Source organism: Mustela erminea, chromosome 13 (assembly GCF_009829155.1).
Source record: "Mustela erminea isolate mMusErm1 chromosome 13, mMusErm1.Pri, whole genome shotgun sequence".
Lineage (NCBI taxonomy): Eukaryota > Metazoa > Chordata > Mammalia > Carnivora > Mustelidae > Mustela > Mustela erminea.
This window is the reverse complement of record NC_045626.1, coordinates 78046309-78533895: the sequence shown is the minus strand read 5'-3', so window position 1 is coordinate 78533895 and position 487587 is coordinate 78046309. Positions and strand designations below refer to the sequence as shown.

Here is a 487587-nt window from a genome sequence, read left to right as displayed (position 1 = left end):
GGTTCTTAAAAATCACAAGATCTCTTCACCCCACCCACCCCCCCATCCCCAAAAAAGTAATAATATGTCACCACTGATATGTACATCACAATTAGTTTCTGTAAAATGTATCAAATTTTCAATCTTTAATAAAACTTTGTTTTTTTTTTATTCCTGATGAATAAATACCAAAAAAATAAAATAAAATAAAATAATGCAGCAGCTAGTTAAGGTGTAAGGCTGCGGATATTGTGTCTCTCTCCCCCTTGGCATTTATTATTATTTATTTATTTATTTATTTATTTATTTTTTGCTTCACTTTCACAGATTGGTGGTAATGAGTGATTGCTTAAAGCAATATACATCCACTTTTGTTGTTGTCGTTGGTTTATTGTTTTGTTAAAACTGTCTCCAAAGTTTTCACTGAAACATTTTGAATCACATCAATACTGTGACGTGTACTATGAATAGAAGAGATGGCCAGGTTTTGGCCAGCACTGAAAGTTGACACGGGGGGAGGAAGGGGCCCCTGATGGAGTAAGAATAAACAGGCACTAGTCCGACACGATGTCAGTAAGAGTAAGAGAGAGAGAGAGTGAGAGCAACGCCCGTTAAAATGGGGAATGTGGTTTTGCAGGGTCTGAATTTTTTTGTTTTCTTTTTTTTTTTTTTTGTAAATGGCAAAAAAATTTAATCTCATCTATAGTCCTCCTTAGGAAAATCTAATGTAACCAAATTCCCAAATCCCATTCTGAGGCTCTCCATGTCAAAAGTTTCAATCTCTCGCTCTTGCCTTTCCAATAGGTACTTTATTCTCTCGCTGCGTTCCTTCTGAAGGGCAGCCAGCTCTTCTTCAATCTGAAATAAGCACAATGAACAGTTCTTAATGGACAAGGTCTCCCTGCAGCCGCCCGCAAACACACACGGACACGTACATGCACACATACGACATACAAACACATGGGAACTCAGAGTAATCTGGGCTGGAAAAGGCTGGGATAATCCTGGGATCAATGTCCTGTATCTCATCCATATTTAAAATTTGCTCACAAGAATAAAAATGTTCCCACCCGGGGGCTAGCACTACCATTCTAGCAAACCAAGCAGCTGGGCTGATCTAGGTCAGTGTCCTGTCTCAGCAGGAGATGGCTCAGGAGAAGCTAAAAGACACTCAAGCACAATTAGATTGTGCTGCTTTCCCATAGAGAGCCAGATGCCCCCTGGGTCATTAGCAATTTAGTTCTAGAACAGGAGTTGTGAAAATAGTCTCTTACGTTGGTCTCAGGGAAGTACCAGAAGAAAGTACAAATAACTGGTTAAGCAAATAAATGCTTAACGGCTTTGAGACACCTTATGAAATCTTTTCTATTTCATATTCTTCAGCAATATTTTTTTTAAAGATTTTATTTATAATTTATTTGTCAGAGAGCTCACAAGTAGGCAGAGAGGCAGGCAGAGCGAGAGGGGGAAGCAGGCTCCCTGCTAAGTAGGGAGCCTGATGTGGGGCTCGATCCCAGGACCCTGCGATCATGACCTGAGCCAAAGGCAGAGGCTTAACCCACTGAGCCACCCAGGTGCCCCCTTCAGCAATATTTAAAGCAATGAATATTTCAATTCTGATAACATTTATTATGCCTTTATTTTATAATATTTATTATTAGGGCAATATCAGACTCTTTTCATGCTAATTTTTAAAAAGAGCCCTGCTGGTGATTTCTTTTGGTGGAGAAATAACTGAAAATAAAAACCAAATCCGCATCTGGCTTCTTCAAACCATTTCGCAGCCACGGTGTCAGCTCATAGCACCTTCCACAAATGTCCTGTCAACTGCCCCGTCACCCATGCCATTCTTCTGGCTCTGAAGGTGTGAAGGGGTACTCTAGCAGAGTAATAGAGTTCAGACTGTGGGGTCAGATTTACGTGAGTAACTTAACCATTTGGAGCTTTAATGTTGTGCCTGTGGAATGGAGATTATACCTATTTCTCAGGGGTACTGGGAAGATAAAAGCATGAAACAAGTGAACAGTGCGCAGTTTAAGTACACAGGCAGGGCTCCATAAATGGCGGTTCCCTAGGCCATGGTCCACCCTCCACCCAACTATATGGGACCCAGAGGAACACTCTCATACCTTCTGCTCAAGATGTGCTCTACGTAGAGACACCCTCTGCTCTAGCTTCTGGAGCTCACGTTCATGCTGTGCCTCTGTTTGCATCTTGATTTTGCTCTGGTAGGCATTGAGCAGCTCCATTTCCTGCTGGAGCTGTAGCCTCAAGGCCTGGCATTCTGCTTCTTGAGCCTCATCTAGCCGTAACTGCGGGCACAAAAGACACACACTGTAATTCATTCCTAGCTTATGGCACCTGGTGACTACTGGAAGAGGTTTCCTTGTTTGGACTGAAACAGGTCCCCTCAGAAAAACAGGTGCCTTGGGTACATTCAGAGTTAATCTGAATTTACTGTAAATAATCAATTTCAGTAAATAATCAAAATTAGTACATTCTGCCCCATGGGCTGCGAGGTTCTACAAACACATTCTTAAACATTCCTTCTTAAGAAAACGAAAACATTCTTTTCTTAAGAAAAACTGGTTTTCCTAAAACCACACACACAGGAGTCAGGAAGGCTACATACTCCGGTGATTAAGCCTGTGGGTTTTGGAGGCAGACTCCTGACCTTGAAATCTAGCTCCATGATTCACTCAGGTATGTCCCCTTGAGAAGTTACCCCCTCTAAGTCTCATTTTTTTTCCTCTCAAGAAAATAACCAGTCCTACTGTCTAAGATTGGTATGAGGATTAAATGGAAGAATTCATATGAAATCCCAGGCATAGTTCTAGATGCACACCAAGTGTTCAGTAAATAGTAGCTGTTAACATTATTTTGGCTTTAACCATTTCCATATTTATGTATCCTTAACCCTCAAACTACCACACATTTAGGTATCCTTAGCTCCATGACATTGGGGACTATCCCACAGTACAGTTATGCTCCTAGCAAGTAGCGCTGGTCTCTACAATTGACTATACAAGCTATCCTGCTGGCTAACCCACCTAAACTCAAGTGGCTCAAAATCTCTTCCTCACAGAGATCTTAAGGGGCATATTCTGGTTCGAAGTAGTGAAGTCCAGATTATAAAGCAGGCCAACAGAGCTCCCCTTGCTCTCTATAGCTCCTGGACTTTGTATCACATGCCACGCTGTTGGTTCTGTCTAAGGAATGGGCCAAGACAGCCCATCTTTCAATGAACATAACTGAAGGTTTGGGGTCATTAGTGGGACTATATTTTGTGGTTGATGATCTTCCTGCCCCAGGCCTGGTTTTGTCTAAAAACTTTTATCAGGCCCTCAGTTCAGCTGAGAACTAGGAGATTAGAATCCTTGAATTAGATAGATCTGTCAACCCTGAATTTATCCATGTTTCCATACAGACACTTTTTCTCCATTTTATGCTCTCCCCCGCAATCCGTACAATTTGTGACAATTAACAATGTATCTCAATATCTTAAGAAACGTTTGGAACTGTTACTAGAATAGTTTAAGAAAGTTATCTGCACAGTATATTCTTTAGTACTTTTGGAGGAATATATCACATGAACATGAAATAAATACCATAATCATATTTCCAAAGCATTTTCTAGTAATCAATCCTACCCAGCGTTCACTAAAATCCACTGAAAAGGATATCTCTTTTCTTATTTTCCCAATGAGAAATGAAGGGAGAAGAGACACAAGATAAAAAAGTCACTCCACGGCAGGAACAGCCTTACTGATAAATGCCACAGGGTTTACTGGCTCCCAGTAAGACTTACTAATTCCCTCTTGATGTGGGAGCTTCCTTACCAATAAAGGGAATGAAAGCCTGTTCTTTTCTACTTGTCTTTGTTAATTGTTATGAGCCCTGGTCAAATGGGTGAGAGGCTCATCTTATAGGCAGCTTAGTCCATTGAAACATCTTTATCTTCTCTTTTTTCTGGCGTTTTATTATTAACGTCTATAACTATGGGGTTTTGTACCAGCTCTGACTCTATAAAAGTGTGGTCTAGAAATCAGAGAGGACATTCCAGTATCCGGTATTCATCACCCCAAAGTTGCACATATCAAATCCATTAAAATGTTTTATAGAAGTGTAGGTAAATATCACATCTGTTTCCGAAGGTGGGTTAACATGAAAGGATGTGATGGCAGCCGCATAATGTAGAACGGCCAGGCTGATGGGCTCTCTCCGAAATGGGGTCAAATCCCAGCTTCATCACTACTTAGTTAATTACCACTATGTGAGCCCCCAAGCCAGGAGTTGGCACATTATGGCCCAAGGGCCAAATCTGGCTTGCTGCCTATTTTTGTCAATAAGGTTTTATTGGAACACAGACGTGCTCATTCATTTACGTACCACCTAGGGCTGCTTTTGCTTGACAACAGCGGAGTTGAGTAGTTGTGACGGCAACCCAGTGGTCCACAAAGCCTGCCCCTCTAAAGAAACAGTTTGCCAACTCCTGCTCTAAGCAAGTGGCTTTACTTCAATGAACCTCAATTTCCACGCAGGTAAATTAGGGTTAAAACGGTAACGACTTCAAAGGTCAAAGGGGTTACACAAGATTGAAATAACATATCCAAAACAGTGGCTGGCTCATGATTAGGAGTCCCTAAAGGATAGTGGCATTAATCATAACTACTTTTATCTTCTCCCTGCCTCAGGAGAAAGAGTATGTCTTTCCTTTTATTCAAAACCAATCCTGAACCTATATTCCTGATCCCATTCTGTCCATCTTACATAACGGGCATTCCCTGAGCACTTGCTGTGTACCAGGAATTGTTGCAGACGCTCATGCCGCAAAGATGAACAAGACAAAAACACTATCAGCCTTGGTGTCCCTACCAACTCTCTCCCCTCTCCTAACCCTTAACCTCTCCTTGAACTCCTCATTCCCATCCTAGCCCTTACTGATGTGGGAAGGGGTCTTTATCTTATGGGACTTCAGCAGCATTTAATACTGTGGATCGCCCTTTCCTTCTTGAAATCACTCTCTAGTCTCATGAGATACCATACCCTCTTGGGATTTCCCCCCTCCCTCCTCTCCTTTCCAGCTACTTCGTTTTTCCTCTAACTTCTCTTCCTAAGGAATCTCGCCTATTCCCAAGGCTACAACTACCATCTATACATGGATGATTCCCACTTCTTCACCTCTATTTCAGTCTTCTCTTCCGAGGCCCAGGCTAGCTTACCCAGTCTGCTAGGGACATCTTTGCTGGATGGTTCCCAGGCCCCTCAAGCTCAGCATGACTATTAGCTCACCAGCGTTCCCTTCCTTTTCCCCCAAGCTGCTCCAGTTCTTTCTTTACCATGCAGGTAAGTGACACCATTATCCACTGTTTTGTTCAGACTAGAGACTGGGAGTCTACCTTAATCCCTCATGCTCCACATTTACTCTGTAACTAAATGCTTTCACTTCCACCTCCTGCCTATCAAATTTCATCACTTTCTCCTTCATCCCATCTGCCCCCTTCTGGTCTAGCCACCCCTTGCTCCTGCCCAGGTAAAAGCAGCAACTTTATACATGATCTCCTGAGATCCATCCGACCATCTCCCAGACCATTCTCCACCTGTCACCTGAGTGATCATTCAAAAACGCAAATCTGATGTCAGTTCCCCACACCGCCTTCAATGCTCTTCAATGGCTTCCCATTGCTTTTAGGATCAAGAGCAAAATCCTTAAGAAAGCTTACAAGCCCCTCCATGATCTGGTCCCTGTTTAACCCTCCAGTCTTATTCTCATTTGGTCTCTGTCTCGTTCTCTATATTCCAAACATAATGGACGCTGAGTTCATCAGAAGTGCCACTATTTCCCCTGTCTTTATCAATGCAGTTCTTTTGCCCAGAATGTGCTCTCTACTCCTCAGCTTAAATACTCCTTGTCTCTGAGAGGCCTTTCCTGACTCTCCACACCAGCCTACTCTCCTGGCCACACTCTGTTGGCATGCTCTACTTGCTCGGCCATTACATGGAGTAGACTTTCTCAATGCCATTTCCTCATTTTTCCATAAATTCCATGAAGACATGATCAATGACTATCTTATTCACCACAGTATCCCAGGATGCCTGGGGCACAGTAGGGCACTCAATGCTTACTGGATGGATGGATGAATGAATGAATGATTGAATGAATATATAGATTCCTACCCATGACCTCAGGTTTAAGAACACCTTTAAAGCCTTTCCTGAAAAACAGAAGTCTTCCTTCAACTGTCTCTTCCTCTAGCTACAGTTCTTCTCCCTTCCTTCGCTGATGAGCAGTTGGGAAAAGGATCTTGTTATGTTTCTACCTCACTTTATAGTGTATTGTAACATGCACTACAATGTCTTCCACTCTGACCGTCCACTGCTTGTCTGTGACAGTCACTGCACAAGTCTCCTGTGGGGTCCAGTTGGTCTCTCTGCTGCACCTGAAATGATCACCTAGAAGCTTCTGTTCTGGTGTCACTGACATACTCTCTCCAATTCCCCACCCGCATTAATAATTCATCTCCTTTGGTCTGCTTCTCCTCCACCCTCGTATGGTGGGGTCCACAGCTCCTGTTCTTAGTCCTCTTCTTAATAAAATCTCCTATCCCTAGGTCTCAGGCATTCCCAATAGCTACAACTTCCCCCCATCTAACATGGATGTCTAGCTACTTGTCTCTTGAACTATAGATTTCCATCTCTGTACCTCTCTACCTGGATACCCACAAAACTCAGGTTCAGTTAACATGCCTAAAACTTAGTCAATTATCTGCAAGGCATCCAAGCTTACACTTCCTTCAATTTTTTTTTTTTTTTAAAACCTTGGTAAAATGATGACTATTCCACTGTTATCAAGCCTACCTCCCAAATTGGTCATGGAGCTCAACCTCTTCTAACTCCTAAATATTTCTCAAATCCTTCTTCCTCCTCACCATCTCCAGGAGGATGTTCTCAGTTCAGGGTTTCCTTACTTTTTTCCTGGCCTACAGTAGTTTCCTAACAGGTCTCTTCACCTACAGTTGTTAAATTACTGGTATCTTTCTAGATCACAAATCTGATCTTGTTACTTTCCTTTTTAAAATGGGCTTCAGCAGATCCCCATTTGTTTACAGAAAGATGTGCAAACTCCTGACTTTTGAGGGGCTGATCCCCAACTATCCACCTGCTTCCCTTTATACTCCTGTCGTATCAACCACTCATTCCTTAAATGTACTGTCCTCTTTCAGGCCTTGTATCTTTGCATTTACTGTGTCCTCTCTGCTGGGAATAACTTTTTCTTCTTCTACCTGTCTGACAAAGTATTACCCTTTAAGACTCATCTCCTTGTGAAAGCTTCAGAATCACAGGTAAGCTCCCATCTCTGGGTTACCAAGACCTTTAGGACCTCTCCAATTGGGGCTCCCATAAATCCTCCTTGAACTTTGGACTCACACCAAAGTTCTTTTGGACCCCAAATGCACACTTTCCATCTTTTGGACCTTTGCCCATGTAGGTCCCTTTCCATGGAGGCTGTTTACTTCAGTACATTCCTTCAAGCTTCTTGGCTCTTGCTGGGAAGCATTCCCTACAGCAGAGTAGATGTTCTTACTTATCCTCCCACAGCGCCCCCCACCCTGCACCCCCCCCCCCCCACTTCAAAGCATTTATTATGCCTTTTTAAATTGCTTAATTCTCTGACTTCCTTGCTTGACTAACGAGAAGTGTGAAGACAGGGATCAACTGTTGTCTCCCTAGCTTATTACTCTAGCTCTGAGCCCAGCAGAGTGCTGAACGCAGACACTTAGTAAAAGTTTATTGAATGAATGGGTCTGTGGGTCTTATTCATTTGTGCCTGATATTAGCTGCGCCATCTTTGATACATGAAAACACGGTATTATATGCGGTATCTATCGTATCTTGCCCTCAAAGTCCCTATGTGCCACAGGTCTGATTGAGCATGTGACTCCTTGAGTTCCATCTTATAAGACACACTCCAGCAAGTATCCACATTGGCTTGGCTTTATTCAGCGTCGTCACTTCCTCAGTTCTTTGGGCAGAAAAACACCAGTATCCTAAATTTGAGCAAGAATCATCTTGGGAACAACAGGCTGGATCTTGAATTTTCTTGATTCCCAAAGCTCTTGAAGCTGTGGCACTGAACCTAACCACTTACCGCTTGAGAGGCCATCATTTCATTTATACTCTGTTCATACTGCTCTGCCAAAATGGCAAGTTTTCTTGTCTGCTCATCTTTCAGTGTCTTTAAGATTGTTTTGTGCTCATTCTTTGGAGTAACTTCCAACTGGTGATTCTTGAGTGCTTTATACTGTTTGGTCTGTACTTTGCAAGTGTCCTGAAACTGTTTTTTAATTTGCATTTCCATGGCCTGTGTAGAAAAAGGGACAAAAGGAGAATAAAGACACGTTAGTAAATGCAGAAAACCTTCCATTCTAACAGCACAATACAGGTGCTGGGACCAGTTGTCTTTTGGTGCAGTGACCCACATTACTAGTCAGCAATCATGAAAATAATACAGACAAGAGTTAACTACCAACACTGTTGGTCTTACATTAAATGAATGGAAGTAATTTTGACTTTACCAATGGATTTTTAAAAATGAATTATTACAAGGGTATCACAGCTCTAAGCAGATTGTAGGGTACTATGAAGCTTCGTTTGTTAAAGGTCGTTCATTATTTTAATGGCTTCTTAGTCAAAATCTTCAGTGTCTTCCATTGGTTATTAATTTCCCCGCATTTTGTTTTGTTCATCTCCCTCCCCACCCATGTTTCCAAATGAGAAAGGGGATGGTGACACATAAGCTGGCTCCCACAGCTCTGCGTTTCTTTGACAAATCAACAAGTGAGAGCATCTGGATAATATCTCACATCATAACCTATTTCCCCTGGATTTCAGCATAAGTGGACAGGGAAAAGTGATTTTGGATTTCTTCTCCCATGAAGGCATTATACTTTCATGTACCAATACCAAATATGCATTTTGGCAAGGAGGAGGTGGGCTATATTATTTAAGTCCAGAAGGCATTCATCAGGTTGCTTCAGAGTCACAAGTGCATTTCATAAACGCTTGGAGTTGTGATGACAGAGATCACTCATCAGACAGGTTAGGATTTGGCCAGACAGGAACATGGCCAGCGCATTTGAGGTTGGCCTCAAATCTCTGTTAACAATGACAACAACCCCCTTGACACACAGCAATGGCTTAGTCCACAGAGCTTGTGAATTAGCAGTCAGCTAAAATTATCTGGAGGCAGTGAGGGCCAAAGGGATTCCAAATCTCTACTGCAAGGATAATAAATGTCTGGCACATGTAGATTCACTCCTGATTCCCATGCCCATGACAGACGTCACTAATAAACCATACTCTTTCCTACTAAGCCTGCATGTGGCTTTAGTCTTTCTCAATATAGCGGCACTCAAAGTAGTTACTACCAATACTCTAGCACAACAGATGAAATTTATCTGCTGTATATCTGCTAGGTAACTTTTTTATTCCTTGGGATTGGAACTTAGGGCTGCGGTTTGTCCATCAATTACAGCTCTAAAGAGGTCAGGTTATGAAGGGGTCAGAGAAACTGCATGATGGTTTCCAAAGTAGCATCTGTTCAGGAGTTTGTTACATACGGACTCTTGGGCTTCAGTGTGGAGACTCTGATTCAATAGGTGTGGGGCCCCAAAACTTGTAATTTTGAAGGGTTGCCCTGGAGAATCTGACAGTCATCCAGAGGCAGGAACTACTAAGTCAGTCTAACTGCATCCCGGAGCACAAATAAGGGAATACTTTGATTTCCTCTTACCTTTAAGTTTTTTGGCTGTTGCCGAAGTTCCATGACATGCTTCCTGTGCAGTTCCCTTTCCCGCCTCTTATTGTACTCCAGCTGGTTTTCCAGTTCGGTCTGGTGCTGTAGACGGATCAGGTCCATGCGCAGCTTCTGTAACGTGTGCAGCTGCCTGTACTCGAGCTCTCGGGTGGACTCGTCGTGTCGGATCAGCATGGCGTGCTCCATCTCCTTCTGGGTCCTCTTTTTATTTAGTTCCTGCATTCAGGAACAAGACACAAATGGAGAGAGGTGACTGCAGGTGAACTGGAAGGAATGCATGACAGGGTGAGGGATGGCAAGGAAGGGGGGCACGACTAACTGTCTCTTAATTAAACCCATTAGTGTTTAGTAGCATGATTTAATGAGATTGGATTAGCAATCCCTGGAGGTTTAGGTTCTGTTTCTGGGCCCATCACTTACCAGGTGGGCAAGTATACCATCTGTAAAATGGGATTTTGCAGCCATCCCCCAACTACACTATCTACAGAATGGGATTAATTCTAACTGACCCCATCTTCTTTTTTTTTTAATAATTTTTTAAAGGTTTTATTTATTCATTTAACGGGGAGAGTACAAGCAGGGAGAGCAGCAGGCAGAATGGGAGGGAGAAGCAAGCTCTCTGCTGAGCCAGAAGCCAGATGTGGGACTCGATCCCAGGACCCTGGGATCACGACCTGAGCCAAAGGCAGGCAGTTACTTAACAAACTGGGCCACCCAGGCATCCCTAACCTACCCCTTCTTACCTCTTAGAGCTGTTGTGAACCCTGTTTAGGTAAGGTCTTATGCACAGGTGTAAATAAATGTTTCTTCAGTTAAGCCAGGGGTTCTCAATATGGGCTGCCCATTAAAATCACGTGAGGAGAATTTAAACACAAGATACCCGAATCCTACAACCTGAAGCTCTGATAACTGTTGGGGGGGGGCGGTGGTCGGGGAAGGGGGATGCACAGACATCACTATTTTTAAGAGTTCTTCAGGTGAAGAGAACACATAGAGTCAGAGTTGAAAATCATTGACTTAAACTGGCAATGTCTGCAATGTTTGTGGTTTTCTGGAAAAAACCCTGTTTTTGCATGATTGAGAAGTAGGATAACGAACTGCTTTTTAAAATCTCAGAGTAAGGGAAGGCTGGGAAAAAGCAGATGTACTCTCTCCCCTTTCATTTTTTTCCATTAGTCTGATCATTCTAGATAAAATCATTCTGTTCTTTCTAGTTCTACTCATGTCTTTCCTTTCTTTCTCTTTCTGTCTTTAAGGGAGGAAAGAAAAAAAATAGAAAAAAATAAAGGTAGTTGAGTGAAATTTTTTCACTTACCAGTTCAAGAATATTTCCTAAATTGCACCATATCCAAGATCTGAACCATGTGCTCTGGGTACATAAAAATGTTTACTCAGCCATGATTCTGTTCTCAACCTGCTAACGCTCTACTAGGGGACTATATTACATATTTATTGAGGTACTATATGCTCGGCTCACAGCTGACTCAATCAATTTATTTTCCCTCCTGGGAATTTGGAATTGGGATTCAGAGACAGTTAATCTCTATGTGAGGCTGGAACTGAGGGGCATATAAAAACTACAAATGTGACAGTCATCCACTGCTAAATGAGTAGGCTGAGGGTTAGAGAAAGCTGGGCTTCAGAACAAGGATGATAAAGGGAGAAGACAGACATGCAGGGAGTATGCTGATGCCTACGTTCATAACTGGTTGTAAGCTCTCCTGTAGGTCCAGCCGTATTATTGCTATTGGGTTTTGTGAAATATTCCTCTATGTCTGTAGTAAATTCCCTGGTTTTGGCTTAAACTAGCTCAGATAAATTTCAGTAATGTGTAAACAAAAGAACCTTAATTAACCCAGGCAAGTAAATTATAGATGTAAATTTAAAAAAAGAAAGAACAAGGCTGAAAGTGGTCAGTGCCATCAAAGAGGTAAACATTTATGCTGTTAGATTTCTGAAAAGGGTGGTATTACTACTAGTTAATGTCAAGGAAAGGGGTGCCTGGGTGGCTCAGTCCATTAAGTGTGTGCCTTTAGTTCAGGTCATGATCTCGGGGTCCTGGGATTGAGCCCCACGTCGGACTGCCTGCTCAGTGGGGAGTCTGCTTCTTCCTTTCCTTCTTCCTCTCCCCTCAGCTCATGTTCTCTCTCTCTCTAATAAGTTAATAAAAATCCTTTTTTTTTTTTTTAGTTAATAAAAATCTTAAAAACAACAACAACAACAACAGAGGGTCAAGAAAAGAAGAAAGCTTGTGAGCTGGATTTTCAGTGAGTATAAGAGTGCCTCTCTTCTCTGATGACATCCACTATGGGAGAAAGTGCAAGTCATTTATTTTCAGAGAAGTATCAGTAACATTTGTATATTGGTATTGCTGAAAATATCTTGCATACTTAAACCTTCTATCCATTTGAAGAGAAGTCCTTTAAACAGCACAACATCTGTTCCTGGAGCAAAGTCCTAACCATTCATTCATTTATTCAACAAATACTTGTTGCATACTTCCTGTGTGTCAGGCACTGTTGTAGGCAGAGGGATAGAGCCATGAACAAGTACATCTCTTCATGGAGCTTATGTTCTAGTGGGGAAACATCCAAAGTATAAATGCAACTTACATCTGTTTTAAGGAGAAAAGATCATCTCCTAGAGGACCTCCCCCTTTTGCATTTTGCTTTCCCTTATTTTACTTTTTCCTCTACCTTGACCATCTAATGTCTTCCTTTACAAGTCACTAACTGGCCCCTAGGTGGCACCAAAGGATGGCGAGGCCTTCTCAGAGCCCAAAGCTATACTACACCAATGACCAAGAGAAAAAGCCAAGGAAAGCCTTTAAATAGGGAAAGGTCCTGTTCCTAGATCACTATGTCATTTTTAACCTTTGAGTACCACGCCTCCCAATATTGGGCATTTATTCATTACCCATTTTCCTAAACTGAGAAGTCCAAAATGAGTCTGGGCTGCCCAGAGCTCTGAAACTTGGGGGGGTGGGTGGGGGGAAGACACAAAGCAAATAGCAGTTTCAAAAGAAATAAACTTTCCTTTACGTCTAATGGGATGCTTCCAGATGTCGTCCACAGAATAGCGGTATCAGAATAACCTGGGCTGCAAGTGATTGGCTGTAGTAAGAGGTCACCCAGCTAAATCTGATACATACTAAAGTGCGAGACTCAATAGAAAAATATTCAGGGTGTGAGTCAATCGTGTTTGATGTTGGACAAATCTTTTAGTGTACGTGCTGTCGAAGTGAGCACTGGACAGATCTTATAATATACATTTTAGTTTTCTCAGGTGTAAAGAGAGGATAACAGTAGCTACACTGTGGACTACCATTCTTGTGAAGATGAAGTGAAAGGCCAGGAGACAACACTTCTGAACATATCAACATATCATGTTATTTTTCTGTATTCAAAAGTGAAAATCTGCCATATTATATCTTAAACCTAGCTCTTTATAAATGATTAAAAAAGTGAGAGAAACATTTTTCTGTTAAAACTGTAAGTTGCTCCCTTTGCCTTTAATTCACACATCTGAGTTGCTGTGGTATAAGTTGATAAGCTGCCTATATTATTATTATTAGACTCCCTATGAGCCTATGACTGTGCCTACATAAAAATGTGTAATGTGCTTTCAGTTTTTAAAAGTGATTTCTTGGGGCACCTGGGTGGCTCAGTGGGTTAAGCCGCTGCCTTCGGCTCAGGTCATGATCTCAGGGTCCTGGGATCAAGTCCCGCATCGGGCTCTCTGCTCAGCAGGGAGCCTGCTTCCCTCTATCTCCCTCTCTGCCTGCCTCTCCATCTACTTGTGATCTCTCTCTGTCAAATAAATAAATAAAATATTTAAAAAAAAAGTGATTTCTTGTATCTCACTCAGTCCCACTTGCAGCCCTATGAGGTGGTCTCATTGTTTAGGACTTACCCCTTTTCCATAGGACTGTAACATGTTTGGCAATTGAGAGACTGATCTAAGATCATACAACTTCTATAAAGGAGAACTGCGTCTAAAACTTGGGTTTTGGGGGGGTTTCAACAGTTTCTATTAAAAGAGGCCCCAACAAATGGTTTATATTTTCCTGTTTTATGTTTTTGGCCTATGACACAGTATTTGGAAGAATCCCTCTGCTTGGGTGAGACACAGGGCACGGTTGCTCTGTCCACACAAATGGCACAATGTGCAACGCCCCTTCAATTCATGAAACGAGCTGAGCAAACACAAGATCACATGTAACAGACTATGGATTTTGCTCATCAGCTTCTCCTTGTCTATACACCCTGGAGGCAGCAGCAGATGAGGGCCATGTGGGCTCCCTTTCCCTCAGCTCACATCACATGCTGTGCACACCTCCCCAAAGCGAAGAGGGAGCTCAGTGTTGAAACCTACTACTTTTCATGAAAGTATGACCATACTTTACAGGACCCTACCTCCCACGTAAGATGTGAATCCAGGGTGTGTCCCATGATAAACCCTTCCCAACCACGACCCAAGTGCTACTGACTTTAAAAGTAGTTGATCTCGTCAAGTAAAAAATTGTGATCTCATGCCCAATGAGGTTGAGTAAGAACCAGAACTCAAACTTTTAAATGGAGATGTTGTTAGCCCATGACATTTAACGCTTTTTTAGTTTCAGTTCTTGGTTTCATAACTGGTTAGAAAATAGCCAGCGTCCGCGGGCAGTGATGGTAGAGGAAGAGGCTCAACCCAGCTTACGGTGAGCCTTTTCAACATTTTCATTAACTAAAAGGATTGCTCATACTCAGTTTTGGCAAATACACAAAAAAACAGGTGCTCTTTGTTGGTGGGAGTATAACCCCCTAGAGGGCAATTTGGCAATATCTGTTAAAAATTTACATGTATACACTGTGACCCCCAAATTTCCACTTCAGAGCATATATCCTTCAAATATCTGCATCTGTGTAAAAAGATCTGCATACAAAGATGCTCTCTGTGGCACTGTTAGTAATACTGGAAAACATAACAAAATAGCCACTGAGAAGTACTTCAGTAAATAAATAATTTTATAGCCATACTCCCCAAATGCACTGTTAATGGTTAAAAAGAACCAGACAGACCTGTGTGTCCTGGATGGTGAATGAGAAAAAAAGAAGAGTTACAAAACAGTACAGTGGACATTTTTGTAGGTTCGGTATCCATTTCCCTTTCTTTTGTTAACAGGCTCCTCTTTCTGCTTGAGAAACTCCTCCATCCTATCTGTAATCAGAGAGTACTGAGGAAGGGAGCAAGCACGTTGCCCAATCAAGGTCGCAGTCCCCTAGGAATCTGAATCTTTAGCAGAAATGATACAAAGATTAAACATGGTTGGCGGAAATACACGCGAATGGCAATGCTGTGAGGAATGCCCAGTAGCTCTTGCTCTCTAGGTCACAGAATCTGCTTTTCCAGCTTGGGTCTTCTTCTTCTCCAGCTTGGTTCTACAGCTCTGTTATCTACCCATATCCTTCTAATAAATTCCTTTCTGTTCTTGGGCAGCCAGTGTTTGTTGCTATGGCTTACAGATCAAATAAACTGACTGATACTACCTTATCTTATTTTTGTAAAGTTAAAATTCTATAGAAGCCGAATGTATGTATACATATATAAGGAGGAAAAGGAAATCTGGAAATCTGGACACCAAATTAATGGTAGTCAGGATAGAGACTGGGTGGAATGCGATTATGAAGAACTTCCACTACTCAACTATATATTTTTCTGTGTTTTTCTTCATTTAATGTTCTCATAAATAAGAAGAAAACCTTAAGACTCTTCAGGAAAATACCCATATAAGAGTTATTCTTCATTCAGTTGGTTAGAACCTGACACTAATGAAGTAAAAAATATAGTTTCTATCACTTTGGAGGACTAATTGTCTTCTACAGCTTTTATTGGCATTAATTGCTTGCTTAGCCTTAGTCTTCTTCCAAATATGTGCTATCAGAATAACAATAATTGCCAGATGAAAAGAATCCCAAGTATCTTATTTCTAAATGGCTTTGGGCTTTTTCATTTGGACTTTTTATTTTGCCTTCTAACAAATGACAACATGTCTAGTACAGAATTAATCAGTTTCTTACCGACACCTCTCTCTAAGCTTCTCTGTTTCTAAATCTACAAGTAACCAAGTCTCGAACACCAGAAATAACTTTGATTCTACCCTCGTATTTTCTCTCATAGTCCATGGTATGCCAAGTCCTGTTTATTTTGTATTCAAAATATGTTGCCAATTTGCCTCTGACAGCTGTCACCACCATCTTTGTCTATATCCTATTTCCTACCACCTGATTACTTTGCTTCTAGTTTCTTCCCCCAACCCAATGTTTTGCAACCTTCCCCCCCCAATTTATTTATTTATGTCATTCATTCATTCATTCATTCATTCATTCATTCATTCATTCATTCATTATCTTCAGGAGCCTTTCTAGATTTCCCTTTCCCTTAATCAACCCCATCCATGAAATAGGAATACCACAGATACACTGTATATCCATTTAAGTACTGTGGACCTTGAGGGGGCCTGAGCCTCTGTAATATATAACACCCCTCCCCTGCAAGAACCCATTCTGATTCCCCTGGGGGCAGTACTGTCCCCACTAAGGATGCATGCTTAAATCAGTCTGTGCATCACCACCAACCAAACTGGGCTAATCTCTCTAAAATAAAATTTTAGCCATATCACTCATTGCCTACCTCAAAAATAAATGTTCAGCAGTTTATCTCTCTTCCAATGAGATGAGACAACACATATAAAGGGTCTGAGCCTGGCTCATTACATGTGTTTGATAAATTTTAGTTTGCTCCATTCCTTCTCCTTCACAGTTGAAAACTGCTCTCCCAAGAGCTTATACTGTATCAACGCACATTCCCATTAAATGTGTCTTTAGTGCTTGTTTCCCTCGTGCAGGCTAACGCTGGTTTTTTGCAAACTTTGGTATTTTTACCAACGTGCTAGTTCATTTATGAGGGTTTCTCTGATTATTCCAGGTCACAATGTTTTCCTACTGAACTCTGTATCTGCAACTGAGTCACATTCTGTGCTCCTCATCTCCGTGAATAATGTCTTATTCATCCAATTTCCCAAATTAGAAACTTTGAAGTCATTTTGGACTCCTCTCTCTTCTGAAATTCTGATGCCATTTGGTTGGAATTACTGTCAGTTCTGCTTCAGATCTAATCTCTCCCCATTGCCTCTTCCAGGTCGAACTAGAGAAAGAATGTCCTCGCTGACTCACTGTATTTTGCTTCTTGCTGCTGTAGCCTACCTTCTCACCGTTGCACTACTTCTTTCAAAGAAAACTCTCTTCGACCCCCTGCCTAAAATCCTCCAATGGCCATTGTAACTGCCTTCAGGCTAAAATTGAAATAACATGGCTTAACACAAAAGGTCCACGTTCTGCTTCTAATTACCCTTTTTTTGACATTCCACTTTGTACACAAACCCCAAACACTCAACTTCTCATGAGTCACTGAGTCCTCCAAGCTCTTTCATGACTGTATGCCCAAGATACTTTATTTATATGTCTATGGTATCTGAGATGTTACACTGTAACTACTCTATTACATGTCTGTTTCTCCTCTTAGACTTAGGGCTGCTTGAAGGCGGGAAACTGTAGCCCCTCCTTAACCCTGGCATCTCCAGCATAGTGCCTGGCACTAAGGGGGCATCATTCTATTACTTAGTATTTCACATGGAGCCACAAAAATCCAAGTGTCTGACAAGCAGGCTGAAAACAGAAATTCTCTGTTCTGCATCTTTTGATCCTCCACTGTATAATAAAGCTTATAATAGGTGCTCAGTAAAAGTCCATTACATTTATTTGGAAAATGTTGATTCCTTATTCTGTAAGTGGGCTTTCTCCTTCTTCTCAGTGGTAAATTCGTTTCCTAGCTATTTTTGTATACCTACTTTGTGTCAGGCACTGCACTAGAGACCATAAGGGTTAAGGCTGTAAGAATGAACAGAACAGCCATGATCCTCACAAAGCTGCTTGTCCCATGAGTCAGTGGTGATAGTCATGGCCATAATAAATACCTCCCGGATGTTCTGCTGCTCCACCTCATGCCGCTTGATCATTATTTTCCGCTTGAAGAAACGACAGTTTTTGTCGTAGTACAGTCTCTGCTGGGTGAGAAGGTGGGCTTCCTCTTCAGCCTGTGTGTGCTGCAAGTTCTCTTTATGCTTGGATATCCGCTCTTGCTTTTCTTTCTTGGGTGTGCTATGGTCCTCGTTCATCTCCTTCACAGAAACAAGACAAAACAAAAACAACATGCTGGTCTCATCAAGTAAAAGGAACTAACTGTTTATTAAAATGGTAGATTAAATTATCTGGAGAGCAACTAAGAACGGGAAGACAAAGACTTGTGCTGCATATCCCGTCCGCTCAACTTTTTTTGTTGATTAACTGAGTCGTAAGGGAAGGGAGGCTTGTTAGTTTCCACTCTCTGGCTTCTCCCTCTAGGAAATAATTGGTTCACTTGTTCAATCAACACACACATACAGAGTTCTTATCATGGGACAGGCACTGTGCAAGCCACAAGGATACAATGGTGAGCAAAAGAACATGATGACCACCATCATGGGGCTTCACAGTTTAGAAGCAGTAATTAATCAAAGAACCTCAGAAATGAACTGAAAATGACTGTGACAGCTGCTGTGAAGGTGAAGTACGTGGTTCTACAAGGATGTTTAAAAAAACATATTCGATCTTGGTAACAACTGAACTGAAATTGGAAAAACCTGTAGGAGCTAACCAGTGAGAAAGGGGAGGGGAGAATACTCTGGTAGAGGACACAGGGTATGCTAAATACTTCGGGTGGGTTAACTGAAACATGGTGTGAGGGAGGAACGGAGAGCAGGCCAGGGAGGTGGTGCCATGTGACACGACATGAGGCAGGACCATCCGAGGCTTTACGGGCTGAGTTAAGGACATTGATCTGTAGCACAGGAGATAAGGATTTTATATATGTGGGGGACGCACAATGAGATGCATCTCAAAAAGTCATCTTTTTGCCTTTTGACTTGCCTCATGACTCTCGTTGCCTCATGGAAAACAGAATGAAGGAGACAAGACTGGGAGAAGTGGACAGATTTCACAGACAGGAGGTAACTGCAAACGTCACTAGTCTGAATTTCAGGAAGCAATACTTTATTTGCTATTAGAGGGTAAATGAATTACCTTTATTTCCTAAAGGACAAAATTCATAATTATTCCAGCTTTTATGGATAAAGAGAAAAAGGCAGAGACTCAGAACACTTAAAAGGGTGTTACTTTACTCTATGGAGAAAGTAAAAAGACCATTTTTAGAGAAGGCACAGTATATTCTTTTTTGTTCATACTGACAAGCTTGACCTATAATATTCGGTTAACTACTCAGTGAAAATCTCCTTTAAATGCTAATACCTATTTTACTTGATGTTTTGTGATGTGGACATCGCGCACTATTCAGATTATTTGGGCACTTGGCCAACAAGTCCTTGTGCATCAACTTTTAACCTTCCTGTCTAGTGAAGTCTTTAGTGAAACATCAGAATCAACAAGAGAGAAAGCTGTTTCGAGCATGGAGTAAGCAGGGATCACAACAGGAAGGCTGGGTGACTCATCTCTTAATGCCATGACTTCACTACTAGGCTTGGCATTAACCACTACATTGCACATCCAAGTTCAAATGTGACCATATAAACTCACCCAAAATCAAGAATAAATTATTTCCGGACTATCCGTCATCCTGTATCGCCCACATCTCTGTTGTCTATCAAACAGTGGCGATGATGGAGATTGTTTTGTTACCCCAAGGGCAATATCTTTAATATATCAGTATCTAAATGGATACACCACCTTAAATAGTCAGAAATAAGCTTTTCTTTGTAAGAAGTAGTATTAGCTTGGCACAGAAAGGCTTACTGAGGCTATCTCAAACTGAGTTTAGGCTTGTTTTTCCTCATAAGCATGTTGAAAGACTTGTAAGTTTAGGCCTGTGGGTTCCTGCACTCATAAATCTGAGTACCCAAAATGCCTGAGGACTCAGTACGGATTCTCTAATGCTGTCCTGTAAGAGAATCTTCTACAGGTTGAGTTCATGCAATCTCCAAATACCTGGGTGTTAGAAAAGGTCAGAATGATGGCTGCAGAAAGTGTGGCCTACAGAGCATGAATAAACACAAGGAGTTAGAAATAAAAATATAAGTGCAATTGAGAACATTTCAAAATTTCTCATTGAAAAAAATCAATGTTATCTGTGATCCAGCAATATCTTTCTATCATGACATAATAATTAGGCCCCAGCAATAACTCGGAGAAAATGAACAGATCATGAACCTTCTTATTTGGGCCATTTCTCCCGACAGCCTGGTTTTCTCGATCTTACAATGTCAGAGATTTTTCCCGTGTAGGCAGTGTGGATTAAATACAAATTTCTCTCAGTCCCCGCAATCACCAGTGGCTCATCTGGGCAGGACTAAAAGTCCTGAGGCCCACCCTAACCCACTTGCTTTCACTTCCTAATTACAAAAGTATTGGAAAGGAACCTTGATAAGTTCCATATTGTTAACTTAGAATATGAGCTCAAATAAATGATTTCACATACTGAAACCATGCCCTATATTGAATTTTATTAAACCTTAATACACCAATAGTCTAGAAATAAGAAATCCTAAGTCTTATAAGGAGGAAAGTCTAGGGAATTGCAGGCAATTCACCTATAAGCACTGGTGGGAGAAGTGAAGAAATTGGAGCTTTCAGATCAAACTGCAGTTCATTAGGAGGACTCTCCAAGTCTACCATTGGCCTTCAACCAAACTTTTAAGAATCGATCATTCATTTATCAGAGATTTACATGTACCAAGCACAGGCATACAGTTATAGGCAGGGGAAAAAAAAAAAACAAAAGGCATGTTCTCTGCTTTTATCAGTTACTGGCCAGCGGGGTAAGTAACTCAAAATAGTTAAAAAAAAAAAGGGAGGGGGGAGGTTAATTGAAAAGTAGTGTTATGAAACCAGAGGCACCTGTCTTGGTTAAGGAAATCAGGAGAGATCTCCCTTGGGAAACGATTTTTTTTTAAAATATTTTATTTATTTATTTGACACAGAGAGAGATCACAAGCAGGCAGAGAGGCAGGCAGAGAGAGAGAGGGAGAAGCTGCTGAGCAGAGAGCCCGATCTGGAGCCCGATCCGGGGCTCGATCCCAGCACCCTGGGATCATGACCTGAGCCGAAGGCAGAGGCTTAACCCACTGATCCACCCAGGCACCCGATTTTTTTTTTTTTAAAGATTTTATTTATTTATCTGACACTGATCACAAGTAGGCAGAGAGGCAGGCAGAGAGAGGAGGAAGCAGGCTCCCTGCTGAGCAGGGAGCAGGCTCAATCCCAGGACCCTGGGATCATGACCTGAGCTGAAGGCAGAGGCTTTAACCCACTGAGCCACCCAGGTGCCCCGGGAAATGATAATTAAGTTAAGGTTTTGTTTGTTTGTTTGTTTGTTTGTTTTAAAGTAGGCTCCATGCCCTATGTAAGGCTTGAATTCATTACCTGAGATCAAGAGTCTCATCTCTACAGATTGAGCCAGCCAGGCGGCCCAAGTTAAGGTTTTAGTAAAAAATTGTAAGTCGTACAAGGAGAAGGAGTAACAGTTAACAGCAGAGGGAGAGACTGGGGGTGGGGGTGGGGGTGGGGAGAGCATCCTGGTGGCAAAAAACAGTATGAAGAAACAGTCTTCTCCAAAGGCTTTAGAGAAAAGTGGAATTTGATACATTTGAGGAACCAAAAGGTGACCACTGTGGCAGGAGCAGCAAACAGGGCTGTAAGCAGGTGAGGTAACAGTGGTGTGAGGTGGGATGGAAGGAGAGGCTGAGAGTAGACTACTAGTATTTTGATCTCTCCTAAGAGCAACGGAAGTCAATGAATGCTAAAATCATGAGGTGATATGATGAGACTCATGTCTGTTTTTTTTTAAGATTTTATTTATTTATTTGACAGACAGAGAGATTACCAGTAAGCAGAGAGGCAGGCAGAGAGAGAGGAAGGGAAGCAGGCTCCCCGCCAAGCAGAGAGCCCGATGTGGGGCTCGTTCCCAGGACCCTGGGACCATGACCTGAGGCCAAAGGCAGAGGCTTAACCCTCTGAGCCACCCAGGAGCCCCATGTCTGTTTGTTTTTAAAGATTTATTTTTGAGAGAGAGAAAGCAAGCTCAGGGAGAGGGTCAGTGGGAGACTGAGAGACTCCTCATGCAGACTCCTTGTTGAGCATGGAGCCTGACACGGGGCTCGATCCCAGGAACCTGAGATCATGACCCAAGCTGAAACCAAGAGCTGGATGCCCAACTAACTGAGCCACCCAGATGCCCTGAGACTTCTGGTTTGAAAAGATCACTCTGGTTGAAGTGGCTGGAGAATAAACTGGAAGTAGGCAAGAATGGTTTAGAGTTAAATCAATGGTTCTTAAAATCTGATGCCAGAGTCAACAGCCTCAGCATCACTTGGGAACTTGTTAGAAATGCACATTTGAAATTCCACCCAGATCCACTGAATCAGAAAATCAGAAAATCTAACTTCGGTGATTTAGGAATCCATTTTATTCTTATTTTTTAAAAGATTTTATTTATTTATTTGACAGAGAGAGATCACAAGTAGGCAGAGAGGCAGGCAGAGAGAGAGGAGGAAGCAGGCTCCCTGCTGAGCAGAGAGCCCGATGCGGGGCTTGATCCCAGGACCCCGAGATCATGACCTGAGCTGAAGGCAGCAGCTTAACCCACTGAGCCACCCAGGTGCCCCTAGGAATCCATTTTAATAAGCACTTCAGGTGATATAAAGTTTGGGGATCAATGGTTTAGACTACTGATTACAATGTAAGATTAAAGAATTTTAAGTTCCAACCTTTTTTACGATTTTAAGTAATCTCTACACCCAACTTGGGGCTCAAACTTATAGCCCAAGATCAAAAAATCACATGCTCCACCAACTGAGCTAGCCAGGCACCCCTTCAGTTTTAACCATTCGAATGGCAACTTAGTGATGACAAATATTGGTACTCTTACCTCTTTTATTTTTTCCTTACAAATCTTATACTGTTTCTTCTGACTTTCTAAGAAAGTTGTCAAATCTTTCTTCTGCTGGGCCAAGATCTGTTGCTGGAACTTCTTCTCATCTGCTGCAGCTACCTTTGCCTAATAAAATGACATACAATCTAGGATAAATTGTTCTCCACACAGAATTCAGCTGTCTATATCCTCCAATGCATGAAAAGAGTCCATAAGTGCTGAATAATGTAGTGTTTTTTGAGCAAGTAATTAATAAAAAACAAAATAAGCAAATACCTGTTCTGATTCTCTTGTATCTTAAAACTAATTTGAAATTCTTACCACTGAAAAATATATTTCCAATCATGGGAAAAACATGAAGGCAAACCTCAACATGTTTTATTGAGCACACAAAAAATATAAGGAATGGAAAGTGAACTAAGGATCAAAATAAAAGATTTTTTTCATATTGTTGGTGGCTCACAGATTAAATTATAAAAAATGAATAAGTAACCAGAGCTGGCAACTTTTATTCCCAGAATCTCACACTAATTGATTAATAACATTTTGTTTTCTTAAGCACCTGCTATAATTGACAACAGTCATACACTGAGACACTTTGGGGGCTCCCAAATGGATAGAACACAGACCAAATAAAAGATAACCCAATAAGCACTGGCTCCTGAAAGTGACCAAATTGAAGTTTCTGGGGGCCATTAGATGCAGCACATATGTAAGATGAGGTGCTTCGGAGATAGGGAGGGAATTATGCATCATGGTTCTCTTTATGTATCTTTACACCTTTAGCTTCCATCATCAATACTTTTTCCATTCTGAACAATTATCTCTACATATTTACCAAATCAAATCCCCAAGAAAGAATCTGACTGGTTTATTTTAATCAGGATCATCCCTGTTTGGGCAGAGGTTTTCAAGCCAGGCTGCCTCACAGCTTGATGGCTGTTGGGGGAATGCTTCTTCTGCAGTTCTGATGTTCCTTTCCACGTGGAGAGAGAGAGCTTAATTACCGAAACACCCCTGGCACTCTGTCCCCAGTCTCTCCATCCTTAGGGAGCACATGTTCACCCCTGCTTTCCCACACTATGTAAATCTGATGGGGGTGTGGCAAGGAAGGCAACTGGTTTAGCACTGCCAGAGCCTAGATAGGCAAGTCTGTTCAGTTTTGTACAGTATTATTAGCGCATTTCCCTTCAGACATGAATTACTTCTCCCATCTAATACTTATCAGTAATAAAGGTAATATTTTGACTCACTGTCTGCCTTAGTCTCTCCTCTGTTTGGAACCTAGATGGGGAAGAGAGATGTCTCCTAGAAGACTCAAGCAACAGCCAGACTAATTACTCACTGCCGCGGGTCAGGTGCCCATTCCTAGTCCAATCAGTGTAGGCAGGCACTATCACCACTGAAAGGGACTATTTGTAGAGCAGTTTTCTTTTGAAGAGGACTGTGGGTGTGGCAGGCATGGTAACAGGTCTGAACTGTGCAAGTTTCCACAGGATAGAAGCATCTTGTTTCTCTTTATTTGCACCCAGACCCCCTCAAGGGACTGGCTCTCGGAATATATTTGAATAGACAAGAATATACACCTGCAGTAACTATTTTAACTTTCAATCGCAATTTTGAGTAGCCCCACAAAACCTAACCCTTCTCAACTACCACCAATGCAACATTGTTCCTCTGTCACCAAAAAGCACACTGCTCCTGTCTTCTGCTCACGTGATGCCACTGACTGAAACAGGCCTGGCTTGGTTACAGCACAAAGGCATGTGTGTGCACACTGACCTCCTTCTCTATGATAGCCACTTGCTTCTTGGCCAGCTTCTCCAGCTCGATGGACGAGTTGTTGGCATGCGTCTCCACCTCCTTCTGTAGCTTGAGGCGGTGCTCGTCCATCTCAGCCTTCAGCTTGTTCTCCAGGGCGATCAGCTGCTTCTGGTGCTGGCGCCGCATCCGCTTATAACCTGACATCTGTTCCCGCAACTCGTTCTCCTGCTCATGCTCATGGATCTGTCGTGTAACCTGATTGGGGGTGGGGGAACAGAACTCAGGTGACCAGATTCATAGAAGACAAACTTTCAGGGAAAGTAGAGACGCCCTCTGGCATAATTCTATCTATCACCGCCACCATCAATCTACCTATTATTTGCTGAATGCTCGCCTGTACCAGGCACTGTGCTGGGTGCTCTTTATATTTATTCTTTAGCTCTTGTCCTAAACTTGTTTGGATTCATTCACTCATTCATTTTACTCCTTAATGAGGTACGTGTTACCACCCCCATTTTATAGATGAAGCAACTGAGACTTGAGGGAATTAATTTATTCATTCAGCCAAATTATATTCACTTATTTTTGACATATCACTGTATCTATGATTAAGGTCATATAGTTAATAAGGGGTAGAGCTGGGATTCAGACCCATTTCTGTCTGGTTCTGGAGCCATGCTGTCTCCACTACACCAGGATTTCTCAACATCAACACTGTTGAAAATGAGCCAGAAGATTTGTTTTGTTGAGCCGTCCTTCAGTGCAGGATGTTTAGCAGCATCACTGGCTACCCACTAGATGCCAGTACACCTCCCAAGTCAAGACAATCAAAAATGTCTGTAGACACTGGCAAATGTTCCTTAGGGGGCAAATTCCTGGTTGAGAACCACTGCATTATATCATACTGCTTGTTTGTTTTTAAAGATCATGTCTCTAACAGTCATAGGGATTCTGAGTATCTTCCCAAAGTTGTTTGAACAAGATTTATTTCTGATTCTTAATATGAAGTGGGGTGGGGGCAGTGAGGAGTGAAAGTGGGGGGAGGGAGCTCTCTTTCCACTCCTCTCTCTCCCACCTCCCCTTCCCCCCAGAAGAGATGTTAGCAAATTACAATACATTTACGTGCTCTCCTCAAGAAGAGAAAGTATTTCTGTGATTTTTAGATGGCTACTTAGTAATTTTTTCTTAACCCATTCTCAGGTGACTATCCAACAAACTCAAGACTGTAAATATAAATTCTGGCATCTCGTTTCTTTCTATTAAACCTTTTCTGATTTTCCACTCCTTCCTTCAGTTTATCATCCCACTTTATTTTCCTGTTAGATTCTCTGCTCATTTCATTCTCATCTTTCCTATTTTAGAAAAAAAAATAATTACAAAATTATAACTTCAGCTTTGTTTTTCACTAAGTAATTTAGTCACTCCTATCTACTATTAGCCAATTCTTCCCAACGTCACCCTCAAACAAGTTTTACTAGAAATTTTCAAGCTGCTATTAATGCTCTTTACTATTTTCAGTTTATGGGTCAAAGTGCATTTTGTACAAAGTACAGTTTGTTTCTTTGCTCCTTTTAGAAGGTGTCCCTGCATACCAGACTGAGTCCTTAATATCAAGAGAGTGCTATTCTGTAACTGGATAGTATTATCAAAGTACACCATTAAACATTAGCCGAACTTTGAAACCTTTCCAGCTGAAACTAACACTAGGTTTCATATTCATTTCTCTTTTCTAAAGGACAATCCTCTTTAAAGTATGAAGAATAAGAGCAGAAGATATTTCAAGACCAAAAAAAAAAAAAAAAAAAAAAAAGGACAGTATCACCAAAGGGGCACCTCACACTCTAAAGGAAATCTATTTTGTCATCACAATATCATGTTTCTTTTTAATGGGCTTATTTCATGATAAAAGGAAAAAAAGAAGTCATTTGAAATATGTATATATATTTCACTTCCTCATGCTTGTGCTTTCCTGAAGTTCAACTACAGGGGAAAACAATTCCAATCAACAGAAAGGATACCATTTAGCCCTTTCTGAATTCAGTTTTTTTCATACAGATATGACAATCAAGTGTCCATTCCAGGGTAAGGTATTTGAAACATGTTTTACCTCTAAACTTATTTTTTCTTATGTAAGTATTCCTTCTTCTTCTTCTTTTTTTTTTTTAGATTTTATTTATTTATTTGACAGACAGAGATCACAAGTAGGCAGAGAGGCAGGCAGAGAGAAATGAAGGGAAGCAGGCTCCCTGCTGAGCACAAAGCCCATGCAGGGCTGGATCCCAGGACCCTGAGGTCATGACCTGAGCTGAAGGCAGAGGCTTAAGCCACTGAGCCACCCAGGTGCCCCTCCCTTTTTAAAAAGATTTTATTTGTTAGTATTCCTTCTTTAGTCAGATTCCCAAAGTTGAGAAATGGCACACCCTAAAGCTATCATGACACATTCAAAGCTTGCAAACAGAAGGTCTGACTAGTCTGTGGTCAAATAGTCTCAGGATGGCCATTTCCCAAATCAGGAACCTAAATATAAAGTGGAAATGAGTTGTGTCAAGAACATTTTCTATCCTAACTGGTGGGTGAGTCCCTCTGAAAATGGTGGTCCTACTGCATACCAGACCACACAATTATATGGCAAAGACAAATTAAAAAGCTCAACATGCTATCATTGTATATTACTGAATTCCAGGAGAAATACTTTGCTTCTAATGCTTCCCATAATTTGGATAATCACCTTTGTAAACTCCTAATATCACCTTTAATTTGTTGCAATGAAATTTTCTATGTTTCAATGTTAACTGCCTTCTTAAGCACATACAGAGATACTGAGTTTTATAATTCCATATGCAAGCAAAGTAAACATATTTAAGTAGAAGTCTGGCCCAATGACTCATGTATGAAGTCTAACTAGAAAGATATAAAAATATTGTTATCTACAGTTATGTACACTTGCATGTTTTAAGTTTATACTGTGTGTCTTGCAAATATACTATTTGGTCAAGAGAATTAAAAAATAGCTCATAATTTTATATTTTATCATGCTTTATGATTTACAATGTATTTTCACATGCAATGCCCTCTAATTTTTCTAAACCCTGGGATTTGAATTGAAGTTCTACGGTTCTTGAATTGCCTGAGGAAATTCACCCCACTAAGGCAGAATGAAACATTCTGTTAAGCAATGGTGGGAGTCAACTCCCCAAAAACATCAAAGCTGGAGAAAGTATAAGCTACAAACTGAATAAGTCTAAAAATGAAAGAAAGTTATGGAAATGTAGTGACTGTAGTTTTCACAATGGTAGTCTCAAGAATGTGATCCACTGAAAGTGGGCAGTAGCATCTTGCCACACCCAGTAGGTTGCTTGGACACAAACCCCATTCTGTTCCTTACTGTATTACTGACCTTGGGCAAATTACTTAACCTGCCTGAAGGCTCTCAAGAGGAGCCACTGCTACAAGGAGATCACTGATGGGATAATTCTTGTGTCCAGCAAGGTGTCTGACACACAGAAGATGTTCGATTTATGCTGATTTCCTTCTAAGGAAATCTAAGCATTTAAGCAGTATGTCTTTCCCTCCACCAAGCATTTCTAGTGATATGGACACAGATGGGAAGGAGTGGATCCAAGAGAAAGGGCAAGTGTAACAACGAAACTGTACTTATATGCAGGCTGTGGCTTATAAACTAAGTATGCATAATTTCTAAACCTGAATTATTAACCATTTCACATACCTGGAGTAATATATAAAAGTTAACAGCCATAAAGGAAGACTGAACTTTTCCCAGAAAGTTTTTACAGCCATTCCATTCCACCTTATCTAAATCTGGCAAAAATTGGCACCTACAACAGATGACTACATCCAAAGTGTACTATCTGTCTACCAAGTGCAGAACACCACACTAGAGGGCTAATAAGCAACTTACTGAACATAAAAGAGGAGCATAGTGGCTGATAATGTTACCCTTGTAAGAGATCAAAGCAAACTTACAAGATTAATTATGTATAAGAATCAAAATAATGCATATAAAACTGGCTACCTCAACTCTTATAAGAAATGAAATTTATAGCAAGTTCTTAAAAAGAATACCATGGGTCACATTTTGACATTAGAAATTTCACATTCCACTCTTTAGAACACCTAGGGAAAAACATTTTAAGTTTGTACAAAAAGTAATGATGGAAAACGGGCAATTCTGCCTTATACAGAAATACTGGCAGGAAGCACTTAGAAATGTACACTTGCAAATCCAAATTCTCATGTGAGAGCAGGACTGGAAGAGACTTTGTTCATTCCTTAATTCAGCATGTTTACTGAGAGAGTTTGGTCACGTGGGTTGGGCATAGAGACTGGGCAGCATAAGTGAAAAATGGTCTCCGTAATGATCCTAGTGAGATTAAGAAGCTAAGCAAAAGGAAAAAGGAGCTACAAAACATTCTGATAAGCATCCTCTTGTACACTATCCAGGAAGAGAACCCATCTTCCAGCCCTCAGAAATAGAATAGTGGGGCTCATGAGGGGTGAAGCAGCATTAACTGCAGAGGCTCTAATATTTTTATGCTTGTCTATCAAACTCATTCAGGTATCCACTTTCACAATTAGCTGGAAATTAGGTTGCATTTTTAAAATCAAAATGAAGACTCCATTTTTATATGAGCTTTCTTACTGAATCTGGTAAAGGCAAAGTAAAAAAAAAAAATTCACATTTGCATGGATAGGACAATAATCATTTTTGTCTACATGCTTTCCTAGAGATTAGAAACTAAGATTTTTTATGCCCTTGCCCCTAATATGTATTTTTTTTTTTAAAGTAGGCTCTACACTCAACATAGAGCTTGAACTCATGACTCTGAGATCAAGAGTTGTATGCTCTACTGAATGAGGCGTCCGGCTGCTCTCCCATCCTCCTTGGAACAGTATGTACTCTAACACAAATTCCCCTGTGTAGCAAGACCACTCACTCCTGTGAGAATTCCTTCATAAAGTCAAAAGCTGAATTGCCTGACAGATATGGGCTTGGGCTCTTTCTATTAACATCTACTATGGAAACTACTATCCAGGACATTATGAAATTTTAAGAAATGACATCAGATATGACAACAGCTGAAAACACTCTCTTGGGTTACCAATCCAATTAAAATATTAGGATCTCCGTTTACCAACAATAAAAACTTAAGGGAGCCACATCTCAAAGGCCCAATAAGGCAGATGAGTAATTCTGAAGAACTATATAAACAACTCCTTTCTCCAGATCATGAATCAGTTCATTATGAACTTTCTTACAGAAGAAAAAGAAAGGATAAATAAAAAAGGTTCTATGAAATGCCCTTCCTTTTCCTAGTTTTTCAAAATAAGGTCAATAATTGCTGCCCTTCTATGATTATAATAAAAAATACATAATTCTACATAATTCTGAAGTTTCCTTAGAGTTACCTCTGATATTAAGGTTCACAGTCCTTGCTTTTCCTTTGTTACAAATGTAATTGTGCAGCAGTGCATATTAACATAAAAAATGTTTTAAGATGCCAAAATGGTAAAAACATCAAGAAGTAAAAAGCCTGCAACCCATGGGCTGCATACACTTGTCAATGGCTCCATTCAAAAGCACAATGTAGAAAAAATGCAAAGGGCAAACCCCACAGATTTAGGTCTCTTTTAGGTTTATATATAAGAGGTAGGCTGATTAAACAAATTTAAGAACTATAAAATTTTTGTCAGTTTGCAAGTCTATTTAAAATACACACTCTTAAAAAATAGATATTCATTTATCTAACAGTTAGAAATAAATAATTTCTGAATTCTTTTTTCTTTTTGCCGTTCACTTTTAATCACTCTGTGGCTTGTTAGCACTTCTGTGTAGAAGGCTATAAAGAGTAAAACCAAAATAAATAAATCAATATAGTATTGTTACCAACTATGGGAAGTGAAGAGGGTTTTAAAAATGACTTGATTATTCATTACCCTGGACTTCCATTTTCCCATGATCTTGCTCTTACTTTTATGTCATTTAAGTAACTTTAGTCCTTTTCCTTTGAGCTGAGATCCATGAAAAGCAAAAAGATTCAGGATATAATTTTAAAATTTAAATACTTCTTTTTGATATTTCAGTGTCCTGATTTATATATTCCTACTGGACTCCTGGGAATTAGCCTTTAACATAAAACTGGTAGAACTATAGTACTTGATAAGGTACATTAAAATACCCAGACCAATAATTAGATTGTCCAAAGTGAGACATGGGACCATATAACATCATACCACCTTTCCTTTACATTAATTCTTTTTTCTGAACGAGCACTAGATGCAAGTACCACTGATCTCTAGTAAGCTTCCATCAATTCCACCATGACCCCCAAAGCATGACATCTAGAGAAGGTTTTCCACATGAAACAACTTATTTTACAGTGGCTACCGCAACAGTCTATTAGCTACTTAGCTTTTAACTTAATATAGGGGCAGGGAGCCTTTTAGCCAATCCAAAGTCCATCAGAGACTGATCTCAGCTACTCTCTGGCTGGGCACTGGGAAGCCTGTAGGATTCAGAGGGGCTCCTAAGCACTTTGCCTCTAGCCCTCAGGTGGCCTAGCAGGGAAGCAGCTTTCATCAACCACAGAGAAGACTGGGATGGCTGACAGGCACAGAGTAGCCCTGGGTGAGTGTACAAACGCAAGCGTGAGATCATTGTGGTATGGCAGTAGTAACATCTTACTAGGAGGTAGGAGAGGTCATGAATATATGATGTGGGAATGAGGGTGTGGCAAGTGACAAAAGACACTTTTCCCAGAGCGGGAAGATCCACTTGGTATAATGTTTGTTTCACATTCAAAAACCTGCTTCTGGTGCTCTGAGTCTCAGTGGCTGCTCAGCATTTCTCCTCTCATTTCTACATGAACATGTCTGGATAAAGATACAAGTCTCACAAGAGTCGGTGGTAAGCAAGAATATTACATAAATACCATATTTTTTGGTCGGGTATCGTGACATGAAGATATTTATTAATAAATTCCTGGTTCTTTATTTAGACTCAAAAGCATGTTATTTTTTAGGTGCTTAGCAATCATTAGCAAATACAGAGTGGACATTTTTCTATCTCCATTACACAGTATAACATTCATTTAAAATGAAAAATTGCCCATTAAGAGATGACAAGAAACTTCTATACAAAGGAACTTAAAGGCAGGCTTATTGATAAGCAGTCTCAATTAAAATGCTTGCTTTTAGACAGCAGCAGGCATAGCAATAGGTAGGTGCTTTAACTTCCATTTTCCTCCTATTTGGGTTTTTAAAGATTATAATCCATTATCGATTTCAAAGATAACTGAAGCCTTTGAAAGACTTGAGAGATGAAAGTGGAAATCAGGTTTAAAAAAATAGGACAAGAAAAATAATTTCTGGGTCGGCCTTGGATGATGTCATCATAGGTTCTAAATGTAATAGCCAGGCAGTGTACACTAACTCTTCCTGCCCATGTGACCTCTAACATCAATCTGGGCAAAACAATGAATATTTCAATAATTTTTCGGCTGAGAAGTGAGATTCAGAAGCAAAAGATTAAAGAGAGTTTAGAGTGCCAAAGATGAAATGATGTGAGTGTGTGTGTGTGTGTGTGAGTATGTGAGCGCGCACGCGCACGCGTGGGGGGCCAAGGGGAGGAGGCATGAAAACTAACTCTTCCAGCACACACCCCTTTTGCTACTACAAGGGCATCCAGCAATCACATTTGCAATAGTAAAAATGCTGAAGGATCCTACAGTATCTTTTCTTCCACAATCATCCATATCCTCTCCTACAAAGCCCCTCTTGCTTTATTGGTGCCAGGAAATTCTTCAGGGGTTAAATGGGGAAGTGCAGCCACTACCATTGTTGCAATAAATAAATGAATGAACCAGAACGAACCAGCAATTCATCCCTAGGAAGCTAGTATCTTATTTTCTACAATTACATACATTAGCTAGCAGTGATATATTTTTAAAAATTGTGTTTTATCTTTTGATATGTGTGTATACATTACAAACACACAAGCACCTATACAAAAAAAAGCATAGTGCCCTACACACACATACATTAAATACCTTTAAAAATTTTTTTTAGCATTATTTCAATGAAAAGACAAATAGCTTTAAAAAAATTGGATAGGTTAGCAACTTCATCTTAAAGGCCTTTTATTTTGCACATACAGCATATATAAATACACACACACATACACACACACACACACACACACACAAAGGTTTTTTTTTTTTTTCCCATGCCGTAGACAATGCTAAAATATCTGAGATCAGGTTGCCATGCCAACAGATTTTTTTCTAAAATGAATAAAATTATTAGGAGGGAGAAAACATTCTTGACTCCTTTCCTCCCATCCATGAAGCCGAGAGAGGCTCAGGGAGGGCGAGAGGCTGCCAGATGGGGAGGAGGGGAAGGAAGGGAAGGTGGGTAGAGGGGTGTTTGCTTACCAAAGATGCTGATTTGATCGTGGCAAAGCGCTCTCTGTTCCGGTAGTGGAGGGCCTGGCTCTGAACTGACTGGGTAGGCCGCGGCTCAGGCCTGGGATCGCCGTGGCCCGCCTCATCCCTTATGAATACATGATCCTGCAGAAATGGATAAAAACAAGGAGAAAGTCCAGCTGTGCTCTTTCCTCGCCGGCTGCCTCTCTCTCACCCCTCTTTCTGCACAAGCACTGCTGTTTGAAATGCATAGTTTAGCTCTCTGCTAGTCCCCGCAGCTCCCACGGTACAAAATGAATAAGCAACACATTGCAGCCTTCAGTTAGGAATGTCAGCTGATCGCTAGTGGGATGCCTTCTGAATCCCTGGCAGGCTTTTTCTTTACCTCCAGAATTACATATATGCAAAAGAAAAAAAGAATAGAAAAAACAATGCAATGTACAGACTCCTTAGAACAGTTTGCTTAAAACGCTGTAACCAAATAATTCCTTTAAAAATGTCATGTCCATGTCTAGCAAGGAGGATGCTGGTTGCTTTTAACATAAAAGCGAGCCTCCGCCTCATTCCCTTGAAAGATCTGCTTTCTCAATTTAATTTTATTTGAGATCTGTTCGGTAGGATCATCGTTCTGCCTAGAACCAGTGTAGGCTTGTGCTGAACTGCCTCTCTATCTTGTGCTGGGAAGATTCGGCAGTCACTGAGGGATCCTGCTTTCCAGTCATGATCGTACACAGTTCTAGCACCTTCTCTCTACAGCTTCTGAAAGGATTTTTTTTTAGATTTAAAGAGACAGGCATGCAATTTTAACCAAATGATACTTTCACAAATTCTTCCTCAACTCAGTCTTGCTATGGTCACTAGAGTGAGTAAGGCTGGGATTTAATGTCCTTGGCTGATTTAATCAAATCTGTGCCTCTTGATAGGCAGAGATGATTAATCTTGTTGTAACGCCCAGTGAAAAATAACATTCCCTGGAAGGGTAATAATGGATGTTTCTTAAATGCAATTTAAATGAGTTTTAAAGGGGAAAATGCTTTCAAATGGTGATGCTTTTCTCTATAAAAGATGGAGTGGTCAGTCAGTAAGTAGCTCTTAACCCTTCAGAAAAAAAGATACCATAATAATAGCTCAAAAACATGTACAACCATGGGGGATTTTTAAATAGTACATGTTCAGGATGGGGAAGGAGAAATTAATTCCTGTATTGCCCTAGGGTTTTAGGAGAAACCATTTGTGACAAGTCAGTTTTGCATTTTGTCTATGACTATCTGAAAAAATTTTTTTAAATAATTCCTTGCTCTTTCAACAGAAAACAAAAATTGAAGAGGTTTATAAACACAAAATTTAATTATATCATCTAAAATTTGTTAAAGTCAAGACACAGATATTCTTGAGGGAAATTAAATTTTATATCCAGGTTTTTAGGTAGAAGTCAAGAGCCAAGATTAAATTTACCACTGGGCTGATTTTCTTTTTTCACTTATAAATTTAGAATGCTCCAGAATGTTAGGCAGGTATCTACCATTACATCTATATTTAGAGATCTTTTAAAATTTACTGTATTGAGGTCTATTTTGTTTTTAAATAATGAAGGGACCTTTAATGCCATTGAGGACATATACGTCAAATTCAAGGATATTCTATTGCTGTACTGTCTTATATGACAGTCAGTAGCCACATGGATACTTAAATTAAATAAAATGTAAAATTCAGTTCCCATGTTGTACCTGTTATGTTTTAAGGTAGTCATTAGCTATGGTTACCATACTGAACAGTGCAGGTATAGATTGTTTCCATCACTGCAACAATCAGTTCTACTAGATAGTACCACAGGTTAAAAATGTACCTCAACCCGTATTTTTGAGATTATTAAAAAACAACAACAACAAAAAAACAACCAAAAACAACCTTGATGGCCCAAAGAAACTTCTATATTATTTCCCTGGAAATCTAACCTTTTATTTTATAGAACAAAGATCAGGTATGGGACTAGGACTTATGCGCTAGGTTTAAGGTTCTTGAGAGCAAGGCAATGGGATCTACTGCCATTGACATTACTGGATATTTATTAATAAGTTACATTTATCTCCAAAATTGATTTTTTAAAAAGATTTTTAATTTTTATTTATTTGAGAGAGTGAGAGAGAGCAGGGTGAGTGAGAACATGAGTGGGGAGGGCAGAGGGAGAAGGAGAAGCAGACTCCCCACTAAGCAGGGAACCTGATGTAGGGCTCAATCCCAGGACCCTGATATCATGACCTGAGCAGAAGGCAGATGCTTAATTAACTCACTGAGCCAACCAGGTGCCCCTCTCCGAAACTGATCACTTCTAATATTACGGTACCAGAAAAACAAGAAGCTTCTAAATGGCAGCAATCAGATGAGATAGACTAGGTAGGGTCCTGTGGTTTTACAGGAGGCCTTAAGAATTCAAAGTTTGGTGATTATTAATTAGCTAACATTAAGTATACTGACTGAGAGGTAGCAGCTCAGTTTCACACTGTAAGAACTTGATTTACAAAAATAACTAGTAACACTAGAATCTTTATGGTTTACTCAACAGAATAAAGTGAAACACATTCATGTGCAAATACATATAATTTTAGTATTATTAGTGTGTTTTCTCTCAGATAAAAATTAGTACTTATAGGCTAGGTCTTGCTTAGCAAATTAAAAGTCACATTATATTTGCTAAATTTTTAAATCAAGAATATTGGAATGCACCAGAAAAGTTAATATTCAAAATCATAGTGATTCTAGTTAACACACAGCTCATTAAATATCTCACCAAGGTATATTTTAAAAATAATGCTATTTTATTATTTTTTCCCCATCCCCTTGGACAAAAATACTACTACTTTAAAAGCTAATCTGAACAACAGGTCCAAAATTTAAATCTACTTCAGGTATAGTACATAATGTTAATCATATCATTCTTTACTCTAGCTTAAAATTCTTTTCATTTTATGAAAGAATTCTTAGTTTTCCACAGCAACTTCATAACCTATCCCCACAATAAAGGTCTTCAAATATTATGTGAGAGACCACAAAATGAGGTAAAATTTTAGTCTAACAGTAGACACCCATTTCAAATGCACAGGAAAATGATTTTTAAAATATTCAATTCCATTTCATCAAAATGAGTTTAAAATTCTGAAGATAAACAATTATGCAATTTTATTTTATTTTATTTTTTTTAAAGATTTTATTTACTTATTTGAGAGAGAGACAGTGAGAGAGAGCAGGGGAGAGCAGAAGGTCAGAGGAAGAAGCAGACTCCCCATGGAGCTGGGGAGCCTGATGTGGGACTTGATCCCGGGACTCCGGGATCATGACCTGAGCCGAAAGCAGTCGTCCAACCAACTGAGCCACCCAGGCATCCCCAAAGATGCAATTTTAAAATGAGGGAAATGTGACTTGAGAAGTACAAACAAATTAAACTATCAACTTTACGGGGTATATTGTCTGTTGGCTATACTGCCACTTCAAAACGAGCACCACACCTGGCTCCCACAATTTCTGAACTGCACACATTTTAAGACTAATAATGGAAAGGGACAATTTGATATTTTATGCAGTTAGGTACTGATGCATATTATCTGCAAATAATGTGAGGGCCAACATCTTTGATGTTGAAGAATGATTTTAGAAGATTAAGATCAAGGGACGCCTGGGTGGCTCAGTTGGTTAAGCAGCTGCCTTCGGCTCAGGTCATGATCCCAGCGTCCTGGGATCGAGTCCCACATCGGGCTCCTTGCTCAGCAGGGAGCCTGCTTCTCCCTCTGCCTCTGCCTGCCATTCTGTCTGCCTGTGCTCGCTCTCTCCCCCTCTCTCTCTCTGATAAATAAATAAAATCCTAAAAAAAAAAAAAAAAGAAGATTAAGATCAAGTATTGGGGTACATGGCTGACTTGACACAGCATGCGATTCTTGATCTTGGGGTTGTAAGTTTGAACCCCACACTGGGGGTAGAGATTACTTAAAAATTAAATCTTTTTTTTTTTTTTTAAGAACAAATATCATGTTCTACTTTACCAAGACAAAATGTAGGTCTTGTCTATAATTTATCTTTAAAACATTATCATCTGGGAATAAACAAAGTAGCTCTTTCAAATACCCATATTGTTGAGAACCAGTTTTAAGTAAATCTATGTTAACCAGTAAATTTATAATGTTCTTTCACTGTAAAAAATTTTTTCAGATTAAAAAGAAAAGAAGCTGTCATAATTTCGGTCAAATCTTTAGCACGAAGAGCTGAGCTTTTATACAATATGCTTGAGTACGTAAAGCTTGAATCACAAACTTTACTATTATACACTGAACAGGAAGCTTTACTTCTATTTAAAAGTTTTTCTCTATTTATTAAGTAGCCATTTATTAAGTAGCTATTTATTAAGATTGTGAAATTAAGATTCATAGTGTAGCTGCTTGTTCAGAGTTTCCAGATTCACTTGAAATTATCCCTGGAAACGACTCGTCTGGACACTGCTATACTTTTGGTGTATCTTTATTATACTATCACATACTTTCTTGTGTGTCTGTGCAAGAGACTGTGAGCTTTCTGAAAACAGTAAATAAGGTTTAGAAAATCTGTCTCCCTAGCACCCACCTAGTGCTTGATACTTAGTAGGCATTCATTAAATGTTTGTTGAATAAATAAATTCAAGAATATAGGTCTGAGAAGATTCTGGGAAAATGAAATTTTCTCTTTTATTATTTAAGAGAGTTCAAATTTCTATTTCATAAAAACCTGCTACTCTGTACTCTGAGAAAGTCATAAAGTTGTGACACACAGGTACACCTTTATTTTAGGGGGCAGGAAGAAGATCTAAAAATGGCTTTTATAAGATGATAAAATGGCTTTTCATAGATTCCCAAACTTTTTATGCTGTGGAGAAGGGAATCAACAAACCCACCACCTCTCTTTTGGTTTTGTTCATTTCAAAATTACTAAATTACTGCATAAGCAGTTGTTGCTATTGAAAGCTGGGGCTAGAGGAAGGGGAAAGGATGGACAAGGCGATCTTTACTGGGGAGGGGAGCTACTTGGGAGAAAAAAGGACTAGAATGCAGGGGATAAAGACACTACTATAGACAGGTGGTTTTTATGACTACTCTGTTTGAGAAACATTGTCTTCGTATGTTAATTTACTTTTACTTTGCCAAATTTGAGTTGAAGAGTCAAAGAACCCGCCCCTCTCTTCAACAAAAATAATAGAAAAGGCCACTGAAGCAAGTGAAAATTAAACTAGAACATCCTATCCCCTCAAGGACATCTTTTCTTTTTTTTTTTCCCTCCCACAAAAATGGTGAAAGCCGTTTTTTTCTTAAAGAAGGAGCTGTGGGGGTGAGGGGGTGGGGTGGAGAACACTGACTAATAGGAAAAAGACCAAATAAAGCTTTAAAAGTTAGGATAGAATGTTTTTTTAAAATAATCTCTAAAAGGGGGCCATGATGACTAAAGTTCATTAGGCATACCTAAAATAACGAACTGATTAACAAACACTTTCATATATTAAAGTCTTATGATCTATATTAATAGAAGGCAGCAGCAGGCAAAGATAACTGACTTTAGACTTAAGCAAAACAAAAGTGTACCTTTTCACTGGCAGATTAAAAGATCAGACTTTGGTGGTTAGATCACTATTAGAATCTGTTTGCTGCTACTATATCCACAGCGATTTTAAGGAGTAGGGCAGAGGCTCAGAAGTAAGCTAGGTAGCCACAAAAAACCTAATCTGGGTTAGGAGTTTGCTCTGGAGTCATTTGGGAAAAAAACGAGAATTGAGGCATATGTAGAGTTGTGTCCTATATAAGTTCACCTTCATTTTAGTTCATAAAACATTTATTGAGTGCTTGCTATGTGGCAGGCACTGTGCTGGCTGGTAGGAAAAGAGATGTTCTTGAGGAGCTAGCAGTCTAGACATATGATGATATTACCGTTACTGGAAAAAGCAATATGGCAACATTAGCAAGGGGAAAAGTGCTTGAAGTTTATTTTGTCCAAATACACTTTTAGACTTACCAAGTCATTTTTACACAAAAGGGAGATTAGATTAGGGTCCCTTCAGGGCCTGGGAAAGAACAGAATAGAAGCAAGGACTGGAGAAAAAGAAGTAATCCGAAATTCTGATGGCAAAGGAAAATTTTCAGTATCCCACTTCACAGTTTTGGGGCTTGATCTGTGATAGAACTGTCCCGTTAAAATCAGGGCTTCTTTATTCTGGATGTGGAGCAGTTAATTGCAAGTCACACTCTTACCACTTGCACGTGGACTTTAAAAATAAGTTCACTTCCTATATAAGAAGGTAATCGGTTTCATATCTATGGTTTCACTAATTTAGGATAATGTCTGCTTGATTGTACCAATCAAGACGGGGGGACCAAAAAATGCCCCACTCTTATTCTTCTATCTTGGTATTTATTAAGCATGTTCTTAGTGTCTGGAGTATAATCATTGAAGAAATGCTATTTAAGTCTTTTAAACCATAAAGACAATATTAAAAATTATTTAACCCTTTTAATCCATATGTTCAATGAACCAAAATAGCATGATGTTTAGCCTCTGGCAATTAATTCATTCCTTGTGTTTTTTTGTTCGTGTTTCCATTCATTCATTCCATAGTTTTTTACTGACTGCCTCTGACTGTTCTAGGTGTTAAGATGTAGTGTGGAACAAGGCAGGCATAGTCTCTGCCTTAATGAAATTTACATTCTACAAATGAAATAATAGATAAACAAATTAATATATAATATAATATTAGATGGTGATAAGTATTAAAAATAAAATAAAATAGGATAATGAGATAATGGGTAGAACATTGGTTGTAGTATGATAATTTAGTGATCAATAAGATTCTGGTCACAGACCCATGCAAAACTGGTAAATGTTTTATAAAACAATATTGATTGCTTTCTTTCAAATATAAACTTTGTGGTCACAAATTATGATAGACTCAGAAATGCACCACCTAAATCTTTGCCTCTAAGAAGACTTGCTACTAGAATCCTGGCAGTCAGAATGGCTGGCAGTCCATTTTGGGGTGGCCTTGGCTGGAGAGAGGAGCCTGGATCAATTCATACCCTTCCCAGGTTGCTCATATTCAATGACTGGTCTGGCTGAGGGTAACAAGTCCCAGCCCTTCTTACTCAGTTTGGACAACTCTGAAGGGTCATTTTAGCCCTATAGCTCCCTTAGGAGTTGGCTGAAGCTGATGTTAGGTCTGCTATCTCACTTCAACTTTGCCCTCTACCCGATGCTGCTTCCTTCTCTCTTCCACAGGTGTTGACCCCAAAAGAAACTCCTATGAAACAGACTGCTGCTTGAAACTGTTTCAGCTCTGCTTCCCAGAGAATCCAACATGTGACTTAAATGTTACCTGTACCTACATGTAATACAGTATCACAGCTATGCCATCTGCATGAAGAAGGAGGGACTGATCAGAAGACTGGCTTTTAGAAAAAATCCCCCCCTTTTTAAGTGAAATCTTAAGTGAAATCCAAACACAAAATGTAAGAGCTAAAAGCCTGCCTTATCCTGGAGGAGGTGTGGATGAGGCTTGTTCCTAAGGCACCTCGCTACAAGACACCTTGAAAGTCACAGCAGAGATCTGCTTCTCTAAAGATTACAGGAACAGAAACACAGAATTTAGGAGCTGGAAGGGATCTCTGAAGCCATACAGAACTCCTAATTTTACAGATGAAGAAACCAAGGCCCAGAGAGCTTTTTGTGACTTGCCTAAAGTAAAATAACACTAACAGTGGCATACAGAACTATAAACTAGTTTCCTCATTCCTATGATCCATTATATAAAATATTCTCGAATATTCTATTCGAGAGCTTAAGATCCTATTTCATTTATGTTCCCAAGTGGAAAACTTTTAGGAAGTCAAGCATACCAACACATATAAAGTTTCTGAATAATTTTTATATTTCTGTTGTGTTTAAAATGATAGATTTATAAGCCCAGGTATAAGATTTAAATGGGTTTCATGAAGAGATATAATTAATATTCAGTTTTCACATCTAACATATTCTATTTTTATTGCCTCCTTATACTTTCCCCCTTTTTTACTGTGGTGAAATATATCTAAATTAATCATCTTAATTATTTTTAAGTATACAGTTCAGGCCTATTAAATAGTCTTCTAATGTTGTGCAATCATCACCCCCATCCTCCCCGTAATTCTTTCATCTTGTAAAACTGAAACGTGTCCCCATTAAACAACACTCCATTTCATCCCACCCCCCAGCCTCTGGCAGCCACCAGGCTACTTTTTTGTCTCTATGATTTTAGCTACTCTAAATACCTCATAAAAGTGGAATCATACAGCATTTATCTTTTTGTTACTGGTATATTTCACGTAGTATAATGTCATGGTTCATCCATATTGTAGTGTATGTCAGAATTTCTTTACCTTTTTAAGGCTGAATAATACTCCATTGTATGTATACCATATTTTGTTTATCCATTCATCCATCAATGGACATTTGGGTTGCTCCCAAAATTTAGCTATTATAAATAATGCTGTTATGAACACAGTTGTACAAATATTTCCTTGAGACCCTACTTTCAGTTTTGGGGGGCAAATACCCAGAAGTGGAATTGTGGGTCATGTGGTAATTCTATTTTTAATTCTTTGAGGAACTACCTATTGTTTGCCGCAGCAGCTATACCATTTTACATTCCTATCGACAGTGCACAAGGGTTCCAATTTTTCCACATCCTTGCCAACTCTTGTCTAGTCATCCTAATGGGCATAAGGTGGTATCTTATTATAGTTCTCATTTGCATTTCCTTAATTATTAATGCTATTGAGCATCTCCTCATGAGCTTATTGGAGCTTATCTTCTTTGGAGAAATGTCTATTCAAGTCCTTTGCTCATTTTCAATTTGGGTTGGTTGTTTTTTGGTTCTTGAGTTTTAGGAGCTCTCTCTCTATTCTGGATATCAATCCCTTATTAGATATGCAAATATTAGATATGGAAATATGATCTGAAAATATTTTGTCCCATTCTGTGGGTTGCTTTTGGTTAGCCTGCTTGTATTTTCAGTTCACTTAATTCAGCCAGTTTTATTCACAAGTGTTTTTCAATTTTCTTTCATCACATTTCCTCTATATATTTATTTCATAATAAAATAGAAATACATTATATAACTTAAATTCTTCCTGACAAACATTTTGTATGGATCAAATACAATCATCTATTTTAGAATATAAATTAATATCTGTTATTTTTTTTTAAAAAGGATTTATTTTATTGTAGAGAGAGAGAGAGAGAACGTGGGTGGGAAGGGGCAGAGAGAAAGAGAAACTTAAGTGCTGAGTGGGGAGCCTGATGAGGGGGTTCGATGCAGGGTTGGATCTCACACCTTGAGATCATGAGCTGAGGTGAAACCAAGAGTCAGCTGCTTGACCAACTGTGTGACCCAGGTGCCCCACAAATTAACATCTATTCTTAAAAGATGATACCACACAAGAGAAAAAAGTATTGAAAAACCTGTATTACAACAAGACAGGTCTGGCCATCACACACCACAATCAGAATTAAAATTCAAGACTAGAGTTTTCCTTCTCTTTGTTGACTGTGCCAGTAGTATCTTTCTTCTAATTCTGTTCTCATTTGAGGGTTCCTGGAGTAAAAAGATCCAGTGGAATTCCTTTTCTTTTGATCCCTATACCCATGGAACTCCAGAGGTAAAGGAAAGAGCCAGATTTGTCAGCATCCACAATAGCTCCTTCCAAAAAGAGAGTCCAACAAAACTTTCTTTTCTACCTTTCAAATATAGGAACACCTGCCCATGTTTAAAGAAGCTGGTTGCCACTGCTGAACTCCTAGCAGATTTCTGCATCTGTAGAATACAACTCCTTTCCTCAGAAGGCTTCCATGACTTTCTGATAATTTGGTCCTTGTTGTTTTTCTGTACTCGATTCACTCTTCACACTGCTCACCAAGGTCTAACTTCTCTGACCTTTTCCCTCTTCCTTGAACATACAAAGTTCTTTGTCTGGGCCTTTGCACTTGTTTTCTGACTCATCCCCATCCCTCACCCCAGGTTAGTTAACTTCTACTTATCTGTGAAGTTTTAGCTTACACGTTACATCACTGGGTAGGCTTTCCACTACTCCCTGATAGATTAAATCCTCCTTTTACCCAGAGCATACATTTCAGAATCAAATGGTATAGTTACCTGTACAATTATTTTCTTAATCTCCCCCAAAGATAAATTTCATGAAAGCACTACATGTGTTTTATTTCCTAGATATCCACAAGGCCTGCTATAGTTCCTGGCACATGGTAGAAGTCCTCACCAATTTTTGCTAAATAAATGAGTAAGTTAATCTGTTCAGAAAATAAATGTGTATCCTTCTTCTACTTATGACCAGGGACCAATATATTTTCTTCTGCCCTTCATCCTTACCTGTTCAATTTCCTTTTCATCGCAAGGAAAATGCACCAACTGACGTCTAAGTGAAAAAAAATTCTTAAATATACTCTATCATTGAAATTAGAATGTAATCATTGGCATTTATTAAAATAAGTACATATATACCATACAAGGAAAATGAAAAACAGATTCTTTCATATAATTCTACACTATGGACCACTTACCTAAAGTCACTCAAAACATTTTTGGGACTTCTTCCAAAGAATTATTGGTAATTCTGTATAATACTCATCTTTTTTTTTTTAAATTTTTAAAAAGATTTTATTTATTTATTTGACAGAGAGAGAGAGAGAGAGATCACAAGTAGACAGAGAAGAAGGCAGAGAGAAAGGGGGAAGCAGGCTCCCCACTGTGCAGAGAGCCTGATGTGGAGCTCAATCCCAGGGTCCTGGGATCATAACCTGAGCCAAAGGCAGAGGCTTAACCCCCTGAGCCACCCAGGCGCCCCTTTTTATTTTTATTTTATTTTATTTTTTTTAAGATTTTATTTATTTATTTGACAGACAGAGATCACAGGTAGGCAGAGGGGCAGGCAGAGAGAGAAGGGGAAGCAGACTCCCTGCTGAACAGAGAGCCCGATATGGGGCTCAATCCCAGGACCCTGGGATCATGACTGAGCTGAAGGCAGAAGCTTAACCCACTGAGCCACCCAGGTGCCCCCAGGCGCCCCTTTTTAAAAAAAATTTTTTTTAAAAGATATAATACTCATCTTATAGAAAGTGCTCTTCAAGAAACTGTAAGACTTTTTTTTTTCATTTTTTCATGAAGTACTTCAACTTATGAACCATGATAGGCCTGTATGAAAGGAGGATTTTTTTTTTTTTTTTTTGTAAGATGTACTTATTTGAGAGATGGGGGGTGGCAGGAGCAGGGAGAAGGAGAGAGTCTTAAGCAGGCTCTGCACTGAGCACAGAACTGGATGCAGGGCTCGATCCCATGACTCTGAGATCAGGACCTGAGCCAAAACTGTTGTTCGACTCTTAACCAACTGTGCCACCCAAGCGCCCCAGAAGGATCTTTAATTGGAAAACCAAAGTAAAAATAAAACACAGAACCATTCCTTCAAAAGTCAGAATATTTAAGCTGACAGAGCTAGTTTTAGAATTAGAAATAAATCTAAGAGCAACAGAAAAGAGTAGAAACTGCTTCTTATACATTAAGAAACATACCTCTGAGAGCATGCTTCTACATGGGTTATATTCAGGAAGCTGTTAAGATTACAGTATTAAAATTATGGTTTAGAGAGGATTTTATCAATTTTTTTGACTTGGAGATTTACAGATTTATTTATTTTTATTTTTATTTACTGATAATGGTAGAGCACCAGGAAAGGAAGATGAAGAAACAAGCCGAGCTACAGCTTTACGTAGTCTTTTGTTATCTTTTTACATAAGAGAACTATCAAGTGCTAGGTTTAGTCCCATACTGCACTTGTAGAAAGTCACCACTGAAAAGTCTGGATGCCAAGTAGCCTGATCTGGCTTCACTACAATGATAAAGCCTAGAGCTGCGAAGGGTACCAGGGAACCTACCTTCTTGGGCACAACAGAGGAACTGGAATTTACGGTGCTTTCGTCATCGTGCATCATAACAGGTTCAGAGCTGTTCTCATCCATGACCTCTGGCATGCTGTTCACACTGCTGCTCTGGCTGCCTGTGCTCACAGACATGCTTGGGATGGAATGGTTGCTGCCCAGGCTGTCCATTTCCCTGATCAGGCTGGTTCCATGTTCGCTGTCCTATAAAAATGGGGCATGGGGTTAAAAAAGATGACTGGAGGTAAAGTGCCGATCCATTGACTGAGCTATTAAGCACACTCAATTCTGCAGTGCCAAGTTGCTTTTCTGCCAAATCTGCAAAGATAAACTTTTTATGTAGTGACTCTACTACTCCCCCACCATTTTCAGACATCTCAAATTCACTTCCCTGCCTTCCTCAGGGGCCATTCTGGACATGGGTCATAAGGCTCCAAATGCCGCTATCCTAGGGCTTTCCCCCATCATATGCAACTATTATATTATTGTATTGCTATTCGTAAGCAGAAATCGGGCCAGGTTTGTAAGAGACTTTCAGGAACATTAAGGTGCTAGAGAAAGATTGTAGGCAACTGAACAGGTAACATCTGGGATATTTACAAATAGGGCAGCAGTCGTTTGAAACTGAAATAGAGTTAAAAGAGTTTTCAGAGATTTGACAAGGAATATGTTCCTTTGCAAATCATTATTGAGTAACTTCATGTCTAAGCAGGGATATTAATTCTACTGTCCTGGACAGGTAATTAAATTCTGCCTCCCTCAAGCAATTCTATCATGCTTACCTCTGTAATCTTATTAAATATATCTGTTAAATAATACTGGTATTCATCACTGCTAGTCCAAAGACTACTATCTGAGAAGTGGTAAAATAATCAGAATATGTCATTTACCCATCACAGTGGGATATCTTTTGATTTAAGATTAAATAATTTAATTAAGGCAACTTAGTTTAGAAAATCCTATTTTCCAAGAACCATACTGTATTGTATATTACTTTAATGAATTGTTACTTAGCCATGGCACTCTAAGGAATCACTGGCATAGGGAATATGGGTAATTTAAAATGGTAGATAATAAATTATATTTTTAACAGATTTATTTTCCATTAAAAGGGATCATTTGTATATGTGCAATCAAGAGATTTATAGTCCAATTCAGTTTTCTGAATTTCATTTTTACAATTATTGATAATTTTTTCTTTTATATAAAAAGGTAAAATAAAATGCATTGTTCATTCCTTTCCTCTTTTCTATCTAGTTTTAGAGGAAGAGGAGTCCTTTCTTTTGTTCAAGGCTCTATATTCCTGCTCCTATCCCATGCACTTCCTGAGATCCTAACTAACTACATCTGTCTCATCTAATTTCAATGCTTCTGGCCCGGCTTCTTCCACTTTGTCTATAAATATGAAGAGACCTGACCCATACTTACAGACCTCTCTTCATACTGCCCTTTGTCCCTTTTTCCTTCTCAGCCAAATTTATGAATCTTAAAATAACCAGCTTTCACTGTCTCTACTTTCTCACTTCCCATTTATTCGACAAACCTACAGTTATCTATTATTCATCCTAACTACTCCTGTAAAGCTACTTTTACGAAGGTCATCAAGAACGCCCTGCTTGTAAAACTCAGTTAAATTTTTTTTTTTTTTTTTTTTTTAGTCCTTGTCTAACTTGACCTCTCTGGGGCATCTGCTAATACTGGCTGCTCTGTCCTTGAAGTTGCAGACTGTTGAACATCTGTGATGTTTCTTAGGGTCCCTCATATGGCGTGGCCCTCTTCCCATTCTGCATTCAACTCCGGATTCATTACCATTTTAATTCTCTTGACCCCCAGCCAACTATTCTTTACCCAGACTTCTTTCTTATGTTCTGGGTTTGAATTTTCCAGCCAACTGCCAGACATTACCATTCAGGTGTCCCAACTATCATTACCCTTGCTTCGACCAATTCTTCTTAAGTTATTTGAATGAGGAGACAGAAAGTCACTTCTCCTTTGAAAACTCCTTCTGTATACTGTCAGCAGCATATGATGCCATTAAACTCAACAGGCATCAAACTGAAATCATTCTACACCTACTATTTCTTCCTTGATTCTTTTTCTCCATTCTTGGTATTGACATACCCTAGTCACCTTTTACGAAGGTGACTAAAATGTTCAGAGTCACCTTAAACTCCTCCTCACCTGTCACTGTGACTTTCCATGAGAAACACTGTATTATCAAATCTACCTCTACAGTGTTTCTCAAAAGTGTTCTCAAAAGTGTTCCTTTCCCCCCCATCCCCAATGACACTGTCCTTATTACTTCTTGCCTCGACTATTACATAGAATGTGACACATTCCAGTCTGTCGTAATTCATTCTAGGCTCTATATTCCTACTCCTACATATTCTGTTGCCAGGATAATCTTCTGAAGGTACAGCATCTTCCTGGGCCTAAAATGTCCTATACCTGTCTCTCAGAAACCACCACATCATGTCCTGCATACAAACTTCACTGATCCCCCCAGCAGGCTTATTTTCTCCCTTCTATGGAGCCCTGCCTGGTGACACACCTCAAAAGCATTTTTCATATTTTGTCTTATATAAGAGTTATTTTATGAATGTTTCTTTTGCAACTCTGCATGTTTCTTGAGTCCCAAAGCATCAATTACATTTTTATCGCCAAAAGTGGTTTTCATAGTGCCCAGTCCAGAACTTTCCCATGTAGTAGGCACTCCATCAGTGCCTACCAAATAAACCGAACCTACTTCTTCATCCTCCTGTGACTCATTCAAGGGTCCATTTCGTGTCTCTTGGAAAAGGATTTTTTTCATTTTTCGGTACTGTAGGTTATCTAATTCACGGACAGCATCTTTTGTCCTCTGTATGAGGTCAATTAGGACACGGAGTGGCCGGTCTCGTCGAACAAAATCATGCTGATAGAGGGGGGAGAAAAAAACAAAAACTGAAAATGAGAGAACAGATTTTGGGGGGCAAGATTTACATTATAAAAGCAATCACATAAAATAGGCCTATTGATTTTGCAGAAATAATAAGCCGTGACTCATTTCATATAGCCTCTCATTTTGTATAAATCTTATAAAGAGGTAACTATGCTCTTCTCTTCTTCCTCAAGCCCCATTTTGTGGACTTCATCCTAGAGTTTACTTGAGAAGTCTTGAGATTTACTTTAATGTATAAGTTAATAATGACTAGTAGCTTAGAGTCTTGTAACTTTCAAATCTCAAGGATTTGAATATATATAATACATAGATATATAATAAGTAGAAGCAATGCAGAGTTATAGATATTATTGTTTTATGTGTATATATAAAACAATATATCTATTGTTATTGTTATAATCTGCCTCAATCTTCCTATCCACTCTGTTGAAATAGACTTGTATATATTTTGTTTTCTTGTGGTCATACCCAGTGTATGCTTGAAAATATGGCAGCCATTCAATTTATTTACAAGTTAAAATTCTGGCAATTTCATTTTGCCTCTACAGAGCTGTACAACCAGAAATAAGGGAAAAGGGCCTCTGAAGAGTGAAAGTAACTGCCCCAAAGTCCATAAACTTTTCCTCGTATAAAAGGCCTTCACTTTTTTTTTTTTTTAAGATTTTACTTATTTATTTGACAGAGATCACAAGTAGGCATAGAGAGGCATGCAGAGAGAAAGAGAGAGAGAGGAGGAAGCAGGCTCCCTGCTAAGCAGAGAGCCTGATGCGGGGCTTGATCCCAGGACCCTGTGATCATGACCTGAGTCGAAGGCAGAGGCTTTAACCCACTGAGCCACCCAGGTGCTATAAGGCCTTCACTTTCAATATTATCAGTGATCTTTACACATATTCTGGTTTCCTAGTTTCTTAGCCTGTATCAGTTTAGAAAGAGGGAATAGAAATGGGAGAATAGAGAGGATGGAGAACTATAGAACTAGAGTTACTTGTTGTAAAAAGAACTGTTCTTTGAAACTTCTTAGGCAGCTTGACACTCAGTCCATGACTAACACACCTACCAACCAACCACATAAAAATGAACAAAGGTTTGTGGGCTGTTTTGCAAAGAGGAAAATGCTTCTCATGTTGTCCTTTTATACACCAGGAGTTGATGAAACACTATTGCTTCTGAGCCATCAAGAAACGAAATTATGTTCATCATGCTTTCTTTAAGAAGGCAGAGAAGTAGATCATGTATTTTGACAAGATTATGCGGAGAATGATCAAAAGTGGGAGGAGGAAGTTTTCTTTTTTAAAGGAGAATTTTGCTATGTGGAAAATTCACTTACATGAAATTATAATTTGAAGATATTGGGAAAATGGGATATGATGTGGTAGGCCTTGGATGATGGAATGGATTTCATTTCTTCCTAAGTTAGACAGCTATAAAAGAGGAGTAGGGCCACTGTGAGGACACGTACTTGTCTTGTGGTTCTTCACCCTGACTTTGCTGTCAGGGGAATTGTGGCTTTTGCTCCTGCTTTTATAAAATATCTCTTCCTCTGCAGAGTCCTTTCTGAAAATGAAACACTATTCCCGGAAGTGAGTGCAGCCTGCATATTTCCAGATGAGCCCGAAAGGGAGAAAGTAAATTATTTTGCTCCTCTGGTACTTGTGATTATATAAGAGCAAACTGGTTTTCAGAGAACTTCAAGCTATAACTTAGGATCAGTGAATTTTAGAGCAGGAACAGCTCTTAGAAATTCTTTTATTTTCAAGGTGTGGAAATTCAGGCACGGAGAGATTAAGTGATTTACACAGCCAAATAGTGGAAGAGTTACCTGTAACCCACACTGCCTCATTTGGTGTTTGTTTTTGGTGGTCTACCACCACTGTTGTCTAAGACAAAGATCTGATTGTGTCACTCATTGTGACAGACACTGGTGTCCCATTTATTCCCCATTCCAACCTCTTTTCCTTGCCTTCATCTATTTTAAGTACTAGAAAGTAAAAAGGGTTGAACTCCAGCCTCTTTTGGAGTTACAGATAACAGTATGACTGAGTTTTGGTGAACAAGATACAAAGGGAGAAGCCCCTGAGGAAAGTTTTGTTTTCTAAAGTAAAAAGGCAAAGCACCTGACGAGATAAATAAATAAAATCTTAAATCTTCCTCCTTTTTCCCTCTTGGGATAAAGACTCGAGTCCTGGAGATGCAGCAGCCATTTTGTGACCAAGAAGATAAAAGCCACATACTGAAGATAATAAAGTAGGCAGACAGAAGGAGCTTGGATCCATGGTGATATTGTTGAGCTGTTTATTGTTCTGCACTGCTTATATTAATATCTCCTTTCTCAGTGCTCAAGGTTTCTTATTGTACAAGATAATTAAACCTTTACCTGTTCAAGCCTTTTAAAACTGATAAACTCAACATCGTAAACACATGCCTGCATGATGAAGTCTGGCCTTTTACAGCCAGGCTCATGCTTGTATTTCTAGGTTCGAATCTAGTCACTCCTAGTCCGCTTTCCCATCCAATGCATATAGTACATTCTAGATAGTTCTTAAATTATGCGATGTGTTTCACACCTACATGCCTTTGCTTATGTTCTTTCTGCCTGCAATCCCATCTCTTCCCTGTTCTCCAAAGCCCATTTTTCTCGAAACCCCTACTACTAATAGGTTCCCAGATCCTTTGAAAATAATGGTTTTATTGTTCTTGAGATATATTTCCTTGAAACATGTAAATGATAAAGAAAATACATAAAAGTAAATCATCCCAAGTTCCACCATCCAGAAATAAGTATTATTAAATAGAAGAACATCATTTCAGACATTCTCTCTCAGGACAATGGATATCTAGAAATAATTTTAATGAAAATATTACATATGCTAATTTTAAGAAAGTCTTTTAAATTAAGGTATACTTAAATGTAGCAGAATTAGATGACAAAGAGGTAAACCTTAACTTTAGTTATAATTTCTTTGCCAAGAGTTACCACATCTTAAAATATCCTCTAAAGTTAACCAAAGAGAAAAAGAAAAAAGATGACAGAGATTGGAGTTACTTTTTTTTAAAGCTATGCTTTTCAACTTAAGGATTATTATTGACTATCTACTCTAAAAAATAGGAAAATTAGTATACTTATCTTTCTTTCCTACTCCTAGATTGTTCTAGTTACATTAGTATTTTTACATTGTCAATATTTATAGTACTTACATTCTGCTCTTTAACCATATCAATGATTTTACCTTGACTCTATATTTAAATGGATTCGAAGTGAAGGTGACATTTTAAAATGTCAGGAAGAAAATGTGAAAAAAAGATGAATTACCTAAAAATATTTGGGAACAAGATAGCCAACTGGGAGGGAAAAAGTTGACTTCTTTGTAACAAATTTTTGCATGACCTCTCTAAAGAAGCCCAGCATAAAGAACATAAAAAGAGAAATAGGGAACAAATATTTGCAAGATCTACTACAAAGTAATAAGGAAAAAAAAAAAAACAAAAACAAAACCCTAACAACCAGACAAATGGGCGAAGATCACAAAGAGTTTAAAAAAGGGAAACCAATAAGCTTTCAACTTATGAAAGACACTCGACTTAACTCATAACTAGAAATACAGATTAAAACTGTAAGTTCTCCACTGATCTGAGAGCCAAGTTCAAAAAGTATTGGTCCTCATACTTTGTTAGTGGGACTATAAATTGGTGCAATGTTTCTGGAGGATGATTTTGTATGTGTTTAAATTTAAAATCTATATTCCCGGTGGTTAGCAATTTCACTTGCAGGATTTTAATCTTTAGATATCCATATACAGGTATAAAATGACACATATACAGAAACTCACTGCAGTCATTTCTAACAGCAAAAGACTGCAAACACCATAAAGAAGTTGGTTAAAACAAGTACTGTCATTCTGAAAATATTATGGATCCACTTATAAGAATGAGGTAGCTCTACATGCAGAAACATAAAACAATAGGCCTAACATACTATTAAGGAAAACAAGCAAACAGATAATCAAGGTAGAATAGTGTTTACAGTTTGCTTCTATTGGTGCACAAATAAATCACAATATTTACTTCCATATACACAGAACATTTCTAGAAAAACATGCACAAAATTGGTAACAGTGGTTGCTAACTCTACAGAGGGTCCTAGAATAGGAAGGAGATTTACTTTACATACTGTTCTTTTGAAATTTGTACTACCTATTCAACATGAAGAATGTAGTCTCTTTAATCAAGCAAAAGAAATATATAAAAATTTGGGTGTCAATTTAAATTTGGTGTTTGACGCCAGTCCTTTTAACAGTTTCTTCAGTTCCTAATTCATTCTTTCTTCCTTCCCTCTCTCTCTCTTTTTCTTTCTTGTTTTATCACTAGATTGACTGGATTCTGCTATTGAGCAATTTTTAAAAAAGCTGTTAGAAAAAAAAAATCGACTAAATCTGTGAGGCTTGAAAATGTCAGCTGCCTGTATAGCTAAAGAGCACCTTAGTTAGGTCAAAGATCCATGCCAAAATACCTTTTTTTCCCCCCAGCCTATTTGTATGAATCTTTCTTTATCCCTGGAGTTCAGGAACTTCATCAGGTTATAGAAGATCAGTTCCATGGTGTCTGTCTTCAGGGCTCTGCTTAAAAATCATCTTCCTAGAAAGGCCTTCCCTAACTCCTCATCTAAAACACCAGCTCCTGGGGCACCTGGATGGCTCTTTTGGGAGAATGTGCAACTCTTGATCTCAGGATTGTGATTTTGAGCCCCACACTGTGGGTAGAGTTTAGTTAAAAAGAAAAAAAAAAAAAAAGGAATGATAGGTCCTATCACTTTTCATCCCTGTCCCTGCTTTATTTTTCTGCAGAGAAAATTATTTATTACGGAGGCGCCTGGTGGCTCAGTAGGTGAAGGGGATGATCAGGGGATGATCCTAGGGTCCTGGGATGATGCCCGGGCTCCCTGCTCAGCAGGGAGCCTGCTTCTCCCTCTCCTTCTGTCGCTTCCCCTGCTTGTGATCTCTCGCTCTCTGTCAAATAAATAAATAAAATCTTAAAAAAAAAAAAAGAACTTACTATGAACTGATATCATATATTTACTTGTGTGTTTAGTGCTTGGAACAGTGCTTGGCATGCAATAGATCATCAGTAAATAACTGCTGAGTAAATAAATTGTGGGTTCATGTCATTTGGCTCCCCAAATCAAATTAAGACTAACTCAAGTCAAATAAAGGTCCAAACATTTATTTCCAATGAAGTTTTCTTCAGATATATCCTTAAATATCTTCTGCTATATGTGTTTCACTTTCTTCTTTGGAAGTAACAGGCTGCTGTATATTAGATTTCCTGTCTTCCACATGTGTCATCTTAATTATGATCACCTTTACAATTTTTCCTCTTGCATTTAACTTTGCTTTATTTCCTTACAACTTTCTGTCACTGGACACATCCTCCGTGGGTTGGTTCATTATATCAGTTCATTGTTTATGATTTTGTGTTTTAATTTTTCTCTTCCATTTCTTTTCTTATCTCTGCCAGCTTGTTTTTTATACCCTTCAGGTGTCTGGGTCCTAAAACTCATCTTTGGATCTTATATTATCTTCTTTGAGGTGCTTTTCCCCCTTAATTTTAATATAGCCCCAAATTATCTCTTTCCCTTTATGGTAGTGCTTTCTACCCCATCCCCCAATTAAAAAACTTTTTCACCTACTTCAAAGTAATAAAGATATTACTTTATGCTGGGTTATCTGGTGCTTTGTTCTGGTTGTCATTTTTCCTTACAGAAATCTGGAGCTGTCATGGAGGCATGTAGAGTAGAGTTCATGTCTAGAACACATGATGGCCCTACACCAAAGGGAACTATACAGAGTCCTTTGCCTTGTTGCTTCAGCCACCATATTCCTGTGAGCTGCTATTTACAAGAAGAAAAAACTTAATTTTCCGTGGAAAAACTCTCTGGCTTCAGACCTACCTCTTCAGGAATACTTAAAGCCAGAGAACAGAATAATGTTTACAAAGTCCTCAGAAAAAGAAAATGTAAACCAAGAATTTATGATCTAGACAAGGTGCTCTTCAATTATAAAGGCAGCTGACAGTCTTTAGCTTTCAAATTTAGTCAATATAATATTTCTGAGCTTTTCTTAAAACCAACCAACAAAAAGAGTTAAAAATATATATATATGTATACAGAAAGAGGTTAAATAAATCTGGAGTAGTTTATGCCAAATAAAAGACATTTATATTGTAAAAGTCTCCACACACTTGACTGATATTAATGGAACCTACATATGAAGTTTATAGTAAAATGTTACATGAAGAGATGCCCCAAAATGCGATGTTCAAGTCAAATGAATGGAGTTAATGTGACACTCCTGTCACCAACATGTATGATGTAATGTGATGTAAGAGTACGCTTTGTGTACTTATTGTACATCTTCACTGCTTGATGGTTTGGCAACAACCTAACTGAAAATCCCCGAGTTGGCATGTGAAGCACTGGCAGACTGTCCTGGAAGCACTGTATTGAAGTTGGTGCAGATATTAGTCATAGGAACATCACAATGATGACCAGAGCAAAGAGAAATACTTGTCATAGGCAGAAAGAGGGAGGGGGGAAAAAAGAGAAGATGGAAAATATGGAGGAAAAAAATGTCCACATGGAATATATAGCACCATCCACTGTGATAATCTTGCTATTTCTATGCCGAGCTATTATCTCTGGGTAAATGACAAGGCAGCACGTTCTAATCCAGTTTGTCATGATGAGCTGCCACAGGAATGATGTACTCTACTCCGCTACAACATGCCTTTAAATCCCCCTCCTCAAATATAAATTTGAAAAATTACCCTTAATAGCTCCGCTGACGTTGGCCTTTCCTGAGGTATTTTCTGCAAGCAGTAATCAACAAATCTCCGAAAGGAGTCTGTCCTGTATGTGCAAATACATGGAAAGAAAATAAAATCAGGGTCTGTGGAATACACTGAGTACTTAGAACACTCTCATTCAAGGGAAAGATTTACATTTTAAGAGATCTTTAATAAAATATACAAAATATTAGGAGAAGTGGACCATTTTCAAGTTTATGGTATCTAAAAATTAATTATCTGGATAACGAATGTGGAGAGTTTCAAGTTAGTCAACACATAAACACACCTTAACATATAAGCAAGGTCAAATCATAATTTCTGTCAAAAAATGAAAAGTATTATATTTATATATATAATAATTTTACATATATTTTTCTTTCCAAGATGACAACTCTGGTAAGTCTCAAGCCTATGTTCTTCACGGCTGGTTGGTAACTCTTCCATCACCCACCACCTATAACCAGGTAGTAAAATTTGAAGCATAAGGGAAGGGATTTAGGAATATGGTTTCTGGATGAAAAAACGTCCTTCTCTTGGGAGGAGGAAAGAAGTTGTCCACTCTTGTTTAAAACTTCCCTTATTCTATAACTCTTCTGGCCCAAACAGCTATCAAAATGTTATAATTTTCTGTAAGGAATGATACAATTCTGAATAGACAGTGTATATTCTGTGTCAACATACTTAAATATAATATAATAAAAGATATGACAACTGGAAAAATAATGGCATCAGAGAAGGTACTTCATCTCTGCCAAGAAGTGGTAAGAGCTGAGATGATCAATACAAGACTGTCAGGATTTAAGAGTTGAGACTTATTAGGAAGACAGCAAGGCATGTTCCTTGTAGAATTTCAGTTCCTACACACACATTAAGAACATAGTACAAGTGACACTGAGGGTAGAAAATAAGTAAAAATGTGTGTGTGTGCATAGCCAATTCACATCTATAAAGCACCACTGTCAGTTACTATCACATACGGTGAAGGAATGTATGGTTTCTAGGTCAGATATTTAAAATGTGATTCAGTGAAATGCCAAGTACATGTGGTGATTCCCTTAGAGATTTAAAATGAGAGCAGAGTCTTACCATTCATTAGACTGTAGCGTTGGGGAGTCGTTCTGGGCAATGTGGTATAAGGCACTCATTGCGTTCATGTTGAAAAGGGGGGGCTTCCGTTCCGCTGAAAGACAAGAAACACAATAAAGCAGTTCTTTAAAGAAATCAGGCAGACAGAGAAATAAGGCTCTGTGAGCAAAGCTTTGCTGCTAAAGCAATGGCTCATTACTGTCATCAAGCCACTTATTTTAATCCGAGGTCAGCCCAGGATAGCCTTTCAGAAGCAGCTGCTCATCATCCTAATGTATACTGGCAAAGTCCCTAACAGACCCATTTCAGAAGATTCAAAAGAAAAATTTATTTTTTTCTCACCTATCTTCAAATGCTGGTCTTTGCTTGTGTTCCTATAATAGGTATGAACATCTTTGTGTGTATGTGTTTTAATGTAAACATATGTATTCATTGAAAAAGTCCATAAGGCACAGAAAAATAGAATGAGAAATATTATTATAGAATGGAACATCTTCAACATGACTAACATAGCAAGGAAGATAACATAATTCAATTCAATAAACACTGTCTGAAGTCTCATCCAGGCCAAATAAATGGTACAGGTGATGGCAGAGGGAAAAGGGGAGGAAGCGGGGGTGGTGGTAAATCACAATCAAGTTTGGTCCAGCCTTAAGAGAAACTCAGTGAAATTAGGTATTTCTTAATAGATTTATTCTATCTCAGCCCATCCTGATCTTTTTTTTGGAATTTCTGTAGCTCTATTTTAGTATACTGCTTATTTGGCATGTACTCTCCAATTGCACTTACATAAACATAAAATCTTTTCTCTCAAAAGAAATCATTAGCTCTATGAGTAAGATCTTACAACCCTAGTACTCTTCTTATGCTTTTATTCCTCAAGCAATATATAATAAGGTGTTATTCACATATTAAGTGCTTGATTTGTTGACCAAAGGAAAAAATAAATCAAGGCTCCAGTTCTGAGTGCAGTTAGTTTTAGATTATTTACTAATTATTATGCCCTAGAAGAAAAATCACTATCTCATCCTACCATGCTTATCTTAATGGATTCTTTACAGAGTCCCACCTTGTAATTCATAATCTAATTCTCAGGCTGTATCAAACATCTTGGTTTTCAAGCACTTTTACAATGGTGAATTACTCTATGAAGTAACACAAAAGACATTTTGACTCTCAGAAGGATGAACCTATGAAAAGCCAGGGTGAGAAAACAAAACAAAAACTGTCCAAAACTTGGAATGAACAATTTTAAGAGTAGTGAACTTTAAGTCACTGGCAGTACCCCAGCAGGAGACGACTATGGTTATTCATGCATGATGCTCTGGAGGGGCCTCTTACAGTCTTGTCTAAATGTTCTCTGATACCTTTAAAATGCACAGTATACCATTCTATAAATATTTTTTTATTAGCCTCTCAGAAGAATACTATATACTCACGACATAGCTACCAGTATTACAGGGGCATGGACTATGGACTGTTCACAAGTGGAAATTTTTAGAGTTGTAGTGTGGACAAATGGATTTATATCTGTTTCAAATGTAGAGGAGTTCAGGTTTAGGTTCAGGTTTGTTTGTTTGTTTATTTATTTATCTATCTATCTTTTTCAGGAGGTACACAGTGGAGAGTTTCTAGAGCTTGGCCTTCTGACAACTCCAAGTATTTGAAGTCACATGGAAGGAGGAACTCACCATGTCACCATCGATGGTTTCCCATCATTCTTAGAACAGAGTCCTTAAACACATAGCCTATCTGTCTTTATTAACATGACCCCGGAGACCTCTGTTATTTCATTCTGAGAAGCAATGCTTCCCCACTCTTCTCAAGTCATCTTTTGCTTCACTTAGAGAAGCAACTTCAGAGCCTTTCACACATAACTGCTTCCATTGTCTGGACTCCCCTTCCACGTTCATTCCCTAAGCTTTATCTGGTTAATTTTTGCCAACCTTTCAGGTTTCATCTTAAATATAATTGCATTTTTACATTCATTTCATAAATACTTATTTAATGTTTATTATATGCTTACAAGCACTTCCTTAGGGAAGCCTTCTCTGACTTCTCAGACTAGGTCCTATTAGATTTTGTCACTGCAAATTATGTTTTTCCTTTCTACTACCTATACATATGGTGATTCCCTTAGTTAATTATTTGAGGAGTGACTAAGTCTTGGGGCTCTCATCAGATTCTATGTGATGGCTTCATTTCCTGCCAGAAGGAGAGGAACCCTCTCACTTATAGGCAAAAGGTATAAAACTCAAGCTGCTCAGAAGAACACTGAATTGTACTAGAGAAACAGTCAGGAAGGGGGACTAAAGAAAAAAAGAGAATAGAAATTTGGAAAAAGGATGAAGGAACAAAAAGCAACAGCAAGACCCCATTCAGTAGTGACAAGAAGGGCAGTAGCTTGGATTTGAAGCAGGAATGGGGACACTCTAAGGAGCAAACCCTGCTGTGAAGACGACGACAACCAGCCACACGACGGTAGAAGAGCTGCAGTAGAGAAGCAGGTGACTGAAGGTGTTCTAAATGGCACCCGGCTCTATGGTCTGAGGAGCATTTGCTAAATACTAGTTTCAGATGGCCTCGGCCACATAAATCCTCTGAGCTATGGTGGTGGCACTCCTTGCTAAGCCAGCATACCATAGAGCGAGGACTGGGAAACTATGGTCTGCGGCCAAATTCACCTAGAAGTCCGTTTTTGTAAGGTTTTATTGAATTACAGCCACATTTATTTATTAACACTATCTATGGCAGTTTTCATGCTATAACAGCAGAACTGAGTAGTTATGACAGAGAATATATGGCCTGCAAAGCCCAAAACACTTATTATCTGGTCCTTCACAGAAAGTTTGTCAACCCTTACTGTAGAATACAGTGGTCTGCATACAGTCTTCCACAGGAGCAGCAAAAATAGGAACTAGGAGTTCTTTTGAGGCCACCGTGCAATATGTAATTCAGATTTTCTCAAAAGAAATGAAAAGGGTGGGAGCATAAAAAACTGAATTAACTAAAAGGAAAAAAATAATGATTTCTATTTAAAGACAATGACCAAGTTTTTGTGGCAAACGATTTCTTATGAACGAATGCAGTTGAAAACCATAATAATTATCGGTAACAGTAATCAGTACCATGTACTGAATTCCTACCGCAGGTCAGGCACTCAACCATGTGCTACCTGTCATTCAGGATTCTGAGACTAGCTCAGCAAGGAGAGTCCTATTATTCTAAGCATTATTTCCCAGCTAAAGAAACTAAGATTCAGTTAGCCTAAATAATGAAACTAAGTCACATGGTAAGTGGCTAAATCGGGATTTCAACCCATCTTGTAAAAATCCAAGAAATGGGTTCTTTTCACTAGATCTCAGTGCCTTTTCAACAATCCTGTGCATTTTATGATAGACTGTACTGCTATTTTTGAAAAAAGAGCCGAGGGGGTGGTGACTGGCTGGCTTGGTCAGTAGAGCGTGTGACTCTTGATCTTGGGGTCGTGAATTCAAGCCCCAAGTTGAGTGTGGAGATTACTAAAAAAATAAATAAGCTTAAATCGATAAACTTTAAAAAAACCATCAGCAGCTTTAAGAAGAGTAAATATGCCTGCCTGTCCCCAACAACCATCACACATCCATTTATTATCAACAATGAATGGCTAATGTGGGATATGAAAACCCTAGGCAAAAAACCCTACATGACAACATTTATGTTTTTATGTGTTTGTGTTATTTTTCCCCACCGGAGAGTTTATTTCTGAGCACAATAAATTCCCTGACAATGCTAATGGACCATTTGCCAGCTTCTATCATGACCTTTGCAGGTGAACCAAGTGTCTTTCGGTTAAACAAATGAATACCATATTAACGTCTCTTGAAATAATCTTGAAAAGTAAAATATTTGCTGACTGGACAATTTCAGTGTCCAAAGATTTCAGAGGGTTGATGCATTTAACTAGTTCTTCAGTGGAAAATTAATTTAGCAAAAAATAATTTGTGGAACAGGCTTTACCACTTAGGAACTATTATAGAGCTTGATCCAGGAAAGAACGATAGCGCCAGTAACATTATCATCTTCTTCCTCTCGATGTTACCTCAGCAATTTAAATTACAGATTAGGGAGCCTTTAAAAAAATACACAGTATTGTAGAAGAAATGTCGTAAGGAAAGGGACAACACTATCCACAACTTTCAAGGTAATTTCAACATTAAAAGTAGAATTTAAAGTATATCAAATATATAGAAAACTTAGAGAAATCATTGCTTAGGGTTTTATAGGCAGCCAGTTACTCTTTTTTCATGTGAAAAACTGCTCTTCTTTAATACGTTCATTTACAAGACTAATGCTACAGAGATAGAGATAAAGAGAAAAGCGGTCAAAAAGATACTTGTAAGGTCTGTTGCATTAGCAATACAATGCATTTTGAATAATTCTTGATAAGTTAAATGTCTTTGGTAACAATTTTACTTAATGAATATTAACTGAGCATGTACTTCCATCTTTCTATGAATCTAAGATGCCAGTGACTATAAAATGTACTACTATTAAGATGCACCACAATTTTATGTGTAACTTGGAGAAAATGCTGCCAATTATAATTACAATTATAAAATGCTGTTGCATTATTCAACCTCCCCATTGAAAGAGATGTTAAAATGTAAATTAAAATTTTGGATGAAATATGATACATATCAGGACAATGTTGTTAATGTTTGTTTATTGAGTACATTTATTGAGTATACTATGTGGGGATTTTAATAATAAGAACTTTAAATCTATATTTTCATGTAATCCAGACAATCCAGTAAGGTAGGGTAGAGGTTCTTCTTCTCTCTCTCTTTTTTAAAGATTTTACTTACTTACCTGCGATAAAGACAGAGATAGCGAGAGTGAGAGAGAGAGAAAAAGAGAGAGAGCACAAGCACAAGCCAGGGGTGGGGGTGGGGGCATGGACAGAGGGAGAGGGAGAAGCAGGCCCCCAGCTGAGCAGGGAGCTGGATGAATCCCAGGACCCTGGGATCATGACCTGAGCCAAAGGCAGAGGCTTAACTGACTGAGCCACCCAGACACCCCCAGGGTAGGGGTTCTTATTATGTAAATTTCACAGAGGGGTCAAATAATTTGATGGAAGTCACACAACTAAGAAATGGCAGAGCTAGAATTAGAACTTAAGTCTGTCTGACCACACAGTCTATGTTTGTAAGCATAATTCAATAGTATCATCTATCAATTTGCAGGAATAGCCATTGTGGAGGGTAAGGCAATTCAGGAGATTGATACTTTGTTTTTTAATTCAGTAAATCATTGAAGGCAATCCAAGGCTGATACAGAGACTGTATTTTCATACATACTTTAATTCATTTTTATAAAAAATAAAATAAGAAATTAAGCATATTCCAGAGCCTCTCTCAAGAGAGGAAGTTCTAAAAGTATTTCCTGGGATAAGTACCTCTTTCACCCAGTGTGAAATGCTGTTTGAAACTTCAGTGATTACTACATCCATACAGTACAAAAAGTGATGTGATGTTATATTTAATGATCATAAAAAGGTACTTGTCTGCTCTATTTAAGAAGGTTGGAAAGGGCAGAATCCACGTTAGAAAGATTATGGTAAGAAAAAACTTGTTAAAACAATGGGTGGACACTAATGAGCTGTAAAGTTCAACTTAGGTAGTAAATCCTCTTAAATTTTTGTAACAGATGAGTTGCTGCTATGGCATCAGTTTATAATTTTGGTTCATTTTAGAATATAAATCGCAAAAATAGGAATAATCCTATATACAAATGCAATTAGCTGTTACTGAGCCTTTGTTCTGTGCTAGGCATATGTTAAACACTTTACATATGTTATCTTATTGAAGTGACAATATTCAGAGTATATGTATTGTTATTTTTACTTAGGTGAGAAAACTAAGGCTCAAGGAAGTTGAGAAAGTTGTCCAAAATCACATTCAGGATGAACATGTTATACAACTTCAAAAGGTATCACTCACATGCTAGACTACATGGGTGCCCTGCTGGTATAAGTGCAGCCATTTGGGGTGCATAAAAAAAGGCCAGCTAATGTTGGTAAAGCCAAAATTCAAATCCAGGGTGTCTAATTTTAAAATTTATTCCAAATTGCTAACTCTATGCTAGGCAAAGGGCAGGTTTTTTGTTTTTACTAAAGGAATGTACATTTATTTGTTTTAAAAAGTCTTTTTTTTTTTTCCTTCAAACGAAAGTTAAATTCTTCGGGTTGCCTGGGTGGCTCAGTTGGTTAAGCATCTGACTCTTGGTTTCAGCTGGGGTCACGATCTCAGGGCTGTGGGATCGAGCCCCAAATGGGCTCCATGCTGGGTGCGGTGTCTGTTGGAAAGCCTGTCTCTCCCTTTCCCAATAAAATTTATTTAAAAATTAAAATTCTTAAATATTTCATACATAAAAATTTGTACATTATGATACTTTTCATTTAATCAGTATTTTCTTTTTCAGAACTTCTTTCTTCCAAAAAAAAATAATATAGTAGATATAACTTTATCCTTCTTCCTCTCTCCAGAGAATGTTCTGCTTTGAAATTACATCTTTTACATCTATGTTCTTATGTTTTAAAAAATATTTATGTATATACTAATATATATCCTAACACATACACAAACAATATAAAGAAGTGTTTATAAAACTTTCATAATTAGTATCATACTGTACCTATAACTTTTGCAAATTTCTTTGTTCATTAAATATTCAATGTTAGATTTTTTAAAATTTAAGTTTAAATTTATTGTTAAATTAGTTAACATACAGTACAATATTCGTTTCTGAAGCAGAATTCAGAGATTCATCACTCACATACAACACCCAGTGCTCATCACAAAAAGTGCCCTCCTTAAACCTCTTCATCCATCTATCCCATCCCCCGCTGCACCTCCATCCATCAACCCTTATGTAAACCACAAGAGACTCTTCTCTCACAAAATAAACTTCTGGGGGGTTGGGGGTAGGGATAGGGTGGCTGGGTGATGGACATTGGGGAGGGTATGTGCTATGGTGAGTGCTTTAATTGTGCAAGCCTGATGAATCACAGACCTGCACCCCTGGGGCAAATAATACATTACATGTTAATAAAAATAATTGTTTAAAAAAAGAGTCTCTTATGGTTTATTTCCCTCCCTCTTTCTGTACACCCCCTTCCCATATGTTCATCCGTTTTCTTTCTTAAATTCCACATAATTTTTTTTTAAAGATTTTATTTATTCATTTGACAGAGAGAGAGAGATCACAAGTAGGCAGGGAGGCAGGCAGAGAGAGAGGAGGAAGCAGGGTCCCTGCTGAGCAGACAGCCCCATGGGGGGCTCGATCCCAGGACCTTGGGACCACGACCCGAGCCGAAGGCAGAGGCTTTAACCCACTGAGCCACCCAGGTGCCCCAAATTCCACATGATTGAGATCATATGGTATTTGTCTTTCTCTGACTTATTTCACTTAGCATTAATATACTCTAGCTCCAACCTCATCGTTGCAAATGGCAAGATTTCCTTCTTTTTGATGGCTGAGTAACATTTTATTGTATCTATACCACATCTTCTTTATCCATTCATTTAGTCAATGGACTGCTGGGCTCTCTCTATAATTTGGTTACTGTTGATAATGCTGCTATAAACACTGAGGTGTATGTACCCCTTCAAATCTGTATGTTCATATCCTTTGGGTAAATACCTACTACTGCGATTGCTGTGTAGTTAGTTCTATTATTCATGTTATTCATAGGGTAGTTAGTTCTACTTTTAACTTTTTGAGGCACCTCCATAATGTACTCCAGAGTGCCTGTACCAGTTTGTATTCCCACAAACTATGCAAGAGCGTTCCCCTTATCCACAGCTTCACCAATACCTGTTGTTTCTTGTGTTAATTTTAGTCATTCTGACAGGTGTAAGGTGGCGTCTTATTGTGGTTTTGATTTGTATTTCCCTGATGGTGAGTGATGTCGAGCATCTCCTCATGGGTCTGTTGGCCATCTGGATGTCCTCTTTGGAAAAATGTCTATTCATGTCTTCTGCCCATTTCTTGATTGGATTATTTCTTCTTTGGGTGTTGAGTTTGATAAACTCTTAATAAATTTTGCAGTCAAATGCTCTACCCCTGAGCTATACCCCCCAGCTTTTTATAGATTTTGGATACTAGCCCCTTATCTGATGTCATTTGCAAATATCTTCTCCCATTCTGTAGGCTCCCTTTTAGTTTTGTTGATTGTTTCATTCACTCTGCAGAAGTTTTTATCTTGATGGAGCCCAAGAGTTCATTTTTGTTTTTGTTTCCCTTGCCTCTGGCAACATGTCTAGTAAGAAGTTGCTATAGCCGAGGTCAAAGAGGTTCTGTCTGTGTTCTCCTCTAGGATTTTGATGGTTTCTGGTCTCACAGTTAGGTCTTTCATCCATTTTGAAATTATTTTTGTGTGTGGTGGAAGACAGTGGTCCGGTTTCTTTGGCATGTTGTCCAGTTTTCACAACACCATTTGTTGAAGAGACTGTCTTTTTTTCCACTGGAGAGTCTCGCCTGCCTTCTTGAAAATTAGCGGACCATATAGTTGTGGGTCCACTTCTGGATTCTCTATTCTGGTCCATTGATCTGTGTGTCTATTCTTGTGCCAGTACCATGCTGTCTTGATGACTACAGCTTTGTAACAGAGTTTGAAATCTGGAATTGTAATGTCTCCAGTTTTTTCTTTTTCAGGACTTCTTTGGTTATTTGGGGTCTTTTGTGGTCCCATACACATTTTAGGATTGTTTGTTCTAGCTCTTTGAAGAATGCTGATATTCTTTTGATAGGGATTGCATTAAATGTGTAGATAGCTTTAGGTAATACAGTCATTTTTTTTTTAAAAGATTTTATTCATTTAACAGAGAGACACAGCTAGAGAGAGAACACAAGCAGGGGGAGTGGGAGAGGGAGAAGCAGGCTTCCTGCTGAGCAGGGAGCCGAATGTGGGGCTTGATTCCCAGACTCTGGGACCTGAGCTGAAGGCAGACACTTAACAGACTGAGCCACCTGGGTGCCCCTGGGTAATATAAACATTTTAACAATGTTTGTTCTAATCCATGAGCATGCAATGCTTTTACATTTCTTTGTATCCTCTTCAATTTCTTTCACAAGTGTTCTCTAATTTTCAGAGTATAGATCTTTTACCTCTTTAGTTAGGTTTTTTCCTAGGTATCTTACTGTTTGGCAAAACTGCAAATGGGATTAATGCCTTGATTTCTTTCTCTGGCGCTTCATTACTGGTGTAAAGAGATGCAACAGATTTTTGCACATTGATTTTATAAGTTGAAACTTTGCTTAATTCATGAATTAGTTCTAGCAATTTTTTGGTGGAGTCTTTCAGGTTTTCTACATAGACCACCATGTCATTTGCAAATAGTGAAAGTTTGACTTCTTCCTTGCTGATTTGGATGCCTTTTATTTCTTTTTGTTGTCGGACTGTGGAGGCTAAGACTTCTAGCACTGTGAGAGTGGTGAGAGTGGACATCCCTGTCTTATTCCTGCTATAGGGGAAAGCCTCTGTTTTTTCCCCACTGAGCGTGATATTAGCTATGGGTCTTCCATATATGGTCTTTATGATGTTGAGGTATGTTCCATCTACCCCCTAATTTGTTGAAGGTTTTTATTAAGAAAGGATGCTGTATTTTGTCAAATGCTTTTTTTGCATCAATGTGATGATTTCTGAGATATATCCGTGATGGTACATGCAGATTTGGTTCATCCTTAACTGTGATATAGTATTCTGTAATTCATTTATTCATTCCTCCTTGGATAAGAATTCTGGTTGTTTCAACCTTCTCTAGCTTCGACACAAGGTTGCATTCTTGTACACACATCCGGTGTACATCCATAAATATTTATTTAAGGAACACACTGAGAAGTGAAGTTGTGGGTCACTGAGACTACTCAGCCACTTTACTAGATGTTGTCGATTTACAATCTGAAGTTGTTACACCAATTTTACATTTCTACCAGTAGTGAATGAGTTCATGTTTCCTTTGTAGTTTCCCAACATCTATTTATTATCCTCAGACTTAAGAACTTTTGCCAGTCTGATAAATGTGAAAAGGTTTTTTGTTTGTTCTGTTTTTTAAAGTGGCTCCATGCCCAGCAAGGAACCCAAAACAGGGCTTGAACTCATGACACTGAGATCAAGACCTGAGCTGAGATCAAGAGTTGTGTGGTTAACCCACTGAGCCACCCAAAGTGCCCCGGTGTGATGAGGTTTGAATTTGCATTTCCCTTATTACCACCAAGACTGAGTATCTTTGAACGTTTGGTGTCCATTTAGGTTTTTTTTTTCAATAAACTTGCTGATCCTATTATTTGCCCATTTTTCTACTGGCTGTTTGTCTTTTTATTTTTGATAAAGAAATGTGGTAAATTATAAGGAATCTTTAAAAATTCTGGCCCAAATGAAACAAGATGGGATCGGGAGGGCGACAAACTATAAGAGACTCTTAATCTCACAAAACAAACTGAGGGTTGCTGGGGGGATGGGGGTGTGGAGAGGGTGGTTGGGTTATGGACATTGGGGAGGGTATTTGCTATATGGTGAGTGCTGTGAAGTGTGTAAACCTGGCAATTCACAGACATTTACCCCTGGGGCTAATAATACATTATATGTTAATAAAAAATATAAAGATTACAAAAAAAATTCTGGGCCAATACTCTGTTAGTTAGATATGTTGAAACTACTTTTTATGAGTCCCTGGCTTATATTTCAATTATTGTATTTTACACAGCTTTATATTTTAAAGTACTAAAAGTTATCATATTTGTTAACATTTTCAAAACATTTTTAGAAAAATGCTTCCCATACCCATAAAGGTATATACTCCTATAGTAATAATAGTAATAATAATTATATTTATATAGTGTTTATTACATGGCATGCCATATTTTAAGTATTTCATATCTCTATATTAATGTCTATCTATATGAGTATAGTTGACATAGGATCTTACATTAGTTTCAGGAGTACAACACAGTGATTCAGCAACCCTAAACATTATGCTATGCTCACTGCAAGGGTAACCACTATCTCTCACCATGCAAAGCTATTACAATACCATTGACTATATTCCCTATGCCTGTGACTTTTATTCCTGCGACTTAGTCATTCCATAACTGAAAGCCTCTATCTCCCACACCCTTTGACCCATTTTGTCTATCCCCCAGCAATCACCCGTTTGTTCATTGTGTTTATGGGTCTGAGTCTACTATTTGTTTATTTATTTGTTTGTTTTTTAGATTCCACATGTAAGTGAAATCATACCGTGTTTGTTTTTCTCTGTCTCACTAATTTCAGGTAGCATAATACGCTTTAGGTCCATCCATGTTGTTACAAATGGTAAGATTTCATTCTTTTTTAAGGCAGAGTAGTATTTCTGTGTGTGTGTGTGTGTGTGTGTGTGTGCGTGCGCGCGTACCACATCTTTATCCGTTCACTTTTGGTGGGGATGTAAATTGGTACAGCCACTGTGAAAAACAGTATGGAGATTCCTCAAAAAATTAAAAATAGAAAAAAGACCATATGATCCAATAATTCCACTCCCAGGTATTTACCCAAAGAAAATGAAAACATTAATTCAAAAAGATACATGTACTCCCATGTTTACTGCAGCATTATTTACAATAGCAAAGATATGGAAGCAGCCCAAGTATCTATCAATAAATATTTTACATCTATATATAATTCATTAATCTTCATAATAATACTATCTACTTTGTAGCATTGTTATCTCTACTTTGCAGATGAGGAAACTGAGTCAGAAGAGAGCTTCTCCTCAAAGTTTTAAAGTTATTTTTTACTTTTGGGTATTTAACCAATCTGGGATTTTTTTTTTTTTTTTTAGATTTTATTTATTTATTTGACAGACAGAGATCACAAGTAGGCAGAGAAGCAGGCAGAGAAAGAGGAGGAAGCAGGCTCCCTGTTGAGCAGAGAGCCTGATGTGGGGCTCGATCCCAGGACCCTGGTATCATGAGCTGAGCCGAAGGCAGAGGCTTTAACCTACTGAGCCACCCAGGTACCCCTGGGATTTTATTTTTGTGTATGGCATAAACTAGGAACTAATTATAGTTTTTCTCATACAATTAACAAATTGTCTTATATTATTTATCAAATGGGCCATCTTTTCCCACTGATTTATAATGCTTTTCCTGTCTTATACCACACTCTGACTTATTCTATTTCTAGGTTTTATAGTCTATGCTATTGGATATTAGTCTTTCCCTTCTTCAGGACTGTATTGATTTAATTATGATGGTATGGATTTTGGTATAGTGATTTTTCTGTCTAAATTCTACTTTTTCAAAATTATCTGGATTAGTTTCCCCCTCTGACTTTTAAGACTATCTTGTAAAGTTGTATTTAGTATTGTTGGAAGTACATCATATGTCCTTTTTAAAGTATGCAAATATTTCTTCTGAGTCTCCCCCACCATAATCAGTGTGAATAAGTTAGATTAATTTCCTTTGCAGTGAAAGAGAGAATAACACAATATTAAAATGTTAAAAAAAAAGAGGGGCGCTTGAGTGGCTCAGTTGGTTAAGCATCTGCTTTTGGCTCAGGTCATGATCCTGGGGTCCTGGGATGGAGCCCCAAATCGGGCTCCTTCTACCCCTCTCCCTGCTCATGCGTGCGCTCTTTCACTCAAATAAATAAACAAAATCTTAAAAAAAAAAAAGAAGACTAGAAAAGAAATCTACTACCTCAATATCCTTTAACAGAGGACCGGTGAAATAAATTTTGGTATATCCATAGTACTAGAGGAGTAAATGATGCCAGTTAAAAAAAAACAAAAACAAACTGAAAAAGAGGCCTAAATTACTAATATAAAATAGATTTCCACGATGTTGTTAAGTGAAAGAGCTATATATAGAATCACTTATATATACAGATACAGAATCACTTAAATTGGGCGAGAAAAGGAATGTAATACATGTATATTTGTATTTGTTTGTGTATTTATAAAGAAGCTCTGGAAGGACATATATGAAATTAGTAACAGTGGTACCCTGTATGTACTGGCAGGGGTGGGAAAGGAAATGGGTAAATAGGGCCAGAGGTCTGAGTTATTTTGCTGCATGTCTTTTTCTATTTTTTGATTTACAAACCACGAGTATTACTTATTTTAAAAAATTAAATATTAAATATTTTAAAGCTTCTTCCTAAACTCAATTTTTGAAAAAGTATTATCTCGTTAAGGTTAAAAAAAAGAGAAGACAAGTCTTTATCTTCATCATATGTTTCTTTGTTCAAGAAAGGGGTCAGTGAAGCAACTGGAAATGCAATACAAAGTATCGCAAGTTGTCTTTACAAGCCAAGCATTTTAGGAAAAAGAAAACTACAGTCTGAGAAACAAGCTGGGGCTCAGAAATTCTTAAAGGATCAGTTTGGATTCCAGAGTAGAGGAAATTAACCCAAAAAACCAGATGAAGAAACTTAAAAAAAAATTAAAAAATAAATGTATTTATATAAATTGTAAATAAAAATCTAGATAAAGGCAGTGTTGGAGCCAGCTCTCAGTGGCTCTGGAAGGTCAACTGTCCATCCCTTTCTCCAGCTTCACAGTAATCCTATCTACCCCACTACCTGAGAATCACTGGTTAAATCTGCCAGTATAGCTCTGGATAAAGGTGACTTTAGGATACATTAAAGTTCAAAATACACAACCAGAGAATCAAGAATCTGTGGTATGTTAGACAATTTTATGTGAATGCAACAATGTTTGGGGAACAACTTTAAAGCAGCGGGCATCTTCTAACAAGAAGTTTCATGTGAGGTTGCTCTGTAAATGGGTCAAATACAGTTTTTACAGTCAGATCTTGGATAAGCCAGCTATTTTTCAGATTTCCCTTACACACATCGAAATTAAATTACTACTGGGAAGTTATCATTCATGATATGGAGAATGGATGTTTTTCAAATATTAATGCTTATTATTATATATTCCCACATTTGTCATTTGCTGTATCTCCTCTTTTAAAGCAGCTCTTTAAATTAATAACATGAAAATGTAGTAAAGATAAAGTAATCTTCTGATGTTATACAATAGCATAGAAAAAAATCGAATAAATTCATACTGCCTGGCCCACATGTAGCAGTGACCCATTAAATAAAAGCAGGATGAACGAATTAACAATCATAGTCAGAAGTGATTCTCAAAAGTATAATAAAACGACTCTTTTACTCACCCAATTCAATACAGGTGATTCCAAGTGACCAAATATCAACTTTCCCATCATACTGTCCTTCATCCATAGCCAAGATCACCTCTGGAGCCATCCTGCCAAACGTAATGTACAAAACTTGAGTTGCAAATTAAAAACAAAATTCATTTAATGAAGTGATTTGGTGAAATAGCTGTTTGAGCACAGTCTGAAATTTTGTCTGATAAAGATGTTATTTCCTTAACACAAGTCATTTGGAAAAACAATGTTCAAAATATAAACATTACACTCAAGGATTTATATGAAATAACACATTATTTTCAATAAATCCTGGTTCCACCATTATCTAACAGTTTTACCATGGCTAAATTACTTAACCTCTCTGTATATCAGTTTTTCCATCTGCAATGTGGAGAGAATTCTAGTACCTATCTCAGAGATTTGTAAAGAATTCATACGTATGAAATATTTAAATAACTATAGACAACATGAAAAATACTTATGAACTATTTAAAACAATATAATCAGTTATTTCAAAGATATTACAACTTAAAAAATAAACAAACGTGCTATGGTGATGGATATTGTTTGTCCAGAACGGATTTCCATAGGAGGGCAGGGCCTTTATCAGTTTCATTTTTTTTTCCTATTACTATATATAAGTGACTACTTAGTAAATGCTATTTGATGATCATGGACAGAGAGGAAATTCAAATAGTAGCTGATTTTTTTAGTAGATAAGTAATTATCCAGGGATATAAGTCATTATCCAAGGTACAATGCAATTCCAGTTTATCTATGAAAAAGAGGAAAAGCATCTTCAATAGATGGGGTGAAATTTTCAGAGTGACAAACCAAGAAAAGTCTCAGAAAAGAACTCAACAACAACAAAAAAGAAACCGGATTTCTTTCATTGAAAGGTAGTGTTTTTGTTGACAAGAGAAGTTTAAAGAAACTGCCTTGTCCTTGCGTAGAGATTAGGCCTTAAGAGAAAGTTTCAAAAGAAACTTCAAATGAAATCTAAAACCTGAGCTTGGTCAGTGAGTTGATAATCCTGCTCAGTTTACACACAGTGACATCAACCTTATTTGAACAATTTAAAGTCACTGGAAATTTTATACTAAGTCAGAGTGTTTCTTTTTTTGCCAGTGAGTTTTCTCTCCTTTAATGGAAACCTCATTTGAGGCACATGGTGAGACACTGTCAAAAAAACAAAACAAAACAAAAGCAATGCTTTGAGGCCATCTTGTTCATGTATGCATATTTTAAAATTCTAATTTTTAAGTTCTACATACCAGTAAGGAGTGCCCACAAAGGAGTTGGCAGGAGAAGCCATCGAGGCAGATCCAAAATCAGCTAGTTTCACCTGACCTGGCTCTGTTAGAAGAATATTTCCTGCTTTAATATCCCTATAGAAAAAAATAAGAGGGTTAGAAAATTACTTTTCAACTTTGATTATGGAATAGGTCAGAGCATGCAATTAATAAGACAAAAGGTTTATTAAAAACAAAACAAAACAAAACAAAAAAACCTTGCCCAAACAGCCAGAGAGGGATTTAGTAATTACCGAATGTTGTAAGCGGGGCCCAGATTCCTGGGTGTACTTACAGGTAGGTCAAAGTAATTACTAAAAGGTAGAGCTTTCTTTAGAGGGAAGGAATGCAATGAGAAAAAAAGGCAGACAGACGCGGGACAAGGAAACCTATTCAGTTGCTACACTTAAAAAAGCATATTCTCAGATGCCAAATCCAGTCATCAATAGTATCTCTTATGTTGGGAAAACTGGTGCCATTTGTCACTGCCTTTTTTTTTTCCTTTTCCAAATTACCTAAAATTTTGGATACTAAACAAACCTTCCATAACTGTATTCTCTACCTACCCAATAAACCTCAACTACACACATACCTTTTCTTTCTTGCCTGTGACCCTTTCTCTCTGCCTTAATTGTAACTGCAACTCTAAGGCATTTGAGGGTACATGTTACATAGAAGGTGTTATTTTAAAAATAACACTGAACAGTAAAAAGAAGACCCTGAAAGATCAAAACAAACAAGGATTAGGGATTAGGAAATTGCATTTCTATTGTATTACTACAAAGAATCGTAAGTGGTTACTACTAAAGCTATTAGATATTTTATGCAGCAGAAAGTTTTCAAAATATTATTTTAAAATATTCATTGTTGAGGATGGTAATTCAGAACGAGAAGATGTGGATGTATTCTTGATTCTCTTCAAAAAAAGCATGAGGTGTAATGAGGACTTATAAAATGATGGGCCGTGGAAGGACAAAGCAGAGAGAATGAGGAAAACTTGAGCTGAAAATGAGAAGGTTCAAATGTTTCCAAAGCAATGTCTCCAAAAACCTTCTCTTCAAAATCCAGTTTCTTTACTCAAGATGACATTAGGCATTGGCAGAGAGGACTAAAAAACCATTTATTTATTTATCTAACAACAGAAAAATATCTCTTCTCTATTACCTTCAATTAGAACACTGGCTTGTCAAATCAAAATAATAAATCTGAGATGTGGTATTTATTTTTAAATAGTGAGCACAATTTAAAAACTTTGTTTTTCAACTTTTATACACTAAGGGAGATAAAACATAATACAGAATATGAAACATTAATGTGCAGATTTTGTTAACAAAGGCACAAAAAAATGAACCATGGCTTTAAACAGGAACCAGCAAAATCATATATAAACAAGCAGGCATTTGGTAATGACATTTTGGCACCCCAAAACTGCACTATAAATTTTTTGTTGTTGTTGTTAAACCCATAGCATTATGGTTAAATCCATTTTATAAGCATTTATTACATATGGTTAGGCTCATTCTTTGTCTTTACAAATATGCCAAATACATGGCAGGAATTTTGGTCTGCCTATTTTGAGGAAGTTCTGCATTTCTTGTACCAGTAACTGATAAAGGCTATTCCAGGGTGATTAAAACATAAGCAAAAGGGGAACCTATGATGTAATAGTTTCATTTCTTCCTAGTAAATGTCAAAGTTTTCTTTTGTTTTTGAGCCATCTGAGATCTTTTATATCTACCCCATATTCCACTACTGCCATCATTCATTAAAGTAATCGTACTAGAAGTTCTTTATTGAGAGAAGGAAAGATTAGGAACAACATCTTTATTTAAAAGAAGTTAGTGGTAGGAAGTAGATTGGAGGGAGGACAGTGCAGTTGTGGTAAAGAAAATAAAAGGCAGAGGAAAGGCCTGGATTAGGAGTTAGGAAATCTGAGCTTCAATCTTTATTATGTAAAACCTATGAAACTATGGGCAATTATTTAAATCTTTCAGAGTCCCAGTTTCTTCATCTGCCAAGATAAATACAAGAATATCTTCCTAAATATCTATGTGGACTATTGAAATGCACAATATTTTAACGTGATGAAACAGCACAATTTTATAGAAGATTGAGTTGTTATTTACAACGGGAAAAGGAGATGAAATTCAGCTAGGAAAGAAATACATGCAAGGAAGGCTAATTTTCTTTTCTTCTTGGCATTGTATCAAAAGGCTGCTGGGCCCTTCCTCAAATTCTCCTGCAACATCCTGCTTGGAGGATAGTTACCTAGAGGACAGAGGCGATGCAAGTCTTTGTGTACATCTGGGACAGACCAAGAGACAGAAGCTAAATTCTGACAACTTTACTTCTTACATCCAGCAGCGGCAGCAGTCTCTTTCCTTCCTATAAATCCACAGGAACCCTAAAAAGTGGAGCATGCACTAATTTTCAAGATTCCTTGGATAGTCCTATAACTGACATTTAACTGGTCTCCAATCTTACCTATGAATCATTGCATGAGAATGCAGGTAGGCCAGCCCCTGCAAGGCACCGTGAGTAATGGCAGCAATTTCCACTTCCTGAAGTGGTTTTTTGTGAACTGAAGAAGGAAAAGAAAAATTCAGAAGTAATAATCAGTTGCATTCTTCTTAATATCTTATACAGTTATACCAAACTGAATTACATACTCTCATATGACACTTTGGGAACACATTCACCATATTTCCTATAGAATTGCAATAAATAATCAGACAACAGGAAACTCAAGTACAAAAACAAACAAACAAACAAACTCCTTAAAACAAAATAAAACAAAGCCTGATATTTTCACTGTAATGAATTGTTAATTGACTTGTCAGTAGCAAGTCAAAGCCACCACTGATTCCAATGGGCCAGGCCCAAATTTACCAGTCCTTTCTGACATTTTAAATGCCTAGAATGTTTTCGATTGTATTATTCTCCTCTCCACAGAGCATCTATAATTACCTCTTCTAACTACAGGTTTTCATTATTTGTGAAAGCAGCTAATAAGCAATTTCTATTCAGAGATCAAGGATGATATAAGAAAGTTTTTTTAAATGTAAATTTTTAACCCAGTCTCTGATTATAATAGCATTTGCGGAAGAGAACTGGGTCAGTCAAGATATCTGAAAGAGTTAAATATCAATATAATTTGATACCATCTACCTTTCATAAATACGTATGAATTTGACGTTTTTTGGCTACATACACTACATCACATGAGCCGAACATTTTAGCAAGTACCTGCCCTGGATGGGCCATGCGCTGAACAGCAGGAGGGCTGTCAGTCATTTCCGAGACACTTTCAGCCACCACAGAAATAAAGTTTGCACAGCCCATCCACACAATCCTTAGGTCTGAGTCAGCATCCATTTGCTTTGCCCAATGGCAAATATAGGGCATTTAGGAGGAAATACTATTCTGGTCAAGACAGAACAGAAAGGAAGGGATAGTGGTTTTATTCTTACCTTCTAACAAATCAGAGGCTGAGCCTAAGCAATATTCCATCACCAACTGTAATAGAATAAATAATAACCAGAATAATTTTTTAAAAAGAAGATTCCACTTATTTATTTAACAGAGGGAGAGAGAGATCACAAGTAGGCAGAGAGGCAGGCAGGGAGAGATGGGGAGAAAGCAGGCTCCCTGCTAAGCAGAGAGCCTGATGTTGGGCTTGATCCCAGGACCCTGGAATCACGACTTGAGCTGAAGGCAGAGGTTTAACCCACTGAGCCACTCAGGCGGCCCCAATAACCAGAATAATTACAGTTAATAAGAAACTGCTAAAACCAACCAAGTAATCAAGGAACTAAGAATAAACTAAGATAAATTTTTATCTTAAAAAATTTCTAGAACAATATTATTAAAATACTATTGGTATTTACTGAGTTTGCAATTTTGGGACTCTCTTCAAAAACAAAAAGGAAAAAACTCCTTTACTCTCATCTTAGATTTTTTTTTTTTAGGTGTCCCAGACTACTGATTTATAGACAAGGTCAGAACCATGAGTGCTCAATGACCAATCTCTACACACACACATACTCTCTCTCTCTCTCTCCATACTATTTTCTTATTCTAAAAAACATATTCTAAAACCATATGTTCCTTTTAAAATACAAATTTCCTAACATCACCTACACATAACCACAATTAATATATTAGCTCTTTTCACTTAAAATAATTGATGCGAAAACATGTGTTTATGAATTATATACTTTATTTATGAATTATGTACTCTATTACTGGAATAATTTAGAAGAATATGAGATATAAAATTATATAATACAGACATGTGATATATATTATAATCATATATTATTATAGCATATAATAATCATACATTATATAAGATTAATATATAGTATCATATTCTTCTATATCATTCTAGGATTGCGAGGTATAAAGTACATATTATATATCATATATTGTTATTATTTATAAAAGATTTTTATTTATTTGTCAGAGAGAGAACATGCACAAGCAAGGGGAGTGAAAGGCAGAAGAAGAAGCACAGAACTCAATCCCAGGACCCTGAGATCATGACCTGAGCCAAAGGCAGCCTCTTAACCAACTGAGCCACCCAGGCGTCTCATATACCATATATTATTGTGTATAACAGAGTTATATGTTTACATCTAAACTGTTAAATTTGTTATATAATTATATGTGTAATTAAATACATAACTATGTATGTTAAAATCCTTCCATTATCAGAATAATTTAAAACTTAAGAAACGTAACTTTAGGGCGCCTGGGTGGCTCAGTGGGTTAAGCCGCTGCCTTCGGCTCAGGTCATGATCTCAGGGTCCTGGGATCGAGTCCCGCATCGGGTTCTCTGCTCCGCGGGGAGCCTGCTTCCTCCTCTCTCTCTCTGCCTGCCTCTCTGCCTACTTGTGATCTCTCTGTGTCAAATGAATAAATAAAATCTTTAAAAAAAAAAAAAAAAAAAAAAAAAAAGAAACGTAACTTTAAAGTTTTGAAATTTTATAGTTTTCTGCTTGACATTAAAATAAACAGATTTGAAAACATTAATTTATTTTCTTATTAATAGAAGTATAATTGACATAAATATTATGTTGATTTCAGGTACACTTCATGGTGATTCAACAATTATCCATTATGAAATGCTCAGGACTCTAAATTTTTTTTAAAAAATTTTTTTTTTTTTAAGATTTTATTTATTTATTTGACACAGAGAGATCACAAGTAGGCAGAGAGGCAGGCAGAGAGAGAGAGGAGGAAGCAGGCTCCCTGCTGAGCAGAGAGCCTGATGCGGGACTCGATCCCAGGACCCTGAGATCATGACCTGAGCCGAAGGCAGCAGCTTAACCCACTGAGCCACCCAGGCGCCCAAAATGCTCAGGACTCTAAATGTAGTTACCATTTGTCACCATATGAAGTTATTACAATATTACTGACTATATTCCTACACTGTACTTTCCATCTTCGTTATTTTGTAACTACAAGTTTGCACCTCTTAATCCCCTTTACCTATTTCACCCATTCCCCCACCCTTGTCCCATCTGGCAACTAACAGTTTGTTCTCTGTGTTCATGAGCCTGTTCCTGTTTTTTGGTTTGTTCGTTTGTTTTTTTTGGATTCCACATGTAAGTGAAATCATATGGTATTTATTTTCTATGTCCAATTTATTTCACTTAGCATAATACCCTTTAGGTTAATTCATGTTGTCACGAATGACAAGAGTTCATTCTTTTTAATGGCTAAGTAGTATTAGATTGTATATGTACATCACATCTTTATCTATTTGTCTATCAATATCACTGAGGTTGCTTCCATTCCTTGACTATTTCAAATATGCTGCAATAAACACAGGGCTACATATATCTTTTCAAATGTGCATTTTTGTTTTCTTTGGGAAAATACCAAGCAGTGGAATTACTAAGAATGTATGGTATTTCTATTCTTAATTTTTTGAGGAAACGCCATACAGTGTCTGCACCAATTTACATTCCCACCAACAATGCACAAGAATTCCTGTTTCTCCACATCTTTGCCAACACTTTTATCTTTTTTTAAAAAAGATTTTATTTATTTATTTGACAGACAGAGAGATCACAAGTAGGCAGAGAGGCAGGCAGAGAGAGAGAGGAGGAAGCAGGCTCCCCACTAAGCAGAGAGCCTGATGCAGGGCTCGATACCAGGACCCTGAGATCATGACCTGAGCCAAAGAAGGCAGAGGCTTAACCCACTGAGCCACCCAGGTACCCCAAGTCAAATTAGTCTTATGGCTGTTTGTATGCATATCTCTAGCAGTTTAGTTCCTATGAACTCCTTCTACTGAGTCTATCAAATCTGTTGTGGACAGAGACCCATTAACCAAGCTTATTAGCACTCTGTGTAACTTAAGAATAAATAGGCTTTAAATATGAGCTCAGATTTTCTGAAGACTCGAAACACATAATATTCAGCACTTGATTTTGTAACATTTATCCTGCATACTTAAAATCCCTTTCTAAACTCCTTTAAGATGGTGGAGATTGCCAGAGAACTGATTTCCAGGTAATGAGATACTCCTCTGATTAATTTCTTCTGCTCAGAACAGAAGTGATGGCTCTAGATATTTTAAAAGCTGCTTGAAAAAAAAGGTTTAAGTTTAAGTATATTGTTTGATAGTTTATCTGGGAACAAAAATTCCATTCCCTAACTGGTGATCATTTGTATATGGTAAATTCTCAATAGATGAATCTTGATAAATGATGGTTAGACTGGACATTAAATTGGAGTGCAAGGTCCGATAAAGTACAAAGTACAGTATTTTCATGTACTAAACAGTAGCTAACCTAAACACAGAAACACAATCATGTAAAAATATACTCAAAGGATAGAGTGGAATAAAAGACTTTTTTGAGGGGCGCCTGGGTGGCTCAGTGGGAGCCACATCGGGCTCTCTGCTCAGCAGGAAGCCTTTTTCTCTTCTTCCCTCTCTGCCTCCCTCTCTGCCTACTTGTGATCTCTGTCTGTCAAATGAATTTAAAAAAATATTAAAAAAAAAAAAAGACTTTTTTGAGGGGGGATTAGGGGCAGAGGAAAAGGTAGAGAGAGAATCCCAAGCAGGCTTCATACCCAGAGCAGAGTATGACACAGGGCTCGATCTCACAACACTGAGATCATGACCTGAGCAAAAATCTAGAGTCAGACACTTACCCAACTGAGCCACCCAGGCACTCAAGACTGTTTCATTTTAATCATGTGCTAGGCCCTATCTGATAAAACTTAGACCACGATGGTGATACTAAGCATAATCCCAAATTTTGGGGGAATTGGAATGGGGAATGAGAAATGACAACAATAAAAATTCTAGGATGAGAATAAAAGGATCTTTTAGTTTGGTAAATAAATCATAAAATGGTATTAACTTTTCACTATCTGTTGATTGTTTATAGAATAAAATTTCCCATAGGCTAGATATCATATTTAATCTTACAGAATGTATGCCAACCATATGGCACACTCTGAGGTATTAACAAATGTTAAGTACTGATAACAAAAGTCAAATGGGACAGAAATAGGACTGAAAATTTTACAGATCAAAGAGAAAACAGAAAAAATAGAAAAATTTTAATTGGAAATAAATGATAATACAGGTCCTTTGACGTACCCAAGCAGTGTGCTCTTTCAAGTAACAACCTTTATACTCAATGGTGTTAGGATGCTTCAATTGTCTTAAAAATTTGACTTCCTTGAGAATATCTTGCCATTTCTATTGAAGTAATAAAGAAAATGGTATGATTTTTAGGCTGCACAAAGTATTTTATTATCAAGTATACATACATAATATTCTTTTCATTAGTTTAAATGTACAAAGTAAAAGTTTAATAAATAAAGCTGTTTAAACTTGTGTTATTTCTTTAATTTTAGTACATGTAAATGTAAACGTATTACCAAATATATAATAAATCTATGATACTAACTTACGTTCTATTCCACAAATTAGTTGATTGAGGCAGAATATTAAGAATATTTATTATATACTCCACAAAAAGGAATAAAAAACTATGATACATGTTTAAAGAACTTTGTTTCTACCATCAATTTCATACCAACTGGTTTATGTCAGTTTAGGTATAAAAGGTCTTTAACATACCTCTTGTGTCTGTTTCCCACTGTAGGACATTTTCTTAACTGCCACCACCTCATTGGTGTGAGCATTTGTGGCCTGTGTTGAGACAGCAGAAGAAAAATAAAATAAAAAAAGAATGTTTCAGCTACTTGAACTTAAATATTTGACTGGACACTTTAAAAAACATTCTCACACTGGGGCGCCTGGGTGGCTCAGTGGGTTAAGCCTCTGCCTTCAGCTCAGGTCATGATCTCAGGGTCCTGGGATCAATCCCTGCATCAGGCTCTCTGCTCAGCAGGGAGCCTGCTTCCCCTCTCTCTCTCTCTGCCTGCTTCTCTGCCTATTATGTGATCTCTGTCTGTCACATAAATAAATAAATAAAATCTTTAAAAAAAATTCTCACACTTATTAACAGTTTAAAGATATTGCAACTTCTGATAGGCTAGACAGATATTTCCACCCCACTATAAAGTACAATTTCTTTAGATCTATATTCATATACATGCAACGACCATAATATTAAAAAGGATTAGGGTTTAAAAACATATATATACAATCAAACAAAAACAAGTCAAATTTCCAAAACAACCATACTGGCTTCACCATGTAAAATATCCATCAGTAGAGAACCAGTTAGATAATGTGATACAATCATATGATGAAATAAACAGTAAAACAATGAGGTAATATATATGAATATACAGTTATATGGAAAGATATAAAAAATACAATGACAAAAACAAGCTGCCTATTATCTTACTTTTGCAAAATAATACTAACGTGAGTGTATGTGTGGAAAGAATATGAGAGAATTTATACCAGAATACATATCAGTGATAATCCTGGAGCAGCGCTGTCCAACAGAACTTTTCTTTTTTTTTCCAACAGAACTTTTTGTCTTGAAGGAAATCCTTCCTTTATACCTACATCATGTATGATGCATGTGAAATGTGGCTACAGTGATTGAAGAAATGGAGTTTACCTTTTAATTAATTTAAATCTAAATTGTGGCTACTACACTGAACAATGCAAGAGAAGGTAAGAAAAATTTTAAGAGGGACTTTCGCTTCCAAAAGTACTTATATTTTATAGAATATATAAGAATATATTACATATATACTTACATACATATGTGTACAGTGTATTCATCTTCAAAGACTGCTTTGTCTCATAATTATCTCTGTATAGCTTTTCCATACCCCAAATACAATTCAGTGGAAACACACATGAAAATAATAACTCAAGTAATAGTCTTCCTCCAAATTTTCTTAAGAGATTTAAAACTAGATAATTTTCGGGGCACCTGGGTGGCTCAGTGGGTTAAGCTGCTGCCTTCGGCTCAGGTCATGATCTCAGGGTCCTGAGATCGAGCCCCACATCGGACTCTCTGCTCAGCGGGGAGCCTGCTTCCTCCTCTCTCTCTGCCTGCCTCTCTGCCTACTTGTGATCCCTGTCAAATAAAATGAATAAAATCTTTAAAAATTAAAAAAATAAAAAAAATAAAACTAGATAATTTTCTAAAAATTTTCAGAAAAATAAATATAAGACTTTAAAAGATTATCTAATTTTGGCTTTCTTCTAATAACAGATCTCTGCATCAGTGCCATATTCCTGATGTCAGTAAGCTATTTTTATTCTATGATATTATTATTGTAAACCAGTGATTCTGTAAAGCAGTGATTCTGAGGTAAAAGATTGGAATTCAGTAACTGATAAAATCAGGTCACCAATTTTAGAGAAAAATGTATAATCATTTTCTTCAGTACACTTAAAGAAGCTCCTCAGATAAAACAATGAATTTCTTTCTTAGTAAAAAAAAAAAGAGAATTTATTTATTTATTTCTAATAAAAATTTTTTAAATTAAAAAATGAACAATAACTTACTGATATAAAAAAAATTCAACAGTCTTACTGATTGACAAAATGCTAAGCAAATGAACACTTAATGAAAAAAAATTTTTTTTTGAAGATTTTATTTATTTGTCAGAGAGAGAGAACAAGAGAGGAAGCATAAGCAGGGAGAAAAAAAGCAGGCAGAGGCAGAAGCAGGCTCCCTACTAAGCAGGGAGCCCGATGTGGGACTCCAACCCAGGATCCTGGCATCATGACCTGAGCGCAAGGCACTGCTTAACTAACTGACTGAGCCACCGGGCGTCCCTGAAAAAAATTTTTTTTACAAGTACTAAAGAAAGGCAAAAGTACCTACTATAAAAATAAGGTATCTACTAGGCAAGCAGGGCTCTATGAAGGTATTTTTTAGATATTTTGTTTATTTAGAAGGTACAGATGGAATTCTGTCAAAAAACAAAACTCTCTCATATTTTGCTGGCTTTTATTTAACACTATTTAAATTTGCTGGCTTTTATTTAACACTATTTAAATTTAAATTAAACACTATTTAAATTTAATGCTAAGACTGCTTATATGACAACAACAAAGACAAGTTGATGTGAATTCAGTACTACAGTAAAGGTTAGAGTGATTGTATCAGAAAAGCGGGTATTTTGGAGATCAATCTATGCACTGTGCTGGCTAAGCAGCCTGGGAAAGGTTTAAGAAATGCTCAAAGAATGAGGAATTTTAACTTGCAACAGGGATTTTTTAAAAACAAATCCTTAACCTTTATAAAAAGAAAAGAAAAGGCCCACACAAAGGGAATCAGATGGTATTCTCTAATTGCTTATTAAGGTTATTTATAATTAATCCTTATTTGGGACCAGAAACTTGAAAAAAGTTACCCGAGAATAAAAATATATTTCTTGGGGCACATGGGTGGTTTAGTCAGTTAAGCGACTGATACCTGACTTCCTTTCAGGTCATGATCTCAGAGTGAGTGGTGAGATCTAGGCCGTCTTTCTCTGTGCTCAGTGGGGAGTCCGCTTGAGATTCTCTCTCTCCCTCTGCCCCTCCCCCTGTGCCTGTTCTCTAAAAATAAATCTTTAGGGCGCCTGGGTGGCTCAGTTGGTTGGGCAACTGCCTCGGGCTCAGGTCATGATCCTGGAGTTCCAGAATCGAGTTCCCCAACGGGCTCCCTGCTCGGCAGGGAGTCTGCTTCTCCCTCTGACCCTCCCGTTTCTCATGCTCCTCTCTTATTCTCTCTGTCTCTCTCAAATAAAAAAATAAATTTAAACAAAATAAAAATAAATAAATCTTTAATATATATGTCTTTACATTTACAGAGTAAGCATTACTTAGGACTTGGTATGTATACTTGCTTACAAAACCTGCCTACTGGAGCACAGACTCATTATCTGGAAAATATTTTCATGTTGATTTTTCTTAGATGTGAAATGTATTTTTTAAGTTTTTATTTAAATTCTAGTTAACATACAGTGTAATATTAGTTTCAGGTGTACAATTTAGTGATTCAACAACTCCATACACCACCCAGTGCCCATTGCAAGGGCGCTCCTTAATCTTTATCACCTGTTTCACCCATCCCAGCCTTCCCTCCTCCCCTCTGGTTAAGCATCAGTTTGCTCTCTAAAGTTAAGAGTTGGTTTAGATGTGAACTTTTTTTTATATATATTTTTAAAGATTTTATTTATTTATTTGACAGAGAGAGATATCACAAGTAGGCAGAGAGGCAGGCAGAGAGAGAGGAAGGGAAGCAGGCTCCCTGCTGAGCAGAGAGCCCGATGTGGGACTCGATTCCAGGACCCTGAGATCATGACCTGAGCTGAAGGCAGTGGCTTAACCCACTGAGCCACCCAGGTGCCCTAGATGTGAAATTTTTAATGCAATTTTATACTTGTTATAAACCAGAACTGAAACTTAAAAAAAAATTAATCTTTTAATACAGGGAAAGAAAACTATCAGTGGGGTTTCAACTTTCCAGTACTTTTATGATTATTGTTTATCATTATTGAATACACATTTCAAGTGTTATTCTAGAAACTTACATTTATACTTAACACTTCCAATAGTCTAAATGACCTCAGTAACTTTAAGCAAGATCATTGATTCAAAAAATATTTTAGAATACTATCTGTTTCTGAGTTTCTCAACCATTTCCAGCTACATTTAGATTACAGTCTACTTGTCGCTAACTTACATTTTAATTAACTTAAATCTAAACTGTGGCTACTACAGAAATAGAAATACACAGAAATATAAAAATTAAAAATAAGCTTTTCTTTTTGCCTTAGTTGTTAAGTCTCAACTAAAAGGTAATAATTATACTGAGAAGAAGAGAACTAAATTATTAGCTTTAGGTGGATTATAGGAAGTATGCGAAATTCAACAAGGCAACACTAAAAACACAGAAACTTCATAGTTGTGTTTAAATGAATACAAAAATGAACATGCTTGGCCCTTTTCTATCTTCCTTTAATACAGGGTTTCTTACTATCTCATTTGTTAATGCTGCTAATTTCTGAATTACTTATGTAAATCCAAACACACAGAGGGATTTCATCAATAGCTTCCATTTTTTCTAAATATACTCTCAGCTGATTGATTCCCTAGGAGCTGAGCCAGCTAATAGTTCACTTTAAATATACTTCTTGACATCATTAGTGTAAAAGCTATAAACTACAAAAGCCTAACAGAATTACAGTGTTTAGGTATAAAAATGTTGGTTGCTAGAATCTGGTCTTAATGGCTTTCTAGCATGACTAGGATTCATGAAAACTACTAATTAGCAGTACCCCAAGTTCTCTGAGTTCTTTATAATTCACTCCTTCATTCAACAAATACTTATTAGGTAGTCAATAAGTATCAGGTATTGGGGTAAGAACTGTGAGTAAATATGCTCAGTACCTATCTTTTGTCTAGCAGCACAGACAGTACAAAAATCTTGTAACCAACAAATGTGCAATTGCAATTGTGACAGGTGCTGTGAAGAAGAGTGTGCGTTACTCTGAGAAACAAAAATGAGGGGATGGCAGGTCAGGAAAGGCTTCCTTGAAGAAATGAGGATTCAGCTGAGAGATAAAAGAGGAACAGGAGTTAAGAGAATGAAGGTAAAAGGGGAAACATTCCAGAGAAAACAGTTTATGCAAAAATCCCACGATGATGGTCAAAGAAAGCTATTCTATTATAGATAGGGCAATGAGAATGAGAGGGAATAGAACTTCAGTACAAACAGGGACACACTGTGGAAGACCCTGTAGGCTGGCTACAGTAAGTTTTTTGTTTTTTGTTTTTGTTTTTTTAGAGATTTTATTTATTTATTTGACAGACAGAGATCACAAGTAGGCAAAGAGAGAGGGGGAAGCAGGCTCCCTACTGAGCAGAGAGCCCGATGTGGGGCTCAATATGGGGTTCGATCCTAGGACCCTGAGATCATGACCTGAGTGAAAGGCAGAGGCTTTAACCCACGGAGCCACCCAGGCGCCCCTACAGTAAGGGTTTTGATCAGATTTACTTCTTTCTCCCCGGAAGTCACTGTGGTGCTGACAAGAGACTAAAGAGAGACCACAGTGGACACACAAAGATAGCTTAGGAGGCTACAGCAATTGTCCAAGGAAGAGATGACAGTCCTCTTGGTTATCATGGTATGAGTAACAAGAGGAAGAATCTATCAATAGGGAGGAACTACATATAGATATGACTGTGGCCCATGAGAAATCCATTTTTAAGGTATTACCTATGTGACCATTATAGATAAAAGGTTAAAGCTTTTCTAGGCTTTACAGTAAAGAGTAAGTTAATTCCCCTTTAATCTATTTTTTAGTGGCTTAAGGGTTTATATGGGCTTGTACTACTTGTTTTGTATACAGGCAATTCTGTATAGTTAATGATTACATTTTCAAAGCCACCGAGATATCCTTATGATTTTTCTAGTCTATCATTATCAACAAATAACATGTATTTAGTACCTACTGTAAACACGACACTGGGCTAACGTTTAGAGTTGTAAAGAAATATTAGAAATAGTTCTCATTTTCAAAAGGCATTTATTCTAGCTAAATAGAGAGGACTTAGCCCCAACAGCAAACAAATCACTAGGTCTTCTGCAGCCTACTATAAAGTAGGTCTCATTTTGCCTTTAGTCCAAAGGCTTGTGAGTTTTGATACATGCTTGGTTTACTGTAGTCAAAAGGAGAATTTTGAGAGGGGATCTAGCTGCTTTTTATTTTATTTATTCATTTTTTAAAAATTTAAATTCAATTTAGTTAACATATAGTGTATTATTAGTTCCAGGGGTAGAATTTAGTGATTCATGGGTTGCATAGAACACCTAGTGCCCATTGCAGTTGCTGCTTTTTGAAATACACAAGTCAGATAGAGATTGGAACTACCCTCTGACTCTGGCTAAGAGAGACTGTGAGGGGATGAATGAGTTATAAATAGAAAAAAGAAAAGATGACTGAGGAAAGCATCTTGGAGCAAAATAAATAGGTCACAAACAAATATGTACAGAATGTATCAATTTTTAAAAAGTTCAAAACAAACAAAACCAAATTATATTGTTAGGGGTGAAGAAAAACTAGAAAATAATTACCATAAAATTCAAAATAGACATAACGTAAGAGGGGCTTTTGGGAGGCTGGTAATATCCTATTTCTTGGCCTGGCTGGTGTTTAGAAAAAGATTACCTCTTAATTGTTCTTTAAATTACATATCAAAATATATGGATATGTATTTATGCACACTTCTGTGTGTACATTTACAATTTAAAAATCCTCTTTAAAAAAAAAAAAAGCATCCCTGGGGTGCCTGGCTGGTTCAGTTGGTAGAGCATGAGATTCTTGATCTCAGGGTTGTGCATTTGAGCCTCAAGTTGGAGGCAGAGGTCACTAACTAACTAACTAAATAAATAAGCTTAAGGGGGAAAAAAAAACCCCAAAACTATTCCTGTGAATGAAGAAGACAGGGCTTTGATTGGGTTTTAAATACTATTCTAAGCCCAAAGACTAACATAGCAGGGTTAACTAGAAAATTAGCACCCTTTCCAGCCATGGAAGGTTACTTAATGATAAAATGTACTTGAGTGGAAGCCAAATATTAAATTAGGGCAAAGGAGAAGTGGTGGTAGTGCTGAGCACAAACGCAAAGACATGACAAAGAGTTCAGGGGAAACCCAGGCTGAAGATTGGCCTACAGACAAAAAGATGAACTAAAAATGCAATTAATAAAATCTTATTTGGAAGGACAACTGAAGATAAGCCCTGCCCAGATGCCAAAACATAAAGGATCACTTAAAAGTCAAATAATTTTTGATCAAGGAAAAAAAAAATTCGATAACAGGTTTAGAGAAGTGAGTAATAAGCAGTACTTAAATATCACTTGCTTTCTTAAGTATTTGAGACTTCAATGAGGCAAACTTCTAAGGTTATATAAATGAATTAGAACTACATTTTCTGTAATGAATTTCAGGTGAAAGAGTGATGGTAACATTTCAGTTACTTCTCATTCTTCTTATTAGATGGTAAGTCACAGTCTTAGAATTCAAACTGAGTTAGGGGGCTAAGCGTTATGCCCTTTAACCTAAAATACTGACTTGATACGAATGTTACTAAAAATCTTTGATGGTCCACCTGTCTGAGTAGCCATCCGTTCATCCATCCATCTGTCCATCATTTATTGAGTTCCTATTATTATCAGACAGGTTATGGGGATATAGCAAGGGATAAGATAGGCATAACCTCTGACCTCATGGCATTTATGTAGGGGGAGGGACATATATGAGTCAAAAAATCTCACACAGAAGTATTTAATTATAACCACGATAAATTCAACAACATGCAAGGACTATCAGATCCTTAGGAGATCCCTATGAGGGTGCTATGAGATCATAAAAAATGATTTAATTTAGTTCAGGACAGTTGAAAAGGAAAGGCAATCTTGTGGACGTAACACTTAAGCTGAAATCTGTACGGTAAGCAGGAGTTAGACAGGGATACAGACGCAATGTGCAGAATTTTCTAGGTGGGAGGAATAGCATATATAAATGCCCTGAGGCAGAAAAGAGCTTGGCTTATAGAGGAAATGCATAGGGCCAAAATTTAAGCTTATATATATATATTGATAGTTTGTGTACAGGTGACAGCGATTCCACTGACTTTAATAATGCCTAGATTTCTAGGACTGGCTTTTCAGCAGTGAGTATTTGCTTCTAGTGTAGACATTTAACTTGTAGAAAAAACCACTAAAAGCAAACGTATTTTACAAGTAATAGAATGTGTAGAATTCAAACTCCCCTAATTTAATCTCTCTAAACCACTCTAAAATTACTTACAAAATAAACTGCTCCAAAACTTCCATGTCCAATTTCGTGCAAATCAATAAAAAGTTCTTCAGGATCATCTTTGTAGAAGAGATCAGCAATCTCTGAGTCCTTCGGCAACCCTTTACGCATGATGACCTGTATCTGCAAACGTTTTGCTTTTGATATCCCAGTCAGCTTTCTCTCTCATTTACAAATATTTGGGGGGTAAGTTTTCAGTACCTGTAAAAAAAAATAAGGTTTGACATTAACTTATTTCTAAAACATCATCGTGGTTGGTGGTAATATAAATTAATCTTAAAAAGCACTCCATGGGGCGCCTGGGTGGCTCAGTGGGTTAAGCCGCTACCTTCGGCTCGGGTCATGATCTCGGGGTCCTGGGATCGAGTCCCGCATCGGGCTCTCTGCTCAGCAGGGAGCCTGCTTCCCTCTCTCTCTCTCTCTCTCTCTCTCTGCCTGCCTCTCCATCTACTTGTGATTTCTCTCTGTCAAATAAATAAATAAAATCTTTAAAAGAAAAAAAAAATAAAAAAGCACTCCAGACTTACAGTTTCATAATAAAAAGACAAATAACCCAAAAGAAAAACGGGAAAAGGATCTGAATAGACATTTCTCTTAAGATATACAAGTGGCCATTAACACATGAAAAGATGCTCCATATTATTATTATTATATTTTTAATTTTGGGTATAATATTTATGGTCTTTTTAAAAAGATTTTATTTATTTATTTGACAGAGAGATCTCAAGCAGGCAGAGGCAGGCAGAGAGAGAGAGAGAGAGAGAGAGAGAAGCAGGCTCCCTGCTGGGCAGAGAGACTGATGGGGGGGCTCGATCCCAGGACCCTGGGATCATGACCTGAGCCAAAGGCAGAGGCTCTAACCCACTGAGCCACCCAGGTGCCCCGATGCTCCACATTATTAGTCATTAGAGAAATAAACATTAACACCACAGTAATATACCATTTTTTATCTACTAGGATGACTACTATCAAAAAGTTAAATAGCTATTGGCAAGGATGAGGAGAAAGCGGAACCCTCCAAACTGCTGGTGGGAATATAAAGTGGTGCACCATTTTGGGAAAGAGACCGGCAGTTCATCACAAACTTAAAAATCAAGATACCATTTGACCCAGAAATTCTACTCCTTGGTATAAATCCAAGAGGAATAAAAATCTATGTCCACACAAATACTTGTACAGATCGATATTGACAGAAGCATGATTCATAGGAGCCAGAGGTGGGAACAATCCAAAGGTCCATTTGGTGAATGAATAAACAAAATGTGGTACATCTGTACAATGGAATATTATTTTGGCATAAGAAGGAATAAAGTGCCAATACACGCTACGACATGGGTGAAACTTGTAAACACGATGTGAAGTTAAAGAAGCAAGTCACAAAAGATGCCATATTGAATAATTCCATTTATGTAACACACCAGAATAACTAAATCAACGGAGATAGAAAGCAAATTATCGGCTGACTACAGCTGGAGGAAGGAGAGTTTGGCAGTGATAGGTAAAAGGGATGGGCTTTCTTTTTAGAGTCACGAAAATGTTCTAAAACTGGTTGTCGTGATGGTCCCACAATGGTTAATATACCAAAAACCACTGAACTGTACATTTAAATGAGTTATATCTCAATAAATCTGCTTTTAAAAGCATTTTGGTCTATTTAATATTTAAGTAGTAACAGCTAAGATTTATAAAGCACTATTATGTGTCAGGCAACACTAAGTTCCATATAGGTATGTATTATTTTCTTTAATCCCTACTGCAGCTACATAATGCAGACTATATTATTTTGATTTTTATAAAAAACTAGAACCAAGAGGCAAAACTACTCCCCCATAATCAGGCAGCTAGTATTTGTGAGAACTGGGACCCAAACCCAGATCTAACCGTACAGCCCATGCTCTTAATGCACAATATATACATACAGAATAGATAATTAGGTAACAAACTGCTATAATTTGGAGATTATGCTAACATTCACTTAAGAGGCAGATTATTCCGCTGCCATACAAAATATTCTGAGTTTGAAGTTTCTGTTAATAAAAGGACATTACGGTAGGGGGGTGCCTGGGTGGGTCAGTGGGTTAAGCCTCTGCCTTCGACTCAGGTCATGATCTCAGGTTCTTCGGATCCAGTTACTCATTGGGCTCCTTGCTTGGCAGGGGCCTGTTTCCCTCCACCCCTGCCTGCTGCTCTGCCTACTTGTGATCTCTCGCTCTCTGCCAAATAAATAAATAAATATTATAAATAAATAAATAAATGGACATTATTTTGACATGCTTACATATTGGTTTTTAATAGTTATACTTAATTGATATAGATCCCTTTTTATTTTTTGAATACTGAAATATTAATTAACTTTCATCCATTTTTTTTTATTGTAAATATACCCCTACCATGAGAATCAATCATTTCAAACTGAAAATATCACAGGATAGTTTGTGTTTCCTCCTTGACCAATCAGATACGTACGCTAGAAATGTAGTTATTAGCCAATAAAATTGTGTTTTAAAAAATGTGAGACAGGGGGACCTGGGTGGCTCAGTTGTTAGGCCTCTGCCTTTGGCTCAGGTCATGATCCCAGGATGCTGGGATCGAGCCCCACATTGGGCTCCCTGCTCATCGGGAAGCCTGCTTCTCCCTCTCCCACTCCCCCTGCTTGTGTTCCTGCTCTTGCTGTCTCTCTCTTCTACCAAATAAATAAATAAAATCTTAAAAAAAATAATAAATAAAAATGTGAGACAACAGTCCTCATTCAAGGAGAAGAGAAAAAGAGGATTGTTAATAAAGAAGTACAAGCAGTCAGTTCTTTTTTTTTTTTTTTTCAGATTATTTATTTATTTATTTATTTGACAGAGAGAGAGATTACAAGTAGGCAGAGAGGCAGGCAGAGAGAGAGAGGAGGAAGCAGGCTCCCTGCTGAGCAGAGAGCCCGATGCGGGACTCGATCCCAGGACCCTGAGATCATGACCTGAACTGAAGGCAGCGGCTTAACCCACTGAGCCACCCAGGCGCCCTACAAGCAGTCAGTTCTAAGAAGCATTTTTCTCCTGTGACATGATAGCTTTAGGTGACTATGTACATTACTTCACATGGTTAGTCTAGTTAAATCATTAGCAGGTCAGCAGCCTACCTATCCCTCTATCCAGGCAATTCTTTGCTTGACTCAACAAATATTTATTGAATGCCTACTATTTGCTAGGCATGTACTGGGTTTTGGTTGGTTCCAGGTACAATGGGATGTGGTCCCTGTTTTTAAAGGGCTTAGAGTCTAATGGGGGAATAAGCATTACACCATACTGATACAAATAACAAAATGGTTATAAATGACTGTTATGATGAAAAAGCAAAAAAATTAATAGAAGATACAATAGGGTGGTCTGGTCTATTTTTTCTTAGATATGAAAAAGCATGCCTTTTAGGAAAAATAAAAATTGTTCATTCAATATGGATGTATGGAAGGGTTGGAAGGCAAAAATATAAAGCTGGTGTTAAGCCAAGGGAAATCACAACAGGCCTTTTAGACCATATTAAGAAATATGGACTTAAGATTCTTGAGGGTAGTGGGGAGCCATCAAAGGTTTCATTTTTTTTTTTTAAAGATTTTATTTATTTATTTGAGAGAGAGACAGTGAGAGAGAACATGAGCAAGGAGAAAGTCAGAGGGAGAAGCAGACTCCCCGTGGAGCTGGGAGCCCGATGCGGGACTCGATCCCGGGACTCCGGGATCATGACCTGAGCCGAAGGCAGTCGTCCAACCAACTGAGCCACCCAGGGGTCCCCCATCAAAGGTTTCAAATGAGAAAAAGGGATTCCCCTGCAGCACCATAGGCATTCATCCTGACAATCCATGAATACTGATAACCAAGTATAAAGTCAATATATCAATACTACTGAAAAAGTAACTCAAATTTAGTTGTCAGTCAAGTGACTAAAATTACACAACTAACATTCAAAAAGTGTTATTGCCTTCATTGCTTACGTTTAAGAACAGAAAAGAAATGATGTATCAAAGATATGCCTTTTCAAGACTATGTCTCCCCCCCAAAAAAGCAGAATCTGAGCTGTCTTTAGGAAAAACAAAAAGACCTGTGAACTAAATTTTGGGAGCTAAAATCTTTTCTTTTTTTTAATTTTTATTTTTATTTGACAGAGAGAGAAATCACAAGTAGGCTGAAGTAGGCAGAGAGGCAGGCAGAGAGAGAGAGAGAGAGAAGCAGGCTCCCTGCTGAGCAGAGAGCCTGATGTGGGACTCGATCCCAGGACGCCGAGATCATGACCTGAGCCGAAGGCAGAGGCTTAACCCACTGAGCCACCCAAGTGCCCCCAAGAGCTAAAATCTTTTCAATCATTAAAATTTATTCTAAACATTTAAATGTTTTGGTTTCAGTGTAAAGAAAGCTAAGTACTATGGATGATCATTTGGAAGAAACACATAGATCACTATGTTATACTCTAGACTAAAATGATCTCAAAAGAAATGATTACTTAAATATAAAAAATGACACCATAAAAACTTCTAAAATAAATTTCAGGTGGATCTTTAGTTATTAAGCAAGACACCAGAGGCAAAAGTCATAAACTAAAATCAGTAAGTCTGACTATATACAAATAATACATAATGAATGGACTTCTGCTTTCAGCCAAGATGGAGTAATAGTGATGGGTTTATTATCTGCCACCAGAAACAACTAACATCACAAGAAAGAAAATAGACCAAAATTCTTCATAAACATAGATGCAAAAACTGATAACAAATTTACAGCAAATAAATCCAATAATATATAAATATATAAATAATATATAAATTATGAGTAGATGGGATTTGTCTCAGGAATGCAAGGTTGGTTTAACACTCAAAAATCAAGCAATGTAATTCACCAAATCAACAATCTGAAAAAAAAAAAAAAGCCAAATCATCATCTCTAAAGATGCAGAAAAATCATTTAACAAAATCCAGAATTCAAACCTGACAAAAATTCTAAGCCAAATCAGAACAGAAGGTAATATCCCTAAACTGATAAAGGAAATCTATGAAACATTTACAGCTAATATCAAAAATAATGGTCAAGGACAAAATGATTTCCTCCTAAGATCAGGAATGTGGCAAGGAAGTCTGCTCTCAGCTCTTCCCTTCAACATTGTGCTAGATGGTCTATAAGTGCAATAAGGCGAGAAAAAAATAAATTAGAGACATCAAGATCAGAAAGTAAGAAGTTAGACTTTTACTGACAAACAACATAACCACCATGCAGAAAATTCAATGCAATCTACAATAAGCTACTAGAATTAATAACTGAGTTAATCAAAGTGGCAGAACACAAGATCAAGATCAATGTATAAAACTCAACTGTATTTTTATACATGAACAATGGAAATCAAAACTTTGAAACATTACAATAGCATAAAAATATGAAATACTTAGGGATAAATCTGACAAAGAACGTGTAAGACCTATACACTGAGAATTACAAAATAATGGTGAAAGGAATTAGAGACAGAATGAAGAGAGATAACTGTGGTTATAGGTCAGAAGAATCAATATTGATTTTTCTTTACAAAAAGAAATTGAGAAGCTGATTCTAAAATGCATAGAAGAGGAGAGAGGAGTCAAAAATGGCAGAGGAGTAGGAGACCTTAGTTTCACCTGGTCCCAGGAATTCAGTTAGATAGCTACTAAATCATTCTGAACACCTGCGAACTCAATCAGAGAGCTAAGAAAAGAAGAGCTGCAACTCCACAAATACAAAAGCAACCACTTTTTCCAAAGTAGGAGGTAAGGAGAAGTGAATCTAAAGTAATATATGGGAAGATAAATCGAGGGGGGAAGGAGCCTCCATAAGCTACTGGAAAGTGTTAAAGCAACATAGCACAAAATCTTTTAGAAGTCTGCTCCAGTGAGGAATGTTGCTAGGCGGCTAAGCAAGGGGCAGAACCCTTGCTGTGGTCTCAGGATCTGGGGGGTCACAGGAAGACCAGGGTACCTGAGTGAGGTGGAGCTCCCAGACAATAGATCAGGGAAGCCAGCTGCAATCAGGGAGCCCAGGAACCACAGCATGATTGGGCAACTGCTCCCCAAGCTGGGGCCCAGCAAGTGGCAGAACTGCTGAGACCACCCCCTCTTCTTCCCCTGGGTAGGAGTGGTGTGGGAACACACTGCAAGAGTCTACAGGGTTTGGAGACTCGAAATGGGGTCATGTGCCTAAGACAGAAACCATTGGTTACAGGCTGGGAGAGCACAAAGTGTGGCCGGAGACCAGGGAGACAGCAGTGATTGACTGCTTTGCTCTGAGGGTGCACTGAGGAGTGGGACCCCGAGTTTTAGGCCCAGAGACTGGGAGGCTGCCATTTTCATTCTCATCCTCTAAAGCTGCACAGAAAGCCTTCAGGGAAAAGCCACACAGAGCAAACCAGAACTGATGATTTAGCCTGGCTCCATGGCAAGGGCAGTGCAATTCTGCCTGGGGCAAAGACACTTGAGAATCAATGCAATAGGCCCCTCCAGCAGAAGACCAGCAAGAACATCCAGCCAAGACCAAGTTTACTGATCAAAGAGAACTACAAAACTATAGCACTAGGGGAATATAGCATATAGAATTCACAGCTTCCCCCCATGATTCTTTAGTCTTGCAATTTTATTTTTAAAATTTTTCCTCTCCTTTTTCAACCAATTTCCTATTTTAGGAACTCCTTTTTAAAAATGTTTTAATTTTCATTTTTGCAGTTATATTCTATCCCTTTCTTGTATTTAATTTTATTTTTGTATATATATGTATTTCTTTAAAATTTTGAGATGGAGTTTCTTTTAACATACCAAAATACACCCAAAATCTAGTGTATGGATCTGTTCTATTCACCTGCCTAATCATAAGCTCTCTTTCTTTTTTTTTGGTTTTGTTTTTTGTTACAATCTTTTAAAATTTTCATCTTTACAGTTACATTCTATCCTTTCAATGCATTTATTTCTATTTTTGTATATATGTAAGCTTTTCTCTAGAATTTTGAGATGTAGTTTCCCCTCACAAACTCACCAAAATATACTCGAGCTAGTGTATTATGTAATATATCTGTATATATATATATCTGTATATATCCCTTCCTTCATTGTTGTTGTTTATCTCTGCTTTTAATTTGTTTAATCCTCTTTTAATTTTATTTTTACAGTTATATTCTATCCTTTCATTATACTTAATTTTATTTTTGTACATATATAATTTTTACTTTCTTTGTAATTTTGGGATCTAGTTTTTTAACAAACTGACCAACATACACACAAGATCCAACGTATTGCTCTATTCTGTTCATCTGTCTGATTATATTCCTTTTTTTTTAATTTAAAAAAAAATTTCATTTTATTTTTTTTTCTTCTCAGTTTCAGGTCTCTTCTGATTTGTTTAGTTTATATTTCTCTGGGCTTGTTGTTGCCATTTTAGTATTTTGTTCTCTTGTCATCTTTTCTACTCTGGTCAGAATGACAAGACAGAGAAACACATCAAAAAAGAGAACAAGAGGCAGTACTAACTGCCAGGGACCGAATCAGCATGGACAAAATAAGATATTAGAATTAGAATTCAGAACACTGATTATAGTCACATGATACAGAAGAAAGATAAATTGGGTCAATCCCATTCACAACTGCTCCTAAAGTCATAAGGTGTCTAGGAATAAACCTAACCAAAGAGGTAAAGGATCTCTACTCAGAAAACTACAGAACATTCATGAAAGAAATTAACACAAAGTAATGGAAAAAATGTTCCATGCTCATGGATTGGAAGAACAAATATTGTTAAAATGTCTATGCTACCTGGAGCAATCAACACATTCATGGAAATCCCTGTCAAAATACCATCCACTTTTTTCACAGAGCTGGAACAAATAATTCTAAGATTTGTATGGAACCAGAAAAGACCCCAAATAACCAGAGGAATGTTGAAAAAGAAAACCAAAACTGGTGGCATCACAATTATGGACTTCAAGCTCTATTACAAAGCTGTAATCATCAAGACGATATGGTATTGGCACAAAAACACACACATAGATCAATGGAACATATTAGAGAAGCTAGAAATAGATCTTTTAGCTCTATGGTCAACTAAACCTTGACAAAGCAGAAAAGGATATGCAATGGGGAAAAAGTCTCTTCAATAAATGGTGTTGGGAAAATTGGACAGCCACATGCAGAAGAATGAAACTGTAACATTTCCTTACACTATACACAAAGATAATCTCAAAATGAGTGAAGGACCTATATGTGAGACAGGAATCCATCAAAATTCTAGAGGAGAACACAGGCAGCAACCTCTTTGACCTCAGCAACAGCAACTTCTTATTAGACATGTCTCCAAAAGTAGGGAAATAAAGGCAAAAGTGAACGGTAGGGACTTCATCAAGATAAAAAGCCTTTGCACAGCAAAGGAAATAGTCAACAAAACCAAAAGAGAACCAACAGAATGGGAGAAGATATTTGGAAATGACATATCAGATAAAGGGCTAGTATCCAAAAATCTATAAAGAACTTATCAAACTCAATACTCCAAGAATAATCCAATAAAGAAATGGACAGAAGATATGAACAGATACCTCTCAAAAGAAGACATACAAATGGCCAACAGAGACATGAAAAAATGCTGACTTGGCACCAGGGAAATAGAAATCAAAACTACAGTGAGATACCACCTCACACCAGTCAGAATGGATAAAATTAACAAGTCAGGAAATGACAGATGTTGGCAAGGCTGTGGAGAAAGGGGAACCCTCTTTCACCGCTGGTGGGAATGCAAGCTGCTACAGGCACTCTGGAAAACAGTATGGAGCTTCCTCAAAAAGTTGAAAACAGAGCCATTCCACTCTTCGGTATTTACCCGAGAAAAATGAAAGCATATGTCCGTTCAAAGCCCTGTACACAAATGTTCATGGCAGCTTTATTTTTAATAGCCCAAATTGGAAACAACCCAAATGCCCATCAAGAAAGGAACAGATAAACAATCTGTGGTACATGCAGACAATGGAATGCATTTCAGCAATAAAATGGACTACTGACACATGCCACAACATGGATGAATCTCAAAATAATTGTGTTGAGTGAAAAGAAGACAGACCCTGCCAAGAAAAAGAGTACATACTTTATGACTTCATTTCTATAAGATTCTAGGAAATGAAGTAACAGAAAGAAACATCAGTGGTTGCCTGGGGATTGGGCTGAGTGAGAAGAGGTTGGAGGGATTCAAAAGGGGTATCAAGAAGCATTTGGCAGTGCTGGATATACACACAGATATACATTATGGCAAAACATATTTTCATTAAATATGTCTAGATTATTGTATGTCAGTTATAGATCAGTAAGTTTGGTTTGCAATGATGCAGTAAACAAAACTGAAAGGCAAATAAAGTAGGAATGATGCAAAATGTGTGCTGGTTAAAAGTTGTTCTTATCAGACATGTGACTATAAAACACTGATGAAACAGACTGAAGATGACACAAAAAATGGAAAGGTATTCTATGCTCATGGGTTGGAAGATGTCCATACTACCCAAAGCAATCTACAGATTTCATGCAATTCGTATCAAAATACCAACAGCAGGGGCGCCTGGGTGGCTCAGTCAGTTAAGCGTCTGCTTTCAGCTCAGGTCATGATCCCAGGGTTCTGGGATCAAGCCCCATACGGCGCTCTCTGCTTCTTCCTTTCCCTCTACTCTCTCTCTGCTTGTGCTCTCTCTCACTCAAATAAATAAATAAAAATCTTTAAAAAAAATACCAACAACATGTTTCACAGAACTAGAATAATACTAAAATTTGTATGGAATCACAGAAGACCCTGACTAGCCAAAATAATCTTGAGAAAGAAGAACAAAGTTAGAGGTATCACAATCTCAGATTTCAAGATATATTACACAAAGCTGTCATAATAAAAACTGAATGGTACTGCCATGAAAATTGACACAGAGATCAATAAAACAGGACAGAGAGCCCAGGAATATGGCCAATTAATCTAGAATGAAAGAGGCAAGAATATACAATGGGGGAAAAGACAGTCTCTTCAACAAATGCTGGGAATACTGGTCAGCTAAATGCAAAAGAATGAAACTGGTGGGCTTTCACACCATACACAGAAATAAACTCAAAATGGATTAAAGACCTAAATATGAGACCCCAAACCATAAAGCTCCTAGAAGAAAACATAGGCACTACTTACTTTGACATTACCCATAAAAACATTTTTCTCAATATGCCTCCTCAGATAAGAAAAACAAAAGCAAAATTAAACTACTAGGACTACACCAAAATAAAAAGCTTTTCAACAGAGAAGGAAACCAGCAACAAAATAACAATACAGCCTATTGAATGGGAGAGGATATTTGCAAATGATATATCTAATAAGGGGTTAATATCCAAATATATAAAGAACTTACAGGACTCACACCCCTAAAACCCAAATAATCTGATTAAAAATGGACAGAGAACCTGAATCAACATTTTTCCAAAGAAGACATCTAGACTGCCAACATATAGGAAAAAATGCTCAATATCATTCATCATCAGGGAAATCCAATCAAAACCACAATAAAATATCACTTTACACTTGTCAGAATGGCTTAAATCACAAACACAAGAAATAACAAGTATTGGCGAGAATGTGGATAAAAAGGAACCCTCATGCATTGTTGGTAGGAATGCAAATTGGTGCGGCCTCTGTGGAAAACAGTATAGTGTTTCCTCAAGAAACTAAAAATAGAATCAGTAATTCCATTACTGGGTATTTACCCAGAGAAAATGAAAACACTAATTTGAAAAGATATATGCACCCTTATGTTTACTGTAATGTTATTTACAATAGCCAAGATATGGGAGCAACCGAAGTGTCTATCTATGGATGAATGGATAAAGAAAATGTGGTGTGTACACACACACACACACACACACACACAGAGGCACGATGGAATGTTACTCAGCCATGAAAAAGAATGAGATCTTGCCATTCACAACAACACGGATGGACCTAGAGGATATGACGCTAAATGCAGTAAGTTAGAGAAAGAAAAAAAACACATATGATTTCACTATGTGGAATTTAAAAAACAAATGAAGAAGGGAAAAAAGACAAAAAACATTGTTTTTTAAAAAGACTTTATTTATTTGAGACAGAGAAAGAAAGAGAATACAACGTTGGGGGGGTTGGCGCACAGAGGGAGGAGGAGAGAAGCGGACTCCCTGAGGAACAGGGAGCCCAACGCAGGGCTCGATCTCAAGACTTTGAGATCATGACCCGAGCCGAAGGCAGACATTTAACTAACTGAACCACACAGGTGCCCCCCTCAAAACATTCTTAAATACAAAGAACAAACTAGTAGTTGTTGCCATAGGGGAGGAGGGTGGGGGCAGGGGTGAAATAGATAAATGGAAGGGGTTAAGAGTACACTTATCTTGATGAACACTGAGTAACGTATAGAATTGCTCAATCATTATACTGTACATCTGAAACTAATGTAACATTGTATGCTGATTATATTTAAATGAAAACATATACATCAGACAAGTGAACACATACATATACATACATCTGCTCACACAGTCAAAGGACACATATAGAAAAAGAATATAGCAGTGGCTATTAAGAATATGAAACATAAACAGTTACATTAGTAATCAAAGAAGTAAAAATTAAAATAATGAGACACCTCATTTCACCTATCAAACTGACAAAATAATAGAGAAAAGATACAGTTTTCAGTAAGGCCATAAGGAAGCAAGTCATTTTTATACATTGCCAGAAGAACAGAATGGGTACGTTCTTCGACCAGGTAATATCCTTCTAGGAATTTATATAAGGCAATGTCTTTTTTGTTTTGTTTTAGCAAAAGAGGCAGGACATAAGTAGGTAGAACATAAAGAGGGATGAGACCATGAAGATGGGAAACACGGCTTCTTTCATCTCTGAGTTTGGATTTCTTTACAGGCTTGTTTTATCTGAAGTAGGTGTTGTGATTTCAGGTAACTTAGATTTCCTTCTTTTTGCTTATATGTATTTTCTAAATTTTCTGCAAAGCCTATTACTTCTGTAATTAGAGGAAAAGTGGTGTGAAAAATTTTATGTTCCTTCAAAGTCTAATTACAAAGCACTACAACAAAAAAAGGCAATATGTATTTCCAGAAAATAATTTGAGAACAGGAATCAAGAAACTTTAGGTAAGCGCATTTCTTCTAACCAAGTATTTTTCCAAATTGTAAGCTGTGACTGAAAATAATGAAAATCTTATAGGGAAAGAACTTGAAAGTAAAAAGTTTTTATAAAAGAATTTTTATCCCAATTTTATTAATATTTTCCCTTCCCCTTTTTTCTTACAAATATAATAAAATTATAGAAAAACCAGAAGACACAATCTCTTCCCATTTTGTAGGAGAAAGCTTTGTCACAGATCTATGAACAATACCTTTTTGTGAAAGGCACAAAATATACTGTATTGCTCAGATTCATCTTAGATGCAAACTCTTTGTCCTCTTTTAAAACTTCAGTCTTCTGCATTTATGGTGCACCTATGGAAAAAGGAGAATAAAATATTTAATTATAAAAGCAAAGTTAAAGAAGCCACAACTGATCATACGGTAGCTTTAAAATTTTACACATGTAATACTACAAAGTTAAAATCTTATCTTCATCTGTTTATGAATGACAAATGTAAAAGGTAAGATCTGTACATCAAAGACTCTGGCTACACCCTCACAAGCAATACCAGGAAAACAAAAGTGTCCTTAAGGGACAGAAAAATGAAGGGAGATGAAACGTGAGTGGGAGGCAAACCCTAGGAGAGACTTAATCTCAGGAAACAGACTGAGGGTTTGCTGGAGGGGAGGGGGCAGGAGGGATGGAGTGAGTGGCTAGGTGATGGACATTGGAGAGGGTATGTGCTACGGTGAGTGCTGTGAACTGTGTAAGACTGATGAATCACAGACTGAAACAAATAATATATGTTAATAACAAAAAATTTTTTAAAAAGTGTCCTTGGATTTCAGAATCCATATTGAGACATCCACTGGTTTGAGTCCAGGGAAACTCAACAGAGTCTAACAGTAGACAGGACTCATCTGACAGTATGTAGTGATGTTACTGATCGTCAGTCAGGCTTACATTATGAATTGTTTTTGTCAGCATGATGACTCACATTGGCTCATCTATCTGCCCATCCCTAGGCTCTCCTATAACCAGTCTTCTTCATTTGGGGGGTGATGGTTATTCTTTATCATCTATTAAAAAAGTATATGATCAATGTAGAAAATCTGGGAACTAAATTGCTATTATGAAGAAAAAATCTATAATCCTACCCAGGACAAGGTTCTTTAACAATTTGGCATACTCTTCTTCATGTTCATATTTATTTCCTCATGCCCATATTTATTTTGTTACACATAGCAGAGATCATATATACATATAATTCCATAGTCTACCTCTTTTATCTAATTTTAGATTACAAGCATTTTTGCCATATTATCACTGTTCACAAAGATCATTCTAATGATTGCTCAGTGTGTATCTCCCAGCATATATCTTCCTATTCAATCACAACTCCTTTTCCACAATTAGAAGCCAAGGCTGAATTCAACTCTTTATTAAATATTACTGTGTTTGGAAGATCTTTGTGCATATTATTCATATACATTTTAGGGCTTTCTTTGTAATGATTTCTAGAACTAGAACTAGAGTTATTCAGTTAAAGAATATAACAATTTTAAACATATAATATGGATACTGAAATAACTTTTAGGTCACCTGACTGCTTTGGAGATGAAGGCCTTATAGAGGGGGGAAAAAACTAGCAAAAAGGTATTGACACACTTTCACATTTTTCCTGTTGAGGAATCCCCATCTCCTCTAATGTCTATACTTATAAACTAATCTATCTCATTATGTTTATTATTCCCTCTGATTCTAGGGCTGTGAAATGTTACATTAAGTGGTAGCTATTATTACCTGAATTTTATACTACATTTTACCTAACCATCAAACATCACACCAATCAATAACTCCCATGTCTGCATATCTTGTTAATCTAGCCTGACTATAGCTTCAATAAACTAAAAAATTCTTTGAATGCTAGTTGCTAGATTTCTAAGAAAGTAATTTAAAAATAAGGCATTTACTAACATCCTCACGTCTTAATTTCAAATGCAAGAGGAATGATGCATTGCATTTGGACATGCTATGGACATGCATACTCAGTACTTTCTTTCCCTAAATACTTCTTCATTTTTACACAATTTTCTTAAAACGTGTTCTCTATGGTTGCATAGTTCTATAAACATTCTAAAATAAACTGTATGACCTCTAGGAATTAAATTTTCTTGGTTTTACCTTTTCCCCCTCCTCTGCTGGAAGATTGCACCTGCTACTGAGGCTGAAAAGTATCCTCTGACATTTATCTGTTGCACCTAAGGGATGTTCTCAGCTTTCTTCCATTCCACAAGCTCCTTTCTTCCTTTATAAATGTCTCTTTCTTTTTTTTTTTTATTAAATTTTTTTTAAGATTTTATTTATTTATTTGTCAGAGAGAGAGCAAGCGAGAGCGAGCACAGGCAGACAGAGTGGAAGGCAGAGTCAGAGGGAGAAGCAGGCTCCCTGCGGAGCAAGGAGCCCGATGTGGGACTCGATCCCAGGACGCTGGGATCATGACCCGAGCCGAAGGCAGCTGCTTAACCAACTGAGCCACCCAGGCGTCCCTATAAATGTCTCTTTCATTCCATAAAACTGTCTTTTCTTCCTTTTCCAAATTATGCCTCTTACAGTTTCGCTTCTTCTCTCTGATTTCTAAATGAAAGTTCCTCCAAGTATTTGCCTGGAAGCCCTGTGTGTGAGTGCAAGCTGCTCTCCTAACTTTCAGTGGTTTCCAGGAATGCTAAGGCATTAAACTGTACTGACATCCTTTCCAAGCTCCAGCCCCATATTTTCAAGTATCTTTTTGGCATCTCCCCTCTCTTATACCTTACATTAACTTTGACATTTCCCCAGCCCTTGTCTCAATTAATTCACAATTCTGTTTAAAATCTTTCTAGTTCTTTGCTTTTTCTACTTCTGTTATCTCTTTCCTCTGCTTCTACTTGGTCGGAGTCTAGGCTACTTTTCTGGAATTCGTCCTTTTTTCTTTCTGGAGATTTTATTTATTTATTTGAAAGCAGAAAGAGAGAGAACAAGTGTGTGGGGGGATGCAGAGGGAGAGGGAGAAGCAGCCTCCCTGCTGAGCAGGGAGCCCAATACGGGGCTTGATCCCAAGCCTCTAGGATGATGACCTGAGCTGAAGGCAGCCACTGAACTGACTGAGGCACCCAGCCGCCCCTGGAATTCATCTTAAAAACACTATTATCATAATCATCTTCCTGAAGCAAAGGTGAGATAGCACATCTGTGCTCAAAATCCTTCAATGTCTCCTTATGGCCTATAGTATAAAGAGTAACTTTACCTAATATTCAAAACTGGCCTCAAACCACTACTCTAACCAAAATTCTTCAACTTCATAATCAGGAAAAATGAACTACTATACAGTTCCATTTTCATATCTTTATCTTTGCTTTTGCTGTTCCCTCTGACTGGAATATCCAAACTCCAACTATTCTCACAGTCCAGGAGAACACCACCTCTGGTAGAAGACCTACCATTTTCCCCCTTTGCTTCAATTTTAAATACACATATTTATTAGTACTTTAACTGTATGACAAGGGCTTCCTTAGAGGAAGATACATTGTCTGAACCTAATTTTTTAAAAAAGATTTTATTTATTTATTTGACAGACAGATCACAAGTAGGCAGAGAGAGAGGGGGAAGCAGGTTCCCCGCTGAGCACAGAGCCTGATGTGGGGCTCCATCCAAGGAGCCTAGGATCATGACCAGAGCTGAAGGCAGAGGCTTTAATCCACTGAGCCACCCAGGCGCCCTAAACCTATGTTTTGATTAATCATTCTATCCCATGACATCTTTTTCTAAAAAGCATGTTGGTTTTGTTTTGTTAGATATAATTCACATACAACTCACCCGTATAAAGGGTATAAGTCAATGGGATTTTTTTTTGTTTTTTAGAAAAGGTTTTATTTATTTATTTGACAGAGAGAGAGAAAGCAAGAGCATGGGGGAACGGCAGGCAGAGGGGGAAGCAGGCCTTCCACTGAGCGGGGAGCCCTCCATGGGGTGATTCAAGGACCCTGGGGTCTTCACCTGAGCTGAAGGTGGACACTTAACTACCACCCAGGCACCTCTATAATTCAATGGTTTTTCACATATTCACCTGTAAATGCACTCATCACCATGGTCAATGTTAGAATATTTTCATCACCACAAAAAGACGTCCTATACCCTTTAGCTATTATCCTACCACCCCACCATTCCTAAGCAACCACTAGTCTACTTCCTGTCTCTTTAGATTTCCCTCTTCTGGACATTTCCTTTGAAGGGTCTTTGTGACTGACTTCCTTCACTTGGCATGCTGTTTTGAAGGTTTATACGTGTGGTAGCATGAATCAGTATTTAATTTCTTTTACTGCTGAATAATACTCCGCATTATATAATATACCACGTGCTGTTTATCCACTTATAAGCTGATGGACATTTGAGGTTGTCTCTACCTTTTGGCTACTATGAATAATGCTATTATAATTGCTTGTTTTACAGTTTTTTGTGTGGCCCTAGGTTGTCTTATATACCTAAGAGTCAAATGGCTGGGCCCTCTGACATCTTTATATATAAGGTATGCTATAAAAATCTGCTGAAATCCCTTTTCCATCCCAGTCTTACTCTCAAAGCAATCTCTAAATTCATCCTTCCCTCAAAACATGAACGAGGACATTTTTCCTTCAAGAGGATTGCATTTTAAGAATTAACTAAAGATGAAATGATACACATGGAATTATTTTTCCCTCTTCCTTGACCTCCTGCAACCTCAGGTACTGCATTTATAGTAAGAACTGAGAACTGTGCCAGGAATGCAGTATTTCTGGTCTTGGGCCCTTGGGCCAATTGAACTATCCAGCCAGCTTAGAGAAGATTTCATCAGAGATGTGCAACTGGAATAATTTTCTTCACTCTTTACTCCAAGAAATGGAAATCTTTCAACAATGATAATCAAATTAGTTTTCACAGACTTCCTAATTTAACATAAGGAAGAACGCTTGATAGAAAGTAGAAATATAAATATTTTTCATGATTTTCCTTTTCCCAGAAACTTTCAAGAAAGATGAGTCACAGAAGATTTTAGGTGACTTTCGGTGTTGTAGTCACACTACGTCAACAAAAAACCTGAAGACAACTGGTTTGAAAAACCCCAATATTTCAGCATTAGGGAGTAAGAATCACAATATTTCATATTGGAAAGATTTTAAAGCTCAGACATTTCAACTTTTTTTTTTTTTAAACTGAATCGCAGAAAAGTTAAGTGTCAAATCACACCTACATAAGTAGCATTATCCCAAACTAAAATCCAGGTCTTCTGATTTCCTACTTCAGAAAACTTCCCTTCTGAATCAAGCCGCCTAAGTCAGACTTCAAAACACCAAGAAGTTTTTCTATTTCGCTATATATTGGAGGGTGATCAAGAAAAGTTTAATCAAATATAAAATTGGACTTCTGTGTTATTATTGCTTCAAAATATTTTGTAACACTTGTGTATGTAGTGGTAGATTAAGTTCTTATGTACACTGAAGCATAAACAAATCTGGGAGTCTATTTAAGAAAAATTTTTTAATAAAATTCCCACACAGAAATAAATATTAGGGCCTCAGAAAGGGCTGGTGCAAACAAGGGGCTCTGAAGCTTTAACCTCACTGTAAATTAGTCCATGTAAATTCCTATTATTTCACTCATTATCTTGCTCCCAGAGGGTAGAGGCAGGTAAAATCTTCATTTTATGGCAATGAAAAAATGAAGTACAAATAGATGACAGAACTGTTTCAAAGTCAGAACTAGTCCAGTTTTTCCTACCTTAACACAACTACCCATACAGACTTTGAAGAGAATTGTTTTTAAAGAAAGAAATAGAAAACTGTTTTGATTAGTTGCTGCCACTGTCTGGCATTAATATTTAACTGTTATTCTGAAGTAAGAAACCATTTTTATAGTACTTTCATTTTGAAAATAAAACTAGATGCGAGTTGCTTTTTATGTCACTACTATGATATAGCTCATTGTAATCACATTATCATAGCACTGGAGAACTGGAAAGGGATCCTACAGTCATCTAATTTCTACTCAGCAAATAATGCAAAAGGGGCTGGGGTTTACTGATTATCACAACAATGATAACTTTTAGTCTATTCCTGGGTCAACTGATGTTAAATATTATGAAGAAGACTATTCCGAGTCACCCTTTAAGACTTTACATGTGGGGGCGCCTGGGTGGCTCAGTCCTTAAGCGTCTGCCTTCGGCTCAGGTCATGATCCCAGGGACCTGGGATCAAGGCCCGCAACCAGCTTCCTGCAGGAAGCCTGCTTCTCCCTCTCCCATTTCCCCTGCTTGTGTTCCCTCTCTTGCTGTCTCTCTCTGTCAAATAAATAAAATCTTAAAAAAAAAAAAAAGACTTTACATTTGGAGCACCTGGGTGGCTTAGTCGGTTAAGCACCAGATCTTGATTTCCACTCAGGTCATGATGTCAGTGTTGTGAAATCAAGCCCCGCATCGGGCTCCTTGCTTAGCGTGGAGTCTGCTTGAGATTCTCTCCCACTCTCTCGGTGCCTCTCCCCCAATTCATGTGCATGCTCTCTCTCTCTCTCTCTCAAAATAAACAGAATCTATATGCCCATTATTTTTGTTCCTTATGGATATTATTTTCCCCCTCCATTAAAAAAAATATGGTTAGGTTGAGAAACAGATGGGAAAGCAGAAGCTCCTTTGGATTTCATAAATTTAACACTGAAATTTTTGCTATGATACTGTGATATGAAGCTAGCAACTCTAAATCAATGATGCATCAATTTGGGGAAAAAATGGTACTGAACATAAGTTAAGACCAGTACAAAAATGGTGCTGATATGCCTACACAAATCCCACTAGGGACACCTGGGTGGCTCAGTGGATTAAGCATCTCCCTCTGATTCAGGTCAAAGTCCCACATCCAGCTCCTTGCTCAGCCAGGAGTTTGCTTCTCCCTCTGCCTGCCACTTCCCCTGCTTGTGCATTCTTTCTCTCGGATGAATAAATTAAAAAAAAAAAAAAAAAAAGCACCTGGGTAGCTCAGTGGGTTAAGGCCTCTGTGTTTGGCTTGGGGCATGATCTCAGGGTTCTGGGATCGAGCCCCATATTGGGCTCTCTGCTCGGCAGGGAACTTGCTTCTCCCCACACCCCACCTGCCTGCCTACTTGTGATCTCTGTCTGTCAAATAAATAAATAAAATCTTAAAAAAATAAAATCAAATAAAAAATTAAAAAAAAAAAGATTTGAGCAGGCTTTGAAGTCTTCCCTTTGCACTATATCTTAACCATGTGTATGGTATAAAAACTTTAAATAATTATAATACATAATGATAATTTGTTATCAAACAGTTTCTTAAGCTTGATTAATATTCCAATTCCTTATAGAAAATTCTTACAGGGAACCTGGGTGGCTCAGTGGGTTGAGCCTCTGTCTTCAGCTCTGGTCATGATCTCAGGGTCCTGGGATCGAGCCCCGCATCAGGCTCTCTGCTTGGCAGGGAGCCTGCTCCCCCCACCCTCCTCTCTCTCTGCCTGCCTCTCTGCCTACTTGTGATCTCTATCTGTCAAATAAATAAATACAATATTTAAAAAAAATCTTACAGATCTTAACATTTTCTTATTTTTAGTTATTCACTTCATTTACTTATTTATTCATTCATTCAGCAAATATTTACTAAGAGTCTAACATATGTCCAGTACTGAACAAGGCTTTAGGTTCTTCCCTTAAGACTCTCCATCTGCCTTCCCCCTGAGAGTGCTGTCTTGATCCCTCTCTAAAAATAAATAAATAAATCTTAAAAACCAAAAACACCAGGGAGACCTGTAAAAAGCCATTATAAAAGTCCAGGCCAGAAATGATAGTAGTCACTACCAAGGTGGAGGTGGCAGTAGAGCTAGTGAGAAGGGGATTAATTCTGGAATAACTGAGAAAAAAGAGACAATGGGCTTTGCTGCTTTAATTGTAAGAAAGAGAGGAGAAAGAAAGGAAGAGGGGACTCAAAAGTTTGTGGCCTGAGCTACCAAAACTACCCATTTATAAAACTATAATAAACTTCTTACAGCCTTTATATAACTTACCAAACAAATTTACAACCCCTCCAAATCAAAGTTAACAAAAACTGATTTAATGTAACAGATATTATTATTTTGTCGCTACAGTAACCCCCAAAACAAATATGGCCCCATGCTTACTCACCATGTGACACCTTAATTCTCCCACCACTTTTCTCTATCTGTACTCCTGGGGAAAAATCATTTACACAGCCTGATTTGACACCATCTGGTCTTCAGAAGACAAGAACCCAGCATCTATGTATTAATTTCACTTCTATACTTTTTTTATTACTCTGAGACAGAGCAGTACTACTTGGTAGTGGGGCTATGGCAAACACAAACTCGTTTCCCAAAATAACAGTAAATCACAGAGGTTTAGTAATAAGGTTACCCACACGATCCACTATGCATTTTTTAAGGAGATAATCATTAAAATAAAAATAATATTTAAAAAAATCTCACGGAAAACTTTTAGAACTATTTTTCAGGTCTTTAAATTCCCAGGAATACGTGGATCTATTTGAAAACACTTTAGAATGGAGTTGTATCTTACCCAGGGTGGTTAGGTACAAAGGTGGGCATTTAAGGCCAAAACTTCATATAGTGCAAATGATCCTTAGAAATTCAGTCTACACTTGACCCTTGAACAACGCAGGAGTTAGGGACACTGACCTCCGGCATAGTAAAAAAATCTGTGTATAACTTTTGACTCCCCCAAAACTCAACTACTAATAGTTAAGTTTTGAGTAGAAGCTTTACTGATAACATGATACTGATAACATACAAAATTGAATGTATATGTACCAAAATTGAATGTATATGTACCATATACTGTATTATTCTTATAATACAGTAAGTTAAAGAAAAAAATATTAAGAAAATCATAAGAGGGGCACCTGGGTGGCTCAGTGGGTTAAAGCCTCTGCCTTTGGCTCAGGTCATGATCCCAGGGTCCTGGGATTGAGCCCCACATCGGGCTCTTGGCTCCACAGAGAGCCTGCTTCCTCCTCTCCCTCCCTGCCTGCCTCTCTTGCCTACTTGTAATCTCTGTCTGTCAAATAAATAAATGAAATCTTTAACAAAAAAAAAAAAAAGAAAATCATAAGGAGCAGAAAATATATTTATAATACTCAGCTGTATTGACTCAAAAAAATCTGCATATAAGTGGACCCACGCAGTTCAAGCTCATGTTGTTCAAGGGTCAAATGTACATGGTTTTGTTTTTAAACTCTTTAAATTAATTCTCATGGAAGCTAAATGTGGGAATCACTGAGCTTATTTATTTATTTATTTATTTATTTATTTATTTAAAAAGATTTTTATTTATTTATTTGACAGACAGAGATCACAAGCAGACAGAGAGGCAGGCAGAGACAGAGGGGGAAGCAGGCTCCCTGTTGGCAGAGAGCCGGATGTGGGGCTCGATCCCAGGACTCTGAGATCATGACCTGAGGCTAAGGCAGAGGCTTTAACCCACTGAGCCACCCAGGCGCCCCGAGCTTATTTAAAGGAGAAAAAAAGTCTATCTATAAAAATAATTCTTAATTATTTTTAACTAAAATTTTTAAAAATTTTTAAATTATTTTAATTCCAGTATAGTTAACATATGGTATTACATTCGTTTCAGTATAAAAATAATTCTTTTTTTTTTTTTTAAGATTTTATTTATTTCTTTGACAGAGAGAGACACAGCGAGAGAGGGAAAACAAGCAGGGGGAGTGGGAGCGGCAGAAGCAGGCTTCCAGCCCAGCAAGGAGCCTGATGTGGGGCTTGATCCCAGGACCCATGGATCATGACTTGAGCCGAAGGCAGACACTTAACAACTGAGCCACCCAGGTGCCCCTAAAATTAATTCTTAACCTTTTCCGTGACATTGACCTCTTTGGCAGGCTAGTGAAGCCTATGGACACCTTCTCAGATAATGTTTTAAGTGAAAGAAATTAACCACTTGGAATTACAAAGGAAAGCAGTTATACTGAAATAAAGTTATCAAAATATTTTTTTAAGATTTATTTACTTATTTGAGAAAGAGAGAGAACAAACAGAGGAGAGGAACAGAGGGAGAGGGAAAAGAAGACTCCCCACTGAGCAGGGAACCTGATGTGGGACTCTGGCCCAGGACCCTGATATCAGGACCTGAGTTGAAGGCAGATAATTAAACCACTGAGCCACCCAGGTGGCCCTAAAAGTTATCAAAATATTTTTTAAAAATTTGTGACACAGTAATAGGTATGTTTCCTTATTAATTCATTTAGCAATGAGAGCTAGTAGGAAGTCTAACAACTACAATAATTTCAAAGAGCAATGAACATAAATAATACTTTAAGATTTCTATAACTGTAATGTGTTATAAGACGTCAGTCTACTGGGGACTGATGACAAAGTCTCATATTGCTCGTACTTGTGTGGTTTGTTGCCAACATTAATAAATTAGAAGTTAGTAAAAACAAAACCAAATGTTTTCTAACACATTCCTTGATGTACAGAAATTTGAGCATTGAAACCATTGTCCCTTCAAGATAACCAGTATAAATGGGTACTGCTGAGGAATTCTAAAGGGTTCCATTCTGTTTCCTATCAAGCTTCTCTAAGTTCTATGAATAGAAATTAATAGCATGCTGTGTGGATTAAGTGACATAACACATGTCAAGCATGTAGTAGATGCAGGAAGAGGTGCCAAATATGAATGTAATTCTTACTTGATCACATTCCTATAGCATTCATTGTTATTTGAAAAGTTGTAGGGAATTACTTGGCATTTCCCACTGTGGTTTCTTTGAACAGCGCTCACTCCTATACCTTTTGGCACTGGTAGTCCCATTTCAATAGAATTTCATCTTTTGTTCTGGAAGTTAGTTGAAATGCATTCATGATGCTGCTCCAGTGTAAGTACCAAAGATGATAGCCATTATTAGGGGTTTTGGTTGCAAATAATAGAAGTCAACTCTGGCTAACTCAGGCCAGACATTTGTCTATAGGTGTTATATTGTGATTTGTAGTAAGAAATAGATAGTTGGTCTTCATCTGGTATAGAAACCCTAAAAACCTTAGAATTTCCTAAGTGATAAGAGCAATAAAGGTAAAGAGTCTTTTTTCTTATTCCTAAGAAGCCCTTCTCAACCACACCTGAGTTTCTGTTAATGAAGCAGCTCTGGGAATGGGGCTGGTTATTGGAGGAATCAACCCTGATTAGAGGGTGGGAGTGGTCAGGCACACCTCCTGACCCGCGGGAGGAGCGAGGGGCTGGAGATGAAGAATTCAATCACCAATGGCATATGACTTAATCAGTCATGCTTATATAATGAAGCCTCCAAAAAAACCCAAAAGGATGGCGTCTGGAGAACTTCCATGTTGGTGAATGCGTCCACATCTGTGAGAGTGGCATACGGCAATTCCATGAGGACAGAAGTTCCTGTGCAGGGGACCCTTCTAGATCTCACCTTACGCACCTCTTCATCTGGCTGTTCATCTGTATCCTTTATAACATTATTTACAATAAACTGGTAAACAAGTAAATGTCTCTGTGACTTCTGTGAGACACTCTAACAAGTTAACTGAATCTGAGGAGGGGGTTATGGGAACATCTAATATGTAGCTGGTCAGTCAGAAACACAGGCAACAACTTGGACTTGCAGCAGGCATCTTAAGTGGGGGGTGAGGGGGGAAGTCTTGTGGGACTGATTCCTTAACTTGTGGGGTCTGAAGCTACTTCCACATAGTGTCAGAATTAATTGTTTGGTGGTTTTGGAAAACACACATCAGAATAGGCTATCTCACAGAATGAACCAGAAAGCTCTGAATATGGGCAGGCCCTTAAAAGGGCAAATGCACATTCTAGATCACACCACAGTAAATGTCTGAGATGCCACTGCCACTTGCTTTTATAGTAGACTCTTCACCCTTTCACAACTGCCACAAACTGTCTCTGCTGTGCCCTGAGCTATCAAGATTCATAGTCCTGGGTGGGGGCATCTGATTGACCAAGGTCATATGTCCACATGCCAGCTACCAGGCAACTGAGAAAGAAATATCTACCTGTACTTCTTCCGTATCCAAAGCAGAAGGAGTACCATGGCCCCCTTTCTATTCAAAACAGGATAATCAAGCAATGGGCAACTCACACTGTATCTACTCATTAATGATCCCAAACCACATCACAACTCAGAAGCTAAGAGATAAACTTTTATTTGTAGCATTCCAGTATCCAATTCTGTCTCTTTAATCAATTCCTTCTAACCTAAGTTTTCATTTATTTAAGTTTCTTCTGTATCTATAAAATCTTATTCTCATGAGTTAAGAGGTGTCATGATCCTGAAGTACTGCTCAACTATTCATTCATTTATTTACTAGATATCCCTTACTAGATACCCCTTATGCTTAAGACATCATGCTAGGTGTTGAAAAATACATAATGCAGAAACGAATTATCTAGAACAGTGAATGTTGCAGGTAGTGTGCAAGTTCAAATGAGAGAAAGAGAATTTCCAGTTCTCTAAGGAATAGGGGATGGGGATGAGCCGGTGATTGGTGGGTTCATGGAAGAGATGACATTTGGATTGCTCTACGAAGGACAGGTAAAATTTTCAGGAAATGCTATGAGCATATGATGGGAGGCTGCAGCATTTTGGGAAATAGCAAGTAACCTCAGTTCTGCAGATTTGGGACAAGAATCCTTTGGAAACAAAGGTAGAAGAGTCTATTGGGTCCAGATTTTCAAGGATCTTGAATATCTTGCAAAGGATTTTATGCTTTTTTCTGGGAAATGATGAAAAAACTTTTCAATTAGATTCAGGCTTCAAGAATAGTACTCTAGTGGGGCGCCTGGGTGGCTCAGTGGGTTAAAGCCTCTGCCTTCGGCTCAGGTCATGATCCCAGGGTCCTGGGATCGAGCCCCACATCGGGCTCTCTGCTCAGCAGGGAGCCTGCTTCCCCCTCTCTCTGAATGCCTTTCTGCCTACTTGTAATCTCTGTCTGTCAAATAAATAAATAAAATCTTAAAAAAAAAAAAAGAATAGTACTCTAGTAATATACAGGCTGAACTGGGAAGATTTTGTCTAAAAATACTATGCACACATCATAAAAAAAATTGATGGAATATAGACCCAAATGTTAATAGTTGTTATCTTTGGGTATTGGGAATATATGCATTTTCTTTTCTTTTCTTTTCTTTTTTTAAAAAGATTTTATTTATTTATTTGACAGGGAGAGAGAGATCACAAGCAGGCAGAAAGAGAGAGGGGGAAGCAGGCTCCCTGCTGAGCAGAGAGCACGATGTGGGACTTGATTCCAGGACCCTGGGATCATGACCTGAGCCGAGGCAGAGGCTTAACCCACTGAGCCACCCAGGCGCCCGGCAATATAAGCATTTTCTATTTTCTTCTTACCTTTCTGTATTTTCTATATTTTCTCCATTGAACATACATTACTTTGTAATGAAAAAAGTAAGTAAAAAATATTTTTAAAAGATTGAATTGGAATAGTAGGAGACTAGATCAGGGAGGTCAGGTTAGGGTTACTAAAGCAGAAAGAATAACCGTCTCATCCTAGAATGATGGCAATAAAGTTGAAAGCAAAAGGCAGACACCATGACTCTGGATACAAGAATAACACAATAATAACATAGCTTAGAGTTAGCAACTGACTGGCAGAATAGCCTAGAAAAGACATGGGAGTCAAAGTTAGCTCTGAGGCTCTAAGAACAAGTGACAGAGGAGATAATTGTTCTGTGACAAAAACAGGGAGTTTAGTAGGAGGGACAAGTTCAATGGTAGAAAAATGATTAGTGTTTTCTTGCCAAACTGACTTTTAAGTGCTAGATAGGCATCCAGGGAGAGATATACAGCAAGTAGTAAGGAATGAAGGTTGGAATTCAGGGGAAATGACAGCTAGACATTCAGATCTGGAATTATTTGTGTAAGGTAGATAAGAAACTCAAGAAGGAACTATGGTAACTGAGGTAAAGGAGGGAGAGGAAAAAAAAGGACTGAGAATAAAATCTTGGGGAAATATTTTGAAGTTGAATTCTTCGTCAATGCTAGATAAATGCTAAGTCAACGTCATATTTCTATAATTAGGCATTCTGTCCATTTTCCTCCATTCAATCAAAAGGTTTAAAATGACTTCCCTAGCAAACTGAGAGTTGCTGAAGGGGAGGTGGGTGGGAATTATGGGGTGGCTGGGTGACGGACACTGGGGAGGATATCTGTTATGGTGAGTGCTGTGAATTGTGTAAGACTGATGAATCACAGACCTATACCCATGAAACAAATAATACATTATATGTTAATTTATAAATAAATAAATAAATAAATAAATAAATAAAATGACTTCCCTAAGTCTACAAATTGAGACGAATAGTCAAAAGAATACTATCAGGAATAAAATTTAGATTTTTATACGACTGGCTTTTAGTTCACATCAATTATGAAAAAAAAAAGTTCCCTGTCTTTGGAAATGTATTTTTAAAAAAGAAAATATGTGCAGTATAGCAACACAGTGAACCAGCTGATCTTTTAATTGTTAATATATATTTTAAAATATATTTTTCACATTTTTATAATCAAAATTTTAGATTGAGAATATATCTACGATGGGCTCAAAGAGGTTAATTCGCTTTTAAGTAGTTTAATATTAATGTTTTGGTACTTGTGCCATTATAGTCCAGACTGAATTCCTGATCATAGAATACTTGCTTGTTATTTAATTTCTCTAAGCCTCAGTTTCCTGGTGTTGGGGCTAGTTGCCTAGAATTCTATGATTTTGGCATTTGGCTCCATTTAAAATCTTATATTCAGATTCACACACACAGAAATACCCTGAGTTTGATATAACTAAAATTCCCAGCAATCTTCACTTTTTAATTGTTCCAAAGTCAAACAAACAAAAAAAAACCCCAACATGTAAACACCTTTAGTCTCTGCAAATTTTACCTGCCACTGATCAGCAAATACATGAAGGTACGGTGAGAGCTCTGTATTTATAACTTCTGACTCCCTGCTACAGGATTACAATACCAGACACTGGAGATAATAGGACATGCAGAAATAAAGGCTTTGAAAATAAACCTTCTTACAGCTAATGAAGGATTATCTGGCATGCAATTTTTCTAAAATGTCACAGCTATTAGCAAGTTCTTTTTGTGTTTGTTTGGGACTATTTCTCTCCTGTCTCCACTTCATTGCCCTGAAAATAAAAGTTTCCCTTAAGCACAATCAGATTTAGGGACCCCAAAACTTCAAAATTAAATTGTATGTATTTCTATTTACTTCTTTGGAAAAAAGGTCTACTTGGCCTCTGCTATAAACTGAATTGTCTTTCCCCTGTCCCCAAATTCGTATTTTGAAATTCCAACCTCTGAAATGATTGTATATGGAGATAGGGCTTTTGGGCGGTAACTATTGTTAAACCAAATTATAAGGGTAGGACCCTAATTCAGTGGGATTTGTGGCTTTTTATTTTTAATAAGAAAAGAGAAAGACCTCAATCTCCTCTTTCTCTCCCCTCCACCCTCCCCTCTCTCTCCACCCCTCACTCTCTTCCTACTTGCCTTCCCTCCCTCTCTTACATTGGTAAAGAGGAAATGCCATTGGAATATAACTCCAGAAGGTGGCCATTCTGAAAGCCAGGAAGAGAGATTTCACCAGAAACTTAATCTGTTGGCACCTTGATCTTGGACTTCCTAGATTTCAGAACTGAGAGAAAATTAATTTCTGTTGTTTAAACTACCCAGTCTGTGGTATTTTGTTATAGCAGCATGAGCAGGCTCAGAGAGCCTCCTTAAGGAATTTCTGGACTAAGATTTGGACAATATTTAAATGGTTACTAAATTAACAGTGAATATTTATTCTTTTCCAGGTAGCTAGAGAAACCAATCATTTGGATAATCCTTTTCCTTTCAAAAATACATCTAAATAATTCAAAGAACTGGGGAGAAATACTATCCTTGAACTAGAAGAAAAAGTTTACAATGATTTCATTATAATAATAATGTAAAAACACACACAAATGCAGTAGAGTACACAAATTTGACTAAGTCTAAAATCTGGACCTAGGGGCGCCTGGGTGGCTCAGTGGGTTAAAGCCTCTGCCTTCCGCTCAGGTCATGATCCCAGGGTCCTGGGATGGAGCCCCTGCATTGGGCTCTCTGCTCAGCAGGGAGCCTGCTTCCTCCTCTCTCTCTGCCTGCTTCTCTGCCTGCATGTGATCTTTGTCTGTCAAATAAATAAATAAAAATCTTAAAAAAAAATAACATAAAATCTGGACCTGAAATCTCTTTCCAAAGACTCAACATTTATTTGATCTTTCAACAATACTGCCTCTGAATATGAATGTCAAATGTGTAAGTTCCACAAGATATAAGTGATTACAAGTATTTTCTTGTCCAGGTAGTTAAAGCAATTTCTTCATGATTGAGTGATTTACTTGAAATTTAGAAACTGAATGAATTCCATCAGTTCTCTATATACCATCTGACTAAAAAAACACAACTCTCTAAAGCTGTTTATGAATGGAATCCATCCCCTACACTACTGCCAGGCATTATCAACCTGAAAGTCAAATCTGACCATGCCACTCTCCAGCTTAAAACCCTTTAATCCCATCATGGACAGAGTATACAATCCAAGCTCCTTGTAGATAGATGGCAAATGAAATCCTCTGTGATCTGCCTCATGTCTGCTCTTGAACCTTGTCCTTCGTAACTCCAGGGTTTCACACTGAACGCCCCGGCTATATCAAACTACTTCCTTGGGATATCGAGAAGTACCTGTTGGCACTCTGTTTCTTTTCCTTTTTCTGAGATAACTAGAATTCATTCAAGAATCTGCTCAGATAGTACCACTTCAGGAAAACTTTCCTTATTCTCCCCTGTTCAGGGGTGATTTTTTTCCCCCACAGAAGGATGCTGTAAACATTTATCATATACATGGTACAGACACAAGATTTAGATTATCTCTGGCAAATGTCTGCTAGACATTACCATAAAATGCTGGTGTGCAGGGATCACATTTAAATCACCAGTGTCTAACATACTGGCTGGTCCACTGCATGTGGCCAAAATATGCTACTGAATTACATTAATTCATATATCAAATGTATTAAAACATTTTTTTTATTTTAAGGAATATTATAGCAAATATTTTTGTCAATCAAGTAACCATCACTCCTTAATTTTTTTAAAAAAATATTTTATTTATTTATTTGACAGACAGAGATCGCAAGAAGGCAGAGAGGCAGGCAGAGAGAGAGGAGGAAGCAGGCTCCCCGCTGAGCAGGGAGCCCAACCGGGGCTCCATCCCAGGACCCGGGGATCATGACCTGAGCTTAAAAGCAGAGGCTTTAACCCACTGAGCCACCCAGGCGCCCCCTTAATGTTTTTTAAATTAGTATTTCTATAGGATGCTTTACCTAAAATGAACCTGTTCTTTATTATGGAAATTTGGTATTTTATTGAAATACATTGCACCTAAATATTAATAACTTCAGAATTGTCAGTACTCTCCACTTATTTGTTCAAGAACCTATCTATTTTTAATGGATATCTTAAAAAAACTGGAGGTTGATACCATCTTATTTTAGAAAAACCCTTTGGAGTCAAACTCCATAGGTATTCATTTGAAAAAAGTGAAAATACCATTAAACAAAAACTTAATCCTACTATGCAATATTTTTTCTCATGCGCGGTCATATAATACACGATATTCTTCCATTAAGGAGTTTATAGATCCATTACTTACGTAGGCCTGCCTTCAGTCAGCAAGTTCAAAATATCATTTATATTGGTTTATAGAACATCATTCAGTCTTTTATTAGGATTTTTGAATATTCATTCATTGTTTCCTTTGATAAATGAACTAATTTTAGAACAATTACAATATTATTGATAAATATTAACATTTATCAATGCTCAGTATGTGCCAGGGACTGCACACTACCTCATTTAAGCCTTAACACAACACTAACAGTTACTATTATTGATCTCATTCTACAGCTAAAAATCTGAGGTCAAACTACACAGTGCTACCGTATGATAGAACTGGGATCAATCTAGACTGTCTAACCTCAAGCCCACTGTCTTAATCACTGTAGCAGTTTTCAGCTAAATCACTGTATGAGAGATTTTAGAAATTAATGACTTGATAAATATAAGGGATTCCATCTAGCCACCAATATTCCTGAATGCTAGCAGCTTAATTATTTTGATCTGCTTTACCCAAGGCCAACCCAGAGGATCAAGACCCTCCCATATAAAACTATTTCACCTTGTGCTTTAAAAAAAAAGTCAATGTTGGGACGCCTGGGTGGCTCAGTTGGTTGGACGACTGCTTTCGGCTCAGGTCATGATCCCGGAGTCCAGGGATCAAGTCCCGCATCGGGCTCCCAGCTCCGTGGGGAGTCTGCTTCTCCCTCTGACCTTCTCCTCGCTCATGCTCTCTCTCACTGCCTCTCTCTCAAATAAATAAATAAATAAATAAATAAATAAATAAATAAATATTTTAAAAAAAGGTCAATGTCATCACTGAAAATTTCTGTTCAGTAAAAAACAGTGTGCCTATTAAAGTCATGAGAAGCCTGAGTATCTAAAATCTTCGGAGGTAAGCCTGTCCTGGGATTTCAGAGATGTATTTATACCTCAGAAAGTTAGCATTTAAAACTTGAAACTCTGCCTAATTTCTAATGTTGAAAGGGTAACTCAGTATTCTTAGTCACTTTTAATTTTGCTTTGCCACTGGTAGGTAGGGCACGAACCCATACACGTTGGCAGAATACATGTTAGAGCAGCTTCCTCCTGTTCAGAGCTACCTTATCCCGCTTCAACAATCCTCTCCCGCAGGCCTGCCTTCAATGGTGTACAAATCTCTATCTATTCAAGAAAAACTCTGAAATCCAACATTAAACTTCTTTTTAAAAGTAAACATTCCTATAACATCTGACTTGGGGTATCTCCATGTCCTTAAGTTAACTTTGAGGGGTAGAGATGGTGTTACAAAACCAAACTTAATATTCAAGAAGAATGTTAGCAATACACAGGAAAGTTTTATCCTTTAGCTGTTGTAGATATAGGAGAGATGGGTCATATGATCAAACAATGACACCTACAGTAAATTCAATGGTCTCCAAAATTTTCTTGTTTCCAACCTCTCCCATACATGGTCTGAAATGTCATTTTCCTGAGACAGAGAGCTCTGAGAGTATCACACTGCTATTCAAGGATTTATTTTTATTCTTTTTTTTTTTTTTTAAATTCAAGGGTCTTTGATGAAGACGTCCAGACTCCATAGAAAGATACTCAAGGCTGCTATGATACAGTTCCAATGCAACTTTGCTATCTAGTTACTCCTTAAATGTGCCAGATACTTTCAGTCTCAGCACTGCTTGTGCCCTTTACTTAGAGTGGACTATCTTGTTTCTTTACAAGTCAAAAATCCTATTGCTTCTTTAAGACCCAGTTAAATTCCACCTCTCTTCCTTACCTCACAGGTAAAATTTCAAAGTACCATGGCAATTTATTTGTACTCTTATTATAACATGTATCATATAGCTAATATTAAATTAGTGGTTTAATGTGAACATACTTGTTTCTTCAACTGGAAAGTAAGTTCCTTGATCTTTTCCTCCATACAGAAGTGAACCTTCTCTTCTGCTCTTTAGCAGGACAATGTCATTTTTAAATATGTGCATTTAGAGAGGCTGACTGGAGCTGCAGTTTCAATGTAATTCATAATCTACTAAACAATATTTATTTGGTGCCTGACTATGTGCCATTCTAAGCACTTGGAGAAACAAAACAGAACTCCCTAACTTGTGGAGCTTAAATTTTAGCGGCAAGAAATAAACAATTAACAATAAACCCAGTAAAGTAAATTACTGTATTTAAAAAATTATGAGTGCTTTGGAAGAAGAAAAAAGTAGAGCAGGATTGGAATCAGGAATGCCAGGGGTATGGCTTTAAGATCTCTGCTCAGATGTGACCACCCCAGAGGGCCCTCCCAAAGCATCCTTATTTAAGTATTTTTTCCTCCCTCTCAGTGACTGTGATTCTGTTTTCCCTACATTATAGCATTTGAACTTATCTAAAATTATTTTGTTTACATTGTTATTGTTTCTTCCTTGTCTGTTCTGTTTACTGCTACATTCTCTCATACATAATAGAAACTCAACAAATATCTGTTAGAAGAATATAAGAAGATACCAAAATTTTTTATATATAACCAAATTTTTTATATATAATATATATTAACATATATATTATATAATATATATATATATATAAACATTCTTTATTTGGGAGGGGGATGGAGAGAGGGAGAGAGAGAATCTCAAGCAGACTCATGCTGAGCAGAGTCCCATATGGGGCTCAGTTGCATGACTCCAAAATTATGACCTGAGCCAAAATCAAGAGTCAGTCACTTAACTGACTGAGCCACCCAGGCACCCCTCAAATTATATTCTTATACTGGAACCAATCACATGGTAAAAAGTGATCTGCTAAATCCCACTAAGAATCCAAAAGAACTAGTGTCTATTCAGATAAAGCGCTCTGTTTAAAGTATTACAAAAATGTAATGACAGTTGGGAGGGTGAATAACACAGTCGGTAATGCCAGGGTATATGCCCAAATAGAAGGTGGTTTTTATTTTAGCCCAAGCTATTTCTCAGAAACCATGAGTTGCTCCATATTTTAACCCTTCCTTACAAAGCCTCTCAAATTCCAAGGTACTCTCACAATTTCTTTTGAGCAGTAAGTTATTAGTTGGTAACAACATTAGTCTGAAATGACCCAATTACCACTACTTTTACATGCTTACAGAGGTCACTAAAAATAAAAGGGAAATCTAGCTACTACTCTTGAGATTTTCAGCTCCAAACTGCAAGTTCTAAGTCAGTATTTCTCAAACTTTGATGGACATCTGCTACCTGGGTATCTTGTTAAAATGCAGATTATGAGTGTCAGTAGGACCGAGGCCTAAGAATACAGATTTCTAAAAAACCTCCAGGCCATTATGGCTGGGCGGTGGACTACACTTTGAATTGCAAGGCACAAAGTAAAGTTGTAAAAACAAAGCTTCTCTATCGCTGTATTTTTACGATTTAAAATGTGTATTTAGGGGCGCCTGGATGGCTCAGTGGGTTAAACCGCTGCCTTAGGCTCAGGTCATGATCTCAGAGTCCTGGGATCGAGTCCCACATCGGGCTCTCTGCTCGGCGGGGAGCCTGCTTCCTCCTCTCTCTCTCTGCCTGCTTGTGATCTCTCTCTCTGTCAAATAAATAAATAAACAAATAAATAAATAAATAAATAAATGTATTTATATTCATAGGAAAGGAAAAGACCATGGTAGGCAGCTGAAAGCTGCAAAGGGAATGTGAGCTTTTCATAAAGCTGTTCCTACTAATTTCTCTTCCCCTACCCTTTGCCCCTATAAATTCAATCCCATTTTTACAAAACCAGATATTTTTTCAAGGCAACACCTTTAATCAGAACTATTCAACTAATCAACTATTTAATCAAATAAAAAAGGGAAAACACATTTAAAACCTCCATATTTTTCTACCTTCCAATGTGCCAAAAAATTTCATTTTAATCAATATACATGGAAATGTTAAAGTTAGAAAGGGAATACTAATTTTGATAGTTTAATTTGGATGATTTTACTACTCAAAAATGGTTTTCTCACGGGCGCCTGGGTGGCTCAGTGGGTTAAGCCGCTGCCTTCGGCTCAGGTCATGATCTCAGGGTCCTGGGATCGAGTCCCGCATCGGGTTCTCTGCTCCGCGGGGAGCCTGCTTCCTCCTCTCTCTCTCTCTCTGCCTGCCTCTCTGCCTACTTGTGATCTCTCTGTGTCAAATGAATAAATAAAATCTTTTAAAATAAAAAAAAAAAATGGTTTTCTCTTCTTTTAAAACCTTGCCATCTCTCAGTAGGTGATTAACCCATATGACTACTTTTATTTATTTTTTTAATTTAAAGATTTTTATTTATTTATTTGACAGAGAGAGATCACAAGTAGGCAGAGAGGCAGGCAGAGAGAGGAGGAAGCAGGCTCCCTGCTGAGCAGAAAGCCTGATGTGGGGCTCCAACCCAGGACCCTGGAATCATGACCTGAGCCAAAGGCCCAGGCTTTAACCCACTGAGCCACCCAGGCACCCCCATATGACTACTTTTACATATATCAGTTATACTGGCCCTAGCTTTTTTTTAAAGACCAAGTAGTTAGAAAAGATAAGATTAAACTGAAAGGATAATTATGCTTAAAAAAGTCAAACAAAAAAAAAATAGAATTCCTCAAATATATAAAACATTAAAATCTCACAAAACTACTAAAATCTCACAAAAATGAAGAATATTCATTTATTTCAGTACTGGTTTTCTCCACCACATAGATAAACTTCTCTCAACTTTATATAAACACTTAGACTCATATGACCTTTTTTGCCTTTCACAGCTATCTTGAGATCAGAATATGGTACCCATTAGAAAAAAGAAGATAATAGCTCTTAATAGCAAATCCAAAAAAAAAAAAAAGCACAAAATGTGTTTTGAGACCCTTTTTATAGGTCTAAGGCACTTAGGGTTTCTCAGAATTTTGTGAACTATTATTAACAGAGTTTCTGTTTGTGTTCAGCTTAAATTACTAAAGGTTTGTTGTTATTGTTGTTGTTTTTAAGTGTTTATTCTTCCTGACTGGCAACTAGGGCTAAAAACAGTTATGATATAAATGTATTCCTCCTGCAAGTCTCTGTTGAGGGAGTCAAGCTGATCTGATAGAGCTTGGTTTGGGGACAGTGGATATTTTTTGCTTTCTTCTCCATCCATCCTCTTAACCCTGTAATTAAAGCCTAATATGTACAAATCAGGCAAGACTGCTGGGCAAGAGCCATTTCATGAGGGTATGAACTGCTTCTGTGCTAGTTACTTCTAGAATATCAGCCGGGAAACATCATCAAAGGAAATCAAGGCCATTCCTTTGCTGATAAGGAAATTGTGAAGAATCTCTTTAGAACCAGAAACAGCAAGCTCAGTAATGCAAATGCGCCCGTGTTCATCTGAACAACAATCTCCCCATTTACTATTTAGCAAAGATTGAAAGAGCAGAAGCAAAAGCTCAAAAGATGGAAGGTGTAAAAGAAAGTCTCTTTTCTGCGCATTTTGGCAGGCATAATACTGAATTTGCATCTGTCTGAGTGGTAACTTCCAAAAGTCTGAGTAAGTAAATGTGAGCTGAATTTCAAGTGATGAAGGAGATAATTCTCAGAGACTGCGTTTGTGTGTAGGGGTGGAGGCTGAGTGGCAAGAATTTATCACAGTGAAGCCAGCGCTCAAACCCAAGATTCACTCTAAGTAAAGGTGAGCCCAGAGCTAGTTTTCTAAATAACCTCACAACATTAAATACACACACATTGAAAAATCTTTAGTATACTGAAGGGGATTTTGCCAAATGCTTTTTTGTCCCTAAATTTTGGCTATTCTTTCTGTTCCTCAACAATTATAGGTGTCCTATTCTCTCTCATCTTTTTCCTTTTTAAGGACCGCCCCCTTCCTCTTTTTCACCTCCTTCCTCCAGCCAGAAATGACCAAATCTAGTTCTCCTTCCAGTACGGATGTTTTAGCCAGTTTCACATTTTTGTTTCCTCTTCACTAGTACTATACCTGCTAGCACTTGATAAACGTCAGCTGTATAGTGCCGTAAGTAGAAGCAAATGTCATCATCAGGAAGGCTTGATTAAAGTGGCAAAGAGGGGGAGACATGAAAGCAAAACAGCTGATAGAAGATGAAAAAAAATATTCTAGCACTTAGCAAAGTGCCTGGTATAGAAGGAACTTGATAATAATACATTTGCTTAAGTGTTCTGTAGCAGCTTTAAGGACCTTTCTCACCACAACTAACCTTGTGCTTTGTAACTAGACTCCTCCCTAAAGCAAGAAGAATTCATGAAATTCTTCATGATTCAGCAGAGATGCTTTCTTTTTCATTTCGATTTGCAGTTATTAAAGCCTGAAGCTGTGGTCAGAATAGGTCAGAAATCAAAGCATGACAAAAATGAGAGCATCAAATCTGAGAAAGGCTGGAGATGATATTTATTTCTTCTCATACTAACTCCCTTTAACTTTCCTAGAATTACATTACATATGGACAAAATACTTCTTTTGAAATTTTTTTATGTTTTCTGATGTTTTTCTAGCGGATGTCTTTTGTCACTGTTTCTATTCATTCATATCTAAGCAGGAGGGGAAAAAAAAAACGAAAAGAAAACATGGTTTTCTGTACTGATCAAGGAAGTCATCTAGAGTGACCCGTGTCATTTTTATAGTTATGTAAGATTCTGGAAAAATAGTTTCCAATAAATATTAAATTTCCAACAGCTCTTAGTTTTTTCATGGTATGTTCCTAAAACAACAGAGAACAATAAGTAAATTGTTAACCAAAGAGAAGTAATGAAGAGCTTCTCAGGTTGACTTTGCTACCTGCAGTAGACACGTGTAAGGATTAGTCATGTATTTGTGTATCCCTTAGGAATTAACATGGTATCAGCTGATGTGAATTAGGATAAGGAAACGGGAAAGAGAAGTTAAAGATGGTTTCAAGTCTGAGTGATTAGGGTGATGAGAAAGAATGTCACTGACCAAATCACTAAAAGGGAGTACCATGCAAGGTCACACTGATGAGCTCTGCTTTAAACAGTTTGAGCTCAACATAATAGCAAGAGAGCCCAGTGCAAGCAGCTGGGAGAAATGGTATAGAACATGAATTCTTAAAGGCATGCGTTCTGATGTCACTGGCATATAACTAACCGCTAACTGAATTTGGGAGAGTAGGTAGACTCTATTAAAGTGAAAGCTGAATGTAAAGAAAGGGCCTAGAGCTAATATTTGAGTCCTCTAGAACAATCCCAGTTAGTTTAATTGGTGGCTTAACCATGTACTAGATCATCGTGTGACCCGGATAAGTCATGGGCGAGTGCTAAGTCTCACTTTCCTCATCTGTAAAGGAGAAGTAACCTCCATATCAAGTGGGTGAGAGAAAAAGTGACACAATGAATATAATGCCTTTAGCACAATGACTAATATGTAAGTTCTTAAACACATGTTTGGGGTCAGAAAGAGGAAGAAGAACCATGCAAAGAGACAGAGAAGTGATAAGTTCATGCATCCATTCATCCATAAAACAAATACAGGGGCACCTGGGTGGCTCAGCTGGTTAAACAACTGGCCTCTGCTCAGGTCATGATCCTGGGATTTCGGGATCAAATCCCGCATCAGGCTCCCAGCTCCACGGGGAGTCTGCTTCTCCCTCCGACCTTCCCCCCTCTCATGCTCTCTCTCACTGTCCCTCTCTCAAATAAATAAATAAAAATCTTTAAAAAACAAACAAACAAACAAACAAACAAATACAAAGTACACTGAGTATGTACAATGTATAAAACGGGCTGGTATAGAACCAAGACAGTGTAAAGTCATATCCAGTCCAGATTCAACCAACATTTGTTGAGGACTTTCTGGTGCCAGGCATTATGATATGCTTTCATTTATCTCACTTAAGGGATATAATGAGACATGGGAGAGTCTCCAAAAGGATTAAATGTTAAATAAAGTTAAATAAGATTCAGAAAAGATGATTAAAGTTGGCAAAATGGACCTCCTGATGATCTTTGAGGAAACTGTTTTAGTTAGCTGGAATGGGGTTGTGTTGGGAGTGAAGGAAATGAAAGCAGGGGGAAAATGTTTACAGGCACACCAGAGTAAAACAAAATAGAGAACAGGTCAAGAACAAGTTTTTATAGATAAGTAGAGATCTATGCTTACACGAAAGAGGAAAGGGTCAGTGGAGAGGAAGAGACAAGGACAGTTAATACTTAGTCATTTTTTTTTTAAACTCTGGCAAAGCAAGAAATATTTAGATAAGTTTGAAAAAGAAAACGTCATCTGCACATTAGTCACTCAATGAATGAACAATGCCAACAATTCAATGTCAATACCTCGATCAACTTTGTTTTATAGAGACTTAGCAAGAGGCAGACAGATTTTTCTTTAACTATGACTACTTCTCAGAGGACAGAGCAAAATTTTTTTTACAAGTGCAAATCCCATTGTCAGAAATATCATTCCATAACAGTATTCTTCAGAACTGCACAGGGTGTGTGCCGAGATCTCAGGGGAAGATGAGCGGAAACTGTGCTCTTCTATCAGGGATAATATCTTTAAGACCATCGCCCAATTTTATCGAAATGGCCCACTGACTCACCAAAAAGCTGCATGTACTTCTCAAAAACCTAGCCAAACAAATAAAAAAACACATCCAGAACCAGGAAAGAGAGAAAGAAAGTACCTGACACCGTTCTCATTTTCTTCACTAAATTTCTTTCACTTCTTCCTTCACCAGGGAGAAGAGTTTTGCCCTACTTCCAACTTCAGCTTCTACAGACTAGTCCAAGTTTAATCAAAGATATACTACAGCCCCTAACTACCCTTCTTAAAAGGGCAACCTCCCCCACCCTCTCCCCTGGCCATCTTCTCTGTTTTGTTATTCTGTAGTTTTTATCACCTTCTAAAATACTATGTACTTTGCATAACTTGTGTACCCTCCGTCTTCCCTCTGGAATGTAAACTCTTATGTAAGAGCAGGTTTTTTAGCCTGTTTTGTTCACTACTGCACTTCCAATGCCTGAAACAATGTCTGACAGATACTAATACTGAGAGAAAAAAAAAAAAACTGATGAAAGACTGAATCAATCAATTCCATTGTAAAATGACATACAAATTTTCTTTCTGCACTGACTTCTGTGTATTATTTTCTTATGTTAATATTACTTTACCGATCTTACAATATTTCACATGAATTGGTTTCTCTCAATTAGACTAACTTTCTGTAAGATGCTCTACACAGTATTTCCTAATTCTTTATTACTTTCATATTTTAAATGCTAGCTAATAAAAAAAGTATAGTTAACTCTTCTTTATGTTCCTGGTCCTGCCCTGTGTTCTGCCACCTCATGTCAACTCTGCTTTGCTACAGAGAGTTTGGCCCCATTTCAGTGAAGTCATTCTCCATACTACTTTGTTACGAGGTGATTGAATAGACTGCTGTTTTATGTTGTTGAAATGGCAAGCAGTGTTTTTCAAACGAAATTCTTTGAGGAGTTACAATGCAATAAAATAGTTCAGTGATTCAACTGGCTGAATTACATTTCGTTCACTTTGAGGGAATTTCTACTAAAGAGAACTTACTTCTCACTTCTACTCTCCAGAAATTTCATGTTTCGTGGTATTTCTCATACCGAATGCTAGAATCCTTGCAGTTCTCAGGGAACGGACATGGATTGTTTGGACTACAAAATGTATTAACCAAAAAAGGAGGCCTTTACTACCTGGTCTTGAACTATTAATTGCCTCCTCCTAAACTTCATGGTATCCTAGTTGATTATTTCTTCATAATCCAGTTTAAGAAAATTATTATAATTTATGTTTACAAGTAAGAAACTCCCTAAATATTTTTCAAGAAGTTTGCATGGTTGTAATGTTCTCTAAAAATGAATATAATCTGAAATTAAGACAATGTTAAAATAAGGCTATTATAAATATCGCTGTTGCTTTAAGGCTTTTGATTTTTAAGTCACATAATTACAACCTGTATTTCAGCTTGTTTTAATTTGTAGCATTTTTAACAATTTGTTTAGTGAATCTTGATGTGTAAATAATTTAGGAAAATTGTGCTTATAAGGGCTTCAAGAATTCCTACTAGATATTACAAAATTATGGCCATCTCCTTCTTATTTTCAGTTGATACGAGAGGCATATGGCAAAGTAGAAGGAACACCATACTTGAAACTAGAAAGGCATGTGTTTAAATCTCACTCTGCTGCTTACTACTATAGTCTTCAGCCTGCTACTTGGAAAGGCAACCACAGTTACGACTATGGGGTTTGGATTAAAGCAGAACTGCATTCAAGTCCCAGTCTGTCCCTAAGTAGCCATATGATCACTGGCAAATATCAAAACTCTCAAGGTTCAGTTTCCTCATGTGTAAAATGAACATAATGTATTCAACTCCTAGAACTGTTTACTGGAGGAATTTAATAATTTAGTGCATGTAAAGTGATAAAGAACATGGCTGGCACATAACACATATTCAATAAACTTCATCGATTACTACTAATAAATGAAGTACATAAATGTCTAGAATTTAGAACATATCTAAACATGAAAACATATCTAATAAGCATATTTAGAAATTAGAACGTACTTACCTATTAATTTTTTACTATGCTATTTATGCCCCAAAAATGGGATTAACTGGCATTTGATTATTCCCCTCTACTGCTCTGGGCATAGTAATAACATTCATTACTGTAAAAGAACTAAGAATTAGATCAGCCTTCTTTCTTTACTGATGCTTAGGTTTTATTACAGGAACTATTTTAAGATATATTCAAGGATGCTTAGGTTTTATTACAGGAACTATTTTAAGATATATTCAAGAGGACATTATATTTTCATAAAATAATAATGAATTACTTTTTAAGTATCCTGTGTCACTGAACTAGATTCCTCTTGTTTTATTCTATACCAATAACTTTAATTATATCAACATTTTCTCTAAATTCTTCATCTTAACTTATCATGAAGGACTGTGAATGGAATGACACTTTTCATTATCCACTCATGTTCCCATCAAGTCCATGAGTCTAAAATTAACATCTATTTGTCCTTTTTCAGTTGACACTAAGGATTCATTTTAGTAATATTGTTATTTATCCCTAGAATAACCATCACAATGGTAGACTCCATCTCTAAAAGGTAATCATTTGAATACTATACTTTCAACTTGAGTTTTCTGATTGTAAACTAGATACACTTAACATTATACATTTGCTCTCAGTTTGTTCTAGATCAGTGCTTTCAAATAGAATGTTTAATCATGATGGAAATAGTGTATCTTTGTATTGTCCAACAGGGTAGCCACTAACCATATGTGGCTCTTAAGCACTTGAAATGTGACTAGTGTGACCGAGGAACTGAATGTCCAACTTTGTTAAATTTTAATTTAAGCAGCTATATGCCTAGCAACTACTATGCTGGACATCACTATTCTAGATAGTTTAAAAAAAAATTGGTGATTATGATGAAACTGAGCAATAATGATTCTTCTAACTAAACTATAAAAGTTGGATCATTGCCTCAGGAATTGCTGACACATCTGTTGACTAATTGAGCAAGAAGTACTGAGGTTTCAGCACGGTTTTACCACTTTATGAATCAACCTTCCACCAGCCTCTCCCTCCCTCTTCCTGCCATCACTGGGGGCCTCATACTCTCTTTGAAGTCATCTGTAGAACAAAAAGCTAAGATCTAAAAAACTAACTAGTAGTCTAACGCTAAGGAGGCTCGGATCGGAATTCGATTGTTTTTGGTGGCCTAACCTGTGAGGGATGGAGGTATTGCTACTGATGCCATCTCTTCTCTCTAATACCTTCTCCTCAGGCTGCTTACATTCAGTTAGCTCTGGGACCAGCTGTCTTTGTTTTAAACAGGAATAAAAGAGAACCAGTATAGCAAACAGGAACTGTTGCATTTAGTTATGGCGTAGCAATGGGATGGATGAGAATGTGTATGAATAAGTGTTTCACAGGGTCTAGGAGAGCAGCTATAGCTCCTCCTTCCTTCCTTCTTTCTGTTAGACAAATTTCCAAGCACTGGATAGTAGGGTTCCGCCACTAGCTAGAGGTGATGCTTTCCTCCCTAAACTGTTAATGAAGCTCAGGAGTTCTTGCCTTAAGTGATTTACAAAATGTTGAACTCTCTTCAAGGAAATGATACCTTATTACTCAAACACTACAAGTGTTAGGCTGCATACTGCTCCAGTGAGTAGTTTAGGACTTGTTACCATCTTTACTGGTTGTAATATAAAAGAGTTTGTCACTGTAGGGTAGAAGCTGGTACTTGTTCTCCACATGTGCATAAAAGAGGCTGCTGGAACCAAATTTGGTCTCCTTTACATTTTAACAAACAACATTAAAGCTTACACTTGTACAAAGCGCTTTCACATAACTGATCATATTTAATAATCTTAATATCCTGGTAAGATAGAAAGATCAGTTGCTATCATTCTGATTTTTTATTAGTATCTGATTTTTCATGTTTTCTAGGATACCAATACTTCTACATAGCAAGGGTGCTACCCAAAAATGGCTCTGGAAAAAGTGGACACTGTAAAAAAAATGTTTATGATCTACTTCCTTAGGATATTTGGATGTTCTTAATTGAGCTCTCAAATTTAATTCCTGAAACTTTTCTTTTCTCTTCTTTATTGTTTTAAAATGGCAATACGAAAATTATCCATAGTTTTGCTCAGATTTTTATTATCTATTTAATATATATCTATTTGATATAATCTATTAAATGTTTATAATCGCCCTTCTATTGTATTGTCACTAGTCATATAAATAGGTTTACCACATCTGCTTAGAGAAGTTGGTAGCTCTACTCTCCTAGTATAGGAGAGAGTATGTAGGAGGGACAGAAGTGTGGGGCAGAAAGGAGTCAAGAATGTATAAACTCTACAATGAAAATAACCTTAATATGTTCTGAATTTAGAGTTGTAGGGCAGTGGGGAGAGTAATAGCATTTATATGACATTTCACGACTACATTATTTTCTTAGTCCATCTGTAAATAATAGTTAATGGCTATATCTACAAAATGTGTATAGATACTCAGATTGTCTATAACCTTATTTTTTCTTATAAAAGCTTCATGGATATTTATGCAGGAACTTTTCAAGTACAACTAATGAACTGTGTCCAGAAGATATGCACTCTCTTCAAATTAATGCAATAAAATTGCAAATCAATTGTCTCAGTAAAAGTAAAGACTGAGGCAGCACCTGGGTGTCTTAGTTGTTAAGTGTCTGCCTTTGGCTCAGGTCATGATCCCATGATCCAGGGATCTGGGATCCAGCCTGCGTCAGGATCCCTGCTCAGCGGGAAGCCTGCTTCTCCCTCTTTCACTCCCCCTGCTTGTGTTCCCTCTCTCGCTGTGTCTCTCTCTGTCGAACAAATAAAATATATATTTTTTAAAAAGTAAAGACTGAAGAACTCACAAATAAATTTGTTATAATCATTAAGTAGGGAAAACTCTTGCTGGCTTAAAACATAGCCTTAGACTCTTTCCCACAGGAAACCAAAGAGAATTCATCTCATTTTTAGATGAATAATTACAAAAAAGTAAAGAATATCAGGTCTACCTAAAGATACTGTAAAAACAAAAACAAAGAAAACCATATGTAAAAAGGGAAAATAAATGGCAAGTGAAGAACTCTCTTTGGGAAAAAAAGTCATATATCAGATGGAAATTATGTCAGAACATACTGATGATGAATTACAAAACTTGATGAAGTAGCTGACAGTAAAACAGGAGCCGGGCGCTTGGGTGGCTCAGTGGGTTAAAGCCTCTGCCTTTGGCTCAGGTCATGATCCCAGGGTCCTAGGATGGAGCCCCACATTAGGCTCTCTGCTCAGCAGGGAGCCTGCTTCCTCCTCTCTCTCTGCCTGCCTCTCTGCCTACTTGTGATCCCTGTCTGTCAAATGAATAAGCAAAATCTTTAAAAACAAAACAAACAAAACAGCAGCTCATAGCAGGAACAGAAGTGTTAATGGAAGATATGGTAAGCTGAAAGGGAATGAAACATGAGTTGGCAGAAGTCAAGAGAGATGTGGGTAAATACATCAAACCACTTTTGAAATAAAGCCTCCACTGGAAGGACAAAGAAGAACCTGTAGTGTTGAAGAAAACATGGTAACAGACATAGAATATAGAATTGAGAAAAATAACAAAAGGGCCCTGAATAAGTTAAAAAAAAAAGTTAGGGAAAATTATACATACAAGAGATGAACATACTCATAATCTGCATCCTTGAAGAAGAGAATGGAAATATAATAAAATTTGAAAATTATAATTTTTAAAACTTTTGGAATAAAAAAAAAAAAGGAAAGGCACACAGTATACCAGAGAAAATGATACAGAATACGTAAACTCTGAGACAAGTCCTAATTAAGCTCCTAAATTCCAAAAATTAAAAATATTCTTCAGGCAATCAGGCAAAAAAGGCTCAAGAACAAATCTGAGAATATTTGCAAATCTGAGAATAATAATTCCATAACTCCAATACTCTTCTGCTTGAGTTAGTGACTTTAAAATCAACCAACAAAATAGTTTTTCATGTGTATTACTTATTTCCTATAAGAAACATAAGACAAAAATCATAGCTATAGAAATTTAAGACAGATGAGTTGAACAAAACTAAAAGCTAAGTGATTCCACCATGCTAAGGGTTAAAATTTTAAGAAAATCTAGTAATTCAATTTAGAATTTAACATTTATTAGGAATAGTTAAAAACCCATAGAAGAAATATAGCTAAATTATAAACAATTGTGATTTTAAAAATAAACATTACCATAATTATGGATTATAGTTGATACAGTTGCCCACATTTCTAGAACCTGCAACCAGTCATGCCTCGGACAGTTTCAATAAAGATATTTTTCTTGGGAATAGAGAACTGGATAGTACTGAGGGACTAGCTTCTTAAAATAATTTATTTGTTATAAGTTGATTACTATTATCCAATTCAATAGGCATCACAATACACAAATGTTTGATAACCAAATTATTCACAAAATCCACAAGACAGCTTCTGTGTCATTTTACAGATGAAGAAATGAAAGCAAAGCTAAAGGAAACGAATTGCCCAAAGTTGCACATTGAATCAACAGAAGAAGAGTATCACTTCTACCCCGATTTTTTTGTTTGTCTCTAACAGCTTTTGTCACAACCTTGCACTCTCACATTATTTTTGGCTGCTGAGTAACACTGATCTTAACCAGAGACCAGTAGTATCATGATCTAACAAAACAAAATCATAATGAGAGTGTTGAAAGGCTGTGGAGGAAAAAATACATTTGGGGAAACACAACAGATGTGAATTCCATCAATCAAAAGTGCTTATCTGCTGAGGCTCTTTTTCTGCTGAGCCTTGTATTAAAAACTGGAGTGAAAATGAAACTGACAAAAAAAAAATCCCTATCATTAAAGAGAAAAAAAATGCAGAAAAGAGTATGAGCAGCTATTTAAAAAGAATTAGAAGTAAACAAAATGAAATCTGTCAAAAATGAGTTTAAAACCTGTATAAAAAGATAGCCAAACACCTAGAGTAATACTGGGTCCCAGGCAAGACATTAAGGAAAAAAGGTGTTTTCAGCTTTATTACAAAGAAAGAAAGGCTATCTCTTAGAACTTCACCTAAGACTTGAAAGATTATTGTTAATAGTAACCCCATTATAAGGTTGTATCAGATATTTCAATAGTAAACTTACACACAACAGCAATATCTAAACTCCCCAGTAATCTGATGCTAAAAATTTAGAGAAATGAAAACCAAACCTTTTAGCTTAAAGGAAACCCAGGACAACTTCTTATGTAGAACTCAAACTGGAGTAAGTAATTGCAGCTCTACCTTTTTGGTGGCTTAGCTGAAGAAGCTATTTACTGTTATTGCCCTTGAAGTTGTCTCTCTGCCCTTTTGCAAAGAATTTGATAAAACTTTCTCCTTTCCAAGCCTTTAGTCTGCCTGCCTTTTTCCTAAAACAGTCAAATGAATGATATTGCTAGCAGAAAAAACAAAGCCTAACATGGAGATCGAGGCCCTTCCAAGCACACAAAATATAATTCTTTTAGCCATGACATTTTAATTTCCATCACAGTACACATCATCCATACACCTTCTAGAGTAATAATTGTATATTTGCCTAGGATTTCTTGAGATTAACATTATAGGAAGTCTCTAACTTGTAAATGGTTGGGTTCCAAACGTTCACTTCCAAGTTAGTTATCTACTTGTAACTATGTTTTAATCCACAAATCAATGTTTCATATAGAATTTAGGTTTTTAAGGTTAGTTCACAGAGTATATTAACTGTAATGCATATGTAATACCTCAGCTTGCACTTAAAAATATCTTTAAAAAGTACTGCTGAAATACAACTAATAATGCAAATCAGAAAACTAACTGACTAGTAATTTTAAAACTATATCTTGAATTAAGAACCAGTATATAAAAATGACAGAGATTTGAGGATATTCTGAATTGAACTCTTGGATTACTTAAAGACGTTACAGACTACTGATATTAGTTTTTTATTGGATCTAATTTCATTTAAAAATGTCTGTCTTGGGTGCCTGGGTAGCTCAGCTGGTTGAACAACTGCCTTCAGTTCACAGGTTATGATCCTGGAGTCCAGAGATCGAGCCCCCCATCAGGCTCCCTACTCAGCAGGGGGTCTGCTTCTCCCTCTGACCTTCCCCTTCTCATGCTTGGTCTCTTTCATTCTCTCTCTCTCCCTCAAATGAATAAATAACTAACTAAATAATATCTTTTTAAAAAATATATGTCTCTTCTGTCTCTCAAATAAAATATATCATCAGCACAAAACCACAGATCAAGTTGAAAAGACTTCAGAGATTGTATTCAATCTGACCTTAACTGGAGATGGAAAAACCGAGACTCAGATAGATAGAAAACAACCAATAAGTTCTGGAGCTGAAACCCCATCCTATCTTTCATCCAGGTTTTTTTCTATTATAACAGTGCTTACTGGTCATGATCAAGACCATATTTTTGCTCACAAATTAAAAAAGAAACATAACTATCACCATTTTATCAATGAAATTTAGCAATATCTAGTAAATTTGGGGATGTCCATACTACATGACCCCCACACTGGCACATAATATTCACTAAGGCCTTGTAATGGCAAAAAATGACATACATCTACCAATAGGGAAAAGGATTGTGGTATAATTGTGGTATAATCACCTGATATAAATACCATACCATAATTTAAACCAATGAACTTAACCTAAATTGATTAATATAGATAAGTGTCAAGAACATAATGGAGGAAAAACCAAACTGCAGAATTGTACGTAGGATATAGGATATATTGAAATTTACTTCAAATTTCAACACAAAAACATACATATTGTTTGTAGAAGCACATATATGAGTACAAATGGGAAAGGCAGGAATACATACTAACTTCAGAAGAGTAGGTAGATCTAGGATGGATGGTAGGAATGGGACCAGGAAGGGGTACAAAAGAGACTTCAATTTTATAATGCTGTATTTCTTAAAAAAAATAATTCTGCAAGATAGGTTCATAGGTGTTAATCATATTTTGCATGTTTGAAAAAAATTTTTTTTTAAAGATTTTATTTGTCAGAGAGAGAGAGCACAAGCAGGGGGAGCAGCAGGCCGAGGGAGAGGGAGAAGCAAGCTCCCTGCTGAGCTAGGAGCCTAATGTGGGACTCGATCTCAGGACCCTGAGATCCTGACCTGAGCTGAAGGCAGACACTTAGCCAACTGAGCCACCCAGGCATCCCTGAAATATTTTAACTTTTTAAAAAAGAAAATAACCCTCCTCCCACTCCCCCTACTTCCCAATATCTAAACATGGAAGAAACTAGACTGAATGGTTTATTTGATAGTCTAGAGTGATTATGTAACTAACATGTATATGCACATGAGAGAAGAAACTTGTTTGGGCTAAAATTAACGAAATTGTAAGTATAAATCACAAGGAAAACTGACAGAAGAAAAAGCAAATAAAGGAGATTGTGAATTTTGGATGGGGTAATTCTTCAAGTTCACCATCAGCTGGTGGTATTGATACATAATATTTAGGTTGCTGGTGGGATATTTTTAGGATGGAGCACTGAAAGGTAAGTTGTTAGGAGGTTTTGATATTAACAAGGGCACTTGCAAAGACTGTACAGGGTATGGGATATCATGTATATGTGACTTAGAGACTGATTTTTATTTCACTTTGTAGATATCTCCTCAAATTATTCTTAATGCTAACAGGTGACTCTGCCATCCTTTTTTCCTCCTTGAAATATAATTGACATAACATTATGTAAGTTTAAGGTGTACAACTTGATGATTTCAAACACAAATACATTGTGAAATAATTACTACAATAAGGTTAATTATAGATCAATCACCTCACCTAATTTGTGTGTGTTGAGAACATCTAAGATTTACTCCTACAACTTTCGTGTATATAATACAGGATTGTTGATTACAGCTACCATGTTGAATATTAGATCCCCAGAATTTATTCATCTTCTAACTAGAAGTTTGTACCTTTTGACCAGCATCTCCCTATCTCCCTTATCTCTCAGCCCCTGCTCAGCACCATTTTACTGTTTCTATAAATGTGGCTTTTTTTTTTTTTTTTAAGATTCCACTGTAAGTGAGATCATACGGTATTTGTCTTTCCCTTTTCACTAAGCATAATGCCCTCAAGGTCCATCCATGTTGTTGCAAATGGCAGGATCTCCTTCTTCTTTTACAGCTAGTATTTGTGTGTGTGTGTGTGTGTGTGTGTGTGTGTGTGTCTCTATCTCACGTTTTCTTTTTTTTTTTTTTTTAAAGATTTTATTTATTTTAAAGAGAGAGAGAGATCGCAAGTAGAGAGGCAGGCAGAGAGAGAAGGGGAAGCAGGCTCCCCGGTGAGCAGAGAGTCCGACGCAGGGCTCGATCCCAGGACCCTGAGATCATGACCCGAGCTAAAGGCAGAGGCTTAACCCACTGAGCCACCCAGGCGCCCCTCTCACGTTTTCTTTATCCATTCATCTAACAATGGACATTTAGGTTGTTTTCATGTCTTCCCTATTGTAGAATAGGCATTCTACATGGGGGGGGGTGCAGATGACTCTGCGTTCCTAATACACTTGGGCAGGATACAGTTTTAAATTAAAATGTTCAATTAAAGGGTGAAGAAAGGGTGATCAAGGATTTGCCCATACAAATCTTACTGTTTTAGCCTCTTTTACTTTTTTTTTTTTTAAGATTTTATTTATTTATTTATTTGACAGAGAGAGAGAGAGAGAGAGAGAGATCACAAGTTGGCAGAGAGGCAGGTAGAGAGAGAGGGAAGCAGGCTCCCCCACTGAGCAGACAGCACGATGTGGGACTTGATCCCAGGACTCCAAGACCATGACCTGGGCCGAAGGCAAAGGCTTAACCCACTGAGTCACCCGGCCACCCCTATTTTAACCTCTTTTAATCTTCTCTTTAACTATGGCATACCTGCTACTCAAAAGAATCTGATTAAATGCACTAGTTTGGGACACCTGGGTGGCTCAGTAGGTTAAAGGCTCTGCCTACAGCTCAGGTCATGATCTCAGGTCCTGGGATTAAGCCCTGCATTGGGCTCTCTGCTCGGCAGGGAACCTGCTCCCACCTCTCTCTCTCTGCCTACTCCTGATCTGTCAAATAAATAAATAAAATCTTTAAAAAAAGAGAAATCTTATAAATGCACTAGTTTACTTGTTCTTCAGAAATTTTATGTTTATACAAGGGTTCCTTTTTAGAAAATAGAAATGGTTCCCCCATTAAAAAAACAAAAACAAACAAAACATAAAACTGAAGAGCTTCTATTCATTTGACATTAATTATGTTTTTTTTTTTTTTATCTTATTCAGAAAAGACATGATGTTAACAAAAAAATCTACCTTAGGGTGTCTAGGTGGCTCAGTTTGTTACGTGTCTGACTCTTCGTTTCAGATCAGGTAATGGTCTCACCAGTTGTGCAATCTAGACCTACACTGGGTTTCTCACTCAGCAGGGAGTCTGCTTGAAAGATTCTCTCCCTCTGCCCCTCCCTAAACTCTCTCTTTCTCTCAAAATAAGTAAATAAATCTTAAAAAAAAAATTGTGCCTCGATGACATGATCTTATCTCTAGAATACCCCAAAGAACATAAAAAATCTATTATTGCTAATAAACAGATGCAGCAAATCTGCAGGCTACAAATCAACACACAAAATGAGTTGTGTTCCTATGCACTAGCAGTTAATAATATGAAAAGGAAATTAAGAAAACAACTACATTTACAGGGCCATCAAAAAAAAAATTAGGAATAAATTTGATCAAGGAAGACTTGTACACTGAAAACTAAAAAAGAGTGCTGAAAGAAATTTAAAAAGACATAAATAAATGGAAAAGTACCCTGTGTTCAAAAGCTGGAAGGCTGTCAAGATGACAATGCTACCCACAGCAATACACAAATTCAATTCAATTCCTATCAGAATCCCAATCGTGTTTTGTGCAGAAATGACAAAACTTAGCCTAAAACTTCTACAGAATTTTAAGGGACCCAGAATAGACAAGATAACCTTTCAGAAAAAGAAAGTACTTGGAAAACTTCTATTTCTTGATTTCAAATCTTACTATAAAGCCACAGTCATCAAACCAGTGTGGTACTGGCCTAACAATAGACATATACAAGTCAAAAGAATATATTTGAGAGCATAGAAATAACCATTACCCTCCCCCCCATATATATACACCTGATTTTCAACAAGAGTGTCAAAACAGTACAACGGAGGAAAGACAGTTTTTTCAAAAAAGTAGCACTGAGACAACTATACATCCACATGCAAAACAATGAAGCTGGACCCTTACCTTATGTCATATATGAAGATTAACCCCAAAACGACCCAAGCTCTAAATTTAGCAGCGAAATATATAATATTCTTAAAGAAAATATAGGGGTAATCTGCATTACCTTGGATTTGGTAAAGGTTTCTTAAATATAACACCCAAAGCACAAGCAATGAAAAATAAAAAATAGATTAAATGGACTTCATTAAAAATAAAAATGTATGTGCAAAGGATACAATTAATATTGAAAAGATGACCCACAGAATGGAAGAAAATATATGCAAGTTATATATCTGATAAAAGCTTAGTGTCTAGAATATATAAAAAATTCCCACAATTCAACAACAGAAAAAAAGCAATCTATTTTAAGAAAGGGCAAAGGACTTGAATAGACAATCGTCCAAAGAAGACATACAAATGGCCAATAAAAACTTGAAAAAATGTCTCACACTCTTAATTATTAGGGAAAAATAAATGAAAGCCACAGTGAGATACCATATCATACCCATTAGGGTGGCCATAATTTTAAAAATGGGAAATAACAAGTGTTGGTGAGGCTGTGAAGACTTTGGAACTCCCTTACACTGCTGGTAGGAATGTAAAATGGTTTTCCACATGGAAAACAATTAGGTGGTTCCTCAAAAGTTAAACACGGATCACCATTTGTTCTAGCCACTCTATTTGTAGGGAGAGGTGAGTGAACCAAAAAAATTGAAAACAGGAATCAAACTGATACTTGTATACTAATGTTCATAACAGTATTTTTCGCAATAGCCAAAAGGTAGAACCAACCTAAGTGTCCATCAACAGATGAATGGATAAACAAAATATGGTAGTATACATACAATAGAACATTATTCAGCCATAAAAAGGAATGAAGTTCCAGTACACGCTATAGCATGGATAAACCTTGAAAAAATTATGCTAATTGAAATAAGCCAGATGCAAGTGGACAAATATTACATGGTCCACTTGTATGAAATATCTAGAAAAGGCAAATTCATAGAGACAAAGTAGATGAGAGGTTACTAGAGACTGGGAAAAGATGGGGAAATGGAGATCAGTGCTCAATCGGTACAGAGTTTCTGTCTGGGATGACAAGAAAGTTCTGGAAATACATGTGGTAATGTACCCATGATTATTTCCTTTGGATAAATTTCTACAAGTGCAACTGAGTTGTCAAAAGGTATGTAATAATCAAGACAACATTAACTAACATTTTTTTCAAAGATACTATTTATTTATTCAAGAGAGAGCACTCAAGCGAGCACAGGCAGTGGGGAGGGACAGAGAGGAAGGGAGAAGTAGACTCCCTGCCAAGCAGGGAGCCCAATGTGGGGCTCAAATCCAGGACCCCAAGATCATGACCTGAGCAAAAGGCAGACGCTTCACTGAGCCACCTAAGGCACCCCTCTAATTTATGCTTCTATATTATTAATAAAGTTTAATAATTTTTCACCTAATACGAACCATTTGTTCTTTCAATCAAATGTCCTAGTAAATGTAGGATCAGAGGTCTAGTGAAATCTTGAGATTTAATAAGGGTTTATGACTTAAATTTTTAAAAATAGGTTTACGTGTATTTCAACCATTAATTCTTGAAGCTGATGCTGCTAGCACATGAATAATGAAACAAGATAGCATATCCTGGAATTCCAAGATACCCAAAGGGACTTACATGCTTTTTTTCTGTTCCCCTCGTTAAAATATGTACTTTAGCCTAGTAGATGAGAGATCTGTTTTGGCACAAACCCACCAATAAACAGCATTTTGCTACCATTTCAAATACATTTTGTTTCATATACTGGATTAATCAACCCATTCCCCCACGATCTGTTGGAAGCCCAAGGCAAGTTTATCGGCTCAGAGTCATGACTGACATTTTATAAACAACATAATTAGTCATAATTATGACCAACTGGGTACTCACTGGCCAGCCATACTAGACTGCAAGCTCATTGCTACAAGGGCTGTTTTATTATTAAAGCAACAAGAACAAAAAACAGAAAGGACTTCTGGGTAGCACACTGCTTTAAAGTAAAAGGGCCCTTACTCTGATGGAAATTCATGAAAAAAAGGGTCCTTAGGCTGGAATATTTTAGAGTCAGAGTAGATGAACTGAAAATGAATCACACTGCTATTTATAATGATAATTACAGTATGGTTTGTAATAGAAAACATTTGGAAAAACCCAAATGTCCATCAAAGAGGAATTGGTACAATTACACATTACTATGTAGCTAATATAACCAAAAGCAGATTTATATACTAAAATATCAAGTAAATAGTAATATCCATAATATGATTACATTTAAAAATAATATTAATAATATGAACAATGTTAAGAAGGATAAAGGAGAAATTTAGAAGAATATGCCTCAAACTGTTTACAGTGATTTTATCTGTTGGAGGAAAGGCTGGCGACTTTTACTTGACTGGGGACATCTATTTTCTATATTGTGATTATAGTACTTAAAACAGAAGTATATTTTTAATTAAGAATAATTTTAAACTAGATTTTAAACTAAAATTAGTTTAAAATTATTATTTAAAATTATAAACTATAATATTTTTAAAGTATTTTTGTCTTTGACTCAATTAAAACATGTACTATGTCAGGGAGCACATGGGTGGCTTAGGTAGTTAAGCATCTGACTCTTGATTTCAGCTCAGGTCGTGATCTCAAGGTCCTGAGATCAACCCTGAGTGGGACTCCATGCTCATTACAGAGTATGCTTGTGGATTTCTCTCTCCTTCTTCTGTTCCTCCCTCTCTTTCTCTCTAAAATAAATAAATCTTTAAAAAAAAAAAGAAATTAAGTTAGATCACAAGATATTTCAAAAAAATGATAATGTAAAATTCCAGGGATAGTTTTGTTTTACCGTTTAGTATCATTTACAATGTAAATGCTACTAAGAGACATAATAAAAAACCCAAATAAATGAAAGACATATCTTTTTCTTTGATGGTAAGATTTAGTTTGAAAAGATTCTTTCTTCTTAAATTAATCTATATGTTAAGTGAAATTCCAATAGATTTCCCTTTTAAATGGTTTAAACTTTGATTTAGAACAGGGGTCAGCCAACTTTTTTTGTAAAGTATCTGTAATATTTTAGGCTATGTAGGCCATACAGTCTCTGATGTAATTACTCAGTTCTGTCTTATAGTGTGAAAACAGTCATGGATAATAAATAATAAATGAGCACATGTTTCAATAAAACTTTGCAGGACACTAAGTTTTGAATTTCCTGTCAAGAAATTTTATTTTGGGGGTGCCTGAGTGGCTCAGTGGGTTAAAGCCTCTGCCTGTGGCACAGGTCATGGTCCGGATCCTGGGATTGAGCCCCGCATCAGCCTCTCTGCTTGGCAGGGAGCCTGCTTCCTCCTCTCTCTCTCTGCCTGCCTCTCTGCCTACTTGTGATCTCTGTCAAGTAAATAAATAAAATCTTAAAAAAAATTTTTTTTTTATTTTCATTTTTTCCCCAACCATTAAAGATTTAAAAACCATTCTTGATTCTCAGTTTATACAAAAACAAGCATCAGAACAGATTCATTCTGTGGGCTATCATTTGCAAATTCCTAATCTAGAAAAATAAACATCTAATAAATAGCCAGGGAAATTCTGGAAGAAAAAAGAGTAATGAAGGAGGAGTTGTTCTATCAGCTATTAAAACAAAAGACAAAACTACAACAAATTAAATACTGATATCTAGCACTGGACTAGGACAGCAAGGTCAATAAAACTGAACAAGGGTCTCAAAATCAGAACCAAAATCATATGGGTATTTAATACATATGATACTGGTGACATTTCAAATCAGTGTGGGAAGATGGTTAGGTTATTCAATAAAATGATATAAGGACAAGTGACTTGTCATTCAAAGTTTAAAAAAAAAAGTGAACCTCTTCCTTATTCATTACACCAAGATAATTTAGAGATACATGGAAAAAAAAATCATTAAACCGCTAAAATTATGGATGAATATTTGTATGATCTCAGATTTTAAGTGTGACACAAATTATAGAAATTCAGAGAAACACTTATTAATTTTGCTAAATAAAAATATAAATCTCTAGGATGCTATTGAAGGGAAATCTCAGGATAACTGTATACTAGGGAACAACTAGTCCAGACTGGAATAGAAGGATACCGGGATCCTGCATGGAAGTCTTCAATAAAAAGATAAAATTGATAGTTACCCAATATATATAAATATATTCAATGGATCTATTGATGTATTATTTACAATTTTAGCATAAAATATGGGAGTTAGGGACACCTGGGTGGCTCAGTTCGTTAAGCGGCTGCCTTTGGCTCAGGTCGTGATCCCAAGGTCCTGGGATTGAGTCCCACATCTGGCTTCTAGCTCAGCAGAGAGCTTGCTTCTCCCTCCCCCTCTGCCTGCTGCTCTCCCTGCTTATACTCTCCCTCTGTTAAATGAAAAAACCTTTAAAATAATTTCTTAAAAAAAAGGGGGGGGAGTTAATTAATATACATTAACAAAAGAAAAATAAAAATTATTTACTCTAGGGAAAACAAAATGTTACACAGAGGAAGTAAATTTACTCAGAGTACATGAAAAGTCATGCAGGGGTACCCGGCTGATTCAATCACTACAATATGCAACTTCTGGTCTCAGGGTCTTGAGTTTGAGCCCCACTTTGGGTGGAAAGATTACTTAAAAAAAAATTGTAGCAGTGAATATACACAGTAATGGAGCTATATACTGAGCTAATCAAAAATTATGATGTAACTGTATCTAGAAGATGACGGTAAAATGTGTGTATGCATTAGATAGTTAAATTCTCATTTTTCACTTAAAACTAGAAGTCTGAGGGGCACCTGGATGGCTCAGCTGTTGAGCATCTGCCTTCGACTCAGGTAATGATCCCCTCAGGGTCCTGGGTTCCAGCCCCACATCCGGCTCCCGGCTCAGCAGGAAGCCTGCTTCTGTCACTTCCCCACTTGTGTTCCCTCTCTCACTGTGTCTCTCTCTGTCAAAATAAATAAAATCTTTAAAAACAAAAAACAAGGGGCACCTGGGTGGCTCAGTGGGTTAAGCCTCTGCTTTCAGCTCAGGTCGTGGTCTCAGGGTCCTGGGATAGAGGCCCGAGTAGAGCTCTCTGCTCAGCAGGGAGCTTGCTTCCCCTTCTCTCTCTGCCTGCCTCTCTGCCTACCTGTGATCTTTCTCTCTATCAAATAAATAAAAATAAAATCTTTAAAAAATTAAAAAAACAAAACCAAAACAAAACCAAAACAAAACAAAAAACAAAACAAAAAAACCCTATAAAGTCTGAGATGTCAGTATAAATATATTCTTTAGGGGCACTTGAGTGGCTCAGTTAAACATCTGCCTTCATCTCAAGGTCATGATCTTGGGGTCCTGGGATCCAGCCTCAGAAGCCCCACCTCCCTGCTCGGTGGGGAGCCTGCTTTTCCCTTTCCCTCTCCCCACCACACTTTCTCCCTCTTTCTCTCAAATAAATAAATAAATCTTAAGTATATATATTCTTCAGAAATACGGAGAAGAAAAACCAGAGAAAACTCCTATGAAACTTTAAAGTGGTTGCTTCTGGGAAGCAGGATTTAGAAGTGGGAGTGGAGATGTGAGGCAGGAGATAACTTTTTATTACAAGGTTTGAAGAAAATTTTAGTGTTAAACTATATAAATGTATAATTCTTGATAAAAATAAAATTACATAAAATTATTGTTTCTTTGGCATAAAATACTAGTAAACAGAAAGACAATAAAAGGGGAAAATACTTTTTAATATACTACAATGATAATCTTTTCTAAAATGTATAAAAAGCTACAAATGAGAAAAAGTGAGAGTGGGCAAAAGGAAGAGACTAGCCAATTTACAGAATTATAGATTCAACCACACTGATAATCAAAGAAATGTAAATTAAATTATAGCATATTAATTTATTCATACCAGGCCAGGATGTTAGAAGGGGTAGTGTACATTAGTGTGTTGGAAGGTGTAAACAGGCAACATATCAGACCCCGTGGGTGGGTGGTTGGGCAAGTTGGTGTAATAAGAGAACTTCACTGGTGCTGGTGAGGTCTATCAAATTTTAGACTCAGGATATCTTGTCATCCCAGCAATTCTGCTTCTAGGCATTTGCTCTATTGAAATACACAAGTGGAACAGGAATGTTCAATATAGTAAGGTAGTGCAACTTTTAGTTTCATCAGTAACATCAGATAAATTAAGGCACAACAGAAGTAACTATGTACTGATCTTAAATAAATATATTAAGCGAGAAAAGCACGTTACGTAACAGTGCATATTATAAAATCCCACTTTTATTTAAGAAATACATGCATAAAATTATGGGTAGGCTTATGGACGCCCATAGGAAAATTTTCAGAAAAATATACAGCAGACCACTATCAATAAATAAAGGTCAGTGGTAGTGTCACTAGGGAGGGATTTCACTTTTAACTTTTGTTGTGCTCATTTTTAACTGAAAAGAAAATACTCTGAATTAGAACTTTCAAACATACATCTTTAAGGTATCCAGCACTGTGTCAGTTAGTTTGAATTAATTAACCATAATTTTAACAGAAACCTCTCCATATCACTTCATTTTTAAAATCATGGACATAACTCTACTGAAATTATTAGCTATGATAAAAAATTACTTAGATTTCATATTGGGCAGTTTATTAGTTCTACTTTCCAATCTTCACTCCACCAACTGCTGCCAAAACATTCAACAGTCTTTATTATAAGAGTGCTACAGCTCCAACATTCCAGCAGTACAAAGGGGTGATGAGGTGACATCTCTCTCTTCTCACTGCTTAAAGGTAATTACTCCTAAGAAACCACTGTGTATTTTTTTTTTAAAAGATTTATTTATTTTAGAGAAAGAGAGTGCAAGCAGGAGGGGCACAGGGAGAAGAGAGAATCTCAAGCAGATTCCACACTGAGCCCAGAACTCCCCTCAGAGCTGGATATTAGGACCTTGAGATATGACCTGAGCGGAAACCAAGAGTCATATACTTCACCGACTGGGACACCCAGGCACCCCCTATTGTGTATTCTTTAAAAATTTATCTGTGAAGTATGCATAGTGATCATACCCTTTTTATTACACAAATGAAGTCATACTACAATACCAATCTGCAACTTACTGATATGACATACGTCTTCAAATTAGCCTAAATTAACTATATGATGACTGTAAAATATTCCTTACCCGTACTTCGTATTTCAAAGACACAGTGATCAAAAACAAGCAAGCAAACAGCTAACTCCATCCCTGCATTGGCTTTACCAACGCAACCTACTGATTTCACCCTATCACCATCTATCTACAACATGCATAGTTAGTGTGAGAGGTTTTATGTATACTGTGTTAATTAATTCCCAGAAGAATGCTAAGAGGTAGGCACTATTATCCCAATTTCACAGATGAGAAAGCTGAGGTTCTGGAAAGGTTATGAACCAGGACTAGAGAAAGTTCATTTGACAATTTTCTAATCATAGCAGGAAAGCTCAAGTCTAAACAAGTTTGAGCCATTTGCTCATACACCGTAAGCATATACCACTTTGGAAAGAAAAGCACTCATGTATGTTGAGAAACGATAGCAAAAGAAAACGTTCAAAACATTCATATAAATGCTGTGCTAAGCTATTCTGACTTTGTGCCAAAAATAATAAAATCAATCTGTGTCAGTCAAAGAGTTAAGTTCATTCAATATTATCAAGTCCTTGGAGACTTGGTTCTCAAACTCAAGTTTCCTTTCTGGCAGAAGATGAACTTTTATAAAAATCCTAAAACATAATGTTCACAAATAAACCTCAGGATTATTGGCATTTAGAGTTTCCATTTTATGTCTTTCTGAATAAAGATCTACTTAGAGGCCACAAATATCATCGTTCTCAACTTCTATTGTTAGATTAAAATTTGCAAAGTCCATTTGCTCTTTATGGATTAATTTTAGACCTACTTTTCCCGAAAGAGTGACATTATATAAAACTGACTCGAAAGTTGTGATTTTCCTAATCTGAATGGATTTTGCTTATTTCCAGAAAGCACATTATATTTAGATAGTAAGTTCTACTTTGTAAACCGGCTATTTACATTCTACAACAGAGCTCACACAAAGAACTAAGATCTCTACTGTAATGTTCCTTCATTCATGAAATTATTCAATAAATTGTGAGTTCCTAAAATGACCAGTTTGTGCTACGTACCAGACATAAATATGATTGACAAAAATCCTACTTTCAGGGAGGTTGCAGCCTATAGAAGAAAATATTTAATGCTCTACCCACTTGTATGGGAATAGGGAGTCCAACTCCACTCCCACTCAAGCTCAAAGTTCTGTACTAGAGTACAGCAAACCCTGCAGCTTACTATTAAAAAAACAAAACAAAACAAAAACCTAGCTATTTCAGAAAAATAACATTGAGGTAACATGTGATACTAATTAATTCCTCCGGAGAGATGATTACAATTTTTTCTCCAAGGGAAATTGGAGATCTCTTACTAAGGAATCCATTTTGTGAGTCCCTAATTTAAAATGTAACCAAAAGGGGCAAATGGGTAGCTTGGTCAGTTAAGCGACCAACTCTGGATTTTGGCTTAGGTCATGATCTCAGGGTGCTGAGATAGAGCCCTGCATTGGGTTTGATGCTCAGCGTGGAGTCTGCATGTCCATCTCCCCCTGCACCTCTCCCCACTCTGTCTCTCAATAGAAAAAATAAAATATTTTAAAAAATAAATGAAATGTAACCAAGTAATTGAAACTTTCCACTTTTATAAATTAGTGTAGTACCAATCAAGATAACAAACGTCTTGGTATAACAGATTGATAATGGTTTTTAAATATGAAAGAAATATGAAATTAAGTAATTTCACTAATTTTTTTGTAATTAAAATTACTAATTTTACTTGTAATTTTACTTTATTTAGTATCTATTATGTGCCAGGCTTCATGCTAGGTAGTAAAAATATAATCATGAACATGTTAAAAATCTCTGCCCTCAAGGAGATGATAACTGGTGAGAAAGCAAGCCTGAAGAACAGGCAGTAACACAACAGTGTAGTACATATGAAGGATAACTAACCTAGTCTCTTGCGAAAAGGGATAAGGGAGTCCCAGAGAAACCAGAAAGTACCTGAGGTGGGAGCAGTTAACACAAAGGCCTGGGGGCAAGAGAGCACAGCAGAGTTAAGGACTAGTAAACAGGATCAACAGACTGGATAACAGAATATAGACTCTTGAGCCTTGAAACCTCCTGAAAGAAGTCATGTCCTAGGGGCGCCTGGGTGGCCCAGTTGTTAAGCATCTGCCTTTGGCTCAAGTCATGATCCCAGGGTCCTGGGACTGAGCCCCACATTGGGCTCTGTGCTCAGGGGGATGCCTGTTTCTCCCTCTCCCACTCCCCCTGCTTGTATTTCCTGTCTTGCTGTCTCTGTCAAATAAATAAATAAAATCTTAAAAAAAAAAAAAAAGTGATGTGGTAGCCCCTTCTACGAAGAAAGGTGGTTTGGATTTTGGGATTTGGATTATCTTCTCCAGAATGAAAACAGGAACACACCAGGTCTCTGTATCCTCAAAGACTTGAATTCCAAAGCAATTCAAACGGACTTTCAACCTTTTAAAACCCAGCAAAACACCAAAAATACAAAAGTAAAATGGAGAAAAAGAAGATGATGTATTAAGAATAAACATTGGTCAAAACCATGAATAACAAAAAGACTGTATTCTGTAACGAATCATTTTTCTGTGCGTTCCATACCTATAGTGGTTGGAGGAACAAGATTTTTATTTACTTATTTATTTTTTAAGATTTTATTTATTTATTTGACAGAGAGAGATCACAAGTAGGCAGAGAAGCAGGCAGAGAGAGAGGAAGGGAAGCAGGGCCCCCACCGAGCAGAGAGCCCGATGTGGGACTCGATCCCAGGACTCTAAGATCATGACCTGAGCCGAAGACAGCGGCTTAACCCACAGAGCCACCCAGGCGCCCAAGAACAAGATTTTTATATCAAGATAAAAAGTTAGCTATATCCTGTGACTTAGGTTTACACTAGGAAGAAGGTCATTCTCTGCCCATTTTATTTTATTACTATTTTTTAAAAGATTTTATTTATTTATTTATTTGAGAAAGAGAGAGAGAGAGCGCGAGCGCACGAGTGTGCTTGCTTGCACACATGAGGTGGGGGGATGGGGAGGGGCAGAGGGAGAGGGAGAAGCAGATTCCCCACTGAGCAGGGAGTCCAATGCAGGGCTTGATCCCAGGATCCTGAGATGGTGACCTGAGCCAAATGCAGGGCTTTAACCAACTGAACCACCCAGGTTTCTGCCCATTCTAAAAGGGAGTCGTGTTAATTTAACCCCTACACAACTAAGTAAAAACCAAAGAACATGTGAACACAAGTATCTCCTCAATTTTGACATTTTCCATATGGATCTAAGAGGACTTCTCTGTCATGATATTGGTAAAGACAATCAGGATTTGCATAAAGTGGCTATATAAAGATACTTCTGGCATGATTTTAAAATGGAATTCTGGTATGTGGCTGACCAGGAAGGCAGAACAACCAGTTATTTGCTTTTTAATTCTCATAAGCAATGACAGAAGAATAGCAATGCGCTATCAATGTTCATCATTAAGTTAGAACTGTCTGTCAATAACAACACAAAAAAATATTTGGAGATCTTCAATACTTAGGGGGAAAATTCTTAGTGGGTACAATGGTGTGTGCTTTCCACAAAATGACAAAGTTCTAAAATAAAACCTGAGCTCTCATTTCCTGTCTTTTTTCCTTTTAAGAGAAATTATATCTAGAAATGTTGGTATGGGAAACAGAAAACAAAAGTTGAGAAAATAAATGTAAAGATTACATTCAAGTCAATGAATGAAATTGTTTCAAAGTGGTTTGCTTAAGTTATATTAGAATACTGAGGTCTGATAAGCTTTTATCCACTTCTTTTGTCTACAAAGAATAGCTATATGTATTTCTACAAAGCCAATATAAACGTATCTACTGGTGGCAGAAAAAAAAGGTCCCATTGCTGAATGAATTTTAAATTGTGCCGAAGTAGCTCTGTGTAATTTAGGTAGTTGTTCACATTCTTGACTCAACACCATTATCATAACTTAGGCCCTAGGCTCCCTCCAGATAGTTGAGATACCAGGTCTGTGTATATCTGGTCCTGGCTGATAGTAGGGCAAAGAGGAAGTTATCACAAAGAGAAGTATACTGCACTGCAGCTCCTCTGGATTACAAAAGAAGGCAGTTGCTAATTAAACTTTAAATGTGCTTGTTGATAAGAAGCAAAAAAAAAGAAAAAGAAAAAGAAACCAAGAGAGCAGGGGGGGAAGAAAGGAGGCCAAAACAAGCAAAGGGGGAACAAGAAAAGGAAAGAAGGTAGAAGAAGAAAAGAAAGAAAAAGGGAAACAGGAAGGAAGAAAGACACAGAAGTGGGTAGAAAGGTGCAGAAGGTAATCATGGTGAACAATGATCCTTTGGTTTGACAGTACTCATTTGTCTTTAGGAGGTTCTTAAGTCTGAAACTACCATAAACCCTATGAAAATGTGAGACATCTGTTTCCTTCGGTGTGAAGAACAAGAATATGGAACTTATCTGTGCCTAACTGCCACCTTCCCCAAACAATCAAAAGACAAATAAGGAATGTAAAACTCTACTATGATACACACAGGTCACAGTCTCATTTTATACTGGGGAGGGATTTCGTGAGACATACAGTGTTTTTCAAGAGGGAGTAATTATTAAAGAATATAAATGTAGGGACACCTGGGTGGCTCAGTGGGTTGGTTAAGCCTTTGCCTTCGGCTCAGGTCATGATCCCAGAGTCCTGGGATCGAGCCCCATTTTAGGCTCTGCTTCCTCCTCTCTCTCTGCTTGCGTCTCTGACTACTTGTGATCTCTGTCTGTCAAATAAATAAATAAAATCTTTTAAAAAAATTAATAAAAAATAAAAGAATATAAATTGTAACTTGGAATTAAATTTCATTTTCTCTAGAAGAGAGTCTATAATAACATTTAACCTTTGATTTCTGAATTGATGTAAAGAGGGAATGAAGATAAGAGGCAGACAACATGGGCTCCCAGAAAATGATCGTACCACACTAAATCAGAAAGAAAGAGCTTGGTTCTGCCCTGGCCACACCATTTGCTACCTTTGTGCTTTTGGGCCATTCATTCACTCCAAAATAAGAATAATATCATCTAACCTTACAATAGTCTTGGGGATCAAATAAAATAATGCATGTAAAGGTATATTATAAACTGTTATAAAATATCATGCACTACTAGTAAGTAAAAACCTTTTGAAAACTATAAAAGTATGATTATTATCACATTACAAATAAATTTATTTTAACACTTATACCTATGAATAGGATAAAAAAATAGGGAAAAACCTAGTGTTTATACTAATTATTTTTTAGGAACCAAGGATAGTCTTTCCTTATGAGCTTTCTTCTTGTCATCTACTGCCTACCCCACTATCCAGCTTTCAGTTTCTATAATATGACTTTATTTTCTCACATTTGAGTTATACACAAAGCTGTCTTTTCTAAAATAGTCTTCTCTTGTTCCCCTTTTTCCTCTATTAATAAACCTATCTTGTAGGATTCTCTTTTCTTTGTTTTCTTAAAAATTTATTACTTTTTAAAAATATCACTATAGAAATTTTTCTTTCTCCTCTGTAGGCTAACTAACATCTTAGCAGCACTTATCTTGTACTTCTTTTCCAGTATAAGTCTATAGTTAGATCAGAATAAAGTACCTTCATTAAGTAACTTTTTAAAAACTGCATTCCTTCCTTAGGAGACACAGAAAGAAACTATGCTGTTGTCCTGTCATTAAATCAGTTAGTCACTCTCCACTGCTTGGTGATATCATTTTCCATAAGGAGAACTGCAAAGTCTCTAACACAATGGTGTGGGTAGGTGGCAGAATTAGATCACGTAATCACTAAGCAGTTTTTAAACTTAAATTAAATATTTGAAATCATGCAAAAGTAGACTAAATTCTCATTTATCCAAATCCAATATAAGATTTTTTAAAAACTGAACTGTTTTTATAAAATGGAGACAAATACTTAAGTAATATTACAGACTTACAGATTATGTCACTTAATCATCTCAGATTTAGCCCAAGATCCTGTTCTTCACTATGCACTAAAAGTGATACTCAGGGGCTCATGCCTGTGAAGGTCCTGGAAACATCTCCAACTTTTGTGATACCCATGATGCTGGCCAGCCTGCTCCACCTCAGCTTAAAGAGAAAGAAGTAAGAGACTGGAAGAACCTCGTTTGTTATAATAAAAACTGGAAAATCATGGTTATCTTAGGATGAGGAAATGTTTATTAAACTCAGCATCTTCTGTGGTGTTTTTTTAAAAATCACTTTTGTTTTTAAAGATTTTATTTATTTATTTGACACACAGAGATCACAAGTAGGCAGAGAGGCAGGCAGAGAGAGAGGAGGAAGCAGGCTCCCTGCTGAGCAGAGAGCCCTATGTGGGGCTTAATCCCAGGATCCTGGGATCATGACCTGAGCCAAAGGCAGGGGCTTTAACCCACTGAGCCACCCAGGTGCCCCTTCTGTGGTGTTTAAAAAAAAAAAAAATATATATATATATATATATATATAAAACCCCCACTATACTTTGCAACACATACATCATCAGAAATTCAGTACTGTTCAGTACTGCTTTAGTACCGTCCGTACAATATTTCTCTTTAAAAATCCATGTAGGCTTCTTGTTCTGGGACAAGAGATGGCACATTTCTCCCTGTTCTTTCCCTCTAAATACAACTATACAATCTGGAAATAATTCTGTAGACAATTACAAAGGACCCTGAACAGTAGAAACAAGAAGGCAGATCGGCTAGGGATTTTAGGACTAAAGAGAACCCGACTGTTTCCCTGAGGTTGGGTTTTACTTCCCTTATATCCCAGACTGGTCATGGGAAAGGTCTGCACACTGAACCACTGACAGGCATACAAAATCAGAAGAAAACAACATAAAACCCTGTTCTCTCTGGCCAAAGGATTGGGAAAGGGGACGCATATCAGGGACTTAAAAGGGAAATCCACATTCAGTGGCAGCAGTAGGACCAATCTGTGACATTAGTGGCAACAGTGGAACCCAAGCAGGACAATCCATTCTTGTCTCACAACTGGTGGCAGCAGGTGTGCACCTCTATCTACTCTAATGACCCCAAAAGGCCCGATGTCTCTTAGCCTCAATTCACTGGCAGAGAACCACCCAGCACTGATGGCTTGTGGCCACCTACTCAGAGGCAAAAGACAAATTAGGCTGGCATATCCCAGACTTCACCCAAGAGCCGAAAGCAAATTGGACCTGGAGTCTCCTACCCTCCACCAAGTAGCAGATCACTACCCAAAGCCCTCCATCAGCAGGAGAATGTGGTCCAGGGTAGGTGCTTTTGTCCCCCAGAAGCACCATCAGAGAGAGAGTGGTACCAGCAGGGATCCAGTGGATCCTCCAGCTCACCTGAAGCCAGAAGAATGAAGTGGACCAAGATAATGTTGAAAGTACAAGTAAATTATCACTCAAACTACCACCCATGGGGTAGGAGGAATAGGTGAAAGAGATTAAGAGTATACTTATCTTGATGAACACTGAGTAAAATTGTTGAAACTCTATATTGTATACCTGAAATGAATATAACAATGTATGTTAACTACACTGGAATTAAATTTTAATTAACTAATTAAATCTATCTATCTACCTATCTATCTATTTATTTTAGGGAGAAAAAGAGGGTGTGCGTGCGTGCATGTGAGTGAGCAGGGGCAGAGGCAGGGAGAGAACCTCAAGCAACTCCAAGCTGGAGCCCCACAAAGGGCTCGATCTCAAGACCCTGAAATCATGACCTGCCCCAGAATCAAGAGTTGGATGCTTAACTGACTAAGCCATCCAAGTGTCCCTACACTGGAATTAAAATAAAAAAATAAACTATAACCCACAAAAGTAGGACAGAACCTAAACATTGAACTTAAACAGGGCAATGGCCCGGTAAGACAGAAGATTTAAAAAGGATCCAAAGTTCTAATCATAATGTCCACAATGTTCAGCATACAAGTTAAAAAAAAAAAAATCACTTCTCATACCAAGAGCTAGGAAAATCACACCTTGAATGGGAAAGGACAACCAAGTGACGCCAACACTAAGATGAATCAGAAGTTGGAATTATTTGAAAAAGGTTTTAAAGTAGCCACCATAAAAGAGATCGACAGATGACAGAGAGATTGACATGGCCCGACAATATGATGATTATAAGAAACTCAATTCGACTACAACGTCATAGGCAGGATGAAAGTAAAAGCACAGAAAAAGATATATCATGCTATTTTGAATAAAAAAAATGCAGAAGTAGCTATATTAACATCAGTAAAGCAGACTTCGGAGAAAAGAAAATCACCAGGGACAAAGAACAACATTACGCAGCAATACAAGGATGAATCCACCAAAAAGAGAACAAGCCTAAATGGGCTTCACCAAACAAGAGTTTTAAAATATACAAAACAAAAACTGATACAGCTACAAGGAGAAACAGACAAACCTACAGTTATAATTGGGGACTTTAACACCCTACTCTCAGCAATTGATAGAAGTACTAAACAGAAAATTAGGAAAGATATAAAAGAATTGAAGAATAACATCCACTAACATACTTTAATTGACATTTATAGAACACCCAATAAGAGCAGAATACACATTCTTTTTAAGTGCTCATGGAACATTCACCACATCTGGGAGAAAACAAACTGCAACAAATCTAAAATAACTAAAATCACAGAGAGCATGTTTTCCTGACCATAATGAAATCAAACTAGAAATTAATAATAGAAAGACAACAGGGAAATCTTCAAACATTTGGAAATCAATGCCACATTTCTAAAGAACACATGGCTTTTTATTTCTCAAAGGAAATAAAAAAATACATAGACCTGAACAAAAATGAAAATAGAGCATATCAAAATTTGTGGGATGCAGCTAAAGGAGTGCTCTGAGGGAAACGTTTTCTTTCTTTCTTTTCTTCTTCTTTTTTTTTTTTAAGTAGGCTCCATACCCAGCATGGAGCCCCATGCAGGGCTTGAACTCAGGGCCCTGAGATAAAGACCTGAGCTGAGACTGAGAGTCAGACATTTAACCAACTGAGACACCTAGGCACCCCTGACAGAAACTTATAATATTTAATTCTTATATTACCAGACAGGAAAGATCTGAAAGTAGTGATCCAAGTTCCTACCTTAAGAACCTAGAAAAACATTAGTAAAATCAAGCTTGAGTAGGCAGAAAGAAAGAAAGAAGAGAAATCTATGAAATTAAAAAGGGAAAAATACAAAAAAAACAATGATATTTAAAGCTGATTTCTGGAAAAAAATCAGTAAGATTGATAAATCTCTAGCAACACTAACAAAAAAGAGAAGACAGATAAATTACTCATACTATACATGAGACAGGAGATAGAACATCCTGCAGTCATTGAAAGTGTAAAAAGGGAATACCACGAACGACTCTATGTTCACAAATTGACAACTTAGACAGAATGGACCAATTTCTCCAAAACCACAAACCACTAAAAATCCACCAACCTTAAACTAGAACTTGAATAGTTCTATAATCATGAAAAAAAAATCAACTATGTAATATCAAGGCTCCTGAAAAAGAAATGCCTGGCTCCAGATGGCTTAATTGGAAAAATTTACCAAATAACTAAAGAATTAACACCAATTTTATATAATCTCTTCCAGAAAATAGAAGAGGAGATAATTCTTCCCAGCTCAATTTATGAGGCTATTATCACCATGACACCAAAACCAGACAAAGGCAGTGTAAAAAAGAAACTACAAACCAGTATGTCTTATGAACTTAGACACAAAAATCCTCAACAAAACAGGGGCACCTGCCTGGCTCAGTTGGTGGAGCATGTGATTCTTCATCTTGGGGTTGTGAATTTGAGCCCAGGCCGGGTACAGAGATTACTTAAAAAGCTTAATAAAATTATGAAATGTACTTATGAATTAAAAAAAAATTCTGAACAGGATATTAACAACTTAAGTCTAACAATACATAAGAATTATGTATTTTATATTATTATTATTTAACATATTCAAGGCTAATGCAACATTTTTTTTTAAAGATTTTATTTATTTATTTGATAGAGAGAGATCACAAGTAGGCAGAGAGGCAGGCAGAGAGAGAGGAAGGGAAGCAGGCTCTCCACTGAGCAAAGAGCCTGATGCAGGGCTTGATCCCAGGACCCGGGGATCATGACCTGAGCCAAAGGTAGAGGCTTTAACCCACTGAGCCACCCAGGTGCTCCTAATGCAACATTTGAATATAATTTACTTCATGAACAGGCCAAAGAAAAATCTTATGATCATATCAATTGCTGCAGAAAAAGCATCTGTCAATATCCAACACTTATTTATGACTTAAAAAAATGTATACATATGTGTATCATTATACATAATGGTGGAAGACTGGAGGGATGTCTTCTGCCTAGGATCAGGAGCAAGACAAGGACGTCTGCTCTTGCCACTTCTATTCAACACTGTACTGAAGGTTCTAGTCAAGGTGGCTAGGCAAGAAAAAGCAAGAAAGGCATACAGATTGGAAAGGAAGAAATAAAATGTCATTATTTGTAGAAACATGACTGTCAATGTGGAAAATCCCAAGAACTATACAAAACTAGTAAGTGAGTTGAGCCAGTTCACAAAGATACGAGATCAGTCCATAAAAACCAGTTTCTATATACTAACACTAAACATGGGAAACTGACATTAAAAACAGTATCAAGTATAATCATCCCAAAGGAAATTAAATACTTAGGTATAACTTGGCACAACATGTATAGAATCTGCATGCTCACAATCACAAAATGCTGATAAGTGAAATCAAAGATCTAAGTAAACAAAGAGACATACCATGTTCATACCATGTTCTTTCCGAATTGATGTATAGTTTTAATGCAATTTCTATCAGAATCCCAGCAAAGTTTTTCAAAGGCATAGGCAAACCTACTCTAAAACTTATATGAAAAGGCAAAAAAACTAGAATAGCTAAGCAATCTTGAAAAAGAATAAATATCACGTTATCCAATATTAAGGCTTAGTATATAACTACAGTAATCAAGACAATGTGGTACTGGTGGAGAGACAGACACATCAATTGAACAGAATACAGAACCCAGAAATAGACACACACAAATATGCTCAAGTGATTTTTGACAAAGGTGCAAAAGTAATTCAATGGAGGAAGAATACCTTTTTGAAAATTGGTACTGAAGCAAATGGATATCCATAGGCTAAACCCTGTACCTTATACAAAAGTTAACCCAAAATGGATTACAGATTTAACTGTAGATAAAACTAAAAGACGTTTAGATAGGAAGCATAGGTGAAAATCTCTGGGGTTTAGCAACAGGTAGAGTTCTTAGATTTGACACCAAAAGCACAACCCATAATGCAACAACTGATAAATTATACCTAACCAAAATTTAAAACCTTTCTTCTACAAAAGATTCCATTAAAAGGATGAAAAGACAAGCTACAGAGTATTTGCAAACCATGTATCCAACAAGAGCAGTATGTAGAATATATCGAGAACTCTTAAAACTCAACAGTTAAAAAAAAAAAAAAAGCCAGAATTGGGCAAGGAGCACCTGGGTGGCTCAGTTGGTTAAGCGTCTGCCTTTGGCTCTGGTCATGATCTCAGGGGCCTGGGATTGAGCCCCACACTGGGATCCCCACACTCAGTGGGGAGACTGTTACTCTCTCTCCCTCTTGCCTACCACTTCCCCTGGTTGTACTTTCTGTGTCAAATAATTAAAATCTTTTTAAAAAATTAAAAAAAAAAGAAAAAGGACAAAAGAAAAATAGTAATTCCACTGAAGAGGATATACAAGTGTCAAACAAGCACATGAAAAGATGTTCTACTTTATCGGCTATTAGGGAAATGCAAATAAAACCGCAATGAGGTATTACTACATACCTATCAGAATGGGTAAAATAAAAAAAAAAAGTGATATAACCAAATGCTGGTGAGAATATGGAGAAACTGGATCCCTCTTATGTTGCATATTCTTATTCCCTCTTACATATTCTATGGTATAATCCTCTGGAAAAACAGTGTTTCCTTATAAATCTAAACATTACCATATGACCCAGCAATTGCATTCCTGGGCATTTATCCCATAGAAATGGAAATTTGTGGGGAATTTATACACAAATGTTCACAGCAGCATTATTTGTGATAGCTCCAAAACTGGAAACAACCCAGATGTCTTTCAATAAATAAATGGTGAACTGTAATACATCCATACCACGGAATATTATTTAGCAATAAAAGGGGATGAACCAGTGACACGCCAGCAACTTCAAGGATGCCCAGAGAATTAAACTGAGTGGAAAAAAGGCCAATCTACAAAGGTTACATACTATAGGATTTCATTTGTATAACTTTCTTGAAATGAGGCAGAACAGGTTAGTGGTTGCCGGGGTTTAAGGACAGGGGCTGGGGACATGGGGATGGGAGTAAATGTGGTGACTGCCATCACCTTGAGGTGACAGAACAGTTTTCTGTCTTGACTGTGGTGGTGTATACGCAAACCTACACATGTGAAAAACTGCATGGATCTAAATACATACATATACGCAGACAGACAAGTACCAGAGAAGTCCAGGGAAATCTGAAAAGTATCAATATCCTAGCTGCGCTACTGTACTACAGTTTTAGAAGACGTCATCTTTGCAGGAGACTAGGTAGAGGGTATGTGAAGAACCTCTATTTCTTACAACTGTGTCAATCTATAAAATTTCAAAATAGAGTTTAATCTAATAAATCCATATAGTTACACATGCATCACTCACTTCTTTAAGCATTTGTTGAGCTGATTCTTTGTGTGAGGTGTTAGCTTTTGTGCTGGTGGGTAGAGGTGGGAAGACAGCGTAGGCAATCTACATAAAACCCCATCTTTACTGATAGCACAGCTGTAAATATATAAAGTGCTTGTGCTGATTTTTTAAAATATATGTGTCCCCCACTAAAGACTGTGACGATTTTAATTACCACTCTGTCTCCAGTGCCACAACAGTGTTTGGGACACAGTAACTTCTCAATTAATATCTGAAAGAATGAATGAATGAAATAATCAACAGAAAGGGTGATAAACACCAACAAGTGGTCAGAATATAGTACCAAAAATAGCGACATGATGAAAAGGGCTTACGAAAACAAAGGATAGAATAATATAAGTGTTGTCTGAGGGAACTGAGGGAGGTATCTCTCAACTGGGTCTTACAAGATGAGATGGGGGAAGGAAAAACCATTCTAAGCAGAGGGAACAGAGCATTCAAAAGCACAAGCAAGGGGCACCTGGTGACTCAGTGGGTTAAAGCCTCTGCCTTCAGCTCAGGTCATGATCCCAGTGTCCCGAGACTGAGCCACACATCGGGCTCTCTGCTCCACGCGGAGCCTGCTTCCTCCTCTCTCTCTGCCTGCCTCTCTGCCTGCTTGTGATCTCTGTCTGTCAAATAAATAAAATTAAAAAAAAAAAAAAAAAAGCACAAGCAAATCAGAAAAGCATACGATTCCCTGGCACCAGCCAAGACTTTGTTGTGTTTGAGCTTACTGTTCTCTCCGGGAACAGGCCAAAAAAGGATGAAACTAACCATATGACTGTGGATACTTCACGAAGGCAGTCTGGATTTGGCATGAACAAGTGGGTGACACTGGTGTTTTTTAAGTCAGTGAATGATGGTCAGATTTATCTTTTACAAAGTTAACTCTGGTGTCAGGGAGGGGGATGCAATACAAGAAGGGGGGAGGGGGAGAAAGAGAGGGAGGCTGAGAAACCAAGACAAGAGCTTGAAGTGAATGAAAATTCTCAGTTCTTCATAATATTCAATACCAAAAAACTCAATTCCCAAATGTACGGCCTTTGTGTAGTCTTCATAACTACTGGCCTGAATGGTCTATAACACTGTTATCTTTAAAATCTGTGTAATGAGGGGTACCTCTGTCAAATAAATAAATAAAATCTTAAAAAAAAAAAAACCTGTGTAGTGAATCCTATCATATGGCTGTGAAGTAGAGATATTTGAGAATTTTAGTTGTTCTTTTCTGTAGATTCTTCCAATACAATCATGCCATTTAGTTTATTTGAAATTCCCCTTTTTCCCTTTTCAAAATTTTGAAATAATAAGCTATTCTTCATATTTCACAAAATCTTGCATGTTGGGGTCAGTTTATTAGTATTCTGACCATCAAAAATGATCATTTCCACACACTACTCATGTTATTGAGAAATGGCACTTACTCCTCTTAAAACACAAAGTAATTATTTTAGCAACAAGTTAGAGCTTCAGAACTAAAATACTGACATTTGTAGAGAATAAATTATAAGTCTGAATTATGGAGATAACTATAAGTACTTTCCAGCATTTCTGTACATACACATACTTGTGATAAAATTAGATACAAATGAATGGAATGTAAAGATTATTATCTAATGATAACTTGGCTGCCTCCACCCCCACTCCCAAAAAAGGTGAGAACTTTCCACCAGATTGGAGAGAGAAGAAGAGCAAAGAAATTAAAGATGATTCCTCTGGGCACAATGAAGGACTTTCTTCTCCCTGCTCTTTTCCTACCACGTGACATTTTAACAGCTCTTTGCTTATTTGCTTTTTTTAATCGTAGAAAATGTCAAACATAAAGAAATAAACTATGTCATGCCCAGCTTTAAATTATCAACTAATGGTCCATTCGCTTCCCCAATCTACTCTCCATTTTTTTTTTTAAGGATTTTTAAAAAATTTATTCATATGACAGAGAGAGCGTGAGAGAGCGCGCGAGAGAGACCACGAGAACGGGGAGCAGCAGGCAGAGGGAGAAGCAGGCTCCCCGCTGAGCAGGGAGCCCCAATGCGGGGCTCAATCCCAGGTCCCTGGGATCATGACCTGAGCCGAAGGCAGCGGCTTAGCCAACTGAGCCACCCAGGTGCCCCAATTCTCCATCATTTTGAAGCAAATCCTAGATAAGCCATTTCATCCATAAACATTTCAGACTGTACATATAAAAAAAAACCCCTGACTTTTAGAACATAGTAACTATACCATCAGTATATCTAAAATTTCACAATTTTAATGTCATCAAATACAAGGTCAAAATCTTAAATTTCCCAAACTGCCTCATTTTTAAAAAATTCTACTATCTTTATACAAGTCTAAATTAGGTACAAATATATTCTGGTTAGTTGAACTGTTCAAATTTTATTTTAATAGCATTAATACATCTTAAATAATTATAATTAGCTCAGAAGTTTTAATTAATTTAAATAATTAAATCTAATATAAAAGGAGTGAGTAACCAGATTGTCACTCTGTTAACGTGTGAGCTACAAATGTAGGGACACATGGTCAAACTAAGCAAACTTAGAAAAAAAGTAAGGGGAAGGGTTGATTTCATTTTTCCCTGTTTTTAAAACATTTCCTTCTTTGCTCACAGTTTTAACTACAAAATTGCCTATTATGACTTTCATAAGATTTTTATCAAGTCCACGAAAGCCTGCTAATAAAACTCTTTTGTAATCCCTCACTTGCTTGTTAAAACATTTTCACTGTCTTACTTTTTAGCCAAGAACTTCCCTCCTTCATTTGAAATTAGCTTGAAATCATAGGATTTCAGAGTTGGGAAGGACCATGTGGCTTACTCATCTCTGAGAATAGTTAGCTTTGATGTTATTATACTATTGGTGCTTCCTGGGAAAAGCTAGCTTAAGGAATCAATCCGCTGATAGTTTCAGACTAATGTTCTAATTTAACAGATGCTAATGTAAATATATCAGTATAAGATTTTATTAGTACAAAATAACTTTGAAATTTTACTTTTTTTAAAGCTTGGTGAAGAATATTCTCTCCAATGTGTTGAAAAAGATCTTGTTATACAAGTAGGAAGGAAGTACATTTAGTTCAAGATTTGAAATAATAAAGGTTAGAAACTTATCACCCCTAGAAGTCTGCAGAATCAGCATAGTAAATGTCAGACTCTTCATTCAGGTAATATAACACAGAGTTATAAATTTGTGTGCTATCAGTAAATAAAATATGTAATACAATATAAAATATTGGATGGTACTGTGTTGTGAGACACTGTAAAAACCTCAGCTAGAAATTATTTGGTCTTGGGGAGCCTGGTTGGCTCAGTCAGTTTAAGCATCTGCCTCGGGCTCAGGTCATGATCTCAGGGTCCTGGGATCGAGCCCAGCATCGGGCTCCCTGCTCAATGGGAAGTCTGCTTCTCCCTCCCTCTCTGCCTGCTGCTCCCCCTGCTTGTGCTCTCTGTCTCTCTGTCAAAGAAATTATTAGGTCTTCAAAAATGTGGATATCAGGTTCTATTCCTATCTCTCAGGTTTTAAATACACATACACACATACACACACTCATCCCTTCCACAGATACTGGTAGAATCGAGATAGCACTTCAGTGTGAAGTGATTTCATTAATCAAAAGCAAAAATTTGTCACAGAAATTCAGGAGTCTCAGTGCACTCCATATATGTGATACTTTACATTAAACCTAGGACTTAGAATACTTAGTAAAATCATCTTAAATACTTACTGAGTGTTTGATATGTTCAGGGAGTGACATTTAGGTGCATTGGCAAACTGTAGAATAAGGTGTCAGAATGATACCAAATTAAACCATCAATACATTTAATTTAAAGGAAGTACTTAATGACAGCAATTCAGAGATGGCAATTTTGGAGTTTTAGCATTTTCTTTTAAACTCAGATTCTTTAAAAACGCCCTAGAACTTAATTTTTCCAAGTTCTACAACATAAGAAACCGTGTATATACTTACAAATTTAAAACAGTGACAACAGACTGACTTCTGATCCTGTAATTTATTTTTATTTTTTGTACTGACTTCACTCATTTTCCCCCAGAGTCCCTAATGTACTAATCACCCTTTATCTTATATACATCCCTCATTTTCTTTTTTCTGACTTGCCGGAATACAAAAACTCAAGCTCTTGATTCTTTTAAAACAAAGGAAAGCAAGTGTCATGGTAAATATCATCCACTAGATTCAGGTAAGGCAATTATAGAGTTGATTTGCTCAGTTATTATATAGAAGTGCAGGTGTAAATCTCTGTTGATATACAGAGCAGACGGAACACCACATTCTAACACAACCATCTATCTTACCTGGCTCACAAGGGAGAAGTGGTGTTCACAGCAACAGTACCTACTCATCTGTTGACAATGATGGAACATCCATCTAAGAAATGTGGTATCAGCAACTATCGCTTTACGATATGTTCAGTAACATGAAAGATGTGTGGCAATTAGAACTTTTTGATCTCACTCCTGTTTTTATCACTTGCATGCATCTCTCTGCTGTGAATACGTATTAGAAACTAGCGGAATTCTGCTAAAGTCTCCTTAACTGCAACAGAAATCATGCTCTACTAACAACAGTACAGCTTTTTAAAATGACAATAGTAGTTTACTCTCCCATAAGTAACAATACTCTACCCAACAAGGCTGTTTTGCTTTCTGCCATGCTTTTTGAAAGTCTGGAGGCCCTGGATACAGTTCCACGTTTTTGTCTGTTTGTCTGTTTGTTCAGCCATTCATTGAATCACCTGGTTAATTTCGAGTCTTCCAGTTAACTTCTCATTAATACTCAGGCACCCCTTCACCTTGTCAAGGGCAATCACAACTTTAATTTGTTTTTCTAAGATGCTAGCCAGTTAAGAATCACTTAGCAAATTTTATAAGCTTAGTCCACTCAATCACCTAGCCATTAAATAAAATGTTAAAAACAAAGCCTACTGAACCAACTGAAAACCTTCTATACTTGTATTCATATTTACTGTTGTGCCATAAATTTAAAGTAGAAGTTTTAGTAGGACGAGAATGAAAATATCTATTTTTTAGGGTCAGATCAGGATATACTTTTCTTTTCTTTCTTTTTTTTTTTTTAAAGATTTTTTATTTATTAATCTGACAGAGAGAAATCACAAGTAGATGGAGAGGCAGCCAGAGAGAGAGAGAGAGGGAAGCAGGCTCTCTGCTGAGCAGAGAGCCCGATGCGGGACTCGATCCCAGGACTCTGAGATCATGACCTGAGCCGAAGGCAGCAGCTTAACCCACTGAGCCACCCAGGCGCCCCAGGATATACTTTTCTAAAATACAAAACAGAATAAATTAAAGAGGCTGAAATATAGCCGTTACAATAATGGGCACAAAATATTCATTAATTAAATGACTATAGTAATTGGTTCCTTGGACAAATTCAAAGTCTCCCCCTCTTAATGATGATCTTGGCTTATAACCAAGAGGTCTGAATGCAAAAACTAATCAAAAAATTCCTGAATAGGCAGGAATATAAAAGGAAGGAAGGCTGGTGATAGTCTAAGGGAAGAAGGGGAGCTGGAGTTCCTCTGGAGCAGATGAAGGCCAAGGAAAAAGCCATGTGTTTAGGGAGATAAGTATGCATCCTTTCAAACCCTTTTTGGTTGACAGAACTGTCAGGCTCTATTAGCTTGTGCTTCTAGTGGGTGGGGAAAGAGGACATTCCTTAAGCAACGGGAGACTTCGTTGGGACACACACTATAATAATGCTATTCCCCCACCCTTTTTTAAAACAAAACAAAACAAAACATGATCTTGGAAACCAGGTTCTTCGGGTCCATCTGCTACAGAATCTACTATGACTGTAAAGAAAACTAGAGTTATACTGGAGATTATTAACTAAGGGGCTATTCAGGACAATCTGTAAGAATAAAAATGACCTCCCCCCCAAATCCACTTTGAATATCCATAAAACAATGCTGGTTCGAAAATGATGTGGAAGCAATACATTCAGGCATAGAAATATGAGTATATGTTTATATAATATATTGATAAACTGCTGTTGAAGTAAAAAAAAACAGCTTATAAGACAATATAATAATGTAATATAATCTTCCTAATTATTATTATTATTTAAGATTTTATTATTGATTTGACACAGAGAGAGAGATCACAAGTAATCAGAAAGGCAGGCAGAGAGAGAGGGAGAAGCAGGCTCCCAGCTGAGCAGAGAGCCTGATGCGGAGCTCAATCCCATGACCCTGAGATCACGACCTAAGGTGAAGGCCGAGGCTTAACCCACTGAGCCACCCAGGCACCCTCTAATCATTTTTTTTTTTAAAGATTTAATTTTGGAGTAATCTCTACACCCAATGTGGGATTCAAATTCACAACACCAAGATCAAGAGTCGGAAGCTCTAACAACTGAGCCAGCCAGGTGCCCCCCTAATCACTACTTTAAAAAATACATTTTTAGTTAAGTCTGTGAGGTTATATGTAAAAATGTATTTGAGTATAGAAGATAACTTTTACTTTCTAATTACTCCTCTATGTTTTCTATTTGTTAAAATGAAAAGCATGTTATTTACATAGTTGTTAAAAATTACCTAAGAGCTATCTTGGGTCAAGGACTCCCCACCATTTTGTGCACAATAGGAGAAAACCTTAAAGGGCACAAGGGAGATATCTGCTTCCATTTCTACACATTTGCCAACAAGTGTTCTTGCTGGGAACTCCAAACTTCAGGACTCATAAGGACCTAATTTTGTAACATCTTACAACAGGGACGTCATTCATCATTACTGTTCATTATTATTTTTAACCAAATAAATATTGTGCAGATTACAATATCTCCACAGTGCCTGCTACACTATAATACATCACTAAAAAATTTCTATTCTACAGAAAGCACAATAAAATTAGTTTGGGGAATCTTTTAGAGAAAAAAAGGTCTAAAAAATTCAAATGGGATTATGAACTTTTAAAGAAAATATTGTACTTGAGCAGTCAATATTATTAGTGCTCAAAATACACACCTTGAATAAATAGCAGAAAAATGGACTCAACAAGCATAATTGCATCACACTGCTATGCTTTGGAGAGGAAAATGCATTTAAAGGCATGAGCAAAGATGTTCAGTACACAGCTAAAAGAATGGAGATTTATACAGGATGGAAAGACAGAATTTAATCCTTCTACATATGCCTGAAGTGATTCAAGATATTTTCCAATTTTTATTTTTTTTAAGATTTTATTTATTTGAGAGATAGCAAGAGACAGCACAAGTTGAGGAGACGAACAGGGGTAGAGGGAGTAGCATACTTCCCACTGGGCAGGGAGTCCTAGCCACAAGGTTCTACCCCAAGACCTTGGGAACATGACCCAAGCCAAAGGCAGACCCTTAACTTATGAACCCTTAACCATCCAGGCTGGTGCTCATTTAATTTAACTATTCTATCCATAGCCTTACTAAATAAGCAATAATACTATAAATTCTACTTTGAGGCTATTCAGTGTAAGCTTCCTTGGTTTTTCTCCATGCCATCTTAAAATTTCTCTGTACACTCAACTGACTTCATCCTTTATTCTTCTTCTACAGGTTAAACAACTCTCCCCCAACATCACCAAAGAAACTACCTTTTAATTTGGTATCCTGCTACCTTCTCCTATCACTAATCTACTCCTCTCACTTTTCTTAAATCTTCCATTGCTCTCCTTTCGGCCTACAATATGCTCAAGGTATCATTTACTGAGAGGAGGAGAGGGAACTATCCTAGGGACTCACTAGCTCTAACCTCCCAATCTCCAAATCCAACAGGACCATTCTCAGGTTGTATCTTTCTATAACCTTTATGGAACATCTTGTTTCTTGACTCGTGTGGCACCTTCCTCTTAGGAGTTTCTTTCCAACCCACCTCTCTCGGCTTGTCCTCTTTTGCTCACCTCTTTTTTTTTTTTTTTTTTTTTAAAGATTTTATCTATTTATTTGACAGAGAGAGATCACAAATAGGCAGAAAAAGGAGGGGAAGCAGGCTCCCCAACAAGCAGAGAGCCAGATGCCGGCCTTGATTCCAGGACCCTGGGATCATGACCTGAGCCAAAGGCAGAGTCTTAACCCACTGAGCCACCCAGGCGCCTTTTCACTCACCTCTTAACACAAGGCTCTGTATTGGGTCCGTCTCTTCTCTCTACACTTTCTTACTGATCTGATTCACTCTTCTGCTTTCAACTATCTCATTGAAGCTGCCAATGTCCTCAATAAATCTCTCACTAGCTGCTTTTCTTCTTTGCATCGAGGCTGTCCTAGTTCCAGAACCAAGTCCTCATCCCTAATCTCTTTCTTTTTTTAAATTGCTTTACCAACTACTGATGGAGTCATTTTTCAGAGACTGACTGCATCAGTCTCTTTTAGTCAAGCACCTTAAATGGCTCCCCACTACCTACTGTTCAAAATTCAAACCTCTTCATATAGGATTCAAGGGCCTTTGGTTTGCCACTGTCCCTGGGTATCCTATATTTTATTCACAGTGTTGGAACTAGGCTAAAAAATAGACAGATTATGGCCTAGCACCCTTGTTGAAAAGCTACCCAGTGTTCAAGACTCTGCTCCAATTCTAACCCCAAGTTACTCCATTTCTTCATGTATAGACAGTACTTCACTTCTTGTGGCACTGATGCCATTCTGTCTTACTTTGAAAGAACACAGACATTTCTTGATTCCATTAATTGAATATAACCAGTAGTAGAAGAGACACTATTGACTTATTTGTACTCCACAGTATCTTGAATGTACCAGGCAGTGTTGAACTCAGATTACATGCACTTAGAATTAGAGATTTCTTGTTCAGGATCTGAGCTAAAGTTTGCCTCTGCCATACTTCTGAAGAACAGATGTGGGAAACAAATTAGCTGAATAAATAATTTTGTGTGTATGTGTGTATGAGACAGTTGTAAAGAATTATTTCAAAAGAAATAATTTCAAAGCACTTTCACTTGAATTATTTTATAAAAATAATTATGAGAAATTTTACTCCTAGGTATATATCCAGAGAATTGACAACATATATTCACACAAAAACCTGCATATGAATGTTTACAGTAGCATTATTCTTAATAGACAAAAAGTGGGAACAACTCAAATGTCCATCAACTGATGAATGACTACACTGTGATCTACTGATCTAATGGAGTATTAGTCATCCATAAAAATTAAGCATTGACACATACCATGGCACGGATGACCCTTGATAACATTATGGTAAGTGGAGAAGTCTGACAACAATTCACATATTTTATGATTCCATTTATATTAAGTATCCAGAGTGGGCAAATCCATAGAGACAGAAAGTTAGTGGTTGCCAAGGGATGGGGTAATTGAGATGGGATGCTAACAGGTACAGGGTTTCTTTTTGGAGTGATGGAAATGTGCTGGAACTAGACAGTGATCATGGTTGCGTAACATTGTGGATACATTAAAAATTTGAATTTTAGGGGCACCTGGGTGGCTCAGTGGGTTAAAGCCTCTGCCTTTGGCTCAGGTCATGATCCCAGAGTCCTAGGATCGAGCCCTACATCAGGCTCTCTGCTCTGTGGGGAGCCTGCTTCCTCCTCTCTCTCTGCCTGCCTCTCTGCTTACTTGTGATCTCTGTCTGTCAAATAAATAAAATCTTTTAAAAATAAATAAATAAATATTTAAGATTTGAATTTTACACTTTAAGATGATCACATTATGCAAATTTTATCTGAACTAGAAAAAGGAAAAAGTATGAATTTTATTCCCTGAATAACTCAATTTGGATTTGTGGTCTAAAGGAAGAGGTCCTGATTTCCTTTAAATCAGGAAATCTGAGTTTAAGTAAATTCTGCCATTTACTTACTAGCTGTGTGATCTTAAGTATATCACCTAACTTCTCTCAGCCTCAATCCTCAACTAGTCTCACCTATAAAGTGAGAACAATAGTGCCTCACAAAGTTGTGAGACTCATGAAATAATGTGAAATCATTACAAAAATTCTAAAGCCCTTTATAAAGGAAAAACCTTATTGTTATTTTGGAAAATGATTTCTTTTTTTTTTTTTTTTTAAAGATTTTATTTATTTATTTGACCGGCAGAGATTACAAGTAGGCAGAGAGGCAGGCAGAGAGAGAGGAGGAAGCAGGCTCCCTGCTGAGCAGAGAGCCCGATGCGGGACTGATCCCAGGATCCTGGGATCATGACCTGGGCCGAAGGCAGAGGCTTTAACCTACTGAGCCACCCAGGCGCCCCTGGAAAATGATTTCTTAAAAATCCTAAACTGTATTGAATAGTCCATAATTTCAACTTTTTATCATTGGCATGTTATCTAACCAGCTTTTATAGTTATACATGAATGGTATCTTGGACTTAAAGCAGTTATTCTGTGGACACTAAAAGTACAACACTTGGGGCACCTGGGTGGCTCAGTGGGTTAAGCCGCTGCCTTCGGCTCAGGTCATGATCTCAGGGTCCTGGGATCGAGTCCCGCATCGGGCTCTCTGCTCAGCGGGGAGCCTGCTTCCCTCTCTCTCTCTCTGCCTGCCTGCCTCTCTGTCTACTGTGATCTCTCTCTGTCAAATAAATAAATAAAATCTTTAAATAAAAAATAAAATAAAATAAAATAAAAGTACAACACTTTACAGAGTTATTTAACTTTAATCTTTGCAATGAAAGGTAGTCTCTAAAACCAAGCATTAACATAAAAATCTAAAGCATTAACTAGACATTTCCAAATATACACTTTTATGAATGCAAAACATTTTGTATTTTTAAAGTTTTCATTTGGGTGTACTTTATGCTCTATGGCATCGTACAAAGGAAGGCACACATTAAAAAGAAAAAAAAAAGTGGGAATGTGAATTGGTGCAGCCACTATGGAAAACATGGAGGTTCCTCAAAAGATTAAAGATAGAGCTACCGTATGATCCAGCAATTCCACTTCTGGATATATATCCAAAGGAAATGAAATCACTATCTTGAAAAGGTACCTGCACTTCTATGTTCATTGCAGCATTATTTATAATAGCCAAGACACAGAAATAATCTAGTATTCATCAATGAATGGATAAAGAAAATGTAGTATCTGCATACAATGGATTATTATTAAGCCATAGAAAAGAAGGAAATCCTGCTATTTGTGATAACATGGAGGAACCTTTAGGGCAATACGCTAAGTGAAATAAGTCAGAGGAAAAAAAATACGGTATGATTTCGCCTATATATGGAATCTAAAAAAACTGAACTCATAGATACAGAGGACAGACTGGTGGTTGCTGGAGACAAGGGGTAGAGAGTGGGGGGAAATGAGTGAAGGTAGTCAAAAGGTAAAAATGTACAGTTATAAGATAAATAAGTTCTGGGGATATAGTGTACAGCATGGTGATAATAGTTAACAACACTGAACTGTATATTTGAAAGATGCTAAGAGAGTAAATCTTAAAAATTCTCATCACAATGGAGAAGGTTTGAGGTGACTGATGTCAACTAAATTTATTGTGGTGATCATTTCACAATATTTACAGAAATCATTATGTTGTACACATTGGACTAATCAAATGTTATAGGTCAATTATACCTCAATAAAACTGGGAAAAAATGATGGTGAGTTTTCTTAATTTTTTTTTTCATTTGTTCATCCTATATGCTCGTTGGCATCAATACAAGAAGGCATGTATCATTTCAAAGGACAGGAAACTGACTGAAAATTAAAACAATAGGCATCCACTCGAAGTAACAAGTATTCTTATGTTTAAGCTTTTGAGTATATATTTTGTTCTCCCTAACAGAATTCCTTAATGGTTTTTTGAGGGAAGGGAGCATATGTAATTAACTTCAGTATCCCTTCATAGAGCCTAACATACACAACAGGCATTTCACTTACATTAAAGAATTGGATAAGAATACTTCTTGATTACATAAAATTGATTGATCATATTTAATTTACAGTGACAGGATGGAAAGTTGTAATAGCAAAACTAAACTTCTCTGAGAGCAGTTGGCTATCTCATTCCTTAACAGAGGAAACAAACACACACATATGTATGATTATACATATAGGTACCCACATGTATAGTTTTTCCTAAAGAAAAGCAAACATGTCAATCTATAATCAGTTAAAAGACTGTCTCCATTTGCCTCCCATTTTTTCTGTAAATGAGGTGACAGACCTGACCTAAATTGGAGAAACATTCAGGTCTCTTTAATATTACTAGGATTGTTGACTTGACCTTAGAAAGGAAGGATGAAATAGATTTGTTTTCTTTTCTCTTCCTTCAAATCAAGGTCAGGTGCTTCAGCATTCTGCAGGAACTGTGAAAGATTGAAGTGTAAGATATGGTCCTCGTAATCAAATTATTTACATCATTAGTGAAGATAAAACTGGATGATTTAAGATACTATGCACATTTTTGTTCACTGGTTTGCTAATTTAAAAAGCTGGGATTTGGGGGCCCCTGGGTGGCTTAGTCACTGAGCATCTGCCTTCCACTTGGGTCATGATCCCAGGGTTCTTGGGTAGAGCCCCACGTCAGGCTCCATGCTTCTCCCTCTCCCACTCACCCTGCTAGTGCTTCCTCTTTGCTGTGTGTCTCTCTCTGTCAAACAAAATCTTTAAAAAAAAAAAAGTAATAATAAAAATCTGGGATTTTTGCAGCAAAACTGATTTTACTTCAAAAAGGAAGTAAATTTTACACAGGATCTTGAAGAAAAGTTAAATTTGAATAGGCGGAGAGAAGGGAGGAGGGCTTTTTTGGGGGGCGGAGGTGGGATGTGGCAGAGAAAGAGACTCTTTTTTTTTTTTTTTTTAAAGATTTTATTTATTTGACAGAGATCACAAGTAGGCAGAGAAAGGAGAGGAAGCAGGCTCCCCGATGAGTAGAGAGCCCGATGTGGGGCTGGATCCCAGGGCCCTGGGATCATGACCTGAGCAGAAATCAAGAGTGGGACACTTAACAGATTGAGCCCCAGCACAGCACTTTACCCAGGTGCCCCTCCCCTCTCCTCTCTGTTCGAGGGAGGAGCACTTTTTGGATGAAGGAGATACAGTACCAGAGGTGCAGACTTAAACAAGTAAGGCATGTGGCAGAGACACACTCACCTCAATAGAGCAGAAAGAACAGGCCAAAGAACATAGGAAATGAAGCTGGATGAGCAGTGAGGGCCATATAAGAAAGGACGTTGAAAGTCAAGCAGAAGAGGTTAGATTTAATGTGGTGGAAACATGGAACCAGTGAAGCGTTCTGAAACGGGGAGGAGTAGCACTTAAAGAAGGTTAATCAGGAGGAGTTGGAAAAAAACGAATGAAGGAAGGCAACTGTGGTAATCCAGGAATAAGGCCATAAGGGTCTGAGTAAGACAGGTGCACGGAGATAGAGTGTAGTCTAGCGGCAACATGCTGGGCCTTTGAGACTGCAAAACTGGGGGGTATCAGAAGTGAGAATGAAACACAGACTAATGCAAAGACTGCCTACCACATAAAGGGGTTGTACTACAGATTAAGACCTGGATATTTCCAACAGTAAAAATATATCCATTCAGCTTAAATGTTTACCAAATACTCTGTAAGTAGTTTCATCGCTTTCTTTGATGAATTTACAGGAGGCACCCCCAGATTTCACATTTGCTTTGTTAACACAACCCCAAGAAAATCTGCTTATGTAAAAATTTTCAATATACAAACAAAGTTAACTGAACCATTACAGGACATCAACCCCTGACACTAAGATGGTGAAAACATAAAACACTCTTTTTTATACTCAAATGTGCATTCTTTACTGTGTGGTTCTACCCCCGATAAAGCCAAACCAAACCAGAAGAACATCCCTAAAAAACCCCAACTTTTTTAGAGCTGCATCTAGAATCTGGAGCATATTCTTAACTTTATCTGATAGTGATCCAGTAGGAAGAAAACAAAATGTTGAGAAAATGACTTAAGAAATTAACACTTGGCCATGTTGCTTTCCTAGGCTGCGCTGTATCAAATGGGGAGGAAATTTTCTGAAGTGAAAAACAGCAACAAAATGTTACTAAAGCTCAATTTGGCACATTAACTTTTTATACTAAAAATCACTTAAATCTATAGTCAACTCTTCTCCTGCTTCCCCTCACTCCTTAGGATAGGTAGTATATGACGTTCTAAGAGGAGTGGCATAAATAAGTAAGACCTATAGATCTCATTCACGTGCTCCCATGGTACTTTTAAATGCATTTACTCTAGTAAGACTGATTCTATTATCTGTACATGATTGCATGTATTGTGCTATATCTCTTCCCATGATCATTTTCTGGTAGAACTGTGAATAAGAAGGGAAATGTCCCAAACCAGCAAAAATAGTTCATCTACTATTACTCACTGAGCTCTTTCCTTACAAAGTACAACCAAGCTTGTTCCCCTAGAAGGTAATCTCACTGGACCCTCACAATAATCCACAAGTACTATGATTGTGTCCACTTTACAGTTGAAGAAACCAAGGCTTCAAGAGTAAGGATTTGTATAAGATCACAAAGCTGGTGAGCAGCAGACATGTTCATCTGATAGGCTCTTGTTAATTATTAGATTACACTGCCAACCTCAAACATGTGTGACCAAAGCCAAAAGGAACAGGAATAAGGAACCTGGACATGTTACTCACTGTGTACAAGAGTTAGGGAAGAACGTCTAAGCACTGTCAGTGATACAAACGGACAGATTCCCTGACTTACTTCTAACCTTTCCTTATACTGAAAACAGTGCACTCTACTCCTGAAGGAGAGTGGGACCCTGCATGAAATGGAAGTTAACTGTTCCCTTGTATTACTACTTGATGGTACCCATAGCATCTCGGTATGTTCTCAATTTGGTTACATTTTTGACAAATGCTGTCACTGACTCCAGCCCGGTCAAGACTACCTAGGCTGGTTGTTGGTGACATCAAAATGCTTTTAAAAGTATTTTCTTAATAGAATATCCAGTGCCCTGTGCAACCTATTTAACTGCTGTCAGTAAGCATGAAACAGAAACTAAACTTTGAGAGACACTTCTCAGTATATGAATAAAATATACTCATAAGAAGACACCTCTAAAAATAACTCTCCACTGTGATTCCCTCTTTATGCATCTGGGCAGAGCTGTCATATTTCCTCTACAAAGCTTCCTTGTATGTTGAAACAGCAGGAATTTCAAACTGAACCAATATAATTGAGAACTACAATTTCCTTCACAAGACACGATTATTTTTATTAGTATTTTATAGAATTGCCTAAATATGATGGGACACTTTACATGTTAACTCTGCAATACTTTTGGTTAGAAAGCAAAGCAATTATGGTTTAAAGTTCTGTGCACCCTTCCCCTTTTTTCTGCTAACACTCGGTCTTCCACAAAATGGTCAGTGTGATCTCTGCAGAGTATGCAAGAAGTATGACCAAGGTAAATAAAGAACAGAACATTAAGCGCATGTCAAGTGAATCAGAAGTTTAAATCTTGTCATCTGCATGTGAAACCAGTAAACAGTTATAAGAGGATACAAATAAATATGTACAAATTAATAGGATGCAGTTAGTAACTTCCACTTTTCCAACTAGTGGCCTTTTGGCAGGCAGCCACATAATCTGCAATAATCTGTCACTACTGTGAAGCCCCACCTACTTCCGCTGCCCCACCCCATCCAAGCTATGATTGGGATACTTGTGGAGTGCTGATAAAATAATCATAAAAGGCCTCTCTATCTGTGAAAATGGAAATTAACATCATTTGTACTTTTAAGTGTTTAATATTTACAAATCTTAACCACACTATGACATCACATTTCAAAGCTTACTTAAAAGTATTTTCTTTTTTATGTATCAGAAGCATAGAGTACCTATATCACTAATATGCCTTTTTTTTTTTTAGATTTTTATTTATTTTTTTGGCAGACAGCGATCACAAGCAGGCAGAGAGAGAGGGGGAAGCAGGCTCCCCACTGAGCAGAAAGCCCGACACCGGGCTCGATCCCAGAACCCTGGGATCATGACCTGAGCCGAAGGCAGAAGCTTTAACCTACTGAGCCACCCAGGTGCCCCCTCACTAATATGCTTCTTGAATGAAAATGCATCCTATGTATGATTATAAGACTTTACACATCTAACATGTAGAGTACTAGTGGAGTTTGGAAGTCAGGATTATACAGATTTCATGTCAACCTTGTTCTAAGGGTCTAGCGAAATCGGTAAAGAAACTATTAAAGGCAGCTTTCTTGGCTAATAATAATAAAATACTTCACATTAATTTTTCAACATACAAACCATGAGCTGTTAAACAAATTATTTACTTTCCTACTTCATCTAATTTCATTGTATGGACTAGAGTTGTGTCATAAATTACCTCATGGCTAAGATGTTTTATTATTATACTTCAATAAGTAACCTTATGTACTAAAATAAAAACAAAAAAACTTACAAAACAAGATAAACATGATCAAATCATCTAACTTTTCTGTCTCTAAATTTGGCATTATGTTTAAGAAATGAATGCTTTCTATATTCTGTTTTCCCTTGCTAGAAAAGAAGAAAAAATAGGACATGGCCTTGATTTTTTTTTAAGATCTCTAGGATGAATAGTGTGCCATTTTGAGTAGCTTCATTTTGAAATATTGTTTTACAGGAATATCAATCATAAGAACAAACTTCATCCATTTAATAAGAATAGCCGTGAGTATATTTAAAATTTTTGTTTAAGACTTTTCTGACAAGATTATCATGTTTTATTTGCAGCTCAGTATTTACTTTACTTATCCAGAAAAAAAGGGGGAAAAAATCAAAAAATTTCTAAAAAAAAGTTCCCACTAATATTTATTTATGTAATCTCAAACTACAAACTAAAATAAATAGAGCATAGGAATCCAGTGATTTTCGAGGTTGATTACTCTCAGCTGGACTTTGAGCTAAGGCCATAAATATTCACATGAAATTCAAGAAAGAGTATATTAGCAATGTTTAGACACAAACCATATTTATAATAAAATGCTAAGTGTAAAACAAAATACCAAGCTTACTCACAGCAGATTGTCTCAAATGCATGCCTACATCTCTAATCCAACATATTAAGACTTAAAAAAAATTCTTTAGCTTCAGCAATAAGTAAGACTGCCCCAGAGACGACTTTCATTAAAAAACTCCCTCCTGTTCATTAGGAAAGATAAAACGGACACCAGCTTAAGTTGTACGAACAACACCATGCTAACAGCACCTTCATTCCGAGAAAGGAAGTTATTATAGACACAGTTTTATAAATGGGGCTTCAAGAGAGTACTTCCTGGTCAGAGAGTGTTAACGTTAACAGCATTACATTAATGTATACAGCTTTACAGTTTGACATTTTGGTAAGAACTTTCTAAAAACTTTTTCTGAATTTCTCCCCCACTCCCTACAAAAGACAAAAACTTGGTGGAGCTAAACAAATCTATGAAATTCTATCAACACCTACCGTTAATGGTATCACGTAAAGATCACAACTGCTTATTACTATTAATAATGATACCGGTTTAAGTTGTAAAGTACAACTTACAAAGTACGTAATTTTACACTTACATGTCCTCCATTCCCCCTCTCCCTGTGTGCTAGAGTGAGGTTTCAGGGGATACAACACTAGAAAGTAAAGAAAGAATTTAAAGGAGGACAACTCACCAATTCCTTGATAACGAAGAAAATGGAAATAACCGTTCATATTTTAATTCTCAAACTTAAAGTTCATTCTCTTTTACACATATGTAAAAGAAAACTTGAAGAAATGTTGTGCAGTCCTAACAAGGAACTGCAGATAAAACAGCGTGACCCTGGCGCGGCACATTACTATGGGTATTGCAAGCTGAAAGTATTTCCTGTTAGGACGCCCATTGGTTCCCACAGGTGCAAGTGCCTTTGGGTGTTGCCGATTTACTCTTCCTTTTGTAAGTGAACCACTAAAGGAGATTTCAGGTTGGTACAATCAATGCTAAGAACTATTAGGGTAGAGCTACCTTGGGCTAATTCAAGAGCTTCCCAAACTGGCTTCATTGTGAACTGGCAATTACCTAATTCAACAAGGCTGGAGAAAATTTATTTCAACAGACTTTCATTATTTTTGTAAGATGAGCTGTTATTAAGAATGTATGTGACTTCGGGCACCTGGGTGGTTCAGTTGGTTAAGCAACTGCCTTCAGCTCGGGTCATGATTCCAGAAAGCTGGGATTCAGTGCTGCATTGGGCTCCCAGCTCCACGGGGAGTCTGCTTCTTCCTCTGACCTTCTCCCCTCTCATGCTCTCTCTCTCTCTCAAGTAAATAAATAAAATCTTAAAAAAAAAAAAAAAGAATGTATGTGACTTCACTCAACAAATACTAAATTATTCTCTCTGTAAAAAGCACTGTTTTAGGCACCAGGAACACAGTAATGAACAAGACAAAGTCCTTGTGGTTACTCATACACTATCTAATAGACTTTGGCAATTTCACATAATGATGAGAAAACTCCCATAAAGGCAGGGACTAAAAAAAAAAATTTATGGAAATTTGGAAAGTCAAATGTAGTGCTCATTACTTAAAAACATTGTAATTAAGGCCACCACCTTGAACCTAAAAGAGCTTTTCCAGAATATAGTATATAAAAGTAGGATTCTTTATATTTTCAATGTTTTAAAAAGCCAGGTTGAAGGCAAAGGCATATGCTCCAGCAGGGAAAAGGAAAAACATCTTACCATGAGTCACCAGTGACTAAGTTCTTTTAATTCAGGCTTAAAACACATTTCAAACCCAATTACTTTTACATGCAGAAAACCGGTAACCCCAAATTAATATCAGAAGCTTGATCTGACCAATTTTCAGGGTTAATATTACCACCCAAGAAAAATAAGTGAAGTACTTTTATTTTATTTATTTACTTTTAAAGATTTTATTTATTTATTTGACAGAGATCACAAGTAGGCAGAGAGGCAGGCAGAGAGGAGGAAGCAGGCTCCCTGCGGAGCAGAGAGCCTGATGTGGGGCTCGATCCCAAGACCCTGGGATCATGACCTGAGCCAAAGGCAGAGGCTCTAACCCGCTGAGCCACCCAGGCACCCCAGTGAAGTACTTTTAATGGGATAATGTCCCTGTACTGAATTTTATTAAAATTTTGGTCTTATTAGCCTTTAATGCCTAAGAGCGATGCCAACAAGCTTCTGTTAAATTTTGTTACAATGAACACAGTTTTCTTAGGATTTTAGCCAGACTGAGACATAATCATCTTGGATGTATGGTTTGGTGGCAGAACAGCTTTTGTTTATAAACAATAAAGTAAAAATAGAGTAAACTCAAGATAGGTCAAAGACAAATGTAAAGCCCAGAGAGAGTAAAAGACACAGATAAACTCTACTCTTTCAAGCTAAATCTTACTTCCTTAGGATTTTGCTACCTGTGCTTAAAATAACAAAACATTCTTTTTAGCCAACAAATTGGAGGCCTCTCCCAAGACAAAGTGATCTACTTAGTCATTCAGTCATTTACTGAGCACATACTATATGGTAGACACTGTTCTACAGGTTAGGAAACAGCAATGAATTAAAAAAATCTCTACTTTCATAGTCTACATTCTAGTATAGAAATATAAGATAAAATAAAGTATTTGGTATGTCAGAAGGCAGTAAGCACTGTGGAGAACAATATAATATGGGAGGTAGGAATAATAATAAATCTACCTGTTTACAGTTGCAAATTGTTTACATCATGAAGTAAGGAATTTGCTCTGGAAGAGGAGAGCATCAGATCTCTCCCAGACTCTGACTCAAGTGAACGACCACTTTGGATTGCAAATGAAAGGGAATCATATTTTATCTGTTGTTAACACTAAGAGAAAGCTTGGAAACTTCCAAAGACCTGAAGTTTGAACCCATTCTTTAGAGATAAAAACATCACTTAAGGAAAAAAATAATATAACAAATCCCAAACACCGAAAGTCAAAATTCACTTTAGGGTATATTACCGAGCCAAATATGAACATACAAGTTTCCAAATACTTGGTAGCACTGGCACTGAATTTACCAACTGCCAAGGTCAGAAGTGAATTTTTCATTTAAGAATTATCTCTGTTATCCGGGTGCTTGGGTGGCTCAGTGAGTGAAAGCCTCTGCCTTCGGCTCAGGTCAGGATCCCAGGGTCCTGGGATGGAGCCCCTCGGGCTCTCTGCTCAGCAGGCAGCCTGCTTCCTCCTCTCTCTCTGCCTGCGTCTCTGCCTACTTGTGATCTCTGTCTGTCAAATAAATAAATAAAATCTTAAAAAAAAAAAAAAAGAATTATCTCTGTTATCTTCCCTGGCAGCAATAATTATATTTAAATATTATTTTTGAACCTAAATTAAGTATTTGAATTTAATACAATTCAACAAATATTTATTGAGAAGATACTAGGTACAAGGTACCTGGTTAGATGTGTATGTCACTGTCCTTTTAAAATCAAGAAGATGGGGCGCCTGGGTGGCTCAGCGGGTTAAGCCGCTGCCTTCGGCTCAGGTCATGATCTCAGGGTCCTGGGATCGAGTCCCATATCGGGCTCTCTGCTCAGCAGGGAGCCTGCTTCCCTCTCTCTCTCTCTCTCTGCCTGCCTCTCTCTCTGTCAAATAAATAAATAAAATCTTTAAAAAAAAAAAATAAAAAAAAAAAAAAAATAAAATAAAATCAAGAAGATGGACATTTAGGAAAGACAAGTACAAAACCTATAATGTAAAATCAGAGAAAATATTAATGTAATAAGAAAACAAAATACTTAAGGAATTCAAGGAAAAGAAAAGCAAGGAGGATGATCAGAAAAGGCCTCATGAAGATGGAATGAGAAGTAGATCTGGAAAAGGAGAAAAGAAGGCATTCTAAGGAAAAGAAATGGCAGGAACAAAGATCTGAGGATGCCAAATCAGGAAGTATTTAGGCAGAAAGTAGGCTGGTCTGGTTGGGGCACAGGATACAAACACACACACAGATAATGGAGCATTAAGAACCTAAAAACAGGGACGCCTGGGTGGCTCAGTTGGTTAGGCGGCTGCCTTTGGCTCAGGTCATGATCCCAGCGTCGTGGGATCGAGTCCCACATCGGGCTCCCCGCTCTGCGGGGAGCCTGCTTCTCCCTCTGACTCTGCCTGCCACTCTGTCTGCCTGTGCTTGCTCTCTCCCCTCTCTCTCTCTGATAAATTTAAAAAAAAAAAAATCTTAAAGAACCTAAAAACAGTTGGATAAATCTGTACTGAATTCAGTAGACTATGAGGAGTTATTAATTTGAACATGTGAGTGACAAAACCAGAGCTCTACTTTAGGGAGAGTAAGACAGAAACAATGTATTTAGGAAGTATGAAAAAGAAAAGGAGACTGAATACTGGCACAGTAATCCTTCCCAGCACCCATTAAGGCTCTTGTTAGCTCCTTCTTGGACCATTGAGAGGAATGAAGTGGAAACTGTAGTGAGCTGAAAAACCAGATCTAGGTCACAGGGGTCAAATTTACCTTTGTCTGACCTTGGGAAGTCACTTAACCTCACTGTCTCAATTTCCCTATATGTGAGTCTCTTAATTATTCTTTTTGGAATCAGGAGCCATGGGATTTAGCAACTGACTAGATACTGGGAATAGAGAAAAAAAAATAATAAAAAATTGTTTCACGTGATTAAAATAATACGCAGCTACGATTTATTAAACACTTTCATGTGCTTGTCACTGTGTTTGGCGCTTTACATAAGCTGCTTCATTTATTCCTTATAAGAATCCTGTGAGGTATGTATTCTTATTTGACGGATGAGAGAATTGAGAGCTTTAAGACTTAAGTAATTTACCCAGTTGGCACAATGACAAAGCCAAAGTAGACGCCCAAGTCTCTCTCAGTGTAAGGTCCTTTCTCCTTCCAATGTATCGTGCTGTTTCTTACATGACAGATGAAGAAAGCTAACATTTGCTCATGTTCCAACGGAATCCCTGTCTCTTTTGATGTGTAAGAAACAAAGTGTGAACGTAAATACAATCTACTAATTTGCTCATCATTAATTCAACCAGTCATTCAATTCACATTTATGGAGCATCTTCGTATTTTGTGCCTGGTACTAAGCTTGCCATGGGGAATGCATAGATGAGAACTTCCCAGCTCTGCCTTGAAGAGCTCACAGAATAGTAAAAGACCAAAAAACACATGTAAACAAGGACCTGGTATACAGTGACAGAAGAGAAATTTTACACAAGAGACAATAGAAACATAAAGGTACATGAAGCATAATATTGTAATTTTGTATCTCTGCTATTAATGCTTGACCTAGATCATTTAAAAGCAATATGTGGCTTCTGGAAATACTTGTGTGTTCACGCACACACTCTTCAAAAAGTAAAGGCGAATGTTCACAATAGAATAGAAGATTGGCCGCAAGCTACCATTCTGTTCTGTGTCTATTGCTGAGACTAATTAGGTTATTAGTTAATGTAAGAAAGCATTCTGCCTTGATTAGTGCCATCTATTGTAATGGGTAAATAAAATCTATTTGAATCGTCATAAGCCTTGATAGTTGTGGACATAAGCCTGTGTCATTAGACAGAGCTGAAACATATAAAAACAAATATATTCTGCCCATAGTCCTAGTTTGATCTGGAAATAAAGGGTTATCCCACTGTCCATCAGAAATAGTGGGTGGAAGTAAAACTGAAGTCTTCCAATTGGCACTTTGATAATTGACTGAAATATTAAATGTAACAAAATGTATATTGTGGGGTTGAATTGCTAACCATCATTTCACTGAGGCTAGAGGTTAAGTGGAAGGGCCCCAAAGACTAGACTCCAGCAAGTACATTCTCAATGTGAATATCTAAATCCACATGAGCCGCAGGTCTTTGTTTAATGGAGTAGGTTTTCCTAGGTGTAAAGTGTCTATTACAAGGCAAAATCTCTTTCTCCCTCACTCTGGGGATGAAAAATGTATATGTGTGAGATACCTGATCTGTGTTAACAAATCAAGAAACTGACCCCTAAGTCATTCTGTTGTAAAATGGAAATAATTTAGTTTCAATGTCTCTAACAAACCTCAGGTCAGAAAGAAAAAAAAACACACATTAGGTTGATTAATAAAATATTTAGGTAAATTAAATAATATATAGCTTGAATGATCAATTTAATTCCCACTGGTAATCCTAAAAATTCTAAATAGTTGTTGTTTTTAATTTGATGCCTGTAGTTTAGAAATGAGTTTGATCATATTTTGGTCCATAAAGTCAATATAGCTTATAAAGTCAATATAGCTTATCTGTAAGGACAGCTAGACTGATAGATACCACTTACTTTTTTGTTGCTGTTGTTGTTCTGTTTTGTTTTGACTCAGTCTGGGTTTAAGAAACAGTAACAAACTTTTAACATATCTTCATATATAACAAAGCGACCAATTAAATGGATGATAAAGCTAAACAATCAGAATCTGAACTCCCTCTGCTGAACTGCAACTGTACAATATCTCACGACTCAAAACTGCTAATTCAAAACGGTTCTCACGGATTGACAGAATCATTGAAGATGAGCTCATTGAATCTCACTGAAGACTGTAAAGAAGTCTTCCCTTAGGAGAGTCACAAAACACTTGGGTGGAAGACTTCTGTCTATTTTCTTTTTGTGGGGAGGGGAGAAACAAAGACTGAGGAAAGATTATGAAAGAAAGAGGCTTTTCACAGAAGTTCTAAAATAAAAGTACCAATAGTTTTCATTCATTCTTCTATACGACTGAAACCAAAAAATATGCACACTGGCAAGCAATGAGAACTTTTATTCAGGGTGGCTTAAACATTAAACCAAATTAGATATCAAGGTAGACTCTGAGATGACAATGGTTTGACTGTATATGACTCAAGTGGTAAAGAAAGGGCAAAATGGGTTATTGTATTTACTGGGTAGTACTCGTATCCTGCTAAATCAAGAATAAGAACAGTTTTAGGAACTCCAAACCAGGGGCGCCTGGGTGGCTCAGTTGTTAAGCATCTGCCTTCGGTTCAGGTCATGATCCGCAGGGAGCCTGCTTCTCCCTCTCCTACTTCCCCTGCTTGTGTTCCCTCTCTCACCCTCTCACTGTGTCTCTCCCTGTCAAATGAAGAAATAAAATCTAAAAAAAAAAAAAAGAACTCCAAACCAAAAGGACTTGCATTCTCTTGTGGCTATAACCATTCACATGGACGTGGAAAGCTCCTTCTTAATTTCCTCTTCTCGGTATGTTTTTTAATTTGAAAAGAAATAGTTTAATGAGCACAGGCGTAATGACTTCACATATTTGCAGTTTCTCATGGTGTACTTTTCTTTTGTGAAATAAATGAAAATTCCCACATAATTCCTACCCTCCTATCCCACCTTCTCATCACCGCAAGGCATAAGAAGTGACTACAGGCCCTTCCTATCACTAAAAATTCTATTACAATGACTCTCTCTTCATCATTTCTGGATCAATACCATAATGTAATGTGGTTGAAATGACTGCTTTAGTCATCACTCCAGGGAGTATCAGAACACTTTCTTTTCTTGTAAGAAATTAAAATTAATGTTTTGTCCTAAGAAACTATCATCTGTACCAGTCAGAAATGAGCTAACAAGTATGATCAAAGAGCTTATCTGTTCAAACATTTCTATTTGTAGAATTATTGGTCCTCAGATTCCCAATCCTTCCACAAACCATTTCATAAGTTTTGGGCACTATATAATGAATATATGCCCTTTGTAAATAACTTCGTGGTTTAACTGACTTTATTTTTTACTTGAATTTGACCTAGAGTTCTGGAAAAATAAATTTAGCATAAAAATCATACTTAATACATCTTAAATAAATTATAGCGGCATATTTTAAATTTGTATTCGCCATTGTTGCTCTTCTTACCTCCCTGTTATTTCTTAGGGGAGGACTTCTAGTTGGTGGCATTTTCATAACCATATCCAGCTCCACACTCTTTGAAGTCATATTAAGAACAGCTCTGTATCAGGTAATATCAAATAAAATCCCCAAATGACACATGTCCTCTACTTACTATCACCCTGATGAAAATGACTTCAGCAACGTTTGTCGTGGATTTAAATAGGCAGTTCTAAGTAAGCTTTCTCCATTAGGTCTTGGGAAAATAAAGCAGCATTTCTTTCTTCCCCTTCGCTGAAGCTGCCCATTACTACCCAAGGGCAAAAGTTCCTAATAAGACATAGTCTAAACCAGAAGCAAAGAAGATATCTAAGTAACTGTGAAATGATAATGACATTCTCTATTATGTTCCCCAAACCATCATCTTCTAAGTCTGCTCCTATAAAAAAAGGAACTAGTTGCAAAGAGAAGGAGTGAAGAGGAAAAACACACAGAGAAAAAGGTTAAAAAATTCACAGCAAAAGTGCTGGGCACAACTGTAACAAAGCTTGTGCATTTAAGAGAACATTTGAAAGGTAGGGCAGTATTAACATATCCTAAGTACTGTGAACAACTAGCCTGGTCATTAGTTTAATTTTCACATCCATCAAAGTAGGAGGCTAACCCCCCAATTCCCACCACCTCCGTCTTTCCACTATTTGTTTTATCATTTTAATAGACACACACTTGCCTCCTACCAGGGCATAGCGTCTGGTTTAAACAGGCTTATCTCTCTCCTTAGCTTGTCCTAGAATTAAGCGCAAAGCTCAGTCCTGGTAGCTTTTATGATGAGAAATCTAATTGGAAAGTGGCTATTAGCCACTGTGATACCTCCTTTCAAAATTTAGGTTGACCTCCCAACTATCTCCAACACATCAAAGCTAAACAAACTTAGTGTATAGTTCATTTGAATCTGCACGGCGAACAACTAAAGGGCTGCCAAGTCTAAAAACCTTTCTTAGCAATGAAAAATACAGGGACTATCACCAATGACATCCCAATTAATCCAAGACATGGGTCTCCAAAAGGATCCCTTTCCCCTTCAACTGCCTTGGGCTTGGAGAAGCCCTCTCTCCAACTTTCCACGTTCTCGTTCAGGTATTAATGTCAAGAAGCCCCTCACTTTCAAGGCATCCACGCCAAACTCTGAGAAACACATCAGAAGCCAGGGGGCCAGCGAGGAGAGAGGTCGGGCGGTCGGTTGCTCGCTCTTGCCAAGATCTCTGCGCTTCTGCCAGACCCTCCAGCCCTTGCGTTCTACTTAGGAGAGGATTCATTACATAATCCCTGCTCTGCGGGAGCATAACACCGGGGCTCGGGCTGCCCCGCATCTCACACACCACCTTTGGGGAGACTGGCTGGCTGCAGACCCTGCGAGCAGCACGCCTCCCCTCGCCGTGCGCTGCCTGCAGTCCCGACTCGCCGCGTGCAGCGACCCCGACCCAGACTCGCTCCCCCCTTCTCCTTCCACTCGCGCGCTCCGAAGCCCGCCTCCGAGTCTCCCTCACACTCGCTGTCACGACCCCTCTCGGGGGGGGGGTGTCCCCCAGCAGACTTGGTGTTCCAAGTCCTCTCGGGGTCCTTTCCCTTCACACCCGCTGTCCCAAGCCCTTTCGGGGACTTCCCCTAAACCCTCTGTCCCGGCCCCTCTAGTGGGGGGGGGGGGTCCCCCCAGTCAGACCTGCTGTCCCACGCCCTCTCCAGTCCCCTCTCTCCACACCCGCTGTCCCAAGCCCTCTCGGAGTCCCCTCTCTTCAGACCTGCTGTCCTGGCCCCTCTCAGGGCTCCCTCCCTTCATACCCGCCGTCCCAAGCCCTCTCGGGGCTGTCTTCAGACCCGCTGTTCCAGCCCCTCCTGGGGGACTCTCCCTTCATACCTGTTGTCCCAAGCCTTCTTGGGAACTCCCCGTAGACCCGCTGTCCCAAGCCCTCTCGGGGTCTCCTGTCTTCACACTCGTCCCAACCCCTCTCGGGGACTCCCCCAGACCCGCTGTCCCAAGCCCTCTCGGGGACCCCCCAGACCCGCTGTCCCAAGCCCTCTCGGGGACTCCCCCAGACCCGCTGTCCCAAGCCCTCTCGGGGACTCCCCCAGACCCGCTGTCCCAAGCCCTCTCTCGGTTCCCGCTCAGACCCGCTATCCCGGCCCCTCTCGGGGTCTCCTCTCCCCCGTCCGGACAAACTCGCTCCAGGACTCCCGTCACGAGTCCTCCCCGACCTCACTCCGCCCAGGGTCTCCTTGCCTCGGCTCACTTTGTCACCGTCCCGAGCCGCGGTGCTCTCACCTCAGACCTGCTGTCACCACCCGGGGCCCGGCGTCACCGCCGCCGCTTCCTCTCCCACACTTGTTCCCGAGTCGCTCTTCTGCCGCTTGTCCCCGGGAGGGTCCCCGGTTCGGGTCGCTGAGTGTCGAGTCCGGCCACGCGGAGCCTCCGCCGGTGGCCTCGGTGTCGCGACCCACTCTCTCACGCAGGACCCTGCCGCCGTCGCCGCCGGGCGCCACACGGACCCTCCCGCTGCCGACGCTGCTGCTGTCCGAGGTGCGGCTCCTGCCAGGGGTGGCCAATCGCACCCGACTGCGACGAGCGCGCTCCGCCCCGCCGTCTCAGTTCGCCCGCCCCCTGCCCCCGACCACGCCCCCAGCTCGGCTCCGATAGGCCCTCTACTGACCTCCCCTGACCGCGGGGCACGGGACTGGGGCCGGATATAGGTACTTGATTGGAGGTGCCTGGGAGGCCGAGCGGTCGATGGCGCCTGAGGATTGGCGGAGCGGGCGGTGGGCGGGACGGGGCGGGACGGGGCGGGGCGGGGTTTCCTAAGACGCGGAAGACCCTGCAACTTCAGTTACCCCGCGGGCCCGCCTGGGGTGCGGTCGGCGTTGTTTGTGCTGCACCAGGGTCAAAGTTCATGGCACTCCTCTGCAGCTTTACTTTTCTTGGGAGCCTCCCAGAGGCAAGGGCCCCTGGGACTCCCGGGGACCGCCGTGTGAGAGCTTTTGAGGAAGTCCCCATTCTTCCATTCTTACTCAGCTCCCAAAGTAGTGATGCCATCAGTTAATGGAGCGTGTATTCACTCCGGACTTGTAAATATTAACTGAATTTAAGTTTTTTTATATTTTTGGCAAGAGAGTTGCCCTTGCATTGCGTTCGACAGACGTCAGTTTAATGCTGTGGGGGGCACAAAGATCCTCATACGAGGTGTATACTGTGAGCAGGCAAGGCATTCAACACCGATGGGGCTCATTTTGGTAGGAATAAGGACAAAACCGGAGAAATAATTAGTTTGTGAGGTTTTTTTAAAATAAGGATTTTATTTATTTATTTGACAGACAGATCACAAGTAGGCAGAGAGGCAGGCAGAGAGAGAGGGGGAAGCAGGCTTCCCGCTGAGCAGAGAGCCCGATGCGGGGCTCCATCCCAGGACCCTGAGATCATGACCTGAGCCGAAGGCAGAGGCTTTAACCCACTGAGCCACCCAGGAGCCCCAGTTTGTGAGTTTTGATAATCGTTTTGACAGTAGGAGCAGGAACTGTGGGGTAGGCTCCAGCGCGCTGAGTCAGCATATTCGTTTCTCCAGGGCCAATGTTTTTAATGATTCTGTGTGAACTAATGGGCCAAAGTGCAACCTGTGATAATCGGAGACTGGTCTGCCCCTGGGTGAAAGTGCGTCTTGTTCCTGGGAGCCATTCTTTATATTTTTTGAAGCTGTATAGGTTGATTAAGTCAATACCAGAAACTGAAAACTGCTACTCTTACTCATAAACCCCAAAGTTGACGGACTTTGGCAATTCAGCATTTTATGAAGAAATGGTTTCCTTTCAGGCACACAGTTTGATGCTAAGCCTCATTTGATGCACGTAGGACTTGGCTCTCTGAAAACTCTCCATCCTTAACTCTTGTGTTAATTCCTGCTGACAAAATTTGTGTCCTAAACACTGTAGGTGTTTTTCTTATGTTTTACAATGATACTCCATTCCAGTTACAATGCTTCCCTTCAAACTGGGGTGTTTGGGTATGCAGAGTGGAAATGAGGCTGGCAGGACTTAATTTGAGTTCTGAAGTAGGTGCCTCCTGAGCAGTGTTGACTAGCATTTTGGAAAGGGATGAGAGATTTCAGTGTAAGTCTGTGGGATCTTGATTTTTAAAGGTCTAGAGAGACTATCCAAAATTGTAATACATATAAATACTTTTTAAGATTTTATTTTTTTATTTTAGAGGGAGCAAGAAAAGGGCAGAGGGAGAATCCCGAGGAGACTCCTTGCTGAGCACAGAGCCTGACCAAGTCAAATGCTCAACTGACTGAGCCACCCAGGAAGCCCCCAAAATTATTATATTTAACAACTATAGGTTGTTGAATATAATAATTATATTAATTATTATATTATATATATTATATACTAATTATATTAGGTAAGACAAAAGTCACAACAGAACTCTTCTGACTAGGTCCTCCTCTGAAAGAGCAAATTATAAATTAAGAGCTCATTCTACCAATAATGCAGCTGGAAATATGGATTGAAGAAATGGAGTAAGTTTTCACTACCAGTGTTCAGTTGTGTCTATTCATATAAAAAAGAAATGCATGACCATTAACAGATGTTATTTGCAATCAAGTAGAAAGAAAACATAAGCAAGATAAAAATTCCATGTCTTGAAAAAATCAATTAGCAACGAAGTCAAATCTGTTTTTTTTTTATATTCATTATATCAATGAACTCTAATTTCTAAAATGTTGGTGCTTTTTCTGGTCTATGATTATTGCTTCTGATGGAAACCCAACTTGCTCAATATAGCTGATTACAAATAATTTAGATGTGATCTAAAATAAAAATAGAAATGACTTCATCCTTTGGGCAAGAGGATGTTCTAAAATCCTAGTTTAAATACAGATGGTGCATCTACAGTGAGTCTTGAGAATGTTATTTAGAAAGAGCTTCAGAAGATCTCTGAACTCATGGAAAGACATTGGAGCAGTCCATTTTAGAAATTGTTGAGTTTTGTTGGGTGGAAAGATCTCCCATAAAGAGCCAAGATTTTCATTAAGACAAGGTAGAAAATAAATGTTAAAATAAGTGGGATGAGAATAAATTTTTTTTCACTTTGAGAAGACTCGGGGATTCCATTCAGAGATGAATTTGGTCATGAAAGATCACGATACTGGGGCCCACCCTGGCTTTTAGATCTGTTTTCAACCTCACTACTTGTAAGTTACTTATTCTATGGAGAATGGGATGCAACATAGAGAGAGCAGGGTTACTTTAGACAAATAAACATCATAGGCTCTTTTCTTTACCCCTTTTCTTGCTACACACAACTAGACAAGGGACATCCTAAATTTGTTCATTAAGCAAAGCTTGTAACACAGTGTCTTCTACTCAGAAGGAATCATGAATTAATTCATGCAGGTATTCAGTTCTCTTGTTTTCTAAGTTTCCACATAGCACCTTCCTTATGTTAGCTTAATTAACTTCCTGCAAGCAGAACGTTCCACTTGCTCAGCTGAGAGATGTTAGCAAGTTATTGGTTGGGGGAAAGCACCTTTTAAAAAATTAATATTCTAAAAAATATGGGGCAGCAGTAATGTACAGCGCTTGGGTATAATCGTGTAAACAAGGCAGCCTGGACGCTACCATTTTTTAGGTAAATGTTCACTTCTCATTTGCAAAATCGGGAGAAGACCTTACTGATACACCTATACAAACAGAAAGGACTCCGAGGGACTGGGAAGACACCCTTTTACTGACTCCAGAAGGGAATTATCAGCATCCTTGCCTTTTAGTTCTCAATAAAGCTCCAATTAGGGGAGGATACAGGCTCTGGGGGATGATCACGAAAATTCTAGATGTCAGCGTTTCCTAACCCATAAAGGAGATGGATCATGTTCACCTATTTCAATGAGAGACCACCTTAAACCCTTTCGGGGCGCTAAGGATTCTCGCTTTAGTTCTGGCTCCTTGCGCCGCCTGGCGGCTGTTTCCAGAAGTCGCCTGAGAGCTTCGGGGTCCTAGCTGCGGCCAGGCCTGTCCAAAGATTTGCTTAATTCCAGAGATCTTGTCTCCGCCCCTCCCCACTACGCGTTGAGGATTTTAAAGACGGCGATGAAAGGGCCGAGGTTAAGACGAAGGGGGCGTCCATTGGCCTCTCCACCTCCGCAAGGATGACGGAGTCAGGCGGTCCTCGGACAGCTCGCGACCCGGAAGTCACCGCCGGCACGAGGCCCCCGTTGCCGAGCGCGGGCGCGCGGGGCGGAGCTTGGCGGAGAGGGGGAAGGGGTCGCCGGGGCTGCCGTCGCTCCCGCTCCTCGAGTTGGCGGCTCCCTCGGGGGCTGCTAGGCGGGCGTCGAGTCCGCAGGGCGCGCGGCCGCGGTCGCTGGGTGACACGCTCAGCCGCGGCCAGAGGCGACATGAGCGCCGCGGGGCTGTTGGCTCCGGCTCCGGCCCCGGCTGGAGCACCGCCGGCCCCGGAGTACTACCCCGAGGAGGACGAAGAGCTGGAGAGCGCCGAGGACGACGAGCGCAGCTGCCGCGGCCGCGAGTCGGATGAAGGTGCGTCCTCTGGCTGGCCCGGCCGCCCGGGGCGGGGGTGGGACCGCTGAGGGAGTGAGTGGGCTGCAGGGAGTGGGGCGGGGCGACCGGCGGGGCGACCTCCGGGGCTGGGGGAGGCTGTAGGGGCCGCCGGGAGGAGCGCGGCTCCAGGAAGTCACCCCCACCTGCGCTGGGCCCGGGGCTTCTGCGGGGACGTCGGACCCTAACAGTTATGGGAAGGAGGGACTTGGGGAACTGCTGTCAGAGCTGGAGGTCCCTTGAAGATTATGTCCTCCCCTCAGCCGTCTCTGGTGAGCCCCAGTTCTTTCCTGGTTGGAATGAGAAAGGCTTCCATTGAGTATCTTGAGTACCCCTCTCCTTTGGAGGTCCGGAGAGAATCAGAGTAAAGCCCAGCTTGGCTTCCAGGTGCTTTCCCCGAGCCTCCACCCCGGGGAAATGCTTCAGCCCGCCCTGCTTTGGGCAGCGCAGCTCAGGTTGCTTAAAAGAACGGAACCTGGAATCAGGCAGATCTTCGTCGAAATTTGGCTCACTGAACCCAGCTTTGTGACCTTCGGCAGCTTACTCGCGAGCCTCAGTTTCCCTGACTGTAACGGGGCTTCCTAGCGTAGGTGTGAGGATTAAATGAGATGTGCATAAAGTACTTAGCCTGGTACTCAGTAGACGTTTTCGTAACTCCGGGGAAGCAGGGGCAGGGGGGAGATAGGGATTTGCTTAATGGTGCCCAGGTGTTGTGTTTTCAGTTCCACGTTCTTCCCGTTATCATTACTGCCTCTAATAACACAGCTTTTCAAACTGGGCTTTACAGTTTGGCAAGTGTGAGGAAGACAGTTTTCGAAGGATTGAGGAAGGAGCTACTGGAGAAGGAGAAAGGTGGGGGGAAAAAAAACCATTAAAGGACACTGGAGGGGCGCCTGGGTGGCTGAGTGGGTTACAGACTCTGCCTTCAGCTTAGGTCATGATCTGAGGGTGCTGGGATTGAGCCCCGCATTGGGCTCTCTGCTCAGCCAGGAGCCTGCTTCCCCCCCACCCCTGCCCCCTGCCTCTCTGCCTGCTTGTGATCTCTGTCTGTCAAATAAAATCTTAAAAAAAAAAAACAAAAACAAAAACGGACACTGGAGAAGAAAGGGGAGATAGAGACCAATATATGGGTGTAATATAGGGCTGTGGAGCAAAAGGTTAGACTAGTTGCTGGACTGAGGAATAGGTTTTATTCATCTCAGTTCCCCCACTGCCTAGTACAGTGGCTGGCCTATGATAGGAATTCAGTGAAGGTCTCATGACTGAAAGAGGAGAAAGCTTTGTGAGGATTTGGATCTGCAGCAGCCTTTAAAAAGACAGCGACATGTGCAGATAATAAAGTTGAAGGAACTGTGACGCCTGGGTGGCTCAGTTGGTTAAGCCGCTGCCTTCGGCTCAGGTCATGATCCCAGCATCCTGGGATCGAGTCCCTCATCGGGCTCCTTGCTCAGCAGGGAGCCAGCCTGCTTCTCCCTCTGCCTCTGCTTGCCATTCTGTCTGTGTGCTCGCTCTCTCCCCCCACCCGATAAATAAATAAAAAATCTAAAAAAAAAAAAAAGTTGAAGGAACTAATTGCGTTTGGTTGAACTACATTTGAAGACAGGCCTTAACCAGGGATTTTCAACGTGAGACACTTGTAATTGCTCTTAATGCCCACAAGGGGAGCGGTGAAGCCAAAATAAATTTTTATCCTTGCTCAAGCAGGGCTGTTGAAATTATGTAGACACTCCACTATTTACTTTAAGAACAATGTTTAAAGTGTTTTGAAACACTTTCTGTTTTATCATCTTGTCTCTTTTCTTCTCCCTTTAGTTGTAACTTTGAAAATAATTTCAGTTATTAGAGTTCACTTCATTGGTTTGGGTTCTCCTTTGGATAGATGTGATGTAAAAATCCGTTAAGGGCATAGACCGGAAGAGAATGGACTTACTAGGTCATCTTGGAGCAGTGAGCAAGGCCTGGCTGCCTCTAGTTGTCCTGTCTGACACACCTCTGTTTCCTAGTGGCCAGAGGGGCTTCTGTAGAAGTAGCAGCCTTGACCACGACTGTCTCACGGACCCTGTGCTCTGGTTGCACTTGAGACAAAGACAGCTCTTTGCGTAAGTCTGGCTGTGTCTAAGTTGGAAGTGGCATTTTCTTTCCTAAAGTAACTATGTAATCTTTTTCACTGATGGCTTCCCATGGGCCTGCATTCATTTTACAGAAGTTTAAGCGTCCCTTTGTCAGGTGATACTGTCTTTATGAAATGATTTTAACAAACCTTTCTTCCCTGATTTTACTTAGATACCGAAGATGCTAGTGAAACTGACCTGGCAAAGCATGATGAAGAGGACTACGTAGAAATGAAGGAACAGTGAGTGTGATTCTTATATTTCTTGCTTGGAATACAGAATTGACAAGTAAATCTTGACAGTGACCTTGTGTGTATGGTTTTGGGAGCTTCCAAAGTCCAGTGTATCTGTGCATTTTCCCCCTTTAAATTTGTCATGTGTAATCGGTCTTCCTGGTAAAAGAATCTTTTGAGCATTGGCTAGGAAGAACCTTGAAGGAAATGATTCCAGGGAAATAAGGCCATGTATCAGGAGGGAACTGTTCCCCAGTTCTTCATGTTTTTGTTTAAATGTGAAAACCATTACTCAGGATAAAGGGTGCGTCATAGCTATGTGGTTCTTAGATGGAAATGACCCCTCTGAGAGCTGATGGTGTGCTGGCGCCTAGAGAGCTCAGGGAGAGCTGGACTGGAGAGCAGGGCTCCTGACTCCTGCTCCAGTGCCCTTTCCTCTGGTCACACATCCCGGCCCAAGCCTTCTCTAACTGTGCCTAGAGAAACCAGAACCACTCGTTTTTATTCTAAACACAGATGGAAGACTGTATTAAAATAGATCTCAGAAGTATTTGTTGAATGTATTTTGAGGCTCTTGATTTGACTTTAAGTTCTTTTATCTTTAAACTAGGTGATCCACATTCCTTTTTTTTGTAGGTCCTATTTTGCCAGTGGTTCGTGACCATTGTCTGGATTCTGTTCTCCTTTTTAGGCTCTGGAACCCAAAGGGGGTAATTCAGCTAAATTCCACCAATGCTGCATAAAGAAGGATTACTTTAATAATTCACGTGATTTTTCTCACAGCTTCATTCCTGAAACTGTGCTTGGTCTTCATCTTTATTCCTTCAGGCTTTTTACTGATTTACTTTGAACCATTTCCACATACCTTTCATTTTACCAAATCTGAATTTATTTGCTTGTTTATTTTTTCAGTACAAACTCAGAAGTCAAAGGCATTGTTCGCTGCATTTGGTGTGGTGGAAAATTGAATACACTGGGTTCTAAATACTGACCTATCGTGTGCAGTTTATACATCTGTTTTCTCTGTTCGGCATGTATAAGCATTCTTTTGAGATTTTTTTTTTTTTAATTGAATGTGCCTTTATACAGGATACAGAAAATTTTTTTATTAAAATTGAATGCTTTGTGTGATTCAAGGTGAGTATTGAGAGTACATCAGAATTCTCATTGATCTTTTGATCAGACCACCTGTGTAATTGCCAGATTCTGCCAACTCTTTCCTCAGTCTGTGTAAATAGTTAAGTTGTATTTACAGCCCTTATTGGAGTAGTCAGAAAGCTCTTGTGCCTGTTATTTGTTGGACAGTGTTCGTTCAGGTTGCAAATCTTGTTTTTGTCACTGTAAAATTGGGGGTATTTTCAGGTAGAAGCAAAAATGCTGTTGATTCATTAATGGAATCCACCATATAAACAGACCTTGTTGTGGGGCATCTGGGTGGCTCAGTCACTGGGTGTATACCTTGGCTTAGGTCATGATCCCAGAGTCTTGGGATCGAGCCTCACATTGGGCTCCCTGCTCAGTGGGAAGCCTGCTTCTCCCTCTCCCACTCCCCCTGCTTGTGTTCCCTCTCTCACTGTCTCTCTGTCAAATAAATAAATAAAATCTTAAAAACAAAACAAAACAGGCTTGTCAGAGTGTATAATGGTTTATAATCCATTTGGTGTCGGGTTGCGGGGAGAGAATAACGTGCTAGGCGGTTTTGCTTTGTGTGTGCTGTGTGTTTTCACCCAGCTGGGGCTGCAAATAAATCCTGCATTTTAACTTTTGTTACTGAATAACTATTATTTCTGATCCTAAAAGAGTAGTGCTTTTAAAAAATGACACGAAGGTTTATTAGCTTGGTGCTTACACAGCTATGCTATCTACATAGCAAAACGTGCCAAAGGCATAATCTTACTCCTTTAGAATTTATAATCAAATTGTAGAGTTGGTAGAAGAGCTGCTGTGTTAATGCCTTTGTTACGTTTTCGTGTATGTTATTTATACTTCTAAATCCAGAAGGAAATGGCGTCATGCTTTAGATTTTTCTTTGTATCTTCTTGCCTGTTTATCATTGTCCTTTATTTATTAAAATCTGCGTGTCTTCATTTTTGTAGATTTCAGACTGATTCTCTAAAGGTGCGATAATACAGGAGAGTCTGCAGAACTGGGATATGATTCAAGAACACAGAATCCTTGTCCCTTTCTGATCCCATTAGCTGCTGGTACATTTTAAACCAGCTGGCGGACTTCCATTTTCTCTGTCTCCTAAAGGACGTTAATAACGTTCCGGTAACAGCCTAGGCGGTCCCCGTGTGTAGATTCTTTTGGAATCGAGTATTGAATGCTTCTGTCTCTCAGTGTGGCTTTCGTTATCTCTCTTCACAGGATGTATCAGGATAAACTGGCTTCCCTCAAGAGACAGTTGCAGCAGCTGCAGGAAGGTTGGTATGTCTTCTCACCCTTCGTTTCGTTTCTTTTTTTTCTTTCTTTTTTTTTTTTTTAAAGGTTTTATTATTTGACAGAGAGAGACACACAGCGAGAGAGGGAACACAAGCAGGGGGAGTGGGAGAGGCAGAAGCAGTCTCCCCGCCAAGCAGGGATCCCGATGCGGGGCTCGATCCCAGGACCCTGGCATCATGACCTGAGCTGAAGGCAGCCGTTTAACGACTTAAGCCACACAGGCACCCCGCACCCTTTGTTTCTAAATACACTGAGTATCACAAGCCTTCGAAGTCTGTGTATTTAACGCCCCTGTGGGGAGTGATTTAAAATTTTTGCTCTCTTCTGCTCTCAGGAGAGTGGTGATTTTCAAACATTTTTGGACCCTCACTTAGGGTTTTTTGAAGAGCATGAACTGAAAACCGCTGTGAGCCTAAAGCTAGAGAGAGAGATTGCTAAAGAATACATGAAACTGCACCATTTTTTCCTAAACTAAATGCTGATGAGCTGTGGATTAGCCTTATTGTGTTCCCTGTGGTTTGCTTGGTAAGTTAAAAGTGAACTGTATCTGTATCTGTAGCTGTTTCCAGCTAAAGGCAGTTCAGCATGGGTTTGGGAGCGTTGGCTCTCAGGGCCGTCACGGGCCTGAATCCTTACTGTACTGCTTTCTGGAAATTTGGCCTTGGGTGCATCACTTCTTCCTGCTTAAATTTGTTTTCCAATCTTTGAAATGCACAGAGTGGAAGCCAATGATGTCATTAGTGATGAGAGGTGTCTAGCCCTGTGGGGTGCACTGGGAGCTCAAGGTCAGCTGTGGCCAGCAACGCTTCAGCTTATTTTGGGGGGGCCCCCTCATCAGTGAAGCATCTTTTCCACTAAGTCCTTATATTCCCTGAACTACCCCATCTGACATTGATTTCTGCTGAATAGTGAAAAATGGTTCCCATGAGTTGCATTTATATATCTTTGTTTTATTTTTTATTTATTTATTCTTTCCTTTCCATAATAATGGAAGTATTACCACAGAAAGGAATACATTCTACTCTAGCAAGTCTGTAGGGCATACCTGGCATGGTTGAGTGAGAGATTTTGAAAAAGATACCCTACTAATGAATTATGATCAGGAAACCCTTCCCACATTAATTCTGACTCTCCTAATTCACTGATGTTGGAACAGCAATGACTTGAGTAGACATTGGGTGAAAATCTATACCTGAGCTTTTCAGAATTGTCACTGGCCGTGTGTGGCTATTTAAATTTAATTAAATAAAATTAATAATTCAGTTCCTCAGTGCACTTGCTACATTTCAGATGCATAGTAGCTATGTATGACTGGTGGCTCCCATATTGAACAGTGAAACCTAGGACCTTTTTGCCGTTGCAGAGAAAGTCCTACTGGACGGTGTATCATCTGGGCCTTACTGAGAAAATGAGCTTTTTTCTGAAAAGGGAGGCCCATTGACTCCAGCTGCAGCAGCAGGTGATCAGAATCACTTGAGGAAGCGTGTACCTTTCCACTCCCGTCACTTGCTCTAGCAAGCGTCACTTGCTACAGAGTCTTAATCCACTAGGTGGGGTGATTTCTGCTCAGGGCCTTGGTTGAGAACCAGAGTCTAGTTAGCTCTGTTTGCACGTTCCTTTCCCTGGTTTTATTTACTCTGATGGTATTAAAACAGTTATTGCTGGTGCTAGGCAATTTTAGGAACTGAAATGTAGGGCAGATTGATTTTCAAAGTAACGTTTTATTTTGTAAATCTCAAAATCAGGTACGTTACAGGAATATCAGAAGAGGATGAAAAAACTAGATCAGCAGTACAAAGAGAGGATCCGAAATGCAGGTGAGGCTCTGTCCAGGTGGGAGCACATCATCTTCAGGTGTCCTTTTACTGATCATCTATATAATGTGGCCATAAGAGCTGTTGTCTAAAATGCAAATTCTATATTCTTAGATATGGGGGAGGAGAGAGTTTTGGGGAAGAGAGACTCCAGAGTTTCAGTTGTAGAAAACTGGCTCATCTTTCTTCCAGTGGCCGATGAACGGCCTGTAGTTGAGCTTCCTAGTGGTGGCTCCATACAGAACAGGCTCCCTGGCTCCCCTAGGTAAGTGGTTTCACACATCTTTCTCACGTCTGCGTGGCTGCCCGAGTGGACCATGAGAGGAGCTACATGGGAAAGAATTGTAGCTTGTTTCACTCTTGCTGGAAGGTCGTTTCTTCTGGTATCCTCTGCTCTGGGAGAAAGGGGTGTTCTTGTTTTTCCCCTGGAGTATTACAAGCATTCGGGGGAAGAGTATACTGTAACAGAGCAAATGTATTCATTCAGTAAGAATTTGTTGAGCACCTGCTATATCCAAGCTCTGAGCAGAATGAAATAGTGGAACACATTGTCCTTGACTTTAGGAAATGTGCGATTTCATTGACAGAAGACATCCAAGCGTGGAAAAAGTTAAGGAACTTTCTGAGGTAAATGAAGAATCATGCAAAAAGTAAGATGTGATGACCGTTCGAAGTGCATAAGCATTCCTGGGCTTACAGGGAATGTGTCAAAAGTGTTCGATTTGGAAGCTCCTCGTCAGCCAGCATTTTGAGCGCCAGCATGGTATCTGTCCCTGCAGTGGTGAAAGTGATGTTGGGTTTTCAGATGAGGTCTGGGTGCCATTCCTCGGGCTGCTGTCCTCGTTTTCTGATCTGGTGACTTCCCAGCTTCCCATTGGTGGAACTTTTCCATTCTCTGGGAAGTAGATGTCCCTTGTACACCAACAGGCAGAAGGGGAGCTGAAGGGCATGGGAGGCACTGGGAAAAAGGAAATAATAGTCTCTGTCCACATTCTGGCTGCCCCTGAGGTTACCCCCACTGCGAGCTGAGTTCCTAAGGCACCTCCTTGGGACATCGGTGAAATCCCTTGCCACCTTCCCAGTGTTCCCCTGTAGCAGGGAAAGGTGCACTGTGGAGGGATGAAGGCCCAGGTTTGGTCTCCTCTCTGCACCTTAGATCTTAGGCCTGTAAGGAGGTTTGCTCTTGGAACCTCAGGTTCTCCATCTGTAGAGGGGAGTACACATGCCTCACGGAACTGGCGTAAGAGGCAAGTAAGGAAAGTAAACTGACGTGAGCCGCGGCTAGAACCGCAGCGTATTGAGTGGTTTTCCTTAGTTCTGCTCTCGGTCCTGTTCTTGCAGGTTCTTTCACAAAAATTTTCTGTCCCCTGCCCCCTCACCCCCCAGGAATAAATGCTGAAGAACTCCTAAGTGAGTCCCAGCTTAAGCCTTGAAAGGCACATTCTCACAGAGCTAACCCACTTGTTCCTGTTGCGTTGGTGCCTGGCTGTTGGAACTCAGACCTCTTACTACTCTGAGAGCTGATGGCCATTTTGACTTGGTGCAGGGGTAGTTTCTAAGAATGGCACATAGACAATGCATCAAATTCATTTGTGCATCTAAAGCACTCGTGGACTGAGTGAGCGTGTTGGGCTAGGTGTGCCCTGGCTCAAGTGCTCAGCCATTCCCAGGGCCAGAGTGATCAGGGCTTCTGGGTGATAAAATACTTGTCCCTTTCCTCAGTTAAATTTATTTTTCTCTTTCTGTTTTCTTTTTCTTTTCTTTTTTTTTTTAAAGTAGGTTCCACACCTAGCATAGGGCTTAAACTCAAAACCCTCAGATTGAGAGTCCTGTACTCCACTGACTGAGCCAGCCACACACCGCTCCTTAGTTAAATTTATTTTTTTAAAAGATTTTATTTATTTATTTGACAGAGATCACAAGCAGGCAGAGAGGCAGGCAGAGAGAGAGAAGGAAGCAGGCTCCCCGCTGAGCAGAGAGCCCCATGTGGGGCCTGATTCCAGGGCCCCTGGATCATGACCTGAGCCGAAGGCAGAGGCTTAAACCCACTTAGCCACCCAGGTGCCCCTAGATTTCTTATTCAGCATCTGTTCATTGAGATCTGAATTCTTAATCTGGAGTCCTGAAACTCAAAACTTCTATGAAATTACCTGTGGCTGTGCGTAGATGCTGTTTCGGGGGAAAGAGATCCATAGGCTTTATCACATTTGTGAAGGAGACCATGGTAAAATGTAATCCATGCCTCCTGGAGTTGTGGGTTCCCCAGCAATCTTTGTGATGTAGGCAACAGCTCGACCACCACCCAGAAAAGTTGAGATGTCGTGGATCTATTTTGTTCAAAGGACTGGCTCTAGAGAGGCTTACAATCTAGTGGTGGGGGGAGCTGCTGCTTAAACAGCCGCTAGTTGCCTGCATAAAGCGGGTGATGAAGCCGGTGACCAGTCTCTGGTGGTTGCTTGGACGTGTCCGAGGGGCGGTTGGCAAGTGAAGGGTCCTCAGGAAAGGCTCTATTAACTCTGAAGCTTGGAATTGCACTCAGACCCAGTCGGTGTTGTTGTGAAGATGAGGCCAGACGAGGGGGCTTGGTGGCCTGTGAAGAATGCCCCCGGGGGGCTCAGAACCTCTGCGCTCTGAGCTCTCTGGGCCTGTCCCTCCTTGCCACACAGAGGCCTTCACACATGCTTTAAAAACATCAGTGTTGACTCTGCTTCTGGAGTAATTGCGTTGCTCCTTCCTGACCCATCCTACCCTGTGGGTACTGAGTGAAAGAAGGGGGATAACTTTCAGTGTTATTTTGCTGGGGTACTTTGGTTCCCGCTGCTTGCTTTTGACCTTGGGCAGAACTGCCAGAAGTGATCCTGTTCGGGGCCAGATTTTAACTAGTCAGGAGTGTTTCTTCCATCCTTCCCCTTCATGTATATCAGCACTTTACTGATGGAAACATTTTGCTCTGCGTTACCGTGCTCTTAGAAAGCAGTTAGTGCCTCTAAATGAATCCTACCATCACTGTCTAGAAAGGTGACACGGCCTAGCGAGTCTAATTGCACGTTTTATCTCTTTCAGAGCTCTTCCTCCAGCTGGAAGTAAGTACCTTGGATCTTCTGGGTTGCAGGCCCTCTGTGAGACTGGAATCTTGCTTTCCCAATCCAGAGAACCTTTCCTTCTGTCACCAAATGGACAGTTAAGCCCCCAGCTGCAAGCCTTCGTCACTGTTCTGTTTGACTAAAGGACATATTGGGTCTCAATTTGGAAATTCCCATCTATTCATTTGTAGGTTGAACAGCCTCTGCTTGTCACAGGACACTAGGGGATGCTCGCCTCTCACTGCTTTCTTGTTGACTTTTATCTCATGTTAAAGCTGTCCAGGAGTATGTCTGAATTATAATGGTCTAATAATTTTTTATATTGGTCCTTGACGCAGCCCAGCCTCTGAATTGGCTCAGTGGTTCAGGTTTTACAGCTGAAGCTGTCTGGGTCAGTAGGAAAGACGGATTTAACATTTTTGCTTTCCTTCAGCAGACATCTAAGTGTTGGTTCTTTGTGAAGCATAGTGTGGTGGTGCAGAGATGGGGGCCTGGATCTTGGATGATGATCTCTTCCTGGGGTGGCTAGTGTGTAGGTGTGGGGAGGTCCCAACTTTATCAGAGCCACACAGGAGTGTGAGAATGTCATGCTTTAGCAGAGCACGTTATCAGACACCATTTTACTCCGAAGTCAGTGCAGCACGCATTGTCACAGCCCGCAGGATTATGGGATCCCCAGCTGTGGCCCACCATAAGTGGCCTTGTTCTTCACTTAATACGATGGTGAGATTTGAAAAACTAATGCCTTTTTTATTTGGTATTTCAGTGTTTCAGTGTTTGAGTACTTGAGGGTTCAGGGTTACCTAATAGATGATCTTCTATTCTAGTTGATCTTCATCTTGGCATAAATACCAACAAATATAATAACTTGGACCACCTTGATTCAGTATTTTATAATTGCAGTTAATTTTGAATGTAGGTATTACAACCGGAATATACTGTTTTCCTCCGAAATTGTGGCTTTAAAAGAGTTTGTCTTTGAGAATCTTAAGTTCTATTAACATAGAAGCCATGCAGTGTAAGAGGTGGGAGAGAGGAAATACTGAGTAGCAAGGGGGGGTACGCTCGTAAAGACAAGCAGAAGTCGTATGGTTCAGTTTTACGTATTCTCGGGGAAACTCGTTCCCAGACGTGTCACTACTGCCAGTGCACGTGTGAGGGCCGCTCTCCCACCTTTCTCGTAAAGGTGTTTCTGGGCTCTCGAGTGCAGAGTCATGCTTGGAGTCGGAGCTCTGGTTGCAAGGGCCCCACGGAGCCCTAGCCTGTGTTTCTCTTTCGCTCAGACTGAACAGGTGGAGAGAAACTACATTAAAGAAAAGAAGGCAGCGGTGAAAGAATTTGAAGACAAGAAGGTAGAGCTGAAGGAGAACCTGATTGCTGAGCTGGAGGAGAAGAAGAAAATGATCGAAAACGAAAAGCTGACTATGGAGCTGACGGGAGGTATGAAAGCACCCCAGGGAGGGATCCCGGGAGCCCTGGGTGGGGCCCGGAGGGGTGCTGCGGTCCTGCCTGTGTTCCTTCTCCAGAGTGAGCTGGAGGGAGGGTGGGCTTTGACCCGACGGCTCAGAGTTCTAGCTCCATGTGGTACTGGCTGTGTGACTTCAGTCAAGCTACTGAATGTCTCTGAGCCTACTTCCCCCTCTACAAAATGGGGCTGATCAGACCTTGTCTCACAGGATTGTGGTCAGAAATGTGAGTGCCTAGCACAGTGCCCTGTGCGGAACAGGTGTTCAGTGAATGGTAGACCTTTAGTCATGGCTGCCACTGCTGGCTTACGCTTTATTCAAATTCCTGGGTTATCTGGCATTCGTGGATGACTTACCCGAGTCCCTCTGGGGTGGTAGGAATCTCTCTGCTTTGTGTTTTTCAGTCTGCCTTAATTACAGAGAAGGCATTGTCTTCCTTTGACCTAGATGTGAGAACAGAGGCGTTAGACTGTATCATCTGTGCTCTTAGATCCCTTCCCTCGGTGTTACTGTGAACATTTCAGACAGAGTTGGTACAGATTTGGCAGGAGTAAGCTAAACTGAACTAGTTTCCTGTAAAGGTAGTAAAGTTACATTAGACTCTGTGCCAGTCCTCCCTTGCCTTCTAGTTTTTAGTAATCCGCATACGGGAACTCAGCAGGATGTAGGCAAGTTTAAGGGAGAAACAATATGGGCTGTTCTGTTGCCATATGTAGACTGATGAATCCTAGAAGGGTGCAGGGCAGGAAGTGGCTTGAACTATGTATTTTGGAACTTGGCAGAATTTCTGTCAGTGACTACCGCAAGACAAGCCAGCGGGGAGTTGGTCCCCCGGCTGCGTGAGCGCGCGCCTTCTGCACACCCTCACGTTTCACTCCTACCGTGCGCAGAAGGTGCTGCAGCTCTGGCGTGTCTCGTTTTTGCAGACGTCCGTAAGAGACGCGTTGTTTTCAGATTAAGTTCTTGGGGGCGGACTTAAAAAGTAAGAGTTGAGAAGTAGTATTTCCTCTTCTGTATTTCTGGTGCTATGACCCAACACGGCCCTTCGATTGACATAAACGTCTGGCCCCAACCCCCATGATGTACCTGTGAGAATGCGGTGTGTCTGAAACGGGTGGGGGGGTCTGATTCTTGAAGAATCTCTCTTCTGGAATCTCTCTCCTTGAAAGACTTGGCAGAAGGAATTAATTCCTTGAAGGCCTCTGCTTAGAAATTTTTTTTTTTTTTTTTTTTTTTTTGGTGAGAGCGGATGTTAAAATAGCATCTCCAGACAGCACTGTCTTGTTCTTGTGGCCACGCTTTGTTGATGAGCCCGCTAGCACGGTGCTGCCTTGTGTGGTACCAGTCTGCCTGCCTGTTTTCTGACTTGGACACCATTTTGTTTGACGATGGCTGTTTCTGGCGTTGATGCCTCATCGCTCTCTGCTGGAGCCACCAGATGTTCAGGAGTCTTCATTAGGCAAGTGGGAAATAGTGTCGGTTTATAGCTGCTCCCTTTCCATCTGCAGGGAAAGATACCATCACCTTACCTGTGATTTGGCATCCCGCTTATTGACAAGCGATCGACGTCGTTTGGCCAGGCCGTTTTGCAGCCAGAATCTTAACTGGGACAGGAGGCCTCCCCAGTGACTGGAGGCTGAGCCTGCCAGGTTAGAAAAGACAAATAAATGCAGGGAAGTCATTTGTGATGCAGTGAAGTAGATTACACAAGTGCTTAAAGCTAGCCATGGGCATTAAAGGTACCGATGTCCTTCCTCAAGCCATTTGGTACCCTTGGTATGGAAAGCTGTGCCAAGGTAATGATAGAGTGTCGGAAGAAAAGGCAGTGGAGCTAGAAGGATAATTAGCGTTTCCACAGATGGTGCTGCTATGGTGCTGGATTAAAGGCCTGATTTCATTTCTCTCCTTGACTGACTTATTTCACCTTTGTGGATTGATGCCCAGTATCAGCGTTGCCTGGCTCTGCCCGGAAAAGATATTTCTTAAAGTTTCCTCTTCTGGTTCCACGTGAAGATCTCTTGAAAAACAACGTTGATTTAGAGTCTGATGGGACGCTTAGACCAAATAACCCATTGGGAATGGGGGGATCAAGTGATCTGCTTTGTGTGAAGGGCCCTGAAAGCATTCGCAGACTCTGCGGGAGTTAGCGGAAGGTTCTCTCCACTGCCCACACTGCTTGAGAAGAACTCAGGACAGCGGGGTGTGCAGGTGGAAAGGCGTCCTGTCAGCAGGGAGACCGGGGTGGATTCTCGATCAGTGCTCCCCCACCTTGGGGGTGTGCGTGAGTCAGCTGGGGGTCTCGATGACGTGCGGCTGCTGCTTCAGCGGGTCCGGGGTGAAGCCTTCGATCTCGCATTTCTAACCGCCGGCCATGGGCTGCTGATGCTGTCCCCTGGACCACACTGAGTAGTGAGGGTATAGGTGGAGTCTCCTGAGTGTGAGTTTTCTCTGCAGTTGAGGCCAAGGTGGTAAGTAACCCAGTTAATCAGTGTGAACTTAACAAGCTTTCAAGTGTAGGGAGCTTTATCATTCTTTTTCCATTTGTCCTCTTCTGTCTTGAGGATAGCTCTCTTTTCTGCTTTGTCTCAACAGCCCGCCAACCACTACTTCATTTTCTTTTGTAAATTTTTGCCTCTCTGGGGCATCTTCCAACCCTCAGGCCCCTGTGGCAGCTACTCAAGACCTCATCAAGCCTTGAGTTTCCCTTAGAAGATAAATGGATTCATACCTAGAGCCACGAGTACTTATAATATTAAAATCAAAATTATGATACCAAAATGTAACGTTAAAGGACTGCTTCCTGTGTACGTCTCTCGAGCCAGGTATTACATAAAAGTATGAGAACTGCCTTGGTAGGCTGATAGATGTGGACGGATCCTGGCCCTGTCATGAACTTGGTTCTGTGGTGGGGTTTTCTTATTTAGGAAGGAGACAGTAGAATCTGCTTTGGAGGTTTGGTGCAAAGATGGGGTGAGACAGTGCCTGTAAGGTGCTTCAAAAAGCGGCTGGCACATAGAGTAAGCACTGGGAAGTTGTAAGGTCCTTTGACTTTACTTGGCCAAGCGGCCTCAGAGGAACGGAAGCATCTGTTGAAAGTGTCCCAGTGTGGTAGTGTGTAAGCCAGAACTGGTCTTCCCCACCACATGATATGGACTTTCTGCCACGGAAATACAGTGGATTCGTGTGCTGCTGAGTGATTCATAAAATGAGGCTAGTAGGTGTGTCCTGTGTCCTCAGGGAGCTTGTATTCTCCTAGTTACAAGACTGACACAGCTTCTTCCTCTTGCCCAGTGTAAGGCGGTGTCCACAGAACATGCTCCTAAATGAAAGTGAAGATTTCTTAGGTTTGTTTCTACTGATCGTTAAACCTGATGGAGGGCTCTGTGATTGTTCTGATGCGGGCGTGGTTTCCCACAATGAGGAACAGATGACAGTGAGTAGGAACCTTGGAAGTCCAGGCAAGGAGAAAAGTCCCCATGAAATATCTGGCTGGGGAGAGTGGAAGAGGTGATCTGGACTTTGGGTGGAGCCGGCTTGTCCCCAAGACGGCTTTGCTGGTGCTGCCATTGCAGAATCCAGGTGTTTTCAGAGGAAGTTCACTGTCTTGACACCATCCTTATTCTCCGAAGAGCTTTGTCCCGAGGGAGATGGAGCCCTTCGATCCTACCCTGGTTGGTCACTGAAGACCTGACCTTGATTCTTCTCTTACCTCTCCCCACCCATCTCCTACCAGTACCCACAGCGCCATTCCTGATGTGGATGAGCCCCTCCCAACCCCTTAGGGAGGGGCCTGGGCTTTGCTCTGGGCCACTGGGCTCCCATGTTGCCTTGCTTCTGGTTTGGGGGCAATTGCCAATCTGCTATAGTGGTTACGCTGTAGTGGCTTTTTTTTTCTTTTTTTTTTAAATAATTAGCACAAACCAGCTTTGCAAGGGGTGGGGAGAAGCAGAAGGAGGGAAATGCAAGCAGACTCCCTGCTGAGTGCGGAGCGCCGCTCGGGACTCTGATCTCAGGACCCTGATCTCAGGACCCTGAAATAGGACCTGAGCTGAAGCCAGGAGTAGGAAGCTCAACTGACTCAGTCACCCAGGTGCCCCAGCATTCTTAAGGATGCTCCTTTGAATCACTGTAGCTGATATTTTTTCAGTGGCTAAACAAGTATTTGGTTTTAGTAGTTAAAGTATGTTCTTGTGAAGCTTTTACTGCATTTATGTGCCGTAGGCACATAAGCTGTTGGAGTGAATGACTAGGTCCAGAGACGTGTGGAACCCAAGGCCCCAGGGAAGTGCTAATTGTATGGTAATTGCAGGTAATTAATGTTATCGGGAATATATCTCCATAGGGACATGGCTCTGCCCAACACTGACGCGCAGCCGGCGTCCCATTTCTTAGCCAGCATGCCTGGTGCTACCTGGAGGGTGCCTGTGTCTGTCCGGTGGCCATTCCGGCCGGCCTTGCCGGTGAGCAGAGTAGGAAGGATTTGCCCTATTGTCACGTGGACAAGCTGGATGGGAGAGGAGAACTCATGCAGTGCTCTGTCTCCTCTCTGCCTCCCGCCTCTGGTGTGTTGGGTGCGCAGTTGGGTCACTGTTGACGTTTAGTTGGACCCATAAAAGGTCTTGGGTTTTCTGAGAGGCTTTCTGACGTAAGTCAGAGTTGTGTTGGGCTCGTCTGCGAGGCCAGCTGACTTCCCGCTCAAGTGCCTTCTCCAGGGCTGCCGTGCTCCAAGGTCTGGGTTTTACTCTCGGAAGTTTGATTTTTGTGGTGGATCCAGATTGAGCCCACTGAGACTCTCGCTGGCCAAACTCCAGGGACCTGGATATTATAGACTCAGAAGGCCAGCCTCTTGCTTCTTGTGAGAATTGGAACTTCTGGGTGGGTTCAGACCCAGGTAGTCCGATATACTTTCCCCTCTGTGAAAAATGTATTCGCAGGAGGTTGGAGCAAAGTGAGTGGAGTAGGTAATCTGTGTAGTTTGGTGCTGTGATACTTACATGGCGGTCTTCCCTACAAGTCGCATCTTCCATGTGGACCATGGCCAGGCCTGCTCCCCACTCTCCTGGATGGTGGTGGGGATAGGCCAGTACATTTCAGAGGTGTTTTTCAGAGCACCTTCCTTCTGCTGAAGTTGTCTTTTGGATGAAAATCGATTAGGTTATTGTGGTGACTAGGCTAGTAAAATGGATCAATTTTCACTCTTTCCTAAAAGAATTCGATTATGTATTCTGATCCATGAGGGATGCAGCTACGATTTTCTGAGCTTATTGGCCATGATAAGATTGTGTTACTCCACATTCTCTCAGCCGTGCCTTTACTTGGCTTACTTCCATCAAGTATTGCCCACCTTCCCCACCCCCCAGACTTGGCTGCCCAGAGGGCAGGGCACACTGGGCCATTGTCTTCGGTGAATAGAACATTCCATGATGTCCACGTGCTAGGTGCTCTTTCTCTAGTGGTCTTTGTGTTTGGTGAGCTCCTTTCATACCTTTTTTTCTGAATTAGGCATGAATGTTGCAGAGCCTCACAGCTGATGTCACTTGTCCTCAAGTATGTAACTTCATTCAGCTGTTTGCCCCTTGGCTTTTTAAAGAGATTTTTGTATAGTGTTTTCTTGGCTGCAGACGTGATAAAACTAGCATTGATTGAACTCTTGCTATGCCAGGCATCGTGTTTAGGGCTTTACTGGTATCAGCTCCCGTAACTCTCCCAACATCCTGTGGGGGAAGCATTACTGATAATTCTGTTTTATGAAGAAAGTTGAGGCAAGTGTTTACATGGCCTGCCTTAGGTCACGTGGCTGCAGCAGGCAGTCTTGACTACTGCCTGTAAGTTAGTGGAGAATTGTGCCAGCTTGGCTGAGGGTGAGAGATTGCTGGTAGAGGGGACGACTGTCTCCTCACTTTTTCTCAGGGGTGAGTGTGTTTGTCCTACTTCCTCATGCCCCCACTCCCCCACATACCTTTTTTTTTTTCCTTAAAGATTTTATTTATTTATTTGACAGACAGAGATCACAAATAGGCAGAGAGGCAGGCAGAGAGGAGGAAGCAGGCTCCCCACTGAGCAGAGAGCCCGATGTGGGGCTGGATCCCAGGACCCTGGGATGATGACCTGAGCTGAAGGCAGAGGCTTAACCCACTGAGCCTCCCAGGCACCCCACCCCTGTATACCTTTACAAATACTCATCAGGTCCGTGGTTCTCATCACTTATCTTCCACGTATAGGGGGTAAAAAAAATCATCATTGTTACCCATTTCCCTTTATAAGAGCAACACACAGAAGTATTTTTTGGCTTCGTACATGTGATTATTATATATTCACAGATTGTGCATCTTGCTGTGGTGGAAGGGCTACACTTGAATTCCATAAGGTTGTCCTGTCTGCTGTGCTGATAGTATGCACGGTCATGAATGAATGATACTGTCAGGCTTGATGTCTCTAGTCGTTCTGCAGGAAATTCCGTAGAGCCCGTACTGTGTGCCTGAACTATTGCGAGGTGCTGGGGTGGAATTCAGGAATCTCCGGGGAAAATGTCCCATACAGTGTGGGGTTTGCTAGCAAGAGCTTTGTACAGAGGTTTGCACTGGTTGCTTGGAAGATGGTTTGATTCTGGAAGCCATCATGGGACAGGGAGCATTGAGCTGGCTCTCAAGGGATGTTGTGTAGGAGTATCCTGGGCAGAAGAGAGGGGGCCAGGCAGAGGTGACGGTGTGTAAAGGCTTAAGGGCATACATAGTAAGGCAGGAGACCTTGGGTGAGAGACTTGGCCTATTTTCTGTAGAGCATGGTGAGCCATGAAAGTATTGAATAAGAAGGGGGATATGTAGAATGATCTGGTTTGTGTCTTAGGGAGATTGTTCTGTGGGAGATGAGAATAGGATGAGGGGATGGAGTTGAGAGGTGGTTTAGCAGCAGAACTGTGCATGATCTGGCGACTGTGATGTTTCGGGGAAAGAAGATAAGTCACAATGACAGATTCTGTTCTGGCTGGGGAAGATAGACAGATGAGATGCCCCCGAGGCACGGGAGAGGAGGCAGCCCTGGGAGGTGAGACACGAAGTGAGGACACTTGGGTCATTCAGAATGGATGGTGTCAGTGGGCACAGGTTGCCATTCAGAAGGTTGGGGCAGCTGGCATCGGTGATAGAGGCTTACTGGGACACAGGCTGAAACCTGACTGGACTCCAGTGGGCACCAGCGGAAAGGAGCCTAAGGGAGCAGATCAGGAGACGAGAGCCCTGTGCAGTGGTGGCTGGGGAGGAGAGATTTTAAGGCAAAGAGAGTCAGCAACAGTGCAGACTGCAGAGAGAAGTCAAGAAGAACGAAAGAGACTTTATTATGAGCCTTCATTAGATCATTCTTGACAGTCAAGTAGCTACGAAAGGTTATAAAACAAAACAAGAGTCCAAGTTTGTAAATGAACACATCCTATAAAGATGTTGGCACCGAGGCCAGTGGCCTCTCGGTCTTCTGCACGAGTGTGCTTCAGTTTTCCCTCCCTCCGTGAGAACAGCAGGGATGAGTTGACCTGGATGATCCAAAGGTTCCTTCGGATCCCAAGAGCCTACCACTCTGTGGCTTCTGAATTTGAGGGAAGAGGAGGAAGGTCCTGGTTTACAGGGTGCTGGAGAGATGCTTCCACAGTTAGCCTGCACTGCTGTGCAGCGTTTCTGAGCGGGGCGAGCACTTAGGCCAGCCAGTCCGAGTCTTCTAAACACAACCCCCAGCCCGAACATCTGATGTGGGTGTCTGCCTTAGGCCCCGTGTAAACCAAATGTTCCCATTAAAGCAGTTCTGATTGGGTGGCTGTGGGGCAGCTTTTCTTACAGTGCAGCGATTCTTACTTCAAGTGGGAGTTGGATAGATTTACCCATTCAATTCTTGCCACAGATTCTATGGAAGTGAAACCCATCATGACCAGAAAGTTGCGGAGGCGACCAAATGATCCTGTCCCCATCCCAGACAAGAGGAGAAAACCCGCTCCTGATATCCATTTGCATAGTTGGTTTTTTTCTTAAGACTATTGAATCCTTTGCTTGTCCATTTGCTAGAATATACGTGGCCATTGTCCTATGGAAATTGTGTGTGATTGGCAGGCATGTGTATTTATCCCTGAGCTAAGGAATAGCCAATTTTTTGAAAAAGATTTATTTATTTGAGAGAGAGAGGGAGAGCGCTTGCAAACATGAGCACAAGCAGGAGGAGCAGTGGGCCAGGGAGAGAGAATCCCAAGCAGGCTCCCTGCTAAGAATAGAGCCCAGTGTGGGGCTCAGTCCCGCGACTCTTAAGATCAGACCAGAGCCCAAAAGAGTTGGCCGCTTAACTGATTGAGCCATCCAGGCGCCCCGGGAATGGCCATTTTATCATGGATCCTCGATCGCCACTGCTTCTAATGGGCTAATGGGCGGCGTTTGTAGAGAGCAGTTATTTGGAAGGACACTTTTCTGGAAGTTCATCCTGGTTTTAACATTTGGAGATTTAAGGCGACCTCAGATTTCACATGCCTTTATTTTTCATATAGAACCAGGCCAGTAACACCTGCCTTTTGTACCTCCATTACTTATATCCCGAAGACAGTGGAGCACAAGTTGTTAAATTAAAGCAAAGAGATTTCAGTCACATAAAAAAGCCCTTTAATCGTAACAACGAGAGGGGGAAGCAGGGCACACATCACAAAATTCTTTTTCTGTTCTCTTGAGGAGAGAATAAGTAGCATTTATACAAAATGATTCAGTTGTCTTCTCCCAAGAGAGGGTTTAACTTCAGGTTCCTTTGTCTTCACAACTGAGGGTTTAAGTTATGTGGGAAGAATAAGCCCACATCTGTGTGTGTGTGTGTGTGTGTGTGTGTGCATACACACACGTGTGCAAGGCTTCTGGTCTTTGGAACAAGAGCACTTCATAAATTGAGGAGGAAGGTCTCCTTGTACTGTGTCCTATGCTCTCATTCTGGGACTTACTAAATGACTTAGAGATGTTTGAAAGAAATTTGTGAGTTCTTTTATGTACCTGGGCACCACGACATTCAGTAGAATCAGCAGCTCCCGAGAGGCAAACTGCTATAGAAACAGCATCCGACAGAATCACACTGTAAATCCTAAAGTCCTGGTACCATTTTGTTGATTTCTGCTTGCTTAGAAACCATGCTTCTCAGACACGTTCCTTTAACTCTCAGCACCCCAGCTAAACTATTTGTTAACAGACGAACAGATCATGGAGGATCTGAGAACGTTAAATAAGGTACAGTTTGATTTTTTTTTTTTTTAATTTATTTGAAAGCTTAGGCTTGTGTCCTTCACGTGTTACTTGTTAAATCGTTTTGATACCTTTGACACTTTGTGTTGCATCTGAAATGATCTGCACTAAGATTTCTTGTTGTTCTTCCTACAGCTTAAGTCACCTAAGAGACCAGGTAAGTGCATAGTGTTGCTGGCATTTTTTAAATCATGTTGTGGGAAAAGCATGTTTATACCTGACAGGGGGTTGTTGCAATTTTCAAAAATAAAAATTCTCATCATTTGTCTAAGAGTAGTCATCATGAAAACTGAAGGGAACCTTAGGTGCCCCCTCCCCTGATTTTTTTTTTTTTTTAAGCCCTGCTATATTAAAGTTATTTTTACTTTTTCCTTCATTTCTTGTAAAAGAGACATTTGATTGATAGGCTGGTAAAGGTTTTCTTCTGTGTAGGCATCAGGCATAAGATTTAAGCACACCTCCATTTCTGGAAATGAAACCAGAAGGATTTTTCAGTATTCCTTGTGGAGTGCTGGGCGCCCCTGTTCCTGTGGCACTTCGTGGCCTGGTTCTGGTGAGGGACTCATAGTCCCAGCTTACAGAAGAGGAGAGCCCAGGTTCACAGTGGTTCCTTCCAGAGTGGCACTTGAGAGTCAGTGCTAAGCTGCAAAACAGAATTCTGGATGGGCAAGGCATTGTTATGTTTTAAGCACCAGGATTACTTACATGTCTTTTTACTCACCAAGCGTTGTGGAAGGAAACAGGATCCTTTTTTCTCTGAACGATTTCCTTCTGAGAGCCACCGTGGTCCTCAGAGAGGTCCCGTGTTTCTGAAGGCATGATGTGGGGGTTGGGGAGGTGGTATTACAGAAGTTGTGTGAATTGAGATCCTTTGGACCTACTGTACTTATTAGCACTATATTAACTTGACTCTGTACATACATGATAGTCTGTTTTACCTCGTAATAAACAGTTTTAGAAATGACTTCGGATTAATAATTTTAAGGAGATTGTCCTAATTCCTGCCCTTCTGGGCTTCCAGTGGTCACGTGGGCAAATCACTTAGCCTGCCGGCATCCCCGGTTTCTCCTCTGTTCAGTGAGGTTAAGCTTTGCCTTGTTTACCTTACGGGGTTGGGTTGAGCAGCAAGTTAGGTGTAATATACAAGAATTTTGTGGAGTTCTCATCTTTACAACCCCTAAGGACTTAATGATCATGATTATTACCCCTTTTTGATAGCATTTCAATTAAAGCATGTTAGTTGTTGGGTCCACATGATTGTTACACGTTTAATCATTGACATATTTTTGGTACCTCCAGCATCCCCGTCCTCTCCTGAACACTTACCTGCCACACCGGCAGAGTCTCCAGCCCAGAGATTCGAAGCTCGAATAGAAGATGGGAAACTGTACTATGATAAAAGATGGTATGTTATGGAAAAACACAGATTATTTGTTAAGAGTCTCAAAAGAACCCCTTGGGAAGAGCACTAGGGTTCTGTCTCATTGTTCCTGAGCATGGCTGCTGCTTAGCTTACATAGTACTAAAGTGGAATAACATTTCAAAGTGAGTTAGGACAGGGGAGCCTGGCTAGCTCAGTCAGGGGAGCATGTGACTGTTGCTTTCAAGGTCAGGAGTTCAAGCCTCATGTTGGGCATAGAGCTTGCGTTTAAAAAAAAACAAACAAAAAACAGGGCACCTGGGTGGCTCGGTTGGTTAAGCGGGGCTGCCTTCGGCTCAGGGCATGATCCCACGGTCCTGGGATCAAGCCCCGCATCAGGCTCCTTGCTCGGCAGGGAGCCTGCTTCTCCCTCTGCCTCTGCCTGCTGCTCTGTCTACTTGTGCTCTCTCTCCATCTCTCTAATAAGTAATGTCTTTTAAAAAAACAAAAATGAAAAAAAAAATGCATCAGGAATTATTTGATCGATACTACTCATTCAGTCTCTGAAGGCAGTGTTTCCTGAGCACATGTTTTGATGGGAGCCCTCCTCTCTCCGTGCCGTTGGTATAATACTAGAATTTGCAGGCTTCTCTCTTTGGTGCTGCCCCTGTAGACTGAGGCCAGGGCTTATGTCCCTCTCTATCGTAACTCTGCCTTTGCACACTAAAATTAATAGGTGTTCTGTAGAAAAAAACATTTTGTGGTCAGATGAGTCTGGGGGAGGACCATGCTAGTTAAAGAGTTTCTTTGCTGTAGCTGCTCTTTGGGTTCTCTGATAGGCTCATGTGTGCTCTGTATTTCTGTGATGTTGTCAGGTATTACTTATTTGACCCGGGATACCCTTTGTGGTGCTTCATCCTGCTATATGAGCATTCCAGGAAACGTACTTGGGGAAATTGAATCTTAAAACCTTACTAGTTTATATAAAAGACAGGTTTTTTTTTTTTAACTGTTTTTTGTAAAATTTTAATTCTTAGTTGCATGCGACTATATAGGTATGTTATATTAGGTTTTTAATATGCCGGAAATATTTGAGAATAAAAACACTTTAAAATCTTCAGACCACCAGCGTTTCCATTGGGAAGGAAATGGTCAAGCAATGTTAGACTTAGAAACTCATTTACTTACTCATTCAGCAAACATTACTATCTGCTCTGTAGCCCCAGATTCTGCTAGGTGTTAAGCCACATGTCTTACCTCCTTGTCACAGCTCCTTTATTTCTGACATACTCTTTTATTCATTGTCCCTCTGCAATTTAAGTCATGGTGGACACATTTGCATTTTGGATTTCCGCTTGTTTGTATGGCACATGTTTATCTGGGGTTACTGTGTGCTCTCTATAATTATCATTTATGATCACTATCATTTTTAATGATCTTTTGAGTTTCAATATGTTAACCCAAAGTTCCAGAATTAGAGTAATGGTTATTTTGAATTGTTTGAGCTTTGTTAAAAAAGAAAAACACCAAGATTTGTTAGTTTATTACCTTAAAATATTACCCTTCCGAAGTTGGTAGAAATGCTCAGAAATCTAGTCTTCCCTGAAATAAATCCGTTCCCTCAAAATATTTGGTTACAGTTGTGTTAATTACCCAGGAGATGGTGAAGTCTGCCTCTGTCTGTGAGCCTGATCTTAGTGACTTCTGCCCCTCTCATTTGACTGTTTCACTTTCTTCAAAAGGGCCTGTGTTTGAGACTTTGCTTATCAGAACAGATCACCACTAGGTGGCAGGCTCTAACAATGCAACACACTGAGGGGGCAAAATAATGTGAAAAATGTTTCTAATAATGAAAACCAAATAACCTTTAAAGATCAAGCCTGCACATAAGAGCCGTCTTCAAAAATGATGAGCTTTATCACTAACGTTTTTACGGATCTGTGAGTCTTAAAGCTATGTGATATTTCAGACGAAGTTCATTTTGTAGTTGTGTTGCTTCAGATCTTCTTTCGAAGGCTTAATTTTTAGACTTTGAGACTTGTCTTGAGGGTGAAAATGCAGTAGGAGAAAATTTTTGTTTTTCTAAAGAAGGGATCCCTGGTGCCTGGTGTTTCATAATGTAAATAGAGTGGTCACGTTTGCTGTGCTAGATCCCCAGAGCATTAAGAGTGAATTTCGTGGTCTTTCTCGTAGGGGCTGCACAAATTTTGAAAAGAAGGTCTCTGGGAGCATTTTCCTTTTTCAGTGAGTTTCAAGTTGCATATTGTTGAAGATGGCAGCTGTTGTTTTCATCTGTATTCTGTGGTTTTCCTTTTAGCCTTGGGAGTCAGAGTTGATGACACATTTGTGGGAAGGTGTGTCTCTCCTTCCCTGCCACAGACGGAAGGTGTTCATGCGGGTCCTGGCCCACGCTCTGACCAGTGCAGAGCTGGCCTCCCCTCTCCCACCAGGCTCAACTTGATGTTTCGTCTTAGTGTCCTGTCAGCTGGGAGACTTTCATTCTTCTTTTTTGCCAGTCACGGCCTGTGGTTGAGAGGGCAAGTGAACCGCTTTATGCCCACTCTGGTGGGATGGAGTATTTGTGCGCAGTGGTACTTCTGGCGAAACGTGTTTCATTTAGTTTCAAATGACTTCAGCAAAGTGAGTGTGATTCAGGCTTCCCGTCTTGGCATGAACACTTACCAAGCTACATTTCATTTTGAAAGATAAACATCTTCTCTTTATCTTGGTCTGGTAGTGCTTTTAAGGCATTTTATGTCCTGCTGTAAGTTTTCCTCGCATTTTGATTTGGACTAATGACCCTTCTTAGAAAGTACCAGTAAAGTAGCTGATATTTTAAAGTAACTAACTAGCTGATGGTGCTGGCAGACTGGTTTATCTCTCCTCACTTTAAATCTTGGGCTGTTAATATGAATTAGGAATGAAGCCCCCCACCCCCCACTTCTTCCAGCCTTCAACTGACAAAGACTGTTAAATGGTGAATATTTACAACTGGCATTGGGACCCTTTGAGGTTCCAGAGCTTTAACATGGTATTCAGTTTTTTGGGGGAAATGAAACATTAATATCAGGATTCCCAGTAGGAAACAAAATTAAATTAATCCTACCCCCTCCTTTTTGACCCACCTTTTGAAGAAATTGCTTTCTTCCATAATAGTACTACTGTTGATTCTAGTTCATTGGGTTTAATAGTAGAAGCAAAGCTCTAAGAGCTCATTTGTCGGGATTCCCAGGTCAGGATTTCCATTAGTAATAAAGTAATAAAGTCAGTTCGATTTTTGTGGCTTGTTCTCTGAGGCTATTTAAAGGTTTTTTTTTTTTCATCTGAGATGAGTTGCAGCTTATAAAATGGGTTAATTGGCAAAAGTGATAATGTACATTTTTAGTTCTATTGTTGGTGCTTTTTAATAGTTTTTATGTCTATATTTATTTTAAATTCTCTCCCCCTCTTTTATTAGTCTTTAGCAATTAACAAGTAAATTTGTATGTGAGGGTCGACCTATATGTTTTAGTTTCATCTTGAAAATATGAGTGCTAATTTCTGAGGATTTTTTTTTTCTTCTTCCAGAGAATTCAGTTAGTTGAATAGATTTGGTATCCAGGGATAACCCGTATTCCCTAAGACTGTTGTGTGGTGCGTGAGACTCTGGTTCAGGGGGATCTGGGAATCCATTGGCTTGGAAGTGGGGTGCTTTGGGAAACACGTAGGCCAGCTCTGCTCTGGAGCAGATGGTGACCAATGGTGGACATTCAAGCTACCACCATTTTGTTACCCCAAAGCAGGCAGATTGGGGAGGTGGCCAGATGCTCAGGTCCCAGAGGACTTCTGGGGTTGGGGGGTGGTTATAGATGAGATCTCATTGTTTACTTCCGGTATTCATTTTAAGGTCAGCCCGAGGTGTTGGGGTTTGGGTTCTGCACACATCTGAAGTAAAATGCAGCGCATCTCCTGAGAGTTGTTTGACTAGTCTCCCAGAGTTAACTGTTGTCCTTGAAGACATTAAGATGCTAATTTTAACATGAGGTATTATCTTTACCCGTCTTTGTTATTTAGGTATTTTTCAGAACCATGACTTGCTTAGTTTTTAATATGAGTAATACCTTAATTCAGAGAAAAGAAAGCCATTCAATAGAAAGAATACTGTTCTTAATTTATATTTCCTATTTCTGTAAAGTTGTAATACATGTTTTATTATACATCTTAACTACATAACTTTACCCAATTTTTTCTGTGTGTGTGATACACACGTAACATGCACATGTTTTTTTTACAAGCACAGGAACGTAATGGGCATAGATTTCCCTCCTCTACTTAACAGTATACTGAGCATGTTTCCAAAAGAGTAACATATTCCTTTACCACACTGTGATCTTTCATTATTAAAGTATTTGGGAAATACTTTCAGAATGACGTGAGACTACATGCATGCTTTTTGTCTTTTTCTCTTTAACCACTCTAATCCCCATAGAATAACTTCAGATGTTCTCCTGCTTTGTAATTTTACTCGAACCATCACTTGAGATGTTAGTGTTTACATAAGAAAGTTGGCTTAGATGTGGGAGGGAAACTGGAATGTTTGAGTCACGCTGTGAACTAATTCAGCCTTTCCTCATGCACTGTATACTTCAGACCTTGCGATATTACATATTTAGCATAATGAAAGTCCCCTGACCCAGTTTACCAACTGATCTCTGGCCAAAAGCAACTTTAAAGCTGAGTCTAACCCAATCTCGCTGTTCTAATTGCATTTATGATTCGATTTCTTTTAACAGTATTTTCAGGAAGTAAATTGAGTTGGAAACCTGGGTTTTCAGCTCCTAAGTAGCAGGTTAAAGAGTGCTTAGAACCTAGATTGGAAAAAACTCATTGTGGGAGTGAAGTACATCTCTTTTCTGTGATGTCCTGGCAGTAGATTATTTCATTACACCAGCAAAACAGTCTGCCTTTTCCCCCACAGAAATAATGATAAAATGCAGTACTTTGCTGGGAGATGCATTTTGGTAGAATTTACATGAGTTAGTGGGTCTGTTTAGCTAGATCTGTGCAGCCAGAATGAACCAGAGGTTATGTTCTTGCCTGACTGCGGCTGGCCTCGGCCAGGGCTGCCAGCAGCAGCTCGGCTCCTGTTTCCAGCTCTTGCAATCCAGCAGCTGCTCCTTCATCCTGTGGCAGCTGCTGTTGTCTCGTTTGGGCTTTGGGCCTGGCTTCCTCACTTTGAACCTTGGCCTTATCCCTGAGCTTGTAGCAGTTGAAGGTGATCCTGTGCTACAGGCCAAGAGGATGGCTACTGGGGCTGAAACGGAGTGCCTGTCTGGTCTGCTCCATGCAAGGCAGCTCTCCCGACTGGCTAGGCCAAATCAGAGCCCCTGTGGTGCACACCCTGCTGCTCTGAACCTCGCCCGGTTAGTGCTCCCTGAGTATCCTGGTGTGATACTCAGTGTTCTTCTCTGCTGCTGTATTTGAAGCTGTGTGACCGCAGGGACCTTGTGGTCCTGTTCCCTGTCCACTTCCAACCTCCAGCATCCTCAGTGCTACACAGTAAGTGATTAATGCGTATTTGCTTAATGAGTGACCAGAGAAAGAGTTGAATTTGGCCTACCTTAGTGTGCATGACTTAATTTGGACATATTGAAAATAAATATGAGATCCGTTGTTCAAACCCTTCTATTTATTTTGTCCACTCAAGTTTCTTCAGTGTTTTGGGGTGGGTGAAAAGCGGGAACAAGTTTTATTTTGAAAAATTGTAATTTACTTTTTGATTGAATTGTGGTGTATAGTCCAAATAAAAAGTAAATATGGAGTTAGCTTCCCAGCTTTTCCCCTGCCTTCTTTTTCCCTCTGCAGAGGGACCAAGGAATATATGCTTTAGATTAGGAGGAGGTGAGGAGGTCATCTGATCAATGAAGGATGGAGGCCTTCAAACTAAATCTGAAATCCACACTCTTCCTCAAATGTAAATTAAGACTCTTAATTATATTCTTTGTTGCGGTGTTTTTCTTTCCTTTCCTTTTTTATTTCTTTTTAAAAACTGGTGCCGTTAATAATACTGTATTATTGATTTAGAATTTGTTAAGAGCATAGCTCTTACGCATAGTGTTCTTTCTACAAAAGAAAAAACAACAACAAATAATTCTGCTGAAGAGGGCAGGAGGAGACTTTGGGAGCAGATGGATATGTTCATTGTGGTAATGATTTCACGGGTGTATATACTTATCCCTAGACTCATTGAGTTATAAATTAAAGATGTATGGCTTTTTTTTTTTTTTTTTTTTTTTTTGGTGCGTCAGTCTTAACCTTGATAAAGTGGCTAAACACATACATAAACTTGTGTCATGTTTTTGGCAGGTACCACAAGAGCCAGGCCATCTATCTGGAGTCAAAGGACAACCAGAAGCTGAGCTGTGTGATCAGCTCTGTCGGAGCCAATGAGGTAGGGACCGAACTCCCTGCCCCCGCAGGAGAGCAAAGTGTACTAAAAAAGAAAAGTAAGAGCAAAACTGTAGTGCAGGTGCCACCAAGAACGTACAGTGGGATCGTGTGTCATATGTGGGTTAGGATCTTAGCACTTCCCCGCAGAAATTGCACAGAGACAAAAAAAATCCCTGAAAACCCCTTACTCTGCTTGACTACCAACATAATGTGGATTTGTATGTTCCTGGTGGTATTGGTGAACTCCAAGTATAGTAATTGAGTCGGGAGCCACTGAGGGAGACCACAGGAAAGAACAGAAGGCAAGTCTGTGTGGTATCTGTGTGTTCAGATCCTGCTGCTTTGTAAGATCACCGAGTACATGGAACTCGCTTGTGGAGCAAACTCCATCTTTGTTATTTCTCTAGAGCTTTTGTGTGTACTAAGAGATTTGCTTTGTGCTGTGAGGATTTAATGACACACCTGGCTCAGGGTGGGCACACAGTAAGTGCTCAATAAATGCATGCTGGCTAGATCTGAGCTCTACAGTGCTCCTTGTCTGCTGTCTTTACAGTCTGGCACGTCCTATTGTGCCTCTCTCTCAGCAGTGAGCTGCTAGGCTCTGGCCCTCAGGTATTGGTTTCCTAGAGTCTCTCCTGTAGGGTAGTGACTGGTTCTGAAGTTAGCTCAGAAGGTTATGCTACAGGTTAGGATGACTGGCGAGTGAGTTCTCAGACAGGCCCTTCGTTAGGGGGAATGTCAGCAGTGTGTAACTTGTATTGTTAGGAGTTTTAAAAAAGTTTAAAACTTTAATAGCTTGATTGGCTTGATCTGTTATCAGTCCACAAATGTCTGCAAAGAAATTGATTTTTATGTGTCTCCCCTCTGTAACTTATTCATGCCAGTGCACAGTAAATCTAATGAAACTGGATTATGAAATAACTTAAGCCTCTTCCATTCTCCTAGCTTCCTGAATTGAAAATGCCCTCAAATGTGACTAGTTTGCAAAATGATTGTTTACTCAGAAGTTAGGGAGAGCCTTCCAGATAAATGAATGTCCTTTCTCTGTGGGCTTGGGGTCTGTGAGTCACCCCAAGCCAAGTCAGGAGCAGAGCAGGATCTGATGGAGGGACCCGCTGTTTGTCAGCAAGAGCTGTTGTCACTTCACGGCAGAGCCCTTGTGCCTGGCCTCATCCTCCTTGGTGACACCTCAAGATTTTTCAGGAAAAATAGAAATGCAAGTTATATTTTTTTTGTCTCGGTTGAAGATTGTCATCCTTTGACATAACAGAGTGTCAAGGAGGTCTGACAAGAAAACGGTGACACTGAGACATGTCACCTGGAGGGGAGAGGCCTCAGTGCACCCGAGGCATGCGACTCTAGTAAAGGGAATATATTTCTCACTTCTTGGAAGTATTCCAGCTGATTTTTCAGGTCAAATCCTAAGTGACCCTGGAGCCAGTTGGCCTTGGCATAACCTGACTCCAGGGACATTTGTTGGGTCTGAGGCTATTGGTGACTCCCCATTTCAGCCCTTCTTGTGGTCATTTTTCAGTTTAAAGTGCTTCTGCGAAGTCCTTAGAGGCTCAGCTTCACATGAGGTCTTTATTTTTAAACCGCTGTATTTGACTTTGAAGTCTCTCTGTTGCTAAATAATCACATTAAAGGAATTGAAACAAGACTTAGAACACACACTTTCAAAACCTGAGAATTGAATGGGGGAGGGAGCAGATAGGTCTGTAGACGTCTACTTGCATATGTGGGTGAGATGCAGAACTTAAAAGAATCGTGCTTCTGGCCCCATCTGTTGGCACATTAATTAAACGGACGAGGAACAGGTGAGAAGAGTCAGGGCCAAGTTAGTGGATAAGAGCAAGCAAGAGGTTTTGAGAGCAGGCACCAGAATTCACATTGGACAAGTTGACTTAGCCTTCCTCTTCCATAAAATGGGGTGAGGACAGTACATCGTAGGGTGGTTCTGAAGATGAGAAAGCTGAGGTGTGACCAGTGTCCGGTGACCGAGGAGGAGACTGCTTCCCACTTCCCAGTCCTGGCCACAGGGATGACAGACACTTGCTGAGTGCTCTGCTCTGGCGGTCCTGCTGCTGGCAGAGTTCATTCTCCATTCTGTGCAAGAATGCATCTGCCCTGTGAAATGTCAGACATCTGATACCATCTGTGGGAAAAGGATATGGTCAGGGGGGAAGGGCTGTCTTAAGCTAATTTAGCCTTCTGATGCTCCTAATTGGGCCTTCGCTCACTCATGGGCCTTTTTTTTTCCTTGTTATTTTTTTCCTTTCCTTTTCTGCCATGACCATTAGCCTTAATTGCCAGGAAACCAGAATAGTGAAAGACTATGATATGGAAGTCCCTTGAGGCAAGGAAAATATTTCCAAACTTGATTGCAAGTTTATATTCATGAATGCATGTATTTTGAATGTCGATGGTGCTGTAATCAAACCAAATAAAAGAATGTCCTTAAGATAAGGCAAGAATAGAACCTGAGATCATGGTGCCCTCCATTTACATAATCAGAGGTGTGAGAGAGGGAGAAGGAAGGAGAAAGGAGGTCCGGGGCTGACGCCTGCCCTATGCTAAGTGGTTCCTGATGGGTGGCGGGGTGCAGCCTGAGAGGAGGTTGCCACGGTTCCGCCCACACCTCATGCTGGCAGATGTTTCGATGCCCTGGAAGACTTTGCTCCTCAGTATTTGCTCTAGCCGCTCTCATCCGGTTCCCTTTCCTTCTCCCCTGCAGATCTGGGTGCGGAAGACAAGTGACAGCACCAAGATGAGGATTTACTTGGGCCAGCTTCAGCGCGGGCTCTTTGTGATCCGCCGGAGGTCAGCGGCTTGACTTTTCTACAGTGTTCTTCCCTTGACCTTTTTTCTGGAGTGGTTTTTCGTTTTGTTTTCTTCCAAATAGAAAGTTTTTAACCCGGGAATTGCTCCTTGGCCTTGGAAACTGGGGAGCGCTGCTGTGGATTCTGCGAGGCGCTGTGGTGGCAGCCACTTCCGTCTTTGCGTTGCTCCTTCCTGCCTCGACCTCTTCCGGCCAGCCGTCATCGTGAACTCTTGCTTTGGGGAGTGTTGCGAGTTCGATTTACTCATTTCTTTGTGGGTTTTTTTGCTTATACTTTGTCTTTTTTTTTTTTTTAAGCCTCCTTTGAGTTTGAAGGGATATCTTTTTTTTAATTGACTTTAGGTCTTTCTACCAGGAAGGGGTACACTCTACATTGCATTTTCATGTTTTGAATCTAATTAGTGGATCACGTAGCTCTTTCCCTTGTCGAGTCCAATTCACTGTTTCCCCAGAAGCTTGGGGCAGAGGTCCTAGCAGAAGGAGATTAATTCTCCTGGCTCTCAGCCTTCTCTGAGAAATAAATGCCTTGTGTAACATCTGGCGTATGCCATCCATTCCACTGGCTGAGCGACAGAGAAATTTGCCTGGGTGGCTACGTGCACTGAAGTAAATGGGGTTGGGGGGAGGGGGGCATCTCAGGCACAAATGTGCTGAAGGTACCGCATTTGAAATGTTATTTAATGCAAGTGGTTTATGCAGACACATTTGTTCTAGCTCAAGCTGGAGCAAGTGGTCATTTCAGAAGTTTTTATTTCTAATTCATTTCTGTTTCCTGCCCCTAAGGAGATGAAGTACCTCGTGCCGACCAATTATCTGGGTTATCTATTGTAGGTGGGGAGGGGAAACTGACTGGGCAGTCATCAGTTATCTGTAAACTCTCACTCATAATTCCATTTGCACACTCTTGTCACTGATGCCGTTACTGCACACGGACTGTTTCCAGCCTGTGGAGCCTTGTCGGCACCCCCAGCCTCCCAGGAGGTCTGGCCCAGGCTGAAGACAAAGGAAGCTCTGCTGCGGCTGCCACTCACCAAAGGAATCCTGGGGGCAACAACCTTCCCCACACTCCTTGCCTTCTGCTCCTCATTTCCAGCCTTGGAGAGATGGTTCACTGGCAGATGGGCCTTTCTGGTTCATAGCTGCCACCATAGGGTATTTAAGGAATTTGGGGTTAGAGCAACGGTTAGCTTCTCTGTGGGAAATTAGTAGACCTTATGCATCCTAGGAAATCTTGGTGTGTCATGCCCTTTGTCTCAGGTGATTATCTTTGTGTCATTTCTTGATATATGCACCCAAAAGCAAGTCGGGGGGCCGTGATGACAAGCGAAATCACCCTGTAAGTCCTGGCTTCAGTAGAGACCAAACCTTACTGACTCAGTAGAGGCATGTACAGATTTGTTTTTGTTTTAATTTATAACGCATTCCCCCCGCCCCCATGTTGGAGTCTCCTTTAGAGAATAAGGTAAATGATGCGTGTTTGTTTAGAGTTGCCTGGGTATTCTGTGCTTCTCTGCCGCAGCTTCCATGATGATGATTATTGGAGTGAACCAAGTCCACAGTAAACAGGGCCTTCATCTTTCCTTTCTTCTTGACAGCCTTTGCTCTGCGGGAGGGTCTCTGTTGCTTGCATTGTCCCTGTGGTGTGTGTAACATCCCATAAAAGCAGGCGGCTGTCTGTTCTCCACTAGTGCCCTGTGATGGAAATTTAGTTACAGTATGTGTGGTCATCAGAGTTTGTTTTTGTTTTTTTGAATGATTGTCTTACTTGGCTTCCTAGCAGTACACCAAAGTTTGGTTTTTTTGGAAAAGCTTGTGTTGATAACTACCGGAGATTTCAGCATCAAAGCAGCAAGTTGTCTTTTTTTTTTCTTGCCTTTTCTGGTGGCACATTTGTGCTTTTGTGAAGTAACTGTTCATTGGAAGACCAGAGAATGGGCACTTTGGCTTCTTCTCTGGCCTTGGCTACATCACTGCCTTCTGGTCCTCAGTATCCTCACAATCCTTAAATCATGTCTGTGGGAATGGGCACAGTGGGGAATAGACTTGAGACACAGCACAGTAAATTGTACTCCTTATCCCAGAAGATTGAGTTTTTTATTTTACCACTCCAGAGATGAAAAGCCATCAGTTCAGCCCCTCTGGCAGGCCTCTGTGGTGACCAGGGGTAGCAGAGCCCCCTTGTTTAGGAGTTGGAGGTACTTGTGATGGGCAAAAACAGATTTTGAGATTCCTGGACTAACAAGGGGCTGGCTTTTAGCCCAGGTGGCCATTCTTATTACAGAAGGTCTTTCTTTCTCACCAGACCGTAGGGTACCATGTGCATCCCCAAATTCAAACTTTCCTGCACATAAGACTTGAGAAAATGTTGGTCTAGACAACTCTTATGAAGAACCTGTACATGGTGTTAATCTGATCAAGAAATTGCACTTGGGTTATTCTGATCAAGAACCTATTTGTGTGTTTTGTTCAAGGCACCTACATTGGTATTATACACAGTGTTTGCTATGGATGTGTCGCAGTATTTATTTTACCTCTGCTTGGGGGCATTGTGTTGCCTTCCCTACCCTCTGACTCCCTCTCTTCCAAAGCCAGTGTCCTCTTGAACTATTTCCAGATTTCTGTAGCCATACCAAAGCTAGGATGTTTTCATTTGTTTGGATACCGGTGTTTATGGATATCTAACTACCTAACTTTTTTTTTTTTCTTTCAACTTCAAACTGGGTCCAGTATAAGATCCCAGAGGCTGATCTGCAAATCAAGCTACTTTTGTTTGTGTGTGAGACCCTGTGTTCAGGATTGGGCGACTTTTCTAAGAGAAATATTGGGGGTGGGGTGGGGTGGGATTGGTTTCTTTTTTTTTTTTTTTACCTGATTTTGGGGATGGAGGGGAATCCTATTTTTTACAGTATATTTGTTTTTTCATTAACATTTCCTTTTAGCCTTGAATTTTTACTAAATTTCCTCCTGACTTAAAAATCTTGTTTCTAATCTGGGAATTTGAAATCTTGGTACTTAATGTTACACCAATTTTTCCAAAGAGTTCAAACCAATTTAATATCAGTACATGGTAAAAATTTGCAGCCATTTCAAGCAGCTGGTGGGCTTTTTATATATCATCATTAACTGGTATCATTAAATGTTCTGAGAGGTGAATGTAAAATGTAAAAAGTATAGGTTTTTTTTTAATAACAATAAACTTTCAAAGAGAAAACCAGCATGTAGTCTGTGTTATATCCATTGACTTGATAAATGATTGAAATTTCTTTAAGTCCCTTCCCCCCCCCCCCCCCAATTGTGGGGAAAGGAAATCAGGAAAGGGGGAGGGATATGCTAGATATTTGCTTATTATGAAGAGTAAGTTAAGGAATGATGTCAGAGACAGGCTCTCAGTTTTGTAAAGAGCAGTCTAGGAGTGTTGACCCATAAATGTGGTGTACTCTTTCCTTGTTGGTGAAGATAAAACAATCTCATTAAAAACGGAGTCAATAAAATTGACCTTAGATGGGAAGAACCTTAAGGTAAACTCGTGTGATTGAGGAGGATGTTGTCATTCGGTACTCTAGAGCACTACCTCCCAATTTAAAAGAAAAAAGAAAAAAGAAAAAAGCTGGTATTTCTACAGCTCCGTGGTAGGTAAACTGAGGAGGCTGCTTGCTGCCACAGGTGACTGACCTGGTGTGCTCACGACCCGAGTGTGGCATGCCCATCAGGAAGGGCTGCTCTGTGCTTTGGATGTTGGAGAAGGCAGTCACTGTTTAACTTTTTTTTAATTATTATTATTAACATAAATGTTTGTTCAGAAGAGTGTTCAATTTCTTTTTTTTAAATTTTATTTATTTGTTTGACAGAGATCACAAGTAGGCAGAGAGGCAGGCAGAGAGAGAGGAGGAAGGAGGCTCCCCGCTGGGCAGAGAGCCCAATGTGGGGCTCGATCTCAGGACCCTGGGATCATGACCCAAGCTGAAGGCAGAGGCCTTAACCCACTGAGCCACCCAGGCACCTCATCAAATCTTAATTATAGAAATTGAGTTTCTTGTTTCCTCAAAGTGGATATGTCCATGTTGACCATCACCTAGATTAGGAAAGAGGACAGCCAGCTCCCGCAGTCCCAAGCAGACTTCCTTCTGGTTGCTACTCCTCACTAAAGTAATGGCTAGCCTGACAAGTTTTCTGTATTTTAATCACCTTGAATTGCTGGGTCCTTCCATAGTAGTTTGGAAGAGCCAAGTCCCTGGTGGAGGCTAGGAGCTGGCCAGGGACTTGAGAGCTGGTAACAGAGGATGTGGCAAAATGAGGGAGGGGAAAACCTTTCAGGTAAACCCTGTTTCCCTCCTGCTTGTCGCCAAGGCAAATGGAACTTGCCCTTCATATTAATATCTGCCTTCTCGTGAGTTTTTTGTGTATGTCAAGCACTATGCTAAACTCTTCAGGCATTCTTTCATTTAATCTTTGTAATGATCCGAGTACTAATACTCTCAATATATTAATGTAATGTTGATATATTAGGTAACATAGTCATTCTGAGACTGACTTAATTTTCCCATGAAACTCCGAGCTCAGCACTGTGCCTAGTCATAGTATGTGCTCGGTAAATGTTGTCCAGTAATGTCAAGTGATCAGAGGAGGAAACAGATTCCTTCAGTCACAGAAAATGGTTCAGTAATTTCTCCAAGGTCACACACTGAGTTGCAGAGTCCCAGATCTTTCAGAGTCCAAGCCAAGGTTCCTAACGATTATACCGTGCAGTCTGTTCCCAGCCCCCTTTGTTAAAATTGCATTCGGCATTTCCACCTTTCTCCAGCCCTTCCCTTGGAGTATGTTTTTTTATCTCCTCTCCCCTCTTACAGAATCAGAGAGAGCAAATTTTAGAGGTAAAAATACTTATGATTTGCTAGGACCCTTTCCCCTGCTGCATGACTCTGGGCTTCTCCCTTGGTAATGGAACTAAGAGTCCGGTTGCTTGCCAAGAGGCTGCTTTCTTCTGAAACAGCACGGGCAGGAGTGCCACAGTTCTGAAACCAAGGAACCATTTAGAATGTGAAGAGTGTGCTGTCTTGATGGAGCTAACTTGATCTAATGAGCAACGTGAGAGCCTTTGGAGGAAAACCTGTGTCTTAACTGTGCCTCCCCAACCCCCAGGATCACTTTCTTCCTGCCTGCCTTTCTTGTCATCTCTAAGGTGGGAGGGGTAGGAGCCATTGAACTGGTTTCTAAAAATGTAGATGGAGAACAGCTCTCCTACATCTGACTGCCTGCTCTCTGCATGTCGGTGGACATTTTCATGTCGTCTCCTGCGGTAGAGTCACTGAATGACAGAACAGACCAGTTCAATGTCACCTGCTTTAGACTGCGTGCTCAGCTCCAGCCAGCAACCTGCATAACAACCAAACCCAGGGTTTGCAGTCTTTGGAGAGAGGCGGGAATGAAAGCTGTTGCTGGTCTCTTCCACTTCCACAAATCCATTTGGGTAAAGCTGAGCACCTTTCCTCCTCTTAAAAAGGAAACAGTAGGGCGCCTGGGTGGCTCAGTGGGTTAAGCCGCTGCCTTCGGCTCAGGTCATGATCTCGGGGTCCTGGGATCGAGTCCCGCATCGGGCTCTCTGCTCAGCAGGGAGCCTGCTTCCCTTTCTCACTCTCTGCCTGCCTCTCTGCCTACTTGTGATCTCTGTCTGTCAAATAAACAAATAAAATCTTAAAAAAAAAAAAGAAAGAAAGAAAAAAAAGGAAACAGTAGATGGAGTGCATTAGAGACATGGGCATCAGCTTACTCTCTTTGGACATAATATGGTGAGAAATATATTAGCTTTAGGAATTTTAGTGTTTACTAAACACTAGGTATTTTTGTGAATAACTATGATTATTAAGACCAAAAGATATGTACGTTCAGGAGAATCCCTAGGGGAGTGAGGGTGATAAGATCCAGTGTAGGTACCTAGACACTTAATCCCTTTACCCATTTTCCCTAATCTGTGTTTGCTCAATTCTCTGAAAGATACAGATCTATAAAATAACAAAATTCACTTTACTGATATGGCAAGACCAATAATCAGAATCTGAAAGATTCTCTCCCCTGTTTCTCAGAAGCTAGAGACTCAGCAGATGCTTCCCCCGTCTGTTGGCGTCACCTGTCTGCCTGCTGATGGTGTGAGTGGGTGTGGGTGTTCCAGAACCCTCTAAGAAAGCATTACCCACAGGGAATAAGGTCCTGAAGGGGGGAGGACAACAGCCTCAGGTTGGCAAGTCCCTGCAGATAGTCAAGAGTCACTTATAATTCAACGTTGATTATTTGATAAGTATTTGAGTTTTTACTGAGATGTAATGTGGCATAGTGACAGTGTGGCAAAGCAAAAGCTTTGGAATCAGTATTTGAATCCAGCTTTGCTGTTTCAGTTAACTAGCTGCTGTGTGACTTGAGGCAACTTAATCTCTGTTAACCTCAGTTTCCTTATCTGTTAAATAATATCCACCCCAGAGCATGATTTTGAGGATTCTGATATTAACGCCTAGAACACTTACTATATGCTAAGCATTTTACCCATATTAACTTACTGAATCCTTACAATGATCCTCTGAGGTAGTTACTATTACAGTCCTCACGTTATAGTTGAGGGAATCAAGAAACAGAGAAGTTAAGCAACTTGTCCAAAGTCACACAGCTAATAAATGGTAAGCCATGGTTCTGACCCCAGTTTCTCTAGAGTCCCTGTTCTCATTCACCATATTGTGCTTTGAGGGGTATGTAATGCAGGACTGGACTGAGGGAATGCTCAGTGGAAGGGACACCATTGTCAGTGCTGCCGCCATCTGTCTGTTCTCTGTCCTTGGATGATAATCTGCCCAATCCTGAGAGACCAGAATGATTTCAAATGGTTTGGAGTGCCCAGTGTGTTGGGTTGAAAACGATTCTGAAGCCCAAGTTTGGTAGATCGGAAGGGGTGACCTAATCAATTACCTTTGTCTGCCATGGACAAAGGAGCCTATTTATTTGCCGTTGCTGATTTAGTCTGACCCCTTAATTTTGAAGTTGGAAACAGCCGAGGCCCAGAGATGGTAAATGATGTGTCTAAGTTCATATGGCCAGCTCTAGACAGAGAGGTGACAGGGGTCCTGTATTCATAAACCTGGCATGGCCACCCCTTAATTCAGGGCACTCACTTAACGTCTGTGTGCTTCAGTGTTTGGGCACACTCAACCCAGTGTGCCTGGGACTGTTATGGTTTTAGCTTTCATCATCTTGCATCGCAGAAAGCATCTCAGACCCAGGCACGCTGAGACAGTTGGTCGCCCTGTTCCCTTTCCTTCTCTGTAAAGTGGGGATGGATGAGAGTTACCCTTTTGCCATGGAGTCGCTGATTCCATGGATTAGCTGAGTTCATGCGGATAAAGCCCTCGCAAGCAGCATGTGGGACATAGTAAATCCTCAGCACATGGATTGGTCGTTTGTGGTTGTTCTCGGTTTCATTATCCTCGGAGCAGAGGGTTCCTGCCACAGAATGAGTTTCCTCCCTGGAACTTCACTGTCGTCCCAAACACGACAGGGGACCTTGCCATGATCATCTGGTCACCTGGATTCAGCTGTCTGGGATGTTTCATCTTCTACTTGAAATAATAAATAATCATGAGCTTGAGGGTTGACGTAGTTACTAGCATTCAATCCCCATGACGTTTATTGAATGGCATTCTAGGTTCTCTTGGGGGACTCAGAGAGATGTAAAAGTATGGTTCCTTCCCTGTGGGACGTTGAGGATGGACAGCCATGCTTGTCCGTCATTCTAGTGCCATGGAACAGGGGCTAAACTTGAGGCCTGGAGAAAGCGGGACAGAGGGCATAATAGCTCCTGACATTTGCAGAGCAGGTGGCTAAGTGCTAAGAGTGCATTAGCTCTATTCGTTGTGCCCTCTGGATTTGTTGTGCCATGTCTGGTGTTTACAGACTGGGAAACCGTGGTTTACTACGATTAAGAAACTTGTCTCCAGTTCACCCAGCTCCATTCCAGAGCAGGTCGACGCTGACCCAAAGTCTGCATTCTCAGGAACCACGAGTGCTTTATAATTTCTTTTGAAAGCAAGTAAAATTCAGGCTTGGCCCAAAAGCTGAGGCAGGACTTGAGCAGTGTCCATGGCTGGGGAACGGGAATTGCATGTGGAGAAAGTGGCTTGAGGAACAGCAGGGGTGGGGAGGGTGGGGCAAATTTAAAGTCAAGTAAGAATGTGTCCACTCAATAAATCTGGATGAATGAGCTTTGAACCTTAAAATCCGTTTGCTCCCCAGCCCTCCATCTTTTTGTCCTTCCACACTTTGGGTTCACCTTCCTTCCCTTTCTGCTTCTGTCCTTTTCTCCCTTCTCTGGCCCACCCATTCCCTCCTCCTCCCCCTTTTATATCCCCAGTGCGGTGGCTCGTGGCAGTCTTGGAGTGACGCTTTCCAATTTCACACTTACATGCTCCCGAAAGTATTCGTAAACTAACTCGTATGTAAAACCAATAAAGGGCAACAGCACACATTCCTGTTAGACAGTAATTTTGTTTGACTCCCTTTCTTCTGCGTTGATCACTCATCTTCCTGCACACGTGGCGCTTTGACCTTACCGGAAGTGGAAGTTTCAGGAGTCCAAGCCTGGTGGCGCTCTTGTCAGTGTATGAGTAATAGGAATGCATCAGAGCTGTCCTTATGGAGCACTTTACTGGGGGCCTGGACAAGTGCTTTCCGCACATGACCTTTTTTAACACAGTCAACACACCCACGTGAAGTGTGTCTTGGTTCCCATTTTAGCAAATGAGGAAGTTGAGACTTGGAGGAAAAAAGCTTCACCTCTGCCCCACATTCATCCATTTCCTTTTCTTGTTGGCTTCCCCCATCCTCACATAGACTACCGAAGTATAAAAGAGGCTAGGTTGTCATCTGAGCCAACCCCCCCCTGTTTTCCACACCTGGAAACCGACACAGAGAAGGGAAGCAACTTACCCAAGATCACACTGCTGATTAATGGTAGAGCAGAGACTAAATCCAGGTCTCGCAACTCTTCACCCAAGGACCCAGGCTGAGGCTGAAGGGCATGGGTAGGAGATTTGGGTTTGAATTTTAGCTCTGGGTTTTCAAGCTGTGTGATCTTAGGCAAGTCGTGCAACCTGTCTTTCTGGGCTCCAACCTAGAAAGTGGGGATGATAATGACAGCCACCTCAGCCACTCCTTGTGGGGATTAAATGAGGTCAAGTAAACAAAGCAGCCACAGCAATGACCCTCATGCTTGAGACAATGACCCTCATGTCTGGGTCACTCTAGCACTTTAGAAAACACATCCCCCATTGCTAGTTGCCCACGTTAGGGCCATTGTTATTTCGGGAGTTGTCTGCCCCACCTGCTTCCATCCCAGTATGCCTTGAAGGTAAACCCACAGCAAAGCAACTTTCCAAGGGTACCCCTGCCACTAGGCGCAAACCTTGAAATTCAAGACAAGCAGACGTCCAAGCATATGTTCTACACCTTACTGATGCCTCAATAGAGAAGAATTTGAAATCCTGCCCCCCACCCCCATGGGCTATGTTTGAGAAACCCACTGGCCTGTGGGGATGGACAGGGACTTGCTCTCCACACTCCCTGCCCCAAGCCCCAGGGATTTGCATACTATAGGCATACTTTAAATGCTTATTGAATGAGCAGTTGTTGTCTCCTTATTTCTCAGTGCAACATATTAATCTCTATAATCAAACTAATAACATTTGTAGTTTAGAAATTAAAGGATTCTGCAAAGTTGGCCACAAAATACAGTAGTCTCCTATTTTCTACCTCATTTCCCTCCGAGAAGCAACATTGCACCTCTTAGCTGATTATTTTGCTATTTCTTTTTTATCTCTGCTTAGTGCTAATGCTCGATATTTAATTTCTATGCATTCCTTATTGAATTCTGACCATGGCAATCCTCCTCTCCTCCCCAATATAGTTATTTCTTAATTCTGATTCGGTCAGTATTCAGTGTTTACATTAGTATGGCTATGTAAACTCTAGTCACAGCTGAGCCCTGTTGTAAAGTGTGATTGCTTTTTTTTTTTTTTTCCTTGACAGCGTTCCCCCCAGGAGTTAATAATTGTCTTGTATTCTGTTGTATGCTTGGTTTCCTAGGTGCTTACTAGGAATTCAACCTCAAAGCCTTCACCAAGTGTTTAAATTCCCTTTAAGACATTCAGAGACAAGAGGTAGATTTCATCACCTGGAAAAAACCTTCCTGTCCTGGGGACTTCTGACCTGGTTGCCCACCCTGGATGGGTCCCCCAACCCCGACCTGGTCCAACACAGAGCTGTCCCTCGGAAGTCTTCCTTCACCACCATCCTGGGGCTCCCCTTTGTCACTGTTTGGGTTTGGATCTCTCATTCTTATGTCCTTTGTCTTCCTTTTTCTCTGCTCCCCCATTTTGGCAAAGCGTGTCTTGCAGTTAACTTACCAAGCATGATTAAAAACACTTTCATTCTGTTCTCTTGCTTCATTGATGGTTTGGCTGGTACAACTACATTTCTAATTCCCAGAATTTAAGCCCATACATTTCCAGAATTGAAAAGGCCCACAAAGCACTTATATTTCAGCCAACCCCTCCCTTCCTTAACCTTCATTTCAAGAGGTTCTGTGTGCTGCTAAATTCATTATTCTCAGGTTTCTCCACTGTCAGTTTTAAGATTCAGGTTTTGTTTTGTTTTCATTTACTTTCCAGCTTCTAAAATCTGGTTGTTCCCTCTCTGGTGTTTTCCATTGTGGAGGGTTTAATTCTAGCTTGGAAATCATTCTCCTTCAAGATTTTGATGGTATTGTTTATTGCTGTCTAGCTTCCGATGTTGTCCTGGAGAAGTCGGAAGCCGTTCTGATTAATTTATTCTTTGATCTTTTCCCCCCAGCTTTGTTGAGATTATAATTGACTTACCATCGTGTCGGTTCAGGGCGTACAACGTGATTTGACGTACTAGCATATTGTGAAGTGATTACCACAATAAGGTTAGAACCTATCCATCGTCTCAATAGGTGTACCGTGTGTGTGTGTGTGTGTGTGTGTGTGTGTGTGTGGTGAGAACTTTTAAGGTCTACTCTCCTAGAATCCTTCAGGTATACAGCACAGTATTTATTAACTGTCCGTTACATCCCCAGGATTTATCTAAAATAGGAAGTTTATACCCCTTGGCCACCTCCACTCTTTTCCTCCACCCCCCCACCCTGCTCCTGCCTCCAGCAACTACCAACCTCCTCTCTCTTTCGAGGAGCTCGATTTTTTTTTTTCTTTTAGATTCCACATAGAAGTGAAATTATAGTATTTGTCTTTCTTGGACTTACTTCACTTAGCATACTGCCATCGGTGTTCATCCATATCGTTGCAAATGGTGAGATTTCCTTTTTTATGGCTGAATAATATTTCAGTGTATATGTATACCACTTTTTAAAAATCCATTCATTCATCACTAGGCACTCAGGTTCCTTCCATGTCTTGACCATTATGAATAATGCAGTGGTAAACATGGGGGTACAGATACGTTTTGAGACAGTGACTTCATCTCCTTTGGATATATACCCAGAAGTAGCATTGCTGGATCACATGGTAGTTCTGTTTTTTGGAAGGAGCCTTCATACAGTTTTCTGTAGTGACTACACCAATTTCCGTTCCCACCAACAGTGCCAAAGAGTTGCCAAAAGGGTTCTTTTTTCTCGTGTTGACCTGTACTTGTCATCTCTTATTTTTTTGATTATTCATTTTAATAGGTGTGAGGTGATATCTCATTGTGGCTTTGATTTTCATTTCCTTGATGATTGGTGATGGTGAGCAACTTTTCATGTACCCATAGCCCATTTGTGTATCCTTGGTGATCTGACTTTTTAACATCTCTGGAAGCTTGTAGGATCTGTGGTATTTTGAAAATTCATGATAATAGGCCTTATAGTGGGCCCATTGTGCTAAGCAGTTAGCTTTTTCAATTCGGGAAACCTATGTCCTTCAACTCTGAGAATTAAAATACACACACACACACTTCATGGTTAGAGTAGCCAGTCTCTAAGATGGTGCCCATGATCCTTGCCTCCTGGCAGTCATACTGTCTGTACAGTTCTCTGTTGTCATTGGACCAGGGTTGGTCTCTGGGACCAGTAGCATGCAGTAGAAGGGATAGTAATTCAGTTCGGAGATTAGAGTATAAGAGACATAGAGACTTCTGTTTGGTTGTGCTCTTTCTCTTGGATCACTTGCTTTGGGGAAAGGCAGCTACCGTGTGTACAACTGTATGGGGAGACCCATGTGGCAAGGATCTGAGGCCTCCTGCCAACAGCCAGGTAGGCTCTAAGGCTTCTGCCAATAGTCACGTGAGCGAGTCACTTTGGAAGAAATCCTCCAGCCCCAGTCTAGCCTTCAGATGAGACTGTAATGCCCCAGACTGTTTGACTGCAACCTCGAGGGAGACCCTGAGTCAGAACCACCCAACTAAGCTGCTCCCAGGGATTCCTGATCCTCAGACTGGGTAAGAGAATAAGTGTTAGAAACTGCTGGGTACTTGGGATAATTTGTTATGCAGCAATCGATAACTAAAGGATGATTTTTTTTTCCCTTCTATTTTCTCTGTTTCTGCATTCAGGGGTTCCATTACTTGGATAATAGATTTCCTATAACAGTTGTCAGCTTTTCTTGTGTTTCCTGTTTTCTCTTTGTCTTTCTACTTTCTGTTCTGGGATATTCCTTTAATTTTAAATATCTTCTAATGTTTCTATTGAGTTTTACTTTTCTTTTTCATTTAAAAAATCTCTTTTTAAAAGATTTTATTTATTTGAAGGACACCTGGGTGGCTCAGTGGGTTAAGCCTCTGCCTTCAGCGTAGGTCATGATTTCAGGGCCCTGGGATCAAGCCCCGCATCGAGCTCTCTGCTCAGCAGGAAGGCTGCTTCCGCCTCTCTCTCTGCTTGCCTCTCTGCCTACTTGTGATCTCTGTCAAATAAATAAAATCTTTAAAAAAAAAAAAGGCTTTATTTATTTGAGAGAACATGTGAGAGAGAGGGAGCAAAAGCAGGGGTGGGGAAGAGGGAGAAGCAGTCTCCTGGCTGATCAGAGAACCCAATATGGGACCCCATCCCAGGACCCTGGGATCATGACCAGCTGAAGGCAGATGCTTAACCAACTGAGCCACCCAGCTGTCCAAAAATTTGTTTTTAATTTTTTTAAGATTTTATTTATTTAACAGTGAGAAACACAGCAAGAGAGGGAACACAAGCAGGGGGAGTGGGAGAAGAGAGGGAGAAGCAGGCCTCCCACTGAGCAGGGAGCCTGATGTGGGGCTTGATCCCAGGACCCTGGGATTATGACCCAAGCCAAAGGCAGATGCTTAACAACTGAGCCACCCAGGCGCCCCCTAAAATTTTTTTTCAGAACTCTTTTAGTTTTCTTTTTTTAAAATTATTTATTTATTTGACAGAGAGAGATTACAAGTAGGCAGAGAGGCAGGCAGAGAGAGAGAGGAGGAAGCAGGCTCCCTGCTGAGCAGAGAGCCCGATGCGGGACTCGAACCCAGGACCTTGAGATCATGACCTGAGCCGAAGGCAGCGGCTTAACCCACTGAGCCACCCAGGCGCCCCAGAACTCTTTTAGTTTTCTGATTTTGTATCCTTTCTTCTTTTTAAAGAGTAGTACTCATTTCTTGAGTTCTTCCATCCAAAGACCTTTTGTTTTCTCTAGAGAAGAAAACTCTGGTCTTTTGCCAGGGTGGTCTCTTGGCAATTTTGCTGCATAAAGTAGGGAAGCAGATCTGAGGAACTGACAGCTTTTTCTTCTTCTTTTTTTTTTAAGTTTTCATTTACATTCCAATTAGTTAACACAGTGTAATATTTGTTAGGTGTACAATTTAGTGATTCACCACTTTATAAATCACCTGGTGTTCTTGGTGACAGGTGCACTCCTTAATCCCCATTGCCTATTTCCTCTGTCCCTCAGCACCCCCGCCCTGCGGTAATATCGCTTTGTTCTCTGTAGTTCAGAGTCTTTTTCTTAGTTGGACTCTCTTTATGCCCCTCCCCACCCACATGCTTGTTTGTTTTGTTTTTTAAATTCCACATCTAAGTGAAATCATACAATATTTGTCTTTCTGAATTATTTTGCTTAACATAATTCTTTCTAGCTCCATCATGTCATTGCAAGTGGCAAGATTTCATTCTTTTTTGATGGCTGAGTAATATTCCATCGTATCTCTATACTACATCTTTATTCGTTCATCAGTCAATGGACACTATGGCTGTTTCCATAGTTGGGCTATTGTAGATAATGCTGCTCTTGTCGATAATGCTGCTCTAAACACCCAGGTGCATGTATCCCTTTGGGTTAGTAACTGTATATTCTTTGGGTAAATACCTAGTAGTGTGATTGCTGGAAACTGACAACTTCTTTTAATTCTTTTTTTTTTTTTAATTTTATTTATTTATTTGACACACAGAGATCACAAGTAGGTAGAGAGGCAGGCAGAGAGAGAGGGGGAAGCAGACGCCCTGCTGAGCAGAGAGCCTGAAGCAGGGCTCGATCTCAGGACCCTGAGATCATGACCTGAGCCGAAGGCAGAGGCTTAACCCACTGAGCCACCCAGGCACCCCGAAACTGACAGCTTCTTAAACTGAATTTCAACCAGTCCCACTGCCTTAATCCTCATTTCTAGATATACCTTTGTTTCTCATTGGGTGCTGCTAACCTAGGAGTCTTGGCTTTCTCCACTGTTAGCTTAAAATTTTATTGTTGTTGTTGTTTTCATCTACAACTTCTACAGTTCGTTTTTTTCCTCACCTGTTGTTTCCACCAGAACTCCACCACTGTTTAAGTCCTTAAAACAGAGCAAAACAAAAACACCCTTATAGTTGTTTCAGTGGGATTTCATGGAAAAAAGAACAGATATGTATACTTAGCCAACTCTCTTTACCTCCACCTTGATGCCTTGCCTGCCCCCACCTGTCTTTGGGACCTTCTGTGACTTATTCAACATCCTCAAAACAAGGAAAGGGGCACTGTCTTTCAGTCCCTGTGGTTCTGAGATGATAATCTGTGAACAGGTGCAGTGGGAGCATTAGTAGGTCATTTCCAAATTATCAGTATATTCTTATTTATCGCAGAGCTGCGGGTCTGTGTCTGAAAACCTGTCAGTGACCTTTAACTGCGCACTTTTGACTTCAGAACTGAGTGACAGGATTTAAGAGGAAGAATTTACATACATGCACCTTGAAGGTCCGAATGTGTTTATATAATACAATGCCTCTGGGCTTATATGTATAAACACACATCACGAAAATGAGCCTCCTTGCCAACCAAGACCCACCTTCGGACTGTGGGTGAGTTGAGAAGCATGAAAAATGTTTAGCCTAAAGTCTGTTTAAATATTCATGACGTCTTCAAAGCAAAGCTGTTGGGAAAGACTAAGCCACCTGGAACACAGCTGTGATGGTACAATAAGGCATCTTAAAAAATCACATAGTGTCATGCCGGGCAGGGAAGAATATTCAGGTGACCTAGCCCAGGCCCCTGGTGCCCACTATAATAAAAACTATTTTGGACATGTCCATTGTTGGCAAGATAGATTAATACTTAGAGTATAGTACCATCTTGCCAGCTTGAAGATGTTTGTATTTGGGGTTATATAACTTACTTGGGATAACAAATTCCATTTATCTCCTACCTGTCCTTCCTCGGGTTTTCAACATGGCAGTCATGTGGTGTCCTCATCACTGCTCTCCCCTTGTATGCAGAGAAGACATTACTAATCAGTCTTGACCCTCATTCTCTTTAGACCCAGATGGGAGGACTCAGAATGCTTTCTACACAGTGCTCCTTGCAGCTACTAGCAGCTGATTGGGGATGGGGTGTAGTGGCAGGCTCGCCAGATGAAACATGGAAGCCATTGCTGGTTGGTCTTTTATCCCGGTCTCAGTTGAATACACATGGTTCACATTACTTTACCCAGAACCAGTCTGGGCATGGTCCCTCCAGAGCAGACGAAGATAGAATTTTCCCTTTCCTGGGCTAAAAAATCACTTCAGTGATTTTGCTTCGGTTTGTGGACTCTCACCTACTATGGTCATCCTGAGTTTTGGTTTTAATTCCAAGGGTTTACGCTCTTGTGCACTCGCTTTATTCAACTGAATAGCACACTTTATCCTATCACATGCCATCCTCTTTTTACTCTACAGTGGGGGTCAGCAAACTACAACCTATAGGTCAAATCCAGCCTGCCCCCATTTTTGTAAATAAAGTTTTATTGGAGGTTTATGTCCTATCCATGACTGCATTCCTACCACAAGGGCAGAGTTGAGTAGTTGCTGCAGTAACTCTCTGACCCACAATGCCAAAAATACTTACTATCTTGCCTTTTACAAAAAATCTTTCCTGACCTCGTTCTGAACGATCACACAGAGTTCTTTTGGCTCTCCGCTGTGTTTTCTCCAGGGTATATTCAGCTCTTCTGCAAACCCACTTAATTATGGTTTCACCCAGCCCACATTTATCCCTCGTACTCACAAGGCTCTCCTGAGCTGTGTTAAATGCTCATTGCTATTCAGATATGCTGATAATAACACTTCCTACTATTTGTTGAGCACTTACTATAGCCCAAGCAGTGCCGAGCACTCTATGTACGTTGAGTGAACAAAAGGAAACAAATGGCCTAGGGTGGTGCATTGCATAGGGTAGTTACTCAATTATGTTTAATTTTCACAACAACCTTATGAAGGTATCATGAAAGAATGGCTTACTCAGGGTAGCCAGGCTGGTAAATGGCAGAACTAGATGGAGTCCAACTCAATTTGGATTGATTCCACAACTTGTGACCTTTCCAATAAACTTTGTGGTTCCTTTCTATTACATTTTTCCTGACTTGCCAGTTTGGTAATCTTTCAGGTAATTAGAATAATGGGCACTATATAAATAAAATGTATAGACATGCATTGTGTAATGTAATATCTCAGATCCTCCTAACAAACATGCGGGTTGGATATTATTCCCATTTTACAGTGGAGAAACTGAGTCTGAGAGAGTGTCATACAAGTAGTAAGCTGTTTGTCAGCACAGTTCTAAGTTAGTATGAATTAAGATCTTTACACCACACTGTTGTGATACCCAACTATAGTATGTGGCTGTTCAGCAGTGTCTACAATACATCGTTATAGAGCACTCACTCTAAACCGGGTACTGTGCTCAACCCATGATACATTCTTTTTACAATGAGTTCCTCTTCTAAGGAAGACTAATTGTCTAATGTTTGTTTTTAATTTGGTATACGTGTTAACAGATATTTGGGGTCACATTCTCAACTCTCCCTGAAAAAATTGCAATCCAAGTTTTGTTTTGTTTTGTTTTAGTTTGGTTTTTTTGTACTTTGAGTTCCTTGTCTGTGAGATGGGAAAGAAAAGATCTCTTTTGTTTTGTTTTCTTTTACATCTTCCAATTTTCTGTTTCTGAAATTTCCAGCAAGAGAGTTGACATTGGGGGTTGCCTGGGTGACTCAGTTGGTTAAGCAACTGCCTTCAGCTCAGGTCATAATCCTAGAGTCCCGGCATTGAGTCCCACATTGGGCTCTTAGCTCAGCAGGGAGTCTGCTTCTCTCTCTGACCCTCTTCCCTCTCATGCTGTCTCTCACGCTCTCTCAAATAAATAAATTGAATCTTAAAAAGAGAGAGAGAGAGTTGGCATTGAACAGAAATGGCCAAGAGGGAGTCTGTGGGTAGGATCTAGCCTCTTGGCTTTTACACAGTGAATTGTAAGAAATTGAGTTAATTAAAAAATTCTTAGATTAACAAATTTTTGAACTTCTCCTAAATAATGAGATAACTTGACAAGACAGTTTGTTGCCCCACATGGACACATGGCTGGAGCTGAGTAGAAGCTTCTCCCTTTAGACAGAGGACATGCTGGTAATCAGTCCTCAGCGTGCTGTTGTTTTCCTGACACTGAAGTCATGTCTGTTCTTTTCATTGTGGTGGTTTTTTAAATGTTCAGTTAGCCACTGCAGAATACATCGTTAGTTTTTGATGTCGTGTTCAGTGATTCATTAGTTACAAATAAGACGCAGTGCTCTTCACAACACACTCCCTCCTCAATACCCGTCACCATGGCACGTCAGTTCTATTTAAAATGTCCCATTTTAGGGGCACTTGGGTGGCCCAGTCGGTTAAGCATCCAAGTCTTGATTTTGGCTCAGGTCATGATCTCAGGGTTGTGAGATCAAGCCCGTCTTGGACTGAGTACAGAGTCTACTTGTCCCTCTCCCTCCTCCTCTGCCCCCCTTCCTGTTCAAGCATGCTTCCTCTTTCTGAAATAAATAAAAATCTTCTTTTAAAAAAAGGTTTCAGGGGTGCCTGGGTGGCTCAGTGGGTTAAGCCTCTGTCTTCAGCTCAGGTCATGATCTCAGGGTCCTGGGATCGAGCCCCATGTCGGGCTCTCTGCTCAGCAGAGAGCCTGCTTCCCCCTCTCTCTCTGCCTGCCTCTCTGCCTACTTGTGATCTTCCTCTCTGTCAAATAAACAAATAAAATCTTAAAAAAAAAAAGGTTTCATTTTATTTTTTTTTATTTTTTTTTTTTAAAGATTTTATCTATTTATTTGACAGAGAGAGATCACAGGTAGGAAGAGAGGCAGGCAGAGAGAGAGAGGAGGAAGCAGGCTCCCTGCTGAGCAGAGAGCCCGATGCGGGACTCGATCCCAGGACCCTGAGATCATGACCCGAGCCGAAGGCAGCGGCTTAACCCACTGAGCCACCCAGGCGCCCCAAAAGGTTTCATTTTAATCATTTACTTTGCCCTCTGATCTTTGTAGACAGTTAAATTTGTAACTTCATTCAGTCAAGCAGGAGAGATTTCAGCTGGGTATAAAAAAGAATATCATCTACAAGGTGAAATGTGTTTTAGAAGCTTGATTGAACTGAATTGATAGAAAACCTTCACTTCCTGATTCTGTGTATTTTGAAGGAATTTATTTTTACATCTGAATAGGACATTTGAAAGGAAAGTTACTTTTAATCTATACACATATGCAACTATAGTCTGTGATGTCTACCTATTTATTGAGGGCATAATATTACCTTTGTAAAGTTACAGGGGAACCATGATTCTGTTCAGATCCCAGCTAGTCATGCTGAGATGCACCTAGTACCTTGGACAGCACCATCCCCACTTCAGCGCAATTGCAATTCTTTTGCAGGGGAACTACTGTATTTAGCCCACTTAAATTCCAGCCAACTCTGAACTCTTCCTTTTTAAATGGTAGTCACTCCTATAAAGGGAAACAATAAATGAGAGAATGGGTAACTACCAAAATGTCTGTTCTTCAGGATGGTTTAATTATTTCCTTTCTATACATTTTTTATTTATTTACTGCTTGTTTTAAAGGACTGAACGGTGGTAGGGTTTTTTTGTTGTTGCTGTTGTTTGTTTGTTTTTGTTTTTTTCCTCCATATTAAAAGTTACAAAGTATTTGCTTTTTGTTTTCTGAACTACTGTTTCAGTAGTGCCTGGAACATAGGGAATGATCTGTAATGCTCATAGAGTGAATGTGTTCTTCTCCTATGGTAACATTTAGAGTTGCTTATCTCACTCACAAAAGGCATGGTGCTAATGGGAAAGAGGAATAGTGTTTGATCCCCTTCTGGAAAGTTTATTTTTTTTTTTAAGATTTTATTTATTTGACAGACAGAGACCACAAGTAGGCAGAGAGGGAGTGGGAAGCAGGCTCCCTGCTGAGCAGAGAGCCCGATTTGGGGCTCGATTCCAGGACCCTGGGATCATGACCTGAGCTGAAGATAGAGGCTTTAGCCCACTGAGCCACCCAGGTGCCCACCCTTTTTATGTGCTTTCTGAAATTGGCTACATTACCTCTCCCTGCCAGCTTTGTTCACTGGAATGAGTGATATAAGAAAATCAGATTCTAGCATCTTCCCCCACTCACAACACGTGTGCGCATGTGCGCACGCGCGTGTGCGTACACACACACACACACACACACACACTGAAATTCAAAGTGTACTTCCCCCAAAGACACAGCACATATCATCAACACCAAAGTCATTCCTGAGTATAGGTCCTTGCTCAAACTCCACATTTCACAACTCATTCTTTGGCAGCAAACTGGCATCACTTAGATCTTGTGAGGCCAAGCAGAAATCTCCTTCCCCAACCACACTACTCCACATTAATATCATTTCTCCTTCAAGCTCTTAGCACTTACTCTCTGTACTACTCACTTGGCAGGTAATCATGCACATCTCTTGTTCTGTTATTTAAATCTGGTATTTAACCTTTCCTGTGTTGGTTTCTTTACCTCTCTTCTGGATCATATGCAAATCAAGTATAAGGAAAGGTGCATATTAGTGTGGTTCCCTGAGCATAGCAAATCTGTTTCTTACTTTATCCTAGAGGTATGCTTTGAGGCAAATTTGGGTCCAGTTAGCTTATTTATGAGGTGATCCCCTTGTAAGTTAGGTGAGGGAGTAGGAAAGTGAGATAGGCAAGGGAAGAAAAACAGGCAAAAGGATGTGGTAGGGAGTGGGTTATCCCAGTGGGCAACTGCACCATACTGCTGGGGACCCTCTGAGATAGCACGGTCCAGCAGAAATATAATTCAATCCACAAATGCCAGCCACATTAAAAAGAGAAACTGATGAAATATATATATATATATATATGTATATATATATATATACATATATATATATATATATATATATATGTATATATATATATATACATATATATATATATATATATATATATAAAATTTAACTCAGTGTATCCACAGCAGCACTTAAGTATATAATCAGTGTAAAATATTGTGGTTGATTGATTGAAAATCTCTGGATTCCAGCCATGGCAGCCTTTTCACCATAGTTTTGCTGTCAGCATTAAGGACTGTCATATGTGGTTGTACAGGTTGAGCCCTGCATAACTCTAGGGGGCACCACTTACCTAGACTTCATAGACTGAGATATGCGTGGTACCCTTAAAGTTGTGCAGTGCCCAACCTGCATAACTCCTCATGCGAGGGCTGTCAGCCTGTTACCTCTTGACCATAACTATGCTCATCACTTTGGGGAGAAGAATAGAAGATTGTTAGAGCAGACATATTCACTTGGGCTCAGCTCTGATATTCTGTCTTTTAAGGGTCACTGAACACTTCAAGCACCTGACACTGTTTCTTCGCAAGCCAGCGTCATAACTAATCAGTGGAAGCCAGCACCTCCAGAGCCCTACAATCACTCTGAAGGAGGCAGCTTCACACCCACAGCTAATTTTAGCATGCAGTCTGCAGAGGTACCAAGGAGTCTCTGCCAAGCACCCTTACAGACATGGCTTGGAATTAAATCACCCAAACTGGGTCTGGGAGGTGGGATGGAGCAAAGTCTGTGACCCAGAGCTTCCTCCCCAGTGGTAGGCTTCCCCACTCCCTCTTGCCCAGACCTCCCTTTCTCTGCTGGGTTTCCTCACCTACAAGGTATCTGGCTGCAAGTCTCCAAACTCTAGAATTGCTGCTCTAGAGTTGCTTGCCAGAGTTGTTTGCTCAGTTGTTGTTCCTCTGTGGTGGGTAACAGGCCATACAAAGAGAATCAAATTGGTCTGATTGGTAGCATCTAGGAAAAAAAAATAGTCAAAGCATTGTGCAGGGAGGAAGTCATGGAATTAGTTGAATACGGAATTGGAAAGCAAATCAGAAGTCAAGCATTCCAGCCATCTCCTGTTACAAGCAGGAGAATCAGAGAGGTTGAGGAGCCTTTCAGGGTCACATGGTAGGTTAAGTGGCTAATATTCCATTGTGTATATGGTCCACATCTTTTTTACGCAATTGTCTATTGAAGGGCATCTTGGCTTTTTCCACATTTAAAAAACCAGTTAGATTTTTATCATTTGCATCTGAAACCAAATGACAGGTAAGCTAGCTTTGAAGCACCAATGAAACAACCTACAGATTACTTTATACCTTCAGTATCTCTAATGGTGGGATGTTCACCCACCTCTAAGCTCAGGGAGGGCGATGTCTCTCCAGTTCTCCAGTTTGATGGGATAAACGTTGATGAGCCTAAACTTAATGTAGTGATTTTATTTTCTGGCCAATGAGTAGTTGATACAACTCAGGTGAATGAGGCCCAGGGGGCAATTTGCTATCTGGATGCTAGGGTAGGTTTTCCTCTTGGGTGCAAAGAGGTACATTTCTGTTTCCTGTCTTTGTACATGGCTGTGTGGGGATGTGATGGCTGGATCTGCAGCAATCAGCTTGAGGCCATGAGGAGATAAATCTGAGGATAGGAGCTGGCATGCCAGTGGTGGTAAAGCAGAGAGATTGAAAAAGCCTGTGTCCTTGGTGTTTTTATTGAACTACTAAACTTCATTATTTCCGGACTTTTAAAAATGTGAGACATATTATTTTTTGACCACTTTTCATTTGCTGTTTTTACTTGTAGCCAAAACCAATTTGACTGAAGTTAGTTTTTTAAATGTATTTTTAAGTAGAAAAGAGAAGTGAGAACTTTGAAATCTTACAGGGAAGACCAATATGTAAAATAATTTTATAGGGAGTTATGATAACTAAAAATGTTCCCAGACATTGTCAAATGTTCTTTAGGCTGAAAGAGTTGTCCCTAGTGGGGTGAGAACCACTAAATTAGCATTACTTCCTTCTCAGCTGTTTTGTAACAGTAGATTTGCTATATTGTTGGGATGGTCTTGAGATGTTCTTAGAGACAAAGAGTTACAGAAAATAACAGGACATGGAGAGGATGTGGAGAAATTGGAGCTCTTGAATGTGGCTGTGGGGAATGAAACATGGTGCAGCCACTGTGGAAGACAATTTGATGTTTCTTTACAAAGTTAAACATAGATGGGCACCCTGGATGGCTCAGTCAGTTTAAACATCTGCCTTCGGCTCAGGTCATGATCCCCTGGATCCTGGGATTGAGCACCACATCGGGCTCGCTGCTCAGCAGAGAGCCTGCTTCTCCCTTCCACTCTGTGCTTTCTCTTACTCTCTCTCAAAAAAAAAAAAAAAAATTTTTTTTAAGAAATCTTAAAAAAAAAATAAAAATAAATTTAAAAAGTTAAATCTAGAATTACCCTGTGATTCAGCAGTTCCATTCCTAGGTATGACTCCCCAAGAGTTAAAAGCAGGGACTCAAACAGATCTTCCTATTCTGATGTTCATAACATTATTTGCCATAAGTAAAAGGTGGAAGCTACCCAAGCGTCCACTGACAGATGAATGGATAAGCAAAATGTGGCATATCCTTACCATAGAATATTACTCAGCTGTAAAAAGGGGTGAAGTTCGGACATAGGCCACAATAAGTGAATTTCATTGTGCACCTTGAAAACCTTAAGCTACATGAAAGAAGCCAGACACAAAAGGACAAATATTACATGATTCCATTTACAGCAGCCTCCTTCCCTCAGTCACAGGTTTGCTTTCTGTGGTTTCAGTTACCTGTGGCCCCCTGTGGCCTGGAAGCAGGAGATCCTCCTCCTCCCATACCATCAGAAGGTCAGGGTAGCCTGACGCTGAGTCACCATGCCCGGGTCACGCACCTCACTCCCACCTCGTCACGCGGGCATGTTACCCTCTCACAGCATCCCAGGAAGAAGGGTGAGTTCAGTTGAGTCACAAAGTTTGGGAGAGAGCGAGACCACATTCAGAGGACTCTTTATTACAGCGTGTAGTTACACTTGTTTAATTTTATTACCCGTTATTGTGGTTAATCTCTTACTATGCCTAATTTATAAATTAAATTTTATCACAGTTATGTATGTATAGGAAAAAAAAAACATATATAGGGTCTGATAATATCTGTGGTGTCAGGCATCCCCTAGGGGTCTTGAAACAGATCTCCCATGGATAAGGGGGGACTACTATATATGAAATCTCTAGAACAGGCAAATTCATAGAAACAGAAAGTAGAGTAAAGGTTACCAGAGGCTGGCAGAGAGGAGAACGGGGAGTTATTGCTAATGGGTATAGAACTTCTATTTGGGGTGATGAAAATTTTTGAAAATAGGTAGTTGTATTGGTTGCACAACATTGCAAGTGTAATTAATGCCATCAGATTGCATGTTCACATCTGGTTACAATAGCAATCTTTATGTTTTCTCTATGTGTTTTACAGAACATACACATATAAATACATAAATATCTATTAAAATTTGTTTTTATTTTACAGATACAATTATAATACATTCCTACAATAAAGAAAAAAATTTTTAAAAACCCAGATGAGTTCAAGTCATCAACTTTTGTCAAGTTCTGTAGTGTTGGGTACAGTGTGTCACCAGGATTCTCTGGTACATGATAGAACACTGTGGGGGAGGGAAGGAGTAGGTGGGACTCAGGGACTCCTGCTGTGTTCTGGCCATCAAGATTGGAGTCTGTGGACTTCCGAGACATCCATGCTGTAGTTAGCGGTTCTGTCCAATATTTGCCGTGTATCAGGCGCCGTGCGAAGGTCTTTATACAGGTCACCTCATTGAGCTCTCGGGACAGCTCTGAAGAGTAGGTGCTCATATTGCCCCATTCTATGTGTGAATAAACTGAGGCTCAGAGAAAGGGGTAGAGCCAGTATTCGTAGAAACCCAGAGAGTCGGGACCATACGAGTCCCATGCATTTAGCCACAGGACCCTGTTTTCTGTTGCCCAAATCCCTCTTTTGGAATAAAAAGCCCATTTTGAACAAAATGAAGCTGTTAGTGGCTTCAAAGCAACTGTGGTCTTTCTGACTTCATGTTTTGTTTTGTTTTGTTTTTTTAATCACATTTCACAGAAGGATGTATTTTATCTGTTTTCCACCGAACAACATCCGTTAGATCAGGAAGGAGGCCACAGCCCGTGGGCTTTCTGGCAAGTGGGCTAGGGTTCTCCTGAGATATGAGGTTACTGTTTCCTGCTGGGCTTTAGATGGCAGTGTCTAAATTTTCCTGTCTATCTTTGAGCCTTATTGAGGGTAGGTTATGGCACTTGATAGTTTAATCTGTGTAATCTCTAGACAAAACATGTCTCCACTTGCCTGCCAGGAAAATGTTAATTTATTCTGCTTCTGGATCTAGAGAGGTAATGAGGTAAATGAAAATGCACTGCGTGTGTATGTGTATGCGCGCACACACATGTGTATTGGTTTGTACATGAGGATCTGTGTGAAGAGAAGCAAGTGAGTCTTAAATTTAGACATTTTTAGTGGAAGATTCTTGAGTCTTCTCTAAGGCTTGCAACCCTCCTTTCCCTGACATTGTATGTAGAACTTTGTGTCTGTGGTATGATTTTGTTTTTGGAGGGTGCACAATGTAGTGTTCCTCAGAATGTCATCAGGGTTTTGGAGAATGTCAGTCTGTAATTTTGCGATGCCTGTTACCTGGCACGTCTTTCTTTTTGAAGAGCCACAATCATCTTAGGTACGAGTGGCACTTGATATTTAAGAAGCACCTTTATTAGGTAAGGGGCTGGATGCAGAAAGCACTAGTGGAAATTATTATTTCGAGCTTGCTAAATTTGAAGCTTGGGGGAAAAAAGAAACGAGCCAGATTGAAATAAACTTTGGCAAAAGGAGCCCGAGGACACCAATCTGCTCCTTTAACCATCAACTCCTCCTTCCCGTTCGTTCCCCGCCTTCTGTTCTGCTGCTCTAGCCCCTGCCCACCTTCTGTGCTACCGGCCTGGAACCAGCATGGGGAATGGAAAAACCAGACATTTCCACTTTATTCAGTCTGCGTCTGGCACATAGTAGGAATTCAACAAATGGTAGCTTAAAAAAGCAGACCCATCCAAATCTCTGTGAAATGGTAATTTGTTTGAGACACAGAATAAGGAGAGATTCCTGTTCTCTTAGAACCTAGGGGAGCCCGTAGACAGGCTCAGAGATTACACATTCATGGCAAATGGGAAGCCGTCTGAATGTGAGTTTCTGTACTTAAAAACGAAACCAAATATAATTTGCTGCGTATTGACCACATGCCTTGTTCCGTATACGATCCCTCATGTACATTATCTCCACTAAGCATCATGGCCATCCCGGACCTTGGTACTCTCAAAACTATGTTAGAGAACATAGAGTTCTTTGAGAGACGCAAGAAGTTACGATTTCGGGCCTGCTGTTCCCCCGATGCCATGCCCTTCATGTGAACCTAGCATTTCCTCATTTGACCAGGAAAGACTTACTGTGTGAGGAAGACTGCGAACCGAATGTTAACAAATGGGGTGTCTGTCCAGTGGATGTGCCTGTCTGTAATTCACTTCGAATTGAGCAGTCTTTCTCAAACGTCACTGCATATACAAATCATGGGGGACTCTTGTTAAAATAGAGATTCAGATTCAGCAATGGGTGAAACCAGGGTGGAGTCCAAGCTCACATTTCTAACCACTTCCCAGGTGTTGCTTGCTGCTGATCTCAGACATTTTGAGTAGCCAGGGAATACAGCATTAGGTTTATAAAGGACTTGCTCATATGTGATCTCATCTGCTCCTCACCCAAGCCCTGTGAAGTAACCATTATTATTTCTACCTTTGAGATGAGGAAACAGAGTCTGATTAGAAACAGCTACCATTTTCAAGGGTGAGCCATTTCTAGGGACACAATAGCAAGAAGACAGATACAGCTCTTATTTAAAGAAATTGAAAATCCATGAAGGAAGACTGTGCATAAATAGATGTGAGTGCCTCAGTGAATGGATGAATGGCTTGAGCTCTGGGTGTTGTCATTTCTCCCAGGACGAAGAGAGACAGGCCTGGGGCAGGGGAAGATGATGCATTCTTTCTTGGACATTGTGACATCCTGGTGTAGCTGCCTGGTAGTCAGTTCTGGGTCTGGAGTTGAGGAGAGAGATCCAGGGTGAGGAGAGTAGAAAGTTTGAGAACCACCAGTGCAAAGGTGGTAACTAAAGTTCTAGAAGATTAGATTCAGGATACAGAAGAACATGATGGAGAAGAATTAAAGAGTGAAGAGTCTAGAACACGCTCCTTGCTTATGTGTCTGGACAACGGTTATGGGTTGGCAGAGGAAGAAGAGCCCATTAAAAAAAAAAAAAGACAAAAAACAAGAAGCATCTGCCTAGGAGGTAGGAAGATAGGCACAGGAACCAAGGGAAGAGAGACCTTCAGGGAAGTGGTTTATCATGGATGATGGGATGAGGCAGTATCATATGCATCCTGATGTCATGTACCAAGGAGGACACAACATCTCCTCTATGATATTTTTGCCCCCAAATGCATATCCAGTGTCCAGTCGTAAGGAGACACCAGACATACCCAGATGGAGGGACGTTCTACAGAACTGGGCTGTACTTTCCACAAATACTTGCATCTTGAAAGACTAAGGCAGACTAAGGAACTGTTCCAGATAAAAGGAGACTAAAAAGACATGACAACTAAATGCAATATGTGGTTTTAGATTTGATCTTAGATCAGAAAAAAGTCACTCTAAAAGCCGTTATAGGAACAGCTTACAAAATTTTATTGCATTTTTAAAAGATTTATTTATTTTAGAGAGAGAGCATGTGTGAGGGCACAAGTAGGGGGAGGGGCAGAAGGAGAGAATCTTCAAGCAGACTCTGCACTGAGTGCAGAACCAGAAGCTGGGCTCAATCTCATGACCTATGAGATCATGACCTGGGCTGAAACCAAGAGATGCTTAACCAATAGCCACCCTGGTGCCCCAATTTACAAAATTTAAAATGGTCTCTTAGGTAAGAGTTGGTATAGACTGAATGTTCGAGTCCCCCCTAAATTCACTTGTTAAGTTCTACCACCCAGTGTGATGGTATTTGGAAGCAAGGCCTTTGGGAGGTGATTAGGTCATGAAGGTGGAACCCTCTTGAATGGGATTCGTGCCCTTATAAAGGAGGCGTCAGAGACCTCCCTCGCTCCCACCCCTCATTTGAGGACATGGTAGGAAGACAGCAATCTAAGAACCAGGAAGTGGCCTTTTTCAGGCACTGGATTTGCAGGCACCTTGATCTTGGACTTCCTAGCATCTAAAACAATGAGGAATAAATTTCTATTGTTTACAAGCAACCCGGTCTATGGTAGTGTCTCCCTCTCTCTCTCTCTCTCTCTTTTCTTAAAGGTTTTATTTATTTGACAGAGATCACAAGTAGACAGACAGGCAGGCAGAGTTGTGGGGAGGTAGGCTCCCTGCCGAGCAGAGAGCCCAATGTGGGCCTCGATCCCAGGACCCTGGGATCATGACCTGAGCCAAAACCAGAGGCTTTAACCTACTGAGCCACCCAGGTGCCCCTTTATGGTAGTCTCTTAAAGCAGCCTGATCAGACTAAGACAGTAGTGTTGCGTCAATATTATTTTTCTAGAATCTGATAATTGTGCTATGATGATGTAAGATCTTTGTTTCTTTAACAAAGAAAGATCTTTGTTCTTAGGAAACATGAAGTATTTAGGAGTAAAGCATTGTGATATTTGCAACTTACATTTCCATGGCCCAGAAAAAAGGGGATAAACACATAAGGCAGGAAAAGATTAATCAGAGAATCTGGGTTAACAAGACATGGGTATTCACTTTATTATTCTTACAACTTTTCTATAGAAACAGTTCAAATTAAAATGTAAAAAAAGGAAGCACTGGAATACATACTGAGTTCTATGGAGAGGTCAGGGAACATAAGGGCCAAAAGTGTCCCTTGGATTTAGCCACATGGACTTAATCTTGAATTCATGGCACTTAAATTCTAGAAGGAAACTCATAAATGAATATATAATTACAAATTGGAATAGGCATTGGAAAAAAAATAGGGTGTGATGTGAGGGCATGGCATACATGTAATTAGTTCTTTGGTCAAACCAAGATATGAAGAAGGTCACTAGAGGGAGAGGTGAGGTCCAGGTGGATGCAGAATCAAGGAGGGTTTGGGAGAGGTTGTATTTGCACAGGATATGGAATGATGGGCAGAGGTTCCCAGAGAGGTGGAGTATGCATGTTTTATATAGGGGGAGCAAGGTTGGGCACTGAGAAATCTGGTGTGTGTAGGGCATGGAGTGTGGGGGAGGAGAGTAAGTAACGAGAGAGGCAGCTTGAGAAGGCAGGTAGGGGGTAGATCTAGAAGAACCTTGTTTTCCAGGCTGAGCACCTTGACCTTTGCCTGAAGAGATTATACCTCTCGTCTGGTGTCTCAGCCAAAAGATGGCTTCCAAACCTTCTCTCCACATAAGAAAATGTTCTACTAAATGCACCCAGGTACTCAAGCTGGAAGCCAGTGTACCCTTCTTGCCACCCACCTCCTGCAGGAGGACAGGACATACCCAAACGTCAGCAAGCCCGTCACTTCTACCTTCTAAATACGTGTCTGTTTACAGTTCTCAACCTCTGCTATAGTGCTCCTCCATTCATTGGACAACACAATATTTAACTGTATGTCAACCCCCTTCTCCAAAATTATTAAATGTCAAGATCCTTAACATGACCAGTTGGGCCCTATATGTTCTGGCTTCTGTCCCCTCTCCAGTTCTGCTTTGTCCCATCCTTCCTTGTCTTGACTCAGCTCCAAACAGTTAAGTTTATTGGGTTTTCCATCCTCTGATGGGGCAAGGCTCTATTCTGACTCTGGTCTTTGCTCTTTCTTTCTTTTCCCTCAGCCTTGGATCTCTTTTCCTCACCCTGATCCTTTATCTGGTTTACCTTTCTGTGAGTTCGTTAGGGCTGCCATGACAAAGTACCACAGCTTGGGTGACTTAAAAAACAAATGACTTTTCTTATACTTCTAGAAGTGCGAGATCAAGGTGTCAGCAGGGTTGGTTTTTTCCAAGGCCTTGGCTTGTAGATGGCTTTCTCCATTGTGTCCTCCTGTGGTCTCCCTCAGGGTGTGTCTATCTAAATTTCCTTTTATAAGAACACCAGCCCTATTGGGATAGGGCCCATCCTAATGACTTCATTTTAACTTAACTACCTCTTTCAAGACTCTGTCTCTATACAGTTACATTCTGAGGTCCTGGGGATAAGGGCTTCAAAATATGAGCTTTGGGGAGACACAATTCAGCCCATAACTACTCTTCTCAATGTTTCGTTTGTTTGTTTGTTTTTAAAGATTTTATTTATATATTTGACAGAGATCACAAGTAGGCAGAGAGGCAGGCAGAGAGAGAGAGGGAAACAGGCTTCCTGCTGAGCAGAGAACCCGATGCAGGGCTCTATCCCAGGAACCCGGGATCATGACCTGAGCAGAAGGCAGAGGCTTTAACCCACTGAGCCACCCAGATGCCCCTACTCTTCTCAGTGTTTAGGTTGCAGGCTCAATGTTGCTTCCTGAGGTACTCTATTCCAAATTAGATTTCTGTTGTTTTTGTATATAGCACCCAGCTTGGTTTTTTTTCCCCTCTAATGACCATTCCATTTTGTAGTTGCGTATTCATTTATGGGTCTCCACCTAGAATTTAAGTGCCATGAATTCAAGGTCCACACCTTTTCTGGTCACTGGTATATCCCTGGTGTCTAGCACAGTTCCTGGCCCATAATAAGCAGTCAGTGCAAAATTGTTGAATGAGTAAATTAATGAAACGTCCAGAGACTGCACAGGATCTAGCGAGTTTGTGTCTAGTTAAACTGAGACCAAAACCATTGCAAAGAGAGATGATTCTTATCCATGTTTACAGATGTGCAGAACAAGTGATTTCACACCAGCCCTTGGCATCCCCCACTGCAGCCTTTTGGCATGAAATGTGCAAACGGTGGCTGGAAATTGATTCAAGCTCAGAGGTAGGGAGCTGGGGAGAACACATTTATAAAATTATTGCTGATATATGCCGTGACATAGCCCAGCATGACACCATGGGCCAGTGTATGACCAAAACTAATGACATTGGGCTTTTTGCTTAAAAGATAAGAAAATTCAGCCTTAAGTAGGGACTCAGAACAAATTTCATTCTTGTTCAATTGTTTTTAGCTGTTTGGATTTAAACTTGATTTGAATTTGTTTTCTAGGTGGGTCCATTTTAAAAATTTAATATTTGGTAAGGTTTAGTGTATCAGTGCAGTTTTCCTCTAGCTTGTGGTTCAGTCTCTGGGAGATCCCTGAGTCTCAGGCAAGATCATAAATTCCAAGAATCGTCATGCTAGAAGGTTCTAGAGAATTCTATTATTCAGTCCTCTGCTAGCAAAAGGTTGTTTGATTTGTCCAGGCAGACTGGTCATTTATTTTTATTTATTTAGTAAACATGTATTGAGTGTTTACTCTGTGCTAAGCACCATGGGTTAACAAAGAATAATAAGATATAACATCCACCCTCAAAGTTGCTCCTCGAGGGCGTGGGCCAAATCTGTCTTGTTTTCTCTTATGTGGTGTCTGGTTCACTGCACGGTGGCATTTGTCATTTTTGGTGCCCAGCGTCAGACTCTCCATCTTATCTTTGGAAAATATCCCATTATATGAGTCTTAGTGGGAGGCAGGGCCCTTTTCCCATTAGAGGAGCTCCAACGATGAGGTCCTTGCTATCCCTATGTCCTCTGCAGCTCACACGTGAGATGTGACCCAGACTTGGCCAATCAGATGCACACGTGTACGACTTAGAAATGGAGTCTTAGAAATGGAGTGGAGGATTTTGGACATGGCAGGAGCAGCAGTGGGCTTCTGGAGGCCAGTGATGGTGGCCGTGTCAGCACTCAGTGCACTCAGTACCCAAGAGAGGAGGGGCAGAGGTCTGAGCTATAGCCTGCCCCCAGTTCAGTGGCTGCTGCAGTTCTGTCCTCTCTGATTGGCTCTTGTCACCCGGGTTTGGCGTGGCCATGACTGTTGGCCACCCTACCTTTCTTCCTGTCCATGTGCCAGGCCTGGCTCTCCAGGCTTCCTGTTGGTTCTGCTAGCTCCCCATCATCCCCAGAATGCTTCAAGGAGCCAGGGTTGGTCTCTGTTGATTGCAACTAGGAAATCTGACTTGTGTAACTCTTGCTTCACCAACCCAGAAACAGCAGTAACTTCCTCACTTTTCCATAATTCACTTCAATTTTTATTCTGAACTCCCCATGATAATGGGTCGCAAATACTCGATCTTAGTCAATTCAGGATTTCTTCTCCCCACCCATCTTTCTTTAAGATACCATCTAAAAGTAATTTTTAATATTATAAAAGCACAGAAAGGTGAATAATGGAGAAAATGCCAGAGATAATCCCAGCTACTCTATTCAACAACTGGTACTCGTACCTTCATGTTCTGTGTGTGTGATAATGCAAACCATTCCCTATGCTGGTTAAAATATTTTAAATTAGTATTACTGGATCAACATTTTGCTTGTGATTTCTAGCATTTATTATTATTATTATTATTATTTACTCTGTTATAAAAGTTTATTTTAAAAGTTTACATGTTAAAAAGTTAAAGCTATGGGAGAGCGGAAACAATAGTACCATGAACACTGGTATACCACTCCCTTCTGGATCGATTATTAACATTTTGCTTGATTTGCTTTCTCTCTCTTGTGTACTTGTATGTTTTGCCTGCTGAATTATTTGGAAAACAATTTGCAGAAATTAGGGTATTTCATCTCTTGGTAGTTCATTATGCATTTTCCTAAGTAAAAGGACTATCTTTGACATAATTGCAATACCACTATCACAATTAAGAAAATTAACAATAATTTCATAATCTCAGCTAAAATCTAATCCATATTCCAAATTCCCCAGTTGTCCCAACACTGTCTCTTAGAGGTGGGTTTTGAGAGCATCTTTTCTTTTTGAAGTTGCCAGAGGCTTAAATAATACCTGAGTATTGGAGGTTATCAGGGGCTGAGGCATACATGCAGTCCTGTGGGAAGAGATCTGTAAGACTATTTCATGCGCCTGGATCCTTGCTATGTTTCCCTTGGGTTCTTGCTGGTTTCTTGGATGAACCACTCAGAGCACAGATCCCCAGTACTCTGATTTCTTACTTGGATCTCTCTTCTAGTTCCCCCTAGTAAGGCTAAAGGGCAGGTCTCCCCAATACCCAAACTTCCTTCTCTGCTTTCTTTTTTCATCTTGTCTTGAAGGCAGGAAACCCTGGTCTGGCTCTTTGTGTTTCTTTTTCCTTTGACCCAACTCCCTTCAAGGTTCAGTCTTTTGAAATTTAAAAGCCTTTTTTTTTTTTTTTTTTCTGTTTTCAGGGTCTGACCAGGGTCTGACCCCCTTGAATAGAGAATGGTCATGGGATAACAGGACATACGGTGGAAGGAGAAAAGAGCATCACTTCATCTTTCAGAATATTTTCCTGGCTTGTTTGTTCTGTGCAGACATTAGCACATGTATTTAGCTGCTATGCCCCAGGAGGTCCATACTGGTTGTTAAAACATTAAGATACTTCTGACCTGGACCACTAATCCCGTCATCCTATAAGACAAGTTTTGCTGGTGCCTATTTTCTTCATGTTTCTCCTATGTATATTTTTAGATCTTTATGAATGTAATTAATGTGGTAATTAACTAATACCATACAGTGACAAGCAGCCACTGTCCTGAACAACCCTCCCCCCCTTCCTCTTACCCCACCCGCCTCCCCCCAGCAGTCCAGCCCCTCCCCCCAGACACTTCAGACCTTCAGCAGTCAGTGGGTGAACGCCCAGAAAAGCAGGGCGCCTTCAGGACCCTGTCTAAATCCATTCTGCTTGGTCAGTACCAAGACTTCCAGCCTGTTTTGAATATTCCCGTGGAGAAAATATAAATTGGATCATATCACCTTCCTACTTAAAACCCTTCATTGGCTTCCTGTTTCACTTGGAATTAAGTTCCAGCTGCTTCACAGGGCACACAGGCATTAGAAGGTCTGGCTCTCGCTTTCCTCATTAGCTTCTGCTCTTAGAGTTTCCCCACCTGCTTCCTATCCCGCCTCCTGCTGCTCATGTCCTAGCCCAACTGAACCCATTTGTTCCCTAAAGATCCCATGCCCTTTTTGGATTCTGGGTCTTCTCACAGTTCTTCTGCCTGGAGAGGCCTCACTAATGACTGCCAACCTTTAGGTCTTAGGTTAAAATATCCTTTCTTCTGGGAAGTGGTCCGTGAAACTTCTTGGTCCAGGCTCCGGCTTCCTGTAGCTCTTTGAACTTTTCTTACAGTAGAACTTATAACAATTTCTTATTATTTCTGCTATCTTTCCCCAAGACTCTGAGTTCCAGAAGGTTAGCCCCCATTGCTTACATAGCATTTTACCCCAACTGCCTAGCCTGGTACTAAATAGACATTGGAAGAAATAATAAAGTTTATACATTCATAAATGTGTATGTGTATATATTTACTCACATACAAGTATGAGAGAGTGAGCAGATGAGAACCAGAAAGGGGATGATTTGGAATACGGCAAAAAATGTCATGATGTCACTCAAGGGTGCAAATGGGAACACTTGGTGTTTGTGTGTAGAGAACTCAGAATCTAGTAGCCTGGTGAAAAGAGGTTAGAGAGCTGATACCGACTGGGGCAGGAGATTGTTTTACCAATAATTCATACTATAGGTTCATTATCATGGCATTTTAAGGCCTCTTTTTTATTTTTTAAGATTTTATTTATTTGACAGAGGTCACAAGTAGGCAGAGAAGCAGGCAGAGAGAGAAGGGGAAGCAGGCTCCCTGCTGAGCAGAGAGCCCAATGTGGGGCTAGATCCCAGGACCCTGGGATGGTGACCTGAGCTGAAGGCAGAGGCTTTAACCCACTGAGCTACCCAGGCGCCCCTTAAGGCCTCTTATAAATAAAAGTCTAGTGGGATGCCTGGGTGGCTCAGTTGGTTCAGCATCCAACTCTTCGTTTCTGCTCAGGTCATGGTCCTGAAGGTTGTAAGATTGAACCCTATAGGCCCCGTGCTCGGCAGGGAGTCTGCTTAAGATTCCCTCTGCACTTCCCCCTGCTTACGTGCTTGCCCTCTCTGAAAATCAATCAATCAATCTTTAAAAAAAAAAAAAATAGAAGTAAGGACACCTGGTTGGCTCAGAAGGTTGAGCGTCTGCCTTTGGCTGGAGTAGTGATCCTGAGGTCCTGGGACCCAGCCCTGTGTCAGGCTTCCTGCTCAGCCAGGAGTCTGCTTCTCCCTCCCCTCTTCCCTCCCACCCCTGCCCATGCTCTCTCTCAAATTAATAAAATCTTTAAAAATACATTAAAAAAAAATAAAAGTCTAGAGAAAACTTGGGTTGCCAGTACCTGCCAGTGTGAAGGAAGCAAGAAATTAAGTGTGGGAAATCTGCCCACCAGGCTTGTGAGCTCATTAACAGAGCAAAGAGAATCCTTTCTTGTCACTGCTGGGAAGCAAGGCATTCAAGATTAATGTTTGATCCTATGGCCATTAGAAACATAATAATGAGGCTGCACCCCAAAACGTTTTTCCACCTGTGAGAGCTTCCTGCCTACCAAACACACTAACTCCTCACCCTGCCAAGTCCCATCTGTTTCATAAACGTTGGCCAGCCTGCCATGAGTAATGGCCGCTCCGTCACTTAGGGGACAAGTGTTCCATTTGCGCCGCAGTCATGGGGAGTTTGCATGGAGGTGTCATCTACTTCTGGCCAGCCAACAAAGCAGTCACTGGAGGCGGAGCTAGTCCAGGCAAGGTCTCCCAAGACAGGCAGTGACTGAACTGCCAGGGCCTGGCATAGAAGTTCGCTTCTCAAGGAGCAAGTTTTCATTTGTGCCATAATATATAGGAAGCCTTGTTTATTTATTCATTGTTTGCTCCTTTACCCCCCACTGTCGTGATAGCGAGCCTAAATTCCAGCAAGGAATGAGCATGGTGGGTGATGAGTTATGAGGCAAGAGAGATGAATCAGATTGGAGTCAGTGTCCCATCTAAATGAGGCAGGTGCTTTTCAGCTCCAGCCAATTGTTTCTCTGGGATAGATTTTTTTTTTTTTTAAAGATTTTACTTATTTGTCAGAGAGAGAGAGAGAGTACACAAGCAGAAGAAGTGGCAGACAGAAGGAGAAGCAGCCTCCCTGCTGAGCAAGGAGCCCTGTATGGGGCTCGGGCCCAGGATCCTGGGATCTGACCTGAGCCAAAGGCAGATGTTTAACCAACTGAGCCCCCCAGACATCCCTCTGGGATAGATTTATAATACTGCTTTCCAGGCATTCCATTTTCCCTCCTGCAGTGGTTCTTCCTGCAAGGGAATGATATATCCTCTCCCCGTTGACTGGTTTTAGCTAATGAAATGGGGGTGGAAGAGGCGTGTGTCACTTCTGGGTGAAAGCCATAAGCTTGGTTTGTTGTGTCTCCTTTTCCTTCGGCCTCAGTGACTGTCAGTATTCCAGATGGAGCTCAGGGAGAGGCAGGGTGCAGAGCCACAGCCTCCCTAGATGGAAATGGAGTGTAAGTGAGAAAACAGTTTGAGATTTTGGCCTTGTTTTTGTGGCATTGCTCACCTATCCTAACTATATATGTAGTATTCCAAATATTTGGATTTTTTTTCTCCTAGAGAAGCCATAAACCCAGATTTTTTGTGAAGTATGTATATTTTAAATTTTGTAATGAACCAGTTATATATATAACAATTATAAATATAGCATATAACAAATTATATATGTTTGTAGCATACACACACTATTCAGAAGATAGGCCAGAAAACATGTGTGGATCACTGGTTTCCCACCTGTAGGCAAGATACAGGGTATATCACGGTATACAAAACAGACATGCTCCTTAGCTTCTAGGGCTTACAGGAAATAAATGTTGGACCAAAAAAAAAAAAAAGTAAAAATAATTATTGAGTTGTCCTTGTGATAAGCACTAAAAGAGAAGTATAGGGTGAAGTGAGAGCTGCCTAAGGGGGATTAATCTAGATGAGGGTCAGGAAAGGCTTCACTGGGAGGTGAGAAGGACTTGGCTAGGTCAAGGGCAAAGCACTGGGGCTGGGAACAGGTGAGAATGGCCAGGTGAAAGGCCCTGAATGGGGAAGTAGGGACTCTAACCCTAACCCTAACTCCGAAGTTGAGGAGCTGAAAGAATTTCAGTGTAGCTGGAGCTCCAAGGGGCAAGAGATGAGGCTCAAGTGGTGAGGGAGTCTTTGTAGGCCATAAAGAATAATTTGAACTTTAGCCAAGGGTAATAGGGAGCCACTGAATGATTCTTAGTGAGGGATGGTCATATTCTGAAGTTGTGACATTTAATCATTTATTATTTTTTTTATTGGTTTATTTGACATTTCTTTGAGTGTCCACTTTGTAGCAGGCATTGTGCTAAGCCCAGGAAATGCAAAAATAAATTCTGTCCTCAAGGCACTTGTAGCTTAACTTCATAAGATTGGTGCCACATAGACACAGCTATAAGTAAAAGTAGACAGTGGTATGTCTTCATCATTTACTTATTTATTCACAACAGACATTATTTGAGCACTTAAACATATGTGCCATGCACTTTTTGTACACATTGGGTTTATTGTGAGCAAGACATTATGGATCTTACGGTTTAAATCACCTCATAGGGCAAAGTTTCTTTATTTCTAAAATGGAAAAGTATTTGCATCACAACAAAATTGTTACGTTTACATGAGAGAAAGTGCTTAGCATAATGTCTGGAAGATAAGTGAGCTATAAGAGACAGCTACTTACTGTCCTTATTATTATTATTATAGTTACCTCATGGTAGAGAAGAATTCCTAAGACCAATATGATTAGAAGTACTGGCAGTAGAAGGGGTCGGCCAGAGAAAAATGAGTGGCTCCAGAGAGGCTAGAACTAATTAAGACTGGCAAGTGTGTTTGTGTGTGTGTGTGTGTATGTGTGTGCATGTGCACATGCTTGCTGTACATGCATGTTGGAGGGTCATTGTAACATGCCTTTGACTAGTAGAATATTAAGATTATGATTGGCAGGTAATATGATCTTCCCTGAGCTAGGAGAGGAAAGAAGATGGGGAATGAGGCTGAAAGCTAATGCTGATACCGAGAGATTTATAGAGTACACAGGAAGTGAATATGGGGTCATTTCCTGCTAGATTCAGTATGTGTGGTCTTTTGGGGTGCCTAACCATTGGCAGGATGACCATAATCCTTCCTGAATAAATTAAGAGAATAAATAATCCATTTCTGAGGCATCTGTCCCCTCTGCTAAGGCCCTCCAACATTCAGCTATGTCAGACAGCTAGGTGCACTAAGCCTGAGTCAAAAGGTGCTCTCTGCATTGGAGGTTGGGGTGTTAGGTAATGGGGCAGCCATTTTGACATTGAATGAATCTTTCTCGGTGTTTGGTAATAATATGGTGATAGATGCCGTATAAAGATGCTATTTTGGGACACCCGCGTTGCTCAGTCAGTTAAGCCTCTGTCTCTTGATTTTAGCTCAGAAGATGATCTCACGGTTGTGAGACAGAGCTCCACAATGGGATCCACACTCAGCCTGAAGTCTGCTAGAGATCCTTTCTTCCCCTCTCCTCTGCCCTCCCCACTGCCCCACACCCCTTGCTCTCTCTCTAACAACAACAACAAAAAAACCTTAAAAATATTTTAAAGGTGCTATTTTATCAGCCAGATTATAAGTATGTCATGTGTATGTACATGTGTATTTTGCTAAAATATAAAGAGCAGCACTGTCCAAAAGGCATATAATAACAACTAAATATATAATTAGCATTTTTCTACTAGCCACATAGTGACAGTAAAAAGAAACATGCAAAATTAATTTTAGTATTTTATTTAACATAATGTAGCCAAAGGCAACATTATGACATTGACTTATATTTCAACATGTAATCAATGTAACAATTATTTATTAGATATTCTACATTCTTTTTTCCTCTTTAGTCTTTGAAATTCACTGTGCATTTTATACCTAACAGCTCATGTCTGTTTTGACCAACCGTATGTGCTAATGACTAGCAGTATTGGGCAGCACGGAATATAGAACAATGACTTTCAAATGTTTTTGACCAGGGTAAGAAACACACACACACACACACACACACACAAAAGAAGCAAAACTTTTATGAAATAATACTCACACTATGAAACTTGCGCTCTGCTATTTTCTATTCTGTTCTATTCAATTTTTTAAAAAAATGCTGGTCATGACCCACTAAATCGATTTTATGACCACCTGTGGGTAGAGGCCTGCAGTTTGAAAACCACAGATATGGAAAGCATGTGGGGTTACATCATGAATGGGAGGTTAAAGGTAGGGGTTCTGGTGTTAGTGCTTCAGGCAAAAATCTTGTGTGGCCCAAATTACCTTAAATTGCCCTGGGTCTTTACAAGGGCAAAAGGCAAGAATTAACTTATCTTGTTTCTCTTTACATTTTGATTGTGAACCTTCCTTTCTCTGGGGCACTGGAGCCAAATCCTAGTGTGATTGGTTTTAAGAGCCGCAGGATAAATTTTTCTCTCTTTTTAGTAATTGAATTCAGATAAGGTAAATGTGTGTGTTGCCAACACCCTGGATACAATAGATGTTCAACTGATTTACATGTATCTTCCTCTCCTATAGGCATGAAGTCTTATAGGAGCCAAAAAATGTCCTTGGGATGAGGGCCATGAGCCACCCTGAAATTATATGCAGCTTAAAGATGTTGTGTCTTGTCTTGCAAAGGATCTTTGTTCCAACAAAAGCTAAGAAAACAGTTGGTCTAGTGTGCTTATAATAACGTGGGTAGACTTTCTGAAGCGGGGCCCTGCAAATAGACCAAAAAAAAAAAAAAACCCCCCACAAAAAACAGATTAACAGGAGAGGAGGTATACACATTTTATTTGGTAGTAATATTAATATTTATTTGTTTATTTTTACCTGTACGGAGGCCTGAGGCCTTCTTAGAAAAGAAATGAAGACCCAAAGCAGTGATTAGACCCAGGGTCTTCTGTACCATCTAAACAAAAGAAAGTACATTTGTGGAGAAGTGACAAGGCAAAAGAGAAGGGGTTTGGGCTTTTAGGTGTAGCAGATTGTGGAAAGGTAAATATATGGGAGAAACTAACGGAAGATAGGAGTTACTTCAGTAAAGTTTGTCCTGAAGGCTTATTTCGGTGCTCAGGTTCTGTCTCCAGTGGTTGTTTTCTCTCCTGGTCCAGAAGGGAGGGGATGACCCTCACAAAGGGAAAGGTCCTACTCTTAAGTAGAGGAGGGAGAACAGAGAGCTCCTTGTGTTGGCTGCTTCTTAATTACCTTTACCTCCAGACAAGCCTCATGCAAAAGTGGCTGTTGTGGGCTGGCATATTCTGATCCCCTTCAGTACACATGGGGACAGCTCACCAATCTTGCAATCTTTTTTTTTTTTTAAAGATTTTTTTTTTTTTTTTTTTTTTTACAGAGAGAGAGAGGGATGACAAGTAGGCAGAGAGGCAGGCAGAGAGACAGAGGGGAAAGCAGGCTCCCTGCTTCCGAGCAGAGAGCCCGATGCGGGACTTGATCCCAGGACCCCGAGATCATGACCTGATCTGAAGGCAGAGGCTTAACCCACTGAGCCACTCAGGCGTCCCCCAATCTTGCAATCTTAAGGATCCGAATCAATCCTCAAGATCCAAAGGGAGCCAAAGGATCCAGAAGCCTCCGAAGGTGCAAAATGCATGTCTGGACATTCCCTGGGACCCCATCTGAAGCCTGTGCATCCCTTGAAAGTCATGCTGAAATGCCTCTGACTGATCAGAGGGAGAAACTTGATGGAAATGAGTGCCTGCAGACTCCTCGGCAATGGGAGACACGTTTGAGGACCGTCTGAGGAAAAGGGAGAAGACATGCTACAGGGACAGGCCACACCTGACCCGACCACAGCTACTTCTTTGGAGACATGCCAGGGGACCGCTGAAGGCGAAGAACCTGTGGCCCCGGTGCTCATTATCCCAGGTGCCTCTTCTCTCCTGGTCACAGCTGATTGGACTAGAGGTGGTCACTTGACTGTAGTTCAGCCAATCGGAGTCTTTGTTTCTTGAGAATTTGCATAAAGAGAACTAGAAATCAGCCGCGTTGGGCGCTGGAGCTCTTAAAGGGTGTGGGCGTGGGTGAGAGCCCGGATTGGTGTCATGGCAAGCTAATGCCCAGGTAGACGTAGGTTATGAGGAAGCAGAACGGTGAAACTTAACAGAGGAAGCTGATTTGCAGAGCAATTTAAGAAGTAGAAAGAAGCCAAGAGGAGTGAGTACTTTCTGGGTCGTGTGAGGGTAGCCCAGTGGTTCTCAATAGGAGGTGATTTTTTAAAAAAGATTTTATTTATTTATTTGACAGACAGAGATCACAAGTAGGCAGAGAGGCAGGCAGAGAGAGAGGGGGAAGCAGGCTCACTGCTGAGCAGACAGCCCGATGTGGGGCTCCATCCCAGGACCCTGAGATCATGACCTCATCCGAAGGCAGAGGCTTAACCCACTGAGCCACACAGGCACCATAGAAGTGATATTTATACCCAGTACCCCACCTCTGCAAAGGATATTAGTCAGTGTCTGGAGACATTTTTGATAGTCCCAACTGGATGAGGGGAATACTGTCCATACTTAGTGGGTAGAGGCCAGAGGGATGCTGCTTAAATATTCTGTAATGCCCAGAACAGCCCCCAGCAAAGAATGGTCTAGCCCCCCCAAATGTCAGTAATGTCCATGGTAGTAGTATTTTTTTCTGTCTGGGTCCTTAAAATAAATTCCACCTTATTTAAACTGTCTTGAATATATTCTCCCCTTCCCCCATTTCTGCCTCCCTGATAGTAATACTAGCTAATATTTATTAAGTGTTGACTATGTGCTAGTCTCATGTTAAGCACTTTCAGACATTTACACATTTAATCTTCCAAACCAACCTTATAAGGCAGGAATTATTATTAATTCATTTTATAGATGGAGAGACTGAGGCTTAACTCAGTTAACTTACCCAAGACAAGAGTCAAGAAAGCTTGGCCTCAGAGCTCGGGCTCTTAATTATGATGTACAGAGATTAAGGCCAAAAAGCTCTAAAAGCAGCCACAGGAATTCAAAAGGCTCTGTATCTTTGGGAGGGGAACATGAATTTAGGAGCAAAAATCCAACATGCTCAACAGCAACAGAAGATAATACCATTTTAGAGTCTGGTAATGATAATGAACATTTTCAAGTGTTTATTGTGTTCAGTACTTCTCTGCTTTGCAAATGTTGGCTTATGAGGCTGCTTTTCTTATTCTCATCCCTATTTTACAGATGAGGAAACCATGGTATAGTACAGTGAAGTAAATGTCACAGAGCTTGTAAATGGGAATGAAAATGCCATCCCAGATACTCTGGCTCAAAAATCTATGCATTTTCCAACATAGTAGGCTATTTCTCAGTAAAAGCAAAAAGAAACATTTTCAGTATCAAACATAAGCCAAGGCCCTTATATTTTATTTTATTTTTTATTTTATTTTTTTTTAAAGATTTTATTTATTTATTTGACAGAGAGAGATTACAAGTAGGCAGAGAGGCAGGCAGAGAGAGAGAGGAGGAAGCAGGCTCCCTGCTGAGCAGAGAGCCCGATGCGGGACTCGATCCCAGGACCCTGAGATCATGACCTGAGCCGAAGGCAGCGGCTTAACCCACTGAGCCACCCAGGCGCCCCTCAAACATAAGCGAAGGCCCTTATATTTTAAAAGATGCAAGTTAAAAGAAGGGCCTGGGGAAAGAGAGAACAATGTGAGTTGAGATTTTAAGGTATGAATATGCAGGTTCAGATTCAGGAGGTCCATTAATGCTGCTGCGACTGGGATGGGGGACTGGCACGGATGCCTTGGATGCTTGACTTAAGGCTGAAATGGCAAAGTGGACCTAAAGTGAACTGAAGTCCATGGTAAAAGTTTGAGGCTTATTCTCTTAGTCTGGTAGAGCCAAAGGTTGGGGGCAAAGGAATGAAGATTATGGTCAGGTAGGTTAGAAAGAGTCCCCTGTGACAGTGCTGAGCATACATTGGGGCAGTGAGGAAGTAGGGTCAGGGAGTCTTGCCATGTGAGACTGACCTTGGCCAGAGGGCAGGACATGGTGAGGATTTGAGAAGTGGGTCAGAGGTAGAAAGTTTTGACTCAGCATACGGCTGGGTTTATGGCCAAGAGAGGGAGGAGGTAAAAATGACAGTAAGATCCTAGATGGGATTTGGTAGTTGGTGAAACTGGAAAAGGAATGTAGCCCTTTGACTACTTTTGAGCACATTTAAAATTTGGGGGGTATTTAAAAAATACCCCAAAAGTGTATTTTTTTAACCCACTGAGCCACCCAGGCGCCCCAGCCCAAAAGTGTATTTTTTAAAAGTAAAAGCAATACTGGGTGTCTGGTTGGCTCAGTTGGTAGAGGGTGTGATTCTTGATCTTGGGGTCGTGAGTTCAAGTCCCATGCTGGGCATAGAGATTACTTAAAAATAAATTCTTAAATGGAAAAAACAGTACAATGTGACTTTGAACATGGTAGATGTAGTAAAATTTTCTAATCTTAACCACTAGATATAAACCACTCTAAGTTATGGTCTAAAAATATGTTTTTATAAATGTGTGTATGTGTGTATTAATCCTGGATTATATTATTCTGCGTTTTTCTCACAATATATTATGTGCTTCTTTCCAAACCGATTCATATACATTTACAACATTATTTTTAATGACTACATAATATTCATAATACATAATATTCCATTGCCTGGCTATATTAAGATTCATTTAGCCATCTGACTATTGATGGAAATTTGGGTTGTTTCCAGTTTTCTATTTGTATGTTTTTTATTACCAACAAAGCAGTGGTCTTTGTATATCTTTGAATTTTTGTGCCAATGAATTTATGCTATAAATTTTTCATAGAATTGCTGGGTCAAAGATTGAACACATTTAAAATTTTGATAAATTCTTCTAAATTGCCAGATAACCAGGTTTTTAGGAGAGGTTAATGAGTTCCGGTTTGGTCAAGTTAAGGTCAGGGTGTCAAAGGTCAAAGATCACTGTGGATCCACCCAAATCATTAGTAAACCAGGTTAGGACTCTGAACAAAAGTGACAACTAGAGATATGCCAGAGGCAGAACTATGAGAATTCTAAGCAGAAAATAAATAGATCAGTTCTTCCTGTCACGCTGTCATTAGCAACGTGTGCTACTCCTTTGCAGCATTCCTACAAGTGTCCTTGCTTAATTATGCCACAGATTATTCAGTAACGGTGTCACCAGCTCACCTGTAAACACGACCAAGAGTAGAGATCATATCTGTCTTGTTCCTCTCAGTAACGTCTGTGGGTCAGAGAGCGACAACGCCTGGTAGGTGCTCAACACTAGTATTTGAAGAGCGAATATTGAGGGGATATGAGACAGTGAGCTGCTTGTGTGTGAAGATTGTATCTCACTCATCTCTGTATCCCACAGCCTTTAACAGTGCTTGGCAAATAGTAGGCACTCAAGAAATTTTTGTGTAATGAGTTGTGATGGTTTATTTTATGTGTCAACCTGACTGGGCCACAGGACACCCAGATAGCTGATGAAATATTATCTCTGGTTATGTCCATGAGGGTATTTCTGGAAGACATTAGCATATGAATTGGCAAATTCAGTAAAGCAGATGGCCCTAATTTGTTGAGGACCGAAATAGAATAAAAAGGTAGAAGAAGTTTGAATGAACTCCGTCCAACTGATCTGCTTCTGCCCTTGGCCCTCCTGGTTTCAGGTCTACTGGAATCCACACCATTAACTCTTTGGCTCTTCTCGAACTATGTGGCTGACTTTCCTGGGTCTTCTTTACGGAAGCCAGGTTGTGGGACTTCTTAACCTTGATAGTTACATGACCTTACAACAAATCTCTTTATGTTGAAGAGATCAATCTCCTATCGGTTCTTTCTGTCTGGAGAACCCTGACTAATACACGGGTTAATGGCCTAATTCTTTTCCATTCATTTCACTCTATGCAAGAAATCATTCCAGTGGCTTCAGAGTTATCCCAAATAACCAAGTATGTTCAATGCCAAGGTGGTTGGTGGCTCAAGTGCGTGGAGTGGCTAGCTGAAAACCATTCTGTAAAAGATTTGACCCGAATTTTCTCTTTGCCTCACACACCTTTTTTAATCTATCAGAAGCTCTGCACAGTCTCAGATCAAATAAAGGCCCTCAAGAAACCAGTGATGGCTATCAGAGCTCTGCACACTTCATTGGAAAGCCATAAACACAATTACTAGATCATTAAGGATTGTAAAACAGAAGCTTTGAAGCAACATGCGCAGAATTGCCTAGTTGGGCATGAACAGTGTCCTGCACATGCCAGTGCCTCCCTTTTGGAAGCCACCTAGGAAAAGACAGAAGACTGTGAACAGAAATGTCTTAGAGGCATAAAGAAATCAGATAAGGAAGACCTGAGTTCTACTGACAACTCTGATGCCCCTTGGGTGATACATTAATTGAACTCTGAGAGCCTGTTTCCTCTCCTGAAAAATAGGGTACTAAGGACCAGTTTCATTAATGCCTTACTTAATTCTTCACCCCTTCTATTAGGTTCCTAGGGTTGCCTTAACAAAGTGCCATACATTGAGCAGCTTGAACAGCAGAAGTTTACTGTCTTACAGTTCTGGAGGTTACAAGTCCAAGATCAAGGTGTCAGTAGTGTTGGTTCTTCCTGAGGATTGGTTGGTGGCAGGGAGGGGTGGGTTGAGGGAGGGAATCTGTTCCATGCTTCTCTCCTTGGCTTGTAGATGGCCATTTTTTTCCTTTTTGTCTTCACATTGCCTTCCCTCTGGGTTTCTGTGTTTCCCTTCTTATAAGGACACTTGTCACAATGGATTAGGACCCGCTCTAGTGACCTCATTTTAACTTGATTACCTTTATAAAGGTAATCATATAAAGATGCTATCTCCAGATAGTGTCAACTTCTAGGATACTGGGGGTTAGGAGTTCAACATATGAATCTTGGGGAGACAGTTCAACTCATAATATCCCTCCTGTACCCACAGCCTTCAAGTTTCTCTCATAAAAGAGGTAGAGTCCCTTTACCTGTCCTTTGAATCTGTGCTACCCACATGTCTTAGTTTGGCCAGTGAGGTATTAGATGTAATACAAGCAGAGGTCTGAAAAAGTATGCATTTCTACTTTCACTCTGTTTTTCTGCAATTGCCGTGGGAAAATTCTCTGATGAGTCTTCTGTGTTGTGGGGCCACATTAACCCATGCATTTCAACTGAGGCCATCTTAGATCAGCCAACAGCCAGCCAAATTCCAGACATGAGATTGAGTCCAGCCAAGATCAGCAGAGCACTTAGATAACTGGCTATTAACCAAAGACATGTGAGCAAGGCAGCAAGATCAGATGAACCCAGTCCAGGTTAGCTGAACCCTGTATAAATGTTTGTTACTATATGCCCTGGAGGTTTATGTGGTTGTATGTTATGCAGCATTATTGGGAGAATATGTGACTGATACAGGATTAGGAATATCTACTCACGGAGTTGTGCAGACCTAGGAGAAATTATGTAGTGTTAAATGAGTTGTAGCTGTGGTATTATAGTGTTTCATGAACCCTTGAGTGTTATGTGGAAGTAAAGAGTTACCAATATACATTAACATGCTGTGTAATAATAGTGATAAGAGGTTTGAAATGAATAAAGCTAACAAATTGGGTGTTGGGTATAAACTATAAATTTGAGTATACACTTATGCACATAAATCATTCATGATATTATATAATATCTACTCTGTGGGGATTCTTTAAGACCACCTCTGAGAAAAATAAGGCTCAGAGAATCAAAATGAGTTATTCCAGGTCACATAGGTAGTACGTGGCAGAGCTTTCACCAGAATATGAGATATTTATGACTTGCCTAACATGGGATAACATGTGTTTTCATATCTCCTCCTAAGGAAGCTATTGGCTTTGAAAAATGAACAGAGATGATCACTTTATTTATGGAAATCTTTGGTCTTGATTTGAAGTTTGAAGTTGGGGCAGAAAAAATTAGACATTCACCCCTCTGTTAATCCATCCATCCATCCATCCATCCATCCATCCATCCATCCATCCTTGCATCAATCCACCCACCTCCCCATCCATCTATCCATCCATCTACTCATCCATCAACCCACCTATCCACTCATTCAACAAATCACAACTGAGGGCCTATTGTGCATCAGGCGCTCGACTAGACACTGTATGTACTCTGTTTCCATCTGCTTTCCTTTCTCCTGCTGTTCCATTCTTTTTCTCATCAGTGCCTCGTCTTTCATTCTCCTCTGTAAATGTGGGCAAGAATGGATAAAAACTGCTTTACTTGTTAGAGCAAGTGTGGATAAGAGTGATGCTCATGGTTTTAGTTCATTTGCAGTGTTAGCTGCTGTGAGCACACCTTGACACACCTCAGTTTTGTTTTGTTTTATTCTGTGGTTTTGAAAGACTGTGCAGTATGGTGTTAAAAGCATGCCGATAAGAGCAAATACTCCACTGCAGCTTTCCAGAAGCCCCAGTTGGAAGCTGGAAATGACATGTTTCTGAAGTTGAAATTTCTTCCCAACCATTGTCCATCCATTCATCCATTCTTTTTTTTTTTAATGGTTAAATGTATCTTTTTTATGATTAAAAAAATTTTTTTTTATAAACCTATAATATATTTTTATCTCCAGGCGTATAGGTCTGTGAATTGCCAGATTTACACACTTCACAGCACTCACCATAGCACATACCCTCCCCAATGTCCATAACCCCAGCCCCTTCTCCCAACCCCCCTCCCCCCAGCAACCCTCTGTTTGTTTTGTGAGATCAAGAGTCACTTATGGTTTGTCTCCCTCCCAATCCCATCTTGTTTCATTTATTCTTCTCCTACCCCCCTTAGCCCCCCATGTTGCATCTCCACTTCCTCATCTCAGGGAGGTCATATGATAGTTGTCTTTCACTGATTGACTTATTTCGCTAAGCTTGATACCCTCTAGTTCCATCCACGTCGTTGCAAATGGCAAGATTTCATTTCTTTTGATGGCTGCATAGTATTCCATTGTGTACCATTCATCCATTTTTTTTGCCACTTTTTATCACCCACCAGGTCAGGCTGTATGTGACGGCACTTTACCGATGGGTGGACATCAGTTGGGCAGTGGTGCACAATTATATAGAGCTTCTTATATGCCAGCATGTTCTAAGTATTTCCCATACTTGTTGGTCTCCACAACAACCCTGTAAGATATGTATTCCTCCCTTTGTAGATGATGAAACTGAGGCGTGGGAGAGGTGGGGTTTACCCAGAGTTACATGGATGCATGAATGGTAAGTGACAGAGCTCTGGCCTCTAGATCCCAAGTCTGTCTTCCATACTGCCTCTCCAAAATCTCTGCTGGCATTACCACTGAAGGCCATATCTTCCTCTGGATCACTGTTGGGTGGGTCTACACTGCCACCACTCTTGAGGATGCCAAATACTGATGCCAGTGGGGACCTGAAAGCCAGTGCTCTCTTCAGAGTAAAGCTACTACATATTTCAGCCTGGAATGTGAAACCAGATCCCCTCACTCACTTGTCAATCCCACAGTCTTTCCAGACTTACCTTTCTTCTGAAACCGACCCTCAGCAGAACATCAATTAGTGCCCATCTTCAGAATAGAAGACAGCAGGGAGAGGAGGAGGAAAAGCATCTCATTTAAGCCATAATCTCTTCATCTGTGAAATGGGAGAAATGAAATCTTGCCATTAAATGAATAGTGTAACATTAGGCTCTGACTTTTTATGGAGCACTTAGTATGTGTTAAGTATTGTGTTAAATGGTTGGCTATTTGTGTACTCTCATTTAATCCTTAAAGCAACATTATGAATAGGGCTGGCCCAGAGCAGTCCAGTAACTTGTCCAAAGTCACAACAGCTAATAAGCAGGAAGCAGAGCCTGTATTCAAAGTCTGTAGAACATCAAAGATTCCACTTTAATACAACACCAGTGGTTCTCACAGGGCCAATACTGCCCTCTAGGACTCTCTCCACAAGTTTGTGGGCACAATTTTGGTAGTTACACTGATGGGGAGTTACAAAATCATGAGGGCATGATTTGCTTTAGGGGACCCAGTGAGCTAGACATTCACCAATGTGGAGGACTTGTCCTTTGTCCTGCCAGACCTTCACATAAGTGAAAAATTCATATATTATCATCTGAGTTTGTTTTATATACAAACATAGAATATATTTTGCATTTTGTAAAAATTTTAAGTAACCTCTGTGCCACACATAGGGCTCAAACTCATGATCCTGAGATGAAGAATCACATGTTCCACTGACTGAGCCAGCCGGGTACCCACTTGTCCGTGGTTTTAGCATACTCTGATTTTCCTAGGAATGCAGTTTACAGTATGCAACAAAGGATGATTGTAGTTTATCTTGCTGAAAACTTTATTCATAGTTGTATACCGTTTCAGAAAAATCGTAACAGCGGCAACATTGTTTAGATTATTTGGGGGGCCCACACCATACCCCTGAGGAAGCTTGCATTTGTAGCTATTATGCATGCAGTGATTCTGGGTTTGTGTGCCAACATCAGACTACCTTATGGTGTCTTCCAGAATTCACATGTGAAATTGACTTTTGAAAATTATACATATATAGGTTGTATTATTTTTTGAATTTCATTTCAGGATAGTAAAGGGCACATTGCAATATATTTGTTACAAAATGTGGGTAGAATGGATCATTGCTCCCAATTCTTCATTCTCTTTCTAAACGGCATTACACATCAGTACGTTTTGCCATGTGACTTCACAGTACCTCCCACTAGAGTGGATGGAGATTTCTGTGCCTCATTAGTTGGGGACTTAGCCACAAGACTTGCTTTGGCCAATGAAATGTGGACAGAGATGCAAATGTGTCCATCTTAAGCCTGGTCCTCAAAGACATCATGTGTTTTCCCTAGCTCTCTTGTTCTCCTGCTTTTTGCTATGAGAAAATCATACTTCAGATGACCACTGCTCCGTAGAGAATAGGGAGACCCTTAGAACAGGTCTGAACCTAACCTAAAGCCTGGAGCTAGGCTCATGGAATCCCACATGAGCTCAGCAAAACCATCACTGACCACAGACCCATAAGTTAAATAATAAGTTTATTTTTTCCTTGTAACCCATGGGGATTTGAAATTGCACATTACACAGCAGAAACTGACAGATACAAAGAGGTGTTGGCTCTGATTAGATTGGTAAGCAGTGCATTCTGGTATTCTTCCTGTAAGCAAAGCAGTTAGCTCAGGAATGCTTTATAAATAGGAGTTCTGTTAGCATAGAAGAATGTGTAAATGATACCCTCATACCACGTTAAAGGGGATCGTAGATACACGGCTTTCAAATTCTTAGGGTCAGGAGCTCTGGAGTTACTCTTAAACACTCCAACCACCAGGGTAAGTGCTGGTGCTTTCGAAGGGTGTAAATTCATAGAGCGAGCAGGTCAGAGATAATTGACGAGTTCTCTTCTTTGAAAGGGAACCTGGCACCATGGAAACGACAAGCATGTTCGGGTTTGTGACTGTGGATTATAATTACCAAGTTATTAACCAGAGCATTATGTGAAAGATTGATGGTTCTTGCTCAATGTAATGTGTCCTTTAAATGCTAAATAATAAGTTAAATGCAAGGAATAAATAAGTTCAATGGCTTATTTATGGGGTAATTATGCGATATTTTCAGCCCATAAACTAGGGCATCTGTAGAAACCCAATGCTATGGAGGAGAAAGAGCCCTGAATTAGAAATCAGGAGACCTGGATTCTCTGCCACCTGCCAGTTAGTGACCTTGAACAGGTTATGTCATTGCTCTGAGCCCCAGTTTCTTTATTTGGAAAGCTGGGGTGGGGGCTGTGAATAAAAATACCCGTCTCATAGGTGATTGTTAAGAGTCATTGTCAAAGACATGATTATATAAGGTGGTAAGCATAGGGCCTGACACATAATCATTGGTTACAGACGTTAGTTATCATTTTATCATCATATATAAGAGTTTTGGCCCTTCTAGAAAGAGATTTCCTATTTTATGTTTTCAGAACAAGTAATTGGTAACAATATGCAGTAGACCCTCAGAGGATTGTTATTTTAAAAGACACCCTTTAGGGCACCTGGGTGGCTCAGTTGCTTAAGCAACTGCCTTCAGCTCAGGTCATGATCCTGGAGTCCCCAGGATTGAGTCTCACATCGGCCTCCCTGCTCAGCAAGGAGTCTGCTTCTCCTGCTGACCTCTCTCCTCTCATTCTCTCTCTCTCTCCCTCTCACATAAATAAATGAAATCTTAAAAAAAAAAAAAAAACACCAAACCCTTTAATTGTCCTTCCCTGCTTACAAAATTATCAGAAACTTGGGTAAACACAGGCAAGAACAAAGAAGAAAATATATATATATCATCCATCTAACCCATCCTCTAAATATAACCACTGTTAACATTTTAATGTAGACTCCTAGTCTTTTTTTTTTTTACCCATGTATAGAATTTCTTTTTTAAATCTGAAATTGGAATCATGCTGTACATGCTGATTTGCCACCTGCTTTTGAGATATGTCCAATGTCATTAAATATTCTGCTAAAACACACTTTTTAATGGCTGCAGAGTAGGGTGTTCTGGAGGAACATTGTCTAAGTGGAGGAGTTATTCACAGAAGCCTACTTAGCGCATTCACTTAAATTACACTTTCAGACTTTCTGAAATCTTCGTTTCAAATTGGTCTTAAATGGGCCGGGGCTTGGCTTTAAAATTCCTCTCCACCTCCTCCTTCCTCCCCTAGCTGCCCCCAGGTTCTCTGTCAAGTAGTTAATGATGGTACTAGGCACTTACTCAGTAGGGGAGCTCTCGGTTTAAAGGGTCTCCACGGTGAGCCATTTTGTAAAAGGGAAGAATGTCATTCAAATAACCACCCTCTCATTTCTCTGTTCAGCCGAGTTCTTATTTTTATTTTTATTTATTTATTTTTTAAATTGGCTTCTCTCTTAGAGTAAGGTCCATCCACAGGTAAGAATTTCCCTAGTAACCTTCTTAAACGACTTTACTTGATGCCAGGTAGCACTTTTTCTCTGTATAATAAAAAGAAATACTTCTTTCTGTCCCCTGTCCCTCCCACAGTCTTCTGGATGGCTTATTGTCTCCTATTGGTAGTACTCAGGTTGAACTTTAGAGACTTGTATATAAACATTTGAAAAATTAGTAGTTATGTACTTTCTTAAATGTGGCCTAGAAATATGTATAACGTGATTTATAATATGTCTATGTATCTTGCGAATCAGCCTCGTGGTTTCATGAATATTATTGCTTAAGGGTCGGGCAGAATTTATTTACAGACAAAACTCATTTATGTGAAAATCACGTGGCAAAAAGACATAGTATATGGGAATTTGGCCAGCTTTGGCAATTGCCATTTTGCCATTGATGTTTGGTAGTAAACATTGGGTAAACGTTGTCCCGGGTCAAACCACCATCATCTTCCTGGACTTCAAAAGCCCTTCCTAACTGATCTTTCTCCCACAGATGCTTTCATTCTTGTCCTCCTCCTACCCATTCTCTATACAACAGCCAAAGTGATTTTTTTTTTTCAACATGGATTACTCTCCTTATTAATGCCTGTTGCAGGTTTCCCATTGCTCTTAAAAGTCAAAATTTTTAACATTGGATTTTTCACAATAAGCCTAAGATAGGTGTTAATATCCTTCTTTCACAGGTGAGGGAACTGGAGTTCAGAAAGAATAAAGGACTGGTTCAAGGTCACATAGCTAGGAAGTGGAGGAGGTCTTGGATCCAGGTCTTCGGATTCTAGGTTTCTGGGTAAGTCATCTCCCAGGGCGGGTGATGGCAAGATGTCCTTTGCTCAACCAGTTGGAAGAAGGGAGATGTATCGATTGGTAGTGTTTGATTGGAAGTCAGAGAAGAAACACAACACAAACTGGTTTAAGCAAAGACGGGATTTTATCGCCTCAAGTAATGGAAAAGTCCAGAGGTAGGTCAGGCAAATCTGGATCCAGGAGTCTGAATGATACCATGAGGGTTCATTTCTTCTTTTTCTCCATCTCTGTATTCTGCTTTCTTTGAGTTGATTCCATTCATAGACAAATTTTCCCTTTGTGGTCTTACAGTGACTGCTGGACGTTCCCAGGAATACATCCTTCCCTATCTATACACAACAGGAAAGTAAGATAGTCTTTGTGCCAGCTTTGCAGCGAAGGTTTCATTACATCTCATAGGCTCACACAATTATCTCTTAACCACTGGATTAAGTGTTTATTTTTTATTTTTATTTGCTTATTTTTAAGATTTTGTTTATTTGTGAGAGAGACAGAAGTAGCATGAGCCGGGGGAGAGGCAGAGGGAGAGGCAGAGGGACAATCAGATTCCCTGCGGAGTGTGGAGCCCAGTGCAGTCCTTGACCCTGGGACCCTGAGATCATGACCTGAGCTGAAGTCAGATGTTTAACCAACTGAGCCACCCAGGTGCCCTAGGATTTAATGTTTAATGTGCTGATTTGATTGGACCTGGGTCCTATGTTCTGACCCTTGGTTGCAGATGGAGCCCTACCTGTAGCACATTAGATGAGACTGGAAAGGTGGTATTTCCCAGCGATAATTCAGGATACTTTGTTAGGAAAAGAGTGACTGTTGGCAAAAACTGCGGAGGTCTGGCACTTCGGTCCTACCTAGGCACATGACCTTGGGCATTAGTGTGGAAAACTCAAAGGCTTGTGTAGGAAAAGGGAGAAATAAATGGGTTTTGTAAATCTGAAGGATGGCCACATGGGATGATGGTGAGTGGTCATATGGGGTAATGGTAGTTCTGGTGGCGGGCAGAAGCAAAGCTTAACGCCGCACTCAGTCACTGTTTCTTTTAAAGCCCCTGTGCCTGGGCTCAGGTTAAGTGCAAACAGCAGATTTAAAGGAGTGGGAGGAGGCTGGTATTCCATTTCATTTCTACAGATCCTTTTTTACTCCTTTAAAATAAATGTTTATTGCTCTTTCCTAATTACAAATATAAAACATGTTTATGAAAATGGAAATAAAGAAAATACTTGGTAGGTACACTATAATTATGAGGCAACTGAAGGAATAAAAATAAATATTACCCATAATCTTGTAACTCAAACATAACCTCTTTAGCATTTTTTGCTGACCTTTTTCCGTGCATGGGAATATATTGGGTACATGTGGTGCACATGCATACACACACAAATATTTTATTTTTATTTTTATTTTTTATTTAAAGACTTTATTTGAAAGAGAGAGAGTGCACATGAGTTCATGCATTGAGTATGAAGGTGGAGTGGGGGAGGGGAAAGGAGAGAGAATCTCAAGCAGACCCCCCAGCTGAGCCCAGAGCCTGATATGGGCTTTATCTCACAACCCTGAGATCATAACCTAAGCTGAAGCCAGGAGTTGGAACCTTAACCAACTGAGCCACCCAGGTGCCCCTGCACCCCCCAACACAACACAAACATTTTAAACAAAAATTTGTGTCTTACATGAAGTACTTTTAGAATTTTTTTTCCATTTAATAATGCTTCATAAGCATTTTCCTATTCATTAAATGGTTTTGGAACATATTAATTTTAATGACTGCATCGTTTTCCAATATATGTGTATGTACCTAATTAATTTAACCAGTGTCCTATTACTGAATCTTGGTAGTTTGAAAGTTTCCCATATTATTATAATATTGAGACAACATTATTATAATATGAGACAAACATTCATATGCACAAAGAGCTCTATTAATTTTTGTCAGGCATAGTTTTCAAATACATAGTACATATCACCAGTTTGCTTGAGGGCTTTTATTTACAGATATATTTTTATTTTTTATTTTTTTAAATACATTTTTAAAAGATTTTATTTATTTATTTGACAGACAGAGATCACGAGTAGTCAGAGGCAGGCAGAGAGAGAGGAGGAAGCAGGCTCCCTGCTGAGTAGAGAGCCTGATGCGGGGCTCGATCCCAGGACCCTGGGATCATGGCCTGAGCCGAAGGCAGAGGCTTTAACCCACTGAGCCACCCAGGCGCCCCCAGATATATTTTTATTTAAAAGTTCTTATATATTCTTCCCATTAAAACAAAAGTTTAATGAGAAAAAAAAATAAAGTTCTTATATATTCTTTAAAATAGTCTATAGTTTAAAAAAGGTATTAAAATTAATAGTGAAAGATACCAGCCCCTCCCTTTTCCATTCCCTAAAGCTCATTATTGTTAGTGATCTTAACATATTCTTGCAGACCTTTTTCCATATGCACCCACATCAAGCATACAGCCAGGTTTGTTCATTTCTTTTTCTTCCCTCCCTCTCTCCTTCCCACAAATATTTCCTGAGTGCCAGTCTCCGTGAAACATGGTACCAGGACATTCAGTGATTGTTTCTAGGAATTTCCAATAGTCAGGGTTAGTAAGTATATACTTAAAAAACACAAAAACACATGATAAATTCATATTGGTGCTTCCTATTCAAATCATGGCTATAGGGTTTATTTATTTATTTATTTTGAAGGTTTTTTTTTATTTGAGAGAGAGAGAGAGATGGAGCATGAGCAGGGCAGAGGGACAGGGGGACAAGCAGACTCCCTTCTTTTTTTTTTTTTTTTTTTAAATTTTTTTTTTTATTTGTTTATTTGACAGACAGAGATTACAAGTAGACAGAGAGGCAGGCAGAGAGAGAGAGAGGGGGAAGCAGGCTCCCTGCCGAGCAGAGAGCCCGATGCGGGACTCGATCCCAGGACTCTGGGATCGTGACCTGAGCCGAAGGCAGCGGCTTAACCCACTGAGCCACCCAGGCGCCCGAGCAGACTCCCTTCTGAGCAGGTTCCCTGCTGCAGGGCTCATCCCAAGACCCTGAGATCATGACCTGAGCCGAAGTTAGACTTAAGCTTAATCAACTGAGCCACCCAGGTGCTCCTCTAGGGTTTATTTTTAAGACTGTGTTTTATTTAGAGTAGTTTTAGGTTTACAAGAAAATTGAGAGAGACCTATGGAGATTTCTCATTTACTCTGTTCCTCCATACATGCATAGCCAGCACCCCCTCACCTCCCGTTATCAACATCACTTACCAGAATGGTAGAATTTTTTTTTGTAACCAAAGATGAATTTACACTGACATATTATAATTACCCAAAGTCAATACTTTACCTTAGGGTGCATTTTTCGTGTTGTACATTCTGTGGGCTTAGACACATGTTTAAGGACATGTATCGGTCATTATAATATATGGAGCATTTTCTCTGCCCCAGAGAATTCTCTGTGCTCTGCTCATATTCATTTCTCCCCACATGCCCCCCCCCCCCGACCCCTGGCTATTACTGATCTTTTTATTGTCTCTTCTTGCATAGTTTTGCCTTTTCTGGAATGTCATGTAGTTGGAATTACACAGTATATAGCCTTTTCATATTGGTTTCTTATACTTAGGAATATGCATTTAAAGTTCTCCATGTCTTTTTTATGGCTCGATAGCTAATTTCTTTTTAGCGCTAAATAGTATTCCTTTGTATGGACGGACTGTTCACCTACTGAAGGACATCTCGGTTGTGTCCGGGTTTTGGCAATTACGAGTAACGCTTCTATAAACATCCATATACAGTTTTTGTGTGGACACAAGTTTTCAGCTCCTCTGAGTAAACACCAAGCAAGGACTGTGGTTGCTGGATTGTATGCTAAGAGCATGTTTAGTTTTGTGAGAAGTAGGGGTTTTATTCAACCTCAACACTCTTAACTCTGTATTTCCTTCCACCAGTGCTGAGAATCTTGGTTCCCAGAGATACCACCATAATTTTCTTTTTTGCTTCAAAATCCTTCAGTACACACACACCAGTCTGGAAATGGCAATATCCTCATTTACACCATCAATCTGATTAGGACAAAATAGTTTAGGATTTTCTTAATTGAGGTAAAACACATAACAAAAATCACCATTTTTAGCTATTTTATTATTTTTTTCATTTCTTTTTTTAGCCACTTTAAAATGTAGGGTTCAGTGGCTTTTAGTATACTCACAACGTTGAGCAGCTGTCACCACTATTTAATTAATTAATTAATTATTAAAAGATTTTATTTGTTTGACACAGAGAGAGAGATAACAAGTAGGCAGAGGGGGTGGGGGCAGGAAGCAGACTCCCTGCTGGTAGAGAGCCTGATATGGGGCTCAATCCCAGGACCCTGGGATCATGACCTGAGTCGAGCAGAGGCTTAAACCACTGAGCCACCCAGGCGCCTCTATCACCACTATTTAAATGCAAAGCACTTTCATCATCCCAAGGAGAAATCCTGTACCCATTCGGCAGTGACTTCTTATCCTCCTCCCATCCCTGCCCCGCCCCCCAACTCCACCCAGGGCAGTCACTAATCTACTTCCTATCTCTCTGGAGTTGCCTGTTCTGGACATTCCCTATAAAAAGAATCATGCATTATATGGCCTTTTGTGCCTAGCTTCTTTCCCTTTGCATATTTTCAAGTTCATTTATGCTGTAGCGTGGATCAGTGCTGGACTCATTCTTATGGCTGAGTAATATTCCATTGCCTGGATAGACCACATTTGCTTATCTCTCATCCACTCTCATCCTCTGATGGTCACTTGGTTTGTTTCCGTATTTGGCTATTATGAATAATGCTGCTATGAACCTTCTTGTACACATTTTGTTTGAACATTTTGTCTTCAATTCTTGTGGGTATGTTGTTTTTTGCATTCCTTTTAAAAATACTATTCTTGGATTATACTCCGTGAGGGGTATCTAGTCAGATTTTGTATTTTCAAGTTACTTGAAAAAAGTCTTCTCTATGTGGTTATAATACTAAGTGAATATTTAAAAACATATTTAGTTTCATTTATTATATTTTACTTTGAATTTTTTGGAATCGCTTTTAAATTTTATTTTATTTAAAGGTCAGTTTAGGATAGAAATTCTTGGCCCACATTTTCTTTCCTTGAAGATCTTAAATATGATTCTTTGTTTCTTCTAGCATAAAGTGCTGCTGTTAAAAAGCCTAATGACGGTCTGGTTTTATTTGTCCTATAAGGTACTTGATCTTTTTGGCTTGGTGCCCAGAATATAATCTTTTTCTTTTTTTTCCCCCTTTTCTTTTTTAAGTTCAGTAATTTTCTTGGATTTGTTTCAGTGGCAGGCATTTTAAGTTGATTTTCTTGAATTATGACTCTCCTTTTTTCCTGTTTTTATTGCTTTGGATTTCTTTCTAAAGGACTTATATGAATATTCTATAGCTATTACTTTCTTAATTTCTTTTAGTCCGTTTTGCCATACCGGGTCATAGTGGTTTTTTTTTTTTCTTCCATTTTTGGTGGGCATGTATTTCTCGCATGTTTTCCTTGTCTGTAAGTTCTCTGTTTTCTCATAATTTTGACTGGTGTTTGATAGTGATGCTTTTTTATTACTCACTTTTTAAGCAAAATGAGCTTTTTTTTTTTTTAAATATTTTATTTATTTATTTGACAGAGAGAGATCACAGTAGGCAGAGAGGCAGGCAGAGAGAGAGGAGGAAGCAGGCTCCCTGCTGAGCAGAGAGCCCGATGCGGGACTCGATCCCAGGACCCTGAGATCATGACCTGAGCCGAAGGCAGCGGCTTAACCCACTGAGCCACCCAGGCGCCCGCAAAATGAGCTTTTCCCTATATTTCTATTTGGAAAAATCAAGCTAGGATAACCTTTCCAGCTTCCTGTTTCTAGAGCTCCCATCTTTAGTTGTCCTCACTATGTGATAAAAATATGGCCCCATACTTTGAGCTATATTTGCTTTACCCTCCATTTCTGCTTACATCTAGGCATCATTCTCTTTCCTTGGCCCCCTTTGTCCCAGCCCAGTTCAGATTCTACTTTTAGCAGTTTCTCCACAATTCATGGCTTTGCCCTGGAAGAGAGTGGTTTTTTGCTTTGAGACCAGTATCTAGATCTTCTTCATCTCACTTTGATCCCCTGCCCTCACTTGAGTCAGAACCTACAGACTCCTTCCCAGTTGCAGCTGATGTTCTCAGGTCAGCCTGCCTTGCTTCCCTGTGAACATCCGTTGTTGGTTTGGCAGGGAGGGGTTGTCATCTCAGAAGGTCTCTTTTCCTTCCCTCTGTTTCATCTTGCAAAGATGCTGGCACCATGTAGGTCCAATAGTTACTGACGATTTGTCTCCACTTACTTGTATTTTGAGATTTGTGGGGATAGCTTTCGCCCAGTCCTGTTGTAGATCTTGCCTGGTTTTGCTCTATTTTTTGGATCATCTCTGGAGGCAGAGCCTGAGGTAGGGATTCTGGTGCATGTGATTGATTCGTTGGGGGAAGTGCTTTCAGAAGAAAAGGAAGGAGAGAAGCAGGAGACAGCAGAGAAGGGAGTAAGCAGAGATGAGATCTCAGTTGAAAAAAGGCATCAACCTGACCTTGTGGGATGTTCTGGGGTATGACTCACACTACAGAGTTGTGCTGCCTTAAGTAAGGAGGGGGTCACATTTCTACCTGCCTTATCAGCCAATTATTGGCTGTGGGTTGCTCTGAGAGGTGTAACATCCTGGACAAAGAGCTTCTCCATTGAACTGAAAGCAGTTCTCCAGAGAAGGGGGCAGCTGTGAACTGTTAGTATGGGTGACAGGTACCTCAGCCCAGTAAAGGGATTCTGGGGAGCGCCATTAGCACCCGCTACCTCTGCCAGCTAGTCTCTCTGTTTTTATGGGGAAGCTTGGGGCAGTTCTAAAGCCATGTCACTGTCGTTGTCACCTTCCTAGAATCTGAGTTATCCCTTATATATGTCATCTTTCTTCCAGCAAACACCTGATCCCTCCTTTACACAGAGCCCCTGTCTGAAAAAAACAATCCTACAATAATAAATTAAAGATTATATAAAGATTTTACTGAGGCAAGACTTTATGTCTTTTTAGTTCTAAATCCCTAGTGCCTTGAAAAGTGCATATGGTGGGTATTTTGAATTCCTTGGTTGAGTTTGACATGGTAAGGAAAGAAATACCCTGCCTGTGCACTTGTTCTTTCCTGACCTTGGAAGATATCTCTGGCAGGTCCCATGACTTTGGGGAACCATTCAGTTACAAGGGTGGGCTCCTTGTAGTAACTCCAAAGCCTTGTTTCTTTTCTAACTTAAATCTCCTCCTTCTCCCTTTGAAGGAGCAGAGCTGGGGTAGAGCACATGGGCCGTACTCACTAGTTCTATAGCCTCTTTTCTTTGTGGCCCTCTGTGGTTTCTGCTGCCCCTGCCTTCAGGTTGGAGGAGAGTGGGTAGAAGGAAAGATTGGGGTAGGGGTGGGCCAGCAGTGAAGAAGCTATCCGCAACTGATGCTGTTGCAATTTGAGATGGCTATCTTCTGGGCAGAGTGGAAGTCAAAGCTGACACTCCCATGAGGTGCTTTTGTGGGTTCCCCAGAGAGTCTGCCCTTTGGGTCTCTGACTATAGACTCAGCTTCCAATCCTCTAACTGTGCATTGGTCCCTGTATGTCTCCAAATGGTTCTCTTGGGCAGGATACACTTTAGGATGATGCCAGCCAGCTTCTTTCTGGGAGAACCATATTCATGTCCAAGAAGCTCATTCCTTTGACTCTCCCTGCTGGTGGAAGGGAAGATTTGTTCTGCTCCCAACATGGAAAACTCCAGACACAGCCTCTTGTCCTGTTGGACTTTTTTTGAGGACCCTACACCATGCCCTGAGTTCCCCAGACTCCAGGAGGCACATATCAACCTCTCTGAGGCCTCCTGTGTTTGGCTTGAGATGAGAGAGGACATACTCCGCAGCCCCTGTTGTGAAGTGTTGGGGCTCGGGGGAGAAGTACAGCCCTCCAACAAATGCCCATCTCCAAATCCCCACTTCAGCTCCTCCAAACCCCAACCTCATACTTGTAGCCCAGAGATGCGGGATGGGTGAATGCCTGCCAACCCAGTTTAATAGTCCCTTGGCATGTCCTGTACAGGTAGGATGGTACCTTAATTTAGGATGTCAGGGTGCTCTCTTCCTTATAGGAGGATAATGGCCATGTTCAGTATCTAGTCCAACGAGAGACCATTGCAGAGTGACCCAGTATTACCAGTCACAGCGTGACATTCCATTTTCTCCTTGGGATGTCAAGCAACAGAGTCAACCAATACCCGTCCCGTTGAAGAGCAGCTTCCTCTTCTACCACCACCGCACACTGAGATATAAATGTCAGACGAGACAGTCCCCTGGACTGCTTTATGTCTCTGGGTGTTATGGGCTGAATTGTGTACCCCCTGCCTCCCCAGATTCCTAGGTTGAAGTTGTAACGCCCAGTTCTTCAGAATGTGACTCTGTTTGGAGATAGGGTCTTTTGGGAGGTAATTGAGGTTAAGCAAGGTCATTGGGGGTGGGCCCTAATCGGGTGGGACTGGTGTGTTTATTTATAATAAGAGACAGGTATAAAGAGAAGACCTTGATTTTGGACTCTTAGCCTCCAGAACTGTGAAAATAGAAATTCCTATTGTTTAAGCCACCCAGTCTGTGGTACTCTGTGATGGTAACCCTAGCAAACTAATACGCCTGTTGACTTAAATAATTTACAGGCTAAAGGAAGTTTCTTTGGAGGTATGTTGATTCTTCCTAGTCAAGCCTGTGGAATTCTTGAATATTATTTAAAAAGAAGTCATCAGGTCTCAAGTGGGTCATATTTACCACAAAAGAATATGTTGCTCATGGGAGAATTTCAAGGAAAGATTGGGAAGGTACTGATTTGGGTGAGGCTTTCTTTTAAGTTGTATTACTATATTTCACCTACTCTGGCCTTGAACATGGTCATGTGTGTGTGAGTCTGTATATTTTCAAGACATAGGGAAAGGAGGGGCTGAAGAAAAAGAAAGAACATAGCAGACTCTTCTGTCCACGATTGCTTTTAATAACGAAGAGTGACCCATCTGGGATTTTTTATGACTGAATGTCTGTTTCAACTCAACTGGACAGGAATCATCTTTCAGAGCCATTCAGAGTTGCCTTGAACTCTCTCTCTGGAATAGCAGCCACATCAGCAGGAGCTTTTGGAGGTCAGACCAACTCCGTTTCCTTGACAATAAGATCATCCTATGTACAGCCAGGTACTGCTAACCAAGTTAGGTACAGAATAATTTAAAGCCTCAGCACTCTGGATTTGGAAATCAGCTGAAGGAATGACAGGTTAAGGGCTGATTTATGCCTTATTTGTCTTGGAGGGGTAAAGGAAAGAATAATTGAGCACATGAGCCTTGGACAAAATTGGCATAAAAGCATATTGGAGAGGATTATTTTATTTCCTGACTCATGATGTTACAGACTCTGCCTTCTTTATCTGGACGATATTTTATTTATTTATTTACTTGCTTACTTTTTTTTTTTTTTAATTTTTTATTTTTTATAAACATATATTTTTATCCCCAGGGGTACAGGTCTGTGAATCACCAGGTTTACACACTTCACAGCACTCACCAAAGCACATACCCTCCCCAATGTCCTCAGATCATATAAATCTTTCGCCTTTTACTTGCTTACTTTTAATATTTATTTTTTTTCCAGAGAAGAAGAGAGGGCGGGGGAGGGGCAGAGGGAGAGGGAGTGAGAGAATTCCCAAGCCCAGCACAGAGCCAGACATGGGGCTCTCTCTCAGAACCCTGAGACCGTGACCTGAGCCAAAATCAAGAGTCTGATACGTAACCGACTGAGCCAACCGGGTGCCCCTACCTGGACAGTATTTTAATATTCATTGTGGCTACTGTTAGTGAAGTTATTTATTCTATGTGTAAAATGCTTCACACAAGTGTATTAGGAACCTCTGAAGATCTGCTTATCCTCTCGTTCATAACCAACCCATTCGTGTATCCATCAGTTCACCCATGTATCTACTCATTTATCCATCCACATATCTACCTGTCCACCCACCTTCCTGTCCATCCACATGTCCATCCATCCATCCATCACTCCACATCCACACACCTAGTCCCCCACCTTCTTACTATTTCTCTGACCTCGTAACTTCTCTCCATCCCGGTTTTCTTCCCTGCATGTCTGCAGTAGCCTTCTCCCTGGTCTCCTTTCCTCCAGTCTTTCCCATTTTGCATCTTTTGTCACCGTTGCAGCTCCCATGACTTCTTTATACTTCAGTTCCCTCCTTTGTAAAATCAGGGTAATAATATTTGTGTCTCTGCATTATTGTACATGAGATATCATTTATTCATCCAACAGTGATGTATTGAACTCTGCTCCATGTGTCAGGCTCTGTTGTAGGCACTGGAGAGACCGGAGCAAACAGGTCTTGCCCTCAGGGAGCCTCTGTTCTAGTGGAAGAGACAGGAGGTAACCACAGAACCCACGATGCAATTTCAGATAGCTACACGTGTTTAGAAGAAAAACAGTTATTTGCATGAAGGGCTCAGCCCCATTCGAGCACATATAAATGTTAAATTAATGGTAGTTGTCACTAACAGTCATTAATATTATTAGTCTCTCTAAAACCTTTCAATACTAATTATGAGCATTTATTGAGCACTTAATACCAACCATTATGCTAAGCCGTTTAATCTCACAACAACCCTGTGAAGTGGATATGATTATTTTCCTTCTTTTAGATGTGGAAACTGAGGCAGAATCTCTCATTGTTTTCAAGGAAATGTCCAAACTCCTCATTCGGGTACTCAAGGCCTTCCAAGGTCTGGGCCTCCCTGTCTCTCCGGCCTCATGTCTTGCTGACCTTGTTGTCTCCTGCCTTTTTACCCTCACTCCTCAAAACTCAATCCATGGATCGCCTCCTCCAGGAAGTTCTCTTTGACCGCGATGCTCCCCATTCCCTGGTGCTCCCCAGGCAGGATCATGTGCTTTGCCCACGGGTTCCCACTGCTCTTCTATCATGGTTCTCATCACACACGACTGCAGCTGTCTGCTGCCTCTGAGAGAATGTGAGTCCTACAAGGGGTTGGGGAGGGGCTTGTTTTTTTCTCTTTAACCCCAGCATCCAGTCCAGTGGCGGGTACATAATAAATGCTCAATATACCAACCTCTGTTTTTTTTTTTTTTTTAAAGATTTTATTTATTTATTTGACAGAGAGAGATCACAAGTAGGCAGAGAGGCAGGCAGAGAGAGAGGAAGGGAAGCAGGCTCCCTGCTGAGCAGAGAGCCCGATGCGGGACTCGATCCCAGCACCCTGAGATCATGACCTGAGCCAAAGGCAGCAGCTTAACCCACTGAGCCACCCAGGCGCCCAATACCAACCTCTGTTTTAAACCTTTGTCTCTCTGGGGGAAAGGTTCCTTTTCTGAGAGGTTGTGTAGCTCAGGGAGGAATTGCCTTGGGACCCCTGTGGATTAGAAGCTCCGGAAGGGGTGACTCAGCCAGTTACTCAGTCTCCCTCTGCCCCCACTGGATGGTACAAACAAGGTACAAGGTTAGTAGGAAAGTATTTTGCAGACAAGCAAGGGCCAAACAGAACTGGTTTGTAGCATTGATAAAAGCATATTTATTTAGGTCTGAATTTAATGTCCTGGCTTGACGTGTTTGCCACAGGAAAAAGCCGCAGATTTTTCAGAATCTGAATTTGGAAGCCAGGAATAGATTAGAGGATGAAAGAAAAAGGGCTTCTTGACCTTTCTAAATAACAACATCCCTGCAACAATCCAGTGTGCTGGAGAGCCGGTTTTTGTAACTAAATTGTCTCGTTTAAATTCCCTTTATGCCGCTTACCAGTGTAAGACCCGCTTACCAGTGTGAGACCCAGCACAGTTTTAACTATTCTGTGGTCCTCAGTGTTACCAGCTGTAAAATGAGGAAATAAAAGTTCTTGATTCATATGTTTGTTGAATTAAATTAGAAAATACTGTGTGTTGGGTGCCTAAATGCCTCTGTCCATTAAACGTCTGCCTTCAGCTCAGGTCCTGATCCCAGGGTCCTGGGATTTTATTCTGCATCCGGCTCCCTGCTCAGCGGGGAGCCTGGTTCTCTCTCGATTCCCTGCCCCTGTTCTCTCTATCTCTTTCACTATCTCTCTCTCTCTCAAATAAATAAAACCTTTAAAAAAAAGAAAAGAAAAGAAAAGAAAATACTGTGTGTGAAGAGCCTGGTAGTGCTTATTTCTTTGTACTTATTTTAATTTGGCTACTAGAAACTTCCAGATTGCAAGTATGACTTCTGCTCCAATTACACTGGACCGTGTTTTTCGAGACTGGTTGCTTTGAGCATACAGACTGTACTTTCCTTGTCTCTGTCTGTACAATCTAGCACTTAGTCAAGACGTGTGTGCTGAATATGTTCTCGATGAAATGTTTGGCTTTACTGCGATCTTGCTTGCAGTTTGTTTAACTCAGAGTCATCATCTGATTGATTTTTTGCCTTTAGTGTGGTTCAGATGGCGGGGACTCCCTTTCCTGAGCCTCAGCCTGGGGAGGGTGGGTTGGAAACAGCAGAGACAAAAGTTCGCACCACCCCCCTCCACCCCATCAGGACAGCCCAGAAACCCAGCTGGTGGCCCCCAGAGGGACACCTCCAGGACAGATCTGCAGCCAGGAGATGAATGGTCTGGCTTCAGGAAAGAGAATCTATTCCAGAGGAAGTCAGAGAGTAGACTCTGTTCCAGGGAGGAGTGTTGTCCCAGGCACTCCCAGAAAAAACTGGAGAAGCAGCAGATGGGGAATGAATATTGGGCACGATATGATGGTTCTCATTCAATTAAAATAGCAAATGGGAAAGTAATAGGAACAGGGTGTTTAGTGGTGGGTTTCAGATGAAGACCGGGCTGAGTGAGCAGAAGATCAAAGCAATATTATTATGTCATGTGGAAAAGACAGGGCCATGAATTCTTTTTTCCATTAAAAAAGTTTTTTCCCTTCTTGGTCTTTTGTAGGAGTTGATACTGACTCACAGTTGACAAGTCTAGTAAAGGTTGCTATTAAAAGAAACCTTTAAAATAACTATGAAAAGTCAGGTACCATTTTCCCTCCTGGGTTTCTTAGTTTCTAAGTCCTGAATGTTCTGTCAGTCCTCTGGGTCTGCCCAGTTGCCTGCCAAGTGAGTCAGGAATCCCTGGGTTTCCTGAGATGGAAGAAGCGAGGAGGAGCCAGTCAACCCAAAGGGCAAATATATATCCTGTCCCTGAGGCATTGAGGGTTGGGTCCTGGAAAGGGTATCCAGTGACTCAAGGGGTTTCATCTTTCTCAGGAATCCTTTGGTTCCAAGGATCAGAAACCCAATTAGGTTTGTTGAGGGAAAAGACGTTTTGGACAGACTTTGTGAAATCCTCTAGGAGCCCAGGGCAAGGAGGGCAAGATTGTTGTCAGGCCGCCATTTTGCTGGGGATGGTTCCCTCATCTGCCCTGTGATTCTTCCTGCTGAGTAATTTCCTCTCCTAGGAATACTGCTCTCTGTTTAACTCAGTAATTTCCTCTCCTGCAGTTTCTTCTCCCTTGATTTTGGTATGGCTTTGGCCTGCCATAGAGCCCACACCAGGCCTGACTCGGACTTTGAGGACTCCAAACCCACCGGTCCCTGATGATCATTTCTGTTTGTGGTAGAAAGTGAATGAAGGAAAATCTTGGTTTTTTGGTGTTGGTGGGGATTGGATGTTTTACCACCTCTCATCAACTTAAAAATTGTGTAAGACCTAAGTTTCTAATTTTTATAATAAATCTTATATGTGGAAATAAATTTTTGTTGGGAAAGCCCCTGCTAAGAGCTCTGCCCTATGGTGTGTGACCTCTAAAAACACTGTTAGTGGTTACCGTTTATTACTTCCCAATATAAATTTTTCTCCTTAACAGAATCCAAGTTTTGTTTATATACTTTTCCAATGGCAGCTTTAAGAGTAGACCTAGATCTGGGATCAGCAAACTTTTCCAGAGAAAGGCCAGAGAGTAAATACTTAAAGCTTTTGGTGGTGTGGGGGAATGAAATCTGGCTCTGTCACAACTAGCTGTGTGACAACTCTCTGTTGTAGAATAAAAGCAATCATAGACAATATGTAAATGAATGAGTGTGGCTGTGTTCCAATAAAACTTTATTTATAAAATCAGTCAGTGGGCCAGATTGTGGCCTGCCTCTTGTAGTTTGCCATCCCTGATCTAGATTACTCTAAGGCAGGGTTTCTCAGTCTCAGCACTATTGACATTTTGGACCAGGGAATTCTTTGTTGGGGGGGGGCTGTTTTGTGTATTATAGTATGTTTAGCAGCACCCCTCGCCTGTAGCATCTCAACCGCAGTGTGACAGCTAAAAATGTTTCAGAACATTGCCGAACATCCCTGGGGGCATTCCCTAGTGACTGTTGTTGGTCTGGCGTCGTCATATGAAACTGAGCTAGTCCAAATGGACACATGATAAAGGGCTTAGAGTCCCCAATTTGGAGAGAGGTTCTGTGTCCCTCCCCTGAGACTTACACAAGAAAGCATTAGCACCAAGTGCTACCCACAGCCATTTTACAACCACGGCAGGCATCAGACTCTGGATGGAGTTTGCACGGTGGATGGAGCTTAGGGACAAGAATTTAAGACCTCTTTGAGCAGCTGAATCAACCAGACCTGAAGCCCTCCTTACATATGGACTTCCTGATGGATAAGATGACACATTTCCTTTTTGTTCTAGATGGAGTCTGCCCGGCATATTCAAGGAGGTTATTTGCCGGCATACACAGAAAGATTCCATATGTTAACCTCTAGGATGCCTGTATTTGTGTGTGATGGCTGGATATCAGTCATGCAGCCCACAGAACAGCAGGGGCTGCGATTGCTATCTTAGTATCACCCTGTTGCCTTTTGGCTCTACACAGGCCTTGGAGCATTTATCTTGTTACCTGGCCCCCTGCAAATGTGGCTGCTTTCTGGCTGTACTGTGGTAGGAGTCCTCTGTGAACTTGTTCAGAAGTATGGGTCTTTTAGAGGAGCTTAGGCTGCCTGATACGTTATAGAAAAATTTTTTTTTTTAATGGTGTCTTCCCAGGAAGGAGATTTGATCAGAAAACAGTGGCAGTGTTTGGCCCGATACATGGGCATCAGGTCCCAAATTGCAAACGTAGTGGCTGCAAAGATAACAGGAAACCAATTTCTCTCAATTCAAATCACAGTCCCTCTTGGGATCATCCCTTATTGCTTTCAAGTGTCCCTAGTCTCCTCACCCACCTCCCCCTCCAGTTCTTGGCTGCTACTGAGTTGGTAAAAATGCACGTAGAACAAAATCCCTAAAAAGAAGACTTCTGAGAAGGTTTTCCTGGCAAGCTATTGAATGATGTTGAAAAGGCAACTGGACTTGGGCTGAGAGTCCTGGCTTCAGAATTTGGCTCTGAGCTTGCAGGTTGTTTCACTTTGCTGAGCCTCAGTTTACTCATCTGTGGGAATGGGTAGAGTGCTATGTACCCATTGATCAAATGAGATAATGTTCATGAGAGAGTTTAATGAGACAGGAGATAGGAGGAAAGCTGCTTGAACAGAACAGGGGTGTGATCAGTGGATACCTCAGGCCTGTATTTTTCTCCCCCTCTGTTTGGTGGTATCCATTGTTCAGTTGTGGTTGAGGTTTCCTGAGTCTGGGCTGAGATTAATGGGATGTACAGAAGTGGGGTGTTCGTACGATATTGGCGAAGACATGGCTGTAAGCTGTGGTCTCAGAGCCAGGTGTCGGGGCACCTCCAGGCATCTTCCCAGGCCTCACAGGCAATTACTGGCAGTTCCAGGATCCCCAGAGCCCACCAGAAGGAGAAAATATCACCAGCTAGTCCTCTGGGATTTGGCTCTGTAATTGACGAGTCCTGAGTTTGAACCCTCTTCTGCCACTGTGTAAGCCTTGGGACAATTAGTTCACTTCTCTATGCTCCATCAGTAAAATGTTGATAATATTAGGCCTTTCGTCATAAGATATTAGGGAGAATCACATGAAATAGACGCCTGGTCCATAAGGAGAGTGCAAAAATTGCCAGCTTTGGTTTTCACTTGTTATGTGGAGGCTTGCTCCTTCTAGATTTCCTAAAATGCTGCAAGGGCTTAGTATGGAAGTGTGGTTGTTGGGGTGAAGGGAGGTAGGATTGGGAACGAGGTCGCGTTGAGCACAAACTCTCTGGATAAAACTGTAAAAGCTGCCAGGCTCGGGCCAGGCTTGCCACAATTCATCACTCACTCCTGAAAACCAGCTTGGATTTCTCACCTCCTTCAGCCTTTCACTGAGCCCATCACTAAGTTCTGCTGTGGGTTTCCCCCAAATGTATCCTGAACGGGGTCCTGTTTCTCCATCTCCCCTGCCCTCAGCCCTGCTGGAGCCACTGGGGTCTCTCACTTAAACCCTGGCAGCAGCTTCTTTGCCGGTCTCTGCTCCTGTCTCCCCGCCACCCACTCTCCCCACAGCAGCTGGAGGGGAGGTTTGAAAATGTAAATCAGAGTACACCTCCTGCTCCTTGAAACCCTCCGGTGACTTCCCACCGTACCTAGAATAACAGCCAACATTTCCCACGGTCTGGGGGAAAATGTTCTCTGCCCACCCCTTTAGGGTGGCTGAACTTTTCTCATTTTTCAGGTCTTCATTTAAATGTTTAAATCTGACCTGTTTAAGTGAGGTGCTTCTCATCTTCTTTGTCTCTACAGTATTTATAATATCTGGTCTGGTGAATGATGCCATCAGGCCAATGATTCTGTTTGTCTATCTTCACGTCACGCCTCCTGAGCGTGAGAAGCTCTGTATACAGGTGCTGTGGAGTGCTTAATAATTGGCATCTCACGCCGTATGGTAAGAGGCAATAGAGCTTTGCGGTTAAATACGTGCACTCTGATGGCCAGACTCTCTGAGTTCAAATCCCAGCTCTGTCCTTTGTTTCCTGTGTGTCCTTAACAAGTTACTAAGCCTCTCTTTGACTCAATTTCCCCCTTTGTCAAATAGGGATTTATCAGTATCTACTTATGAGGGCTAATTAGGGTGATGTTTATGAAGCCACAGGTAAGTGCCTGCCCCACTGTACATGCCGAGCCATGGTGGCTGTGATTATCCTATTCGTATGTGTTCACATTTCCCTTTCTGGGTGAGTTTTACACCTTCCCTTTCTAATTTTTTGAAGTCAAAGTGTTATTCATTTGACTCCACTTTGAGGATCTACTTCATGTTCTACTCTGCGCATCCAGAAATGATCCCACAGATACAGTTCCTGTTCTCATAGGGCTTACGTCTCTGCAGGGAATACAGGCTTTGAATGAATAATTGAGATGAATGAAATGAAAAAGAAATAGTGTGCAGGGATAGTAAACTCCAGGGGAATGAAAACTTTGTGTGTATGTGTGTGTGCTGTGTGTCTGTGTGTGTGTGGGGGGGGAGGTGCTGGGGTCAAAGAAGTTCTACCCAAGAAAGTAAGAGCTAAAGATAAGAGCTAAAGATCTACCCCGGAGCTAGACAGTGCTATAGGGGTGGGGCAGTGCAAGGGGAGAGTATGCTAAGCAGAGGGAACAGCTTGTGCAAAGGTCCTAAGGCTGCAGAGAACATGGCACATTCGTTACTATATGTGCAAGTACATAGCTGGAAAACCTGGTTATGGAAAACAGTTGTTTTTTTTCAGAAATCTTCCCAAAGAGGACCCAGAAATAAAGATTTGAATATAAAAACTTTATCTGAGAGACGATTTTGAATACCAGTTGAATGAGGAGGTGAGACTGGGAAAGGATGCGAAATCAAACAAGTTACTGCTATGGGCAAGTGGGGACCTGTGGGGGCCTGTGTCCGATATGCATCTCAGTCGTCCCAGCCAATGGGTGATGGAGCTGGGGTATTTATACACCACCTTCCATTAGTCATTGTTGGAGGGCTGCTCTCAGTGGGGGCAGAGCAGGGCATTAATTCCCTGGCACTTCTGTCCCGCCGCTCATATGAGCAAAAGTGGATTCAAAAAAAAGAAAGATTCAAAAAAGAGAAAGCTGTCCAGCAGAGGAGAGCAGGTGCTGGCTCTATTGGAAGTTGGGCCAGTATGGTAGAGGTGAGGGGACCGGGCAGGGAACCAGTGATTCTGCTATACACCCCAAGCCCCTTGATGCTTAATGCTGTTGGGGGTCAGCCAGGACCAGCACGTAATGGGCCTTGTGAGCTGCTGTGAAAGATTTTGGACTCTGTCCTTTGGGGAGCCACTGCTGGATTTTAAGCTCAGGTGAGGCTTAATTAGACCTCCAGCTTAGATCACTACGGTCCTTGGGTGGAGAATGAATTGTTGTCGCGGAGGAGCAGATAAAGAATTCGGGAGGCAGTCGCGGCTCTCTAGGCAAGAGACGATGGTGGCTTAGAGCAGGTGGGGTGGGGCTAGAGAGGTTTGGGAGCTGGAATAGACCAGATTGAGTGAGAGTCTGCCTCTGAGGAAGGTGGCAGCCCTTTTCCATAACATCTTCCTTATGCTAAATTAGACGCAGGTGTCTCTGAGACTTGGCAAGTGGGGCTCTAATTTTCCCATGTCCCCCCACCCCCCCTTACCTGATAAAGCTCCGTCATCTGCTGCGGCCCAACTGCCCACTTTTCACAGCACTTTCCAGGCTGCTGGGGCCAGCATAAAATCCAAAGCTCCTATTTCCCACCTTGCCAGCTTTCCTACTGCCTTGCCCACCCTGCTGTGCCTAGCAAGGGTTGGCTCCAGTGCCAGCTTCTGAACCAGCATTATTGTCAAGGAATGTGGAAGCAGCCGGGCCAGGGAGCAAGGGGCGGGGATGAGCGTTCCATTTGCCATCTGTGGCTCGAGTGAGAGCCATGTTGATGAGATGCAGGACCATCTCGGTGTGATCTGGAGGAATGCATTTCAGCTGAGCTGGCAAGGGGATGTCGTCTCGGGGCTCGTGGGGGTGTCCTGTGGGGTCACTGTGTTCTCTGAGAGTGGGGCTGGGATGAGGGGTCTCTAGAGGTCTGCTTTGTCCCCAAACCCCAGGTCCTCTGCCGGGCACTGCTGGCCACAAAATGCTTTCACGCTGTTCTTGCGGCTCTAGAATGGTGCCAGCCCTCGCCAGACGCATCCTTGTTAAAAACCACTCGATTACTGTTTGACCATAAACACTTTATCTTAAGAGATCCCTCATTTAAAAGTATCCTAAGGGTCATTCATTGAACAAGTCTCGATTTCTGGAAAATTTCTCTTTTCTTCTGAGGAAAGCCCACCCACACCCCCAATTCCATATTCTAATCCCAAGGGCACTAAGAGAGCTGTGGTTACTGTAGTGAACCTTGCCTTTAGCCTTAGATGCAGAGACCCCAGACCCACGCTGGGCCCCTTAGAGTGGTCCCTTGGGGGTCTGGCCTGAGACTAGAGAAAGGAAAGGTAGTCCCTTGTACCTGAAACCATAATGTATGGAAAATGGTGGATTGCCCAAGAACACAGGGAGAGATAGCAATCTGTTTCAGGAGGAGCTGGGGAGAGAGAGAGAGGGAGAAAGAGAGGAGACACACAGATTGCTGATTCTTCCTGGTCTGGCTATTTCCTATCCTTTCCGTTCCGTGAAAGCCGTCAGTATTCTTATAATATTATAATTTGTCCTTTTTGCTTATGCTTGGTGAAGGTGAGTGTCTTTTATGTGGATGAGAGAGGAAAAAATATCTCTGCCAACAGACTGGCCTATGTGTTGGAACCCTTTCAAGGGTTAAAGAGAAAATTCATCTCAACTCCTGATCCTGGAAATGTTTAGAGTCACCCTGTGCCCCTGTGCCCACGAGCAGCTCCTCCCCCCTCCTCCCTGCAACGTGCCCACCCCAGGCCCTGGTAACCTCTCATCTCCTCTCTGCATCTGTAGATTTGCCTACTCTGGCCTTTCTTATAAACGGAATTGTACGGCGCGTGGCCTTTTGTGTCTTCCTTCTTTCCCTTAGTATCATGCGTTCAAGGTTCATCTCAGAGCACGTGTTAGCATTTTGTTCCAATTATGGCTGAATCCTATTTCATTGAATAGGGAGACGACACTTTGTTTATTCATTCTTCAGATGATGGACATCTGAGTTGTTTCCACTTCTTGGTTATTGTGACTAATGCTGCCATGAACACTTGAAATAGCAGGTCCGAGCATGTCAGTCCTATGTGGACTCCATCATGCCTTCCAAGCTTGGAATAAACTCACAAGCTTCCACCATGGCCCAGGGGGTTCTACCTGACTTGGCTCCTGCCTCCCTCTCTGACTCTTCTCTTTGCTGTTCCTTAGACACACCAAGGTGGGAATGTTCTCTTCCCCTTTGTTCCCAGGACTCTCTCCTTTACTTTGCTGATGTCTCTAATCAGATATCGCTTTCTCAGGAAGGCCTGACCTTGCTGTATTTTTCCATCCATCACTCCTGACCTTGCTACAATCATAGGATTTTCTATAAGTGGCATGTTATATGCTTCCTCTTTGTGTTTTTTTCCCTAGAATGTAAATTCTATGATAGGTGGGATTTTTTTCACTGCTGTACCCTCTGTACTTGGCACAGACTAGGAACTCAACCAACATTTGTTAAATGAGTGAATGAATGAATGAATAAGAAGATGGGACCTTGTAGTTGACACATGAGAAACTGAGGCCCAGGGAGGGGAAGGGCCTGGCCAAGTTTGCATGGCTGATTTGCCCTCCCAATTCCAGGCCTGTGTTTGCTCTTCCAAACCCCCCTTCCCTCAGATGTTTGGATGCTGGGGAGTTTATGCTCATTCCACTCACCCCTACTCGGGCTGCTGTCTGCTAAACCAGTTAGCCCATCGGAATCTCAGACTGTTCAGATTGGGTACCTCTCGCAATTTCCTTACCTCTCCAGCCACCCCTGTCATCATTTCCCAATACACATCCCCCTTTCCACCCTCCTGAGGTACTTACAGTTCCTTGAGCACTGGATGTTCCCTCACGCCTCTGCCTGTGCTGTTCCCTCTGTCCAGAACACTCTTCTCACCACCACCTTCTGTAGGTGGCCAACTCACACTCACTTTCATGACTTAAGTGTCCTTCTATACTCTTAGGAAGACTTTCCTTCCATGCTCTCCCAGCCAGACAGAGCCAGAAGCCTCTACAGTACATACTGAGCACCCCTGCTCTAACCACATCACTCTACTGAGATTGACTGCGTCTCTTTTAGATTGTACACTCGGAGTCTCCAGTGACAGGATCATGCCTTTCAAACTGGAGACTTTACCCCTGACCCCCCACTGCATAGTGCCTGGCACAGTGGAGGCGCTCAGCAGCCCTGGGCTTATGTGAGTTTCTTTGTTTCGATCAAAGGAAGAGAAGTGGATGCAGCAGAGACCGATAGCCCTCTTACCTTTCAGTGTGCTCCAGCCAGTTGCTGACAGCCAGAATCCATGTCTGTGCCACAAGGGCCAGAATTCAAACTTCCCATGAGAGGTGGGCCAGGGGGTAAAAATGAATGCCTGGTGTTTCAGGAGCAGCCCTCGACCAATGACTCTTGGATTGGATGTATAAATACCCCAGCTCTCTCCTGGGATGGATTATTTCATCTGAGACCTGAATGATGAGTAGGAGGGAAAAGATGTATTTTGCTCCCGTCCTTAGGGTTTCCTCCTGGAGAAACAATGGGATTAGGGTTCTCTTGCCCTCTATGGTAGCTTGCTGTTTCCTTGCTTCTGTACTGGTGTTTCCTCCACTTCATAAATGTACCACCTTCACTCAGTTCCTTGTCCAATCCATTGGAATTGTCAGATTGCTGACACCCCAGCCAAAGGCCCCAACACGGGTGGGTGCCTTTTTTCTTCAAAAACATGATGACACCAGCCTGAATGTATCAGCCAACCAAACGAGCTCATAAATGCCAATTAGTTACATTGATGAGCAATGTTTATGGGTTCCTGCAGATCAATTCATAAATATTATAAATTGCAACAATTTCTAAATAATGCCCTGTGACTAATGGCTCTGGTTGTAGTGGATTTTATCACTTTGTTGAGTACCTAATCGTCCTCAGCATCACTGAATGTTTCTGTGCCCTCAACAATACGACAATGACTTGGAGTCTAACAGCTCCAAGGTCAAAGACACTGACTTTCTAGCCTCTGTTCTAGGTGACAGTGATCCTGGTATTTTAATTTTTAGTGGTATGATCTTTTGTGCATATGCACATTTATGTGTGTGTGTGGTGGAAAGCTGTCCTTTTCCACTGACTTAGGAAGTATCATGTATTCTGGCTTTTACCTGTTGTTTCAGAGGCTCATTCATTCATTCAACAGATATGTATTTACGGAGCTCTTTCTGTGTGCCCAACACTACGTGAATGCTGGGAATATAGTGGTGTGTTGGTGAGGATAGGAGAGGTTGTGCTGTTGTAACAAGTTAACTTGGAAATCCCAGGAGCTCTAAATGACAGAGATGTTTTTCCTCCTTCATGCTACACATCCGGTGTGGATCAACAGAAGAGAGTCCTCCACGTAGTCACTCAGAGACCCAGGCTGATGGAAACTTGCCAATCACTACATAGGAGAATTTATGGCTGGAGGGTTACTGTGCCAGCTTTTCTGTGTGTCAGCCCATGTATCACTTCTCTACTCAACCCATGGGCCAAAATTAGTCACATGGACCCAACTAACTGCAAAGGAGGCTGGGAAATATGGAAGGAGAATATGGACTATTTGGTGTGCTTAACTCTCCCTAGAAAGTGTGTGTTGGAGCATGCATTGTAGAAGGTAGGGGTCAAATTGTTGCATAAATAATTGCTTAACAGTAAGTGGGGTGAAGAGGAGAATTTGGGATGCTTTGAGAGTATAAAATAGGAGACCCGATGCCGTCTAGATGGTCTGGGGTGGCTTCCCCAGGGAAGGGATGTTTCAGCTGAGACGTGAGTGATGAATAGGAGCTGGCCAGAGGTAGTGAGGTACCCAGTTGCCTCACAAAGACAGATCACTTCAGGCCCTACCCTCAAAGAACTTACAGTGTAGTTTAGGAGATAGGAAATATAATACCAATTAGCCACCAGTGGCAGCCTACATGGTTGGACATGTACTGCATTAAGTGCTTTCTGGACATTATTTCCCTCTAACCCATCTTTGCAAATAGGTTTAGAAAGACACTGCCCTGCAAGTGCCTGGGTAGAACTTGAACTTGTGTGAGCACCGGAAGTTCATGCTCTTTGCTACTATGTGCCACTCCCTCCAGGGTGATTGCTTGGCGACTGATCGGTTTAGCTCAGTGCTCAGTGACTGGTGGGGTATAAGTTACCAAATCTCCCCAGACCTCAGTTCAGCATGAAGATGAGTGCATTTCGCTAGATCAGAGCTTTAAAATATTTGTATTTAATATTTAAAATATTAAAAATATTTTAATGTAGTGGAATATTTTAAAAAATGAAAACCAATAGATAAAGCAGGTAGGAGGGATTAGTAACCTGGGGAGGATCCCTAAACCTCACCCCTGCATCTTCCCATATTCTTTAGCAGTCTCTCAGACCCTACTGGAGGGGACTGGCATGTGGTGAGTGTCAGTGAACTACCAGACCATCCAAAGTTACCCAGCCCTCAAGTCTGCTGAGTGTTTCCAGTATTACAATTAGCTGTGGCTATTTAATTACCAAAAGACTCCTTTCTTGTCCTTTGTGGTAGATAGAATAATAATCTCCCACCTCCACCCCCACCCAAGGGTCTCTACATCCTAATCCCAGAAACTTGTAAATGCAACCTTAGATGGCAAAAGAGACTTTGCAGGAAATTAAGGATCTTGAGAATGAAGGATTATACTAGATCTTCTGGGTGGGCCCAATATAACCCCAAGGGTCCTTGTAAGAGGGGACAGGTAAGTCAGAGAAGGAGATGTGGGGATGAAAGCAAAGGTCAGAGAGAGAGACAGAATTTGAAGATGCTACACACTGCTGTTTTTGAAGATGGAAAGGGGCCACAAGCCAAGGAATGTAGGCAGTTTCTAGAAGCTAGCACCTCCAGAAGGAACAAAGCTCTGCTGACATCTTGAATTTAGTCCTATAAGATTCATTTCATACTTCTGACTACAACTGTCAGATAATACAATTGAGTTGTTTTAAGCCACTAAGTGGGTGATAATTTGTTATAGCAGCAAGAAGAGACTCATACATCTAATCCACATTGCAAGTTGCTTCTGTCTGTGTTTAGTGGCCAGACCGTTAATTGTAGCTTCCATGAGCCAGCCACTATACTCCATGCTTTATGTCTCTTATGTAATTCTCCCAACAGCCCTGTGAGCAGAGATTGTTATGTTCATTTAGTAAAGATGAAAAAAACGGGGCTCTGAGAGGTTACATCACCGCTCAGGGTCATACAGGTGAGAATGTTTCTGACCATCACCTTGAACTCTATCAGGTAAATTTATTATCTTTGTTTAATTACATTTTTTTGGTCCTTTCATTTGGAACATATTCTTCTGTTTCTTTGTTTTGCTTGACTCTCTGTGTAGGTATCTATGCATTAGATACCAGCCACCTCTCCCAGTTTTGAAGGAGTAGCCCCTCCTTGTTGAACCCTGCTCTAGCTCTTGGTTATCTCTCAAACCTTTGTGATCATCCAAGTAGGCTATTTTATTTTTATTGCTCCTAGTAGTCGAGGTTTTGGGAAGACATGTCAGTGTCCCAAAGGCAGGATCTTAGTCTGCATCTGGACTAAGGCTGGTTAGAAGTCAGACCATCAGGAAGCAGCTTTTAAGCTTTTAATTTTTGCATATTACGCAAATATATACCGTCCTGGTAAGCCCCTCAGGCCACCAGGACCAGGCAATGTAAAGTTGTCCCCTAGCAACAGATGGAAAAATTGGGGCACCAGACAAGCGTATAAAATGCCTTTCCAGGATAAACGAGCTAGTGGAGCAAGGCAGAGAGAGAACACAAAGGTTGTGTCCATCATCATGTGTTCCCTGAGAGCCCCTCCACTGGTGCCTAGCTGTGTGCCAGACCCGTAGCCTGCCCTTCAGGCCAGAGCTCCTGCATAAGCAAATAGGCCTCTTTCTCAGAAAGACTAGGGGTGTGTTTGTCTGCTTTCTGTGCAGTGCTTTGGGGAAGGGAGCCTTCGGATCACTATGTTTGTGTCTTTAGGGTAAATACCCAGTAATGCAATTGTTGGGTCATCCTTGCTGATTCTTAATTCTCTTCACTCCTGCAACATGTTCCATCTTTTCCTGTGCAGATTTCTTTCCCTGCTTTTCGTAACACTGTTCTGCCGTCTCTATAACCTTTATTCATCTTTCTCCTTCAAAACTCACCTCTTTCAGGTGCCTGGCTCAGTAGGTTAAGCGTCTGCCTTCAGCTCAGGTCATGATCCCGGAGACCCAGGATGGAGTCCCACATGGGGCTCCCTGCCGAGTGGGGCATCTGCTTCTCCCTCTGCTCTTCCCCCATCTCGTGCTTTCTCTCTCTCAAATAAATAAGTAAAATCTTAAAAACAAACAAACAAAAAAACAAAAAGACAATCTCCCTTCTTCCTCTCTGCCAAAAGCAAGTACTCAAAGTTTTCATGCTTATCACTCTTCTTGCTGGCTACACCTGTGCTTCTCAAGCCTGTCTGTGCCTCAGAATCACCTAAGGTCATGCCCCTAGTTTTAGGGCAGGGAAACTATTCTATGTGAGACTACAACGGTGGATACATAGCTTTCCTTTTTTATTGAAGTATAATTGACATAGAGTATTATATTAGTTTCATGTATATAGCATAGTGATTTGATATTTATATGCATTATGAAACGATCACCATGATAAGTCTAGTTGCCATCTGTCACCTTACAGAGTTTTTACAATATTGCTATGTTCTCTGCACTGCACATTACATCCCTTGTCTTATTTACTTTATAATCGGAAGTTGGTACCTCTAATTTCCTTCATCTATTTGTCCATTCCTCCACGCCCCCTCTCCTCTCTAGCGGCTGTCAGTTTCTTCTCTATATCTATGACTCTGTTTCTGTTTTGTTGTTTGTTCCTTTCTTTTGCTTTTTAGATGCCACATATAAGTGAAATCATACAGTAATTGTCTTTCTCTGTCTGACTGATTTCACTTAGCATCATAGCAGTTATGTCCCTCTGTATTACTCATTTTATGACTCAGTAATATTCCATTGTGTATATACGTGTGTACCCAGTACATCCTCTTTAGCCATTCATCTGTTGATGGACACGTAAGTTGCTGCTGTATCTTGGCTATTGTAAACAACACTGTGATGAGCACAAGGGTGCATATGTTTTTTCAAATTGGTGTTTTCTTTTTTCTTCAGATAAATACCCAGAAGTGGAATTGATGGATCGTATGATGATTCTATTTTTTTTAAATTTTACTTATTTATTTCATAGAGATCACAAGTAGGCAGAGAGGCAGGCTGGGGTGGGTGGAAGCAGGCTCCCTGCTGAGCAGAGAGTCTGACGTGGGGCTCAATCCCAGGGCCCTGGGATCATGACCTGAGCGGAAGGCAGAGGCTTTAACCCACTGAGCCCCGCAGGCGCCTATTTTTAATTTTTAAAGGAACCTCCATACTGCTTTCCATAGTGGCTGCGCCAATTTCCATTCCTGCTGACAATGCCCGAGGGTTCCCTTTTCTCCACATCCACACCAACACTTGTTATTTCCTTTTTTTTTTTTTAAAGATTTTATTTATGTATTTGACAGAGAGAGAGAGGTAACAAGCAGGCAGAGAGACAGGCAGAGAGAGGGGGTAAGCAGGCTCCCCGCCGAGAAGAGAGCCAGATGTGGGGCTCTATCCCAGGACCCTGAGATCATGACCCGAGCTGAAGGCAGAAGCTTTTTTTTTTTTTTTTTTTTTTTTAAAGATTTTATTTATTTATTTGACAGACAGAGATCACAAGTAGGCAGAGAGGCAGGCAGAGAGAGAGGAGGAAGCAGGCTCCCCGCTGAGCAGAGAGCCCAATGCGGGACTCGATCCCAGGACCCTGAGATCATGACCTGAGCCGAAGGCAGCGGCTTAACCCACTGAGCCACCCAGGCGCCCCTGAAGGCAGAAGCTTAACCCACTGAGCCACCCAGGCCCCCCAGCACTTGTTACTTCTTTTCTTTCTTTTTTTTTTTTTTAAGATTTTATTTATTTATTTGACAGAGAGAGATTACAAGTAGGCAGAGAGGCAGGCAGAGAGAGAGAGAGAGAGGGAAGCAGGCTCCCTGCTGAGCAGAGAGCCCGATGCGGGACTCGATCCCAGGACCCTGAGATCATGACCTGAGCCGAAGGCAGTGGCTTAACCCACTGAGCCACCCAGGCGCCCCAGCACTTGTTATTTCTTATCTTTTGATAATAACCACCCTGACAGGTGTGAGGCAATTTCTCATTGTGGTTTTGATTTGCATTTCCCTGATGGTAAGTGACAATGAGCATGTTTTCATGTGCCTCTTGGCCATCTGTACGTTGTCTTTGAAAAAATGTCTGTTTAAGGTCCTCTGTCCATTTTTGATTGGATTGCTTGTTTTTTTGATATTCAGTTGTTTGAGTTCTTTATATGTTTTGGATGTTAACCCCTTTACCAGATATATCATTAAGAATATCTTCTCTGATATCAGTAAGTTGCCTTTTCTTTTTCTTTTTCTTTTTTTTAAGATTTTATTTATTTATTTGACAGACAGAGATCACAAGCAGGCAGAAAGGCAGGCAGAGAGAGAGGAGAAAGCAGGCTCCCCACTGAGCAGAGAGCCCAATGTGGGGCTCAATCCCAGGACGCTGAGATCATGACCTGAGCTGAAGGCAGAGGCTTTAACCCACTGAGCCACCCAGGCACCCCAGTAGGTTGCCTTTTCATTTTGTTCATGGTTTCCTTTGCTGTATAAAAGCGTTTTAGTTTGAAGTAGTCCCATTTTTAAATTAACTAATTAAATAGCCTCCACACCCAATGTGGGGCTTGAACTCACGACCCTGAGATTAAGAGTTGCATGCTTCATGGAGTGAGCCAGCCAGTCATCTGGCTATAGTCCGTCTCATTTTAAAATTTTCACTTTTGTTGTTCTTACCTACAGAGATAGATCTAAAAAAAAATTGCTAAGATTGATGCAAAAAAACTTAATGCTTGTGTTTCCTTCTGGAAGTTTTGTAGTTTGACATCTCACATTTAGGTCTTTAATCCATTTTGGGTGTACTTCTGGGTATGGTATAAGAAAGTGGTCAGTTTCATTCTTTTACATGTAGCTGACCAATTTTCCCAACACCATCTGTTGAAGAGACTGTCTTCTCCTGATTGTGCGCTCTTGTCTCCATAGTCATAGGATAACTGACAATATAAACATGGGTTTGTTTCTGGGCTCTGTTCTGTTCCATTGATCTGTATGCCTGCTCTTGTGCCAAGATCATACTGGTTTTTTGTTTGTGTTTTTGTATTGGACCATGCTGTTTTGATTATCATAGCTTTGTAGTATAGTTTGAAGTCTGGGTGTATGATAACTTCAGCTTTGTTCTTTCTCGGCATTGCTTTGGCTCTTTGGGGCCTTTTGTGGTCCCATACAAAATTTTAGGATTCTTTGTTTTAGTTCTGTGAAGAATCCTAGTGGTATTTCATTGGAAATTGCATTGAATCTGAGGTTCACGTCTTGATCCGTTTGTCAAAACCATAGAATATGCAATACCAAGAGTGAACCCTAATGGAATCTGTGTACTTCGGGTGATAACATGTCAGTGTGTCATTGTTGGTTCACTGACTGTCACAAATGTACCACTCTGGTGGGGGATGTTGATGGTAGTGGTGGCTGTGTGTGTGTGTGTGTGTGTGTGTGTGACCTATGTGGGAACTCTGTACCTTTTGTTCACTTTTACTTGTGAACCTGAAACTGTTCTTTAAAAAAGACTATTATTTTTAAAATGCTGATGCACAGACCCAACAACCTGCCATTTTGACTTATTTGATACAGTCGATGCCCAGATGCAAGGTTGAGAAATGCCAGGCAGGACTCTCTTCCTGAGGAGTTTTCTCTCTGCGTAGCTCTTCTGATTTTAAGGAAATCTCCAAATTTAACTTTCCAACTCCTGCTCTTTTCCCTAATTCCTAGTTCTGTAACCTCCAGTTGTATTGATGTGTGAGATTATGTCAAAGTGAACGTCTTTTTCATTTTCCAGTGCCTCTCGTGTCATTCCATTTTTTGATCAGGACACCTGTCATTGGCGTGGCTGTTCAGGTTCTGTACACCTCTGAATCCTAGCAGCAGGGACTCTGTGAGTTCAAATCTCCAACCTCTCCCTAGCAGAACCCGCTTACCCTCCCTGCCTCCCTGCCTCTGCATGAATCTATCTAGCCAGGGAAGCTCACTTCTTGGCTAGGATCATCTCCTTTTCAAAAACACCTTTATTTTTTATTACACAGTAGATGCATGTGGGTTGTAGGAGGAAAAAAAATATTGGCAAGCATAAAGGAGAAAATAAAAACCACCCGTAATACTGTCACCCACCAACTACTATTAATGTTTGAGTATATAAAAATAAAAATAAAAAAAAAAGTTTACATTGTGAAATTTGCCATTTTTCACTTATCATGACATCATAAATATTCCCCTATCATAAGTACCCTTTGAAATCATTTAAAATAATTTTTATATTATTTTGTCTGCAAAAGTAGTACATGTTCATTGTCCAGGGGTAAGCCAGGGAGGACGTCTGTGGAGGAGGAAATAAAGGTGTCTTCATTTCCTCCTGCTGGATTATCCAAACAGACGTCTAAAGGGGTAGGAATGGGAGGGTCCCCCCATTTTTCTTGTTGTTGAGACAGGTAATTGGATATTTCAAAGAAAGCATTTGTTGGTATTCTTTATGCTTATTGTTTGGATTTTTAAAAAACTGAATTATATAATTGTCCCAGATCTCAGGGCTCTTAGAAGTTTTAAGCTGGCTCTTTAGGGTTACTGCTCCCTACCTCCCTGGGGCTAACGACATGTAATAATTTTCCGGCATGCTTTTAAAGGCCAAGGCAGCCTTTCTTCTTAAGGGCTGTCCTGAAGATTGGAAAGCTCTTCTTTGTGTTGTGTTGAAAACTGTTTCTTGTCCCTTTTCCTCTCGGCCCCAGGGTTTCTTTATGGAGCTAGTGAAGACAAAACAAAGGAAACAGAAAGACAAAATAAAAACAAACAAAACCCCACAGTCAGCACCCATTCTCTTTCTGACTTGCATTCTTGCCTCCCTGTCCACCAGGACTGATGCTTGGCTGCCTTTGGAGGCCGGATACAGTTAAGAACACAACTCCAGAGTCAGAGCTCCTGGGCTCTTGCGGGGGGGCCTCTTAATTCTCGGTGAGTCTCAGTGTGCTTACCTGCGAAATGGGGATACTACCGCGTTACTGGGTTGCTGCAGGGATTAAATAAGTAATATGTGTGAAGCCCTTACACCGGGCCTGGCTTGTCGGTCATCAGGAATCCACAGGGTCTGGATTCTCCACCAGGAAGGGCAAGGTGGTTAGGTAGGTAGTCAGCCTCCAAGCCTCTCAGCAGGAAAAACTCACCTGGCTGCCAGGACCCTGTTTTTATTTGCATCTTCAACTTAGAATTCATTTTGGTGATTAGCATTGTGTGTCTCCCAATGGCTGCATGGTCCAGAACTGGAAATTTTGAGATTGGTGGGAAGAGCACAGTAGACAGACAGGGGAACCAGGGAGGAGGAAGGCACTGGGCCATGGGGTAGAACGCTGTGAGAAGAAACAAGCAATCCAGAGCTGACAGCTGCTGGCCCTGGTGCTTTGCAACTAGGTGAACTTGGACAAGTCCTTTAAACCTCAACTTTCTCATCTGCAAAATGGGTTCATTAATGTGTGATGAGGAATAATAATATGCCTTACCTTACTGATTCTGTTCCTATTCAGTGTCCACCCATCTTCACTCCTTTAAAACTCATAACAACTTTATTTTTATTTATTTATTTATTTATTTATTTATTTATTTATTTTGAGGCAAGAATTTTTTTTTAAGATTTATGTATTTATTTTTTATTTGACAGAGATCACAAGGAGGCAGAGAGGCAGCAGAGAGAGAGAGGAGGAAGCAGGCTCCCTGCTGAGCCAAGAGCCCGATGTGGGACTCGAACCCAGGACTCTGAGATCATGATCTGAGCTGAAGGCAGAGGCTTAACCCACTGAGCCACCCAGGTGCCCTGAGGCAAGAATTTATTTTAAAAATTTTATTTAAATTCAGTTTAGTTAACACATAGTGTATTATTAGTTTCAGGGGTAGAACTTAGTGATTCATCAGTTGCATGTAACACCCCAGTGGTCATTACTGCATGGGCCATCAGTAGTGCCCGTTACTCACTTACCCCCTCTCCACATCCTCCTCTCCTCCAGCTACCCTCCATTAGTTTCCTGGATTAAGAATCTCATCTGGTTTGCCTCCCTCTGTTTTTATCTTATGTTATTTTTCCATCCCTTCCCTTATGTTCATCTGTTTTGTTTCTTAAATTCCAATGAGTGAAATAAGATGGTATTTGTCTATCTCTGACTGACTTCGCTCGGCATAATACCCTCCAGTTCCATCCATGTTGTTGCAAATGGCAGGATTTCATTTTTTGATGGCTCAGTAATATTCCATTGTGTGTGTATGTATATATACACATATATATGTATGGATATATATATATGTATGTATGTGTGTGTGTGTATGTACACGCACTACATCTTCTTTACCCATTCATCTGTTGATGGACATCTGGGCTCTTCCCATAGTTTGCGTATTGTAGCCAATGCTGCTGTAAACATCGGGGTACATGTGCTCCCTTTGAATCACTACTTTTGCATCCTTTGAACAAATATCTAGTAGTGCAACTGCTGGGTCATAGGGTAATTCTCTTTTTAACGTTCTGGGGAACCTCCACACAGTTTTCCAGAGTGGCTGTATCAGCCTGCATTCCCACCAATGGAGTAAGAGGGTTCTCCTTTGGCCATGAGGCAAGAATTTAACCCCCTTATTCTACTAATGAGGACACTAAGGCAGAGTCGCTTTCTCAACCCCACACACTTGGAAAGTGGCAGGGCTGGGATTGGAATCCAGGCAGGCTCCAGAGTCTGGGCTCCTGAATGATCTCGTTGAGCTGATAAAGCAAATAGTCTTAAGCCCCCCGCTTACTGCTTCTTGCTTGCTGCTGCCTTCTCTCCTTTACTGTTCATAACATTCTTGGTTATATAACCACCCTCCCAAAGTGACCCCATAGGCGTGCAGGGACTCTTCCCGTGGGCGGGAGAGCAGCGGTCCCCATCCTTGTCGGCTCACTGGTTTCAGGCAGGGGACTTGGAAACAGGATGCTGCCCAGCTGCATACCAGGGCTTCTCATTTCTTCAGCCTGGGCTGGAGGCCCTGCATGGGGAATTTGTGAAGTGCCCTGGGTGATTCCAATTTGCAGATAGGATCGAGAACCATGGAGTCGCGAGGGGTTTTGTCTTCTGGTTCTGAACCTTGGCTGCACATTAGAACCATCTGGGAGCTTCTAGATTCTGAGCTCATTGGTTTGAGTGTCTTGCATTGAGCTCATTAATGCTTATCAAATCTTACTAGGTGCCAGCCATTGCTCTCACTCATTGAAGCCTTGAGTGACCAGCTTGTCCTGGTTTGCTGGCGATTTTCCCAAGAGCAAACCAGGAGGCCTGATCGCCCTATCTAATCCTTCTCTAAACCCAACATTTCTAACTGACCTCATTCACTTACTTCACAACAAAACTCTGAGGAACGTTTTTTTACCATGAAACCCATGTTGCAGATGAAGAAACTGAGGCACAGAGAGGATTGGTCACACAGTCAGAATGGCTACAGAATGCCACCGTGACCAGTATTTCATTGTCTCAGGACAAGCTGTAAGGTTTGGTTCCACTTTGCAGACGGGAAAAGTGAGTTTCATGGAGGGCAATGACACTCCGCAGTACGCGGCCACCGTGTCGGATGGGAGGGCTGGTCCTCTGTTGCACAGTTTCTGTTAAGTTGCCGGTGAGGATGACGAGTACCCGCCTTGAAGAGGCTTGGGGTTCATAGGCTCTAATGCTTCTTTGCATCTGCAGAGCAAATGGGCTGCCCAGCCTTCCCTCCTGCCTGTGCAGAGCATAGACTCCTTTTCTGTGGGGGGCTGCTGGGGCCGTAAGCGGAAAAGGCCAAGATGCATGCTGGCCGTTGGTGCTGTTCATTTAGAACATCTGCCCTCAGGTCCCCAAGGCCATCTCCATCAAAGGATACACACCTGTGCCAGGCACTGCCAGACACTGGAAACCGCCTCTTTCCTTTGGGGCAAGATCTGGGCGAGGCTGATCAGGCTGCCGAAATGTCATCACCCAGGGCAGAGTGATGGGGGACACGCAGGCAGAGAGGCAAACTTGCACGAAGGATTGTTTTAGCAGAAGCTGGTGTTCTGGGGGTAAGTGGGGAGAGAAGTGTGAGTTACGAAGTGGCTGGGTTTCTCAAATCCAGGCAGCCAGATTTCCTTTCCCTCCAGAAGAGGGAGCAATGGAGTGGTCCGGGGAGAGGGCTGTGGGGGGCCTTGTGCCCTGTGGCAACTCAGCGGCTTGTTTTGCAGGAAGATTTGCATATTTGAAGCGTAGATGCTGGGATTCTCCCAGTAAGTGAGCTGATTCTAAAAGGTACAGGGGCACACTTAAAAATGTTCATTGTTATGTAATTATATTAATATAATTAGAAGGATATGGCAAGGCGCTAAAATAGAAGTTCCAGAGGGCTAGGACATTTGTCAGTTTTGTTCATGGCTATAGACTCAGGATCTGGGTCACCTTCTGGCCCATGGTTGGTGCTCTCCCAGCACATGTACGGTTTTTTCAGAACAAGGAATTTGAACTTGGGCTTATAGGATGGTGGGGGGAGGGGCCAATCCAGGTGGGGCTAAGAAGATGAACAAGGCCCACAGCAGTGTAAACTCACATCTGTTAAAGCTTCCTATACACAAGGCACTCTGTGAAGCACCTTCACTTGTGATCTAATCAGAATATCTCCACTTTGTGGATGGGGAAACTGAGGCTCAGGGCAGTGAAGTATCTTGCACCAGCATAGGCTGCAGCTCTGGCTTAGCTGTGTATGAGTCCTGCAGGGATCTTGGGCCTGTCCAGAGGTCTGTGGCAGGTGGTGCATGTGCCCCAGCCTTCAGGAGGCCTGCTGCTGCCTCAGCCCCAGTGGTGAGGGCCTGACGCTCTTTTTGCTCTAGGCCCGCGGGAGCCCACTAATCGCACACCAGACCTGCTCTCTTTTTAACCCAGCTGCTGTTTTCACAGATTTCCATTTTTAGCTCCCCGGACTGGAACGCAGTGTTCAATGCACTGTAAACCTCAGTGTCAGTTTGATTATAAGAGAGGCGTGTGTGGGCTCCGGCTCTCTAGTTTCTGTGTGTAATAATAACCCTCCGGATCTCTCGCCCCTTTTCTTCCAAGTCCCTCAAAGCGTTTCATAGGTAGTGTCCCATTTAAGCTGCCAGTTCCCCAGGGAGGCAGCTGGAGGCTATTACGTGAAACAGCTTTGGCAATATTTCAGTTCTTCTCGTCTGGAAAGGGTTCTAGTCATTGCTGACTTATATTCCCAGCAGAGTTAGGAAAATGCTAAGGGGGATGCGGGTGTTTAATGACTGCCTCCTGTATGCAGCTTATCTTATCAACCCTGGGGAGCGCATCTGTGAATTGTCTATTTTTATGGATGAGAGAAATGGATCAGAGAGGCCAAGTGATTTGCTCAAGGTCACACAGCAAATAATTGGCAGATTATGGATTTAACCCCAGATTTACTTCCAAGGCCTTTGGTTTTTCCATGACATCATTAAGTGGGATGTTGTGGAGATAAAGGCGCAGTCAGATCTTAATTCTCTTGGCTCCCACAACAAGCCAGCCCCTGGCCCTTTTCTTAGAGCTTCAAGTGCGGAAGCTGTAGGTTGGAAGGATTATTTCTCATCAGTCACGATCATCTCTCACCTTCTTAAAAATATTGAGTGTAGGAAAGCACACGCTGGTTTTCTTCTTCCATCCTTATTCACTCCCTCCCTCATTCATGCATGCGCGCAGCAAGCATTTACAGTTCCCTTTTCTTAGAGCATGAATAGGAGGAGATACTGTCCTACTGAGTCTTTTTTCCCCAGGGTTTTGATTTCCGCTAAAGCCCCTGCATGATTCTGGAACAAGGGACTTCATCTCCCTGAGCCCCAGTGTCCTCATCTGAAGAATGGGGACATAATGATTCTTATTTCAAAGGAGTTATGTGGGGAGCCAATGGCATTTGAGAGTCAAGGAGGGGCTCAGCTTCCAGGATGGACATGCAGGCCCTTTTGGGGGACGTGCTTTTGGGACAGAAAGATGTGCCTCGTTCAATGTTATGGGCATGGTTTTATGACCATGGTGACCTCTGCTGTTAGGCAGCCAAACTTACTACATCCATGTGCCACACATTGGCTGTTTTGGGGAGGTTGGAAAGCTAAGTTTATTCAAACCAAAAAATAGTGATTGAATGCTTACTTGGTAGAGGGGCTGTGGGGAATTGGATTCAAGTCCCAGCTTTGCCACATGACAGTTGTGTGACTTTGGGACAGCTGATTCACCTCTCTGGTGAATCAGTTTCTGCTTCTGTAAATGGGAAATGATAATGTATAGAGCGTTCTTGTGAGGTTTAAAAATGATTTGTAGAAAGCATTTAGCAAAGTGCCTGGCACCTATTGGTGCCCAGTAAATAGATGTTATTACTGATGTGATGGATGCTGATTGAGATTCTGCAGCATCAAAAAACTTAAAATCCATGGATTAGGTCTTCAGGTATAGCTGGATTCAGGGGCTCTTATGATGTCATGCCCAGGTTCCATTCCGGACACTCTCAGCTCTGCTTTCATTCATGGTGGCCTGGCTTCCAGGAAGTTTCTCCCCTCCTGGTGGCAAGTTGATCCCCTGTAGTTCAAGATTTATATGCTACCCATAAACCCAATGGAACAAGATCTCCTTTTTCCTTATAGCTATAGCAGAGCCCATGGCTTTGAGTCCTAGTGGATCAACTTGGGTCATGTCCCATCCTGAGCATATCACTGAGGTCATGGTGGATAAAGTAAGTTGATTGTCCAGGTCTGGGGCACGTCCCTTGGTAATACCGAGGGAGTGGGGTCATCGGCTTTAGACAAACCACAGGGACTAAGAGTGGGAGAGGGCAGTTCTTCTAAGGAAATGGGTGTTGGACAGGTGTGTTAGGCTGGGTTCTCCTAGGAGCAGACCAGAAATGAGAATTTGTGTGCAAGTAATTGATTAGGAAATACATATGGGAGAAACTGGTAAGGGAGCAGGGGCATCAGGCTAAGGAAAGGTGAGGGAGTCTAGTGAGGGTGTGATTTCAGGTGAAGTTCCAGCCTCAGTCGGATTCCGTGAGGAGTTCTGCAGTGTGAGTTACACCTCAAGAATATGTCCTACCTTGGGGCGCCTGGTTGGCTTAGTCGGTTAAGTATCTGCCTTCTGCTCGGGTCATGATCCCGGAGTCCTGGGATCAAGCCCTGCATTGGGCTCCCTGCTTGGCGGAGAGCCTGCTGTTCCCTCTGCCCTTCACTCTGCTCATGCTCTCTCTCTCTCTCTCAAATAAATAAAATCTTACAAAAAAAAAAAAAAAAGAATTTGTCCTACCTCAAGACACAGGAACTGGCCATTTACACCTGTGAATCGGTCATGGCAATGGGGCTTCCTTGGGTGTATGAATTCTCAGGAACTCCTGGGTCTCCCAATGGGGCACGTAGCTCCAGTACTTCAAGAAGGTCACAGGTGTGAGGCTTTGGCAGCGCACACAGAAGCTCGGGGATATAAAAGGGATTCAGGGGGTCTGGTGTCCACTGTCGCGGGGACGGTCTAAGCTGTCTGTAATGGGAGGAAATGAAGGAAGAGTGATGGAGGGGAGGTAAGGGCAGGAATGGGTGTCGGTGAGAAGATGGGGCAGATGAAGTTCTCTTATTCTGGTCCGTGTCAAGAAGGAGAAGCCAAGAAGCAGCCCCGCGGCTCTGCTGTCTTTCTGGCACACTGTCAGTGTAAGTGTCCCTTACCGTCCGCAGCAACATGCCCTGAACTCACTGGGCAGAAATGAGCAAGAATCTGATTCAGCAAAGTATACAGGAAGCAGAGAAGCCAGAGAGGTTGTCTCAGTCTCCCGCTTGATGGACGAGGTTGGCATGAGGTCGCTGGGCCCAGGGAGCCTGGGGGTACCTGCCCATGCCAAGGCTCAGCCTCCAGCAGCTGAAGGTCTGGAGGTGCAGAAGTCCCTTGGGCTCATTTAGCCTTTCACTGTCTCCTTCCTACCCACCTCTCACCCCTCCAAAGACCTCTCTGTGTATCAGAAGCAGCTACCCCCCTCACTGCACCCGCTTTCAGCTGTCACCTTCTTCCCCAAGCCATCTGGCACTGGAGCTTTCTGCAGAGGGAGCCGAGGGGCAGTGAGGGAGAAGTAAGTGGATGTGCCAGGCCAAGTCAGCAGCTCCATCGTCAGGGTCATGGCTGCTGCTCTGCTAATTACTTTGACGGTGATGAGCTGGTTCAGGCTGGGAATGACAAAAAGAGTCGTTTATTGAGCAGTTGCTATGTGCCAGGCTCTGTGCTAAGTGCCCCACAGCATGATGATCTGTCATCACATCAAGTAGCCATAGGAACTGGCAATCAGGACTCTCCTGGTTGTGAGTAATAGAAACCCTGGCCAGTCTGGCTCAAGGGGAAAAGAGACTTTGGCTCACAAAATGGCAGAGTTGAGGGGAATTAGGCATACCTGGATCCAGGAGTTTAAATGTCCCCAGTCTCTTTCCATCATTGCACTGTGCCTTCTTCCATGCTGGCTTTGCTGTCAGACAGCTCCTGTGTTTTCTGCCATTCAGTGATGGCACGTTGGCCTCCAGCAGTGATGTGGGTGCCAGTCACCAGCTCAGCAAAGCCACTGGGAAGAGTGGGGCTCTTTTCCAGTGGTTCATACCATAATGGTGTCTCTTTGGACCAACTTGGGTCTTAACTTTAATTTCTGAACCAATCACTGTGGCTAGTGGTGGACTATCCTGATGGACCTATTCCCATTTCCTCAATGTGACAGTGTGCATCTCGGAATGATGACCTCAGCCATGAAATGGGGACAATAGTGTCTATCTGCAGTGTGCGGAAGCCCTCAGCACAGTGCGAGGCCCACGGTAGACTCCCAGTAGGTGGTGGCTGTCAGAGCAGGGGTGTATTAATGCATCGACTCTGCATAAGGAAGTCAATACTGCATAAGGAAGTAAGCCAGGCACCAGGAAAAGAAAAATTCAACCCAGAGCAGAGAGGGGAGGCCCAAGGAAATGGCTTAGCTGATGCAGTGCCAGGACCTCATGAAAAGCAATGCATCGGAAATGCTTTGGTTACTCGAGTGAAAAAATCAAATTAAACTTTGCATCCGGGAGTAGGGCTGCTGTAGCCAGGAAACAATGTCAGCTTCACTGAAAAGGGCTGTGGCTCTTTTAGCCCCAGGAAAGCCAGGAGCTGCTGGAGAGCCAGCCTGTTACCTTCTCCTGGGGCTGGTCTCTCTCCAGGATGAGGTGTTTCAACATCTCAGGTGGTTTCCTGAGAGTAGCTGTCCTTGCTCCCTCTCTGGGTGAAGCCCCCCACTTCTCCCAGAAGGGGGCTTTGTTCATACCAGGCTTCCCTCACGCGCCAGAGAAAGCCAGGAGGGACGGAGAAGAAGGGAGTCACAAGGAAACAGGAAAGGAAGGCTGAGGTGGTTTTGTTTTTTTTTTTAAGGTTTTATTTAATTGAGAGAGAGAGAGAGAGAGAACACAAGTGGAGGGAGGTACAAGGGAAAGGGGGAAGCAGGCTGCCCGCTGAGCAGAGAGCATGATGCGGGGCTTGATCCCAGGACCCTGAGATCATGACCTGAGCCAAAGGCAGACGCTTCATCACCTGAGCCACCCAGGCTCCCAGGACTGTGATTAAAAAAATGAAAATAAAAATTTGGGGCTGCAGGATCCTTTGGTCAAATGGAATCTTACTATGAACTCTAACATGGAGAGTGGCTCTGTCAAGGAGAGCCTTAGCGTAAACACTCTGGATGGCATTTTTGCAATATTTAGTAAAGTCAATAAACATGGACACATTCCATGACCCAACAATTCCACTTGTTGGTATATCCCTAGAGAACCAGTTCTCCAGCTTCACTGGGCAGATGGAGCACAGGGGACCTTATTAAAATGCATATTCTGACTCAGTAGGTCCTGTAGGGGCCTGAGATTCTGTATTTCTGGCTAGCTCCCCGGTGATGCTTGGACCAGAGTTTGACTAGGAAGACCCGAGGGAACTGTTTCCTAAATTTCTTTGGGCTCTGACTGCCAGTAAGAAATAAATTCTAGATGACAACCCACAATGCACTTATCTATAATTGAAACAAAAGTTTTATGAAGCAATACTCACTCTTGCTATATGATGCACTCTTAGTCTTTTCGCTTTTCTTTTGTCAACAACAACAAAAAAGCACAGTATTGACCACAGAGCCACTGAAATGATTTCATTATTCACCAGCCAGTCTCACGCCACACTTTGGGAAACAGAACCCTAGAGAAATTCTTACACGCGCAGACCAGAAAACAGGAAGGCTCGCTGATGCATTGTTTGTAATAACAACCGCAAAAAATTGGAAACAAAGCAAAACAAAACAAAACAACCCTAAAGTTCTATCCACAGGAGACTGTATCAGGATGTTTGTGATAATATGCGCAGAGCGGAACCGTGAACATAAGTGGATTTGAACCCCACACATCAGCACGTATCTCAAAACCAAAAGTCCAGTAAGAATACAAGCTGAGGAAGGACACGGGTTCTCGGATACATTTTTATGCAGTTTAGAAAGAGGCAAAAGAATTCTATTTGTTACTTAGGAATTCATACATATGTAGTAAAGGTATAAAAGCTCATAAGGGAATGATTAACACCAAATTCAGGAGAGTGATTGCCTCTTGGGGGAGAGAGGCAGGCAGGGATGGGGCTGCCTTTGGGGCTTCATTAGTCTATGTAAAGCTTCATTTCCCAAGATGGGTGACGAGTCCTTGGTGCTCATTATATTAGTCTCTCTCTCTCTCTTTTTTTAATAGGCTTGAGGCATTCCGTAATAATTAAAAATTTTAAAAAGAAAGAAAAAGAAAAGGAAGGGGGGGTGCTTGAGTTTAAAATCGTAGGGGGTTGTATTAGTTTCCTGGGGCTTCCATAACAAATTATTTAAAACTCGGTGGCTTAAAACTACAGGAGTTTATTCTTGCACAGTTCTGAAGACCAGAAGTCTGAAACCAAGGTGTCTGTAGGCTTTGTTCTCTCTGGAGGCCCTGAGGGAGAATATGTTCTGTGCCCCCCTCCTAGCCCTTGATAACCACTGGCAACCCCTGGCATGCCTTTGGTGTGGGGCTTCCATATTGCCCTGTCTGCCTCTGCCTTCACATGGCCTTCTCTCTGTGCTTCATATTTCCTCCTCCTTTCTCTCTCTTTAAAAAAGATTTATTTATTTGAGAGAGAGAGAGCATGTGAGCGCATGTACATGCCTGTGTGTGGGCAAAGGGCAGAGAATCTCAAGCAGACTCCTCGCTGAGCATGGGAGCCAGACTTGGGGCTCATTCCCAGGACCCTGAGGTCACCGTCTGAGCTGAAACCAAGAGTGCCGGGCGCTTAACGGACTGAGCCACCCAGTCACCCCCTTCTCCTTTCTCGTGTAAGAATACTAGTCGTTGGACTTGGGGCTCACTGTAAATGTAGGATGATCTCATCTAGAGATTGTTAACTCAATTATTTCTGCAAAGACCCTACTTTCCAAAGAAATTCACAGGTATCGGGGCATATCTTTTTGGGGGCCAGGTTCAACCCATTATAGGGATGAAAGGCCCTGCCCATTCAGCCCTTTCCCCTTGAATATTATTATGATGATATTGCTTATTGCAGGGCTTTTCAATCTCAGCACTGTGGTTTTTTTTAAAGATTTTTATTTGTTTATTTGACAGAGATCACAAGTAGGCAGAGAGGCAGGCAGAGAGAGAAAGGAGGAAGCAGGCACCCCACTGAGCAGAAAGCCTGATGCAGGGCTTGATCCCAGGACCCTGGGATCATGACCTGAGCTGAAGGCAGAGGCTTAACCCACTGAGCCACCCAGGCACCCCCAATCTCAGCACTATTAACATTTGGGTTAGAAAAGCCCTGGGGGGCTTTTTTGTGCCTTGAGGGATGTTGAATAACTTCCTTGGCCTCTGCCCATTAAGTGCCAGTTGTAGCTCCAGACATTGCTTAATGTTTCCTGGGGGTAAGGGTGTAAGATAAAACACAGGGCCCCAGTTAAATATGAATTTCAGATAAACAGTAAGGTTTAGTATAAGTATATCCCAAACATTGCATGTGACATACTTATGTTAAAAGATTACTATTGCTGGGGCACCTGGCTGGCTGAGTTGGTTAAACATCTGACTTAAATTTGGTTCAGGTTGTGATCTCAGGGTCATGAGATCAAGTCCCTCATCAGGCTCTGCATTCAGCAAGGAGTCTGCTTAACATTCTCTCTTCTGCCTCCTTCTGCCCCACCCCCAACTATTATTGCTTATCCTGGGTATCCTGTTCTACCTCCACTCCACACGACCTAGGGAGAAAAGTCATCCCTGGTTTAGAACAACTCATTGAGGACTGGCATTGCAAATTCACACTCATTGAGTGCTTCTCTGTGCCCACCACTTTGCTAAGCCATGTTCATGAATTGCATTTACTCCTCAAAACAACCCTGAGAAATAGGCGTCATAATGCCCCCCAGCAAAGAAGTAGAGGGGTTCGGTTTTTGAACCCAGATCCCCTTTATCATGGGCACGGTGAGTTCAGTAGGAGGGTGGCGGCTTGGCAGATTGTGAACGCTTCATTTGCTTAGGGGAAACTGGTGCTGATATGTGGATGATCCCGGTGACAGAGCTGGGTTCAGGAGAAGAAGACGGGCAGAACAGGCAGGCCCGAAGAGAAGACGGCAGGCTACAGGAGGATGGGCTATTATGGACGATCCTGGTATGTATGTGGGGTCATTGGCCACGAGGAGAAGCCACCGAGCAACAGGCTGCCATTGGACAATCCCAATAGCTAGCAGACCTGGGCTTGAATGTTGGTTTCACCCCCAGGCGTGGCCTTGAGTAGATGCTGTGGTGACATTTATTCTGCGCTTGGTGGATGCTGGGTCCTGCTCCTAGTGCTGGCCCTACGTGATCTCATTTAACCCTCAAATGACTGTCTTAGGGCAGGTCTTCTCACAGATGAGGAGCTGAGGCTTAAGACAGATGATGAAGGGCGCCTGGGTGGCTCAGTGGGTTAAGCCTCTGCCTTCGGCTCAGGTCATGATCTCAGGGTCTTGGGATCGAGTCCCGCATCGGGCTCTCTGCTTGGCAGGGAGCCTGCTTCCTCCTCTCTCTCTCTGCCTGCCTCTCTGCCTTCTTGTGATCTCTGTCTATCAAATAAATAAATAAAATCTTTAATAAAAAAAAGACAGCTGATGAAGTGTGCCCCATGTCATGAACTAGTGAGGGGCAGACCTGGGACTCCCGGGGCCGGGGGGGGACAGCTGGACTCCGGCGGTCTTCCATTAATATCTCTTCAAGGCTCAGTTTCTTCCTCTCTCCAATGGAGATCCCGTTCCCAGCTTCTTAGGGTTGATTTTAGGATGAAATGAGTTAATGGGCCTAAAGCACTTAGTTAGCATAGGACCTGGCATACTAGCAACTAGCAGTGATTGTTATAAAGGCAGGGGAGTGAGGCCTGAAGCAGGGGTCCCCTCCCGTCCTCCTCACAGGCTCTGTGTGTTTACTGGGGATTGTGTCTCACTCATGTATGTTTGTTTCGTCTTAAAATCAACATGCAGTGAGCACTTTCTATGTGCCAGACACTGTTGAAGGCCGTAAGTGTGCAGCTAGGAACTAAGACCCAATTTTTGTCCTCAGAGTCAAGCATTTCCCCAGCAAGCCCAGAGCCCATAGTAGGCCCTCAATAAATGGATGCTGAATGAATGACTACATGAATGAATGAATGACTACACGAATGAATGAATGCAGAGAGCAAGGGAGTCTTGCCTTCTTAATGCAGTCATCAATTCAGCTACAACTGCCATGGCCAATCCTGGGATAATGGATTAGCACTGTCTTCTAATAAAGGTGGTTTCATCCATCTGAAGGATAGGGATAATAATACATTCCTTGCAAAGCTGTTGGGTGGCTTAATTAGCTAATATTTATAAAGTGCCTCCAAAGCCACAGATAAAAGCAAGGTAAAAACACCTTATGTGATTGCTATTAATAATTTACTGTCCCCCTGCACCAGGCCTTTCAGATGTGTTTCTTGAAACAAGAAGAGGTAGGGCCTAGTTTTGGGATAATTAAACCTTAGATAAAGATCAGCTACTCTTTTATTAGAGCCCAAACAAGCCCTTTTTCCTCTTCGCAGAGTCTCTCCATTTTTGTCATGCTCAGGTGAGCTGCCTTGTTTGGGGAACCTCTGTTGTTGAGACAGTAACTTTCTCTCTTTGTAGCTATCATCTCGTGTGGGTATGTCCAATGGAAGTCTTCCTGGGGCCTCATCTGGGCCCTATAAAATGGCTAAAGGCTCACAAGAGCACTTGCATAACTAAATGATGATTTGCATACAATTTGAATAACCTCTTGGGTCTATGAAGTTAGATCTTTGATTTCCAATAGCTTCGTCATTTCTGTTCATGTAATCCTAAAAGTGGTGAAGATTTCAGACCTTATAAGGGACTCGTTTCCCCTGAGTCATTTGAGGGGTGGAAGGAAGGGGCATTTGTTGAACATCTACTATGTGCTTACAAATTCATTTCCTCTTTGGAATCACCTAAGGAACTAAAAAATACTGATGCCTGGTCTCCACCATCAGAGATTATGATGTAATTGGTAGTAACCCTTGGGGGGAAAGCCTTACTGTCGGTAGCTTTGACTCATCTCCAGGTGATTCTAAGATGCTGCAAAGACAGAACTACTTGTGTAATCTTCAGAAAAACCCACCAAGAACCACCCCTTCCTCCAGCCTCACCTCCACTACGTTAAAGTGTGGAAACTTAGACTTGGGACAATTAGGAGAAGGACACTCATAACTGACCATTTTGGTTCTTAGTATGTACCAGACTCTGTGCTGAGCACATTGATGTGTGTGTGTGTGTGTGTGTGTGTGTGTGTCTAAATTCTTGCAACGACTCTTTGAAGCAGGGATTAATAATAGCCCTCCTTTTTTTTTCTTTTAAGATTTTATTTATTTATTTGAGAAAGAGAGAGACAGCACAAGGAGGAGGAGCGGCAGGCAGAGAGAGAGGAGGAAGCAGGCTCCCCGCTGAGCAGGGAGCCCGACATGGGGCTCGATCCCAGGACCCTGGGATCATGACCTGGGCCAAAAGCAGACACTTCACCAACTGAGCCACCCAGGCGCCCCCGTAATGCCCTCTTTTATAGATGAACCAACTGAGTCAAAAAGTATGTCGTCTTCCCAAGGCCCCTGAACTAGCAAGAGATCATCTACAGAGGAGACATGAGTGTGCTTGGATTAGGATTAGATTCTGTCAGGATTTGAATTTCCCTTCCAACCTCTGGGTTTTGCAGGGTTCAGCAGGTGTGTTGCTTGAGGATCCTGTCTTTGTCTTCATCCACGTTCCTCTGGGCTTAGCAGAGTGCTGGACTCTTTTTTTTTTTTTTTTTAAAGATTTTATTTATTTATTTGACACAGAGAGAGAGAGAGATCACAAGCAGGCACGGAGGCAAGCAGAGAGAGGAGGAAGCAGGCTTTCCGCAGAGCATAGAGCCCGATATGGGGCTCGATCCCAGGATGCTGGGATCATGACCCGAGCTGAAGGCAGAGGCCTTAACCCACTGAGCCACCCAGGCACCCCGTAGTGCTGGACTCTTAAAGGCACCTGGAGAATATTGAGCGTTGTCATGCGGCACTTAGGGCCAACAAGTGGGCTTTCCAGGCATTCAGGAGCAAGACTCTTTGACCTGGTAGATCCGTTCTTCCTCCCTTCCTCCCCCTCTCCAATACTTTTTGAGGTCTGTGCCGAACAGACAAGACAGACAAGACAGACAAGAGCTGTTGTGTACCATCCATCATTTGTCCGCCAATATTTGAGCTTTGAATTAACCAGCAGAAGGTGGGCTGTGCTTTTTTTTCTCCCTGTAAAATGAACTGAAGCTGATGTGAGAAAATAGTTTCAGCACACCAAAGGAAAGGATGGCGACTGGGTTTTGTTTTGTTTTGTTTTGTTCCTCATCTGAAAAGCGGTACGAGAAAAGAAATTTTATCACGTTCATCCAGCCCAGTGTGCTCCTGAATAGTGAGTCATTTGGTGCCATGCTATTCAGATATAAATTCATTCATTCATTCAGTGCTTTTGGAGCTCCTGCCATGTGCCTGATCCTGTTCTAGCAGATGGAGATACGTTATAAAATGAGGTAGAATCTCGGGGCACCTGGGTGGCTCAGTGGGTTAAAGCCTCTGCCTTCAGCTCAGGTCGTGATCCCGGGGTCCTGGGATCGAGCCCCACATCAGGCTCTCTGCTCAGCAGGGAGCCTGCTTCCCTTCCTCTCTCTCTGCCTGCCTCTCTGCCTACTTGTCAAATAAATAAATAAAATCTTTAAAAAGAAAATGAGGTAGAGTCCCTTTATCCATGGTGACCTGAATGGTGAGAAAAAGTAAGTCCTATGTTGATCTTGAGGAATAGTGTGGTTAGCAGAGGGAACAGTAAGTGTGGGACCATGAGATCTGAACGACTTGGTGGATTTAAGGAAAGGTAGGACAGAGTGTGGCTCAGAGTGGACGAAGTGGGGGAGAAGGCACGGGGGCCAGATCACTCAATCAGTGATCAATTGAGTGATCACTCAATGCCCTGTGGTCATGATAAGGCACTTGAATGTTACTCTGCTTGAGATAAGAAGCCATAGGGAGTTTTGAACAGGGAAGTGACACAATCCAACTTACATTTCCTAAGGATCACTCTGGATGATGCTGTTGCGGGAGCAGACTGTAGGGAGGAGTGGAAGCCTGGAGTTAGGAGGTGTGGAAACAATCCAAGGTGAGAAACAGTAGTGATTCGTACCAGGGGGTAGCAATGGAGGTGATTATAAGTGGTTGCATTGGTCATTTATTTTAAAAGTTGAGCCTATAGGACTTGCTGATGAACTCACCGTGTTGGGTGAGGAAAAGAGAGAATCGAGGTTCCCCTCCCTGCCTTTTTGACCTGGATGAATTAAGGTCCTATCTCCGAGATGGGAAAGACTGAAGGAGGAGTCTATACTCAACTAAATTTGAAAAACATCACCTATTATATTTTCTTTTTAGCAAATTCACAACATCATCTTAAAGCTTCTGAGACGGCCTACAATATAGACATCTGCTTAGCTTTGGTTAACCTAGAATTTCCAATACTTTTTTGATCAAGTAATTTTGTCTGTTGTCACCTCATGCAACATGTGGTAAGATTCTTCAAACTTTCCTTGAATAACAGCAGAGGGTGAGTGTGAAGAATCTGTGTGTGTGTGTGTGTGTGTGTGTGTGTGTGTGTGTGTTCCCAGGTTGGGGAAGTGATTTGTAGCTGTGTAGTGTTCTGGGTTCTGGTGGATGTGCTTCTGCTCTGCTCTGTTCTGTTCACCTTCTAATACTTCACCACCATCCTCTCCCATCTAATTAGCATTCCTGCTCCAGTCCAACCAAACCGTATCTCCACACCAAATCAGAGAGTGCCACTCTCCTGCCTAAAACTTTAAATGTCTCCCCTTGCCTTTAGGATGAATACCAAACGCTTTACTATGGCTTTGCCACAGGCTTCACAATAGGACCTTCTACCTGTCTTCCCAGCTGCCTTTTTGCTCTGGCTAGGCTGAACTTTTTAAAGCTTCCTTGCTCTCTCTCACCCATGTGCGTCTATACATGCTCTTCCACCTACCTGGAGGACTCTCGAAGCTTCTTTTACTCAACCTTTGGGTATTATCTTGGATAGTACCCCTCTAGGAGGAATCTCCTGCCTTCTCATGCTTGGGTCCAGCATCTCTCCTGTACACTCACCGTCCACCTAGGTAGCCCTACTGGGCTTTATTGAGGTATAATTGACAAATATAAATTTTATCTATTTAAGACGTATGACTTGATGTTTTGGTATATATATGGTGTGAAATAATCACCATAATCAAGCTAATGTCTAGGCACTAGATACTTTGGATTTGACACCAAAAGAAAGGCACACAACAAAGGCACAGGCAACAAAAGCCAAATAGACAATGGGGATTGCATCAAGCTAGAAAGAACCTGGATGGCAAAAGAGACAGTCAGCAGCTTGAAAAGTCAACCTATGGAATGGGAGAAAATATTTGCAAGCAATATATCTGTTAAGGGGTTCATATTCCAACAAATATGAGGAACTCTTACAACTCACTAGCAAAAAACCCAAGTAACCTGATGAAAAAATGGACAGAGGACCTGAATAGATATTTCTCAAGAGAAGACCTACAAATGGCCAACAGGTATATGAAAAAGTGTTCATTATCACCAATCACTGGTGCAATGCAAGTCAAAACCACAATGAGATAACCACCTCATACTGGTTAGGATATCTCTGATTAAAAAGACTAAAGATGACAAGTATTGGGGAGCGCATGAAGAAAAGGGAACTTTTTTTGGTACAGTGTTGGTACGGAATATAAATTGGTGTAGCCCCTGGGGAAAACAGTGTGGAGGTTCCCCAAAAAATAAAAAATAGAACTACCTTGCGACCCAACAGGCTCACTTCGGGGTGTGAGTCTAGATCTTCATTGCATACATCACATGATATTTTTATTTGTCTCTCTTTCCCACTAAGGATTGAGTTTCATGAAGGCTTGTTGTCTTATTTCCCATTATAACCCTAGTGCCTAGCGCAATGCCCAACGCAGGGTACTAAATGCACAGGAAATCTTTTTTTTTTTTCTTAAAGATTTTATTTATTTATTTGACAGAGAGAGATCACAAGTAGGCAGAGAGGCAGGCAGAGAGAGAGCGAGGAGGAAGCAGGCTCCCCATGGAGCAGAGAGCCCCATGCGGGACTCGATCCCAGGACCCTGAGATCATGACCTGAGCTGAAGGCAGCGGCTTAACCCACTGAGCCACCCAGGCGCCCCATGCACAGGAAATCTTTATTGGGATGAATGAATAGCCGAGTGAGGCTGGAGGTCATGGTCAACGCCCAAGATGTTGATTCAGTTCTGCCAACTTTTGCTGGGAATTCAAAGATTCCCAGGAATCTAGAAACTAAAACCTAGGAGCATAGTTCTTGCATGGGATAGACTCACAAAGTTCAGGAAAGACAGGGCTGGAATGGAGATTTTATGGGAACACAGGAATGTTGGCCCGGAGCTGGAGATTGAAGAACCTGTAGGAGAAAAAGTGATACTTAACCTGGACTTTCAGGAATGAGTAAGAATCTGCCAGCCAGGAATGTAAGGATCGGGGAGTGGAGGGAGGATGCTTGGGGCAGGTTCAGAACATAAAGATGGGGATGTGGGTGGTACATTTGGGGACCAGTGAGTTGTATGCCTGCAGGGTTGGGACTAGGACGGTATCAGTTAGGATACTTTGGCCTTTGAGAAAGCCCTACCAGAAGTGGTTCAAATATTAGGAAAAAATTATGTTGCATCTCCAGAAGTCAGGAGGGAGGTGGTACCAGAGTGGCGAATTTGGCAGCTCTGTGTCACCAAGGAGTTGTTTTCCCCATATTCCCACACTTTCATTCCAGTGAGTGAATTTGAGGCTATGTTCTCCTCTGTTGATTGAAATCTCTGTTTGTTTGTTTAAGATTTTATTGATTTATTTGACAGACAGAGATGACAAGTGGGCAGAGAGGCAGGCAGAGACAGAGAGGGAAGCAGGCTCCCTACTGAGCAGAGAGCCCGATGAGGGGCTTGATCCCAGGACCCTGGGATCATGACCTGAACTGAAGGCAGAGGCTTTAACCCACTGAGCCACCCAGGTGCCCCTGAAATCTCTGTTTTTAATCAGTGAGGGCATGGTTTCCCAGGATCCCACTCCAGGTCCCATTGGCCAGGCCTGTGTCACATGTGTCACTTGCCTGAGCAAGTTTCTGGAGAGGGACATGTGCCCACCACAACTGACTTAGGTCAAGCAAGATTTACATCTGCACCTAGGACCAAGGAGGGGCATGTGGCTGCTCAGTAGAGGAGCAAAATCAGGCTTGTTTTTAACCAGAAATGGAAAGACCATGAGCCAGGCAGCCAGTTTTAGCCACCGTGGAGACCTGGAGCACCTGTCCTCTGTCGAGGGTCTCTGCTATCACTTGCTCCAGCCCAGTGTTGCCATAAGGCTGGGGGCCTAGTGTTGCCAGACCTTGCAATTAAAAAAAAAGAAAAATCTGGAGACCCCTGGGTGGCTCAGTTTTTAAGCGTCTGCCTTCGGCTCACATCATGATCCCAGGGTCCTGGGATTGAGCCCCGCATGAGGTGCCCTGCTCAGCAGGAAGCCTGCTTCTCTCTCTCCCCCTCCCCCCGCTTGTGTTCCCTCTCTCTTTCTGTCAAATAAATAAATAAAATCTTTTTTTAAAAATCCAGAACTGGAGATTAAAAATATATATATATTTTTGGCCAGTAGGGGGCAGGAGGAGACGGAGGGAGAGGGAGAGAATCCTGAAGCAGACTCCCTGCCAAGCCATGGAGGCCAATGCTGGGCTCCATTCCCGGACCCCAAGATCATGACCTGACCTGAAATCAAATTAAGAGTTGGACGCTTAATGGACTGAACCACTTGGGTGTTCCAAGAATTGGAGATTTTTATGTGAAATGTGATCTCTAAACTTGGGCGACTCATATAACTTTATAAAAACAAACTTAGTTCAAATAAAATTTTTGTGGGTCAATCAGACATGTACAGATTCTAAAGGGAAAGATCCCCTTTGCCACCATGCCAGTTTTCTGCCCCTCTCCAGAAGGGAACACTGTTAGCACTGTATGTATCATTCTGGATCTTTCATTTTTCATTCTTTTTTGAAAGTAATGTTGACACCCACCTTGGGGCTCGAACTCACAACCCTGAGACCAAGAGTAGCACGCTCTTCCAACTGGATCTTTCATTTTTCTATGAACTTATATATGTTAAATACACTTAAACAGTTTGGGGATTTTTTTTTTGGCATGTGTGTGTGTTTAACCTCAGGGGGATTTTATTATGCTTATTGCTTTACGGCTAGCTCTTCTCAGTTAACAAGAGGTCTCAGAGATCCTTCCGTGTCAGTGCATGGATTTGTGAATGATCTATGAGAGACAGAGAAAGAGTCGCATCATACATGGCTATTTAGAAAACACTATTCCGTACCACAGCCGGGCAAGTAACATTCCCTGGCACTCCAGTGTGAAAATTCCTCTGTGGGAATTCTTTTTTTTTTTAGATGGCGTGGTGGCTTTGTCCATCACCTTGGGTGATATGAACTACATGCCCCACAATCCTTTTCTTGTTTGTGTCAAAACTGGGTGAGCCTCCAGGGAGATTCTTCGGAGATTTGGAGGGCAGAGGGGAGGTCATACATGTTACTGGGGATCTTTTGAAATCCTGGGGGCACGATGGGCAGCAGCTGGGCCTGCCACTGCTTTACCTTCAATGTATGTAAATCCTGTGTGTTCAGGTGCGTGTGTTCAGCTGTGTGTGTTCACATGGGCAGGTGTGTGTGTTCAGCTCTGTGACTAAGGCCCAGCTTCCTCTCGGTACTCAGGCCACTAATATCAGAAGCACCAGGAACCTTGCTGGGTTTTAGTCTGCCTTCATGGTGTTCCAGCATGTTCCTAGATCCCCCTTCTCTTTCTGACTGCCTGCCTGAGGACCTCAAGCTCCAGCATGAGATATGAAGACAATAGCCTTAGAGCATCAGGCCTCACATTTGCATGAAGCTAATTCCTTGCAACAAATCCCTTTTATTTTGCATATATTCATATGTAATCTCTACACATGCAAAGTGTATATTATTATGTATATTTAAAATATATCTGCATATTTTTAAAATAATGTGAAAATTTATCTGTCATCTCATAGTGGTTTTGCTTCTCTGGTTGAACCCTAGTTGATACAGAAAGATTTCCATCAGAGTAACGACAGCAACTACAATAAGAAACACTTATGGAGTGTTTTTTAAGTGTCAGGACTGTGCAAAGTACTTTATGTATATTGTCTTATTTAATCCTCATGGTAATTCTATGAGCAAGGGCTATTATTCCCATTTTATATGCAAAGAGGATGGGTTTAGCAAAGTCACTTGAAGCCATCATAGAGCTACAGAGTGGCAGAGTCTGATGCTAATCTTGGTTTGTCTGACTCCAGAGCCTGGGCTTTAAACCATCGCACTATACTGCTTCCCTTTAAAACGAATTCTAGCCAGACTTCACATTAGGAATATAGTTTATGGACATTCCGAGGTGTGAACATTGGGGTACCCTCCAACTGCAGAGGAAGAAGAGGGTGCTTGCTTTGGAAACAGGATGTGCCTCCAAGGTCATGGTGTCTTTGAGAGTGTGGTTTAGAGGCAAGTGTGGTGTTCCCGCTCACTTATAAAACAGGCCCCCTGCTTTGTCTCCTTCTGGGAGCCACTCATGTTCTTTGATCAAAGTATGGTAAGTATACCCCTGGTTATGCACAGGATGACATTTTTTTTTTTAAGATTTTATTTATTTATTTGACAGACAGAGATCACAAGTAGGCAGAGAGGCAGGCAGAGAGAGAGAGAAGCAGGCTTCCCGCTGAGCAGAGAGCCCGATGCGGGGCTCGATCCCAGGACCCTGAGATTGTGACCTAAACCGAAGGCAGAGGCTTACCCCACTGAGCCACCCAGGCGCCCCTACACAGGATGACTTTAGATATCACTGAACGCTACATACAGTCGAATCACATATGCTCCTTTCGAATAACTTGCCTACTGATTATAGAGGCGAGAAAGTATTAGCACAGCGCTAGGATGTTTGTAACACCACTCTAACACTGGCTAGTCTACCTTTGAACAAGAAAAGAAAGCAGGTGTAGCCTGAGAGTCTCCAGGGGGCAACTCTACCTACAGAGAATTTAGTAGCATTGGGTACATTCTATTTATTTATTTATTTTCATTGGCATTTACCTTCTAAGAATGGCAAGGAATAGAGGGTTTTTTTTGTTTTGTTATATGCTAGAATTTGTAAGTTAGAGTCTTACTAAAAAGAGGTGAGGGCACCTGGGTGGCTCAGTGGGTTAAGCCGCTGCCTTCGGCTCAGGTCATGATCTCAGGGTCCTGGGATCGAGTCCCGCATCGGGTTCTCTGCTCCGCGGGGAGCCTGCTTCCTCCTCTCTCTCTCTCTGCCTGCCTCTCTGCCTACTTGTGATCTCTCTGTGTCAAATGAATAAATAAAATCTTTAAAAAAAAAAAAAAAAAAAAAAGAGGTGAGTCAGTTTAAAGAAATACTGTCTAGTGCCTGTGGTTTTTTTGAAAGTTGTTAAGGTGGTAAAAAGTGTGAAGTCTGTGAAGCAATGGTTTGATCAACATGGGGAACTAACCAGGTGATATGACTTCAATTGTTCTAGTCCTTTGGATGTGTCTAGGCCCACTCCAAACCCATCAGAGTAGTTGCTTAATAAGTATTTGTTGAATGATTAAATGAGTCCTTCAAGAAGTCTTCACAGCCCCTTCCAGCCAGGACTCCTGCCATCTAGAAACTCACAGCACTTACGGGGTTAGCACTCATTCCATAAACATTTTTTGGACGCCTACAGTGCCTGCTACCAAAAATGCAATAGCTGAACAAGATGCCAAATATGGGGCAACTTAATGAGTATATCATGTGATGATGCTTATATACTTTATTATAAATTTATAATTTTTGATGATATGATCGGTGATATGTACTTCCTCATGTGCAGGCTGTTTTCTATATTCATTCTAACCGTAAAGTCAGGATCCAGAAGACATACTGAGAATGTTAGGGAAAATAGAATGAAAAAGGAAAAACAAAACAAAAATGAAATGATGGTACAGCTAAACCTGGATTGGCCAATACGGTGACCACTAGTCCCGTGTGGCAGTTGAAGACATGAGATGCAGCTAGTCTCAATGGAGATGTGTCTTGAATGTAAATTGCACACGGGTTTCAAAGGCAGTATGAATAAAAGAATGTAAGAGATCTCATTTATACTTCTCTATATTGTAACATGTAATTATATTTGGTATGTATCCGGGTAAATGAAATATATTATTAAAATGAATCCCAATGATTTCTTTTTACATCTTTAACACGGCCAGTAGAAAATTTAAAGTTATGGACGTGGCTCATATTCTCTTTCTATTGGACAGTGCCAATAGCTAGGCTGTAAGGCCCAAAAGGCTCAACACTTTGTCTTCTTGTCTCACCACTGTGTTTCCAGTGTCTAGCACAGTGCCTGGACAGAGCAAGTGTTCAGTAAGCCTTTAACCGCAGTGGACATGTGAGTAATTCAATGGTGTGATATTGTGATTTATAATAACAAATAGATGTTTGGTGTTAGTCCCAGTTCCCAGCACTGAGCTCCTAAAAACCCTTGCAGTTTCCTCAGTGATGAGAACCATTAAGGTGTCTTTTAGTATGTTAATAAGTGACCTTTTGACCCTACCTCGGGATGGGGGCTGCTTGCCCGGAGAAGCAACCTGATGATTTAGAGGGTCAGAACTTTCAGTAACAACTTCCTTCCTACTCCCACCTCTGGGCTTGGGAGAGGAGAGGGGCAGGAGGTTGAATCAATTGCCAATGGCAGTGATTTAATCAATCATGCCTATGTAATTAAGCCTCCTTAAAGACTCGGAAGGACAGGGCTCAGAGAACTTCTGGGTTGGTGAACTAGTGGGTATTTGTGGAAAATGGTGCCCTTTGAGAAGCTTGGAGACCTCTTCTCATGCCTTGCTCTATGCATCTCTTCCGTCTGGCTGTTCCTGAGTTAATATCCTTTTATAGTAAACCCGTGATCCAGTAAGTAAAATGTTTCTCTGAGTTCTGTGAGATGCTCTGGCACATTAGTTGAACTTTGGATTTATAGCCAGTGGGTGGGAAGTACAGGTAACAATCTGGGCTGGTGACTGGTGTTGGAAGTGGTTGGGGGCAGTGAACCTTTAACCTGTGAAACCAATTATTATCTTCCAGATAGGTCATGTCAGAATTGAGTTGAATTATTGGATGTGTTGTTGGATGTGTTGCGGGGGACGCCTCCCTCCACACACAGTGAAGTTGGAGCCCTACTTAAAAGACCTAGAGGCTTCTTCAACAATTGGTTCATTCAGTATACGACGAGCATTGCTATTTTTCACACTTAACTGATTTTTTTCTGCAAATCTTTAAGAACTCTACTTTTTTTTAAAGTGCTTCAGATAATGATTTAATTTAGATTTAACAAGCCAGTTATTGCAGGTCAATTAAGTGCCACTTTATGATTTAAAACCTATTTATTCAGATTAACAACCATTAAATGGTTTTATCACACCTCTTTTTGGTTAATACTATTTAAAACTATTTTCAGTTGTTTAAAACATCATTTCACATCCATAGCACTTAGAAATAAATCTTTTAAAATCAAGATGATCTTTTTTTTAAAAAAAAAGTCTCTGTGGTCATTTGCAACTTGACTTATTATAGAAAAATACACAGATGTAATTTACTAAGAAGCAAAATAGCCAAACTATATGTAAAGGTTATACAGACAGTACAAGGTAACCAGCAAGTAGACACAGTTGACTGAACAGTGAGCTTGTATTTAAGTATTAGTATTTTTAAAATAACTTTATTGAGCACCCTTTTAAAAAAAGATTACTCATTTACTTATTAGAGAAAGGGGGTGGTGCAGGAGGGATAGAGCGAGGGGAGAGGCAGAGAATCCTAAGCAACACTGCACTTAGCACTGAGCCCAATGTGGGGCTTGATCTCATGACCCATGAGATCATGACCTGAGCTGAAACCATGAGCTAACTGACTGAGTCAGCCAGGCGCCCCTAATTGAGCGCCCTTTTAAAGTATACAATTCAGTGGTTTTTTAGCATGTTAGAATTATGCAACCATTACCATTTGAAATTCTAGAACATTTCTTTCACTCCAAAAAGGAAATTCCATACCTATTAGCAGAAAATCCCAATTCCAGTCTCTCCATTCCCTTGCAAGAAAGTTGACTTCGGTCTCTATGGATTTGCCTGTTCTGGACACTTCATATAGGTGGAAATATGCAATATGTGACTTTTGTGTCTGGTTTCTTCACCTTCACCTTCAACATGCATAATGTTGTAGCATGGGTCAGTTTTTTTTTTTTTTTTTCCCTTTCTTTCTTTTAGAGAGCACCTGTGTGGAGGTGGGGAGGGGCATATAGGAAGAAGGAGAGAATCTTACGGAGCCTCCATGCTCAGCACAGAGCCTGGCATGGGGCTCAATCTCAGGACCCCAAGATCATGACCTGAGCCAAAATCTAGAGTTGGAGGCTTAACCGACTGAGCCACCCAAGCACCCCCTTTTTATTTCTGAATACTATTCCGTTGTGTGGATATACCACATTTGTTTATCCACTCATCAGTTAATGAACATTTGGGTTAACTGAAAAGTGAGTTTTTTTTAAAAAGATTTTATTTATTTATTTGACAGAGATCACAAGTAGGCAGAGAGGCAGGCAGAGAGAGAGAAGGGGAAAGCAGGCTCCCCGCCAAGCAGGGAGCCTGATGCAGGACTCGATCCCAGGACCCTGGGATCATGACCTGAGCCAAAGGCAGAGGCCTTAACCCACTGAGCCACCCAGGTGCCCCTGAAAAGGAATACTTTTAAAAAAATTACACACTTTATAACAAAAACTTCACATGATATATATGTGTACTAATAATGATCACTAATATTTGTTGAGCACTTATTACATACCAGGTGTTCTAAAGGCTTATATGTTTTAGCATATTTAATATTCACAACAACCCAATGGGGGGTGGTGGTTATCATGACCTCCAGTATTATGGGGAAATTGGGAAATGGGAAGATTAAATGACCTATCAGGATAAACAGCTAGTATGTTATTCAAATCCAGGAATCCTGGCTGCAAAGCCTGTACTTTTCATTAACAAAATTATCATACAAGGAACTGTCTTGGGGGAGGGGTGTACAATTCTGTGAATATTAACACGTATAAATTTGGGTAACTACCACTGGCACAGTCAGGTAAGGAATTCTTCCATAAACCCAAAATACTCATTTGTGTCCCATCCTGAGCCATCCTAACTGTTGAAGGATGAGACAGCTGACCTGAAACTAGGTCCCCGCTCTGGGAGGCTCCTTACTCTTCCGCCATCTTTGGAATGTAGGTCCCGCCCACCATTTCCACAGGGAGAGCCGTTTTCTAGGACACAGCCTTGAAGAGTAAGGTGTTGCTGAGCCTATGTAGACAAAATCCGCCACTGAATCTTATAGTGGAGGCCTCTACATAAACTTTTAAAGTTTAGATAGATAGTGTAGGGATCTACTTGGCTTGCAGCCACCCAAAACAAAGCTTTTTTTTTTTTTTTTTTTTAATTAACATATAATGTATTATTTGCTTCAGGGGTCCAGATCTGTGAATCATCAGGCCTACACACTTCACAGCACTCACTATAGCACATACGCTCCCCAATGTCCATCACCCAACCACCCTATCCCTACCCCCACCCCCCAGCAACCCTCAGTTTGTTTCCTGAGATTAAGAGTCTCTTATGGTTTGTCTTCCTCCTGTTCAAGTACCTGTTCAAGTCTTCGCCCATTTTAAAAATGGGCATGTCTGTCTCTTTCCTGTTGATTTGCATATTTGACTGTGTATATTCTGGCTGTTAGCTTTTGTATGTTACGTTTATGCAGATATCTTCCTGCACTCTGTGCTTTGCCCTTTCACCTCTTCTGAGGTGTTTGGGTTTTTGTTTGTTTTGTTTTTAATTGTAGTAAAATACAAACACGTGCAATTTATTATTTTTACCATTTCAGCATGTACAATTCAGTGGCTTCACATACTACATTTACAGTGTTGCATAAGCCCATCCGCACTGTCTGGTTCCAGAACTTTTTCATTACTCCAAGAAGAAACTAATGAAGTAGTCACTCCCCATTCTTTTCTCCCCCAGGCCCTGGCAATCACTAATCTACTTCCTCTGTGTGTGTGTGTGTGTGAGAGTGTGTGTGTGCATGCGCACACGTGCGTGTGTATTCATCTATTCTGGACACTTTCCTATAAATACAGTCATATAATATGTGGCCTACTGTGTCTGGCTTCTTTCACTTCATATACTGTTTTTTAGGTTTAAGTCCTAGCATGGATCCGTACTCATTCTTTTGTGAGTCATTAGGGAAATGTGAATCAAAACCACAAGGAGATACCCCTTCACATCCACTTGGATGACCATAATAAAAAAGAAACAAAAATGAAAGGAAAAAAAACAAGTGCTGGAGAGGATGTGGAGACTTTGGAACCGCTGTACACTCCTGGTGAGAATGTAATATGATGCAGCCACTGTGGAAAACAGTTCAGTGGATCCTCAGTATCTTACTGATGAGTTTAATGAACAGAAGCTCTTGATTTTAATGAAATTTATTTATTTTTTTTAAAGATTTTTATTATTATTTATTTATTAGAAAGAGAGAGAGAGGAGGGGAAGGGGCAGAGGGACAAGCAAACTTTACACTGAGCATGGAACCAAACGTGGGGCTCGATCCAGGACACTGAGATCATGACCTGAGCCAAACTCAAGAGTTGGACCCTTAATTGACTGAGCCACCCAGGCTCCCCAAGTCTAATTTATGAATTATTTATTTATTATGTATATTTTAAAGATTTTATTTTTTTATTTGTTTTTTTATTATTTGAGAGAGAGAGAGCATGAGAGGAGAGAGATCAGAGCGGAGAAGCAGACTCCTTGCCGAGCAAGGAGCCCGATGCAGGACTCGGTCCCAGGACTCCAGGATCATGACCTGAGCTGAAGGCAGTCGCCAAACCAACTGAGCCACCCAGATGTCCTATTTATTTATATTTTTAAAAGATTTTATTTATTGGGGCGCCTGGGTGGCTCAGTGGGTTAAGTAAGCCTCTGCCTTTGGCTCAGGTCATGATCCCAGGGTCCTGGGGTTGAGCCCTGCATCAGACTCTCTGCTCAGCAGGGAGCCTGCTTCCTCCTCTTTCTCTCTGCCTGCCTCTGCCTGCTTGTGATCTGTCTCTCTGTCAAATAAATAAATAAATCTAAAAATATAAAGATTTAATTTATTTATTTGAGAGAAAGCGAGCATGAGAGGGGGGAAGGTCAGAGGGAGAAGCAGACTCCCTGCTGAGCAGGGAGCCAGATGGGACTCAATCCCAGGACTCCAGGATCATGACCTGAGCTGAAGGCAGTCACTTAATTAAGCCACCCAGGCACCCTAATTTATGAATCATGTAAATTGGAAAGTATTTTCTAGGCCCAGTAGAAAAAAAATCTTTGCCTATCCTAAGTTTGTAGTTTAGAAGTTTTTTTGTCGTATCTCTGCATTTAAGTCTACCATCCACCTGGAATTTATTTTTGTATATAGTGTGAAGCAAGATTCTTTTTTTTCCCCCAACATGGATTTCCTTTGACTGAGTCCCAGTTTCAAAAGTAATGTCTTTCCCACTGCACTCTAGTAGTGTGTGTCATAAATCAAGTAACAACTAATAAACTATAATAATAAACCATATATAATAATATATATTATATATAATAAACTAATCAATAATAGTAATCAATAATAGTAATCAATAATAGTAATGGTAATGATAAGTAATAAATAATAGTAATTAATAATAATAATAAATACTAATAAGTAATAGTAGTCAAGTAGGTCTATTTCTGGACTCTATTCTCTTCCAGTGATCCATTTGTCTCACTTTGCCCCATTACTACCCCCACCTTAATACTGTAGCTTTATCATAATTCTTTCTTTAAAGTTTTTATTTATTTTATTAATCTCTACACCCAACACGGGGCTTGAACACACAACCTGGAGATTGAGAGTTACATTCTCTTCCGATTGAGCTGACCAGGCAGGCACCTCATCATAATTCTTAACATCTGGAAGTGTGACTCTTGCAATCTTGACATCATCAAGATTGTCGTGGATATCCTTGGCCCATGTTATTTCCATATAAATTATAGAATTAGCATATCAATTCCAACAAAAAAGAAACCTGTTGGGATTTTGATTGGGGTTTTGTTAAGTCTGTAGCTTAATTTAAGGAGAATGACTTTACAATATTGAGTTTTCCAATCCGTGAACATTATTTATTCCTGCATTTATTTAGGTCTCGTATCAGTCAGGGTTCAGTGAAGAGACAGAAACTAGACCAGTAATTTGAACAGGGAAAATTTCACATGAAAATATGTTAGCTAGAACAACTAGTAAAACGGCAGGTAGCTATTTCAAAGAGTAAAACATGACTCTGAGGGTACAGTGGAGCAACTGGAGAAGGCAGTGAGTAAGTGAAGATACTTGTAAACTTAGAAGGATTCTCTCCCCACTGCCAAGGCTGAGATTCAGACCTCTTTGGAGGTGTGGCTGCCACAGAAACGTCCAGTGCACTTGTGATGGAGAACGGGAAGGTGTGGGCTACAAATGACCCATAGGAGTGGTCACCCAGTAAGATCTTCCCGGGTGGAGGGAAGTGGGAGGAGGAGGAGAAGGGTATGGGCTGAACAGCTGGTCTGCAGGACTTCTGATGTGGTGGGTAGAAGTGATGGTAATGGGCATCCTTAATTCATCCGCAGCCCAAGAGAGGAAATGTTCAATATGTCACCATTATGTATGAGGGTTCCAGTTATTTTGTAGCTACCCTTTATCAAAACTGTCTCAGTGTGCTAAGATTAACCATGAATGAGTATTTGGCTCTTTTCAAATGCTTTTCCTCATCTATTGAAATGAATCCTTTTTTTTTTTTTTTTTTTTTTTTTTGGTTTTTGTTTGATTAATATGGAGAATTTTAGTGATTTCTTTTCAGACACAAAACAAACTTTGCACTATTGGAATAAACCAAAGTTGGTCATGATATAGTGTCCTTTTTATGGAAGTACGGTGTTTGATTTCATAATATTTTGTTTGGGAGTTTTGTATCTGGGTCTATGAAAGAGTGGACTGTAATTTTCTTTTCTTGTAATTTACTTGTCAAGTTTTGGTATCTGAGTGTTTGTATCAAGGTCATGCTGACCTCAAAAAATGAATTGAGAAATGTTTCATCTTTTTATATTTCCTAGTAGAGGTTTTTTGAGGTCAGTATTATATCTTTTTTTGCTTGGAAGAATGCACAAGTGAAGATCTCTGTGCCTGGAGATTTCTTCGTGGGCATATTAATTATATATTCAATTTCTTTAATAGATATGGAAGTACTCAGATGTTTTATTTCTCCTTGTGTCAGTTTGGTAAGGTGTGTTCCTCTAGATTATATGGTCTCATCTAAATTGTCAAATTCTGGGCGCCTGGGTGGTTCACTCAATTAAGTGTCTGCCTTTGGCTCAGGTCATGATCCCAGGAGTCACACGTCAGGCTCCCTGCTCAGCAGGGAGTCTGCTTCTCCCTCGGTCCTTCACCCTGCTTGTGCTCTCTCTCTCTCATATAAATACACATAAATAAGTAAGTAAATAAATAGTCAAATTCTGGGCCACTTCGGTAGTTTAGTTGGGGAAGCAGCTGACTCTTGAATTCTGCTGAGGTCATGATCTCAGGGTCCTGGGATTGAACCCTGCTTCGAGCGTCACACCACTCAGTGGGGAGTCTGCTTGTGATTCTCACTCTCCCACTCCCTCTGTCCCTCCCACCCACTTGTATGCTCTCTCTCTTTATAAAATGAAAAAATATATTAAAAAAATAAATTGTCAAATTCTTTTGGCATAGTGTTGTTATTGTATCATTAATACTTAAAGATAATATTATCTTTTCCATGCCCATAGGATCTTATGTGGCACTTACCAATTTTTATTAGCCTTTTTGGAGAACTGGTTTTGAGTTTTGTTTTTTCTCTATTTTTCTCTATTGTTAAGTTTTCTTTTTATTTAATTGATTTTTTGTTTTTATCATACTTTCTTCTAGTTTGAGTGTGATTTGTTGTTCTTTTATTAACTTCTTGAGATGGATATTATTGATTTCTATCCTCATTTATTTTCTGGTATATCCATTTAAAGCTGTAAGTTTTTGTTTAATAAGAGTGTTAACTACTTACCATATTTCTCCTGTCTTATTTGTATTATCATTCAGTTAAAAATATTCCTAATTTCCTTTGTGATTTTTTTCTTTTTTTGATGTAATTTTTTTTAAAGATTTTATTTATTTATTTAAGAGAGAGAGAGAGAGATCACAAGTAGGCAGAGAGGCAGGCAGAGAGGAGGAAGCAGGCTCCCCGCTGAGCAGAGAGCCTGATGAGGGGCTCCATCCCAGGACTTCGATATCACGACCCAAGCCGAAAGCAGATGCTCAACCCACTGAGCCACTCAGGCACCCCTTTTTGGTGTAATTTTTAAAAAAGATTTATTTGTTTATTTTTTAGAGAGAAAAAGAAAGAGCACGAGCAGGGGGGAGGGGCTGAGGGAGAGGGAGAACCTCAAGCAGACTCCCCACTGAGCATGGAGCCCAACTTGGGGTTTGATCTCACAACCCTGAGATCATGACCTGAGCTGAAATCGAGTCAGGTGCTTCACCTACTGAGCACCCAGGCACCCCTGTGATTCACCCCCACCCCCGCCATTTTCCAAACAGGTTTTTTTTTTTTCTTAAAGATTTTATTTATTTATTTGACAGACAGAGATCACAAGCAGGCAGAGAGAGAGGGGGAAGCAGGCTCCCCGCTGAGCAGAGAACCCCATGCAGGGATCGATCCTAGGACCCTAAGATCATGACCTGAGCCAAAGGCAGAGGCTTTAACCCACTGAGCCACCCAGGCGCCCCTCCAAGCAGGTTTTAAGAATTTTTTTAAGTTATCATGATTGATTCCTGCCATAATTGCCCTGTAGTTAAAGAACATATATCCAGGATAATATTCATCTTTGCAATTTGTTTACATTTGTTATATGACCCAGTGTTCCAATCATTGGGTCAGTGTTCCTGTGCACTTGAAAGGATGTGTATTCTGTTATCATTGGGTGCAGTGGATGTTTTCCACTGACTTATCCCTGGTTTCATTAATCTTTTTTTTTTTTTTTAAGCTATGTCCAATCTCTTGCTAAAGAGCCCAATGTCAGACAAGTCAAATTCATTAATCATGTTGCTTAGATCTTTATACTCCTACCACTTTTTTGTCTCCTTGTTTTATTAGCTCCTGAGAGAGGTTGTTAAAACATTCCACTACTCTTACGGATTTGTCTGCTTTTCTTTTTCGATTTTTGATCTGTATATTTTGAAAGTATGATATTACGACGTGCCTATGCATATAAAATTATTGTATCTTCCTGGTGGATTAACCTTTTTATTAGAATTTTCCTCTTTATATCTAGTTACGTGTCTTGCCTTCAAATTTACTTGGTGTGATACTAATATCACTGTATTGCCTTTCTTTTGGTTAGTGTTTTATTATTTCTTTTCCTTCCTTTTACTTTCAACCTTTTTGTGTTCTTACGTTTAGGGTATATCTCCTAGGAGTATATAACTGTTTCTTTCTGATACAGTCTGATAAACTGGGTATGTTCATTTGAGTATTTGGTCTGCTTCCATGTGATATAAGTACTGATACGTTCAGTTTTATATCCACAATATTATTCTTCTTTGTTCTACTTCCCTCCTTCCTCCTTTCCTGCCTTAATTTAGACCCATCAACAAAACTTTTAAAGTAAACCAGTTTTTCTTTTATTAACTTGTTACTTGTGCCTTCTTTTAGTAGTTACCCTGGAAATTAAGGCATTCCTCCTTTGTTTATTGGAGTCTAGTATAAATCAGTATTTTCACCACTTTCCAGACAGTTCTGGGGCCTATTACAGTCTAATTTATCTTCCTTATGCCTTTGTGTTTTTAATTGTATTCACTTAAATGTACATGTGTTTAAAACCCCATAGGAAATTGTGGCTAATGTTTTCAATATTCATTTAGATTTACTCATACATTTATTTTTTTCCTGGTGCTCTTCAATCTTTCCTGCATTTCTGTCTAGGATTGTTTTCCTTTTGCCTATAGAACCGCCTTTGGTATTTATTTTAGTTAGATCTGCTGGTGACAAATTCTCTTTTTTTTTTTTTAAGATTTTATTGATTTTTTTTTTTTTTAATTTGTCAGAGAGAGAGAGAGAGAGAGAGAGAGAGCACAAGCAGGCAGAGTGGCAGGCAGAGGTGGAGAGAGAAGCAGGCTCCCTGCCGAGCAAGGAGCCCAATGCGGGACTCGATCCCAGGACCCTGGGACCATGACCTGAGCCAAGGCGGTGGCCTAACCAACCGGGCCACCCAGGCGTCCCAAATTCTCTCAGTTTTAATTGGTTTGAAAATATTTTACTTTCATCTTTGAAGGTTAATTTCAGTATGCGTAGAACTCTAAGTTGGACATTACCTCCTTGCATTGCCTTTTTGCCGTGGAGAGGTCAGCTCTCATACAGTTCCTTTGATCCTAAACTTCTTGCCTCATACAGCACAAACGGGGTTGGTGGGGGGAATAGGTACAGTTTTTGGATCACTTCTCATTACCTTCTTTCCTTGGGATGACTAGTTTGGGATGACTAGTTTGGACCTTTGACTCCTACCTGTTTTGACATCCCCAAATATTAACTTTTGTCTCCTGCCCTCATGAAACTTCCTAACCACTCTGATGGCTTCTCTGCCTTTTCTTTTTAAATTTTTTTTTTTTTTTAGAGAGACAGAGTGAGTATGCATGAGCTGGGGTGGGGTTGGGGGGCAGAGGCAGAGGGAGAGGGAGAATCTTAAGCAGACTCCGTGCCCAGCATTAAGCAGACTCCGTGCCCCGCACGGAGCCCACTGCAGGGCTGAATCTCACAGCTGTGAGAGCATGATCTGAGCTGAAATCAAGAGTCGGATGCGTAGCCGAGAGAGCCAGCCAGGTGCCCTGGCTTCTGTCCCACTTAGCTGCTGCCCTCTGCTCTGCCTCTAAGCTTCTCATCCAATGGTGCTGAAGAGTCATCAGTGTCCCAAGGGAAGAAGTGATGGGCACAATGTCAGGCTCATCTCACTGAATTTCCCTTCTTTCTAGGATTTTTGTATGGCAAAGCCTGGAGGCACCCTGGGGCTTTCAAATACAATCTGTGTGTGTTTGTGCCCCATCCGGCTTCTCTAGTTACACGTGGTGGGAGCGCTGGCCTGCCACAATGACTCCGTCACAGTTGGACTTGGACGTTCTGTGATTTGTTTCTTCTTCTGAATGCTTTTGCTGGTGCACTTTTGCATTTTGTTTATGCTTCTGGTCCCTTGCAGTTTCTTTTTTCTGCGTGTCGCCTCCTAGGGCTGCTGGTCCTGCCCCACGGGCTGTGTGTTCATTGTAATTGATGGCTCCCGTGGTTGTGCCTCATGGTGGCCCCAAAGTTCACCCTCTACAGCTCAGCATGATCTGGGCCCTGGCTCACTCTCTCTCGGTGCCACTTCCTGTCCTCTCCCCATCAGGCACGACGCTTCCACCTAGAGTGGGTAAGAAAGATGGATCTTCTTCAGGGAGAGGCCTTTCTGAAGGCCTCAGCCAGGCGATCTTAGCGAGCTCTCATTAACGCCCTACATCATTTCTTTCTAGCTCTTTCCACAAATGTAATTTTCCACTAATTTGTGAAATTGGCTGAGTAGTTTATCTTTTCCCCTCCAGAATGTGGTGTGCGCCATGAAGACAGTGACCTTGTCAGTCTCATTTACACAATATCACCAGTGTCCACCACTGTGCCCAGCACACAGTTACTGAATTAATTTCAGGCCTGTAATGATTGGAGATGAGAACGAGGTGGGGAGAACTAACATTCGTTACAGTTTTGCTATTTATCATCTTACTCAGATTTTTTTTAAAGAAGATTTTATTTATTTATTTGTCAGAGAGAGAGAGAGAGAGTGAGTGCACAGGCAGGGGGAACGGCAGGCAGAGGTAGAGGGAGAAACAGGCTCCCCACTGAGCAGGGAGCCCGATACAGGATTCAGTCCCGGGACCTTGGGATCATGACCTGAGCTGAAGGCAGTGCTTAACCGGCTGAACCACCCAGGCGCCCCCCATCTTCTTTAGTTTTGACCTTACCCCCTCGAGGCAGGCAGTGTTTGCTCTTTTGGGTAGAGTAAACCGAGGCTCAGAGAAATCCCGTTATTTTTCTAAAGTCACACCTTCACTAAGTGCCCAATCTAGAATTCAGTCCCAGGCCTCACTGGTTCAAAAGGAAGCCCAGCTCTAGATTGTTAAATACTTCTCAGCCTTCCATGTTTTTTCTATTTCTCTTTTTTTTTTAAGATTTTATTTATTTATTTGACAGACAGAGATCACAAATAGGCAGAGAGAGAGGAAAGGAAGCAGACTCCCCGCTGAGCAGAGAGCCCGATGAGGGGCTCGATCTCAGGACCCCGAGATCACGACCTGAGCCGAAGGCAGATGCTTAACCCACTGAGCCACCCAGGCGCCCCTATGCTTTTTATATTTCTTTACTGGCTTTTCAGTTTTTATCTGATAACTACTAGAATGCTAGGTTACATCAAGGGCTTTTCCTGAAAATATAGGAAAAACTAAAGAAGAGAGGCTGAAAATTTCTTTCTGTTACTTCAAAAATAGAATGTCATGCCTTTTCTGATTCCGTGGAAAGATTATGTGGGTCAATCCAGATTGGCCTGTAGACTTATTTCTCTTAAACAGCCTAGTTGAGGAGGAAATATTAATTTAACTTCAATTACAAAGGGGTACCTACAGTTGTAGCAATAACTATTATTTATTGAGCACCAACTGTGTGATGTACACTAAAATAGGCATAATCCATTCTCTTCAGTTACCAAAATTCCCCTGGGAAGTATTCATTATTATTTTCATTGTACAGATTTGGAAACTGAGACACAGACAAGTGAAGAAACTTGCCTTAGAAAGTTTTGTTTATTTATTTATTTATTTAAAGATTTATTTATTTATCTGAGCGAGAGAGAGATCACAAGTAGGCAGAGCAGCAGGCAGAGGGAGAGGGGGAAGCAGGCTCTCCGCCGAGCAGGGAGCCTGGTGCGGGGCTTGATCCCAGGACCCTGGGATCACATCCTGAACTGAAGGCAGACACTTAACTGACTGAGCCACCCAGGTGCCCCACCTTAGGAAGCTTTAGATCCAGAATTTGAACTCCTCTGTGGACTTCTATAAAGGTTGCTTATCATTGCATACACTGATCAAGGCATCAAGCCCTGGAATATAGAAGGAGCTTAATAAATGTTGTTTGCTTTTTCCAGATTGGTGATGCTCTGGTGAACTTCCTAGGAAAAGGTCACAAAGTATTATAACGAAGCTTCCTTATGTCTCCACAGTATCTCCAAATTGACCCCTTGGAAAGCCCCAAAGGTTCTCACTCATGAAAGCTTCCAAGTGTCAGGTAAGGACGACATTAGCCTCAACTGCAGGCTGTACTCTGCTATTTGCTCCAAATATTTTCTGGTTGCAAATGGTATTGATCTGACAGTTTATTTCCCGAGACGCATTAGTTCAAACTGATGTGATATGAAAGTCTCATCCTAAGGAAATTGGCCTTGTGAATGGCTGTCCCCTGGGAAGAGCTTGCTGCACTTATGACTTCACTAATATCATGAAGAAGCTGCAAATACAATTAGTGGGCCTGGTTGGTGATTTTCCAATAATGATGTTTGGGGTATATTATTGGTTTAGCTGTAATTGAGCTTAGGATGATCTGAAAATCTCTAAACTGTGTGAAAGTCATTCACAGCTTTGGCTCAGTGTAACGTTCATGAACGAGAGTGAGTATGGAGGGACTGATGATACTTGGTTGGGCTGAGCTTGGGGGATGTGTCCCTGGACAGCTGTGGCTTGTCTCTCAAATTCTGTTTCCTTTCACCCTGTCACTGGTAAGGTGATGATTTCTTCATAACCTTCTGTCTGCTCCCAAATCTCATCCCTGCTAATCATTCAAAACTCACGATGGTGTCTAGCTTTCTTATTTCTCATGCAAGTATGATTTGCCTGGTGCACATTATAGTCATTTTTATTAGGATAGTTAATGGTAGCTACCCTGTTAGATGAGACCTGAAATCTCAGTGGCTGAACAGCCCAAAATTATATTTCTTGGTCATGGAGGTTGGCAAAGGCTTTCCTCCATCTGGTGACTCTGGAATCCAGGTTCCTTCCATTTGTCATCGCAACATAAGTTTGTTGGGAGACCATTCTCCCTAGATTTCTTGGGTTCTTGTATGGTCTTAGTTTAGGGTAGATTGAAGAGCAAAGCAAAGGTAGAGAACCTCTCTCTCCCTGGAGACATTCCAGGATGATGACGTTCTCTTCCTGTTGGATATTGGCTCACATTCGGAGGCAGTAAACCTGGAGGTGACCCCATGTCCCTGAGACATGGACTTCCTTTCCAGGGTAAGGAGTTCTCTCTCTCCAGAGGGGAGGCAGGCAGGTTACCAGCAGCCTAGTAGAACCTCAGAGTCTCCCAAGTCCAGGGTTCTTCTCCAGTGGAGCCATAATCCACATAATAATCCACACCGAGCAAGGTCACACTCTGCTCACTCTGTGCTGTTTATCCAGTGGCATAAATACACGTTCTTCTCTTTTTCCATCTAAACCCCTTTTACAAGGGGCTGTAATGGGTACCAAGCAGAGCAGTCCCTTGCAACAGAGAATTATAATGCAGTTGCTGGGTAAAGGAATGGCCAGTTATAGGTCCACCACTGGTGAGGGGACACACTTGAAAGTTTCTTTTTTGAGTTAACAACTCAAAACTTAACTTTTGAGTTAAGTTTAACTCACAACTTAACTCACAACTTAACTTTTTTGAGTTAACAACTAGACATTGTTAAAATTAATACTTGGCAGCTATGTGGTTATCAGTGTAACTCTTCAACAGTGAGTGCAAACATAATACTACGGCGAATCTGTTATTTTAAGGATATCTATATTGAACCATAAAATGCAAAAGATTGCTTAGTAAGCCCATCCAACTCCAGAAGAGTGTGTGTGTGTGTGTGTGTGTGTGTGTGTGTGTGTGTGTGTATATATATATTTATATTTATATTTTGTGGAAGTTTTTTTTAAAAATTTAATTAATTAATTAAAACATATGATGTATTTTTATCCCCAGGGGTACAGGACTGTTAATCACCAGGTTTACACACTTCACAGCACTCACCATAGCACATACCCTCCCCAGTGTCCATAACCCCACCCCCTCTCCCAAACCCTCTCCCCCCAGCAACCCTCAGTTTGTTTTGTGAGATTAAGAGTCACTTATGGTTTGACTCCCTCCCAATCTCATCTTGTTTCATTTATTCTTCTCCTACCCCCTTAACCCCCCATGTTGCATCTCTGCTTCCTCATATCAGGGAGATCAAATGATAGTTGTCTTTCTCTGATTGACTTATTTCGTTAAGCATGATACGCTCTAGTTCCATCCATGTTGTCGCAAATGGCAAGATTTCATTTCTTTTGATGGCTGCATAGTATTCCATTGTGTATATATACCACAGCCAGAAATATTTTTTTTTTTAAAGATTTTATTTATTCATTTGACACAGAGAGATCACAAGTAGGCAGAGAGAGAGAGGAGGAAGCAGGCTCCCCACGGAGCAGAGATCCTGATGCGGGACTCGATCCCAGGACCCTGAGATCATGACCTGAGCCGAAGGCAGTGGCTTAACCCACTGAGCCACCCAGGCGCCCCAGAAATATTTTTTGAGTGCCCATTTCAGGCTGGGGACTAGGGCTACATTGCATCTGAACAAAACAATATTGCTGCCTTTGAGAAGTCTATGGCTTAGTGAAGAACTCCTTATCTTCACTATTGTGCAGAGTCAAACCATCTCATGTTAGGTTAGGTTAAGGGAATGCACATCTGTTATTAAATCTACCCTGCTTCCTGCATTATATGTTATGGCTACCCGCCTAATTTGTTCTGTAAATATTCCTTCCACTTTCCAGCTCTGTTCCTTGATCCTCTCCCTTTCTATTCCCTGGGATCTACAAGCTCCTTAATAATTAAGTAGGTGCTATCCCTGTCAAAATTTCTTTGGTTGCAAGTAACAGAAACTCCAACTGGCTTAAGCCACCAAAGGGGATTGTAATGGAATCTGTGAGTGCACTGTCAAGGGGAGCGCCAGGCTCAGCAAGATCTAGGGGTCACATGATGATTTCCGGACTCAGTCTTTTCTTTCCATTCCTCTTTTGTATTTTCTTCTGTATTGACCTTTTCCACATGGGGACGACTGCAGCTCCATTCCACATTATCTTTGCAGCGCTCATCTTGCAGATGAAGAAATTCCCTGTACTTGTTTAAAACAGTGTTTAGGATTGAATCAGTTGCTCTGACTAGGGGGAGGGGAATGTTTTGGCTGGATCTAGGTCTGGCTGTAATGGGCCAAACTGGGGACCCCCCCACCCAAATTCATATGTGGAAATCCTACCCCTAAGGACCTTATGTGAGTGTATTTCAAGATAGAGTCTTTATGGAGATAATTAAGGTTAAATGAGGTCATAGGGGTGGGATGGTTGGAGTCCTCATAAGAACAGGAGATTAGGACATAGACACACACAGAGGGAAGACCATGTGAGGACACAGGGAGAGGAAGGAAATCTGCAAGTCAGGGAGAAATGGCCTCAGAAGAAATGAGCCCTGCTGATGCCTTGACCTCAGACCTCAGAACTGTGAGACAATTTCTGTTGTTCAAGCCACCCAGTTGATGCAGCAAAATAATGTATTAGCAAAATAATACACAGGCTCATCCTTGGAATCAGAGTGAATTTATTCCATATCCCTTGAATCACTCTAGAGAGGAGGAGTGGTTGCTCAAAGGGCACCCAAGGAACTGTTAAAATAGGAAAGAATAATGGACACTTGGTAGGAGAAAAAAAGATGGTCTAACACTGGGTCAGATTCATAATTTTTGGACATCTGTGATGCCTTAGAAGCACCTTATCAAAACACCCAACAGCACAACCCCATGAGGTGGGTACTATTATTTTCCTCATTTTACAGATGAGAAAACTGAGGCCAACACAGGGTGAGTGATTTACCCAAGAGCATGCAGTCAGTAAGTCACAGAATCAAGATTGATAGCCACAGGGGTCTGGTGGCAGAAAACCAACTTTTTATCACTGTGCCCTTTGGAAAGCCTGTGACAGCTAGATTCTCCTGCTTTTCTAGGCCAAGATTGAAAAGCTCTGACTTGAGGCAGGGGAGGGAAGTGTGTTAATATGTTAATTAAGGAAAATTCACAGTCTGCAGAATTCATGAGTCCATTTTCAGAACTATTTCTGATCTGGGTGAACCTTTGACCCATTCAAGTTAATTAACATTGCAGAACATGAAGTAATTGCTGTTGTTCCTCAAAATTGGGGGCAGGAAAATACCCAGTGGCCTGTACCCACCCCCAGCCCTGACTCCTGAGGCTAAGGATCGGAACGCCAGAGCCTCAGCAAGAAGACGCAATGGAGAAAGTCCTCAGTTCGTCTGCTCCTTCCACTCCTGTGTGTTTACAGCGCTTTCTGTTCCATGATTAGCAGCGCCGTCCCTGTCTGAATTGGGGGCGTGAAGTCCACAGCTAAGTAAGAGATCTGTCCTGAATTTTATAAATTAGGATTCTAGTTTGAAATACGGGCTGATGTTTGAATGTTTTATTAGGAAACAAATTCAGAGGATATCCTACGGATACGTGGTCGTCATGTTTTTTTCCAGGTGGTTCTGCTATTTCTGTGGAAACCGTCTGGTAGACCCCACTTGTAAATCTTTGTTAGGACTTAGTAGTTGCAAGAAAGGGCAGTCCATGCAAGCCAGTTCACAAACAGAATCTGGGGGGTTTTGTTACCGAGTAATCATCATCTGAGTCTATGATGTGATGAAGTTATGTAGAAAAGCAAAAGTTTGTCATTAAAAGGTTTTTAAGGGTACCTGGGTGGCTCAGTGGGTTAAAGCCTCTGCCTTCGACTTAGGTCATGATCCTAGGGTGCTGGGATCGAGCCATGCATCAGGCTCTCTGCTCAGCAGGGAGCCTGCTTCCTCCTCTCTCTATGCCTGCCTCTGCCTACTTGTGATCTCTTGTCTGTCAAATAAATAAATAAAATCTTTAAAAAAAATAAAATATAAGGTTTTTCATTCATTACACAACTTAAGTTTTTAAGCTTTTACTGATTCCATTATGTGCCCTAGCTTGAGTCCTTTCCTGCTGTGTCTATTTCCTTGTGGTTTAGTCTTTCTGAAAGACATCTTGAATTGTGAATGCCCATCACATGTCCTAGAACGGATTCCTGGTTCTTACAACCAACAAATCCTGTCAGAGAGAATCAGTCTTTCACCCACGGTCTGACCCTGGTGCATTCGCAGTGTGATCCGATGGCAACTGGTCGATTGAAAGTCTTGCCCAAGACGCAGGATTCCAGGAAGCTGTGAAAGTGGTGTTGAAACCTGCTTAAAGAACAGAAAAATCACAGACAATCTAAGAGAACAAGAGGCCTTAGGACAATATTCAGCCGGACCTCACAGGGTCAGCCACACTGACTGTTGTGGTCACTGCTCTGGCCCATTGGTCCTGTATCATGCTGGTTACTCAATATTTTGAATATCCTATCAATGCAAAAAGAGTTAACGGTTGAAGAAAAAAAAAATGACAAGGAAAGTGACACGGTGAGCACTTCAAAAGAGAAAGATTTAAATATCAAAAGATTCTAGTGGGCCTTAGGAAAAATTGGTGAGGCCCTTGAATATTTTTTAAATGACCTCTTTGCTATCATGCTGTGAAAAGCAAACCTGAAGTGAAGGATTTTGTCACAAAAATTATACCAAAAAAAAAAAATTCAGTACTTAATTCATTTTTCGTTCTTCATAAGAATTCATGCATAGTTGAAACGGGAACCTGCCGTTTATTATGATGATAAGCTCAGTTTCGTTTTTTCAAGATAAAGTTCTAAATCAAACCCCTCTTCCCCCTCCCCCCCGTGATTTGCTATGAAAATTTGGGCTCAGTATTAAGTGAGTCATTCTAAATGTCATCTACTGGGATTGATTTTCCTGTCGGGGAGACGGGGCTGGGGGAGTCCCTCCTGCCTTTTCTCATGGAGCTGCAGAATCTTCCCTTCTACTTCTTGCCATGACAGCTCCATTTCCCTGCTTGTTGTCACATCTGTGTTTCCTGCTGAGATGTGTCTTTCCTCCCCAGTCATAGGTTACTAGACCAGTGGTAGCCCATGACACAGGGACAGCTATGCCATAGGCTGGCCAAGACTTTATAAAAGGGACATGAGCTGCACTAATCACATTCCCTCTCAGGAATCTCCAAGGAATACGGTCAGATTTAGTAGGATACCATGATGACCTGATAGTTAATCGACACAGCATAGAGTTCCCCAAGGTCGTGATGGGTCATACGCAACCTTCGGGAGCAAGAGGGAGTAATCCAGTGGGACCAAGGCTCCAGAGACCTTACCCAGTGCTCTTCTACCGTGTCGTCTATAGTGGGCAGATATTCATCCTTCTCTGGGTGACAGTGCCCCAGATTCTCTCAATCCATACAATGTGGGTGGAACCGATCCTATCAGATCCAGAGTCATGTGATCCAGGCCTGGCCAGTCAGCTCATTATGTGCCCTTGGCCATAAGGAATGGTTAAAGGATTGGACATATCGCTCAACTTGGGCCAGTAACAGTCAGGAGAAGGACCCTTGTTTCAAGAATTAGGGAAAGTGAACCCAGCAGGATGTGCACCTGTAGCTGCTTGCAACCACTGCGACCCCTGAAGCAATCCACAAAAGATCAGGACCAAGAGGTGGAGAGAAAATAGGTCCTGCTGACCATGTTTAAGTTGCTGGATCCTGCCATGCCTGAAACTGGCACGACTCCCTCAGGCTCCCAGCTAGCATTGTTCCTGTTTGCTAAGCTAATTCAAATTGGGTTTTATGTTACTTGTTACAAAAAAAAAGCCATAACTGACACAACATGCTTATTTGATTAGGTTAACAATAATCCCTCTTAACCATTTTGATGTGCTTTTCCAGCTCTCATCTCATCAGGTTCTTTGAACAACCATAGGGCAACGTCTTGATGAAGGTTGCTGCCAGGTCTAGGGGACTGCGGCAGTGTTTTCTCAAGCACTTGAAAAGCATAGGGAGTGAAGATTACCTTCTGAGAGTTACACCATGAAGTCAATACATTATAGATCAAAGCAGAGCAATGCAAAGTCACCTTAAAGAGACTGGATGGGGAGGCCTGCAAGACTTGTCTGTCATGTGATTGAACTTATTAACATATTTAAAGAAAGGCTGTATCCATCATGATCTGCCACAGAAGCCTGGAGGACAGAGAGTTGCAAATGCCAACCTTGACTGAGTCACTACAGCTTGTTTCAGTGAGGAAGGAGTCTTGATCTCTGACTATTTCTTATTCCAGCGACAAGGCTTGATGTAGAGAACTGCTTTCAAAAAAAAAAACAAAAAACAAAAAACAAAAACAAAAACAAAAACCACCGCCATGGAAAAGCAGATTGATAACTGCAGTGCTTTAGAAGTGGCTGAGACTTTCTTGTCATCCTTCCATCAAGAGGCAGGGTCTCCTTCCCTTCCCCCTGAATCCAGGCTTACCCCATGACTTAACTAAAAACAGAAAAAAAAGAGAGAATGAAGTAGAAGTGGGACTGTGTCATTTCCAAGGCTCGCTGTGAAAGATCTGAAACTTCTATGCTTGCATACCTGGAAGATTCGCTTTTGGAACTCAGCTTCCATTGAGAAACTCAAGCCTATGGAAAAAGGTTGAGCTGTTAGCCAGCTATCAGTCATGCAAATGAGCTGCTTTGAGGTTTCTTCCCACTTAAACCTCTAGATGATTGCAGTTTCAGGCAACCCCATCTGGGGCAGAATAACCACCCCGCTGAGTATGGTTAACTCTCAGAATCATGAGAGGTGATAAATCGTGATTGTTTGAAGCCACTACGTTTTGCGGTAATTTGCAATAGTGCAGCAGATAACTGAAACAGTAATGGCTTAAGCAATAAAGGCATTTAATGGACTTTTCTAATGGAAAATTCTGGATGTAGGAAGTTTCAGTTCTGGAGTAGTAGGTTAACAATGTTATCAGTGATTCCCATGTTCCTTCTTCCTTTCTGTTTCATACTCCTTAGCAAACTGGCTTTCATCTCCTCATGGTTGCAAGATGGCTGCTGCAGCTCCAAGTATCACATCCACGTTTAAAGAAAAAGAAGGGGAAAGAGTTAGTACCTCCGAGTTCTCTTGCCTGTATACCTTTCACCAAGAAGCCAGATACTATCCCAGAAGCCCTTCAGATGACTTGCCATTAGGTGTCATTGGCCAGAGATGACTACCCTTAGTTCCAAGGAAAGTGAATGTATGCTTATCTAATGTCTATACTGTGAAGCTACCATGAGAAAGGAGGTTGACAGTGGCCTTTTGACAGCAACCAAAAATCTCTACCACAAGATGGATGCAGATATTTTTTCCAGTTCACTTGTGATAGTTATGATTCTATCTGGAAAGAAAAAATGCTTGTTTCCAGCCATTACAGTCTATTGTCACTAACATGAAATGAATGCATCCCTCTCTCCTTGTCCCAATTTTATACATCAAGAAACCATATTATTATTCATTTACCCAGGCTGGTCTTCTTACCAGGAGAGTATGTTCTGGTTGTATAGATTTTCTGAACCAATCTCCATAGTAGAAATCTCTCTTTGCAAATAAATATATTGTCATCTGGTTTATACATCAGTCTCAAAGTGTGTCTAATGTGAGTCTAACCCTGAGGGATGATACCGCTCTCAGTGTGTTGAGAGAGCCAGGTTTCCATTATTTGTAAGTGTAGTCACTTATCCTTCATGCTGTCCTATGAATCTCTTTGGGAGCCAGCTTGCTGGTTCTCTCTTCTGGTGGAGACACAACAGATGGTTGAGCAAAGACATCTGGAATTACTATAGAGATGATATTGAATACAGCTGAGTGGCCATTTGTTCTGTTCCCTGCAGGAATACAGAAATCCTGGTGACTTCAGGCTGATGGAGATGTTGAGCTCACCACCCAGGTTTTAGGATTCTGTCATGAGTTAAACCAGTCTGTCTTATTAACCTCAAAAGGTCAGTGTAATGGTTAAGAGCATCATCAGCTCCGGTGTGTCTGGTGGCTCTACCGCATACAGACCTGGTGACCTTGGACAGATGCTTTCCCCTCTTTGAGCCTCAGTTTCTTCATCTGTAAAATGGAGACAATATTCAGGCCTTTACCTTGCAAGGCCGTCATAAGAATTGACAGGTGTGATGGAGGCAGAGCACTTGGCACAGTATCTGGCTGGATGTGGTACTCACTGAGCAATAGCGCTGCAGACCTTATGTCCAAACTGGAGGTTAGAAAACCTGCCCACCCACACCCATGCTGTCTGCATCCTTAAAGGCCCTTTCCATAGACCCAGTAATGGCTCAGGGACTGACAGTAATGCCCAAACCAGCTCTGTTGCATTGAGTGGGATAAAGAGAAGAAGAAATGCAGGACATGCTCCAGAGGCTCAGAGAAGTTCTAATGTGGTTGGAGAGGCAATATATACAAACACAAAATGGCTAAGAAACCAGGAGCAGCATATCAGGATGAGGGGGTAGCCCCGAGTGCAGTAAGGGCTGAATCTGTCTTGCATGTCCTGTCCTGCTGTAGTGGGAATTGCAGAGGACTTGGAGGCAGACAGCCCCCCTGGACACTGCCCACCCCAGGCTGGTACTCACTGAGACCACCCACTGCCCTGGAATACCAGTCATGCTTACTACTGAAATATGATTGTTCACTTATCCATCTCTCCTATTAAATTGGGAGTGGTGGAGGGCATTCATTCATTTATTAATTAATTGAGCAAATATTTACTGGGTATCTGCTGTGTGCCAACTAGTATTCCAGGAAAGGAAAACAAGACAGCCATTGCCTGTATCCTTGAAAACCTCATGGAAAGTTGCATGAAAAACAACAAACGAGTGTCCTGCATTTCTTCTCTTTATATACAGTGTTGGGTGCTGGTAAGCGCTGGAAAAATATATAAAACAGGATAAGGGGTGTTGTAGATACGGAGATGTGCCATCCACATCCCCTCGTTGAGGAAGGACTTGCTGTCCAGCTGTGGGGTGCGTGGTCATCAGACAGCCCCTACCTGTTCCTGCTCAGGGTTTGCTTGAGCTGCCGAGAGCCCCCTTGCCCAAGCTCACACCTTTCCCGGAGCAGCCTGCATCCAGTGGCTATATGAGGGTGGACACCAGAGCCTGGCTGTTTCAGCCCGCCTCCAGAATGCTGGTGGGCGATGCCTGGTTGCAGAGCTCGCCGCCAGGGTGGAGGAAGCTATGTTGAACTGATGTCATAGTTTATCTTCTGTCTTTTGTCCACACTTGCTTTCCCCTCTACACGCCGCGCTCCGCCTCAGTGTTTGCTTTAGGAAAATCCAACATGCGACAAGGTGCTGGAGCATCGTGGCCCAGAGGGGCTGGTGGATTTGGATAAGGTGGTTGGGGAAGTGCTGTCCGAGAAGGTGGCCTTTGAGCAGAGGCCAGGAGGAGAGAGGTCTGCTGTGGAAAGATCTGGAAAAACAGTGTTCCAGGTAGAAGGAATAGGAAGTCCAAAAGCCCTGAGATAAGGATGTGCTTGGCACATGTGAGCATCATCGGCAAGGCAGCCTCGTGGGCTGAAGCCCAGGGATAAGGACGGCCACTGGAAATGCAGACAGAGAGGCATCAGCAGTCCTGTGTTCAGGGACAGCTCTATTGTGAATCCATGCTGCCAGCACACAGTAGCCACTGGATGTCTCTCGAACCCAACTGGCTTGTCAGGCCAGCTCCTCTCCTCTCTCCATGTGTGATCTTGGACACGTAGTTACTTGACCTTTCGGTGCCTCAGTTTCCCTGCCTATAACCAGCGGCAAAGGTGGGACCTTTTGAGCTCTGGTTCAGAGCTTTTGTTACAATACCATTTTCTCTTCTCGTAGTCCCTTCTTCCCTCTACTCTCTTCCTCCAGGGATTTGGAGCACACCTGGTCCCACCTCCAGCTTCTCAGCAGATGGTTCCTACTAGAAGGGTGGTTGTTCTTTGCAGCTCATCCCCAGATCCCAGAACCCCTGAGCTGGGAAGCAGCCACACCAGGGTGGTGAGTGGGGGAGGTAGCAGAGCCGAGAGAGAGAGAGCGAGAGAGAGAGTTAGATTTCTCTCCTCTGATAATAAATAAACCTGATTAAGGCATCCCCACACCCGTGGGGCAGGGTGCTCCTTGGGTGGGCCTTATTGCTTTGATAAAAACCTCAATATCTGAAAATTGTCTCCAGCACCCGAGAACTCCCATTTTATGACTTGCACGTGCCTGGGATAAATTGCTTTTGCGGCTTCGTTATATATAATTCAGGTCCTTATGGATGCTGGTGGGATGCATAGCGCTCTCCTGTAATGATTTATTCATTTGGGGGAAGCAGAGTGCACCCACTGGGTTCTGCCCAGCCTGTCTGACAGCTCGAAGGGTTGGCGCTGCCGGCACACGTTGCATTCGGCTTGAGAGAGAGAGAGGAGCTGGTGCCGGCTGTTTAGCTTTCCTGGAAAGCAGACCTGGCTGGGTAAGGACCACTTGTCAGTGCGAAGCTTCCTCTAAGGCAGTCGCCGGCTGAGCTAGGGGCTTTGCGGGGCTAATTTCAAGCACCCTTGCTGCCTCCTTGGGGATACGGGGTGCTTTACAGATGAGGAAGTGAGGTCAGAGAAGTTAACACGACTTGCCCAAGGTCACCTGGCCAAGCAGCGAAGCGCTTTACATAGCAGATGGGCCAGCCTCCATTTTGCCCATTTGTACCAGAGTCAGGGGCTTACCACATAGCAAAGCACGTCCTCCGCTGCACCCACCTGTGAGCCACGAATGATTTACTTCCCCATTTTACAGATGGGGAGCAGACTGACGAGGCTTACCTTCTAGAAAGTGAAGGTCTGGGATTTTTTTTTTTTAAAGACTTTATTTGACACAGAGAGAGAGATCACAAGTAGGCAGAGAGGCAGGCAGAGAGAGGGGGAAGCAGGCTCCCTCCTGAGCAGAGAGCCTGATGTGGGGCTCGGTCCCAGGACCCTGGGATCATGACCTGAGCCGAAGGCTGAGGCTTTAACTCACTGAGCCACCCAGGTGCCCCGAGTGTAGGATTTTTAACATAGGTCAGCAGTCATTCATTCATTCCTGTATTCATTCATTCATTCATTCACCCCTCTGTGCCTCATTTGTCATTTGGGGAGAATGTTAGTTCTTACCTTGTGGGGTCCTTGTAAGGATTAAATGAAGGATGAGCAAAAGGAGTTATCACACATAAAGCACATAGAACAAGGTTTGGCCCATAGACAAATGCGCAGTCAGTTTTAGCTACAATGATAGCAATTTAATCGTTCACTTATCCTTTCATTCCATAAATACTAAGTAGCCCACCTTGTGCAGGAGCTCTCCTAGGTGCTTGTTCTCAGTCTCCACACTCCCCTACCCTCATCTCACAGATCAGGAAGCAGCCCAGGGAGAGGAACAAATTGATGGTGGTCCCCAAGTAAGAGGGGAGTGAGTTTTATTTACCAAAGTTCGTTCGTTCCTGCCTGGTACGTGGGCTAGGCGCTTCATCTGTTTCTGTCGACTTACGAGCATGAATGAGTACAACGGTGGATAAGATTGGTTCCTGTCCTCAAGATATGTACAGTCTTTAGTGTGGGATACAGGCAAGCAGGCAGGAAATGACTTTATTTCATGAATTCTAAGATGCACATTTCTTCCCCTATTAACCTGCTCTGAGATGGATCTTAATCATCAACGGTGCAAAACCACCACCGACCAGCAGCAGTGGGAGGGAGTGAGCCTTGCCTGGAGTGGGGATACATCTTCTAAGAATTCTTATAGCTCTGATGCTCTCTGTGGCACAGAGGACGACGGGTTGGACGAAAACCTGGGCACTGGCACCCATGATTTTAAAAAATGAATTAGAGGGCTGGACTTTGTGAGGAAGACATTTTTTTGGAGTATCTTAGCCAATGTATTTTGTGTCGAGGTTTTGAAAGTATGTGTCAGTATGATACGTGATAAAACATGGATGTCTACATAAGTCTAAAAGCACTTTTTAAACAAGTAGAAATAAACATTCTCGGTGATAAGAAAGCACTGACTCTTAGGCATATACTCAAGAGAAATGAAAACTACGCCTGCGTGGACACGTGTACACAAATGCTTACAGCAGCATTATTCTCCATTGCCAAAAGACGGAGACAACCCGAGTGTCCGTCCACTGATGAATGGGTGAATAAAATGTGCTCTCTCCCTACAGTGGAATATTATTTCACCCACAAGAAGGAATAAAGTACTGATATATAGGACAACTCAAAAATGTTATGCTAAGAAGCCAGACACATACGTTCACATATTATATGATTTCTCTCTTACCAAAAAAAAAAAAAAAATCCAGAATAGGGAAGTCTGTGGAGACAGAAAGTAGATGAGTGTTTGCTTATGGCTGGGTAGGGGTGAAGGGGTAGGGGCAATGGGGTGCTAGCTAATGGGTGCAGGGTTTCCTTCAGAGGTGATGAAAACCATCTAAAATGGACTGTGGATGGTTGCACAAGTCTGTGAATGTGTGAAAGTGCATCGAATCGCATACTTTCAGTGGGCAGCTTGTGTGGTATGGGAATGCCATCTTAGTAAAGCTGTTAATTTAAAACGGGAAAAGCATTGTGCCAGAGTCTTTCTGAGGGTTGCACACAACCTAGCGGTGGCTGAGATTGGAAGAAATATGGTATAATGTAACGCGGTCAGTATTATGTCGGGGGTAAATGTGCGGCTGTGGAGGGGAACCTGGGCCCAGCTGGTGGAACAGGGAGGGCCTCCTGGAGGTGGTGATGGTAGCAAGGCCAGCGCCGAGCCAGTGGCGATATCTAGGGGAGAGTGGAGTGGGAGTGATCTGGGCAGAGGAAGCAGCACATGCAAAGGCTGGGAGATGAGACTCTGTCCTTTACTTCAGGAACTTGACCTCTTCCCAGTGCAGATGGCTGCCCCTGGGGCTCGGAGAGCCCTAAAGATGAGTAAGATGTGGTCTGTGCTTTCCAGGAGCTTCTGCTTGGGCAGTGAGGATAAAGCGCGCACGCACACACACACACACACACACACTCTCCCAGGAACCCCTCTGTGGGGCATCCCCGTGTTTAGGGAAGAGTAGAGAGAAGGTGGTGGAGAGCCACTCCTGGCTGAGCTTTTAAAAGCAGGAGGAGTTGTTAAAGGCAGATAGTTCCCTCACTCCTGGTAGTAGTAAAAGCCACAGTCTTTCCAGAGAGCAGTTAATTTGGTAAGGGGCATCCCTGTCCTCCCAGCTGTCTCACAACTAAGCATTCTTCCTAAGGAAATGGTCACAGTGACCCCCCCTGTTAGCCAGCTACGCACAAGGATGTTCTTCAGCCCAGCTGCAGAACAAGTTGCAAAACTCAGATTCAATCTGGATTTTCAAGGAGGGGCCCCTTGTCTCAAGATACTCCAGCACCTTTGTCAGGCGGGATCCCGAGGCGGGCAGATGTGCTGGTAAGAGACAGGCCTGGATGTCAGGCACACCCGCCTGGAAGCCAGGGCTGTATCCTGACCTCGGGCAAATCTTCGGATTCCTTGTGTGTAAAATGGGGATGATGATAATAGAACTTACTTCTAAGATTAGGATGAAAGGCGCAAAATGAGACGCACTTAGAATGGTGTGCAGCCAATGAATTCTGGCATTATCGATTATTATGTTACTATGGAGCTAATAAAACAGATGTGCTTGAAGTCTATTAAATGACACTGGAGGATAGTTAAGATCAGTTATTAAGTGAAAAAAGGCAGTTGAGGAAAAACTCCATTTGTGTGTGTGTGTGTGTGTGTGTGTGTGTGTGTGTGCACGCACGTCTGTGTATAAAAATCTATATAGGTATATATTTTTTTCTTGTTGCTTTTTTAAAGTTTCCTAAAATTTTAAAAGAGACATTGAAGACACATATGTAACTACAAGAAAGCAAAGTACCTCCCTGCCCATCATCCCTCGGCTCGTGGGAACCCTTTCTGGAGGCTTCCCCAAGCAGCAGGAGTCCAACCTACAGTCCTCCGGCTGGGACACAGAGGGAACACAGTGCAGGCTGCTGGGTCTAAAAATAGCTGGGAGGAGTGGAGTCTGCCTCTGCTGCTCCAGCGCTAACAGTTCCAAGGCAGCTCTGTGGTCGACAGAGATCAAATGTTGCTTAAAGCCAGGCAGGGTCCCCCCCACCGCAGCCCCCGCCCTCCCGCCAGCAGCTCGAGACTTCCTGGTTCAGCTGGCAGGCGTGGGGGAGCTGGAGCTCACCATTCTAGACTTCTTGGCCAGACATTTCCAGAACTCTTGGGGAATCCTGTCCCTTGGGGCCACGAGGGCCAAGGAGACACTTGGCATTGTGACTTGGCTGGCGGCCTCCGCTCTGGGAGAGGGCTGCTCACAAGTCATGCGACAGAGCTGTCACGGGGCCCCAGGAGGCCAGTTTCACTTCTGGAACACCTGTTGAGTTCATTCTCTGCTGCCAGCCTGAGCCACTCTATCAGTTTCTTCTTTTTAATTGTGTACGTGTGATTTATATATTTATTAGAGCTAAATTTGGGGGCGTTACTGAAATATTTCATGTGGAGTTGTGGCTTGGAGAAAATAGAACTGGGAGTCAGGAGACTTATGGATTGTGCTCTGTTTTAGTTGAGGAATATTTTTATTTTCCTTTTAAATGTCCTTTTTCTTTAGGACCTTATTTATGCATTTTAGAGAGAGAGAATGAGAGAGAGCGCGGCAGAGGGGAGGAGCAGAGGGAGGGGAAGAGAGAGTCCCAAGCAGACGCCTCCCTGAGCGTGATGCAGGGCTCAATCTCATGACCCCAAGATCACGACCTGAGTCAAAACCAAGAGTCAGACACTTAACTGGCTGTGCCACCCAAGTGCTGCCCCGAACTGTCTTCTTTTAAAATTGAGGTCTAACACATACACAGTAGGGAGCACAGATCAGAAGTGCATGGCTTGATGGATTTCACATTGCAACACGTTCATTTAACCACCCCGTAGATCAGGATAGACAGCATTTTGCCCACCCCGGCTGGTTCTCTCATGCTTCTTGCCAGTCATTATAACCGAGGGGTGACCGCTCCCCAGCCCCCTTCACTACTAGTTAATTCTGCCCTTACTGATTTCTACAAATGAAATCAAACAATGTGTGGTTCTGTGTGGCTTTCCAACATTATGTTTGGGAGGTCTTCCTTTTTCATCACTGTGTAGTACTCCACCATAGACCCGTCCTGCATTTATTCATATGTTCTTCTGTGGATGCGCATGTGGCATCTTTGCAGTTTGTGGCTAGTATGGATAATGCTGCTGTGGGCATTCCTGTACACATCTTTTGGTGGGCATAAGCCCCATCATTTCTAACAACTGCAGGAGTCTCACTACTAATAATCCAGCTTCTACTCTTTCTCCTGTTTAATCTACACTCTGTAGAGCAGTCAGAGTGATAGTAAATAAGATTGTGTGACTTGACTCCTTAAGTCTCCAAAGGGTTCCAGTGCACTTAGAACAAACCCCAGACTCTTTGTTCTGGCCTATGAAAACACTATGTGATCTGGCTCCTATCTGCCATCCCTGATTTTTCTGGAACCACTCTTCCTCTCCCCGAGCTTCAGTCACCCTGGCCTTTTCTCTATCCCTTGAATAGGCCAAATCCGTTCCCTGCATGGTCCTTGAAACTTGCTGTTCCTTCTTCCTGGAATTTCCTCCCTGAAACCTTCCCCTGAGATCGACCCATTCTTCTCATTCACGGCTCCTCTTCCGAGAGGGCTTCCCTAACTGTCAGTGAGAGCCCCCATATCCATTTGTTCTTGGTAGTGTTTTCCGCTCGTGACTCCCTCTCCATGAGGGCAGGGAATGTGTCCAAGTTGTTGACGAGCCTGGCGCCTGCAAGTCATCTCTCCCTCCATCCTGGAACCCCATGCACAACATTTGTTCCATGAAGGAATGAAGGCATCAGCTGTAGATGCCCAGATCCTCTTTTAAAGGAAGGCGGTGTAGCTTCGTGTGGACAGCCTTGGAGCTTGGTGGCCGGACTTCCTGAGTTTGAGGCAAGGCTTCACCTCTTACAAGCTATGTGATCCTAATGACCCCTACCTCCCCATGCCTCAGTTTCCCTATTGGACCATGGAGATCATAGGTTGTCACTGGGACCTAACTGCTGTCACTTACGGAACAGCTCTTTTGCCATTTTCAGGGAAGCTATGCTATCCCTGTTTTATAGACATGGAGTGAAAACTTGGGTGCAGAAAATAAGGTCCAGAGGCTGCTCCGATCATACAGGTAAGGTACAGACTCCTCTGGGAAGCATCTGCTGTGGGAATGACATTGCTCTGATTGGGTTGGGGGGCACCCAGAGTGTTTATATAATAACAGAATACCCTCACCATGTCCGTAACTCTTGGACATGTATAAAACAGTTCTGCTTGGTTAATTCAGTGGTTCTCACAGAGAGGACCTGGGGGACGGGACAAAGAGGGATTCCTTTACTTTGCAGGTGAGTGACCTGGAACCCTGGTACTCACCCTGAGTCACTGTCTGTCCCCCAGGCCCACTGCTGCCAGTAATGTCAGTAACTTCAGATACTCTAGCGGGGCTAGCCAGTGGATAAGCATTTCCATATCTATTACCGCCTGGTCCCCCAGACTTCAGGCTTTTGCATTCTTTAAATCTACTTCCTTAAAAACCAAAGCTGAAAACATAAAACATTGACCCAACCTGAAGCAACAGTATCAGTAAACTCATGGTTAGATACTCAGTCAAAAACATTTTATCAGGGCACCTGAGTGGCTCAGTGAGTTAAAGCCTATTGCCTTCGGCTCAGGTCATGATTCCAGGGTCCTGGGATCGAGCCCCACATCGGGCTCACTCCTCAGCAGGGAGCCTGTTTCTTCCTCTCTCTCTGCCTGCCTCTCTTCCTACTTGTGATCTCTCTCTGTCAAATAAATAAATAAAATCTTTAAAAAAAAAAAAGTTCAACTATCTGTTAAAAAAAAAAACAAAACATTTTATCAAACACCTGCTACATGTAGTAGGCACTGTTTTGGGCACTGGGAGTACATTGGTACACTGAAGGAGAAAACCCCTGATCTCATAGTGGCAGGAGATACACAATCAGTGGATTAATTTATACAATGTCAGGTGGTCATAATATTTGAGGTAGAATAAGGCAGAAGAAGGTGATAAGGATCAACAAAATTATATATATATGTGTGTGTATATATATATATATATATTTTCCTGAAGCACATAAAATCAGTACACAACTATTAGAATAAAAATGTCCCTCTTCATGTACCATCCAGATACCAACAAGTGTGTGCAAAATGCATACTGCCTTTTGGAAAACCTTCCAACAACCCTAGGAGGAAGGCAGGTCAGCTGAGACTGCCTCCTTTTTACGGAGACAGATGCTGAGGCTCTGACGGGTACAGGGACCTGCCCAGGCTCCCACAGCCAGAATGTGCTAGACGAATCCCTCCATCATTTTCCGTCATTGCCTTTATCAGCTTCCACATCGGATGCAGCTTGTACCTTGAGAAAGACTTTGAACCTGCAACTCCTCTCATTTCTCTGATGGCCTGCCCTGCTCATCCATACCTGGTCAGACCCTCAGCCCCGCCAGACATGGGCTGGGGGGGTGCCTCTAGCATCCTTGGAGAGCAGGAAGCATTGTAAGTGATTGCCCTGTCGCCTTTGCCCTCCTGCCCACGCTGAGTTACTGCCAGAGATAAACTGGCTGATACTTCAGGTGGGGAGATAGCATCTCTCTAATCATGTCTCCATAATAGGCTTCTAGTCATTGGTGACCACACAGACCTTATCTCCTTCTGCAGATGTGCCTTCCTGCTTCCCAGCCCCTCCCATAGTTGTGTTCCCCAGGGGCCAAGATTCCACCCACCTGCTCAAGATTAAAAACAAAGCAGGACCCCCCACTCTCTGACTAGGCATTTGTAATGTGCTGTGTGCCAGGGATGTGGTCTACTTGGTGTCAGGATGCATTCTTCTGATGTGAGGTATCCAGGGATGATCTTTATGCTCAGATTTCAATTGGGAAATTTGAAGCTCAGAGAGGTCGAGTGACTTACCTCAAGTTGTACAGCATAGGTGGAGAATGGGTTTGAATTAAGGTAGGCAGGATAAGCAGGGATCAAGAAGCCTGAGAGAGGCTCAGGTATGAATTCTGACTACTTTGCTAACTGTAATGCTCTGGAAAAAGCGACTTACTTTTGGCACCTCTTACATCACCTGTGACAGGAGCGTAACAGGAGTTGCTACAACACAGGGTCGTTGGGAAGTTTAAAAGATCATATTCATATTGAAAGCATGTTCAGACCTTGGCGCATAGTAGCTGTTTAGTAAGTGGGGTTGTTACTGTTGCTCTTCCCTGGAGAAAAAAAATCCCAGTTTCCCTCTTAGCCTAGGAAATGCCCAAGGTAAATTTGGGAGGCAGGGTTACCAAGACAGGACATGCCCCACGTTCATTTCTTGGTACTCAAAGGGTGGTCTGTGTACCAGCACAGCATTACTGGGAGCTTCTTAGAAATGCAGTCCCAGGGCACCTGGGGGGCTCAGTCGTTAAGCGTCTGCCTTCCGCTCAGGTGGTGATCCCAGTGTCTCGGGATCGAGCCCAGCATAGGGTTCCCTGCTTGGCGGGGAGCCTGCTTCTCCCTCTCCTCGGGGCTCCTGCTCTCTCTGTCTCTCTCGCTCAAGTAAAATCTTAAAAAAAAAAAAAAGAAAAGAAAGAAAAAGAAAGAAAGAAAGAAAGGAAAGAAAAGAAAGAGAGAGATACAGTCCCAGGTCCTCCCCATCCCTGGTGAATAGGAACCGGCATTTTAACAAGATGCCTGGAGGGTCCGTGTGCAACTTACGTGTGCATCTGGATGCAGAGCAGTTCTTCTCCATGAGCCCTGTGCATCAGCATTGCCTGGGGGGAGCTTTAAAAAAATTGAGATGTGTGGCCCCTCCGCCAAGATTTTTTTGTTTTAAAGATTTTATTTATTTGACAGACAGAGATCACAAGTAGGCAGAGAGGCGTGGAGGCAGGCTCCCTGCTGAACAGAGCCCAATGCGGGGCTCGATCCCAGGACCCTGAGATCATGACCTGAGCTGAAGGCAGAGGCTTAACCCACTGAGCCACCCAGGTGCCCCATCCCTCCCCTCAGATTTTGATCCATTGGTTTGGGCTAAAGTCTGGGTATCACTTTTTGGCTGGAGAGGGGGTTAGGGGGTGAACTTTCTTTTCTTTATCTTTCTTATTTTGGAGAGGGACCATGTTATTTTCTTTTTATTTTTCTACATTTTATAAGAGTTATGTACTGAGGCTTATATGGTCAGAAAAACATGTTATTTGAAAATAAGGTAGTCATTCTGCCACTTTCTATCAAATGTTACAAAAAATCACATATATTTTCCATATGGCAAAATATTAATTGTTGTATCATCTCAGTGGGAAGAATCGGAGTCTTCTTATTTTTTCTTTTATTGAAGTATAATTAACGTACAGTGTTATATTAGTTTCAGGTGTACAATATAATGATTCAGCAATTCTATACATTACTCGCTGTTCATCACGGTAAGTGTAGGTACCATCTGTCACCAAATAATGTTATTACAATCTTACTGACTATATTCCCTGTGCTACACTTTTCATTTCTATGACTTATTTATTTTGTACCTGGAAGTTGGTACCTCTTAATCCCCTTTGGGCATCATTTATTTTATTTTATTTTTTGTATATTTTTAAAGATTTTATTTATTTGAGAGAAGAGAGAGCATGAACAGGGGGAGAAACAGAGAGGGAGGGAGAGAGAATCTGAAGCAGACTCCCGTGCTGAGCGTGGAGCCCAGTGTGGGCATCAGTCCCATGACCTCTTGATCGTGACCTGAGCCAAAACCAGGAGTTGGATGCTTAACCGACTGTACCACCCAGGTGTTCCATGGCATCATTATTATTTTTTTTAAAAATCTCTCAGTTGATTCTGATGCATAGCAAGAGTTGGGACTCCCAAGTGTGGTGGGGCTGGCTTGCTTCAGAATTGGACAGAATCAAGTTTGGAACTAAGGCCTTCCTACTTCCTAGCTGTGTGACCTTAGGCGAGTTACTTGATTTTCCTGATTCCCAGTTTCTTCGTTGTAACATGAGAGGAAGAATCCTCTGTCCTCCCTCTCTGGGTTTTTGTAAGGACACAGTTAACACTGATCGTGTACAGTAGCCTGGCAACAAGGTAGGACTAAATATGAGTGCACTTCCTCTCTTCTGGGATCCCTACTCCGCCAGCCCCAGCCGCGGTATGCTGCTATTGTTATCAATATTAATATGATTAACAGCAGTGGTATTGTCTTCAAATATGAAGGACTAGGAGCTCACTGGGGCATGGCAGGAAATATCTGGGGGTGGCTTTAGAAAGCAGCCCTGGCAAGGTCAGGGATATCATAATCCTTGATACCACATATAATGTGCTAACCATGCATTTGTCACTGTGTAAGCATTTTATAAAAGAATTTTTAAAAATTAAAATTATACGCATACTTAATTTAGATCAGTGTGTCTCAGTGGGAGAGAGGAGGGGGTGAGTTTGCCCCAAGCAAACATCTGGGAGTGTCTGGAGACCTTTTTGGTTGTCACCACCAGTGTTGGTAGTGGGGGTGGTAAGTAGTACCTGGTCGGTTGGGGCCAGGGTTGCTCCCAACACAAAGCATTATTTAGTCCCAAATGTCAGCAGTGCTGAGGTTGAGAAAACCTGGTTTAGATTCAAATAGTTTTGCAAAGCACGTTGTACTAAACAGCAGTCCCTCTGCCTCCCCAGAAGCCACCACCTTTGCCCTTTGGGTGGGGTATTTTGTTTACCTATAGGTCTCTAAATAGCCTGCTGGCGCTGTACCTTTTTGCTGACTCCATTCCAGACTCTATCCCTTGGCTTCTGTCCACAGAAAGTGAGGACTTAGCTCTCTTTCCTTCCCGCGCCCCCACCTGCGTCTGCCTTTAAACGGGACACCCTCCCCCTCCCCCAGATCCTTTGTAATTTCTGTTGGATCAATATTCAGTGTTTGCATTACCCTAACTGTAAATGGGGTGCGCTGCGACGCTGCAGCCCACTCAGATTGCTTTCCCCTTCTGCGACAGCTTTTCTTCTCGCTCAGGTGAACAATTGCCTCATTTTCCCCTTGGCTGTGCTGTCTGTGTGCTCGCCCCACACTCAACCCCCAACTCTTCGGGGTCGTCTGTAGATCCTTTCAAGATAATCAGACCCATCAGGGAGGAGATCTCTCCAGTGTGCCTCTCAGAAGCAGTCCCTCCCAGATCAGGCTGAGTGTTTCTGCAGGAATTGCTTTGTGGGAGGCTCCCCACAGCCCCGTGAAGCAGGTACTCTCATCATTTGACATCTGGGGAAAGTGGCTGCCGGAGAGGTCATTTGGGTGCCTCAGATCATGCCTTGGGATGTGGAGGAGACAGGACTTGACCACAGGAGTGCACGACCCTGTGACTCTGGGATTCCTCATGTCCCAGAAGGTCACTCCGGGAGGAAGCCCTTTGAAATGCCTCCTGTGACAGGAGGACGCACTGCCTCCATTCTTTTCGGTAACTGCGAGGCCAGGCGTGGCGCAGGACTCCGAGGACTGTTTGTTGAATGAATAAGTAAAGAATTTCTAGAGGTGGTGGGAGGAGGGTCCGGTGCTCCTGGGCAGGGGATCCGAGGAGCCGGGGTTGGGGGAGGGGTTGGGTGGGGGAAGGGTAACTGTAGGCTAGTCACTCAGACCGTCTAAGCCTCAGTCATCTGGGAAATGGAGCTGAGAATGCAGGCCTCACAGGGTTGTTCGGAGGCAGCCGGAGGAAACCGGTAGCTGCAGATGCTCAGGACCCCATAAGACACAACACAGGTGACACGCGGGCACAGCAGTCACTATGGGGGGAGCAGATTTCTGCAAAGTTCTTCCGTCCGTCCCCTCCCCCCGTCCCCCCCCCTTTCCTTCCTTTCTTTCTTCCTTCCAAGTGAAACATGGCCGAGTGGATTTAGAAGAGAGGAAGAAATGCCTTAGAGTTGAGAGAAAGTCCAAGCTAGTTTTAATATGATAAAATATTTATATTAATGTGTCATAAAAATTGATTCACCTTTCTCTTGCCTGCTATCATTAATGGGTAGATACGGAACATCTTATTTTCTTGCCGCCTTTCTCTCTCTCTCTCTTCCAACAGTGCACAGTTTCCAACCATTGAGGAAACCATGAGGAAACCATTTCTCATAAAGAACAACCATAATAATAATAATAATAATAATAATAATAATAATAGGTATTTATTTAGTTCTCTCTATGGGCCCATCACTACTGCAAGCCCTTATACGTTTTCCCTCATTTGATTCTTACACAACCCTAGGAGGCGGGTACTCTCCTTAATCCCATTTGCCAGAGGAGGGGACTGAGGCACACACTGGTCACTGGTTCAGACCTGTCCATTCTGATGTCGGAACCCTGCCTCTGTGTGCGGTGCCACCCAGCCTTGCAGGGCTCAAGTACATGCAGTGTCCCTGAGGTTTTTACTGGGGAAAGCCCCAAATCAGACAGCCCCTGACTTTCCATGGTTCGACTTAGAACTTTTCAGTTTTACGATGGTGCAAAAGTGATGCACATTCAGATTACTTTGAGTTTGGGATTTGGCTCTTTTCCCGGGCTGGTGATACGCGGTGCTCTACGCCATCTGCTGCCGGGCTGGGCCAGCCAGTCGCGGCCCTGGCAGCCCCGCGGTCACGAGGGGAAACGACCGATGACAGTAGGAGCCATTCTGTCTCTCACCGTCAGTACCGCATTCAGTCAATGACATGAGCTAGTCAACACTTTAGTATAAAACAGGGTTTGCGTGGGACGGTTTTGCACAACTGTAAGCTAATGTCAGGGTTCCGGGCAGGTGGGAGGTAGGCGAGGCTAAGCTGTGATGTTCCGTAGGTCAGGTGTATTAAAGGCATTTCTGACTTAAAATATTTTCAGCTTACGATGGCTTCATCAGGGTGTAATCCCATCATACGTCCAGGAAGATCTGTATTCGAAGTCTTTTCAGTTTGCAGTAAACAGATGTAACCATCATTCTGGATTTCTGCGGGTCTGACTTGAGGTAATAATGTAGGGGTCCCAGGCAGGTGTGGGGAAATGTTGGGATTCTACTTCCGGCAGACGTCCAGGTCACGGTAATGCAGCGCCGGCTCCCAGCAGTGGGGGAGAGAGGAGCCTCCCCAGGACGGGGTGGGACCACCCGGCCCCAGTAAGCCAGCTTTGCATCCGAGGACCATGGGGACTTTCTCGTTCCTGACCTTCCCTCCCTGGCATCTCCTTCTTTGCCCTGCCGCCCCAGTGTCACTTGTGCCTAACTGTGATGTGCGCTGTGCCCCCAAGCTTTTCAGAGTCGGACTCTTGTGGAGAAGAGCACACAGTGGGGCTCCCAGCTAACAGCTGCTCTGAGGGCTGACACACACACACAGACTGACACACGCACAGACACACACAGACCCAGACCCATATACACAGGCACACACACATACACACATACACAGACCCATACACACAGACCTACACACACAGACACGCAGACGCAGACACACACACACACACACACACACACAGGCACACATACAGCCACACAGGCACACACACACACAGACACACACAGACATAGACATGGACACACATAGGCACACACACAGACATATATGGGCACACATCGAGATATACACACGGATATACACAGAGACACACATATAAGGACATACACAGGCACACTCATACAGACATTCAGAGACACACAAAGACACACATAAACACACAGGCACATACATTCATAGACACGCCACAGACATACACAGAGACATAAGACACGAAGATGCACACAGACGTGAACACACACACACACGCAGGCAAACTTTCACAGACGTACAGACACACATATATACATGCAGGCACACACACGCAGACATATACACACCCCTCTGCCTCTCTCCCATTCATTGTTTCTTTATTGGAACATCCCTCGTTTCTGGCCCCGGCATATAGTAGGTGTTCAACAAATAAATACCTATTGGATTAAGAGTGCACAGATGATTCAGTTTCCTCTCCTTACTCTGTTCGTGAGTATTTTGGTATTTGGTGTTTTGGCTGGCCTGGAGACACCTGGGAAAGAGAACTTGAAGCGAATCTACTCCTGCCAACTTCTGCCTCAGTCCTCACAATCCTCTTGTGTGTCCATTTCCACTTCCAGTGGTTTTTAACTTTTTTGCAAGCCATGGAATTCTTTGAGGATCTGGTGAAGGTCACAGACCCACTTCTCCAGTATGTAGACATCTGCACATTCTGACTATATTTTCCAGGGCTCCCTCTGTCCCATTCATGAATCTCTAAGGTGTGCATAGGACCCCTGTGAAGGATCTTGGAATTATAGGGCTAAGGAGACCTGGGGGCTGGAGTGGGGGAAGTGCCTTGCCTGGGAACTTGGAACCAAGTTCCCATGTCTGGGAACCAAGTTGAAACCAAGACCCATGTCTGGGTCTCAAGCTTAGGGGACCCTCTCACCATCCTGTGCTGATGAATGAATACCATGTAATTAATTGATACAATAAACAATTAAATCAGACATTCTTCTCGGTCTTCTTCATCTGTCAAACCCTCAGCAATGGCAGCTCTGTCAGACGCTCAAATGCCAGTGGTTTCTGGAGTACAGCATTCTTTCTTGTACTTTGCTATTTTCCTGATGATTATAAATGGGACTCATTACAGCAGAGTCCTTTCTGTTGGCTGTTCCACTGAGCATCTGTCTGCCACATAGCTGAGAAAGCTCATCCTCGAGCTTGCAAGCTAGTATCAGTTTGCAATAAACTGCAATAAAGATGGTTCGTCCCAACTGTTGTGACCTGCCGTGTTCCGACCTCTGGGACGGGGACCTGTGGTCAGCTCATTCTTCAGTGTTTCATATGTCCCTTAATGGCTCTGCCACTTCCCCCAATTTCCCAAGCCAGAACCCAGGACATGACCTGACATATCCTTCTTCTCACTGCCCTCAGTCTGATCTGTCATCAAGATTTGTTCACTGTAGCCACTTCTGCCATCTTTACTGCTACCACTTTTATTTGTAGTCTGGCGAATGGCCACAACTGCCCCTGGATAGGTGACCTGCTGAGATTTTAGCTAAGGACTATTTTGTTTTGTTTTGTTTGTTCATTTGCCTTTGCCATCCTCTGTTTGGGCCAGAGCTGTGGTGTGTCAGTCAGGTTAGGCAATGCTTTGCCGCTATAACAGAAAACCAGTAGGTTCAGAATGGAAACCTACTCTCCACGTATGCAAACTTGGCTGCAGTCTTGGTGACGCTCTGGGGCTGCTGTCGTCCCCAGCAGCGGTGAGCTTAGGAATCTTCCATATCAACCCAAACAGGTGCCCTTCTGTGATTGCTGCAGGAGGAGAGTTGCTCTGCGGCTCCCATGTGCTTGCTCCAGGAGTGCTGGCTGTCACTCCTGCTCCCATTTTACCCGCCACAGGCACTTATAGGATCACATTGAATTCACAGCAGCAGAGGAACAATGGAAGAAGAGGAACTGGAAGTACCTATAAGCAACACCCCTGTGCTCGCCCCAAGGAGTGGTGGAATCAGAGTTGATGATAAGGGAGATGATGTATCACCTCCTGAGTCTGAATTTGGATCCAGCTGTGAGACAGATTCAGGAAATCAACGACAGCTGGATCCACTTCCCCACCTGCCACCTTGGGGTGAGTTGGAAGAGGAAGAAGAGAGAGAATTTTACATAAGGGTGCTCACTCCACCTCCTTGGGTTGAGTCCTTGGGACAACACTCTAAGTACAGGGATCTAAGGGTCAAGGGACACCTGTGTCTTGTGTGCACCTGCTAATTCACTGGTGATCAGCAGCTTTGTTCTGGAGAGCTAAAGGTCAGGGGAGTCTGGGAGGAGTGCTGGATGAAGGGAAGCTGGCCGAAAGCAGGGGGATGGGTGTGGCCCTGGGAAAGGGGCATGGGAAGGGAGTCAGCCTAGGGGAGGGAGGGAGGGAGGGACAGAGAGAGGGCGAGCTGGGCCCAGGATGATGTGACTTGTATGGCAGAGGATGTACTGATGAGCTGAACCGCTGAGGACCAGAAGAGGCTGCAGGACCAAAGATCAACGCAGGACCAAAGACAAGTCAAGGACCGGAAGTGGCAAACTACATCCAGGACGGAAACGGGCACTGGGCAGAGGCAAACACAGATCACGTGGAGCAGCCTCCTCCCCACAGAGACCACCGGGCTGCAGTGTGCATGAGCCCCCTGGCATGTGGCAGGGAGGAGGGGGGCGAGGAGGGACGGAGGAGAGTCAACACTCAAATATAAATGGGTAGTAACCTGCAAGTTTACTCTGAAGGCCTGAGACTGTTTCCTACACGAGGCTGACCAGAGGCCAGGTGTCCAACCCAGCCAGGTTCTAGAAAATGAAGTTGTTCTCTCCTTGAACAACTGAGCCTGTTTTGGGGACCTCATTCATGCGACACCAGTACCACTCAAAACTGTCACCTGGGTACTAGTGATAGTCCGCAAACTGTTATGAGTTTATAACGTGTAAGTCAAGAAATTGGGAGTGGTTTATAACTTTTTTTTAAATTTATTTTTTATTTATTTTCAGCATAACAGTATTGATTATTTTTTTCACCATACCCAGTGCTCCATGCAGTCCGTGCCCTCTATAATACCCACCACCTGGTACCCCAACCTCCCTTTTATAGCAGTTTGATATTGCTGTGACATCCAAGGAAATTTGTGTTGTATTTTACAAAAGCACAGGTTTATGATGGGTTGGGGGGAAAGTGGTTGTTCCCTGAAGATCATCTACAAAATACTGTTCGGAGTTCCTAAATGGCTTTTCTCATCCCATAGGCTGTCCCCTCCTAGCCTCTTTTCCTCGGTGTTCTTCCTAGAATGCAAGTGGGATCCTGACAAGCCTTTGTCTGTAATCTTCCAGGGATTTTTGCAAACTCTTGCATCAAGACCGACTTCTTTACAAAGCCTGTGAGACTGTGGATCGTTGGGTCCCTGCTTGCCTCCGCAGCCGCCTCCTCTCGGCTCCCACACTCTTCTCTGCTTCTTGGCCACGCTTCCTTTTACAGACCTTCATTCATGAGGACCAGGCTCCTTCCAAACTTTGTGCTGTGTTCTGCACCTGGCATGCTTTTCCCGCCATCTTGGTGGAGCTGACCTCTGTTCTGCCTTCAGATCACAGCTCAAGAGTAATCACCTCCTCAGAGAGACAGCTCTACCCCTGGGGTAGTTGAGGCCCTGCTTTTTGCCTTAGTGTAACTTTAAAAATAATTTTTATAATTATATTTATATTATTTATATATTATATTTATATATTTATACATAACATTTATATATATTTCCTGAATTATAATTTTTTATAATTTTGCCTTAATATAACTTGTTCTTTGCCTGCCTTCCCAAAGGTCTGTGAACTCCCAAGAGGGCAGAGAGCTCTCCTCCTTTGTTGACCACCCTATTCCTCAGCCCTAGCTCAGCTCTAGGTCCTCGGTAAATACTTCTTGAATGAACAAGTGAATGAATGAATGAATGAATGATTGCAACTTCCAGAACTTGTGGGAAAGGCATTTGAGATTGTGAAGTGTGTCTTTTGAAACTAGTCCTTGGTTTCCTAGAGCAGTTCCCATGCCTCCTTCCTCTGCCCAGAACCTGGCAGCCTGTCCTGAGCTCCTGCTGATAAATCATTTTATTGGCACAGCTGGACAGGAAAGGACAGCGTGAGTAATGGGAGTTGGGCACCGTGTCGTGGACAAAGGCCTGAGTTGACATGGTAACAACAAGCAGACCGATGTGGCCTGGGCAGTAGTCTGGGCCCTGGACACGTCTGAGAACAGGCCCTGGGCCATTTTTCCTCTGTGCTGGGGAGCGTGAAAAGGCCAGGGAGGGGAAGTGTGGAGGGGCTGTGACCCCCTGCTTTTCCTTGCTGCAGGATGGCCTGGAAACCCTATGTTTTGGGACCTGAGAATGCCTTTTAATATATGTATTTTGGTATATAAAATATATTTATACACTAGTAATTAAAATATTATTTTATTTTATTTACTTTTTTAAAAGATTATTCATTTATTTATTTGGCAGACAGAGAACACAAGTAGACAGAGGCAGGCAGATAGAGAGGAAGGGAAGCAGGCCCCCTGCTGAGCAGAGAGCCCGATGTGGGACTCGATCCCAGGACCCTGAGATCATGACCTGAGCCGAAGGCAGCGGCTTAACCCACTGAGCCACCCAGGCGCCCTTTATTTAGTTTTTTAAACTTTTCACAGGATATTATACTTTTGATAAAAGAATATTATAAATGTTACATTTTTAATCAAGTTAACTATTTTGTAATTCAGTGCAAATTAGGACCACTTGCCTGTGTTAAAAGGGTTGGTTCTTAAACTGTTGCATCTATTTTTAAAATTCAGATTTTCCAATATGCATAAAATATTATTTTAGATTATAGATTGCACCATATTTTTAAATTGCAAAAGTAATTCAGCGCTTTTAATAGGATCTATAATGGGTGGCTGTGTGTATAGCATTAGACACGGAGGCTTAGGAACCTGGCTGGGTTCAAACTTGGCTCCATCCTCTCTCAGTTTGGGGAACATGGACAAGTCACTTAGTCTCTGTGTGCTTTTGTTTCCTCATAGGCAAACTGGGGATACAAATGGCACCTACTCAGGGTTTCAGTGAGGGTTGCATGAGACGATGCATGTCAGGCACTTAGTATAGTAAACCATAATGTTGGGTCTTGTAACAAGAGCCACACAGTTTAGAAGTGAATAAAGAACAAGTCAAGTCTGTATCTCCTAGCCCACTTTCCAGATGTAAATTCACTTAGCACTATCTGCCCAGGTATTTATTTATTTATTTTTATTTTATGTATTCATTTGTTTCATTTCATTTTATTTTATTTCTTTTCGGTGTTCCAGGATTCATTGTTTATGCACCACACCCAGTGCTCCGTGCAATACGTGCCTGCCTTGATACCCACCACCAGCTTCACGTGACCCCCCCATGCCTCCCCCGTCAAAACCCTCAGTTTGTTTCTCAGAGTCCACAGTTTCTCATGGTTCATCTCCTCCTCTGATTTCCTCCAAATCACTTTTCCTTTCCTTCTCCTAATGTTCTCCGTGTTATTCCTTATGCTTCACAAGTAAGTGAAACCATATGATAATTGACTCTCTCTGCTTGACTGATTTCACTCAGCATAATCTCCTCCAGTCCTGTCCATGTTGATACAGAAGTTGGTATTCATCCTTTCTGATGAAGGAGGAATATTCCATGGTATATATGGACCGTATCTTCTTTATCCATTCATACGCTGAAGGGTATCTTGGTTCTTTCCACAGTTCGGTGACTGTAGCCATTGCTGCTATGAACATTGGGGTACAGATGACCCTTCTTTTCACTACATCTGTATCTTTGGGGTAAATACGCAGTAGTGCAGTTTCTGCCCAGGTATTTAAACCTCTGCAAGCATAGGTAGATCAGGAGGACTGCGATAAAGGTGAGGCAAGCCAGGTGTTGGGGCATGCAGAGTAAGGATGTGCTCACTGTCAGGCACCAGGCGTGTGTTTGCACAAACCCAAGAGTGAACGTATCCTCAAAGGTCGCATTGTAGCGCCTCACCTGCCTCACCCTAGCCAGGCCCGGACACAGGTTAATGAGGACATTTCTGCGTCTGATAATGGCAGGCAAGGTAATTTGGATCAGTCTCCACACTAGGCAAATATATATAACTTATATATGTATAATATATATACATGCACACACATATACCCATGTATGAACACACACGCACACATACACACACTGCTTCAAGGCATTGCCGAGCTAAGAGGTCATAAAAATAGAGCAGAATCTGGGGAGGCTAGAAGTCTGGGGAGATGACCAGTATCTGGCCGTTCCAGGTGTGAGGAGTGGTAAGGAGGCTAAGTGGGAATTTCAGCGGTGTCTTCGGGTCAGAGCACAGGGATTGGAATTCTGTACTTATCCAGGGAAGGAGGCCTTGGTGAACCCTCCTGACTTTTGGTTAGAATCCCAAAGGGCTGCACCCTGGGGCTAAAGGTGAAATAGAAGTAGACAGGCTCTTGGAGGGACTATAGTTCGGCATCTGCTCATCTCAATCCCTGCGTTTGTATCAAGGTGACCCCAGACTGCTAGTTCCTATGGGGACCCAGAAGAAGCAAATACACATTATCCCTGGAGGAAAATAACATCATCCTAAAGCCTCAGTTTATTTCCACCAAGAAGTTTACAAATGCAATGTCTGCATTGCAATAAAAGCATAATCTGGCACATGAGGAGATGAGCAAAATAAGTAACAACTAGCAGAAACAACAAATAGAACAGACCCCCATACCTCCAAGTAGTGAAATTACTGGACAGATTTAAGAATAGCTCTGCTTACTATGCATGTGATGAGCTGGAAGAAAATACTGCGAATCAGGAATAGAGATAAGGGGCACCTGGGTGGCTCAGTGGGTTAAAGCCTCTGCCTTCGGCTCGGGTCATGATCTTGGGGTCCTGGGATCGAGCCCTGCATCGGGCTCTTCACTCGGCTGGGAGCCTGCTTCCTCCTCTCTCTCCACCTGTCTCTCTGCCTACTTGTGATCTCTGTCTGTCAAATAAATAAATAAATAAATAAAATCTTAAAAAAAACAAAAGAATAGAGACAAAAGGTGAATTCAGAAGAGAAGGCAGGTGAGAAGATCTAACTTGGGTCCCAAGGACAGAGAAAGAGAATGTGGCAGAAGGAGATATTTGTAGAGATAGTGACTAAGATGTTCCCCCAAACTGATGAAAGGTATCAAGCCATTATAAGATGCCCTACATACCCTAATCAGGATAAACAAACAAACAAGCAAACAACAACAATATTAAGGCACCTTCTAGAAAATTTATAGGAAGCCAAAGTACAGAGAAAAAAAAGCTCTCCCTCTCCTTTGACCTCAGGGTGGGCAAAAAAGTCCCTTCATCACCTCACACCATAGGGAGGGTTGGGGGTCACCTTTCCTTGCTTACTATTATGCTGTGGCTGTCTTCTTTTATAAACTGGGAGAGTTGGGGATTGTGGGGTCAGGATGTACTTCTCTCAGTGAGCCTCTGAGGTGGGTGTCTGACCTCAGAGTTCAGTGCCTCATTTTAAAACATGGAGGTTCTCAAGATGTCTTTGGTGTCAGCTGTAATCCCAGCCACTATTTTGAAGCATTTGTTCATTCATTCAGTATATATTTATGGAGGACCTACTATGTGCAAGGCTCTAGACATACATCAGCAAAGAAAACAGACTCAATCTTTGTCTTCGTGGCACTTAGATTTTAATGAGGTCAGACAACAATAAACGCAAGAAATAAGGTATTCTGTATCTTGCATATTATCAGTGCTGGAGGGAAAATTAAGCAAGGAAGGGAGCATTACAGTTTTACTGTACTGAGAAAATAACATTTGATCGAGGATCTGAAGGAGGTAAGGGACTAAGTGGGACAGATATCTGGGGGAAGATCTCAGCTCCTGTGTTTTATTCTAAGTCTATAGTTTAATTAAATATAACAAATCACGAATGAACACAGAGTTAAAAGAGAAGAGTCGTTTCCATGAGCACTGTGTTAAATGCTTTGGAAAGGCTTGAAAAGTTGAGTTGCAAAGAAATGCTGTCAAACCAGGGGATGAAAACTAAGAGATTAGCCAAAAAAAAGGAAAATCATGAAAATCTGGAAGCACGCAGCACTCAGTTTACTCCACGTATGCATTCTTTAAAGTCCACCGCTCCAAAGAGATTGGAATTGGGAATCAAGAGTAATAGATTATGGTTGTGATTTATGCCCAAAAAAGAGAAAGGAATTCCATTAAGACTCCTGTGCTCCAAGATAAGACCTCTCCTACCTCCAAAGACTGGTGAGCCAATGACATTGCTTTGTTTGAGGTTAAACTAAGGTATGAATGCATTATGTTTTATGATTCGTCACTTTGGCTTTCTTGAATAACCCACCAAGTACCATTTCTGATACTGGAAGCAAGCCAGTTTGTTGAACATCAGTGAGCAGGAAGCTATTTTTCTGAAAACCAAGATGTCCAATTGGCATTCCTCCTGCTTGCCTGAATCCATCCAGTACTTTCTTGGAGATCACTGCAGAGAACAGGCAGGAGAGAGAGGGAAACTAGGAGAAAAAAGGAGATGGTGTGAAGTTGATGAACCTAATTCAGGAGACCTAATCCAGGTTCAGATCATAACTTACCTTGAGAACTTGTCATTTTTTTCTCTTGGAACCTCTCTCTCTCTCTATCGATGACATGGGCACAATAAGAAACCCTACCTTATAGAGTAATAATTAAATGAGATGTAATTGTAATAATTAAATGAGATGGTGCATTTCTGGTGCTTCATACACCCCTTGGCATGTCAGAAGTGTTCAGGACAGAGGTGACTATAATGATTTTACTATGGACATGCATCGAAACTCAAATTGCTATAACTGCATTTTGTGGCAGTTCATCTCTCATAGAACCTGGAACAGACTCAAAAGGGAAGAGGGGCCTCTACCCCAGGAGCAGAATAAGTTCCAGGAGGAGACAGGGAAGCATTGACTTCAGGGGTGGATGTAACAGTGGTCCCTGCGTCCTGAGAGTCCCAGATGGTGTTCAGCCAGAAGCCCCCCATTTTGAACAAAGGAAGGTCAGCCCCAAACTTTGTAAATCCTTGATGGGATTGGAACTTGGTGAGCAGAAGGCTCCCAACACCAGGACTTTGCAGGTGGACCTGGGAAGTTGGCACCATCTCTAGATGTCCCGTTTTGGATTGTGAGTTGGCACCATCTCTAGATGTCCCGTTTTGGATTGTGAAAGGTGGTTAGAGAGATTTTGTTCATGATGTTAAGCTTTTGGGTGCACCCCTTCTGGGTCCCCAAACTCTCCTGTGCTCCATCATCATCATAGGATGTTATCTTCATAGGATGCCCTCTGACTTAGCATTTCCCAAACTTGCTTCTTCAGAGTTCCTTGAGATGCTAATGTACATTCTGTGTTCGAAGTTTCCCATCCCATGTAAATCTGGGGAAGACACTGTGGTATGGCAGTGATGATAAATGGCTCATATTTTGGGAGGGGAGATAACCCTTCTGTGTTAGGAACCCTACTAAATATTTTCCAGAGTTTGTCTCACTTAATTCTCTCAATGTCCCAATAAAATAGGTACTATTATAATCCCCATTTCACATGTGAGGAAATGGAACATGCAGAAGTGATACTCAGAGAGACTATTATAATCCCCATTTCACGTGTGAGGAAATGGAACATGCAGAAGTGATACTCAGAGAGACTAGTTAATTTGCCCGAGGTTGCGAAGCAGGAGAGCGGAAGAACAAAGATTTGAACCCAGGTCTTTTGACCCCGAAGTTCCTGTTCTTAACGTAATAGAATTAAGTCTTTGTCAGATCCTTGACTTACAGTGGGTGATCAGGATATGTATCCCTTATCTCATCTAGGAATATTTTGAGCGGAGCTGAGACCTTTGTTTTTCAGATTCAGAAGAATGATATATAGGTAAATGCAAAGCGTTTAGAGGTATCTTCTGTCTATTTGGAAGGATAACAGCTGTTTCCATCTTCAGAATCAACCTGTACCCTCTTTTCAGTCCACAATTAGCATAGAAAAGGTTCTGAAAGTCCTACAGTAAAGAAACCTCTTTACTTTCTTTTTTTAAAAAAAGATTTTATTTATTTATTTGACAGAGAGAGAGTTCACAGGTAGGCAGAGAGGCAGGCAGAGAGAGAAGGGGAAGTAGGTTCCCTGCTGAGCAGAGAGCCTGATGCCGGACTCCCTCCCAGGCTCCTGAGATCATGACCTGAGCTGAAGGCAGAGACTTAACCCACTGAGCCCCCCAGGCACCGACCTCTTTACTTTCCTTAACCCAGCTTGTCCCACCCTGTTTTAGCTCCAGAATCCTTTCTTCGCTTCCTGTGTTCTTACAGAACATACCTTAACATACATAGGAAGAGTATTCTATGAAATACAGATCGAGTAATTCCCCTTGTAGGAGAGACATTTAAGGCTGTGTGTAGTTTATTCCCCAAATGAGTAAAAAACAAAAAACACCCCAAAAACCAAACCAAAAAAACCCGGACCACTCCATTTCATTGTGCATCATCTGCTGGTAGGGAATAGGGCAAGAGTCCTTTCTTATGCAAAAGGCAACATAAAATAAACCCACACATACCCAGTAAAATCTAAAAGATACTGTTCTAAGGATGAGCTACTTGGAATTTCACAACAGGGAGGGCTTTGGAAGGAAATGGCAAATCATGATTTATTGATGTACCCTAAAATTTTCAATGTGTCATAAAGGGAGACTCGACAAGAGGGAACCTCTTAAGAGTTTTGGATGACATTTCCTTGAAATTGGCTTATGGTATTTTCATATCTTCTTTGCAGACCTAGCCCTGGATGACTACATGAGTAATACCTTCCTTCTGAAAGCTTTTCATTCTTTATATCGTTTTCTTAGTCCTTTGCAAAATTGCATAGGGGGCTGTATTCATTTCTAATCCATGGAAAAGAAAGCAGGTCTCTCCCTGAGACTCCAACCTCTGTGAAGCATGCAAGATAATGATAGTGCCAAATGGTTATACAGACTTTAAATAGCTATCAGTGTAAATATAAAACTGTAAGGCACATGAATAAAAGCTCTTTGAGAGCTCCAGAAGGGAAGGTAAGCTTCAGTGAACTTTTGCAAGTACTCAAAAGATACAACCAGAATAAATGGATTTATTGGAAGCCGTGTGGCAGGAGTACTGGCTGATCACCAAATTCATTTCCTTTCTTTCTAAGCACAGATAGACCACATTTCCCAGCCTCCCTAGCACCAGGCATCACATGTGACTGCAGTGTAGCCAATGGCATGTAAACGAATGATGTTTACCCTATGCAGCCCATAAATACCTCCCACCCACAATCCTTGTTTTTTTCCCACCTTGGTAACATTGGGGGCCATTTTGTTTTTGAAGACGGTGAAACCAGGAGATGGAACATTCTGGGTTTTTGAGTTACCATTTGGGAAGAACTACCCTACTATTTGGGAAAACTGCTTTGGAATATCACACAAGTGAAAAATACAAACTTCTGTTATGTTTAAGCTAAGACAACTTTCAGGTGTGGTTTGCTGTTGTGACTGGAAGTCTGGACAGGGAGTTTGTAGTTGGTGGTGCTTGCTTGTAGCGTGTGCTGGGAAAAAACGTTGAAAGACCATGAGCTGTAGAATGAGACACACGTGGGGCAAAGTCGCCATTCACCCAGCTGTTTGATCTTGGGCAGTTAAGTCTCCATCAACCCTAGTGTTCTTCCTTTAGAAAATGGAAATAGGGGTGCCTGGGTGGCTCAGTGGGTTAAAGCCTCTGCCTTCGGCTCAGGTCATGATCCCAGGGTCCTGGGATTGAGCCCTGCATTGGGCTCTCTGCTCGGCGGGGAGCCTGCTTCCTCCTCTCTCTGTCTCTGCCTGCCTCTCTGCCTGCTTGTGATCTCTGTCTGTCAAATAAATGAATAAAATCTTAAAAAAAAAAAAAAGAAAATGGAAATAATATTTACCTTACAGGCTTGTTTTGAAAGTTAAAGAAAACACATTTAACGTGTCTGGCACAGTGATGGGCACATAGTGGTGCTCATTCAATGGAACCTGTTACTGACTTACTCAGTCACCTTTTTAAAAAGATTTATTTTTATCAGAGAGAGAGAGAACGAGCATGAGCTGGGGGAGGGGCAGAGGGACAGGGAGATAAACAGACTCCCCACTGTCAGCAGGGAGCCTGACACAAGGCTCAATCCCAGGACCCTGAGACCATGACCTGAGTTGAAATCAAGAGTCAGATGCTTAACTGACTGAGCTACCTGGTGCCCCTCCAATCACCTCCTCCCCCCAAATCACTTTTACAAAGAATTCTATTTTATTGGTTGGATTCTTTGCTCCTTGATAGTGAGGATATGAGCAGGGATGGTAGAGCCATTTGTGCAGGCCACAGCCAGGATGGTGCAGGAACAGGACCGGGGAGTGGGAAGGCAGAAGAGGCATGAGTTGCCACCAGCAGGGCTGGAGCTGGATAAAAGCCCAGAGGGCAGAGGAAGTGGACTCCCCGTTCTAAAGCCCATCAGCTTGGACAGATGAGCAGGTGCAGATTTTTTTTTTTTTTTTTCCTCCACCAACAAATAAAAATAGGCAGTCCATGTTGGGCCAGAGAAGACTGGGAACTTCCCCCAAACAAAGGGTGTTTTGGCAGCTGCTTCTGACTATTCCTTAAATTCCTGTCCTGGGGTAGACTAACCAGAGACAATTGTCTCCAATTATCATAGCCGTTAACGCAGGAAATGAATGAAGGAGAACCCCCCCCACATACCATGAGGTAACGGGGTCTATTAAGAGGAGGAACAGTGAGAGAGAGTCAGCGTCCCCCTGGGTCAGGGAGGGCCTGGGTTTCACCCAGCAACCTGGGTTTATTAGGAGGAGGCCTGTTTAGACAGTTATCATCCAATATGTCAGGAAAGGGCTTACCTGCTTGGTTAGTGGCCAAACCCATTCTGTAAGAGGCCCTTAGATCAGGGCCTTGATTTAGGGTCATGAGGGCCGGAGCATAGCGTACCTCCATCCATTTGCCCTGCAGAAGAGATCTAACTCTTAGATCATATTGACGCTTCATGTCCCATTAATGGGCTATTTTCACTGGACTTCTAAGGAGTACTGAGGCCATTCAGTGTTACAGAAGAAGATCAGTCTTTTCTTAAATCTTGCAATCCAAATTGTTCCCATTGGGTTAAAAGGCATCCCAAGGGAGTTTCCTTGGGGACCCAGAGAGGGAGATCCCATGCTCCTAGAGAAGTAGAGAAGCTTCATTACCAAGAACCACCCCTGCCCCAACTCCTGGGTGGTGTGGTGTCCCTTGCAGGATATGTCAGAAGTCACTAATGTCAAAACGACTGGAGACATCCCTCAAATGGAATCACTCTGAACACTGCCTTGCTCTGTAGGAGAGATGTTCGCCTTACCCCCCGTTCCCCCTGCCTGCCCTCACACCCCCTCCCATTGCATTCTAGACTACAGGTGGGTGCCAGTGAATGGATTAGAATACTGTGTCACGCCGAACATGCCATTTTTAACCCATGGAAAACACTAGAAAACTTTTACAGGGGGAAATTACTCAATGTTGTAATTTAAGTAGTTAGCACAGGACACTAACAAAGAATAGTTAAGTTAGAAATCCACCATAGTCTAAGTGACATTCTAACACGGGTAGTCTTTTACAGCGGACTTCCCTAGGAAAGGGTTCCTGCCTGGGTTTCCTCGCAGCTGGGTACTGGTTTCGGCTGGCTCCAAGCGGAGGTCTCACAGCCAGAAGTGGCTAGACCAGAGATGTGGAGGGGATCACATTAGACCTTGCATGGGAGTCTTACTACAGGCAGCCGTTCTAGTCATTTAGGTGGCTCTCCCATATCCAAGACAGACAGACGGCTTTGTATAAGGACAGAAACAAAGAAGTCCTCAAGTTTCTGGGTCTTTTTTTTTTTTTTTTTAAAGACTTCATTTATTTATTTGAGCGAGAGCATGAGCATGGGGAGAGAGGCAGAGGGAGAGGGAGAAGCAGACGCCTCACTGAACAGGCGGCCCAATGCGGTCAAGACCTTGAGATCATGACCTGAGTTGAAGGCAGGCACCCAACCAACCAACTGAGCCACCCAGGTGCTCTAGGGTCTTACTCCCATTCTGGCCAGGGTACTAGTTTCCAGCCAAGGGCAGGCTTTATTCCTCCCACAGAGTAACCACAGACTAGAGGATTGCAGCCTGAGCAGTTGGCATGAGAATGTTCTAGTAACGCTGTACTTCAAAAGCCCCCGAAATGAAAGGGAAGGAAGAGAACAGAAAGTCCTCACCAAGTCGCCCCTAAGCTCACAGTCCAGATAAGAATACTCAGGCCCTGCACTGGGTGCCCCCCAAATAGTGACCCCTCCCCCTCCACAACTCCATCTTCAAATAAACTAAACAAAAATACAAAAAAAAAAAAACCCAAAAACCCACAACTGAGTGAGGTAAAATTTGCTCCTGTCTTGTGTTCAGTTCACCATAGCTGAAATTAAATATTATTTGGAATAACGATCGATTTGATCTCTCTCTCCCTTTCCATGCTCCCTGAGGGCAGGTGTGATGTTTGATTTTTGCCTCTGTGTGCCCAGATGAGCATAGAGCATCACATTGAATGGTGGTTCAGTAAATACTTGAATGCATGAATTGATAAGGATATGAATTCTCTACTTATAAATCTTTGCAGGTTTCCATAAACACCCCCACAGTTTGGCAGAGAAGAGACTCTATAAGGCCAGAGATGTCTGTATTACTGGCCTGCCTGAAATGATACTATCAGAGCCATTCCTGGGGTCTTGAGTAGAAGTGATAAGCTGGTGGTCCCTGTACCAAATCCAGCTTATCAATGTATTTTGTTGATTCTGTGCTGTGTTTTAGAAGTTTAATTTATGACCAACATTTAAAACTTGGGGAGAGGGGCACCTAGGGGGCTCAGTGGGTTAGGCCTCTGCCTTTGGCTCAGGTCATGATCTCGGGGTCCTGGGATCGAGCCCCATATCAGGCTCTCTGCTCAGCAGGGAGCCTGCTTCCCTTCCTCTCTCTCTGCCTGCCTCTCTGCCTACTTGTGATCTCTCTCTGTCAAATAAATAAATAAAAATCTTAAAAAAAAAAAATTGGGGGAGGTTCCACATAAAAAGCCAGTTTCTGCTTCTGTGGAAAAAAATCAGAAGGGCACACAACTCTGGGCATGCTTCTGGCAAGAGTTGGTGGGAGTTGAGTGATGGTGTCCTCATGCAGGACACATGTCCTCCAGTTCACCTAGTAGGCCCACTCTTCCTTCATTCATGTTACCAGCCTGGCTCCTGAGTTTTCAATCTCCTATTATTATCCCTCAGTCCATATGTTCTTTCAGCAGATACTTAGATGTTAGTGAAAATGGGAATCCAAAAAAATAATTATGCATGTTTTCTGATCTCAAGGAGAGTATGGAGTGGATATTAAGAGACATAAATGTAGGGGTGCCTGGGTGGCTCAGTGGGGTTGGGCCTCTGCCTTCGGCTCAGGTCATGATCTTGGGGTCCTGGGATCGAGCCCCGCATCGGGCTCTCTGCTCAGCAGGGAGCCTGCTTCCCCTTCTCTCTCTGCCTGTCTCTCTGCCTGCTTGTGATCTCTCTCTGTGTCAAATAAATAAATAAAATCTTTTAAAAAAAGAGAGAGACATAAATATAGAGACAATCCTTTAAAAAAATATGGACTAGTTGATAACCTAGTATAATTGTGGGTTAGTTCCCCTCCCCCCCCAGAGTTATATCTACTCAGAGCCTCATAAGGTGACCTTACTTAGAAAGAGGATCTTTGTAGATGGAATTAGTAATTTTTGCATCTTTTATTTCTGAGGTTCATCATATCTTTCTTTGTACACACTCTAAAACAAAGAGACTGACGTTCTAAGGGGTTAAACTACCTTGTCCAAAGTCAATCTTTTTTTTTTTTTTTTCCAAAGTCAGTCTTTTTCCTTCAAATCTGTTACCCTCGCTGCCATATGTCACTGACTAGATCTGTCTTGCTCACTGCTGTGTATTTAACCATAGGGCTTGGCACAAGTAGGTGCTCAATTAATACTTTGTGAATAGAATGAAGCAAGGGACCTGAAGGCAAGATCTTGCTGCAATGAGGCAGAACATGGGTTAAGTCCTCCCTAATGGGGGGAGTCTGGGATGGCCCCCAGAACAATGCCCAAGGCATAGTCGATGCTCAGTAAACACATGTTAAACACAGAATGAATGAATTAAAAAAAAAACACTGAATGAATGAATATGATTTTGGAGACCACTGGGTGTTTCATGTGGGGAGTTTTCAGAAGAAAACTGCCAGACAAATAGTCTGCTTCCCAGTCGGACCTGACCATACCTTGCCTTTTCTACTCCACCACTCCCCAGATCAGAGAACTTGGTCAAATCAGATTGTGCTGACTTCATCTCTGCCTGGCTTTCTGCCCAATCCCTGACACCTGTGCCATGTTGAAAATAGATATTGGTTTGTAAATGTTAGACAGCTGGCTCTGCATGAGGCTGGCAGCTGGGGGCTAGCAGGGCTGAGGTCTGTAGCATTTGAGGTGCCCCTCGGGACTTGAATCCCCATGGAGTCACCTCTGTGGGCTTCTGATTGTGAAGTACAGAGTCCTGCAGTGCTCCATTAGCTGCAGTTTCCCCGGAAACATGAAAGGGTGTTGGAGGGATGGGTGTCAGCCTCATTTCATTATTTAGTTTTTCTCTAAATTGGGCCTGTCTCAGGTAATGTACATCAGGAGGCCTTCTCACACTGCTGCTCGGGTGACACTTTACATTTTGTTGAGCAGACACTCCCTTGGTGCCAGAAGTCCCTCCACCTGATTAATAACATTTCCTTCAACCTGACTCTGTATGCCTTTCATGTCTCCCTGGGTCCCCTGTGGAGCTGCCTGGCTGGCTTCTCACCACGATGACAGCTGACACAGAGTGACTTCATTTCCAATTTCAAGGTCACTCCCTCTGGTACCCCCACTCACCAGCCCACTCCCACACATACATACACCACTGAGAGTAGTTCATTCAAAGCAGCCTCAAGGTACAGCCTACTGGCTGAAAAACTCAAAAGACACCTCCAGAGATAGTCTACGTACAAGCTTCTAAAGATACCCAAACCTCCCAAGAGAACTGTCATTGGCTCCAAGAGTATGGACCTACAAAAGGGGGTGGCACTGGACTCCTAGGCAGAGGGATGATTAAGAGCATGGAGTCACACATGCTTGTGTTCACTTGTCCTAAAGGCATCACCTTGGTCTCTAAGCCTTAAGTTCCTTATCTGCCAAATGGGGATAATAGTACCAAGTCGTAAAGTTGTTTTGGAAAGTAAATGAAATGAAGTGGGTGTCATGCTTTGCAAATAGTAACTACTCAATAAATGTTAGCTCTGTTATTCTACTCGTAAAAATAATGATGAAGCCATTTCCCCAAGCAATAGACCAGGGGAAGCATCAAAAGTGGGGATGGTCCTGTAGATGGCTCACATTCTTGAAGGAAGAGTTATGCCCAACAACCCAGGCAGTAGACAAGGAGTCAGAGGTGTGTATGAGTCAGAGTTCAAATCAGGAGAACAGAACCTTCTGTGGTTTTAATACCAAAGAAATTTAATGCAGGGAATGGATTGCACAGGTGAGCAAAGAACAGAGGAAGTGAAATGGTGAAGCGACTCAGAGGTTGGCAATAGCAGGCCGCTGCTTCTGTCCCAGGCCCGAGGGGCACATGCAGGATGGTGTGAAAGGGAGTTGGGGTCAGCCTTTGGAAGTTGGAACTACAGAGAGCCTTCTAGCAGAGCTGGACTTAGAGAAGTGACATGGCTGCTACTAGAGATGCTGCCTGAAGCTGAGAAGAAAGGAGGTAAAGACTTAACTTTTTTGTTTTTTCTAAAGACTTAACTTTTCTCTTTCTGTTACCCACGGCTCTCTTAACCTGGGCCTTCCACTGGCCAGCCCCAGATACCAGCCAGCAAGGGGTTATGGGAAATGTAGTCCACAGATGTCAGCCACCAGGGATAGAGAGGTGAGCAGAAGGCAGGGGACGGCCTGGGACAAATAGGTCCAGGTTTGAAGATTCTGTAGTATGGTCGCCATATAAAACACAGGATTCCCAGGTAAGTTTGAATTTCAGATAAATAATGATTTAAATTTTTTTTTTTTTAGAAGAAGTACGCCCAGATGAAATTTTTTTTTGTTCATTTTGACAAACTAAAAAATTTCATTGCTTATCTGAGTTTCATAAGTAACTGGCTATCTTGTGTTTCATTTATTAGATGTGGTTACCGTAGGTTAAAGGCAATTTTGGACCCACTGGAGGCTCCTGATTCTCAGACCAGATTAGGTAGGTGACAGGTGAGGAAGTGGAGGGAGAGAAGAATGAGGAGATAGATACCCCGCCACCAGTGGATTAATGCTGCCACTGCTTGTCTTAAAGGGATCCATTCAGTTATTCATTTAGTTGTCTCTCCATCCTCCTATATCCTTCCTTCTACCCATTCATTCATTCTCTACTTATTGAACTTATTTGTCTCTATGCCTGGCATTATGTGGGGCATTGGGAACATATTAACAAGGAGATAGAGAGTTTCTTCTCTTGGGCAGCTGACACGCCAGATGAGAATACAAATTTTTTTTTTAAAGATTTTATTTATTTATCAAAGAGAGAGGGGGAGAGAGAGCGAGCACAGGCAGACAGAATGGCAGGCAGAGGCAGAGGGAGAAGCAGGCTTCCTGCTGAGCAAGGAGCCCGATGTGGGACTCGATCCCAGGACGCTGGGATCATGACCTGAGCCGAAGGCAGCTGCTTAACCTACTGAGCCACCCAGGCGTCCTGAGAATACAAATTTTTAACTCGTAAAGCACATGAATAATGATCTGTTAACAGTTTTAACCAAGTCTGGGAAAGCCTGGACAGTCCGGGAGGCTTTCTTGAGGAAGTGTCATTCAAACTGAGACATGGGGGATTAGTAGGTATTATTACTTTAGTGAAGGCAGAATTAAGGGTTAGTGTGCCTAAAAGTCAGAACAGCTTAGAAAAAGTTGGGAAGGAGTTTGGTGTGTTTGGGTGCTAAGAGAAGGTGCATGTGGGTCCAGTGTGGGGAGCAAAGGGCAAGTGGTACAGATGAGGCTAGAGAAGTTGAGAAGATGAGGGCTGCTGTGTACAGTCAGATAGGTTATATAGGGACAGCTCCATAGTGCAATAGATTGGAGTAGGGAATCATGTGCCCTGAAGTCATTCAGGATGGCCGTACATGGTATCTCCCAGTCAGAAAATGCAGGAAATTTGGAGCCTTGGTAAGGAGTTTGGACAGTATTTGTTAGAGCCATAGGGTGGCATGGCTAGATTTACATTTGAGAAGGATCCTTTGCTAGGTGGAAAGTGGATGGTAGTGGGCCTAGAAGAGGCTAGGATAGACCTCACAAATGTATCTCTACATTTGTAGTCATCAAAGTAAGCAGTCATGGTGGTTTGAACTGGAATGTTTGTGTTGAAGGGGAGGGAGGTAGGCAGATGAGAGAGATTTTTTCTTTTTATAAACATATAATGTATTATTTGTTTCAGGGGTACAGGTCTGTGATTCATCAGTCTTACACAATTCACAGCACACCATAGCACATACCCTCCCCAATGTCCATCATCCAGTCCCATACCTTTCACCCCCCTTCTCCTACAGCAACCCTCAGTCTGTTTCCTGAGATTAAGAGTCTCTTATGGTTTGTCTCCCTCTCTGGTTTCATCTTGTTTCATTTTTCCCTCCCTTCCCCTATGATCCTATGATAATTGATAAATGATAATTGATAAATGAAATCATATGATAATTATCTTTCTCTGATTGACTTATTTCACTTAACATAATACCCTCTAGTTCCATGCACATCATTACAAATGGCAAGATTTTGTGGAGTTTTTGATAGCTGCATAGTATTCCATTGTGTGTATATATACCGCATTTTCTTTATCCATTCATCTGTTGATGGACATCCAGGCTCTTTCCATAGTTTGGCTATTATGGACATTGCTGCTATAAACATTGGGGTGCATGTACCCCTTTGGATCACTACATTTGTATCTTTAGGGTAAATACCCAGTAGTGCCATTTCTGGGTCACAGGGAGCTCTATTTTCAACTTTTTGAGGACCCACCATACTCTTTTCCAGAGTGGCTGCACCAGCTTGCATTCCCACCAACAGTGTAGGAGGGTTCCCCTTTCTCTGCATCTTCACCAACATCTGTCATTTCCTGACTGGTTAATTTTAGCCATTTTGACTGGTGTGAAGTGGTATCTCACTGTGGTTTTGATTTGTATTTCCCTGGTGCCAAGTGATGTTGAGGACTTTTTCATGTGTCTGTTGGCCATTTGGATGTCTTCTTTGCAGAAATGTCTGTTCATGTCTTCTGCCCATTTCTTGATTGGATTCTTTGTTCTTTGGGTGTTGAGTTTGATAAATTCTTTATAGATACGGGATACTAGTCCTTTATCTGTAGGTCGTTGCATATATCTTCTCCCATTCTGTCCGTTGTTGTCTGGTTTTGTTGACCGTTTCCTTTGCTGTGCAAAAGCTTTTGATCTTGATGAAGTCCTTATAGTTTATTTTTGCCCTTGCTTCCCTTGCCTTTGGCGATGTTTCTAGGAAGAAGTTGCTGCAGCTGAGGTCAAAGAGGTTGCTGCCTGTGTTCTCCTCAAGGATTTTGATGGATTCCTGTCTCACATTGAGGTCTTTCACCCATTTTGAGTCTATTTTTGTGTGTGGTGTAAGGAAATGGTCTAGTTTCATTCTTCTGCATGTGGCTGTCCAATTTTTGCAACACCATTTGTTGAAGAGACTTTTTTTCCATTGGACATTCTTTCCTGCTTTGTCAAAAACTAGTTGACCGCAGAGTTGAGGGTCCATTTCTGGGCCCCCTACTCTGTTCCTTGATCTATGTGTCTGTTTTTGTGCCAGTACCATAATGTCTTGATGATTACAGGTTTGTAATGGAGCTTGAATTCTGGAATTGTGATGCCGCCAACTTTGATTTTCTTTTTCAACATTCCTCGGGCTATTTGGGGTCTTTTCTGTTTCCATATAAATTTTAGGATTATTTGTTCCATTTCTTTGAAAAAAGTTGATGGTATTTTGATAGGGATTGCATTAAATATGTAGACTGCTCTACATAGCATAGGGAGATTTTCAAGTGAGTGGAGGGGTGCCACTTAGACACACTTTGGATGTGGGGGTCATGAGCAAGGGAGATATCTCTTAAGTTTCTGCCTTGGGAAGTTGGGTGGATAGATGGTGGTGGTGTTCTGTGTGATGGTGAACCCAGCTACTATGAACAATCATTAAAGAAATAGAACATAGCATCAAAGAATTTCTTTAGTGAAAATTAAGTGGCGCCTGGGTGGCTCAGTCGGTTAAGCAGCTGCCTTCATCTCAGGTCATGATCCCAGGGTCCTGGGATCGAGCTCAGTGGAGAGCCTGCTTCTCCATGTCCCTCTGCCTGCTACTCTGCCTACTTATACTCTCTCTCTGTCAAATAAATAAATAAAATCTTTTTTTTAAAAAGAAAATTAAATAAATTCAGCCAAATTTATTTTATACTTCATTTTATATTTAAAGTAGAATGAGCTGCTCAATTTTTTTTTGGCCAAAATATTTTCTTGATCTTCTGAATTTTTCCTCCCTGTTGGGTGCTTTTTCCCTCACTGTCATAGGGAAAGTATAGTTCTACCACATGACCATTTTTTTACTGTATACAAAAGCAAGATAAATAGATTAAAATAATATTGCATTTCATTGTTTCTAAAATAAACATTAATAGCATTGTGTCATCTCAGAAGTTGGGGTGCTTCTGGGAATCAGTGGCATCTTACAATCACTGTCGGCCAGACAGACATTTTTTATGTGGTTGTCATTGTCTTCAGTATTTGCACACTTGGTTCTTATTCCTCTTAGCCTGAATGGATCACTTGGCTAAGTGGCTTTAATCATCCAACCATTAAGGACCACTGAAGGAAGGACTATAAATTCTGGTTGTTGTCTAAAAACCTTCTGCTATTTCTGATTAAAAAAAAAAAAAAACAACCAAACTTCTAACATTCAACTTTGCAGGCTGGGGTCATCAGCTTGGAGGAAAACTCTGGAGACAATAGTGGGATACCCTAAAGAAAAACCATATCACCAATGTAGTGGTATGATGAATGTCATTGTGTGAAAAAAGAAATGGACATCTTTGTGAGTTGAAAGTGATTCAGAAGAACTGGATCCTTTTTTTTTTTTTTTAAGATTTATTTATTTGAGAGAGAGAGAGCAAGTGCTGGGGCAGGGGCAGAGGGAGAGAATCCTCAAGCAGACTCCCCACTGAGTCTTAAACTCAACATGGTGCTGGATGGTGGGCTTGATCCCAGGAGTGAGATCATGACCAGAGCCAAAACCAAGAGTTGGACACTTAGCCAATCGAACCACCCAGAAACCCCCAGAAGAATTGGATTCTGAACACACAAGAGTTTTAGAAATGCCCTACCAGGGGTGCCTGAGTGGCTCAGTGGCTTAGGCCTCTGCCTTCAGCTCAGGTCATGATCTCAGGGTCTTGGGATCGAGTCCCTCATCGGGCTCTCTGCTCAGTGGGGATCCTGCTTCCCTCTCTCTCTGCCTGCCTCTCTGCCTACTTGTGATCTCTGTCTCTCTGTCAAATAAATAAAATCTTTAAAAAAAAGAAATGTCGTATAAAAAAATTTCTTTTGCTTATATTTTCCCTTTTTTATAGTGCATAAGAATAACATGTGATAAAAGTCTGAATAAATAAATCTAAAATAGCTCTTTAAGTAGGTATGAAATAAAAATTATAAGTGATAAGAAAGCTTTGTGCCTTAGTTTAATTGGTGGTGTTTTTTCTTTCTTAGGGCTACATAAAATAGTGGTGAGTCAAGGATGAGTGTCGCAAATATAATGCCAAATGATAGAAGTCATAAACAAAAGAATATATAATGTATGATACTACCTACATAAAGTTAAAAAAAAAAGGAAAAAGCAAGATATAGGGTTATAAGTCAAGGCAGTTTTTACCTTTGAGAAAATAGAGGGAACATAACAGGGGAGGGGCTGCCGGGGTTCTCTGAAAGGCTGGCGTCATTCTACTTCTTGACCCAGCTGGTGGTCACACAGGTGCTTGCTTTGTGATTATTCATTGAGCTATGCATTTATGTCTAAACACTTTACTCTGTATGCTATGCTTCAATTAAATTTTTAAATATGGTTTCTTATAATGGCTAGCATCTTGGATTTGATGAAATGCAGAAATATGTGTGTGTGTTTAGTATTTTCTCTTTTTCCTAGTATGTATGCCTTTTTAATTAGTCAGAGGCATCTATCTCACCCTGGCAAGAATTAGGGTGGTTATAGCAGGAACATAACACATTTTTTTTTTTTTTTGATTTACGAAATAGGCTTTTGATAGTCCAAAGGGAAGAGAGGAGCAGGGCACAGAGTTTATGCCATCACTGCTCATGTGACATAGACTGGAGAATGAGCTGCCAGAAATGCATACTGTCCACCAGAGATGAGAGTCGCTATGTTGAAGGGACATGGACATGGCAGTGGGCATGGAAGAGGCCCTGAGGAGAGGATTACACCTGGCAGAAACCATGTGTAACAGAGTTGAATTCACAAAAACGATATAGCCAAGCACTCTCTGTGACCAGTGCCAGGATTGGTATATAAAAGCCGGGAAGGAGTTATGGTGTTATTCCTAGGTCCTTGTATCACATGCATTTAAAAAATTATGCTTCTCTGTATTTTTGAAATCTTCCACAATTCACGTAGATGATGTTTGCATTAAGAAAAAAGTTATTTTTAATTAAACAAGCATCTCCACACAGCGCCCCCTCTGCCCCATCTCCACCATGTATATGGTCCTGGCACCTAGTGGTGCCTGTGGATGCTCTTACCATCCAGAGCATGTATTTATAGAATCTTAAATCCTCTGCTCTGCACGCAGCATTCTCAACACTGAAGGCAGGGTAGGCACCCGAAGCTTCCAGGTGAGAGAGCTATATGTAGACCTATCATCTGAATGGTCCAAGCCTTCAGTTGCCCATACTCCCACTTGGTGCCTTTTGTCTTCAGAAGCCTAAGCACAGAACTTTGGACAGATGCAATCTGTTGGAGGCAAACATGAATTTGGTTTAAAATGCTCCTTTTTTGCCAGTGGCAGCAACTTTTCTTTCAACAGCTACCCAGTGGAGCGTATCACCATATGGCACCCAACTCCATCCCTCTGTGAGTGCCCTGAGGACACGTAGATGTATAGAAAAATAAAACCTAGTTCACGCCCTCAGGGGGTTAGTCTCCTAAAGGAAGCAGATTATATACATCTAGTCAAAACACGGTGTGATGATTATTACGACAACGGACTGCAGGGAACATATTTTTTCTCCCTCCACTCCCATCTTCCTGTGGCATATACCAAGGAGACGGATATCTTTGAGCATAATAATAACTAGAGGATGGGATAATGGAGAATGTTAATCTTGGCAGTGTGGTAGATCTGATTACTTTTTGATAATCCACTGTGAGGGAGGCCAGGCCGAGTACACCCAAAGGATCTGTGCCCCTTCCTCACTGCCACAATCTCCAAGCCAGCAGAGGAACAAAAGGAGAATGCAAATGGCTGAAAAATTGCCCTGGAAACTAAGCATAAGAAGTTTGAGCAATGGCTTGAATAAGCTAAGGGTCTGGGAGGGAAGGGAAGTAGAGAATGAGGGTCCAAGGGGAGGAGGCTTCCAAATTAGTAATTCCTCATGGGGTATCATTCCTTGGGAGGGGTGGGAAATCTTTGGACATACTGGAGTAGCTTGTAGGCTTTAGCAGAGTGTTATAACAGAATAAGAAACAATTTCAAAATCTTTATTGTCTTTAGAGTCTATAGGGATTAGAATATACCATCCAAATCCCAATAAGGTACTATTATCATCTTTTGGATTTTGTGTGGGGGAATTGATGGGCTATGCATACTTATTTTATTATTATTTATTATTTATTATTTATTTATTTTCAGCATAACAGTATTCATTGTTTTTGTACCACACCCAGTGCTCCATGCAATCCATACCCTCTCTAATACACACCACCTGGTTCCCCCAACCTCCCACCCCACTACCACTTCAAACCCCTCAGATTGTTTTTCAGAGTCCATAGTCTCTCATGGTTCACCTCCCCTTCCAATTTCCCCCAACTCCCTTCTCCCAACTCCCCATGTCCTCCATGCTATTTGTTATGCTCCACAAATAAGTGAAACCATATGATAATTGACTCTCTCTGCTTGACTTATTTCACTCAGCATAATCTCCTCCAGTCCCATCCATGTTGCTACAAAAGTTGGGTATTCATCCTTTCTAATGGAGGCGTAATACTCCATAGTGTATATGGACCACATCTTCCTTATCCATTCGTCCATTGAAGGGCATCTTGGTTCTTTCCACAGTTTGGTAACCGTGGCCATTGCTGCTATAAACATTGGGGTACAGATGGCCCTTCTTTTCACTACATCTGTATCTTTGGGGTAAATACCCAGTAGTGCAATTGAAGGGTCATAGGGAAGTTCTATTTTTAATTTCTTGAGGAATCTCCACACTGTTCTCCAAAGAGGCTGTACCAACTTGCATTCCCACCAACAGTGTAAGAGGGTTCCCCTTTCTCCACATCCCCTCCAACACATGTTGTTTCCTGTCTTGCTAATTTTGGCCATTCTAACTGGTATAAGGTGATATCTCAATGTGGTTTTAATTTGAATCTCCCTGAGGGCTAGTGATGATGAACATTTTTTCATGTGCCTGATAGTCATTTGTATGTCTTCATTGGGGAAGTGTCTGTTCATATCTTCTGCCCATTTTTTGATATGATTGTCTGTTGTGTGTGTGTTGAGTTTGAGGAGTTCTTTATAGATCCTGGATATCAACCTTTTGTCTGTACTGTCATTTGCAAATATCTTCTCCCATTCTATGGGTTGCCTCTTTGTTTTCTTGACTGTTTCCTTTGCTGTGCAGAAGCTTTTGATTTTGATGAAGTCCCAGAAGTTTATTTTGGCTTTTGTTTCCTTTGCCTTTGGAGACATATCTTGAAAGAAGTTGCTGTGACTGATATCGAAGAGATTACTGCCTATGTTCTCCTCTAGGATTCTGATGGATTCCTGTCTCACGTTGAGGTCTTTTTTTTTTTTTTTTTTTTAAAGATTTTATTTATTTATTTGACAGAGAGAGATCACAGGTAGGAAGAGAGGCAGGCAGAGAGAGAGAGGAGGAAGCAGGCTCCCTGCTGAGCAGAGAGCCCGATGCGGGACTCGATCCCAGGACCCCGAGATCATGACCTGAGCCGAAGGCAGCGGCTTAACCCACTGAGCCACCCAGGCGCCCCTCACGTTGAGGTCTTTTATCCATTTTGAATTCATCTTTGTGTACGGTGTAAGAGAATGGACTTCATAACTACATCCTTCTGGATAAAGAACAAAATTATAGTGCTATAGTAGGTATTTTTCTCTTGCTATATTTCAACATAGAGATTAAGCATTTACCATGGTCAAGGTGCTGTCCTAGGTACTGGCAGTGAAGCTGGGAAAGCAAATCTTTGGCCTCTTGGAGCTTTATACTTTGTGGGGGTGGCAGCACAAAGGAGAAAGTGATTATTAGTGTGTGAGAGAGGAGGGGACAGCAAGCCTTTCCACCTGGTAAACATTTTAGCTAGAACTTGGAGGATGAGGAAGGCCTTGCCATGGGAGAAGGTGGCAGAAGACACGGTGAGGGCAATGGCTTAAAGAGGTGTTGTCAGGTGTGTTTGGAGACTCTGGTGGTTGAGCATGGGCAGACCTGAAGAGACCGATAATTGGTCACACATGGGCCGAATTGGTCCACCAGTCATGTTTGGTTGGGTGAGCACATATTTTTCAAAATCTGTATTTAAATGTCTTTAGAGGAGCTTGACTACCTCCTCATTCAGTCCCTACCTCTTGTTGTCCTCATACCTGGCCCTCTGTCCCATGTCGCTCACATATTAAATACACAGGAATTTGGGTTTGCAAGTCATTGGCTGAAATTATTTTTTTAAATTAAAATTTAAAAATTAAGTATAACCTAAATATAGCAAAAAGCACAAATCATAAGCACATGCAGCGTAATGAGTTTGTGATCGGAACATACCCATGTGACCCGGATGAAGAGATGGATCATTGCAAATGTTTGTCCATAACAACCATCACCTGTTTTGGTCACTACCATCCCCAAGGTTATCTGTCTACTCCATGTCTTTTAACTAAATAGATTATTTTGCTTGTTTTTGAACTTTATGTATATTGAATCCTACGATAATCTTTTTGTGTCTGGGTTATTTCACTCAACATTTGTCATATTCGTCCACATTGCTGCCTGTAGTTTCCTCATTCTCGTTACCACACTCCACTGTATGATCATACTCCAACATATTTATCCATTCTATCCATTCTAGCATTGATGGGCACCTCAATAGTTTCCAGTTTGGGGCCATTGTGAATAGTGATGCGATGAACCTTTCTATACATGTCTTTTAGTGAATATATGAGTGTAGTTCTCCCAAACATATACGTAGGAATGGGATTTCTAGGTTGTCGTGTATGTATATATTTAATATTAGTAGACACCACCAGATAGATTTTCAGAGTACTTGTACAAATTTACATTTCCATCATCAGTGGATGAGAGCTTCGACTCCTCCACATTTTTGCCTTGGCTAGAGGCTCAGTTGCATTGTGGAGAATGGAGAGACACAAAACTGGAGAAATTGGCAGCAATAAGATGTTGCAAGATTTTAAGAGAAAGGATTAGAGCGTTCAGTATTTATTCAGTCACACTTTCAGCAATTTGATGAATATTTGCTACATATCTGATGCTTTAGTAGACTCGGGCTACATCTCTAAATGGAGGGACAGAATTCCTGTCCTCATGGAGTTTATCGTCTATTGGGGAAAGAAGCATCCACTGTCAGAATTGTAGTACCAATTCCAAGCCCTTATTTTTTAGTTTCCATTCCATGTCTGGCCTGTGGATGGACTTTCTTTAGGCTCTGTACAATTTCAGGCCATGTCTGCTGGGCCCCAGTTAACTCGATTAGCTTCCCTGGGGATTATTGATTGCTTGGACATCTAGATGCATTCAGATTCTAAAACTCCAATGTCACTTCTGGAGGTCAGTTAGTGTGGGGACTGGATCTTCACAGCTTGGGAATGATCCGGGCTTTCTGATTCATTGTCTGCTTTTTTCTTGCTGCGAGTGGTTGTAAAAGATGAGGTCTGCACCTCGGCCACGGCAGAGTCCTCATTAAATCTGCACTTCTCCTTGATTAACCAAACCGTTCTCTTCCGTAGGAACTTCTATGCCTTCATACACCTCACTTCCATAACTGGAAGTTGTAAAAACCTCTCCTTACTTGAATCACTGTGTCCTCCCTCTTCTGAGGCCAAATGTCAGTTTTCTCATAATACCCAGGCATGAAAAGTAATGATCCCATTGGCAGAAGGGTAGATCAGACATCAAAGACTTCCCTGGTGAAGAGGTTGTCTGTATTGCTTCAAAGTGATTACCGGGGTGGGGGGGGCACCTTGGTGGCTCAGTTGGCTAAGCATTCAACTCTTAATTGTGGTTCAGCTCATAATCTCAGGGTTGTGAGATTGAGCCCTGTGTTGTGCTCCGTGTTGAGCACAGAGCCTGCTTAAAATGGTCTCTCTCTCTCCCCCTTCCTCTGCCCCTCCCCTGCTCATGCTCTCTTTCCCTCTCTCAAAAATAAACAAACAAACAAAAAAACAAGAAAGTGATTGTTGGAACGGGACCAAACTGGGAAGCTACAGGGCATCATGCATTGTGGGTTTGGGGCAAATTTGGCTCCACAGTTATTCCCCCACAATTTATTGAGTAACAACCTTGTGGCAAGCATTTGTGCTGCGCACTGACAACATACTGGTGAGCAAGTCATGGTCTCTGCCCTTGCAAAGCTCTGTCCAGTGAGGAAGACAGATATGTCAACCCAAAAATACAATGCAGTGTATAAATACTACCAATGGAGGAGTTCAGCATGCTGGGATTGCAAGGAGGGGACTGTAAGGAGGAGGCATCTCCCCACCCTGTGGTAGAAGGAAGGCTTCCTGGAAGAAGCATCACTAGACTGAGACCTGAGGAAGCTATGGGTGTGGGGAAAAGTGAAGAAGAATATTTTAAGGAAGGGAAACACTATGTGCAAAGACCAGAAAGGAAGAGGGCGTGATGAATTTGAGGGACAGAAATGAGTGCAGTCTAACTGGGCAGGTCGTAGAAGGTAGAGTGAGGCAAGGTCATGCTTTAGAGGTGGGCCATTTTAAGCCAGAGGGAGAAATTTGGACTTTTTCTTATAACAGAGAGGGAAGTAGGATGGGCTTTCAAGCAGAGGGAGTGACATGTTTAATTTTGTACTTTAGGGAGATCACTCTAATTGGAGTTTGGCAAAAGGATGGTTCTGTGACACTTGGGTGGTTGAGAAGAGGGGTCAGAGCTGTCTTGTATGGCAGAAAAACCCTTTTCGGATCATTCTTGGGTAACAGTTTGGTGCTTTAGCAGATACTCTGGGTGCCCCTCCGTATGCTACTGATACCGTTTTATGCTTACTCTGCCCAAGGATCCCAAAGGGCAGCACAATGACTCTGCATATTGGCTTTCTCTGGTAGCTGGAGCCCCATGAGCTTGTGTCCAGGCTCCATAGTCTTAGCTCTCAACCAGTGACTGATGGGAGCTGGTAGAGAAATACCCCAGCTCTCTTGCTGTCCTGGGTGGAATGATCTGATTGCCCACAGTGGTAACCTCTTCAATAATGTACTGTTTATTGACTTCTTTCCTTTCCTATCTCATTTACTCCACTCCCCCTCCTGTATTGGACACTGATACAACATGCACATGTCCCTTCATTGAAGGACTTGTTCCCCCAGCTGCCAGGAGTGCTGTTGGCAGATGACCTTCAACTGTCAGTCCCTTTAGAGATCATTTGGCTGCAGACAGCTGCCTTGTGTAGGGACACACCTGGTTCTGGGAAAGCCCACAATCAATGACTGATTCGTTTGAGGTTATAAAGGCTTAGTCATCCTAGCCAAGTTTTGGACCACTCATAAGGATCATTTGAGCCTCAGAGCTCTCTGTAGGGTTGGCTCAGGTGTTGCTGGGCCTGCCTGCTGGCTTGTCTCTTCCTGCTTCCCGTACCTGCTTCCTTCCCCTTCCTGTTATAGGTGTAGATTCCAAGGGCATTCTCTAATAAACACCCTGCCTGCTAACTCCATCTCAGAGTCCACTTTCTGGGGAACTCAGCCAGTGATGCCTACTTTCCTGGGATTACCCCTCAGACTCCTTGAATCATTGCCTTTCTGCCTTTTTTCCTAGGAGAACCAAACCCAAGACAATACTAGATCTTGCTAATAAACTGAGTAACAAAGTTGGCTTGGTCTGAGTTCCAGGGTAGGAGGGAAAAGACAAGAAAGCCCAGCAGCTTTGGAAGATAATGATTCAGGACAAGGGGTATTTCTTTGGACAGTAACACAAACCCTGTGTCAACTATTTTCCCCTAGACTTGGTTGTTGGAATCTCTAACCATTCATACTTAAATAAATCTCTCCGCATTTTCTCTAAAGTACACTGAAGTATGTAGAGTTGCTCCTGCGGGAAGCTATCATGCTTTATTTTGTAGTGTCTACCCTTATAACTCTCATTTAGGGGCTTGTCTTTGAATCCACTGTGTGTTTTCTCTGTCCACAGCTTTGTAATCTAGCATATCTGGAGAGTCACCAACTTCTTGGACCCCAGTGTCGCCTACTCTGGGACAAGGCTACCGCGGCAACTCTTAATGGCCCACCGTGTATCCCCCTTGGTCCGCCTGGACTCACCTTCAGCTGGCCAGAGTTTCCACCTGCATCTCCCTTTTTTGCCCAAGGTCTTCCTCTGCTACCAGGGAGAACAGTGTCAGATCTAACAGCCTCGGCGAAACCCTCAGCTACCGAGGCAGGAAAATCATCGAATAAATGGCCCAGCCTCCTCATCCTCCAATGAGACCATTTACAGGTGTGTTTCACATAATTTCTCATAAGACTTCTTTTTTTCTTCTTTTAAAGATTTTATTTACTTATTTGAGAGAGAGAGAGAGCATGAACTGGAGAAGGGCAAAGGAGAGGGACAAGCAGACACCCCGTTAAACAGGGATCCTGAGGCAGAGCTTGATCCCAGGACCCCAAGATCATGACCTTAGCTAAAGTCAGACGCTTAACCAACTCAGCCATCCAGGTGCCCCTCATCTCTATTTTTTAATGTACCTTAATGTACCTAAATGTACCTTCCAAATTTAGTGAAAACTTACCCTGCTTCCTTTTCTGTGGTAGAATGTGGTAAGTAAACAGGGGAAAAAAAAAAAACCAACCCTTAATCTTATTTACATAGGAAAAAAAGGAAGAAGACTATTTATCTAAGTCCTTCTCTGAGTCAGAAGTCCAGTCTTTGGACTGGACATGTGGGCCCATGAAAACCTGCCCACAGACCCACTTTCCAGTCCAGGGGAGGAGAATCGGGTTTTGGAGTTTATGCCTTGTCTTGCTCCTATTGACGAGGACGTGTCTGGCCATGACTGAGTTTGGAAAGAAGTTCGTGCAGAAAATCATCGGCTTTTCTTCTCCTGTGCACTTTGTGGGGCTGCTTTTTCATTCCACGTCACAAATTGGGGAAGGCCCCTCTGCCTGTGTGATTAATGAGCCCTCTCTGCAGAAGCAGCAGAGATAAATGTCCTCTAGGAACCCGGCAAAGAGAAATGAAGAAATAGGATGGCTAATTTTCAGCCATTATTTTGGAGTCTGAACTCCTTCCCCGCATCAATTTAGCTATTATTTCAAAAACTAATTAATCTTCACTCAGGCAGCTCCAAGGGACCCGTGTTTAGATAATTAACAACCCGTGGATTATGAAAAGTCTCACTTGCAAATTTGGCTACAGCATTTGGGTAGAAGAACACTTTTCGTATTATTCCATTTAAACCGTCTTCCATCCGTCCTTCATTTCCTGACAATTAAGAGCAAATAATTAACCATGATGGATTTTGCTTGCCTACTTGCTACTCAAATAATGTTCTCCCTTCCTTTTTGTGCTTAAACCACCTCCATCTGAGCCTTTTTGACCAGCTTTGTAGATAATTGCGTTGAACCAGGTAAGGGTAGGCTTCATTCGCAATTAACACGCATCAAGAATGTTCGGATTTCGTCTTGGTGGGGAGTGGGAGGAAATTCCCAGGGCCCCATCAGAGAGGAAGCTTGTAATTTCTCCTTGGCTCCCACAAAGACTACAGCTTTCAGGTATAACTCTTTTTGTAGAATGTTTTCTCTGCCAAGGGAGGGGGAATTTAAGGCTAGACATTAGGGATGATTTTGGAACTGAAAAGGTTGAGACACCCTAGAACAAGTTACCAAAAGAGATGTTAGTTTCTATGAAATTTCAAAATCAATCCCCTCCCAGAAGTGTTGTTCATTCAATAAACCAGGTGCCTACCTTGTGCCAGGCACTACAGAAATTTCTGGGAACAGTGGCAAGGAAATCAAATCCTGTTTTATGAAACGTATAGTCTAGGGAAGAGGTCAGACATTAATGAAATGATCCTCCAAATTTAAATAAGATTAAATCTGGAGAAACAGAATAATATGAAAGCATTTAATTGGAGGGTGTAATCTACAGTGGGAATGGTGGTAATAGGTTGGAAAGGCTTCCCTGAGCAAGGTGCATTTGAGCTGAGATATGAACCATGAGTAGATACGAACTCTTGCAGGAAGAGCGTTGTTCCAGAGAGAACAGCATGTACAGAACCTCTGAAGTTCTGAAAGCACTTGATGGACAGAAATTTGAAGAAACAAATATCAAATGGATTGGGAATATATTTTATTTTCATAAGTAATAGATATATGTTTTTAATAACACATAAAGTATTATTTGCTTTAGGGGTACAGGTCTGTGAATCATCAGACTTACACAATTCCCAGCACTCACCACACCATACCACATACCCCACCCAGTGTCCATAGCCCAGCCACCCTATCCCTCCTTTGCCCTCCATCCCCCAGCAACCCTAGTTTGTTTCCTGAGATTAAGAGGCTCTTATGGTTTGTCTCCCTCCTCGGTCCCATCTTGTTTCATTTTTTCCCTCCCTAACCCCCACAACTCCCTGCCCAGCCTCTCAAATGCCTCATATCAGAGAGATCATATGATAATTGTCTTTCTTTGGTTGGCTTATTTCACTAAGCATAACACCCTCTATGACCCTTGCATTTCATTGCAAATGTCAGAATTTCACTTTTTAATGGCTGCATAGTATTCCATTGTGTGTAGGTATATGTGTATATTATATGTCTCACATCTTCTTTATCCATTCATTTGTTGGATATCTAGGCTCTTTCCGTAGTTTGGCTATTGTGGACAGTGCTGCTATAAACATTGGGGTGCACGTGCCCCTTTGGATCACTACATTTGTATCTTTAGGGTAAATACCCAGTAGTGCCATTGCTGGGTCACAGGGTAGCTCTATTTTCAACTTTTTGAGGACCCACCATACTCTTTTCCAGAGTGGCTGCACCAGCTTGCATTCCCACCAACAGTGTAGGAGGGTTCCCCTTTCTCTGCATCCTTGCCAACATCTGTCATTTCCTGACTGGTTAATTTTAGCCATTCTGACTGGTGTGAGGTGGTATCTCACTGTGGTTTTGATTCGTATTTCCCTGGTGCCAAGTGATGTTGAAGACTTTTTCATGTGTCTGTTGGCCATTTGGATGTCTTCTTTGCAGAAATGTCTGTTCATGTCTTCTGCCCATTTCTTGATTGGATTCTTTGTTCTTTGGGTGTTGAGTTTGATAAGTTCTTTATAGATTTGGTATACTAGCGCTTTATTTGATATGTCATTTGTAAAAATCTTCTCCCATTCTGTCAGTTGTCTTGGTTTCGTTGACCATTTCCTTTGCTGTGCAAAAGCTTTTAATCTTGATGAAGTCCTAAGAGTTCATTTTTGGCCTTGCTTCCCTTGCCTTTGGCGAATGTTTCTAAGAAGAAGTTGCTGAGACTGAGGTCGAAGAGGTTGCTACCTATGTACTTCTCAAGGATTTTGATGGATTCCTGTCTCACATTGAGGTCTTTCACCCATTTTGAGTCTATTTTTGTGTGTGGTGTAAGGAAATGGTCCAGTTTCATTCTTCTGCGTGTGGCTGTCCAATTTTTGCAACACAATTTGTTGAAGAGACTGTCTTTTTTTCCACTGTACATTCTTTCCTGGTTTGTCAAAAACTAGTTGACTGCAGAGTTGAAGGTCCATTTCTGGGCTCCCTGTTCTGTTCCATTGATCTATGTGTCTGTTTTTGTGCCAGTACCATAATGTCTTGATGATTACATGTTTGTAATGGAGCTTGAATTCTGGAATTGTGATGCCGCCAACTTTGGTTTTCTTTTTCAACATTCCTCTGGCTATTTGGGGTCTTTTCTGTTTCCATATAAACTTTAGGATTATTTGTTCCATTTCTTTGAAAAAAGTTGATGGTATTTTCATAGGGATTGCATTAAATGTATAGATTGCTTTAGGTATCATAGACATTTTTACAATATTTTTTCTGCCAATCCATGAGCATGGAACGTTTTTCTACTTCTTTGTGTCTTTCTCAGTTTTTTTCATGAGTGCTTTATAGTTTTCTGAGTACAGATTCTTTGTGTCTTTGGTTAGGTTTATTCCTAGGTATCTTGTGGCTTTGGGTGCAATCATAAATGGTATGACTCCTTAATTTCTCTTCCATCATGCTATTGGTGTATAGAAATGCAACTGATTTCTGTGCATTGATTTTTATATCCTGACACTTTACTGAATTCCTGTATGAGCTGTAGCAGTTTTGGACTGGAGTCTTTTGGGTTTTCTACATAAAGTATCCTATCAAATGCAGAAACTGAGAGTTTGGGTTCTTCTTTGCTGATTCAGATGCCTTTTATTTCTTTTTGTTGTCTGATTGCTGAGGCTAGGACTTCTAGTACTATGTTGAATAGCAGTGGTGATAGTGGACAGCCCTGCTGTGTTCCTGAACTTAGGGGACAAACTCTCAGCTTTTCCCCTTTGAGAATGATATTCACTGTGAGTTTTTCATAGATGACTTTGATGATTTTGAGGTATATACCCTCTATCCTTACCCTGTGAAGAGTTTTGATCAAGAAAGGATGCTGTACTTTGTCAAATGCTTTTTCTTAGTCTACTGAGAGGATTGTATAGTTCTTCTTTCTTTTATTAATATATCACATTGATTGATTTGTGGATGTTGAACCATTCTTGTAGCCCAGGAAAAAATCCCACTTGGTCGTGGTGAATAATCTTTTTAATGTACTGTTGGATCCTATTGGCTAGTATTTTGGAGAGAATTTTTGCATCCATGTTCATCAGGGATATTGGTCTGTAATTCTCCTTTTTGATCGGGTCTTTGTCTGGTTTTGGGATCAAGGTAATGCTGGCCTCATAAAATGAGTTTGGAAGTTTTCCTTCAATTTCTATTTTTTGGAATTGTTTCACGGGAATAGGTATTAGTTCTTCTTTAAATATTTGGTAGAATTCCCCCGGGAAGCCGTCGGGCCCTGGGCTCTTGTTTCTTGGGAATTTTTGATGACTGCTTCAATCTTCTTACTGATTATGGGTCTGTTCAGGTTTTCTATTTCTTTCTGGTTCAGTTGTGGTAGTTTATATGTCTCTAGAAATGCATCCATTTCTTCCAGATTGTCAAATTTGTTGGCGTAGAGTTGCTCATAATATGTTCTTAAAATTGTTTATATTTCTTTGATGTAGGTTGTAATCTGATCTCTTTCATTCATGATTTTATTAATTTGGGTCCTTTCTCTTTTCTTTTTGATAAGTCTGGCCAGGGGTTTATCAATCTTATTAAATCTCTCAAAGAATTAGTTCCTAGTTTTGTTTATCTGTTCCACTGTTCTTTTGGCTTCTATTTCATTGATTTCTGCTCTGATCTTTATTATTTCTCTTCTCCTACTGGGTTTAGGCTTTTTTTGCTATTCTTTCTCTGGCTCCTTTAGGTGTAGGGTTAGGTTGTATACTTGAGACCTTTCTTGTTTCTATATATAGAAACAAGATATATATATATCTAGATATACATATATCTAGATATAATTATAATTATTATAAGTTTATTATAAATATGTTATTTATGTATAACATATATCATATAATTATATAATTATATTATTATATTATGGTATATAATTAATTATATGATTATATGGTTATGTATTATATATAATATTATATATATATATATATATAGATATATTAGCCTGGTGAATAGAACAGAACCACACACTTGATTTTGGGTGTATTTTGGTCTGTTAGAAGAAACTGCTTCCCAAGATTTTAAAGAAAGAAAAACATATATATACAAAAATAAGGGTAAACACAATGAAAAGATGGAATATGACTGCAAATATGAAAATTAAAAAAGGAATTGATAAGAAGTTGGTTGAAAAAAGAAAAAAAAGGAGGAAAGGATGTGATCAGGCTGGAGACTAGAAAAAGCCATGTACTAGATTTAAGGTATATTCTGGTCTATTAGAGGAAACTGTATCCCAAAATTAAAAAAAAAAGAAAAACCTATATGTATACAAGAAATAAGGTTAAACAGAAGGAAGGGATAGTATATGATTATAACAGTGAAAATTTAAAATGGTTTTTTAAAAAGTTATTGATAAAATAGGTAATAAACTTTAAAATAGGAAAGAGGAAAAATTTAAAAATAGAGTAAGAAAAAAATAAAAAATTTAACTTTGAAAGACTGAAGAATCATGGGCAAAAACCCACAAATTCTATGTGCTGTATTCCTGTAGCTCTGAAGTTTTGCAGTTCTCATTGATCAGTTAACTTGGTCTTGGCTGGTGTTCTTGCTGATCTGCGGGAGGAGCCTGTTGGCAATGATTCTCAATTGTCTTTGCTGGAGGTGGAATTACACTGCCCTTGTCAGGGGCCAGGCTAAGTAATCTACTCAGGTTCTTGGGAGCTTTCGTTCCCTGAAAGCTTTCCGTAGAGCTTTGGAGGAGAATGAAAATGGTGACCTCTCAGGCCCCATAGGAGCTGAGAGATTGGGGCCCACTCCACAGTGCACCCTCAGAGGAAAGCAGTCAATCCCTCTGATCTCCCTGGTCTCCAGCTGCACTCCGAGCTCACCCGGCCTGTGACTGAGCATTTCTATCTCTGGCACATGGCCCCGTTTGGACTCTCCAAACCTAGCAGATTCCTGCAGCATGCTCCTGTGCTGCTCCTTCTGCAGGAGGAAGGAGGGGGCTTCCCTGGATCTGCCACTTATGGGGTCCCTGCTCGAAGATCAGTGGCCCAACTGTGACTTAGATCATGGTTTACGGTAACCCCGAACTGAGAGCCCTGTCCTCAGCTCCATCTCTGTAGCTGGCTTCCCCGCTCCAATACCTGGGGCCTCTGCCACACTCAGGCACCCCTGGTCTTTCTGAGACCCCATGGGTCTTGAGACCACACTGTCCCTGCAAGGTCTCCACTGCCCCCCTACAACTTAGCCTCTGGAGTGACGTCCCTCAGTGGAGGAGACCTCTAAAAGTTCTGATTTTGTTCTCTGCTGCTCTATCACTTTCTAGCAGCCAGCCCCCCCGCCCGGGGTCTCCCTTCCCATCAACTCGGATTCACTTCTCCAAATGTTCTGTGGGTCTAGGAGCAGACTTTTCTGCTCCTAGAATTGCTGCTTTTCTTCTCTTTGATCTCCTGTTCAGTTTGTAGGTGTTCAGAATGCTTTGATTACTCTGTAGCTGAACTCCTGGGCCCCAGTGGTATTTAGGTCTCCTACTGCTCCACCATCTTGCTCCACTCTCCTAAGTGAGATATGTTTTATTTTCTAAGATTATATAGGTTTTTTCCTCATTTTAAGATTAATAGTCAAAAAAATTAAAAGCTAGTAAAGGTGGGGGTGGGGGAGGAATGGAACACAATCACGCAAAATTCAGCTTCCTAAACCCCCTCTCTGGAACTGCAGAATCATAGACCTCTAGAGGTCAGCTGGGCCTGGAAACTGAAGATCAGAGTGGGTAAGTGATTTATGGGTTTTTTTTCTTTTTTCTTTCTTTTTAAGATTTTATTTATTTATTTGAGAGAATGGGCGAGCAAGAGCACAAGCAATGGGAGAAGGAGAAGCAGACTCCCCGCTGAGCAGGGAGCCCGACCTGGGGCTCAATCCTGGAACTCCAACATCACACCCCAGGCGGAGGGCAGACGCTTAACTGACTGAAATACCAGGTGCCCCGGTAAGTGACTTGTTAAAGGCTAATTAAGGACAGGTATCCTACCAGGCGTATACATGTCATTGGGGGTACTCATGAAGGTCTTAGGAGGTACATCTATAAGTATTTTTTTATTTGAATGGTCAATATTTAATGAAATATATCAGGAGCAATATAACTGGTTCATCAAACTTTCGGTCTCTAAGATGGTATTGTTCACAATGAAGTTATGTGGGGAAAAATGAGTTGGTTTAAAGAAAACCTTAACCATATTACAGCTGATACACAAATATGGCAAAACCCATGAGCATTAAGCAAGAGGGGGATGCGTGCACCACATCATGGTGCTCAGAATACTTTAGGGTAAATTAATTAGGGACAGAGATATTCCAGCAACCTCAGAAAATCCCTTTCAGGACTTCTGATTCCAGATCACTTAGGATTTTTCCACCTTGTTCCATTCTTTGGTTTCCTTTCCATGAAAATATCCTCTTGGTTCATCTCTCTTCAGACTTTGGGGGAAGAAAATAAAAGGTCACTGACTTCATGTCATCCTAACAGTAATAGCCACGAGTATAAGAATGTCAGTTATGGCAAGTGAGAGATTTGTGAAGGGAGCCGTCCGCCCCTTTCTGAGACCGGGCAGTTCATGAACGTGAACTTTGGAAGCAGATTAAGGCACTGTGGCAGATAAACCTTTTCGCGGGAAGATTATACTGATGAGGAAGCCATCATTTCTCCAGGTTGGTTTTTCAGTAAAATTGGCTGCCTCTCCTCACGAGCTCAGGTTGAGCTTGGAGGATGGTGTGAAAGGCAGACACAGGATGAATGCTTGCTCATCCATGGGCACAAGTTTCTGCTGAAACGGGTTTCTTCTGAGAGCAGGTGTGGTCAGGGCTGATTCGTCCATTGACACAGTAGGTGCAGTACCGAGCGCCCACAAAAATGTTTTAATTTATTTTAAAGTCAGACGAAAAACACGAGTATCATCCAGCCAGGGTTATATCTGTCTTTATGCCAACACAGTCATAAAATATGGTTTCAAATCTATATATTTTTTGGAGGAAGGAATTCATGAACACAAAAGTGCCTAAGACCTTTAAAAGTCATAATGTAGCCCTGTGTATGGGGGACCTCTTTTTTTTTTTTTTTTTTTAATTTCTGCTCATCACTTATTCCCCTTGTCTTCTGGTTGCAGAACCTGTGGGAAACTCCTCCTTCTTTATTCTAGGTCCTGTGAAATTCAGATGGGTTTTGTCAGTCTTGGCTACAGAAGTGTAGTGGCCTATGTGGGGCCAATTAGGGCCAACAAGACTCAAATTAATTGTGGGAAGGGAGGAGTAGAATGCAGGCTGGAGATGCTGGTCATCATACCTACGACTCTAAGGGGTGAGTGGGGAAAGAAGCTATTAGAATAGCTGCTGGTTCTCTAGCAGTAGGAGTTGGGGGTCTTTAACTTTCCTGACATGAGACTCTCTCTGGAGAGGATCTGATTGGTTCCTCCTCAGTCAGGTGTCCACCTCTGGTCCAATCACCTGTGGCTAAAGGATGGCTTAGCAAGGTTCTATAAACATCATTGTCAAGACTCAGTGCCCTGAGGGAGTCTTAGACTTACGAGAAATTGTCTAGTATAGGTTATTTGCTAGAAAGTTGGTTTTTCTTCTTCTTCTTCTTCTTTTTTTTTTTTTTTTGGTTTAATTTTGGTTTTGTTTTGAGCTAGGAAGCTATGGAATGTCAGGTGTTATGGCTTGGGCTTCTGATTTTGAGTGAGAGACTTTAAGAAACTTTTGGGGCGGGGGAGGGCGCCTGGGTGGCTCAGTGGGTTAAGCCTCTGTCTTCGACTCAGGTGATGATCTCAGGGTCCTGGGATCGAGTCCCACATCCGGCTCTCTGCTCAGCGGAGAGCCTGCTTCCCTCTCTCTCTCTCTGCCTGCCTCTCTGGGATCTCTGTCTGTCAAATTAAAAAAAAAAATCTTATAAAAAAAGAAACTTTTTAAAAGTTTTTATTTTCTTCCTTATTTTTTTAAAAGATTTTATTTATTTATTTGACAGAGATCACAAGTAGGCAGAGAGGCAGGCACAGACAGAGAGAGGGGGAAGGAGGCTCCCCACTGAGCAGAGAGCCCGATGTGGGGCTCGATCCCAGGACCCTGAGATCATCCCCAGGAGCCCTAAGAAGCTTTGATCTAATTCAGAATTTTGCAATTCCTGAAGAATTTGTGTGATAGCAAGTGTTAGTGGGGATATTCGGAAGGATTTTAGGATCAAGTACATTTGGGAAATAATAGTTTAAATAAAATCATTTGAAACTTCTTTCCTGCAGGACTTCTTAGATCTTTCATATGTTCATATGCATTATGAATCTCCAGGGGAGGAGGAAACCGAAGGTCCAGTATTTCTTAAACTTATATGACCACCAAACTAGGAATTTTGAGGAATTCCTAGCTTTGAAGAAAACTACTCTTTTGAGGAATACAGTTTAAGAAATACTGGTTAAGGGGCACCTAGGTGGCTCAGTTGGTTAAGCATCCCATTCTTGGTTTCGGCACAGGTCATGATCATGGGGTCCTGGGATGGAGCCTCCAATCCAGCTCAGCGGGGAGTCTGTTTCTCCCTCTCCATCTGCCCCTTCCCCTGCTTACATGTGCTGTCTCTAAAATAAATAAATAAATCTTAGAAAAAAGAAATACCGGTCAAGTTTATTAACCTTGAGAACATTAAATGCTATAAAGGAGAAACACTAAAAAATCTAAAACCTTCAAAGTTCCTTTTTTATGAGGATGCACCCAGATTCTAACAAGTTCAGTTTTTGTTGTTGTTGTTCTTGTTTTGTTTTTTTTACTAAGAGATGTTGAATTCTATACCAGCTCCATCAATATTAAAAATAATAAAAAGCAACCATATCTAATGTGAATTCTAAGCCCTAGGAAACTGTGCTAGTGGATTTATGTGCACTGTCTCATTTAATACTCACCCAGGTAAAGGAGGTAGGTGCTGTGATCAGTCCCATTTTATAGCTCAGAAAACTGAGGTACGGAGAGTCAATGTAACTTGAATGTGGTGGAAGTAACAGCTGAAGCCAGGTAATTGGACTCTAGCATCCTGCCCCCAACCCATTTTAATGCTAGAATACTTTGCATATTACATTGGGCAAGTCTCTTCTCTTACTGAATCTCAATTTCTTGATCTGTAAATTGAGTGCGTCAGACTTTTATAGTTTTTTTTTAAAAAATTTTATTTATTTGAGAGAGAGTGAGAAAGAGGGCACTAGGGGGGAAAGGGTGAAAAGAGAGAGAGAAGTAGACTCTGCACTGAGCAGGGAGCCCCACATGGGGCTCAGTCCCAGGACTCTGGGATCATGACCTGAGCTGAAGGCAGGCGCTTAACCCACTGAGCCAACCAGGCACCCACTGCATCAGACTTTTAAAGCGATCTGGTTCTATGTAGATTTTCCATCTTTGTGTGATTTGATATCTGTGACCCCACCTTGGGGAAAGTGGCCATCAATAAAATGGTTTCCTCGCTACAGGTGATTAAAGACCGAGGAGGGGGCAATAGAGGTAGAACTGGGGAACTTCAGACAATTGCTTAGGAACAGGGACAGCAGTCCTGAATGCCCGGACAGACATCAATGGCTGCGCTAGAAGCCCCAGCTTCTTTCCCGGCACGTGGCAGATGGGTGTATGAGCCAGTCTCAGCAGTTCACTGGTTTGCCATCCATCAACCCGTGGCGGGTGGGCCTTGAGTCATCTCACGTTCTTCTGGCTCTGCATTGCTCACATGGGACAGATGTCATGTGTCAGAATTGATGTTTCCTTCCAAAGGAAGAGGACAGGATGGAAGAGACCTGTTAAGCGAACCCTCGATGATACTGTGTATCTCTAGGCCACTTGATGCCTTCCATCCCAGAAGAAGCTGTATCCCAAGATTAAGATAATAGCCCTAACTATTCACTGAACCCCAGATAGGTGCTTAAAATGTAGGATGTTGTTGCCATTTTACAGATGGAAAAACAGAGGTAAGAAGCTACCACATTATAGAACACTTGCTTCAGGTCGTTAGTCTACTTAGCTTATATGGACCTTAAATATCTATGTCTCCCCATCCCCTCACACAATCCTATGAATTCCTACTGATATATTTTACTATGTGGTATGTTTTTGAATTTGGATTAAAATAATTTAGATAGTGAGAAATACTTCTATTCTGAATCTCATTTTATGTGATGAAACTGAGCCACGTACTGCAAAACTCTTAATGGAAGTACTGGAATTTAACCCAGGTGGTCTGATCCTACCTAAGATGACCATGTAATTTAACATCTAAAAAGGCATTTTTTTGAGGTATAATTGACATACCATGTTCTATCAGTTTCATATGTACAACATAGTGATTTGACATTTGCTATATGTTGAGAACTAATTATGCTATACATTATATGTGGTATGTTTTTGAATTTGGATTAAAATAATTTAGATAGTGAGATACTTCTTTTTTTTAAGATTTTATTTATTTATTTGACAGAGATCACAAGTAGAGAGGAAGGGAAGCAGGCTCCCTGCTGAGCAGAGAGCCTGATGTGGGGCTTGATCCCAGGACCCTGGGACCATGACCTGAGCTGAAGGCAGAGGCTTTAACCCACTGAGCCACCCAGGCACCCCTAGTGAGAGATACTTCTATTATGAGTCTCCTTTTATGCGATGAAACTGAGCCAAGTAGTGCAAAGCTTTTAATGGAAGTACTGGAATTTAACCCAGGTGGTCTGACCCTACCTAATGACTGTGTAATTTGACATCTAAAAAGGTATTTTTTGAGGTAAAATTGACATACCATGTTCTATCAGTTTCGTATATACAACATAATGATTTGACATTTATTATATATTGTGAACTAAACACTGTGATGTCTAGTTACTGTCTGTCATGATACAAAGTGAATACAATACTATTGACTGTATTCCCCAAGCTGTACATGGCATCCCCGTGACTTCTGTATTTTATAACTGTAAAATAGCATTCTTCTGTGGGTGAAAAAGGTATGAGGCCATTATAGCAAGTGTGAATCAGGATGGTCCCATGTAAGCCAGAATATATGGTCACTTTAGCTGTATGGATCTCCATGAAATAATAAAAGTAAATAGTGTATCTAAGGCACTTACCCCAGTACCTGAAACATAGTATCTACTCCAAATATTTTAGCTGCATTTATTCTTATCCATCGTAAGGGTCATTGTCCGGAGGATGGCCATATTTTGGGTTAAAGAAATGGCTGTCTTACTCTATCCAGTGTTTTGTTTTGTGTTTGTTTTTCCTGGTTAATGATGCCAAGAAGAGGCAGTGTATTCCTTGGATTGTGGAGGGTGTCCTGGAGAAATTCACCTTACGTTGACCTGGAAGGTTGCTGGAAAGGTGCTGTCTGAGGTCCTGAAGAGTATTTTGTAACTATCTCATTTGTAACCAGAAGGGCATTTTGAGACACTTGGGTGTGTTTTGTGGTAGATGAATAGATGGTCTGCGTTCAATGAGTATCATGGCCCTGCAATTGAAAAATGAACTGAAATATTAATAGGTCTTACCAACTGCTGGGTGATTGCAGAGTTGAAAAGCCACCGGAAGCCTTTGGGACAGAATTGCTGTGTGCTAGAAGAGAAATGATGGGAAAGGAGAAGTGTTGTGGGCTGGGGAAGGTGACTGCCCAAATTGAGCAGAGCTGTTATTGGAGGGCAAGGATCATATATTCTGTATGCTGTTAGGTGAATTGTGCCCGTTTAGGATTATCAATAACTTGCTTGTATCTGTACTTGGGAAATTCACCAAAGACTGGGTTGAATTAGATGATTGTCACAGGTAAAATAATGAAGTAGGAATGGTTTCGTTTTAACATCCTCTTCACATCCTTGGTATCATCTCTGCAACTTGGATACAAGAACATAGCTCCATGACTTGGAAACTGCTATCTGGACCTGCCCGCCACTGCGCCATATTCTGGGGAGGGACCGTCTAGTGAGGAATTAGTTAGCAGCAAGTGAAACTCATCTCTTGTCGCTTTAAACAAGGGGTCAGAAAATCAATGGTTACGGGTGTTGGTCCAGTGAGTGGCTTAGGAATGTCAGGACCACTGTACATAGTCTTTCTTCAGCCTTTCCTTTATGTTAGTTATCTTAAGATCGTGCGGTAGCTGCTTTAGTTTCAGACATCACATGTATGTTCAAGACAGGAAGAAGGTGGGCAGGGGAAAAGGCAGAGTCACCACACCAGCTGCTTCTGTCTCCTCCAAATGAGAAAGCAGATGCCTTCTCAGGACTTCTCCCTCAATAGCTTTTGCTTCCCTTTGTTCCCTGTACCTGGGTCAGATTACCATCCTTAGCTGCCAGAGATATAGGAAGAGGGAACAAGATTGTCACGATCAACTTAGACCAATGACGACCCACTGCCTGGAGTTGGCACTTGATTTTTCCAAATGTAATTTGGTTTCGTTACCAAGATAGAGAGAAATAAATAATTGCTGAGGGAATGAATGGTGTCTTCCATTATCTTTTTTACTTATAATCGGAGACAGTTTCTGGGGAAACTGATTTCTATTATGTTTTTATACCTTAAGAGTCTTAAACTGTGCTTATAGCTTCTTAGAAAACGTTTAAGTGGATAAATGACCAGTGTATTTCTGCTGAATTATAAAACAAGCCAAGTAGTCTCATTTTCTGTTAATATATTTTGGTTTGGGGCTAGGAATTTTATGAAAACACACCACAATTTGAAGATGTGGTTCTAATAATGAGAATTTCAGCTAGCAGTAGGTCAGCAAGGGCAAATCTCATCTTCATAGAGCATTGGAGTGTGCAGTATCCCTTTGTGAAGACTTTCATTGCTTTTTAGTTTTTTTTTTTTTAAAGATTTTATTTATTCATTTGACACAGAGAGATCACAAGTAGGCAGAGAGGCAGGCAGAGAGAGAGAGAGAGGAGGAAGCAGGCTCCCCGCGGAGCAGAGAACCCGATGCGGGACTCGATCCCAGGACCCTGAGATCATGACCTGAGCCGAAGGCAGCGGCTTAACCCACTGAGCCACCCAGGCGCCCGCTTTTTAGTTTTTTGAGGAGAGTCCTAATATATCAGCCCTGGAAGAAGTCTTTGATAATGGTAATCAATAGGTAGAATTCTTGAACATTCACCGCCTGCTAGGCATTCTACTTGGACCTTTTTTTTTTTTAAGATTTATTTGAGAGAGAGAGAGAGAGAGCGTGTGCATGCATGGGCAGTGGGGAGGGGCATTGAGAGAGGGAGAAGCAGACTCCCCACCGAGCAGGGAGCCTGACGTGGGACTCGATCCCAGGATCCAGAATCATGACTCGAGCTGAAGGCAGATGTTTAACAGAATGAGCCACCCAGGTGCCTCTCTACTAGGACTTAAAATTATCAATTTATTTCATCCTTGTGATGAGCCTATGAGGTAGATAATATTATAATCCCTAGTTCATAGAAGTGCAAATTAAGACCCAGAGAGATTTTGTAACCCACCTAAGTTTATAAATATTGCAAGTAGGGGAGCTTGGATTCAGATCCAGACTGCCTGGTTGCAGAGCACACGCTCATCTTCCCTGGGCAAAGTGGCCTCTCGGGTAATAATAGCTGTCCTTGGTTGAAAGTCTATTTTTGCATCTACGGTATAGCATACATTTATGTAAGCGTGTTACATATGCTTTCTCATTTGACTTTCACAACTACCCTGCGAGGCAACTACGATTCTTATCCTCCTTTTCCTGTAAAAGAAACAAAGCAAAGAGAGGATAAAGGGCCTTGGTCCTATGTTAGTTTGTGGGGTGAACTCCGGCTTGTCTGGGCCCTGAACCCAGGATCTTTGCTTGTGCTGTTCTGTGTTTCTTAAGATCAGTCTTTTAGAAATTCATTTATTTATTTGAGAAAGAGAGAGGCAGTGGGGAGCAGCAGAGGGAGAGGAAGAGAGAGTCCCAAGGCAACCCTGCACCAAGCATGGAGCCCAATGCAAGGCTCGATCTCAAGACCCCAGAGATAGTGACCTGAGCTGAAACCAAGAGTCAGACACTTAACCAGCTATGCCATCCAGGTGCCTGGAGATCAGTCTTTTGAAAGCCCTCATTCTAGAGATGAGATTCAACAGAAACAGGATGAGGAAAGCTCATTGAGGGTGGCTAGATGTTTGGAAGCCTGTGAGAGAAAAGTTGTTACCTTCATTTCACGTGTATTCGTTATGTTACAGGCTAAAATGCTGTATCTAAGAGGCCCCCATGTGGGGTGGCCTAAGTGAGACAGAAGCTTATCTCTCCCTTATGTACTGGTGGAGTTTGGTGGTTTAAAGCTGGCTTCTGTTACTGGATTCAACGCAGCTGTTCACTTATAACTTCTTAGCAGAAAAGAGAAAAAGAACGTAGAGGGAAAATTGCTTGCTTTTAGGGGTGCAACGTGGAGCTTCCACATACCATGCAGTCTCTCTACTTATATTTCATTGATCAGAATGTGGTCACATGTCATTAGCTGCAAGGCAGGCTGGGAAGCATCTAGGTGGGTGGCATATCCTCTGGGAAGGGGTGGAGGGAATGATGGATATTGATTGGGGGCCAGTCAGCAGTCTGTGCCACATCAACAGTGAGCAAGTGGAGGCTCAGAAGGGTAGATTTTGCCCATACCACATAGCGGCAAACACGGGCCGCGCACATTTTGAGGAAAGCTAGGTGAGGGAGAAGTGTCAGGTTGGGCAGGTCAGGGAGCGGTGCAGAGAAAGGACATTGCAAAGCTCCGAGTGGCAGACACAGGCCACAGTGAAAGACTCAGATACCTGCAAGAGCTGGTCGTAGAGGCTGGGTGAGTGGCTAGCTGGGTGCAGGTGAATTCATGCTTGTGATGGGGTGACATGATTTGAGGCACTGACAGGAAGCTGGGCCTTAGGGTTGCTGAACTCTAGGGAATACCCTTTCTAAATGGTACGACTGGAAACGCGGTACCCCAGAGCTATGTGACATGTGAGCTCTGCCAGGAAGGCCCTTCTCCTGCTGCACTGTCATTGGTCGGGTTCCTTGGGCAAGCGGACTTTGAGGTGGGGACTGGCATCCGGAAGGTTTGTTCCAGAGAACTCTTGGGATCAGTACCTTGGAGGGAAGAGAAGGAAGCAGAATTGAAAAGAAGAGGAAGTCGAGCTACAATTAGCTCTCAACAGAAACCTCAGCCAACCTTAGAGAGTTCTGGAGAGCAGATGATCTTCCCAACTTGTCTCTGAAGTTGTCTGAGCAAGAAGGCTGGGTCTGCATGCCTGCTATTAGTAATTGGGTGCCGGCTGCCTGGGAAAGGCGGCATGACCTTGGGGCTGACCTCAGATGAGGTAGCTCTCCCCGGCTGAGGCAATCCCTGAAAGGGGCTGATGGCACAGTGCTCTCCTAAAAGCATTTCAGGAGTTGAGCTATTACATCCTTCATTTCTGAAGGGGGATCTTGGCACCTCGTGGCATTCACCACATTCCCCGGTCAACACACTGCCCACTATTCCTTTATCAGAGAGTGTGTCGTGAAGAAATCCCTTTTTCAAATCTCGTCTATCCCTGGATTGGCAGGGAGGAGGTATCTACAATTTAGATTTCCTCATGAGCTAACTAACAGTTGGTTTAACCACCAGCCCCTCCTTGGGGCCTGTAACCAGCACTGGAGAACATTGAAGGGACAGGTCATGCCTGGAGTGGATGGGACACGTGACAGGAGGTCTACAGGAAGCAGAAGGGGAAGCTGAGAGGGAGGCAAAGCCAAGTTCCTCCTCTCCTCACCTAGCTCAAAGTAGATTCTGCCTCAGGTGGAGATCACAGGGAGAAGGTGGGCCCTGCATGGTTCTGTGATCAGACTTTTCCCAATTTCACCCAAAGCCAAGCCTGCCCAAGCATTCCTTCTTTCTTTTGTTTGAATTTCTAATTTGCTCTTTACCAAGATGGCTACCTGTTCAGGACAATGAAAGATCACAGTTTGATCTGGTTCAGAGTTTGATTTTTTTTTTTTCCCCTCTCTCCCTCTCAGCATAACAGCTCACACATCTATGGGCTACAGCTAAAAAGTGATTTTTAAAGACTTCTCATTGACAAAGAAATCAATGGAAAGAAATCTCTGCCTCCCCCTTCCATTCTGCTTTTAATTATTTTTCCTTTCCAATCCTCTGCTAGGAATGTTTTGTCTGAGACCATCTATCATACTTTGTCAGAAAGTTGCATTGTTAAGGACGGGGGTCCTGCTGGCTGAACTGAGGAGCTGGTGGTTCCCCCCACAGTCTTAGCAATGAACTCAGCTCGAGCAAGAAGTGGAATCAACGAATTCCATCAGGAAGATGGAATCCCAAGGCAAAGTCATCTTTCAAGGGCAGGGTTATTGCAGAAATATCTTCATGACAGCCTCCAAGGAACAAGTGTTGGAGAGGGTAGGGCTAACGAAAGGGAAAGGTTGGAGGGATGACGTTTCAAAAAGATATGGAAGGAAAGTACTTGGGTGTCCCAGAAGCTGTCACTCCAGGCTCCTCTGTTCAGAGGTCGTGTCACCTCAGGTAAGTTGACTACCTCTCTGAGCCTCAGTTTCCTTATCTCTGAAATGGGTGAAAACTTCCTACATGTATTAGTGAGATTAGGCAGTGGGAGAACGGGAGGGAACATAGGCCAGTGTAAATAAAGACTTTAACAAAATTGTGGTAAGAACTCTTGACATGAGAGATATTCTCCCAAGGAGTTACGTGCACACTACAGCATTGTTCCCTGTAGGCACAGGGCTGTATAGTGGATTTCTAGAGCCCGTTCCCATCTTGTATTACTGAAGCTTTATCCTCACTGAACAGCAACTCCTCATTTTCTTCTCCCCACTGGGCCCTGGCAACCACTGTTCAATTCTTTGTTTCTATTAGTTTGACTATTTTCATACTTCATGGAAGTGAAATCATGCAGTATTTGTCCTTCTGTGACTTACTTATTTCACATAGCGTAATGTCCTTTGGGCTTTCCATGTTCTTGCATATGGCAAGATTTCCTTCTTTTGAAAGGCTGAGTAATACTCCATTTTATATATATAACATTTATATATATATATTTATATATATATAACATATATATATATAACATTTTCTTTATCCATAGCAACCCCCAGCAAAAAACAAAACAAAACAAAACCCCACAATACCAAAAAAAAGAAAAAACCAAAACAAAAACCTTGACTGAAAGACGGGCAAAGGATTTAAATAGACATTTCTCCAAGGAAGACAGATAAATGACCAACCAGAATATTAAAAGATTCTCAGCATCACGAATCACCAGGAGATGCAAAACAAAATCACAATGACATAACACCTCACGCCCATCAGGATGGCTACTTTCAAAAAGACAAAAGGTACCAGGTATTCATGAGAATGTGGAGAAAAGGGAACCCTTGTGGGTTGATGGGAGTGTAAAGTGGTACAGCTACCATGGAAAACAGTATGGAGGGTCCTCAAAAAATTTAAAAAAAATAGAATTCTCATATCATTTGGCATTCCCACTCTGAGAATAAAAGTGGTTTGATCATAAAGTGAATGGAACTAGAATGGAAAGTTACCAGAGTCTAAAACAGCTCTAATGACCTCTTTTCCTTTGCTAACTCATGGTCTTTATCTTTACTCCGAGACTGTTCTACTCTCCTTTCCGCAGATCTGCCTCATCTGTAACTCAGTTTCTGCTTACCAAAATACCAGCTGGCACAAGACTTCTAAGGCGGCTTCCCTTCCCACTCTGACTTATGAACTTTCACCTTCCATTCCCGTGAACAGATGGATCCTCCTGTTTCTTAGTTCATGTTCCTGTGAGAGAGAATCTGTTTGGTTCAGCTCCTCCTCATGCACTAGGACTTGGGATGGTTGCTTTGAGGCCATGTGATTAAACCAAAGCCAGTCAGCTATCCGTGAAGGTGTGGGCTCACATCGATCACATCACATAGAAGCTTATTGCCTAAGGAATTTTTTTTTAAAGATTTTATTTATTTATTTATTTGAGAGAGAATGAGTGAGAGAGAGCATGAGCGAGGAGAAGGTCAGAGGGAGAAGCAGACTCCCCAAGGAGCTGGGAGCCCGAGGCGGGACTCGATCCTGGAAATCTGGGATCGTGACCTGAGCCGAAGGCAGCCGCTCAACCAACTGAGCCACCCAGGCGCCCTGCCTAAGGAATTTTTACAGTTGTGAGTGAGTGGTTGAATTTGACTACAGTATTTGTGGTATCCTCTGGTGTTGCCAGTGGTTTTGGCCACTCAGGTTGGGATGTTTTGTCAGGCAGCAACAAATGGCAGATATAGCATCGGATAGACGCTCTTATGAACTTTTCTAGTTTTGTGCGTGAATGGGGAGTGAAGAGGGTTAAAAATGGGTAAGGGGAGGCCCTTGGCCATGCCCCCACGCTTAACAATCACTCCTTACGAGCACATGCTCTGCATCAGACTCTGAGCTCAGGGCTTTAAACTGATTCCTGTATCTCTCTGAGAGGTGGGGAATATTACTGTTGTCATCCGACAGCTGACAGAGTTGATATCTGGAGAGTTTCAGTCTCTCCTGTACTCATGAAGCTGGTATGTTGTAGAGCTCACATTTGAACCTGGTTTGATATCAGACTGATTTATTCTTGACCAGAGAACAAGAATCAGGGCTACCATCAGAGCTAAGCCTGTTCTTAACAGATGAGTAACTACTCAGTGGGGAAATTTTTCTCATCCCCTCGGAGATTCATCATGAATTTCCTAGGTCCTTCTGATACGTATTTAGTGCTTACCCTGTTCTAAGCCCCATACTTACACATTGCATTGAATCCTTGCTGTCACCCTCCTTTTTCAGATGAAGAACCTGAGGTTCTCGGGGGTTCAACAGTTGTTCAAGGTCACATAGGTAGCAAATGGCACGGCTGAATTTAACATCAATTTCCTGCCTGTTAAGGACTCCTGCTCCTTAATTTTATGAGCGAAGACGGGGGGGGGGTGAAGAAAGGAACAGCAGGAGGAGGGACAGAATTGGAAACAGCAGCGAAAGGGAAAATCCCCAGGTGAGACACAGAAGAGAGAGGAGACAGAGATGCGGCAGGTAGGTCTTGCCGATGACAGAGCCGGTCATTTCCAGATGAAGACATCTCGATCCGGGAGCGGGGACAAAGCTGTCAAGCCATTGTGAGGAAGACACCAAGTCTGGGGGAGGTGGCGGGGGACACTGGCAGGCTGGCTGGAGAACCTGTCTCTCACGGAGCTATTCTTCCAATAATGTCGTAGAAATATACAGAGGGAAGGTGGAGAGTGCGTTGGAAGGAAATACTGTATCATTCACTTGTCTTCTTTACTGAGGAAATCTCCCTATAATTTATCAGTAGGAAAGGTTTAAGTGATTTTTGTAGTTGCTTTTATATGCCCGGAAGAGACAGGCTCCGCTTTGCCAATGGAGGTTTTTTCATCATTCCCTGGACCACAAATGGGGATCACGCTTGAGAAGAAGGAGAGAAGTTCTAGGGAAAACAAACAAGCAAGAATTTTTGCAACCAAAAGCTTCGTGCCCATATGCAAAGAGAATGCAAATTGGGATCCAGAATGTAAATTTCTTTCCCTCTACCCTATACAATGTGAGCATGGGCACATACACATGTACTCACAGGCTAACATATGTGTATAGTCATACATACAACCCCACAGTCATACACATTATACATGCATAATCACATGCACAGACACACAAAGACACAGACACACACATACCACGATGATTCCCTGAGCACGGGGTTTAGGTAGCTCCTAAAATTCTACTGAGTGCCTGAGGCTCGTGGGCCTGAGTTCAAATTCTGTTTCTGCCCCCTGCTGGCTTTGTATCTTGGATCAAGTCACTTCACCTCTCTGCACTTCTGTTTCTTCATATGTTAAGTGGACATAATGATGTGTCTGGTTCACAGAGTTGTTGTGATAATTCAATGACTGACTGCATATGTAGTACTTAGGCAAGTGTCCAGCATATAGCGGCTCTCTGTAAATGTTGGTGGTTATTGTTGCTGCGAGTCGGGCAGATTTCCCTTTTCACACTGTTGCCATCATTCTTCATCATCAGAGTCTCCCTCTTCTCAAACCCTGCTGTGCTAGGCCCTGTGTCAAGAGGATTCCTTGTATTATCTCAATGCTCAAGATAGCTGCATGAGGCAGATACTAGTTTTTAAGATTTTATTTATTTATTTGACACAGAGAAAGGGAGAGAGCATGCATAAGCAGCGGGAGCAGGAGAGGGATGGGGCTTCATCCCAGGACCCTGGGATCATGACCTGAGCCAAATGCAGATGCTTAATGGACTGGAGCGTCCTGGGTGCCCCGAAGTAGATACTGTTTTGACAGAGAAGGAAATCGAAGCCTGGAAAGGCTCACTAACTTGCCTGAGGTCACACATGTGGGAAATGGCCAAACTAGAGCTTAAACCTAGGTCTGCATAATTCGAAGCCCTAGTTGTTAATCATAGGCAATGTATGGTCTCCCTTATGGGAGAGGGCGTAGAGAGGAAGGGAGAGAGGGAGAAAGGACAAACCAGTGGGATGCTGGGGCCCAGAAGAAATCAGACCAGACCATGGAGGAGAGAGGGAAGTCCATTAGTCGTATTATATTCAACAGATAGATCTGGACTGAGAAATGTGGGTCCATAGGGTAGGCCCATAATTTTGCACCCTTCAAACTGCTGTTCTTTAAATATTTGCTTGGCGTTAATTTGGAGGAGATCTTGAGCCTGGCGCGGGGGCAAAGGCCTCTGCTCTGGTGACCCGAGCAGTTAGCTCCAGGCCCGGGCTTGCATTTCATATTCAGGAAAACAAAAGCTCTGCTTTTGTTAAAGACATCAACCCTCAGAGGAGGGCAGTTAGAAAGCATTTGTTGTTGCTCAAGCATGCCTCGTGAGGCGGACCTCACCGTCTTCCCCAGTAACTTATCAAAGTTTACTTTCCAACCGCACACAGTACTATCCCTAAGAGGAGTTCTGGTAAACACTGTTCTCTTCATCTTGTTACCTTTCCAGTGATGTTTTAGAGTCCCGTACAGACTGGAGCCCTGGGCTGCTGCCGGCTGCCCTACTAATTAATCAGGTCTAGGAGGAGGGAAGAGGGGGAAGCCGTTCGATCGGTTATCGCAGGTAACCTTGGGCAGAGCGTGTCAGTGGGGAGACGGGGGAGGATGCTAGATGAAGCCAAGAGTAAATGTGTGCTGAGGATGTGGAATCAGTAAGTGTGAAGAGGCTTTTGAGAAGTTTGATAGATGGAGGAGACAGCAGTGTGAAGGGAAATGGCTCTCATCTGTCTTCAGTTCTAGGGAAGATTGGAACGTGTTGCTGGGCAGAGGGAAAGGGTCGGTTCGCTGGGGAGACCTCTGTGGAAAAGAGAAGGCGCCATCGAGGTAAAGGAATGTCAAGGGGGGACTGTCAGGGCCTGTTTAGCCAGAGCATCCCGGCGGGTTCAACAGTGATTTTGTTGTTTATGCAGGAAATCTTAAACTCACGCTGCCCCATCCCCCCACAGGGGAACTTACTTAAAAGCAAGTCCAGGAAACCAGTAGAATGTGGTCAACCAGTCCCTGATAACAGAGCCCGAATACAAGGGCGGGTCAGGTCAGGTGGAGGTAACAGAGCCCGAATGCAGGAATGAGTCAGGTCGGCGGAGACAATCAATCAGTAAAGCGTGCATATTGTCTCCCTAGCTACCAAGGAGTGTGGGCCCCACCTTTTGGGTGCCAGTTTTGTTTTTTTTTTTTTTTTAAGATTTTATTTATTTATTTGACAGAGAGAAATCATAAGTAGATGGAGAGGCAGACAGAGAGAGAGAGAAGCAGGCTCCCCGCTGAGCAGAGAGCCCGATGCGGGCCTCGATCCCAGGACCCTGAGATCATGACCTGAGCCGAAGGCAGCGGCTTAACCCACTGAGCCACCCAGGTGATAGGCTGGTTCAAATAGCTACTATGGGTTGAATTGTAATTCAGTTGGCCACCTAGCATGACTGTGCAGCTTTCTCTGTGTGTTGCAATGTCATTGGCCACCTGTGTGTGGCCAGGCTCAACCACATGGCCTTTGCTCTATGAAAAGTTAGTCTGTGAGGCTGGGAGGGGTCACTGTCTCTGTAAGAGGCACCCCAAACGGTAGATTTGATTCTCGATGCTTGGCGCAAAATAAAGCTTTGTTTGACCTTCGCTTTGTATCAGTCTCGCTCCTTTGATCACGAACCTAACAGGGACGGGAGGGAGAAGGATCCAGAAGGTTTGGAAGCTCGGGCTTTGGAGTTGGACATGCTCAGATTTGAATCCTAACTCTACCTCTGTAGCTGTGTATCCTCAAGCAAACTGCTTAACCTTTGTGGACCTTGGTTTTCTCAACTTCAGAATGGGGATAGTAATGCTTACTTCACAGAGTTGTTCTAAGGGATACATAAGATAACGTTTGTAGAGTACTTAGCGGAGGGCCTAGCACTTAGTAATGCTCAGTGAATGCTGCTACAATGTAAAACAAAATCAGAGGTGGGGCTAGGGGAAGATTTGGTGACATTTGGGAATGGAACAGATGGTAAACGTTTGGTAAGTTTTACTCCTGGGAAGTTTAAGAACTTTGCTGGCCAGTGAAGTTTGAGGGAAATTTTTTGGGGTGCAAGGGCTTCTGGGAAAGGTTTTTCTCCTTCATGAAAAGAGAGCTGAGAAGATAAAGTCCTCTTTTGAATACCTTTGGATGCTGTTGTGTGAGTAGTGATGCCTGGAGCTGTGGCAGCCATTTTGGCACCCGAGGGGAGGTGAGGGAGTGTTAAGCCTGAGACTAAAAGTCAACAGGAAGATGGTGGAGTAGAAAGGTGGAAAGAATGTCCATGACAGAGGGTCACCCGGTCTTGGGGAGTAGGGAGGAAAAGAAGGAACGGGAGAGAATGAGTGAGGAAAGAGCAAGAATGTTCTTGACATTGTTGAGCTGCTGAACAAAGTAGTTTAAGTTCCTTATTGTTTAAGCTTTTTTTAGTTGGGTATTTTGTTAACGGTAACAAATGTATTGTAAATGATCACGTGTCCCTGGAAGAGAGCATGGCATTTGCTAATCTAGGGAGGATGGAGGCACTTGCTCAGGGAACGGCAAACAGTTTGGCTGCATGATAGGGTGGAAGGCGGGGAAGAGAATTCTGAGAAGAAAAGAAGAAATACAGTCACGGAAGTGAGAAACAGTGCAGTATAAATGGAATGTTCCCAAACACTTAAAATATTAAATGTCTTGATGCTGAAGTACCAAGTAAGACCCGTGCACTAGTGAGTGACCAGGGCGGAAGTACTAGCCGGGGACAGCTCACAGATGGTTTGGAACACCTTGCCGGATGGATGTGTTGGTTCGGTGGGGAGCCATTGAACAACTTCCCTCGTTAGGGGCTTTTGTGAACATCAAGAAGTAGAGGAGTAAGGGGGGAAAGACTGACGACCGACCTCTTACCACTTTTTATTGTCTATTCCAATGGCACCTGTGCTCCTGGTTCTTCCTCTTGGATGACATCTTCACTACTATTTCATGAGCGAGCTGCTTATTTCTCTCGTTCAGTCAAGGTCACAGATTCCAGGATACATAGGGGCTCTGGTTTTATTCTGAGGATAGATCAGAACATGTGTTAATCTCCATCAGTGTGATATTTCTCATGTACTTTCATTTAGCAGCCTTGTCTCTTATTAAATCTAATTAGTTTCTCTGCTGCTTAGAGATCCAGGACCTCCTCAAAAAGAAAATGTGTAGCGTGAGTCAGACTGAGCAAAGGACCTCGTACGGGGTTTCCAGTCACCCTTTGCAGAGGTCCTCAGCTTTCCGACTCAAGCTTGCTGCCCCCTCCCTACCCATTGTCAGTTGTTTCAAGGATGATGGACATTTTGGAAGTTGAAGGATCTTGGAATGTATACAGTCCTGCCGTTTTAACATAGAGGAAACGGAGTCCCCGTGGGGACAAATGACTTGCCCAGTGTTACGCAGTGAATCTGGACAGAGGTGGAACTAGAGCACAGGTCTTCTGACTCCCAATCTATTGCCTTTATGACTGTATCAACGTGAACATCAGCTGTAGACGTTTGAATGCCATCAGGGCATGAAAATATTCACCAATGGATTGTCTACTTAAAACATCGATCCCCAATCAGAAATTTTCACTCATCGCTAGTCTTGTCCCCACTCTCTAGTCAGTGTCTCAGTCAGCCTCTTCCCCAGTGATCTGATGTTGTAAACATCCAATAGTGTTAAGAAAATATAATGCAGGGGCGCCTGGGTGGCTCAGTGGGTTAAAACCTCTGCCAAATCTTTTTTTTTTTTTTGTAGTTTTTTTTTTTTTAAGATTTTTATTTATTTATTTGACAGACAGAGGTCACAAGTAGGCAGAGAGGCTGGTGGGGGGGGTGCAGTAGGCTCCCTGCTGAGCAGAGAGCCCAGTGTGAGGCTCAATCCCAGGACCTTGGGATCATGACCTGAGCTGAAGGCAGAGGCTTTAACCCACTGAGACACCCAGGTGCTCCTTTTTGTGTTTTTTTTTTTTTTTTATAAAAGACTGTATTATGTTATGTTAGTCACCATACAGTACATCATTAGTTTCTGATGCAGCGTTCCATGATTCAGTGTTTGCATCTAACACCCAGTGCTCCCTGCAATCCGTGCCCTCCTTAATACCCATCACCGAGCTGACCCATCCCCCCACCTCCCTCCCCTCTGAAACTCCCAGTTTGTTTGCTGGAGTCCATAGTCTTTCATGGTTGGTCTCCCCCTCTGATTTCTGCCCCCTTCATTTTCCCCTTCCTTCTCCTAATGTCCTTTATACTATTCCTTATTTTAAAACTGCGTATCTTGCATGTAATGTGAGACTTCATGAAGCTGATGCCCGTGATGCCTGGTGAGCTGCTCACATTTTATGCCGAGCCCTTGACAGCTGAGCTTAGGCTGAGTTAGGCAGGGAAAAAAGACTAAAGTCTGCAAGGAGGACCCCAGAATGAGAGCTGCAAAGGGGAGAGAGGGGAAGAGCAGAGGATGAAGAGATTTCTGGGAAAATTGATGTAGCTCATCTTCACCAACTTGCTGTGAAAATCCAATATGGGGTAAAGCATCTCTAGGTTAAGCCGGGAGGTAATGTGGCTAGAAGAATTATGCTGTGTACCAAATAACTCAATAATATATACTTGGTTTTAAGAACGAGTACATGGGGGCACCTGGGTGGCTCAGTGGGTTAAGCCTCTGCTTTTAGCTCGGGTTATGATCTCAGGGTCCTGGGATCAAGCCCTGCATGGGGCTCTCTGCTCAGTGGGAAGCCTGCTTCCCCCTCTCACTCTGCTTGCTTCTTTGCCTACTTGTGATCTCTCTCTGTCAAATAAATAAATAAAATCTTAAAAAAAAAAAAACGAGTACATGGAAGAAAGCAACTTAATTACAACTTCAGTTTGTCTTAATACGAGATAAAAACATATTTTCATAACGTTAAGTTTGATTTTAAAGACAAAGTCCCAATCAAACCCTTTCCCCCCACTACTTTTATCAGGATTTTATTCAGCTGCCAAGTAGCATAAACCTGAGTACAGTGATTTAATTTTTTTTTAATAACATGAAGTTGAGGAAAGGTGGTTTTTGGCTCTGGTGCATTGGCTCAATAATTTTAGAATTTTAGAATGATGCCTACAGAATTTTCTTGTATTTTCCCTCAAGGTTATAAGATGGCTGTTGGTGTTCCAGCCTTCACATCTGCACTCAATTCAGGAAGGGACTGGGGAGATAACTATGCTAGTCTTCTCTGACTCTGTATTAAATCAGAAAATCAAAGCCTTTCCCAGAAGCCTCATTAAATATTTCTGCCTATATTTCATAGGCCATATCTTTCCTAGCTTCAAGGGCACCTGGAAATTTAGTATTTGGTTTTCCAACCTTCAAGTAGTGGGAGGTGGAAAGGGATAAAGATACTGTGGATGACCAGAGTCTACTACAATGTTTCAAGTGGCCTTTAAGAAATTCTAATATTAATTTTCTAAGATCGTAAAATTCACCTGTATGTAGAAACTTATCTTCAAATCCCAAGAAGCTTCCAGAGATCAGACTTGGCACATTTTTAGCAGAATGTGAAACTAAATGGAAATTGGTTTGGGCAATGTCAGCTTGACATGATTCTTGCTTTTAGAAACAGCAACAACCATGATGTACAAGCAGTTTACTCTCCACGTGTAGTATCTCAATTTGACTCTTACAGTAACCCCATGAGATGCATAAAGGAGATGCTGTGATACTTCACATTTCACAAATGAAGACACCGAGGCTCAGAGAGATAAAGCAGCTCGTCGTCCAAGACAACCTAGCTGGAGAGAGTGGTAAAGTGGAGATTTGAACCTTGGTTTGGGCTGACTCCAGATTTCATGCTCTTCCCGTTACACTGAAATACCACATACCAGCATGTTCCAAAGCATGCCCCATAGACATAGAGTTAAGGGATTTCAAAAAGCTGGGATGTAACATATGTTCACATAAATTTGAAAGCTTCTGTGACAAACAGAGTTAGACAGAGTCTTCTTGGATATTACATTGTAATTCTTTAAGGACAGGTTAGGATCTGCATCCTTCCCTCAATTACTCAACTGTGGAAACTCCTATGTACAACATCCCATAGGACTGTCCATTCATTTGTTGATCTAACAAAAATTACTGAACTCCGACTATATTGCAGCACTTTTCTAGGTCTTGGGGAATGTTGGTGATCAAGATAGACCTGGTCCCTGTCCTCACAGAGCTACCAGGTCAGCTTTCAGACCATGTCTCTGATCCAAAGTTTTCACTTTGGAGAACACTCTGATCCTTAGTTGGATTCACCTTCCAGAGAGGAGGTATCCCAAGAGCAGCCAATGACTAATTTGGGTCTTAGTCTTGACCCAACTTGATTTTCTGCCTACAGTCTGCCTGTTGGCCTTCCAGGTATGAAAGGGGGTATTTTCTTCCTTTCTTATCCCACATGGGAGGAGAAATAAGTTAGATAACTAAGAGAGGCAGAATATTCTAGGAAATGATAAACGGGAACAATGGTTGACTAGATGTTCTGGTAATGCTTCTGCCTCACAGGCTTGGAGCCTATAATGGCAGGTGCTCCGAGATCCTCAACTCTCACGGGGGAACTGTCCGTTCCCCCTCTCTCTACTCATTGCCCCACCCCCTCCCCATTGCTTCCCTTTTCCCTCGTTGCTTTGAGTTGTTTGTTTTCCCTGATGACAGCTGACCTCTCTGTTTTTAATCCATTTCTAGAGTGAGAGAATGGCTATAAAATATTAAATCCTAGTAAATATTAATGCCCCATCACTGTCACATTAATTCAGCCTTGTGAATTGAGAGGTCAGGATTGGGTTGATGAGTAACTTTTACCATGTTTACCCATTACCACCAATGCTGTCACCCCCACCACCCATACTACCACCACTGCCACAATTGCCACTACCAGCGACTTTACAAAGTCTTCTAGTAGCCAAGAAACCATCCCTTCGGGAGCCGTAGGAACTTTTCACTCTGCTTATTCTCTTCACCAACTACTTCTTAAGGCTCAGAAGGCACACCCATACCCAGTAGCGCCACTAAATTTTGAAGATCTGTTGCCAAAAGGGGCATCTTGAAGACCCCAAGGCAAATTCTAATCAGGGTGGTGAAACCTGTCACATCTCTCTACTTCATCCTTATTTCTCATCGCTGCCCACATGGTCAACATAATTCCTGGTAATAATGGTGTGATGAATTGGTGAAATTAAAAACTCTTTTCCTGGGGCACCTGAGTGGCTCAGTGGGTTAAAACCTCTGCCTTCGGCTCAGGTTGCAATCCCAGGGTCCTGGGTTCGAGCCCCGACTCAGGGTCCCTGCTTGGTGGGGAGCCTGCTTCCCTCCTGCCTCCTGCCTGCCTCTCTGCCTACTTGTTATCTCTGTCTGTCAAATAAATAAATAAAATCTTTAAAAAAATAAAAAAATAAAAAGCCCTTTCCTCAGTGTTGAGAGAAGTATCTACATTTCCAGCTGCTTTTATCTGTAGAGGTGGAGCCTTTGCTTGAGTGTGTGATGTAGATGGAAAGCAAGTAAGGACTCCTTGCTCCAGAGGAAGAACACATAGCAGGTATGTTTTAGGATAGATAAAGACTCTTCTCTCTGTATTCCTTGTTTTGTGGACCTTGATGGCTTACGTGGAGGAATTAGATAAATTCCTCATGGGAATCTTGAGAAACTAGTGGAAATCTAGTGGACCCTCATGGGTTCTTGGGAGAAAACTGAGGTTCATATTGTTAGAACATCTTTGATGGACTAGGAAAACCTTAATGAAGTCAGCTTAATGAAGTCAGTGGACTGAGTGGGGCTCTGATGGGACACTTGTGAGGAAGGGAGGGAAGAAGCTGGAAAGGTGACCTGGTTCTACTTCAGGGCCCAGGTCTTCTTAGGAAATATTGTAGTGTATGGATGATGTTGCCATGCCTTCTGACCTAGTTGTGTTGGCGCTGGGGGTGTGCTGTAGGACTTCTGTGTATTTTGTTTGTGTGTATTTAAAGCAGTTTTGTGATTACCACCCTTAATGTGTATCTGTGTTTACAAAATATCCTCCAAAATATATATCTACGTGTGCAAGTGCTTATGTTCCTTATAATTCAAGAGAGGAGCATGCGAGGTCAAAGGAGGTGTCAGTATAGGTAGGATATGCAGAATAACAAACTCTAAAAATCTTTTTTTTTTAAGCTTTTATTTATTTATTTGACAGACAGAGATCACAAGTAGGCAGAGAGGCAGGCAGAGAGAGAGAGGAGGAAGCAGACTCCCTGCCGAGCAGACAGCCTGATGTGGGGCTCGATCCCAGGACCCTGAGATCATGACCTGAGCCAAAGGCAGAGGCTTTGCCCACTAAGCCACCCAGGTGCCCCTAAACTCTAAAAATCTTACAATAAAGGCCTGTTTCCCTCTCATCCTGTGTGTCTAGCTGAGTTCTACTTATGTTTTCTCACTCCAGGGCCAATTTCAGACACTGATGGTTACCAGGGAAGAAGAGTTTCCTGGGTGTTACACTGACAGGTCAGTGCCCTAGCCCAGTAGGTGGTACTCCTCACATTTTTGTTTTTACATTTCATTAACCAGAACCAGTCACATGGATCGCGACTCAGCGGATGATAACTAGATGACCGTGAAGTTCAGTTCTACGTCATGTCTGGAAGGTAGAAAGCCAGAAGCGTTGTGCACAGCATTAGTGACTCTCTAAAGTGCTGTGAACATCTTTAAGGCTTCTGATGCACATTGCCAGGTTATCCTCCAGAATGGTGTGTCCGTTTATCCTCTTACCTGTGCAACTGACCAGGACTTGTTTGAATAATGTGCCGTGTTCCGCCGCATGGGTATCAGAAGTTATGTCATCAATCCCCCGCCAACGAGCACTCATCGTTTCTATCACAATGATGTGATGTACATTGTTTTACACACGTGATTTTGTCCCCTTATGTCTGTAGAATAAATTTACAGAAATTGGACTATTGAATCGAAGCGTATAAACACTCTTAAGACTTTCGATACAAACACTCATACTGCCCTCTCAAAATGTTATGCCTTTTTATATTCCTGCTGTCAGAATAGAGAAGAACCTGTTTCATTGATTTGGAGAGAGTGATAGCAACAGCTGTGGGTTTCTTCCAAGTTTCTGGATTCTAAATCTCCAAGTCCAGATGCTTCTGACCTAGGATGGTTAGAGGCTGAGTTCAGATACTTGGATTTGCATCAGGTGAGAGAGAGAGAGAGAGAGAGAGAGATAGTTATTTGCAAGAGCCATTTCCAGGCTGGGCAGGCACTGAGTGTTCTAACTTGCCTTTGTCTTAAGGTAGAGTGTCTGCCTGCCAGGTTTCCTGAAACCTCGTGTCAGATCAGCCAGACTAATGGGTAAGGCACACTGGATGATAGAAAAACTAATGGGGCACTTGTTCGACGCACCACATCGGCAGACCTCTCCGATTTCTCTGTGACAGTGGCCAGGTCAGCCCCACCCTGCTGATCACAGCAGAAGGGGAGAGGGCCACTTGGCAAATTGAAGCCAGTTAATGGAGTAACTGGGGAAGGCCACGTGAAGGGGAGAGAGAGAACAGGACTGGTAGATGCATTATCTGACAATGGATTTATCACTTTGGGGAAAGTTAAAGAGCTACATGCATCGGGATGGATCTGAGTTTGCTATTTGAGACATTAATAAAAATATAGAGTGTGGGGAGAAGGGGTGCCCACATCGCTCTCCCTTAAAGATTCACGGCACATTTGGGAGAAGGTGAATTCTCAAGATTATAATGTTACTGTTTCTCTTTCATGTTCTGTTTGTTTCCATAATAATGATGTTTACTAAGGGGGGAAGAAGAGAAAGCATGAAAATTTTAAGTAGAGATTACTATAAAGCCTGCATTCTGAGCTTTAGTATAGTTCTGCTTGGGCTTATGTGCCTGCATAAATGTGCACACGTAGGTGCACACTCAGCCTCTGTACCTCTCTCCAGCCCTGTATTAATTAGGATGTTTTGACTGAATAGAATAAACCTAGCTCAAAGTGAGTTAAGTAATAAGGATATTTATTATGAGTAGGGAGACCGTATCATTTATCATTCAAGCCAGGAAACTATTGTTCTGTACAAATGCTGAAGCAGGCAGTCCTCTGGCACAAATGCAAAGTGGAATAGTTCCAGGAAAACCAGGATTGTTATTAATGGGATGTTTGCCCCCCCCCACCTGCACCCAACCAATTGATAGGTTGAAATTTAATCCCCGGTGTGATGCGATGGTGTTTGGAGGTAGGGCTTTGGGGAAGTCATGAGGTCTGGATGGTGGAGCCTTTATGAGTGGGATTAGTGCCTCTGTGAGGAGAGGCCAAAGAGCTAGCTAGCCCAGGTGAGGATACAAGGAGAAGTCAGTCTTCCTGGAAGAAGATGTTTCTCCGCAGAACCTGACCATGTTGGCGTGCTGATCTCAGACTTCCACCCTCCAGAACTGTGATAAATGAATTTTTGCTGTTTAAGACGCTATATCTGTGGCAATTTATGATATCAGCCCAGGCTGATGAAGACAAGGTTGTATGATCACCAGAATTATCCTATATATCATGAAATCTCTAAACAGGACAGCTCTAAAATCAATTTCAAGGATCAAAGACATCGAGTCTCTTTATGTCAGCGGCTAGCACTTGCCCTTATACTTTTCCCTCAGAGCTCAGAGATGGCTGCCACAGCTCCAAGCATCAAAACATCAACATTCTCAAAGGCATTGACTTTGTAAGAGCAAGAAGTACATTTCCCAGAGCCCCCAGCAGACTTCACATTATGTCCACTGGTAGGAATTGCGTCACGTGTCACTGAAGGGGCAATGGATTACTGTGGTTGGCTTTTACCAGTCAAGACTCAACCCTCCCTTGCATCCAAGAGGAGTTCAGTCCAACTTCAAGCACTTAGCTCTCAGGAGAGTGAATAAAATCAGAGTTCTCCAGGGAAAGGGGAAAAGGATGGGTGGTTGTTGGATAGGCAGTCAAGAGGGCCTGCCATTCACCTGCTCTGGCCAGATCTCCTGGGTGGGGTCTGTTGAGAAGCGGAGCAGGGAGGCAGACATAGGTAATCAATGGAATGCACAAGCCATTTGCAAATAACCAAGGCCCTAGAGTATCTGTGCATGCAATGATTTAATGTTACAAAGAACCTTTGTTGCTTTCATCTCCCTCGCTTCCCACAATAGGCCTGTGAGTTTGGCAGCTCCGGTAGGAGGGGCCTCATTTCTCAACTGCATCCAGGGTCCAGAGGCCGATATGTCAATGTTCGTATCCAATGGGGAGGATACGTGGGGCTCAGAGTAGTTAGTAACTTGCTGTTGATCTCAAAACTACAGTCCTGTCCAGGAAAGGATTAGAACTCAGTTCTCTCTGACTCCACTGTCCATTATCATACTATGCTATGCTGAGCTCAAAAGTCAAGACATTTTGGGGTGCCTGGTTGGCTCAGTGGGTTAAAGCCTCTGCCTTCAGCTCAGGTCATGATCCCAGGGTCTTGGGTTCGAGCCCCACATCGGGCTCTCTGCTCAGCGGGGAGCCTGCCTCCCTCCCCTCTGCCTGCCTCTCTGCCTACTTGTGATCTCTGTCTGTCAAGTAAATAAATAAAAAGTCAAGACTCTTTTTTGGTGGGGGTGGGGTGTGAAGGATCCATGAAGTAAATTGGGACAGATAGCATTTATAATTGGGTTGGGAAGATGAGACTGGCTGGGGTTGTGTGTCGTACCTGCAACTCTGTATTTTTTTGCTCCCACGTGAGACAGGACATTGGAATACATGTGCCTGAGAATGTTGTTATTAGAGAGACAACTCGAATCTACTTTAATTATTTTTTTTTTCAAGGATTAAAGAAAGGAAGAGAAGAGGGAAGAAAATCATGAGACTTTCATATTTTTTAAACTGTTAATAGTTTTCAATCGTAGTTGAAAATTAATCTTATTCTCAGTTTCTATACATTAGAGTGTGCCAACCTACCTTGTTGGGAACTGGTGCTCTGCGAGTCACCAGTGGGTGGAACAGAAGGGAGGGGGTGGGAGGAAGAGAAGGAAATCTCAGATCCTTCAAAAATACCCCATCTTGGACAGCACTGGATATGTGGGCGACCCACAGTCAGCTGCCACCCACCATCTCTCTCTCCTCCCATGCCCTACCTCTACCCCATTTTTCTGCTTCTAATTAAGCCTACTCAGGACCCATTTCTAACAAGGGGCTGATGTGAGTGCTTCTTGATGAATTCACTTTCAACATGTCTCGAGTCAGCAGGCAGCTGGGCGCAGAGCAGCTCAGATATGAGCAGTCCTGGCTAATTAGGTTCCCGGCTGCCTTTTTCCTTGTACCCACAACCCTTACCAGTCTGCCGCCCTGTCACGCCCTCTGTTGGATTTCATTCTGTTGCTTGTCTTGGTTAATTTGCAGATCTCGTGCAGAACTACACCATCTTCCACATTTATTAAAGCTTTCTCCATTGGGGCTGATAATGTCAGAAATAATTAGCAAATCCGTCATCCCCTGGGGGTTTCTCCTCAGTGGGTGACCTTGTAGTGGGCATGGTGAGTGGACACTGCAAAAGGTACATTTATTAGGGTGCGGGGGCACTTTTGACAGACCATGACTGGAGGAGGGGTGTTAGCATCTAGTTGAGGGGGCCAAAAATGCTGAACTTCTTGCAAAGTCAGTCCTGCACAATGAAGAATTCTCCCCAATATGCCAATAGAGACCCACTGGAAAGCATTGCAAGGTATAGAGCAAGGGAGATTTTTAGCTTCAGTTGCTCCCCTTAAAGAGGCTTCTGAAGGAGGTGTGGGGGTGGGAGAAAGGGAGTTCTAACTCTGGCCAAACGTGCTTTGGGCACTTTTGTTTCATTCTGTTTCTGTTTCATCTCTGAGCCTCCAGGACCCCACACAGTAGCAGGTGCATAGTAAATGCTCAATCATGCAGCGTCCATCTGATCTGTTCATGACATTTTCTAACCACGGAATGGTCCCTGGCTTCAGTGAATTTTAACTGAATGTCTACTATATCATTAGGAAAATGGAAATCCCATTAGGTGTTTTTTTTTTTTTTTTAAAGATTTCATTTATATATTTGACAGAGAGAGATCACAAGTAGGCAGAGAGGCAGGCAGAGAGAGAGAGGAGGAAGCAGGCTCCCCGCTGAACAGAGAGCCCGATGCGGGACTCGATCCCAGGACCCTGAGATCATGACCCGAGCCGAAGGCAGCGGCTTAACCCACTGAGCCACCCAGGTGCCCCCCCATTAGGTGTTTTAATAGAGGGGGTTTAATATAGGGAATTGGACGGACAGCTTGGGAAGGATGAAAAAGCAGCAGCAGACCTATGAGATAGTCCAGGTGTAATGACGAGGGAAGCGGCCACTGCCCCTCCAGTGGGGGGAATAAAGGGAAGTGTATGTGCTTGTCAAAACCTAGAAGCTAGGGGTGGTGGCTCAGTTGGTGAAGCGTCCGACTCTCAGCTTAGGTCATGGTCTCAGGGTCATGGGATCAAGCCCTATGTCAGGCTCCATGCTCAGCTTGGCGCCTGCTTGAGGTTCTGTCTCTGCTCACCACCCCCGCCCTGGCCTTTCTTTCTCTCTCTCTCTTTCTCTTTGTCACTCAATCAATCAATCTTAAAAAGAAAAAAAAATCCTAGGGGCACCGGGTGGCTCAGTGGGTTAAAGCCTCTGCCTTCGGCTCAGGTCATGTTCCCAGGGTCCTGGGATCGAGCCCCGCATCAGGCTCTCTGTCAACAGGGAGCCTGCTTCCCCCTCTGTCTCTGCCTGCCTCTCTGTCTGCTTGTGATCTCTGTCTGTTAAATAAATAAATAAAATCTTTTAAAAATATCCTAGAAGCTGGATGAACACCCGGTGTTATATGTAAGTATTGGATCACTAAATTGTACACCTGAAACTACTATTACACTGTATGTGAACTAACTGGAATTCAAAAGAAATTTAAAAACCCAACAAAACAAAACAACCCTAGAAGCGGAGAGGGGAAGCCCATGCATCTGGGGCTTAGACCTCTGGGCTAAGACCTCTGCTAAGGGGTCCTTCCTGGTTGCAGGCTGGTACTTGTGAAAGGCCACCTGTAGGCTGATGTGGGAGTGCTGAAAGCAGCAGAACCCTTGCCCAGGTAGGGGTAGGGGTGAGGTGAAGGGGTTGGGAGATGTTGCTGTGCTTGGGAGGTGCTTAAGTGGATAGGACACCAAGAGGAGGGAGCCAGTCCTTTCCCGCTCCTCCAGCCTTCATGTCTCCCCGTCACTGACAGAACTGATAAAGAGGTCCAGCTGGCAAAGGAGAAAAGTTTCCAGCCACAGCAGCAGCAGAGGGTAGAATACTGAAGCCTGCAGAGCTGAGGGACAAGAGCTGAAGAGAAGCAGACCTGTTATGTGCCAGATTACATGGTCTTGGGAACCCAGAGGGGAGCAAGACGGACAGTCAGGACTCAGTGCTTCCTGTCCAGCATTTACAGTCCTGGGAACTTACATGAATAATTACACACACAGTTAGTTACCATGACAATAGATATATTTTTTTAAAGATTTTATTTATTTATTTACTTGAGAGAGAGTCCGCAAGCGGGAGCGGGAGTGGGGAGGACCGGCAGAGGGGGAGGGAGAAGCAGACTCCCCACTGAGCAGGGACCCCCCCCCCAAACTGGGGCTCTACCCCAGGACCCCAGGATCATGACCTGAACTGAAGGCAGACGCTTCACTGGCTGAGCCACCCAGGGGCCCCACCATTACAATACCTGTTTCTGAAGAACAAGCCCAGGGCACGCGGAGGGCATGTAATAGGAGACAGGAGCTTGCTTGGGGCTGAGATGCTTCTCCCGAGGAGGAGTCATTTAAGGTGTTACCTGAGAGGTGAGGAGGAGCCCTCAGCATCGTGAAAGGCAGGAGGAGAGGAACCAGCCTGAGCAAAGGCTGGGGGGTCAGAGGATTTGGAGCGTTTGGGGAATTGAATGGAACAGAGCGTGTGAGGGGTACCTGGGTTGTTCAGGGCTCCAGTCCCTCCCCCTTTCCCTCCCTCCCCTGCTCTCTCTCCTCATCTCTTCCTCCCCTTCCCTTCCCTTGGTCCTCCTCCTCCTCCTCAAGGTCTCCCTTCCAGCTCCAGGACAGACACTGAGCTCTTCCCCCATGAACTCAACCTTGACCTCTTCTAGCACTTAGTTCTGCATCCACTCATGCTGCCTCTTGGCTTGCTGTCTCCTACTGTAGGGTCCCTGTATTGACAAATGACTTCCTGGGTGTCACTCACCACTTCTCCGAACTCCCCTTCTCTTTGCTGATCTCAGAGCAGTTACTCAATAGGTGATTGATTTAACCTCACTTATAATACAAATTGCAAATTAAACTATCCTTGAAACATCATCTCTCATCTCTCAAATTGAAAGATATGTAAAAAAATGACAGCACCTGCGAAAGGTACAAATGTGAAGGAGTGGGCAGTCTTATATAGCCTAGGGGGAGGGCAAATTCACACTAATTTTATAGAAAGGAAATTGATAAAATGCATCAAATGCCATATACACACACACACACAGCTCCCAACAATGAAATTTTACTTATGGTAATCTATTCTAAGGAAATGATCACAAATGCACTTGAAGATACAGCTCTGAAGATGTTCACAGCAGCATTTTTTATAATACCGAATTAGCTAAATGTTTAACAATTAAGAGTTAGGACTGGGTAAATAAAATGTGGCATGCATATACAATGGCTTTTCTTGGAGCCTTCAAGATAATGTTCTAGAAGAATAGTTAATGTTCAGAAAATACTTTCATGGTGTATTTTTGAGTGAGATGAGGAAATTGTAGAACAGCAAGATCATAATTAAGAAATTATTGAAAAAGTATGTATACATGTATGATAGATATGTATGTGATATATAGACTATGTACATGTCTATGATATGCACACATGTGTACATGAGGTATATTCAACACATGCATATGGCATGTATATGACATGTACATGCAAGAAGATATACATGTATATGAATGTTAGCATATGTATATGAACACACGTTCGTGTTACACATGTATATAATGTGTGCCGTGACACCTGTGTGCCATGCATCACACATATATGTATATGTTATTGTATGTGTAACTCTGTGTGTGTGTGTATGTATATGTGTGTGTGTAGCACCTGGGAAGTCAATGCCAGAGTAGGGAGGGTGAATATTTCTTAATGATGGGATCAAGGAGAGGTGAATCACAAGAGACTATGGACTCTGAAAAACAATCTGAGGGGTTTGAAGTGGCAGGAAGGTGGGAGGTTGGGGTACCAGATGGTGGGTATTATAGGAGGCACGGATTGTATGGAGCACTGGGTGTGGTGAAAAAATAATGAATACTGTTTTTCTGAAAATAAATAAATTGAAAAAGTTTTTTAAAAAGGGTGGCATGCTTGCCTCTTCTGTGTCTTGCTTATTTGCATTTTTTTCAATTTCACACCATGTATGTGCATTGACTAAGATGAAAGAAAGGTGCATATTATTTGAACAACACATACTTGAGAAAAGGAAAAGAACAAAACACCCAACCATGTGCCTCCTGCACTTGGGGCCACGTTCCCTGGGTGCAGTTTGGCTCGGGATCCTACCCTCGTTTGATTTGTGAAGATTAATTCAGCACCCAGGGGAGGGGGACACGCCTTGTCCACAGGACACAGCAGTAACAGAGCCCTCTTTTCTAGATGGGAAATGGTTTGCAGTGTTGGCAAGAGTGCCCATCTCACGGTCTCTTGTAAGACTCAAAACTGAAGTTAAGTGCCTAGGCCAGGGCCTGGCACAGAGTAGGCTCTCAGAACACAGGAGGTCCTTTCTCCTTCCCTAGTAGTGGCTCAGGTCTGGGTTCCCGTCCGAGTCTGGGTGACTCCTCATTGACTTTGTCTCCTTTGACATGAGCCTTCCCTGAAGCTCGTTCATGCCCACTCTTGATGTCTCTGTACTGCTGGGAGTCTGGGGTGCACAGAACTGCCCAAATCTTTGAGACACCTACGTTGTATAGTTGATGGGAACTGAAAACCCTTCATCAGCTTACGGATAAATTACTCTGTGCCAAGGCCTGTGGTTACCCTGGTGTGCAAACATAGACCTTGCCTTCTGGGAACTAACAGGCTTCACCTTGGTGATGTTGAGGCACTAAGATTTTGAGGGGGATGGTGGTCTGGTTTGCTTCTTGCTCTCTCCACAGTCTCTAGAATGGAGTCTAATACATAGTAGGAGCTCACACTATTTTTAATAAAACAACAGGGGCCAGAGAAGGTGGAAGGGGCAAAAGAGGAAAGCTAAGAGACATCAGAGGAGTGGATCTTCTCAATTGCTCTTCAACAGAAGGTGCCTGGCAGGGTGCACAGCCAAGCATTGTCTGTTACATGCGTCCTCATGCATGGCCTAGCCCCTGGGAGACAGTCTCAAACTCCGGACAGGTCTCCACTGAGCCAGTTTTGCCCCTATTTGGATAGACAGGAAACACACACACACACCCCCAACAAAAACAGAAGACCTAGTTTCTGCTCCCAGAAGAGAGTGATCTCCTGGAAACCCAGACTTGAATCCAAACTCTCATTCTACAACTGCTCAGCTTCACTTTTTTTCTGGAGAAGCCATTGCATTGAGTTTTCTGGAACCTTTGTTCCCTCATACAAAGGGAAGGACTGTGTCTCCAGCGGGGCTGCTGTGAGGTTGAACGTGATGATACGGGGGTGGGTGAGGAGTGAAGAAGCTTCCACCTTTGTGGGGGCTTTTTGGTCCCTGAAATATTAGAGCTCACCTTTTATCCTTGACTCTCTTTAGATCAGGCCTTAGCCTCCACTATCCTAAGGGGAAACAAGGAATACAGTGACATCTGTAGCTTTGGAAGTCCAGAAGGCTGAGGTCTTGACAGAAACAGAAGTTTGAGAAGATTTCCTAGGGGCCCATTTATCCCCAAACTCCCCAATCCCCAGGCTGGAGGAAAAGAGGAGAGGTAAACACTGACATGCATGTGGGACTCTGGGCAGGGCCTCCTCCAGGGTGAAGCTCTGGAGGGGTGTTAGGGAGCAGGACCCCACTTTTAGTTTTGGATTCTGCGGGTGTCTCATTACCCTGGTAGCCTGGCTGTCTTGGTTGAAAGACCAGCTCTACTTCTTGATGGCTGCGTGATCGGACACGGGACTTACACTTTTGGACTTCAGTTTCTATGTCTATGATGGGGGGTAATAGTGGATCCTAACTTGCATAGCTGTTGACGGGAGTGGTGAAGCAGATCCCGAAGAGAGCTTAGAACAGTGCCTGAGAAAGGCTCAACGTGTCACAAAAGGAGGGCGGGAGGGCGGAAAGGCGGAAGGAAGGATGGAGGCATCGAGGCCTGCTAGCTGGAGAGCGCGTAGACGTGCTGGGCGGTAGGGCCAGGCATATGAAGTCAAGAGAGAGTGTCTTGGCAGGGGCCTCGGAGAGTCATGATCCCTGGGCCCCCTAAGTGGGACTTGGAGATGAGGAGGGAGGGAGGGAGAGAATGAGACCGGCGCTGCGCAAGGCTTTCCTGGCCTGGACGCAGGTACCTGCAGCAAAGGATGTGAGAACCAGATGAGGCGTGTCCCATCGCAGGAGTCAGCCAGTGTGGAAGGTGACACTGAGGCATGGCTTACATCTCAAGAGATGCCCTAGAGGACATGGATAGATGACAATACAGACCTGGTCACCCCTGCCCCCTGATGGCTCGGGGACATTTGCACAGCCCCTGAAACCTGGCATCTTCCCCAGCGAGAAGAACGGAGTGAGAAAATCTAAAATCTGACTTGGTTTAACCTGAAATGGATAAGAAAAATGAAAATATTTCACTGGAAGTGACAAGAGTAAATGTTTTGTCTTGGAGAGTTTGGGGGGCTCAAGATAGAACTTCAGTTCAGTGCGAGAACGCGTCCGCATCTACAAGCACAGAAGCTGAAATGTTTTCACTCCTGAGAAGATGCTCGGGGATACACAGCCGCTACGTTTGCAAAGGGCTTGGCGCATTCTCAGTGCTCCACAAATGGGCCATAAATACGTAAGTAAGAACGTAGAACAGGCTGCCTGTGGCAAGGGCTGGCAGGTCCAGGTGCCAGAAAGGATGGAGGCTGAGGGCCAGACTCCGTTCTCTCCTTCCTCCCGACCAGTCCCATTACCGGGCCACACCTCCTCCTCGTCGAGCCTTGAGAGCGGAGTGTGGAAATGGCAGTGGACTCTCCGTGCATGCCATCCCATAAATACTTCCAGTGGGAAGAGAGATTTATGGTGTTATAAATGCCAGCGGCGGGCCCAGTTTGTGTTAATAGCCTTATTAGTTACATTGCTGTAAAATCCAGATCTCCACACTGTTTAACAGCTACAGTTCTGCTCAGCAGCATTAATTCAATAAATCGAGGCTTCTTGACATAAATCTTAAAGCCCCTGGAACCTGGTTAGAAAATCCCTCCTGATGGGTTGGAGAGGGACAGGTGGAGTGAGGCCAACGAGCTTCTGGCAGGAACGGCGAGTCTCATGGCGCCAGCTGTCTCCCGAAGGCTGTCACAGGGGGTCATTTCCTGTCCCTGATCTCCGTGTGCTCGAACTTGACCTTGAACATGGAGTGGCTGAGGGAGATGGCTGAGCATCTAAGGAAGGTGAACTCAGAGCCCCAGTTAGCCCCAATAGTGCCTTTGTTCAAATTAGAGAACAGGCTGGCTGCGTCCTCACGTGTGCATGGCTTGCCAGGGGAATGCCACCTTCGTGCTGGTCAGAAAAAGGCCAGAGGGGCCACAGACTGCATTCCAGCCCCCACCTACACCCTCAGTGGGAGCCCCTGTGCACTAAAGAGCCACGCAACAAGGTGGCCTGGATGTATTTATAAAATTCAACTATATCCAAAGAAGGGAGAACCTATCATTGAAAGACCTGGAAATTAGGAAGCTCAAGACAAGCAAAGCTAAATAATTATATGTATGAAAAAATGAAAGAAACAAATCAGTCGGGTGATTAATCCAACATTTTGTATGATGGTTATCTTTAAGAGAAAGGCAGGAAATGGGTTGGGATAGGAAGGAGCATATGGTTAGATGAAATGATTGCTAACATTTAGGTTCTTGATTTGGGTGATGAGTTCACAGATGTTCATTATATTATTTAACAAATAATAAATAAAGGGGTAGGCGTTAGCTGGCGATTAATCTGATTCTGTGTACCTGGGGAGGGGAGGCAAGCACGAGAAGGAAACTAGAGAAGCCGGAGACTAGATCTGATGTTGCCTCCATTTCCCTTGTTCCCTTTCTTACCCTACTGACGACCCACAAAAACTGGCACCTTCACACATCACCCTGTCCGTGCTCACGGAGTACTGGGGCTGAATCCTGACTCCACTGCTTACAAGCTGTGTGATCCTGGACGAGTTATCTAATTACTTTGTGCTTTCGTTTCCTAAGCTGTGAATTTTTTGAGAGCCAGAGAGAGCAAGCAGGAAGGGGCAGAGGGAGAGAATCTTAAGCGGGCTCCATGCCCCCCACGACTCTCAGGAGTCATGATCTCATGACCTTAGCCGAGATCGAGAATCAGATTCTCAACTGAATGATCCACGCAGTTGCCCTGAAAAGTATGCTTTTTATAATCTGAACTTCTCGGTTTTCTCTTTAGAGTCTTAAGAGTAATTGGCGTAGATAGATTGGCACAGATATTTGAAGCAATTTGAATGGATGAGGACTCCAAAGCAAACACCTCAAGGTATCACAGGACTAAAGTTATAGCAGTCTAGAGTTAAAGGAAAGAGGAAGAGAAGGAGTAAATGGAAAAAGCTGTTAGTTTAAATATAGAGCATGGATATGTCAATCATTATTTTTCAAAAATTTCTTTGCTCAAACACTGACAACTCTGTATAAAGATGTTCTTACTATATTTCTTTGATTATAAGAAGGATGTTTTCACATATTAATATATTTTGTTTAAGGTTTATTTATCTGAGAAAGAAAGTGTATGGACATGCCAGCGCCAGAAGGGGTAGGGGTTGTGGTTTGTGCAGAGGGAGAGAAACTCAAACAGATCCATGCTGAACGCCCAGCCCTTGGGGCTCCATCCCAGGACCCTGAGATCATGACCTGAGCCAAAATCAAAAGTTGGGTGCTTATCCGATAGAATCAGCCAGGTGCCTCTTATCTGTGCATTTTATTTTATTTTTTAAATAACCGAACTGCAAAGATCAAAACAAAATTAGGGTGAGTTTTGGGTGTAAATATAGGCAACAAAAACAAACAAAGTACAGGTAGATATCTAGGAGTAGCTATCTACTTTGTAGGCTGTAAGGATTAAATGAGATACTATGTTTGAACCTGTGTTTGACACATAGTAAGTATTCAGTATGTGGTAGCGATCAGAATGTCATTATGCCCATTTTACAGACGAGGAAGAAATATGCTTTGAAAGGTTAAGTAACTTGACCAAGACTGCACAGTGGGCACCAAATGGCCATTTCTACCCCCCGCCCAAATCTATTCTATTCTTTCTTTCTTCCTTCCTTCCTTCCTTCCTTCCTTTTTCTCTAGGTTATATACAAATTTCTAGGTTATATACAAATTACTTAATTACTGAATATGAGCCAAGAGATGTGCTGGGTTTTGAGGTGCAGAAATGAAAAGATAATGTGTGTAATCCTTACCCTTAAGGATCCTCCAGGCTTTGAGGTTTAGGGGTTGGTGAGGGTCTGAGGGGCATTTCCGAGGGTGTAGGATTCCTCAAGAGGTAGGAGAGGAGTAGCCTGTCCTGTAGGCACTGGCTGCCTTGAACTCTTCACCATCAGATTCCCTTGTGCTGGGGCAAATCTGGCCTTGCTTTCCCTCATGACTAAGCTGCAGGCCTGGATGAAAAACAGGTCCTTAGGAAGACAAGAACTAATTCTTCTGCCATATATGCATGGTTTTTAGGCATAAGAGTGGAGACCTGGCTTTCCAGATGTTTCAAGCCATCCCAGTTGTACCAGAGCTCAGCTCACCTCCCACTCAGCATATCCCAGATGGCAGCCTTTCCCATTAGTTTCCTTAATGAAACACCACCCAAGTCCTCCATGGTGACCCCAAAGAAAATCAGCAAATCTTTTATGTAGAGAGAAGAGTAGCTAGACCTTGTAGGCTGAGTTCCCTGCGTTTCACCTTCTTCTAAAGGATCTGTCCCGAAATACTGCTGTCCACCCATGTAATCAGCCATGATGCAGGGACAGCCCAGCAGAGTGGTCAGGAGTCAAACAGAACTTGATTCCAGTGGGGCCTGCCCATTCTTTTTAGCTGTGTGACGTAGAGCAATTGCTTTACCGTTCTGAGTCTGCTTCCTCATCTGTAAAGTAGAGATAGCAAAAGAACTGCCTCATGGTGTTGTTCAGAACCGTGAGTGAGTTAATGCCCTGTAAGGACCTCCTGAGACACTCACACCTGAATCCCCAGAACCTGAGATTATCACTTTATATGGCAAAAGGGACCCTGCAGGTGTGATTGAGTTCAGGATCTTGAGGTGGGGAGATTATCTTACATTATCCAGGTGAATCTGTCTCATCGTAATCACAGGTGGCTTTCAGAAGGGGAGGCAGAGGGAGCTCTGAGTACAGAGGAGGAAGTCGGGATGTGTTGGTGGAAGAAAGAGGTTGTGAGGATATAAGGATGGGCCAAGAGCCAAGGATGCAGCTGCCCCGAGGAGCTACGGAAGACAAGGAAGAAGACTTGCCTAGAGCCTGCAGACGGAGCCAGAATTGCTGACCCCTTGAGTTGAGCACCGGGAGACTGGTTTGGATTTCCGGCCTCCAGAACTGTAAGAGGACACATGTGCATTGTTCTAAGCCACCAAATCTGTGGTCCTTTGTTATGATAGCCCTGGAAAACTCATACAGGTGGTTGGCACACTTCCAGACATGTATTTAATACTGAATGAATGGTCATGAGTTCTTCATAATTTTTGAAAGATAAGGGGACCCAAAGCTCCCTTCATAGAAAAAAAGATTATCCAAAGGAGCCAGTGATTGGGTAAATACGGGAGAAGGAAGGAGAGAAAGCCTGGTATGGAGGTCTAGTCACCTCTTGCCAGGTGGAAATTCACCCTTCCCTGGCCACCTTGAGAAATGGCGTGGCTTTATTAAGGGAAGTGGTGGGTTTGCCTAGAGTATCCCTATCTTGCTTGTGTTATCAACAAATACTTGACCAGCATCTGCCATTGGCCAGGCCCTGGAGAGGTGGTGCCAAACAGCACACAGTTTGGCTCTTTTCCTCCTACTGCTAACATCTGTGTGGACGGTGGAGGGGATAAGCAAGCAGCCATGAAGATAATAATATAGATGCCATGACAGAAGAAATTGGGAGGTGCCGTGGGAACTAAGAGGAGGGGCATCTTATCAGTTATTGCTGCATAACAAAGCATCCTAAAACACAGCGGCGTCAAACAGTGCGATTCCCAACTATATGGGTTAGGAATTCAGGCAGGCTTGTTGCTCTTTCGCGTGGCCTCGACTGGGGCATCTGGACGGGGACAGGGTGATCCTCGAGGGCCTGTCACACGTGTGGTAGGACTGTCGGAGACGTGCTGGGGTAGCTGAGCCATTTTTCTCGTGGTATTCGTTCTCACTCAGAGTCTGGGACCTTGGTTCTCCTCCCGTGGTGTCTCATTCTCTCTTTCTCTCCTGGACTTTCTGAGTGAAAGCAGAAGAGGCTTTGTTGCCTCTTAAGGTCTGGAATCTGAAGCCCTAGAAGGTCACTTCTGATGCACTCTGTTGGTTAAAGCAAGTCAACAGGCAGACTGACTTAAAGAGGGGGAGACATTATGCCTCATGTTGTGGGGGAAAACGCTGTGGGCGCGTATGGAGATGGGGGAAGTTGTTGGGGCCATTTTTGCACAATCTGCCATAGGCATCTCATTCATTCTTGAGGGGTGGTTGTCAGGGAAGGCTTCTTGGAATAGGGCAACATTTAACTGGACACCTGCAGTTTAATTAGGAGTAGGCTAGAGACCATGGAGTATGGAGCCCAGAGGAACGACATGAGTGAAGACCCAGAGGCAAAAGGGAACTTGGAACTTGGACGGAATGAAGTTTCCCAAGGAAGGGAATGGGAGGGGTAGGAAATGAAGCTGGGTGGTTGAGCAGGCACAGCTAATGAAAGGCCACGTCGACATAGTATTTCATCCCCAGGACAGTGAGGTGCAGCTGGAGGAAATTGAATGTGGGGGCGGCAGGACCTGAATTAAGTCTTAAGAAGGTCCCTCTGGCTGCTGAAAGGACACTAGCTCACAGAAAGCCAGAATGGATGTTCTGAGGTCAGTAAGAAGGCTGTAGGGTTGTCTAAGCAAGAGGTGCTGGTGGTGATCGTGGGGACGGAGGGATGTGTAGGTGGTTGGGGGAAGTTTTTAGAAGGTTAGCATCATGGCAGGATAGGGCCAGGACATCCAGTCAATGCCCCTTGGCTTGAGCTAAAAAGAGTTGCCTTCTCCTTTATACTCTGTTCTAATCAGTTCCCACAGGTGCTAAGACTTCCTCCTTCTGTTCCTTCCTTTCCTTTCTATGGCAAGCACCCACCTTCCCCACTCCATGGCGGGGCGGTCCCAACACTCAGTCTCCCTAGCTTCTGGGTCTCCCCCTTCCAATCCATCTTGTATACAGTCACTAATGTGAGTATCCTAAAATACAGCTCTCCATCATGTCAGCTTTCTTTGGAATACAACAGAACCTCACCGGGTCTCCTGATCCTTCCAGGAGAAGATAGCAAGTCTTCCATGTGGCCTTCTAGAATGTATCCCCTACTGTTGTTCAGTGGCGTTCCACCCGCCGGATACAAAACTCTTGCCAGTGGTTAGGGAATTCTTCCACACCAATGATAATAGTGATAATGGCAAGGTCTGGCCATAGCTGTCAAAACTCATCGCTTGCCTTCTGACTTGGTGAGTTGCATGTGGAGATGTGCTTTTAGGATCCCCCTTCAAGGGAGGACATGCTGCCCCGCTGTGGGGAGTGTGGTCAGCAGATGGCTTCCAGCTGTCAGCTCCTTTGACAGCTGCAGAGAGCTCCCTCGCCCAAGGTCACGGCCGGCCTTCCTGAGCAGTCAGCATCCTGTAACAGAGCAAGACAGGGTAGAAGACTTGGCTCTTTGGGCTCAGCCATTCTCTGCCTGGTTGACTGGCTTCATTGGGCTGCCTGGCAGTTTAGATGGCATCTTCTTCCTTCCCTTCAATAGTTCTTTGGATTCCTTTATTGGAATATCACGTGCAAGCCACATAATTTACTGATTTAAAGTATCCAGTTCATTTTCAGCACATTCACAGAATTGTGAATCACAACTTTAGAATGTTTTCATCACCGCGAAGGAAGCTCATACGCCGGACCTCCCGCCCCAGGCAAGCACGAGTCTACCTTTCATTTCTAAAGCTGCTGATTCTGGACACTTCAGATGCACAGAATCATTCAGCCTCTTGTGTGGGACTTACTTTATCTGGCATGTTGTTTCCAGTGTTCATTCCTCCTGTAGCATGTGTCGGGAGCTCATTCCTTTTCATTGTCATTACGAGTCTGTTGGCTGATTGTGCCCCATCTGACTCACTGGTTCCTCAGCTGATGCACATTTGGGTTGTTTCTACGTTTTCGGCTATTATAAATAAGGCTGCTGTGAACAGTCATATACAAGTTAGTATGTGGACGTATGTTCCTAACAAACACTTTGCAGCCCAGACTCTATCTTAGAGTGTCTCTTCCAAAAACTCAGACCTGTGACACCTGCCAGTCTCCCCTTCAGGAGTTTATCCTCCAGATACACGTACCCAGTGCAGAGTGACCCATGTACCACATGAGTTACAGTGGCCTTCTTTGTATTGGCAAAATGTTGCAGAAGCAGGATTAAAAGATAACTAGCTGAGAGTGATCAGAGAGGTGAAGCGACCCGTTAAGTAACACAGCAAGTGGGTGTTGGACATTGGGTTTGAACCAGGCCCTGTCTCCATTGCATGTCCTCATTCTGTGCACTCCCTCTCTCCCAGCTGGATTCTATGAGGACTTTGTACACAGCCCACAAACGGGCTGCCTTCAGTCTAGAAATAGCTTGCCTTCACGCTTGTGTTTCGATTGGACGGTACCAGTGTGCAATGTTTAAATATCTGGAGATTGCACGTGAAAATGCAGGTCATGAGTTTCTTTTTTGGAAACAACAGGGCGCAGGCTGCCAACATTGGCCTTGACGTCTCCATGGTAAGGCTGTCTGATGCTGAGAATTGTCCACGTCTTTTGTGTGGGGCTCGCAGTTCCCACCTCTGCCTTGCGTGCACAGCCAGCCTGTTTCACTCACTTTGATTCCCTGCCTGGCTGCTCCGTGCATTTAGGTTTGAGACCTTTGCAACTTTAGGGTTTCACTCATTTGGGGTATGTCCTGTTCTGAGGGGCCAACGCTGGCTGGTGACCTAACATTCATTCTAGGAACCCAGCTCCTAAGGTTTCCCTTTGCTGATTTTCTTTCTCTATTTCTTTCTTTCTCTTTCTTTCTCTCTTTCTTTCTTTCTGTCTCTCTGTGTGTCTGTCTTTGCTGGGAGGAGGGCAGGGAAGAGGGGAAGAAAGAGAGAGAGGGAGATGGTGTTTTATTTAGTCAGGTTGGGCTTTCATAAACAAAATACTATAGACTAGGTGGCTTAAACAATGGAAGTTTATTTTCTCATTGTTTTGGAGGCTGGAAGTCCAAGATCAAGGTCCTGGCAGGGGTGTGTTTTTTGTTTTGTTTTGTTTTGTTTTTTGTCCCCCCCCGCCCCCCCCCGTGAGAGCTCTCTTCTTGCCTAGCAGACAGATGCCTTCTCTCTCTCTCTTTTTTTTAAAGATTTTATTTATTTATTTATTTGACAGGAAGAGATCACAAGGAGGCAGAGAGAGAGAGGGAAGCAGGCTCCCTGCTGAGCAGAGAACCCGATGAGGGACTCGATCCCAGGACCCCGAGATCATGACCTGAGCCGAAGGCAGTGGCTTAACCCACTGAGCCACCCAGGCTCCCCACCTTCTCTTCTTATAAGGACATCAGCCCTATCAAATTAGGGTCTGACCCTTACGATCCCCCTTAACCTTCATCATCTTCTTACTGGTCCTAGCTCCAAATACAGTCATGTTGGGGATTAGGGCTTCACCATATAATTTTTGGGGAGGACACAAACAATGAATCCATAATCGACAGATGATCCTTTGGTTCCTGTGGCAAACCAACCAAAACCACCAGTTGCTGGTGATTCCTGCAGTCCAGCTAATTCCTTGCCTGTGGATTCTGTGACACCCTGATATCCTTCCTTGTAACAAAACCCCTGTGTTCTTAAGCTAGTGTCAGTGGGCTCCTGTTCCATGGTACTGAGGCTGACTAGTACTATGGATCAAGGGTGCTGATGCCCGGTGGTTATAAGCACAGACCCGGGAGTCCGTTGACTTCTGCCACCCAGTTCTTCCCTACCCACAGCCAGTGACTTAGACTCCAGGACCTTCAGTTGCCTTTTCTGTAAAGTAGGGATGAGATAGTACCCAATAGGCTGGGTTATTGTGAGGATTTAATGATACGAGGTATGCAAGGTCTGACCAGAGGAGCTAATACCCAGTAAGTCCTAAATAGATGACTGCTCTTATACTCATGATAATTAGTGTTACTCTTGTTCAGTGGGCCACCTGGGTCAGGTGATTTCCAAGATTTCTCTCAGTCCTGACGTTCTCATCCTTGGGTTTTAACTTAGCCTCAGAAGGGGGTTTTTGGAGTGTCTACTCTGCTCCCCAAATTGTATCTAACATTTGGTGCAAAAGTATTTTCTCCCAGCTAGAGGGGTCCAGGGCTTTCCTTCAGATTCTTAAAAGGGTCCATGACCACCCCTCCCCTACAGAGTTATGGGTCACACCTCTAGAATGTAAGGAGTCACATATGTCAGGGTGACCCTGAGAAAGCAGAGATGGAGCCTCCTGAAGATTAGGTTGATACTAAGATGGATTTTAGTTCAAAGGCTTAATGTAACTTCCAAAACCTCAGCAATCTATGGCCCATAATCAACTTTATCAAAGCAATTTAGCAGGGATGTAGCTATCTCCTCATAGCATGTGGTCCCACGGGGAAATAAAAATTTGATGGGAGCGGCGAGGGCTCTGGTATCCTTGGGGAAGGTCGACTTGGTATGTGAGCTAGCCTTGGGTGTGAGCAAACGAGTGAGGTGCCTGGAACATTCCAGAATGAGGTCACAGGTTTAACCTCTTGTCAAGGTTCACATGGGATTGCAGGGATGTTTGCTATCATCCTAAGCCTAGAAGTTGTGGACAAAGACTTGTGTTCTAAACATACAGTTAAAATCAGGTTACACCACTCCACAAAAATCTTACTGGCTGCCTCTTTTTAAAGCCGTGTTTCTCAAACTGGGGCACTGGTACCCTGAAGATGGGTGACAGTGAGCCAGAGGAGGCAAAAAGCCACATAGACACACACACACTTAAATATTTTTGTTTGTTTTTGTATGAACAGATAATTAAAATACATGTGCATGGGAGCACCTGGGTTGCTCATTTGGTTAAGTGTCTGTCTCTTGATTTTGGCTCAGGTCATGACCTCAGGGTCATGGGATCAAGCCCCGTGTTGGGCTCTGCGCTCAGTGTGGAGTCTGCTAGAGATTCTCTCCCTCTCCCTCTGCCCTTCCCTGCCCCCACTCACATGTTTTCTCTCTCTCTCTCTCTAAAAGTAAATAAATTCTTTTAAAAAATACCACATGTAGGTGCACAAGCCAAGACGAGTATTTCTGGGGAAATCTTATAGTTAAGTTCATGAGCTCAAGACTTCTGAGTAGACAACCACTGAATTTGTTCTCTGCTGTTTATAGATACTTTGGTGAAGAAATTGGAGATGCCATCAACTTCATAGCAGAGCACAAAAAGCTCTTCACAATTCAGCCCAAAGTGCAAGAAGCATGATGCCCTCAAGCTGCTATAGGCTTCTAGTCTACTGGCTGAATGGAACAGTGAAGGGAAACGTGGTTGCCTAGTGGTTCCAGTCAAAGCCCCGGGGTTGCTGTGCGTTGACATTAGTCAGGTCATGTGCACATCCTAAAATGAATTCTGTGATTTTTGATTGGCCAAGTGTGGATCTGGGAGATGGGTCATCGGCTCCATCTGAACATCAAGGGCTGAGAATACCTGTGTGTGTGTGTGTGTGTGTGTGTGTGTGTGTGTCTCTGTGTGTGTGTGTGTAGGGGTGTTTCCTTAAAGCACATCAGGGTATTGCCCTTTTTTTTTTTTTAAGATTTTATTGATTTGACAGCCAGAGATCACAAGTAAGCAGAGAGGCAGGCAGAGAGAGGAGGAAGCAGGCTCCCTGCTGAGCAGAGAGCCTGATGCAGGGCTCGATCCCAGGACCCTGGGATCATGACCCGAGCCAAAGGCAGAGGCTTTAACCCACTGAGCCACCCAGGTGGTCCTAGGGTATTGTTCTTGAAGAGGCTGTGATGACTAGGTAGGTCAAAGCACAAATGAGACCAAACCATAGTAATTACTCTATGAAATCTGCTTGACCCCAAAGCTCATACTAACTTTAAAAAAAAAATTTCTTTTTGTTTATTTGAGAGAGAGGGACAGAGAGAGATAGAGAGCGAGGGCACAAGCAGGGGCACAGGAAGGGGAAGAGAGAGAAGCAGACCCCCTGCTGAGCAGAGAACCTTGATCCCAGGAGCTCCCAAGATCATGACCTGAGCCGAAGGCAGATGCTTAACTGACTGAGCCACCCAAGGACCCCTCATACTTTCTCTACACTTTTCTTGTCCCTTTCATAGAGGCAAGAGCTGAGGTCTGAGAAGGGCAGGACCTTCCTCAAAGTGACTTTAGCAGCAGAGATGGATTTGGAGTTCGGGTGTCCTGATACTTGGTCAAGGCTACACTCTGGGCTGGGTGGAAGCCCAAGGAGCTGATTAATTCAGAGAGCAAGGGGAAAGGTCATGGCACATGCCGTCATAATCCTGTTGACCACCTTGGCGGTGTTAGGAATAACAAGGAGATAAACAGAAGGGAAGACTGATTGGATGACTAATGCTGGGCAGCAGCCTTAACCCAACAAGTGGGGCTGTTAATGTGCCTTTGCAGGCAGGTGTAGGATGTCAGCTTCATGAGTGGATGAGAAGCACCCGGAAAACTTGTGAGTCTGGCGCACTACTTTTTCTGTAGACATCCTCTTTCCCTCTTTGCTCTACTGTGGCTTTGCCCTGGGGACACAGCTTCCCCCGGAATCCTCTGTTTTCCTTGGCCATGCCTCCTACGCCTGGAGTCTTCCCAGAGGGGAGGTAGGCCTCCTCCTCGCTCATGTGTGCTACTTCCAAACCCTTCTCCCACTCGTCCCTGCCAAAGCTCTGGGTCTCCTGTCCTTTCTCCACCGCTTACTACGCACCTTACTGTAATTGTCAGCCTCACTGGCCCTCCCCCTCATTGCTCGAGCTTAATGGCCTCCTCACCATCAACCCGTGCATGTCTATAAGCAATTCAGCTTTACCAGGTTTGAACCCGAGCTCCCAGTCTTCATCTTCCGCCCACTTCATAGCCCCTCTTCCTCCAGCGTAATATATCTCTGGTGAACGGCAGCTCCATCCCAGATCCTCTACTCTCGTGCCCTATCAGCAGATCCCATGGGTTCCGGGGCGCCACAGTGGTGTACTACACAGCAATAGAAGAACGAAGTATGAATACGTGTAACATTGTGTGGATGGACCTCACAGAGTGACAGGGGAGAGCAGCCCAGTGTGAATGACTTCTGTGTGTTTGAGGTTCAAGAGCCTCTAAACCCTATAGAAGTCAAAATCTAAAAGCGTTTTTAAGAATCTAAGAACAGCTAAATGCACAGAAGTCGAAATGGTTGCCTTTGTGTGGGCATCGTCTTCGAGTGGGTACAACGAACCCTTCTGGGATGCGGAACCTGTTCTAGAAGTTTCTCTGCATGGTCTGCAGGTGGTGAATACAAATGTAAAATGCATTAAGCTGCATGCTGGGTGTTTGCGTATTTTACAGTATGTATGTTATATTGCAATAAGAAATTTAAAAAATACGTATGTATTCAGAATCTGGGCTTAGCCCTTAAATCCTGTATGACCTTCAGGGTCTCTTTTTCCTGTTGCAGTGACTTGAAGGAGGCTTCTTCTCTTACATTCATGCTCCATTCGAAACATAAGGAAGTCTTATCAGCTCTCCTGTCAGAAACATCTAGAATGTGTTCCCTTTGTTCAGTCTTCACTGCTCTTCTAGTGCAAGTCATCATCTGTCACTGAACAATGAAATCACTTTGTTCCTTTTGATGACTGCCTTGTAGTCCTCATACACTGGATGTCGTGAGCTGAATGGTGGCCCAAAGATACATACATGTCCTAATCCCTGGAACCTTATCTTAGTCTCCTTGGGCTGCCATAATGAAACACAGAGAGAGGGGGCTTAAAGCACAGAGATTTCTTTTTCAAAGCTGGGACGTCCAGAATCAAGGTGCCAGCAAGGTCGGTTTCATTCTGCTGTCTCTTCTCTTGGTTACAGGTGGCTGTTTAGTTACTGTGTGCTCAAGTGACTTGCAGTGGGGAGAGAGTGAGCGAGCTTTCCGGTGTTTCTCCTCATAAAGGCACTACTCCAGCATGAGGGCTCTACCTTCATCTAACCCTAATTAACCTCCCAAAGGCCCTGTCTGCAAATACCATCACATGCTGACGGGTGGAGGGGGGCGTGCGTCTAGGGTTTCGGCATGGATTTGGAGGGGTTGGGGGTATGCCATTCAGTCCACAACAAACCTGTAAATGTTACCCGAGTTGGAAAAAGGGGTCTTGTAGATGTGATTAAATAAAAGATCTTGCGATGTGGAGATCATCTTGAATTAGCCTTGTAATCACATGTGTCCTTGTAAGAGGCTGAAGGAGGTTTGATCTACAGACGGATAACAGGGAAGGCATGTGGGAGATGAAGCAGAGAGAGATGTGGCCCCCTGCCAAGGAATGCGGATGGCCACCAGAAGCTGGAGGAGGCAAGGAATGGATTCTCCTTGGAAGAAGGAGGGAGGGAGCCTGGCCCTGCTCACACCTCTATCTGAGCATCTGGCCTCCAGCTGTGAGAGAATGCATTTTCGTTGTTTCTAGGCCCCCAGTTTGTGGTCACTTGTTACAGCAGCCCTGGGGCCTGAAGGCACTGACCTGTAATTCATGTGACCATCCCTGCATGATGGACATTTAGGTTACCGTAAGGTTTCTCTTTCAGACCACATTGCAGCAAACATTCTTGTACGTTGTCCTCTTACAGGTGCACAAACTTCTCTATTGGAGAAACTCGTGGAAATGCAATTACTGGGAATTGATTGCCATGAGAAGTTAAAATTTCGTAAGTGCAGGGGGCCTGCGCTCCTTAAAAAAAAAAAAAATCACCCCTTGGGGCGCCTGGGTGGCTCAGTGGCTTAAAGCATCTGCCTTCAGCTCAGGTCCTGATTTCAGGGTCCTGGGATCAAGCCCCATATGGGGCTCTCTGCTCAGCAGGGAGCCTTCCCCTCTCTCTTCCTGCCTGCCTCTCTGCCTGCTTGTGATCTCTGTTTGTCAAATAAATAAATAAAATCTTCAAAAAAAAAAAATCACTCCTATGCTAAGCACTTCACATACATACTGGTTATTGTTATTGTGTCCTCCTCTTACTGATCAGGAAACTGAGGCCCAGACAGGTTAAATCTTTGCCCAAAGGTATGCATTTGGGAAATGGCTATGTTAGGGTATAAATCCTGTCTTTCTGACCTTTTTATCGAAGATGAATATAAATCACTTGGCACCCTGTTTGGTACTGACTCAATATTGACTGGTTTTCTTCAAGGTATGTTATCAAAGTAATATCATGTATGGTGAAATCAATAGAATTTATTGAGCACTTACTATGGGTGACACATCGGGCATGATGCTGGAGGCATATCTGTGATTAAACCTGGTATGATCACTGCCCTTCCATCAGAGGAGGCAGATTTTGGTCTAACATTCCAAATGTGATGAGTATATGGGGGAGAAGTGCCAAGCTGAGAAGGCACTTTGGGGGTGGGGAAACTTGTCACCCCTTGTCCCTCGGAGGTGAGATGGTTTGGCTCTCCCCACTGGCTTCTAGCAATCTTCAAACATCCACATTAAGGAGACTAGTACTGAGAAATGGTGATTTGTCACTATCAGGCCTTGGGGGCCTTTCCTGGGGTCTAAATCAAATTCAGAAGCTGAAGAGCCAGCCCTGAGTTTAGCGTGGATTTTACAGGTCAGTGAGGCTGAACAGCAGCTCCCCAGCTGGTGATAAATGTGTTGAGATCTCTCTCTGGCTCTGCCAAGGCCACTGTCAACTCAGTGTCTTCATTTCCCCGGACCGTTACAGAGAGGCTGCAAATAGTCGTCAAGCTACATTCCTAGCATCCGCCGGGGGACTTCAGGAGAACTCTGGTGGCCTGGGCACCCACTTCTGGTCCGGGTCCAGGGTCAGCTGGAGCATCCTCTATCCTGGGAAGTGGCGGAGGAGGGGAGGGGGAGCTGCTGGGAGTTGGGACCGCATATTACCTCGTGCCAAGTTTTGTGCCCGATGCAAATAAATATGTGTTAAGTGACCTAATTAGCAAAGGGAAGATGCCTTCTGTAACGAAGCAGAGACAGCATTTGTGAATGTAGGGCTGTTTTATTCTCGCCATCCCTCATTCCTTTGGGATGATTTCTGGCCTTGGTATCATTCTCTGTCTCCCTCCCCTAGCTCCAATGCCGGCTGTGCTGATGCGCGGATGAAGAAGCGGAGAAGTGATGGTGGGATTGTCTTCAGAAAGGATGGGCTTGTCAGGGCGAACGCAGGGCAGAGTTCTGTAAGAGGAGAGGGATGGGGCCGGTAGGGAATTTTGGAGGTCTGGAGGAATCCCTGCTAGTGAGAAGTAGGCCGACGAGGTATAGGGGAGAGCTGGCGGGTCAGACACAGGGTCCTTTCGAGAGTGTTTCAGTAGATCATGCATTGGATCCTCCTTACTTCTGACCACCAGTTCCAAGAGGACTGGCCTGGCATGCTTGTGTTTGCTGGGCTGAGTGGCTTTAAACTCCGTAGTGCTCTGGGAGTGGTCACGTGGGAACCTGTTCGATTGGGGTTAGGAGAGCGCGCTCAGGTCAGATCTAGTAACAGCTGGTCTTGACCATTCTGAACCCACGCCCTCCCCCATAATAGTTGGTGGTGTCGAGTCTCTTGCCCAGTAACACCAGTTGCTAGCAAACAGCAATAGACTTATTAGTGCTCATGACAATATTTCAAGGTAAATATTAATATTATTGTTTTCAGAGGACAAAACTGAGGAGAGGCTAAGCGTCTTGCCCAGGGCCACGGGGTAGTAGATGATTCCAGAACCGGAGCTCTCAACCTCTTCTCTGTCGCTGTCTGGGCTCTTGATTCACACGCTGCCGGGGTAGCTTAGCATTCTGTCATGAAGTAGGAAGACAAACTCCCCATCCTTTCCACACTTGAGTTGAGATTTTACATCACTATTTCTTAAAGCTCCTTTTCTCCCCGGGGTGCGCGCACGCACATACACATACACATGTATCCTGTCATTTGGTTTATGCTTAGTTCCAGCTGTTGCGTTTTCCCTAGACCTCCTGCTTCTCTCTGCCCGCCAGTCTCTGTTCTGGAATTTCCGTCACCTGGGCCAGTCTCCGTCACCCTTTATGATGTAATTTCTCTGGGGACCTGAGCCATCCCTCCGCAGTATCGGGTTTCTGATACCTGCTCCCCTTTGTCCCTTTCTCTGCCAGACAGTGTTTGAACACATGTAAATCCCAACTACGGAGAGGATTCAAGGTTTTCTTTACCCATCTTGTTTTGGTTGGAGGTAAATCAATACTTGGGGGGGAACAAGCATTACTCATTTCCACAGGCAGAAGTCTGTAAATCCCAGTCCTAACCCTGCTGAGTTCCCCATGAGATTTTTAAATAAGTTATATGTCACACTGTAAGCAGCCTATAAGCGGCGTTATTAATAATGCATTTTTTTTTTTTTGTAAATAACAACTAGGATCAATGTGGGTGTTGGAGGGAGAGCTCGGGCTTTACAAACGGAAGCTGTGACGGACACTTGGGCACCCAATATCTAAACCCCCTTCCTCCTGGATCGGGGAACATTTTGTTTTTGAGCAGGCAAGGGTATAGCTGGTTCTAGGCTCTGAGCCAAGATGGGTCGAAGCCAGTGAGGACACACTTGTTCTTACTTTGCCAGCGTCCCTTGCAGGTAGAAGTGATACAGACCAGGTCCACGGGATTGAGATGGAAATCTGCTGTGCGTACTCTTTGGAACGAGGGCATCTCCCCGTAAAAGGGAAGACACACAGTTGGCACCGTCTCTTTTCCCTTTTCCTGCTTGGATGTAGCGTCTGCAGATGTAGTCGTCGCACTGAAACCATGAGGGGAAAGGCACAGGGATAAAAACTGATGTGCAGAGAATGGCCAGTGGCCCAGGATCTCTGATGAGTAAACTAATTGCAGCCACCTACTTCGATACCTTGTTCAGAGACACTCCCTCCCCTTTCTTTTGGTCCAAGCCACTGTTAAGATTTTCTGTTACTTGCAGCCAAATGCATTCTGAGCCAACACAGAAGTGATTTCTTCATCTTTCTTGTTGACAAATAATAAACATTCATTTTAGAAAAAAAATTTAAAAATAGGTAAGCCAAAAAAAAAATATGTAATCATCAATGATATCTTTTTGAAACTTTTCTATGGCGAAAAAATGTGTAGCGAACATTTACTGAGTGTGCCTAGAATGATAGGCACGTGTTAAGTATTTTACTTCCTTCCTTTCATTTTATTTTCAAAACAGTCTATCAGGTATGAATCATTACAATTCAGAAAAAAAAACGTACCTGTCCCTCTAAATATCCCTCTCCTTATTAAAGTTAACCGTTGTTATTGATTTGTTCTGATGATACCAGATATTTTTCCTGTGCAATTTCATACACACTGAGAAGGTTTTGTATTTTGCATAATAATTAGATCATACCAGGCATGTAGTCCTTTCACTTGCTTTTTGTGCTTAATAACTCATCTTGGAGATTTTTTCCTGTAGCAGTTCAAGCAGATCTAGCTCAAAATTCTCCACAGCTGTGTAGTAGGTAAGGCAGCTCTTCCTAAGCGTCAGAAGTGTCCAGAGGGGCGCCTGGGTGGCTCAGTGGGTTAAAGCCTCTGCCTTTGGCTCAGGTCATGATCCCAGAGTCCTGGGATGGAGCCCCGCATCGGGTTCTCTGCTTGGCGGTGAACCTGCTTCCTCCTCTCTCTGTCCGCTTCTCTGCCTACTTGTGATTTCTGTCTGTCAAATGAATAAATAAAATCTTCAAAAAAAAAAAAAAAGAAGTGTTGAGAGATGGAAGGGGCTGTAATGGCTAATGATCTCCCCATTCCTGGAGGAATCAAGTAGAACCATGCCGGACACTTGGAGTGTGAGTTTATATCAGGGAGGTTAGACTGTGGTGTCCTTTAAGGGACATCCTTACCTGAGGTCTTATGACTCTCTGGCTTAACAGTCTGTATTTAGGGACAAGGAAAGAGGTTTATTAGTTTTTGGATATCAGAGAATACCTTGAGTAAGTCACTTTACCTCTGCGAGCCTCAGTTCCTTCTCAAGCAAAATAGGGCTTTAGGGCTGGTTGGTTCAGTGGTTCTGGCCCTTGACTGCATATTAGAATCTCCTGGGAGGCTTTTTCATCTGCACCCAACAAATGGATCAGATGAAAACAAATCTTTGCATATGGGGCCTGGGCATCCGTAACCAGGAGCGAAAACTTCCAGATGATTCTAGTGCAAAGCTAGAGTTGAAAGCCATTGACCTAGTGTGTAGGTCACCTGGAGGTCATACTTAATGTCATCAGAAACCTCTAAGATAAGCATTATCCATGTCACAGTCAAGAAACGTGAGGCATGGAGACATGAATTGACTCGCCTCAAGAGTTTAAGTCAAGATTCCCTCCTACCAGGATTTGTTATTGATTATGAGAATTATGAGCCGTTCTTGGAATCACCTGGAGGAACTTTTACAAATCCTGATGCCCAGGCCGTATCTCAGACCAATGGAGTGAGACCTATTCATGAATACTTTCTAAAATGTCCAAGTGATGCTTAATGTGTAATCAAGTTTAACAGTCTCTGGCTTATTCCTTCAATAAGCGACACTAATCTTTTAGAGAGGAAACCCAGCCGTTGTGGTTGATTGTATGAGCTTTGGAATCAACCAGACTTGGCTGGGATTGCTCTGGGATTATTCTGGTGCCTTCGAGCAGAAAGGCCTGCCTGGGCAAGGGCCGGTCTCTGAGCCTCAGCTGCACGGTCTATAAAGTGGGGATAAAAAAATATATGCCTGCAAACATAGTGATTGCAGCGATTAAACAAAAGAATATTTGAAATGCACTGTGAGCAGGGTCAGGCAAACAGTGGGCACTAAAATGCCTCTGGCAGTAATTACCGTAATTAATAAGAGTTGAGCCAATTGATTCGTTTTTCCAAGCCTCAGTTGTTTTCATCTGTGACATGGACACTGTTTGTCCGAGAGACTTACTGTGAAATGAAGTGTGTAATGTATAGGAAATTGCATGAAGTATATGTTTAATAAATGACCACTTGAATGGTTGCACACACTGTAGAGGCTCACGCAGGCATCCCCCTGCTTGGCCCATCAAGCACATATGGTTTTAAAGCTGAGATCGTAGTCAGGGTACAATGTAACCAAAGGATGTGATTATTTGCCCTGTGTAGTGTTTATAGAAATATATATATATTTAATGAACTTCATTTGCGGAGGAGTTTTAGGATCACCAACAAACTTGGGTAGAAAGTACAGAGAATTCCCGCAGACCCCCTGGTCCCATTCTTACAGAGCCTCCCCCCACTTCATCAACATTCCCACAGGGGTACACTTCTTACAATCGATGAACCTGCACTAACACGTTGTTGTCACCCAAAGACTAGAGTTTACTTTCAGGTTCACTCGCTGTAGTACATTCTCTGGGTTTGGACTAATGTGTGATGACAGGTACGTACCGTTACGGCATCATACAGAATAGTTTCCCTGCCCTAGAAATCCTCTGTGCTCTGGCTCTTCCTCCCTTCTTCATCCAAATCTCTGACCCCGCTGATCTTTTCACTTGATTTGGTGCCATTTCTCTAAAAATCAGGAGCTGGCATTGTGTATTTCTGGATGCCCAGTTTCTCTTGAAATATGGAGAGATTGGATAGTCATTGTACCCAAATCCACAGGGCATACTTTCTAAAGCTCAATAGTAGCATTTAGATGACATCAGTCCTCAGTCAGACTCAATGCCCCTTTTCATAAAAGAAAAAAAAAAAAGATTTTATAACATGCTCTTCACTATCTAGAAATGAATTTCACAGATAATAGAATCTATATATACACATAACTTCAAGAAATCAATATAATGTCCTAACAATATTATAACTGAGAATAAAGTGAAAGGAGTCTGTTACAAGATATTATATATTTCAATATGTAAATGCTTAGCTATGACTCTACTATAAAACATAATGATATAGCCAGATAATTGCCTCTATATATAATCACTGTGACAGTCACAGCTACGAAGGCACACTTGCACAGATGTGTGGTGTCACCTACAAAAAAATGCCATGCACAGAGCTGCTGCCCATGACCCAGTTTCCCCGGAAACAGTGCAGTTTGGTAAAGTTCTGAGTAAAAGCAAAGAGGCAGCCTTTGCTCAGTTTCCCTGGTAGATCCATTCCTATTCCTTTTAAATTCAATGTCTGCTTGAACCACGCAGGAAATAATTTTTTGTTTCCATGTGCAAAGAAGTTAATGGTGTTTCTTTTTCATGGAGTAAGTATCTGGCAGGAAGGACATTGATGTGAACTCCTTATATACCAACAACCTAGTGGCAAACTGAAACACACGCCCCTCCCACCACCACATTTCCAGATCTCTCTCTAGGGGGCAGCACCACTCCCACTGGGAACTTCTGCTTCAAGACAAAAGCTGGCTTTGGGCTTTGTTTGGGCTTTGGGCTCTGGGCTGTTTAACCAGACCCTACATTTTCACTTACCAAGTGCTTGCGGTGGGAGGGCTGTTCATTTGTTTGCTTTTGTTTTTAACCATGAAAGGCATTTCTCTGGGTGGGAAGAACTTTTGTCCTCTGGAATTTACTGAGGGAGCAGGGGTTTATTATCCCGAGCAAGGAAAGCCATAAAAATAAAAGATCTGTCAAAAAGAGCAATTATTTACATAACCAGTATTTAATCATGATGGCTGTGATGGCTCTTTCTCTTAATTTTTAGTGATATGTATTTGACATAATGACATTGTATAAGTTTAAGGTGTTGATTTGATACATTTGTGTATGTCTCTTCCAGGCCCTACTCTGCTCTACCTGGTTCTCCCATAGCATTTCTCACTTTCTAAAATACTAGATAATTACTCCTTATGAGAAGTAATTGTGTCTCCTTCCTGATGTGTAAGCGCCTCAGGGACAGGACTCTTTTGCTCCACGTGCCAGGCACCATCCTAGGCACGTGGAGCAAAAGAGTCCTGCCTCTTTTGCTCCATGGGAGCCTCTTCGTAAGTGTTTACTGGATGAATGAGTAAATTTCCTGTGATTCTCCCATCGCCCTCCTGGTGAAGCTGTTATAACTTCCACTGTACAATTGAGGGAACTGAGGGTCAGACGTGGTCTGTCTGAATCACATGGTGAGTGGCCGAGCAGCATTTGGGTCTGGTCTCCTGACTCTCCTACGCTCCTCGTGTAGTTGTGGCGGCTTGCAGGGGTGGTTTCGAGTGTAGGAGCTGGGGCTCGAGGCCTGGGTCGGACTGGTCCAAGCTGAGTGGCTATTGACTCTGCATGACTTAGATAAGTGCTTTAGGCCTGTTACCACACTTGTAAAAATAAAACAAAATAAAAAGACTAACTCATTAAACATGGCCTGATCATAACTCAGGAGTCCCATTATCTCCTTCCTCTCCCTCAGCTCAGCATCAAATATGAGGCCAGGTCTTGACCATCCCACCTTCAGAGTATGCCAGAACACCTCTGCATCTTTACCTTGAACAGTCCAGTCTAAGCTATGAGCATCTCTTGCCTGGACTATTATAGTAGCCTTCCTGCTGGCCTCTGCTTCCACTTCTTGCCTATGAATTATCCTGTACAGACCAGCCAGAGTCATCATTTTTTTAAATATATATCAGATCATGTTATTCCCATGCTTAACACCCCTCATTACCTTTCTGTGAGCCTTAGGATAAAATCTGGCCTCCTTACTTGCCCTACACAGCACTGCATGTCCTGGGGACTGCTGTTCGCCCTGGCCTCACTGCTTCTCTTCCCTTCTCAATGCACACCGGTTCCTCTAGCCTCTGTCATTGTCTATGACCCACCAGAATTTTCTGCCACAGGGCCTTTGCACTTGCTGCTCCCTCTATCCGGAATACCCTTTCCTTGTCATTTATAGCTCAGCTCAAACGCAACCTCCTCAGAAGACTTGGGCAACACAATAAGGCTTGGTGATGGTGGTGGGCATGGCGGCAGGTGATGGGACTGCCCCCTTTACCTTCTTCTGCCACTTTTTAAGCATCTCAGATCTACCCAGTGTCTCTTTACCATGTGTAGATGCCCATTCAACTGGGGCATCAGACCTTGGCCGGGTGAGAGATTTAGCTCTGCATCTGCCTACAGATGAAACTACTCCCTCTCTTCCACCCAGAGAGTTTGTCTTGTTTCGCTGATGTTCCGCTCAGCAGTTGTCCTTTCATACCTGTTTAATCAGAAGGCAGTTGAGCATGGCATTTCCCTTTTCAGTGAGTCCAGTGTAGGGTAGTAAGGTGGAGCTTGGTGCCCCTCACAGGGGGCTCTGCTGCAGATTCAAGTGAAGGGGATTGTCTGGGGTTAGGAACACCAAAGACCCGATGGAGCCAGCAATGAACTCGAGTCAGGTCATCTGAGGACATTTAATTTTTTTTTAAAGATTTTATTTATTTATTTGACAGACAGAGATCACAAGCAGGCAGAGAGGCAGGCAGAGAGAAAAGGGGAAGCAGGCTCCCCGTTGAGCAGAGAGCCTGATGCAGGGCTCGGTCCCAGGACCCTGAGATCAGGACTGGAGCCAAAGGCAGAGGCTTTAACCCACTGAGCCACTTAGGGGCCCCGGTCAGGTCATCTGGACAGAGAAAGCCTCCCTGCTGCATCATTTCCAGTGGCTCCCCCAGATGTGTCCTTGTCCTCAGCGGCTCTGCATTCAATGCTGCATATTCTGTCTGGAAGGCTTCCCCTTTTACCCACCTGGAAAATGTCACAGGCTCCAAGGTTCAGCTCAGAAGTCACCTCCTCCCTGAAGCCTTCTAGGACCAGCAATTGCATTCTGTTATGCACTTCCTTAGTTCTTTCTACGTGCCTTTGCTATTCTAACATTACATTTTATAATATAGGTTGCTTTCATCCAGTTGTTCAGTGCTCCCATTTATTCATTTTTTCATTCATCACACTTACACTGAACATGTGTTAGGTACCAGGCAGTGATCTAGAATAATGTTTCTTTTTTAAAAATTTTTAAATTTTTAAATTTTTATTTATTTGACAGAGAGAGACCACAAGTAGGCAGAGAGGCAGGCAGAGTGAGAGGGGAGAAGCAGGCTTGCCGCCGAGCAGAGAACATGATGTGGGGCTCGATCCCAGGACCCTGGGATCACGACCCGAGCCAAAGGCAGAGGCTTTAATCCACTGAACCACCCAGGCGCCCCTAGAATAATGTTTCTTGACAGTGTTTTTGGAGAACTGCCTTACTTCAGAATCAGCTGTATGCCACAACACACTCTTCCTTGCTCTATCTGTACATGTGACACGCTCCTTGCTCCTGCTTCAGCTGCGCAAGTCACCCTTCAGTCTCTGTTACTTCTGTGCTCCCTCCTGCCACAGAGCCTTTACATATGCTGTTCCGTCTACTTGAAATGGCTTTCCCTCCATTCTTTATGTTGGTATTCACTATTATTAGTCATACCCTAGCTTGGTCATTACCTTCTCAGAGAAGCTTCGCCTGACCTCCTTCCTGGGTTACATCCTTCTGTGTAGGCCCTCTGAGCACCAGCATCACCCCCACTGAGCACACACATGGCCACAATTACACATGTGCATGACTCACAGATTCATATCTGTATCCCTTGCTAAACCAAGCTCCGTGAGGTCAGAGGCCAAGTCTGTCTTGCCTGTCACTGTGTTCTCAGCACCTTAGTGCATGGCACAATAAATACATGGTGAAAGAAAAAATGAGCAATAGAAACCCTCTTGACTTCTCTGTGCCTACAGCACACTTGCGTATGTGTATATGACAAAACTAAGCCATTGGAAGAGTGATGGAGGGTCTACAGAAGATAAAGGCCTTGACCTTTCCCCTCTCCCCAAGGCTGAGAGTACCATGACCCCTGGTAATATGACAGTACGAATGGTACAGGGCCCGGGACTGGATGGCAAACAACCTAGATTCTAATCTGGTCTCTGCACTTGTTAGCTGTGTGGTGTTGGGCAAGTCATTTCACGCCTGAGAGCCTTAGTCAGTACCTTCATCTGCAGAATGAGTTGATGATACTTTCTTCACATTGGATTAATTAATACATGCTAATGCTTGTGAAGCACTAACCACATGCTCATTTCACCCTTACGATAACCTTTCAAAAAAGGTACTATTAATACTATCATTCCTATTTCACAGATGAGGAAACTGAGGCCCAAGTTCATACAAGCAGTGAGTGGTAGAGCCAGGGTTTAAGGCAGTCTGGTTCTAGAACCTGTGTGTTTAATCACTGAGCTGACCTATCAGGTGGCCTCACGCTGTCTCATTTTGTCCAGCGAAGCACTTTGCACCACACATGGCACATATAAGCACTCACTAATGTGGTTTTCCCCTCTTCTCATTGTCTCCTTGGCTTGAATTGGGGGTGAGAGAAGACTGCCCTGGCATTGATTTATGGCCTGGCCCAGTCCAGGAGATAAGGTAAAGGACTGAGTAGTGAACCTCAGCCTTTGAGATGCTTGGCACGCTGCTGTCAGTCTCTCGGCCCCACATCGAAAGGCATTTTGACAAGCATCTTTATTACCAACATGAAAGAGACCCTTTTGTGCCTGGAGATTGCCGTTCAGAGCCTGGCTTTCCAGCTGTCTTTAGTGGTGACCTGGAGTGGAGCGTTTAACCCTTGCTCTTTCAACACTTCTGTAACCCTTTTCCCATTTTCCGTCAACTTAGCAGATACTTATTTAGCAACTACTGTATGCACAGCACAAGGCTAGGCATGTCGAAGAGTGGGAGGTGCAGCCCCTGCCCACCAGGAGAGTACAGTCTCTCAGGGTGGGCTCTGGATTCAGGTAGGCCCGGTGACTTCAGATGCGTGGCTTAACCTTACAGAACCTCAGCTTCTTCCTCCGTAAAAATAAAGATGGTACCATTGCCTCCTTCAGAGTCTTCTTAGGGGTTATCATGCATGCAGTGCTCAATGTGAAGAGTGGCTGCATATTATGGTAATGATAGTGATGATGACGATGGTGGTGATGGAGGTGATGAGGATGATGAGGATGGTGGTGATTGTGATAGCAGTGATGATGATGGAGATGACGGTGGTGACTGTGATGATGAGGAAGGTGGTGGTGTTGAGGACGACGAAGGCAATGGTGATGACCGTGATCATTATGATAGTGACAGTGATATAGTGGTGATGGAGACAGTGATGCTGATGCCAATGGTGGTGATGACCAGGATGGTGATGCTGATGATGGGGACAGTAGTAATGAGGGTGGCAGTGATGGTGAGGATGGTGGTGATGGAATGGGCATGATGGGGATGTGGATGGGTGATTTGGTGGTGGTGGTGGAGATGATTATTAATGGTGTAGCAAAGACTCTGAGTTAATCCCCAATTTGATAATAACAGATTTCTGAAAAACCTTGCATGAATTCAGACAGACCTGGGTTTGAATGAGATCTCCACCATTTTTGCAGCTGTGTGACCTTGCTAACCTTTCTGAGCTTTAAGTTCTCCCCTTATAAAATTGTGATGGTCATTCCTACCTCATTGAGATGTCTTACATCTAGATGGTAACGTGAGAAAGCACCAACCAGAGGGGCTAGTACCCAATAAGTGCTTATTAAATGGTATTTTTTCCATCCCCTTCCTTTCATTCTTCATCGAATCTCTCATGAAGTCCTAGGGAATAACATATTCCCAAGGAAAGAGTTTTGAACCTGAACTCTCTGCTTTCATCTCAAAGCTCTTTTCTCCAAATAAGAGAGATTTCAGACTGGCTTAAAGAAAAAGTGGGGTTTGTTGAAAGTGACAGGGCTCAGGAGTCCATGAGGGAACAGGCGCAGCCAGGCCTTCCACAACCCTGGAATCATGAACCAGAAAAGGTCTAAAACTAAAGCCAATTCTCTCATTCTCTTCCCCCAGACCTAGACCTAGAGCTACACACTCTTTTCCTGCTTTCTTGGTCACATGGTTGGAAGATGGCATTCTCTTGGCTCCTGAACTTATGTCTTCAGTTGAAACAGCCCACAGAGTCTGACCAGCTCCTTTCAGTCTACTCTAGGTTCCTGGGAGGGACAATCTGATTGGTCCAGTGTGGGCAAGTTTTCCTTCATGGTCCAACCACCACCATTGGCTGGGAACTCCGGAGGGGGCTTGGCTCCAGATGGTAAAAATGTGACTTCTAAGGATTAACCATGATGTGGAATGAAGGATATTTTAGGGAAGAGGGATGAACACCAGACAAGTTACCTGCTACAGCCTGGCTAAGATTTACCGCACATTTCCCATGAGGCAAGCACTGTGCCGAGTGCTTCCCATGAGTTGATATCCTTCTACTAGTCCTCTGACTTAGGTCCTGCTTTTATCCCCGTTTCAAAAATGGGAAGACTGAATGAAGTTCAGAGCCACCCGCCAGTACAGCCAAAGTCACAGGAGGAAGTGGCAGAGCCTTCGCCCAGCCTGCCCTTGTGCTCCTGTGTTCCTTAGGAGCTGCTTCCAGATCGATGTGCTCTTGCTCTTTGAATCTTGGAGGACAAGAGGCTCCATCCCTTGGTGAAATGCTGACTGCCTGATGATGATTCTTATAAAGCTAGAGCACCTGAGTTTTGATCATTCAGTATTAGTTATGCTGGTCATATCCCGTATTCCAGGACTGTGTTGAGAAATGCAATTTGTAGCATCCCAGGTGGAAAATTTCTGATTCTCTCTGACGGAGGATGCCAAGGAGAATTGGTCTCTATCCTGGTGGAAACATAAACATCAATTCTGAAAATGAAGGGGGGAAAATGAGGTCCTGGAAATTGATGGAAAGCTGGCTGTTTGGCATCTTGAAATTAACCAGGACTCTCCCTGTGGCTGCTTGCTTGGGCTCTGTCTATGGGTTTCTGAAACACATTTTTTAAAATCCTCTTGTCATTTCATTTGACCTGGAAAAGAATATAGATTGTTAGGTGCTCGGGCTGTAGAGTTTACACAGAGGGAGAATTGACCTGGTGGGAGCTGATGAGGCTGTTCACTCACTGACCTCACAGTTTCATGTGCGGGTGATGGACATGTCCAGGACATTGGCTAGCGTACAGCATGGACACAGTACATGTACATTTTTTTCCTTTGCTTTCCTTCAGAGCACATCTCATGCTGGCTTGGGGAGGTTATTTGTTGCCACCGCCACAGCAGAGGGTGCTGTGAATGCAGTTGGTGCCAACTGAAGAGAGGTCACTCTGGGAAGGAGGAAGTTGTATAATAAAATGAAATATTGCACTGCATGGTCAATATACTGATAGCTAATGTCTCCTAGGGCACATTCTTCCGGATTCTCAGCAACCAGGTATTAAACACCTACTATGTACTTGACCCAGGGCTAATAATGCTAGTAAGGGTGTAATAAACCAAATTCTTTTCTCTCTGCACCAGGTATACTGAAGTAGAATCTTCTGTTTATAAGGTTAAAGGAGACAAGGTTAATAAAAGCTGTAACATAATAGCTATTGTTTATCAGGCACTCACCATGTGCCCAGCATTGTGCTAAATTCTTTTGTATATTATCTCACTTAAGCCATTCTCCAACCCCAGAAAGTTGGCATTTTTCAGAAGAGGAAATGAAGATTTAGAAAAAGAGATTAAAGAAATACATTTTTGAATGGCAGTATGGGAATTTAAACACAGGTTTGTATGGCTTCAAAGTCCATGTGTCAAGTGGCTTGGACAAATATTTTAGGCAGTAGAGAGCTGTGAGTAGAGGGAATGAAGAGAGTTTCTGTTCTCTCATGTTCATGCTTTAAGTACCTGGATATTTAAGGTTAAACTATGTGCCTCTGGGCAAGCTGACTTGGGTTGCTATAAGGAAATAAGAGCACATGCAAAATACAGAAGCAAGGGAATATGCATGCATGTACACACATACACACACACACACACACACACACAAACACACACATCCCCTTCTTAGGTCCCTCAGAGTAAGAGGAACAAAGGTGGGTGTTTGAAAAGGAATACGATCTTACACACTCCCATCCCCCAATCCACATGGTCTGGTGTACCTCCATCCTCAACATTTGCATGTGGATTAGATATTAAAGAGCCTTAACAATGCTTCACGTTCATCTGGATATTAGTTACCTATCTGTTGATTTATACCAAGCTTATTCTCCAAAATATTCAAGGAGGCTTACAAGGATGCACAAAGAGTAGCAGAATAAAATAAAGGAAAATTAAGATAAATAAGACAAAGGAGGGAAACAACCCAGAAAAACTAGATGGATTGAGGGAAGAGACTAGCACGTGAATTACAAGGCAAGTTGTGCTTTCCTGGTCTGAAAACTTCCTGCAGCCATTGCAAAGAGGGAAATATGTCAGTTACAGAATGCACAAGGGTCATTAGGCAGAGGAAAATCTGGTGGCTCAAGAGAGACACATATGTTACTGTTTCAAAGATCAGGGAGGCATTCTTCCCCCCTCCCAGAGCCTCATAGAGAAGACACCATGTAACATAATGAACAATGTCCTCAACAATGTTCTTACAGTAAATACAGTTTCATTTGACTGCTTCAGTATTATGTCCCACCAAAGGGCAATTCAGAAAAGTAAGAGGGTCCTAGAGAGAGGAGGCAGTATGATAAGATGCAGGCTGTCTGCTCCAGGATGACACAGGATGCTATTAAGATCATGTTGTTAGGGACATAAGGAGGCACTAGCTAAGGAGATTAATATAATCATGAAGACTATGCGGGTAGTGTGAACATCTAGGTCAGGGTTGGAAAGTGGGTTTAGTCTTGCATGGAACCCCTAATCAATTAGTAGTGCCTTGATTCAGTCAATGGGATGAGAAGCTGTGTCTGGGTTGAAAGTGTGCTGTAATTGATTAGTGATGCATGCTCTGAGTGAGGTGCATCGTTTATGCTGGGAGTTGGTTGTTGGCATTTATGCTAGGACTGTCATGATTGCTTGTTACAGAGCCTAGCTCTGAAGGAGGTCACAGGTCACTCTAGGCACCATTGCCCATTGCTTCATGAAGAGTTTTGTTCCTAATTGACCCCATGCAGATGGGTATCCTTACTTTGATATTCTTCCTAAATTAGCCAAATGTGCTATTCTCTGAAGCCCTGGAGGAGAGTCAATAAATCCATTCTTTTGTGTACATCCCATTTTGTCTTCAATTGTCTGGGACCACAAGAGAAATCTCAAGCCACTGAACTTTATCCTGTCTCAAAACAGAGCTGGGTGAACGGTAGTTGGCAGAGAGCTTTGTGCAAAGGAAGTACTTGAAGAGAGCTGGGTGTCTGGAGCTCTGACATCTCCAAACTTGGAGGAACCCTAAATTCCCCAGGGTTTTCTTCCTAACCACAGCAACTTCCTGTTGTAGGGACTGCCTCTGGAATGTTCACCATCACAGATGATCAGAATTGTGCAGTCATCGTGACTGACAAGAAGGACCCCTGGCTTTCTCAAATCATCTCCCACAGCAACAGCCAGGAAAGTACCAAAAGCCAGCAGAAAGGACTATGGAATCATGGGTATTCATTCATTCATTCATTCATTCATTCATTCATTCATTCATCACTTTCTGTGCATCTGCCATATGCCAGGGTACTGATGTTTATTGAAGATACAAATAAAACTAAGATATCTTCCCCATGCTCTGAGCTTAACAGGGTAGACGGGCATAATTCCAGGGGAGAATAATGAAAAATAATAATGGTAGGCAGTTAGTGAACACTGATTACTACCCTAGGCTCTATGTGGAGTGAATACATAGGTATCACAGTAATATCACTGAGTATTCATAACCTATGATTTAGATAGGCACTATAATTGTTCCTATGCCACAGATGAAGAAATCGAGGCTTATGGTTAGAGGTGGCCGTGGTACCAAGCAGCAGAGCCAGTATTTGATGGTAAACTATCTTTAGATACAGTGATGGGACAGGCATAGACTAATCACTATAGACGTCCTTATCTACAAAGGAGAAAATGTGAGGGACAGAGGAGTCACTGGCCCATAGAAATTCTGAAATCCTGCTGACAAATTAACAGTTCCTTGATTCAGACACAAGGCTTGGGAGTAATTCTCCATGTTCTTGGCTCTACCTTCTAGGCTCTTGGTTCTACCCTCTGAGTCCTCCTTTATTTTATGTAAGGGGTGGTGTGTTTTTGCGTGGAAGAGTTTTCTCAGCTTGCCACCTTCTTGTAGAAATTTGGTGATCTGGATGTTTCTTTTCACTTTTTACTCTCTCTGTCCCTTTAATTTCAAGATTAAAGTGTTTCTTCAAATACAATTCTCTTAAAACTTCATATGTCTCCAAAGAATCTTGTCTAGTTTAACCCCTTAGTACATGTGCGCAAAGGACTGTGCTACACTGCAAAGTGAGCAACTTTGCCTGGAAGGGCAAAGGTTTCAGGGGAGAAGCCATAGAGAAAGAGGAAACTTTTTTTCTTTCCTTTTGTGATGTCTGGAGCAATGGCAGCCATATTACAACTCTGAGGGGAGGACCAAGAGATTGCAGACAAGTTGATCCAAGAACTTTGTGTGGTTGATTCACTGGAACAACTGGATCATCTAGCCCCATGCTTCTTTTCTATGAGAGGGGGAAAAAGAAACCCACAGAAAACCCAGAAACAACCCCGTGTTTCTAAAACGGGGTGCCCGTGAAAGCATTTGAATTCTTCATGCACCTATTTGAACTTCTTTTGCTCAGCTCATTTCTCTTTTCCTTACAAGACTGTGATCCATCTCTTCCCGGATGCCTCTTGACCTTCTTCACCCCCAGGGAGAAAAGAATCCCTTTCTCTGGGATTTCACAGCCCCTATGCTCACTTCTGTTATACCTATCACAGTACATTAGCACCTCAGATCTTTTCTGTAGAAATGCAGGGTTGAAGTGAATAACAGCCATTATTACATGGTATCAAAATCAGGAGATTAGTCATCTGTGTAATCTTATCTGTCCTATAGAATGGGTCCTGTCTTTTTCATCTTTCTCCCAAAGCCCACTGGCTGGCACATGGAAGGATCTTATAGAGTCTTTCAAATCAAAGGGTGGATGAAAACGGTGCTTACACTAATTTCTCCCACAACCAAGATGCACACTTTCTCTGTTATTGTCCATGCCATCTGTAAGGAAAGAAAGGGCCAGGGTTCCTGATGACTGAACTAAAGTTACTATCTACCTACCTCTGGACTTCTTGTAATATGATTAGAACACATATTTTCTGCAGTTGTTTGTAGCCAGATACATTCTGAGCTAAAATAGAAGTGGGCTCTTTTCCTTTCGTATATGTAATTAATAAATGTTCACCATAGGAATATTAAAAAAAAAAAAACAAATCCAACCCACAGCTGTGTAAAAGAGTATATAGACTAAAAATGATCCCAGTTGAGGCAGTTGCCGGTCGTCACTAAATCTGGCCTCTCAGCCATTACGTAAGGCAGGAAGATCTCTGGGCCCACGTTGAGAGGTCAAGTGAAGAAGTGAGGAGGATCCTGGAGGGAGACAAATGGGGTCTAGTTCCCGACTCTACCACAGGCATTTGGACAAATGGCTTACCTTCTCTTACCTTCTCTTTCCTCCTCTCAGATGGGCGTACTTCCTAGAGGTCAGTGGAATAAGTAAATAAGGCAGTGCATGTGAAACTCTGGGCCCACAGTCAGGAGGAAATAAATATTTGCTCTTGTTATTAATGACTGCTGCGCATCTGATAATGAGGTGAATGCTGGGGCATAGTTTCTTTCTTTCTTTCTTTCTTTTTTTAAAGATTTTTTTTTTTATTTATTTGACAGAGATCACAAGTAAGCAAGAGGCAGGCAGAGAGAGGAGGAAGCAGGCTCCCCGCTGAGCAGAGAGCCCAACACAGGGCTCGATCTCAGGACCCTGGGACCATGACCCGAGCCGAAGGCAGAGGCTTTAACCCACTGGGCCACCCAGGCGCCCCTGTGGGATAGTTTCTTGAACAAAGAAGTTTCCCTTGGGAGACGCTCGCTGCACACCGTATTCATCTCTTGGAGATTCACAGGGCCCCTTTGAAGGATCTGATTGCTCCTGGAGTAAACTTCTTTCTCTAGCTGTTAAAGTATGTATCACAGTAAAAGTTTGGAGAGTCAGTGTTGTGGACGATGGTCTAGATCGTGGCTACCTCAAAGGGCATCAGCATCCCTTGAGAGCTTGTTAAACATGCAGAATCTCAGGCCCTACCAAGACCTACAGAATCAGAATCACCTTTTCACAAGATCTCTAGGGGGCTACATGAGGCAGGTGAGGCAAAGTGTCAGCTCTCAAGGGGGCTCCGAGATCTCTCATAGACCTGAAACCAGTAAAGCGTAACATTGAAAGAGGAGGCCAGATTGTTTGCTACAGACTGTGTCATAGGGATATAGAGATGAGAGAAAGAATATGTAGCTTGCAAAGGCCTAGGAAGGCTTCCTGGAGGAGGTTGGCCTACAGCTGAGAAGGAGAGGACAGGGATGGTGAGAATGGGTGCAGGGGAGGGCCCTGTGAGTTTGAAGAGAAATACAAAGAAAGGCTGGTCCAGGGTAGACTGCCAGGCTTGGAGAGGGTCATCCTGACCTCCGCTCTGGCCTGTCAGCCACATAACTAACTTATGGACCGTCCTATGTTGGCCCTTTTGATCTAAGAAGTCCTCCCAGGGGTGTCCAGGGCTGCAAAGTTTGTCGCTCCAAAACCTCTATTTTGGCTGAGAGCAGAAACCCCTTTGGTGCCAAGATACTCCTGGTCCTGGACTGTGAAGCCGTTTTCTCGAGGTCTCTGCTGATACAGGCACCAGTGTGCAGTTTGCATCATAACAACATTTCCCATTTATTGAGCATCTGCTATGTGCTGGCACTTGTCACGTATGCTCTCTGATCTGCACAATGACTCTCTAAGTCTTACTTATTCCTAAGTGCAGCTCACTGGAAACTTAGCCTTTAAGCGTCCCAGACCCTCTGACCAATGCTGAGGAAGATGGGACAAAGTTCCTTCATTTGCGGGCATCCCCGGTTATGTCTCTTGATAATGCTGAAGTCCCAGTTGTTCAGATCTCTCCAGGGCACTGCCCCCTTCTAACATTTGTCTGAGGCTCAGCAGTGGTGACACTTGGGACTGATTTGTCTTGGTGCTTTCTATTACTCTCATCCCTACTTTATTCTGGGTAAAAGAATAGTGAAACCAGGGACATTGTGGGTTTTTAGTGGCCTCCTAAAGATCATTAATTTGCATCTGTTTATTAGGAATTGGGTACGAAGAATCCCTTTCAAGGATTATTTGCAAGAGCTGTTTTTATTAGCACGCTGGTTTTAGGCTTCTGTTAAATAATGCCCTGGTGAGTGAGTTGGAAGAAAACATCACTGTGTACCAGAAAACACGTTAATCAAGGGTACTGGTGCAGACAGAGTTGGATTAAGAAGCAGGTAATCAGGGCGGTGGTCCAGTTTCAAGAGGGGCTGAAACATCACTGGACAGAGAATAAGATGGAGAAAATTATGTTGGCCAGAACATCTCTCAGAAGGATTCTAGCACCCGGTTGGAAGGAATACATGGCCAAGTTGCTTTGATGCGAATTGGGAGCATACTGCCAGAGCAGTGGAAACTCATTCAGTTGCCTTCGGGGTAACAGGGGTCTCATTACCTGATGGAGCTTTGCCTAGTGGAGCTGAGTTCCCGGAACGGCAGGCAAGAGGCTTCAGTGACATAGACAGGGCTCTTCATAAACTTGTTCATTCCTTTATTCATTACATTAGTTATTCACTCAGTCATGTATTCAGTAAGTCTTAATTTGGCTCCTACTTGGAGCCATGTACTATTATAGGTGCTGAGGATAAAAAATGACCATAACAGATAGCTTCTGGTCTCTCAGGAACATTCCAGTGGGGATGGAGACAGACAATAAGCAAATAAATGAACAGTTTGGTAATTTCAGGTTTCACTAAGGGGTGGGCTGGCCAGTGGCCAATGGCCTGTGAGCTGGCTTTTCATGGAGACTGTTCAGACAAATAAAGATGAGTCCCTGCACCAATTAAGTCATTTCTCTTGGGAAGTTGGTCAGCAGGGAACTGCAGAAAAACAAAGAAAGAAGGAAAGAAAGAAAGAAAGAAAGAAAGAAAGAAAGAAAGAAAGAAAGAAAAGGAAAGGAAAGGAAAGACAAAACAATCCCATCGCTCTCTTGTCTAGTGTACCACGGTCCATTAAAATAACAACTCCCACCATTTTGGAAGTAGCAGGGAGCGCTTCAACCCATCTTCCCCCTCCCTTTCTCACTCTACCATGGTGGGTAATGAGTAGTAGATAGGTCTCAGTGTGGCTCTGGTCGGCAGCTGCTTCATGTTCTGGTTTCAGAGTTGCCGTGCTGGAAGGTTCTTGTTTGGCATAGTGCAATGACCCATCCTCCATCTTGCCCAGGTCTCTTCTTGCTCAGCTAGTGTGGGGTGGGTTGACAGGGGAGCCCATGCTCTGTACTAGGAAGCTCCACTGTCTAGACTTGTGGGGGAAGGAGTAGAATTCCTGCCCCTCGTTATAATTCTATGCTGTGCTCTCCAGCCGAGCTTTACCATCTCTGAGGCTGGTACCTTCATTGATTCCTGTGACTCTTTCTCATTTGGATCAAAACCTGCAGGGGGAAGAGATGTGACTTGAAAGAAACAAGAGACCTCAATGGAACTAGAAAGTTGGACAAAGAGAGGCCAGATGGAGAGAGAGAGAGAGAGAGAGAGAGAGAGAGAGATGAGTTATGGTAGTGATAAATCTCTAGAGAGAAGATACTAGAACATTCTGCAGTTCAGGGAGGTGACAAGTAACCCAAATGCTAGGACTGTTCTTGGAATGGAACCACCTCCACATTCCCCAGTTCTGCTCCTGCCTTGGTACAGTCTGCCTGACTGGTTGCTCTATAGTTCCCAGGAGATGCTGGTCTCTGTTCCTGCAGGCGTCTCCTTGAAACAAGCTTCCTTACTTGTGTTAGCTTGAGTGAGTTTTTGGCAACCAGAGGAACCTAACGTGGAATGAAAAGGCTTAATACACAGCCCTCCTCCATCCCTAGAGATTCAATGTGCTTCAACCAGCAAACGTTTTTTGAAGCCCTCTCATATGCCAGGTCCTCTGCTACACCTTGAGAAGCAAAGACGTAATGTTTATAGTGTTCTCTGTGTATTAGGCACTCTTCCAAGCACAGTGTTTCTCATCTCGCCCTCAATCCCATAAATAAAATGATTCCTTTTTACAGATGAAGAAACTGAGGCACAGAGAGTTTAAGGTACATGCTCAAGCTCTTGCTGCTAGCAGGGGTAATGCGTCTTCATTTGGATTGCCCCAGAGAAGCCCGCAGGACAAAGATGTAAGTGCAAGTAGGGAACAAAGGTGAGGGGGTGGGGAAGGCTACCGAAGATGTGTCATCAAGTACAGTTGTTGATTTTATGCGTCAACGAGGCTGGGCGGAGGGATGCCCGGATAGAGGCGCAAACATTAGGTCTGGGTGTGTCTATGAGGGTGTTTCCAGAAAAACATTAGCATTCAAATGGATAGACCAAGTAAAGATGTGCCCACCAATGTGTGTGGGCGTCATCCTATCCTTTGAGGACATGCGTAGTACAAAGAAGGGGAGGCAGGGTGAATTTGCAGTCTTTGTGCTTGAGTTGGAACATCCCACTTCTCCTGCCCTTGGACATTGGACTCCTGGTTCTTGGACTTTGGGACTCAAACTGAATTACACCATTGGCCCTCCTGGGTCTCCAGATTGTAGACGGCAGATGGTGGGACTTTCCAGCCTCCGTAATCACAGGAGCTGATTCCTATAATAAATATCCTCATATAGATCAAGACAGAGATTGATGAAGATCTATATCTGTATCTATAGACTATTTCTATCTTTATCTATGTATAGACATGGAGGCATAGATCTATCTGTCCTATTGTCTCGGTTTCTCTGGGGAACCCCTGTACAGTAAGCCCACAACCCCCGGTGGGCAAGTAGGGCTTGATCCGTCTGAGGAAGCTCTGGGAGCTGGTAGAACATGCGTTAGAAATCCCCCACCCCAGGGATGAGAGAATTAGGGATCTCTGGACTCTTTACTCACTTCTGGTGGGCACTGGTTGAGTGCTGGGAGCCCCTGGGCAGGGGTCCCCTCCTATTCGTTCACTGGCACTTCTTGCCAGCCCTACAGGTAGCAAAGCAGACTCCATGATGAGGCAAAGGTCCTCAAGGAAGACATGTGAGTGTTGGCAGGAGGAAATCATAAAGGCAGGAACAGGTGGGTAGGAGAGCAGTAGACCTAGAATTTGAACCCAGGTGGCCTGGCACGAGATCTGCACCCTTGACCACTCTGTGGTGTGAATAAGATTCTGTCCTTGTCTTGATGAACTCACTGTTGGGGAGCCAGGTAGGAACCCAGCTCCTTTCTTGCAAGACGGTTGGTTCGGACTTTGACGGAGTGGGAAGGAACACTGGACCGGAGGAGGTAGAAGCTACTGGAATCAGAGTAGGGGCTCCAGAAGGGGCTCCCCTTCCTCCTCTGAGGAATTGACCACAGGGGATAAACAGGATGAGCTAGGAAGTGAGAAAGGTGCAGAGAAACCCCCCCTGGCTGCAGCAGAAGGGTGAGACGGCATGGCAGTGTTTGGGGAGTGGGGTATGGCTGGAGTTGGGAAGAACGGAGAGGGGAGGGTGAAATGCAGGTTAGCGCCAGAGTGGACAGAATAACAGCAGTAGCCACAGCAGCAGTTCTGAGCATATTCACTGAGGACTCACTCTGTGCCAGGATTTTCAGGTAGATAATTTCGCTTAATTCTCCCCATCTCCCGCTGCAGGTCTTTCGCTCATTCCCATTCTGCAGAAGTGGAAGGTGAGGCTCAGCGGGAGACTGCGTGAGTGCTGAGCTCCTGCAGCAGACAGGTGCACTGTTATGGCTTGAACCCAGATGGGCGGACCTGTGGGCTCACTTTTTTACTCTTAACCCTAGTGATGCTCCCTTGAAGGGCCTTGTAATTCACAAAAGAGACTTGAACCTCACTTTTTAGAGCAGGGAACTGATTAAAGAGCCTTTTCTTCAGAGGTGGAGGCAACAAGACATTATGACCCACTAAATGTGGGGGAGAGAATGGGTGACCCCCAAGGTGTAGAGGCATTTTTCAGCACAGAGAGGGGAAGAGGATGTCAGGTATAGAATTAGATCCACCTGTAATATTGGTGTTTGTTTTTCAGTTCTGTCTTGACCCAGTTTTGAGGCTCTGGCTAGAGGCTGACCAGTTTTTCTTCTCGAGCAGGTAATTAAGTTCACACTCCAACTAGTTCCCTTATCGGGCTTCACACCCCGGGGTCTCCGTGCACCTGCCCTAATCTAGCCAGGGCCAGGTACCAGACAACTTGGGACCGTCTTTTTTTTTTTTTTTTAATTTTATTTATTTATTTTGATAGAGAGAGATCACAAGTAGACAGAGAAGCAGGCAGAGAGAAAAGGGGAAGCAGGCTCCCCACTGAGCAGAGAGCCCAATGTGGGGCCCGATCCCAGGACCTCGAGACCATGACCTGAGCTGAAGGCAGAGGCTTTAACCCGCTGAGCCACCCAGGCGCCCCGGGACAGTCTTGATGCCCCAGAGCCACCCACAAATTATTCAAATTAGCCAACCAACGGGGAGCCCAACAAACCAAGATAGCTCCATTCTGCTTGCCATACGGAAGCTATCCCTACAGCAGCTCCCTGGGCACAGTGCTTCTGTGGCCCTAAATGGCAGCCTCCTCCCATTTCTAGCAGTAGCAAAGACCTCTGCCTGTCAGCTCTCTAAGCATCAGCATGTTGTGTCCTGCCAATGAGAGAATGGTGATATCTTCTGCAGCTCTCCTTGGGCTTGAATCTCCGGTTCTGCCCCTTAATCACTGAGTGATCCTGGGGAAATTGCCTCACCTCGCTGAACCTCAGTGTTCTCATCCATGAAATGGGGTCAGTTATCTATGTCGTGAGGAGGCTGAGGAGAGGAGGAGATGCAGACTCTCTGGCATCTATTAATTCCCTTCACGGGACCCTTTGGGCATGAGAAAGCAGGTCTGAGGAAGTGTTTGGGGGCTGGGAGTTGGTGTGGGCAGGAAGACTTCCCAAGGACCTGGAGATCCAGGAATAAAAAGATCATCTATTTCAGCTACCAGCAAGGCGCTGGCCACTTCCTGCCTTGCAAATACCAGCAAGTGAGATTCTCTGGAGGGTGGGGGATTGTCTTGGAGGCTCGGGAGAGACGCTTAGATAAACAAATAAGCTATTTGTGCTGCTTGTGTCCACTGCTTTCTTGGCACTTAACCATACCACCCAGCCTACAAACTCCAAAACACAATTAAGTGTGCCTGTTCAATTTCAGAGATGCTTATGCTACAGGACAGGAAGCGTGACACCTCCAAATGGCTGTCGGGTGTGGGGGAGGAAACTACAAATAAGAGCCTGGGGCCCCCTTCGCCTCCATCCCACTGTCTCCTGCCCCCACGCAAGCTGTAGCAGGAGGGCCCCGTGAGACCATCAAAGTGAAAAACACCAGCCTGTTTTCCACGCATGGGGGGCTGTCGATGCGTCCAGAATCACCAATTTTGCAACCTGTTTGTCCGGGATCTTATATCTAAATTATGTTCCTCAAAATTTAATAAATGAGGTTTAATAGAATGCACTCAGGCGGCACTGATGAAATCTGTCACGGAAAATATTGCGATTTCATTGTTTTTATAGAACCTCCTTGGAACCTGCTTCTTATTATGTCTGCGCCTCCCCCTTTCCTTCCCATTTTCAAGTTTTTAAGTTTTCAGCTTAGTTGTAGACGCTGGGGAGGGCCCTGGAAAGAGATTCCCTCTCTCTCTTTCTCTCTCTCTCTCTCTCTCTCCTCCATTACCCACAGCAAGGAGGGGCCGGATGCCTTGGTCTAACCCTCGCCAGGAGTAAACGAAGTTGTAAACAGTTGTTTTTAAAAATAGTTGGTTTCAGTGAAAAATTTCTGTATTCAATTTCTCCTGTGCCTAGAAAACCACAGGAGCGCATTTCCTCCAGGAAAAGACACTGGGTATTTCGATGTTGGTAAGCAGCCGTTCACCAGTGTCTTGGCAATCCTGTGATGGAAGGGAGGGGTGAGATTATCTCCCTCAGCCACAGAGAGCCACCTGCTCTGTGCTGACAGTGTTACCTGATGCTGAATCCTTATGCCAACCCTATGAAGTAGGTCCTCTCGCAGTCATCAGTTACTGAAGAAGAAATTGGGGCTCAGAGAGGTTTAGTTACTTGCTGAAATCACACAGCACCAAGGGGTGGAGGCAGGATTTTAACTGAACTCGGTCTGAATTATTCACAGCCTTAGCTCCCTTACCACACTGCCTTCCACTGTCTCCTTTTACGGAGAGGGAAACCCAGGTTCAGGAAGGTGAAGCACGGGTTGTGATTGAGAGCTTAGGTTCTATGGGCACCTGGGTGGCTCAGTGGGTTAAGCTGCTGCCTTCGGCTCAGGTCATGATCTCAGGGTCCTGGGATCGAGTCCCGCATCGGGCTCTCAGCTCAGCGGGGAGCCTGCTTCCTCCTCTCTCTCTCTCTGCCTGCCTCTCTGCCTACTTGTGATCTCTCTCTGTCAAATAAAAAAAAAAGAGCTTAGGTTCTAGAGGTCAAGTTCACCCTGCATCTATCACTTTGAGCACATTGCCCTCTCTGATCCTCAGTGTTTACATTTGTGAAATGGGTTGTTGAGAGGAATTGGTAAAAGTCGATGTAATGTTGCTTCCATGTGTGGCATGGAGAAGATGCTCAGTAAATATTTATTTTGAAAAGCAGTGACTGGTTCAAGGTCAGTGAGCAGGGCTTGTGGCCACAAGTAACTGAAGACCCAACAGGTCTGTCAGGGGTTTTATTTGGTCCATGAAACAGGAGGCTTGCTGTCAGGCCCTCAAGATTTTATCTGGAAACGCATCTTCCGGGACCCAGGCTCCCTCCATCTTCCTGCTCGGCCATTTGCCATCTCACGGTGTGTCTTTCTTCCTCCTGGTTGCACGGAGGCTGCTCCGTGACCCCGGCAATAGGGGAAACCAAGGCCCCGGGAGGAGAGCTGATAAACTCATCCTCACAGGGACAAAGTGAGAGCAGGAGCCAGTTTCCTGACTTCCAGTCCGGCCTTTCTGTGGTGCCAAGCAATCTTGCCAATGAGGATTTTATGTTTACATAAATTGAAAGCCTCTGGTTTTAAACTCCAGACCTTATCTTCAAAGAAATAGGCCAGAGGATGTGACAGAGGCTGGAGGACAAAGTCATCTCAGAGCCCGTGCCGGCCTCAGGCAGGATCATTAGATTACCCTTTTCTGTCTTCCTGGTTTTCATACGCAGAGCCCTGTGGGGCGCCCTCAATGCCCCAGACCATCCTCCGCCCCCACCCCCACGCTAAGTCCCTAGGACCCGATCAAGTGTCTTCCATTTCCATCCCGAGTCCTCACCCCGTGGAACTCTGCCTGCTGCTCTCCAAGGGGATACTCTTGTCACAGGGTACACCCCGTGGGCATCAGTGACATTGAATGAATCGGTAAATGAGCTCATTTGATAAGTGAACTTTGCAAATCCCTATGCGGGGCTCTCTTCTGAAAGAGCATTTTCACAGGGGCCCCCTGCAGACCATCCCTTCATTCCAGGACTGAGTCTTCTAAGGAAGGTTCTGATTTGGTGACAGGTACCTGGGGTAGGGGAGGTATTTGAGGAAGCTTCTCGGGATTTTCAGAGTCTCCCGTCTCCTGGTGAGCTGTGACTTGTTGCCCTCTTCTGGCTGGGAGGTTGGGACAGGAGGTGTTGAGTCTTGCTCCCCAAGGGGTACCTGATCTGAAAAGGGGCCTCAGGGATAGGGTGGAGCTAGAGGTTTTGCCTTGAATGGTCTCCAGAGCAGTGTGGGACCAAGGTGGGATGGTGCCGGGTGAGTGAGAAGCTGGGGACCTTGAACGGAGGCTGTAGCCACACCAAGCACCAGGCAGATGGAGGGGTTGAGGTGGGAACTGTTGTGTGCCTCCCAGGATGGTAGTGTGTCTTCCCTTCAGTGCCTCCGCCCCTACCATGTGGGAGGATTGTTACCTACACATCCCTGCCCCCCTGCCACATGCTAGTGGGAGGCCGACCAGGAGCATCTGGGACACTTGGTGGGGTAGGATCTTTAAAATATTCTGCTGTATGTTTCTTAGTGTAGCAGTTACCAGCATGGGCTCCAGAATCTCTTCCCTTGGCTCAAAGCCCCTTTATACCCATTTACTACCTGGCCTGGGGGACAGTTATTAAGATAATTTCATCTGATTATTGTAGGTTTTGAAGAAGATAATATACAAGTTCTAGCACTCAATACCTACTATTTGTACTAGGTTGGTTTGTAATAGCAGTTAGCAATGCCTTCTTACCTGACACAAGGTACATCATGCCAGAAACTGCTTTCCCCTCTATTCGCACCTACTAGTTTGCAATGGAGGCTTCTAGAAAAAAAAAAAAAATTCCACCAGCCCCAATGTCTGGTGTTCAGACACAGCAGGAGTGCACACACGGTAGCATGGAGTGGGGGAGAGGAAGCTCAATGAGAAGAGACTGTAAAGAGACAAAGAGGTCTCTGAAAGAAAATTCAGTTGCCTAGTGACCCAGTCCCAAGCCAAAGTCCTGGGAGTTGGAGGAAAGAGTAGTTCGGGGGGGGGGGGTTCACAAAAAAACCCCAAGTGTGCCCTTCTTTTATCACCCTGAACTTGGCACTGTTGAGAGAAAAAGGCTATGTACTAATGCAAAGCGAGGCAGTGCTGTGGTCCCAAGCGTGGTGACCCCACGTGGCAGGGTTTGGAGTAAGTTCTGCTCACCCATTCCTGCCAGGCAAGGGAGCCCCGAGTCCTGCAGCTGGAAACAGTGCCATGGCGGTGGTGGGGACGGACTGCCGCTGCCAGGAGCACCCAGTATGAATGAGCTGTCACCCCTTGGGGACTCTCCAGCTTCTGGATTGGGGCAGGAGCCAAGGAGAAGGTTGAGGGTCATCCCCTTGCCAGGAGAAGGGGCTACGGCAGAGCTGGAGAATATCAGGTCCACTCTCCCATGTGACACACCAGCTGGGGAGGCTTGGTGATGCTCAGGTTACCCCCGTACCACACAGCACATCATTACACGCAAAGTTAACATGGAACAGCCTGAGTAGAGACATCCCAGGGGGATTTACAGCGAAGGAATCACGGGGACAGTGGCGGGCTCAGCCTTGCTGCCTGATGACACTGGGAGATAGATTTTGGCTCTAAAACATTGCAACAACACCCGGCTGGTGCGGTCCCTTTACTTCTCTTTCTTCCTTGCTTGAAACTGCCTTTTCAGTTTCAGCTGTCAAGTCCCTTCCCCTGCCATCTCGCTACAGGAAATCATAGCCCTCATCCAGCACGGGTGTTCCGTCTCTCACCAATTCTTAGCTGCTTAGCATGTGAACAGAGAGGGAAAATGCAATTTAAAAAAAAAATACGTGGCTGTAACTGATTTATTAATAGCCCATAATACTGGTAATAGGCAATCTATAAGTCTGTTCTTAAGAATTTATAGGGCAAATATTCTAGAACCATATTAAAGACACCATTCATAAAATGCCTGCAAGCCTCGATCTATTAACTTAGGTGGTGGGAGAATACCATCATCTGTAGGAAAACAGAGATCCAGCCTCCAGCTTTGATTTCCTCCGATGCTCCAAAAAGCGCACAGTAAGTAAGCAAATTGTGTGACAGGCCGGAGGCAAAAGTATCCTGTGCATAGAAATCAGATGTTGACTTTCTTAATATGTATGTGTGTGCTTTTCAGAGAGAGCCTGGGCTTGGGGGAGTGCAGAAGGGGGGGGCAGCCAGAAGTAGGGGGCGCTGGAGAGAAGCAGAGGCTGGGAATCAGGGGAGGCACTGGGGCCTTGTCCTTTTTTCTTTACTCACTGAGACTTCACATAATTCCGAGTGTAAAAGTAGAACATGTTCACTGTTGAATATTTGACGATATTATTGTCAAGTGGTAAAAAAATGGGGAGAGGAGGAGTCAAGATGGCGGAGAAGTAGCAGGCTGAGACTACTTCAGCTAGCCGGAGATCAGCTAGATAGCTTATCTAAAGATTGCAAACACCTGAAAATCCCTCGGCAGATCAAAGAGAAGAAGAACAGCAATTCTGGAAACAGAAAAACAACCACTTTCTGAAAGGTAGGACCGGCGGAGAAGTGAATCCAAAGCGACGGGAAGATAGACCCCAGGGGGAGGGGCCGGCTCCTGGCAAGCGGCAGAGCAACGGCACACAAAATCAGGACTTTTAAAAGTCTGTTCCGCTGAGGGACATCGCTCCAGAGGCTAAACCGGGGCGAAGCCCACGCGGGGTCAGCGTGGCCTCAGGTCCCGCAGGGTCACAGAAGGATCGGGGCTGTCTGAGTGTCGCAGAGCTTGCGGGTATTGGAATGGGAAAGCCGGCTACAGAGACAGCCGACAGTAAGCTCACAGCTCGGTGTTACCTTGAACCGGTCGCAGGCTCGGTGAGCTCGGAGCGCGGCCGGAGGTCAGGCAGACGGGAGTAACTGGGCGCTGTTCTCTGAGGGCGCACTGAGGAGTGCGGCCCTGGGCTCTCGGCTCCTCCGGGCCGGAGACCAGGAGGCCGCCATTTGTATTCCCATCCTCCGGAACTCTACGGAAAGCGCTCAGGGAACAAAAGCTCCTGAGCAAACCCGAGCGGATTACTCACCCCGGCCCCTGGTAAGGGCGGTGCAATTCCGCCTGGGGCAAAGACACTTGAGAATCACTACACCAGGCCCCTCCCCCAGAAGATCAACAAGAAATCCAGCCAGGACCAAGTTCACCTACCAAGGACTGCGGTTTCAATACCAAGGAGAGCAGCAGAATTCCAGAGGAGGAGAAAGCAAAGCACGGAACTCATGGCTTTTTCCCTGTGATTTTTTTTAGTCTTGCAGTTAATTTAATTTTTTTCTTTTTCATTTTTTGTTTTTTTTCTCACCTTCTGGTAAAATTTTTTTTTAACTTTTACCTTTTTCTTTTTTAATGTTTTTTAACTAGTTTATCTAATATATATATATTTTCTTTTTTATATTTTTCTTATTTGTTTCCTTTTTAAAAAAATTCTTTTCTTTTCTTTTTTTTTTTCTTTCTTCCTTTTTGAACCTCTTTTTATCCCCTTTCTCCCCCCTCACGATTTGGGATCTCTTCTAATTTGGTTAAAGCATATTTTCCTGGGGTTGTTGCCACCCTTTTAGTATTTTACTTGCTCCTTCTTATACTCTTATCTGGACAAAATGAAAAGACGGAAAAATTCAACACAAAAAAAAGAACAAGAGGCAGTACCGAAGGCTAGGGACCTAATCAATACAGACATTGGTAATATGTCAGATCTAGAGTTCAGAATGACAATTCTCAAGGTTCTAGCCGGGCTTGAAAAAGGCATGGAAGATATTAGAGAAACCCTCTCGAGAGATATAAAAGCCCTTTCTGGAGAAATAAAAGAACTAAAATCTAACCAAGTTGAAATCAAAAAAGCTATTAATGAGGTGCAATAAAAAATGGAGGCTCTCACTGCTGGGATAAATGAGGCAGAAGAAAGAATTAGTGATATAGAAGACCAAATGACAGAGAATAAAGAAGCTGAGCAAAAAAGGGACAAACAGCTACTGGACCATGAGGGGAGAGTTCGAGAGATAAGTGACTCCATAAGATGAAACAACGTTAGAATAATTGGGATTCCAGAAGAAGAAGAAAGAGAGAGGGGAGCAGAAGGTATACTGGAGAGAATTATTGGGGAGAATTTCCCCAATATGGCAAAGGGAACGAGCATCAAAATTCAGGAGGTTCAGAGAACGCCCCTCAAAATCAATAAGAATAGGCCCACACCCTGTCACCTAATAGTAAAATTTACAAGTCTCAGTGACAAAGAGAAAATCCTGAAAGCAGCCCGGGAAAAGAAGTCTGTAACATACAATGGTAAAAATATTAGATTGGCAGCTGACTTATCCACAGAGACCTGGCAGGCCAGAAAGAGCTGGCATGATATTTTCAGAGGACTAAACGAGAAAAACATGCAGCCAAGAATACTATATCCAGCTAGGCTATCATTGAAAATAGAAGGAGAGATTAAAAGCTTCCAGGACAAACAAAAACTGAAAGAATTTGCAAACACCAAACCAGCTCTACAGGAAATATTGAAAGGGGTCCTCTAAGCAAAGAGAGAGCCTACAAGTGGTAGATCAGAAAGGAACAGAGACCATATACAGTAACAGTCACCTTACAGGTAATACAATGGCACTAAATTCATATCTCTCAATAGTTACCCTGAATGTTAATGGGCTAAATGCCCCTGTCAAAAGACACAGGGTATCAGAATGGATAAAAAAACAAAACCCATCTATATGTTGCCTCCAAGAAACTCATTTTAAGCCCTAAGACACCTCCAGATTTAAAGTGGGGGTGGAAAAGAATTTACCATGCTAATGGACATCAGAAGAAAGCAGGAGTGGCAATCCTTATATCAGATCAATTCGATTTTAAGCCAAAGACTATAATAAGAGATGAGGAAGGACACTATATCATACTCAAAGGGTCTGTCCAACAAGAAGATTTAACAATTTTAAATATCTATGCCCCCAACGTGGGAGCAGCCAACTATATAAACCAATTAATAACAAAATCAAAGAAACACATCGGCAATCATACAATAATAGTAGGGGACTTTAACACTCCCCTCACTGAAATGGACAGATCATCCAAGCAAAAGATCAGCAAGGAAATAAAGGCCTTAAACGACACACTGGACCAGATGGACATCACAGATATATTCAGAACATTTCATCCCAAAGCAACAGAATACACATTCTTCTCTAGTGCACATGGAACATTCTCCAGAATAGATCACATCCTCGGTCCTAAATCAGGACTCAACCGGTATCAAAAGATTGGGATCATTCCCTGCATATTTTCAGACCACAATGCTCTAAAGCTAGAACTCAACCACAAAAGGAAGTTTGGAACGAACCCAAATACATGGAGACTAAACAGCATCCTTCTAAAGAATGAATGGGTCAACCGGGAAATTAAAGAAGAATTGAAAAAAATCATGGAAACAAATGATAATGAAAATACAACGGTTCAAAATCTGTGGGACACAACAAAGGCAGTCCTGAGAGGAAAATATATAGCGGTACAAGCCTTTCTCAAGAAACAAGAAAGGTCTCAGGTACACAACCTAACCCTCCACCTAAAGGAGCTGGAGAAAGAGCAAGAAAGAAACCCTAAGCCCAGCAGGAGAAGAGAAATCATAAAGATCAGAGCAGAAATCAATGAAATAGAAACCAAAAAAACAATAGAACAAATCAACGAAACTAGGAGCTGGTTGTTTGAAAGAATTAATAAAATTGATAAACCCCTGGCCCGACTTATCAAAAAGAAAAGAGAAAGGACCCAAATAAATAAAATCATGAATGAAAGAGGAGAGATCACAACTAACACCAAAGAAATACAAACTATTATAAGAACATACTATGAGCAACTCTACGCCAATAAATTTGACAATCTGGAAGAAATGGATGCATTCCTAGAAACATATAAACTACCACAACTGAACCAGGAAGAAATAGAAAGCCTGAACAGACCCATAACCAGTAAGGAGATTGAAACAGTCATTAAAAATCTCCAAACAAACAAAAGCCCAGGGGCAGACGACTTCCCAGGGGAATTCTACCAAACATTTAAAGAAGAACTAATTCCTATTCTCCTGAAACTGTTCCAAAAACTAGAAATGGAAGGAAAACTTCCAAACTCATTTTATGAGGCCAGCATCACCTTGATCCCAAAACCAGACAAGGATCCCATCAAAAAAGAGAGCTATAGACCAATATCCTTGATGAACACAGATGCGAAAATACTCACCAAAATACTAGCCAATAGGATTCAACAGTACATTAAAAGGATTATTCACCACGACTAAGTGGGATTTATTCCAGGGCTGCAAGGTTGGTTCAACATCCGCAAATCAGTCAATGTGATACAACACATCAATAAAAGAAAGAACAAGAACCATATGATACTCTCAATAGATGCTGAAAAAGCATTTGACAAAGTACAGCATCCCTTCCTGATCAAAACTCTTCAAAGTGTAGGGATAGAGGGCACATACCTCAATATCATCAAAGCCATCTATGAAAAACCCACCGCAAATATCATTCTCAATGGAGAAAAACTGAAAGCTTTTCCGCTAAGGTCAGGAACACGGCAGGGATGTCCATTATCACCACTGCTATTCAACATAGTACTAGAGGTCCTAGCCTCAGCAATCAGACAACAAAAGGAAATTAAAGGCATCCAAATCAGCAAAGAAGAAGTCAAATTATCACTCTTCGCAGATGATATGATACTATATGTGGAAAACCCTAAAGACTCCACTCCAAAACTGCTAGAACTTATACAGGAATTCAGTAAAGTGTCAGGATATAAAATCAATGCACAGAAATCAGTTGCATTTCTCTACACCAACAGCAAGACAGAAGAAAGAGAAATTAAGGAGTCAATCCCATTTACAATTGGACCCAAAACCATAAGATACCTAGGAATAAACCTAACCAAAGAGGCACAGAATCTATACTCAGAAAACTATAAAGTACTCATGAAAGAAATTGAGGAAGACACAAAGAAATGGAAAAATGTTCCATGCTCCTGGATTGGAAGAATAAATATTGTGAAAATGTCTATGCTACCTAAAGCAATCTACACATTTAATGCAATTCCTATCAAAGTACCATCCATCTTTTTCAAAGAAATGGAACAAATAATTCTAAAATTTATATGGAACCAGAAAAGACCTCGAATAGCCAAAGGGATATTGAAAAAGAAAGCCAACGTTGGTGGCATCACAATTCCGGACTTCCAGCTCTATTACAAAGCTGTCATCATCAAGACAGCATGGTACTGGCACAAAAACAGACACATAGATCAATGGAACAGAATAGAGAGCCCAGAAATAGACCCTCAACTCTACAGTCAACTAATCTTCGACAAAGCAGGAAAGAATGTCCAATGGAAAAAAGACAGCCTCTTCAATAAATGGTGCTGGGAACATTGGACAGCCACATGCAGAAAAATGAAATTGGGCCATTTCCTTACACCACACACAAAAATAGACTCAAAATGGATGAAGGACCTCAATGTGCGAAAGGAATCCATCAAAATCCTTGAGGAGAACACAGGCAACAACCTCTTCGACCTCAGCCGCAGCAACATCTTCCTAGGAACAACGCCAAAGGCAAGGGAAGCAAGGGCAAAAATGAACTATTGGGACTTCATCAAGATCAAAAGCTTTTGCACAGCAAAGGAAACAGTTAACAAAATCAAAAGATAACTGACAGAATGGGAGAAGATATTTGCAAACGACATATCAGATAAAGGACTAGTGTCCAGAATCTATAAAGAACTTAGCAAACTCAACACCCAAAGAACAAATAATCCAATCAAGAAATGGGCAGAGGACATGAACAGACATCTCTGCAAAGAAGACATCCAGATGGCCAACAGACACATGAAAAAGTGCTCCATATCACTCGGCATCAGGGAAATACAAATCAAAACCACAATGAGATATCACCTCACACCAGTCAGAATGGCTAAAATCAACAAGTCAGGAAATGACAGATGCTGGCGAGGATGCGAAGAAAGGGGAACCCTCCTACACTGTTGGTGGGAATGCAAGCTGGTGTAGCCACTCTGGAAAACAGCATGGAGGTTCCTCAAAATGTTGAAAATAGAACTGCCCTATGACCCAGCAATTGCACTATTGGGTATTTACCCTAAAGATACAAACGTAGGGATCCAAAGGGGTCCGTGCACCCGAATGTTCATAGCAGCAATGTCCACAATAGCCAAACTATGGAAAGAACCTAGATGTCCATCAACAGATGAATGGATCAAGAAGATGTGGTATATATACACAATGGAATACTATGCAGCCATCAAAAGAAATGAAATCTTGCCATTTGCGACAACATGGATGGAACTAGAGTGTATCATGCTTAGCGAAATAAGTCAAGCAGAGAAAGACAACTATCATATGATCTCCCTGATATGAGGAAGTGGTGATGCAACATGGGGGCTTAAGTAGGTAGGAGAAGAATAAATGAAACAAGATGGGATTGGGAGGGAGACAAACCATAAGTGACTCTTAATCTCACAAAACAAACTGAGGGTTGCTGGGGGGAGGGGGTTTGGGAGAAAGGGATGGGATTATGGACATTGGGGAGGGTATGTGCTTTGGTGAGTGCTGTGAAGTGTGTAAACCTGGTGATTCACAGACCTGTACCCCTGGGGATAAAAATATATGTTTATAAAAAATAAAAAATTAAAAATAAAAGAATGGAAAAAATAAAAGAAAAAAAATGGGGAGAAAATGACCCCATCATTCAGCCATGGGTGATGCCCTTATAAATCACTGTTCTTTACAGAATGGTGGGGATGTCACTTGCATCCCAATTCCTAGGGGTGGGAGGCAGGGGCCTCATTAAAAGTTATTTCCAGGCCCCGCCCAAATCTACTGACTCACAAACGTGTAGGGGTCTGGGGGAGCGTGCCTTGGCCTCTGTACTGTTAGTGGGCTCTCCGGATGATTGTGAGTGAGGCACGCTGAAGCCTGGGAACCTGGGTCTTCTTAAGTGATTATAATCTGACTACGCTTACCAAATGGTAACTCTTGAATTAATGACATCAGAATACCCCGGGGACAGCTCTGTTGGCCATCCCCAGGAGGTGAGAACAATTTGAATGTCCTCCAGCTGATGAAGGGATAAACAAAATGTGGTCTGTCCACGAAATGCAGTATTATTCAGTCATGAAGACAAATGAAGCACTGACTCATGCTTCCACGTGGATGAACGTGGAAATCATCATGTGGGGTGGAAGGAGACAGACACAGAAGGGGGCGTGTCATAATTTCCACTTATACAAAGTAACCAGAGCTGGCAGATTCATAGACTCAGAAAGCCAGTGTGTGTGTGTGGGGGGGTGGTGGCGGAGAATAATGGGATGGGAGTTTCTTTTTGGGGTGATGACTATTCCTTTGGCACTACATAGAGGTGGTGCCAAATATTGTGGGTGCCACCGAATTGGACACTTGAAAATGGTCCATTTCATGTTATTTTTACTTCCATAAAAAACAATCACTTGAAGAAATGAAAAAAAAAGAAAAATCAGATTTCCTGGCTCTGTCCCTGGAGATTCTGCTTTAGTGTATCTAGGGCAGAGCCCAGGCTTCTGGATTGTGAAAGAAGATGGCAGCAGGTCCTTCTAAGGCGAGACCAGTTTTGGGTGCACCACGGCACAAGCCCGGAATGAAGACAGCCCCTATCCAGAATGGCAGCCAGCTGCAAAACCATGGGCTCCCTTCTTGGCTCCCTTGCTTGTTTTGTAGTTCTCTGGTATGGACTAAATGTGTGTGTCCCTCCCCACCCCAAATTAAGATATGGAACATTGGAGGTGTGGCCCTAGGTAGGTAATTAGGTTTAGATGAGATCTTGAGGGTGGGGCCTCCGTAAAGGGATCGCTGTATCCTTAGAAGTAGAAGAGATGGGAGTTCATTCTCTGAGTGCCATAGGAGGACCCAGTAAGAACACAGGCCATGGCCAGAAAGAGAGTCATCACTGGGGACGAACCTACTGATGCCTTGGTCTCAGATGTTGAAGCCACACAGCCTATGGTATTTGGTAAAGCAGCCCAAGGAGGCTAAGGGCCTTTTTTTGTTTGTTTGTTTTTTAAAATATTTTTTAAGATTTTGAAATTTTTAAGATTTTATTCATTTATTTTAGAGAAAGACGGTGCATGCACGCATGAGCAGGGAGTGCAGGGGGTGGGGGTGTGGAGCAGAGAGGGAGAGGGAGGGGGAGAGAATCTCAAGGAGACTTGAGTTGAACACAGAGCCCCAGGCAGGGCTCCATCTCATGACCCTGAGATCATGACCTGAGCTGAAACCAAGAGTCAGATGCTTAACTGACTAAGCTATGCAGATGCCCCAAGTTAAGAGTCTTTTAAGGCTTGACATTCCACACCTCCTGCCTGGAGTGCCCTCCTTCTCGACCTGCTCAGATTTGCCCTAAACCTAAACTTGGAAGGATTTCTGGAGCAGCCTCCTCCCTTGCCCAGGGCTTGGACAGCTCCTTACCATCCTAGGAATTTAGCAAATTCTGTCAGTCTTGCCTATATTTGCTTTTGCTTCTTCCTGATCTGGTTCTGTCTGCATACGTTTTTCATCCTATGCTAATTTCACTTTTGATCATTTTAAAAAAATTATTACTTTCACACTTTATTTGGGTGAGAATTCATCTGTTTCCCTCACTCGATTCTGAGTTTCTCTAAGGCAGGGTCCCCTGCCTTGTTCATCTGGGGGGTCCCCCATGGAACCCCTACGTATCCCAGTGACCCCCTTCTCCATAAGGCTGTCACACCCAGTTGACTGGTTTGCTGATTACATCCCTCCTCCTCACCTCCTGCGGTAATAACAGTGATGATAAGCAAGGCTATTAACAGTGTGGTTTATTGAGCACGCATGTCCCAGGCTTTGTGTCAGTTCTACACACAAAACTTCTCAGATCCTCAAGACAAACTAACAAAGATATTCTTAGAGTAAAGAAACTGAAGTCTAGGAGGCATTTTGCTTAAAGTCAAAGATAGCAAAATCAGAAGCGAGCAGATCTTGCACTTGAACTCAACTTTGACTCTTGAGTCTGTTTCTAACTGCTATCCCCTCTTTGCCTCTCATGGTCTTTCCTTCTGTCTCAGTTGGGGACCTTAGCACTACTTGCCTTGAAGGCTGTGGTCCATCCATCCATGCATCCATCCAGAAAATTTTCAAGGCACTGAGTAAAGTGTTAGACCCAGAGGAGAATGACTGAGATGAAATCCCTCCCTATATTTGAGATTGATTTCTGTTGTTAGTTCCTACACCTGTCGTTCATGACTCGCACCCACTTTACTTCACCCTTCACTTCTGTTATTGGGGTAACCTTTCTCCGCTGGAGACAGTAGAGGGGCCCATAAATGGAGGCCCTTCTCTACCCTGGCCAGGAGTGGACCTGTGCCCTTAGGAAGGCCAGTCCATCACCTGCTCCCTGGAATTTGATTCTGAGCAGAGGGACAAGGCACCTGAAAGGTCAAGGCTCTATCTC

The 487587-nt window shown here is 41.9% G+C and overlaps 2 protein-coding genes and 1 long non-coding RNA gene across 15 annotated transcripts; 2 read left to right on the top strand and 1 right to left on the bottom strand.

Moving 5' to 3' along the window:
* Positions 1-285: 285 nt before the first annotated feature.
* On the bottom strand, positions 286-185500 carry TAOK3 (TAO kinase 3). Of its 2 annotated transcripts, none has more exons than XM_032309141.1 (21): positions 185392-185500; positions 100068-100170; positions 87636-87845; positions 79475-79546; positions 78989-79090; positions 74838-74883; positions 73852-73948; positions 71350-71463; positions 70079-70170; positions 55874-55967; positions 54767-54848; positions 47753-47920; positions 45004-45210; positions 33031-33165; positions 24599-24835; positions 22814-22942; positions 17814-18017; positions 9773-10012; positions 8129-8341; positions 2109-2291; positions 286-837 (listed from the first exon to the last, which is right to left on the bottom strand). In XM_032309141.1, the coding sequence occupies exons 3-21, from the start codon at positions 87753-87755 to the stop codon at positions 676-678; spliced, it is 2697 nt and encodes an 898-aa protein (XP_032165032.1). In that variant the 5' UTR covers positions 87756-87845; positions 100068-100170; positions 185392-185500; the 3' UTR covers positions 286-675. The 2 variants fall into 2 exon arrangements, with proteins under 2 accessions (XP_032165032.1, XP_032165033.1); XM_032309142.1 differs by lacking the exon at positions 185392-185500 and adding an exon at positions 175904-176202.
* A 3807-nt stretch (positions 185501-189307) lies between these two features.
* On the top strand, positions 189308-395154 carry SUDS3 (SDS3 homolog, SIN3A corepressor complex component). Of its 12 annotated transcripts, none has more exons than XM_032309232.1 (14): positions 189310-189650; positions 191952-192021; positions 194380-194435; positions 196200-196271; positions 199332-199351; positions 200635-200791; positions 208705-208800; positions 209992-210053; positions 210204-210225; positions 211368-211473; positions 217774-217858; positions 220592-220677; positions 339677-339741; positions 394856-395154. In XM_032309232.1, the coding sequence occupies exons 1-14, from the start codon at positions 189509-189511 to the stop codon at positions 394861-394863; spliced, it is 1047 nt and encodes a 348-aa protein (XP_032165123.1). In that variant the 5' UTR covers positions 189310-189508; the 3' UTR covers positions 394864-395154. The 12 variants fall into 12 exon arrangements, with proteins under 12 accessions (XP_032165116.1, XP_032165123.1, XP_032165121.1 ...); XM_032309230.1 differs by lacking the exon at positions 394856-395154 and adding an exon at positions 356644-356669; XM_032309227.1 differs by lacking the exon at positions 394856-395154 and adding an exon at positions 350352-350422.
* Positions 395155-402276: 7122 nt separating this feature from the next.
* On the top strand, positions 402277-425904 carry LOC116571379. The gene is made up of 2 exons (XR_004277868.1): positions 402277-402415; positions 425511-425904. It is a non-coding gene; the product is annotated as an uncharacterized LOC116571379 (long non-coding RNA).
* The last annotated feature ends 61683 nt before the right edge of the window (positions 425905-487587 follow it).

Bases quoted from the DNA above. Each gene is read 5' to 3' on its own strand.
- TAOK3 (XM_032309141.1), bottom strand. From the start codon at position 87,755: ATGCGTAAAGGGTTGCCGAAGGACTCAGAGATTGCTGATCTCTTCTAC. The intron at 79,091-79,474 runs GTATGTTAAAGA...TTACTTCAATAG, and splicing joins GTGGGAAACAGACACAAGAG to AAATGGCAAGATATTCTCAA. The intron at 2,292-8,128 runs GTAAGTGGTTAG...TTGTGCCCGCAG, and splicing joins AAATGATGGCCTCTCAAGCG to TTACGGCTAGATGAGGCTCA.
- SUDS3 (XM_032309225.1), top strand. From the start codon at position 189,509: ATGAGCGCCGCGGGGCTGTTGGCTCCGGCTCCGGCCCCGGCTGGAGCA. The intron at 189,651-191,951 runs GTGCGTCCTCTG...GATTTTACTTAG, and splicing joins CGGCCGCGAGTCGGATGAAG to ATACCGAAGATGCTAGTGAA. The intron at 208,801-209,991 runs ATATCCATTTGC...AACTCTCAGCAC, and splicing joins GAGGAGAAAACCCGCTCCTG to CCCAGCTAAACTATTTGTTA.